The 522,837-nt window shown below is 36.2% G+C and overlaps 2 protein-coding genes and 3 long non-coding RNA genes across 6 annotated transcripts; 4 read left to right on the top strand and 1 right to left on the bottom strand.

The window, feature by feature from the left end:
* Positions 1-64,269: 64,269 nt before the first annotated feature.
* LOC123868018 lies at positions 64,270-80,476 on the top strand. The gene is made up of 3 exons (XR_006796555.1): positions 64,270-64,280; positions 75,496-75,501; positions 80,293-80,476. It is a non-coding gene; the product is annotated as an uncharacterized LOC123868018 (long non-coding RNA).
* Positions 80,477-104,366: 23,890 nt separating this feature from the next.
* On the top strand, positions 104,367-108,153 carry LOC123868022. Its single transcript, XR_006796556.1, has 3 exons — positions 104,367-104,379; positions 105,298-105,307; positions 108,090-108,153. It is a non-coding gene; the product is annotated as an uncharacterized LOC123868022 (long non-coding RNA).
* Positions 108,154-113,688: 5,535 nt separating this feature from the next.
* LOC123868020 (zinc finger homeobox protein 3) lies at positions 113,689-371,505 on the top strand. Of its 2 annotated transcripts, XM_045910351.1 has the most exons (5): positions 113,689-113,968; positions 120,511-120,513; positions 353,698-356,461; positions 361,573-364,301; positions 366,508-371,505. In XM_045910351.1, exons 3-5 carry the CDS (start codon positions 353,734-353,736, stop codon positions 369,361-369,363), a joined length of 8,313 nt encoding a protein of 2,770 aa, XP_045766307.1. In that variant the 5' UTR covers positions 113,689-113,968; positions 120,511-120,513; positions 353,698-353,733; the 3' UTR covers positions 369,364-371,505. The 2 variants fall into 2 exon arrangements, with proteins under 2 accessions (XP_045766307.1, XP_045766306.1); XM_045910350.1 differs by lacking the exons at positions 113,689-113,968; positions 120,511-120,513 and adding an exon at positions 294,464-294,711.
* A 91,836-nt stretch (positions 371,506-463,341) lies between these two features.
* LOC123868230 lies at positions 463,342-475,815 on the bottom strand. The gene is made up of 3 exons (XR_006796619.1): positions 475,804-475,815; positions 468,935-468,937; positions 463,342-463,690 (listed from the first exon to the last, which is right to left on the bottom strand). It is a non-coding gene; the product is annotated as an uncharacterized LOC123868230 (long non-coding RNA).
* Positions 475,816-479,337: 3,522 nt separating this feature from the next.
* On the top strand, positions 479,338-484,757 carry LOC123868481. The gene is made up of 2 exons (XM_045911020.1): positions 479,338-479,360; positions 481,611-484,757. Exons 1-2 carry the CDS (start codon positions 479,338-479,340, stop codon positions 482,251-482,253), a joined length of 666 nt encoding a protein of 221 aa, XP_045766976.1. The 3' UTR covers positions 482,254-484,757.
* Positions 484,758-522,837: the final 38,080 nt, after the last annotated feature.

The raw sequence follows: 522,837 nt of genomic DNA on the forward strand, positions 1-522,837 counted from the left end.
AGCGGTAATCACTAACCATCAGGTAACCTGTCAGCTCGTTTGCTCCCTATTTTATTTTTTAAATATGCAGGACTGTTTTAAATTTTTCGTGTGTCACTAATAACTCAGTTTTTAGATCTTGAGTATTCCAACATAATCCTGGTTTCAGATAGGCAAACAGGTGCTATAGTCACATTCAAAAAGAAATCTTAATATTTCTACCTTAATATTTCTACATATTTACTTAAAAACTTAGTGAGGCGTGTAATACCAATAATACCACTTTACGAAATCAACGCGTGACCTTTACTATTGCCTCGATTGGGTTCAAAATATGAATGCTAAATTGGGTGGTACGACCACCCCGTTCGGATCGCTTAAGAAAATTCCATGAATGCAAAATAAGGCACTAACAACGCAACGTATTGTCTGTGTCGTGTTGAGCTTGATTAGAACTTACTGTAGATTGTATGGGCCACTTTTGTAGTTGTTTATGACTTATGAAAATGTCAGCTCATTTGTACTCGTAGGTTGAATTTTGGGAGATCTGTAGAATTTCTCTTCGCTTTCTTACATACGTAATTTATTTGAATTTTATTAAAGTGATACGAGAAATTTTGTGGTGCCCGAAAAAATATTCTTACGAATACCTAATTATAAAGTCGAAATTAACGAAACAAAAAGGGTCAGAGGATAAAAATGGAAGTAGAGAAAATATTACCTACATTTTTCTTTAAAAAAAAAAGAATACTTATTACTCATGTTAAATGACCAATATTCCCCTTTCCTCTCCAACTAAGCGTCAGGCTTGTGCTAGGAGTAGGTACGACAATAGTCCAACGGGTGGAATTTGAACCGTCGCGTCGACCTTTCGGTTTTTAGTCCACTCTTTTACCGGTTGAGCTATTGAGGCTTAAACTACATTCTAGGTTAGTTTTGAATAATCTTTAATGTCACGCAATCCATAACCGTATAATACCATAAAACCATTAAGTACAAAAAGTTATCAAACAATGATAATAATTGCTGTGTTTATAAAAAACGACAAGAGCCACTCGAAAGAATATTGAAGGAACGCGACCGCGCGGCAAAACTGACTAACTTTTAAAACGTTATATGGACGGCAATAAAATGTTCGTTCCCGTACGAGCACAATACTTGCAGAAATATTTTTGAATACAGAATTAGGTTTGCCAAAAGCGCGGGGAGCAGATAAGGCAAAAAAAAAAACAAATTTGTAACGGGTAAAGTTTTTGGAGGCCGAATGTCTCCCTTGGGTGCTGAATCTTCGGCATTGCTCGTAAAACGCGGGACGTGGCCAAGCGGGCAAATTTGTCCTGAGTGCGACCTATGACGTTTTGATGGAACGCTCCCCGACCGATTCCCGTACCCTAGATTCATATTCATAACCAACACTCCGTCTGCCGCTATCGCTTTCTATCTGAGGCCTCCATAATTCAAAAAAAAATGATCTTTCGTTCACTTGAATTTTAAAATAATCATGCGAACGCGTTCAGGAATAGATTGGCTCGTTAAAAATGTCGTTAAAAAGTAAAACTCCATTCCGAACAACTCGAAGAAATAACAGAGCACGAATGTCCCTTGCATGATGCTCGCCTCTTCAAAAGAATGGCACCCGTGTCTAAGCTATCTTGTAGGAATTTTAAATTGGACGAATCGCTCAAATGTAAATGGTTTTCCTTTATACCCCATCCTCTCGGGCAGCCCACCCCCATCTATTGCGCGCCTAGAGGCGACTGGCATACCAACACACACGCACACACCCGCTAAAGCCTACGTCGCAAATCACCAATAGAGCGAGATCCCCGTGCTTACATACGTCATCCGTAGTCTAGCCTCGTTTGCATAGAGCCGCGGGAGGTTTAAAGGTGCAACATACAGTGGTATCGTTAGGCTAACGCATACACAGGAGACCCACACAGGCTCGCATCTCATCTCGAACATACTACTAGGAGTAATGCGAGTGTGAATACGTAAATACGCGTCGAGATCGCGAGTTCAAAAACGCGAAAAGCAATATGTCTTCATAGCGGTGCAGGAAATCTTTTTCGGGGACTCTAACAAAGGAGTGCGAGTTGCTATCGGGAAGGGAAATCTCGTGTTTTTGATGCGTTATCAAAGTCGTGCTTAGATTTTTGAATATTGACACTATTTACGTAATATCCTTCTCAACTAATACATTATTATCTGCCTCACACAAAACAATCTAGGTACACAATATTATAGGTACCTACCTAATAGTAAACTACACTAATTGTCATAACCTTTTGAATATGAATAGGTAGGTATTTTTGCGCAACACAATTTTTTATTTTATTCAAATAAATTTCCTTAATGTGTTTACAGTTGCAGTCGTGTAATTATTAGGCCAAAACAAAACAATTGAAGTAATTCTAATCTGTAGAAGTAATACGGCGAACCCTACACTATCAGTGATCCCTATCAGGCTGGGTGGGTTCCGATAAACCAATAGCTTTAATTAATCAGCCTCTCCTACACATTAAACCTTTACGACTTCGCCTTAGCACGTAAGCCTCATCGGGAAATAGCATCCTAAGAAGTCATACAACATGTAAGCTAACATTTCAGACGTATAGACAGGTGCCTTTTCTAAAAGGTAGAAAAGATTATTATTAGAGGAGCTGCCGAACATTACGGTGTAACTGCATGAAATGAAATTTTAGATACCGGAAGAGCAAAAAAAGAAATGAGAGTTGTTGAAACTTTACTGTAATTGTATTGTTTTGATCGAAGTCACGAATTTTGGACTAAATTTTTGCACAGTTTTAGGCCGTTTTGCTTGGATATGAGTTCAAGTTTGTATTCAATAAGTATTAAAATCCCCAAGGGTTAAAACAAGGGTTTCTAATTTGTGTAGTTCAAGCAGACAAAGTCACGGGCATACTCTAGTATTTTATGAACTATTAGATACAAATTATTATAATAATTTATTACTTGAAATACCTTTCGTAAAATTTGTTACACATAATACAAAAATTGGCTTCATTTAAATTAATTACAAAATGAAAACAATGCAACTTTTCACGCTACTCAACACTAGATGGCGCTAGTTGCATTCAATTTGTTTATTTTAGCTTCGTCAAAAGGAAAACTGTTAGCATTTATTTCCTCTGAGATGAGATGAATCATAATATTTCATATACTTTCCTCGTTATATTAAAGAAAACTTGATTTCCTCGTTTCGAAACTTTTCAGTTTTAATGAATGAACTCGACTGTCCGTACTTTTTCCATTTATAAGTTTGAGCGCCTCTTAAGTTTGGAAGGTACCCAAGTAGGGGTACATACTTATAAATAATTTATCATTGAGTAATATTAAGTCTGAAAAAAAAATTAGAATATTTTTATTTGAAATACTTAATACTTAAGGTATGTGGTTAGGTATACCTACATCATAATTATTCCAAATTCAGTAAGTCTGGTGGCTTGGAGCTTCTAAAAGCAGAACTAAGTATGTACTTAGGTAGGTAGGTACTTGTATTTTTAGTGGGTAACTACCATATACCTACCTCATATTATTATCAAGTGTACAGTTATAAGGAAAACAATGTGAAGAAACTCCTTATACCAACCTCCTAACGATCTCAGAGCAAGTGGTGAACGGGCGTTAATTTAATTTTATGGTTTTTGTGTTTGTCATAACGCGACTTGCCGGTGATTTGTAGTAACTAGGGATAGTTGGATACGAAATATTTGTATTATATGTTATTCTCGAGACTTCCTAACCGGATATATACAATAAATGAAGATCTACAATAAAGTCCTCATACTCATCGTTAAGGTAGACTTTGAGTGCGCGACCGCGACAAACGACTGGACACGCGACATTTTGATATAGATATTATTATCATCTTCAAGTATCGCGAGTAGCCGTCGCGATTCTTCTTAAGGCCGATTCACACCAATTGCGTACACGTGACACGTGCGTAGTGACGCGCGTAAACCCCTAACACACCCGGTTACGTATACGTCCACGCTTTACGTAAGCGGTGTGCCATGTTTCATACAGTTCCATGCATTACAACGCAATGGTACGCGCTACGTCTACGCCTACGTAGCCTGTGTGAAAGAGCTCTTAGACTGATGAGACTAATAAATTTTTCCCCCCATCGATTTTGGATCAAATATTTATGTACCTATACAGAAAAGTTACATTAAATTATCCTTGATTTAAAAGTATTTTGGTTAATATCCGCAAACCAGGTCGATTATGTCCGATTACCTTTGGCTCAGATTTCGGGAAAACGGCTTGCAGTATCTAGCTACTCGAAGTCCATGGCAAAGATATATATTATATGTATGTACTATGTATGTATATGTGTAAATAGCATCATATTAATATAACCAAATAATATATTATTATCTGAACCTTAAGCCCGTGTCGTGATCAGGCGCACTGAATCACACATTCCAACCATGCATCAAACAAGTCCTCAAAGTTCAAAACTAGCATCTCCTTCGCACCTCTTGTTTCTTACAGCGGCCATTTATCACCATTTGAATAAATTCAATATGTACATTGAATTGCGTGTAATTAATGGTTTTATTCGTTTAGCACTTAAAACGCTTTAAGGGCGTCGTGTCCAAACATCCTCCGTCCCTCTCATTTCAATAGCGAAAAGCAAGATAGGGGAACACCACCAGAACACCCGCTGGCTTAGATCATTAATATTGATTTGTGGTCAATCAGGGTAAGGATTTCACTTTTAATATATTTTTTTTAATCCACGCTCGGAATGGTTTTAAGGAGCCAACTTTATTAGGGCCTATGATACTCTTTCGTACAATGACATCTCTTATAATATTTTATGTGCATAATAGGGTTGTCATACAAACGAAAAACCTTCAATTTCTTCCTATATCGCTTGAGCAAAGTTTTTACGTCGCTAGAGCATTCTTGAACATAAAATCAAAGCAGGATAAAATCTTAAGTATCCAATGTACTTATCTGATTATATTACTTTCCTATTTTATTTTTCAAAAAGATTTTTTTAATGATTTTTTGCATAAAAATTCCATCTCTATTTTGCACCGTGCTGCTTACGTGACAACCCTGATGTAAGGTAAAAATGTCGCATAAATAGGTATATGCAAATTTAGTTAGAAGGGCCTGTACCTATACGAATTTTAGATATTTTTGTTTGTTCACTATTACTAGGTATCAAGATGTGCAAAGGTAATTATGTACCTTGTGTATGGAGTAGATATGTTTTTAAGAAAATAATTGCAGTAGTTTTATTGGCACTTTTTTATGTGTTTTCAGCACATTAGGTATTATTTTGAAGGAACTTCAAAGCTGGTATTTCATTCGCCAAATCTGTTAGTCTAATTAGTGAAATTAGCCTTAAACTAAATATGTATTTTATTTTAAGCCGAAGATCAAAAACAAAAAAAAAACATTGTATAAAATCAGCCCGCTGCGACTGTCTGAATGAAAGAGCTACACGAAAGGATTTTAATCAGTTTTCACTAAAAGACATGTAGATTAGCCCTTGGAAAAAGTTTATAGGTAAACCATCTAAAGCCTACCCAGACAAAGCCTTAGTATATCAGCTAGTTTATTTATAAATTACATTTTACTGATAGAGAATCAAATTAATTAAAGCTCACATTGTTGTGTATAAATGGTTATGAATCATAAAGAGAATTTCAAAGAACTCCAATATAATATTGCAATAATCAATCAATAGAAAGCAAATATAAAGGGCATGCAGTGAAGGTCAAAGGAATCTGCACAATCATGAGAGCAATGATTGCGAGTCATTACTCATCTTCAAATAATAGTTTGCACCCCATAGCTTACCATGGTTTTAAATCTTACATGCAGCATTCAATCAGAATGAACTATAGTAGCATCATGCTAAAATGGTCGTTGGCCATAAATAAATTGGCTTAACAATGATTATTGTATACGGGACATATCGCTAACTACACTAATTTTTATTACTATCGCGAGTTTGCACTGACGAAACATTTACCTTACCTTAAACATTCTGTGTCAGAAAAATCTTTTTTCTGTTAATTTAATTACTAACTTTCTGTTTAAACTAACTGCGTTTCCATTGTCATAATATAATAAATCGACAAAAAGTAACTTATTGCTCTTCGAGATATTATATGGATAAATTTTGAAATCTACTTGGTCAAGATGTGAAGGTCAAACTTTTTTTTTGTAAAACTGTCTAGGAAACTTCACAATGATTTTCAAATACCTATTTAACGAGGTATTTTAGGATCGTTATGAATATATTTTCAGGAAGTACCTTGACATTTTTTTTCAAAACAAATTTCTTTCTCCTGATAAATAGGTATATGTACCTATATACGTCTGCACAGCGGTATTGAGTTTCTAATATGTACTAAACAGCCTTATAGCAAAAAGTAAGAGACTCTATTGGTACCCGGAGCAGGGTCCCAAAGATTGTGCAAACGTATTTGGACCCATAGCCCATCCACCAGGGGATATGTGGAACACCGTAGGGTTTTAGTAGCTAAGAGTCCGTGCCTCCCCGAGCGTGGTGGTTTTCCATTTCCATCGAAAAAAAAGGTTTGTCCTAATGTGCCAATACGTTACAAGCGTACTACACTGCACAGCAAGACGCAATTCCGTCCACACTTTCATTAATTATTCCGAGTTAGATAAGACACTGCATTCTTAATGACCCTCGGACAGGGGCCATTGCTCACCGACGTGTGACTGCACTTGCTTTTATTTCCAATGCCATCATTAAGCTTTGTGCATCAAGTGACCATTCCGAGAAGAGCTGACTGTATCTTGCTTGCTCTATATTACTTTGTTGCATAGAAACTATGCTGATGGCTTGTATTGGTATTTTTAATGTGAAATCTGAGAAACCTGTTAGTACAGTGGCACAGTGATGAGCGCTCAGGAACTCTTTGGTCTTATAAGTCCTGGGTTCGATACCTAGCGTTAATTTAGCAATTATTTGGATATTCGTATTTACCCAGAAAGTTTTATTTAGAAAAACCTGGAGAGATTAGACAGGTTTTGATGTCGTCATTAAAACTACACTTCGTTTTTTTTGAACCAGGTATTTAAAGGGGCATGAGACGGGTCTGCCCGCGAAATTCAAATTTAATTTGGTTTTTCGCAATTTGTAAACTAATACGACAAAGTAGGCTTATAGCACTTTAATTGCGCCCATGGCAGTATTATCCTCACAGGTTTATATAAAAATCTTTATTTGAAAGGGTCCAGTTTAAGAAATTAGCTATAGTATCGACTAATTAGTGAGTAACTCCATGTCTAACTCATTATTTTGACTAATTTCTTAAACTGAACACTTTCAAGTAAATATTTGTATATAATCTTGTGAAAATAATACTGCCATTATCTGAATTAGAATGCCATAAGCCTACTTTGTCGTATTAATTTACAAATTGCGAAAAACCGAATTAAATTTGAATTTCGCGGGCAGACCCGTCTCTTGCACCTTAATCATCCCGTGTTTTCAAAGTCGATACAATTACAAGTGTAAATTAAAAACTTATAACACCCCCGACAAGTAAAGGTTACACTAACTAGAAAAGAGCTGATAACTTTCAAACGGCTGAACCGATTTTCTTGGATTTTAGCTAAGAACACTCTCGATCAAGCCACCTTTCAAAAAAAAAAAAAAAAAACAAAATTAAAATCGGTTCATTTGTGTAGGAGCTTCGATGCCACAGACAGATACACGGATACACACGTCAAACTTTTAACACCCCTCTTTTTGGGTTGGGGGTTAAAAACAAATCGTCACAACACAATGTTCTCGTATAAACAAAAAGCTCTATAAAGTCCCACTCGCCGCGTATATTTCTTAATAACCGCTCATTCGTTTCAATAGCTTCACGTATTAGCCTTATTAGTCCTCGGACGCGATGCAAATGTCGGGAATTTATCTTAATGTCGCATTCATTATAACGATTTGTTTGTAATAAACATCGACATTATGAGTTTGACTTCACAACATTTTTAGGGTTCCATACCTCGAAAGGAAAAAAGGAACCCTTATAGGATCAATTCGTGGTCTGTCCGTCTGTCGCGTTTGTCAAAAAACCTATAGGGTACTTCCCGTTGACCTAGAATCATGAAATTTGGCAGGTAGGTAGGTCTTATAGCACAAGTAAAGGATAAAATCTGAAAACCACGAATTAGTGGTTACACCACAAAAAAAAAATTTCATGAACAAATAATTAGTATTTTCAATTTTCAAAGTAAGATAACTATACCGAATAGGGTATCACATGAAAGGACTTTGCTTGTAATAAGTACCTATTCTAAAACAGATTTTCATTTATTGTTATGCATAATAGTTTTTGATTTATCGTGCAAAATGTCGAAAAAAATTACTTCCTCCCTCGGTGCAAGAGTCTGACACACACTTGGCTGGTTTTTTTTTTGCTGCAGTGTACCTAAATTGAAATCGCGAATTATAACGACATGCCTTCGATTAGAGCCCTAATTTAAATCTTAAAACGAAAAATCTATTAAAGGAAAAGAAAACAGGTCATGAACCATTTCCTTCAAGCCATAATGTTGGGCAAAATTTAGGGTAAGAGAAACGTTGGTAGAAAAAAATCGTGGCCTAAAAATTCCGTAGTTAAAGGTGTGGGTCCTAAAAAACCCTAATTAAGATGCATCCTAAGTAAGATAGTCGCTCCTCAGTCAATCTCGACTCACGTTCTTGGCAAAGAGCCTTAGGGTCTCTCCGTCACTCGCTCCATACAAACGTAGTTCGTCTCTCATTGGAATCCTAACCAATCATACTCAATGGAATTTTGTAGAAACGTTCCGGGAACTAATATCTATGCCTGTGGTTTCCCAGATTTCCGTTAAAATATTCGGTTTCAAAGTTACGCGGTCTTAAAAGTCACATACACATCTTTGAGCCCCTGTAATTTTAAAACTACATAATTTTAGAAAAATCTAAAGCACCACAGGCATATATATTAGTTTCTAGAAAATGTCTGCAAAATTTCATGGACTTTGGTTGCTTAATATTCAAATGAAATTGGGGCTACGATTGTATGGAGTAAGTGACGGAGAGAGCCCAGTTAATTATTTATTAAAATCATCTTATTCGAAATATCATCGCCCGATTGCCGAAGGTTGGTTTGACAAATGCCATGCACCTATCTACGGTGTTGGGACCAACCGGTTCGGAACCCAAATTAATCATTACGTACGTTTTGTTTGACTACGGTTGACAGCGAAAATTAATTAAAATTCCATATAAAAAACACAACAAAACCAATCAGGTGTCTTAGTGCGACTACCCCTACTTCGTTTTATTTTGCGTACGGTCAAAGACTAATAAAATTTATAAAAAATATGACGTCTTTTTATTTTTCTCAACTACGAAATTTTAGGTGTTAATAATTAAAAGGCTTTATAATTCTGTGGTGTCATTTGCATAAGTCAAAAAAAAAATCGAGTTTTAAATGCTCATACTTACTTACTGTAAATCGGATTTCATTTGTGTATAAAGAATTTTATAACTTTTAGGTACCTGCTACGTGTACACAAAATCCTAGCAAAAGTATACCTACCTAACGCATCAATTTAAGTTAGTACCTAGGTATAATTTAATTTTAAAAAGTATTGTATCGAAAAGCTAAAAAGTGCTTAATAATTCTTATAATTACTGATAAAAGAGCAACCGCCGAGTTTGTTGCTGGTTCTTCTCGGTAGGAACGGCATTTCGAACCAGTGGTAAATTATGTTGACGATTCAAAAGCACTTATAAAAGTTTACTTGAATAAAAATCTATTCTAGTCTATTCAATACTAGCATTTGCCCGCCACTTTGTCCACGTGGTATAGTTAATAGCATTCGGGGATAACGTAGCTATCTATCAGTGAAATATTCAGAATGGGATCAGTCGTTCCGAAGATTACCCCCTACTTCCAAACTAACATAGTTTCCTTCTTTTTAATATTAGTGTAGATAAATAAATTGACATAAAAGCCTCTGTGAGTCACTAGACAAATTATACGAGGAATATTTTCTACCTTACCCACAGAGACATTCTACAACCAGTTCATAATCTTTGTCCCCTTATCTATAACACGTTCGGTAGCCGATCGTTCGCTCTTCCGTTAGTAATTTGACAGTTCGGATGACAGATTACGATTCCGTATAGACCACCAAAGAAATTCTCGTTCGTTGTCAACCGATACATTTTTGTTTATGAGACAACGTTATCGGTTAATTGGAGCTTCTGTGTGCTTAGATGAGGGTCCTCCCACGCGTATGTGACATTTTCGGTTGCATATCGTATCGATGTCGTACGATAAATCTGAAGATGTCTAGAAGTAAATTAGTAATAACTTAATTTTGTCAACAGTGCCTACTTAAATAATAATATTTTCACAAAGAAGAGGTTTCTGTATAATTCCCGGTCTTTTACTATGCTTACTTAGAGACTGAAATAAAGCCTTGGTCAAACAACGCGTTGCAACAGCGGTTCCCACACATCTGACATCAATTATTGTATGGAATAAATTCATACTGCAGAGCGCGCATTAGCGGCAATGTGACATGATACATAAGAATATTTCCTCTGTTTGACCAAGACTTAATTAATTCGCTATACTTACATATAATTGAATGTGACTAGGTGGGTACTTCGATATTTGCATAAATTAATACAAAAAACATAAGAACATTGAGATGTTTACATTTAATAATCAATTAAGTTTGTTTTTGTATGTTGAAGTTGATGGTAGGTATGTTATTTATATTTATAAATCTATGCAAAAAGTTAAACAATCCTAAAGAGATGACTAATAAGCACCTATATATACCTAAGTACTGGGGCGTCTGAGGCAAAAACCATGTCTAGTATTTTTCCTCAAATTCGTCATCTGCTAAGCTGCTGCTAACGGTGAAGGAAAACACCGCGAAGAAACCTGCATGCCTAAGAGTTCTCCATGTACTCAAAGGTGTGTGAAGTCTGCCAATCCGCATTGGGCCAGCGTGGCAGACTATGGCCTAACTAAACCCTTCTCACTCACACGGGTCTCTTCTCAGTTCTGAGAAGAGACCCGTGCTCAGTAGTGGAGCGGCAATGGGTTGATCATGCTAAGAAGTTTTCTTAATAATTCATTTAATAAATTAGCGAGACACTGTGGGAAACTTTCTAAAACATTAGGATTTAAAAGGTAGGGTATAGTAGTGCATGTCGATAATAGTCGTAATTACTAGCTGCTAAGACACGAATTAGAATGCAAAATAACAAATAACAAGGCGAGGTCTTACTTACGACTAACGCAAACCACCGCTATTCGCCCGATAACGATTTTTATCAACAGCCGATTTTAATACACGGTGAGTTTAGCAGTGTTCAATTTTACATCTGTAGGGAATAGGGATGATGATTACTAGTCAAATTAGCTAATAAGGGAGCTTGTATGAAATACATGGATGTGATTTCATAAACTTTAATGTTAATGACGTTATTTTATACGCGCTTTCATACAAAGCGATTGACGTTTGTAAAAGAGTTGCTGTTTATTTACTTACACCATCCCTATTGTTACTGTAGCTGTCAAACATGAATGTTAGCATGAAAGTTGTGTTTTTTTATTTATTTTTATTCAGTAACAAGTTAGCCCTTAACTACAATCTCACCTGGTGTTAAGTGATGATGCAGTCTAAGATGGAAGCGGGTTAACCTGGAAGGGGTATGGCAGTATTTATTAAACCCATATCCTTTTAGTTTCTACACGGCATCGTACCAGAACGCTAAATCGCTTGGCGACACAGCTTTGCCAGTAGGGTGGTAACTACCACGGCCGAAGCTTCTCACCAGACCAGATTGCTTTCACAACTGTCAAACTTTGATGTTAAGATCCCTATGTGCAACATCTTGGCTTTATTTTATTATTTTAAATCAAACCGCCAATAACTTTATCAGTCGTCTGCGTTATGTTATAGAGCAAAGCGGGCGGTCCATTTCGTCAAATACAATAAAATAGTTATCTAATTTCACAATACATTTCTCGTAAACGTCTGATATTTAAATATAAATCGAAAGAACGGAACACAATGGTGTAATCGATAATTGAATTCAGCATTGATGAACTTTACACCGGCCGACCTCTTAGACGTGACAGATTAGAATGGAATCTATTCGAGGAACTATCTAGAGCTGATATCACTCGTGGATAAATCTAAAGAGCGCACTTAGACTTTGCTCAGACTTAAGAGACTGTTAAAACGAGACAGCGCTATACCTCTGGCATAAATCTGTCTCGTTTCAACGATAGATTTGAACCTGAAATCTAAATCATCATTCATTTTTTCCTTATTGGGCAAATTGGAGTCTCTTACTAAGATCCTGTCACCCAAGTACCAATCATAAAATTTTCAGAATGTTTGTGTTTTTAAGGGCAACCTATTTCACTACAATAATTATAAATTAAAGTCGCTCGCCGGGCAGAGTTCGCTGAGTTGTTCGAGCTAATTTCAGAAATTACTGTACAGTTTTCTCTAATAAAACGATGAATTTAATAGGCTTTTTAAGAATATTTTATAAAAATAAACTACCAGTTACTATTCATTTAATAATGAATGTATCTTTGATTGTTTATTCGTTTATTTGTCTTTTATGCATTCCGATGCAATTCATCAAATTGCGATAAAGTAAAAGTAAGTTAAGAAGCTTACTTTTACTTCTTCTAGCTTAGCTTACTTTTAGCTTCTCATTCTTGGTCCGAATAGCTTCATTTTAGACTAAATGAATGAAGCTGTCTAAAGTATATACTTACAGAGCGAAAATTACTAGCATGCTAGTTCACTATCTTAGCTCAAAAACTTGCCTCGTCTCACCCAGGCACGAGGCTTTGCTGTCTCGTACTTCGTACTTAAGTATAGGTAAAAATCCTATTTTTATTTATTTATTTAATTTGTAATAGTTGTAACATATTATATGTAACAATACAGAGAAAAAGAAAGAAAAAGTGGACAAGGAAGCACTTATCTCTTACAAGAGATCTCTACCAATGACCATTTGCAGTGCGAGAGGTTGTAAATGGAGTAGAATAGGTAATATTTTTGTAGTTGTAGCATCTCTATAGATATATCATTACATGTCAGATTAGGCAAGTCACCGTCTGTCGTCATACTTAATGCCAATTAAAAGATTTGGGATTGTGAATCTTTGTTTGCGTCTGATTATAGCAGACTGCTTGACATGACCGGTACCTTTTTGGAGTACTTTTTTTGTTAACTTTTGTCCTTTTAAGGTGATGCCTAAAATAGCACTGAAATCAATGTGAAAAATTAGGTTGTACTTATAAAAACATACTAGCTGATGCCCGCGACTTCGTTCGCGTGGATGTAGGTTTTTAAAATTCCCGTGGGAACTCTTTGATTTTCCGGGATGAAAGCCTATGTGCTAATCCAGGGTATAATCTATCTACATTCTAAATTTCAGCCCAATCCGTCCAGCAGTTTTTGCGTGAAGGGGTAACAAACATACACACACACACACACACACACATACAAACTTTCTCCTTTATAATATTAGTGTGATAAAAGGAAAACTGACTAACTGACGTACGGACACAGTTCACAACAATTAGGTATATCTACACACATCGATGGTTATACCTAACATGTAACAAAACGTCGAAGCTTCGAAGTCACTGGCAAGTGTCAAATGTTCGACTACATTTGACGCTAAGTACCCTATGAATACTTAGCCTATTTTTCTTTGATTTCACGTCGCTCATAGCCTTATATTTGACACATCGTCGATTCAGGATTTCCTCACTCAGTTTACTCTGGTACAGATCAAATCACATGGTCAGATATCTTGGCCTCTCTCTATACCGTAGACTCGCACTAAGAAAAGATTTTGAGAGAAAACCTAAATAATGGGAATAAGCTACGATGCTAAGATTCAGATCAGCACAATCGGTGTAACACATCTCTTTTGCGGCTTTTGCAACACTTTGTCAACAAAGCAGCAGCTGCAGACAGAAAATGCTGGAAGTAAATAGCTTATTTAAAAAGCAATAAAATTGTAATAAATGCTACTTACCAACAATATGTCTTTAACAGTTAATTAATTCTAAATTATACAGATTCTCTAATCAGGCGATAGATAGGCTATGATTTTAAATTAATTACTATAAATTGGCTCTCCAAATTTTTTGAAAATTCCGCGGATAGGTACAATTATTGTCAATAGGATAGGTAAATATGAAACGCACGTTTAACAGTATACTAAGATTGGGTAGGAAATTCGCGTAGATGTAACCTATTTGTAAGTAGTAGTAAAGCTGGTTGCCCACCGTACGTATTCACGCGTCTCACATAGTAAGTAACCTTTAAGTGATCACGGAGCTTATAAGTCAAAGACGGCGGGATTCACATCGTGGCGACCGAAACAACACTAATTAATATAAACACAATAGAACGAAACACAATATCGCCGACACGACTACGAATTAGACGGAACTTTGAGTAATATGGATGGGAATAACGAGGTACTTTACGTGTATGCGGTTGCAATATACTCTAACGTACAGTCTTGAACTATTAGTCTAACTGTTCAAAAACAAGCATAAGTGCAACCATTTTTATTCTATTTCAGTTCTGATCCATGCTTTTTGGTTAGAACTGTAATATAGACCTCTCCCTGTAACGTAAAATCGGACAACACTTATCACCCACAAAGTTTGAATATGCGACCCTTACTCACGAGTCTTGCCTAAAGCGGTTAAGACTAGCTTGACGTTTTATAATCATCATCATTTAATCAGCCATACTAATACTCTGAATGCGAAAGTGTCTGGCTGTGTGTCTGTTAGCTTTTCACCGCCCATCAGTTTAACCCGTTTTGATGAAAGGTGCAGAGATAACTTGCATCCCAAGGACGTACATAGGCTACTTTTTATTCCGAAAAATGAAAGAGTTTCCAGTTACCAACAGGATTGTTATAAAATGTAATCCACGTAGTCGAAGTTTTTTTTTTTTTAAAAGAATATTAGTCATTTTTTAATCATGACTAACATTCCCATTTCCCCTCCAACTAAGCGTAAAGCTTGTGCTAGGAGTGGGTACGACAATAGTGCAACGGGTGGGATTTGAACCGCCTACCTTTCGGATTTCAGTCCGCTCCTATAACCGTTGAGCTATTGAGGCTATTCGGAGAGTATTAGAAGTTGCGGGCTTCGTCTGGTAATCAATATAAGTAATTACCATTTTAATTTCTCCTCGACTGTACTCATTTTTGCAACAATTCGCTTTGCTGGAAATTACGCCAATTAATAAGTCGTGATCATAAATGATTAATAATGAGATGTGATTCCGAGAACTCTCGACTCATTATGTGCAGGTAATTCACCGTACCTACCTAGTTCATTTGCATTCCGACTTACGGGCATAATTACTAGTCATTTAATTACTTCAACATTATTTTGCAAATATTTGCATGATATTATGTTTAAAGCAATCTATACAATGTACTGAGAAGTTTACCTATATTTTAGTTTGGTTCTCATTTGGTTTTATTATTGAACTAGCTGATGCCCGCGTCTTCGTTCGCGTGGATGTAGGTTTTTCAAAAATCCCGTGGGAACTCTTTGATTTTCCGGGATAAAAAGTAGCCTATGTGCTAATCCAGGGTATAATCTATCTCCATTCTAAATTTCAGCCCAATCCGCCCAGTAGTTTTTGCCTGAAGGAGTAACAAACATACACACACACACACATACACACAAACACACAAACTTTCGCCTTTATAATATTAGTCTGAATTAGTGTGACAATTGAAATCATGGTAGATACTTACAAAATTTGTAGTTTTACACAATTGTAAATGTAGTTTTTTTCTAAATACAAATCTTTCAATCTTTTTGCCCATGTAATTTTGTAGGCAACTACTCAGATAATATCTTGAAATTAAAGTTAAAAACTCAATTTTAAGGAATCTCGAGGAATGTCTCAGAAATGCGGCGCTACAAGGCAAATTATGATGATAGGTCCCTATTGCATTCTATCAGGAAAGAAGTAGGCTTATTTGGGAAAGTTAATTTTGAATGTGAGACAGTTTACCTAACTGCCATGGAGTCAAAGTACTATTTTATCATAACTGTAAAGCGTTAAAAGCTAAAGCGATTAGTGTAAAATGAATTAAAAAGACATTTAATAAGTAATCAAATGAGATTGTGAGTCACCAAGTTTTCAAATTACGGAGCACATTAATGAGCCGCGAGCTTTCCCACGGTTCGGAAAGGGCATTAGACAAAATATTTCAATGAACAATGACACTAAAATTGTCTATGGCTCCTCGTATACCTGTTTGGCATACTTACCTTTTGAAGAAATTTGGGTTTAAACGAAATTTTGTCTTGCAGCCTCGTTTAATTTGAAAATTTCAAAGATAACTTTTCAGTTTTGCAACTTTGTAAATTAAAGGAATTTTCATAGGTAGCTATACCTACCTAGTCTTAGACCAGCCATTGAAAACATTTTCATATCAAACATATTAACATATTATTTTGATTGAATGTAGGATCATTAAAACATCGTTACCTAGTATAAAACTTTAAGTGTAAAATAATGTATCTACAGTGAAAGTGGCATTACTCAACAAATTAGTACTCATTTACAGTTATATTGCAAAACTCTGTATTTACCTGTTCGACGTGAAGGCTATAATTAATGAAAGAGGACTTTCCTCCTATGACTAATATGATAGACGTGATCACCAGTTCCGGACTGTGGTATTCTACAGAATACCACGGTATTCTGTAATTCTATAGATAAATACGTAAGAACTTGTTGGGTTCCCGCTAATTAAGACAGGCTCTCTTATGGGGACACTTCTTTAAACTATAACTCATCTATGTATACCATAGAGATATGGCAATTCCATAGACTCCAGGAAAACGGCAGAGAGCGCTAAGCCTTTATTTTAATTTATAGACTAGCGCTTGGCTGCAATCAGTACCTAGCAAGTGGTGATGCAGCCTAAGATGGAGTGCCGTTGCCTAGAATACGCCTATTCACTCTTGACTTGACCTATTCAAAAAGTAGAAAAAAAATAGATGTCGGAAGTGTGTTATTTATTATAGTAGTTCGAATTAGAAACGCGGAAGCAAATTGCTTCATACGTGTCCGTAAAATTTCGAACTACGAATGGGTGCATACCTTGATGCCTTGCGACTCTTAGTACATAGGATATCGAAAATACTGTGCATACAAAGATACGATAGGTGCTAATATACTAAAGAATCTCATCAAAATATTCCATAAAAATGTAAAATATCTTAGAATCCGACTAAAATCACACTTGGACCTTCTTTACGAAACAAATACTTACCTACTTAAGTATTCGCGTCGCTGTCACAGTGTTCATCAATTAGAGAAATTAAGGTTAAACAACGATTAGCAGCTTCCTTTGTTCTACAGTTTGACGGAAGAACGTGGGTTTATAACTCATTAGCGTGCTTGCGTGTATTAAAAACCAGTCAAGTGGAAGTCGGATTCGCACAAGAAGGGTTCCGCACCATCCTATGACTACTGTACACTATGCACACTATGTACTTTTTAGGGGTCCGTGCTCGAAGGATGCCAATGGGACCCTATTGCAAACCCTATTACGGAGCGCTCCGTCTGTTTGTCTGACAGTCTGTCAGTGGGCTGTATCTCGTGAACCGTAAAAGGTAAAGAGTTGAAAATGTGTATTTCTATTACCGCTTTAACAAAAAAAAATTAAAATAACTGTCTTGAAAATAAAAAAAATCTAGTAAGTATGTGTTATTTTTTGTACAATACAGTAGGTACGAAACTCTTCGTGCGCGTGTTCGACTCGCACTTGGCCGATTTTTTGTTATTTTTGCTATAGCGACAATAATTTTCAACGTCCTATAATGGTTCATGAGATATAGCACGCTGACTACACTGATAGACAGGCGGACAGCGAAGGCTTAGTAAGTAATAGGGTCCCGTTGGCTCTCCTCGGGTACGGAACCCTAAAAAGCCCTATAAGTTGACCGTTGGAAAGGAATTTAGATGCCAAATCATCATTAACTAATCATCAGTAAGTACCTACTATTACAGTAATGATTATGTAGGTACCTAAAGGTAATTAAAATACAGACAACATAACTAAATTTAACATTGTCGAGCGAGTGGTGTGAAAAAAATATTATATAGTTGTAAAGTTACATGTATTTAAAGATTTGTACCTACGAAAATCTTTCTATTACTTATTTCAAATCGAGTTTTAAAACAATGAATGTATACGCACAAGTTTGTCACGGAGGGAAGTATAAATAGATCATAAAGTTCATTTTAAATGATCTATGCTGCCCCGGGTATTGATTAATATTCATAATGATCTTTGCAATTTATCAAAGAGCGTTTTTACGCGTAAATAAATCCTGATTTCCATTTGACACTCAATAAAAAACTAATTTATTTCCCTGTATATTGTTAAAAATTCCCAAGTCATATTTCAAATTGTTAATAATGAGCTTCGTACCTGACGCTTCGAGATCGCGCTAAGACTTCGATCTAAAGAGGCTGCATTTGCATAAAATCATTAGTAAGCACAATGGTGCGCGGGCAGGGACACGGGGCGAGTGGCACCTTACAATATCACCTGTAAACATTTCACCACAAGTGTCAAAATGAACACCGTAGACTCTCCATTGCTGCTTTAGATTTAAAACTGATTTATAACTCTGTACAACGAACAGAAATGGAAAACGTGCAGCCTGTAAACGTTTCCCCATCCGTGACCTAAGAAAAACATGGAAGAGCCTGCGAGCCGCCTCTCGAATATGATTTATCATCGTTCATTAGGCGAGTTTGTCCGCAACGACAACAGATGGAGCTGATAGCACTTGGCAGGGTGGCCCTCTTGTTATTATTTTTATTACCAGTTTTCAAAGAATAATACTTGAGGAATGCATCCTTTAATGAACTTCCCTTTTTTGGACCAACATGATGGATAGAAATTAATGTCGCTCTCTATTGTTGATTGGTGACATCTCCAACGTAATACATTTGAATTGACTCGATAAAGGTTAAGGCATTGTTAAGAGGTGGTTCGTGGAAGTAGGGACTTAGAGAATTAAATGTTGTTGTTATTAATAGTTGACTTATGAATCAAAGAAGTGAAGGAGTAAAGTCATTAAGTGGTAATAAAGTAACATCCTTTGAAGAGACAACCCTATTTATAAGTGGTAAATCCGTTTACCATTCAAATCCTCGTGTATCTATGAGCAGAACACACATTGACGATTCTTAAAATTGCATCTTTAATGCTGCACTGACAGCATTAAAGATGCAATTTTCGAGTCTAGTTTGGAACATAGGTAATGTCATTAAGTGGAGCATCACTGGAAGAGACAACCCTATTTATAAGTAGTCATAAACATTTCCATAGTCATTCTCGTGCACTAAATCCGCTTACCACTTAAATCCCTGCGTATGCGCAGAACAAACATTGACGATTCTTAAAACTGCATCTTTAACGCCGTGGCTGGTCGTGTTTGGAACGTAATTAAAGGCACGTCGCGAATTTGCATTCGTTTCTGAGAGCTCGTAGCGCAAATCAAAAAAAGGTTCATGTTAATTAGCATATTGAATTTTGAAATGTGACGGTTGGCGTGCAGAGCTTCATACAGCACAGCGGTGGCCCGATGTTCAGATTTTTATGAGCCCCAACACATGGATACGCATTAAACTTTTTTAATGTCAATGCTTACAGGTGTTTATTAAATTTATTTCGAATAAAATAAAGGCTGATTTGTGTCGCCAATATTAAATGATGCCTGCGACTTGGTTCTCGTAAATTCAGGTTTTTGTTGGTGGAAACGTCAGGATAAAAAATAGGATACGAACTATAAGTTTGCACCCGTCAAAATCGGTTAAAGAGATGGGCCTGAAAAAGGTGTCAATCCACACACAGACACGTTTGCATTTATAATATTTAGTACCTATAGATATTTTTAAAAAGAAAACAGTAACCTGAGGTTGTTACCGGCAAAGCCGTGCCGCTAAGCGTTTCAGCGTTCCGGTACGATGCCGTGTAGAACCAAAGGGTGATTGATAAAAACTGGCATATCCCTCCAGGCTATCCATCATTCCATTTTAGACTGCAATATCACTTACCACCAGCTGAGATTGCAGTCAACGGCAGTAACTACTATATGGAGCAAGTGACTAAGTAGTTTTCAGCTAATAACTTCTTGTCTATTACTAGCTTCTCCACAAATAAATGCACTTTCAATATAATTCTTGTCAGATAAGTAATGCTATTCAGTCATTATTAGGGCGCATCCACATTAGCCCAAACATCGAAAGTAATCGTGATTGCCTCAGTTTTGTGTCTCCGTTTTAATTAATTTGGATCACGAACTCGCCACTTCGGGCGTCACGACACGATGCTACACGGAGACTGACTGACATACTTCAAAATGTCACAAAATAGGCTTCGAGGTTATCGATGTGTGTACACCACTATTGTTTCCAGCGTATTCATTGATTTGTATGAAAATGATTTAAAATTGCTTTTATTTGACGGCCACTCTGACACAGTGGTAAACGCTGTGGTCTTCTTAGCGGGTTCGATTCCCGTCAGGGGTAGGAATTGTATGTATTCTAAATATCTGATATGGTCTGGTGGGAAGCTTCGGCCGTGGCTAGTTACCACCCTACTGGTAAAGCCTCGCCGTCAAGCGATTTAGCCTTCCGATACGATGCCGTGTAGAAACCAAAGTCATATCCCTTCCAGGTTAGTCCGCTTCCATCTTAGACTGCATCATCACTTACCATCAGGTGAGTTTGCAGTGAAGGGCTAACTTGTATCTGAATAAAAAAAATTAAGAGTTTTTCAAAAGGCAAATAAAAATGTATTTCTTCTGCCATGAATGATACAAAAAACATGCATATTTTTTTTTGCCTTTTGTAAAACTTTAATTATTAAAAATTATTTTATCTTACCTAATTTTGAATCACATTTGAATCTACTTACTATATTGTACCTATTAACCAGTAGGAGCAGTCTTAGGGAAGAAACATTATAAAGGAATTAGGATTTTTCACGGAAAACTGTCTCGCGTGTTTTTCTTAATTAATCCAATCGTGATTTACAATGCAATTATCTTTTATAGTGTATTTCCCCACGTTATTATTCATGTTATTTTGCATACTAACTTGGTTTAAGGATAAAACTTTATGCTGCTAATTATATGTATTTTTATCGTACACAGTTACATAGCCTTATAACGATTTAAGGTTGCCTAAATAGTAAATACATTATGATGTTATTATGATACTAGAGGATGCCCGCGGCTTCGCCCGCGTGGATTTCGGTTTTTTTAAATTCCGTAGGAGCTCTTTGATTTCCGAGATAAAAAGTAGCCTATATCCTTCCCCGGTATGTATCCCAAGTCTGTACCAAATTTCATTAAAATCGGTTCAGCGGTTGGGCCGTGAAAATGTAGCAGACAGACAGACACACTTTCGCATTTAAAATATTAGTATGGAAGTATGGATTTTATAGCTTATAACACTCGAAGATAGTGTAGTTGTCTGTAGTGAAAATTTTTCAAAATCGGTTCATTAGTTCCGGAGATTACCAACCCCATACATCCAAAACAAACTTTATATTTTAAAAATATTAGTGTAGATTACCCTTAGATTACCTTAAATATTACGTGATGGAGTTTTTCCTATTTTTATAATTACTAGATGATGCCCGCAACTTCATCCGCGTGGATTTAGATCTTGTTTTAAATCCCGTGGGAACTATTTAATTTTCCGGTTAAAATTGCCTATGTCAATTTTCGGGACGCAAGCTACCTCTGTACTCGTATAAATCGGTTAAACGTATGGGATTTTAAGAATCCCAAGATAATTTTCCGGGATATAAAGTAGCCTTTGTCCGTCCTCGGATGGAAACTAACTCTGTGTTTCATCAAAATCGGTCAATCTGTTGGGCCGTGAAAAGCTAGCAGACAGACACACTTTCGAATTAAATAATATTAGTATGGATGGATGAAGAGACGTTACAGTATCGGCAGCATAACTCTATTGGGTATAATTGAATTAAACTTTGCTTAAAATTGTCTCCCACACAACCTAGCACGGTTTTAATATGTGATGTCGTAATGTTCCAATTAGTTGCTCATTTGTGTCAAGCGTGCATTGTAAATCTATTCATTGGACGTGAACAATTGCCTCATTGTGCTTGCTGCTCGTGCTTTAGTTTTGGACATTCACCGCGACATTAGCATTGGGTACTTTACAACAGTTTTCACTGGTATCGATCGATATAATCAACGATCGGTTCAGATTATTTAGGCCCGTGGCATAGTTGACGGTGAATTTGTAATGCCAATTTATCGCCAATTACTATTAATGCTCACGATCGACGACGCTTCTGGCCAAGTTGGGAACAACACGTCAACTAAAGATATACAGCCTCTTTGTTGGTGAAGGTCTCCGATTTCTCAGGCCACTTGCTGTATATCACCGAGTGTGTGGAGGCGTACGAATTAAATCCAGTACAAACCCTTCCTTATACGTCAACTTAATTAAAGAGCTGTCTTTATTTTCTCCACGCTCAAGTTACCTTTTTAGAAAAGTTTCCAATGTCATCATCTTTTCTATAAAACTGTTAAAGTAATAAATATTAAAAATGCAAGTTTATTTTTATTTATTTTTATTTTTAATGGAGACACACAGTATAAAAACTAAACAATAGGTAACACAAAGCACATACACTACAACAGTCTTCAACGAAAAGTTCACACATATTATAAAAAATCAGATATGGTTTTTTTAAGGCGCCTAATGCATCATCCAAACCTGCGCGACAAAGCGACTACGATGCGGGAACCTCAGCCGCGCGGAGGGTCATCGCCTCCTACGATATTTATTGGTGCCATGCACACCTACGCGACTACAACAGTCGAGGCTACCTACAACATCTTTTTTTTCTACAGATACCTACTGAACCCTAAAAATAGTTTGACTATGGTTTGGGTTTGGGTTGATTGGGTTGATAAAAAATCAAATATCAGATACCTGAAAATTGGCCGTCTAAGCAAGCTAGCACGTAGGCTAGGCATGCTTTCTTAGTACTTACTAACACTACTCAATCGTACATATTTCCTGTGTCAGAAAATACGTAACCTCTGGTGGTCCTGGGATAAAAGTAATAAGAAAACCAGAAAAGAGCTGATAACTTCCAAACGGCTGAACCAATTTTTTTGGATTATAGCTAAGAACACTCTCGATCAAGCCACCTTTCAAACAAAAAAAACTAAATTAAAATCGGTTCATTCGTTTAGGCGCTACGAGGCCACAGACAGATACACAGATACACAGATACACAGACACACAGATACACAGATACACACGTCAAACTTATAACACCCCTCTTTTAGGGTCGGGGGTTAAAAACACACAATAGCCGGCTATAAAAAGGTAATACAGAAAATAGGTAAATTACATAAAAATTAAAACAAAAAGAAAAACAAAACCGAAACAAAACTGACTAGTGCAGCTAGTCAGTTTTGGATATAATGATAGTATGGATTTATGAGAAGAAAAAATGAAATTGATGCATTCATCATCATCATCATTATCAAGCACCATACGTCCACGGCTGGATATATAGGTCTTTTGTAGGAACTTCCAAACGCCATGGTCTTGCACCGCCTGAATCCAGCGGCTCTCTGCGAATCGCTTGATGTCGTCCATCCACCTAGTGAGAAAAGTTGATTGCTTGATAAATTCAACTGTGATTCAACTGTGACTGTGAGTGTGTGTGATGTGTGTGTGTGTGTGATGTGTGTGTGTGTGTGATGTGTGTGTGTGTGTGTGTGTGTGATAATACGGTTGGAGGAAAATGATAATATAATATAAGATGCTTAGAACAATTGACTGTAGAGATGCGGCTTAGAAACAAGAAAAGTTTATTACGCTTTAATACCCGATATCAATCGATACAATCACAAATCGGTTAGCATAGTACACACCCATCAAACTACGCGGCCACACAATAGGCCTCATGCCATAACATCACCAAACAATTTCAAAATCAGATCTTATGCATAACGAATGGAGTTGATAAATAGTTTGAATTAACCGATTTAATGCGGGTCACCCACAACACGGTGACTTGCCTGAATTTCTCCACGTAATGATAATTGGACTGGCAAACACCCAGTCGGTGCTATCTCTTCGATCTTCTGAGCGTCGACGTCGGAGACTATGACTTGCTCTATTATATTTGTGACTAGCTCGCACTCGCGGTGTTGTCCGCACAGTTAGAACTTCCACACCCATAGCGCCTCTCTGTAAATCCATACTTATCCATACTAAAATTATAAATACAATAGTGTGTCTGTCTGTCTGCGAGCTTTTCACGCCCCAACAGTTTAACCGATTTTGTTGAGATTTGGTACAGAGTTAGTTTACATCCCGGGAAAGGACATAGGCTAAAATAGGCTATAGAAATTTAAAAAAAACCTAAATCCACGCGGACGAAGTCGCGGGCATCTTCTGGTAATTATTATTGTTCTAAATGTTGCTCTAAATTCAAATTCAAAATATTTTTATTCAATTAGACTTTTACAAGTTCTTTTGAATCGTCAAAAGCATCTACCACTGGTTCGGAATGCCTTTCCTACCGAGAAGAACCAGCAAGAAACTCGGCGGTTGCTCTTTTCAAAGATTTGATATACAATATTATGCCATGTATAAAAGCAATTGAAGTCCTGCGCATTGCTGAAGCCAATTGCAGGTCAAATCCACGCTTTTTTATCATTTACATAAATGTGTATGAACTTAATTTATTATTACTTTAAAATCTTTTCTCAATGCACCTCTACGATTAACACAAATTAAACAGAATAGATTAATTACAGCTATGCTTACTTAACGTACAAAAATCTGAATTTAGGTACAAGTTTTTACAATGTCGTCGTAGTCAACCGAAGACATCCATTGCTGATAGGTTGTTTATAGGAACTTCCACTTAAGTCAACACTACCAGAATCCATTGATTCTCTTGCAATTAGTTGTGTGTTTGTATAGTTGTTTTCATTACAAAAATACCTCTCACGAACCTCTATCTCCTATCGTTTGTTGCTGAGCATTGTCTGTCAGTCCGTAACATAACAAAATTTTTATATACATATAAAGATATTTTTTCTATTCTATTTCTTGTCTTCTGACACAATCTTTATAGTTCTGATTAGCTCGGAGCTTTACCGCTGTGAATTGTTTTAAATCACAACCTCGTAGAATTTAATTTGGAAATACAATAATGCACGTCTTCGATCCCCAAGTGAATTGCTGTTTTATCGATACCGGTGTAAGATTACGATAGTTAACAGATTATCTTTTTTGTGTAATGAATATAAGTTTTTGTAACATCTAATATTCTAGGTTTCTTTCTTCAATGGTGATGGTTTTCAAATTGTAATAATGAGAGATAAAATTATATCGTATTTTAGCTTAGCAAAAACTTATTCTACTATATTTACAGTAAAATAAATAGCACCTACAGGTAAAAACAGATATTTTATGGTACTATCCATTCAGCGCACTGCAGGTCTAACTCTTGAATGTTCTAGCATTGCACCTTTGAATTTAGATAAATATTTGCACTAGAAACAATAACTAAATATTCTAATTTATGTCCTTATCTATCTTCATTATTCATAACAAGCTGATGCCCGCGACTTCATCTGCATGAATTTAAGTTTCTCAAAATTCCGCGGGACCTCTTTGATTTTCCGAGACAAATATAGCCTATGTTTTTTTCCATGTCAAAGGCTACATGCATCCCAATTTTCATCCAAATCCGTTCAGCCGGTTTTGCGTGATTGAGTAACAAACATCCACACTTTCACATTACTAGGATTAGGATTATGATATTAGGAATTAGGATATACGCTGATCCATAATGTAATTTGTCCTTAAATTTTAATTTTTTATAATATCATCACACTAATATTATAAAGGCGAAAGTTTGTATGTGTGTGTGTGTGTGTGTGTGTGTGTGTGTGTGTATGTTTGTTACTCCTTCACGCAAAAACTACTGGACGGATTTGGCTGAAATTTAGAATGATAATGTCCTGGATTAGCACATAGGCTACTTTTTATCCCGGAAAATCAAAGAGTTCCCACGGGATTTCAAAAAACTAAATCACGCGGGCGAAGTCGCGAGCATCGGCTAGTATCAAAATAATTCAAATAAGTAATTCCGATAAGTTTGTTTTGTCTAATCATCAATCATGGAATTGATAAATTTTTAAAATAAAGAAATAAATAATTCATTATTTGGCATAAGAGTGACACAGTAAATACAAAGAAAAAAAATTGCAAGCAACAAACAGAGATCACACAATATTATTTTTAGATTAGGTACAATGCCCTACAATCGGGAAGAATTACATCCAACTCTTAATTAAATTTGTTAACCGATGAAACAATGAGGTATATTTCAATATAGATGAGCGGGCGATGACTTGACACCAGATCCCAGCATCCTTACGACTAGCACCCAGCCTCTTACGACTTCAAGATGTTACACTTTCTATTCAACTAATTTATAAAACCATTTTGAACTCTATTCCAAAGTCTTAAGAGATATACAAATGTTTGAATAGGAAATATCAATTCTCACATTTTATAGATATGCTCTTATGCATTGGAATTAGTTCGAAGTGTATTAATATGTATTAGTGTCAGCCTTTTTACATTATTGGTTATTGGTTCTATGTTCATTGTTGGGATATGTAAATTATTTTGAAATAAATTTGTTTATCCAAGATAGGTGTGCTGTGAGATAAGATCTTATACTACAAGCCTGATTTATATTGGATCAACGACAGTGTTACTTAATGGGAAGCGGTTTTTGTTAACCCCCGACCCAAAAAGAGGGGTGTTATAAGTTTGACGTGTGTATCTGTGTATCTGTGTATCTGTGTATCTGTCTGTGGCATCGTAGCGCCTAAACGAATGAACCGATTTTAATTTAGTTTTTTTTGTTTGAAAGGTGGCTTGATCGAGAGTGTTCTTAGCTATAATCTAAAAAAATTGGTTCAGCCGTTTAAGAGTTATCAGCTCACTTCTAGTTTTCTTGTAGAAAGAAGGTTAGATAACCGTTAGGTTCATAATATTATGTCAATAGATAAATGTCAAGCTGTCAAGATGGACGTTGCCTAAATACATAATTATTTATTTGAAAATGATGTTTTGGAAAACTCAAATACTTTGGATCGTCGGGGGTGTTATAAATTTTTAATTTACACTTGTTTATCTCTAGTGTATTAATTAGCAGTTCTTTTTTCAAAGCAATTTCAATAAACTATGGAAGCATTACTTGAAGTTGTCTTATTTACTTCTGATTTATACCAAAATAGGCAAACAAGTTGATAAATTAGCTATTTATTTACTAGGTAGACGCCAGTGACTTCGTTCTAGTGGATTTCGATTTTTAGGTAATAATCCCGTGGGAGCTCTTTAGTTTTCATGATAAAAAGAAGTCTATGTACCTCTCCAGGATTAAGCTATCTTTACACCAGGTAGATAGATTATGCCCACAAGTTCGTCCATATGGAATTAGGACATTTAAAAATCCCGGAGGGACTCCAGCCTATGTCCAAGCTAAGTATCTCTGTACCAAATGTCAAAATTGGTTTAACGGATGGGTTATAAATGGGTAGCAGACAAACAGATACACTTTTGCCTTTGTACCTAATATTAGTATGTATTTTATAGTATGCTTTTTGAAGAGACTAATCTACAAATGAAAATGCCCAAACATACCTAGACCTCACAACCTCTCGAGTAGCGGGTAGCAATGTGTAGAACCAATCAATGTCAAATTGATTGGTTCTACATTGCTGCTTCACTGAGTGATTTTAAAATTATTATTCATAGAAAACCTTCAATGGATTAAAAATATGTTAAATGAACTCGGTGGTTATCATTCAGTGTTAGCTTGAGTAAGTGAATCACCCCGCTGCTCTACATAGTTTTGCACTATTTACTTCAGTATAGCTCGCAATGGAAACCCACCTTTACGGCTAACGTGTAACAAAAGAAGTCCGAAATCTCACAAAACGTCATTGGAAAAATCGAAACATTTGAGTCTGGTCGTAAACAGGCCGAAATACAATTCCAACAATGAGCTTGGGATATTTATTGGGCGATTTTATTGGCTGCTTGAGAAATTAAACGCAGCACATATATCACAATGACTGATGGACAGAGTGTGATTAGTGGCATACCTGTTATAGGAGACTGAGAAAATTCAATTTAATAGGACAATATTAATACATGCTACCTACGCAGTAATACAATTTAGGTCTATAGTGGTACCAGAATTTTCAGAATAAATTTTTTTTAGTCCAAACTGGCAAGTATAGACTTAAAGGGGGCAACTCCTTCAGCACTTACTTCAAATCACACCAGACTTTTTTTTAGTTAGCTCTTGACTGCGATCTTTCCTGGTGGTAAGTGATGATGATCTATCTATGAGATTAGGCCATGGTCCGTCATGCTGGCCCAGTGCAGATTGATAGACTTTACACACCCTTAAGAACATTATGGATAACTAGTAGGCATGCAGGTTTCCTCACGATGTTTTCCTTCACCATTTTCTTCCATTGTCAACTTTACCACCGCCTTGCTCTAAGTAAGTAATAAGTACCCTATTGTTTTTCAGCACTTATATCAGCGTCTATAATAATATAATATCATCATTGGTTATGTCGGTTACTAAGTTCTTCTATGGATTTCCCTGTTCCGGATTTTATTCAAAAGCGCGGCACCCATAAACAATAATAAATTTTATTTACGAAACTGCAAGATTAAGAAATCACTTATTCTGAATTAATAAAATAAAAACCTTAATAACGTAAGTGAAATATCCGAAAGGTTAAGTATAAATCTTCTTACACAATTTTAGTGCTTAAAGAAAGGTGATTGACGACAAAATGGCTTGCACTCAAATGACAAAGGAAAGGTCAATTACCTTTATTCTCATACAAGTGTCAAGAATGCGGATCTGAGGTTGAGATCGATTGTTTTAATTGATGCAAAGTGTTCTTCTGAAAGGTCAGTTTACTTTAATGTAGTTTTGGGCAATTGGTATAAATATTTTGTTATTATTCAAATTTTCTCTCTACAAGTGTAAATTAAAAATTTATAACACCCCCGACAAGTGAAGGTTACAGTAACTAGAAAAGAGCTGATAACTTTCAAACAGCTGAACTGATTTTTTTGGATTAAAGCTAAGAACACTCTCGATGAAGCCACCTTTCATACGAAAAAACTAAATTAAAATAGGTTCATTAGTTTAGGAGCTACGATGCCACAGACAGATACACAGATACACACGTCAAACTTATAACACCCCACTTTTTGGGTCGGGGGTTAATAAAGGTGTAAAGTTAGGTACACTCTATCATCGGTCAAATAGGTATGCCTTTATTCTCGCAGAAGGACGGAAAGTAGTTGTTGATCAAATAGGTATTTACCGTCCCACCAGGATTTAAGTATTCCAAAAACATAATAAAATTGCAATAATATTGTAAAAATATTGCAAGATAGAAAAATCGTAATTAAAAACATTAAAAAACACGACTGTCCTGCCAAAACACGAACTAAAAGTAAGAAATTCACATTTGAAAATGGCGCCATACAACTGCCGTATAATTTTTTTTTTTCAATTAAAAGCCAGTGTCACTCGAAATGATGTACAAATTACACCAATCCCCATACATCCAAATATATTCAGGCATTTAGAAGTTATAGTGGAATAAAGAAACTTACACATAATGTGCCAAGATGAACCCTGAAAAGTGAAAATATTGCACTCCTTTTTTGGGCAGCAGTCCTGTAAAAAAACAAAGAAATATTTTTTTTATGAACGGAAACAGTTCGTTCAATTTAATCTTTACAGCAAGTACTTAATATAAAACAAACAAAATATTCTTACAATCAAAGTGTCATCAAGCACTTGTACTTTAAAACTTTTATTCGATCTGAAACACTTGCATATTTACTTATCAACTTTCTGGTGGTCCCGAAAACATTTGCGTACGATAAATTGTCTTAATTGGTTTACTTTTACCTTTTGTAAAATTTCTTATACGGCCTTTTAAAATAAACATTTAATGTCAGGCCCCGATAAAAGTTTGTACGAGAAACATTGATACATTTAACCTAAGATACACGTACATCATCACAAAGTGTCTCTATAAAATACTTATAATTATAAATATAGATAGATACATAGATAGAGGTTTTTATCGCACACAAAAACATATGTAAAGGAACACAACACAGAAAGAAGAAAACAGAATAAACAATTGTGTGCAAAGGCGGTCTTATTGCTTAGAGCAATCTCTACCAGGCAACCTTTGAGAGGAGAAGCTAATGTTGAATAGTACCAAGTCGCAAAATATATGTCGCGAAATAGGTGCAAAACATTATAATGATAAGGGCAATTTAGAAGTAAACTATTAAGTAAATAGTCTCAAAATGATGCATAGTTTTTAATATGAATATCCTTTTACACAATATCCTACGTATAGCTTAAAATTAAGAACGTCCGACTTTTCCAAAGAGGACCAAAAGGAGTAACTGGTTAACTCTACAACTCTATCTGATTCTACGCTTACTCAGCTTTTTATCTATTTTTAAATTGTACATAATATGTATAAAATGCTCTTTTAGAAATTACATCTATGCCTAAGGACCATCACAAATCTTCTTGGTTTCTGGCGATCAACGTTCAAGAGAAAAATTATGTTTAAAATCAAAACGTAAACACGAATATTTTTTGTTTACAAGTAGCCTTCAGCGATGTAGGTCTGTGCCTACTTGAATTTCTGATGAACTGTGTACTATCTTCGGATCTTTATATCAATGACCTGTAACAAAAGCGTTTTGAAATGAAAATAATTCCCACCTACATTTCATTAAGTACTGTTTAAGTGTTGTTAATAAAACAAATTGTTGTCGCACTGCAGGTAACAAATAAACATATAAACATAACATTGTGAAGGTGCTTGCAGGCTGCTTAGGTTTGTTAATCGTTAGCAACGCCTACGATTCAATTCTATAATCATTTTCAACTGCTGTAGTCTTGCCGGTTTTTCTTTTCTAAAAAAAACCATAATTTTTTTGACATTTTGGTGATCATCGGGTGTTGTAGGACTTGGCTAGTTTTTACACGACTGGCCAAAAAAGAGTGTAATTATGTAGGTTTCTTTAGTCTAGATTTGGATGTATGGGGTGTCGTTAGAATTCGAGTCCATCATCTTGAGTATCACTCACGATTTTAATTTTTGTTACTTTTTAGTGCGTTTATAGGCAGAGGAGTTGTGTTTTTATACTTTTTTAATTATAACTAGATTAATGTGTTTTAATTTGCTGCTGTTGTCAAAGCAAGTGATTTTTAACTGCTTTATTGACAAGTGTAAACTAAAAATGTATAACACCCCCGACAAGTGAAGGTTACAGTAACTAGAAAAGAGCTGATAAATTTCAAACGGCTGAACCGATTTTCTTGGATTATAGCTAAGAACACTCTCGATCAAGCCACCTTTCAAACAAAAAGCTAAATTAAAATCAGTTCATTAGTTTATGAGCTACGATGCCACAGACAGATACACAGATACACACGTCAAACTTATAACACCCCTCTTTTTGGGTCGGGGGTTAAAAAGATATCACGTGCCGAAATAAAATATGTGTGATACCTATCTATAATGTTCTAAGCTCCTACACGCTATCTCATGGGCGCAGGCTCACTTATCCTCGACACTCCGAACGCACTTAATGTACAAAATATTGTAATGTTATTATATCCGTGATAACCTGCATTGCCTCTTCAACGGGATCAAATAATTTCAATGGACAGTGGAGATAGACGAAGAGTGGGCTGTATTGTTGATGTACAATTTAAGGCTTAGTATACCTAAGTAGAGAGCCTAGTGTTTAGTAGAGTCGATAGCCTAGTGGTTTAAGACATTTACCTTATACTCGGGAAGTAGGGTTCGATCCTGGGTCTAACTTTTTACTTCTAACTTAACGGTGAAGGAAAGCATCGTGAGGAAACCTACCTGAGAGTTCTCGATATTCTCAAAAGTGCGTGAAGTCTGCTAATCCGCACTGGGCCAGCGTGGTAGACTATGACCTTTCCATTTTGTGAGGAAACCCGTGCTGCAACAGCGTGCTCGTGATGGATTTATGATGATGATGATGATGATGATAAATATCTAGATACGTACTAACCGACTTCAAAAAGGAGGTTCTCAATTCGTCGGAATCTTTTTTTCATCTACGACTACGAATGTGAATAAGCTATCTTCAAACAAATCTATAGTGGAGACATGATCTACCTACGCTATCTATTCGCCCCTCACTAGTTATGTACCTATACCTACCATCAAATAGGTCTACTCTTCTCCATAAGCCATGGCTTATTCCTGCTTTCACAAGTTCACATTAACATGCAAATAAAACCAGCGTGCCTACTACATTTGTATAGATATTTCTTTACACGCCTGATTCTTATTACAATTAGGGTCGTAAGTTAGATCCTAGCACATAACATCTTTGATATGCCGATTAAAATCTACCACACTTCAGAAACTAATATGAATGAGCATACATTTCATTAAAACGATAGTATATTGCAAAACAAATGCGCATATTAAATGTGTATAACATTAAAATAGAAATGTTTATTGACAGACAAATACAGAAACCTAACACTTAATACAATCTTATGCTAATTGTTATTAGAAATGCTTTAGGCTAATTGCAATACACTTCGAATTGCATATTGGTAATAGTAGTAGGTACATACTCAATATTGCCTTACAAATTATGGGATAATTATGGACACTATAACTTTAGACTTATATCGTGGTTAAACAACGATACCAAAATACTGGCTTAAGCTTGCAAGCAATGGAATCATGATAGAACCTTCGATGTACAATCCATGGGTACAACCTAGGGAAGAATTACGCAAAGTAAGGAAGTATAGTTTGGCAAACAAGTGTAAATTAAAAATTCATAACCCCGACAAGTGAAGGTTACAGTAACTAGAAAAGAGCTGATAACTTTCAAACGAATGAATCAATTTTCTTGGAATATAGCTAAGGACACTCTCGATCAAGCCACTTTTCAAACAAAAATAAACTAAATTAAAATCGGTTCATTAGTTTAGGAGCTACGATGCCACAGACAGATAAACAGATGCACACGTCAACCTTATAACACCACTCTTTTTGGGTCGGGGGTTGACAATCCACGAAACTCCTTCAGAAAGAACCAAAAAGGCGAGACTATGCAGAGCAACTGGCTATCAACAAATCATCAGATATCTAAGTAATAATAAATAGTTTTTGTGGCAGTATACATACTTACCCATAATTTTCTATATGTAATTATACCTATAAACTGCTTACATACTATGCTATAATTATAAACAAAGTCCAAGGCATTAATTCCACGAACCTGCAGGCAAAACTGGGTTATAAATTTCACCTAATTACTAATGTAGTGCCTTCACAATGCTTTGCATACAATGTTAAGCGCAACACCTCGGTACTTGTTTAGACCACCCGCAGTTCGGAACTAGAACAACTAAATACATTAAACAAAACGGTCACCTTTAGTCATGACGACTTGGTAAGTACCTACTCGAAATATGACAAGGCCGGTTACCATCGTACGTTCAGATCTAGAATAGTCAGAGTGGTAATACGCGACATGTATGTACGCGACAAGAAGACATTGCCTCAACCACAAACTATGAACAAGTGTAAATTAAAAATTTATAACACCCCCGACTATCCACAGTATTTGAGTTTTCCAAAACATCATTTTCAAATAAATAATTATGTATTTAGGCAACGTCCATCTTGACAGCTTGACATTTGTCAATTGACATAATATTATGAACCTAACGGTTATCTAACCTTCTTTTCTACAAGAAAACTAGAAAAGAGCTGATAACTCTTAAACGGCTGAAACAATTTTTTTAGATTATAGCTCAGAACATTCTCGATCAAGCCACCTTTCAAACAAAAAAAACTAAATTAAAATCGGTTCATTCGTTTAGACGCTACGATGCCACAGACAGATACACAGATACACAGATACACAGATACACAGATACACACGTCAAACTTATAACACCCCTCTTTTTGGGTCGGGGGTTAAAAACATGATAAAAAGTCTGACATGATTGTTAAATCGGAAGAAATTAATGTTGGAATATTACAATATTTTATTTGTGTGCAACATGCGAAATCTCCAGAATAGATTAATTTCAGTTCGCATGCATAATACTTAACTAATACTAGACCAAAATCGGTAAAAATTGATGGAAACCTAAGATACGAGTAAGTAGTTACAGTTTGACCTAAAATTCAAACAGGCGAAGCCAACCGCAAATGCTAGATCAATGATAACTTGATTATTAACAAAATAACATAATATTATTTTGTATTAATTAAATGCTATCTTGTATCTGTCATCTTTTGAATGTCTGATTTCCATAAATAAATATTGATATCGTTAAGGGCACTCAAACGTACTTGAATGAAAAAGCTCGATATTTTTATTGATGCCCTCTATAACAACTCAGGTGCCAGGCATAAAATTGTAAAATCCAACTTAACTAAATGTAGGCAGACCCAATAAAAGTCCCTAAGCCATTTAAATCTCCCTAAACGACAGGGTTATCGTTTAATTTTACTACAGAAAGCATTTCCATCACAATTGGAAGAGACTTCTTGTCGTTTATTTTAAAGTGTTGGGCTTCGTCCGTGCCGTGCGTTATCATAAATCTTTTTTAAGATCGAACCATAAAGGGAGATAAGGTCGCACCCAATCGGCTAAAGATTGCCCTTTACTGAATTCCATTGCGATGCTGACGAATTGTCAGACGAATGTGCAATGATGATTTGGTATTGTAGAGGTGCTAAAGAATTAAAATGTGATTATTTACTAATGCCAGGACTCTAACAACGGTTTGAAAAGCAGATTCTATGCATCTATTACACTACCTTGTGCGTAGTTGAATGCAAAACCTTCCATACAACTTTATCATTGAAAAAATTCTCTAATAAGTCCTCTTAACCTCAACTTATCAAAATGTTGTTTAATGCAATACTCTAAAAAACCCGTTCGGAGTCATTTTATAAACGTATAAGTAGGTATACTCTACTCACAAAAGATTTCTGTGTGGACGATATGACGCTGTATCTACAGCTTGTGTCGATTTCTAGTATATTGAATGAATTTATGAATTTGAGCATCATCATAATACAGCCTGCAGACTGCCAACTATCGGACATATTTTATTAAAATCTTCCATAAGAGCGCCACCACACCCGGATTTTCATTCCAGATTCCATTTAGGTACTTATAGTAGTGCCACATCTGTTTTGAAAATTAATCTAGGTACAAAAGCAATGATTGAGTATACCGCTTGTGATCTTCGTAAATTGATTAAGTGTCTGGGATTCAAATATTTCCAGTTTAGCGCAGGATCACGTTGAATGATCAATTAAGATGATCGACGTTTCGCATCGAACGTTCGCCAAATAAAAGTTGCACTAAGTGATCCTTATTATTTGCTGAGCGGTCATTGTTATCGATTCTTATGTTGTTTTGTTTATTTTATTCATTTTTGTGTGTGACGCATTTCAATATATTTATAGTTTATACGCCCGGATCATGGAAATATTAATTAGATTTAAAGTACTTAATCAATTACAACCGAAAATAGTGCTATCTTAATGTTTACTTTTGAAGTTAATATCAAACTACAATTTTTTATCTATTTCAAAATTCTTGGTGCTCATAAGTGCTTGACAGCTTGTCTGAGTACTGCACATAGCTCCAATAAGTTATGAGTTCTTAACTAGCTTCCAAAAAGACAACAATACATACATTAAAAATAACACATTATGAGATTGTATATCCCACGCAAGTGTGGAGGGCGTGGTTTTTTAAATGCCAAGAACCTTCATAATCGTGAGGTATGCAATCTCAGAGATTATTTTCTCAAAGTAAATGTGGGAATACATAGGGATGTAGTTGCAGTTGATAAAGGTCTTACTCCGCTTTCCTTAGGCAAAAATAACTGGCGTAAACCCATAGTGCTTAGCACTTCGGATCGCATAGCTGTATGGAGGAGTAAGGAGTTGCATGGAAGATTCTACAAGGCCTTAACTAGGCCGGATGTAGATTCCATAGCCTCTGTATCCTGGCTACAGTTTGGGGACCTCTTTGGGGAAACCGAAGGTTTTATCTGTGCAATTATGGACGAAGTTATTAAGACTAATAATTACCGGAAACATATAATGAAAGATGGAACGCTTGACATTTGTCGTGCGTGCCATCTTCCTGGGGAATCCCTCAGACATATTGTTTCCGGTTGTTCTTATCTTGCTAACGGCGAATACTTGCACAGACATAATCAAGTAGCCAAGATAATCCATCAACAACTTGCTCTTCAGTATGGCCTTGTAGATACTGAGGTGCCGTACTATAGGTACGACCCAATGTCAGTTCTTGAAAATAGCAGTGCCCTGCTTTACTGGGATCGGTCGGTTATCACTGACAGGTATATTGTAGCCAATAGACCTGATATAGTGCTAGTTGACCGATCAGCGCGTCGAGCAATGATTGTTGATGTCACTATTCCACATGATGATAATCTAGTGAAAGCAGAAAAGGAAAAAGTATCGAAATACTTGGACCTGGCCCACGAGATTACTGCCATGTGGAATGTTGACTCAGCGATTATTGTACCGATAGTTGTATCAGTCCACGGTCTTATTGCGAACAGTTTCGACCAACATCTTAAGAAACTGTCGCTTAACTGTTGGATCAAGGGTAAGATACAGAAGGCAGTGGTTCTTGAGACGGCACGCATTGTGAGGAGGTTCCTCACTCTGGAGCCCTGACCACTGGCGGCTTGGGTCCAACCCACCCTGTTGCCAGTGGGGTACATTTTATCATATTTTTATTCAATGTTTTTTTTTTTTTTCCGTTACTTTAGTTTTTTGTTGTTTATGTTATTTTATTTCTCTTTTGTTTCTGTTATTTATTGATTTTGTTAGTTGATGTTATTTTATTTTGTGTTCTTTCTGTGTTTCTGTTATTTTTTCTGTTGTTTTTGTTATTTTATTGTTTAAAAATAGGATAAAATGTAAAAAATAAATAAATGAGAGTATAAAAACACATTTTTATATGTATAGTCATGGTCAGATAAAATATTTAAAACCCTGATTCGATTTGAATCGTGTAATTAAAACCATAAGCTTAGGTTTCTGTGTTCCAATTTTGTGCAACACACCGTTTCGGCACTTATGCAAGATCATTATTATACGTCCACACCATGTGTCCAATCGATTGCATCCAAAACCTAAGACTCTACGGGCTGGCAACTTTTTAAACCAAAACCGTCGTCTTGTTGATCAAATATGAACTACAAAGGTATCACTTATTAAAGACACAAAACAAATCTAACAATAGCTTCACCGAATGGTACCAAAAATGTTAAACGACACATTAAATCGAGCTTTTCGTTCTCACAAAAGATCTAATTGGAGAGAAAAAAATGCCTATTAATACGCGCTTGTTTGCTTGATTGATGTATCGACATTCGACAGTCTGAGACGGCTATTTAACGGACAGATAGACAAAATGGTGTGTATGCTTGTCGGTATGTGAAAGACGTTGGGGTGCATTACTAGTTACAACGTTTGGTTTGTACGGGCATTGGCATACCTTGTTGTTTTGTGTGGTTCTCAAAGTCTCATAATAACACATACTATTGGTTGTTTAGTTTGCTTTTTACACATTTTGAAGCAATTATTATCGGTAGGTTAAAGAACCTAATTATTATCTTCTTTGTTTACTTAAATTTGGTCCAACTACAGATCTCTTTGCTTGTGTTCCCTGCATCCTGGTCTGCGCAGATTGCCATGTTTTCAACTTCAGAATGGACAACTTGCATTGCGTTCACTAATGTTTTTATTACCCGACTACGGCAAAGCCGAAAGGAAGGGTTATAATTTTAGCAGTCTAGTATGTATGTATGTATGTGTGTATGTGTGTATGTTTGTATCCAGATTCTGTGTGTTCCACCGTAGCGGCTAAACTACTGGGCCGATTTTGATTAATGAGATGTCAATCGATTCGTTGTAAAGGCCCGGGTGACATAGGCTATATTTTATACGAAAAACATCGGCAGGAGAAAATTTTGAGTTCGTATTTACTAAGAAATTAGTAATTAGTAATTACTAAGAAAAAAATTAAGAGTGCAAGGAAGTAGATGTATATACCTAATTAAATAAATACATACATAATAATAAATTAAAAGAAATTATTAGAGGTTGGATTACAAAACAAAAGTAAAGTTGAGAACCACAGGCATAAAAAATATTCGAGTATAAATGTGTGCGTGTCGTGATCACAATCAGGTTATTTCACCGGTAATTATGATCAGGCGAGAGCCGACCCGGGGTCAACCGTCCAAGTAGCACAATTCCCATCTTATTTACAAATTTAAGATATCACATTGTATTAATGTACAGCTTTTTACCCGACTATGGCAAAGCCAAAAGAAAGGTTCATTTATGATTTTAGCAGCCTGTCTATGTATGTATGTAATAATATGTATGTTTGTATCCAGATTCTGTGTATTCCACCGTAGCGCCTAAAGTACTGGGCCGATTTTGATGAATGATGTGTTAATTGATTCATTGTAAAGGTCCGGGTGACGTAGGCTATACGGAAAAAAGTTGATCTAACGGTTGTTATATAAAAAAGGGGGGTTTTCAAAATATTTTATTTGGTTTTGTATCGAATGGCATGTCAAAATATGAAAGAGAAAAAATTTATTTCTGAGTTCATAAATATAAATGTACTACAATATTAAAATATATAGCAAGCGACAGAAAAACAATTTTAATATCATATTTCAGCGTTTATTAAGACGATTATGATACGAGACGGGGTCATAATTAGGCCCAACTTTGAATCCGAAATCTCGAAGAGGGCCTATGAAAATGGTAAACATGTACAAGATATAACTAAATTCATCCATTATTCTACAAAATTTTCGATGGATCACACATGAATCTTTTTTTATTGTACGAGTAGATAATGTGTAACTTAATAATAATAAAAATCAATCACCTTCCACAGGTTATCGGGTTCCAATTAAAAATTCTAAATATTCTAATGAATTGATAACCACGCAACATTTACAAAACATTGAATTCTTTAAGATTTCAAAATATCTTGTTAATTACTATTAGCACTCAAATATTTAAGCTCTTAAAAAGAATTAAAGGTTCTATTCTCTAAGTCGGGTTAAGCGCACTACACATGACATGATATATTGTAATTTAATCGTATTTTGCTTGTAACTTCTTAACGCAACTTTTAAAATGTTCTAAAGTTAACAATTAGGGTTAATATTTCAACTTATTTAATTCAAATTCAAAATATTTTTATTTAAATAAACTTTTACAAGTGCTTTTGTATACCTTTATATGCTTTTATATATTACCTATAGGATAAGTTTTTAAGCTTATGCAGCAGATTATAGCTTTATTTACTTCAATTTAATTATAATAATTTTGAGCGAGTTTTACGCCACTTTCATGATACCATGGCTACGATAGAATAAGCAGAAAAGCTGATCCCTAGGGATGACTAAAGATTTTAAATTTAATTATTGACATGTAAGTATGTACGAGACATGTAATAAATCAGTTATTTCTTCAAGCCGGCCGATGATTTAGTCTCTGAAGTTTCACCTAAAATATTATAGTGGAGCCAAAAATTAAATTACCGAAGTCGTGATTTAATACCGCAACGGGTATTTTTATGTTATGTCCTAAGCTTAACAATCATATCAAAGATTGTGTTTAATCTGAACGTAACATCGTGGGTGGCAGACCATGGGTCAAATGAATTCTTAGATAAAAACCTGATTGAGTGACGTCACTTGAGACGTAAGCGACACCTAAGTGCTCTTCTTGAATTTGGTGAATTATGTCTAAATTAAATAATATCTAGTGGATATGATTGCATTATCACGAAAATATGCTATAAGCTATACCAAATTTTTCCCTTGACTATAAGTAAATTAAGTACTAACTTTAGTTAAGATCACAGTAAGTAAATAGTTAACAGAGTGAGAGATTAAAATTCGTGAAATACATCCCGCACTGACATAAGCCAAGGAAGGCTGTGTCGTTCACTCTGCCAGTGTTATTTTTAACCCCCGACCCAAAAAGAGGGGTGTTATAAGTTTGACGTGTGTATCTGTGTATCTGTGTGTCTGTGTATCTGTGTGTCTGTGTATCTGTGTAGCTGTGTATCTGTGTATCTGTGTATCTGTCTGTGGCATCGTAGCGCCTAAACGAATGAACCGATTTTAATTTAGTTTTTTTTGTTTGAAAGGTGGCTTGATCGAGAGTGTTCTTAGCTATAATCCAAAAAAATTGGTTCAGCCGTTTAAGAGTTATCAGCACTTTTCTAGTTTTCTTGTAGAAAAGAAGGTTACATAACCGTTAGGTTCATAATATTATGTCAATTGACAAATGTCAAGCTGTCAAGATGGACGTTGCCTAGATATACATAATTATTTATTTGAAAATGATTTGTCGGGGGTGTTGAAAATTTTTAATTTACACTTGTACTTATTAACATTACTATAAGCTGGATAATATTATAATATATTTTATTTTATTTTTAGGGTCCCGTACCTCAAAAGGAAAAACGAAACCCTTATAGGATCACTTTGTTGTCTGTCTGTCTGTCCGTCTGTCCGTCCGTCGTGTCTGTCAAGAAAACCTAAAGGATACTTCCCGTTGACCTGGAATCATGAAATTTGGCAAGTGAGTAGGTCTTAGGTATAGCAAAAGTAAAGGAATAAATCCAAAAACCGTTTTGTGGTTACACCATTAAAAAAATTAAATGTGTTTCAATTTTCAAAGTAAGATAACTATACCAAGAGGAGTATCATACTATGAAAGGGCTTTACCTGTACATTCTAAAACAGTTTTTTATTTATTTTTATGCGTAATAGTTTTTGATTTATTGCGCAAATGTCGGAAAAAATACCCAAGTACGGAACCCTCGGTGCGCGAGTTTGACTCGCACTTGGCCGGTTTTTTGTTATTTTATTCGTTGTTTTTTTTTAATCATACAACAAATTCTTTAAAAACTATATAAATAGGTAGGTACATGTATCTTTAATATGAATGCCAAAGTAGTAAAATCTTGTTGCTAAAAGTATTTTAACCTCTGCCGATTCATACATAGTATACCTTGTATAAAAAATGGGCCGTGTCGTGTAGGTATATTCTACTCATAGTAGTTTCATTCTATAGATCCTATCTCGCTAAAGGATACGGACGGATCTATAAAACTTTAAGTGGGTAATGAATTAATTAAGAAGTTTCGTAGCAGATCGTGATTGATAAATAAATGACTAAACAACTTTGATTACTTTATTGGCTTAATAGTTTAACGTGGTTAAATTATGTTTTGAAAGCCTTGAACCAGTTTTTAACCCCCGAACCAAAAACAGGGGTGTTATAAGTTTGACGTGTGTATCTGTATTTGTCTGTGGCATCGTAGCTCCTAAACTAATGAACCGATTTTAATTTAGTTTTTTTTTTTCTTTGAAATATGGCTTGATCGAAGATGTTCTTAGCTATAATCGAAGAAAATCGGTTCAGCCGTTTGAAAGTTATCAGCTCTTTTCTAGTTTTCTTATTATAGAGGTTTTTGTGTCGGGGGTTTTTAAAATACTACGTATTAGGTTTATGAAACTATACCCAATATACTACAGTAATTATTACCACCATCATCATCATCATGATCAATCCATTGCTGGCCCACTACTGAGCACCTCTTAGAATGAGAAAGGACGAAATCAAATGGAAAAAATAATGGCTAATTTTTGATGTTTGATAGATACATAAAGTTAGTTGACATTTCTTTGACAATATATCTTTACAAAATAAATTTAAAAAATTGGATAGGACCTCTGTAACACCGTTGTTACAGACAGCCCACGTGCCTTACGCTGCTCCCGCGCAGTATATCAAGGTAAAGAGTAGACAGTATTTTGCACTTCGCACGTGCCACATCCGGATTCAAGAAATATATTTAAAATAATGTACCTACATTAAACTTAAATTTTTTAAGCTTTACTTATCCTCAACCGATACATATAGGTAGGTACTGCTGGACATAGAGTCTCTGGAATTTTCACACGCCACGCTCTTGGGTCGTCTGAATTCAGTACATCTAAGTACTTTCATTTCAGTTTTTCTGTTAGTTACATTATCAGATATTATTTTGAAACAAACTACACCGTAATGATAAATAAAAAATATTTTAGTGTGGGAAGTTTTAAACCTGAACCTAGTCATATTTCCCGGGGCCCACGAGCATTGGCCAAGCTATTTTTATCCAGAAAATTAAAGAATTTCGATGGAGCTTTTTAGAAACCTAACAGCCGAAGTGATACAATAGAAATGGTTTTTAATACACATGAAAATTGCGAAACTGGCAGGAAAATACATACCTATCTCAAATTTTGGCACTGGCAGCAACTGAACCATGGCTTAGAAGCATATTATTGCCCACTAGTCTATGGTGCACCATTCGCGATTCCCAGAGAGACGAAGCTTCGATTCCGGCCAGTTTCGCAATTTTCGATATGTATTCAAACATTATTTAGAATAGTCCCTTACAGTGTGGATAAAATACCTATCATAAAAATTGTAAATATTAATAATTAAAATCGTATTGAGTACGGCCCTGTGCCAATGTAACACCTCTGCGAAGAGTTACAATCTGACGCCAGCCATGTACAGCGCCGGCCCACACCGGGCCACAGTGATCTATTTATTTACAATACTATCTTATATCCGATTGACAGGCCGCTTTAGCTTCTATTAGTTTATATTATAGGAAAATGTTACACCTATCAAATATCTCGAAGCCTAAACGGAATAGAAATGACAAATGTTCCGTATAAATTTTAATAGTTATTAACTTAGTTGGAAGGGAAATGGGAATGGGAATGGTAAAATCATTTTTTTTTACAAAAATGTAGCTATATTAAATAGCTAGCTTAATGTAAGGATGAACTGTAACTATCAAAGTTTTAACCTTATTAAATTAAAAATTAAAAATAAACGGAGGGGCAAAAAATTGAAGGCTGAAAATATTATGGACACAAAAATAAAAATATTTACTTCATCATACTACCAACCTTAAAAATCAAATGTACTTTTTTATTACCGAAATAAGTTGTTATAGGTAGATAGGATACCTATTCGTATTTTTTAATTTAATAAATGATAAAACATCTTATAATAATATTATTAATAAGTAATAACTCAGTTTAAAAAAGGCTCAAAATTAGGCTCAAAAACTTGATACCTAACTACCTACTTTTAATTTCTGTGTTGCGCCAATATGAAAAACTCGATTTTTGATACACAATATGAGGGTCGTGACATAGTTAAGGAACAACAATATAAATAACCAGATATCAATTTCCTTCGTATGTATACTTTAAGTGCAAAATATATTCGTAACAATAAAAATTTTATGCCGTGGACATGCTCTCGATATCCCAAAAGTATTATTTAATAATTCTTGCTAAGAAAAATTGAGATTTGCACACCGATGGTTCAGTATATGACAACTTTAAATGTAGAGTTACTCTCAATTTTTAGATTTTATCTATACTTATAACTAAACATTGTTTTTGGCTATATTATGTACATTATAGCTTGATAAGGATGGCATAGATATTGTAAAGGATCCATCTTTGTTATTTAAAGACTGAATATGGTTCTGTATATAATGGCTTTTCGTAGGAGTCGAATTGTAAGCATTCCTTTCACCTGCGTAAAGTCAAAAACATTGCAACTTTACTGCATTTCTAGACTTTATGTACATATAATTATTTTTTTACTTTATTTTTGGCTTTCCGGCTTTGCATTACAGATTAATAAGGACTACAGAGCTGTACTTAAAGGATCCATTTTGTTATTTGAAGTCAATGTTATTACAATGACTGTGGAATTCTCAAACATTTTGAATGTAAGACAACAAAACGGACGGAGCCTCGGAGTAGTAACGGAACCCTAAAAAAAGAAGATTATTATTTAATCCTAAGTGAAGTGTCTTCTTCATTTTATCAAGACTCAAGTGTCGATATATTGTTATAACGGCCGTGTCCGAGCACTAAAGAGTACAGGCCCGATAGCCACAAGGATGTCCCCCCTTGTTAACGACCCCACAGCCAAATAAATTTGTAACCAAATTAGTCCCAAGCGATAAAATTTATTTGAGATCCACTAAGAAAAGTAAAAATAACACATTCCCTGTCGGATTAAATAAGAGATACGAGCGAGATACGGACCAAGTGAGGCTCTTCCGCCCGTTTTTAACACTTCCAATTAATAAAATTGATTTTGTTTTTTAATTAAGCCCGTAACGAAGACCGTGGGCTTGTTTAGGACCCGATCAGGTATACACGTACCTCTTAAAAGAAGATTTATTTTATTGCTCGAAGCACAGCATCGAGATCTCGTAGTCGGATCGCGTGCGATGGCTGAAACATCGGAACATCGACGGATTACGGTTTATAGCGCCAGCGTTGAATTAAATTTTGTGTTTAAACAAAACGTAAATAAAATTATTGTGTGTCAAAACATTGATACAAGCATGTTGCGTTCATAACGAAATAATCTTTATCTAGAGGTACCTGCCTGCTATTATAAATCTTTAAGGATGTATGTTAAATAAAATGTTTTAAAGAAAGTTATTATTAGGTATACCTACATACTTAGGTTTATGATCTGTCTTTTTAACTTTTCCTCTCTATACTTAATATTACACTACTTAACATACTAATATTATAAAGAGGAAAACTTTGTTTGCTTATAGTTAAGTTGCTTAACAAACAAAAAAACTAAATTAAAATCGGTATATTAGTTTAGGAGCTACGATGCCACAGACTGATACACAGATACACAGATACACACGTCAAACTTATAACACCCTTCTTTTTGGATCGAGGGTAAAATTCATTTTCAATCATTCATCATCTTCATTTTGGTCAATTACTGAACGTTGAGAAGATTGAAAAGCCTCTACATCATAACTAATTACATTTAAACACGAAAAAGGTCGAAGCCCACAAAATTGTTCAAAATTCCATCTACCGAGCCAAAATAAACTACGATTCGAAAATAAATCAAAAAATCCAATGCATTTACCATCATTAAAAAGCTGGCAATTTCTGATAAAAACCTTGCATTCATAATGAATGCTACAGCTAATTATCCTATTTGTTTGCATGTAACATAATTCTTTCTGGAAATTATAGTTCTTAACCCTTTATAAACAGAAGCTATATTTGAACAAATATATTTTGTTTGAAGGGGAGACTGTACTTAAAGCACGCATGAACGCATATTTACCGGTAAAATGTATGAACGAATCTTGCAGCATTTTGCACATTTGCATATGAATGTGTAATTAAACAAGGACTATGCGGGCTCAAAATACTCGTTTCGATTCGTAAATTCAACCCTATAGCGGGTTCAAGCTATGAATTTGATGTTTAACTAAACAGTTTTCTTATAGCAGAAATTTTTGATTGAGAACTAGAAAAGAAGGCCACAATATGAATAAATCTATACTTACTAATAAATAAAATTGGAGTGTCTGTCTGTAATTTCGAAATAACTACCACATATTAAGGTCATATGGTTATTTGAACGATACCATAACTGAATCACACATTTTTAAAATTTTTGTCTGTCTGTCTGTCTGTCTGTTTGAAAAGGCTAATCTTCGGAACGGCTGAACCGATTTTAACGGGGTTTTCACTTACAAGTAGAGGATTGACCAGGGTGTAACATAAGCTACTTTTTTAACCGACTTTCAAGAAGGGAGTTGTATTTTTCTACCTATGTACACCGAAATCTCTGAAATTTCTGAACCGATTTGCGTCATTTCTTTTTAATCGATAGAGGAACTTTGTGACATTGTTTCATACAAAATTTGGATTCCAACTCCTCAATCCTGATGCTGCAGGGGATCTGACTAATCCACGCGAGCGAAGCTGCGGGCATCAGCTAGTTATTATTAAATTGGATAGTAGGTATATTTAGATCGTGCCGTCCGTTTAGGTAAACGCTATGTACAGTCAAACCCCATAAATCGTTTAGCACCTTAATGATCATATTCGCGTGGCACGGTTATATGCGTTAGGTGTGTGTGGCGTGTTTATAGAAAAAGGCCATAAGTGCGACAGGTTTTTGATGCAATAGTTTCGCGGAATTGCTACTCGAATTCTGAGGCCGACCGTACTTTAGTCATGGTATTCATTTGATTAGTTGTGTGTAAGTTATTGTGTTACTGTAGTTAATTGTATGTAATGTCCACTGCCCAGGAACATTTGCAGCACCAGAAAACCTGCTAATGCGTGCCGGCCTTTCAGGAATTTGTTGATCCACCCCTTAAATAATCCATGTTGAAATCTAGTAGGTAGTGCTGCATAACATAGTCATTGCAAGTTGCAAATTTTTACAACAATAGCCACACTAAAAGCACAAAACTGAAGCTAGAATAACATTTTCCAAGCAACGTAAACACGTTTGCAACAAAGCACAACACTCCAGTTTCAATATGGCATGCGATAATATGGTCAAAGGGAACTCATAAACAAAAGCCGCGAAGGGCCCTGGCTGAACAATTAACCGAATCACAGTAATTACGCCATTGAAAACGATACCATCGTTGAACTTTTTTTTCACAAAGGGAAAACAAAGCAGCCCTTTTGGCACGTGGCCCTCTCAATATGCTTAAGGGTGGTACATACATACGGTGAGTTAAAACGTTTTATGTAAAGTATGCATCATGGTAATACTTTTGACCGTGCGTAGCTGAATGAAATTTTGCCCTACAAGTGAAAATAAATATCTTGACGATGATTTTTCTGAAATTCTTTAGGAGTGAAAGTTGTAGTCTACCGGAATGTTTGCTTTTTGGTTGAATTAAACGTGGTTCTAGTGATACTAGTATAAGGTTCCTTTAAAGTTCCATTGCATTTTAATTTGTAATAACATAACCGATACTAATACTATAAATGCAAAAATGGTGAATTTCTTCTGTCAAGTCAATCACCTTTTCACGGGCGAAATTAGGTACAGACATGGTTTGCATCCCGGCGATATAATTGGTGGACATAGAATTTTTATCTTAGAAAATTGTAGGGATTATGATTCTGATTCTATGGTTCTGATCTGATAACTCAAGTAAGATTCTATGCAATTTTTAAAAACCTAAATCCTTGTGGGCATCGAAACATAAATAAGACGGATTTTAAGACGGACAGAAAATCAGTGCGACAACGCCTTTTCAGTGCGATAACGCTTTTTCAGTAGGTACAATAATTCATTTTTCAGTACACAACACCGTTTTCAATACGGCAACGCTTTTTCAGTACAATAACGCTGTTTTCAACAAGGCGACGTTTTTTCAGTACAATAACGCTTTTTCAGTGTGACAACGCCTTTTCGCGACTGTTGATTACTCCCGCAAAAAATCTTTGTCGCACTGATTGTCTATTGACTTGTTTAACATTATTAAAAATATTTCTAATACTATGAACTCTTGGATTTTTTAGGGTACCGTAAATTTTCTCTTTCTAGGTATGAGATTTACACAAGAAGATTTCCTGTAGTATCAATACTTTTTCTCTGAAGCTTTTTAGAATGTTTATGTGAACTGATGAAGAATCATACAGATAAGTTCATCATCAGTTCATTCAGTCAAACATTGGTTACATGCACAGATGTCAAACATAGCAAAGATTAATTATTAATGAAACTCGATAATCGTGGTCCCTTAGTACATGACACACCAAACAATGGGTATTACGCGCTTAAATCCAATAATTATAGCTGCAGAATAATTATCACTTTAATCCGCGAGGGTAGAACAGATGTGACTGCACCGGGCCACTCCAGCGGCCACTGTATCGTTAATAATTGTTTTTTTTTACTCTTTTGACTATAGAGACCCCATTCAGCGCTTTGTAATTAGCCATCGGCGTTCTTTCAATGATTATGCGAACCAGTTCGTAGACTCGTTTTAGAGTACTCTTCAAAATTGTATTTAGTGACGTCGAAATATGTTCTGGTCCTTGATGCGTGAATTTGGTAGATTAAAATATTATTTTACAGGAACTTGGCTGCACTTGTTCCTATAAACTTGGATAATCAAAGGTACAAAAGTTACCTACCTTTATTCAGATATGGGGCTATTTTGTGAAAAAGACCGATGAGCCATAAGCGTAGATTATTATTGTAACGTTCAAGAATAAAGCGAGTAACAAACAGCAGCGGTCATCACCATCATCATTGTCAACCGATAGACGTCCATAGCTGGACATGGATCTCTTGTTGGGACTTCCACACGCCACGGTTTTGCGCTGCCTGAATCCAGCGACTCCCTATGACTCTTTTGATGTCGTCTGCCCGCCTAATGGCGCATCTTCTTAAGCTGTGCTTACAGCAGTAGGAGCAATACTTAAGAAAAACTTGTAATCAGCTCTTAATTGTAGTTTATAATTATAATCTCAATGCATCTGCGTCCATACCAACTAGTTTATACCAAGCACCAAGCAGACTCTGCAGAAGTATGCCAACTTCATAAGGCCCAGACAATTAACCCTTCACAAATTGCTCAGTCGTATTTAAATATTTTGACCCCCGGCAAAGGAGCATAATCCACGTTGTTCAACATTCATATTTATTACATCGCGCGTGTAACCGGCTGTAATAGAATAAAGCCATTGTGCCAAAGGGCCGATTTAACCCTTTCATGGTCGCTAAGAGAAAGGACTGCTAATGGTCTTATTTCGTCTAATGATGCCCTGTCGAGAAGGGTTGTTACTGTTGCGAGATGAAGTGATAAGTCAGTTTATGAATTTCTCTCATCTGTTCTTAGGGGAATCGGGTGTATTATTGTTTGCAAGGGCAATTGTTGGTTATTATTTTCTTTAGGACCTACCTAATATATTTTGCAATATAGAAACTTTATCCATTAGTTTAATGACGGACGGATATACAAACAGACAACAAAGTGATCCTATAAGGGTTCCGTTTTTCCTTTTAGGGTACGGAACCCTAAAAATGAAATGCGCGTTGCTTTCCCTGCCAAAAGTTTTTGTTCCCTGACGTCCTAGATAAGTACCTGTTCTAAAATTAATTTTTGAGATTTTTGGCTGATGAATTAACTAAACCATCGCTTTAATTTAACCTAATAATAAATCCTAATCACGGTTCCTCGTTTGTTCAGCTGGCGGATTTGAATAATGATTTTTTGGGTTTTTTACACGAAAAAAAAGTAATTGCATTACATTATCGCCCCTAACCTAATAACAAACAAGCACCCCTTTGTTTGGCGTCTGAAAAAATTGCTTAAGGGCTGAAGTATGATAATGATCATTTTTTTCTCCTCCATTCGCCTGATTGCGTATAAATGATGATCAAGACAAAAAATATGATGGGGATTAATCTTGCGTCCCAATCAGTGGCTATGCAAATGCAAAGCAGATGCGCTCGTGCCTTATCGGTAACGATTTTATAACTTTTATAACCTGCTGTTCAACAATATGTGTTTGATTTTTATTGTTTCAATAAATTATAGCCCAACAAGTTGCACATCTGTAGTGGCAGTGGAGACCATTAAACATTAAGATCCTAAGGTTTCGAAATGACGACTAAGTATAACTACCGGAAAGGGCATATTTTTAACAAAATAAGTAGAAAGACACAAACAGTTGGACGGACACTCTTTTGTTTTATAAACGCGAAAGTAGGTAAGGATATTGTTATTTTTCGACGTAATTTTTTTCATGGATTAATTAATTAATTTTAAAATTAATTAAAACCTGCAAAGTTACATAGGCTACTTTTTACCCCGGAAAATCAAAGGTTTCCTAATGGATTTTGAAATACCTAAAACCAGTGAACAAAATTGTAGGCATCGCCTCGTTTTATGAGAATATTCAAATACAGATCATTTAATATGTTTATTGGTATTCGTTTCAAAATAAACCTGTATATAATTACGCGAGTTGTCGATGTTATATTTACGGTCGAGGGCTCTCTCCGTCACTCGTTTCATACAATCGTAGTTCCAATTTCATTTGAATATTAAGCAACCAAAGTCCATGAAATTTTGCCTACATATTTTAGAAACTAATATCTATGTCTGTGGTTTCCAGATTTCTGTTTAAATATTCGGTTTTAAAGTTACGCGGTCTTAAAAATTTACATACAAATCTTTGAGCCCCTGTAATTTTAAAACTACATATTTTTAGAAAAATCTAAAACACCACAGACACAGATATTCGTTTCTAGAATATGTCTGCAAAATTTCATGGACTTTGGTTGCTTAATTCAAATGAAATTGGAACTACGTTTGTATGAAGCGAGTGACGGAGGGACCCCTCTTAACGGTCAATTTGCGTGACAACTCTATTATTTTATCTCTCGTAATCAATTTATAGAAACAACTTCACTAAAGAGATGTATCAAGCTGCTATCGTATCTTAGTGGAGTTACTTTACTGCCGATAACAGGTTACGCTTGACCACACGCCGTCTTATGTTATCTACTACTTAATTGCGAATGCTTGAACTTCATGTAACACTAGTTTATGCCCGCGACTTCATTCGCGTCGACTACCCCTATTATAACCCCTTAGGGGTTGAATTTTCAAAAATTCTTTCTTAGCGGATGTCTATGTCATAAAGCTATCTGCATGCCCAGCCCGATCCGTCTAGTAGTTTGAGCTGTGCGTTTATATGTTAGTCAGTCAGTGTCTTTTTCCTTTTAAATATACATATCTAGATAACTACTTATAGATAAATGAAAAGCATATACATTTTCTGGAAAAAAGGTTTTATTGATATTAAGTATTTGGTTCACAATATTAAATGTTGTTATGTTATGGATAATAATCAAAATTAAAATCATAACCATCATCATTATCAAGATATAAATCTTGTACCTACTTTAATTTACAAACAATAATAGCTATCTACTAAAAAAATCGAGAAAATAACATAATGAGGCACTTTTTTCCCTTATCCAAAAATAATTCACAGAAAAGAAAGTAAGAATAATTCTTCAGAGAAGCTATGGTAACTGGACAGATCTCAAACTCACTACCTCTTTGCAGTAAGTAGGTAGGTTTCCACGTTTTGTAACAATTAAGCTATTACGGCTTTTACCGCGTTAAAAATGAAACCTAACCTTTTCCGCAGTAAAGTCAACAAGATAGTTAACAATAAATAACCGGATAGGGCGTAATCTAACACCGTCTAACAACAGATGAAAGTGATTTACTATCTATTTAACTATCTTAATTTATTACTAAATACAAAACCTGAATAGAAACCGATAGTTAAACTAACGTTGTTTTAACGCCAACTTTGATCACATGTACTTTGATTTTTTTTGTCGTGTGTATTGTTGTAGGCAAATTAAATTAATATAGGTACTTTTTTATTGTTTTTTTTATTAGTTTGTTAATATGTAGATAGATATGAAATAGTGATCTAAGTCGGCATTAAACTCATAAACTACAATACAACATAAGACTTCTAAATACCATGGCACACTAAATTTTTACTTGTCGTTGCTTAATTTATTTACATCCGTTGTTATATTGCGCCCGCGCACAGCAGGACATTCGATAGAGGTCACCCAACATTTTTTAATATTTGGATTTGGAGGTTTGCTAATAAAAAAACTTTAAGACTTAGTGTAAAGGAGGTAATTTCTTAATACCAGTAAGTTGGATAGTAAGTATAGGTGCAATTGGAATTTCTTTGTATAGGAATGAACGAGTGATATGTCGCTTCATTATTTCAAAATCATCACACTAATATTATAAAGGAGAAAGTTTGTATGTGTGTGTGTGTGTGTGTGTGTGTGTGTGTGTGTGTGTGTGTATGTATGTGTGTATGTTTGTTACTCCTTCACGCTAAAACTACTGGACGGATTGGGCTGAAATTTAGAATGGAGATAGCCTTGGATTAGCACATAGGCCACTTTTCATCCCGGAAAATCAAAGAGTTCCCACGGGAATTTAAAAAAATCTACATCCACGCGAACGAAGTCGCGGGTATCAGCTAGTAGGAATTATATTCTTCATCAACCGATAGAGTGCTGGACATATAGGTCTCTTTAGGAATTTACTAACGGTCTTGCGCCGCCGCCTGAATCCAGTGGCTACCCGTGACTTGTTTGATGTCTTCTTTTTCTTTCTGGGCTGGTTTCCGCACTTAAACATGTCCGTCTGTTGTGCGTGCGTTGCCCCTCTCCGCCGAAGTTTTCAGTTCAGCCATCCAAGCTCGCTCCAGAATCCGAGTAGATCACCCAGGTTGCCGAGGGCTTCATGAAGTGAGATTGGGGATTCCAAATGGCGTTCTTGCGTTGTTTGATGTCATTAATCCATCTACTGGGACCCCACGCCCCATACTGCTCAATGGGCTGCGAAGCTGAAATGGCGATGGGCAGGTCACATTATTCGAATTAAGATAGACCTTGGTATCCCAAAGTTTGAACACTGAAATGCAGACCAGAAAGTGCAGCGTTGGCAGTCCCCACAGATGCCCAGTTGACTACACCCAAGTCGCAGGGAGTCGATATTGACATATCTCCAAGCAAGCTTTAATATAACACTTTATTGAAATTGAACATATTACAACGCCTATTATATAATTTTAACTAAGAAATAAGCTGCAATAATAAAACTATAACATAGTGTTACAAAAGCATAGCTGCTAAATAAGCATAAGCAAGAACAAGTCTTAGCAAAGAGGCATAGCAATGCATTTCACAATCCCATAGTCAATAAGGATTCCTTCGAATCATAATCACACAATCAAAGGCACCAGTCGAAAAACATACAACAATAGCATTCCAGCGTTCGATTAATGATGTTCGAGTATGAGATGTCCCGACACTCCTACACCTACTTAGTTGACATTATGTAAATACGGCCCCACTTTACATTGTTGTACTCATTATGCTTGGAAGATTCGTTAGGTGAAGAAACACATGTTGTTTTATCAGGTCGGGTGAGTTGTGTGGCAGCGAGGAAGTTTTGTTTGTTATTTTTACCCGACTGCAACGAGTACCTGCAACAGATTGCGAGACGGGAGGAGACGCCGAGGAGTATAGTGCGCATACTCCTGGCAGGCTGACGACAATATGGCATATTACACCCTGGTGGAGTGCACGGCATGGGGGCCTCAGCGCCACATCTTGTCGTCTAGGCTAAAAGAAAACCTCTCGCTGTCAAGCATAATGGATGGCATGATTGGTAGTGAGACGAGTTGGAGCGTAATGGCCTCCTTCTGTGAAACGGGCATAACACTGAAGGAGGCCGCGGAGCGGGAGCGAGAGCTGGATGCTGACACCCACCCACTCCGAAGAAGAAGACAGGGGAGAAGAAGGAGACACTATACTCACCTTTTCTCACACTAGGAATTTGGTGTAAACCTGTGCCGGTTCGACGTCAGGACGTCTCAGTTACATAATATGATACCTACCCGGGATCCTGAGACGCCTCATACCTGACTTGTTACAAAAACACGGTGTTACTAGTACCAACAGTTACGAAAATTTATGTTTACCACGTAAGGCATGGACCATTTTTTTATCTATAGCGTAATCTAAGGATATTAATCAGATAAATAAGCAGATTTAGTTTTTTTATCAAAAACTTCCGCTATTGTGACCAAAACTTTCGTATGCCATCGCCGCATCCACAGCTACATCTCAGCTCATACAATGAGATGATTACAATCCGTTATATCTATCTATTTCTATACAATATAGGTGCTTTAAAAAATAACAACGGCTTGGGCATTTATCGTGGGCGAGAGAAAACAATTGATGTTCCCTCCTGCTCTAATTTTAAAGATACACTCTCCAAGATAAGAATCAAGAGAGTGATTTGATTAATTCGAACAAGCCTTTAATACAAAGAATAGGTAGGGTTAAGTATTTTTATTGCTGACGCGTGTCGATATTAATCTATGTTTGCTAGCAAGTTATTAATCATCGTTAAGAGGATCATTGTCAACGATCCCCCGTCGATTTCCTACGTATGATATTATTGTTCTCATCTCTATCTGCCCTGGTTCGTGCATTCTCGGTTCCTAGATCGGTGCATTTGTGATAACCAATTCTAATTACTGTGATTGGCTGAATTTACCATGTTCTTGCTGCGACAGTGAGTTTGAGCCACTAGCGGAACAATGTTAGCCGGTCAGAAATGATTGCAATTAGTCAACCTGTTTGACGTCCGTTTTCTGTTTTCGATTACAAAAAAGCAAAAATTGTTGTTGCAATCATCAATTTTAGCAAATAGTGAAAGAGAGTCAGCCAATCAGAGATCACAACTACCGCCACACTTTCTGTCAAACTTTGGCAGTAGGCCTGCCGAGTAATGAAAACAAATTTTTCATTCTGTCTAGGTGTAGGGTAGGTGTAGGGTTGCCACCTGCCTCTTTTTGATTTACAGGTTACCACCATCAAAAATACGGGGTTTAGATTTGTTTACGGGAGACATTGTTTCTTATTTATTGTTGTATTATTGTATTGTTTGTTGTAATTTGAAGAAATAGGCGGTGGTTCTCTCTGAAAGCTTATTTAGATATTTCAGTTTATTTGTATGTTTTGTATTTTTTCTCTGTATGTTGCCGGGTCTTGATTGGTGAACTGTGTTTGCAATGTGGTTTTAAATAAAAGATTATTTATTTATTTCAATAGCTTTTAAAAACTCTTCATTTTGTAAAACAAAATGTTATACATTTCATGCATACAATCTTTGCATGTTAACTTAAAATTACATTTAACTTGTAATTCCACCTTCAAAGTATCAATACCATGGCCGTAGCCAGAAATTGATTTCGGGAGAGGTTTTATCAGGGCCGGAACTGAATCCTGTCATGAGGAAAAACACGTTCGCTCAACTTTATGGGCTAACTAGCTGATACCCGCGACTTCGTTCACGTGGATGTAGGTTTTTAAAATTCCCGTGGGAACTCTTTGATTTTCCGGGATAAAAAATAGCCTATGTGCTAATCCAGGGTATAATCTATCTCCATTCTAAATTTCAGCCCAATCCGTCCAGTAGTTTTTGCGTGAAAGAGTAACAAACATACACACACACACACACACACACACACACACACACATACAAACTTTCTGCTTTATAATATTAGTGTGATTACCTGGTTAGTTGAATTTCGCCTTTCAATTTGACAGTGGAATAAAATACAACAATGAAAAAGCGCAGCGCAGTGAGCGTAAGTGTTTTTGGTTCAATACAGAAAAAATTAAGTGAAAGGGAAACGAGTTTAGCCATAGTAAGATACTTCTTTACCAAAATTTTGATACTTACTATTCAGAGGTAACTTGCACCCCAGAAACGAACATAAGCTTTTTATCCCGGAAAATCCCCCACGGAATTTTTAAAAACCTAAATTCATGCAAACGAAATTGCGGGGCATACACCAAGTAATACAAATTCAAAACGCGAGTGAAGCGAGCGCGAAATGTTTGATATATTTCCAAAAAAAATTGGTAAGCAAATGCAAGAAATAGTGTAAGTATTATTTTAGGTTTAGGTTTTTGACGGTCTCCCAGGCGCAGTGGACATTTCTAAATTTCTGGTCTGGTGGGAGGCTTGGGTCATGGCTAGTTATATGGTTAGTATGGCCCTACCGGCCAAGAAATTAGACTGCACTATTACCACTAGGAGAGATTAAAGTCAAGGGCTAACTTGTATAAAAAAAGGCTTAGATCCTAAAACCAACCTCCGCCTCTTTGGCTACGGCCATGATCAAAATCGAGTGGGTTTCGGCTACGCAGGTATTATTCTACGCATTGTCGCACAAGGAAAATATGTATTCTTTCTACTGGACATAACGTCAGCGTTTGGTTTCGCAAGCCAGCCCGGCTGAATTTGTAAAAAACCGGCCAAGTGCGAGTCAGACTCACGCACCGAGGGTTCCGTATTCGGGTATTTTTTTTTTCGACATTTTACACAAGAAATCAAAACTGTTATGCATTAAAAAAAACATGCATAAAAATAAATAAAAATCTGTCTTAGAATGTACTGGTAAAGTCCTTTCATATAATAACCCACTTGATTTAATATTTAGTTACTTTGAAAATTGAAAATACTAATATTTGTTCATGAACACATGACAGACGAAGAGACGGACAGACGGACAGATGGACAGACAGACAGACGGAAAGACAGACAGACGGACAGACAGACAGCGAATTGATCGATTGATTTGCTTTTGAGGTACGGAACCCTAAAAATATTTAGTTTTATTTGCCCCATATTTTATTTTCATAATTACGGGTTTCTGTATCCTGAAATACCAACCAGTAACCAGTAAAATACGGGGCCTCTGGCAACCCTACTCGGAAATCACTGTCACATTCAAGTTAATGTCAAATATTTTGTTTTCGATTACAGAAAGCTGCATCAATCATTATTACAATATTTTATTTGTTGTGATTGGCTGAATTTTTGAGTTTCAGCCAATAAACAGACTGTTTGCCAATTAAACGTCATAACAATATAAATGCCAGAAAGTTTAACCAAATAAAACAAACTTAATGAGAACTTAGTGAGAATGCAAACGGCACACAATTTATAATACATATTATATAGTCGTATATAATAGATATTATAGTAGTCGTTCACTTTGGTAATAGTCAGATTGTCATCAGTAAAATTGATATTGGTTGATGTATCGTAAATTATTGTTTCGGTGACAAATATTTTTATAATCTATTTATCTTTAAACAGAATGGAATAGAATGAAATGGAATGGAATACAATGATAAATTTTTATTCCTGTAAACTTTTAGGTAAACTTCAAAGTGTTTTTGAATGGTCAGAAAAATTTACCACTGGTTCGGAATGCCGTTCCTACGTTTTCTAGGGTTTCGTACCTCAAAACGAAAAACAGAACTCTTATAGGATCACTTTGTTGTCCATCTCTCTGTCTGTCGAGTGTGTCAAGAAAACCTCTAGGGTACTTCCCGTTGACTCAAAACCATGAAATTTGGCAGGTAACCTAACTGCGTAATTTTGGCTAGTTTTTTTAATCGATAAAGAAAGTTTGCGACATTGTTCAATAAAAAATTTGGATTCCAACTCCTCAATCCTGATGTTGCAGGGGACTTGACTACTAAAGCTAATGGGATTTAAAAAGTGTCGATTATTAATTGATATTGAAGGTATCTATACCAAGTAAATACTTTGTCGTTGACCTCATGCTGACCCTGATGCTGTAAGAAATTGCATTCCTAAATCCTGGTGATCCCTCGGGATTTGAAAAGGATCATCCGTTTAAATGTTCTTACGTGATACAGAAACAAGTTGCATCCCGGGGACGGGCTATTACGGAGAGGCAACTTTTGTTCTGGGAAATGAAAGGATCGGGATTTTCAAAAACCTAAATCCACGCGAGCAAAGCTGTGGGCATTAGCTAGTTGTAAATATATTTAAAAGCTACTATAAGATAATAAATAAGGTACTTATTTCCTTATATTTTTATTGTATGGCAGCGCGCGGTTTTAAATTATAAATTGCGCGTCCTGTCCTTTTCTGTAATACATTTTTTTCTCAATATCTATAGCTTTATCTCATAGCAAGAGTCCGTAAGACATAATACAGTGAATATAGGCAAAATATACAATTTTTGCAGTTTCCACGTCAGTACCTGTCGAATTTTTCTAACAGTGTAAGCAGCAGAGTTGAGTTTACCATCAAGTGTTGATATGTGGGTGTTCCATAGAAGCTTTGCATCTAACGTTATACCGAGAAACACGGGGTTCTCCTTTATTTTCAACATATGATTATTTATCAATGAATTTATGTCATTTAAGGTCCTGGTATTGGGCAGTGTGAATTGAACACACTTAGATTTCTTTGCATTTGGAATTGATTTGGAAGTAAATTGTTAGCTATAAATCAGAGAGTGACCTGTGATATGGCATTACATATAGCAATACATACATACATACATACACATATGGCATTGCATATGACATTGTCAAAAATTATAATATTAAAGCTGTGCATATTGCGTGAGGAATAGGTGTAACTTGCAGGGTTTGATGGCGCTATTGCCAGCAAACATGAGACATATTTTTATCTACAGGCAACGTCTGAGTAGGTAACGCATACGTCTAACGCAAGTTGAAATGTACCAGTGTATTTAGTTAGACCTATCGACAAGTTTAGAGTCGGGTGTAGTTTAAATGTGGCCCGTGTGTTTAGACCAGTTTAGACTGTCAGTTCCGCCCCCTGTCACCGTCGGGGGTTGGTCGTCCCCCGCACCTCACCACCCCTCTTGCAGAAATCGAGACAGCACGAAATTTTCAAGATTTCTGGGTGTAATTTCTGGTTATCGTAGTTCCAACATAATTATAACAATATAAAATATATAACGATAATTTTTTTACTGCATGATATTCATTAAATTTTCTAGGTCTGTGGTTTTTCCAAATTTCATTAAATTGCTTCGTTGTCTAGAAAAACGAGCACAAAGTTGGGCCTTTTTTTAAAGAAAAATACAAATCTTTGAACCCCTGTAATTTTAAAACTACATATTTTTAGAAAAATCTAAAACACCACAGACACAGATATTAGTTTCTAGACTATGTCTGCAAAATTTCATGGACTTTGGTTGCTTAATATTCAAATGAAATGGGAACTACGATTGTATGGAGTAAGTGACGGAGACAGCCCTGTTAATGAATTTTTAATGGGTGGAATTAAAAAAAAAATTTTTTCGATGGCATTTGTTTCATCAACAGTTTTGGATTCTTAACCCATAGCTAACTCATTACTAAGCAGCGGTCTCCTCTAAGAGTCAAAATAGTTTGACCGTAGTCTACTACGCTGGCCCAGTGCTGGCTGGCAGACCCTACACCTTGTCAATGATGCACTACTAATTCCTTTAATTGCTATTAGTAAAAAGCTTGGTTTCAATGACACTGTACCAACAAGTGTAATTAAAAATTTATAACACCCCCGACAAGTGAAGGTTACAGTAACTAGAAAAGAGCTGATAACTTTCAAACGGCTAAACCAATTTTCTTGGATTATAGCTAAGAACACTCTCGATCAAGCCACCTTTCAAATAAAAAAAATACTAAATTAAAATCGGTTCATTAGTTTATGAGCTACAGACACATACACAGATACACACGTCAAACTTATAACACCCCTCTTTTTGGGTCATGGGTTAAAAAGCTCGGTTTCAATGACACTGTACCAAAAACAGACAAAAAGGAAATAGTAGCCAAATTATAGATCATGGACACAGTCTTAAGATTAAGATCTATAACTTTATCTTGTTTGACAAATGATTTATCTTGAACCCACTAATTATATCCATGTTCGGTATTAAGTGACCACACCTTTTCCTTAAAAAAAACAATAATTACAATAAAACGTAATGAGACTGTGGGTGGGGTCGTTTAAAAAGCAGTAAACAAAATTATCCGACCCACGCCGACAATTAGTTCGACTAGAATTAAATTGAACGTAGAAACTTTGAATTAAAACCTTGCACGCCAATGTGAATAATTACGTATTTAATAACGCTTTTGTTCTCGAAAAGTCGACGAGAAAATTCAGGTAATTCAATTGTTTGAGGTGTTTAATTCTAGTAGGGCGCCTGTTTACTTTCTAACGGGTTCGGCGTTTATTTTGTACTAGCAGAAGCCTGCGATTCCACCTGTCAAATAAGTATAGTACGCGCAAAGCAAGTAGCATACTCTGAAGTAACTGCGCATTGTACAAGAACCTATTGAGCCGGCCATTGTGTATTTACAATAATCATGTCTATGACCTGCGCAAATTGCCTTGTTGCAACTTCAACTAGATTGGACTACTTGTTTTAAATAAATAAATACTCTTTTATTTCAGACTCAGGTTCAAAGTAATTTTGTTTACAAAATATTTGCCTATGTTATCCAATAGGTACTATCTTATTGCTCTTTCTATCAGGAAAAACATAATGTGATCATTTTTTCATAGTAGGTAGCTAAGTCATCGAAAATCTTCAGTTTATTACATTGAAAGTTTTTCCACAATAGATTCTGTACAGTCCTCGGAAAAATAATAAAAAGAACCATTAATAAAGTTTAGGGATTGAGATTTTAAAACTTCGCCCGATAAATCAAATTTATTACAAAAGGGGGGGTATAGTTAATCTCGCTCAGGAAATTAAACGCGGAATTACCATAATTGATACGGTTCGAGTGAATCGGCGCAGAAAACTGATCGCCTTTATAACAGCTCTGGGAGGGAATTTAGTAAAACTGTCTTAAGAGTCTTATAATGAACTTTTTGAAGGGGCTTTCAGCGATTTGCCCATTAAGATGAGCTTTCGAGAAATAAAATATAAAATAGAAACTGCCTTAACGATAATAGAGAAATGATGTTTCATAAAAAAACATTTATAGGTATATTTACTAGCTAGCTAGCGCCCGCAGCTTCACTCATGAGAATTTCGAAAAATCTCTTATTCCTTGTCTACATTTTAAAGGGCATCTCTGTGCAAAAGTTCTGCTTTTCTGGTCCAAAGGACTGGGTACCAATGAGTCACTAAGAAAGTAAGTGAGGACTTTCTTTTTAATTATTGTTTTTTATTACAAACGCAAGCGATTTGCTATCTATCCAATTCGTTTGTTAGCAACTAGAGTTTAACGTAACACTCTGATTTACTGATCAGATTTTTTAATGATTAAAAAATGAAAACATTTTCATTCATTTTTGAACTATTGCGATACATTCAAAAACATTTTACAGAATATTTTCGCAACTGGTATAATACGACAGTTTCTATTCAAAAGTAATACGTGAAGTACTAATAAAGGCATTCTTAGGTGTTCGTTATAAAAGTATGCCATTTAATAAACTCTAAACAATTGAAGAAACGTTTTTAATGAACGATTTACGTGCGAATCGCGTACACATTTGGAAACGGTGAGTTTTACAGCCAAATAAATGTTAAAATGACTCACTATTATAACAGAATGGAAAAATTTGGCCCACCTGAACGGAATACCAAATGACGAGGAAAGTACTTAATTTGTTCATTGTGTTAGCCATCTGTTTTTGAGGATCTTTATGTGCATTTTAATTGAGTACTACTTTTTTAAGTAGTAGATACGTGATGGGCTACTTAAAATGATCGCTTACCACGAGTTTACCAAGAGTTTTGCAAGGCAGGAGGCCTAAGAGGATTATGTTCATTACTCAAAATTCATTTGACATCAGCAGCTAGAGTTGACAGTATACAGATTATACGTACACAGTAGAGTACAAAGAGCAAATAGTTCCTAAGATGCTTTCCCTGCATCTTCTATGGTTTCAGATTTTCCCATACTGTCCAAGTTAAAAAAAAACACACTGTATAGCTGCCTGCCTAAATACCTACCTATCTATAGTCTAGCCTGTCTAGCTATATAGTCTATGCTCAAGCCTATATATAAAGACCAAAACGGACGGATGGATGAAAGATAATACTGTTATCATTAGCAGAAATCTTCACTGACATGACCTCTATTCACGCAATACGTCCCAAAAAATGTGCATCTTGCAGCTCTGGTTAGCAGTTCTTGCACTTCCTACGAGCCTTGCGGGGACCTACAGACAACATCTCTGGCTTTAAAGTCCTTTATCGGAGGTCTAATAACTTGATTGATATTATGATGATTTTCAACATTAAACTTGATCGATAAAATTTAAAGATGCAAGATTTTGATACAATCTTGCGTTTTAATCTAGCAGAATAGCGGTCAATCATTACCAGATTATGATAACAAATAAAACTATACTTTTCTACAGTAACATAATTATTAATTTTATGGCCTATAAAATACAAAAATTAAAAACTTAGACGTAGCTTGTTAATGTGACCTCACTCAATTATAATATTATAGAAACGTAGCGTGTTATAGCAGCATAAATAATGGTATTAACATGAATAGATTGTTTTAATTGTTACATTCAACTTATGTAAATATTTTGTAATAAAATTATGGAATTCATAAATATATGAATAGGTGGAATAAGTTAGTGCATTCTTTTAATAAGGCGCGGTACAGACTATACATGTTATTTTATTATAAAAAGGGGAACTGTCTAACTGACATAGGTTACTTAAACCACAAGGTTAAGAAACTTGAGATTTCGGATTTACTCAGATCATCTTTGTAGCATCGTATAAGACAAGATATTTTTCAAAAATTCCATTCAAACAAAGTAAAAGAAGGTGATCTAGTGTTACCTTTCAGCTTCGCAACCCGTTGAGCTAAGTCGGCTACTTTGGTTTCTTCTACAGGTCTCCTATTTCTGATTTAATCACGTAGAGAAACTCCGATAACTCTATCGCTCGCTGACTAACTCTGAGCTTTTTTATGAGGCCTAATAGTTATAGAAAAGTTCAGATAACATACAGTACGCATCTGTGTCGTTACGTACAAAGACTGTTTTGGCAAACAGCAGACATAATATTACAACAATACAACATATTTTAGTAGGTACTACATAGGTTAGGGTGTTTTTTTTAACCCCCGACCCAAAAAGAAGGGTCTTATAAGTTTGAGGTGTGTATCTGTGTGTCTGTGTATCTGTGTATCTGTGTATCTGTGATGCCACAGACACAGTCTGTGGCATCGTAGCTCCTAAACTAATGAACCGATTTTAATTTAGTTTTTTTTTTTGAAAGGTGGCTTGATCAAGAATGTTCTTATTAGCTATAATCCAAGAAAATCGGTTCAGCCGTTTGAAAGTTATCAGCTCTTTTCTAGTTACGGTAACCTTCACTTGTCGGGGGTGTTATAAATTTTTAATTTACACTTTAAAGTTTAAAGTTTGTACGTTAGGTACATTTATATCTGCGATCGTGTGCGATAAGTACAGAACAAATCTAATTGTTCTTCTCAGTACGCCCGTCAAAGCAGACAGATCAGAGCGCAATACAAGCCACGAAGTCGACCCAAAGCAACAATTATCGCTTGAACTCGTAATTAGCGCATGCAGATATTACGCTGCAGCGCTGGTAAGGTCTGTCCTAATTGCGGACCAATTACATGTAATCGTTCAAAATGTCCGTTTAAGCGGAAAGCGCTGTTTTCTCGAATGAACAATGGTTGAATAGAAATTCATATATTAACAAGAGATTTTTTTAAGACTGTCAAAGAAACAAGATTTCGCATATTTTTATTGATTTTATTTGCATTATTTCGGCCGCGGATACACATACTTGGTAAATTACTATTTTAACCACTCTTTTAAATAAATTTATATCAGTTGTAAATTAATTACGTAAGCTACTTTTACTTACGTGAGTAAAACTTACAAGTATATTCGCGGCCTAACATATATTTCAAACCACATGATTTTTAACCCCCGACCAAAAAAGAGGGGTGTGGGGGAGTATCTGTGTATCTGTCTGTGGCATCATAGCTCCTAAACTAATGAACCGATTTTAATTTAGTTTTTTTTGTTTGAAAGTTGGCTTGATCGAGAGTGTTCTTAGCTATAATTCAAGAAAATCGGTTCAGCCGTTTGAAAGTTATCAGCTCATTTCTAGTTATTACTGCCCAAGTAACACAAAAGTGCTGCATATCATCTGAATCACTGTCCACGTTGGAAACTTTAGCTCCAAAACATGCTATAAACAAGCTGAATAATATCTGAATAATAGCATTCTCAGAAGATATAACTCTGATTTGGGCACAAATTATACAGCAACTAGCTGATTAACTTCGTTATATAAGCATTTAATAAGCATTAACAAAGGTAACATTCGGCCCAAGAGCTGAACATTGGCTGATAAAGAGAGTGTGTGTTGCCTATTATACAGCTCAAACAACTAATAAGCACGCCTTTTTACGCTTTTATGCAGTTAAAAGAGCACGGGCGGCGAAATTGTGAATAAATATTACTCCAAATATTCTTTAACATCACACTATCTCGTTTTACTTGTGCGCAAATCATCATACAATGTGACACATCTATAATGGAAGTAAAAAGTTAATTCATTTTCGGTAAGTAGAACTTGTATTTCTTATTAGTGCCGGTTTGATGGGGAAAGCAAGTTTATTGTCAAATATCATATACTTTTAGACCAAAATTTTCACGCGCCCTCGTAATATAACTGTTTCCTTGGAAATCTTATTATAAAATGGATTGTAATAATATAAAAATGCCAGCAATTTCTTTGAATTTGACGATAAGCTTTTTACGTATAACTTATTAAAAATCTTTTTCAAATCCAATAGATATTTTCATAGACAAAATAAGAATAAATAGTAAATAAATAATAAATATTGTAATTTAGAACATAGAAAATGGTGGGCAAGCAATGTGAACCGTAATAATGCCAAATAAATGCTTTAAAGGCTATAATAAGGTGCTAGGGATATATTAATCAGCAAAAGGCTGATACGAGTAGTTCTTGTGTCTAATTAGTCAGCCATAGATTGATGTACAGCTGAATAGTTGGTAACATTACGCAAATGCTCTACCCAATGAACAGCTGTATAATCTGTCAAGGGTTAGCTATTAGGGGTCCGTGGTGAACGTTTTTACATGAGCGAATAAGTCAGTACTTATTAATTTATTTATTTCTTTCTTTTGTTCTTTTATCTTTAGTTTATAATACTTATTATAACTTTATTTCTCAGGGTAATTCCCAAGGGGACTTATTCGACATTTGCACTTCAAGTGCTCTCAGCAAGAGCAACAAGCAGCAGAGCAGCTGGCACAAGTGATCAGCTCGAAAACCATGAAGACTCTGATGGCTAATCAAGCTTTAATTTTAGATAAATAAATACCATTTTTAAGCAATTTTTCCATTTCAATTTTCTTTTTCACTTTGCCTATTCCGAAATAAATGCCAATGACAAAAGGTCTGCAAAAAGGATTCTTAAAAACGTTGCAAAGTATAGGCCAAAACTCATTTTTAGAACTCTTAAAGATTAGCCAATCGTATTTCACTAATTCTTATTCTTTTTTCTACATTTTTTACAACAACCCTATTATTTACTAGGGTTCCGTACCTCAAAAGGAAAAACGAACCCTTATAGGATCACTTTGTTGTCTGTCTGTCTGTCCGTCTGTCGTGTCTGTCAAGAAACCTATAGCGTGCTTTCCATTGACCTAGAACCATGAAATTTGGCAGGTACGAAGGTCTTATAGCACAAATAAAATGTGTTCTAAAACAAATAATTACTTACCTAGTAGGTATTTTAAGTTTTCAAGAAAGATAACTATACCAAGTGGGGTATCATATAAAAGGGGTTTATCTGTACATTCTGAAACAAATTTTTATTTATTTTTATGCATAATAGTTTTTGATTTACTGTGCAAAATGTAGAAAAATATACCCGAGTATGGAACCCTCGGAGCGCGAGTCTGACTCGCACTTGGCCGGTTTTAATAACGCTGATAATATAAATGATATACAAGTACGGTGAGGCGCTGAAAAAGAACTTTTCAGGATCTTAAATAACTCCATGAGCTGATTAAATGCCTACGGGAGTACAATTATTTAGCCCAAGTCAGGACAAAGGGTTACAAGTGAATAGCTTTATACCTGTTTGCTGTAATTTAACACCATATACGTCCACCCAAAGGAATCATGTGGGCTAGATAAGTGCAGTTATGAGAGTGCGTATAACAGTTGATTAAAACTGTGAAAGTTCAACTATATGCAGCATGAAGCGTTAATTGAATTCACGGAGTAACTGATAGCTTTATAATAATTCACATATGTTCAGTTAAAACGCAAATATTTGAAAGATACACTTGTGACCTTTTATTCAGAAAATAGCTTAGTTTGAGTCCATAAAAATACTTTATTGTAGCTGACAGTACTGAAACTTGCTAAAAGCTGAATAACATGACCTGCGCACCTGATAGTAACGCTCGCAACATTACAGCGGTGTCTTCGTGGTACTTAGTAAAGTCAATGTACAGGAGAAAGCGTAATAGTAGGCTTTTACAGTAACGGTGGACTCTAATAAGTCTTCATAAATGCTTAAAGTACCGATGTGGACCTCATGTGATATCTTTTAATGCAGTTTTGTGTTACTTGGGTGTAACCTTCACTTGTCGGGGGTGTTATAAATTTTTAATTTACACTTGTATTGTCATAGTGCGTTGATTTATGTTTTGCAAAATACCCGGGATGCAAGTTATCGGGTAATACGTATATTACGCTATAAATACGAAAAATCATCCTGATACTCAAGCGTTCCAATTTTTTCAACTCCACATCGCTTCGAAGTTTTATCAACTTTTATGCCAACTTTTAACTTTAATCTCAGCTATTTAGCATTCACATCAACATTCTCGATGATTTTTCCGTGATTTTTTAAAAGTTTTTTTAAGAAACTTTCAATTTCAATTATTTTTGATATCATGTTACCTTTAGAATATCATTAGAAATTCATTTATATATGTCGTTTTGTAGAAACTTTCCGATTTGTTTATATCGCTTAAAGCGCTAGCTGCCACTGTGCGACGCCGAACCAAAGGGTGTGGGAACCTTAGCCTTATCTGCATCACGAAAACTTAATTAATCAACTTAACCTTTGCTTAGCAGACGCGAGACTAGTATTTAAGCTATCAAGTTACGAACATAGTTATTATTTCAATGTTATAAGAGCGTTTACTTCGCAATAATTGACTTGGCTTTGGTTTTGATAATGTTATTTCACGCTGGATTTGACAGCCAGTTTTTATAAAGTTTAGTTTATAATGTTGTCATATTTGAGATAACATACGTTTGAAATAAAAGAAAATGAAAAAGTTCAACATTAAAAGTAAGCACATCTCTAGACCACTTGGAACTCACTTGATTGCAATTATTTTTCAACTCCCGACCCAAAAAGAGGGATGTTATAAGTTTGACGTGTGTATCTGTGTATCTGTCTGTGGCATCGTAGCTCCTAAACTAATGAACCGATTTTAATTTAGTAAACCCCGATACGAGGTTGCCATTCTAGTACCTTGGGACTCCATCACTATTGGTTTTCCGGTCTATCGGTATAATATTTACATAGGTTACTGAAATAACCATTGTAATCAATTAAAAATTGGATGATTATTCATGGTTTCATAGAAATACCCATAATTTCAGCAAAATTCAAACGAATAGATACAACCCTAATACAGCGCATCAAAAAAAAGAACTCGTAAGCCAACCGTTAATCCACTCCGCTCATAATTATTATATTCGTTTGTTCCCCGGCTTCGTTTGCGGCCCGAATGCGTAATGAGTCCACCTTTCCAAGTATCGGGTTAGAACTTATCGGGCGTGCCATCTGACTATTATATTACCAAAATACCACTTTAAATGCAACCCGCCGTAATCCTATAATTAACTTAAATGTAGTGTAGTTACATGAACATAATGGAAAATGCATTTTAGGTTGCGAAAATGAGGGAACTCCCGGCGAATTACAGGTTTGTGATTTATTGACAGACAGGTGTTTGTACTCAGGTGTTTCACGGTTATGGCATCTCAGACTGATTTCATACCTTTACTTGCCTAGGCCGTGATAGCCTTCTGGTTAAGACATCCGCCATTTCCTCGGGAGGTCAAAGGTTCCATCCCATGCTATCTATAACTACATATGTGATATTTATACTTAAAACCCAAATAGCTCCGAAAAGTTAGAGGTAACTATAGACATATTATTATATCCTCTTGTAATTATACAAATTGCCTCTTATTTATAGCATAATAAAGCATCGCAAACGCATTCCGTGTATGATACTTCATGATATTAGCATACATATATCGGACACCCACATCGCCACCTCGATGGTAGCCGGATCAAAGTGTAATTAAACCGTCAATACACGAACACTATATGAATGGCGTAGCAATGTTACACGGACGTAGATACTACGAAGGTGTCATCGCAGACTTTCCTTTTTTATCAGAGCGTCAGTGCGTGCCAGACCTGCGTTATTTCATAAAAGCTGAAAGTTTCTCTGCGTATTGCCTTCAATACAGGGAGGATAGATAGTCTAAGAAGTTTGGATCATGGTGGCTTTGTTAAAAAAGGTGTAATTTTTTTTAAGTCAAAGTATAAAGTGTAATATGTATTTTAATATTTTCTTAGGAACTATATTAAAAATCACGTCATGCATTGCCAGACAATTAGTATCGTGGCAACCCCCTGCCAGACACCTTTAAACTTTTAAACTTTATGGGCTTCTGTTGTTTCTGGCATTGTCTATAATTATAGTAACAGAAAGATAAATCTCCAAACTCTCGCACCACTCTGGACCGGATTGGCTACGATCTGGACCGGAGTCAATTTTGAATTTATAATTCCCAAATTGAACTCGCTGGAAATCGAACCCGGGCGGCTCTCAATTATAGACGCTAACTACTACGGCAGGGAGGTTAGAAACTTTTTAACAGAGGCGTCATCATTATAATCATCAGCCTGCGGACGTCCACTGTTGGACATAGGCCTTCCCTGAAGAGTGCCACCTCACCCGGTCCTCAGCCTTCCTCATCCAGCCACTTCCCGCCAGCCACTATATCGTCGGTCCATCGTGCTGGAGGGCGTCCCACACTACGCTTGCTTAAACGCGGTTTCCACTCAAGGACTTTCTGGCCCCAACGGCCATCACCTCTACGACAGGCATGGCCTGCCCACTGCCACTTCAGCTTGCTAATAGTTTGGACTATGTTAGTGACCTTGGTTCTCCTGCGGATCTCCTCATTTCGGATCTTATCCCTCAGGGAAACTCCATACATAGAGAGCCATATCCAGTCAAAACTATATCAGTTTTCAGTGCTATGTAGCTCAGCGGTTTTGCCAAAGCGCTTCGCGGCGAAACTACTAATGAATGGTGTAAAGCCTTCCAAGTAACGGTCGTCGAAGCGCATAATATCAACGCTATGAATTATTGATACGTACTAACGAATGTGATAAAACACTTGTCTCGGCCGTATAAGGCTGTATTTAATCTTTCACCGCTTACTCCGCCAATTTTGGCAATTGTCCATGCGTTTTGGTGCCAATTCCTTGTTCTTATGGCACGCTTAAAGAGTGTTGTACTAATATTTAATGCGTATCCTTTTGTTGAATATGCAATGGGTGCTTAATATACAAAAGTAAATGGTATAGATCTATATAGATTATAGGTACTTAACAAAATCCCTATACCTACCCATTATCAAAGGTTAACTGGAAGAGAACAACATTTGGGTTTTAAGTTCGCCAATGTACGTTATATTTCTTATGTGCAAAGAGTTTAAAACAAACAACAAGTGTAAATTAAAAATTTATAACACCCCCGACAGTGAAGGTCACAGTAACTAGAAAAGAGCTGATAACTTTCAAACGGCTGAACCGATTTTCTTGGATTATAGCAAAGAACACTCTCGATCAAGCCACCTTTCAAACAAAAAAAAACTAAATTAAAATCGGTTCATTAGTTTAAGAGCTATGATGCCACAGACTGCCACAGACACACTGATACACACGTCAAACTTATAACGCCCCTTTTTTGGGTCGGGGGTTAAAAAACAAAATTCTTAGACTTTAAAAAAAAAAACTACCTATGACAGAGGGAATATAGATACCTATAAGAAATAGTGATCAATGCAACATTTTGGAATTGAATACTGAGATCTAATCCGATAAGATTGTTTAACAAATTTGCAATTTTAAATAAGGTTTAATTTTATAAGAGAACGAATTTTAATAACAATTACCTATAAATAATGTCAACGAGCGTAAAAGGTTGCTAAACGACCAATTAAACTGTCGCAGTTTAAATTTTAAGACATTTTACCTTTAATCAAACATAAATTTTATAATTAATTTATGTTTGATATTATCAAGTTATATCTTTAAGATTTAATTTTATTCACTTTGTAGATGTTCATAAAATGTTTACAAAATTAAAAGAACTTGTGATTTTGTTCGTAATTAATTATTTATATAACGTGTTACTTGAAGATTCGAATAGGTAGGTACCTACTTAATTTGGTACCTATTTATTATCGTACAATCAGTATTTAATTTATGTATAAATATATAAATACTTCTCTTACATAGAATATTATTATGTGTTAGAAGTAGGTAGTTCTGCCCATAAACTAGATATTCTTGTAAACTAGTGCAATAAAAATTATACCAGATTATGCGATATTGCGTAGATACATGTTATCTCTTAATTTTTAAGTAGGCACTTACCTTGAAAAGATAGTCTGTGTGTATATTAAATGCGAAATATTTATTATCTTGACGTTATTTTTTATGTCGTACGAATTTCACATTTTTAGGGTTCCGTAACACAAAAGAAAGAAACGGAACCCTTATAGGATCACTTTGTTGTCTGTTAGCTGTCTTACTTTTAAAATACTAATTACCTATTTGTTCATGAACACATTTTTTTCGTGGTGTAAATAACCACAAATTCACGGTTTTTGGATTCTTTCCTTCACTGGTGCTATAAGACCTACCTACCTGCCAAACATGATTCTAGGTCAACGGGAAGTACGCTATAGATTTTCTGGACAGACACGACAGACGGACAGACAGACAGATAGACAACAAAGAGATCCTATAAGGATTCTGTTTTTCCTTTTGAGGTACGGATCCCTAAAAACTGTCATAACCCTTTCAGGCTAGCCCGCTTCCACCTTTGACTGTATCATCACTTACCACCAGGTGCGATTGTAGTCAAGGGCTAACTTGTATCTGAATAAATGAATAAAAGTCGCGGTTATCAGCTAGTGTATTAAAAGCAGGATACGTTGTAACGAGAAGAAGGAACGTGAACGAGTTGTACCAGCGATTAGACAAAAGCTTTTGACGGCACACTCGTTTTGGGGACAATCATTATGAGAAAATCTTACAAATGACTTAAAGCAACAGTAATAAAGACATTCATAGATATATGGCGCGTACTTAGGAACCACACTCACGTTTGAGATTTGTATCTTAGACAGAATAAAAGTACCGCTCGGGTTGTGAGATGCCGCGGGTTGCGGTTGGTTATTAACAAGCGAATTTCCAAAAATGGCTCGTTTTTTACCAAATTGCAGAATTATTTTTATCTTATAATCTCGATGAAACAATTCGTGTGTTTCTTTGTACGCAGAATTAAAAGTACCCAAAACTAATATCTATAGATAGGTATTCTAACATCTTTTCCAGTTTAAAATCATCTTAGATAATCGTATACTTACCAAGAAGATTTTATCCAGTCTGCTCTATCAGTCATTAGGAAAAGTTTTACCCATGTAGAAATAGTAGAACTAATACTAAAACCAATCATCAGGCGAATACTGAGCATGACAGCGTTGCCAGAATGTTACTTTTGTAACATTTTACGTTACTTTTGACCCCCTCATGTTTCCTCCATGTTACACGACTCAAAATGTTACTTTACGTTACTTTTGGGACTTCATAAAAATATCTAAATTTTTCCCATCCATCCATCCATCAGCCTGTATGCGTCCACTGCTGGACATAGGCCTTTCCAAGAGCGCGCCACCAAACACGGTCCTCCGCCTTCCTCATCCACCCGCTCCCCGCCACCTTCTTCAGGTCATCGGTCCAGCGGGCAGGAGGTCGTCCCACACTGCGCTTACCGGTACGCGGTCTCCACTCCAAAACACGTCTGCCCCATCGGCCGTCGGTTCTGCGACAGACATGACCTGCCCATTGCCACTTCAGCTTGCTAATCCTTTGAGCTATGTCGGTCGCTTTGGTTCTTCTGCGAATTTCCTCGTTCCGGATTTTATCCCTGAGAGTAATACCCAACATAGCTCGCTCCATAGCGCGCTGAGCGACCTTTAGTTTGTGGACGAGGCCAACTGTCAGTGTCCACGTTTCTGCTCCATACGTCATCACAGGTAGGACGCACTGATTGAAGACCTTAGTCTTAAGGCTTTGCGGTATCGACGATTCGAAGACCTGACGTAGCTTTGAAAATGCTGCCCAGCCCAGCTGAATTCTTCTGTCAGCCTCCTTGTCGAAGTTGTTCCTGCCGAGTTGTATAATCTGGCCGAGGTAGTTATATTCTTGAACAACTTCGATGCTAACATTCCCGACGGTGACGGGTCTTGAGATAGCGTGCTCGTTAAACATTACTTTCGTTTTGTCTATGTTCATCTCAAGACCTACTCGTCTGGAAGAACAGCTAAGCTCGATCAGCAAACTTCGAAACGAAATTTTTCCCAGCAAACTAAAAATAATCGTGAAACGGAACGCATCCAAAAAAGTTTTCGTTTTGATAGTATATTTTACTTTCTCTAAGTTATTGGTCTATTTGTAATTACTCTTTGATTAGAAAAGTGTTTGTATTTTCTCTGTGACTCAACTTTGGTTGGATAAAGTTATTAGTTGCAGGGTAGTGATATTGTATCCAAAGAGTAAATGTTTATAAAATGTATCTTATTTCGTCAAAACTCGAAAGCGATTGGTTTTTTCGTTATCCTTATCGACTGTGTATGTGTTTCTAACACTACTTGGTAAGTAAATGTTGTATATAATGTAGTTATAACTAAATAAGTAATTAGAGAATTAGTAATCATGTAGCTATTTACTACTTAACTAGCTGATGCCCGCAGCTTCGCCCGCGTGGATTGGTCAGATCCCCTGCAGCATCAGGATTGAGGAGTTGGACTCCAAATTTTTTATGAAACAATGTCGCAAAGTTCCTCTATAGATTAAAAAAGAAATGACGGAAATCGGTTCAGAAATCTCGGAGATTTCGGTGTACCTACATAGGTATAAAAACACAACTCCCTTTTTGAAAGTCGGTTAAAAAAGTAGCCTATGTTACTCCCTGGTCAATTCTCTACTTGTCTGTGAAAATCCCGTCAAAATCGGTTCAGCCGTTCCCAAGATTAGCCTTTTCAAACAGACAGACAGACAGACAGACAAAAATTTTAAAAACGTGTGATTCAGTTATAGTATCGTTCAAATAACCATATGACCTTAATATGCGGTAGTTATTTCGAAATTACAGACAGACACTCCAATTTTATTTATTAGTATAGATTATTGTTGTAGTTAGGTAACTTCGGTTTTCTATACAGGAACGAGAGCGAGCTGAGTAGATACCGGCTGGAGTAGCCTATAATTTGATTTTTACTATCGAATCTATCGGTCTCTTTGCTGAGACCAAGGTAAGTAGATATCTACAGTACCTATCAGGGGGCACGGCAGTGCCCCCGCCAAGACGAGCCAAACGGCGGCCGGGGCGCTACGTACCTTTTTCTCGAAGTGTTTCGCCGTATTTTCGACCCGTCATAACTTCGGTCTGGATGACGCTAGAAAGCTGAAATTTTCAGTATAAGGTGTCCTCAGCAAATTTACCAAATATACCAAGTATCAAATATCTAGCTTTTATGGTTACAGATTTATTGATACCTAAAATACGCCGTTTTCGTCCCTCACTGATGATCATCACAATTCAAAGTCTGTAATTCTAGGGTACTTCCCGAAGTCCTAGAAGGCTGAAATTTGGTATGTAGACTAGAAATTGCATACAAACTACAGGAAAATTGAGAAATTGGAATTTCCCCCCTCTACGCCTCTTATGAGAAAAGCAAATCTGTAAATTCTGTCGCTAGAATGCTGATATTTTCAGGATAAGATGTCCTTGGCAAATTTATTAAACGCATTGAGTATCGATTGTTTAGCTTTTATAGTTTCAGATTTATTGACAGTCAAAACTTCTAGTCTGTAATTCTAGGGTACTTCCCGAAGTTCTAGAAGACTGAAATTTGGTATGTAGACTAGAAATTGCATACAAACTACAGGAAAATTGAGAAATTGGAATTTCCCCCCCCTCTACGCCTCTTATGAGAAAAGCAAATCTGTAAATTCTGTCGCTAGAATGCTGATATTTTCAGGATAAGATGTCCTTGGCAGATTTATTAAACGCATTGAGTATCGATTGTCTAGCTTTTATAGTTTCAGATTTATTGACAGTCAAAACTTCTAGTCTGTAATTCTAGGGTACTTCCCGAAGTCCTAGAAGGCTGAAATTTGGCATTAAGTAGGAATTTCAAGAATTATGAACAACAGATAAATTAAGAAATCGGGTCCCCCTTCATCCTTTCGTATATGAGATGCATATCTGTAAAATCTGTTGCTCGAATTCTAAAGTTTTCAGGATAAGATGTCTGTGGCAGATTTATCAAACGTACCAAGTATCTGTGTTTCCTGAAGTCCTAAAAGACTGAAATTTGGTATACTGCTTCAAAATTGAGTTGCAAGATTCCACCCGAACAAACATATTTACATACGAGTACATTGCAAGTTGAATAAACGCTTTTAAAAAAAGAGGTAACGATAAAGAGTGGACCATGAAAATGATGTACCTACAAAAAATAGATCCAAAAAAATCTAGGGCACCTGCCAAAAAGAAATGAAATCCCACCAAAAACATTTCATGTAAAAAGGTAGCCAAGACTCACAAGTTCATAATGTTTTCACTGTTAAAAAGTTATGAGATCTCTAATAGAGCCAAGCCCCTAGCTGAGCTTAGATTTGTGCTGGCCATGGGACCTATCCGAAGTCCAAAGTAATATAGCTCTTAAATGTTCTTGACTGTATCACATTTATAACAATAAATAACAAATCACTCTACTTACAGGCTCTGATTCTACAAACCCTATATCTTGGTAAAAAAAGTACGGCTTGGCCGTTTACAGTTCGTGGATTTTTTATCTGAAATGACGTTTAAGCCCGGAATAGCTTCTGCGACCATCGCGAAGTACAATACAAATTAGTAATTGTCGAACAAACTATTCCTTAAGGCCTTAAAATATGTTATGTCATGTAATAGTTTTATGAACATTAAACGGCCAAGCCGTCCTTTTTTTACCAAGATGTAGGGTTTGTAGAATCAGAGCTTGTAAGTAGAGTGCTTTGTTATTTATTGTTATAAATGTGATACAGTCAAGAACATTTAAGAGCTATATTACTTTGGACTTCGGATAGGTCCCATGGCCAGCACAAATCTAAGCTCAGCTAGGGGCTTGGCTCTATTAGAGATCTCATAACTTTTTAACAGTGAAAACATTATGAACTTGTGAGTCTTGGCTACCTTTTTACATGAAATGTTTTTGGTGGGATTATTATTGTTAAGTTAACAAAACGAATTTGAAATTCCCGGGTAATTTTCATCAAGTTGCGTATAGCCTCTCAAAGCACAGACCAATAACATATAGGATATCTCAAAGTCAAACAGTCCAGTGTTGCCAGATCGCTCGAAATAAGAGGATTTTAATCTTTTTACCCCCGACCCACAAAGAGGAGTGTTATAAGTTTGATTGTATCTGTGTATCTGTCTGTGGCATCGTAGCTCCTAAACTAATGAACCGATTTTAATTTAGTTTTTTTTGTTTGAAAGGTGGCTTGATCGAGAGTGTTCTTAGGTATAATCCAAGAAAATCAGTTCAGCCGTTTGAAAGTTATCAGCTCTTTTCTAGTTACTGTAACCTTCACTTGCCGGGGTGTTATAAATTTTTAATTTACACTTTTATTATAAATTGATTAACAAAGTTAGTTATAGCTATTGAAAGACATTTCTAAGTCCGTTGGTATACTATTATTTTACATATCGATTTGTTTTTCTTTTTCAGGATCAGCAGTCAATTTATTCAATCAACAATAATTAACTATTACGATTCTTTTTGAGCTTAACAGGGACAGAAAACTGTTTAAATTTTTGTATAATAAAGTGCCATATTAACCTGTGTACCTTATTATTTTAATTTTCCCATAAAATAAGGAAATGTTACTTTTCTCGTGAAAATGTTACATTTTGAGCTGTCTCATGTTACAATTGACTATCTGCCACTGGCAACACTGGAGCATGAATTGCCTCGCAGAACGAGTAGAGTTCAGGCCATGTTCCTCCAAGCTAGCCAAGTGATGATTAGCAGAATTCACACAGTTTTGAGAACATAAAAGAGAACTCTCACGCATACAGCTTTCTTCACGATGTTTTTCTCCCTATTATTATATAACCTAAGTATTATAATTACCAGATACTTCATACAAAATATGTAGCAGTGACAAAGAATTTATTAACAAAAAATTTTTTGGTAACAACTTTTTGCGCATCACATCTACTAACCTAACTAAAACAATTTAGATAACCAAATACGGTTAGATTTAGAACTAAAGAGAGATAAAATGTTACCGTGGACTCTTTTTGCCGTTCGGTGCTCCCTTTATAAGCCGTATATAGGCAGTAAATAGTTACGGAGCGCATATTTGGCACCGTACGCCTCTTTAACTGTACCGCAAAGCACGTGTATTAGCGGCCGTTCGGGCCGTGTGCCTTGAATTTTAACACGAATTGTTAAAAAAAAAGAAATAAACATACGTTTCCCTAAGTATCATTAATTATATAATAAGCTTAATTAATTATATTTAAGCTTCATTAATTATAGATTGGACTTAACTATCTATACTAATATCATAAACAAATAGTGCGAATTTCGTGAAAGTAGGTAGAAAGGGTAATTAATCTCCAAAACCACTGCATCTTAATTTTTTTCACCGTTTGAAAGGTAGGTTCATAATTGGATGTATATATACTATATATTATATATATACCTATATTATATTATACGCTCAGCTAATATACCTAAATGGAATCAGCTAAATTAGTAAAATTAAATTTGATAATTATTATTTAAGTTTGAATTGTGCTAAGTATACCTACCTACTTGCTCAATGTTGGTGAGACTCTAAACTCTAAAGTATCAATGGGTGATAAGGTGCTAACATTCTCGAGTCACTTACTTGTACATCGTATTACTAAATACTATTAGATAAGTAAGTATATACCAATAAGAAATGCATTTCCGCTTCAGATCCTAGACGAGATAACATCAACAAAGTAAAAGGCAGTTTACAATTTTTATATTGGTATGTATTAAGCACATCCTGTTTAATTCTAAATCAAGCCTTCCAGTAATCAAGCACGTATCAGAAGAAGTGTCCAAGCACCTGTTTCTAGATCGCGACCGAGAAATCTTGATCCGAGGCGTAACTTGCGCCCGCGCATTCGAAATGCGATTCGCATTGTTTCATTCGCGCGATCCAACCAATATGCGATTGCTATTCGACGTATGCCCCTGTATAATTATAAGATATGCCGTCCCATACCGCCATTGACAGATGGCTTGACACACTCATTATATTGAGTCGTAGGTAAATTATGAAATCTGGGTTTTGATCGAAAACCTGGTAATTTGATTTATACCCGGGTAACAAAAACGGGAACCGACGGCCGTTAGGGTAGACGTGTTCTGGAGTGAAGACCGCGGACCGGTAAGCGCAGTGTGGGACGATCTCCTGCCCGCTGGACCGATGACCTGAAGAAGGTAGTGGGGAGCGGGTGGATGAGGAAGGCGGAAGACCGTGTTTGGTGGCGCGCTCTTGGAAAGGCCTGTGTCCAGCAGTGGAGGCTTACAGGCAGGAATGGAATGAAATGGAACAAAATGATTCTAGATAAGACAGGTGGAGGATCAAGTGTGATGACGCACTTTCTCAAGGCCTATATCTAGCAACGGACGTTACAGGCTGATTGATTGAGTGAAAGCAGAATTTATGCTGGGATATCTCTAAACAAATGTCAAGAGTTGATCGATGGCAAAACTTACATTATTGGCAGTAGGCATAGGCTACTTTTTGTGATTTACAAATTAGTAATTTATGTATTAACTTTCCTACTTACGAGTACTTAAACGTAATTAAAGTAAAGCTTAATCTAAACGCTAGCTCCTTCGATACCTCTCTTGTCCTCTTCTTTTCATTTTTTCTAGTAAAGTATCCATATTTTTAACCCTTCTTGAGAAGAGATCTGTGCTCAATAGTGGGTAAGCGATGGGTTGATGATTGTGATATTAATTTTTAACAAAAGTTTCAAGGTTAGTTCTACTAAACTATTAGTTATAGTTCTTATTAATATTGTCAATATCCGGATTTTTATACGTCTTAGGCACTTACGAGAATACTAATTTTCTAGTTGTCCTACGACATACTGGATAAGACACAATTTATACGACAACTAACTCATTGTTTTTCTTCACATTTGCGAAATTCCCCTGTGAGTGTCTAATTGTAAATTCTCGTCGCGATTTTTATTATTTTGTTTGCATTGTCACGGACGATACTCGGAAAGGGTATTTTGTGGGGTTACTCATTCTTCATTTATTTAAAAAAATAATGTGAGTACTTAATAATCTTTTCAAAATCTACTGAAGTTCAACAAACCTTTATTAATTCATGTATGCGAATCGCGCACGAAGCTGTTTTTATTTTTAAAAGTATTATCTGCGCATTATGAATTTTGAATTGATTTCGGTTTATGGCTACCATAAAATAAATGCTTATAATAAGTAAATGTTTTATAACATACTAGCTGTACCCGGCATGCGTTGCAATGCCACTTAAAGTAAAGTGTTCCGTTGTATAATTTACTTATTGAAGTGCTTTCTTTTACGCAATATTTTTGGTTTCTCCGTCTGGTGCGTAAGGGAATAATGAGACGGTATCTTGACGCGTGAGCAAGCCAGGTAACAGTTGTCCATGTGAGAAGCACAATACAAGAAAATGGCCTGTGGGAGATCCTAGGTATCGCTGGTTATACATATAACTAACTCATTTAAATGCCTTGACGGGGCGACGTAAGAATGCAAACAAACAAGAACAAGTGCAAATTAAAAATTTTCAACACCCCCGACAAATCATTTTCAAATGTTTCAAATAAATAATTATGTATATCTAGGCAACGTCCATCTTGACAGCTTGACATTTGTCAATTGACACTTGAATATTATGAACCTAAGGGTTATCTAACTTCCTTTCTACAAGAAAACTAGAAAATAGCTGATAACTTTTAAACGGCTGAACCAATTTTTTTTGGATTATAGCTAAGAACACTCTCGATCAAGCCACCTTTCAAACAAAAAAAAGTAAATTAAAATCGGTTCATTCGTTTAGGCGCTACGATGCCACAGACAGATACACAGATACACAGATACACAGACACACAGATACACAGATACACACATGAAACTTATAACACCCCTCTTTTTGGGTCGGGGGTTAATAAATGAATGGCAGCTTTGAGTATCGTAGAACAAATCAGCGAATTAAATACAGGATATGTAGTACCTCTGAAGTCTAATAGTAACATTAGTTTCGTAAATCACCAACTTACTTACGAATCTGTGGACCATATCGTTTTAGTGGGATCATATCCTAGAAACTGAAGGTCAAAACAGATCATTTTTAACCCCCGACCCAAAAAGAGGGGTGTTATAAGTTTGACGTGTGTATCTGTGTATCTGTCTGTGGCATCGTAGCGCCTAAACGAATGAACCGATTTTAATTTACTTTTTTTTGTTTGAAAGCTGGCTCGATCGAGAGTGTTCTTAGCTATAATCCAAAAAAATTGGTTCAGCCGTTTAAGAGTTATCAGCTCTTTTCTAGTTTTCTTGTAGCAAAGAAGGTTAGATAACCGTTAGGTTCTTAATATTATGTCAATTGACAAATTTATGTCAAGCTGTCAAGATGCCTTCACTTGTCGGGGGTGTTATAAATTTTTAATTTACACTTGTCAATATTAATAGTTGGTAGCATAGCAATATTATAACAATAGATACACATGAAAAACTATGCGTGTATCGTTAACAGGAAAGTGAGGCGTAAATTTATACAGCATAAATTATAATGTGTTGGCAGTAAACCAACAGTTCTCAAAAGAAAAGAAACTAATGAACCGGGAGAGATGTTAATGTATGGTTGTCTGCTTAGGTTAATTTATCTCGAAAGGTCTTCTTTCTGAAGTATTTTAGTGGGAGGTCATGACTTGGTTATAGAAAGGAAGGTCATAAAATAAAATCGAACTGGCTTTTGGGAGATAAGGAGAGGATTGTGTTGCATTTTGTAATTTTATCATTAAATGCTTGTTTAATATTTCAGGTCTGTTAGGCCAAACAGAAGTGCCTATCTGTGTGTCATATAGGTATACTAATATCATAAAAGAGTAATGTTTGTAAGTGTGGTTGTAGGAGGTAATCTCTGGAATTACTGAACCGATTTTGTAAATTATTTCACCAGTAGAAAGCTACATTATTTCTAAGTGACATAGGCTATATTGTATTAAAAAAAAATTAGAAATCCTTACAAAAATTGTAATAAGCTATCCGTGGGAAATCAGGCCGGGTCGCTAGTTAATATAAGAAATATCAGACATGAAAAACTAGATAGGTATAACTTTAAAATGTAAAATTATTATCAATGTGGCGAATTCGCTTAACTAAACTAAAATGACAGTTTCAAATGTATTGTTATCACTTTCATAACGCTCCCTCTGGAAAAGGATAGCATTAGATTTCGATCTGTCAATTTAATTTAGTTTGAAGGCGGTGTACAACAGAATTAGCCAATAATCTAAAATTCTAAAATTGCAGTGATCTATTAGCAGTTAAATCGCCACTTAAATAATAACGATGAATGATAAAATAAATAACAAAGAAAAATAAAATAGATATAAAGACCTCAAAATATTTGGTGATGACTTGTTCAAAAATTAACATGATTTTTAAGGCTTTCTTTCATTAAATCTATCCTGTCCTTTGCGCGACAAACGTAGAATGTAATTTCATTTATAGATTTGAATTTAATAATAGGCATAGCTATAAAAATAAAAGAAAAAATCAAAACAGGATGTTTCCACAAACATGCGTCTAGTGAGCTTTAATGCTAAGCCGAGCTTACACTTAGCAAGCTGTACATGATCAGCAAGTAACTCGTTTTCAGAATAACATTAAACGTTATGAGTCATACGAGTACGTTGGCAAGTAGTTGAATCATGATTTGTTTGTATATTATGCACTTCTATTATTTATCATTAGATTATGCGACAGTAAATTATGTTGACTGATTTTAATTAACCGCTGAATACTTGTTTTATTGAAAGCTACTTGTATCAAACTGGTGATTTATTTTTAGGGTTCCGTAACTCATGAAGAAGTGGAATCCTTACTACTTTGTTGTGTGCCTATCCGTGTTTTCCGTATTTACTCATAAAACGCTTAGGGCATCAAGGCGTTTATGCTGAAGAGTAAATTTTAAAGCAACTGGTATACAAAAAGTTTCTAGATGTAAAAAGTTACAGCTTTTTATAGTATATTTTCATACAAAATATCAAAAGGGTACTCTTGACTTACAATCTGAAAATCTGGCACGAAGCAAGGGAAACCTTGTGGCGCAAGTAAAGGGAAAAATCTGGAAATTAATTTCAAAGCCCTTGTGAAAATATTACGTGACAGATTTATATAATTAGGCGGTGAGTATGTAATAATTTTCGCAATTGCTATATGTGTGCTAGCCTCTTTGGAAAATCACTGAGATTAATTAGCCGTTACTGAATTAAAATCTCAGTCATTTATTAACATTTTTCACTTACGTCACTCATTAAAGTATTCACGATTTTTAATTGTTAATTTTTAGCTTGTAGCGCCATCTAGATTATCGTGTTTTGAGGCAGTCCAATAATTTAGCCAAAAACTTAAATTATAATCATACGGAACCCTCGGTGCACACTTCTCCTTTTTTTATTTGTTGACATGTCTAGGATCGTCTATGATCTTAACATCGCGGTAAGCGATGATGCAGTCCTAGATGGAACGCGCCTATCTGATAACTTGCTATAGAATTATAATATGGTATGAAAAAGTTATCAATAAGCTGCTAGAACTGGAAATTCAACCCCTCTCAACTATGCGATGCTACTTTCAAATATTTTTTAACCCCCGACCCAAAAAGAGGGGTGTTATAAGTTTGACGTGTGTATCTGCGTATCTGTCTGTGGCATCGTAGCTCCTAAACGAATGGACTGATTTTAATTTATTTTTTTTGTTTGAAAGGTAGCTTGACCGAGAGTGTCCTTAGCCTTAAATCAAAGAAAATCGGTTCAGCAGTTTGAAAGTTATCAGCTCTTTTCTAGTTTTCTTATAGAGGTTTTTGTGTCGGGGGTTTTTTAAATTTTAAGTTATCATTTGGTAAAAACAGAGATTTAACAAGCGGATTTCACAGAAAATGATTTTCCAATTTCCGCAATTATCCTTTAATGTATTAATGTAACTAGGAGTTATGGTCAAGATCAAATAGCGATGTCATTTTACAGCGCTGTTGATGTTGTGCTGGTTTATCGGATATCTCGTGAATTTTTGCACAATGATTGTATGTGCGAAAATTCGTTTTCCATGTTTTCCCCATTGTTATTAGGATTAGATACGAGTAGTATACGGAATTTTATGTATAACAGAGTTTTATGAACTACAGCCTGACTTTTGTATTAAATGGATTGTGGAAACTATCAAGTTACAAGTCAAGTGTCAAGAAGTTAATCTTATACAGTTTGGCATCCTTCCAAGCAATGACATTCTTTACAGTAGGTACAACACTTTCTCAGTACAATTTACAGTTTTATTATCCTAATACCTACTAAAAACTTAACTCTACGTGTGGGTATTCGTATTTGCTGCCAACGATCAAATTGATCGTCTATGTACTCAATATACCTAAGTGCCTACGTCCACTGAAGGACATGGATCTTTTTCTTGGGTTTTCTTCAATCTACCGTTTTACTATTATTGATTGATGATTCATCAATCAATCTAGATCTACCCATTTATACCAGTATGAGATCCCGACTCTAGCAATCATGATTTTTACCTCAGAAAATACTTTTTATTTCGCAAAGTCAAAGAGTTTCCACAGGATTTGTAAAAACCTAAATCTACGTCGAAGTCACGGGCACCAACTAGTGTTCAATGAAAATTAAATCACGCACGCCATATAAACATTCAACGCCCGCTTGGTAATGCAAAACTATCATAACTGGGATAATCTAATAAGCTCCCACAGCTAAAACATTAATATAATATTCTGCATCCGACACGAACAGTTAGCCATACAACAAAATACCATTTCGCGCATCCGGCTCGGCGCTTGCGCATTCAAAACGCAAACACCATTTGTGACAAGAAAGCACATAACCTCATTAGAAATCTAACACAAATTGAGTGCCCAGTTTATCTAATAATTTTATTATACATATTCAAAAGGGCTACGCAGGTAATGGCCGAAATGACCCGCATTCGGCTTTTAATCGTCCAATTAACATTTGAAGTCACGTTTTGGAAAGACAATGGCCATCTTTGAGGGGCAGCGTTAGCTGGCACATTGGCAGAGGCGAGCTTCCCATATTAATGTTTGTTTGTTAGCGGTAAAAGCACGTACGTACCTTATATTGGAATGACGTAATCGTGCAAATATTTGCAAGTTGGTTCATACTCGGTACTTTCTATAACGAATAAATCCGCATTCCTTGATGAGAACATCCTCATTGGGCATACAGTAAGTTATCCTTTATCTATTTCAATCACATCAGCAGGGTAATTGAACTTTGCTACTCTATTTAGTTGGTGGATTCCGGAAAAGCTGCACCAATCTCAACTGTTGTGATTGGCTGAATTTATGGTATTCTTGTTGCAACAATAGATTGTAGCCAATAGTAAACGAGTGTTGGCCAATTAGAGGTGATTGCTATCATCACATTTTAGCTGTCTAATACAGCGGTTGGCCCGCGGGACTTTAGTAAATAAAAGTGTGCAAATAATTTATCTATCCCCAAATTTGTGCAACTGCAAACGAGTCACCAAGATACTATTCACAGCACAAGGTATGACAAAGCTGCATAATTTTCGACCCTAAAGTTAAGTCTTATACTATTGTTACATTAATATTCCTCATGGATGTCATAATATCATCATCACACATCACAGATTAGAATGAAGTCAACCGCAAACTTGACTAATAAAAAACTCCCCGATATTTGACACCAAAGTGAATCATGATACCTTTATAAAGGAAAAATAAACTACAATTCGGAAACAGCAATTCATATATTAGTTCCAAAAAACCTGATTCATAGAGTGTATCCTCATAGCCTCATGGAATGTTAATAAGTTAAACGTATCAATCACACTTGAACTTTGAATTTAGTACAAAATCTAGGCCTCTTTAAAATAAACTTAGCTAAAAAAATCCTATACTTGAGGTACAAATTCTAAACACGATTCTATTAACATAGACGAAGCTAAAAGCGTAGTTAATACAGACATTGATTTTATTAGAATAGCATACTTAAATAGGGTTTACTAGCTGATCCATCCAGTTTCGCTCGGGTCAATTTGATATAATATATTATAATAGCCTATATGTCCATTTGAAATAATATGTCTTCCTTTCAAGTAATAAAAAAATATTGAAATCGGATGAGTACTTTTTTTTCTACATCAAAACATACAAACTTTAACCTTTCTATAGTTACTAGTGTATGCTTCTGATCTATTGGACTCAAATTCTCATGGTTTTATTGAACTAATAGGTCCTATTGCCTTACTCAGACAGAATTAACGATATTATTAACAGGTATCTACTTCATACCAGTTACAGTGCTCACAATATGTTAACAAGAAAGCCAACAGCGCCTTGTACCTAATAAAAAGTTTTACCGTTGGTACATTTAGATCAGTGACAGGTAGACATTGCGACAACCTGATTCATTAGTAGTTCCCAATTGTATTGTTCTCGGAATATCAAGACCGTTGTTTGCGGTAGGCTATTCAAATAGGACGGTTAAAGACACTTCGGAATAATTAATAAAGCGATCACAGACCGGGGCGTTATGAGTGGCTTTCTAATCTCGTATAAGATCTGGGTCCCGTTTCAACTGCTGAATGCTTATTTATTGTTAAAGGTGTCCTGGTTAGAAGAGTTGCTGGTTTCTTGTTGTTTGGTTTAACTTTATTGATTCAGCGGGTCTTCTGTCATAGAGGAGGTATGCCAACGTTGTGCTTTCCGGTGTGGATCGCCAATCCAACACAGGACCACAACGAATGTCGGTTTTTCGAATATCATATTGCTTCTTCGGTTCGCAACCCGTTGAGCTATACTAGTTACTTTGGTTCTTTTACAGATCATTCATTTCTGATTTCAGGCGGTGCACCGTTGCGCGTGGGAGTCTCTACAACAGACCTGCCTATAGCAGTGATTATCTATCAATTGATGACGATGACTTTATTAAAGTAACATCTGTGGTATTCTTGATCTTCTATACCACAAGATGATTTGCCAGAAACGCAAGAACCAGCAGAGGTGCTACACGAGCAATGTAGACATTTTCAATAATGAAAATATGAAGAGTAACACCAGCAGCAAAAGTCGGTCGCATCGGAGTCATCAAAGATGCTGATGTTAACAGCAGAGATCTATAATGCTGGCGTGATACTGTGCTGTACGTACTACTCAAGCTTTTACACACGTGATACTGCTGACTTGATATTTCAGTCTACGAATGACAATTTCAGTACTGAAAATGTGCGTCTTGTGGCTGTTGAACTTCCTGTAAGCCTTCCATCTGTATGCGATGTTCTTTATCTGAAAGACATAAATAATAAATTAGTCAAATTGATCAATATGCGTACCACCTATGGTTTCCTAATATACAATTTAAATTTAATTTAAAATTTGCCCTTTACTGCTGTAAGATAAGCTTCCAATCTAACTAAAGACCCATAATCGAAATTTATTATTTCTCTACTAAAGCTTGTTGTTGCATACAGAAACCTTATGAAGCTCTTTAAGTGAACATTTGGCTTCTGTATTTACATAATTAAAATAAAATTCGAGATATTGGTTAACGTAGAGTCTGGGTTTTGATGTTCCTTTATTATGTATATAAATTTGATATGATTTGCATAACTAATACGTTCAAACATTCTGCTTCATATTTAGTATAATATAAATTATCGTCTGCCCACGCAAAGGTGTCATCATTGCTATTCCGAAGTTGTTTCCTATCGAATTTTCCTAACATTATATCGGAATTCAGAATTAATTAAAACTCGTATTTTTAAAATGCTAAGTTCCGGTATAAAAGTGATAAATTGGTCAACATTTTTTTCACGTTATTCTTATGCAAATGTGATTTTTCGTTCTGGTTGCATAATAGGAATACAATAATCTTGGACAGCTCGAGTTAAATTTTTCTTATTTCTAAAACTTGCTTCCTGGCCTGTTAGTTTTATTTATTATTTTAGACTGCATTAGCACCAGAGGTGTGTCCAAGAATGAAGTTTACGATTTACTCAAAATACATTCGACATGAAATAATATTATTAGAAAATAGACAATAAAGAAACCAAAATAAGTATACTGAAGCAGACGAGACGCGAAACAAGAGATTACTGAACTAGTCTCTTTCTCTACCTACTAAAACTTAAGTTGAGTTTTGAGTTACAAAAATTATGGTTCGTGATTTACAACCTTTGGACTTTCACGTGATAATCCTGCGCCAAACATACTATTAGTAGGTACTCCTTGGTGGTCTGAGCAGGTTACGTGAAGGAATCATCAGAGTCCAAGAAAACTTTCGACAATAATATTTTGCTAACCATATACAGCGTCTTTTGTTTCAAAAGTTTGGCAAGGCGATGTTAACAAAATGATTATTATAGTCACATAATATCCTTGTATTAATATTAATAATGCTGGTTACTACATTATGAATAGACAGTGGCTAATTTGTAATTTGTAAAATGGGCCAAGTTGCATCATACCTTGAAAGCCATGTCACAACTTACTGTGTGACTTGTAATATGTATCGGATGATATTATTGACGGGGCCTGCATAGAATATACAAATAGTCAATACGCCTAGAAAATCTCTATTAAGCTCCATTAAGAATGCGTTGGCATGCAATTATTTTCATTGACCACATTCGGTTCAGCTTGATAAAATACTACCTAAGTAGGTATTCGTGGCACTTTTCGAGTTTACCCTAATAATAATTTTCAGTATTCTCAGAATAATATAGTTGCATGCCTGCGCAATTACCAAACTTCATTTAAATCGGCTTAGCATTCATGTGACAAACAGAAAGACATGTGGATTTTTAAAACCAGTGGTCTATAAAAATTCTAATAAAAATATTTGACTTCTTTTGGTTCTTAAAAAAATACGTGGGAAATCTTTGATTTTCCGTAATAAAAGTAGCCTAAAAGGACATAATTGTCCTTCCCAAGGATCCAAGCTGTATCTGTACCAAATTTCATCAAAATCGGTTAAGTAAATGGGTGAGCTGTAAGCTAGCAGACAAACAGATGACGCATTTATATTGTTAGGCAGCTCTGTTCAGAGCCCTTAGACACTGAAGTTACGTTATTCTGTTAAAAATGTATGAACCTATAACGAATGGGCCGTGAAAAGCGAGCAAACAGAGAGACACATATTCGCATTAAGTATGTATAGAAAGAAATAGGTTTAAAAATGAGATATCGTGGCCGACCCAATTTTCGCCGGCGAAGGCGACGGCGCGACGTTGTACAACGTAATGAATGCAGGATTACATCAAGATCCGATCATTGTTGTAATTCATCTTGATTTATCGTTGCGTGCCAATTGTCGTGAAGGGTAGCTACATCAACTGCTATGATTTCGGTATTTGAATGAATATTGATTTATTGTGTCCGTGTACAAAGTAATTAGTGGAACTTCGTTATCTTGTAGTTTTCGGAAAATGTGAATCAAGGAACAAGTAACGCCACGACTGGAAAGAAGACATACCATTTATTCCTATTATTTGAAGATATGACCAGAATATGATCAAAACGTATAGGGAAACCTGTAGAGTCAAAGAAATTCGTTAGAAAACTGGTATGTAGTTTTTCACCAAAAAGGAAAAGGTCCTTTTCCCGAGTGATTTTTTGTAAAAGTTGAGAATGCGAATACTTACTTCTGTACACATAATACCGATCTTTTGGTTTCTACGTGGCGCCGTACCAGAACGCTAAACCACTTGGCGGCAAATCTTTGCCGGTAGGATGTAAAAAGAAGAAAGAAAGAAAAACGTTTATTTTGCTAATTAACTAACTAGCCACGACCGAAGCTTTCCACCCGATAAATTTGTTAAAAAAGTAACATGTTACACATTAGACACAGCCGTTTAAAATCATTTGATGAGACAACGATATCCTGACTGCACCACAGTCATATACTTACGAATGAAAGGAATAAAAAAATAACCCTTTTTAGGGTTCCGTAACTCAAAAGGAAAAACGGAACCCTTATAGGATCACTTTGTTGTCTGTCTGTCTGTCTGCCCGTCTGTCCGTCTGTCGTGTCTGTCAAGAAAACCTATAGGGCACTTCCCGTTGACCTAAAATCATGAAAGGCAGGTAGGTAGGCAAGGCATATCAATGTAAAGGAAAAAATCCGAAAACCGTGAATTTGTGGTTACATCACAAAAAAAATGTATTTTAATTTCCAAAGCAAGATAGATATCATAATGAAAGGGTTTACCTGTAAATTCAAAAACAGATTTTATTTATTTTTATGCATAATATTTTATCGTGCAAAATGTCGGAAAACCCCCGACTACGTAACCCTCGGTGCGCGAGTCTGACTCGCACTTGGCCGGTTTTTTTTTCTTTCGTGCACAATCACGAGTACAGTGGACATTTTATATCCATTCTGACGACTAACATCAAAATCGTTCTATAGGTACTTACTCACAATAATAGTAACTTACACTTTTTATTGGTAACAAAACGTCAGTTGAACGTTTTACACACGTAATGCGCATACTGAGCAGCTTTTAATTGTCAGTAGTGTCCGGTTGAATAATGAACGACCATTGGTATTCTAGGAATTCAAGGATAGACTGTAAAATGGTGGCAGCCAGTGACATAAAAGACTGTTTTACAACTATCCTCTTTTATATCTCTCTCATGGGATATTGGGTGGAACGATGTAATTATACCAAGATAGGTACTATACAAAGAAGCTAAGTTTTTATGTTGCTGCAGACCATAGACTACCAATTGCAGTCAAGCGCTAGTCTATAAGAAAACCATGATTTATATACTATTTGGTAGATTTATTGGGTAAAATAATATTGATTCTGATGGCACCTACATTCTGATCTTTTCCTTACCGATGTAATAAGAAAATGACCAACTTAAGTTCATATAAAACTGTTAAACTGTCTTTAATTTTGTGCTACATATTATAAGGAGTAAGGAGTATATTAGGTATAAGGAGTTATAATATTATTCAGCAGGCAGTCAGCCAGATTGTAACATGTAAAAGTTTTATTAAAATGATTAGGCGTGTGTTTGACGGGAGTTTCCATCGGCAACATCTCAGAAATTACCTATGTACTTATGCGGATTTTCTCAAAAGTTACAGATTTTGGGTGACCTGCCCAAACTGTCAAGCAAGTGGGTCTAAAAGCATGAAATTCTGTACCAAAGTTCCTTATGTATAATGTATAAGAGCACTAGAAAATATTTTTGAAAATTTGAAAATTCAGTTCGTGGAGGGCAAATAGGGGATTAAAGGAAGTTCGTCATTTTCGTAGTTAGAAGAAAATTGGTTTAATAAAATACAGTCTCATCTGGTTTCATCAGTATTTTGGGATATTCATTCCCTAAGAAGGTAAATTAAGGGACAATTTTTAGAGAATTTTTATACGTGCCTGAGATGTAGCAGACAAATTTAAGCTTTAGAATAAATTTGAAATAGTCATCTATTTCATACTTTTTTTTTATCCTGTTTAAATTAATATCAGGTATCTACTTAAGTACCTAAAAAACAAATAAGGTTTACTCGTAAAAAGAAACGTAGCTTTCATCATAAAATAGATTCTAGAGTCATTACTTCTTGGATTTCCCTTTCATACTGCACTTGGATCGGATGGCATTTAATTGATCCGGATTTACTTATTACGAGATCAACGACGCAATTACAATATTATGTCTCCAATCCATTGCGTTTTGTATTCTACAAAATATGTGAATCAAACGTTGTTGAAGAGCAATGGATTTAGGGCTTTAGATGTTTTCGTAACAAATGACGGTCGATGTTATTCCAATAAGATTATGGGTCGAGATATCTCGTTTACTTTAATTTATTTTCCTCGGGGAGGTGTCTAATGACTTGCTGCGTGTGGCCTGACATTCTTATCGAGCAGAGGCGCTTTGATAATATTTTTTGAATATTAATATCAATATTATATCGACAATAAGTTTCTTTTTACAAGGTTTTCGGACAATGATTCACCCTATATCATAAACATGTGAAAGTATTTTAAGCTATTGTAATATTAATTCTATTTTATACGACTTAGTTACACAGGTGTCTACGAAGTTATTTGATTAAATAAGTAGTTAAACTTTTAAACCTCAAAAATCTTACCAAACTTCATCACCGTCGTTAAAACAAATTTTACTAAAATTATGAATATTAATAAAGATAAAGATAAAATTTTGGCTCAACAAGAAATTTAACATAAACATAACAAAACATACTGACTTAAATTAGTACCTATACCAAATATTACTGAAATATAAATAATAATATGAATTCAATTCGTAGGTAACAGAAATTAAAGTTTCTTAAAACGTTCAAACAATAAAGTTGATTTCATATGAATATGTCAACGATATTACCTTAAAAAATATATCATATCATATAGGTACCTAAAGATTGGTATAACAATGTAGTCGGTATTAAAAAAATAAGTCGTTAGGATTATATTAGGCTGATAACCTTCTTGGATCATTAATTTGATGAGTCATTTTATGTTATTAATTATTAAATCCATAAAATTATGGGTTATTAATTATGTACATTAAAAACACTACTTTTACGGTCAAATTATAATAATTTACAGATATTAATCTGACAATAAGTCAAAAAATAAATGCATATTAAAAATGACCAAAATTATTATTATTGCCCTAAGAGCTTAAAGCTTAGTCTAGGATACCTACCTACATCCATAGAGCTTTCGAATTTAAGCCAGTCTCTAAATCAATGAGCTATTGCAGTTACTAAACGCTTTTTAGGCTTCCGTACCCTATTTTTTTTTAATTTGAAAGTAAGATAACTATACCAAGCGTGGAGTCATATGAAAGAGCTTTATCTGTACATTCTAAAACAGATTTTTATTTATTTTTATGCATAATAATTTTTGATTTATCGTACAAAATGTCGGAAAAAATACTCGAGTACGGAACCCTCGGTGCGCGAGTCTGAATCGCACTTGGCCGGTTTTTAACTAACTAGATGATGCCCGTGATTACATCCGCATGGATATAGTTTTTTTTTCAAAATTTCACGAGGACTCTTTGATTTTCCAAGATATATCATTGTAGCCTTGGTAATACAGGGGTAGGTATATATGAGCTATCCAAAATTTCAGGCCAAGAGGTTCCGTCAGCGGCCCGAAAGTGTAAGGATTATTAGGATCCTATTATTATTATCCTATAATGGGGCTAATTCTGTACACAATCTCCAAAGTGATAGGACTACATTTATTACTACCAGTAAAATATACGTATAGAGAAAAACCATAGATAGCCAATCAAAACAATTGCTGCACTTGTTGTAAGAAGTGGTTAATCCCAAAAAGTAGTTTTTCAGTAATCGTCAAAAACATGGGAATTTAAAAATCCGATGTTTCTATAAAAGTTTGCTTTGTAAGACCAAACTGAAGGCTAACTACAAACCTTGGCGCTACGTAGCATTTTAGAATAATCAGTTTTTAAAATTTCCCATTTTTAGCGGTTAACTCCAAAAATTACTTTTTGGAGTTAACCGCTTTTTAGTAAAAGGACGTTAGAGTGTGTTATTAAAGATTCTGTTACGGGGGCTGTGTGTTGAAAAAGAGCAGTATTAAGTTAAAAATTGACCTGAATTCAACCACGACACTTAATAGCAGTATAATCTATATGGCTTATATTAATAGCTAATTATAAGAAAAATGTTGGATTTCAAAAGTAGTATTGATAAAATAGTTGAACAATTCAAAAGGTATTAGCAGTTAATTCCAAGAAATATGTTTAGTTGTATCCCGGTTAGAAGGCGCTAAAAGCAATGTAGATGGAACATATCTGCAGCTGCAAACACTCGACAAGACTGACGCAAGACAAATATTTATTTATCAGTGGCTGCCCTGAAGTTTGTAAAAATCCCGTATGAACACTATGATTTGCCGGGATAAAAGTAGCCCTTGTTATTCGCTATGTCTTTAACTATAACCATGCAAAAAATTACGTCAATCTGTTGCTCCGTTACGACGTGCTTGAAGGATAAACCAACAAACAAATATACTTTCGCATAGGTATATAAAAGTTTATAGTAGTGTTAGTGATTTATTGATTTGATGCAGAAAAGATTCAAAAACTTTACGATATATTGGTAATAATGATAAAACAAATCAATAAGTGGTGTTTTAATATCATTGACTGTATTTTTATAATTATATGGCGCTCGTGACTTCATCCATCAAACCCACGCGGTTTAGGTTATAAAAATCCTGTGAAAACTCATTTTTCGGGATAAAACGTAGACTATGTTCGTCTTTATGACGCAAGCTATCTCTGTACCAAGTTTCGTCCAAATCAGAACGACAAATCAACAAGCCAATAAACCAAACACACTCTGGTATTTATGGATATGGAGATTGAGGTACATAGCTATCCCTACGTATGTAGGTCTGATGTCTGCACTGGCCCAATGAGAGGACCCAATAAAAAAATTAAAAATAAAACCTGCGTGTCCCATCCCGAGGTGTAAAATAAACAGTCCGAGTCGCCATTAAGAGCCGGTCCTTCGGTTGTATTAATTTGTATTTAAGTGTATTGAACAAGATAAAGTAAATATATGAGTGCGACGCAGTCGGGTCACGGCGGTATTACGTGTCCGATTTCTTATTTGTACAGTATTGGTATGTGTATAACGTTTTATTATAAAACTAAATAATGCTCGCGACTTCGTCCGAGTCGATTTCGGTTTATAAAAAATCCCGTAGGGTCTCTTTGCTTTTCCGGGATAAAAAGTTGCCTATGTAAATTTCCGGGACGCTACCTCTGTATCTTTCATATAAATCGGTTAATCGGATGGACCTTTAAGAATCCCCTGGGAACTTTTTGTTTTTCCGGGATAAAAGTAACCTATGCCCGTCCCCGGGATATAAGCTAACTCTGTACTGAATTTCATCAAAATCGGTTAAACTATTGGGCCGGGAAAAGCTAGCAGACACATAAACAGACAGACATACTTTCGCATTTCATTAGTATGGAAGTATGGATAGTATGGATTTTGTATGTACATTTTCAAGTTTTGATGACTACTCTAATGCAGGCTGCAGTGTTAGTGTTATTTTCCTGATTAGTTCCATCAAGAAATCTTCCCTTCTCCCTGATTATATTCTATCTACCTCTTCTATTATCGCTGAGATCTATAGACCGCACTTTGCAATTGCTTAGACGTAAGTTTCAGTTAAATCGAGACTTTCATGTCAGCGATAATATGCATAAGGCAGGCTTTTTAAACAGTGTCTTATGTTGCTGATAAATTAAAACATTCGTATTATATACCAACGATTATATGACCTATTATTATCTAATACAAAAAGAATACAAACTTAAAATAGTAGACACGACTTTTTTATAGCAAATATTCTTTGAACACTGACAAATCATATAGGTGCTAGCTACTGACAAATTAATACAAAAAGAGACAAGTACAAAGATTTATAATTTTATGCGAAATTCCTGGCAATCTATAAATGTTCGTCCCAAATCTTTGTGACATTTTAATCTTTACCGGTTTTATATACCTACGGTTTTACAAGCGTTTTAGCATAATACTATGTAAGATTTTTGCATTAATCGATTGGTAAAATTCATTAAGATATCAACTCAACAGTTGTTGATATGGTTAACTTTTAAGATTATGCAAAAAACGATCAGAGCCAATTTTTGTCAACATTATTAATTTACATATTACGTTATGGTGAACTGGTTTAAGCCCTTCTGAAACATCTGGAAACTTAGATTTTAATTTATAAATTATACTAGCGAACCGCCCCAGTTTCGGATTAGAATTTTCGTAGAGAACTCATTTTTTTTTTTTTTAATAAAATACAGCCTGTCACTCAGGAATAATATAAGTAGCTTTCTACTGGTGAAACAGTTTTCAAAATTGGTTTAGTAGTTCCAGAGATTACTTTCCTCAAACATACTTACATTCTTTACCCTTTATAATATTAGTGTAGATAAAACTTTAATATTTAGTAAGTACTACAAATAGGTACCTGATTAGAAAATTCAAAAACACACTAATTTTATTTCATAATGTTTTGACTTCAGTTGGCAGTCCCCACCGACTGTCTATTTTTTATTTAGGATCATTAAGTTACCACGACATGTTAGAAAAAATTACTTCTATGAATATATACTACTGCACATGTAGTTTTTTTTTTTTTATTCCTTTATTTATAGGCTTTTACATTTATGCATGTCAGCCTAATTGTACCCTATCTTATCCTACAATTCTATCTATATATACAATTCCATCTTATCCTACAAACCTAGCCTGTCATACAAATTCCACAAGTTACTTAGGTACCCTGTAACCATCTAAACAGATTGCAAGCTCCGTCAGAATTTGGATTAGCTAATAAGCTATTAAAGACACCAACTTGCAATCTGTTCAAGTTTAATAATTCAACCAGACGGTCTCTTCCTGATTGGAATCGGACACATTCCACCAACCACACATGTAGTTAGTTGTTTTGGTTAACTAGCGCTGATACTAATTAAACAGAATTACAACAAATACTAATACCTACTTATGATTTGTACACATTAGCACTAAAACTATTCTATTTACAAAAGTAGCATATGATTATATTCAAAATTTTGCATTGCGATTAAGGGTCATTCATACCCCCAAAGTAAATTTAAAACAAAAGCAATATATTACATTGTCTACTTATATATAGTATTTTCATCAACGAAGATTTTAATCACTTTTGCAGCGTTTTCTCAGAGCTATTCCTTTCCTTTGCCAAAAACTGTAATTGACATTAATTTATTGAACTCGTGATTTGTTGCGCTACTCTGAATTAAAAATTATTGAGTCATAAATAACCCGTTTTACGTATACGATTCTATTTATTCTACAATTTGATATTGCGATTTGCGCAAGTCTCAAATCACCTTGATAATGGATATAGGTAGAGACATTAACGAAAAGTAAAATATTAGATAAACCACTGTATTTCACTGTCTAAATCCTTCGAACCAATTTAATTAAAGCTGTGGTAGCCTAGTGGTTAGAACGTCCGCCTCCGAAGAATCGGAGGTCGGGGGTTCGATCCCGGGCACGCACCACTAACTTTTCAGTTATGTGCGTTTCAAGCAATTAAATATCACTGTTTTAACGGTGAAGGAAAACATCGTGAGGAAACCTGCATGCCTGAGAGCTCTCCATGTTCTCAAAGGTGTGTGAAGTCTGCCGATCCGCATTGGGCCAGCGCGGCAGACTATGGCCTAAACCCTTCTCATTCTGAGAGGAGACCCGTACCCAGTAGTGGGGCGGCAATGGGTTGATCATGATGAATTCCTCGAGGTATTTTCATATCATTTGAAAAGATTTTTAGTTGTCAGAGAGTTACTGTTGAGGCAAATGATGTCGAAATGAGTGATCGCTAAATAGTAACTGTGCCTATACTTATTTATAAGCATGACAAGTGTCTTAACAGGGCTCTCTCCGTCACTTACTCCATACAATCGTAGACCCAATGTCATTTGAATATTAAGCAACCAAAGTCCATGAAATTTTGCAGACATATTCTAGAAACTAATATAGCCTGTGGTGTTTTAGATTTTTCTAAAAATATGTAAGTAGTTTTAAAATTACAGGGGCTCAAAGATTTGTATGTGAATTTTTAAGACCGCGTAACTTTGACACCGAATATTTTAACGGAAATCTGGAAAACCACAGGCATAGATATTAGTTCCCGGAACGTTTGTACAAAACTCCATTGAGTATGATTGGTTAGTATTCCAATAAGAGACGAACTACGTTTGTATTGAGCGAGTGACGGAGAGACCCGTCTTAAAAGTTAGGATAGTTCATTATTTCTCAACAAGCGTCTTATTTGTCAATAATTAGGAGTCCTTTAAATTTTTATCTTTATTGGAATATTTATTATTTGAAGATAGCACTGTATGGGCACTTCGGAGTCAAAATATACAAGTGTTTATAAAATAAAATCGTAAAATAACATTTTTACGCGTTTTAACTAATGACATGTCTCTCGGACATCGACTGGTCCGTAATTATTCTTTTTTTCCTTTTTCGACCTTCGGTTTCGATTCGATACATGAAAGTGCAGTACATATTTGAAATAATTAGCCGTTTTGGATGGGTGTAGTAAAATTGTTAACGGTTTTGTATGCACTCAAAATTATTGTTGAAATCATTTTATTATTTAACAAAATACATTTTTCAAAAAGTATAATCTATAAGTATTTTTTAAATCCAACTCTTGAGGTCTATATATCTATATCTATAACCGTAAAATATTATTAATAATTATCAAAGAACCAGCACTAAGGTGGTAGACCCATGTGAAGCAGAAAATCCCATCATAATCGGCTCATAGTAGAGCCTTTTACCATAAAGTTTCATTCCCAAGAGATTGGAATCAAGGGCTAAGTTATAATAATAATAAATAAAAACCGCATAGGTACCTATAATGTATCGTGGGTAAAAATAAATAATCATTATGGTAAATTCTAGGTATTTATAAAATAAGACAAAAGAACTATTCTAAGAATGGAAGACTTCTTGATATAAAATACCATAAAATTAAATTTTAATTTGTAAGGAATACGTTAAAGTAAAATCAACAAATATAACCAACCGATATTTATGGCAGTCAGCTATGCCAGAAGAAACATAAAACTTCTTATAATGACAAAGAATTAGCCTTAAGCATGTAGACCAAGAGCTCGTCATCATTAATTAGATTAAAAAATACATATTATAGTGATAAAAAATTAACCTTTTGTAGTAAAACCGAATAACTTCTAATCAAGTATGAATGAAGAAGAATCTTTTAAACATTACGTTTTAATATAAAGAGCTCGTCAATGTTTTTCATATGGCATGATTGTTGTCAAGCGAATATTATTAGGCTCATCTGAAATTAACAGACAGACAGACAGACAACAAAGTGATCCTATAAGGGTTCCGTTTTTGAGGTACGGAACCCTAAAAACAGTTTTATCTTGATTTAAAAAATTAAAAACAATTTGTACCTATATCACTTAGCTGCAATTCACACTGATAGTAGAGTGGGCAAAGCACAGCAGTTTTTTTGATGACTCAAACTAACCTTCAATTAATTTCGGCAGTGCACGGCTAACCAAGGCTCGCTTAAGCGACTCCTGTATTTTATTTTTAACTAGCTGATGCCCGCAGCTTCACCCGCGTGGATTTAGGGTCTGAAATCCCGTGGGAAAGTTGTCACAAAGTTCCTCTATCGATTAAAAAAAAAATTACGCAAATCGGTTCAGAAATCTCGGAGATTTCGGTGTACATAGGAAGAAAAACACAACTCCCTTTTTGAAAGTCGGTTAAAAAAGTACCCTATGTTACTCCCTGATCAATCCTCTACTTGTCTGTGAAAACCCCGTCAAAATCGGTCCAGCCGTTCCGAAGATTAGCCTTTTCAAACAGACAGACAGACAGACAGACAGACAGACAGACAAAAATTTTAAAAACGTGTGATTCAGTGTTGGTATCGTTCAAATAACCATATGAGCTTAATATGAGGTAGTTATTTCGAAATTACAGACAGACACTCCAATTTTATTTATTAGTATAGATTAATATTCCAATTTCAACCGCATGTCAACGTGAATAAAGTCGATTTAAAGTTGTTACCAAAAGACTCGGTTCTACTCCAATTAATATGCGTTTTTTGGCAAAATTTTATTTTCTTTTCATATTTTAGTTTTAATTTAGGAAATGAAATTTGGCATGGAAATTGGGTCACACATTTACTGATACAACCTGGGTTATATTTATATTATTACTAGCCGATGCCCGCGACTTCGCCCGCGTGGATTTAGGTTTTTCGAAATCCCGTGGGAACTCTTTGATTTTCCGGGAAAAAAGTAGCCTATGTGCAAATCCAGGATATTATCTATCTCCATTCCAAATTTCAGCCAAATCCGTCCAGTAATTTTTGCGTGAAGGAGTAACAAACATACACACACACACACACACACACATACAAACTTTCGCCTTTATAATATTAGTGTGAAGTGTGTACTGTACAATATTTAATTGACATTAGTTTATTGATCACAAGCTCCTGTACTAACTCTTATGGGTTAAAATTAACGCCATCTTATTTGAAGCGGGAGAAATTAAAACACTTTATCCTTTTTTATGTGGCATTTATGACGATCGTAAAATTGAGCTTGTACCCTTTTTAACATTACACAGGTCCAATGCTCGATTTTAATATATTTAGACAACAAAAAAAATTGTATACCTACTTATCTCCAAAATTTATGTTGAAGATAACGGACAAATTTTATACAAGTAAACTCAATTTTACTTAAAGTAGTTTAGGTAATTAAGCTAGGCGGTTTTTTGAGTTAGGTACCTATGAGCATAGTTTATGTGTAGGTTGTTAAAAACTTGTTAATAGTCTGTAGGTACAATGACATTTTACATTTAATTCAGGAAAATCAAAGAATTCTTAAACACTTAAATTCACGAGCATCATCTTTTTGGCAGAGATATGCCTGCATCCTGGAGACGGGCATGGGCTACTTTTTATCCTTGAAAATGAAAGAGCTAATGGGATTTAAAAAAAACTAAACAAGATTGTAGCATCAAATAAATAATTTAATCCTATTAAAGCAAAGACATAACTAAATAATTATTAAATAGAGAGAAACGAGAAACAACACTTCGAAATCAGGAACACAATCGGAACCCCCATTATCGAGATTCCGAGCGATCTTTATATCGATTAAGTTTGAATAAACATTATTCTTTTTTGAACAATATTATAAATCAAATACGCGCCAAGAGCGTTTCGAGAGAGAGTCATTTATCAACGGGTCGCAGGCGCAGACTCCATTGTATCAACCATTAAGAATGCCTTAATTGTTATTTTATCAATCCCAATATGGCCGATACGGGATTATAATTAGTCTGTGTACAGCGCAGTTGGAATACGGCTACGAAGATAAATAACTTTGGCTTATGTAGTGACAAACACATTAATTATACTACATCTTTGTATAAGATGGCTTGTGATACCGAAGGTTGTTTTTTTTCGGGAACAATTCAAGGATTTGGTTTCGTTTATTTTGTTAATTTAAAAAAAAATAAAAAAAAAGAATGCTCCTAGACCCCATATCACATTACTCAACTATTTTAAACTGAGTCAGTTAATAGGACCCTATGGCTAAACCAATGACTGCAAATCGTTAGCATCCCACCAGTGGCGTGCAGCTCATAGAAGTGTAAAAGTACTGCCTACCCTAGTTGAAATAAATCAACACTTATTTCTCCTTATGACCTGCCAGACAATAAGTTCATACCTTAATGCTTACCCTGACTTTAAACCCTGTAAACGCCACTGCATCCCACGAATCATTACCCATATCAATTATTTATGAATGTAAAAGTGCGTTTGCTAGTTGGTTTGTCTTTTAAAGGACGTACTAAGTATACCTACTCGGCATTGTAAGTAAACTTTAAATCTCTCTGCACAATCAAAACCAAGCAGTCGTGACTGCTTGGACTATGCTGTATCCATAACATCATTATGGACATCTTCAACCTCGGTCGTTTTTAACATCGCACGGTCTTCAGCACCATGCCTTCCCGCCCTTTACGGCTGCCCGGCTGCTAGCGATGCGGGGGCACTCCACCAGAGTTATCTGTTCTTAAAATATAGACATATCGAGTGGGCGACGTCTTCTAACTCTTTTTCTTTCCACCTGGCCTAGTAGCACCAAACGCTCAACCTAGCCTACATTTTTTGGAGATATGTCCGAACAAGCTCATTATGTCTCATAAAAATATTTTTTTAAAAATATAACATATTATGCCCAAAATGAGGAGAGAAACAATAAAATAAATCAATACGATTATAATGTCGAAGGTGAGGTATTTATTGAAATTTAGGAGTTCCGCTAATTAATGTCCGAGCACTCTGCGTGAGTTTGAATTTTTATTGTCATAGATTATCTGAGTCTTGCGTCACTACAATAAAGATAAAGAACGACCATTAACTCCTCCGCGAGAACAGTAAACAAATGGCACGCGCAGTCAATAGCCGACGTTGAAACTATCGTGCTAACGCTGGGTGTAGGCGTTGATCCAATTTAGAGTTCATACAGATTACAAATTGAACACGAAGAAGCTCGAGGCGTACAAATCAAAAGAAGTTAATAGTCGCCATCGCCCACCAATGGTCTTGATCTTCGGACATAAGCCTCTTGTAGCGATTGCCCTACGCCACCACTACGTCTAGCACTGTTTGAATTCAGCGTCACCTTGCAAATCGATTAATTTCGTCTTAATCTCACCTAGTAAGTGAACTGGAGTCTAGAGATACGAGATCGCCATTCCCTCGTCTATTTGGCTCTTCGACATAGCCACTTCAGCTTCGCACCCGTTGAGTTATGTCGGTTACTCTGGTTCTCTTCTACGGATCTCTTCATTTCTGATTTGAATACTTTCTAAAGCCCGCTGAATTATCACGACCTTCAATTTAAGACTGCACAAAGAATTTTTTGAATTTTCAACTAAAAACTAGGTATCGTTATGATTGTAGTAAGTAATTTGTAAAAGTTGATTCAAGATGAGTATATAATAAGCGACAGGTTGAGATGGCAATTGGGGTAGGGGTGTCCCGCATACCCACTCAGCCCCCGCGTAACCCCGGTGCGGGATAGCGCGGGTGACGTGCTGGTGTGCAGGGCGTCCCCCCGCCTCATACCCCGATTGCCGTCTCGTCCTGTCACGTCCTCATAGGATGATAGAAATGTCATGCAAAAAACAAATTTGTGGTGTTTTGCAGATGCAGATAATAATTATCGAATGTTATTAAGCTTAGGAACAATAAATAAAACTTAAGTAGGTACATTAAGATAATTAATATAAGTATCAATTATTATATCAAGTTTTATAATAAAAACAAGTCTCCACATTCACTTAACGCCCACGCTTGTATGAGGTTCAAAAAATTCAAAGAATTTAAAGCCAATCTCCTGTTTAATTACATCTGAATGCAAATTAACAACAAGAATCCGATTACTGATTAATATTTCAATTCGACTCGGGATCAAGTAAAGAATCTAAGGTTAAAAAAGCCGTTTGATTAATACGTTAAACATTATCCAAATTAAATTAGATTTATGCAAATCGATGATCTTAATGACAGCAACACACGACAAAAAGTTTACGGGGAAACACAATCCGACGGCGTTATTAGTATTCGATTAGTAATGTGAGATGAGACTTAAGTTTGTGATGAAGGTTTGGAAATAAGCGGTGAGACCCACGCGATAGTATCTACTTCAATATAGAGCATAATATAAGTACTTATTCATTTTATTAAAGGCTTGTTTTGTGACTATGTCTAATTATGATTATAGTGATTATAATATTAAGTACTTACTAGTTAACGCTTTGATTGATTTTTAAAATCCCGTGAGAATGATTTGATTTTCCGGGATAAGTAAAAAGTAGCCCATGTCACTCTCCAGGTATTTAGATATATGCATGCAAAAAATAACGCTGATCTGTTGCTCCGTTGCGGCGTGATTGAAGGAAAAACCAACAAACGAAACACACTTTCGCGTTTATAATATTAACTAACTGATGCCCGCGACTTCGTCCGCGTGGATTTACTTTTCAAAACCCCGCGGGAACTCTTTGATTTTCCGGGATAAAAAGTAGCCTATGTGTAAATCCAGTGTATAATCTATCTCCATTCCAAATTTCAGCCAAATCCGTCCAGTAGTTTTGGCGTGATTGAGTAACAAACATCCAAACATCCACACTTTCACATTTATAATATTAGTAAGATTAGGATTAGGATTAAATATGAAGTACCTACGAGTAAAAAGATGGCCTCACTCCTCCAGCGCCTTCGTAGCAATCACAACAGTATGGGTGCAATTAAAGATAGAATAGGCTGCCCAATAACCAAACATTGGGTAGCTGCGGCCACCGGGTACCGGGCATCATAGAGCTGCCACGGTAGGCTACTTTACATACTTACATAATTAAGTCCCTACTAACAAAGCATTACTTATACAATTATAAGAAAATATTATTACTAACACACTAACCTAGGTAAATGTATTTATAAATGTACTAATTACCTTAGTCTGAAAATATAAAAGATTATTTATTATAGCTGACGCCCGCGACTTCGTCCGCGTGGATTTAGGTTTTTCGAAATTCCATGGGAACTCTTTGGTTTTCCGGGATAAAAAGTAGCCTATGTGCTAATCCAGGATATTATCTATTTCCATTGCGAATTTCAGCCAAATCCGTCCAGTAGTTTTTGCGTCAAGGAGTAACAAACATACACACATACACACACACACACACATATACAAACTTTCGCCTTTATAATATTAGTGTGAAGTGTGATTAATTTATTTATTTAATAATAATTAATAATTATGCATCGAGCACTAGCGTCAGCAAGGCATATAGTTCGATTTGTTCTATTACTAATCGGCCTGATTATATCGCTTGGGTAGGAATCTCGATCCTAGGGCCTATTCCAAGGACATTTGATATGAGATTAGGTTTACTGTCGTACGTGTCGCTTTGATGGTAAATATTTCACACTGGATCACGTGACTCGGGTCCGGTGAATTTACGAGGTGTTTGATTCTAGTTCGATAAAATCGAAGGTGTCACTAATTTTGTATGGACGTGAAACTTTATCTTTTTTACTCTTAGATTGACTATTATCAACTTACTAGTTGAGGCCCACGACTTCAGCCGCGCCGATTTTTTTTCAAAATCCCGTGGGAACTCTTTGATTTTCCGGGATAAAAAGTTGCCTATGTCACTATGTATAAGTTTTTAACTAGGTATATCCATTCAAAAAACACGCCGATGACGCGTTGCTCCGTTGCAGAGTCATTGCAGCACTAGCCAACAAACAAACACACTTTCACATTTATAATTCGGGTATTTTTAAAGCAAGAGGGAATAAGTGATTGTTGTTAAATATATATATATGTACCTATAGTGAATAAAAAAAGCTGGAAGATCCACCAGTGCCCCAAGGAAAGTTCGCAACCAGAACGCAAGTTATCTCTATACCAAACTGTACCAAGTTTTCTCAGAATCGGTTAAACAGATAGGCTATTAAAAAGTAACAGACAGACAGACAGATTTCCTTTCGCAACTATACTAATAACTAAAATTGAAGTGTCGTGTCTGTTTGAACGGGCTAATCTTCGGAATGGGTAAATCTATTTTGACAGGACTTTCACAGACAAGTAGAGGATTAACCAAGGAGTAACATAGGCTATTTTTTTAACCGACTTTGACAAATGGAGTTGTGTTTTTCTACCTATTGATATCTCCGAGATTTCTGAACCGATTTACCTTTTTTTAATTGCTAAGGGAACTTTGCGACATTGTTCCATAAAAAATTTGGATTCCAATTCCTCAATCTTGATGCTGCAGGAGATCTGACCAATCCACGCGGGCGAAGCTGCGGACATAATCTAGTTTATAATATTATTAGTAGATATGGGTTTTTGTTTTGGTTATTAATTTTTACTTAAAATAATTATGTAGTCTTTATAATGTCTACATACTCCATAAAAGGAAATTAAGAAAAAAAAAACGCCTAAATTATGTCTTCATTTCAATTTTTTATTTATTACATTTCTCGAAAACTGGACGATATAAATCACGTTATTATATTATTAAAAACTGCTATTATTTTATAATAGATACACGTTAATTTGCATAACGCCTTTTCAATTTTACTTTGTATGGAAATGAACAGATTAAGAACAAGTAGGTACTTTTATTGTCTGTAATATTATGTTTAGTGTATGATACAAAATAATGATAGGTATATAACAAGATAACTTAAATTATCATGTACTCAAAACATTTTAAAACGATTAATTGCCGATGCAAAGTAACTGATTTTTGTAATCGTCCAAATAATATGAACAGATATTTTGACTTAAACTATCATTGAATAAAAAATGTAACAGGTAAATAATTTAGTCTATAAGCAGATGTCCCCAATAGTAGCTACCATCCGCTTGGGTTTAAATTTTTTTTTTTAAATCATTTCATAATTGCTCGATTTCTCAAAATCTTGTTGGGGGACTGGGTAGGAAAACCCAGCATTCCCATGGGGTTTTAAAAACCCAAATCGAATCGCAGTTATCATCTAATAATAAACAAATAATACATATAGGTATACAGCACGATGGACCGACGATATAAAGCGGCTGGCGGGAAGTGGCTGGATGAGGAAGGCTGAGGACCGGGTGTGGTGGCGCTCTATAGGGAAGGCCTATGTCCAACAGTGGACGTCCACAGGCTGATGATGATGATGAATACATATATAAGTTCTTATAGATAGGTAGTTACTTAAGAAAATTAAGCAGCTTTTAGAATGTAGAGCGATACATTGACCGTTGTGATGTTAATTTTATTGAGTCATGTTCTGCTGGAACTCCAGTGTAACGGGATCTGAGGTGCGACATCAATATGAATATAATTAAACGCGATTAATTCTGGTCAGTTCTTAGCGCAGTATTCGCTGTACATTGACTTCGATACCGAATTAGACGCGAATACTAATGAAGCATAAGTGCGATGAAATGGTCAATTAGGGCCGGCGCAGACGAAGGGCAGATCGTAACGGCGCATCCTCAAATGAATATATATAACGGTTATTTAAAGTATATCCATTTGTAGAGTCCTATCTCTAGATGGAAAGAAGGCTATTAAGAAGGTATTAATAAGTAAGTTTATTGAAAGAGGATTTTTTAAATTTAAAAGTAAGTAATAAGTATATTTTATCAACCAAGGTAATGGGCTGCCTCACTTTGTAATTGTGCATTGTAAGGTCTACATCTCCTGAGGATGCTTCAGTGTGAAACATGCATCGAGTGGTTTTGGGATCTGTGTGGTGCTGCGTGGTGGTGGTACGTATTGCTTTCTTGGAGGCTGGCTTTTTTGCATGTTTAGCAGTGGGAGGGCGGGCGGTGAATATCGCATGCTGCATGTTGCACCGTACAGATTCGTCTAGTTTAGCGGATTATAGCAAATTAAGCTGTTCGATCCTTGTTATGTTTACTCAGCCATGTTACCCGAACTCGTACCTTTCCACGATTTTCATACTTTATTTGTGGCCACCCTTAAATACTGCAGAATGCGCGGCCGGTGCGTTGATGACAGACTGTTTAATCAGACCATGAACTTTCATTATTTATCATTGATTCCTTTTTCTTTGTACTTCCAGTGCATTGATTTGTACGGAAAGATAGCTTTAATTTGTACTATGCAAGTTTGCAATCACAATCGCCCTTGATTGAATATATCTATTAGCTATCTGCTATAATATACCTACTAATTATGTTGAATAAGTCTACTATATTAAAATGTAATTTCATCTGTTTCTTTTCGAATCTATCAATATTTAATTATAAACAAGATGATTCCTGCGATTTCATCCGCGCGGATAAAATCTCGTGGGAACGTTTTGATTTTCCAGGATAAAAAGTATTTATAATTGTTCCAGGGTGCGGGGGACGGGGATATTTCTGTACCAAATAGATGAAGCCCACGAACTCATCCAGTTAGTTAGGTTTAGGATTTTTAAATTTTAGCAAATAGACTGTCTGTCTGTTCATCTAGTAATTAATATTACCCATTGCCTATTTTTCTATTTATCTATGTTTCAATATCAAAGCTTGCTTGTGAAATCTCTTATTCTATGATTCAAAGAAATTAATCTTTAGATGCATTCAAAAATCGGATTCCACATAATCGTCACGTCGCACTAAGCCGTTTGAGTCAAAACAATCATATAAATACCAAACGTTAATTATTCGGTTGCGTTCAGAAACAGTCGTTGTGCGTAAATCAGCCGCTGTTGATTCTATTTCTGGCCACGACTCAATCTCGCACGGGAGTTAATTAGAAAGTCCATACTAATACTATAAATGCGAAACTGTGTCTGTCTGTCCGTCTGTCCATCAGTCTACTTGCTTATCTATTTAACCGATTTCGACCTGGTGGCGGTCTTCCAACGCTGCGTTTTTTCACCATTCCAGCATCTTAGGAACCTAAAGTCTATTGGTTTTTTGAACTATGTGCTCTGCCAATTGCCACTTCCACTTCGCCACCCGCCGTTTCAGGAGAATCGGATCTCCTCATTTGTGATTTTATCACGTAGAGAATGCGTTCAGAAACAGTCGTTGTGCGTAAATCAGCCGTGGTTGATTCTATTTCTGGCCACGACTCAATCTCGGACGGGAGTTAATTAGAAAGAATTGCTTTTATTTCGCGTTTTCACACCTCACCCGCTTTGAGACGTGACGCAGGCGCAATCTGAAACACCGCCTTGATGTATGGCTGTTGAGAAAGTTTATAGAGACATTCGAATAAATGTAGAATTTTTATACCCAGTGATCATGGTTATTTGAATCGTTTAAAATACTTTACGCTTTTGATGATCATCAACCGATAGAGGTCCATAGCTGGACATTGGTCTCTTGTCCACGCGTTGCGGTCTTCCACCTGAATCCAGCAGCTCCTTGCGACTCATTTGATGTTGTCTGTCTGTCCAAATAGTAGGGGTCTTCCAACGCTGCGCTTTCCGGTTTGAGGTCGCCATTCCAGCGCCGTTCATGTGTTTTCATGGGTTTTTCTAACTATTCCCTGCACCACTTCAGTTTCGCAAGTCGCAATCCGTTTAGCTATGTTAGTATCTACGAATATCCTCATTTCTGATGTGGTCACGTAGAGAAACTCCAAGCATAGCTCTCTCCATCGCCCGCTGAGTGACTGAGCTTTCTTATATAGTCACATAGTTAGCGACCTCGTCTCGGATTCATGTGTTATCTCTGACAACATACATTGTTCGAAGACTTTGGTCTTCAAGCACTGAAAAATTTTGGACGAGACGATATCTTGAAGCTGTTCAGCCGTTTTTGATTCAGCGGCTTACCTACATCATACCAGCACATGAAAGTGGTCATGAAAGCATGACCACTTTCATGTGCTGGTATGATGTAAACAAATCAAGGTGTTTGATGAAATTGTTAAAATAAATTAATAAGCGTGAATAAACAAGTGTAAATTAAAAATTTATAATACACCCGACAAGTGAAGGTATATCGTAACTAGAAAAGAGTGAAAACTTTCAAACGGCTGAACCGATTTTCTTGCATCAAACAAAAAAAACTAAATTGAACCTTTCAAACAAAAAAAAAACTAAATTGAAATCGGTTCCTTAGTTTAGGAGCTACGATGCCACAGACAGATACACAGATATACACGTCAAACTTATAACACCCCTCTTTTTGGGTCGGGGGTTAAAAATGCAAAGAGTAATATAATGTACATGATATTAAAAATGTCAACAGAGATGACAGTTTTAATACAAAAATTAATAAAAAGCTCTCCTCTGTTATTCGAGAACTATGCGAGGTCGTCGTTAACGTTAAAAATGATAAATGATTTTGAAAAAATGTAACGATTGCTAAATGCGACATGAAATGAGGACGTATGATCTCTCTAATCTTATTTACGAGATCTTCACCTTAACGCACGTTAATAGTCGTAAGGCTGTGCTCACTTTGCATGCGTTTTCGTACGAAATTCTGTTGTGCGAACACGTACGAATAGGCACAAACTATTCTGACCCTTCAAGTAGCTATTAATATAAGAGCACTTAGGGTAACTTCACTTTGGATGCGTTTTTCTGCGAATTTGACTCATGTGAACATGTGTCATAGTATTTGGAAAGTCAGGATAATTCGTTCGTATTCGTACGTGTTTGTACGACTAAAATTCGTACGAAAACGTTGGATGCGTTAGTTACGTAGAATAAGCGGTTAGCCTCACACTGGATATGAGTTAATTGTTTTTATTATAAATTGCATCCAGTTTGAGTACTCTTATAGGATTTAAAGGGTCAGGATCTGTCCTGTCTTTCCGTGTTCTTACGACCGAATTTCGTACGAAAACGCATAACAAAGAGAGCGCGGCCTAAGAATAAGCTTGTTCCTTTGACGTTGATTACGTAGGTTTATTTGTATTCACTATTTTTGAAATAGAATAATGCTTAAATATTTAGTTGTTTTAATCAAGTGTCGGTCAATGACGTGAAACGTTTTGTTTGAGCTGGATTGATGATCTGCTATGCGTGCGTCATTCACTGTCTTCCTAATATATGGATCAGAAATGGTAGTCATGCCAGGGCATAATAGATTCCGTGTATTTTATTTGCGCAGAGAAATTAAACTTGACATCATTATTTCACGTAGTGTTATAATACAAACAGCTGATAACTGTGTCGTATTCATCAGTTTGTATGCAGTTTCGTAGTACCATTTTTCAATAAGTACTTAGGTAGGTACCTACTTAGATTGGACAATAAGTACTTAGGTAATTACTGTTTTACAGGCCAATAAGCAAATTACTGTAGGACGTGACAATTGTTCACGTCATCGTCACGTCATTGGTCTGTTAAAATCAGATCGGATATAGGATCTTATAGTGGAGAAAAAGAATAACAAACATGTAGAGAGTATTTAGCTTCTAATAAAATAATGTGTAAGTATTGGTTTCGAATAAATCCATATAAGTTATCATCATCATCATCGTCAAGTCATCCATATAAATCATTTGTAAGGGACTTCCACTTGCCCGGTCTTGTGACACCTGGATCCAGCGACCCCTACTAGAGGATAGATCCACCTAGTAGGGGTTCTCCCAACTCTGCGCTTTCAGGTGCAAGGTGCCATTCTAGCACCTTGCGACCCGAGTCTATCGGTTTTTGATCATGTTCGCTGTACAATCTGCTAAGATGTTTTTATAAATTCGTAATCACGTATATTTAGTTTCCGTAATCGCGGATAGATGGCGTTATCGCCTGATTGCGTCGCGCGGTCAGTTGTGGCCTGTGAAAGAATATATTATCGAATGCGGTACTGATCGTTGTTGTACTCAGTGGTATACGAGTTAAGAAATAAACAACCATGTAACCAGTGACCTGAAGTATCATTTTACTGTACACACCTGAAGATGTAGCGTGTACATTCGCTGTCCATTGCCACTTCAATATGTGTACGTTATTGAAATCATCAAGTCCATACTCCATATTACTGAAGTGTTGACCAATTAAGCGCACTTTTTGTTCAATAAGAGAAATTACAGCTCCAATCAGTACGTCGTAGGCGACAATTGTCAGACACAATGGGGCGCTCGTGGTTTTTAAATGGATGTAACAATTAATTCACAACAATTAGATCGACGCCCGCATTTCGAGAGAACCGTAGACTAAGGGGGTTTGATTTATCTTATTTTGGTAGATTGTTTGTTTGTTTGTTTCTTTACAACAGTCATCATCATCATTCCATTGCCGGTCTACGACTGAACACGGGTTTCCTTCAAAAATGAGTTAGTTATGTGCCTTTTAAGCACTTACATAGGTATCTCTAGCTTTAAGCTGATAGAAAAGATCGTGAGGAAGCCTGCAGACCTGAGAGTTCTCAGGCATGCAGGTTTCTTCACGATCCGCACTTGGCCAGCGTGGTGGACTATGGCCAAAACCCTTCCCATTACGACAGACAGTGTACCTGGGAATTTGAAGATAAATTAGAAACAGCCAAACAAACAATAATTTATCAACTACTTATTTTTATATTTTTCCGAAAATCAAAGACTGCTCATAAAATTCCAAGAAATCTAAATCCATGGGAATGAACCATGGCCCTCAGCTGCTGGTAAAATCTAGTCAAGTCAAATATTTTATTCAAAATAAGTACAATTGTAGGTATACACTTTTTGAACGTTCATCCGAGTCGATTCAAATTTTTAGAAGATTCCGTTGGAATTTCGGAAAATCCTTTCTTAGTGATTCTACATCAAAAGCGACCTACATGCGAAATTTCAAGTAAGTATCTAGATATAAGTGATCTGTCTAGAATATTCAAGCTCTATGGTACATCGAGACGAATGACAGTATTTAACACATTATGCCGCACTATTGTCACGATTAAAACTCTAATTGACCCCCACTAAATCACAATTTACTGTCCCCGAGCCGTTAATTTCATTTTTATAACGGAAGTGACATAAAATGTTCACGTTGATTAACGTTTTTGACGTATACCTACCTACCAATATTACGAGTATGTATATTAGTAAAGTTTCTTAACCCCCGACCCAAAAAGAGGTCTTTTAGATCTCGAACAAGAAATAATAGAATAATCGGCGTAATACGTTTGTATGGACAAGCGCGTATGAAGTGTAACCTTAAATCTAAAACAACACCAAAACATAACATTTTTAACCGATTTAATTTAAAAAACCGTTTTTAGTTTTTTTGTTTGAAAGGTGGCTTGATCGAGAGTGTTCTTAGCTATAATCCAAGAAAATCGGTTCAGCCGTTTGAAAGTTATCAGCTCTTTTCTAGTTACTGTAACCTTCACTTGTCGGGGGTGTTATAAATTTTTAATTTACACTTGTGATCTATGAATCCTGTATTTTTTTTTAAATTTATGGATAAGCGTTAGGGTGCGATCAGACCTGCTGGCAAGTGAGCCTAAGATGAAGCGCGCTTGCCTAGAACATGCCTATTCATTCTTGACTTGAAAATACCCCATATTAAAACAAAACTTATGCTTATTATGAGCAAATGTAAGACACCGCAGTCGTCTCTGAGTCAATAATATTTAGGCAGATACGAATTAGTGTCACAGTCAGATTTGGCGATGCAATTGGCGTAATTAATGACTACGACCCGGTGTCGCGTGGCCTAATTAACCTAATTAATGCCGGGCCTTTATTAGAATGCTCTAATTAACTCTACCAATTACAGTGGAAGGTAACGACGTCTAATAAACTCTAATAAGCATCGCAAACATCGATTTCTTTGTGTATAATTAATATGAATTTCTTACGTTATACCTAAGTAGTTCTTCTCGTCTATTATTAACTACTTACCTACTTCAATCTAACTTAGCACTTGCAAACAAGAGACAATATAGTAGGGAAGGAACTACTTAACTGAGATAACTTTATTTTCACCATTTTTGTAAGTTAGAGGTCAAATTAATAATGTTAACATTGTATTTTTGCAAGAGATTTCTTTACTTCTTTTTGTCAAAATAATGTACCAGATAGGATATTACCAAGGTGGATTGAACACTTGCTTATTATATTACTTAAAATGAGAATCAATAAAATGATGATCACTTCGTTTCCTTCCTTCACTCAACGTGGATTTACCATAAAGATATAACATGCATGAGGCGTATTTGCTTCCTTGTCGTCTTTTTTAGTCATTGTTTGTCGAATCAGACTGAAGACCGTGCGGCTGTATTTTGCACACAGCTGCAATACCCGAAAACCTTGCAGCAGCGCAAATGCCATGAATGTTATAATATCTCTGCTGTATAGAAGAAAGTTGCTGTTTTCTTAGTCATTCAACTGAAGTAATGCAGATTGTACGCAATCGACACTTAGCGAATCCATAATTTCGATCCGATAAATTTATTGACGTCACATCAAAGTAACATGATGAAAATACATTGTTTAGAGACGTCGATACAACTGATTTATTCCGTCATAAAACACCACTCCAAGTCTAACATATAGTACCTATGTAGAATATGTGTAATGCTAATAAATCATCTATCTATGTCAACACCTTCAATTAAAGACCAAGGTCGTACTGGAATAAAACGGCCGATATCGCGTATTCTTATACTAAGTGGGAACAGAAATAGCATTTTCTCATTATAAGCCTAAGATTACATTAGCTACTTTTTCTTTTAAAACTTTTTGTCTTGTGTACACTTGCGACAATACAGATAACTTTAAAGAAATCGACGAAAATGGGATAAATTTTATACGAAACCGTATGTGTGTGCATATTTCTGTTTTTTTTTTTTAGTAAAAGATCATCATCATTAGCCTGTTTGGAACCAGTAGGTACGGGACGTAATATTATGCCTTACCAAGAACGCACCAACTCTCGCGCTTCTCTTCCTTTCACCAAAATCCTGCAACCGCATCAACGTCAGTCATCGATCCAACGAACTGAAAGTCGTCCCTCGACTCCCTTACCGATACATTTCCACTCTAGAACACGTTCGCCTCAGCGGCTATTGGATATACGATAGACTTACCTACCCACTGTTACTATATCAGCTTGGAAACTTCGATGCTATTAAAAAAAATCATACGATATAATGTCTCAAAAACGTTTTATCGAGTGACATGTCGCTAGTGAAACCAGCCTAAGTGGAAGCCAAAATAGCAGTTCTCATTATGACTTTCCACTCCCGATAAAAAATAAGAATGGAGTCATCCGTTACGATTGCGTGGACGAATTTTAATCTGTAATATAGGAAATTTCTGGATCATTAATTTTGCTGTTTTATAACATTTTGAATATTTTTCAAGAGCTGGAATGTAGAGATGTTATAAATATAATGTCGTGTGTAATTGTCATAAAATAGGATAAAGAATCGGAAGTTTTTTTAATTTTATTTTCTGTTAGCGTCTAGGTAGATTTGAATTAATAAAAACAATTTTTTTGTCGAAAGTCGTACAAACCTTTGACTTCTCACCTCGATCGACCTAATTAGGTTTAAGAATTTTATTTAAATAATTTACGCCCTGTATATTATTATCTATAAATCCATACTGGTTAATAAAATAGCACAAAATTATGTTAAAATTATTAGGTCCATAGGTTCTTCAATATTTTTAATCATATAATTCAAAACACAAAATATTATATTATTATTTTTAAACCTTTATGTTTGAGTTCTAGAGACCGAACTACTAATTAAGTTTAGAAAAAAGATATTTCCTGAATCTTCACTTTTACGATATTATACCTAAAGGGGTAACGTTTTTTAGTTAGTGAGTTTGTATGTAAGAGATAATCTCCGGAGCTAATGATCCGATTCTGAAAATTCTTTTACTGAAAAATAGCTACATACATTATCTGCGAATGCTATAAACTACTTATATCACGCAGACAAAATCGCATGCTAAAGCTACTAATAAAAATCGACTGAGACAGCAAACTTTAGAACTTACTACGGCACTAACAAAGTGATTATTGACAGCGGTGCTTATATCAGAAACACAAACTTTGCATGTAACGCGTCCGAGAAGCCAATATAGTTTCGAAGTCGGCGCCCGCGCACGTTTCCACGCCGCCCGCCCAAAACACTAACGAAAATCGATATACTTATCACGTTTTTTGCTTATCGATGTCACGGTGTCATTTTGGTGCTATCATGTCACTGTTAGTGCTATCAATGTCAATGTCAGAACGGTGATTGTTCTGTGCAGTGTAAATACGTGTCGAGTGACAAGCAAACTCGCTGGTCGCTTGGGGACAAATGTTTGAGCTGTCAATAAGTGGACCACACTTTTTTTCACTGGGTACATCCGATAGCGGAGTGTTACCGCGATTCAGGTATGTTTGATTGCGTGTGAATATACCTACAATAGGTATTTGTTTTTGAGCATAATGACTTGGAAGTTTGTATTCCATTAGTAGGTACTCTAACTTTTTTATACGTAGTTACTAATTAGTAAGAATAAATCTAGTTTTATTAGAAACGCAATGAAAGAGACGGAGTCTCTTGGCTAGTTCAACAAATGACAATTTCCTAAATTGGTCAAGCCGAGAAACGAACCCGGGAAAAATTCTTGAGAGAGCACTATTTGCACAAAAAGAGGTAGAGTTCTTAACTTACCATATCGTATCGCACTTTTTTACTTCAACTAGGTACATACTTACTATAAAATTTAAAGTTTTTAGGTAATTTGTTAACTTCATTAAGTTAAATATATTAACCTCCTACTTTTAATTGAACCTCATGCATATTAGTTTAAATACAGGATAGTTTCAACCTGAAAACCAAGAGTATCGTGAACAAGTTGTGTGAAAAATTCCGTAGTTGTAACCTTTAAAAAACGAAACAGTTCAAATCGTTTCATTGTAGACTGTTTGCTCTAAATATTTCCATCCACAAAAAAGTAAAAGGTAACCCTTCCAAGAAGATCTAACACAGCGTCTGACGAGTGATAACAAGGGAACAAAAACGGCAACATCGACATACTAGCATTATCTTTTTAACTCCATTTCTCACTTCCAATATTCTCAGAATCGCGGTAATGAGATTCTACATGCCGCGGCCGCTCGGGTCTCGTTGGGCAAATAAGTTTGTGTACAGAGCGCAGCCCGGTAGCGGCTCTCTGTTTGCTGTCGACCTGTTAATTAATAACTCGCCGAGCAGTGTATACACAGCCTTATTACCGGTAAAATCTCACAAGTCACGAGTCTAAACTGACCTAAACCAGTTCTCAGTTTTGACTCTTGATTTCTAATCACACGGTAATGGATTTGTATAGGCGCTGCTAATGAGCTCAGATATGCAGTCAAAAGTTTGTTCCGAGCATACTGTAATGAAGGAAACTCATCACCAACCTATCATCGACTCACTACTTACAGTAACACGAGTTTCTCAGAATGAGAAGGGTTTGGCCACCAAGCCGGCCATTTGCGAGTTGGCAGATTTCACACAACTTTTAAGACATTATGGAGAACTCTCTGGTTTTTTTTTTAAATAAAAATAGCAAGCGAACGAGCAGACGACCCACCTGATGTTAAGTGATTACCGCCACCCGTGAACATTTGCAGTACTAGAGGAACCGCCAAAGCGTTTCGTTTGCTTTCATCACGATGTTTTCCTTCACTGTGATATTTTATTTGCTTGAGACGCATCTAACTTCGAAGAGTTAGAGGTGCGTGCCCGGCATCGAACCTCCGACCCCCCCGAACAGGAGGTCAACGTTTTAACCACTAGCTTATCACAGCTCTATGAATGAAATTACTTAGTCATTAATATAAGCGCAATGCGCCACAAAATCCACACTTAAAACCTATTAGTCGCATTAATTTGAATACAAAATTCATGGCTGCCTTCGATACAATGTTATTTGTCACTACCCTGCCCATTTAGCCTCGCGCCCGCACTCTATAATTACAGGGAAAAAATGAAACTTGAAGAAACGCGATGGTAAACTAATGGTCTGAAACTAAATTTTAATTAATGCCGTGTTATACGGAATAGGAGTGATTACTGAAATAACACGATAGGCTGGTGTGACGGTGGCTTAACACGGGTCTTTTATGGTGGTCAATTTGTGACACAGTAATTATATTTACGCGTACGGTGCCTCCGACCGAGTTTACCAGTGTAATTTTGGGAATTAAAAACAGTAAGCCCCAATCGCTGTAATATCTAAATGATGGATTAGGCTCGCGTTTTGATGTGGATCGATTCATTTGGCCGGCAGCCAGTAATTATTCTTTATCGTCTGTACGTGTGGGGAACACAATTAGTTATTGATCAGACTGCAATTAAGCCCAATCGATTTTGTTTGTTGAAGTTGAAGAAAATTGTTTTAGTTCAACGTTTAATCGGCGCAGTTTTTTTTATTATCTTTTATCCTACTAATGGATTTTCGATCATTTGATTGTACGATGTAAATTATGTGGGCACTAGTTTTATTGTTTGTTAGGATACGTAATTGTTTTCTTTTAGAGAAATGGGTTTTACAGTATTTTTTTAACTGTTTAGGGTTGCGTAAATTTTCGTATGTCGTAACTCGTGTGTCTCTCCGTGCGTCTGTCATAGCCAATTGGTACCGAATCTACTGAACCCTTGAATTGGCCTTGAAGTCTTCATTATAGAATTTACCTTTCCAAGCTAGAAAAAGTGAAGAGTTGGTTAGTCAGGTAAGTAAGGTACCTACTCACCCGTGGAGGCGTCAAGGGTCGCAGCATCAATTTCCGCTCTTGACAAATATTTGACCGACAAATACCTGTAAGATATGTGTCGCGGTCGCAGGGTTTTGGTATTGTACTTGCAACATATTATAAACAAGTGGAAAAAATGAGACTATGAGCTATTTAATGCCAAGTAGGTTAAAATAAAAAAGGTGAGTAGTAAGGGATCCAAGATAAAACAGGTCCTCAACCAGTTAATGATTTTTGAACCGAAAATTGAACATAGGACTTACGAATATATTACCTCTGCTGTGCCAAGAGCTACTCTATCATACTTTTAACTTTATTAAAATACTAGCCACCCGCCCCGGCTTCTCACGGGAAACTAGCTTATAAATATATATACATAGGTACACCATCTACTTAGCCTACGTCACTCAGAAATAATCTAGCTTTCTACTGGTGAAAGAATTTTTTTAAATCGGTTCAGTAGTTCCGGAGATTACTTACTACAAACAAAATTTACCCCTTTATAATATTAGACTACTAGCTGATGCCCGCGACTTCGTTTGCATGGATTTACATTTTTTTAAATCCCGTGGGAACTCTTTGATTTTCCGGGATAAAAAGTAGCTTTTGTGTTAATCCAGGGTATAATCAATCTCCATTCCAAATTTCATCCAAATTCGTTTTTGCGTGATTGAGTAACAAACATCCGAACATCCACACTTTCACATTTACGAGTATAATTAGGATTAGGATTAAGCAACTCTGCCATTTTTAAATTACACGAAAGGGTACCAGGAAATCAGATTCAAATAGGAGGTGGGCACTAAAAGTCTAGTACAGCGTTGTTACAAACAACTATGGGATCACGAAGTAATTGGCGCAGGGCCCGCGGCACCAACACCTCTACGTATCAAACCGTTTTAATAATGAGTCCGCTGTGATCGTGAAACAATAAATTGCGAGGCTCGCAGGCTTCGTGCCCGAGACAGCTATCTGAGGCGAGCATTATGCATCAGAGCGATTGTAGCCGGCTATCATCTTTGAGATTGATAGGAGAATCGCCCCTCGGCTACGCAGGATTCGGATAGCATTGTGAAAGCGTGCCGGGGTTGTATAAGCGGTATAGTTACTAACTGCGCAGCGCGGGCTGGTGTTTACCTTAAGGTGGAAGCGACGAGTCAGCCCGCGAAATTCAAATTTCACTCGGTTTTTCGCAATTCATAAACTAATGCGACAACGTAGGCTTATGGCATTTTAATTGCGACAATGGCAGTATTATCCTCACAGGTTTATACAAAAATCTTTACTTGAAAGGGTCCAGTTTAAGAAATTAGCTCTAGTATCGACTATAATTCACAAATTAGTCGATACTAGAGCTGATTTCTCAAACTGAACCCGTAACCAAGATCTACGAACTTAAAGGTAAAACATTTTTAAGGTTCCTGTTACAAAGCTAGCGCTGTCCGTTCGTCTGTCAGTCCGCCCGTCTGTCTGTCAGCGTGTTGTACCTCATGAACCTTAATAGGTACAGAGTTGAAGTTTTCACAGTTATGTCTATTGGCGCTCAACAAATAATAAAAATACCAAAATGGCTGCCATGAAAATTAAAAAGTAGATATTCATTGTACGATGGTATGGTCACTTTTCTACGCTACAATGACGGGAATACTACCTGATATTTAATAATTACTGAAATTTCAATATTAGCTCATAGCAATTAACACAATACAGGTTACATTTCATCCCGGAAAATCAAAGAGTTTCCACGGGATATTTAAAAACATTAATCCATGCAGATAAAGTCACGGGCGTCATCTACTTATTTCAATGTCCTAACATGAACTTATTCTGCTCTTTATAATGATTTCATAAAGTAGTTAGATATAACAAACGCAATATCCGTTTAGTATCACACCAAAAGCATGTAAAGTTACACTTCTGAACTCATTAACTGCCGAACAAACTGTGTAACCCAGCGATATAAGTGTTCCACTAGATGCGGCGCTTCATAGAAACAACGTGTTCTCACGGACATCGGCGTCCGCGCTACTACTAATCCTAATTCGCTTTAGACACAGTCCGGTTCTACGAATATAGATAAGTTTAGACGAATAATATAATACCTGTGTACTTACTAAAGTATTCAAATACTTTAAATAAATAAATGATAACGTGGATAATATAATTATTTAAAGTGAACCCACACGTTATCCTACATAAAAATCGTTGTACCATGGCACACGATGCGTAACGACGTCGTGCGGCGCCGGACGGACGCAACGGACTTGGGACCAGAGAGATGAGGCGAGGAGGGCTGGTGCGTTCCAGCGCCATACTTTTTGCCGGAAACGAACGCCTGTGTGCCACCCAATACTCAAATCCGCAGCGATGCGTCACCGCAACGCAACGGACACGTCTCGTGTGGCCTTAGTGGCGCAAGTTTAATTTTTACAAACAGACTGTGTTTGAAGTGGATTACGTTTGAAAGAGTGCTGACACCGATGTTCATTGAAACATGTTGCTACTTTATAGGATCGCATCTAGTGAATTTATATCACTGGTGTAACCTTATCGCCCGATCGTCACAAATTAACTCCGAAACAACTTTCCCTTAATTAGGAAAGTATGATTAACAAAGAGCAATCGCGAAAACAAACTTATCATTCGAGGGAAGAGGTACATTGATCATTGGGGAACAAACAAAAGGAGAAGCGAAATTAATAAATTATCATAGCTCAGTATTATATGAGGTTGTATTATAGGAATGAGGTAAGTAGGTCTGTGTGTAAGTTAATGAATCATTGTGCTTCTCATGTCGAAGGTCGATGACCTTTCTGAAGTAACTGAGTTCGCTAATTTCCAAAAGTTTCGCTAGTTTCCAAAAGCTTCCAAAACAAGTGTAAATTAAAAATTTATAACACCCCCGACAAGTGAAGGTTACAGTAACTAGAAAAGAGCTGATAACTTTCAAACGGCTGAACCGATTTTCTTGGATTACAACAACACTCTCGATCAGCGCCACCTTTCAAACAAACAAAAAAAACTAAATTAAAATCGGTTCATTAGCTTAGGAGCTACGATGCCACAGACAGATACACACGTCAAACTTATAACACCCCTCTTTTAGGTTGGGGGTTAAAAAAAGAAAAAATATTTGTGGGAAACGGGAACTGACACAGCTCCAATCAGGTTACGTACCTCTACATGAATTTTGTCAGTAGTCCAAACAATACGAGTGTGTTAAGACAAATAATACGAACTTTTAGGTAAGTAGATAAGAGATGTAATGAGAAGATAAACCCAGCCAAAGTTCCGTTATTAAGAAAGTTTGCATTATAATACCTATCTAATAGCTATCTGCGAACTTAAAAGGGTGGCTAATGTCTTTTGTCTATGTTTTTATAGCATAAACTATTAAATTTATTAAAAAAAGACAGACAGACCACATAGTGATCCTATAATGGTTCCGTTTTTCCTTTTGAGGTGCGGAACCCAAATGAACTTAACATAGAATACAAATCTTTGGCTCAAGTGGTGTGATACCTTCGCTCGTGGCTTTTGCTACGTCTTGTTGCAAAAAAAAAATCATAATTGTTCCTTTCGGCTTTGCCATAGTCGGGTAAAAAGCCGCTTGAAAGTGTTGTTTCTTTGTGATTATACTGGCTTATCAACCTTTTTTTTAACCCCCGACCCAAAAAGAGGGGTGTTATAAGTTTGACGTGTGTATCTGTGTATCTGTCTGTGGCATCGTAGCTCCTAAACTAATGAACCGATTTTGATCTCCACTGCCAATTTAACTGGCTAATTCGTTGAGTATGTGGGTCACTCTGGTTCGCCTACGGAGTTCCTCGTTACGGATTCCCTCAGAGAGATCTCCAACATAGCCCGCTCCATAGTTAAGTCTACAAAGAATATAATATTTCTGTGCCACATATATTATGCACCATATATTTTTTAACCCCCGACCCAAAAAGAGGGGAGTTATAAGTTTGACGTGTGTATCTGTGTGTCTGTGTATCTGTGTGTCTGTGTATCTGTGTATCTGTGTATCTGTCTGTGGCATCGTAGCGCCTAAACGAATGAACCGATTTTAATTTAGTTTTTTTTGTTTGAAAGGTGGCTTGATCGAGAGTGTTCTTAGCTATAATCCAAAAAAATTGGTGCAGCCGTTTAAGAGTTATCAGCTCTTTTCTAGTTTTCTTGTAGAAAAGAAGGTTAGATAACCGTTAGGTTCATAATATTATGTCAATTGACAAATGTCAAGCTGTCAAGATGGACGTTGCCTAGATACATAATTATTTATTTGAAAATGATGTTTTGGAAAACTCAAATACTTTGTCGGGGGTGTTATAAATTTTTAATTTACACTTGTATGTTCTCTTTATTTGGAAGCTCAGTCACTTAGTGACTATGTCGCTTTGTTAGTTAGACCAAAACAGTTACTACACAAAGCTCACCTAGAAGAACACGTACCATCAGATGTACCGTCACTAATTATAAACGAGCAAAATTAAGCTTGCATCAGATCGTATGCTAAGTTCTTGTCTCTCATTTGTAATGAATGGCACAGTGCGTCGGCCATGTCGGAAATATGTATGACGGACGGTAAGCCATTCATTCTTGTGGACTATACAAGGAGTTAGATTCTCAGAGCGTCTTTACGTGTTCCGACCCGACATCGATATTTGAATTAAGTTCATGTTCATTTGTTTTGAATGGCACAGTGTGTCTGCCATATCAGAATCATGTGCGATGGACATCTACTCACACTTACGCCTTTACATCGTGCGATCCGATATTGGTATCAATAATAAGTTTCTCTATCTCGTTTGTTTATGGTACAATCAAATTGCTTTGTAAATCCAATACTTAGAAAACAGCTTGATCTTAGAGCGTCTTTACATTCTGCGATCTAATATCGGTAACGGAACTAAGTTCTTGTTTCTCGTTTGTTATGAACTCTACATTTGGCTAATATCAACTGCCCTAGTACAAAATCACAGTTCAAGTCATTAGCTACGCTTTAATACGTCCAAGTCAGAAAATTATCAGATTTCGTCACACTTCGGGCAATTTCGGAGCCTCCCTAATGAGTCCCAGTAACGCAATGAAGGCACTTACCGTTATGAGTACACGGGTCATTATGGCCTATGAAAATAATTATGATAAAGTTCACTTGTGATACGAATCCACGAGTAAAATATTCGTGTAAACTCTGAAACCTATTGTTATATTGGTCAGAAAATCCACCGAATTCAGAGGAGTTTACGTATCGCGTTCCAAACCAACGTATAATTCGCGAAAAGTCGAGATGGCAATCCGGGCTACAATGACTGTGATTTCTATCGCAACCAGAGCCATCATTCTCTTACTTAGTACATCAGTTGCTATAATATCCTTAGTAATAATAATATATTCCAATGAAGAATGTTTATATGGTCTTCATAGTTCATACAACATCTTCATAATTCTTGGCACGTCCCTATTTCCGATTTTATCATTATGTACCTTGAACCGATGCAATTACAATAATCGGTGCCTTATTTAATGGTAAGTGGTAACATATTCATTTCTATACGACTGAATAGAATTTCTGCTTCATTAGTTGATCCAACACAATTAGGTATTAAACACAACACATATCAACACAAAGTACACCATAAAATCTAACCTTATCAGCTTATCATATGTGTCGTGCAAATAAAATTTGTAAGTATGAATAATTTTTAATAAATAAATTCTTATTAATAAATTCTACTTGGACTCTACTTCGAAACTATCCTTTTCCAAAGATAAATAGGCTAACAGGAAAATTAAAGTGGCTCTAGTTTCTACTTTTAGTAGTACGTCGTGTTTAACAAAGTAGATATTTTAGATATAAGAATCTTTACAGACGGGCGGTCGTCAGTATAATAGTTCGTACAAAATAATAAGGATTAATTGCAATTCCTATTCCCCAAACGTAGTTATTTTCAGAATAAAAATCTGTTCTACTTAACACACGCACACCTAATTCACTTATTGATGTGTGGGTAAATATGTGATTACGTCCACGGAACCACGAGATATTTAATCTAATAATGGACGGCCTGATTGCTTTTCTTGTGCTTACTTTTACATTTATAATTTATATTTAATGATCGACATTAATGGCGTCGGATTATTTTCTGCCACCCATTTTACCGAGGCCCTCGAAAATTGGTGTAAATTAAAGAATGTTTTGAAGGAGTTGCGCGTTTTGGGGGCCTTAGTAAATTGGGTGTGTGCACACGTTAATTTCAGATTCAAGCATTTTCGTGTTGGCGTTGCTTAAGCGGCATAATTTGTAAAGTATTGTTAAGGGGGCGAATAAAATACATATTTTTATAAATGACCCAACAACTTTATTATACGTAGGTTAATCGTCCTCTTAAGGTGCTGATAAACTAGACTCTAGAGCATTGATTATTGTAACAAAACATTGAGCATTTGACGAGAATGGAATGGAGCATCTTAAAACAATTTCATTAAGGTCCTCTTTACTTTGATAGTCTTTAAAAACGTCTAATGCTGAATGTTTTGTTACAAGTCTATGCTCAGGTTTATCAGTACCTTTATGAGTAACGTGTTTGTAACTTAGCGTTGACTGAACACAAATGCCTGAGTAAAATTTTCGTTTTGACTTTACTTACTGTAAAGTCAAGGTATCGATTTCGAACGAAATACCTAGTAGGTATTGCCTTCTTGATAAATAAAGTTTTTTATAACACCCGAGTAGTTTACTTTCAGTAAATCCACCGACCACAAGATACGTGTACGGCTATTTATTTTGTAAATTGGCATGAATACTTCCTTCAGTAAAATTTTCGTTCTGACTTATATTGTAAAGTTAGGCTTGCACCAGTTTCAAACAAAACACTTTCCACCTTACTTAATAAAGAAAGAAGATAAACATAATATTCAAAAGAACGTATATTTTAATATCATAATCGCAAATCACACGATATAAAAATTTTATACACATTTACGAGTCTCGTATTAGTATCAAAACAGTAATCAAAATTTATCGGCACTATTCACAGAATATATTTCATAAACAATATTAATTCTGTCATCGGAAAGGTGGTCGTTGTAAAACAGCTGTAAAAATCTTAGTTCGCCGTCGAAAAATAATCTGCGGGTCGCAATTAAAAACATAAAACACTCTTAAAATAAACCTGGAACGAAATATCATACGGGAGAGGAGTAATAACATCAAAACTTATACAGTGGGGCAGATGTGCCAATATTCTATTATTACTGGCTTTTCAACGCGAACCGGCGCAAGCATTCCGGACTATTTCTACATCCCTAAGATGAATCATTAAATAATAAAATCTAAAGCATACTTAATGCCCAACTACACACGTACGTTTTATCCGTAACTCCGCACTCACACTGGCACACGCTAATCAGTACCAGATCCCTCGCGTTACTTCTCAATCGGACGCGTTGCACACCGACGTACATACCTACTGAAGCAACACCAATACATCAATGGGTGATCTAATTGCGAACACGTAAACACACGTCAATGTGTTTGTTGTGACTGTAACAATGTGCGTGATTCAAGCCAGCTTATTAGAAGCACTTTAAACAAAAATACAATCCAATTAGAACACACAGTTTGAATTTGAATTCGGAACGGTTCGATCTGACATATGGCACACTATAAATAAGGGGACTTCCTCACTTGTCGCGTACGCCGTTTTAGATATGGACGCGATATTTTAATGCCTAGAACTTAATAACCACAAATGCCATAACGTTTGATGCATCAGCGTCTACTTTGTTAATGTTGGCTGCGTCAAGAGATTATTTACAGGCGTAAATTAGGTTCACGTGCGTTTTAATGCATCCCGCAAGTGTTAGTGTTCTAGTTCGATAATCTTCGGTGCATGGATCAGTCGGAGATGATTCATTCCTAATGTTCCATTCTATTGTTAGATGGAATATGGCACGCTGAAGTTGCGTAATATGCTTTGTTACCAATAATTTAGGCGGTCGGTAATTAGATTTGCGATTTAAATCCTTTTGGCAAATCCACATGTTATCCATACTAATATTATAAATGCGTGTGTATGTCTGTCTGTCTGCTAGCTTTTCACGGCCCATCAGTTTAACAGATTTTGTGTAAATTTGGTACAGCGTTAGATTACATCCCGGGGAATGCCTGCAGGATAGGTAGTAAAGCCGATTTATATAGTATTTTCGCTAAGCAAAGCTTCGGGTAATCGCTTATATTAATAAAGGTAGAGTCAATCGATTAATAGCGAGAAGAAACTTTGTAGAAACAGTTGAAGAAGGAGGACATGTAAAAGTATCTAAGACTATAATATTTTGATGCTCACTTGTTGTGAAACACCAGGGCACTAAAAATCGGCAGTAATATAATGCCGCGATCCACTTATAGAAGCTATTTCAACGCAACACATTAAATTTGATCGATCAAAGCTATATTTTTCCTGTTTACCAAATATTTAAGTAACGGCCATAAGTCAGACAGTAAAATAATTCAAATGTGAAAATTCATGAACGCTCATAATGAACTTGGCAGGCGACCAAAAAACGTCTTATTTTCGATGTGGAATCTGGACCAATTTTTATTGCAATGCTTTGAAAAAGAGTGATTTGACCCTCTCAATGACTTAAGTGATATAGAGATGTAATCTATGATCTTCACAGTTCCTTTGAAAATAATATTATGATTTTTCTTTAATTTTTTTTTATATTTCTTTTATTTGGAAAAACCCACAATATTGAGCACGGCTGCTGCCAGCTCTTGGTTTATTTAGTTGTAAGTAAAATAGAGGGAAGCTCTACCAGAGGTCGATCTAAAACTGCACTATTTAAACTCTAAAGGTTTCTAAGATTCAATTCAAACAAACATCTCATAATTTTCATGTAACCATGAAATACCCTGTGACATTCGCCAACTAATAATAAATCAAAAATAAATTAGAAAATGAAAGGTAATAAAAAGACAAATGAAAGATGTAAAGGTTTTTGTCAAACTAAGTATTTACAACTGAAAATAATAATAAATATTAATCAATCCCATCTGTAATCTGACGCTAAGTTTTTCAAATATTGAAGCACAATAAAAACATTTTTGTAGATGAGTAAAAATCTCAACTATATCTAAGTAACTATAACTAAGTAAATCTAGGTAAGATAAAGCATTTAATATAAATTAAGTAAACCATATGGCAGTAAAGCAGTTCAGTTAATTTCAATGAAAGATTTAAAAGAAAAGTTTACATAATACTGACGAATTTATAATGTTTGTTTAAAATTTTTCTTAGTTCCAAGACTAACTATAACGAGATTCAGTACAGTTAGCAATAGCTTTATTTTTTGTGGAGAGTAATCTCAGGCAATATTCTCCGGAAATTTATTTGCCACTTAATTTATTTAGTTGTCTTCCGCACACCCTATTAAATATACAATGTTTATTTCTCCATCGGTCAGTAGTTTATTTATTGCAAATACCACGAATTTTATTACGTCTATTCCTATCAATTATTGTATAATAATACGGTCCTCAATAATTTTATATCGCATGGCAAAATTTTTATTTGATAGCATTCCTGGACTGGCGTCAGATGCTACTATAAAAACGTTTGAGCCTTTTCACCTATGCTTCTGAACAGAGAGGTGTCATATTCTGGAGGTTCCACAAAACTTGGTTTGCGAACAAGAGAACGAGCTATTTTCTTATTTATTTTATTATTTAGTAAATTGGCAAGGAATCTTTTATTCTCTTTCGCAATATTATCGCTATCTCAATATGATGCAAGTTGTAAGGACGATATTAATGTTAAGAGTTAGTAAGAAATATTAACTATTGAAAATATGAGTTACCGTGTTGTATGACACTTAAAGTAAAAATCTTACGACGCTAAAAAGAAAGTAGTGAGAAAATTTAACTTGAGAAGCTATTCGTAGTGGTCGGGAATGTTAGGGGTAAGAAAGAGACCGCAAGAAAATCTCTAATACGGTGGTTAGAGATCTTAGTCAAAATCAACTTAAGAAAAATGGTGCTTACTTTTTAACCGACTTCCAAAAAAGGAGGAGGTTCTCAATTCGTCGGGATCTTTTTTTTTTTTTTATGTATGTTCCCCGATTACTCAAAGACCCCCGGACCGATTTGGAAATATTTTTTTTGTTTGAAAGGGTATACTGTGCAGGTGGTCCCATATAAATTTGGTGAAGATCTGATGAATATCTTCGGAGATGGAGAACAGAACTCCTCAATGGATAAGAGCAAATTGCTCGCGATCACTGTAATAGCTTAGTAAACAGTAGGGTTTTAACTGGGCATAGCATATTATAGTACAGTGGGGCCACTAAAAATTGTGAAATAAAAAATTTTCAAAAGAAAAATAAAACCGACTTCAAAAACCAAAAACACTAACACATGTAATGTACTTAGGTATGAAGTCGGGCGAGCTTCACTCTTGGATTTCTAATTTTGTTTTAATATGCTCGCTCGACTTCATACCTAGGTACATTATATTGTGTAGCTAAACAAAAATTATTTTCTACTTTTTAGTGTTTTTGGTTTTTGAAGTCGGTTTTATTTTTCTTTTGAAAATTTTACGATGCTGCTAACAGGACTGGACGGAAGTACCTACACCACTTACCGTACGATGTTGACTGTTGGCAGAAGTAATAGTAAGTCAGTGAGATGAGGGGATGACGATCCTCAGGCATGAAGGATTGACTGGAGAGAGGGTGGCAGTCTGCATCTCTATGATATAAAACTCAATGCCACCAAATACTCATAAGACTTATTTCTGTGACTTGAATCAGTTTTATTGCGTTCATCTGTACTCATTTATAGACGACTAAGATATTCTTTTTTACGATTGGAAGCGCTCTGTTTATTTTCGCTTTTAATTACTTCTTGCGTAGGCAGTTGGAAATGACAAAAAGCGTTTGACCTAGAATAATTTTAAAAACGCTATAATGAAATCTATTTTAATTTTGCTTCGCAATGGCGCAAGTTGTTATGATAAATTGAGCAGTTGAAATCACTGCTTAAACATTCGTCATCGTAAAATGTGTTTAATAAAGGATGAAATATATAATTTTTTATTGCTAAAATGACTTTTTATAAGAAATTATTTTTACGAATAATTTTGTTTCTGAGTTGACTAGCTAAGACCTAAGGTACAAAATATGTGTTTCAACTAGATACTTACTACCTAACAAACTTTTGTGTTATTTCGAGATTTATCTATTCTACAACTAGGGTTGCTTTGAGATTACCAATTTACTACTTAAATTCAATCGTCGAATTCCAAAGTGAATATTAGGTATAACAACCGGATAAGTATTTATTATGAAATCGAATGTGTAAGGCATCGATGCGCGAACTCAAGCCGCCATCAACATTAATGAATGCATCTTCATCCCAAAGATCCAATCAAATCTGCCTGACTCACGAATCGATGCGTTCGCGCGTAACGACCGTCGGATGCGCCGAAGTGTTCCAGAGAGATTGTAAATATTTCTCTGTTTCAGAACACGACCAAAATAGAATAGAACGCGTGTTTCTAAATCCCCTTTGAAGATTACACACGCCGGCATTAGCTCTGGCAAATTACCCTCTAACAAAGATTGTATTAATTACGCGCTCTCGATAGCCCAATGTAAATACTATTTAAATTTAGAATTCGGCGAGCGTGTGCGCAACATTTCGACGCCTTATATCTGTCATTTTTTTACGGAATCTATCAGATTTTTGTTTTCGTAACGCTGTTCTAATCGTTACTGATATCTTGCGAGTGTTGGACTCGTATGAGATGTTGTAGAGTCATTTTAATAGGCCACTTTTGACAGTTGTTGAGAATGTAATAGGTATGGTGAGAAAAAGTATCAGTAGGTATTTCATTATAGTAGGTATGTTCATGAGAAATAAACAGCATTTAATATTTTAAATTTTGAATACAACGTTTGAAATATACACTTGACGACCTTTCTGGCTATAGGTATTTATGTCAAGGTCTTGGGTACGATTTCTGGACGAGAAATTTTTATATTTATGATTTCCAAATTATCAGATTTTTCTAGACACGATTGTTGTTCAGAATAGCCACACCATGGTCAAAAATGACTTATCATAATGGCTCTACTGAGATAAACAATGGGAAGATTAACAAAGTGTAGCGATGTTACATAACGTTTTATAACAATAGTAAGTAACGAATAATGAACATTAATGTTATTGACCCAAAAAGTGACTTACGAATTATATTTAACACAATACACAGTAAAATTTATGAGCGTAAAAACACAACCCTAAAATAGGTTACGAGAAATATATTTCGGAAATTAAGGAACGAAAATGACATGTTATTAAGAAACATCAACACTCGACGGTAACAAAAGATAAAGAGGCCGAATTAAGGCGTCGTTCATTATAATACATTTTGCTTAATAGTTGCATTATTTGGGCTTAGGGTGGGTTATCAGAGTCCGAGATCTGACGATCGCCGGCCGTGATTGTTTCGTTCTGGTACCTGCAGGATATTTTATTACAAATATAAGATCTGCACGCTGCGTTGTCTGTTTGGTGTAGGTACATCTTCTAAAAACAAATCATTTGTATACCTACTAACATATTATTAGTAATAAGCTGTTATATTACCTTTTCATTATATAAAATAGCCAAAAAACTGAGCTTTTAAGTAAAACTTACTGATACTGAGGTTGAAATCTATAGAGCGCACTTTGACTTTGCTTAGACTTAAGTTTCAGTTAAAACGAGACAGATTTATGCCAGCGGTATAACGCTGTCTCGTTTTAACAGTGTCTTAAGTCTGAGCAAAGTCAAAGTGCGATCTATAGATCTCAGCCTGACTCATCAACACACAACCAAAGCCTGGACATAGAAAGCTTAAATCGTGCATAGAAATTCGCTGAAAAGTGTAAACAAGGGATAAGGCCGGATTTTTCAAAATTCCCACTAAACAGGAAATAAAGAACATCTACAATTTTCGTCAAGCGAACCTCCGGGCGGCTGGAAGTTTCTAATATTATTATTGGATGAATTTAAAATTCAACTTTTTAAATCAATCTTGTAACTGTAGCAGATTTTACATATCCGCATAAATACAACGATTGCCACAAAACAAAAAATCGAGATCACTTCGCTGCACTGATAACCCGAAATTACAATACGAAACCCCGTATTAACCTCACAAAAGCAATAAACCCGCGTGAAATGGTACGAGAGCATTAATTCGATTATCAGATCGAGGTGTGAAGCGAGTTTTGATGTTTATCTAGGTATAAAGAGGCTATAAGAAATTATTTAGTGTAAAATAATAAAATGTCTCATTAGCGGTCATTAAGGCCCCGCCTCTGCGATAGGGGGTTAGATAGGGCCATGTGGGTGATGTTTATTTAGTTTAATGACGGGGTTCTATTTATCACCTGACAGTCGAACGTTACACATTATGAGTGCAATAAACAGAGGCTCACGGAATTGAATGGCTCGTGTAAGTTTTGATGCAAGGCATTATCACTCGTCAGAAGCATTATAGAGGGTCAAAATGTTATGTTTTGGTGTTTCCGAGACATTAATGTCGGGTCACACTTCATACGCGCTTCTCCATACAAACGTATTACGCCGATTATTCTATTATTTGTTGTACGAGATTTAAAAGTAAGCCAATAGCCAAGTAACGATTTACTTACTCTTCATTATTTATGTCCGACAATAATGAATATAAGTACTAAAATTATATTTCTTCTGAAAATTATGACTTTTCTAGTTTTTGACGAACTAATTTTGGCGAAGAATACATTTAGAATATATTTTCTGCATTCTGGAGACAGATAAAGGCTAGTAGGATAAAAATCCTAGAAAATGAAAGAATACCCAAGAGATTTAAAAAAAACACATGGATTAAGTTGCGGTCCATCAAGTTTTTAGTAAATTATAACGAGAGGTCTAAGTAAGCCCTAAGGGCTGATTTTTAATCTTCAAATAACTTTTATCTGAGGAATAAAGACGTTTGGCAGTTTTTGTATAGGAAATCTGTCAAAACGTCAAATTTATTCCTCAGATAAAAGTTATTTGACGATTGAAAAATCGGCCTTAAGTAAAGAAACATGTTTTATTACATAGCCACCACAGCAAGAAATAAAATAATAATAGGTCTCCTAAAGAGTTTCTTGTTGCCAAATGTTATTTATAATAAGAGTCACGTAATTATCCCTCCACAAAGGGATAGTCACTGCTTTCAAAACCACAGATAATAACTCCAATTAATATTACAATGTAATTATTTTTAACCACAACAAAATGTGTATTTTCTTTTATACTCTGTATAATACAAGGTATCCGTAATTGGAGATTAATTCGATGCTTGTTATAGAGGCATTGGTTTATTTTTTTATTGTTGAAAAGACCCATTGTTAAAAAAAACTCGTTTTTTATCCTGGAATTTTTAGCTTTAGGTACTCTTGGAAAAAGAAAATAATACAACTCGATATTGTTGTGTTGTTTCAAGTTCCTGGGACTCGCTTGATGTCGTCCGTCCGTCTAGTGTGGGCCTTCCAAGTTCCAACGTTGCGCTTTCCGGTCAGAGGTCGCTGGATACGAAAGAAATCAAAGACATTTAAAAAAAGTCTCGGGCATCACCTAGTGTAATAAATACAAAACATATAGATGTCAAATTATGTCGTGAGTATTATAACATTCATTTTATACTGCTCAAACCATCTTATTTATTTTTCAATTTATTTTTGCAATACAAATATTTTTTTTATTATAATTTTGCGGTTGCAGACACAAATTACCCGAGGGCAGAACTTGCAAGATTCAAGTGGAACAATAATGACTTGTTACAAAAGTACTGGATACGTCAAGATACCGTAAAGATGTATGATTATTTGGACATTATCAAAAGATAGGATAATAATAACAATATTTTTTTCTATGCTTTCAGAATGTGATTTAAAAATGTATATATTATGGTCAATAAAACTTTACGTCTGCGGATAAAGATTAGGAGAGTTTGACCTAGTTATAAATCTTTTTGATTCTAATTAACAGGGCTCTCTCTCTCTCCGTCACTCGTTTCATACAATCGTAGTTCCGATTTCATTTGAACATTAAGTAACCAAAGTCCATGAAATTTTGCAGACATATTCTAGAAACTAATTATCTGTGTCTGTGGTGTTTTAGATTTTTGCTAAAAATATGTAGTTTTAAAATTACAGGGGCTCAAAGATTTGTATGAAAACTAACGTAACTTTGAAACCGAATATTTTAACAGAAATCTGGAAAACCACAGACATAGATATTAGTTTCTAGAATATGTCTGCAAAATTTGATGGACTTTGGTTGCTTAATATTCAAATGAAATTGGAACTACGATTGTATGAAACGAATGACGGAGAGAGCCCTCTTAAGAATATTGTTATGTTACTGGTATGCAGTTTCTCACGATGTTTTCCTTCACCTTTAAAACAAGTGACATTATAATACTTTAAAACACACATATCTTGAAAAGTTGGAGGTGGTGCCCGGGATCGAACCTCGGATTCTCCGACGAGGAGGCCAATGCCTTAACACTAGGCTATCACCGCTTACTTTTTAACCTCCGACCCAAACAGAGAGGTGTTATAAGTTTGACGTGTGTGTCTGTGTATCTGTGTATCTGTCTGTGGCATCGTAGCTCCTAAACGAATGGACCGATTTTGATTTAGTTTTTTTTGTTTGAAAGGTGGCTTGATCGAGTGTTCTTAGCTATAATCGAAGAAAATCGGTTCAGCCCTTTGAAAGTTATCAGCTCTTTTCTAATTTTCTTTTTTTTTAATGTTTTTGTGTTGGGTTTTTTTTTTTTATTTTAAGTTTGTTATGTGCTAGGCTTATAACAGTCGAAGTTCAAGATTTAAGAGACAAATCAACACAAAAACCGATCAAATGCTAGTTGGACTCCCACACGAAGGGTTCTATTCCATCATAAGTACCTATATGAAATAACTAAATGTGATTTACCGCAAATTCACGATTTTTAGATTTTTTCCTTTTTCTAAAAGATATTGCTACCTGCCACATGATTTCCTTGACGGATCTTGACAGACACGACAGACAAACAACAAAGTGATCCTATAAGGGTTCCTTTTTTCTCTGCATGCATGCAAGATATGGAAGCATAAAAATCAGTGGCTCTTCTTGCGTACTACATCCTTGTTAATTTTAACCCTTACAATACACACTTGAAGGTACAATTATCTGTTTGCAGGCAAATAAGGCATCAATTAAGCTTTCCAGGAGTTTGTTGAGCTCTTTGTACGAGTAGGCGTTAGTAAGAGTCATTATTCATACTGATAATAGATAAAGTTGATACAGTTATTATCATTGTAAGCAGGTTTATTACTAGCACTATCTAATGCCCGCGACGTTTTCCGCGTGGACTCTACAAATTTCAAACCCTCTTTACTCCCTTAGGAGTTGAATTTTTAAAAATCATTTCTTAGCGCATGTCTAGGTTTTAATTACCGCTACCTGCATGCCAAATTTCAGCCCGATCCGTCCAGTAGTTTGAGCTGTGCATTGAAAGATCAGTCAGTCAGTCATCTTTTCCTCTTATATATTATATGTATTTAGATTTTAGACCAAGCTTGTTTGTTGTTGGTATTATAATAGGGATGATGACTACTAGTCAAATCAGTGACTTTTTATCAAACGTCAAAACGCTCGCTTAGTAAGGGAGCTTGTATGAAATTCACAGACGTGACGTCATAGACATTTGACATAATTGGACGTACTTTTTTATTTAAATCGATAATTTAAAATAGTTAGCAAACTTAAAACTAACATCGGACGTGGATTTTAAGTGCCTCTATTTAATGACCCCTAATAAATAATTTATTTTAGACATAGGCATCATCCCAATTAATGTAGTTTGCTAATAATTACCTACTGCAGCATATAATTCTAAATGTGAAACTGTTTTTCTGAACTTGTAAATAACTACAAACTTGACATTGGCTAATCTGTGTAAAGCCAGACGAGAGAGAAAAAAAACTGTTTTTCTTTCCTTTATTTCAATTCTGAGAGATCATCAACATCATCAACCAATAGACGTAGGTAGGTACACTGCTGGACATAGGCAGAGAGTAGAGACTTCTTCATACCACGGTTTTGCGTTGCCTAAATAAAGCGACTCCCTGCCTCCCTGGGCGATATATTTCAAAAATATATCCTTACATACTTAAAATGATATAATTTGTAGGTTGTCAGTCAGTCATTAAAACAACGGTTTTTATTAGTTTAGAAAATTAGACGATTGCCAAATGATGCTTAATTTTATTTATAACATATTAAGATCGTTTCCACTTAATAACCCAAAAACAATCGTTAACTTTTTATACAATCATTTTATCGCATTTTATATCTACGTTCAATGAGTTACCTTATTTCTAGAACAGAAATATTGTTAACTGTTTATAATTATTATTTGTGCAAGTTCACGGATTCCTTCGCTAATATTTTGTTTTAATATTCATATTACTATAACTACGCGTGCTTTATTTAAAAAATGGTCATTTTATCAGAACCCTCCAGGATTACAATAAGAACGAAATAAAGTAAAAAAATAAAATAATAAAAATTTCAGTTGGACCTGCTTTTATTTTGACTGCCGTTAATATTATACCATGATGCATAACTTACGGTAATGTAAAAAAAGTAAGAGTGATACATATAGGTAATATTATGTTTACTTATAAAATACTAGATGATGCCAGCGACTTGGCCCACGTGGATTAAAATGAATCTGAATCCCGAGGGAGTTTTAATTTTCCGTAATAAAAAGTAGCCTGTGTCAGTCTCGAGGATGCAAGTATATAAAACATCAATATCGGTTAAATAGATGGGCCGTGAAAAGATAACCGACAGATAGACACACTTTATCACGAATTATTATAGTGTTTGTTAGTATTAGGTGGGGGCAGTTTATAAAGTAGGTAGGTATGTTTGCTACTCTATTATCTAACTCAATGTCTATGTTACGGTGAAAGAGCACTCAAGTAAGAAAATACTTCTAATTAAATACAATAAAATGCAAAGCAGACAATAAAGCAAACAAATTATAAAAGCATTATCAAATCGTTTAGGACATTAAAATTCTATTGTAATTTATCAAGAACCTCGCCTTCCCCTTTCTCTAGTGTAATCTTGACAAACTTATACATGCGTCTAATTTGTACAAATTAAGAAAATCTAAGTCTTTATTCCCTTGGAATAAAGAACTTTTTGGTGGTTCTATTTGTTTAATCAGTGGTAGAAACTATTTGGTTTAGTATAATTGGCGTTAAGTGTCTGTTAAGTTATAATGAAACTTAAGTAGATAGCATCCGTACACGTTGTATTGTATATGCAATTAGCACTTATTGTATGTAACATGGGTGTAATTGCACGGGCTGGGTTTCTTCGGGACAGAAGTATAATTAAAGGTTATTAAGGAATTCATGTAATTGTGCCCAATTGAAATGTTAATTAATCATTATTATTTTTGATCAATTGACAGATTTGTATTTGACTCAAATCTCATTCGTTGTTTGATAAAGGTTTAGGAGAACTTTATTTAATTTTATTCATATACTAGCTGATACCCGCGACTTGGACTCGCGTTCGCGTGGATGTAGGTTTTTTAAGATTCCCGTGGGAACTTCCGGGATAAAAAGTAAGTGCTAATCCAGGGTATAATCTATCTCTATTTTTAATTTCAGCCCAATCCGTCCAGTAGTTTTTGCGTGAAGGAGTAACAAACAAACATACACACACACACACACACACACACACACACACACACACACACACACACACACACACACACACACACACACACACACATACAAACTTTCTCCTTTATAATATTAGTATGACAAGTTAGCCCTTGACTGCAATTTCACCTGGTGGTAAATGTTGATGCAGTCTAAGATAGAAGCGGGCTAACCAAGAAGGGGTATGGCAGTTTTTCATTAAAACCATACGTGCCCATGATACTCTTCTGATTTCTGCATGGCATCGTACAGGAACACTAAATCGCTTGGTGGCACGGCTTAGCCGGTGGGGTGGTAACTAGCCTCGGCCGAAACCTCCCACCAGACCAGAAATTTAGAAGGAGGAAGGAATGAAGGATCTAACTTATAGAAAACCTTTGCGCTAAATCTGAGCACTCATCAGTCAGTCAGTAGAGCATTCTGTTTCAGTGACGCTACATTGCAGCGTGTCGTGTTACCACTAGGCTTTCCTAGGAAACCATAGTTCAAGTAATTCGATAGAAGTTATTTTTTATACAAATACAAGTTTAAAATTCAATATCTTTCATGGACGGCGAATTCTCTCTGTTTTATTTGAAAAAAAAAAAGAATTAAAACTACTGTTTTTTTTTATTAATTTTTAACCCCTGACCCCTAAAGAAGGGTGTTATAAGTTTGACGTGTGTATCTTTTTATCTGTGTATCTGTCTGTGGCATCGTGGCTCCTAAACTAATGAACCGATTTAAAAGTTTTTATTTGTTTGAAAGCCAAGTTTGAAAGGTGGTTTGATCGAAAGTGTTCTTAGCTATAGGTACAATCCAAGAAAATCGGTTCAGCCGTTTGAAAGTTATCAGCTCTTTTCTAGTTACTGTAATCTGCCCTTGTCCCGGGATGTTATAAATTTTTAACTTGCACTTGTATTAATTTAAAGTTAATATTAAATTAATATAATAATTATTCACAAGAAAATATCTAACTGCGTAGCTCGTAAATCGAATTCAAAACAAAAACAGAAATGTTACATCTTTTTGAATTTAGAACACGTGCAAAATAACACAGAGCTAAACAAAGGTAATTAAATCTTTTGATTGTAAATAGTCCAAGGTCGGCACACGTGTTTTTTAAAGGGTCTTGTTTGGATCCGTGTTGGATCTTTGAATAAATTATTCAATAATTTAAATATTTCTTTTACAATCATTTTAAAAATAGAACGTTAGGGTATGCGCACATTGGAGAATAGATTTTATTTATTCTATTATAAGACTTAAAACACTGTTAAAACGAGACAACGTTATTATGCTGGCATAAATCTATCTCGTTTTAGCTGAAACTTAAGTCTAAGCAAAGTCAAAGTGCGCTTATACATTTCAACCTCAGTGAGTTTGTAGTCTAGGATTCAAGCGGGCTAACTTGGAAGAGGTATGGTAGTTTAATTGAACCCCATAATATATTATATCGAATAAGTTGCAGCGAGCCGCTCGATTCAGGCGGTGCGGCGCAATACTGTGGCCTGTGACCACGTGTGACCCTACAAGAGACCTATGCCCAGCAGTGGACGTCTATCGGTTGATAATGATGATCACACTTCACACTATCACACTAATATTATAAAGGCGAAAGTTTGTATGTGTGTGTGTGTGTGTGTGTGTGTGTGTGTGTGTATGTTTGTTACTCCTTCACGCAAAAACTACTGGACGGATTTGGCTGAAATTTGGAATGGAGATAGATAATATCCTGGATTAGCACATAGGCTACTTTTTATCCCGGAAAATCAAAGAGTTCCCACGGGATTTCGAAAAACCTAAATCCGCGCGGGTGAAGTCGCGGGCATCGGCTAGTGTAGTATAATTGGGATGATGACTATGTCAAAAATAAATTATTTCTTAGGAATTATTGAATAGAGGGTCTTCTTTTTGTAAAATCCACGTCCACTGTTAGTTTTATGTTTGCTTATCATTTTGAATTATCAATTTAACTTAAAAAGTACGTCAAGTTACGTCAAATGTTTATGACGTCACATCTGTGTATTTCATACAAGCTCCCTTACTAAGCGAGTGTTGACGTTTGATAAAAAGTCACTGATTTGACTAGGAGTCGTCATCCCTATTATGCATCTACCTACGAATCTATGATATAATGACCAAAAGACCAATGATTATGTGAGTATAATTTATTAGGTATTCTATGTTTAAACTTTTTGTGATAAGTCATTAGTGTGAATAAGAAAAAGAAAGTTTTTCCATCAACAAACGATTATCTCCATACTAATTCGCAGGAAAAAAGTCATTAATACTAAGCTTCATTAACGTTATTAGTACTTAATCACGACGCGACGACAAATCGTGTGACAATACTTTCACCGCACATCAAACAAGTAGTACTTCCTTTTGTATTTAAAATAATCGTAAACAATTTTGACTGCCAGAAAATAATACTGCGAAAGGTGTGTTTATGTCATACGATATGTCGTAACACATAAAATCTACTAAGTTGCTAAGCTCGAAACTCAAAGATGCCTCAACCTGAGGCACGCTGCACCAGAGACTGAGCCACATTTTGTTTGACTGTTCTTTGTTGAAGCATCAGTCTGTCGGCTGAGCTGTGCCCTTAATGTAGAGAGATGAGTAGACATAATATTCTTTTGAACAGCTTTAAGTTTATCTTTAAGTTGAGGCTACTTGACCTGATGCTTAATCTGAAAATAAATATTTATGTATCAAATCAACCCGAACTCGATATAAATAAATCTGATAATATAAGTACCTACCTATGCAAAAGCGGAAAGGTTAAGACTCATTATTTGTTCTGGCTTTATGGATTATTGAAGTTGATACACTAGCTTAGTTATAAATAATAATTATGGCAGGTATGAATTCCAGTCGCTATACGATGAGTCGTCAGATATTGATATCGGATCGGATGGTGTGAAAACGCCATAATACAATAATAATCGCTCGTTTGACTTCAAATACCATTCACACAAATTTTCTATTGAATGGATTTTTGTGTTAATTCTTGTGTGAACCATTTTGGCACAGTTACCCAAAAAAAGTTAACAGTGATTTTAATCAAATATAATCATCCTAATTTAATAAAATGTAGAAAACACGCAAACGCATGATTTGTGTATTACAGGTTATAAAATACTTAGAAATTTCGATAGGTTTTTATTACCTATTGAAGCCTAGAATTATTTATTACTAGGGCATGCAGTTTTAAACATAAACTTTTCTGGAAGCTTATAAAGCCGAAAAGTCAGCATGTAAAAGTCAGACTAGGGGGGATCCATCTTAATTAAGGTATATAACAATATCTGGTAAAGTTTTAAGTACGTTCTGAACGTTTACTATACGACATAGTAAACGTTTCAAAACGAAAAGCGGGTATAGCCTAGTGGTTAAGACGTCAACTTTCTAGTCATCGGGTCTGGGGTTCGATCCCGGACATGCGCCTCTAACTTTTCTGATTGTCTGCGTTTTTAACCCCCGACCCAAAAAGAGGGGTGTTATAAGTTTGACGTGTGTATCTGTGTATCTGTCTGTGGCATCGTAGCTCCTAAACTAATGAACCGATTTTAATTTAGTTTTATTTTTGTTTGAAAGGTGGTTTGATCGAGAGTGTTCTTAGCTATAATCCAAGAAAATCAGTTCAGCCGTTTGAAAGTTATCAGCTCTCTTCTAGTTACTGTAACCTTCACTTGTCGGGGGTGTTATACATTTTTAATTTACACTTGTAAGCAACTAAGTATTACTTGCTTAACGATGAAGGTAAACATGCATGGCTGAGAATTTCCATAGTGTTTCCGAAGGTAAGGTATTCTGCCAATCCGCACTTGGCCAGCGTGGTGGAGACATAATCACAGCCAAACCATTTACATTTTAAGAGGAGACCCGAGGTAAGGTATTCTGCCAATCCGCACTTGGCCAGCGTGGTGGAGACATAATCACAGCCAAACCATTTACATTTTAAGAGGAGACCCGTGCTCGTTAGTGAGTCGGCGATGGTTTGATGATGATGATGCAATATACAATACTAGCTGACGCCTGCGACTTCGTCCGCGTGGATTTAGGTTTTTCGAAATCCCATGGGAACTTCTTGATTTTCCGGGATAAAAAGTAGCTTATGTGCTAATCCAGGATATTATCTATCTACATTCTGAATTTCAGCCAAATCCGTTCAGTGGTTTTTGCGTGAAGGAGTAACAAACATACACACACACACACACACACACACACACATACAAACTTTCGCCTTTATAATATTAGTGTGATGGACATTTTTTACAACCACTTCAATTTCATTTTGAAGGAAATTTCAACAAGTGTATCTACTTAAGGAAACTTAAGAAACACAAGTAATAAGTATAAATTAAAAATTTATAACACCCCCGACAAGTGAAGGTTACAGTAACTAGAAAAGAGCTGATAACTTTCAAACGGCTGACCAATTTTCTTGGAACGACTGAACCGATTTTTTTTGATTATAGCTAAGAACACTCTCGATCATGGGACATTTCAAACAAAAAAAACTAAATTAAAATCGATTCATTAGTTTAGAAGCCACGATGCCACAGACAGATACACAGATACACACGTCAAACTTATAACACCCGTCTTTTTGGGTCGGGGGTTAAAAATAAAGGTAACATAGCCTTTCAAAGGTATACTACCTAATTGTGCTAAAATATTAATAGTTGTAAGTACGGGTACGGTTATAGACGCAATATTAAAACTCTTTGTAAACCTTATGCATCAGTTGGCATCAAAACAAAACTTTCTACTTATTTTATAACATTACATAGTTATAGTTGAAGAGTCAGTCAAGCTACCGGCGTTCATTATTACCGCACGGCTCTTTGTTATTTTGACACAGGAAGTTATTAAAGCAATTAACTGGGGCACGGCGGCCATTATCATCTCCGCGAGTGACGTGTTAATGTCAGCCATAGTGATGTGGCTATATTCAAATTGTAGATTATCGTACGAATAATTTAATTAACAACTTAACAAAACACTTAAATTGTCAAGAAATATAATTTGATTCAATATATTTTTAACATAGATTAACCCTTGCAGAATGAAATGTACCTATTAACAGTAATTTTGTCAAAAATGAGTTTTTTAGTAAGATACTACCACCTAAGTAATTAACCTAAGTAATTACCTAAGTAATTGTCAAGTGAGACTTCACAGATAGCAGACAATACGCTTTTCCATTCTTGTTTCGGACGCATTACGAGTAGTTTACTATCGAATTTAAACGTTTCTTTAAGAAGTTAGTTAATATCTGGTACAAATCAAGCATTTTTACTGAAATTAAAAACATAGTAAGAAATGGGTCTACAACTAAGCTACATAAGCAGCAATATGACTATGAGCTACATAAAAATGAGAAAAAATGAGGCATGAAGATAATATAGGCATTAGGCAACTAGTTAATATAGATCTAGTCACCTAGTGCTATTTGCGAAAATACAGTATATGAGATAATGTTTTAGAATAATATGGTATTTTTTCAATTTAGGCAGAATAATTTAAATATAAAGTGGTGCATTGTTTTTCTTTACGATAGTTTATGTACTCTTCAAAATAATGATGAACAGTTACAATACTTATAAAAGGTGCTTTCTTTAGCATAAGGGCCGGGGCACATAATATGGCGGAGCGCAGCGCAGAGCATTTCCACAGTCAAAATATAATCTACATTGTCCTCATTTAAATAATATCCAAAATCCATGCGGATACTCTCGCATTCGCGCGCAGTCCCGCGCGTGCTCGCGCATTCTTTAGTAAAAATACGCGTAATTCGTCACGCGATTAGAAAACTTCGCGGGCATGCTCTACGCTGCGCCGTATGTGCGCCGGCCCTAATGGGTATATAATTATGTTTTACAATGAGTCGTCATTTACGGCCTTCTAATCGATAACAGTTAGTTCGAAAATGATGAAACATTTTAGTTTTATCTTTAAAATAAAAAAATGTGCTAAGCAATCCAAACCTATTATTACATAGTGCTTCATATTATGTTTCTATTTACAAGATCTACGTTGTTAAATAACCATCAGCTTACATTACAAAACTATCATATTTCATTCACAAAACAAGTCGACTCAAAGCGTGTCTCAATAACAAGCAAAATAACGAGTTAAATTTACCAACATCAAATGGCAGTTCATCTAGAAGAATAACAAATGATAACAACAAAAAAACATACTTCTCTATACAAATATTTTAATAGTGCTGATTCATGATCTAGACAATCTATTAAAAAATCAATTACAAATTTGTTTTGACGTTACAATTCACGCTTTCACATCACTACTCGATCTCAAATTATATCAGTTCTTTAATTTTCAATCGGAGTGACCGAACGAAAGCTACTGTTCAATCTCAAACTACTCTCTCATGCACTATGGACATAATTGATAGTCATACAGCCTTAACAATAGTGAAATCATCATCGCTTGCCACTCGAATTTATACTCTATACGTGCGAAAATAAGATTCATTTCGTGATGTACGGTTAGTGTAAGGGTATTCAAAAAGTAACAACCGAACTTAAGTTGCGTGGCTCCCGTAGTTACACCAGACTAATTTCTGAGACGTTATTATTGTTTCTCATGATTAAATTTCTTTTTTGCTGACAATACAGACGAAGTGTACCGTTCTCTTGTTTTTTGTTTGTCAATATTTTTTTTTTGATACATAGCCGTTTCCTAATAATATTAGGTGTTTGATATAACAGTTAATTAACTTTTTCCATTACACAGTTTAGCATTGCTCCGTTATATTTTGAACAAGTTCTTTTTTACACGACTGCCTAAAAATAGGAGTGTAATGTTTTCAGGATTCATGTATGTATGTACTTATGTGTTTCTTATTCTACCATAACTTTTAAATGCCTGACCAGATTTTGATGTAGCTATGTACAATCGTTAGAATCCCAAGTGACATTGGTTACAGTTTTTTATTAAAATTGTATATGGCAAGAGAATCGTATTTTAAATTTTTCATTTTGTTTCATTTTCTGTTGAAATTGGTACATTTAGTATATTTTTAATGGTTAATGAATTTAAATGGTACAAACTACTTATTTGACGTAGGTCAGTAAGTAAACCCCTATCTATTCTTGATAAGCTGTCACTGCTAGGTCGGACTTAATTGATTCACATTTAATCGATGGAGTAAGGGCAAAAAAGATTCATATTGAAACACGTTAATCTATTCTAAGAACCGATTATTATCTTTAACTTACTATTTAATGATTCAGACCTACCGTTGATTTCAAGTTGAAGGTCACGAAGGAAGTATGGCGTGATACTCGTTATAACATAGGTTTGTGATTTCGCATGTTTCTTGTTTAAAAGTTAATCCGAAACCAAAAAGGATGTGTTAGTATAGTAGTGTTTCCGAACAATTATGTCATAGTAATATTCTTTCGCATATTGGTATCTACAATTATTATTAATAAGTATGTCTAAGTATGTAATAAAAAAATTGCATGACAAAATATATTTGCCCTTTTTCCGATTCATTTTCATTAACGCTTCCCCATACTCTACAATTTTTTCCAATTTATTATTATTAATTATTCTAGCGCTAAAAGTAAGCCAGATTTATGTCTTCATTATATTTTAGGTATGGCTGACAGTAATAAATATAGTAAAAACACATTCATTTTGAAAGTTATGTCCCTTGAAATATTTCTACCTTAGGCCAAATTTTAAAACGACTTCGTGCGTAAAGAAACCATTTATAAAACAACAAAATTGGCAAACTTTAATTAATAGTTTCAAATGTGTCAGGTAAGTCTAAGAATATTATGTCGTTTTCCAAATAATAACGTAATACCAAACGTTGATTCGCGTTCTTAAAACATCTTCCATTTCATCTTGAGTAAATGTTGAAAGGAACGGCATGCACTCACGATGGACTTGGAGTGCCCAAAGTATCCTAATAGATTGTATAAGTTTTGAAATGGCTTCTTGTAAAAACGGGTGTTCTGCCAAATCTGTCAAAGAATAATAAGCGGCCTCAGTTTTAAATGATAACCCGAAGTCAGTCTCAGATCGAAATAAGTGCTGGTCACGCAGGCTTATTTGGGAGCGTGATTTTTTCAACTTACTCCAAGGCCACATTAATTCCAAAGTCTTTTTACTCGGTTTTTATTCCGACATAATTAAAGGAGCTCGGTTAGGTGTAAAAACTGGTGAGGTAATGACATTTTAATTGTCTGAGTGATTACTGTACGACGGACTTGTATACCGGGCATCGTTTCCTTCGATGGATCGGAGGCTCTTATTGTCATGTGAACAAAGTTTGTATTATCGGCGGACTTTACACCGTTCGGTCGCTTGTACTGTCACATTCATCCTGTTATTACGAATAATTGCATTACGCTTCGTTACGGAGGAAAAAAGGCAAGTAGATATAATTGACACGTTACTCTCTTTGTTCACGCCTAGCACGTGTTGGTTCACACGGCGAGCAATGTTTTTCTATAGGTATGAAAATATTTCATAGAGTTTACTTTAGGTTTCCGTACCTCAAAAGGAAAAACGGAACCCTTAAAGGGTCACTTAGTTGTCTGTCTGTCCGTTCGACCGTCCGTCGTGTCTATCCTATAGGGTACTTCCCGTTGACCTAGAATCATGAAATTTGGCAGGTAGTTTGGTCTTATAGCACAACTAAAAGAATAAATCCGAAAACCGTGACTTTGTGGTTACATCATAAAAAAAATTAAAGTGCGTTTCAATTTTATTGATTGATTGATTTATTGTGCAAAATGTCGGAAAAAATACCCGAGTACGGAACCCTCAGTGCGCGAGTCTGACTACACTTGGCCGGTTTTTTTTACTAAAACATACGTCTATGACCTATGTCATAGCGGGTTGCGAGGCTGGAAGAGGCAATAGGCAGGGTACTTAATTCAAAAAACTGAAAGACGATGGGGTCCGAAGGTGCTGAAATGGTAACCTCGTACTGGAAAGCACAGCGTCGGAAGATCCCGCACTAGCCGGACTGAAACACAACACAAGCCGCTGGATTTAGCGGCGCAAGACCGTAGAAGTATGTACTCTGAAGTCATATTGCGGTCGTGTATTCTAGAAGGAAATAATACAAATTGTCAACGACACGTTCATGTAATTTTTTTTTTACTAAAATTATAAGAACAGCCGTTCCAAACACATACTTATAAGAGTAATTGGTACTGTATAATTAGGCTCTTGAAATGATGTTCTTTGTGACATAATAGTGTAAAAATGATAGGGTTTGGTGTAATTCTCGCGTCACCCTTTAACATCTGTCTCGCGGCTTAACGAGTTGTGGTGGGAAACAGAGGAACTTTCCACGACCGACGCTTGCAAATAATGACCTAATCAAGGGTTTTTTTATAAATCTTGTTTGTAAATTGAGGAGCTGGTGAATAAAACGGTGTAGTTTCACTTCTGATCAAAATACTAGAACTGAGTCCAAAGTTCATGATCTTGATCAATACGGTACAATTAAAGTTTCGACAGGTATGATATTATACAAAAACCTCAAAACTCAAATCATTTATTCAAAGTAGGTACTATTGTACTCCTTTTGATCGATGGTCAGGATTGGTAGATTTGTGAAATGATATAGTGGTGATAATTAATTACTTAAAACTAAAGCTACGAGGGTTCCAAACGCGCCCATGTCTGAGAAGAGCCCACAATAAACTTCAAAGCAGTTTTGATTCTTTATATTTCGTGCAATTGCACAAAACGGTGTAATTCGGCAGTTTCGTAATTAGTTTCCTCAAACGAGTTTGCTGTGTTTTAGTTATTATGCTCCGTAAAGATTTCGGCTTCATATTCCGGGATCCGGAGTTTGATCCCGTGGGCATATATTATGTCAGTTTTAATTTCAATTTTAAAAATAACTTTCACTTCAATTTACTTTTTTTTTTCATAACTATTTTACACTTCATAACTTTCTTCATAATGTCCTCAAAACTAGAGCTTTTACCAATAACTTGGTATGAATATGACTTAACTCTTCTCAGGTTTACTTTTTTAACCAACATCAGGCAACCTCATATATCTATCTATTTTTAGTAAACACAGGAAACAAATAATATTATTAATGACTCAATATCCCGATTTATAAACAGCATGTAACTTCCACTAATACAGCCACAAACATCTCATGAATGTTTGTTGCCAAATAACTTAGTGTCCACAGACGGCAAGGGCGGGCGGTTTACATAAGTAATTAACCGATAGGGCGGCAGATTGTACGGATCACCTCATTGAATGTTTATCTACGTGCTACGGGCTACGGCGTAGCTTACGTTGACTGTTTATTATACTATCTATCTAAAGGCCGTGATGGCTCAGTGGTTAAGGCAACGAACCACAGATTCGAATCTTGAGCATATTTCTTTATAAAAATACATTATTATTCAAACTTCAGTTTTTTTTAAATAACGAATTTCTGAGACTGGCTCTTAGTTCACTTTTTATAATACTACATTTATGGAAAAGTTGTGTATAAGTACATAGAGTCGTTGTATATAAAACTATCAAGCTCATAAATACCACCAAAGTTTGGCATTTCTTTAATCTAGTCCGAAGCGAAGACGAATTGAACTATTGACCAACCGTAAAACTACTAAGTAACAACTTCAGCTATAAAGTATTAAAATAAATTGATGCCAACATAAACCACCGTCGATTTCCCCGTTTATAGATCTGCTACACACAAACAACTTGAATAAGACACATTAACCAAGAAAAACAAATTACGGCGCGCGGACTAATCTAACAACTTTTTATATATTTTCCTCCACTCGCACCCATTAATACGAAGCAGTGTTTAATATCTGACATCTGTTACAAAAACTTTTATTATAAGACTAATCCATTGCACACATATTATACGCACACTTGCGAAAGTTATTTTTCCCGAGTACAACGCTTACTCACACATAAGTTTTAGCACTTAGTTTAGGAGTCCTCTTGTAGCATAAGGGTATGGAGCAGTTACTGCAAACTAACCACTTTTTAACCCCCGACCCAAAAAGAGGGGTGTTATAAGTTTGACGTGTGTATCTGTGTATCTGTCTGTGGCATCGTAGCTCCTAAACTAATGAACCGATTTTAATTAAGTTTTTTTTTGTTTGAAAGGTGGCTTGATCGAGGGTGTTCTTAGCTATAATCCAAGAAAATCGGTTCAGCCGTTTGAAAGTTATCAGCTCTTTTCTACTGTAACCTTCACTTGTCGTGGGTGTTATAAATTTTTAATTTACACTTGTGTATTATAAATCAATAAATTGTAATATACATTATAATATTTCAAAAGGCTAATAGACAGAACACTGTAACAATTTTCTTTGTCACTTATTTTATTATGTACACTTATTAATCTTTAATATTGAATTTGTATTATTGTTAAGTAGTAAAAATATTATTTTAACCAGTATCTCACTTTTCTTAAAACTTATATGTAAATACCTCACCATGACATAATCATTGCAGATAATTTATGGTTTTATATTTAATTATTTAGTTTATTAATTAAGAATAATTTGTAGGTACAGTTTTTTTTTGTTATGAGCCTCGTGGGACTTTTTAACAATTTTGCTTTAATTAAAATATTATTTCAAGTTTTAATCCATACACTTACCACACAGCATCCCTCGCCGCCCGTCGGCGCCCACTCTCATCTGCTAGTTCTTAATTAAGTTAGCTTATGTAACGAAAGATGCTCTCATTTAGATAACTTCAAGTTAGGCTACTTAGCGCGATCTCTTAGACCCTTTGCACATTTAAGTGCGATAAAATTGCGAAAAAAATTATAAGTTTTAAAATAAATCGACATACCTAAATACGTTTTTAAGCTATTTATGAATAGTGAAAAAAATAATTTAGTGTTAAATATGATTTTATAGTAAGTAATATTATCAACTGAAATATTATATATAAGTAAAGTGTTTTTAGGGATAAGTAGTCTGCCAAACTTCTTTGACATTATTAGTCACTAAGAATAGGTCTAAACTCATAATTCATCAATCATAGGAAAGGATCATATTATTGGGAGCAGGTGTTCATTGCGATACTGAAAGTTAAACGCGCTATTAGGTGTATTTATTAATCTTGCTATTATTGGTACCACCAAGGTATTTTATTTTTAGGGATCGTACCAAAATGGTAAAAAAGGAACCCTTGTGGTGCAATATGTTTATACAACGATGCATTGTTGTCATAAATTACTAGGTACCAAGATTTGCAATTCTGTAAATCCTAAAAAAACAGTGATGTTTCGTTATTTTTGACCAAAAGCTCTAATATCTGGTACCAGTGGCCACTAAGTAAGCAATAAGGGTGCTTGTCTACAAACTTAAAACGGTGTTGAGTTGTGTTTAGCTAACATATTGATAATTTTATCACATCATCTCTCAATAAAGTGATTGGTCCAAACACACGTGATTCCACTCGTCTCACACTCCGCTACAGTTAACAGGCACCCTTAACCCTTACCACAAAAACTTTTCGCCTTTATACAACGCACGTGTTTAACACCAATTTTAACCTCGTCTGAAGTTTTTGTGTTAAATATCAAAATTTTCTTTATTTTATCATCATCATCATCATCATAATCGGCCAGTTAAGAGGCCACTGCTTAACACAGGTCTCTTGTTAGGACTTCCACATGCCACGCTCTTGCGCTGCCTATAACCAGCGGCACTCAGCGACTCGATTGATGTCGTCTGTTCACCCAGTAAAGGGAGTCGATTTAGGCAATGAGAATACTACCCCAGTACCTTATTGCACTTCTCCAGTCAGTTGCAGTACAAGTTTTAACCCCATATTATCGTTAATAGGTGCTCTATAGCAGTGCGATGTGCTAAGTGCCTTAACGCCTGCAAACTTGGTATCCGAACCTAATTAGCGAAGTTGCTTCGCTTTATGAGGCGTTGTTGGGACCAGGTGCTTACCATTGCGACAGTAAAGTTTTAATCGAATTTTGACTGTGTACATAAGATAGGTTACTTGAAGTCTTTCTTTTGTAATTAATGTTATTGTTAAGGTTTAATTTAAAATGTTAAGGTATAACTTAAAAGTGCGGTAGAGGTAGGACGTCGGCCTCGACGAAGGTTCGATCTCGGACACGCACTTTAACTTTTCGGAATTGCAATTTTAATTCAAGCAAGGATAAATTCGTAAGGAAATCTGCATATCCGAGAGCTTTCTATAATATTATCAAAGGCGTGCAGTAGGCCACCAATTCGCTCTAAACCAGCGCCGTGGACTATGGGCTAAACTAAAATTGATTCTTAGATATTTTCTTATTATCACGGAATAAACAACACAAGTGACGTCAACCGATGGCGCCAAACAAGATACTAAGACTGCGTAATCAACTTTTCATCAATTACAAGATACCAATTCTAATCGAGTTTTCTCATTAAGTACTAACCGAGCCCTCTTTATTATTGGAATAATACGGGGTAATATCGTGGCATAGTTACTTAATCAATTCCTTTGTTGGTGGATCGACCCCCGTGGGTGGGGCTGATTAAGAAGAATATTGCTTGATTACGCCCTTGAAGTATGACGTACGAAGATGACGCCAAGACGCTCTTTACTGGAAACACCAAGGTGATGAAATTATGTAGAGCATTTTTGGATTTAGCATTCAACTAGATGTGCCCGTGACTACATTTTCTTAGGGTTCCGTACCTCAAAAGGAAAAACGTAACCCTTATATGATCACTTTGTTGTCTGTCTGTCTGTCCGTCTGTCCGTCGTGTCTGTCAAGAAACCTATAGGATACTGATGATTACTGATAAGATATTAGAAAAAACCCCGAAAATATAAATCCTGTGAAGGTTCACAATATATTGCAAATAAAACATCTGACTAACACTAGAGTTCTACGAACGTTGGTAAGTAGGCCACTCGGAGTCAATGCAGTCGTAGGTAGGGCCTGAGGACTCGAATTTCATACGCCATACATTGCGGGTTTAAAAAATACTAAGTTACTAAAACTACAAGATAAGGCAAATGGTTTTTGGCATTGGATTGTGTTTAGGTTTAGTTAATAACCCTTTTTTGCTAGCGTTCAGGTTACACCTTGTATAATATTACTAGCCGATGCTCGCGACTTCGCCCGCGTGGATTTAGGTTTTTCGAAATCTCTCTTTGATTTTCTGGGATAAAAAGTAGCCTATGTGCTAATCCAGGATATTATAGATTTGGAATGGAGATAGATCTCCATTCAATATTTCAGCCAAATCCGTCCAGTATTTTTTGCGTGAAGGAGTAACAAACACACACACACACACACATACACACAAACTTTCGCCTTTATAATATTAGTGTGATGTCACTTCCATTGTGTTATATTTTCGTGTACATTGTCTCAGTCATAGGCAATATTTATCATAGTGAGGTGACGCTGGTGTGCGTATGTGTCTAATGAATGTCTCCGACATCGATGAATGTCTCGATGGAACTTATCCGAGAACTAATATTGTCATTTAGACACAATTACAGAATGTATCCGATTATGTTGGGCTGTTGTATTACTACTTCTTAAACCGTTCTTATTAAGGAATCTCAGCATATCCCGATGTTACATAATCCCGAGTAACATGAATTTGGCTGGCTATGAATTTTTTGTAAAAAAATCAATTTTTTTTAATAACTCTGTACCTACTTGTACTTATATCATGATGATTATATATTTATTTAGGCAAAAACAAAACATACAGCCCAAGATGTGTATGATTACAGAATACCTTAATAACGTATTAGGATTCAAATACCTTATATAAGTTATTATTTATGTATAGTTAGGTGTGGGCTTCTTCTCAGACCAGGGCGCGTGTGGAACCCTCGTAGCTTAAGTTTTAAGTTTATGTAATTATGTTATTATGACCGTTATATCATTATCTTACTTTCACAAATGACAGTCAAAAAGTATACAATTAGGTACCAACCCAATTTGAAAAAATGATTTGAATTTATCGTGTTTTTTACAAAATAAGCAATACACTTATTAAATTACACTAATACTGAAAAAAGTTCAATTTATTTTTACAAATACTAGTCTCCACTCAACACTGCACGATTAGGGCAGATTTCCACTAGCCGTTTGACCGTCGATTCCCTCCCGCCTTTGTCTCTCCAGTTTCAATTCGTCCGGCCATTGTGTCGTTTGGAGATGAGTGGACGTCGTTAGCAAGATTCCCCGTACGTGAGATAAGGCCCTAGTACAAAGGATCGGTGTAATCTCCGCGTGCGTACGTTTAGCGACGTCCTTTGTGAGGATTGGGATGTCATTTTTAAGGCGCTTGTGATTAGGGTAAGAGTCCTTTAGGTTATTTATTGGGAGGATAATGAAGTGGATGGCTTTTGATTGGTTAGTTCTGATGTATAAGGTTTAAGCTGATTGTTCAGGAATAATGATTATTTCATCTGGTTTCCTGGGAACGGGGATTGGCGCTAATGTGGGGCGCAACGTGCGTTAACACATTGACCCCATGTGATATCAGGGAGACAACATCAAGACGTGGAACTGCAGCAGAAAAGGTTGAAGACGGCAAGCGGCGCAAGTTTGCCTCTCTTATCGAAAGCTACGTTTTAATTGATTATCACAAATCTATTACTGACCATCATTAACTCAAAATTTAAAAAAAAACCCCGTCACAAAAACCTCTATAAGAAAACTAGAAAAGAGCTGATAGTAACAGCTTTCAAACTTTCGTTCAAACGGCTGAACCTATTTTTTTAGATTATAGCTAAGAACACTCTCGATCAAGCCACTTTTTAAACAAAAAAACTAAATTAAAATCGGTTAATTTGTTTCGGAGCTACGATGCCACAGGCAGATACACAGATACACACGTCAAACTTATAACACCCCTTTTTTTGGGTCGGGGGTTAAAAAGAGTAAAATGTTACGTATTTTGAATAATTGATTTGACTTTAAAATGTAACTTTAAATTCCTTTCGTATTAGACTACAGGCCCATGTTTAAAAATGGGTGGGTCATATGAACCACCAGGTGACGTATACAGGACGATATAAGAGCATAAAATAATAAGTTTCAGCACTATGCCGTCACTTGTAAGCTGTCCAACAGAGTGCTGGTGAGAATTGAAAAGTGCAGGTAGAGTGAGTACATTTTGGTCATATATTTTTGTACGGCATTTTTACCATCGATAGATCCATGACAAAATAATAAGAAAGCGCGCAGTGCCGTAAAAAAATGGTGCGCCACAAAGTCAGTAAATGTTTTGATTTTCTGACAATTTCCGGGGTAAATTTGGTCATTTAATTCTGTACGGCACTAGTTTCATACTGTTTCAATACAGCCTCTAATCCATTATTTCGCAACGCCGTACAAAAATCATGCGACAAGGGGAAAAAATTGAGGGTAGCAACCCCCTCTCTTTCCGTGGTCCGGGGGGTGATTTGAGAAAGTACGGCTTTGGTTCCAAAACATTATCTAGCACTCAAAAGTACTATTAAAAATAATGCCGTAAAAAAATTAGTGTTCATTTGAATGTGTATCAATAATTATCTTAATTTCATGGTATACTTAATTTTTAAAGCTGTAAAATCATTTGACTCTGTACGTCAACTTTTTTTTTAACATAATAGTGTAAAATACTATTGTTATATAGTATTGCCGTTCAAAAGAAACTGTTCTAAAAAAAATTATAGATAAATACAAAAACTGAAATTTTTCAAATTATTGCAAAAGTTTAAATATTCATAGATTAATAAAATATAGCAATTTTCTACGCTTTTCTCTTGTTTTAAATAGTATTAAGATAAATAAATTAGGAAAAAATTATGCCGTACATTTTAATGCAGACCATATCTTTTAGGCTGATGAAAATGACGCTACCATTTTAAGGGTAGTACTTTATGGCCATCTGATACTGTACGGCATTAACATATTTTTGAAGAGAACAATTGATAATATGATAAAATCACTATGCCGTCTAACTGAAGTGAACGGGTGTGTATATAATATCCACATCCCCTACAAACCTTTGGACCAACGAAAATGTACGGCATGTAAAAAAATATTATCTATGCATAAAACACTTTCAAAATAAATTAATTTTATGTTGTTTCAAATCACCCCCCGGACCACGGAAAGAGAGGGGGTTGCTACCCTCAATTTTTTCCCCTTGTCGCATGATTTTTGTACGGCGTTGCGGAATAATGGATTAGAGGCTGTATTGAAACAGTATGAAACTAGTGCCGTACAGAATTAAATGACCAAATTTACCCCGGAAATTGTCAGAAAATCAAAACATTTACTGACTTTGTGGCGCACCATTTTTTTACGGCACTGCGCGCTTTCTTATTATTTTGTCATGGATCTATCGATGGTAAAAATGCCGTACAAAAATATATGACCAAAATGTACTCACTCTACCTGCACTTTTCAATTCTCACCAGCACTCTGTTGGACAGCTTACAAGTGACGGCATAGTGCTGAAACTTATTATTTTATGCTCTTATATCGTCCTGTATACGTCACCTGGTGGTTCATATGACCCACCCATTTTTAAACATGGGCCTGTAGTCTATATCTACTAATAAATACGAGATAGAGTGTTTAAAATATAAACAACAAAAGAATACCCCAAAAAATTAATATAGCAGTCAAAATCGACCTTCACAATGCACCGTTTAATATTTTCGGCAGTTAATAATTACGGTTGTAATCGTTGTACACTTTTGTGTTACTTCTCAGTAACGATTATACTTTAGGGTGCTTGCAGAATAAACTTTATACCCTCTTTATGATAAATGCCTAAAAACATACAAATCTGACAGAGAATGCAGATCAGATTTTCAGTTTAGCATTTTATGTGTGTGAGTTTTGTTTTCGAATATCCATTTCAGTTCAAAGAATAAGTGAAATTTAAGCTCTAGCATGAAAGTTCCCTTAGCTAACTTACAGAATATAATATTTATTCTTAAACCAATAATTTTCAGGTGCCGTAAAACCAGGGCTTCTTCCTTGCAAGATTAGTGTTCACATCTGCAGCCCAAGCACCAACCGCGTGAGAAATGTGTCGTAGTACTGTTATGCTGGGACTGCCAGAATGGTTAAAAAAATCATAATGATATATTGTTCTATTAGGTACACCTAAAGATAAGTTTTGAAGTAAGGAGTTTTAATTAGTATCTTATTGTATTTTTAACCCCCGACCCAAAAAGAGGGGTGTTATAAGTTTGACGTGTGTATCTGTGTGTCTGTGTATCTGTGTATCTGTCTGTGGCATCGTAGCGCCTAAACGAATAAACCGATTTTAATTTACTTTTTTTTGTTTGAAAGGTAGCTTGATCGAGAGTGTTCTTAGCTATAATCCAAAAAAATTGGTTCAGCCGTTTAAAAGTTATCAGCTCTTTTCTAGTTTTCTTGTAGAAAAGAAGGATAGATAACCCTTAGGTTCATAATATTCAAGTGTCAATTGACAAATGTCAAGCTGTCAAGATGGACGTTGCCTAGATATACATAATTATTTATTTAAAAATGATGTTTTGGAAAACTCAGATACTTAGGATCGTAGGCGCGGAATAGTCCAAGAAAATCGGTTCAGCCGTTTGAAAGTTATCAGCTCTTTTCTAGTTACTTGTAACCTTCACTTGTCGGGGGTGTTGAAAATTTTTAATTTACACTAATTGTTAATTATTATCTTATTGTAAGTACAACAATTTTGTATTTGCAATGCCCTCACAGGGCCTCATGTTTATGTTATTCACATCCACGTCAAATGCGTGTGTGTACATTTGAATGAAAGCAAACAAATAAATGAAATGAAATACCCTTAATTTTTCAATGTGCACGTAACTTTACATGTAATTTTATTGTAATGACTATGTTTTAGATAAAACTGTAGCGCACACAACGATTACGTCCGCACCGTTCCTATAATTAAACATTTTAATAACTGTGGCGTTTAAGGGGACGGTATATTCCAGGTATAATTTCAAATCTAGAGATGGCGATACACATTGTATCGGCATCTCTCTTAGCCGCCCCTGAACCGGTTGCGCATCGCCACAGTGTAGATTATTATTTTCACATCGCTCCTGCATTTAATCATTACGTCACCCCACTTCAGTGTTTACGATGGAGTAAAAAGTCAAGTTATGTATAAGTTTAAAATTCAAAGTTATAGTGATAAAAAATATTTATTATGAAATAATTAAAAATTTATTTAAAAAAATTAATCTGTAGGTATCATCAGAATCGATTACATTCGACTTCGCTGGGTTACTTTATTGTAATATATAACATTGCGTATCTATAAAAAATATTTGTACAAGTTAAATATTGTTTTATATACTACTAGAGGATCCCTGCGGCTTCGCCTGCGTTGATTTCGGTTTTTTTGAATCCCGTAGGAACTCTTCATTTTTCCGGGATAAAAAGTAGCCTATGTCCTTTTTCGGGATGTGTCCCAAGTCTGTACCAAATTTCATTAAAATCGGTTCAGTGGTTGGGCCGTGAAAACGTAGCAGACAGACACACTTTCGCATTTATAATATTAGTAAAGTATGGATTTTAATCCACACTGTTGCCAAGTTACTATCATTAGTTAGTAAACAACGAGAAATAATGAATGAGATCTATTTACAATCATGCTAATAGGTGTCTTTTTCAACCTGTATGCTTATTATAGTAGGAGATTTAACATTTCACCAACTTTCATAGAATGAGATCACACACACACAGTAACATTAAATTAAAATGGGCCTAAATAACCTTCACTTAAGGTCCTAAATTCAATTACACCGATTTTAATTTCTGGTTCTGTCTGACTGGCTATACATGAATGGATTAATTTGAGCTATAAAACAAGGCGGTTAAGGTCTATTTTACGTTAACGTTCTCATTATAAACCCCTATCTGCCAGTTTTGGTCATTACTGTGGTGACCATTACATTTGGCCTTGAAAGAAGATACTTCACATGGATAAAAGATTATAGCATGGACAAGTCCAAGTTTCTGAAATTTTCACTTATTGATAATGATAATACTGTCATTCCTAATTACTTACATTTATAGGTAAATCTTATATTTTCTATATCTTATTGCTATTATAGATGCTGAGATTATAGAAATTACACTCAACTGAAATTCAATGAAAATATAGTTAGCACGGACATTACACAAGTAACTATTTATTGCATTTCACTAATTACCGAGATCGTAAAATCCTATTTTTTCATATTATCAAAACATTTACAGTAAAAAAATATCACACGCGCTAGGCGTGCAAAAACACCTGAAAGAGATTATATGCACCTGCAGCCATAACAGGATAACATTATAATATATTTCGTGTTGTATAAAAAGCTGTTTTGTTTATAATCCTTGTTTTTGTTTATTCAATATGGTTACAGTCAAACCGGCCCGCTCGGAGCTAATAGCCATAAAAGTTAACTAATTAGGTGAAATATTCCAAAAGAGCATAAGTAGGTATGTACACATTCAATACGCTAACTTAACTGTTTACGTTAAGGTTCAAAGTCAAAGCGCTGGAGAAATGTTTTTATATGATACTGAACAAAGTCAAGACAGAGATTAAAATATTTTATAGCTTTTTTGTTATATTCAGATTCGGGCCATTGATTCAAATTTTAAATTTGTAGTAATTATGTTCTCTAATTCAGAAGCTGAGCTCTTTTTCTGGATGCCTATCATTAGGCATCCAGAAAAAGAGGTCATTACCTTTTCGCTAAAGACAATTTTACGTTGACTGACATGAAAGCAAAGTGCCTAGTAAGCCAATAGACAATTCAGCTAGATGACATCAAAGCAGATTACCCAGTCAGCAGAGAGTCAACTTAGCTGTACGCCATAAAAACAGAATGCACAAGTAGCAAAACGTCTGGAATTGTGAATAGTCTATATGATTAGAACACCTCATTAGCCAGACGTCAAATTACATAGTTGGATGACATAAACGCTGAATGAGATAGTATCTAAAACGTCTGGAAAAGTAAATAGTCTAAATGGTCTGTTGCTTGCTCCCTTTTTAATTTTTAACCAACTTCCAAAAAGAAGGTGGTTCTCAATTCAGCCTGTTTTTTTACCCCATTGCGGCAAAGCCCAAAGGAAGAGTTATGATTTTAGCAGTCTGTATATGTATGTGTGTGTGTTTGTATCCAGATTCTGTGTGTTCCACCTTAGCGCCGAAACTACTGGGCTGATTTTGATGAATGAGGTGTAAATCGATTTATCGTAAAGATCCGGGTAACATAGGCTACATTTTATACGAAAAAAATTGACCTAACGGATGTAATATGAAAAAAAGTGGGGGTGAAAAGGTACTACCACTAACTAACAATTGTGCCAGGACTGGTCCTGATGGGATTTTGAAGTTTGAAAAGGTGCAGTTGGTTCTCTATATAACGTAGACCCGCACTAAGACAGGATTTTGAGAAATTTGATCTGTAAATTGACCAAATTATCATACAACAATACTACTTCTCACGAACCTATAAAAGCTACGAACAAACGATTTCAGTAGTTACATTTTATTACTGTTCTTACCTTTCGATTCAAAACAAGAAAAATTGATACACTGATTTAGCATTCCAAAACGAAGCAACTCTCGTCTTAATAACAATTTAATGTATACTTTAAGAATAACTGCATAAGGTAAGTTTTACAACGAATATTTTAACATCGATATTTTAATGTTAGTATACGTGAGTGAGAACACAAAAGCCACAAAGATCCTTTGTATTGACAAAGGCAAACACAATAGGATCTTTCATTTCTTGTAAATTGAACTAGTTTTATGAGAAAAAGTATTAAGTACGTATGAAATTTTGTTTTGCACATTTTCAACTTTTAAGCTGTGACAATAAGGTCTAAGTTGAAGGAATATTTAATAGTATGATTATTTTTTTGATCTATAAAACATTTATGACACTGCAATTTTTGGTCAAACTTATTATTGACTACTTAGTGACGTATATACATAAAAAAACCAGCCAAGTGCGAGTCAGACTCGCGCACCAAGTTTCCGTATCCGTACTCAGGTATTTTTCCGACATTTTGCAAGATAAATCAAAAACTATTATGCTTAAAAATAAATTAAAATCAGTTTTAGAATGTTCAGGTAAAACCCTTTTATATGATACCCCACTTGGTATAGTTATCTTACTTTGAAAATTGAAACACATTGTTTTTTAATGAACCCATAAATTCATGGTTTTTGCCAAATTTCATGATTCTAGGTCAACGGGAAGTACCCTATAGGTTTTCCTGACAGACACAACACACACGGACAAAACAGACTGACAGGCGGACAGATAGACAGACATACAGTTAGATAGACAGACAAACAGACAGCAAATTGATCCTATAAGCGTTCCGCTTTTCTTTTTGAGGTACGGAACCCTAATAAATGATATCATTGCATAGCAAGTGAAGAAACTAAAAATTATAACATCTTGGATAAACATCTCGGACTTGAAAGTGGATGTCATTTTCATAATAATCATGATCATCATCATCATCATTATGAGCCCGTGGATGTCCACTGTTGGACATGGGCCTTCCCTAAAGAGCGCCAGCCGCTTTATATCATCAGTCCTTCGTGCTGGAGGACGTCCTACACTACGCTTGCTTATACGCGGTCTCCTCTCATCCTATTTTCATAATAATTAGTACTTTCCCCTAAAAACCTTTAAATTGATATCAATAAAGTTTTTTTTCCATCTTATCTTCTAATACTTATGCATTTTACAAGTTTGGTTTTTGATCTTTGAGCTACCGGGATAGAGCACTCAGATTAATTAATTTTTATTTTTAAATTATAAGTCCTGGTCTATAATGACCTAATATTAGCTTCACTACACTGCAATGTACTGTTTACTGCATTCTTTTTAAAATAATTACTTTTTTAATGTAATAAATGCACAATATAAACTTATCTTAAAATCTAGAAAAATCCTAAATAAAAATACTTTATAACATAGTACTGAATTTACTACTCTATGGCATTCTGTACAATTACAGTATAACAAAATGCTTATGAAACCCGAAACAGGTCCTGCCGCGCTGAGGCGACGGGTATGACTGACAAGATAACGTAATTACGGCCCATAAGACTCAACAATAGGGTCGAAAATTCTTTGTACTCGCTCTGTACGCGATTTGAAGAGAATAAGCGAGGAAGCGTGAAATCAAATAATTTAGAATATAATTTGAAATATAGCACTTACTGTGAAATGATCGGACCGAATTATTTATTTGATTGTTTTACACCTATGGTGAAAGTTACGTCTTTAAGAGCTTTGTCATTAAAGAGAAAAACCCAAAAGTCTAAGGTTTTAGACCAAACTTCTGATTTTTTTTCTATCGAGGAAAGTTTGTCCAATCATGTTTTTATCGAACCAAATCCAAGGGGATATAATGAAAAATATTATATATTAATTTCAAATTTTTCGATCCATGCGTTCCTAACTTATTTCCATTTTAGTAAACTTTAGTATCGACGAAAACGGAGACCGCCGCGTTAAGCTTTGTTTCCATCTGTTATTAACGTGCATAAAGCCTGAGTGATATTTGTAGGAACGCAAATGATTTACAAAGGTCAAAGATGTTGTGTGAGTAATTACCTTTTTTGACCAAAGGAGTTGTTTATGTGATTCAATTAGCGTACACGATGTATAAATAGACTAATAAAGATAATTAATTAATGTAGCAGTCAAAATAGACCTAAATTATTATAATTTTCTAAAGATAGACACAATTAAAAAATGGGTATATACATACATACTTGGTTTTTCTTAAAGTGTAAATAGGTAAATACCTACCCATGAATCAGCTAAATTAAAAGCAGTTGTTTTGAAATTCATTTGTATTTAAATCGGATACAGGTACAATTTAACAGGGCTCTCTCCGTCACTCGTTTCCACTCGTTTCATACAATCGTAGTTCCAATTTCATTTGAATGTTAAGCAACCAAAGTCCATGAAATTTTGCAGACATATTCTAGAAACTAATATCTGTGTCTGTGGTGTTTTAGATTTTTCTAAAAATATGTAGTTTTAAAATTACAGGGGCTCAAAGATTTGTATGAAATTTTTAAGACCGCGTAACTTTGAAACCGAATATTTTAACAGAAATCTGGAAAACCACAGACATAGATGTTAGTTTCTAGAATATATGTGCAAAATTTCATGGACTTTGGTTGCTTAATATTCAAATGAAATTGGAACTACGATTGTATGAAACGAGTGGAAACGAGTGACGGAGAGAGCCCTCTTAACCAAAGTATATTAATTGAAAGGGCAACCGCCGAGTTTCTTGTTGTTTCTTCTCGCTAAGAACGGCATTCCGAACGAGTGGTAAATATTTTGGCAATTCAAAAGCTCTTGTAAAAGTTTACTTTAATAAAACCTATTCTATTCTATATTCTTATAGGAAGAAACCATACCTAGCCGTAGAGAACCTAAGCGTAGCGTGGTTCTACGTTTCGCGCGCTTCCATCTTATAGGTCTAACGTCACTTCAATGGGATTCAAACGTAGCATCAAGCTATAGATAAATATAAAACTCATGAACCATACAAAGGAATTGCACCTTAAAATTTAAATAAACCACATCCAGTGTCACGCTCGCTTCAAATGAGCGAACTGCACTAATTACTGTAGATTGCCGACGACAATTTATTTCTCATTAGTGCGGCCTTCCACGGATTTCGGTCGCCCACCTCGTGTATTATAATGACGATTATTTTAATTTCGCTAATAACACTTTAATTATAAACCAGCCGAGGCCACTCGTATTGTGCCAGGTTGTAATAAAGATTATAAAAAATTACGACTTTATTCAATCGAAGTTGCGCCGTTGCTTGCTGTTTGTATTTAGAACGTCATCATCATCATCATCATCATCAGCCTGCGGACGTCCACTGCTGGACATAGGCCTTACCTAAAGAGCGCCACCACACCCGGTCCTCAGCCTTCCTCATCCAGCCACTTCCCGCCAGCCGCTTTATATCGTCGGTCCATCGTGCTGGAGGGCGTCCCACACTACGCTTGCTTAAACGCGGTCTCCACTCATGGATTTAGAATGTATAAGATGCATTTAGAAGCGGTGATAGTGAAGCGGTCTTCTTTCGTGAGACCTATAGGGTTCGTCTTCACACCTCTAAAATTTTCGGAGCTATGTGCGTTTTAAGCAACTGAATACTAGGTACTTGCTTTAATGGCGTCGAAAACATTGTGAGAAAACCTGCATGCGTTCATAATGGTCTCCAAGGTGTGCCAAGTCTTCCAATCCGTACATGGTCCACAAGGTTCACACTGCAGAAAATGTACCTACCTACTAAATTATTTGACAGATTTGAACATAATTATGTTGAATTTTTTTTAAATTAAAATTATGAGCCAAACAAATTCCTCTTCAACTGACTTGTATGAAATGATAGATAGAAGATAGATAGATAGAAACACTTTATTGCACACAAAAACACATGTAAATTATCACAACACAGAAAGAAGAAAACAGAAAAAACAATTGTGTGCAAAGGCGGCCTTATTGCTTGGAGCAATCTCTACCAGGCAACCTTTATGATTATTATTATATATTATATGATATGATATATTATTGTCAGTGCAAAATCTACTTTTAGACACACACACACACAATGCATTACAAAATATAGTCGATTTTACCTACATGTTATGCACGTACAATCGCAATCAGAGAGCGGTAATTTAGCACAGATACAATAGCTCTTGATAAAATTAATTGCAGGCAATTCATAATACATATTTTGTTGCGAATATGATACATTTTCTCATTCAAACTTCACGTGGCGACATTTGAACAATACACTGAATCAGAGCGGCGTAATTACAGTGCAACTGTTTGTACAATGCGAATAATTATAGCAGTTGTCCCCGTGACTGAAATCGTTCATGAGTTAATCGCCCGCGCCGTTCAAAATGGAGCGGATGAACGAAAAATTGTTAGAGCAAATAGTTTTGATTGAGTTGCTAGCATGTCATATTTTGTTCCTATTGAAAATGCACAGGTGTGCCTACCTACATGTGTATGTGTGCATGTATAGGTATGTATGTATTATTATTATCATCAATCCGTTGCTGGCTCACTATTGAGTACGGTCTTCTCTCAGAATGAGAAGGGTTCGGCCAGGTGCTGATTGGCAGACTTCACACACCTTTGAGAACATTGTGGAGAACTCTTAGACATGCAGGTTTCCTCACGTTGCTTTTCTTTACCGTTAAAGCAAGTGATACTTAATTGCTTACAAGGCACATAATTCCGAAAATTAGAGGTGCGTACCCGGGATATGTGTATCGAATAATATCTACTTGATGATATTTGAATAATCAAGTTCAAAAATCAGTTTCTATTGACTTTCGTAGAGCTTCTCTGATGAATGAAAAATGTTAAAGCAATATCGTTTTGATTGAGTTTCTAGCATTTAATATTTAAATATACAGGTACCTAGTAAAAATCTGTAAACTGACTTTTGAACTAGTACAGGAATAGGTATACCATCAGTCAAATACATAGTTTTCTAGGACGTTTAAATCTACTGTTGAAGAATAATAATAGGTACCTATAATACTTAATATCTACTGACTGTCTAGGGAAAAACGAATAACACTTAATAAGTATAAAACAAAACAACATAAAGCAAGATAAACTAGGTCTCCTTTTTGGTATTTTATTCGAGAATTAAAATCAAAGCCCAGAAACAAACATATTTATCGAATAATCCGATAAAGATAGAACAGAAAAGTTAGCATTCCTCGGAGATAAACCCTACGTATATTTTAGTGGAGACGTCCGTGTCGATGACACCGCATTGTGAAATATCGACCACTGTGCGAGGTGCAAACAACTCACTAGGCACGCCTACAGGCTACTATCTCGACAAAAAAGGGAACCACGGCCGTGGAACACACTGCGAAGCAATATAGCACAATTTTTAGGGTTCCGTACTCCAATAGAAAAAACGGAACACTTATAGGATCACTTTGTTGTCTGCCTGTCTGTCCGTCTGTCCGTCAGTCGTGTCTATCAAGAAACCTATAGGGTAGGGTATTTCCCGTTGACCTAGAATCATGAAATTTGGCAGGTAGGTAGTTCTCATAGCACAAGTAAAGGAAAAATCCGAAAACCGTGAATTTGTGGTTACATCACAGAAGAAAAAATTAAAATGTGTTTCAATTTTCAAAGTAAGATAACTATACCAAGTGGGATATCGTATCAAAGAGCTTTACCTGTAAACTCTAAAACAGATTTTTATTTATTTTCATGCATAATAATTTTAGATTTATCGTGCAAAATGTCAGAAAAAATACCCGAGTACGGAACCCTCTGTGCGCGAGTCTGACTCGCACTTGGCCGGTTTTTATCTTGCAGATTTATACCGACCTGGGCACACATCGCCGCGATGCAAGTTGCAGAAGCCGCCTCGGTGTGAGTGGAGGCTGCATGTGTGCCGAGAGATGCGAGCGCGAAAGTTTTGCATATGTGTAATGTTTCGAGATATACAGGTGACACAGGCGATACGCGGTAGGCGGGGCCGAGGGAGGGGTGAGACCTATCGGAAAGAGATGGCGGACTCGCTATGATAATGATGTTATAGCTTTCTTGATGTTCCTTCGCTTTAGTTTTATTATATCCCGATCTACTTATAAGGAGATATAAATGTTAAGTGTGAGCGCTTATAAAATACGTTTATTGTGTCGTTATGGGCCCGAGGCGAGGCAAAAAGTGGAGCTATAGGTTTCAGATTTATAAAAGATCTATCCTTGCTCATCAGGGGAAGGCTGATAAGATAGACGACAATTGACACCTGTGATACATGGCTGTTCAGATGAAATCGTTATGTGAGTGTAGGGCTGCGAGTCGAAACAAACATTCATAGTGTTTTCTTTACTATACAGTACAGTACTTATAGGGATAGGTACTTACAAGGCTTGATACACCACGCTGCTGCAGTTAGCTATTCCTATTCAAAAATTTCTCGTGAAATATAAATTTGCTCACGATGATTTCCGTTTACCTAACTACTGAGAACGTACATTTATATAAACCATCCTTTACCCAAATCCATATCCATACAAATATTATAATATTCATGCAAAATTTCCTATCTGTAAGGTAGACTAGAAATACCTGCGAAATCCATAATCCATGTGGATGACTTTGATTTTCCAAGACAAAAATAGCCTATGTCCGAGATACCTACAAGCTATCCTTGTTTCAAACGTCAGAATTGGCTAAACGGATGTGCTGTGAGAAGTCAGCAGACAGACAGACACTTCCGCATTTACAAGTCATAGTATGGATAATACATTATTTTTGCTTTCGCTGCACGTTGCTTAAAAATAAACCACCCAAAGTACCAGCAGAGTTTAATTAAACCAACCACCTCATCACCTCAAGCTATCACCCAGTGAGATGTAAAGCCAATTTTAATTATGAAAAGCCAACGGGTTTCATACACAGCGAGTATCACCGCCAGTGAACCAAAGCGTTAAGTAACCGCAGGCTAAATGAATCGCGATACGGCGTCATAAGGGTACTGTTGGCAGGGGAAAAGAGGGCCGATTCTAGAGCTGAGACAAACTTGTGACAAAATTGCCATATTATATAAATAGATAATGCCATATTAGATAAAAAGAGTACAATTTAACTACTTTGAATAAATGATTTTGACTTTGATATTGACTTTGATATTTACTACTAATATTATAGTAATGTGTGATTGTTTGTAGGTCAGTTGGATTGATTCAATGGAGCAACAGATCCGCGTATTTTTTTTGTATGGATAAAAAGGTGTTGGGTACTTTTTATCTCGGAAAGTTAAAGAGTTCCATGGGAAAAATGGGACGGTATAGAACAAAGTAAAGTAAAAAACTTGTCCAAAATTGGCGAAAATATAACAATAAAGAGTGACGATATTTCACCCTTGCTTTTCTTAATCTTTGCTCACTTTTTGAGAAATGTTACGAATATTATATTGTATTTGTGCAAACTTCAGAATCTAGACTAATAGTTCATAGGCGCAACTTGAAAAAAATAGTTTGCTGTAATTCATCTCAAGCAAGATATTATAAGTATCAGCTTACACCCGATCTGGTGACTAACAAAATCGTACGGAGGTAACTTTATTTATTTTCAGTACCTATGTAGGAGATCTACCTGAATTATTAATACCAAAAAAAAATCAGTACAAAAGTTTTACTTCTTGTAAAGAGAAATCTGTAGTCGACTGTACCAATATTATAATATTACTCTTTGTGTTGCGAACTCATTAAGGAGCGTGTCCGTGTTGACGTGATGCGTTTTATTCCTTTTGTTGTATTTCGAGAGAGCTGTATTGAGAAGAATAATATCAAAATTTCAATTCGTAAAGGTTCTTAAACCTTTTGGGTAAATGACCTTAGAAGTCAATAATGTGAACAAAAATAAAAGTTAAAAATTAAATAAATTAATTTGGACGCGTCATCTCGCCCTCGAGATTTGTGTTTTTGTTAATTTCTTAAATACAAATGTACCCTATTTCAATGAACCCAGAGTCTAGTGAATTCTACGCATCAGCATCAGATATGGTTGTAGTCATACTAAACTTTCTTACACATATATTTTTTTAATTCAGATACAAGTTAGCCCTTGAATGCTATCTCACTTGGTGGTAAGTGATAAGTAAGTGAGTGGCCTCCCACCGGACCAGACCAGAAATTTAGAAATTATAAAATTCCAAACCCCCTCCGGAAATCGAACCCGGGACCTCGCACTATTAAGACAACGGAGCTTACCACTGCGGCGAGAAGCCGGACGGAAAAAGGACATTTTGTCTGGTATCAGACATTATTATAGGTAGGTTTTTATAATATTATGTATCTACGATATCATGATAGTGTGTCACGCTTGACCACAAACACACCTGTTGGAAAGTGAAGATGGAAACTTCTTTAGTACTTACTTCAATGGAACTTCATGGTAAAACCACTAAACCGATATGACTTAAACTTTGTAGTAAAACATAGAAGCGAATATATTATATTTATTAATAAGTCGTCATCATAAAGATATGTGTGATGATCAACTAAGAAAATATTTAGCATTATTATTTTAAATTTGATATCTTATGCTTCTAATATACTACCCTCAGTTAAGTAGCATCAGTTGTTTTGTTTGCCTCCGTAATTGATATATCCCTTATAAAGCCAAAGATTCTACGGCTAGGCCACCTGGGATGGCCATCAATTTTCCATTTTTACTGTCACTCTTAAAACAAGCTTAAAACTTACTTTGTAATATACTTACTTCACCGCCTATGAGTAACCCTGGAAGTAACAGTTTTTTGTTCTTCGTTTTACGACCAATTCTTTAACAAATTGAAGCACTAAGAAAATAAAGTAAGAAAAATTACTGCATCATTGACAAAATAAAAAACATTTAATTACTAGAGGATAAAATTTTTATAGAGAGATACATCATCATAATATTTTGATACATTAAAGATATAATTTCAGAGATACGAGTACTTATATGAAAGTATGAACCGCTTTTATTTTAATTTTTTTCTTTTCAAAGGTGGCTTGATCGAGAGTGTTCTTAGCCATAGTCCAAGAAAATCGGTTCAGAAGTTTGAAAATTATCAGCTCTTTTCTAGTTACTGTAACCTTCACTTGTCGGGGGTGTTATAAATTTTTAATTTACACTTGTGAAATTTTTAATTTGATGATGACATAAGTACAAAAATTACGTTTAGGTATAATTGCATAAAGTTCACACTTTTGTGTTGACTTTATGACGTTGACACATTGACCAAAAATGTGTGTTTGACCATTTTTGGTCAATGTGTCAACAGTTATATGATAAACTAGCTGATGCCCGCAGCTTCGCCCGCGTGGATTGGCCAGATCCCCTGCAGCATCAGGATTGAGGAGTTGGAATCCAATTTTTTTATGAAACAATGTCACAAAGTTCCTCTATCGATTAAAAAAAAAATTACGCAAATCGGTTCAGAAATCTCGGAGATTTCGGTGTACATAGGTAGAAAAACACAACTCCCTTTTCGAAAGTCGGTTAAAAAAGTAGCCTATTTTACGCCCTGGTCAATCCTCTACTTGTCTGTGAGAATCCCGTCAAAATCGGTTCAGCCGTTCCCAAGATTAGCCTTTTCAAACAGACAGACAGACAGACAGACAGACAGACAAAATTTTTAAAAACGTGTGATTCAGTTATAGTATCGTTCAAATAACCATATGACCTTAATATCAGGTAGTTATTTCGAAATTACAGACAGACACTCCAATTTTATTTATTAGTATAGATACAAACCGTATTTATCATATAACTGTTGACACCCTTAGAATAAAGACTAAAATCGTACTTTTGGCATAACAGTTGACACATAGAGTTAAATTAATGGCAAGTGAGTTCTCATTTTGGACGGACTATACATTGTACACATTATGGTGTAAATTGTACAATGTTTAACCGCTACGAAGAGTTCTCAGTAAATATGATTCAAAGAACTGTAGACGATTTGAGGAGCATTGTTTTACAACTGAGTTAGTTTAATCACTTCTGTGCAATGGAGTATTACACCCTCATGATAGCTGTATGAGAGCTACTAGTGTTTGTTCTTAGAATCAACCTACTTTATTAACCCCCGACCCAAAAAGAGGGATTTTACAACTTATAAGTTTGACGTGTGTATCTGTGTATCTGTCTGTGGCATCTTAGCTCCTAAACTTCTTTTATTTGAAAAGTGGCTTGATCGAGAGTGTTCTTAGCTATAATCCAAGAAAATCGGTTCAGACGTTTGAAAGTTATCAGCTCTTGTCTAGTTACTGTAACGTTCACTTGTCGTATTTATAGTGAGTGAATCTGGTCATTTTAATTATTATCTTTATCAGATTTTTCATTTCTATTACATATTTTATTGATATTGATAGGATTTGTTTATCTATTTCATACTTTTAAAACAAATTTAAATTTACACTACGCCAGTGCAGGGAACTGTATTTTTTGGAAAGATAATAATTTTTCCAAACGTAAATTACCGTACTCACTTGAAAAAATCCTGTCTCTCTGACACATGACTAAATGCCAAAATCCTTGAACTTAGTAAACTTGTTAGAAAAGTGAAAATTTACACAGAGATTCCCTTTATAGTGCAGATAAGTAACAAGGCTGGGTTTTTCCAAATTCTTACGAGAGCAAAGGCGTGGGTGGCCCCCTAGTCAAATAGTTAATTACTAAAATCAACTAAAATGTATTTCGTTCCAAATCCTGTAATAAATAAATAATAGTTAAGCAGTTTTTTCGTTTACGCCAATTAAAAACCGTCCAAAACTAAAAAGTTACGATACTGTGAAAAGTGCTATACGATACGGCATGCATATTCACAGAGCAAACTCGAAACACCCATATTTATCCCATCACAAGACAATGTCAACGCGAAAATATTTTTAGCGAGCAGCCATCGTGAGTCCCGAACAATACCTGAATGTTTCCAGCAACTGAACATTGTTATATTGTTTCTTTAACTTATTTTTTTGGAGGGAAAAAATGTTTAAGACCGGCCACCCCAGTGGCCCGCGCATCCCAACATTTCGACACTAAAATTTTGATTTACGACTTTCGCCCGCCGATTGCGCACTAAAATGGCACTTACGTCACTTTCAATTTTAAAGGTGAGACGATTCAGACCCACGCGTAATAAAAATGTATTTACGTGGATGAATAAAACTAAATGGCAAATAAATTTTCCTGATGTCTAAATATTATTCTAATTTCTACTGGGAAACTAATTAAAATATTTTTAAACTTATTTTATATTAGTATATATAAGTAGTTATTATTTTTAATAGGTAGTGGTGCCATCGTTACCATATTACTACGACTCCGCTGTCCATCCGTCCGTCTGTTAGCGGATTGTATCTCTTGAACAGGTAAAATCCTGAAAACTTTACTGAATGTATATTTCTAATACTTCTGATAGGTACTAAAAATTTAAAAATAGCTACCATGAAAATTGAAAAATTAAAAAGTGTTATTTCATCTACGGAACCCATCGTGGGTCATTGTGCCTGTGTGTCTATTCAAAAATTCTTTTTACGTCATTCTAGCTACCTGCATGTAGCCCGATCCATCCAGTAGTTTGAACTGTGGGTTGATTTTAACTAGACAAAGTCATGTGGCATGGGATAGTGTCTGTGTTTTTCTATTCTACTAGTACTTTAGCGTGACTTTGGCATGGCTACTACTTTGGCAAACTTTGGCATGACACATCATTGTCAAACATTCACCAATCACAAGGATTAAATATATCCTTACTCATGTGCTAGAATTACGCCACGGTGTGAGTGGCAGCCAACTTAAAGTGAACCTTCTTAACTCCCATAATAAACCTTGCGTCGCAATTGTCCGTGTCCCCGTATTACGCGTAAACCGTCCCATTCTTAGACCTCCACTAATATATTATTCATAACCTAACATGACTTTTAGTTGAGTTTAGCGAGAAACCAATAATATTGGCGATGGTAGAGAAATAAATATAGCACCAATAAATTAAGATGAGTAGTACCAGTAAATAATACTGAAAAACATTTGACTATTAATACATTTGACTTTGATTTGAGGCGATGGCCGTTGGAGCCGGAAAGTCCTTGAGTGGAGACCGCGTTTAGGCAAGCGTAGTGTGGGACGCCCTCCAGCACGACGATGGACCGACGATATAAAGCGGCTGGCGGAAAGTGGCTGGATTAGGGAGGCTGAGGACCGGGTGTGGTGGCGCTCTTCTGGGAAGGGCTATGTCCAACAGTGGACGTCCGCAGGCTTATGATGATGATGATGACATTTGACTTCTTAACCTGGACTTAGCCTGGAATCACACTTCTTAATCACACTACTCCACAGCATACCTACTAGATGCTCGAATGATAGACACTTCATAATAATTGAAGTCATCCACTATGCTAACATAACTTGCTGCTCGATTGCGGGAATGGATCAGTCATTATTACAATCGCAATCGTTGTGATTGACTGAATTTATGGTATTCTTGCTGCAACCATACATTGTAGCCAATAGTAAGCGAGCATCAACCAATCAGAGATAATTGCGATCGTGACATTGTAGCTTTCGTTCTACCGCAATCGAGCTACTGAGCAGGTTGGAGCTGCATCAATCACTAGTCATTCTCAATAGTTGTGATTTTATTTATTAATTTATTTATATGGAATCATTCCTGGAATGGAATATCATCTGGAATCACTGAAAAGGTAAATGACCATTGAACTAAATTAGTCGCTATAGAAGGGCTATTTGAACAACAATTGTGTTTAAGCTATCATGAGACTGGACCTCTGAGGTAAGCAAAAAGGAGTTGCAGCTCACAAAAATTTCATTTGGAATGACAGAATGACACTTCATAATATGCGTAATAGATACTACATAGTCGTTGGTAACAGACAAACAGACAGGCACACTTTTGCATTTGTAACACTAGTATTTATTAACCAGTTACTTTAAGAACACGAGATAAGCTGTATCCGAAACAAAGCCTCCTACTGAACCCTCCGGATGAGTCCTCGTCAGACTTGTATCTCATTGTCCTCCTCTCCTCCTCTCCACTCCTTTGAGTGGTCAGTGAAGAAATGCTCGTTTCATTATAATATTAAAGCGCTGTCAGACGATACGCACTTCCGTCGAACGCCATATGGGCAGTCTATTTAATTTTTGTACAGTCATTGTCAATATTAAATGTTATACTAATATTATCCATATTAATAGATGCGAAAATATGTCTGTTTGTCTGTCTACGGCACTGTTTCACGGCCTCCGATCGTTCCGATTTTGACGATTGGTAGATAGATAGCTTACATCCGGGGGACGGACATGGAGTGCTTTTTATCCCGGAAAATCGAAGAGTTGATATGATTTTTAAAAACCTAAATCCACGCGGATGAAGTTGCGGACATCATCTAGTTAAAAATAATAGACTTTTATTTTTAAAAATATTAAAATTATATTAAATTAAAAATACTTAAAATGGGATCTGATTTTTCCAATTTTGTTAGATTTATGTATTTTTTGTCCACAATCTTTAAATAAAATAAAATGGAAGGTCTAAATTTAATGCTATACTTTTCAGCAAAGAAAATAGTGAAAATATACAACTCTATAATAGAAAATTGTATATTAGTAAAAATAATGTACCTAATAGGTTTTTAACTTTAAGGCCTCTTGTAGGTAAGGTTTAGCGAAAAAAAATTCCATTGTAATTTTATTGTAGGTAATTGGGATTTTTCAGGTTCTTTTTTTTGATTATAATCAACCAGCTAATAAAAAAGCAATCCCTTTCCTATACAATTACATTTTAAAGCCAAACCCTTAAATAATTGATTTCATATCATGAAAGACCATTTGCACCAAAGTGTGAACATTTTATCGATTCCCAGTGTACTCTACTTACGTAACGCGTGGACGGTCATTATCGCGGTAAGTATAGGGTGCATTGTTGGGTGAATTCTTGTTTCGCTGGCCTTCGGATAATGTTAATAGAAATAATGTATGAATGCGCAATATTATTAGTGTCAAATTAACAAAATGTACGAGTAGAGTATAGGCACCTAACTATAACTGTTTAGTACCAGTTTTTAGTTTGTCCCACTTGGGAAAACAAACAAAATAAAGTGTTGGACATTATGTCAATAGTAAATGTGCGTAGATCTCACCTGTCATAATGTACTCGTACTATCCTGGGAATAGGAACGTACCTATAACTCGACATCCTTTAGGTACAATCTCTCTGGCGCATTGGTCTTATTAGTTTGAGGTCCCGGGTTCGATTTTCTGATCTGGTCTGGTTTACCGTCAAAGCTGTCCCGCCAAGCAAGTAGTTACTAAAAGGGGTATAGGTTTAATAAAAACTGGTATACCCCTTCCAGGTTAGCCCACTTCCATCTCAGAGTGCATCATCAGTTATCACCAGGTGAGATCGCAGTTATGGGCTAACTTGTACAGGAATAAAAATAAAAAAAACTTGTGTACTGTAATATCCTACCTAGGTACTTTATCTCAACTCTCACGCCGGTCCACTACCGAGCGCAGGTCTTCGCTCAGAATAACACTAGGCCACCACACTGGTCAAGTACGTTTTGGCAGACTTCACATACTTTTATCTCTATGGAGAAGTCCTCACGATGTTTTTTTCATCTTTAAGTGTTATTTAATAACTTAAAATGCACATAAATGGAGGCGATCCTGGATCGAATCCAGGACCGTCTGAGTAGGAAACTGGAAACGTCCACCTCTTACTTAAGGTACGGTAGGCTGTAATTAGTTTTGACTAAAATTACCTATCCAAAGCGAAATTTAATAATTAATTATAACAATTTAACTTTCCTAAAATTCTCTAAATAGGAATAAAAATTCAGACAACTTACCAATTTAAGTGGGTTAATTTAAGGTGTATTTAAGTGACCTCTGGACCAAAAGGGTCAAAATCAAATTAAATAAAGACCTGTAAAATCTCAAAAAAGGTAAACCAAAGACGGAGCCTCTCGATAAATGTCAAGAAATTCTCTTCAGTTTGGTTTTTAGGGTTCCGTACCCGAAGTGTGCAAACGAGACCCTATAATTATTAAACCTCCGCTGTCAATCTGTCCGTTCGTCCTTCTGTCTCTCAACGGACTGTATCTCGTGAACCGTAATAGATAGAGAGTTAAAATTTTCACAGAATGTGTATTTCGGTTTCCGCTATAACAACAAATAATAAAAATTTCAAAAAGAAAATAAAAAATTACAATCAGAGTTAAATCTTATATGATTGTACGGGACCATTCGGGTACGAGTCAGACTCGAACTTGGCTGGTTTTGGTTTTTAATATTATTTAATTACGTTCCATTCGTCGAATACACATTCGCTCATTCATTAGTTCGTTCACATGGGCTCTTAAACAAAAGCTTCTTTGTACGGTCAAGTTCTGAAGACAGGTTAAATGGTTGGCAGTACTTAAAACTGAATGTAGGGCGGAGATCCGTGTTTAATACACGAAATGAACGAATAATTAAACGAGCTAACTTATAATTACCAAGTATAATGCTTCATACAAGATTTTTTTGTGTTTGAACTTGAACGTTTAACGTAAATTATACAGGATATAGTTCGGTATTTGAAATCTTGATGTGATTATGAATTACGTCATATCATTTGTACAATGTACGAGTAAACATACTTAAGTTGTAATTATACGCTAGTATAGTACCTAATTATTTTGAAATAAACGTTTTTTAAATAATTGTTAAGCGTCAGTTTATTTTTATTGATGTACAACGTACTTATTTTGATGTATGCGCGATTTTTTTAATCAGCTATAAGTACCTACTTGCAAACCAGTTTGATAACTGAAGGAAGATATTGTAAGCAAAAAGCATGCTAATTTAATAATGATAATCATTTCGGCTTTAAAGGAATATATACTTTAAATCATTCATCGTCATCAACCCCGTTTTCGCCTACTGCAGGACACAGGCCTTTCCTAGGGAGAGCCTCAACCCAAACCTCCACCTTCCTCAACCACCCATTTTCCGCCACTTTCTTCAGACTGTCAGTCCAGGAGGCGTCTCGCCGCCACCGTTTTACACCATGATGAATTATTAAGGTTCCGTACCTCTAAAGGAAAACGGAACCCTTATAGGATCACTTTGTTGTCTATCTGTCCTAAAACCCTAAAAATACTGCACTTTCCATTAAATACCTAACGAAGATAACAAAACAATCGAACAGCACAAATACATACATCATACGAAGTCAAAACTCGGGTTGCATTCTCAAAGTTGAAATTGCACATTTATCTTGGACGAGCATGCGCGGGTCCATTAAGAGATTTTTCTGAATCATAAATCTCACTTCGCCTCATCTCCCGATAGTCCCGATACAGATATGAGTAAACACTCGCCCTGATAAATGTCGCTGCTAGAGGATGGAATTGTTACTTTACTTTACTTAACTGGGCTCTCTCCGTCACTCGTTTCATACAATCGTAGTTCCAATTTCATTTGAATATTAAGCAACCAAAGTCCATGAATTTTTGCAGACATACCTATTCTAGAAACTAATATCTGTGTCTGTGGTGTTTTAGATTTTTCTAAAAATATGTTGTTTTAAAATTACAGGGGCTCAAAGATTTGTATGAAAATTTTTAAGACCGCGTAACTTTGAAACGGAATATTTTAACAGAAATCTAGAAAACCGCAGACATAGATATTCGTTTCTAGAATATGTCTGCAAAATTTCATGGACTTTGGTTGCTTAATCACACTAATATTATAAAGGAGAAAGTTTGTGTGTGTGTGTGTGTGTGTGTGTGTGTATGTGTGTGTGTGTGTGTGTATGTTTGTTACTCCTTCACGCAAAAACTACTGGACGGATTGAGCTGAAATTTAGAATGGAGATAGATTATACCCTGGATTAGCACATAGGTTACTTTTTATCCCGGAAAATCAAAGAGTTCCCACGGGAATTTTACAAACCTACATCCACGCGAACGAAGTCGCGGGTATCAGCTAGTATTCAAATGAAATTGGAACTACGATTGTATGAAACAAGTGACGGAGAGAGCCCTCTTAAACCTGTTATGAGACTTCTTTCTTTTGTTACTTTTTTGCCGGGGCGGTGATCAGTAACTTATTGGAATAACCAGACTTTAGCCAACTGGGAATCAAACTCTTGACTTCTCGTTTTTAACCAAATGCGGGTAACCAAAACCCTACTTTACTTAGGTACCTTTTATAAGATCATTTTGTGTTAATTTTTTACCGGGGTGGTGATCAATTAAGGCGAAACCTCTATTGGAATAACCAGACTTCAGCCAACTGGGAATCAAACTCTACACTTGTCATTTTTAAACTGGTATGGAAAATTAAAACTCTACTGTTACTTAAACCAGTTAAGTATAAGACATATTTTATAAGTCATGATACTTTTTACCTGAAAGCCGGTGATCAATCACGATCAAAACCTTCCATTGGAATAAAAAGATCTAAGCCACCTAGGAATCTAACTCTAGAGTTCTTTTTTTTTAAACTGATGATATGGATAACCAAATCTTATACCTAACACGTGATCAAGGGAAAGTTAAACAGTCACTATCCTTATACGCGGATTCTGACCACCTCAATTTAAGTTAGCAAGTTATAAAAACGTGTAACGGAGCTACTATTGTACGTACCTATATTAAAAGCATGACATTTTCTGTCTATACTAAATCACGAATTTACCTCAATTCTTAGGTATTAGAAAACTTGAAAACTTACGCTATGGCTTCTGAAGTAGAAAATATTTAGTTATAGTACGGGTATAATATACGAAATAAGAAACATTTCTGGTTAATAAACTTGGATTTTAATTACTGTACTTTGTAAGAAATAATGTCCGCGAGACAATGCGAGTGGACATTAACGTCCTGAGCAAATTGGGAGCCTTAAGTGCCCACTACACTGGGACCCATAAACAATGCGCATCGCTGTTTCAGGCAAAACATTGCTCGACTATAATTTTTCCACATTCATACAATAAGGGCCGCAGTCAATGAGTCTAGCCTCCTACTTCTACAAGTAAACTTTTTACGCACACGGACGCACTCCCCACTCGTTTAAGCCTGAAGAGATCGCGTGCAGAAAGCTCACACACGCACACATCGCCGCGTGGACGGCGCCCTAAGCTGTGGTCAGTACTAACGCAAACTGTGTGACGGACACACGAAAAACGAGCTGAAAACGGGACGAAAACCCAAAAAGGGGAATTATTTCCGAACGCATCATAACACCGGCGCGAGGAACGACAGCCGCTGTCGCCGGAACGCGTATGTAAATGTGACTGCGCCTGTGTGTCGTTCTTTATGAGCATCTGTCAAAACTCGCGTACTTGTGACGTTTCGGCACTGAAATGTAAACAAAAGTTCAGAGTTACGGATCGAAATTTATATAGACATTATTTACGACGCGCAATGCGTGAGTTACGTGAATTATGAACTTGAATATGTAAAATTAATTGCACTGCAAAGTGTCGCAAAGGAGGCGCCCGTTTATTTGGATTATTTTCGAATGAGTAAGTAATGTGATGTTGCTTTGTATAGCGTATTAAGTTATGAGAGGAATTCCTCATAAACAGCGATACAAATGCTAAATGATATCGGTTGGAACGCGTACGGAATTGGTGCCAGCTTTTCAAACAGATTTGCGAAGTTGCAAACGTGGGCAATGATGAGTCATTGTGCTAAATTAATGCAATTAATTATGTTGTGATGAAGAGGAATGTCTTGCATCATGATGCTGTTTTGAATGATGTTTTTTTCAGAGAATCCGGATCCTACATAATACATGTATCTTCCCCTATATCCTTATCATATTACGATTAGAAAGGTATATAATAATCATGAGGTAATAGCTCTATTACCTACTGCAGAAAAAAAGCTTTGTAAAAGTTTGTATGTGGGTAAATTTGTATGTGTGTGTGTAGCTATGTCATTTGGCTCAACAAGTTTTATTTATGACAACTTTACATGAGGTAAGTTCAAACACTTGAACTATGTAATAATTATAACAAGAAAAGCACATTATCGGTTGTTTAAGTAACTTGTTTTGGTAACGTAAACACTAACATAGGTAAGTCTATATAGATGTTATCAATTTAATGACGTTGTTACTGTATCAACATTGTAAATTGAAGCAAAGGATAGTAGGCAGGCAATTGTTGACATATTTACACAACTTTGTTATAATATTATACCTACTGTTGAAAATTATACCGGCTTTGGAAATGCTTAAATTTTACCTACATAAACTACTTATAAATCGATCAATCAGTCTGTTTGCGTCCACTGCTGGACATAGGTATTCCCAAGAGCGCGCCACCACACACGATCTTCACCACTTCCCGCTATCTTCTTGAGGTCTTATAGCAAACTTGAACCTTTAAAACATTACACTCCTTTCTATAAGGCAGTTAGTTGTGTGATAAGGAACTTTTTCATATAATTAACTAAAAGTAAATGAATGTAATCAGTAATTCTTCATTTGCGGCCAATGTGGTAATCCTATAGTCACGCCGCTAATCCTTAGGGGTGACGTCCGGTTACACCGAGATAGGGTTGACACCCTTTACTTATTCCTATCTCTTACACTGAAATTGGATATATAGTCGTTTCATATGTCACAAGCTTTTGAACATGGTAGTATTACGTGATTTTACTAAGCAAGAGAGGGTGAGAGTGTGCTCAGGAACTTCACGACCTAGTTCCTCCTTCACCATTCTATCACAGAACAGCGAGAAACGATGAAAGTTGTCCTTATGTGGTTGACATAAGGACGTCCTACCTATACCTTCAAGGCAAAAGTGACAGGCATCTTCTAAGCAAGCGAGTTCCAACTTAGACTTCATCATTTGACGTCAAATGCAAGCCTATCTTGCAATAAAAAAGCGTAAACTACTAATACTAAAGGCCGATTCACACCAAGCACGTACACGTGACCACGCGCGTAGTGACGCGCGTGAATCCATAGACATGACAGCACGCATTACGTCTACGCGAACGTTCACGTCACGCAAGCGGTATGTCATATCTCATACAGTTCCATACATTACAACGTCATGGTACGCGCTACGTCTACGCTTACGTGCTGCATACGCGTTTGGTGTGTCCCAGCTTTAATCCTATTAATTAGAGAATAGCCGTCGTAACCGTCGTCATCAACCGATAGATATTCTCTGATGGACAAATTCTCTTAGTCCTTTACTGAAATCTCATCTGGCGGTGATGGATAATGCAGTCTAAGATGGAAGCGGGCTAACCTAGAAGGGGTATGGCAGTTTTTGTTAAACCCATACCCCTTTATTTTCTACACGGCATCGGCACAGATTTCTTATATTATGGACTTCCACACACGTCTTGAAGAGACTGTATCCAGACCCCAGGGTCTGTCCACCTAATGGTCTGCCAAAACTGGACTTACTGGTGTAAAATCGACATTTCAACATTTTGGGACTCCGCGTTTATCAGTTCTCCATGCACTCTGACCACTTCAGCTTCGCAACCCATTGACCTTGGGCTCGGTTACTCTTCGAGCAGTGCGTGTCGCCAATGATGACGTCATAATATGGTAGAAAGTATTAATTATTATTACTTAATCAAGCAAAGTTTTAATAGATCAAACCCGTAGATCCTACCAAGGCGTAGCAGCTTCGATGGTAGGGCTGGCACATTTGAGTTTTAAATTTTAAACTTATGAGTTGTGACTTTTTTTAGATTTGTAACTTGTCACGTGATAGAACATCCGGTAACGAAATAAAATTATAAAAACTTTAACTTAAATTACTAATTAACAGCAAGATAAATCACAGTTAACGTTAATCACACTTATATACATACCACTGCTCAAAAGTGCTACCTATTTTTTGTTAACAATACACTTTAATTATTCAAAAATGTGACTGGGTGGGCAGATTATAAGCTACTTATTGTTTGATTTTGTTACATCAGTGAAAATCATTATACCAATTACTTTTGCAGCTAAGCATAATAGAGCCAGAATAGGTACCTACCACATTTTGATCAAAATCATTATAGGACCGATATTGATCCGAGACCCCCGATAACTTAAATAAATAAAAACAAGGTTCAACCCTAGCCAAGTGTGAAGTAGTATACATACAAACATTTGAATGTAGATATGTCCGGACAATGTTCTCCCCACTGACCTCTACCTACTAATACAAGTACGCTGGACCTGCGATTGCTGACCATGAAGCAACTTGATTTTCGCCATTTTGGCGCTGATAGCAGCAGTGCGCGTCATGTAAGGGTACTCAGAACGAAATGTTAATGATGAGACATCTGACAAAATAGTATCAACACGATGACTATATGACACAAAGTGTCAATTTTAATTGCCGGTTCGATCAGTGAGGCGCTTCGAATCGGCATATAAATGTCATTTTATATGGCACAAAAATTACATATTGTATGGGCACTCCTCTTCCAGCGTACTTGTTTAATATCCATTTTAGTGATTCTCCCCCATAGTCTTGCCTTGACGCCGTCGGGTTATAATTGCATTCCGCTAAAATATCACGAACCGCGTATATTATTGTTTTTAACCCCCGACCCAAAAAGAGGAGTGTTATAAGTTTGACGTGTGTATCTGTGTATCTGTGTGTCTGTGTATCTGTGTATCTGTGTATCTGTCTGTGGCATCGTAGCGCCTAAACGACTGAACCGATTTTAATTTACTTTTTTTTGTTTGAAAGGTGGCTTGATCGAGAGTGTTCTTAGCTATAATCCAAAAAAATTGGTTCAGCCGTTTAAAAGTTATCAGCTATTTTCTAGTTTTCTTGTAGAAAAGAAGGTTAGATAACCCTTCATTCATTTTCATTAGGTTCATAATATTCAAGTGTCAATTGACAAACGTCAAGCTGTCAAGATGGACGTTGCCTAGATATACATAATTATTTATTTGAAAATGATTTGTCGGGGGTGTTGAAAATTTTTAATTTACACTTGTATCTAACATTCATTAGAACATTCCATAATGACTCTTTCATAATTTCAACCCCCGACCCAAAAAGAGGGGTGTTATAAGTTTGACGTGTGTATCTGTGTATCAGTCTGTGGCATCGTAGCTCCTACACTAATGAACCGATTTTAATTTAGTTTTTTTGTTTGAAACGTGGCTTGATCAAGAGTGTTCTTCGCTACAGTCCAAGAAAATCGGTTCAGCCGTTTGAAAGTTATCAGCTCTTTTCTAGTTACTGTAACCTTCACTTGTCGAGGGAATTATAAATTTTTAATTTACACTAATTGTGTTACTTAAACTCATACAATAATATTATAATATTACATTTGTTTACAATACTCTCAAACTATCTTACACATAATATTATTATTTTCTTGCAAGCATTTTTGAATATAATTTTCATTCCGTAAGAAGAATTAATTAGAAATTTGTATCCGCAATATAAATTACTCTAAAAACTTAAATTTTTTTTCTTTCAAACAGAATTTTTAATTAGGCACAGCTCCATTTTATGCATAAAGATATATCTAGTATAATTTATGTATTATTCAAAGAACAAAATAAATACTAGACATCAATTTTTGTTTTGTTGTTCTATGTCTTTTACAAAAGTCTTTAGCAAAAGTAATTTACTTAATTTTAATAAAATTAATGTTCAAGCTGTCAGCAACCGGTGACCCCGCCGTACAAACGAAGGAAGCACAACTATCGACCAAATCTCTGTAATTACACGTCACGCACACAAACTCAACATAAATTCTACGAAACTGGCCACTTAACACCTTCCGATACGCATTTGACACAACGTAGTGATTATATTTTTTTGTTTGACACTTCAATGAAATAATTTAATTTTAAATCGTATCGTAATCGTGCTGTGCAAATTACACAACTTCAAATTGAAGTCTAGGGTTGTCAGAAAATAAATGGGGTAATTTTGCCTAAAAATGAGCAATTTTTTTTCATTATATTTAGACAAATTTATATTTTATTTTTGATGACAATCATAATATAATTAAGCGAAAAGGGCTGTTTTGTTGATTAAAAGATTTTAAATTGATATTGAAATTTAACTAAAACAAAACTTATTACTAAATTGTAGTACATTTAATATACCAGTCTCCGTCATAATAGCTGCATGCCAAAATCATGAAGTACCTAGGTACCTACGTAATGGGACAGATACAAACGTATGTTTTTATCTGTCCAACGTACTTACCATGTTGTCTTCTATGTTTTTTGTAAATGTATATGTTTGTGTGTGCAATAAAGAAATAAATAAATAGGTAATCAAAATCTTACTACATTAATAATATTATTTAGTTATAGGTAGTCCATGATAGGTAGTAGGCACCCACCAAAACAACCTTAGCGACGAACGGAGGACTCGTCACGCGTGATGTGGTCAAAGATGGGACGCTATACGGATAGCTAGAATATTTATCTTTATTTAGATATTTTTTAAGGTCATAAATGTCAGAAAACACAAGACAAATAAAATATGAACCCATTTTGAATAAATAACTTTGAATTTGGCTTAGAGAAAAAAAAAACCGCTACCCAAGAGCCGCTTTGTGTAATTTGGTAAGAGATCTACGATATAAGGATGTAAACTTGCCCGGTGTATAACACCAAAAGTAGTGAATAGTCTACTAACCCTGCGAGCTACGCTAAACAAAATCGCCAACTGGTACATACTTGGATTATTATTAAATATTTTTAGTGAATATATTGTGTTTTTATATTTGACTTTTTAATTTTTAACTGTCAGGATACGATTGTATAGTATATATGGTGATCGGCACCCTGTTAAGCAGAGATTTTCAATAGGGCCAGAGGCCCTATACTGTAAAATTCAAAGTTATGTAAAAACAGAGTAGGTAAATTTTAATACGTTGCAATCTAATATTATTATTTTTATCATCGAACATCCATTGATTTGTAACTATCATAATAAAGACTAATCTAATGAGATATCATTTATTAATAATAATCATCGTGAAAGGGAAAAATAGGGAAAAATAGGCAAATTTTCATATGTGAATGGTATCATTCCATAACGCACACATACTCATCAACTGACAGTTAGCCCTGCTTCATTTGACTTTTCGGAGCATACCATCCTGAGTATTTATTCATCCAAGGCTGTCAGTTAATAAATTTGTTGATTTAAATTATTAAAAACTATTTTAACCCCCGATCCAAAAAGAGGGGTGTTATAAGTTTGACGTGTGTATCTGTGTATCTGTGTATTTGTGTATCTGTGTATCTGTGTATCTGTCTGTGGCATCGTAGCGCCTAAACGAATGAACCGATTTTAATTTCGTTTTTTTTTGTTTGAAAGGTGACTTGATCGAGAGTGTTCTTCGCTATAATCCAAGAAAATCGGTTCAGCCGTTTGAAAGTTATCAGCTATTTACTAGTTACTGTAACCTTCACTTGTCTGGGGTGTTATAAATTTTTAATTTACACTTGTAATAATAATAAATTCACATTTTCTAGCACCTTCGTCCTACATACTACTTAAAGACACAGCGCAGCTGTTACTACACTCATTAACAAAACCTTAAGGCTTTCATTAGAACAAAAACCATCTACGAAGACAATACAGCCGGTCTTAAGTGGCTCGCAGTCGCCGGCATTTTCTTAATTTCTTAACCGCTCCGCACGCAGCGGGAAATTAAGAAAACATTCGCTATATTACTTGCCCGCTATGTTAGTGATGTGCTATAGAGATAGTAAAGATGTGTTATATAAGACAAGTGTAAATTAAAAATTTATAACACCCCCGACAAGTGAAGGCATCTTGACAGCTTGACATAAATTTGTCAATTGACATAATATTAAGAACCTAACGGTTATCTAACCTTCTTTTCTACAAGAAACTAGAAAAGAGCTGATAACTCTTAAACGGCTGAACCAATTTTTTTGGATTATAGCTAAGAACACTCTCGATCGAGCCACCTTTCAAACAAAAAAAAGTGAATTAAAATCGGTTCATTAGTTTAGGCGCTACGATGCCACAGACAGATACACAGATACACAGATACACAGATACACACGTCAAACTTATAACACCCCTCTTTTTGGGTCGGGGGTTAAAAACAAAGTAACATAAGACCTTTTTTTATGTGATCAAATTAAATATAGTAATCAAAAAACTCTTTAGATACCTACTAATTTAAAACAACGACATTTGCTGTATAATTTAGTGGAATTTTAAGTCAGTTTTATTTATTTTTTAACCCCCGATCAAAAAAAGGGGGGTGTTATAAGTTTAACGTGTGTATCTGTGTATCTGTCTGTGGCATCGTAGCTCCTAAACTAATGAACCGATTTTAATTTGGTTTTTTTTTGTTTGAAAGGTGGCTTAATCGAGAGTGTTCTTAGCTATCATCCAAGAAAATCAGTTCAGTCGTTTGAAAGTTATCAGCTCTTTTTCAGTTACTGTTACCTTCACTTGTCGGGGGTGTTATAAATTTTTAATTTACACTTGTTTATTTCACTTTACGATTAATTTTGTAAATAAAATATAGATCATTTGTATTGTAAGTATACTTACATTATAAATTGTAAGTATTTCTAAAACACTTTAATTTAATTAGCAATACAGTCCCATCTTTTATGGTCACTGCCATTGAAGTAAGATTAAAGTTGTAACTAAGGTCATTATCATCGAATTCTAGTACAGTTGGAATTATTTTCATTAATAAACCATAAGGGTTTCACTAGAACAAAAACCATCTACGAAGACAATACAGCCTCCCTAAGTGGCTCGTAGACGCCAGCGTTTTCTTAATTTCTTAACCGCTCCACACGCAGTGGGAAATTAAGAAAACATTCGCCATATTAACTGTCCGCTATATTATGTTAATGTATTAATGAGATAGTTAACATACTTATATTATTTGAAGAGCCTAATCATTTTGGTTTTGGCTCATGAAGTTCATAATCAGATGTAGGAATTTGTTTGTTATCTATAATATGGCTACTGATACAACTTTCCAGATGTAAATCAAGGACAATGAAGTAGAGCAAGATGAAATTGGGTCAAATATCTGGTTAAAAATAAATTTTAGTGAAATATTATTTGTCTGAAGTGTTATCAAAAGTTTGAGAGCAGTAGCTACCTTCTGTATCTAAGTATAACTTTCAGAGCTCCACCTACTACTTTATAGCATAAATGAAGACTGAAATTTAAACTTACTTTCATGATAAAACATCTCGCAAATGACCAAGTATCTCTTGATAGCGGCTATGGAAAAACACATAATATATGCCACAGCTCTATTTTCTCGTCGGAAAACTCCTTAAGCGTAGACGTCTTAGCGTCCAGCCACGAAAGCAATAAAGAGCACAAGCTTCCACGTTCATTAATTAACCCCCAGCACACCCATCCCTCTCGCACTTAGGGAAACTATTTGTAAATGAGCACACCTCTCGCTTGCGCCAGCTTTGCGCAAAAATTAACTACTACATGTTCCGCTTTGGTGCTCACACACATCGTGAATGCATATGCACATCTCACACGTACAAAGGCACTAACTTATTATACTTGCTTTAGGTAAATTGAGGTTAATTGCTATTATAATAAGAATCATTCTCCACTGTTATATTTGTACTCGTTCGTAGGTCACGTGTGGTTTTCTATACTCTAGCAATAAATCTTCTGGTCCTCGTAATTACAATGTTCTTGTCTGTTGTGTGTTTTCATTAGATTGAGACACTTTCCTATTCAAAACATTTTTTCATGCAAGTAGTAATTATATTAGGTGGACTAAGTTACAAATGCTTTTAATTCTTTTATGATTGTTTGCGAATACTTTGGTATGAAGAGTGATGTGAGCTTTATATAACACAAACTTCTCAAAATTCGTGAATTCTGAAGCAATTGTACTTTCCGGATTACAGTCATACTTTTATGAAAGTAAAACTACCTACTGACTAGTAATAATTATATTATCTATCTATTGGATTTTTAACTAGGCTTTCAAACTAATGTTTGAAAGCCTGGTTAAGAATCCAATCTCCCTATTGGAAAACCTTCGTGTATTATAGAGTCACGCTTGAGAAGTAATGCTGCAGTCGATTTGAATACCTAGAAGACACTGTATTTAGGAGACCTGTATATATAATATACACAATATATTATATACAGTCAAAATCTGTTATAGCAACATTAAAGGGACCATGATTTTTGGGTCGCAAAAGGCAGTAGCTGTAACAACCAGTGTTTTCTTTATGCTGCAAATAGCAAATTAAGCCCCAATTGGCCAAATTTCGGCTGCCAATCAACACTTTGCCATTTAGTGGACTAAGGCCAAACCCATTCTGGGAAGAGACCCGTGCTCAATAGCAAGTCTGCGATGGGTTGATGACGATGAGGTCAAAAGCGACAATTTACTTCAGTTTTTGTATCAACTCTCTATAGAAAGTGGTGGTTGTGCTTTATAATATGCAACATTGTAAGTGCAGCTGAAAAGAGCATGGTGTTACTTTCCTAACGAAAATAAGATCGGAACAGCACTCTGTATGGATAACATACTTACGTCACAATCAATCACGCGAGCGCCGTCATTACGGTCACATCTAAGCTCATTCATGCCCTCCACGCGAATTGTCTCCCGAACTTATCGCTGCCGCTTCCTCGACGACGGTGATAAATTTACTTTCATCCTTTTCCATGCGCCGCGCACTCTAATTTGCCTACGTCGATACATAAAAAAAATCGTTATCTGTGTCATCTGTTTAATTTCTGAACGCATTTGTAGGGTTATGAATGCCCCTTGTTGCAAATTAAAAAAAAAATAAGCAGATTTAAATTTGGAATTCAATGTCAAAGCCGTCTGTTCGGTATGCCGTCCCTGTCGCTCAGGCTGGGCGTCGGCGCGCGCCTGGGCGGGCGGTATGCAAATCTGCCCGCGGTGGTGAGGGCTGAGTGTGTGGGTGCCTTGTACCATTGGCCGCACTAGAACGGCTAACTTCGCCACCAGTTACGGTTGTTTTTCGTTCCACTTCTAATTAACTTCCGTATATTCTTGAAGTAACTTTTCTCATCTCGCTCCCCTACTTTTTGTTCTGCTCGTTATCATTATAATGTGAAATACTTTCGCGTGTGACGCAAAAATGCGCTCTAGAAATTCGCGTGCGCCGAGTGTTTATTTTGGAACGCAAGCGTGACGGGTCTCGTTTTAATATATGTAAATACGCCTATTTCAGCGCTATCAACGTATTAAGCGCAGCTGACGTCAGTTCTTAGTGTCACAATGTTTACAAGTGATTTCTGAATGCGAAAGCCTCGAGTTAACGAACGCCATAATCGTGGCTCGTGTTGCTAACTTTGCTAAAATGTTACTTTTATTGCTTAAAGAGTGAGATTTTACGAGCTTTAAAAATAAATTACTCGCCTCGGACGGGTTAAATCGCAATTTCCAAGACTTCGCGGGTGAATATTTTATTTCCGATTAGTGTGCAAAGGTAAATAAATCGCTTATATTGCCTCATTGTGTTATCCCATCAGAAATATTACCGTCATTAAACTTGCTCACATTCACGTTTACATCACTTGATTCTATGATAACATTTCTATGAGAACACATTCTGAATTCAATATTTAAATATAAATTAAAATTAAACAACTCAAAAATGCATTTGGAAATAAAAAAAATGGACCCACCTAATTCATCATAAAAATATTCACCGCGTATTTTATAGCAGCCCGCTCTAATTTGACGGGTAAAAAAACTTACCCAGGACGCACGCGACGTGCGAAAATGCAAATCCATATTCCAAAGGTATTAATCGCCTTTTTTATAGCAACATCAAACACCTTTAATTGCTGCTCTGACAGACATCGAGGGCCGGTATGGTCGGTAGGAAAGGTTCCAAATTTCGGGTGTGGTCAAAACAAAATTGACAGCAATATATTTTTATAGTTTTCACGAGGTGTTGTTTTTATTGTTGGTCCATTTTGGTCCAATTTATATTTGGCTGCAAATTAGAAAGTTTATGCGACGACCGGCGAGATATCGTAAATTTGGTCCGCGGGTTCCGAGATGCGATTTTGAAGGCTTTTAATTAGTCTGCAGGTGATTTATAAGTCATCAAGGGAGCGATGTAAATCTTGATGCTGTGAATTGTAATATTGAACAAAACGGACGGGGGACTACTAAAACTCTGAAGATTGTTTTGAGTTCCTGTGTGGTTAAAACAGTTTTGGCCTTAGTTACAAATGAGACAAGGACTAAATTAATTGAGTTACGTACGATTAAAATACATAAAATAAACAGTTTTTATAATAACTATTATTAAGTTACTTTAAAAGCTCCATCAAAATTAAATTATGTATTCTGTTTAATTTAATTTCTACTTAAAAAAACAATGGGTCTTGGTTAAATTTTAATTCGATTATTTAAAAATGCAATCGTGATCAGCCACCACGACGATTCATATTCGAAAATCGATAAATCGAACACAGGTCAGTTCGGCAAATAAATAAAATAATAAAAAAACGCACAAGGCAGCAGGCGACGAAAAATATTCGACGCGGAATGCACTTTTGCATAAACAATGCCCTTTTGTTTAGTGAAAGTATTTCACATTTAGCAGATTTATTTTTACATGATTTATAGGCTACGATGTCGTGCCTTCATTGGAGACTCATTTATTGCAATGTTTTGCGGTTCGACTTATTGTTGTAGAGCTTTTTTATTAAAATATGTTTTCCGATGATTCCTAACTCGTTACGTTACGTTATGAATGCAAATTGAAAAGGAGAGATCATAAATTTTGGAATCAGAATATTTTTAAATAATTTACATAACGATAAGCGATGGAAAGACAACGAAGGCTTGCTCAAATGTCGTGTTCCGATTTCCGTTTAGGCACAGAAGCAAAAAAGTTATAGACTTGGCTGTAGATAGCTATAGTCTATACTTTAAGCGGTTTAATCTTTGACAAAGATCTTTACAATGGTTTTACGTAAGGTATTTGATTTTATGTCACGGTCCAAAACCAAAAACATCAATTCTTTTGAGAAATAAAGTAAATAAGTATACTTGAATCAAATGACTACAAAATTAGAATTTAAAATAGCAAATTAGTCATACTTTTTATTTTTATTATTTCTTATTAGACTCTTACATCGTTAAACTTATAAGTGATAATAAGCTAAGTTAAATGAAGGCACGAACGACAGTATGTTCCTGATTTCCCCATTCTAACTCTATTTCTAAATATCTCACCAGGTGCTAAATGTTATTATTATCAAAGACTGCAAAGTGTTATGAACAGACGTGTTGTATGACTGATAAGTGAACGAGAACGCATGGCTCACTTAGGATGTGCAAGTGCTGCTTTTTATCAGGTAAGTGTAAAGCGTACATTTATTAGATACTGAAGTAAAATGACTGCCTTCTTTTTATTCGATTAGTAAGCACTTGACTGCGATCTCACTGATGGAGAAAGGAGTATGCAGTCTAACATGGAAGCTTGCTAACCTGTATAAGGATATGGCAATATATCAAACTCATGTTTGGTAACGTATCGCTTGGTGACGCCATTAGGGGGTGGTACCTTACACCCTTGCTAGTAGTTGGATATTAGCCGAATCCTCTCACCAGACCAGGCCTAAGACGACCTGTAAGGTTTACTCACGTGACGTAAGTACTTTACGAAATTGATATTGAGAACTTTACTAAGGTAAATGACTAAATGTACTTGTAAGAGTGTTTAGATTAGTAAATTTATCGTAAGTTAATCATGTAAGCTACTCATGTAAGTAAAACTTACAGGCGTATCCGCAGCCTAATACGTAGAGATGCCATAATAGGTGCTAGAGGAGCAAATGTCATATAATCAGGCTGCAATAAAGCGTCCCTACCTTATGATTACAAAAACTACTAAGCTTGAATTGATTTGTGTATCAATAATAATTAAATAAATGAAATATTATTATTCATCTATCTTTCTGACTTACAACCCAAAATTAATTTAACAAATCCTTGCTCCTAGCTTTCGGGTAATCAACGGCAAAAAATTAAAGTTACTTGGATTCACTTAGGCTATTGGATCGTAAGCACGCGATGTCTAATGTCTTATTAGATGATAGGGTAACTTAGATCGAATTGTAGCTTACATTGTTTAAGTGGTGTCTTCTTAGATTTCATGCGATATTTGCAAAAAAAATGCAAAAACCAAGACCATTTTTTGGGTTCCGTACCACAAAAGGAAAAACGGAACCCTTATAGGTCACTTTGTTGTCTGTCTGTGTGTCCGTCTGTCCACCTGTCCATCTGTCCATCTGTCGTGTCCGTCAAGAAAACCTATAGGTTCCTTTGACCTAGAATCATGGGCAGGTAAATAAAGGAAAAATCCGAAAACCGCGAATTTGTGGTTACGTCACCAAAAAAAAATTAAAATGTTTGTCAAATAAAATTTATTTGACATATCGTCGATTCAGGATCAAACCGAGAGTTCCCTCACTCTTAGTTCACTCTGACAATGTTGTTTGCATAAATTATGATACTATAATTAGAGACGATATTCTACCGAACAGAATAATTGATATCATTATTTCTTAATGATTAATTTAATAAATTTTTGTAGAGGTAAATATAATAATTGTAGAGTTAACAAAATAATTATAATTATTAGCGACATTCATAAACCGAACAGAATAATTGATGTGATTATTTCTTAATGATCAATTTATTTTTATAATTTTTTGTGCAGGTAAATAAAATAATTGTAGAGTAAACAAAATAATTATTAGATGCGACATTCATAAACCGAACAGAATAATAATTGATGTCATTATTTCTCAATGATTACTTTAATAAATTTTTGTAGAGGTAAATATAATAATTGTAGAGTAAACAAAATAATTATTAGATGCGACATTCATAAACCGAACAGTCGATAAATAAATAATCGGTCGCGCCATCTTGCTAGCGGCGATGGCCAAATGTTTCCGCTTTAATTTCTCAGTAATTTGGAGCTTCCGCTCTCAGCCAATCCGTCCCGTCAGCCGACCGTAATTATATTATTTCGGCAATAAATTATCGAATTTTGAATACATTCAAAGATGATAATTTCGGTTAGACACAATAGTGCCGCTTTCGCTGGTAGGTATTTGAGGTAAATAATAATTACTTTGGTTATTAAGTAAATTAGATATTCGAAGCTTTGATACTAATTGGTTTACATTTTACTAGTAAAATTATTAGGGAATAATAATTGTACCCTCTTAAATATTATTTATCAAAGTAACGTTTTCAATAGGATTTTTTTTTCTACGTATGGCAGTTGGTAATCTTATGTATTTTTTTTTAAAGTTTTTTGATAAGCTTTGAGTTTTATTTTTCTGGATGGGTTTATAATATCTGAATTTATTTTTCTTGATAAATTATATTCAACTATAAAATTATATCTGACTTCGTCCGCGTGGATTTAGATTTTTAAAAATCTGCCAGGAATTCTTCTGTACTAATTAGATGATGCCCGCGACTCCGTCCGTGTGTTTTTTAGTTTTTTCAGAATCCCGTGGGAACTCCTTGATTTTCTGAGACCAAAACCACCCTATGTCGTCCTTCCCCGGGATGCAAGCTATCTCTGTATTGCGAAAAGCTAGCAAACAGACGGACAGACACACTTTCGGATTTGTATGACTATGTATTTATTATGTAGCCTAGCCTAGAAATACCTAGGTCACGCTACAAATTAAGGCACTCTACCATTATGAAAGCTAGATTAAAGACAAAAACATTCTTGCCCCCAAATCATTTCATAAACACAGTCTTTGTAACAATTCGCCCTTCAAAAACAAAAGTGAAGAGCTTAGGCCCGCTGACAAAAAATCGATAACTGGCGATAGTTTGATTCGATTAATTCCGTTCGAAATTAACGCGACGGGTAAGCAACGGGTATCGACATGGACGCCGTTGCCACGGCAACGCGCCCCATACTTACAACTCACTAATTACGCCACACTGATTGCTTTTCACTTTTTTCTGCCCCACGAGAATCTGACGCCACCCCCGTAGTGTTTGGGAGTATCGATTAAAAATTATGTCGGCTGTTTCTGTTGCGATCACAGTTTCATTTAACCTTAAAATAATTCGAATACTTAGACACAGTATACTTACTTCAATTGGAGAATATTGGGTAATCAAATTCATATTGATTCAGTGAAGTGCGAATCGAATTCGCACACGAACGGTTCCGTACCATACAAGAAAAAACACTTTTACATTTTTAGAGTTCCGTACCTCAAAAGAAAAAAGTAATCACTATAGGATCACTTCGTTGTCTGTCGTGTCTATCAATTTGGGGAAATTAGTACCTTTATTGTACTTCCCGTTGCCTTAGAATCATGAAATTTGGCAGGTATACATTTATTTAATGAAAGGTACAATAATCTTGATAGCGTACAACTTTTTCTTATATGACAGTTACTTTTTCATTTTTTAACAAGTAAGTAGGTAGGTATAAGTATATCTAACATACTCATAATTATCAAAACTCAATTACAAACATGCTAATAATTAAAAAGAGAGTAAGGAAAGAATTTTTTTTTATAAAAGTTATCGATAAAATTCTTACAACCCAATGACGTTGCACTCCATTATTTTATTGATGACGTCACGGCCACGATCGATGGAAGGAAACGAGTCATTACACTGTTTTTATTCGTCACACTGATTAATCAAGTGATTAATTATACAGTTTATATTGGATCACTTTTTTTGCTAACCGCCCGTTGCGTTTGTAAACAATGCTACAAAACAATATCTATTAAAAGGTTTTTTACTATTAAAACTACCAATCATTGTAGATTTCTTTAACCCTTTTTCATGAAAACTATAATCATTAACGACCGAAAATAATATAATAATAATAATCAATCTATCTACAATCGATAATAATGACAGATTTTTTTATAGATAGCAATCATAGTTTATACTTATACTATGTATATCTTACATAATATTATATTCGCTTGTCATAATGCTTGGCAAACCATACTGACACAACACTTGTAAGACTTTATAATTAATGAATGTAAAAAACATTAGTTTACAATACAAAACATTTATTTAAAATGCTATTAAAATATGTAAATTTAATTATTTTCAAGATTTTGTTATGACTGGTCTGCAGAATAAATCTCTATATAATAATTAATAATATATCTATAATATTTTTTTTAAGGAAAAAGAAGAAAAAAATATATAGTAATCTCTCTATACTCGCTAATAATAATGCTTAATTATTTATTATTATTAATAATAAAATATTTAAGTTGGTTTACTATTTTCTAAACTTAAAAATAAAGAACCAATTCTATAAAGCATTAGTTTATGATTAATATTTTTCGTCTCTATAGTAAACGAATTCGATTATTTATTTTAAAAATAGAACGACTAGAATCGATTCGAAACAGGCCATTTCGCGAATGAGGTTGACCGTTGATCAGATAGCAACCCTGACCTTGCCCAAGCACTCACCCACCCGCCCTACGCACGCGATGCACACTATGCGAAAATATCATGACGTAGTTAGTGAAATCTACAAGCACCTAGTTACCTACTAACTATCTATGGGCATCTATATAAAAGATGATGTGTTTGTCTGTGCTTTAGAAATAACATGAGCATTGGCAAAATATGGAATTTGTTTATTAACGTAGGTAGGTAGGTATCAACTAGCAATAATTCCTTTTTTTTAATTCTGTCCAATGTCAGGTTTGTAGTAATTTATAAGTTCGCAATAAATCTTTCAGTATTTAGCTCTCAATGTCATGCCAATATCAATTTATTGTTGGTCAGAAATTGACTTTCTGCCATTGCAAGGGTCATCTCAAAATAAATTCAGTGGTTAGTCTATGCAAAAAATTAAATTGATAGACAGACATTGTTTTACATTATTTGTGTTAATATAATATAATATGGATGTATAATTAATGAGATAAGTTAACAGTTTCCACAAAATATATTGCAGTAGGTATTTAATTTATTTTCATTAACTTTGTTATTAATTAATCTGCTTAATTTAAATGCCACAAGTTTTAATCGTTTTTGTAATTTAGAAAATATAATGCATATTCCAATATTTGACATTTATGTCAAAATAAATTAAGGATTTTAATACATATCATATAATTTTCTCACAATTATTGCAATAAATTAATAAACTTTGCATTTATACCTCACTTTGAAATGGATTTAGCATAATAAAAATACGAATTTTAAGATAAAATTTACATTTTATAAATTATAATTCATATTAGATCGTGTGACAATGATCTAATAAGAATCATATGTAATAAATTTACTAAACATTCCAAGACAAGCCGTATTAAGTTTTTTGTTTACACACAAATCAAAATATTTCAAAATTAATCGTCTTATTATGACTACTTCATATTCATAACACAAAATATCAATGCAAACTTCTCAGGTGACTAGCCTATTTAGTTTTCGTACTCAAATATTATGGGAAGATTTGTAAGATTCTGCACAATTAGACTGTTTGTTATCTGTTTGTAAAGCTATCTCTTCTTCTTCTAGTGCCATATCCTATCGGAGGTTGGCAATCATTAAGGCCAACTGGATTTTGTTCACCGCTGCTCTAAACAGTGACCGTGTACTCATATGAAACCACTGGCGAAGGTTCTTAAGCCAGGATGGTCGTCTACGGCCAGGTCTACGTTTGCCTTTTATTTTGTCCTGTATTATGAGCTGCAGCAGGTCATATTTTGAGTTGCGCGTTATATGTCCCAAATATTAGAGCTTTCTCCTTCGCACACACTTGCTTTGTAAAGCTATAGAGATGATAAAATATCACATAGTGTGGCCCCACTCCTTGATAACACGTAGGCACCCCTGCAGAAGTTTCCTTACTAACCCACTAAATCAAATACTCTTACCATAAGGCACTAACGACGTTTGATACAAAAACCACTCGTCACGAGCGAGTTTCGCGCTAATCTACCATTTCACCAACATTCCGGTTAACTTCGAAGAAGTTAAGTCACCCTTAATAAAAATCTCCCAGACCGATTAACATTTCAGAAATCAAAACAGCCTAAATGCACGCGATCGGTTCACGAAACAAAGAATATACTTGTAAATCCCTTTAACGTCCATTACTATCTATTATTGATTTAATTTTTTTCCCACTTTTCATGCGGGCTGTACCTACCTACTTGTTGTATCTATGTGTGTGCTCTGTAAGTGTGGTGTGTGGGTGTATGCATTCGCAACACACATAATTAGTGAAATAGGGGGTTGATATTATTAATGAGGGGGGTAGAGAGTGGTGTGGATTGTTATCTAGTCGAGCTTTTGTGTTCTTTTCTATAGATCGGCCGTCTATTGATTGTTTAGTCGATACTTTGGTCGGTCTTTAATTATAGGGGCTAACAGGCTAACTGAACGAACACCTCGCTTGACACATTAATAGCGTCTATGGGGACGGTTATAATTTTCCATAATTATTCATTTGAACGCGAAGTTTCGACAGTTATGAGTTGTATTTACTTCTAATTTACCACCACGTTTGTTATTACCAACGAACTATTTCTGAACTATTAACAGGAGCAGATAGGTATGTTATCAATCTATCATAGGTAGTTGTTCAAACCCTTTTTAGATAAATAATTATAGTTTTTAGGGTTCCGTACCTCAGAAGAAAAAACTTATAGGATCACTTTGTTGTCTGTCTGTCTGTCAGTCTGTCTGTCCGTCTGTTTGCTGTCCGTCTGTCTGTCTGTCCACGTGTCACAGGTCTTTACTCGACTTGTGACACGCGTAGACTAAATGAGTTACAAACCTGAAATTTTGATATTCGGTGTAGAACGTTGACCCAAACCAAATATTGAATAAGCATACACCCAAAATATGATGTTTATAATTATCTACGGAACCCTAAAAGAGTGCGACCCAACTCGCACTTGACCAGATTTTTTAAGAATCCCGTGAGAATTATTTATTTTTTACAGGACAGAAAATAGCCTGTGTTCTTTCCTTGTATGTTTACCTAAATGTCGAAAACGGTTAAACAGATGGATCGTGAAAGCTAACAGAAAAACAAAGAGACACTTTATGCATTTATAATATTAGTATGGATACATGAATATCTATGTAAATAACAGAATAAATATAATTTTCCTACAATATGCATGTTAATAATAAATAAACCGGCGTAACTGCGGTCAACGGCTAGTTAAATTAACTGAACGACGAGAATTTTAACGCCTAACACCATACAATTAACGTCAAGTCCTTTACTTCAAAAGTGTTATTAATAAGTCGCATACACATTACACGGCCTTCATCGTTGACACCTTGTAATCCACGAGAAAATCGCCGGTGGGACATGTCCAACACGTCTGATTTCAAACAAGACGCAATTCAGACATGTGAAGAGACCGATGGTACTTCACTGATTAATAAGATGGGGTTGCGACTTGCGAGCAAGGGGTACCAAGCCACCCCACGCCGGCTCCCTCGCGCCTTACCCACAAAACAAAAAAAATGTGACTCATCAACCCACACTAACAAACAAAACTCACACTATCACCTAACGCATAATAACCACACATTCAAATTATCAACCTTAACATAATGGGTAAAAGGTTCCAATTACAACAGAAGTGTTCGCACTTAAGCAAAGTTAGGTCTCCTATAATCGTTCATTATCGCACACATGCAAAGATCATTCACGTATTGTCCACGCATACATGTATGTGTTAATTATATCGGAAAGTAGTGGGTAGGGGTTAGTTGATTTGATTAATTCCAGCTAGAAGAAACGGCCTTGTTAGATACATTCTATAAAAATTGGTATATTCCAATCAAATTATATCAGCAAATTCCATCAGTAACAAGATCAATATCTACTTGGAATCCTTTAAGAACAAAAATAGTAAGAGAATATTATAATAATATTATTTTTTTAATTCGAAATAGAATTTTCAACTTTTCCAATTGGCATGGACTGGACCATTTTTATATTCTTTTAAATAGTTTTCCATTGTTGATAAAAAACTAAACTAGCGGCACGCTATGATGGCCGGTTTGACGTTTGTCCGCTCATGAAGTTCCGTATTAATTGATAACGACTTTGAAGGAAATAATTGTATTACTTTATTGACGATAGTGATGTGCAGAGATTCATAAATTTTATCGAATGTAGTTTTAGGTTTAGGACTCAAAATTTATTTATTAAATTGATTTCTTAAATGTATACAAGTGTAGAAAAATCAGTTTGCACCATTTAAGGGGTGAATGTACTTGTGAATATGAACAATTTTCACTATGTGGACAAACCTCTGAAATCGCAAAAAAATATCAATAAATTTTTAAAAATGGAATCTAATACGATCGTCACATAGGATCGCTGGCTAGCACAACTACTACCTCCGGCAAACTCGCGTCAATGCTCAATGCAAAACAAAGCAGTTTCGAATTGACGTTTTAATATGTTTCTTGTGTGCATATAAAGTATGTATATTCATTTTCGTTCAAATATTCAGTTCGTTCAAATAAATTAAATAAACATATACATTTTTGTTTTATTAAACCTATTTAATCAGGTACAAAAACAAAACTTAATTGTTTTTTGTTCGAGAATAAATTGACATTCCACATCACTATTGTAATGTGTCAAACCGGCCATCATAGCGTGCCGCTAGTGTAGTAGACATGTTACATTCATATTACCTACTTGGCGTACAAAATTCATGTTCGGTGATGAGTAAGACAGAAGAAACAAAACGCAGTAGAAGACGCTCTACAATTAATGGGGCGGGGCCCAAGAGTCATAATTTTTCACTTTTTATTTGATATTTCACTTGATATTTTAACTTGTAAGCGAAAACGAGATCCTGCAGCTGCAAAAAAATTGTTTCGAATGAAATTATATAAGTACCTACAAATAGTATTCTGCCTCATGATCGGTTTTTCTCGAATGGTTAATTTTATGTTTATTTATTTTGCAGAACACCCTATACATGTATAGAACTAGTTTCTTACTTTGTTGCAAATAAAATATCGTCATAATATTAGCGTTATGTGGACACCTTACGTATACGATATATCCGAGTACATACAATATACATAGCCCCTGAACTTATACCACGGTGATTGGTCCAAACTTTTACATCAATCAATCAATCAGCCTGTTTGCGTCCACTGCTGGGCATAGGCCTTCCCAAGAGCGCCCCACCACACACGATCCTCCGCCTTCCTCATCCAACCACTTCCTGCTATCTTCTTAAAGTCGTCAATCCAGCGGATTAGAGGTCGTCCCACACTGCGCTTGCTGATACGCGGTCACCACTCCAAAACTTTTACATACCTACTTAGTACTTACTCCTATTATTGAAACCTGTACCTATATTTTCCATCATCATCATCAACCCAACGCTGGCTCACTACTGAGCACGGGTCTCCTCTCAGATTGAGAAGGGCCATAGCCATAGTCAACCATACTCCTAATTGGCAGACTTTACATACCATTGAGAACATTATGGAGAACTCTCAGGGATGCAGGTTTTCTTACGATGTTTTCCTTCATCGTTAATGCGAGTAATATTCAATTGCTCAAAGCGCACACTAACTCCGAAAAGTTAGTGGTGCGTGTCCAGGATCAAACCCCAGGCCTGCAGAATATATCCTTCTACGATACATGTATTAAGTACTTAAGCAAATTATCAAGTTTTATCGCTCAATAAAAATATACCTCATACTTTATAGCGTTATCATGTCGTAACTTAGACGAAGGATGTACTGTTTTCGGGACTCCAAACTATATCCACGAAGCCTCGCGTGCTCGATACTGCCTTAAACGAGAAAAAAGCGCCAAAAATTTTTTATTATCGATTGTGCCCGACTCGATGTGGAGCACTGACAAATTGCTTCAGTTTATAAACAAATTTTACATTTTTTCACCAAGCGACTCACTGCACCCGCGATAAATATATTTTTTTTAATTGCATGTTTGGCAATACTGGCTTAAGTAGTGTCGACGCGTCAGGCGATTTGAGAAAGTTAGTTCTTAGTTTTGCCGAAATTTTCGGTAGTAAATTCTTTAAATTGCGCAAAATAGTGTCGTAAGTTAGCTCCACCATTTTGAGTTATAATTTCACTTGAGTTTTTTCATGTGTCTAGACCTGGTATAACTTCAATAGTAACTTTTGTAGCCTAGCATTTTTACATTATCTCATTTTATCACTGGCCCACTACTGTTCATACTTTGCTGGTCTCCTCTTTGCCAAGCGGATTGTCAGACTCCACACAACTTTAAGAACATTATGGAAAACTCTACTATACTACTACTTGCATGCATGCAGGTTTCCTTCAAAACAAATTAATTTAATTGCTTAAAACCCTCAAAGATAAATCCGAAAATCTAGAACTACGTTTCCTAATGGTTAAAGAACTCAAAGTTCTTACATGGACGTGGTTAAAGTGCTTCAACCGGGTTTTTAACTGCATTTCAACAATGATTCCTTCCTTCTTACTTATGCAATTTTTCCCCAAATCTCTCCCTATTTAAAAAAAAATAGTCATTATACTTTTCACTGTTCACGTAGGAGCTTTGAATGTCTATGGCCATGGACTTAAAATAAACCCTAACATAATTCAGTAGACATAATAAAAGTTAAATAGTTTCACCCCAATAATGTAAACCGCTTTCTGAGAAGTGTTATCTGCATATGCAAAAATGGCCTCGTGCCGGACTTATGCAAATGACGGGCGATGCATGACACGTACTTCGTTTAAATAAAGTATGAAATTGTAGCTCGTGCTATCGTGTAGAACGTCTAATATAATTATGGTAATATGGAATCTCATTCTTAGATGATAGTCAAATTTATAAAGAGGGTAGGTACCGACTAGGTTTGTCCGCACGTGGACTCTTCTTATGCAAAGTGAAACTGGTATGACCCCAAAATTATTTTGATAGAATAAAATTGAAATGTATGAGTTAAAGTTAATAATATAATTATGAGAATATATTGCTAAGTTTGGTACGTTATGGCAGTTAGTAGACTTTTTTTAACGCGAGATACTTCTGAAAAACTTATTAATCCAACTAGGTATATTGTCTAATTAGTACTTAGGTACTTACTTAATAGGTATTTGAGCGAAAAGATGTAATTGCACAAAAACAAATTCCTGAAAGGCCGGCAACGCATCGCGGTACCTCTGGTGCTGCAAATGTTTATGGGCGGCCGCAATCACTTAACACCAGGTGACCCGCCTGTTCGTTTGCTCGCTATACTTTATAAAAATAAAAATTACAGGAGGAGCAAAATAAAAAATTGTTGAAACTCTACAGTAGTTCTACCGTTTTGACGAACTTGAATCCAAAAGGCCGTTTTGCTTAGAGATGAGTTCAAGTTTTATTCAGTGTTCAATTAATATAGAAACTAATCGGAAACAGTGGCAATAATCATTACTAGTTCTTACTTACAGTTCCTCCTATTCCTGGGAGTAAGAGGAAATTACGTCGTTTCGATTCGTTCCTTTTTTGCCATCGCTCTACATCAGTATATCAAAAGCTATGAAATTTTAATAAACTCTACGGAAAATTTCATAAAGCATATTTTAATTTTTCTAAAGTAAACGTTTTGAAAATAAATTATATATGTATTGCATAGATGTTTTTTTTTCTCAATATAAAACTGATCACAATAGTTCAATATATCTAAAATAAATTACGTACCCTCATGTTTTCAAGGATGAATAATACACTTAACACCCTAGCACTTCCATACGAACCACATTTGGAGAAGCATTACTATCCGCATATGCAAAAATATTAGCCTCGTGCTGGACCTATGCAAATGGCATGCGATGCATGGCACGTACTTCGTTTAAATTAACCATGAATGTGTCCCGTGCCGTTACGGAACGTCTAATGTATGGTAATGTATTTGAGATGATAGTTAGTTTTGATGCTTTCCTCCCAGCATATGCTAATTCGCACGTGGACTCTTCTTATGCAAAGTACTTACAGCTTCCGTCCCCGAATGTAATAGAAAAATAATAAATTCTGTCCAATATAAAATTTAGTTCAATATTTTTATGATTCGTAATACCTGCATTGAACTAAGTTTATCAGAGAATAGATTTCTTAACCTCTAAAAATATTTGTTTTGAATAAGACAAAGTAAACAAAACACGACATGTAAAAAAAATTTAGTGCCAAAAACGTCCAGTGCTTTTTTGATCTATGATAAGTCAATCATGAATAATAATAGATTACAACGCAAGTAGAAAGGAAAAAGAATTTGACCAGTATTTTTAACAAGCACCTTATTGATCATATTGCGAAAAACAGGTTTTTTGAAGCACGCTTGTAGGTGTTGAAAGCTCCGTAAACCTTGCGCCAATATCTATGGAGTATGTGCCACTCGTACATGCATCTCACTCAATTCTTACGGTACAAAGTCTTCACTTTTTAAAATACAATAATGTATGAGGTTTCCTTATCAAGAGATATCTTTGAGATTTGAGATTTGAGAGAGATCTTTGGATATATAGCACTCCTTATGTTAAATTTAATGGGTCTGTTAGATTTATTTTTAATTTTATGTACCCATTATATATCAAAACGTTAACATAAACGGTATAGTTCGATATAGATCGTCCCACCTGTCCCCACGATTGTCACACCCCATAGGTACCTACGCGAACGGTAGTCGATATTCTCGAATTTCATATGTATCTCTAATTTCAATAACACCCTTCGCTACCTGTGCCATCTCATCTACATATCAATGTTCGCAACGTCTAGGAAATTTCTTTTCTTTCTCTAAAACCCTATTCACACGATCCGAACGTTGCGCTTTAGTCCAACTAAGTTTCACTGTCATCTCTGGAATATTCTAAAAATTCCGTATTTAGGCAATCTTATCCCCTGTAATCTGAGAAACACCACAAACTATTAATTTGATAACTCAAAATTTAAAAAACCCCCGACACAAAAACCTCTATAAGAAAACTACGAAAGAGCTAATAACTTTCAAACGGCTGAACCGATTTTTTTCAATTATAGCTAAGAACACTCTCGATCAAGCCACCTTTCAAGCAAAAACAAACTAAACTAAAATCTGTTCATTCGTTTAGGAGCTACTATGCCACAGACAGACACACGTCAAACTTATAACACCCTTCTTTTTGGGTCGGGGGTTAAAAAACGATACAGATTGACTTACAACATATTAAAAGAGTTCAATTAATTTTTTGATTATCAAATTCTAAAAACTAGTGCCCTACATACCTTTTAAAGAAAACCGTGATTTTCATTTGACTGTATAATTGCTTAATAACTTCTAAACTTAAACAAGTGTTCAAGATACTAGTTGAATAATAATTAATTAAAACATTATTAATTGGCAAGTTAATTTACTCAAACCTTGAATTATAATTATTATTAAATCCATCCGTGGGTTCTAGGTAGGTACTTGTACCTACTGGCTCTTTTACTTCGTTATAACAAAGTTTTCTCTAAAGAACCTTAAAAGTCATACCGTGTGAAAGGCCTTAAAAATATGCAAAGCCCGTGCTCCATATCATTACAAAGAATTTCACTAAAATTGGATCACCCTACATTGTCATACCCTTTGGTAATGGTCTCGATTCGTAACGAACTTTTTGAAACACGATATATAAATACTTACGTGTTATTTTCACTAAGGGGCAAGCATTATGTACTTTCTTGAGTTATTGGTAGCTTTAACGACTTACTTTTTTTTAACCCCCGACCCAAAAAGAGGGGTGTTATAAGTTTGACGTGTGTATCTGTGTATCTGTGTGTCTGTGTATCTGTGTATCTGTCTGTGGCATCGTAGCGCCTAAACGAATGAACCGATTTTAATTTACTTTTTTTTGTTTGAAAGGTGGCTTGATCGAGAGTGTTCTTAGCTATGACCCAAAAAAATTGGTTCAGCCGTTTAAAAGTTATCAGCTCTTTTCTAGTTTTCTTGTAGAAAAGAAGGTTACATAACCGTTAGGTTCATAATATTATGTCAATTGACAAATGTCAAGCTGTCAAGATGGACATTGCCTAGATACATAATTATTTATATGAAAATGATGTTTTGGAAAACTCAGATACTTTGGATCGTAGGCGAAGCGTAGGCGCGGAATAGTCCAAGAAAATCGATTCAGCCGTTTGAAAGTTATCAGCTCTTTTTTAGTTACTGTAACCTTCACGTGTCGGGGGTGGTATAAATTTTTAATTTACACTTGTTATTTATTTATCACGAGAAAACAAGCAGACAAGTTATCTAATGTTAAGTAAAAACCGCTGAAAATCCACCAACGCCCCAACGCCTTGCCCCTTGAAATCTGACATTGTAATTCTGACGGAATATTTTACAAAAATGAATTCAAACTAGTGATCACCAAAGATTTATCGATTATGAGTCTACCATTCGCTTCAGAAAATTTTCTTCCTTTTCCTTTCCTTCAGAAGCTGGCAAGAATGTTTGCATGACAGATCTTTGACAATCACTAAAGCATTCAAGCTTTCTTGAGATAGATACCCTGCAAGTATATTCTACACAAATAAAAATATATAGTTCGAATGCTACTGAAAACATCGGATATGATACGTAAGTGGTTCATAACAAATTGTAAGAGTTTTGAATTAGTTTGTACGGCATACAGAGCATAAGCTAAGATCGCGGCTAACACAAAGTAATCCCGCAGATGCAATAATTCGTAACAATTATCTGATAAGTATCATCACGTTTACCCTCCTTCCCACACTGCAACTCGCAACTCGACATTCAATAGTCATCTCGATACATCTCATCCATTATCTAGCTTCCTCTTAACCCTTCCGTCTGTCTACAATGCCTTAAATTTATGCATGCACCTAACAATGATCGCATCGGTTGCATAATTTGATTAGAGAACTTTTGTCGGTAAGGGGCAGGTATCGGATCGTAAAATTAAATTTAGACCTTAACAGTTGGTTAATTTTCGGATTCTCCCAACCGAACCTCTCCATCGTGAAAGGGTCCGACCGTGTATCATTTGCAACAATAGAGTTCGATCAATTATTATTTTCGCGCACCTTTAGTGAAATTCCTAGTTGTTAGAATAACGGTCGATGTATTGTCGCACGGGACACGCATTCTTTATAGGTATTTGCGTGTATTTGCATATATCAGTTATTGATTGAAAAAATATTTAAATATATACCGTTGATCGGAGTCGTTACGGTTCTCGTAATTAGAGTGTGACAACTGACAATAGCGGTTCGATTAAAATTAATAGTTCTGTTCATACATTTATACATACGTGGATGGTTCTTTGTAATACTTTAGAACCGATTAATGGAATATTGTTAGAATATCATAATCGGAAAATATATACTGACCCGTTAGATATTATGTCCTCTCTTATAATCATTATAGTCATGACCTCAAAGCTAAGCTATACCTTAGCATCGCAAAATAATATAATGTACTAGCAAGTTTTCCCTAAATGATTTTTAAAGGATTTCCGTTTAAAATTTGGTACAGACCTTACATCCCGACGACGCGGGCTATTACGGATAGGCTACTTTTGTCCTGGAAAATCTAGAGTTCCCACGGGATTTTTAAAAACCTGAATCCATGCGGGCGAAGCTGCGGGCATCATCAAGTAATTATTAATATAAAAAAATTGGAGTACAGAGCATGAAATTCTAAATGAAAATTTCTATATGTCGACTCTAGTTGTATGTACGGCAGAGTTGTTGCAGTTGCATTGTAGACAATAGTGGTCATTGTTGTACGTGGTACAGTTGGGCACAAAACTATACCCACATCGTACTGAGGAGTGGACTGAAACCTAATTGTTACATGTAGGTACGCTGAAAACATTGCATGAAACCGTGTTTGACGTCACAGTCCCGACAGCGCTCGCGATCTCGCTGAATGGCTTTTGTTCTTGCCTGTACAATAATGTCGCGATATGAGACACTATCAATTGATATCTAACATACATACCTACTAGCAAAATGAAGACAGGTGATAGTACTGATGATAGGATACCGTACAAAAACCAAGGAACCCTAAAGACAGCTTATAAAACTATCTCTGCATAGTATTAAAACAAAGTCACCTCTCGTCTCTACGGAATGATCCAAGAGTAAGGTTTATACGTAAGTATATAGGTTATAGGTATGTAGTTTATCACATTAATATTATAAAGGCGAAAGTTTGTATGTGTGTGTGTGTGTATGTGTGTGCGTGTGTTTATGTTTGTTACTCCTTCACGCAAAAACTACTGGACGGATTTGGCTGAAATTTGGAATGGAGATAGATAATATCCTGGATTAGCACATAGGCTACTTTTTATCCCGGAAAATCAAAGAGTTCCAACGGGATTTCAAAAAACCTAAATCCACGCGGGCGAAGTCGCGGGCATCGGCTAGTTTAATATTATTTTGTATTAATTTGTTGATATATGCCGATAATTGGTACTGCAAATATTCATGGGCGGCGGTACTCGCTTAATATCAGCATGGCTATTCTGTATCTTTGAAAGTTTTCGTTAGACATTGAGTCCAGTTAGAAATCCATGAAATTTAGGTCACGTGTTTTTCTATTCCGTATCGAATGCGTGGCTAACTAATTACGAGTATCTAACACTTGGCAGTTGGCCAACATTAACATAGTAGCGTATTTTATCGACTTTATATGGCCAAATTAAATATCTCTGCCTGACAGGTAGCGTAGTAGAAATGTAAGACTTTTTAAATTGTACGACTTCGACTAGTTTTTAATTATTATCTATGGACATTTGCCATTGACATTACATCAGTTTGAACTTTGACTTGAATTTAAACGGTTTTGTGTTTGCATAGATTAGTATTTTGTAGTACCTAACTTTGAATTATGACTATAGAATGACTATAGAATTACAGTATTCTTGAGTGCTTTTATTGTGTACCTACCTAATTATTCCTTCAGCACACAATTTGAACGAAATCATGAAGCATATTTTGTCTATTTAGATGCCTCCAAGAAGAAAAGTCTCTGTGCGCCAATTCGAACTCTTGGTCGAGTTTGCAGAGACCCATCGCGATATTGCGATGGGTCATCTCATTGGATCAAACATGGTTGGGACATCGTATTGAAGATAGATGTCCCCATTGGGCGCTGATATGTACCCGTGGCATAAAAATGCAGAGCTGCTAGGATCTGCAATAAATATAAAATCCAATTTTTGTGTTAAATTAATCTCAATATTTTCTTCCTCAATATAAATATCAGAATTTTATTTTTATTTGTTATTTTATTTTGTACCAGAAAGTTGTAACAATTAAGAGACAAAGAAAGTAAAAGTGGACAGGGAAGCACTCTATAAGAGATCTCTACCAGTGACCCTTGGCAGTGCGAGAGGTTGTAAAGGGAGTAGAATAGGTACAAAGATAAAAATAGGTACTTTAGTACCTACATGAGACACCTTTAGTTCAATGCGAACAGTTGTCCTTCGTCGAGCGGCTTGGAGGTGAGGCCCGAGTTCCTCTAACACCTGCTGGTAGCCAGCCTTGCTCAAACGAAAGTTCGCAATGAACTCTGTTTCTGGCAGCTCCATTGGGTTATAAATATCGCGCAGCCTGCGCCTGTGGACCCGTAGCGCCTTTTGTTGGCGCTGCTCTTCAGCATGCCCCATCAATACGGCACGAGCCATATTTTTTTAAAATTATTATCTACTAGATGATGCCCGCGACTTCATCCGCGTGGATTTAAGTTTTTTGAAATCCCGTGGGAACTCTTTGATTATCCGGGATAAAAAGTAGCCCATGTGCTAATCCTGGATATTATCTATCTTCATTCCAAATTTCAGCCAAATCCGGCCAGTAGTTTTTGCGTGAAGGAGTAACAAACACACACACACACACACACACGCACACACACACACACACACACACACACACGCACACACACGCACACACATACAAACTTTCACCTTTATAATATTAGTGTGACAACATTAACATAACCACAAAATATAGTACCTACTTGCTTACAAAAAACAATAATTTAACTCCGACGAACCAACCTTACTTTATATTACTTACTCGTACCTTTTTACAACTAATAGGTAAGTACCTAGGTACTAGGTATCAATTTTTTATTATAATATATTTTTCTGAAAAACCGAGCGGAATTCAGCCGATTTGTAATTAATAAAAATCCTTCGAAATTAAAACATCTCTACATTCGTTGAGATTGCTAAAAAATTATTACCTCTATAAAACGGACGGATTATAGTGGCGAGTCGCAAAACACTGGTCCCGACTAGTTGTTAAAACGATCGTAGCCACCTAATAAAGTTTCTAATTACAAACTGTCATTTTTGCTTAGTGAATAGAGTTTTAAAAACTATCGATACGAAAACATACGTGAAAAAGCATTTCCGGTTTCTATTCCATCCCATTAATGGCTATGATCGAGAGTCATTGTCTATGACGTCATCTTGGTTAAAAAATTAAATTAAAAATTTAAAAAACCCCCGACACATAAACCTCTAAAAAGTAAAAAAATAATAGGTAAGTATGTATGGGCCCTTTAAGAATAGTATAAATAGTAAAGTTTTTATCCAAGCGCTCGTTGCGCCAGGGGACCGCTACCTATCGTAAACTATGAAAGTCATCTGTTGTAGAAAGAATAGTCTTTAGCGGTCCCCCGACGCAACGAACGCTTGGATAAAAACTTTACTATTTATACTATTCTTAAAGGGCCCATACATACTTACCTATTATTTTTTTACTTTTTAGAGGTTTATGTGTCGGGGGTTTTTTAAATTTTTAATTTAATTTTTATTTCACGCTTTTTAAACTTTTATTCATAAATTACCGTTTATTTGTGCCATTCTAAAACCCAATTTCTATAATAATATAAATCTAATAAGGCAGCTAATATCTTTCCAAAAGTAACATCAATGTTATGTTAATTATACGTTCCATGAAATATTTTTGACCGAACATCACTAAATCAAGAATTATCTGAATGACTCACATAGTTTAATACGACCAAAACGAAATATCTGTTTCTAACATGTCGTTGCTTTAAAAATGTACCCATTTTACGTAGTCGTATAATAGTTCGCTTTTCAAGATATACCTACGATTAAATTGAAATCGACTTTCACCCGATGAAATAAGGAATAAAGTGGCTTGTATTTCATTTTGTTTGTTATTGCATGTCAAATTTTTATTTGACATAACTTTCAAAAACCGGTCAAGTGCGAGTCTGCCTCACACATGAAGAGTTCCGTACAAGTTTTTTTTTATGTAATGACAATTCAGTTGTCGGATTTTTCACTTTACTTGGGCCACAGGAGTAGAGTGCTTGAGCTATAAGATATTGCTACCTGCCTTTCATGATTCTACGTAAACGGGAAGTACCCAATTTATAAGTTTTGATTCTCTTGAAAGATGACACACAGACAGACAACGAAGTGGTGAAGGAAAACACCGTCAGGAAACCTGCATGCTTAAGAGTTGGCCATAATGCTCCCTCAAAGGTGCGTGAGGTGTGCTAATACGTGCTTGGCCAGTGTGGTAGCTTCTCATTCTGAGAGGAGACTTGTGCTCAGTAGTGAGCCGGCGATGGGTTGATCCTGATGATGATGAATTTTAAACGTATTTTGTCAAAGTAAATAAGCTGAGTTCAAGCAGATAAAATGAAAAGAAGGTGCGCCTAATGCATCATCCAAACCTGCGCGACAAAGCGACTATGATGCGGGAACCTCAGCCGCGCGGAGGGTCATCGCCTCCTACGATATTTAATGGTGCCATGCACACCTACGCGACTACAACAGTCGAGGCTACTTTTTTTTTCTACAGATACCTACTGAACCCTAAAAATTGTTTGACTATGGTTTGGGTTTGGGTTGATTGTTCGTGGCCTTTGGTTGACTGTTGGATATTATAATTGAATTGATGTTTTCTCATTTTAACTGTGATTATAATATTTTATAAATTAGAAACTCCGCGCCTACGATCCAAAGTATCGGAGTTTTCCAAAACATTATTTTCAAATAAATAATTATGTATCTAGGCAACGTCCATCTTGACAGCTTGACATTTGCCAATTGACATAATATTATGAACCTCTGTTACAATAGTGAAAGATCCCAGGGCCACCAGCCGTCACGTATTTTCTGACGAACGAAATGTGGACGATTGAGTAGTGTTAGTATGTACTAAGAACGCATGCCTACAGACCTGCTAGCTTGCTTAGACGGCCAATTTTCAGGTATCAGGTAATCAAGGTACATAAAAACATTACTTACCTCACGTAAATTCTCCAATTTTTTTAATTTTTAGCAGATTTTTTTTTAATATTAATAATTAATTGACATAAGTAAACTATAAGAGAGTGAGAGAGAAGTCAATATATTATATCCTAATACATGTCTTACTCAGTCTCATGCGCGTAGATAATGATGCCCTCGCGCTCAAACTCACAGAGGCATTAAAATTGAATTTAGGGGATGATTGGCCCTCTGGATCTGTCTGTCTTCTTGTAAAAGGTTTTAAAATAGTTGTCTGGTGGACATATGTAAAAATGGAGCACCAGAATTTACGTGCAGTTAAGTAATTACTTATTTTGGGAGCTTTAAAGCGTCTGCAAAGCAATACGGCCGACGCGGGAAGTGTCTGGGAGTATTGGCGACATATTTTTAAGGATATTGCCTAAAATATACGTAAAAATCAGTTTTATCAGAGAATTTACGTGAGGTAGGTAAGTAATGGTTTTATGTACCTTGATTATCAGATACCTGAAAATTGGCCGTCTAAGCAAGCTAGCACGTAGGCTAGGCATGCTTTCTTAGTACTTACTAACACTACTCAATTGTTCATATTTCCTGTGTCAGAAAATACGTAACCTCTGGTGGTCCTGGGATAAAAGTAATAAGAAAACCAGAAAAGAGCTGATAACTTCCAAACGGCTGAACCAATTTTTTTGGATTATAGCTAAGAACACTCTCGATCAAGCCACCTTTCAAACAAAAAAAACTAAATTAAAATCGGTTCATTCGTTTAGGCGCTACGAGGCCACAGACAGATACACAGATACACAGATACACAGATACACAGATACACAGATACACACGTCAAACTTATAACACCCCTCTTTTTGGGTCGGGGGTTAAAAACTGACGTTAGCGAATAGAAAATTTGAGTTTGACATTTAATTATTAGAAATTTTCACGAAATTAGTGTGCCACTGAGATACAGCATAACCCTGCAGGTGACCTGACTGCTGTGCTCACTATTTGTTAATAAAAAACTAAAAATTGGAAGAAATGAAGCAATAAATAAATAAATTATGCGCGCGTGGCCACACTGACTGTAACGGCTCGTGTTATAACTTACCTAATGTAATTCTCACATAAATTTCCATACGTATAAGAATTTATATCAGTATGTCATCTTAAGGTACTAAGTACTTTGCATGTATTAGAGACGCGTGCGGCATAAACTATCTCATTTGCATAGCGACATCTTATTACAGGGTCCATATCTATGAACTGATACAGTAAATCATTTATACAGAGTTCCTGGTGTAGCTGCAACCCTCTTTTGCTGTGGTTTGTGGTAGGATTTTAGAGAGCAAATAAAATAAAAATATTAATGTAATTTAATAGTAGAGTCTATAAAGCAGTAAAATAGCCAATCTTAGGAAGTCCTCAGAAACGGCCCCGATTTCGATGTTATTTTTTAAAAATTTTGTTTTTTATATATTATTTAAAATCTGAAACGTTTTGAAGCGGGGAAATAATTTTTAATATTTTTTAATCCATATGTATGATATTAATGAAGTCCAGTAAAACGTTACCTTCTCTTTGAGAGGTTGTAGAAGAGATCAAATGCTATCAAATGACCTCTTAACACCTATGGGCACAAAGGGCCCGTTAATAATAGCTCTGTGCCAAACATACCTAATGATTTTAAGCTCATTTCGTGGTTTCGTGGTGGTGGTAGTGGTGGAACTGCAGTCCCGTCGTTACCACGACTCATGCAACTGAGTCAAAATAACGGCAGTTACTCGTAAAACACCAAATTATTCGTCGTATGTACCGGTTAGCTACAATATAAAACGTCTTGTACCTCTTCATATCTTCGCACAACCTTAGTATAAAGTCAGCTTAAACCATTACTTCCGAAAATTGAATCTATCAAATACATACCTACTTACCTATCGCTTAAAATTTAGTAGGTACAATACTACAGTATTCTACAGAATTTTTTAAATTATAAGTAAAAATATGCTAATTCAGTCGCAATTATAACATTTTTGCTGTAGATAGACGGAATCCTAATTTAAATTATAGTACCAGAGCTAATGATCGTTAAAATCGTTTTGATCGTTTAAGATCGTTGCCTTGTCTTGTAGTTTTAGTGATTTAGTATTTTTTCAAACCCGCATTGTATAGCCTGGAAAACTCGGGTCATTGCCCCAAGTACAACGTGGCATTGACTTTGGGTGACGTATTTACGGAACGTTCGTTGACATCTATCGTTACTCAGATGTTTTTATTTGCAATATATTGTGAAATTTTAAAATATATCTACATAATTTTTTAATTTTTTTTTAGTAGTTTTTATGATATCTTATCATTAATCATCACTACTATCATCTGCCTTTGTTTTGCTAGCATTCTGGTTACAAACTCATACAGTTACCCATAATTACTCGTGCTGGAAAAGGCTTAACCTTTGGGCTATGTTTAGAATGCCTAAGTTATGCAAGTGTATAGGTATTACTAACACCAAGTCCGCGTCATGGACGCTTAATTCTCATTACCGCTTCACGTCGGCTTTCGGCACGCGATTTGTTCCAGATTTTCTGTGAATTTTTCACAAGTCATATTCTAACTGAAATCTAAATTACCTACGACATTTTTATATTTTTTTATCACGTTTACTATGCAAAGTAGTCTAACATAATAATTTATTAATTCATACTGTCCATATTAATAACTTTCAACCTAACTATCAGTCAGATCATAGACTGGCTAGATAAAAATAATTTAAAACTTAATGTAGATAAAACAAAAATTGTGGCATTCAAAAGCGTTTAAGCTAAAGATATTCCTCTTCATATTCATTACAATATATAAGGCTCATCAGACATTATTTCAACATATTGTACCTACATTTTATTGAATAAATCATTGAATTTAGAATTTCATACGTATGTTATAATTAATACCAAATTACATGTGTATGTCTGTCTGCAATTATTTCTCAGCTCAAATACTGAACGAAATGTTGCCCACTAGCTTGACTCCAGGAAGTAGACACATGTATGATATTATTTAATCTAGAAAACAAAGATACCTACTTCAGGATTAAAAAAAAACAATCCGACATAAGAAATATTAAAATTTACTATTGATGAAAACATATTTATACCATACCATATAAACAACTACTTTAAGAGCTCTGTGGCTTTACTTTGTTGTTGATCTCACAGGCAAAGAATACTTTTTGAATTAGAATTAACAATGTAAAATTAAGCGAACGAGACATTCGCCAGCTCTTAGCTTATAAGGTTTATAACCGAAAACAGTTTTTATTACAATGCAGAGAATTTTCATAAAGCTAATTAAATACTGCTACAAATTTCGTGCAAAATGCAAACAACGAATTACTGGATGTTGGTTTTAAATTTAATTTGTGGCTGTTATTATGCCAGTTTATGATGATAAAAAACCGGCCAAGTGCGAGTCAAACTCGCGCACTGAGGTTTCCGTACTCGGGTATTTTTTCCAACATTTTGCACCATAAATCAAAAACTATTATACATTTAAAATAAAACTGTTTTAGAATGTACAAGTAAAGCCCTTTCATATGATACACCACTTGGTATAGTTAGTTATCTTACTTTGAAAATTGAAACACATTTTTTTTAAATGATGTAACCACAAATTCGCGGTTTTCAGATTTATTCCTGTACTTGTGCTATAAGACCTACCTACCAAATTTCATGATTCTAGGTCAACGGGAAGTACCCTATAAATTCCTTGACAGACACGACGGACAGACAGACAGACAGACAACAAAGTAATCCTATAAGGGTTCCGTTTTTCCTTTTGAGGTACGGAATCCTAAAAATAATACTTAATAACTTAAAAACCGGTCAAGTGCGAGTCGGATTCGTAGACGAAGGGTTCCGTATCATCGTACAAACTATAAGTACCTAATAACACTTTTATGTAGAACACTGCAAGTTAATGTGATTTCGACAATTATTTTTTCGTGAACACATATAACTTTTTTTTTGTGATGTAGCCACAAATTTACGGTTATTGGATTTTTCCCTTTTTTCCTGTAGGTACATTGTAAAACAGATTTCATAATAAATAGTTTTTGATTTATCGTGCAAAATGTAGGGAAAAATACCTGAGTACGGAACCCTAGGTGCGCGAGTCTGACTCGCGCTTGACCGCTTTTTTTAACTATTGTTTGCTTATTTGTAATCCTAGTTTTTACAAACAAAATCGCAGTATGGCTTTAGGGGTAGAGTGTTTCATTTAAACCGATATCCACGCAAAGTGTACAGTTTCTAACCTCGACACCTCACATAATTATAAATATAGTTACACACAGTGCAAGTGTAAATGAGTGAGGCCTGGAAACCTTATCGCTGTTGCACTGCCCTGTATGGCTTCGCAAATTACCTAGCGCAGTAATTAAATACACTATAATTACTTAATGCAATCAACCCTTTAGGTTACTTTGTACCCAGCTTAACTTGATCCGTACTGCAAACATAATTATTGTCTATATACATATAATAAAATTGTAGAAAAGTGGTGTCTGTACAATGGAAATATATAAAAAAAGTAGCAGGGGTTGTTATTATATCGATGCCGAACCCGAAATTGTAATTAATTTTTTTTATCTGTTTGTCTGTTTGTCTGTGTGTTTGTGCACGCTAATATCAGAAACGGCTTATTCGATTTAGATACAATTTTCACTAATATATTGTAGTAAGCTTCACTTATCATTTAGTGTTTATTTCATGTCAACCGGTTCATAAATAAAAAAGTTATGTCAATTTAAAGAGTCACGGCGAACATTTTTAACGTACAGAGTACGGTACTACACGCCTCGCGCCTGATGCTGCCCGAAAAGTCACTATACCACGCGAACGAAGTCCCGGGCACAGCTTGTAGATGTATATATTTTATAGAGATATTAATAATTTGACCAAGCTATTAGATTACTCCGACACAATAATTTGGACACTCAAACAATCGAAAAAAAATCACAAACACTCAAAATTTATAGCGAAATATTTTCAGCAAATTTTTATAGTCTCTTCTCAGAACGAGAAAAGTTTGGCTATATTATAGTCTACCGCGCTGGCCAAGTGCAGACTGGAAAACTCACACCTTTGAGAATATTCAAATTCAAAATATTTTTATTCAATTAGACTTTTACAAGTACTTTTCAATCGTCAAGAGCATCTACCACTGGTTCGGAATACCATTCCTACCAGGAAGAACCAGCAAGAAACTCGGCGGTTGCTCTTTTCAAAAATTTGATATACTTAGGTACCTATATCAAATAATATAATATGCCATATACAAAAGTAGCAAGCTGAAGTGGCAGTGACCAGGCCATGCCTGTCGTAGAGGTGATGGCCGTTGGAGCCGGAAAGTCCTTGAGTGGAGACTGCGTTTAAGCAAGCGTAGTGTGGGACGCACTCCAGCACGATGGACCGACGATATAAAGCGGCTGGCGGGTAGTGGCTGGATGAGGAAGGCTGAGGACCGGGTGTGGTGGCGCTCTTTAGGGAAGGCCTATGTCCAACAGTGGATGTCCGCAGGTTGATGATGAGGATGATATAAAAGTAATTGAGTCCCGCGCATTGCTGGAGCGAGCTGCAGGTCAAATCCACGCTCTTTTATCATTTACATTATCATCGATTGTATGCTTTTCTATACTATGGAATATCTTCTCTCAGGCATGCAGTTTTCCTTACATTGCGTGCTGTTATTTTGACTAGGATGACAGACTATGGCCTTATAAGGCTGATCACACATTACAATAGGAACTGCAAGAATGCGTGCTATTAATGATATCGGTATTTCTTTCGCGGAATTTTAACCGACTTCAAAAAAAAGAGGAGGTTCTCAATTCGTCGGAATCTTTTTAATATATTACCTACAGAAAATTTGCCGCTTGCGGCTAGGCACACCATGCAATGTGCGTTTAGCATTAACGGACGTGAAGGCATTTATTAAATCAACCCGTAACATCCATCTCTAACACGTAATGAGACGTTTTGGCCTGTTGTCTGATGTTAACAGACAGTCACTTTACATAATTAGAAAATTAACAAAATTCTACATAGGTACATAGATATAACCCCGTTCTGATATAATTAATTTGCGCCATTAGATTTAACATAAAGTGACCAATTCACTTGGTGATCACAGTCATTCATTACCATAATTTTGTTCCTAAAGTCATTTCACGGCGGTTTTACGACATATCCATTAATTAATAAATAGTCATATCCGGTCTTAACTGTCCGATGATGTTCGATTTTGTAACGTATTATTCATTTTATATTCAACTAACTGGTGCCCGCTGCGTCACAACCGGTGAACGAGTGGTATAATATTAACCCACTTCAAAGTTGGGACTTCATCTGTGTTGGTGTTAGCTGGCGGTCGTGCTCTGCCTTTTTGGAGTGTTTTTTTTTTTTGTTAAAGCTGACTGGAAAGCGCTCTAAGGGGGTGCCGTGCGTATGTCGGCGAGCGCCGGCACAGACGGGGTCCACACTTGTATAGTTCAACTAACTTGTTACAAATAACTACAAACTTGACATTGGCTAATCTTTGTAAAGCCAGACGAGAGATGAAAAAAAAAAAATTTTATATGAGTAATAAGTCGTAGATCCCTCTATACACGCCAAACTTCTTGATCGGTCTTAAGTTGCAACGCCCGCATTCTGCATCGAAATACGCGGGACAAGTGCGAGCGCTTATTTTCCTCTGCTATCTCTTCCACAGTTTCCTTGCTGATACTTTTTTAATGGTAATGCTACAAACGTACGCTGACGAGCTCACCACCTTCAGAACAATCAAGAAATTTGGCGCCACTTTACGCCATCATCATTCCATAGCGACGCTTACCTACCTCTTCTTTTTCCAATTTTATTAACCCCCGACCCAAAAAGAGGGGTGTTATAAGTTTGACGTGTGTGTCTGTGTATCTGTGTATCTGGCTGTGTCATCGTAGCCCCTAAACTAATGAACCGATTTTAATTTAGTTTTTTTTTGTTTGTTCAGCCGTTTGAAAGTTATCAGCTCTTTTCTAGTTACTGTAACCTTCACTTGTCGGGGGTGTTATAAATTTTTAATTTACTCTTATAGAGAAATAACAACATATGTTTTTGCTCAATAAATTTATTATTATTATAATTGATTTGTCAAAAATAACTATTTATCAATGAATCATTTTGGATTGAATTCCGAATCGATATCCAAAATCTGGATTAACGAAAGTTTCTTTCGAAATTGCCGCCATCGTAGTCATTCCCTTCTTCTCTGTTCTCAACCGATGCAAGTCTGCTGCTAGAAGATATTTTAATTCAGGAGTTTCTATGCACTCCACGATCTTATGATGCTTCTATTAAGTGGCTCCCTGAAAACGAAATACTATCATGCAAGTATATTATTTATGAGTTAATTAACAATCGGAGACACCTAATATTGATCGTTTTAATGAATAGTTCGGGTCCGGCGTCGGTATACGTCCGAATACGTCCGGTTGTCCGACCCACGTCATCGCCTTCATTGTAATACATACCTGTAAATAATCGCTGTCATTGCATTCAATTATTGGATCAAAGGTGTAAGAGGTATATCGAAGAAGCTTTTTAAGACAAATGTATAATTACTAGTACTAAGCCTAAAACAAAACTCGTGGGTCGTACGCAACAGGTCAACATGACAATCGGGGTATGAGGCGGGGGGACCACCCGCACGTCACCCGTGCTATCCCGCACCGAGTTAGCCTGGGAGCTGTGCGGTGCGTTCCCACCCCGATTGCCATGTCGACCTGTCGCAGACTATAATATGTATATTAAGTATGTCGTCACTAAATGAATACGCTTGCATAATTTTTCAATAACAGGCTGCAATACAACTTTATGAAGCTCAAACAATCGCATGTTGCAGCTCCAGCAAGCGCTAGCAGTGTGATTGCCTTAAAGGTCAAAGCTCATTAGAGCCACCCAGCACCCGACCTGCACCGCCTCGTCTCGTGCGGTTAGCATTTTTAATTATTATGGACTTCTAAGGGCATACGCGCACTACATCAAATCCGTAGCGTCAGTGAGCGAGGCGGACGCACCCATACTTCCAGAACCCACGTTGGACACGTCTGCGTCGCGCCACTACGCGTTTTTCAGGATTTTAAAAGGCACAAGAGGCTGCCCCGCGCTCTGGTGAACTAAACCCAGTATTCAAAGGAATAGTCTGTAACAGATTGCTTTAGCAATAAGCTCGCCTTTGCATTTTGGTATCAAGTATACCATCTGGTATCATCTGGTACCATCTGGTTTATTGTATCTGGTATTTTTTTTAAATTTAATAATCATAAACTCGGCAATTTCTGTAGGTATAATATAGGAACTGTGTGCAACAAAGATTTCCAAATGAAATAATTATTAAAATTATTGAAATAGACCTTCGAACTACTCCAATAAATAAGATTTAGCAAATAGTATACTCTCCTTGATATTGACTTTGAATTAAAATATTCAATGCTAAGTAAATCTACTGTGTAGGTATTATAATAACGATTGTATACAGCATGAAATCGACACTCGAACACGATAGCAAACACTGAACTTGAAACCACGCTAAAGTTTAATTTATTATAAACCGAGCCAACTCGACACTGCCGTTTAAATTGTAAGACTTTAAAATAATGCCTACGTAAATCTTTGCGTAGGAGTGTGTACACGTCCCTTTATAGAGCGCTAGATAACGATATTATGTTTCTACTAACTGTTGCTCGTGGCTTTGTCCGCGTAGTTTTTATCAAAATCGAAATCAGAATCATTTATTCAAAGTAGGTACTATTGTACACCTTTTGATAATCAGAATTGTTAGATTTGTTAGATTTGGTAGATAAAGTGGTGATAACGTAAACTTAAAACCAAAGCTACGAGGGTCACAAACGCGCCCAGATCTGAGAAGAGTTAAAAAAAAATCAGCGGAGTATTATTTTATCACCACTTCACAGAATCACTTAGCTTATTAGAACTATCAAAGCTGCTGTTGTGCAACTCATTCCCAAGCTTCCTTATCATTTATATAATCTTTTACATTATATCTTCTCACCGGTTCAGAGATATAATCATCCTTATCTCAATCAATTACTTGCCTTCTCAAAATGAATAAGGTTTAGGCCAAATTCCACCACACTAGCCAAATGTGGATTGACAAAGATCACACAATTTTTTTAAAAACATTCGTGTCGGTTTTCTCGCCAAAACTCATTCTCGCAGGTATCTATATTTAAATTTATGTAAATATACAAAATGTCCTCCTGCCAATATATCATCATTAATTTGGACAAATTCGTCCATTACGGATGATATAACAATGTCTACGCATTAAAAAGTATTGACATTTTAAATTACTTTCAATCTATTGTTATATTATGTTACATATTATTACTAAAGACGACATTCTTTGGTATAAAGATAATATCTGATACACAGTGACATATTTTATCTATAAATCAGACATTTAGTATTATATTCGATAGCAATAGCAAAAGTAGCCCTTGACTACGATTACAACTGGCGGTACTTAAATGTCAATTTCTTTTTTCGATAACAATAATATTAGCCTTTGACTGCAATCTCACCTGGTGATAAGTGATGAAGCAAACTAATTAAAAGCAAGTTATATTTGAAACGAAAAATAATTTTTCGAACCGATTTAGACAGGACTTTCGCCAGCCTATGTTATAACGAGTAATTTAGGCTACTTTTATTTATTTTTTTAAACTTAGAGTTCTGCGCAAGAAAAATTCAAACCCATGAAATCATAATATATACCTATTATGTGTAATATTGTACTAATTATACACCTACATATAAGTATACCTGGCCTATTATTTATTAGTCTAAACTAATAAATAATAGGCTATAAGCCCAAGTCGCATAACGCTGTGACGTATAGGAGCGGAGCAATAACCCGGGTAAACCCGCGGAGCGCAGCTACCTTGAAATATTATTGCAAAGAAAATCTAAAATGATATAGCGTGAAACCAGAGTTTGATAACGTCATAAAGATTAGGTCCAATCCGGATCTCGGAAGCCCTTACCTAATACCTAGTGGTGTGCGCTTGAAATATCGATTACATGGGACTCTGCGTCACTTACTCCATACAATCGTAGTTTGATTTTCATTTGAATACTAAGCAACCTAAGTCTATGAAATATCGTATACGTAAACCGTGCAACAAGGCCTAATTTACGTGACGCTTAAGAGGGGTCTCTTCGTCACTCGCTTCATACAAGCGTAGTTCCAATTTCATTTGAATATTAAGCAACCAAAGTCCATCAAATTTTGCAGACATATTCTAGAAACTAATATCTATCTATGTCTGTGGTTTTCCAGATTTCTGTTAAAATATTCGGTTTCAAAGTTACGCGGTCTTAAAAATTCACATACGAATCTTTGAGCCCTTGTAATTTTAAAACTATATATTTTTAGAAAAATCTAAAACACCACAGACACAGATATTAGTTTCTAGAATATGTCTGCAAAATTTCATAGACTTTGGTTGCTTAATATTCAAATGAATTTTGAACTACGATTCTATGAAGCGAGTGACGGAGAGAGCCCTGTTAAGCTTACACTCCAAGCAAAGTGCAAGACCATCCATTCTTTCTTCCAAAAACGCGATGCCCAACCCTAATAAATACTTATTTAAACAATTTTTTTAGTATTTTTTATTAACGATTAGTTTACATTTTAACTACTTGATGTAATAACTTGGAAGCCCTATTCGGTGTATCGATTACTTGCAACATGTCCATCATGTGACTTACATCTAACCAGCTAAGCCTTCACACCTTCGGACTATGTAAGTCATGAATTCCTTACATGTACGAGTACCTATACTTGACATTAATCTTTTAGTTTGGAATCACTGTGTGTAGTGAAATAGGTAGGTATATTTGATTTGATTTTTTAATTATTTTTCACAAAACTGTAGGTATTCCTGTACGCCAATTTACAGCTTTAAAAAAAACACGTTTTTTATTTAAATGCAAGTTTTATTAAACCCTTAGGTACCCCTAATCGGTTTCTACACGGCATCGTTTACCGAAAAGCTTGTAGGTATTTGTTGGAGTTTGTTACCTATCTAACCTACCTATTACCTAGGTATTTGTTGCACAGTCATGCCGAAATATCTGAGTAGACTCGACTGCTAGACAATTAGTCTAGTATACCTACCAAAAATAGTTAATATTGAACATATTTATATTAATAAATATACTGCTTAAGTAATTTATGTGTATTAATTACATCGTTATTCATTTTTATACCCACAACTATTCATACAATATTTTGTAATATCACGCTATGAATGGAAAATGTGGGGTTCCGTATCGTACCATCTTGACCACTTCACGCGCTTGACACTTGACCGTCCGATAGCACCACAGATAAGGTCGAAAACACATGTTTTTTACTATAATGAACGCTTTATCTATGTAATTTTGTATTGTTTCTGTAATTATGATAGATCACTTGGAAAATTGATGGTTTCAACAACTTTTTGTTGCAGCCCTTGTTAATATTAATTTTATAATGAGGATGAATTTGTACAATCACTAGTTTATGCCCGCGACTTCGTTCACGTGAAACCCCCTTAGGGGTTGCATTTTCAAAAATCCTTTTTTAACCCCCGACCCAAAAAGAGGGGTGTTATAAGTTTGACGTGTGTATCTGTGTGTCTGTGTATCTGTGTATCTGTGTATCTGTGTATCTGTCTGTGGCATCGTAGCGCCTAAACGAATGAACCGATTTTAATTTAGTTTTTTTTGTTTGAAAGGTGGCTTGATCGAGAGTGTTCTTAGCTATAATCCAAAAAAATTGGTTCAGCCGTTTAAGAGTTATCAGCTCTTTTCTAGTTTTCTTGTAGAAAAGAAGGTTACATAACCGTTAGGTTCATAATATTATGTCAATTGACAAATGTCAAGCTGTCAAGATGGACGTTGCCTAGATATACATAATTATTTATTTGAAAATGATTTGTCGGGGGTGTTGAAAATTTTTAATTTACACTTGTTAGCGGATGTCTTCGTCATATTAAATGGCTAACTGCATCCTCGGTCCGATCCGTTCAGTAGTTTGAGCTTTGCCTTGATAAATCAGTCAGTCAGTCACCTTTTTCATTCTTTTTTAGTTTCTTACATTACTAGGAACATTTTTTCCGTGGAATAGTTATTCTATAAATCTCAAGTTCAACATCAAGATAATAATAATTATGAATGAATGAATCAGTGAATATACTTTTATTGTACACCACAAAATTGGTACAGAAATATGGTTTAATTTACGCTTAAAAAAATATCCTATTACACTTCTTGCTTGCAAGTGCTAACTTATCTTATCCACGTGTAGTTACGTGTGGTTACACTTTCTGAGTCTAGGTTAGCTTTCTCATCGTCATTTTTTTTATTTAAACTCTAATTAATGACAATAAGGCCTACAAGTTACATCACAACACGAATACAGTAGGCATTATAAACTTTATCTGGCAAAAAAGGATGATTCTTTTTTGGTATTTATTGAATAAAGTCATAAATTCGATGTTGTCTCATAAAACAAACTGTGTTCGACAACGATGCTCGAGCAACGGATAAAGTATCGAAAACGAGCTGCTAATGTCTTATTTATGGGTTTGTGTGTGTCGAACACACAATTTTCACATGCTCAACCCGCTACCTGGGTTGCGACCGATTTGCGGTACTTATAGACCCAGTAGAGTTTAGAAACGGATAGACATGCCTATGAAAAATCAAAAAGTTTTATAATTATTGTTTATTTATGGTTTACTAGATAATTCCAAGACTTCGTACGCGTGGATAGAGATTTTCAAAAATTTCCAGGGGACTTTTTGTTTTCCGGGACAAAAGTAGCCCATGTCCTTTGCTAAGGACGTGGGCAAAGTGGCATAATGGGGCATGCTAAGGATGCTAGCTGTATCTGTACCAGATATCATCAAAAACGGTTAAACAGATGAGTTTGGCATCACAATAACACAGAGAGTCGGGATAGATTAGTTAGTACCTGCAAATTCTACACTTTTAAAAACATTTGCAAGCTGATACAAATCTTATACTTTTAACATTGTATGCAATATGTCGGCTAACGCGAAGTAGATATTATAAACGAAAAAACATTAAGGAATCACACTAATATTATAAAGGCGAAAGTTTGTCACACTAATATTATAAAGGCGAAAGTTTGTATGTGTGTGTGTGTGTGTGTATGTTTGTTACTCCTTCACGCAAAAACTACTGGACGGATTTGACTGAAATTTAGAATGAAGATAGATAATATCCAGGATTAGCACATAGGCTACTTTTTATCCCGGAAAATTAAAGAATTCCCACGTGATTTTGAAAAACCTAAGTCCATGCGGACGAAGTCGCGGGCATCATCTAGTTTTAAATAAGCCACACAACATATTTTACCAGTTTAAATGCCCTAACAAATTAAATAGTATACAGCATAGTTTTTTGATGAGCTCAAGCTAAAAAAGGATGGACCGCGCACTTAAAATAATAGGTTCTTACACTATACTAAGCAATTATACAGCTTAAGCTTACCTATATATTTACTCACTAAATAAAATAAAACAAATATTCACAGTGTACAACTGCAATGTACTGACAACATTTGACCAAACCCTGTCGCAATTATACCAAACTCTATGGCATCCGTGTGATTTTTTACGGTTTCCAAACGAGTAGTTTGTATCTGTGTGATTTTAATACACGTTTAGATACACATTTAACCCGCACTATCGGATATGCTTTACGGGGCCGTATAACATGTCGGGAATGGTTATTTTATGATTCACCTCAATAAGGGTGCGAGGAGCGCTCAGATTCCTCTGTCATAACATTTTGAGCACTCGTCTGAAATGCGTGTAAAATGATAAGAATGAATGACTTATCACGCTAACTTTCATATGAATTTTTATGAGATCACGTGATATTATCATATTTTTCATGTTTAAGTAAGTACATATATCTCGTGTAGGTTTGCCTTCTGAATGTCCCAATTCTAAGCTATTAATTCATAATAAGATTATTACTAAGATTTTTGCTACTACGATATTATTTACGTACCAGAAAGAGAAATTTTGGAAAACATTCATCCCGTTGATCCGATCATATCACCAAGCAACAGCTGCAGCTGCTGGAAAAACTTGAAGGAGGCTTGCCTAACACCGGGAAGAATGGCGTGCACGTGAGGGAGCCTATTTCCACCAATAAATAAATAAAGCCTAGCATAGAAAGCCTAAACTATAAGCAGCCTGAAGTGGCAGTGGGCAGGCCATGCCTGTCGTAGAGGCGATGGCCGTTGGAGCCTGAAAGTCCTTGAGTGGAGGCCGCGAAACAAGCGTAGTGTGGGACGCCCTCCAGCACGATGTACCTACGATATAAAGCGGCTGGCGGGAAGTGGCTGGATGAGGAAGGCTAAGGAGTGTGGTGGCGCTCTTTAGGGAAGGCCTATGTCCAACAGTGGACGTCCTCAGGCTGATGATGATGATGATGATGATGATGATGATAGAAAGAAGAAGAAGATACTATTTACGCACTTATTCTTTCACTATATAATAAGTTTCCTACCGTATGTAGACACACCTAATTATTATATTTAATCCGAAGCAACAGAAACCTATTCTTGAAAATATTATTAACACAGTACCAATTTACTTAGCAATTTTTCAAATCTCAACAACAAAACAAACATCATTAATTTTCATAAGAATCTTGGCGAAGTTAACCAAAGTGTAATTTTTCAATAACGGCATATTTACCTTTGGTTTCTCTATGTAGTTTAAACTTTTGACGTTGTATAGAATGTGAAGATATTGTTGTATGGGGATTAGTGATTGTATGGGGGTTATAGACTAGTGCCCTGTTCCAGCAGGGGACTAGCAAAATAATATAAATATATCACTTTACAATGCGAGTGCAAAGTTTGGGCTCTTTGTGGTACCAATCAATGGCGAGTTCGGTTGGTTTCTTTCAGTGGCTCCAAAAGATTTTTAAAATCCATACTAATATTATAAATGCGAAAGTGTGTCTGTCTGTTTGTGTCTGTCTGTCTGTCTGCTCGTCTTCACGGCCCAACCGCTGAACCGATTTTAATGAATTTTGGTACAGACTTGGGATACATCCCGGGGAAGTACATAGAGTAGACTACTTTTTGTTCCGGAAAATCAAAGAGTTCCTACGGGATTTAAAAAATTGAAATCCGCGCGGGTGATCAAGGCAGTAAATTGTTTTACAAAACGGGCTCTACAGCTCGAGGTATATCAACAGATCAACTGACTGACAAACAACACACAGTTTAAACTGGTGGATCTTGAAGCATCTTTTGCACAGGAGTTTCCTATATTATAACGCAGGTGAGCATTAAGAAAGGATTTTCTAAAATTCACTCTCTAAGTCTAAAGGGTCTTAAAATTTTACATTCCATATCGACCTCTATCGCCACTACGTAAAACACATTTCTGTCTAGAAAAACTTACAAGTGCGTTATTAATGCTTCAGACCTACCTACTTAAGTTTACTGTTATGATCTTCGATTAGATACAAATTTCAGATTATACGAAATATTATGAAAACCTCTCACGAATTTGCCTTATGTTACAAAATAAATCAATAAAATATCAAAATATTAATATTAAATTAAAAGTATTATTAAGTAGGCACAACATTTAAATCTGTGTAAAAAAATTTTATTGATTAAAATTTGTATAAAATTAATTAAAAATAAACATTAGAGAACTTTGGGAACCTCAACACAGGCATGTATTGACGATCGACATAATCCTCGAGAAATCTTTACGCTTTGCGAAGCACCGTTCAAAACACTTTCAGTTTATTAAAAGTGTCTTATATCCGTTCCAAAATTACTTCACAAAAATTTTGCTTGCAAGCAAAAATAAAGCTTTTGTACCTAACATAAGAACAAATATCCCTTGTTTGTGTTATAATTTAAATTTGCACCAATATCCACCAGTATATTATTATTTTAATCCCATTATTTACGAACTGTAACGGTATTCCTCAGTCAATATTTGAACATTTTGTTTTTGGTATTAAAGATATCAAGTCTATAAATTTTTTGATCCATTTTTTAAAAGAAATGAATACGATCTCGCCAAATAGTTAGCTATGATGAAATAAAAATTAAAACAGACGAATGACGGATAAAAGACCCATTAACAGGGCTCTCTCCGTCACTCGTTTCATACAATCGTAGTTCCGATTTCATTTGAATATTAAGCAACCAAAGTCCATGAAATTTTGCAGACATATTCTAGAATTTAATATCTGTGTCTGTGGTGTTTTAGATTTTTCTAAAAATATGTAGTTTTAAAATTTCAGGGGCTCATAGATTTGTATGAAAATTTTTAAGACCGCGTAACTTTGAACCCGAATATTTTAACAGAAATCTGGAAAACCACACACATAGATATTAGTTTCCAGAATATGTCTGCAAAATTTCATGGACTTTGGTTGCTTAATATTCAAATGAAATTGGAACTACGATTGTATGAAACGAGTGATGGAGAGAGCCTTCTTAATTTTATTGGCTCGTACCAAAACGCAGTACAAAATATGTAAATAGTATTTTCAACTTTCAAAGAATGTTTACTATACTATATGAAAGGGCCTTTACCTATGCCGTCTAAAACAGATTTTATTTATTTTTATGCATAGTAGTTTTTTATTTGTATTGCAAAATATATCATGAAAAAATAAAACAGTAGTGCGGAACTCTCGTCGTGTGAGTCTGACTCGCGGGTGGCCGATATTTTTTTACTAAAAACGTTTCCAATAGGGTTTTCTGCGAGTTTAAAAAAACTCAAAGAAAACGTTACATAGGACGTTTCCTAATATTATTTTATAATTACCACAACCCCTTAATACTTACGTTGAAATTACACCACGAGAAAGTTCCTCTAACAATCGTGAAAGTTTTGAAAGAAAACATTTAAGGGCGCGACACATTGCAGCCGATAATTAAGGCGTATTCAAACTTCGATCGGAAACTATAAATAATAGAAATCCGGATCGGACCGGATCTCCTTTGAGCTCAATTATTATAAGTTCCTTGAATAGCACCCTTTCCAATCGATCAGATTGGTTTAATAACATGGTACGTATTTTTCACCTCCTGTCTCATCACAGGTGCAAAATGGTTGATTTACATTTAATAAAATTATCAAGATTGTTCAAGGATTCAAGAATTATAAATATATTTTTTTACTACTTTACTCTGATCATAACATACGGTCTACACGAGGACCCTGAAATATAATGAGATTTTCTGGTGAATAGGTTTCATATCAGTTCTTCATAGGAACCGTACCATGCTACAGGTACACCGTACCGGTATTACAAAAAAACAGGTAATTAAAAAAGTCTGATTTTTTAAAATTTGTATTTGGAGCTAATTCGATTTTTTTTTGTATTCACATTCAAATGTGAGAAATACGCGACAAAATAAATATTTTAAGTTTAATTATTTTTTTCTAAGCCCTGAGTCTTTTAACTTTTTATACCTATTATTGCGTACAGTTTCCAATGTCAATCAGTCTAACGGTTCATAGAGAGCAGCTTTAAAGCGTTTTATTTTTTAAAGGGCACAAAAGAAAAAATAATCGAGCTTAAAATTTCACAGCAAAAAACTGTTACAATTAGACAGTTTTTGTTCCTTGCTTTGAATTGAAGAAAAAAAATCTTTTAGTGACAAAAATATGGAACACAATAAGTGACACGTCAGGTTAGGGTTGGTTTTTTTCGCCACCCTTCGATAGTGTTGGATGTCAGTCGTGATTGCGATTCTTGATGGGGGCCATTGTAATTCCTCTAAAGATCCAAAGCCGTATCGTCTTGCATAAATTAACGGATGCGTATTAGACGACATGAATATTCCCATGTTTATTATTATACTTTTTTTTCGGTCGGAACTGTCTCAGGATGACATCCCGTAGTGGAAAAAAAATTGTGCGTTTGCGTGGATATAGATTTTTTGAAATCCCGCGAGAATTTTTTGTTTTTCCGGAATAAAAATTATCCTATGTAATAAATTATGACAAAAGCCGTCTCCGTTCTAAATTTCAAATCAGTTCAGTCTTGTAGCGAAGGAGTAAGAAACACCTATCAGATTTTATTATTAGGATTAGAATAGGTACCTACTTCAAAAAAGTATATTTAGAGTTTGGTAAGTATTATGCGCTTTGAGAACATTGAGTACAGCGCTAACTGTACTCAATGTTTTAAGTTTTAATTCTAGAAAAGAAAGAGTTTTTACAGGATTTTTGGAAAATTTAAATCCTTCGGTAGAAGCCGCAATTAAAAGCTAGTCTAGAAAAACACATACCTAATAATAGAAAGCTGAGGAATATAAGACATAGTGACATTAGTCCAGATTCCAATGTCATATTAAAAAAAAATGGTTGTCTGTAAAGTCGGTTTACTGACGATAGTTGAACGTGACAACAAAGGCCGATTGTGCTTCTTTGTCGCTCGTTCCGCGCTCTCGCTTGCACTTCAAGCCTTACATGGAACGCCTCAGAGCGAGGTAACGCCGCATGAGTCATGTTTTTTCGTGCGTGCAGCCGGCTCTATCGAATTATAAGACGTTGTCACGTCAAAAATGTATTCAGCGTTCTACATACGAGTTGGTACCTATAGTTCGCGACAGATCGACGTGGCAATCGGGATATGAACGCCTCGCACACCTGCGCGTCTCCCGCGCTATCCCACACCGGGTTAGCGCGAGAGCTATGCGGGTGTGCAGGGCGTCCCCACCCTGTTGCCATGTTGACCTGTTGCGAACTATAGGTATGTACATATAGTTGTAAACTGAATTAATAAATATGCATTCAATAAACTACTTTATGCACGATTCAAAAATTAAGGCAGGTACAGACCGAAAATAAAACCAATAATATTCGGAACGAAACAGGGACAATGTTGCCAATATTTATTGCCCCCCATAGTCTAAGTGGACAAATTTATGACGGCGCGTACATAATAAATCATTTTCCACGGCGACGTTTTAAATACATTTTTATAAGCGAGCCCAATGTACAGCCGACCGCACGAAAATAATCCACCTGTGACTCTTATTCTTGAGAAGTTAAAGGTCATATTGCTAACAGGGATAATGGAACTTTTTCGCTCAGTGTACGCGAAGTTCAAAATTTATAAGTAATTTGCGAATAAATCTTCCTAAGCAAGGGGACTTTTTCTATCTCTATTCTACAATGTAAGACGCTATTAACGTCGTGTACTGATAATTGTCACACATATTTTAAAAATCCTCCCCTTACCTTACCTTCTTTGTATCTTGTTTCTGTGTGAAAAAGGAAATCTATTATTTGCGGAAAAAAATAACTTTTCAATATTATATTTTTTTTTTGTTTAATGTGAACCTCTTTTGTTACAGAAGGTGAGTGGATACAATGCTGCTTATTAACCTAAATGGGGGATACTGGGAATGTGATGTGTAAGTTTAATTTATTTTTTAATTTAGATAATACTGGCAGATGCTCGCAAATCCATCTGCGCAAAAATTTTGCTAACAATACAAGACGATGAACATGGTACATTGGTACCGGAATGCTTCGTAGTTCACAATATCACGAAAATGATTATTTACCTACTAATTTTCAAAAATAAAAAATCGGTCAAGTGCGAGTCAGACTCGCACACGAAGGTTCCGTACCATCGTAAAAGTAATAACACTTTTTAATTTTTTTCATTCTCATAGCGGTCATTTTGAATTTGTGGTTACATCACAAAAAAATTAAAACGTGTTCATGAACAAATAATGAAATTGTGTTTTAAATGCCGTCGCTAATAAGACAAGTAGATCGCTTATCCTCTACACGATTCGATATTTGACTACTGTACGAATGCGTAGCAAAAGTAAGAGAACTATACCTAGTGGGGTATCATATGAAAGGGCTTTACCTGTACATTCTAAAACAGATTTTATATTTATTTTTATGCATAATAGTTTTTGATTTATCATGCAAAATGACGAAAAAATACCCGAGTACGAAACCTCGGTGCGTGAGTCTGACTCGCGCTTGGCTGATTTTAACATCTATCGACACTCCAAGCACTATTAACATCAGCATGTCGGTGACGTGACTTTAAAGTTTTTCCTATTCCAAAATCGCCTCACATGCCTAAACAAGTTTTCACTTTGATAAAATCAACATTTATCATACAGTTAAATACTTAAATGTCACCATGGGCTAGAAATCGAATTCTGTAACGTACAGGAAGCATCATTGTTTTACACCATCGGCCCCAGTGACACACAAACACACACTGTCCAATCGACCGTGCGCGACACATCCGCGCTATTGTGTGTCTAAAACAATCGGACCTGTATGCTAATATTGTTGTATGAGTTGTATGAAAGTTTTGAATGGAATCGATTCTCATACTCGTCACAGTTGCTACATTTTGTGTACATATAGATTACTATCTCATGGTAAGTGATTGTAAAGCGGTTTATCTGAAGCTCATGTTTTCGTCCGCTTAGATTTACTATAGGTGCCTACTTATTTGAAAATTCAGTGGTAAGTTTTTGACTTTCCGGAAAAAGTAGCCTACTAAAGGAACTATTTTGTGAATTAAGATATTATATTATTTAAATAAAATAACACTTATGACAGACAGCAATTTATTCGGACGCGGCCAACAACAGAAAGAATGACAGTTGCCACAGAACATATTTTATACAATGACATTGTCACAGAGTAGGTACTATGCGTTCACACTTCATCATCCTCCCTTGAACGCAAACCCATAGCTCCAAGGAAGTGTTGATGCTTTGGCTTTGGCAGGGCTTTGGTCAGCGAGTCTGCAGTCATCGAACTGGTTTCAACGTACTCGACACAAATCTCTCCATTGGCTACCTTGTCTCTTACAAAGTGATGCCGCACGTCGATGTGTTTGCTGCGAGCCTGAAAACTTTCATTACACGTTAGCTTGATTGCACTTTGGTTATCACAGTACAATTTCAGAGGAAAAAGTTTTTCTTGCGGCCAAAGTTCAGTGTGCAGCTGCCTTAACCATAAGGCTTCTTGAACTGCGGCAGACAGAGACATATACTCTGCCTCGGTGGTGGATAAGGCTACTGTTGGTTGCCTCCTTGAGTTCCATGATATGGCAGAGCCCTGAAACATAAAAATGTAACCAGTACAAGAACGACGATCTTCAGAGTTTGAAGCCCAATCAGCATCACAGTATCCAATGATTGATTCGTTATTTGGCTTGTACATTAGTTTCATATTTCTTGTACCCTTCAGGTAACGCATTAATCTCTTGACTGCTTGCCAGTGATTAATTTCAGGTTTATTATTAAATTTACTCAAAGTGTTAACTGCATAGGTTATGTCGGGCCTAGTTCCTTGGCATAAGTAAAGTAAACATCCAATAGCTTCTTGATAGGGTACGTCTGTCAAGATATCTTTACCAGAGCTTGTAAGTATCATTCCTGGTTCCATGGGTGTACTCGCAGGCTTACATTCACCCATATGGAAACGTTCTAAGATCTGATCAATATATCTTGTTTGATCAATGCATATAGCATCTTCTAGGTATGTAATTCTGAACCCAATGCAGTAATTAGCTCTTCCTATGTCTTGCATTTTAAAATTTTCCTTTAATTGTTGTTTTAAATTTTTAGCTTCATTTTCATCAGTGTAAAACAAAAGTAAGTCATCCACATATACTGCAATTATTAATATATTTTTCTTAGAAATATTGTAATAGATACAAGGTTCGACCTTTGACCTTTTCAAACCAATATTTTGTAGGACATCATTTAATTTCATATTCCATCTTCTGCTTGCTTGTTTTAAGCCATAGATTGATTTATTAAGTTTACATACTTGTTCATTTTGTTTATATAATGGTGGCTGCTCCATGTACAATTCCACGTCAATTTCACCTTGAAGGAAGGCAGTCACAGCATCCATCTGCTCTATTTTCATTTTGTATTTAACAGCCAAGCCGATCAAGTATCTAACTGAGGTATGACGGACAACAGGCGCATACACTTCTTCATAGTCAATACCTCGCCGTTGTGCATAGCCTTTGATAACTAATCTTGCTTTATATTTGCTTATGTTGCCTTCTGCATCCAGCTTCGTTTTATAAACCCATTTGCAAGGTATGGCTCGACGACCTGATGGAAGATCGGTGAGTGTCCACGTGTTATTCTCTATTAGTGAATTATACTCAGATTCCATAGCTTTTTGCCACTGAAGACAGTTAACGCTTGACAAAGCTGCCTCTGGTGTCTCTGGATCCTCTTCTATTGGTGTAACAGAGCTGGTTACCGCCTGACATAAAAAAGTCTTCTTGATGTTTTGTCTAGGTCTCAAAGATATCTGCCTTGGGGTAACTTCCTTTATTGGCTCCTCTGGTACATAGGTATCATCAGCACCATAAGTTGTGTCAGAGCTATCTATAAGAGAGCTTGTATTCAGATCTGCTGCATCAGCAGTTGTGCTGCAGGACTCTTTTGAGGTCTCTTGTAAGCTGTCAGTATTCTTTTCAGTCAATGGAATAAGTGCATAATCCTTTTTAATATCATTTTCTAAAAATATGACATTTCTACTTCTTAAAACTTGTTTCTTTGACTCATCATATAACCTATATCCTTTTGTGTCACTACAATATCCAACAAATATTAATTTTTGAGATTTACTATCCCATTTTTGTCTTTTCTCTTTGGGAATATGCACCATAGCTTTACAACCAAATATTCTCAAATTACTTATGTCTGGTTTCTTTCCACTCCATACTTCCTCAGGAGTCTTGTATTGTAGCGACTTCGTAGGAGCTCTGTTGATGACATATGCTGCCGTTGACACTGCCTCAGCCCAAAATTGTTTAGATAAACTGGAATTTAAAAGCATACATTTAGCTCTCTCGACCAAAGTTCGGTTCATTCGCTCGGCTAAACCATTTTGCTCAGGCGTGTAAGGATTGGTTGTTTGATGTTGGATACCTGACTTTTTTAAGAAGTTATCAAACTCATTATTTACATATTCTTTGCCATTATCTGTTCTTAATATCTTAATCTTTCTATTTAACTGATTTTCAACAAGATTTTTGAACTCTTTAAATTTTTCTAAGGAATCAGACTTTGATTTTAAAAAATAAACATATACTTTCCTAGAACAGTCATCAATAAATGTAATAAAATATCTGGCACCTCCCAGAGATAGCTTTTCCATGGGTCCACATATATCGGAGTGAACTAAACCGAGGATTTCAGAAGCTCTCGTGCCCTCATGCTTAAACGACTGTCTCGTCTGCTTTCCTTCAATACAAGTAGTGCAAAGTACATTATTTGTATTTATGGACTGTGGTAAATCGGTACCAGTAGTAAATTCTTTAATTTTTGCAAGGTCAGTAAAGTTTAGGTGACCTAATCTTTGATGCCATAAATAAGTAGAAGTAAAAAGTGCATATGCTGCATCATTCACCACATACATATTATTTATGCATTTAGCTGTCAAAATTAATTTCTGATTTTGATAGACGCTGCATTCATTTTCTGTAAATTTTAACTGACACCCATTCCGAGTCATTTGACTGACTGACAGCAAGTTGGTTGCTAGTACTGGCACGTATAAAACATCTCTAACCTGAATGACTTGAGTGTTGTTGCCGGATCCTGGTATTTGTAGATTTAAATTGCCACATCCTTTCACTTGTAAGCTTTTACTGTCTGCCATTTTTATCGTTGCTACTGTTGCTGTCTTGCGATCATATAACCAATCTTCTCGGTTGGTCATATGCACACTCGCACCGGAGTCGATGACCCAGCAATTGTCAACGCTAACTGAAAAAGCAGAAAAAGCAGCTACAAATCCAGAATTGCTATTATTACTTTTAGATTTACTCTCTTTCTTCTTACTAGAAGTACAATTTGTGCTCTTGTGACCATATTCGTTACAGGTGTAGCACCTGGGTCCCTTTCCGTGACCCTTGTTCCGACTAAACTTGTGTACATTCCTTTTATTATAATTAGTATAAAATGCAGCTGAGTCAGAGGACTTTACATCTTGTAAAATTTTAGTTTTTACAAAATCTGCACTAATAGACACACCCGAACTCTCTATTGCCATGATCATAGGTTTGTAGGTGTCCGGCAAACCTGCCAGAAGCAAAGTGCCTAACCACTCATCATCTACAGCAAAACCTATATTTCTGAGTTTGTGTGCAGTGGACATCACCTTGTTCACGTATTCCTCAACATTTGAGCAACTATCTAGGCTTGTTGTAATTAAATCTTTCAAAAGTCCTACCTTACGTGACAGGCCGGAGTCGTCGAATGCGCGCTGTAAGTTTAGCCATACCTCGCGTGCTGTCCGTGCTTCTTGAACGTGTATATAATTTACCGGGTCAATAAGCAATATGATTTTTGACTTTGCCTTCACATCTTTTTGAGCATCTTTAGCGCCCGGATCAATACATTCCCACAAATCCTCGTGCTCGAGATATGATTTCACGGCGAATTTCCATGTATTGTAGTTGTCTCGACCAGTGAGCTTCTCAATAAAGGCAAGTGGATTGATTGACGCCATGATGTCCTGAAAAGTAAAGGCCCTACGCGTTCGTCCGAAATCTGTCTTAATCCGCCGAAATAAACTGTATTTATTTGATTTTAATTTATTACGCGCAGTGGCCGTCCGGGGCCCAAAACCTAAAGGAACTATTTTGGCGAAATTCAAAATATTATATTATTTAAATAAAATAACACTTATGACAGACAGCAATTTATTCGGACGCGGCCAACAACAGAAAGAATGACAGTTGCCACAGAACATATTTTATACAATGACATTGTCACAGAGTAGGTACTATGCGTTCACACTTCATCACCTACCTATGAGTTTTTTAACTAAGTAAATAGTGTATCCATTCAAAAAACACCTCGGAAGTCGGGACGCTTATTCGCTTGACAGGACGTTTTTAGTTTATACCTATCCATATCCATACTATACTAATATTATAAAGTGTGTATGTCTGTCTGTCTGCTAGATTTTCACGGCTCAACAGTTTAACCGATTTTGATGAAATTGGTACAGAAGCAGCTTGCGTCTCGAACCCCGGAAAACAGGATTTTAAAAAAACCTTATTCTAAATGGATGAAATCGCAGGCATCATCTAGTATATTATAATAATATGGTAATAACTAGTATCGGGTGGAGCCTCCCACCAGACAAGACATATACCAGTTTTGAAAATAATGGTTTCCTCCTCTTCCATGAATTGAACACTAAAGTTCACCCAAGACCACCAAGCCAGGCAAATGGTCTAATTTCTGATATTGTAGGAATCAAAAGTTCTACGGTGCCTATTACATACCGCACTGACTGGTCATGACAAGTTAAGCAACCTAGCTGTCCTAGCCAGTCATTACAATGCGTTACAATAACCAGCACGCCCTGGCAACCTACCAGGAACTCACCGTCAAATTAGTAGGTATAAGTATCTACCCACTTAATACAAGACAAAGACACGGCCACATTAACAAGTGCAAACGCCGCAACGAACGAAGCGGAAAACTGAGGAACCGCCCCGCCTCACTTCCCCTCCAAATAGTCGCTATTTACGCAACCACGACAATGTAATGACGATCGTTAGTTACTGCGCTTGTACGGTAATTGACATTATTTTACAATTCCGTAGATAACTTTTTTCTTCTTTTCCTGCATAATGAAATCGCGCGAAATCGTGCCCAGCCACCTGTGTACCGATTGCCTACGTAAATTTAACGCAACGCGCACGATTCTGCTGGCTCTGATTGCGCCTTTAATTTTCTTCCTTATAGAGAGTTAACCCTCTGTAACAAAGGTGTTAACGACCATCTCAGAAACATAAGTCCATAGGTTCAACTTCAAATCCGGAAAAGGTAAATTTTTAATGGAAACTTGTAATATGAAGCACTGAGAAAAAACATTGTCATTAATAAATGGTTTCAAAAGCTACGTATACAAGTGTAAATTAAAAATTTATAACACCCCCGACAAGTGAAGGTTACAGTAACTAGAAAAGAGCTGATAACTTTTAAACGGCTGAACCGATTTTCTTGGATTATAGCTAATGACACTTTCGATCAAGCCACCTATCACACAAAAAAAAAACTAAATTAAAATCGGTTCATTAATTTAGGAGCTACGATGCCACAGACAGATACACAGATACACACGTCAAACTTATAACACCCCTCTTTTTGGGTCGGGGGTCAAAAATGTCAGAACCTAAATGTATTAATTCAGCCAAGTATAAAAAAAATAAGCCACATTACATACAGGCCGCACTCCAAAGCGAGAAAACATTACTTAGGTACCTAGATATTATAGAGAACTTGAGAAAACCCAATAACGATGCCAGCGATTACAGACAAAAGGCAGTAATATCCACTACAATCTATCACCTCGGAGAAGCAGTTAGCTCTCTCTACATATAATTTAAAGCCATTAAAGACATCTGCAGACCCCAATGAGCCAGCGTACTTGGGATGCGTAACGTCCCTTTGGTGCCCTTTTTTCTGTTACGTGCGGGGGTGACTTTTTCGAGCAAGGGGTGAACGTGTGGGGTGGTATGTTTATGAAGCCCAATGTTCTTGACTCATATACCTCGTTTTATGAAAAACTCTGTGTTGGATTGCCTTTTTTTGAGTCGTTATACGCTTGGTACGGGTGGATGGCGTGCGTGAAAGGGAATGCAGGAGTTTTAAGTATGACTAACATACATTTTGGATACCAATAAAACAACAATTATACTGAACGGTTTTTTATTGAAAGGTAAGATTATTTTTCTAAGGTTTTTTTCTGTATAGTTATTTTGTCGAGCTTCGGTGACAGCGTAGTGGTTAAGACGCCATCAGCATCCTAGTTGCGGGTCTGGGGTTCGATATTGTGTTCTAATTTTTCGAATATCACTTGCTGTATCGGTGCTGTGCCTGAGAGTTCTCCATAATGTTCTCACAGGTGTATGAAGTCTGCCGATCCGTAAGTACTTGACCAAAACCTCTTACTTTCGCATTTAAGGTACGATTTTTCAATTGTCAAATAAGACTGATCTGAGGAATAAAGACCTATTGATAGATTATTTATACAAAAACTGTCGAACCCTCAAATTTATTCCTCTGATAAAAGTTATTTGAGGGTTGAAAAATCGGTTTTAAGTATAATAATATTATACTTATACTTAGGTCCTATTTCCAGTCATACTTAATGTTTCCATACATATCCATACGTCCGTAATCCGTATAAAAAAATATTGAACGCACTTTTTCATAAAGTAGGTTAAACATAAAAAAAGAAGAATGTATAAGGATAGAAAAGCGTGGAGGACAGTGTTTAATCACACTGAACCCTGATTAAAGCGACCCTCGGCCATAAAAACATTATCGTTGGATCCCTCCCGTAAAAAACATAAAGAACAAATACAATGGCCGATCTGATGCATCAGATATTGGCAGTTAGTACCATCCATGCGTCTTTGGCGATTAGATCTGATGGTGCCAATATCTTCTACATAATATAATATTGGAGAATATTTCCTTATCTTGATTTTAATTTGTCATATTACCAGTAGGTAGTAGGTACCTAAGTGCTGAAACACCCAACTAACGACGATAGTTTTGTCTGTCAAATTTAAATACTGCATCAGACTTTTACACTTTTAATTTTTTCCATGCACACGTTTTAAAAAAATATGATGAATACATGTCTAGGAAGTTTCCTAAATAAGTAAAATTAAAACAACTATAGGTTTAGTACCTAAAGGCTCAAAAGAGCAATCGTTAAGTTTGAGTACCTACTTAATTACTTGTCTGTTCAACCAAAAAATAGTAGTTTAGATTATTACCTTACCTGTTATTAAAAGACAGTCATGATATAGCTTTGATAAAATTTTCTTAAAAGTAGCTAAACAAAAATTATTTTCTACTTTTTAGTGTTTTTGGTTTTTGAAGTCGGTTTTATTTTTCTTTTGAAAATTTTTTATTTCACAATTTTTAGTGGCCCCACTGTACTATAATATGCTATGCCCAGTTAAAACCCTACTGTTTACTAAGCTATTACAGTGATCGCGAGCAATTTGCTCTTATCCATTGAGGAGTTCTGTTCTCCATCTCCGAAGATATTCATCAGATCTTCACCAAATTTATATGGGACTACCTGCACAGTATACCCTTTCAAACAAAAAAAAAATTTTCCAAATCGGTCCAGGGGTCTTTGAGTAATCGGGGAACATACATAAAAAATAAAAAATAAATAAAAAAAAGATCCCGACGAATTGAGAACCTCCTCCTTTTTTGGAAGACGGTTAAAAATGGCAAAAAAACTCACAGCCTGACAAATATGGCTTCCTGTACTAAAATAGGTACGTTTACTGGCATTAAAACTAGCAAACCATAGCTCTCGCAAGTCTTACCACTTGCACAGTGTAAACACTCGTAGCAAATCAATTTGAGCTTAATTTTTCACATGGCAATCCCGGGGATTTTTGCAAGTTTAATCGCTAGTGGACTATTAAGTCCATTAACCTAGTAACACTAGTGGCTCAGCTCTTTAAATGAGAATTTAAAAAAGCCAAACACTGTAAACAAAAGCTAAGTCAAAGTTACACAAAACTTATATGATTGGTAATAACATAATTCTTATTTTATGAACTTTCTCATCATCAAGCTTAACTATAATGGCAACTTTCAATTGTAAAGTCGTTAGCCTTTGCAATAAATGACTTAGGTCTTGGACGTTATGACGTCGTTGCATCTAAACCTAATAGGTCTCGTGTTGTGAAAATGTCAACTAAAATTAATTCGATTGGTGAATTGTGGAAATAAATTACTTTGGTGCTTTGTTTAAAGAATCAACTTATTTTTGCTCGCGACCTCATATTTCCGTCAGATGCAGGTAAAATTACATGGAAACTCTTCACTTCCCCAGGATAAAAAGTAGAAGTTGAGTAGTTAAGATGTAAAATTACCTAACTAACAAACAGACACACTTTCCTTTTATTTCTCTATTGCATTTTTCTGAAATACACAAAGTGATTTAATTAATTACTTAAAATAATAACACAAATTAATCAATAATGATTATTACATAATATAATAAAACAATTTATGTAATTATGTATTGAACACTTCCGGCCTTTAACATTCCCTCCTTTTTACACGATTGCCCAAATAAGGAGTGTTATGTTGTGTGCACGTATGTATGGATGAATCGAAGGCCGATTACGGACTGCATCCGATCCGAATCCGTGAAATTACGTTCCGAAGTAGTCATAGAACTATTTGTATGGTAGCTTACGCACTAGCTCCAACTTCCGTCATCCGAGTTTTCTCCGTCATCCGTGAGAATATCTGGGATGTCCCTCGAATTCAAATCAGACATAATATGACGTAAATATGTCAAAGATGTCCATTGAATAGCTTGGATTTGGATCAGAGATCGGATTAGTGCTAAGCAATATCCGAATTCAGTCCGAGTTTTATATCTGTATTTTCACGGACTCGGATCGGATGAGTGTGTAACCGCTCTTCTAGATACATCATCCCGAATAATGCTGGCAATAAATTTTTGAAAAAATCAAAATGGTGGTGGCCGTATGGTGCCATTTTCAAAATTTTTACTCTATATACTTACTTAGTTGGTTTTTTGGTAGGGCAGTCGTGTTTTTTTAATTGTTTTAATTCAAACTTGTTTCATGTAAGAAGTCGTATACTTACGTACTAATACATAATATAACGTAGCGATGTGTACATTACTCAATTTTAGCAATGGTTATGTCAGTAAAAGCGTGCTGTGGTTTCAGCTTAGATAACTTATGCTTATTTTCAATCAATCGGATTTTATGTTCGTAATAAAATGCAATAGAATCGTGCTTTAAACAAATGGGAAATGTTATTCATTTTCTCACAACGGAATTATGATTATTAGTATGTCTGTTCTTAATATATGGCACTTATTTGAATAACTTCTATCCAGTCCAGAATAAGGTACAAGAAAGAAGGTCTAGAATAGTTAATGTTTAGCTTAGTACCTATCAAGCAGAGGCGCCTCAAACATAGGTACATCCTGAGAAACACTAACCATAATATCATTTTGACAGTTTTTTGTTGACCTTGAATGCGTTTAGTGAAGACTATAGAGAAGACTGTAAATAAAACAGTAAAAATCTCTAAACACGGCTAAAATTACTAAATTTTAATAGGTAGGTACCTACCTATACCTACTTTTGTAACAATATCGCTGTTTATTTAGCCTTTGGTTAGCATCTGAGTATCAGTTCCATTCACTTATTTAGAACCACTTTTTGAAAATCATAATAGGAAATATTTAAAAATAAACTCTGTATTTACAAAATCTAGTTTCTCTCGGTATCAGTTGAAATGTAGGTACGAGTATCTACAATATATCTACAATTTCTAAAATCTGTTAACATTTCATAAATTTTAATAAAATCTATTTTGTCTAGGTAAAGTCAAAATATTTATCTACAATTTCGACATGTACGAAAGTATAGGTAAACATCTCAAGGAGTACCTATTTTTTCCAATTACAAAGATGGGCAGCAAACATGAATGGCCTCGGGGGTGAAATCTCCAAGCACTGAGAAAAACAGTCGGGCACATTTCTGCCGATATGCTTAATGCACCCCCACACAAATTATCGATTAGACGCGTTTTTTATGCAAGGGGATTGCTTAGGGAGACTTAGGGGCGAGTGGTTGAAACAAAAAACGTGAAGAGTGAAATAAAAAGTTTAAACAAGGTATCGCAATAGGGCCCAAGACGTAGGAAAAATCAATAGTCGATGCCGCCGATGCAAATCTTGTGCATCTGCAGAGAGATTTGAATTTCAATTCGGTTGATTTGAGACGATGTATTGTTCCTCGCTGTTTATTTAGCATTAACATTCTGATATCTATTCAAATTGCGTTATTATATAGCCACCGTATTACAATATTATTCTACCTTTTATTTATAGGTTCCATATTTAATCATAATAATCAATATGCAATGAGGATCGGAATCAGATAGGACGTCAGTCGTCTTAACTCTACGCCGCATCATGAGGCATATTTTCAATGACTGATAGGTATACTTTGAAGTTTCATATTTACGGCCTTAGGTACTTGTTCCACCACCGACGATATACGAGAAATAAGTTGAGCTTCAAACTAGAAACGAGTTGGCGAGCAAAGAGACGTGAGTGTGTAATTGGAATAGTTTTGTAGCTGGGCTATGAGCAAGTGTACGAGTGCGACAGGCCATTACTAGTGTCGGTAGATTTAATAGGCGGCCAAGAGTTAAGACATACATTCAAAATAATCCCTGAGAAATCACGCGAGTGTTTCAAGAGCGTTGCAAAACGATTTTTTTTTTGTTTGATAGCCCTTGTTCCTACGAAAACTAGTGGAGAGGAAATTCACGCCGACAATGTGCTTACTGCTTAGTATGAGATTTTACATCTTACCAATAGAATTCCAGAGTTAAACACAATAACATTAATGTAATATGAACCTTAATCTTCTTTCTTTTAAGTCCAAAATCCTGTACCATCGATTTTAATTTTGGAACCTTCAAATGCTGACTGTAGATCTATGTACAAATTTGAGCTTTACAAGTTCTTTTGAATCATCAATGCATCAACCACTGGTTTGAAATGCCTTTCCTACCGAGAAGAACCAGCAAGAAACTCGGTGGTTGCTCTTTTAAAAGATTTGATATGCAATATCCATGCCATGTACCTATAAGTAGTGGAAGTCCCGCGCATGCTGGAGTGAAAATCTTATACTAAGCCTACCATCGCTGAATTGATAGATGAATAAAAAAAAATTGTAATAAATGAGTACTCGACGCACATCATCAGTGCACTCGGCCCAATTAAAGCGCCCCCGGGTCTCAGATGCGCACTCTTCTTGATCGCTCGAGCGTCATCTTTAAATTTCCGTCGTTAAGATTTAATTTTTATCAAGGGCCCAAGACGAGGCGAGGGGGGCAACCTGTCGCGCCAAATATTTTCCTCCGTAGTTTTTTCCCTTCGATGGCACTTACTCGTCTCCCCTCGTACGCATTTTTTTATCATTAAAACCGGGTGGGGTCGCCGAACCCGCGTTGCCAACTCGCGCTGTCATAACAAAACACAATCGTGCTGAACCGCTTCCCAAATGTTTGGGATATTTCGTTAATTTCTCTCACTCTCCCGCCACACCACGTTAATTCGTTCTTGTTACTCGAAAACATCCTTGATAAAAACTAAAAAGTGATGATGCAACTTAAAATACTGCACATTTTTTTTATTCAGATACAAGTTAGCCCTTGTCTGCAATCTCACTTGGTGGTAAGTGATGATGCCGTCTAAGATGGAAGCGGGCTAACCTGGAAGGGGTATGGCAGTTTTCATTAAACCACATTAAAGCTTATTCCTTTGGTTACATTTAGAAGATATTTGATTAACATTTTAATTTTCGAAATGCACAAAACAGATATTCCTACTGAATAACAGAACAAGGTAATCTTTGGAGTTCATTCTACTTTAATGATAAACCCCCGAAGTTAGTTAAGAACTCGTCTTTGGAACTTTAGATCACTTTATTATCATACTTAGGAAATTTTAATCAAGAGATACAAATACACATAAATAAATAAATGATATTAACAACGAAAAACAAAACTAAAGGCATACCTACCGACTTATTTGTGGTAAAGAGCTCTTGAATTTTCCCGATTCCCAGCAACTACTCATCCTTGCCCAGGATAGTATGGCCTGCCTACTAATTGAGTCCAACAATTAGGGTACGTCCAGAGTGTTTACCGAAAGGACTAAGCATTGCTAAAACTTTGGCAAACTAACATAAGGAGGTCAAGCATATACTTACAGGTAAAATATCCATAGGCTGATGATGATGATGAAGGATATTATATCGTCGATATGAATATTGTGATCCTGTGAAATTACTGTTTCTATAATTAGGTACCTACCTACTTATGTATTTTCATATGAACCCACTCAAACTCTACCAAATGAAATAGTTAGTTAGCGTTAGTTTACAGAAGTACAGTGACAAGAAACTTATTTTTGCAATGATCCAGTAATACAGAGAGAATTGCGCTACGCCCGCCCTACGGCTACTAGAACAGTAGCTGCAGGGCGGTCTGGGCTTTCTCTCTACGACATGCGTATTCCTCATTGCTAGGGGTCTTGACCCCTTTCTGTTAATCACAATGGTAAGAGATTTTCTTGGGGTGATAATGTCGTGGGTTTGCAAATCCTTCACAGCTACTATAAACATGTTATAATAGTACGAAATACGCACCACTACTCAGATCTACCAGAACAGCTTGGAGTGAGGAAGCTGGTACCACGCAGATTTATCTGTTTCTAGCAAATCAAAGCGATAAGTTTGTTATTCCTTGGATAACAAATATCTACTCGAAGTCAAACCAAAGAGTCGTACAGAAGAAATATTACATCGCGCGTTTGTTCCGTGAGCACTCGAATTTGCTCAACTCCGGGTCACTTATCACTCCCCATCTCACCCCCGGTCCATCGACCGACCACTAATTGCGTCCGTTAATTAGGAAACGTCATGAGTGTTTACTGAGAGAGCTAAGTGTGAAGTTCGGCCCCCACTAATGCTGGCGTGAAATTACTTCCGACCAAGTTGAAACTTTTTGAGAAAATCAACTTGGCTTAATTAGCTGATGGGTTGGATTAGACGCTGCGTCTGCGGTCTAATAAGATTATGGGAGTTTTGTTTCTTCTAAGTTTACCAACTTTACTTACCTTAATTTGGCTGGCGCCTGTTTAATCTTCGGTATTGGAACAAACAAATTCTAATCTTCGTCGTCAATCGTTAAGAATTTATTAGTTGTGACGCCAAACGTTTTGTTCAGTAATACCTATAGTAGACTTATAAGCTTCATATCCATTTGATAAGTCTCAATTAGGGCAGCCTTGGCTTGAGCCAAGCTGAGACTTCAAATTGAACCTTGAATGCTTTTAAAATTAAGGTCCTAACGTATTTGTGCTGGAGCGACTTGCTCCATACAAATTCAAATAAACTATATTTTTCGCGCCGCGTCACTCATGTGCGCTTTGCTTCATACAAATTCATACAAACTTATTTACCGCACCGCATCCCGCAACGCAGTTCAAGTGTGTTAGGGCCTTTATAACCACAATTTCACGGTTTTCGGATTTTTTCCTTTACTTGTGCTATAAACCTACCTACCTGCCTCATGATTCTAGGTCAGCGGGAGTACCCTATAGGTTTTCTTGACAGACACGACAGCGACAGACAAACAGACAGACAGGCAATAAAGTGATCCTACAAGGGTTCTGTTATTCCTTTTGAGGTATGGAACCCTTAAAACAATAATGTAATATTTTCAAATCCTCAATTATTAAATTAGCAGGTAGATCAATATAACATATTAAAATTCTCACTTAGATCAAGAATTTACAGAGAAAAAAACGATAGTAGAGGTATGTCGTGATAATTAACACGTATCGGCTTAATTACGGACCGTATCGGGGCCGAGTGAGATGTGTCTCTGTGGCACACTTTATTGACTTGTGCCCTTAGATTAAAGGTCAATAAAGATGTAGTTTGAAGAAGGTATTCGATCTTTCCTAATTTTTTCATCATCTTATCTTAGCAGGCATATAAAGGGATTTAGAACTGACTGACAGCTTGTTTTTTAGGAAGTTTCAAATTGAACTTACATCTTTTTTGAAATAAATAAATTGAATTGTATTGAACTGAAAAGCATAAGTCCGTTTTGTTTGTTTGTAAGTACCTCTTAATCGCACTGTTGAACATAGACCTTTCCTAGTTAACGCTACCACAGCCTGTCCTCAGCTTTCCTTATCCAACCGCTATTGATTTAAGATTATACCGTACCAAAAAAATTGGAGCTGCCAAAACAACCCTGTGTAATACCAAAATTTCCATCTTAATTACGCATTCACGAGCATCCATTGAGAGCTGACGGGAAAGCAGCTCTCATACACTGTCTTATTAACATTCCTCCCCCGTGCGTCCCGATGAGTAATTGCTTTCTTAATTCGCGTCATCCATCCTCAAAATAGGGCAATTTTTCATTCGGCTACACAAGACTTAGAGCAGTTACGCACTCGTCCGATCCGAGTCCGTGAAAATGCTGATAAAAAACTCGGGCCGAACTCTGATCTAAATCCAAGCTATTCAATCGACATCTTGACATAATATCACATCTGAGATATTCTCACGGTTGACGGAGAGAAATCGGATGACGGAAGTAAGATCTAAGTTCGGCTGCACAAGACTTAGAGATGGCAATAAATCCGTTAAAATACGGATATTAAACTCGGACTGAACTCCGATATTGCTTACGCACAAATCCAATCTCTGATCCAAACTATCCAGTGAACATGTTTTACATATCTGCTTCATACGTCCGATTTTAATCTAAGGTCCATCTGAATTATTCTCACGGATGACGGAAGGAATCGGATAACGGAAAGTCGCATCTAGTGCCTGCTACCATACAAATAGTTCTATGTCTACTTCGGAACGTATTTACACGGATTCGGATCGGATAAGTGGGTGACCGCCCTTATACCCAAATGTAATAGCGAGAAAAATAGGTACAAGTACTTGCTTATAGATGTACCCACACAATTTGTACTAAAATGCAGCTTTACCCGTGTCTTAGTTAAAAACTGACCAATTTTGCTGCTAGTCCTTTTGATCTTGAAATTGTTTCTATACAACTAAATATTATGGTGTACTTATGTATGTTGTAGAAGTGGGTATGACAAAAGTTCAACGGGTGGAATTTGAACTTCCTTTTTGATTACCAATTGGATTTCGAATACTATATGTACTAAACTTGTTCAAAAAACCGTAATAACTCGACTAGAAAATTCATACTAATATATGCTATAATTATATATATGCTATCATGCTAGAATATATGCTATAATTGTATTATCCTAAAACATACCATAATCTAGAACGTTATTATCCAGAAGCCAAAAAATATAGTAGTAATATTTTAAAAATATGACGTGGAACTACGAATAATAGAAATGCTAGAAAAATAATAAGGTAATCCTCTTCCACAAAGTAGCAAACATTTCCTACTACTAAATTAACGCTTGGTGCTTTAGGGGTTGCAGTCGTTTTGTTTTAAGTATGCCAGAATCCTATTTAGCAGCAGTTTTGGTGTCGTGTAAAAATTGAAAGCAAATTTTTACAACTCATAATAATGGTCGTAAGACTTGGTAAATTAGTGGAGCGCCATATTAGCGACTTTTAGTTGCGAAACATTTTGTTGCCAACGCCAACAACGTGATAGTGATCCTGTAAAACTGGATAAGGAAGAGACGATCAAAAAAAATAAGTTACCATCAAATTCCAGCTTTTCAACCTTACCCAGTTCTTCTGCCACTTGTATCGTTCTATCATTGGCTCGGTTGGGAAGATATCAAGCCACCTAAAGAAGATGTTCTCAACGATGTGAATTTAAACGTGAAGTCGATTTTCCAGCACCTTGGGAGCCCACTGTTTTTCAGTTATTCGAGCTATCAGCCAATTTATTTTTGGCCAGCATGGTGTGCTATGAAACTGTAAAAAGGTTTACCCTTCCCATTCTAAGACTTTCTCAATCAAGAAGAGACTTGTGTTGAATAGTGGTTCAACGATGGGTCGAGATAATGTTGACCTATATGCCCCTACTAGCTGATGCCCACGACTTCGCCTTGGATATAGGTTTTCAAAAATCCTGTAAGAACTCATTGTGTAGCATATGTGTAAATTCAGGGTATAATCTATCTCCATTCCAAATTTCAGCCAAATCTGTTCAGTAGTTTTTGCGTGAAAAAGTAACAAACATACATCCATCTATACATACATACTTTCGCGTTTATAATATTAGTAGGATTTCCCAAGTATGTCATGCAACTTTTTATGGAATGACATGTCGCTAGTGTGACTAGACTAAGTTAAACTCCGAGGTTGAACAACGTGAAATCGTTAGTCGCTGTTTGCGGGCCGGTGGCTTTCTTTCCCTTCCTAGGCCTTAATTTATTCCCCGAAAACACAAAAGGATTCTGGGGAGACGGCGAGCGTCGTTAGCGATATTGTAATTTTATTATTTGTATTTTTTTCGTATACTTTTAATCACTAGGGCTCAATTCAATGGGCGGGGGAGAAAATCAGATTTCAATTTCAATTAGCAAATATTCTGTGAATGAATCTGTTTTGGAAGATTTAGTGGTAATGAGAGCCATCGTTAGAATAAACTAGCTTTTACTACGAAGATAGGTGCAACCCTTTACACCCCTTTTAAGTTTTTAAATCGAAAATTTTAGAAGGGTTCATTCAATAGACAGAGATAATGTTCTACGAAACTAAAACTGCCGATTATCTCTGTCTAAAGGTCTATGTCCGGGTACTCTTATTACGTCTGTAAAAAATTAGGATAGGCTTAAAAAGCTGTAAAGCAGTTTTATACTAATAGTGCCTACTGTAGTACACCTATAACTATTCAGAAATCTGACGCCATTTCATAACGTGCAGACAATTAAAGAGTTACCTACTGCACGCAAACCACAAATATTTCATTAGTGCATTCATTGTACAATCACTTACTGTCATGTGGACGTTTAAACTTGGTGTAATTACTGTAGTGAAACAACTGAAAGGTTAGAAATAATTGGATAATAGGGGAGCTTATGCACTTAAATGACGTGCCTACTCTTGTGATATGCTGTAAGTGATAAAAAATGGAAATTGTCCGTATCGTATGAGGGTTTAAAAGCTATTTAAAAATTGTCAGTACTTAATCATTTGTCATTACCTTCTTGGCGCCATGCTATTCACATATACTATAATTTCTACAAGCATCTTTGTATGTAGGTAAGTGCGTATTTCATATAGATCATTGGGGATTCATAATCATAGATCTAAAATTGATATTTTAACTATCTGCTATACCTATTTACTTATCTGAAATTGAAATAGACAAGTTTGGATTCAAACGAACTTTTACAAGCTTTTGAAGCGTCAAATACCTCAATCTAGTACTGGTTCGGAATACCGAGGACGAAATAAGTAATGAAAGTTGTAGAGATAAATGATTAATTTATTAAATGTATACGATTATTCTGAATTAACAGACATGCAATTAATGAAATAGCTTGTTAAAAATTTCTTATCACCTTTTTATAAAGCGATCGAATTCAAAAGTTCACGTTTAAAAATTTAAATTATCACAAAACAAGTTAAGCACTCCCGTAAACAAATTACAAATCGTCTTAAAAATGTTTTACGAAATTCAATTTGTCCAATCCGTCGACACGAACCAATTAGACCGTCGGACGTTGAGGAAGCCGCAATTAAAAGGAAATTCTCAAATATCTTCCGACTTAATGACTTCTTTGCTTGTTAATTCCTTGTCGCGAAGGAAAAAACCGGAGTCGGATTAATTCCAAGTGCGAGTCGATTGTTTGCATAAGCCCGCGCCGGGGAAACATCACCTCTTCGCCACCGGCTTAAAAAAATAATTAAAATTCGTAATCACTCTTGACTCGCCCCACTGGGGGACCGTCTTTCCGAGGCTTTGTGGAATCGTGATTTAAGGTAATTGCTATTTGACAAATCGCAAAAATGCTGTACTTTGAAGTAAATTGTTTATTTTTCTAAAGCATTAACAGCTATTAAATACATGCAATTAAAAACTTCAGTTTGTGAAGATTATAAGGGCCTCTTTTTATTTAGTATACATTATCCCAATAAAAAAAAAAACCAAGTTGAAAACATTGCTGTTCGCAACTTGTTCTGTAAAAGTTTTCTTTAACATCTTGATACTTTGAAGCCAACCTCCAGAAAATGATATGTTTAGGTTTAGCAATCAATTTTAACTGTTAGTTTTATACTAAATGTTTTTCGTTTCTTAAATAATCTAAAACTAACCAAAAAACTTCCTGTGCTATTTATTTTCTTGCAGGCGCTCTATGGAATTCAGTGTCCACTGGACTGTCATGGCGGAAGGACTGTGCGCGTCATTTCGTCGCAAAATATTATTTAAAATGAATTTAAGCTTATTATTTTTGAATGAAAGTTGTGTTTATAATCGTTGAAAAATAAAATAGGGATTTTTTCATTTCTAAATGAAGCCTGCTTATATACTAAATTTTATTCTAAAGTTACGGTTTTACCAGGTAAATACTCGGAGGTTGTCATAGATTATGATGACAGACAGTAAGTGTTCTAAATAGGTATTATACCTATGTTAGGAGATAGCGCGCCTCGTTCCGGGTGCCGTGTTCCGAAATGGATTTCGTAGTAGTGCAAGTTTGGTGCAAGCCCCACATGACGGAGGGGTATGCGTCAGGCATGTCCTGTGTACAAAAAAAAGACCTATATTTCGGATCCATATTTCATCACTGACAATATGCACTATTCAAAGACTGTTCTTCAAGCATTGAGGAATTTTGGACAGAGACATCTCGAAGGTTCCCGAAGGCTGCCTGAGTTAGATTTGTCGGCTAGCTAGCTTTTTTCGAAATTGGACTTGCTTAGCTGGATTGTGTGTTAGAGCTTTCTTATGAGATATTATATGTACATAATATAACCATGGGTCTCATAAGAAAGCTCAGATTCATGCTGCGGGCAATGGGGAGAGCCTAAAGGTTGGAACGCCATTTCGGCGGCCGTGTTTCCTGCCATATATACCTTAGATACCTGCAAGCCAAGAGTGAATAGGCATCTTCTAGGTAAGCGTGCTCCAACTTGGACCTCATCATTGCTTTCTTTAAAGCATGATTGTCGTCAAGCGCAAGCGCAAAGATTCAGGCGGCGCAAACCCGTAGCATGTGGAAGACCCTATTAAAGACCTATGTTCACAGTGGACGTCTGTCGGTTGATGTTGATGATTATGTCTTAAGTGCAAGTAGTTCAGTAGTTTCAGAGTTTATCGATAACAAACAAACAAACCTTTCCTCTTCATAATATATGTACTTAGTAGCGCAAACTTGGAAAAAACCTCGTGGTACGATGCGGAGAGAGATGTCACTCTCAAGGTCTTTAAATGTATCCATGCAAAAAACCACGTCGACTGGTTGCTCCGTTGCAGCGTGATTGAATATTAAACCAACAAACACACTTTCGCATTTGAAATATGGCCAGTGATTATAAGAAACAGTTTAAATCTCTCTCTGCTCTCTGAGAGACGTTAGGCAAAGTGAACACGAATTATGACACTTCTGTGTTCTTATACAAGCTTAGGTCTCTCAATTTTGTCAATTAATGTCAAATTTCTTTCTCAGATCAAAACCTAGTAAGTGGTTTAAATTCAAAAGAAGTTTAGGCCGTAGTTCTTTCTGGTCCAATGCGGAATGGCATACTTCACACACCTTTGAGAACATGGAAAACTTGCAGGTATGCAGGTTTCCTCACGATGTTTTCCTTCGCCGTTAAAGCAAGTGATATTAAATTGCTTAAAACGCACATAACTGAAAAGTTAGTAGTGCGTGATTCCGGGATCGAACCCCCGACCTTCGATTAGGAGGCGGACGTTCTAACCACTAGGCTATGACAGTTTTTAAATTAAAGGGGTTTAAATATTTTAGTGTGAAGACTGGCCAACACATTTATTCATTACATGTGCATCATTTTCTTTTTTAGGGTTCTGTACCTCAAAATGAAAAACGGAGCTCTTAAAGGACCACTTTGCTGTCTGTCCATTTGTCCGTCCGTCCGTCAAGAAAACCTATACAGTACTTCCCGTTGATCTAGAATCACGAAATTTGTTCTCGGATTTATTCCTTTACTTGGGCTATGAGAGTTGAGACCTATCTACCTGCCCATAATTCTAGGTTAACGGGAAATACCCTATCGGTTTTCTTGACAGACACGACAGACGGACAGACGGACAGAAAGACAGACAACAAAGTGATCCTATAAGGGTCCCGTGTTTCCTTTTGAGATATGGAACCCTAAAAACATTATGTAAGTATGCATAGTATTTCCCTTGCAAAACATATTTAACAGTTGACATGTAGAGGTCAGAACTCCTTTTGACTTTTCCTATCTTACTTTTAAGTTTTAATGCATTATTAAGTATTTACTGTTTTGACATGGTATTTAGATAATGGGTGATATTTATTTTATTTAATCTAATTCCTTTGAAAAACTTAGTAAGGCGCATTAATCTATAAAAAACCTAGCGAGTTCATAGACTTACTATGTTTTAAAATGGTCAAAGCGACTTACTAGCTTTTAATTTTACTTTAATGTGGGTGTCCTTACAATACAACGGGACATACTATGAAAGTTAGGCTTATGACATAAAACGATTTTCGGAAAAATGACATTTACTTTGTTTTGATATGGGGCGGTCGATATAATTAGGTACTAGGGTAAAGGCTCGAGTAAATGAACAGATTGGACGTTTTTACATGTATTAAGAGCTGGAATAAAAAACCGGCTGATATACCTTTTTTAAATATTTTCTTACAAATTCTTACACTTTTTTCAATTTCAATTTCAAAACCGTGTTCCGTTCAAACCGTTCAAAAGTGCGTGTGCGTGCGTCCATGTGTGTGTGTGAGTGTGTTGTATGTTTGTACGAGTGTTTGTGAGTGTGGTATTGCGTTGTATAACCACATGAGTAGCGAACAGAGTCAAAGCTTCATACAAGCGCGCTACGATAGGTACACTATTACAAGCTTGAGGCGCGTGTGTGCGTGAGCACAGGCGCTACGTCGCGTACGGAGAGAAATCGGTTTATACCGGCTCGGCCTGTGCTCAAGTTCAGGGGCTGCAGTACACGTCGCGCGTCGTGTTTTCATTTAATTTAATGTTAATGATAATAATTTAAATAGTGTTTAAAATCTATTTTCTTGAACTGTCATAGATTTTGTTCAAAATCAATATCTGAGGATCCCTAGGATCACAAAACAGGAAATTGTTACCAAAATTTAAAAAAATCGACGCCATTTTGAAATTCTTTGTTAATTGACCGATTTCGTTCAAAATCGATATTTAGAGCTCCCTGGGATCACAAAATAAGAAACTGTTACCAAAATTTTAAAAAGTCGACGCCATTTTGAAATTCTTTGTTAATTGACCGATTTCGTTCAAAATCGATATTTAGAGCTCCCTGGGATCACAAAATAAGAAACTGTTACCAAAATTTAAAAAAGTCGACGCCATTTTGAAATTCTTCGTTAATTGACCGATTTCGTTCAAAATCGATATTTAGAGCTCCCTGGGATCACGAAATAAGAAACTGTTACCAAAATTTAAAAAAGTCGACGCCATTTTGAAATTCTTTGTTAATTGACCGATTTCGTTCAAAATCGATATTTAGAGCTCCCTGGGATCACGAAATAAGAAACTGTTACCAAAATTTAAAAAAGTCGACGCCATTTTGAAATTCTTTGTTAATTGACCGATTTCGTTCAAAATCGATATTTAGAGCTCCCTGGGATCACGAAATAAGAAACTGTTACCAAAATTTAAAAAAGTCGACGCCATTTTGAAATTCTTTGTTAATTGACCGATTTCGTTCAAAATCGATATTTAGAGCTCCCTGGGATCACGAAATAAGAAACTGTTACCAAAATTTAAAAAAAGTCGACGCCATTTTGAAATTCTTTGTTAATTGACCGATTTCGTTCAAAATCGATATTTAGAGCTCCCTGCAATCACAAAATAAGAAACTGTTACCAAAATTTAAAAAAGTCGACGCCATTTTGAAATTCTTTGTTAATTGACCGATTTCGTTCAAAATCGATATTTAGAGCTCCCTGGGATCACAAAATAAGAAACTGTTACCAAAATTTAAAAAGTCGACGCCATTTTGAAATTCTTTGTTAATTGACCGATTTCGTTCAAAATCGATATTTAGAGCTCCCTGGGATCACAAAATAAGAAACTGTTACCAAAATTTAAAAAATTCGACGCCATTTTGAAATTCTTTGTTAATTGACCGATTTCGTTCAAAATCGATATTTAGAGCTCCCTGGGATCACGAAATAAGAAACTGTTACCAAAATTTAAAAAAGTCGACGCCATTTTGAAATGCTTTGTTAATTGACCGATTTCGTTCAAAATCGATATTTAGAGCTCCCTGGGATCAAAAAATAAGAAACTGTTACCAAAATTTAAAAAAGTCGACGCCATTTTGAAATTCTTTGTTAATTGACCGATTTCGTTCAAAATCGATATTTAGAGCTCCCTGGGATCACAAAATAGGAAACTGTTACCAAAATTTAAAAAAGTTGGCACCATTTATAATTCTTTCTAAATTGACTGATTTCGTTCAAAATCGATATTTAGATCTATTGATCGATATTTAAACTAGGCAATCACAACAAAAACAAACTTTACCATCTTGTTGAACAAATAACTATTGTTAATTAAATTGTATCCTCCAGTGCCAACCCTACCAAAATAGTTATAAAATTTGCTCGCTTCTTAGAAGCTTTGCCTCTGTTTGCTACTCTGTGGTATAACACCATGTTAGTAAATCTTAGTATATTTTTAACCGACTTTAAAAAAAGGAAGAGGTTCTGAATTCGTCGGTATCTTTTTTTTTATGTATGTTCCCCGATTACTCAAAGACGCCTGGACTGATTTGGATTTTTTTTTTGTTTGATAGGGTATACTTTGCAAGTGGTCCCATATAAATTTGGTAAAGATCTGATGAATATCTTTGAAGATGGAGAACAGAACTCCTCAATGGATAAGAGCAAATTCAATTTTTTTTTAATGTATGTTCACCGATTGCTCAAAGACGCCTGGACCGATTTGGAAATTATTTTTTTTTTAAAAGCTAGGTATACTTTGCAGGTGGTCCCATATAAATTTGATGAAGTTCTGATGAATATCTTCTGAGATGGAGAACAGAACTCCTCAATGGATAAGAGCAAATTGCTCGCGATCAGTGTAATTGCTTAGTAAACAGTAGGGTTTTAGCTGGGCATGGCATATTATTATAGTACAGTGGGGCCACTAAAAATTTTGAAATAAAAAATTTTCAAAAGAAAAATAAAACCGACTTCAAAAACCACAATAACTTAAATTATTTTTTACTTTTTAGTGTCTGTGATTTTGAAATCGGTTTTATTTTTCTTTTGAATTTTTTTTATATTTATTCTGGTATTCTTCTTTCTTGGATATGGATCCCTCTTGGGTATCCCCATTTCTCTCTGTCTTTGGTACTATCAAGCTAATTTTCTCTCGCGATTTGCACAATAGCATTAGACCAACGCGTCTTCGGTCTACCTACCTGTCCTTCTTTCATCTGTAAAAATCGATACAATATGACCATTTGCATTGCAGTTTTAGGGCATGTCTCAAGGTGTCTGTAGGCTTTGTCTTTTTTCTTATGTCTTCAATTCTCACTTTGAATATTTTTTGCTTAATTTATGCAACTTGCCATCGCCCTTTAGCAAGTTACTATTTCTTTTTATATTCTTTGTCTGGACCCATGTTTGGCTGGCATAGGTAAGGCATGGCAGGATGCTATAACGGATCTTTTAAGATGTACTGGGTAAGCTCCTTTCATTCTTTCCTTTTGTGCCCAGTAAAACAAGCATACTCGGGCTACTTTGAGAACCCATTAGCAGCTAACAGCAAGGCCTGGACTCCAATTTTTATATGTGGAAGCTGTATTTCCTCGTTGCGTTTATGAGCAAATAAGAATAGTTAACTACTTTTACTAAAAAAAAAAATATTATTTGGCGCGAACCATCTAAACACCATGATGATTATTATTTCTGCGTTGTGAATATTACTAGAAGAAACAGCAAAAAAATTGTTCCAAGCGGCTCTATTGTAACTTGCAGTCTGCAATTTGAACGATTCTGACTTCTGGTGATAAATCTGTACCTCAGCCCCAACCCAGTACCTCTAATCTACCATTTCAAGAACTTTCAGAAGGTAGTGACGATGTAGTGACTTTTTTACATCTCAACTTAGACCATTCAATCAAAATTATTTGGGTCACTTAATGAGAGATCTTAGATTGTCTAAAAAGCATCAGAACATGTGGCTTCTCGGCTCAAAGGAACAAATCTGATAACATCAGACACTTGTGTTACGGTATATTATTCTCACTACTCTTAACACATTCAGTAGCTGATGTTGCACTTCCAGCGACTTGGATGCAACAAGGGCGTTAAGTTTCATTTTCTCTGTAGTCATTTGGACTGTTTTCCAGAAAATTTAGGTGACTTTCAAACTAAGATAACTATACCAAAGGGGATAATATCATATGAAAGGGCTCTATTATACATTCTAAAACAGGTTTTATTTATTATTATTATGTAAAAGAGTTTTTGATTTATCGCGCAAAATGTAGAAAAAAATATACAATAAGTCAAAAACTGAAAATCTGACATTTTTTTTTAAAATTCCAAGCCGAAAATATACTTAAGAATTTATTAATAGGAATCGAGAGTTTATGCACTAGATAGAGTTCGTTCATTCACTGAAATTTCCAGTTCATTTACTGGCAATTTATCCTTTTGTTAAATAAAATAATTTATAATAATTAATACCACGCATTTTATTTGATTTTTTGATATACTGTGTACAGATACACAAAAAATAAAAATTATATATAGAACAATTCTCATATATCTTAATTTTAGGTGAAAGTCAGGGTAATCCTTATTCGTTCATGTACTGGATCTTTTACCCTCCTACGTCAAAATACTAAAAGTCCGCGTAAATTTCGCAGATTGAAATGTCTGCTTGATTAATTGTCAATAGAGGGTCATGACATGTCAAAATTGCTAGTTTGAAGGTGAAATCGTCTAAGTCATTCGAGATGGTTTTCCTCTTAAGAAACTTCAACCGCTTTTACACGAATGACTTTATTACGAGGCACGAGTCACTTTGCGACAGACGTCGGAATGTTTATAGACGCCTTAAAAATTTCTACATGCACGCTAGTTCGGAAGTTTGGCCGCTTCGTTACGGGTAGCCCGCAAAATATGAAAGCTCATCCTTGCATGTTAGCTGGCAGTTTTCTGCCCTCTTAACAACATATTTGGGCATATTTCGATTACCATAAAGCGCTCGATGTGATGTATAGTACGTGCATTTATTGTTTTGGCATGGAATAGGCATGAAGTTCATACGTGTACGGTTATTATAATACATCTTTTATCGGCAAGACTTTAAGTTAACCGTGAGTACCTATTTGTTCTGCAGTCACGACAACCGCAAGGCATTTTAGATGATTGCGATATATTTATGTGGAACATAATATTTTAACTACGTATCCGGTACGGACTGTTCTCAATGTACGAGTACCTAAACCTACTTCCTATTCGTTCCTAAACCTACTTCAATATTTATGGATTTTCCCAATTTTCCAAAGATTTCCATGATAAAACCATTTAAGGGAATATTTTTTTTTAATAAATATGACATCTTATGTTTTTTTTGTACATTTTGTTTCAGGTATTATCACTTAACATTAGGTGGTCTGCTTGCTTATGTGCTCGCTATTTTATTATTTTAAAAAAAACTATGAAATCGTTATTTAGTAAAATTTTTGTGTTGTTTTACTTAAATGAAATTAATTCAGTGTAACTAGAAAATACGTACGTACCTATAATAAATACCAAAAGTGTCCACATTGTTTGGGACGGTATCGCAGGCATCTTTTAGTAGCTTATAAAGAGGGCTGTTTCGGAGGTTACTTTAAAATTCCGCCTAAACTCTGCATATAGAGCGACTCAATAGAATGTAAAATAGCCAACAATGGGCAGACAATTCCTTGCTTCATTCAAAAGAATTCGGGCTTATCACGGTCTTAAATTAATAAGCATTCAAGTTGAGCCAAGTAAAAATGAATAAAGCTCGTAACACCGAACAATGCCTTAACAAGGATGGTGCATTTTGTCCCTAAGAGCGCTTGCAAAACAACAATAATTCTTCTCCCCGTGAAAAGATTTTCAGCGTTATTCCACTTGAAATTATTATATTTTTTCTTGTCGTCGTCTTGCCATTGTCTCGGGATGTAAGTACGGAGGTAAGTAATGAAAGAAATTGGGGGTTCTTAGCTCGGACGAAGGGACGCCAAGATTTGCGTGGCCGCGCGCCGTCTAATGCCGAGTAATGAGACAGCCTTAAGATATTCCGCTCAGCGGTTGGATTTATTAGATTCAGCCGAATGGAATTAGCCGTCTCAGAGATATGAATATAAAATATTATAAAATTTATATTATTCGTAACTTTGTGTTTTATTGTGTAAGATTCTGCATTCACCTCGATATTCACATGACTGCTTTCATATAACGAGCATTTGTTTAAGTATTTCACAGCATCAATTTTGGAGCACCACCCCTAATTTCCCATCACTCCATTTTGATTCTTGGTTAGTATCAGTTATTAGGATGATCAATAAAAGTCCTTTATGTGACTAAAAGCTAACTAAACCATGACCGGGACAGTTAAAATCCCTTGGGAATTTTTATTTACAGGATAAGAAGTATAATGCAAACTCCCAAACTTCGTTAAAATGAGCTGAGCGGATAGGCCTGTGATAGTACAAGATACACAGATGAACAGACAGAAATAAATAGTTCCACATTTATAATATTAGTGCAGATTAGTTTGGATATTCGAAAAAACTTCATAACTTCACTGAATTTTTTTGCATTAATTTTTATTCAAATTAGAATTTTTGGCTACCATCTATCTGTACATACATAAATACCACCATATTCCTGCAACAATATCCCAATTCAAACATTACCATTCCATTTACATAGGCAAGCGGTTTCCCTAAACTCCGTCTTGACCCGGTATCCAGCATTTTTAATCTCGTTGCCAGAACACGTGGGCCCCCATCCCTTCAACTGTGTTTACCTTCCGAAATAGTTAAACTGGAGCGATTTGCATATACTTATGCGTAGTCCGTCCTCGCTTGTTGACTATGCCCTTTTTTCGTTTTACAAAGGCAATTTAGCTCAAGCAGTATTATCTTGTGTCTTACTTAATGTACAACTATAGATGATACCGGCGGCTTCGTCCACGTGTATTTAGGTTTTTGAAAATCCTAAGAGAACTCTTCAATTTTCCGGGATAATAAGTAGCCTATGTTCGAAAGTATACGGGATGCAAGCTATCCCTATACCAAATACATCATGCTTGCGCCTTCGTCCACGTGCTATTATGCTTTCGGTTCTTAACTCGAATCTACCATGTAAACCCATACTTGTATATAATTTTCACAAAATTGCCTTTAAAAGTACCTACAAACTTGCTGAGAACAAATTGACTGTACCCAATGTAAATACATCTCTCTGAAAACTTTTGAATTATTTATTTCAAAGCCTAGGTAGAGCAAACTTGATTAAATATGTCTCACACCAAATACTTGTTTCATAGATAGATAGTCTTGGACATTTTGGCGGCAAAATCTTTGTATCTAACGCTATAAGACGATTTTGGATCTATAACCTCGTAAATAAATAAAAGCATTTAGTATTGATTTTCCTTTAGCATTTAAAATTTTAAACAGCTGAAGAAAGCGGCATAGTTGATTATATTAACGTCCTGCGATAAAAATATAGATCAAGTCATTGCAATAGTATGTCACAAAGAATTTCTATTATTACGTTCCTGAACAAGAATCGAATGACGTTTCATTAGCGGAATAAGATAGTAACACCGAATATTAATCTGCTGTTCGTGGGGTTCAGGTTTCAATCCTGGGCACGCACCTTTAACTTTTCATAAGTTCGGTCCGTTTTAAGTAACTAAATATCAGTCGCTTCAACGATGATGGAAATCATCGTGAGAAAACCTACATACCTGAAAGTTTTCCGCAATATTCTAAAAGTATGTAAAGTCTGCCATTCGGCTCTTGGCCTAGTGTGGTGCACCTTTGGCCTTAACTAAGGCTTCTCATTCTGAGTAGAGAGCTACGCTGATGAACTGACGATGGGTTGAGATGATGATGTGATAAATATACCACTATAGGTGCTATAATATAGGGTTCAAAGATAAAGTCGAGCAATCCTTTTTCCCATAAAGAGGGGTGTTATAAGACGTGTGTATCTCTGTGTATCTGTCTGTGCCATCGAAGTTCATAAAATAATGAACCGATTTTAATTTAGTTGTTTTTTTGTTTGAAAGCTGCTTTATCGACAGTGTTCTTAGGTATAATCCAAGAAAATCGGCTCAGCCGTTTGAAAGTTATCAGCTCTTTTCTAGTTACTCTAACCTTCACTTGTCGGGCGTGTTTGTATTATTCAATGGTTGCGTTGGTTTGAATTGTACTACTGTCAATTTGGTATGATTTTGTTTGAGATTTTCAAACCGGGTCATCAGAGCACAGTAGGTAGATAATATTATTACTTATCTACTAAAAATTTGGCGTGACCTATAGCAGCAGTCCTGTGTAAGCACAACTGTTTCACAAAGATATGGGCAGGTTAGAGACGTGGGTCTAATCGATATCCTTATAATGATTGCCGGAGGAACTCGCATACGAAATAAGGAGGGCGCTTGACGTCGGAGGTGTCCGGGGGGCGGAGGGGGAGATATGAGACGATTTAGATTTTTTCCCTCTTTTATTCTTTCGTTTTTTTGGGGGAGCCCCCTCGAAAAGGGTGAGGAATTTAAGACGGTGCGATCGATTTTTCGCGTATGCATTGGTATTCTCGTAATGTCTTACTCGAGATTAGAGTTATGCTTTTTATGTTCAACGGCGGTCGGTCAGCTGAATACTTGTTTAAGCAAATGATTCGTGAGCCTATTTAGAATACCATAAGGTTTATTTTTAAACACGCACCTGTTTGCTTTGATTGTTGTGTGTTTCTTCTGTATTTTCTTGGTGAAATACCGGCGTGACAAAGTAAACGCATCGGTATGATAATACTCTTATTATCTCCTCTTATATATACCTATATCTACTGAAAGATTTTTTTCGTAATGTTGGGGCTGTTTTTAGTAACTATTATTATGAATTTATTATATATTTTATAAAATTTTCTGAGAGCAAGAGAAGCAACCCTATCTCGCTTCCCAGCGCTACCCATACAAACCTAGTTTCGTTCTTATTTGAATATCCAAATTAATTCATTGAAATGTAGGCGTATTTGAAAAAAAAACAATTATTTAGGTAACTGTGGTTTTTCAGATTTCAGTAAAAATGTAAAATTTCAAAGCTTTATCGGTTGATTTGTATGTAAATTTGTTCGAACCCTATATCTTAAATGACACATTTTTACAGAAAATTTGAAAACGTATAGACCAAATTGACATTTTGTTCCTAGAACGTCTACAAAATTTTAATAAATACTTAGTCAATTTGATTGAAAGAACGGTAAAGCTCCACGAATACCTGTACAAATATTATATTTTTATGGTCGATACCTACCTACTATTAAACCAATATAAATATTTGTCATCTACAACTCCAACCCTTGAGGCAAAAAACCGGAAAACTGATAAACACTGTCTCGGACAGTAATCTTGACGACTTTTAAATAGGAGTCTATCAGGTAATGTAATAGGTATAATATCTCGTTTGAACTATTCTTATATTTTTATACGTTCAGTTTTGATGAAAACTTATATTGTGGTAGAAAAATAATACAAACTTGATATTATATACTTACATACATCTCTGGGAATACGGGAAAGGTAGGTCAGTAACGTCTTCGCAAAAAGATACCAGATAATCTCCAGATCACCAAATAAATCAAATGATACCTGTTTCATTTATGTTTTTCGGCTATAAAACAACTAAATGTGCTAGCACACTTTTATAACAAGACCTAAACACATTCCTCTTCTAAATTTTTAACTCCCAACCCGACCGACAAAAAGAGGGGTGTTATAAGTTTGACGTGTGTATCTGTGTCTGTCTGTGGCATCGTAGCTCCTAAACTAACGAACCGATTTTAATTTAGTTTTTTTTTTGTTTAAAAGGTGGCGTGATCGAGAGTGTTCTTAGCTATAATCCAAGAAAATCGGTTCAGCCGTTTGAAAGTTATCAGCTCTTTTCTAGTAACTGTAATCTTCACTTGTCGGGGTGTTAAAATTTTTTAATTTACATTTGTATAAAATAAGACGTTAACACATTCCTTGTATTGTTCCAAATTTTTTGTACATCGTACGTGCCAAGGATACCATGTCTTTGGACCAAAAAAATCAAAGTATATTCGTTCATTAATAGATTACCGGTGAGCACAAAAGGCAAGGCGCGAGCCGCAAAGGGGCTAAAAGCATTTCGGTCCACAAAAAAGTCTCAATTAAAAACCTGACGGAAGCTTTTAGAAGGTAATCCTTCAAATTGTTTCCAACGCCCCCTCATTAGCACCGAAAGTGTTAAAAAATAAACTTTTTAATCTTTATTACTTGGACTGCGCTAAACGGGTTAAATTATTATAGGACAAGCGGTATCTCATTTTTTATTCTTTAACCCTTTCCTTGATATAATTTATCGGTGGCTGGGGTATTTTTCTTTGAATTTTTAAAGTCTGTTTAATTTTGGGCGATGTAATTGAGGGTGGTCTTTGACGGGATTTATCATTAATATTCTTTTGCCACGCCTTTGGCAAAGACGTCTTCATTACGAAGGAAGTAAATGAACGGTTATGAATGGATTATGAAGACAGTAGATTATAGGGATAAGATTTAGCTAAAAGTGAAAATGATTGTTCGATTGTACCTGTACAAAGGTTTTTTTCTTAATTTTCGCTGGGAGCACACATCGTACTTAGTACTTCATAAAGAGGACAATACGATGACTAGATAATAATAGTTGATAGAAACTGCAGCTTCTTGAATTTCACCACATCTATTTTGTCATCCTATCTAGGTACGTTTTAAAATGGTATACGATGTGGAGAAAACTGGGAAAAGAAAAAAATATTTAAAACAACAGTGCCCTGGATTCGTATCAAAAAACAGAATCGAGTAACTAATCTGAACCAAACAAACTTCGTTAATTACGCGAATAAATCCAAACAATTCGCGAACCAACTCCGTCGCAAACAAAAGCGGACGAATTAAAAAGAAAAGAAAAAAAGCGGCAGATGGAGAAAAAACATTTCCTTGACAAGTTTCACCAACAATGTTACAAAACGACCGGACGGAGCGATGAAAAAGTTTTACGTCATTAAACTCGTTAATTAATTCAAATGAAACCGCGAGAAAAACATTTGCATTCCCCGCTTCCCTTTTGTCTCGAAATAAAAGAAAGCTTAGGGCAAGCACAAGCCATAAGACACTTTTAGACCAACATCCGCATTTGCCAAATCGCATAATAAAACTGTGGGCCCGTAAAGCCTTATTACATTAATGGCTTGTTAGGCCAAGGTGGAACACATTTCCATTAACAATCTGTTAAATCATTTGACAAGATGTCAAATTACAAACAAAATATAGTGAAATTGGGTCGATCTTTTATTTTAACTTACAGTCAGTTGGAACAAATTAAAATTTTTTACTTACACTACACTTTTTTTGTACAAAATCTTGAAGGCTTATTTTTATAGATCTGTATTTTAGATTTCCAATAATCATAAATTCCTTGTTTAGGTTTGTCTTGTCTTGATATTTTATCGTAAACCTTGTCTACCTCTTGTAGTTGCCCTACGTCGCTTTGGCAAAAAATCTGTGAAATGGAAATGAACCGTTTAATAAACTCGATGTCGACTAGAATTAATTAATACTTCGCCTTGTCTTACAAGTTTTTTGCCCCTCATATTATTAGTCGGTATCATTGCTCAAGGGCCGCCGAGGGGAGTGCCCGTACTTTATAATGGTGTAATAATTAAGACAAAGGCCCTTGATAACTCGGCTAATTATTCATTTCTGTTTAACATTGACTTTTAAGGACCGCAATTTGTAATTCCGCTGCTAAGATATTTCTTTTAACAGGGCTCTCTCCGTCACTCGCTTCATACAATCGTAGTTCCAATTTCATTTGAATATTACGCAACCAAAGTCTAGATTTTTCTAAAAATATGTAGTTTTAAAATTACAGGGGCTCAAAGATTTGTATGTAAATTTTTAAGACCGCGTAACTTTGAAACCGAATATTTTAACAGAAATCTGGAAAACCAAAGACATAGATATTAGTTTCTAGAATATGTCTGCAAAATTTCATGGACATTGGAAGGGACTTTGGTTGCTTAATATTCAAATGAAATTGGAACTACGTTTGTATGAAGCGAGTGACGGAGAGACCCCTCTTAAACGAATTGATTCAACAAATAAGTTTTTATTTTGTTTATTTGTATTATATTGTTATGGGCTTTGACGGCAAAAAGCAACCAAAAGAACTGACATTCCTTTAGTATTTTGAATATTTTAATTTAAATAATTTGAACAATTAACTTTTTAAAGAAGTTAATTGACTTAATATAATACTTAATTCCACCTGTATAAACTCTATAAAAATATTTTGAAATAGAATAAGTAAGCAGGTATTTTTCTATTTTACTTTTTGCGAGGTTTCTTTATCTTAGCCGCCAGTTTCCTGCAAAATAAAAGAGCAAGTACATTTTTTTATGTGCTACAATACAGCGGTACAGCAACATAGATATATGAATCTGAAGATAAACAGTTCCTTGTAAATTGAATAATTAATTTGATTAGGTAATTAATTACTTGAGGATGATCTAGGTACTAAATGAATGGTTAGTATGAATGGTATACTAAATAAATGGAAGTAATGGATTGGTTTCTAAATGAACCTTATACATAAACTTCTAAATGAACGCCTACAGAGTGTACCTAAGTAGGTACTTACATACATAACCAATCATTTAAAGATAATTACTTATTATGTTTTTCCGGGCTCCTACTTTGTTAAGTTTGTTGTCATATTAGGTTGTTGACCGTGGTCCGTCCTTCCATCTGACTGTCTGTCAGCGAGCTGCATCTCTTGAACCGGAATAAGTAAAGAGTTCAAATATGCACAGAGTAGGTATATATTTCTATTGCCGCAATAACAACAAATAATAAATAATTCAAATGGCCGCCATATAAATCAAAACAAGTTAAAATCTAAATAGTGTTGTAATATCTTGTACGATGGTACGCAGTTCTTTTGTGTAAGTCCGACTCGCACTTGACCGGGTTTATTTTTTACTAGCCGATGCCCACAACTTCGCTCGCTTAGATTTAGGTTTTTCGAAATCCCGTGGGAACTCTTTGATTTTCCAGGATAAAAAGTAACCTATGTGCTAATCCAGGATATTATTTATCTCCATTCCAAATTTCAGCCAAATCCGTCCAGTAGTTTTTGCGTGAAGAAGTAACAAACATACACACACACATACACACAAACTTTCGCCTTTATAATATTATGTGATGTGAAGTGTGATATCAACATACAGAAAGTAAATAATGTCTCGTAAGTTAACATATAACAGTTTTATTTGTCGATAAAATTACTAAGGTAGGTAACTGCGTGCACGCTTCAATTTTAGAGTGCCTTAAATTGGTTTATCCAGCGCTCGTATAAGGAATTTCATGGCTGTTGAAGGTTGTTTAGTTTCTTAATTAGTGGCCTGGTGGTTTTAAAACTTACAGTATAGTTTGATTCGTTCACCCGCTGGTTAGAATAATGTGTTAAGAGTTAGTAATAACATCGAGTAAAAATTCTTACGAGGACGTTTCACCGCGGTTTTTTACCTGGTGACAGAATGGCTGGCTTAATTCTGGCGCATAGGATCAGCCTGGCTATTTACCGTGGATATGCAGCCGACACTCTTGGCACCATTTCTCCCGAGCATGATTTGTACAAAAAATAAAATCTAAAGAAAGTGACTGGATGGGGGTGAATGAGTGAGGCGCTGTATCGTGTGTGGTGCCGCGCTCTTTACAAGACTTTGTCCAGCTGAAGATAAAAACTGACTTATGATTGCCATATCTATCGCATATTTATAAACAAAATTCGAGATTAACTCGTTGTGGGCCCTATTTAGTTTTGAGTAGTTTATATTCTACGTCAATTAAAATGACTCAAAAACGATTCAATAAATCCTAAAGCGTTTCCCAAAAAGGCTAAGTTAAGTAGGTACATTATATTATCTTACCGCGAAGAACATGATCTTTGGCGCCTACGCTACATCACAAGAGCACATTACGACTCGTGTTAGAATGCAATTTACCGCAAAAAAAATCACTGATTTCCTTAAGTATGTATTGAATTGCAGGTAGATTATTAGTAATTTATAAGTAGGTAGGTGGTTAAATTTAGCTATAGAACGTCTATTTATTTTAAAAACTTTCTGAATTTCCGGGATAAAAAGTTTCCTATAGGTATTCATACGCGGCATGCAATCTTTGTACCAAATAAATGATGCCCGCGATTTCGTCCACTTGGATTTGGAGATTTTGAAACCCCGAGGGAGCTATTTGATTTCCTGGCACAAAAAGTAGCCTATGTCCATCCCAGGATGTAAATTAACTCTGTACCTATCAAATTTCATCAAAATTGGTTGAATGGATGGCCCTTGAAAGCTAGCAGACAAACAGACCAACACACGTTTACATTTAAAATGTTAAGTAAGATTTTATTTACTTAAATCACCGAGTAGGTCCATAATAATTGTTCATATACTAACGTAGGTACCTATAGGTACGGATACTGCGATAGAGTCGCCCTCTAATATCAGTGGTAGAACGTTATCTCTGCTTAACTTGTTCTAAGTCATTTTAACGGCTCACAAACGACCGAATAAAAAGGGTAAAGATATAACATAGCATTATCTTCCTCGGGAACATGATCTTAGCGCCTACGCCGCAGCGCGGGCCCGCGTCACGGAGCGTGAAAGAATTAAAAAATTCCGCGCACAAAATTATCTTCGCATAAACGCCATGTACGAGGCCCGATCTGATAATGTGCACCATTAATTTGAACAAAGTTCGCGTCGACACCGCATTCGCCTTATAAAGGTGAGACGACAAAATTTATAAGTTCGATTACTTTAATCTCGGTTAACTTATGCGAGTACAATTTCAAAGCTGACAAAAGAAATGCACGCAATAAATCGTCGGCCGCTTATCTTTTAAATATGCCTGTATTGTTTGTAAGGGGGTGTTGTGTAGAACTAGCGCGGGGGTAATTAATTTAATGAGCCGTGTGGGGCAGCACGCGAAGTTTTTCAATCGTGTTTGTTCCGGGTGTCTTCCTGTATTTTGGACACATAAATTGTACAGACAACACTATATTAAGCAGCCTTTTAAAAACTCGAAATTAGAGCTTCAGTGTTATGGCAATTCAAACAGACATTACCTATCCCTAGGTCGCAAGCGCCTAACTATGTATAAACCTAACTACGTACCTATTCCAAGGATCATAAATTACATGCCTGATTCGAGAAGAGATCATATTTTAGCGTTTAGGTATCATACTATATCGACTAAATATTTCACTACTGCACACTAGGACCCAGGTGGTTCTTAGATTATGAGTAAGATCTTTAAGTAGACAATGTGTAACACTTCTCGTGGAAAATCAGCACAGAAAGTGGTGCTGACATAATCCTCTCCGTGATTCCCGAATTGTATTTGAATCAGACACGTCATTGCTCACAACATGAATTTGACTGTAAATTGTAGAGCCACAGATACTTACCGTGCTTCTCTGAGGAAAAAATTGACAGATTTACTTTACAGAAACTGTAAGAATCTCAAATTGGTTGAAAAGACGATAAGTTAATCATTATTTTGTTAATGTAATGTTTTAAAAGGTTTTTTTTTTTGGAAAAAGTTTGGGTTAATGCAAAAGTATAGCACCTTTCGTGGAAAGCTCACGCTTAATCAATTCTTACTAATGAGGGCAATATGAATCGCGCTTCTTAATCCCTCGCTCGAAGGCAAGCCGTAATAAATAATGGCATAAGAGCACGAGCCATATTTCTCGATTAAGTGCGAAAGTGCACATTCGATCGAGGCACCACAAAAAGAAACTACTTAAAAGGGGTTGTTAACATTTCATTGCGCGTCAATATTTATTGTGACTTATGCGCGGGTTTGTAAAGCGAGCAGTGTATCAACCGGTTTGTGTATTGTACTTGTGTTTTGATACATTCGTTAGGCTTCATTCCGCAGTGCGTGGTAACTGGTAGGCGCGTCATTATGGCACGGATTGGTCACGCGAATCAGATGTTCCTGTCCGCGCAATTATAATCAGTACGTTACGGAACTCGTAATTCTAAAGTAATCAAAGGTGGAGCCCAGCTGTTTGCAAATACGTAACCAAGGAGCTGGTGGCAGAATATTTCAAATCGTTGGCTCGAGGGCCAGAAATTGAAAAAAGTTAAGAATGAAGGTATAGGGTAAGTATAGGTAGGCACCACATCAAGATTCAAGATTTAAGATTCAAAATCGTCTGTGTTAGCGTTTGCTGGCGCGCGTACAATGCCTTTTTGGAGTATTTTTTTTTTTGTTACAAGTGGCCAGTTTTTGTGTTTCACTGGTATTTTTTGGTGCTGGATCCATGCTAGAACTGTCCGGGAAGCGCTCTAAAGAGGCGCCGAGCGTATGTCGGCGAGCGCCGGCACAGACGAAGTCCATACTTATATAGTTTCCCTAACTTGTAAATAACTAGAAACTTGACATTGGCTAATCTTTGTAAAGCCAGACGAGAGAAAAAAAAGATTCATAATTCAAAATTCATTTATTTAATATCAAAGTTCCTAAACTATTTTAGCACAAAAACTTATCCTAAATATTATTTTTATAATATTTTGTACAACCCATTTGTAAATTAACAACGCTATTACCCTTGGTTATTAGTTATTGTAGCAAACGATTAAGTATAAGTGAAAATCGAGAAATAACTTTCCAGGAAAGCTTAGGAAAAAGCCTGTGAAATCACTGTGAAGGAAAATAACAATTTTCACATACTGAAAATTCATTCCAAGTAGCAACAATACCCATCTGTGGTTACGAGTATCTATGCTAAAATTTCCACCAGCTCCTTAGTGATGACTATAGAGATGAGCGAGTGAAATCGCGAGACTGTCAGTCGGTTATTATGTCTATGTGAAAGTTGGATTTGCGATTAGATTTGTTGTTACGACTTGATACTATTCAACTGTCGTTTCAGATCAGTATCTTCAATTTTTATGGCCAAAGTGGGGAGACGAGCTTTCGTCTCAGTGGCCACACACGTCTGGGAGTTGATCCTTGAACAGGGTACACGAATCGCTCGAGCAGTCAGTGACAACTGCTTGAGCAGTTGACAACCGGACGACTCTTGCGGCGGTCGCAACTACTTGGAGTCGTCGCGACTGTTCGTGTCGATGACATATTATTATGACAATGAAAGGAAGAATGTAGTTCGCTATGCAGTCACAGTTTAAAGCAGTCACTCATCACTGCTGTAAGCTGCCCGCTTTTTTCAGCTTTTAAACGAGAACAATGATGACGATAGTGGATATTTTTTACTAAATGATTGCTGTTCTTTTTAACCCCCGACCCAAAAAGAGGGGTGTTATAAGTTTGACGTGTGTATCTGTGTATCTGTCTGTGGCATCGTAGCTCCTTAACTAATGAACCGATTTTAATTTAGTTTTTTTGTTTGAAAGGTGGCTTGATCGAGAGTGTTCGTAGCTATAATCCAAGAAAATCGGTTCAGCCGTTTGAAAGTTATCAGCTCTTTTCTAGTTATTACTGTAACCTTCACTTGTCAGGGGAGTTATAAATTTTTAATTTACACTTGTATAAAACAGTATCCAGCTTTGCGCGTCTTCTATTTCGTTTTTTTTTTGCCAATGACCTATAAAATTTAGAATTTAGGGTAAAGTATCCCATATACCTCTCTGATGTAACAAGATTGATCTATATTTTCAATATAGGTATTTCAAAATTATCTTTTCCTAAGCGCAATCCATTTTCATACTGCATCATCACGGTTTATCAGTTGTAATCGAACGAGTCAGCGTAAGCCTATACTATAATGAAATTTACAAAAAAAGAAAGCACGTCATTAAGGGCGGTGTACACGCGCTTATTCGTTGAATCGTAAAAAGAGATCCAAATCTAAAAAATACGATCATTGTTGACACACGATCTCCATAATCCACATGAAAGCTTCTTACCATAAATAATACATGTAGTGCTAACTATTATAGCGAGTGCGTAGGCGCTCACGGATCGACAGCCAAGCTTGATTATAAATCAGTTGCTATTCCGCTAGGGCTCGGGTTGAACGCTTGAGGTGTATAAATACTTATCTATTGTTTTGATAGCATCAAAATTTTATGCGTGTATTGTTCTAAAATAGACCAGGAAAATCAATTTCAGCTTTCAGTATCTAATAATGTTAGTATTCCAATATTTCATTTCGCATCTACCTATTTACTTTTGCCAAGATATCATCATAACCAACGAATTCTATGTACTGCTACCACCTAGACGAGTCATCCTGAACAAAAACTTTTGCAGGCTATGACTTGTTTTATCTAACACTTTGCAAGCTTGATTTTCAATGTCATATTGATTTTGACAGCTTCATAGATTACGTTTTTGTTTGAAGTAGCATTTCTAGAAGTACCTACTAATTTGGTTCAAGAACTGTCCCATTGCCGGCCCACTACTGAGTACGGGTCTCTTCTCAGAATGAGAAGGATTTGGGTCATAGTACACAACACTCGCCAAGGTGCGCATTGGTAGACCTCACATACCTTTGAGATCATTATATAGACTCCGGCATGCAGGTTTTCTCACGATGTTTTCCTTCACCGCTAATGCAAGGAATATTTGTCAATATATTTTTATAAGCCCAATTTGCCATACCTAGGTATATTATGATTATGTCTAAACGATTTCTAAGTTCATTTTGTAAATGATGTCAATTGGTGAGAAGTAAATGGTTGATACAGCGACTAAAAAAAATTAGTAGAGACACGTAAGTACCTACTAAACCTGCTCGAAACGTAGATGCGTATATGATGGGTAATTAAGTACACATCTCATGTCATACATCCTTCATAATATAACACACTTAATCCATTAGCCAAGCTAGAGGCTCTTGAGATGTCGTTCAAGCTCATCATTACTAGGTCACTGACCGAAGCACTTATCCATACTTTTATACTTCCATACTAATATTATAAATACGAAAGAGTGTCAGTCTGTCTGTCTGCCAGCTTTTCACGGCCCAACAGTTTAAGCGGTTTTAATAAAATTTGGTACAGAGGTAGCTTGCATCCCGGAAATTTACGTAGGCAACTCTTTATCTCGGAAAATCATAAAATACCTAGGTACGGGATTTCAAAAACCTAAATTGAAGTCCTGGGCATCATCTAGTTTATAATAATATATTTTTATCCAATATTTGTTATATGATATATACCAGTGATATTATCAACAATTGAGCGATAATATTATTCGAAATGAAATCCCTACAGCGATTTGCTTAGAAATTCCATTAAAATAGTTTGAATACCAGATAGTGCCGGCTGATGCTCGGACACGAATAGCTGTGTCTGCGCGAACACTTCTGATTCATGCATTGTGTACTAGCTTTATAGTTCAACTAATGTCTTACGAGGCGAGCAAATGAAAATGTCTCACTTTTGCACTTTATTGACTCAGGGTTTATACTCGTAGTTTAAAAAGAAGAGAAATCGATATTTTTAGGGTTCTGTAACGGGACTCTTTTAGTATATTAGTCTGTCCGTCTGTCTGTCTGCCGGTCCGAGATACGGCCTGTGCCTGGTGTAACACGAATTTACCCTGAATATTTGTTGTTACTTTATCTTAAGTAAGTACGGATACCTATGGGTAGGTTATTTAGGTATAATGCACTTAATCTCAAGTGTCACAGACTATTTTAACTTAGTTGGCATATAGGTGTTTTTATTAAGACACAAACATTTTAAAATCCTTTAAAATTTATTAATACGAGTCCTTATACAAATTTTAAACAAACAAAAATTTTAAAGGTGTCAAATATTAGTCCTGCTTTTGTACATAAAAATGATGTCATTCCATAACCGTTTATTATAACCAACTTGAAGCCTTGGACGAACAGGACGCGTGATAAAACTCTGTAGCTCAACTTAAGGTCATAGAGCAAAGAAGAAGGGACTGCAAGGTTAAACTTTGAACTAAGCGGCAACAGCTTACGACGCGTGACCTCGACACAAGACACTTGGGACGCAACACTTTCAGTGCCCGGCAGGAAATATTTCACTGAACTTTAAAAAGAGATTTCGACTTCGTAGAGTGTTGTCTCTGTACTCGTAGCTATGTCGGTCTCAACGACAGAGACAACGTTCCATGTAACCATTATCTCTTTCTAAAATTCGATGTACAATATTTCCTGCTGGGCACTGTACCTACCCACCGCTTTCTATAAAAATGTATTGGGCAGCATTTGAGGTGAGCTACTGCGACGCATACAATCAAGCGATACCACAGCAACACACACATGAATAGCGTTCAAAGCATACGTAGATGCTGTTCTTTTATATTCGCGCGCCTGCCTTCGTCATTGTGTTCAAGTTTGAGTTGCATTCAAACAGTTCCTTGTAATTACAAATCATGTACATGAGATTGGTGTGACGGTTTGCCGTATTACTGCCGTCGCGCTTTTTGTCTGACCAGGTCTTTATTTTGAATCATATAATCGGGGGCGTTGAACTCGCCTACTTGTTTCCAAAAGAAATAACATATTTCTCACTTAACAATAAACCCAATTTCAAAAGAACTGAATGAAAATATGAACGCACCTTATATAAAAATTTAAATACCTACTCACATAAAATTTTTGTCAGGGCAGTCTTAGGTGTAGGACCTGTTGATTGAGCAAGGTTGCTTTGTATTAGGTATTACTGTACCTATTTGCTTTATAAAATAAATAATCTGAAATAAAACTTAATAGGTAGATACTTAAGAGGGCTCTCTCCGTCACTCGTTTCATACAATCGTAGTTCCAATTTCATTTGAATATTAAGCAACCAAAGTCCATGAAATTTTGCAGACATATTCTAGAAACTAATATCTATGTCTAAGGGATAACGGAACCCTTATAGGATCACTTTGTTGTCTGTCTGTCTGTCTGTCTGTCTGTCAGTCCGTCCATCCGTCCGTCCGTCCGTCGTGTCTGTCAAGAACACCTATAAGGTACTTTCCGTTGACCTAGAATCATGAAATTTTGCAGGTAGGTAGGTCTTACAGCATAACTACAGGAATAAATCTGAAAACCGCGAATTTGTGGTTACATCATTAAAAAAAATTTAAATGTGTTTTAATTTTCAAAGTAAGATAACTATACCAAGTAGGGTATCATATGAAAGGGTTTTACCTGTACATTCTAGAACAGATTTTTATTTATTTTTATGTATAATAGTTTTTGATTTATCGTGCAAAATGTTGGAAAAAAATACCCGAGTACGGAACCCTCAGTGCGCGAGTCTGACTCGCGCTTGGCCGGTTCCTATTTGATGCATCCGTAGACGACAAAAAAGTAAAAACAAGTGCTAAAAAGGCAGTATCCTATAAAGGGGATAGTAAACCGATATCGTGCATAGTAGTTACATATACAATAGACTGTGCTAGCGTGGGAGGTTAATAGAGAAATTACCCGAGTATAAAATAAACATTTAGCTATATATCCGTGAATTAATAGCGCGCTCCACGTGCGGACATGTCCGCCGTGTTGATTGTAATTTGTAGTGCGCTCGCGCATGTCCAGCGACCAACTCCGGGATGGATATATTTCACTTCACAACTTTAATAGATTCGTTGCATTGTGATTATTGTTCTCGTGTTTTCAGCCCTACTTTATTCTGTTTTTTTTTTTGTTTTCAGCCCTTCTTATTGTTTTTTTTTATTTCAGTCAAACCTTCATTGTGAAAATCCATGGTCATTCATAGATGCTTTATTATTAACTGTAGAGGATAGAGTGAGTTTTTATTAGATTAGAATAAATTAAAAATATTTTTTATTCGAATACACTTTATAAGTAGGTAGGTACTTTTGAATCGTCAAATGCATTTACCACTGGTTCGGATGGCCTTTCCTGTTAGTACCTAGTTATTATATTTTGGTACCCAAAGTAGCTAAGAACTCTTTATAATGTTCTCAAAGGTGTGAGCAATCTACCGATCTGCAATTGGCCAGCTTGGTAGAATATGGCCTACATGCTCAGAGGAGACCCGTGCTAAGTAATGAGCCGGCGATGGGATAATGATGAAGATAAGTAGCTAAAAAAATCAATGTTAGATTTTATTACTGAATTCTAAGCTCTAGAGTAGACCTGTATGTTTACTTAGGCACTAAATAAATATGAGTCTAAACCAGAGTGAACGGTTCTAAACAGTAGGCACAATAAAAAAGGACAGGTTTGTGACTTGAGAATGAAGCTCAGCTAATTATAGGAATTCTGGAAAAAGAAGAAGGATAAAGGGATTATGACGTAGTAGATTAAGTGTTGATGAAGTTTCAAAATAAGTGAACTGTGTTTATTAGTTAGTAATATTTTAGTTTTTTTTTTAAATTTTATGAACCCATAACCCTTATAATTAGCTTCATTGATGTCGGGACAAACAATATCCGGTGAACGATTCTATTAGTTTAGACAATGTAACTGTTCAGTGGTTATTCGACGATGAACAAGTTTATGTGGACATTATTCTTTTAGAACTAGAACAGTAAAGAAATTTATAGATACAGCTCTTTTGATTTAAGAAAGACTAGCAACTCATTGGTGATATTAGATTTTTGAAAACAATTTCGTAACAGTAAAAACCGGCCAAGTGCGAATCAGACTCGCGCACCGAGGGTTAGGGATATTTTTTCTGGCATTTTGCACGATAAATCAAAAACTATTATGCTTAAATGAAAATCTGTTTTAGAATGTACAAGTAAAGCCCATTCATATGATAACTATACCCGCTTGGTATAATTATTATCTTACTCTGAAAATTGAAACACTTTTTTTGTGATGTAACCACAAATTCACGGTTTTGGGATTGTTTCCTTTGCTTGTGCTATAAGACCTACCTACCTGCCTTTCATGATTCTAGGTCAACGGGAAGTCCCCTATAGGTTTTCTTGACAGACGGACAGACAGACAGACAACAAAGTGATCCTATAAGGGTTCGTTTTTCATTTTGATGTACGGAACCCTAAAAAGAGCTGTTAAACAAAAGAATAACCAATAATATTAAAACAGAGTACCAACTGTACCAATAATGAAATATGTATACTGGATACGAGACATAGATTAAGCGTTGTCGTCGTTGTAGCGAGCGATCATGTAATTTATACGCTTACCGCTGTTCTTGGGATTAGTTCGTCAGCGAACGAGTTCATTCGACCACTCAAAAGACGCAAAATATAATTTTAGCTACACAAAACGCAAAATATAAAATAACCAAAGCATAACAAGGAAGCTTTCGAGTCTTTTATTGTGAAGTTAATATTTATTTTAATCATCATGTTTTTTATAATGCCAAACATACATAGACTGCTAAAATCATAACCCTTCCTTTTGGCTTTGCAGCAGTCGGGTAAAAAGTATAGAAACTTTAGAGTGTTTTATTGATAATACATCCATTTTTTGATAAGTATTATATTATAAATGCAAAAGTGTGCCCGTCTGTCTGCTTAAATGTTCACGGCCTTAATCCACTTACTTTTTATATTTTATTTATTCTTGTATTTTACATTTCAAATTGAAATTTTCTTTTCAAAACATTACTATATTGCTAGTTATAAACATAATTATCGTAGTCATGTGAAAAATTTTAATCGATAAAAGAAAGAGCATTAATTTAAATTTATTGTGTAACTAAATGAGCGAAGTTAAATTTTTATGATTGTGCTTAACATCGATGCATTTTAATATTTTAATTGGAAATTTTAGGAGGCTTCAATATTTTCAATAATAATTTCTGGCACACTTACCTGTACGATATAGGGGATCAGGTTCCATTGGTTCCATTTTGAATCGCGATAAATTCGTTTTCGGTTTACGACGTAGATACACTTTTCGAAAGTCAGCCAACAATCGAACACAATGCCTAACCGAAATTTGACCCTAAGCTTTTGTTAATAGGGTTTATAACTGTTTCTTGTATATACCGGGTCCAATCAACAATTTTGATACTTGTACAAAATTATTTGATGTCAAATGATGTCATTTTAAGCCGGTCGTAAAATTTTTGCTGTAAAACGTTATGTCCCTCGATTTCTTTTACTCGTATTATCTTTGTAACTGTAAACTGGTTTCATTCATCTTTGCACTTAGCCTTAAAAAAGTAAAGCGGAAACAATATTTTGGCGCCACACCTGGTCGGGCGATATCCACCCTATCGGCAAAGCCGTATCGCCAAAACCAATAAATCTTTTTATACCAATATCTTTTAACTATACTCTGCCTTTGCTTCTTCTACTTCTTCTTCTTCTTCTTGGATTTCTTTTCCGCACTTAAACGTAGCTGTTCGTTGTACATGAGACCTTTGGTATAACTCCCCAATGAATTACTCCAGTCAGCCAAGCTCACTCCAAAATCCTAACAGGGCACCCAGGTCAGCGAGGACTTCGGGGAGTGTTGCTGGGGAGCCAATGTAGGTTTCTCGTTGGGCAGATACGCCTCTGCATTTGAGCAGTACATGTGCCGGAGTCTTGTCACTCTCTATGCAGAGCATGCATGGAGAGAGCAGCTCTCTAGCTGTCGGTTATATCTACCTAGAAGGAAGACGAACAGTGTCCTGTTACCGCGCCTACAACTTTCCTGAGTTTCTTTCGGTTTAGCTGTAGTAGTTTCTTAGTTAGTTTTGATGTTGATCGGGGCTCTATACTAACTATCTCTACTCTACCATTGCTGGGTCAATCATTCCACGATGCAACCTACTCATGACGCCTCTACATATAGTCAAATAGACTGCAGAGTGATTCATTGAAGATTAATCCAGTGTAATAAAAAATGTCGACTGTTGTCTTTATTCTTCCGTTCCATTTCACCGGACCATTGGCATCGATGTCGAGAACTCGTTCTATGAAAACGTCACGCACGTGTTAATTAATTCGTATGTAGGCGTGATCCGCTATTATCGATAAAATGATGTGGTAGCCCAGCACTTTATTACCTCCATTCGTCTTGTCACAAATATGATGGAGATGGGTTTTTGTGAGTTTAATACATCCTTTAGTTTTTACATTGTGTATAAATTGTGTTAAGAATTTATAGTCTACTATACCTATTTGTTAGGTACGTCGTGCTAAGAAATGGGTTTTTAATGGATTTTCCGTATGTTTTTAATTATTTTAAAACTAACTAATTTTTAACGTTTTCCTTTTATGGTTAATACCTAATATTATAATATTATGCCCATTGATATGTAATAGTAGGATGGTATAAATGACAGATCATGAACAAAATGACATCGCATACAGATAAAATTTAACACATAAGCACTAAGCACTAAGCAGTAAGTCTAAAAATTCGATTTTTGAAATAAGGTCAAACTATTATTTTTGCTCGTATTTTTCTTATAGTTTTCCAGTTTACAAACAAACTTACGGTTTTTATCTATATTTTTATAATTTATTCAATGAGCTAGAAGATCAGAAACTATAAACACTACCTACCTATCTATAGAAAGTTTATTTTATGAAACTGGTTATTACGAAATGTGGATACGCGTGATTCACATAGGCTAATAAAGATCTGCCTTAGTTTATGTCACACTATTTTAAATTTATAATCGATATTATTTTTTATTGTTAACAAGTTTTGATCGTTCGCATCCTTTAGTATACCTACCTATCAGAGAGATCGTTAAGAAGTTATCGTAACTAAAAATAAAATTGAATTTATTTGTACCCGACTATGGCAAAGGCAAAAGGAAGGATGATTATTATTTTAGCAATCTATTGTTTGTGTCATGATGCTGAATGACGACGAAATTTTCATAAACTGACATTCTCATAAAATACCTTGATAATTGTAACATGAATTAAACATGAATTGTTGATAGAATAGGTTCCAATGAATGGTCCGTTCGATTACCCAAGAAGTAATCATTTTATTGGTAAAATATTATATTTTGCACAGGGGTAGGAAGGGTTAAGCTATTCAAAATTGTAATAAATCAAAACAAGACAAGCTATTTGCTTAGGCCTATCTACTGACCGCTTTTCATTTCGAAGATAGCACGTGACATGATAATAACAAAAATGATAAAACCACTAATTATAATCATCTAACGGTAATAATTAACCTATCTACTAAAGACAAAGACGTCAGGTACCTTGCAGATCTTATTGCTTGTCATTCCACCTAAACACATCGTAAAATGTGATAAAACAACTTTTTAGCTATGCCTACCTACCTAACATTCCTGACAACATTGTAAAGTATCAGGCAATAGGTACTTAACGCCAACACAACGAATCTTTGTAGACTTTTTTTTTTAAATAATCTAAAACTATTATTGATAAGATTTTCAGAAAATACTGTGAAGATGGAACACTTAAAATTAGTTGAACAAGTGTAAATTAAAAATTTATAACACCCCCGACAAGTGAAGGTTACAGTACCTAACTAGAAAAGAGCTGATAACTTTCAAACGGCTGAGCCGATTTTCTTGGATTATAGCTGAGAACACTCTCGATTAAGCCACCTTTCAAACAAAAGAAACTAAATTAAAATCGGTTCATTAGTTTAGGAGCTGCGTGCCACAGACAGATATACAGATACACAGATACACACGTCAAAACTTATAACACCCCTCTTTTTGGGTCGAGGGTTAATAAAACTAGAAGAAAAAAGGAAAATAAAGAAGTTGAAATATCTAACGATATTCCATTCTATAACTACGATATCTAATCTTAGTCATAGAATGTTAGTAAAAAAAGTACATACAAATACCGAAAATACCATGTATCATGTTTTGTTTGTAAAAGCTTAACTTTATGAATGAACCGAAGTGACCGACGTTAACGTCCACTCACACACACATGCACACGAACGGGTGCACGTGTGTGCGTGTGGATTTTTTGTGAATGGTCTTCGATATCCGGTCCTCCAGTATTGAGTACAGGTTTCCTTATCACCTCTCGGGCACCGTCTAAACACGAGATATAAAAATGGTGTTTTATTACTTTTTACAACTCTCACCGACCATGAATATCGATGAGACGAGAATAATAGGCTTTTCGGAGGACCAAATATGAGCGTAGGTGTCAATGAGTGCCCCGTACATTTTCACTGAGCATCAATTTAAGGAATTTTATATTTTTACATAACAAAAAAAGAGCATCCAGTTTGTTATTTTGGATGTATGTTAATTCCGTTTTTATTCAGGCTCGCTATAATATATTCGGACGGCGTGGTCCGTCCCCGGCGAAAACGGAATTACCGAATATGTATTTGGAATTGTGTTGAAGCACTTCTACTGATGTAAAGTGAATTGAAATGAGACGATAACGGCGGATATGGCTATCACAGCATTCCTTCTACTTGTGATGGAGCAATATACAGCCTTTATTACTTTTAATCATTTCCGTAATAATAGACTAGCAGTCCTAACGTCCACTCAAAAGTACCTATTATAGGTAGGTATAGTGTGAGGAAAGAAGTTTATTGCCGTGATGATAAAACTGAATCAAATGTTCCATTCTCAAGTATCATTGAACTTCAAGCGAATCTAAAAATAAAACTAGCCACACAAGATCACAAACGAATTATAACAGTACAAGTTTGCGTCGGTTGTTACCATCTAACACAATGTCAAACCTGATATCGCGCATAAAACGTGAGGCGTTAAAAGGAAACAATCGACGATCGCCGGGACCGTTCCAGCGAAATAATAAATTTAACGTTAGCACCACGGACAGACAGCAAATCGAAACAAAAACCCGCCACCCTTGCCAAACGTGGCCCGAACGCGAGTTAGAGCAAAACAGGGACTTGCTTTATCAAAATTTAAATTTGGGAAAAAAGCGGGGGCCGTCTCATTTCAATAACCGTTATTCCGGTCCCCCCGGGCCCCTGTCTCCGAACTATGGCTGATTGATGGCAGCCCAAAAACAATGGCCACTCTCCGGCCCTAACCAAAACGCGAATCCTAATAAACGCTTTATTTTATTTGTGGCCGTATAACGAGACGTAAATAAATATCAACATCGCCTTAGTCTCAAGATTATCGGCAGCTGCTGGATTTGAAATTGAAATTTACTTCCAAACAGAGTGGAGAAAAGTTAACTATATCAGTATCTAATTTTGCTTTTTTAGCCAATTTAATATTTATTTGCAAGCACAGACTCTCTGATCAACTAACCAATTTTATCAAAAAGTTGTTTTCGGGGTAGATTTAGTCCGGTTCTCTTATTTTTATTTCCGATAAAAAAGTCACATTCAATAAAAACATTGTAGATCTGCAAAGAACCCAGCTTACCTACTGCTTCTAGTAAACCATTCTTTTAATCATACTATCATGCTGATACTTATTCTGTTAAACAAAATCTTCAAACAAACTAAAAAGTCTAAAATGAGTGCCATATTTATATGAAAAGAGCATGGCACAACTTTCAAACGTGTCTAGTTTGTGAACTGAATCAGCACCATGCCTTGATTGACGAGAAAGCTAAAGAAGATAGATGTCAGAAAGAGATTCTAGGTTTAACGTAGACTGTGTAAGGTGAAGACTAGCCTACAAACATCACAAGCAATTTAATATGAGCCCTAAGAAACGTTTCATTACATTACAATGTACATATACATGTGCAGAACTATTCATTATCAACATTATAACCCCATCCATTAATGTTGCCATGATGACCGGTTGCATCCACGTTAAACATTCTGTTATTAAATCTTACAGCCTTATAATGTCCGAGGAGTGTCATCGGCTTTCAAGAAGTATGTAAACGCATTACTTAGTGTAACGATTACACCTATTTTCCTGTTCAATTGCTATTAAGCGGTGTAAAAAATCCTACCGTAACATTTCGTGCGTGTAATTACACGTCTTGCCGGCATTATTCGAGCGCATCCATGTAGCCTAGGTCTTACTAGTGCTTACATTCTAGCATAAATAGATGGTAATGTCTTTATTTTTTGTCGACGATTTATTTCAGAGTGCGGTACTTGAATGGGATCACGGTATCATTCTGTATGTCTGTCTGGCTGTCTGCCTGTCTGTCTGTTACAGCTATGTGTGCAATCATGACTCTAGGAATCTATGGACAAGGCTTTGTAAGTTTGTTTTTTTTTTATTTGCCAACTTACTTTTAGCATTACAGGGTTTTCCTAATTCATTAGAGTATTATAAGTTATTAAAGAGATGAAAATATTTAAATAAACTATACAATTAGTATTTCTTATAACAATGCAATCCTTCTGAATTCACTCATAGTGCAACTAAACAAATCCGTAACCATACTCCAAATTGATTTTATAAACAGATTTTACGGTTATTACCTATTATCTAATATTCATTAATATACATTCTTATGAAATTAATACCTATATAATTCTTATTTTATTATAATTCGAAAGGGATTAAAACATGTAATTTAATATTATCTTCTGCTATAAAATCACAAAAGCATGAATTCGCATGCAAATGTTTAAGAATTTCTAATATTTGGAAATTTCCGTCCACGCCTTTGTTAATGTTGTGTGATGAAAAACAATTAAGCACTTAAGTCCAAGATAAAATTGCTAATTTAAATACATAATTTGAATTGGAATGTTTCTTAACAATTCAACCGGAATTTATATTATTATATTAAACGGGCTTAAAATTAATATTTTATTATAATTGCTGGATAATAATATATTATAAAGATATAAAGTGAACTGGCGCATCCCTAATGGGTGGCATAGGTCAGACAAAACACAAAAATATACTTTAACAAAACCGGTCATATCATATGCATAGGTGATCTGATTATTATTATTTACAAATATAAATTAAAAATTTATAACACCCCCGACAAGTGAAGGTTACAGTAACTAGAAAAGAGCTGATAACTTTCAAATGGCTGAACCGATTTTCTTGGATTATAGCTAAGAACACTCTCGATCAAGCCACCTTTCAAACAAAAAAAAAACTAAATTAAAATCGTTCATTCGTTTAGGCGCTACGATGTCACAGACAGATACACAGAGACACAGATACACAGATACACACGTCAAACTTATAACACCCCTCTTTTTGGGTCGGGGGTTAAAAATAAAACAACAGAATGATTTAATTTGTCAAAACAGTTTATTTTCGTAGTCAATCATGGTAGTCAATGCTATTGTTTTAACGTCTAATCTCCACAGGTAGCCAAATAATGAATTCCTTAAATAAACATCGCCAAAAATTAACGTCCAATATGTACAATTTACGGCAATAAAGTCTTAATATTTGAGATAAAATGGTCGTTACCTAATTAAGAAAATAATTAGCATGATAATAGTTTGATCACTGTACACACATCTTAATTAATTGGAAACAACTGAATGGCACTTATTGTATAAACAATAAGGATTTAAATTGGTTAAATGTAATAATTTTTAATTCTATCTTAATTTTATATGTTGTCCACCGTAATAATGACGACCGCAAGCAATTAAAATTTTTATGTTAATCTTTCAACGATTTTTGTTAGACTCAGTGTGAGACCGGTCTGACATGGTTTTTTTAATCAATAATTAATTAACCAAAACAATGTATCGATGCCTTCTAACTTTATAGGTCTTCATTAGGAGATAACATTTTTATGGGAAATACCGAATTAATATTTAAGATCCAATATCTTGGGGTCAAGTGATAGACGTGATATTTTAGTTCCAAATTAACATACGTTACTTGTCTTGCTAATGTCTTTGTTTTTATTGCCGTTAGGTTATTTTATTAACGTCAATATTTATCCAAACTAATTTAAAAGATTGTGTGGATAAGGGCGCGATTATTAGGCATGGGAAAATTAAGATTAGGTAGGTATTTCTAGTTCGTGCTACGATTTGATCGTGTAGCCTCACACTGATCATTTTCTCATTGAATCATTTTTGTCATATTACTTAGGTACCTATACCTTTTTGTTTTTTTTTGCTCTTAATGTGTACCTATTAGTACAAAAAGAAAGACACAATCCACGTTCATCTATGTACCTTTTTGCTTATATCTTTCACTGTGAATTTCATCGAACTTTTCCGTAATACCATTTAGAGAACTCTATGAGGAAGTTATACCTATACATATTATATGAGGTATGTCCACTTTACAGCTGGAGAGCAGTCACTTGTAGGGACTTCCACAAGTCTGCTAACGCTGCTCTTTCCGGTGTGAAGTTGTCATTCATCTTGGGACCATAACGTCGATCGGTTTGCGAATTACGAGTATGATGTGCCCTGCCCATTGTAACTTCAGCTTTGCAACCCGCTGAACTTTGTCGGTTTTTCTAGTTCTCCCACGGATCTCTGATTTGATCATGTAGAGAAACGCCAAGCAAAGCTCTCTCAGTCGCCCGATAAGTAAGTGACTCTGAACTTTTTCACAAGCGTGTCTCACAAAGTTACAAGTATGCTTGTACATTATTAATAATATAAAAAATAAACGAAATAAATAAAATGAATTAATATAAACGCACGCCATAATAACCCGGAAAAAGATCTAATTATTTGAGCGTACGTTATGATACCAAATTACGCCTAATCAACGTTAATCATTGCTAGCTATCTCAAAATGGAGGCTCGCAGTTATTACTGTAATGACTTGGGTGGAAACGTACAAACAAACAGACATTATGTGCAGGTAATTAAAGAAAGGGGTTCCATTTGATAATGGGCCGATAATTTCGTTCGCTTCGCTGAGAGCAATTTTGTACTATTATAAAATATAAGTGGTGTTGTTGATTGCGTTTAGATACAGAACTCTGTGATAGATTGCCATAATTTTAATACACTTACACGCTAACCTATATAATTACAAGTAAATTATTTTCTGATTATACCGAATGGCATTTATATAATTATGTATGAGTGACCTGTGTGACTTATTGTAGGTACATTCGGCATAAGATAAGTATATTATATCTGCGATGGTCATGACTTGTAATTGCTCGTGCCCGTTGACTCAGATTTTGAAAATGAGTTAGTTATTTGTAAGAAAACTCGAGAATAAATCCATGATAGAGACTTTTGTATAAAAATTTTAGGTTAAGTTACTAGGTTACTAATATTATAAATGTGAAAGTTTGGGTGTTTTTGACTCCTTCACGCCCGCAATGGCTGAAATGATTTGGCTGAAAGGAATGAGCTTACCCTGAATTGACACATAGGCTACATCTTATCCCAGTAAATTCAAAAGTATAACTTTACCGTTATAACAGTTTTACCTAGCTTTCAAACAGAGAATATAAAACGAATATGAAATTTATATCATGAATCCAATAACTGTACCGAAAAAAAGTAAATACAATTAATTCATTATTTCATCAAGCAATTAAATAACGGGCGAAGGCGTTCGAACAAAGGATCGGGGTCCGTGAAAATTTCATTTGGCCCCAATTAGGTTGTTTCAAAATTGAATTTTCTGACAATTATACCCGGGTTTTGAATAGGGGTGTCACTTATTTAGATGTAATTTTAGACGCTCTTTCCGAAAGTGAAAATACTTGTAAGTAGTTAGTTCATTTGTTCCTTAGTGTAGGCAGACACTTATCTTCAATTAATATCATATTTGAATTGGCATAAATACAACCAAATTTTTACATTTAAGTAGGTATATCTTAATACAAGCGTAAATTAAAAATTTTCAACACCCCCGACAAATCATTTTCAAATAAATAATTATGTATATCTAGGCAACGTCCATCTTGACAGCTTGACATTTGTCAATTGACACTTGAATATTATGAACCTAAGGGTTATCTAACCTTCTTTTCTACAAGAAAACTAGAAAATAGCTGATAACTTTTAAACGGCTGAACCAATTTTTTTGGATTATAGCTAAGAACACTCTCGATCAAGCCACCTTTCAAACAAAAAAAAGTAAATTAGAATCGGTTCATTCGTTTAGGCGCTACGATGCCACAGACAGATACACAGATACACAGATACACACGTCAAACTTATAACACCCCTCTTTTTGGGTCGGGGGTTAAAAATAGGTTCTTTTGTGTAAAATCGTAAGTACTTATTCTACATAAGGTATTCAAATTCATGTAGGATTGAATAGATTTATTAAATAACGATAGGAAATAGGTAACAAATTCCCAGGTAGCAAGAAGAATTATATGAATATGCACTATTAGTGTTATTGGATCAAGCTACCTTTACCTTACCTTTGAAAAAGAAAATATGTCTACTCAACTATAGTATTAAAATTCCTATGGATTAAATACATTCTAGTTCTTTGGCACACACCAAGCAAACTCTGGTATGAAAATGTATCAGATTAGTAATAAGTAGACCCCAGTTAACTACCTACTGAGGAAAACCTGAATCCTAAAGGAAAAGCAGATTTAACAGCCCTGATATCCGGATACGGGACGGTTCACAGCATCCGAAAGAGACGGGTGACGTGCGAACGAGACAAAAGACGGCAACAGGTGGCCTTTTGCAGCAATTAAAAGCGTTTGTAATTAGTAGGGGAAGTTCATTATTAGCGGATTTCGCTGAGTTTAGCGCTTTTCAGTGGAATGTAAACCACTTGGTAATCGGGGGAGGGAGGCTGCTGTTTGTTCTTTGTTCTGGAACTGGGTTGATTTTACGGCACTGTTTTATGACGACATTTTATCTTTTTCGGAAAACTCGGAGTAATTATGGACTATGAAGACGGAGGAATAAGACCGTTTACCAAATTAAGTTTAGGGTCTAAATCTTTGTAGTAATTATACTGATTGCTGTACCCATTGATGACGCACTGCTGAAAAAATAGGCCTCCTTTACTTTAATAGCATCGTAATGTATAGTCCACTTTACCAGTTTACCTAGTAGGAACGGCTTAATAGCTTTACCTATCTAAGTCAGAATTTTTGAGATAATAATTATACGTAAAGCATATTCATAATAACCCCGTAGATTATCTACACGTAGACATTCAATATTGAGTCATATCGGAAGTAGGAACACGACTCAAAATTGAATGGAAGGCTAAGCAGTTATCATTCTCAATATTCCAATACAGAACTAATTCAGAACCTTACTAGATATAAGGTAGGTAATATAATCTATTCTCAATACAGAATTTCCCCCGATAAAGCACGACTACTAAACATTTCGCATAATATAAAAAACCAGCCAAATGCGAGTCAAACTCGCGCACCGAGGATTCCGTACTCGGGTATGTTTTGCGACATTTTGCACGATAAATTAAATCAAAAACTGTCATGCACAAAAATTAATGAAAATATGTTTTAGAATGTACAGGTAAAGCCCTTTAATATGATACCCCACTTGGTAGGTATACTTATCTTACTTTGAAAATTGAAACACATTTAAATGGTTTTTTTTAATGATATAACCACAAGTTCACGGTTTTCAGATTTTTTCTTTACTGTGCTATTCGACCTACCTACCTACCAAATTTTGTGATTCTAGTTCAACGGGAAGAACCCTATAGGTTTTCTTGACAAACACGACAGACGGACAGACAACAAAGTGATCCTATAAGGGTTCCATTTTTTTTTTGAGGTACTGAACCCCAAAAAGATGCCGGAATATAAAACTCCCGAAAGCCCACGCGTCGATTATGCCATCCTTTCCTAAATACCGCCACTCTACGTCTGAATGCTTATTCGATACTTAGCTTTTCTTCAAATGTCTGCATTTCCTTATCAAAAGCCTCCTGGGAGAGGGGCTTTTAAAGGGTGGGGGGTGGTAGTGTGAGTGTGTGCGTGCGTGTGACTACTCATCTAGGTATATGTGTTAATGCGTTTTCTTTTTACCAATTTTTGCGGTGACTTTGCGTCTGAGGAATAAAATAGGACATTGAAATAAACTATCTATACTTAAATTATGCTTTCGCTTTGTTTTGAGCTTTTTAGTGACTTTTTAGGATTCCTTATCTCAAAATGAAATTAGGAACCCTTATAGGACTACTTCGTTGTTTGTCTGTCTGTCATGACTGTCAAGAAACCTATAAGGTAGGTACTTCTCGTTTACCTACAATCATGAAAATTGGCAGGTAGGTACAGCTTATAGCACAAATAAAGGGGAAAACCGTAAAACCGTGGATTTGTGGTTACATCACAAAAAAAAAATTAAATGTGTTCATGAACAAATAATTAGTATTTTCAATTTTCAAAGAATGGTTTCATATGAGAAGGTTTCACCTGTAAATTCTAAAACAGACTTATTTATTTTTATGCATGATAGATAGTTTTTGATTTATCGTGCAAAATGTCGGAAAACATACCCGAGAACGGAACCCTCGGTGCGCGAGTCTGACTCGCACTTAGCCGGTTTTTTACTTGAACAATTAGGAACACCACGGCCTCAGTTCAAATTATTTACTAAACATGATTCAACTGTTTGAAAAAAATCAGTGTCATGGTCACTCTACTAAAAGTCTTCGCCTCACACGATCGAAGCTTGCATATTATTTGGACTCATGCACACATACACAATTCACACACGTGTGCGTCAATCGCTATTCACGACTTTCGCATCGATGGTGTTGGTATTGATTTCGTATTGTCGTTAGCTCGCGACATGTGTAAAGAAAAGGGGTGTTAGGAAGCCTATACACTTTTTTAATACCGATAAAACAATGTCTCCAAATTAATTGACATAAAAAGAGCCTCGATAGCTCAACGGTTGAGGAGCGGACTGAATTCCGAAAGGTCGCCGGTTCAAGCCCCACCCGTTGCACTATTGTCGTACCAACTCCAGGCACAAGCCTGACGCTTAGTTGGTGAGGAAATAGGAATAGTAGTCATTTAACATGGCTAATATTCTTTAAAAAAAAAAAAAATATGGTCCTCACATAACTATTATGGTGCTGAAACGTGGAAACTGACAAATGGCCACGTGGATATGTAAAGAGTTTCCCTGAGGGATCAAATCCGAAATGAGAGCCGCAAGAGAACCCAGATCACTGATATATTCCAAACCATAAGCAAATTGAATTGTCATTGGACAGGTTATGCTTGTCGTAGGAGCGATGGCCGTTGGAGTCGAAAAATCCTATAGTGGAGACCACATAATATACCTATCTACCTATAAGTAGTACCTAACCTGATGCGGGCTAGCGCGGGTGACGTGCGGGTGTGCGGAGCGTCCACCCGCCTCATACCCCGATTGCCATCTCAAACTGTCGCGGACTATAAGCAAGCGCCCTCCAGCACGCTAGAAGATAGAGAATGGTGGGAAGTGACTGGATTAGGAAGGTTGAGGACAGGGTGTGGTGGTGCTCATTAGGGAAGGTCTATGCCCAACAGTGGACATCCACAGGCTGATGATGATGATGATGATATAAGCTGGCACTGTACAGTACGTGTGGGTGGGTATATTGGCTTTATTTTAGAGAAACTTTTAGAACTATCAAGCTCTTGAAATACGACTCGTTATTAATGTCATTAATGAAAAATGTTTTGCCCATTAATGGAATATATCCGTAACATTTAGTTCAAATTATAGCCGATATTATGTCTTTATAAGGTCTGAAATAAAATAATAAAAAAGCTAAAATTGCATGCAATTCAGATGCAAATTATGTACAGCCTTCAACCATTAATAACCATGTATATTTATTTTACAATGTAACAATAAAAAATCACTCAATTTTGTACAAAGTGTCATGAATCATGACTGCATTCTTTTAACTGTTTAAAAATGAGAATAGTCTAGAGAACATGTCAAAATATTTTGTCTTAATTGCAGAATTCTTAAAATAGTGACAATGTAAATATGTGTGAATTTATTATTGAAGTGAACTTTTGCACCGCTGAATTTGTTGTGGGCTAGATTTTAGATCAGGGCGCGTTTAGAACCCTCGCAGCTATAGCTTTAGTTTTAAGTTGACAAAAATATCTATAGTTATCATCATCACCGCATTACTTACGACGAAATACAATTAAATGAGAAAGTGTGTCTGTCTTCTAAACAGTACTCTTCCCACTTCACATCACACTTCACACTAATATTATAAAGGCGAAAATTTGTGTGTAAGTATGTGTATGTGTAAGTTTGTTACTGCTTCACGCAAAACTAATAAACGGATTTGGCTGAAATTTGGAATGGAGATAGATAATATCCTGGATTAGCACATAGGCTACTTTTTATCCCGGAATATCGAAGAGTTCCCACGGGATTTTGAAAACCTAAACCCACGCGGACAAAGTCGCGGGCATCAGCTAGTAACAAATAAATTTTTGAATTAGATACATCGTTTAGTAGCTACGTACTAATTCATATTTTCTTTCATGTTCGTAATTAGGTTCGAAACCACATAGGTACCATATTCCAAAGAAATTCGTAAGCGGGAATATGTCACGGGTAAAATATGACAAATTGCGTTCGGGTGTGTAATCTCCCTAAAAGAGAAAAAGGGTCTCAAACACGGGCCGCCATTAGAAAAATGTCGCGATAAGGATGTTCAATCATTTCGGTACCAATAAGGGGCGCTATCGATTTTGCGAAAATGTCACCCGAACGATATCGAATATCGCAAATGCGGTGTCACCCCTTCCTTCGCGGACTATTTTTAAATTACATTTATGCATTATCATATTATATCAAGTTTACATCTTTCTATCCTACCTAGTAGACACATACCTATCTACTTAAGTAGGTACCTACTCTATTTTTTAACCCTCGACCCAAAAAGAGGGGTGTTATAAGTTTGACGTGTGTATCTGTGTGTCTGTGTATCTGTCTGTGGCATCTTAACGCCTAAACGAATGAACCGATTTTAATATAGTTTTTTTTTGTTTGAAAGGTGGCTTGATCGAGAGTGTTCTTAGCTATAATCCAAGAAAATCGGTTCAGCCGTTTGAAAGTTATCAGCTCTTTTCTAGTTACTGTAACCTTCACTTGTAGGGGGTGTTATAAATTTTTAATTTACTCTTGTTGCCACGTCAAGTTAGCCCTTGAATGCGACCTCACCTTTTGATAGGCAATGCAGCCGATGCAGTCTGAAGCGGATTAACCTGAAAGGGATAGATATCTTCTTTGTCGTTACACTCTTGGCAGAGCGGTCGTGGTCATCATGAAGTGACGTTTTGGGGGGCAGATGTTACACGCCTCACGAGCATTCGCCACTTCTCCCTGCTGGTCGACATTCTGGTACACTCGTGCACGGCACCGCCCACAGCGGACTTAATTTGGTCGGTCCATCGCGTAGGCGACCTTCCTCGCCCTCTGGTACCCTCCACCTTGCCCTGCACCACAAGACGCTCAATGGAGTCACTCTCACGCCGGGAGACATGTCCGAAGAACTTTAGTATGCGACCCTGTACTAACGCCGAAAGACGTTGTTTAATGCCGAGTTCTTGGAGTATAGAGACGTTGGTGCGAAATTCAGTCCATGAGACTCCTAGCATTCGCCTCCAGCACCACATCTCCAGAGCATCAATCTGCTTCTTCTCGACTGTTCGCAAAGTCCACGTCTCCGCAGCGTATAGAAAAATGGGAAAAACAAGTGTCCGAACGAGCCTGATCTTCGTAGCTTTTGTGATGTTATTGTTTTTCCATATTTTCTTTAGCTTGTCCATTGCAGTTCTCGCTATCGCCATACGCCGCTTTACTTCTTCTACGCAGCCCCCATTGTTCGAGATTAAAGCACCAAGATATATGTAGGATTGGACGACCTCGCAGTTCGCAATTCGAGTGACTTCGGGCGAATTATTATTGGCATAGATAGATATAGATAGATTGGGATAGATATAGGTATGCCATTATTAAATCCATAGACATAATGTTAAATAGGCATAATCCATCGTTTTCTACCCAGCATCGTCCCAGAACGTTTTGCGATGAGTTTAATTCGTCCAAGAATCTAAGTCTATGGAACCGATTTCCAATTTTTAATACAATAAATAAAATGAAAATTTGGTTCTTTTAGTACCTACCTATAGATATCTAAATTTTATTTAGTTTTACTATCTAGATACCTAACTAATCTACCATTTGTTTTGTTTGTAGAATTATATTCATACAGACTTGCGTGAATATTTCTAAAGTTATTTTCATTGTTGTTACAGGTAAACCCACAAACTAACACCCGAGCAACTTACCAAATGCCACAAACAAGATAGTTTTGGTAAGAATGCCAAGAAAGCTCAACTATTCTGCCATAACAATAACTGCAATAATGTTACGATTCAGTCGTAAAATAACGAATAAAACTAACTCCTCTATCCGCTAAGAGATGGCAGCACATGTGGAATGTTTAGAAATGGTTCGTATCTAAGACCACATGTTACTCACACACGTGGCTCGTATCGTAAGGGAGTTTTCCTCAAGTTTTCTTTTTGCAAGGGTGGTTCATTACTTGCGAGTTAATAGTTTCACAATTATCGCATAGGGGGCGGTATATGTTACCGTTTCTCTACTTTTGTAACATTCGAAACGTACAAAAATTGTAATGGTATCTACTGATTCTGGGCGCAACTAAATTTTAGACTATTCGGATCTTTTTCTTACCAATGTAATATGAAAAGGATTAAGAAATAACCAATTTAATTTAGAACTGTCAAAGCTCGTGGCTTTGGTGCCAGTCGTGAGCTTATTGTTTGTAGAGTAGCACTAAAATTTAGAGTCTGTAATTTAAAATTAATCTTCCATCCTTTTTTAGCAATATTAAAAAGAAAAAGATGCAGATATATTACTCTAAATTTAGTTTAGAGAACAAAAGCTGAATCGACGCTAGGTAGGGACCTACTTAGTGTACCTAACTAATCTGCCGTCATAATAACTTCTAATCAATTCATACCTAGTCTACTTAATGTAATTATTAATCTTTCGTTTATAAACTGTAAAGAAAAGTCTGGAGGTTTTAAAATAAGAAATAAACTCATTTCTATTTTTGTTAGCGACCATCCACGGCTTCGCTCGGCGCAAATATAATAATTCCTCTTTATTCCTTATCCCGTAGGAATTTTGAAAATCGGGCCTTATTTCTTATTTACGTGATAAAGGGAACCTCTATGCAAAATTTCAGCTTTCTAGGGTCCATGAGTTTGGGCTGGGCGTTGAGACAGTCAGCGGATCAGAACTTTTCGTTTTCTATACAGGTAAGAAGTAGGTAGAGGTACCTTAGTTGTTTATTTAAATTAAGCTTAAAGTAGCTAGGTATTCCCTATATAGGAATGAATTAATTAGGTAATAACTATAAGTAAAAACCATGTGTTTTTTTTTTTAGAAATTAAATGACTTTTTAAAACCTAGTAACCTATCTAAGAATTAAATAATTGAATGCAAATAACCGAGTACGTATCTTCTTGATAGGTACCCATTTAATTTAATATCTAATAGGTAGGCTAGGTACACCCTACAATGCCTACCTATCAATCTAAGTATTATTTCAAGGTATTGTACAATTGTACCTAAGTAGGTGACTATAACCTATAGTAGGTAAGTATAGCGTACGTATAGCATGGCATCTACGACACAGACACACGGTTAAGCGTAAAGTCACGGTTACATCACGCGGTACACTTTACGATACGCCAAGGTCAGGGGTTGGTTGGGTCAACGCCCGCACTGCTTTGTTGAATAGACGGGTCAACACGGCGCGCGAATATTTTCCTCCATTTTTTTTAAACTTCGAATGTTGTATTAGAACGATTACAACTTATTTTAGAGAAATTAATAGAATGACCCACGAATTAAAGACTGCTAATTTTTAAATTTAGAACGCATTTTATGCGAAGAGCAAAATTAGAGCTAATTTTTTTTAAAGAATTTAACATTTTAAAATTGATTGAATTTCGTATGTTCTGTCAGAACCATTGCAACCTAAGAATTTTAGAACGAATTATAAGTATCTAGCTAATAAAATTTAACCCTACAAATGCAACACTTCTAATTATCTCTATGAATGAAACAATTCTGAAAGTACCTAGGTAATTTACCTTTGAAAATCATTTACTAAGCCAAATAACTAAACTTCCTTATCTAATAGGATATTTATAGATAAGTAAAACCTATGAATAAAATCTCTATACTTAATAGACTTAGTTTAACCTTAGGTAGGTATTCTACAAATTAACTAGTAGGTAGTGAATAACAGCGACTTTATGACAAAAGGTACCTTTTGAAAAATAACTTTTATATAGATAGATTCATAACCACATGTCAATGTCATTTAAACTAGTTTAACAACAAAATAATATGTAAGCAGATACCTACTTAAGGCACTTTTGTTCCACCTGTCTTCTTAAAAGTAGAGTTTGTATTATATAAGTAAGTAGGTATACATATATAATATTTGTGTATTCATACTCGGCAAAACTTAAATAAGCTCCAGTGCCCTATGTATGTCAGTGTATGATAAATTAACTGGGCTGGTTACTTCATAACTGTCACTTGTAGACGTTATAAAAGACCTAGTAATTAATAGGCTGGGTTTGCTGATTTTTAAATGAAGTGATTATAATAGTGGATAGGTTTTTTATTTACCTACCTAGTTACCTACCTAGGTAAGTACCTTGTACGGAGTCTTTATTTAATTTATTTATTTAAAACTTATTAGAATGGCTTTAGTCCGAAGAATTTGGTAAAAGGTATAGGTATACTACATATAATATTTAGGTGTTTTACTTAGGTAAGTAGGTACGATATCGTCATGACATCAGTGGTTGCTCTTTGGTAGGTAAAATGTCTGTAAGTAGGTAGGGGAGGTGTGCCTAAAGTGGACACTTTAACTTTGAGTTTAAAAAACCTAAAAACCATTGTTTCCAAAAAAAAAAAATACACTGCTGGGTAAAGAGTTTGTTAAATTTATGACAGGTATTAATTATGTGATATTTAAATTCTTGCAAATTGAAATAGATATACCTAAGCATATAAAATATGTCTAAATTACGGCAACTTGAAAAAGAAAATCGCTTTGCCCGAGCAGCCGCCTAAAGCGGCCATGAAGGTAAAGGCGACGCGGCAAGCCCCCAAAGTTACTGTGTATTTTTGTTAAGTATTTTTTTTTTTAATTTAACATGCTTGACGAAATAATATAAAAGAACATTATTTATTAAACAAAAAATTTGGTATTAATACGAGATACACACTCAAAGAGTTCTTCGTCGTGTTTTGGATTAAAAACGGCTTTATTAAATCTCGTAAGCTTCTTTTTTGAAAATCCTATCATAATGTGCATTCTTAGAGTAGCACACCGGACATCAGTGCAGTCAGATGGCCGCTTTGACCAATTCAGCCATTTTGGTTTAAAAATCAACAGGTCAGACTTCTCTTCATTTATGCTTGAGCAAATTTTGTACAGTAGGTAGAGCCAATATCAAAGCTTCATAAAAAGATTTAAATATAAAGGGGTATGTACTATGATCAAAACAGGATGAAATCACCTTGCATTTTTTTAACAAAACAGGTAAAAAAAATATTTCCATCAATATAATATAGGTATCCACGCCATCATTCGCACCACTACCTACCGAATTACTGCCCAGCGCGGGGAAAAATGAAGCCTGACCGTTTAGCCTTGTATGGCCGCTTTGGGCATAAGTACCTTCCCTACTACCTATGCACAGACCTTTTTTTGTGAGGAAAATCCATCCTTAGCTGTACTCGTAGTACGTACGTACACGGGGGAGCCACACCATACGATATAACCATAATGGTTATGTTGGACTCTACCGACAAATCTCATGAAGTTTCATAGTAACCTAACATAAAGCTAGGAGGTTAGATAAGCTTGCTTACTTGCTAATAAGTATTATGGCTCTGTCATTATTCTACAAAGAGTCTTCTTTGTAATTTTGCTTCATCTAATTGCATCATAATACCTACTTATACATAGATAGAACTCTAAATAATTAGGTATGATTTAGAGAGGTGCCAACTGCCATCCAAATTAGCACCATTGGTCATTGCATATTTTAACCTGGTTGTAGCATTTGAATTTCGAACCCTTTTTTAATTTGACAAGTACAGAAGCCTATTTAAACAATGACATTAATTGCTAACAGACGGCGTTAGTGGCATATATTTTTTGCACATGCGCAATGGGGGGCCCGTTCTTACCTAGGTAACTATTTTTATAATTTATTGCTATCGCTTCGCACTTGCTTGATATAGTATGAGGTTTTTTTAACATAATATGCTAATAGAATGTTTATAGGTACATCAAAGTATAAATTAACACTGTATATCGAACAACTTTTAAAAAATGTCTCGATTTTCATGTGGTTATGGACTTACCTAGATATTGTGAGCAACGGGATAAATAAGTAGGTAAGTACACTATTGTGATTATCACATTTATGTATCATAAGCCAATTAAATAATGTTGTTATACCTACCTAAGTTGATATAGCAGCGCATTTTTACCAGTAGGTAAATAGGTAGGTATAATAGGTATGAGTAGGTATGTCCCCTTATCAGAGATGATTGCGATCATCACACTCCCAATTGCTGTCAAACTTTGGTGCTGGGTTGGGTTTTTATTTAAGTAAGACATTACTTAATCATTTGTCTTCCTATGTAGGGACTAGGCGATGTAGGGACTATACTCACTGCCATTGTGAAGTTGCATCTTGCTGACAACGATCTGGAATTCCGATTTCAGAGTTCTACATTCAGCGTTTATATTTGATCTGTGCCACGATGGTTTGCATTATCACTTCACAAAAAACAGTCAAACCGCGATGGTCAAAAAGCGCAGGGGAGGTGTGCCCAAAGCTGCCAGAAAGGCACAGCGGTCGCCGGTCACGCTTAATTTTTCGGTTATCTATACTAATAAATAAAATTGGAGTGTCTGTCTGTAATTTCGAAATAACTACCTCATATTAAGCTCATATGGTTATTTGAACGATACCATAACTGAATCACACGTTTTTAAAATTTTTGTCTGTCTGTCTGTCTGTCTGTCTGTCTGTCTGTCTGTCTGTCTGTTTGAAAAGGCTAATCTTTGGAACGGCTGAACCGATTTTGACGGGACTTTCACAGGCAAGTAGAGGATTGACTAGGGCGTAAAATAGGCTACTTTTTTAACCGACTTTTAAAAAGGGAGTTGTGTTTTTCTACCTATGTACACCGAAATCTCCGAGATTTCTGAACCGATTTGCGTCATTTCTTTTTTAATCGATAGAGGAACTTTGCGACATTGTTTCATAAAAAATTTGGAGTCCAACTCCTCAATCCTGATGCTGCAGGGGATCTGACCAATCCACGCGGGCGAAGCTGCGGGCATCAGCTAGTTTGAAATAATAGCGCAACATTGCCATTTTTTGTCGCATACAGAAGTCCACGCCCTGTGCTGGGCAGCAATTCGGTAGTGGTGGGAATGATGGCCCGAATACAGTGACAAAATATTTTTTAAGTAGCCTAGTACCTACCTGTTTTGTTAAAAAAAATGCAAGGTGAGTTCATCCTATTTTGATCATACCTCTTTACATTTACCTAAATCCCTTTGCCTATCATACGTATTGTTTCTTACCTAAGTATTTGGCTTGATTAATTATGCAAAATTGGCTCAAACATACCTAAATGAAAATGTAACCGGTTGGGTATTTAAACAAAATGGCCGAATTGGGTAAAGCGGCCCGGGCAAAGCTGCCAACTGACCGCTTTGTCTGAAATCTTTAGGTACGTGGATTTAATGAATTTAAATGTCACATACCTAGGTGCCTACCTACCTTAAGTAGGTACCTATCATAAATTTAGTAAACTCTTTTTCCAACAGTATAAAATTGTTTTGGAAAATCAATCGTTTCATAAGTTTTTTTTAAAGTCAAAGTTAAAAGGTGTCCCCTTTGGGCACACCTCCCGTACCTATCTATTTGTTTTTGAAGCTCGGCAGGCCTACCACCATAGTTTGACAGCTATAAGTACTTAAGTAAGAGATAGGTGTGATGATCGCAATCACTTCTGATTGACTTTTCTGACTACTTACTTATCTTTAACTAGCCGATACCCGCGACTTCGCCCGCGTGGATTTAGGTTTTTTGAAATCCCGCGGGAACTCTTTGATTTTCCGGGATAAAAAGTAGCTTATGTGCTAATCCAGGATATTATCTATCTCCATTCTCAATTTCAGCCAAATCCGTCTAGTAGTTTTTGCGTGAAGGAGAAACAAACATACACACACACACACACACATACAAACTTTCGCCTTTATAATATTAGTGTGATAGTGTGATTAGGTATTGGTTACTTTACAATGCATTTGCAGCAAGAATACCTACCTAGGTAGGTACGTAGGTATACCTAAGTACTTAGGTATAGGTAGGTGTACCTACTCAGGCAGAACTCTACAACGTTGATTAAGTATAGGTAAGTAAGTAAATAGGTATACGTACCCACCTACCTAGGTAAGTAGGTACCTAGGTACCTACTTAGGTACATACCTGCTTACCTACAATTCTTTGATTCTCTCTAATCTTTATTATTCAAGTTCTCCTAAATTACCTACCTAGTCGTTCAAAAAACTTCATGTCAAAGTTGGGGTACTTAGTACCTACTATCTAGGTAGGTAACTACCTAAATATCCATCTATTAGGTACCTACGTCGGTAGGTACCTATAAGAAAATTAGAAAGAGGCAATTTCGTTTTTACTTTGCCCTTTAAGTAAACACCTTAGGTATTGGTGGTTGGTAGATACCTACTGGATAGATAGTTAGGTTAGTAGTAGATTAAAAGGTAGGTAGGTTATTGGAGATAAATAAAAATCTAGATTCCTAATCTTCTCAATAATGTTGTATTTTATGGAAGAACGTCGTACCTAATTAATAGCATAAAAACGCGGAAACTAGCAAATGAAACAAAAGTAAATAATGCTAGGTAGGTATTATTACATTTTGTCCAATTAAAATCCGCGACCATCTTCAGAGCGGCGAGCCGAAAAGAAATCTCGAATCGCGGAATCCGCACAAAAAGCAATTGTGTACGGATCCGCAATTACCTCGCGTAATTAACGCCGAGGCGTGGCCGCGTTAATGAGGGACGCGCAGAGGCGGCGGCGGACGTAATCAACATTAAAGATTGGCGGGAGATGCGCTGCTGCCTCCCGCGCCCCGCGGGCACCCCCGCGCGCCCCTCATTACTTATACAAAATACTTAAGACGAGCGTCGTCCCGCTCTCCGCGCGCTAATAGCTCGCGCCCACTCTATCGCCGTCCCGCTTCGCCCGCTAAGCGTAATTAAGCTCGCCTCGCCTCGCTTCGCTCGGCCCCGCCCTCTCGCAGGCGCGCGGGGCGGCGGCGCAGAGCGGGGGGCAGCCGCGACCGGCCGCGCAGTGTGCCGGCGACCGTCGACAGTGCAACGTCGCGCGTGTTCGCCCTACAACCCGAACGATACAAGCTCATCAACACCAGTTCCTCATTAACAGTTCAGTGTTATCGTGCCCGTTTTTGTGTTTTGACTGATCACCCAAGTGTTGTTTGAGTTATACGAATATTGGACAAGTGCTAGTGGCTACGTGTTATGCCGCAAAAACGTGCTTAGCGGCGTTCTGCGGGCGATGCTCACAGGTTACTTACTATTTACATTATTTTTAATGGGACTCGCACTTTTCATGGAAATAGAGAATGGATCAAAAATGTTAGACTCCCTAGTCACTTCCCGTTATCGGTAAACGACTTGAAGTCAGTATTGTGACAGAAAAACATGCGCACGGATTTGTTTTGGTTGTTACGTGATACTACAACCTGTCTTATTGGAAAACCTTGATTGGTATTTACTACCCAGTAACGAACTATAGCTACACTACACATTTTGGAATAGGTATCCTGGGTCGATGGACCATTTTAGCTCCCATTCATAAAAACATTTAGTGGACTGTATTTATACAAAAACACAAGTTCGTTTTTGTTTTACAGGATACATTTAAGTAAACCTATTTGTTATTTCCATTTTACAAACAAATCAAACGTCTTAAATAGTTTTCCTGATAGAAAAATTTCAAACAAAACAAAAAGTTGAATAAGAATTTCTATGAACGCTATCCATTTAAACTCTATCAATCAATTTAAGAGGAATGTACTTATCCGACGTCGCTCCTATACATTCAAAGGTTGATTCTTATTTGAAAACATAATTTTACCAACTACCAAACCAAATAAATTTTATTGGTAATATTAACCAATAAAATTTGAAATTTTGTAACGCTCTAGAAAATCAGTGCCTGTGGCTTGCCAGATTTCCGTAAAGAATTGTAGTTTAATAGTTACACAGCCTCAAATATTTACATAAACAAATCATTAAACCCTGTGTAGTTTTGATTTCAAAACTCCTTTTAAGTTGGTAGGAGTATTTATTTAATTTAAATTTAATAAAATACTATTAAACCAACAAGGAATCTAATTATTTTATCGTCCGCCTGGAATCTGATTAAAAAATACTTATCAGATTCTCTTGTAGGATACTTAGTCAACCTAAAAATCAAAATCAAAATAGCACATCGCAGCTCTACTTAAAGTTCAAAACCGGCAACTAATTAGGGAAATAGGTGATATTAAAAGTCAAATATTCTTTGTTTATATTTCAATGTGCAAATTTTACGAAATCCGTCGGTCGCGAAAAATATTAAGTGGTGTCCTGCTAATGAACATAAAATTTTAATTAAAGTGATTTTACGCGTTCCCAAAATAATTTTCGAGTTGTAAAAATTCTAAGTCCATAAAATTTTAATAGGATTTATTTTTATAGTTGCCTTACAAATCGCAATAAGATTTTATTTTCAAAATCGAATCGATATTTTTTATTGAAAATAAAATTCTGATTGTTACGTAGGTAGGTAGGTAGGTAGGTACCTAGGTAACGTTAAGTTAAGATAAAATCAGTTTTCAGTTTTAAAATAATGATCAGGTAGAAATTGTACCAATAAGTCTGTATTTGAATTCAGCCGTTTTTCTTATATTCATTGTTGACTAGTCGTCTTTGCATAGTAGGGGTAAAGGCGCCATAATGTGAAACTACATTTTTAACGATTGGACGTCTTTAGTTTTAGGTGAACTAGGAGGATAGCTTGTAAATTAGCCTAAGTTAATTAAGTTATTTTAAATATATTACTTATTAATGATTTCAAATGTAGATTAAGGTCAAGAATCGAAATCATTAATAGGCCTTTTTTATCGTTTGATTTTAGTAAATTTCTTAACCGTAAAATCTTTTAGTTGAAGTTCTGTACCTATTGCTATTTAAAAATAATGCCATTGCATATAAAGTACCTAGGTATAATATGAGATATTATGCTTCATAAATACATATATAGGTACCTAATCATTTCGTCCAATTCGGTATCTAGGTAGATCCCTAATAAAATTACTAAAATTTCATCGATTTTATCTTATAAGTAGTTAAACATATAGGGAAGTCTTATGGAAAAGAGTTTGCTATTTCAAATACTTTAAGATCTTAAAATTATACAGGCATTGTTAAATCGATCGCCAATTGCCAAGGCTTTGATAAGAATTTATCATGACCATGAATTAATAAATAAAAACAGGACTAAATACATATAATTTAGTATTTGTTTGGTCATTTTAAATGACATTAGCCTTTTAGGTTTCCGGCTCTTAGCGTTAGGTATATTTAAATTTACCTAATTTACTTATATTTTCCTAATCTATTTCATAATGATGTTCCTACTTAAAATATTAATTATGTAGTCACTTAAAAATTCAGCATAAATAAACAAAAAATATAGATTTTCGATGAAGGTTTTCCAAATAACGTGGGATAGAATTGCCTTTTAACATCCTATTTAGGTAGGTAATTATTATAAGGTACCTATCTGAGTTTTCTGGTGTAAGTAGATATCCAACAATTATCACACCACTATTTTTAATTATTTACCTATCAGAAAAAATCTGCTTGGTTAAATTTTGAAACTTAACACACGTAATGTGTGTTTTGGTTTAAAAATTTAATGTAGTGTCTTAAAATATCCATAAAAATAACGATAAATTGGTTAAAATATAAACCCTAAGCTCAATATGTAGGTAAGTGCAGTTGAGCAGTGAAAGACAGACCGACTGACAGATAGACCAACAGACTACAATATTGTACCTAGTATGGGCTAAATATAGATAGATTATACCTACATACATAAATGCTATAAGTAGGTGTCTACGGATGTAGGTCCATGATTTTATGCACATAATATACATGCTTTAAATAGGTCGTTATCCAATACATAGATAATAATAATTACTTATATGCAATACTTAATAATAAGCCTATTTATGTGTGTCGTTTTATATATTCAGGAAAAGGAAATAAAAATAATATTGTTATATTAATAGGTAACGTCAATGTAGAGACATACTAGATAGGTACCTACTTGCCTCTATCCTGACTGTTGTGAAAAGATCCTGAGGTCCTCAATTCATATGTGAATGTATATATAATTTATATATAGGTATATATAATTTTTTTGATCATGTATGTATGAATACTAACCCAATAAACAGCCGATATACCTATCTATTAAATCAAATATCGGAAGTTTTGATTATTTGATTATACCTATTTACCTAAGTACTTACCTACTTAAATATCGGATTTCTACGACCTTTGGGAAGAATATGTACTTACATAGAACAATTAGGTACTTTAAGTTAGTATATAGTTAAACTCGCGAGCCGACAATCAGGGTCAGTTATTGAAATAAAAAAAAAATTAAGAATTTTAAACCTGTTACTTAAGTAAGTAACTTTTTAACAGCTTCCTTCGAAACAAGTGTATTTTTTTCGAATATTGAATTTTTATTTTAAAACAAACGAAGAGCGCACGCGCATTCTCCGCGCAACGGGGCGGCCATCTTGTGAGATCACGTCGACCCGTCCAGATATCGCCCAGACGATATTCGGGACAGATATAGTCATTAATCAAAACGACCTTAGATCGGTATCAGTGATCAAACAATATTTAATTTATTACGGAGCACAGACTATAATAATTGATAAAGGTGCGTGCGTAGGCGCAAGAGGCCGGTGCGAATAACAACAATGGCGCCACCGTCGGTATAGAAATCGATTTACTTTGCATACCTAGTTATTGTTTATGTATAAATAACTTTAGGGAGCACTTTGATGAAACAAAAAAAAAACAGCACATTTACCTACAGGTATAATAAATAGGTATATATACCTAAGTAACTAAAAAGTGTGGCAAGTGTGAGTCCCATTTCAAACTAGGCACTTTTAAGTATTTTTGTAATTGTTTGTTTTGTTTACCTGTAAAGGTGTGTACCTTGACTATTTTATTGCCCATATTAAAAATTAATGTTTATGCCTAGCTAGGCAAATATTCGTTAATAAATTAAGTAGTTAATTTTATGACTATCATTTCTATGCTCCATTAAAGATAAGTATTTAACTGAGCTAATAAAATTTAACTACGTAGACGGGGTATAAATGAGTAAATAGGTATGCTGCGTTAAAGATATCATTGGAAAGCCAATGACCTCTATCTATTATTATCACTTGAAAATTACGTTTCGCAAAAATTACCTATGCACGTTTATTCCTTGACTAATATTTAATTATTTAATAATTATCTAATATTACTAAAAATCTTCTGAAAAATCTAATGAAATAAAAATTATTGACACTGCTTCATTTTCTTTGATACGATTTGATTTTTGATTATTTCGAGGGTTCCATCGTTGAAGATTTTACTATTTAGATTTTTTTTTCGATAAAATATCAGCTTGCATTCCGATTAGGAGGCCTACGACGTCCAAACCACTTTACAGCTTTGAGCTGTTTGTTACTTAGTTCATCCTACCTAATATTATTTTATATGCAAAGATGTTTTAAACCTAAATTAAATATCTAACAGTTGATTTTGAACTAGGTGCCTGAGTAGGCACCTCTACCTACCTAAATCACACTATCACACTTAATATTATAAAAGCGAATGTTTGTGTGTATATCAATATGAGTATGTGTGTGTGTATGTTTGTTACTCTTTTAAGCAAAAACTACTGGGACGGATTTAGCTGAAATTCGGAATGGAGATAGATTATACCCTGGATTAACACATAGGCTACTTTTTATCCCGGAAAATCATTGAAAACCTAAATCTACGCGGACGAAGTCGCGGACGTTAACTAGTTTTACAGTTTACACAACATTATCCTCACGTGATAAGTTTTGTTGGGTTGGCTGACGCCATCTATCGGCCGGTAGTGGAACTAAGTTTATCGGCCTGGGAAACGCGCGGCATAGACACTTCACAGATAAGGACCATCGTGACGGCTCGTTGAGATGGACCGAAAATAGGGAGATAACACTTTTTGGTACCTATTTGTCTTTGAAAGTACATAAGTACCTAAGTGTAGGTACTTAGATTTCTACTTAACATATTGTAACAAAAATATTTTAATTTATATTTTTAGGTTGGTAAAATGTAATTAGACAGTTATTAATTTGTTGATGCCTATTACTTATTTAGAAATTGCAATAATGCCTACTTAATCGTTCTTGAATTATTCGTGGGTAGGTAGCCTACCTAATTAACTGGTATGTAGAGTCAAGAGAAAACTAGTAGGTATTTTTCATGCGGAAAATTTTCACTCCTAGGAGTTAACACACCTAGCAGGATGAGGTCGGCCCCGAGGTCAATCAAGTATACCTACCATTACCTATACATATACTTACCTATACGTAATGCGTAAAAAATTACTTCTCACGCGCCATTTATATTTTATTTTTATTTAAAGGTTTACTAGCGATTTAAGATAAACTTAATAACTACCATAAAAACATTGGTTTTATATCATGCATTTAACTTAGAAGAAGTTAAATCATTTAAAAGTAAACAGCATGTAAATCCCATACAAATACCAAGTTACAAAGAGGATATTGACTAACGTAAAAATTCCATAAAATGTGTCTGTATATCTGAAATACATAGTAATTTAGGGAATATTAATGCTTACTAACAATTTTTTTTAGTTCAATGCAGTATGAAAGATACACATACCTATTATAAAATGAATAAGCAGGATAAAAAACTAAAATTAACTACATATTTTAATAATAACTTCTAATGATACCTTTACCATTTTATACCATTTTAACTTTATGTGTCAAATATCATGTCAAAAGTACGATTTAGTTCTAAAGGTGAACCATACTTTTGACATGACGCATGACGGTTGACCCATACTTAGTTAAAATTGCGCGTGACTGTGAGAAGTCATTTTGGACGGACTATACCTACCCAACTGACTAAACGGCTCGCATTATGAATGGATTCCGAATTCGAATTCATGATGTAACCCATGTAACAGAAACCCGTTAAATCGGCGCGTGTGACCTGTATCGTTTACCTAAAAACCGGATAAGTGCGAGTTGAATCATGCGGAGAGGGTTCCGTACGATGAATATGTAAGTTTGTACGCACAATATTGAGTTTATCTACCATGTTATTTTAAGACTGTAATCATAGTCTGCTTATAATTTTTCCCTTACTCTCTAACGCTCTCTAATCTATTATAATCTAACTCTAACTTACCTACCTAAATAATCGGAACTATTTTCTATATTTTTAAAAATTTTATCCTTTATTTTCAAATTATAAAACAATATATAATTAGGTATTAGAGATCTTCAACAAGCCCTTTAATTCAACATGTCACACGGTACACTTTGGAAAACTTCATTTTTAAAATTTTGTAATTTGCCCCCAACACAACCCACCATATTCAAAATTCATTCATAATAAGTATTTAAAAAATAATGACCGCCATGTAATTAAAAAAAAGTGTGGAGCCCTTTGGGTGTTTGTGTGGGAGTCCGCACACTTGACCGGTGTTTCAGACGTACGGAACCCTAAAATTCTAAGTTCATTGATTCTTTTTTCAAATTCACATGTAAGATCATAAATATCCGTTGAACCCGGTCGCGCTACGCAAATGTCAACAAACAGCGCTGTCGAACAAATCGATTACCGAAATTTCAACGCGCGCTGCATTCAACGGCAACTGTTACAAAATCCTTTGGTGTTTGTTTTACAAATTGCCCAGTTATTTATACAGAATACCAGTTATTACATTTAATAAATTTAAATAGACAACTGTGTTTGAGTAATAATGTAGGTAGTTATTTAGCTATGTTTTAGAAATCAACTGTCAGGGACAAAAAAACATGGATTCGGTTCCATACAACTGTGGGCTTTAACTGTGCAAAGCTGAAAATGCCTTATTTTCTAGAGTATGTAGATGAGTAGATGCTAATTATTTATATAGTTACTTATGTATGTACTTAGATTTTAGAAATCAACTGTGGACCCGAACTGTACAAAGCTGAAAATGCATTATTTTGTACAGTAGATGCTTAGTAGATGCTAATTATTTATTCAGTTACTTACCTACTTACTGAGCTGGATTTTAGAAGTCCGCTGTCAAAAGCTGTCAAGGTCAAAAAGATGGATGCGCTTCCATACAACTGTGGGCGAACTGTACCAAGCTGTAAATGCAAAATAAGGATAGCTGCAAAATAAGGATTTTGTAGAGTACCTAGATGCTAATTATTATTTATTTAGTTAATCAACTGTTACTGGCAAACCACAGTAAGTGGGTACCTAGGTAGGTATCTACATATTTAAAAATTAAAACATCTCAAGAAGTCTCAAAAGTTCTTATTTAGCACAAAAAAAAAAGTTTTTAAAGTCGTACAAGCAAAAACAATTTACCTAAGCATCTGATCTGTTTTATTAATTAACTACATTATTTTCATAGCTGTACCTACTAAAGTCGAGCCCAATTCCGAACATCTCCAAGTCGGGAGATAATAATAATTCCAACGGTTCTTTTGACGAAATACTACCTACCCAATTCGTTATTTATATTGTTGTGCCCAACGGTTGTGTATTCAAGTGATTACAGTGTCCACTTTCTGGTTCCATTTTCTCGTTTAGCTCAATTTATCTGTGCCCGGTAACATCAATAAGTTTTTCGGTTTCTCGCGCGCTTATATGGGTATGATAATTTGTTTCCGGTGGAGGTAGATACGCGACGCGTGCGCTTGCCACGACAAACTATTACATTCATGGCGTTAGCACGATTTGCATTTGAAATATTTCGTACGGCTCGTGCCTAGGACTCACAATGGTCGGAGTCTCGGAGAGGCGTCTCAGCGATGCCCTATGCCATATCAAATTTCGTGGTTTATTTTTCAGACTCGTGCCCGGGTAGGTTTCTTTTGTAGGAATGCTCGATAATGGGACACATTTCGTGACACACGTGTCCGTAGAATGGGGCCTTCGATTGTGTGAGGAACCGTTTGAGCATGGATTATTCTAACTGATTATTACCTAGCTAGTTGTATTTTACTAGTTTTTATTTACATTTTCAGAGGTAATAGTAAAGTTTCTTTTAAGTACGTGCCTACTTACTTATCTCATTCAAATAACAACAAGAATTTTGTGTTATTTGGCTGGGCTTATTAAGCATCATCATCATCTCTACTTATCGCCGGCTCACTAATGAGCACAAGTTTCCTCTCTAAATGAAAATGGTTTCGGCTAAATCCATTGGTAGACTTCGTAAACTTTTGAGAATACATATTTACCAACTTAGACCGGTTACTCTATCGGTTCCGTGTACCAAGTCTGTCAATATACGCATATAAAAAACTCGGATTGAACTCGGACATTGCTTACGCACTAATCCGATCTCTGATCCAGATCAAAGCTATTCAGTGGACATCTTTGACGTATATACTTACGTCATACATCCGATTTGAATCCGAGGCACATCCGAGAAATTCTCACGGATGACGGAGAGAACTCGGATGACGGAAGTCGTAGCTACTTGGTGCGTAAGCTACCGTACAAATAGTTCGATGACTAGGTACTTAGGAACACATTTTAACGACTTGGATTTGATGCAGTACGTAATCGCCCTTGCTATATAAGTAGGTATATGAATTTTATGGAGAAATCTCAGAAATTTTCCTTATTATATTTTCTTTCACCGTTAAATGCTGTTTTACTTAATCTGTACCACTCATTGATTTTGAAAGAGCCATCTAGGCTACTATTAACTAGGCATATTATGCAAGTAGATAATAGGTACATGAGTAGCCTTATGACACCTAACTAACGTATCTCTACGTAACATTTCGCAGGTCAATGCAAACACCGATTGTTTCTAAATATTAAGATAAATATGTACACATGAACCAACTTTGATCAAACAAATGAAACACATCGAACATCTTTGTGGTAAGAAAATATGTGATTGCCAAAAATGCACAATAAAAGGCAAGTGTATTAGAATAAAACAGAAAATAGGTGGTGGTCAAAATGCACAGACGCAAGTGAATTTCACGAAAGCTAAAATAACAGAAATGATTCTTGCAACTTTTCTTGATATGACGTAGGGAGATGGTAGGTACCTACAGATATTGTACAGATAGGTGAGTAGGTACTTGGATGCTTTAGATTTTTTTTAACAAACTTATGTCTTATACTTACACAAACTTATACCTTATACTTACAAACTTATTACCTATAAGCTGGTTTGTAAAGGTGCGAAAGTTTTTAAGGTTAGAACAACGCAGTAAATTGGAAGAAGCATTTCCAAAATGTACAATAAAGAGCAGGTGAAGTTCGCTGATTAATTGCAATTAATTTGGCAGCATTTCTCGATGTGACGTAAGTACCTACTTAAGAGGAGTCTCCGTCACTCGCTCCAAACAAACGTAGTTCGTTTCTCATTGGAATACTAACCAATCAATGGAATTTTTAGAAACGTTCCGAGAACCAATATCTATGCCTGTGGTTTTCCAGATTTCCGTTAAAATATTCGGTTTCAAAGTTACGCGGTCTTAAAAATTCACATACAAATCTTTGCGCCCCTGTAATTTTAAAACTACATGTTTTTAAAAAAATCTAAACACCACAGACACAGACATTAGTTTCTAGAATGAAGAGCAGGTGAAGTTCGCTAATTAAGCGAAATTAATCTGACAGCATTTCTCGATGTGACGTAAAGGTGGGGAGATGCTTTTGTTTTATTGAATAATTGCCGCGAGGTGTTTCGGACGAGACGAACTGGTTCCGCCAAGGCCAGCCGTCGAACTTGCCTCGAATCGTACCCACTATTCTCTGGGACGATCGATTTCAGCTCGAACACTCGACGATTAACAATAACAACTTCATGTCAGACTCTATTGTGGTGACATCGGTTTGTGTTTAGTTAATTTTTACCCGACTACGCCCAAAACCAAAAGGTGCCAAAAGGAAGGGTATCTATGTATGTATGAATGTATGTATCTACATATTTATGTTTATATCCAGATTCTGTGTGTTCCACCGTAGCGCCTAAACTACTGGTTTGATTTTGATGAATGATGTGTCAATTGATTCGTTGTAAAGGTCCGGGTGACATAGGCTATATTTTATACGAAAAAAAAATTGACCTAATGGATGTTACGTGGTTTTAGTTTTCAACTTTACCTTGTGTCATAATATAAACTTTTAATTTTTCGACTGTGGCAAAGCCAAAAGGAAGGGTAATGATTTTAGCAGTCTCAGGTAAAGATCTTAACGTTAACCTGTGAAGATGATACTGCCATCGGCGGAATTAGAATACAATAAGCCTACTTTGTCGTATTAGTTTACAAACTGCAAAAAAACAACTTAAATTTGAATTTCGCGGGCAGACCCGTCGCTTGCACCTTAAATGATAATAACATTTTGGTTATTGAAAAGTGCCCGAGGCGAATGTGAAGCTGCGCGCTATTAGGTACGTGTTGACATCGCGCTGGGTTTCACGCCTACCTCGGTGTGTAATCACTTTGAAGTTAAATATTTATTTAATAGTAGTTGATCCGCCTGGCTTCGCTCGAGTGAAATCTAATGTAGGTATCATCTACAAATACATATCATACCTATAGCCTATGTTACTGCTGGGTAAAGTAGCTTTCTAACGGTGCAAGAATTATTAACATTAGTTCCGTCGTTCCAGAGTTTATCGATTACTAGCCGATGCTCGCGACTTCGTCCGCACGGATTTAGGTTTTTCACGAAACCCCGTGGGAACTCTTTGATTTTCCGGAATATAAAGCAGCCTATGTGCTAATCCAGGATGTTATCTATCTCCAATCCAAATTTCAGCCAAATCCGTCTAAGTAGGTAGTAGTTTTTGCGCGAAGGAGTAACAAACATACACACACACATACCTACACACAAACATTCGCCTTTATAATATTAGTGTGAAGTGTGACACACAAGCAAATATATCTAATATTAGTATATAGATAGCCTAGCTAATGCCCTATAAATTGATTTTTAATTGTTTTAAAGTCTATTACCTACTTAGGTACATTTTTACTGCTACTGAACACAATTTTTTTTTTTGGGTAGTTACTATTTTTTCATTATTTTATTATTGCCATAATCTGTTTTGTGTGTCTAATGAACAAAATTAAAAAAAAAACTGATAGAAAACTTCGGGAGGTTGGTGATGAATGCATGGCATACGTTGCTATAGGTTCGACTCGCGCGTCACCTTTAGGTGTTGTTCGTTGAAGGGACCATATCACAAACCTTCACGGAAGTGTCAACTACAACTCTACAAAGTTTCAACTCAATCGGATGTACGAATCGCGACTGCGACAGATAAACATGATTTTTTTGTGATGAAACCTAGATTCAGTTCTACGCTTAATAAAACAATTATTATTGATAGGTAGGTAGATAGGTACGTGTCTAATAAATTAATATAATAATTATAAAATCATAAAAAATTAATGTAAGTAAGATAAGATGCCTCATAATATTATAATCTCTTGTATACAGCTTATATCTAACAGATACCTACCTAAGTATCAGCGTAGGTACCTACCTACCTATATATAATTAGAGCTAAGTTGACACTAATTGCCGTAAATCCTAATGATTGCTTTCTTTGTGACCGACCATTGCCGACTTAAGAGGGGTCTCTCCGTCACTTGCTCCATACAAACGTAGTTCTAATTTCATTTGAATATTAAGCAACCAAAGTCCATGAAATTTTGCATACATATTCTAGAAACTAATATCTATGTCTGTGGTTTTCCAGATTTCTGTTAAAATATTCGGTTTCAAAGTTACGCGGTCTTAAAAATTCACATACAAATCTTTGAGCCCCTGTAATTTTAAAACTAAATATTTTTGGAAAATCTAAAACACCACAGGCACAGGTTCAAATGAAATTGGAACTACGATTGTATGGAGTAAGTGACGGAGAGAGACCTGTTAACCCTGCATTAGGCGCGCACAAAAAACGTGGGGAAGTATGTTTTAGGAGACAAATTATGTTTTTTTTTTCATATTCGTTAGCTTTTGATTGTGATTCCACATGCAGCTTTTGCACAAAGATTTACTTACAAATCTTTAGGTTCGAAACTAGACATTATTGGAAAAATGACACCAATAAGCTAGATTAGCCAAGTGGGCACATTGTCAAGGCACTTCACTGCCGTAATAGCGGGTTATCTCACAATAATTAGTGATAATCGATATGTCCCGAAACGTTATCAATATTTGCTATTAAATAATCGATACCACACTATGGCGATAAGCGGTCATTGCTTGACAATTATGGGGATAAAACTAACACTGAAGAAAATAATATGGTATGGTAATATGGTGGTTTTTGGTAACTTACCATCTCAATCTTACTATATCAATCAATCAGCCTTTTTGCGTCCATTGCTCGACATACGATACCTCTCATCTTCCTCAACCACCCACTAGCCGCAACCTTTTTTTAGGGCGTCAGTTGGAGGTCCACACTGTGCTTGTTGGTACGCGGTCTCCACTCCAAAAGTTCCAAAACACGTCTGCCCCATCGGTCATCGATTCTGCGACAGACATGGCCAGTCTGTGGTACTCTGTACCCAGTTAACTATCTACCAATACCATAATATTTTTTTAAACTTCACACATTTTAGTCAAAACATACTCAACCGGGAGTAGAACACCTGACTTCTTGCTTGTAAAGTGAGAAATATGAAACTGGAGGATAGATTAAAATTGAAAGTTATCTAGAGCCTAACCTACTTACCACACTAGTTAACTAACTACGATCCACATCATTGACGATCCTGGCACCTTGGTTTGTTGCAAAACTTATGAGTCATTAAAAAGAGTCAAGCCTGCCAATAACGAAGAAACCTTGCCGTCGAATACAGAATGTCGCATCGGGTGATAAAAATACCAATACATCACATTTTAAATTAAATATATTTAACTTAACGCTAAAATGTACCATAGGTATCTAGAAAAGAGTTATTTTCGTTGAAACAAGCACCTGTAACAGCTCTATTATAGACAGAAAAAGAAAAGGAATGCAGAATTAAGCGGCTCGATTTCATTGTTTATGTTAAATATTATCCTTATTCGTCTTTAAACTGGTCCGAAGACAGTAGGTACCCCTATGAATTACCCGCAAAGCGTTGGGTAGAATGCGCTAGTGATGCTACGTATATTATGTACCTACGCTGGTATTCGTATTCGTATCGAGCCATTAATAAAACTAAATAACTACCCATGTATCTCCTATCTACTATCGAACTATAGTCACCTCAACCATCGCCGTCTTAGCACGGGTCTCTTCTCAGAATGAGAACGGTTTGGTCATAATATGCTCTACCACATTGCCAAGCTTCATTATCCTCTAGTGCTATATTATGTAGGTATCTATATGTACGTAGCTACTTTGTTCCGGAAAATCAAAGACATGCTTCGACATTTTTAAAAAACCCGAATCCACACCGAAGAAGACGCGGGTCTCAACTATTGGTACCTAAAAATAATTTTACCATTCATTTCGAATACACAAATAAGTTAGTATTCGTATTTATGAGATTGTTACAACACTAGAGTGCAGTATGCAACTCGATTGCTTGTGAATAATTTTATTATGAATTCCAAGTGTCAGTTTAATTAAGTTTTGTTGCAGATGCGGTTGACTTTTTAAAGGCATTGGGAATAGCTCATTGTCGCGTTGGAAATAACTATGACGTAGCACTGTTTGTTTTACGTATACCTCTTATAATTATAAAGGTGATCGCATACCACGAGAGTAGAGGTGCAACCGCTAGAGCCACTAGCAATACTGTCCAAGTCAACTTGACAAGTTCAGTTGCATGTGTGCATCCAAGATATACTGATGACGTCACGGAACGGAACAGAACCATTGCTCATGCAATTTTATGCAATGCTGTTGATAATAATATTCTCGCATTTCGTATACTGAAAAATGCATTTCTTGCTTCATTCTCTGGCAGCTTTTGGGAAATCACGAATTTGCGACGGTGTGCGATCTCCTTAATAAGTACCAAGGTGTCGAGAACTCCGCTTATGCTAATTTGATCTCGACAAAAACGGAATATTCATTAAGTCTATTTGTTCTTTAATTAATAGACTGACGTCATGGTGTATTATCCTTAACTGTTTAACAAGTTATTGAACATAGATAGATATACAAAGTTGTTGAGACAACTCCATGGTTTCCACCATCTTAAATATTTCCATAGGAAATATCTTATAATATTTATAGGTACGTTTTTTTGAACCGTGAATTTGTGAAAAAATATTAAAATACATATGTTCATAAACAAATAATTGGTATTTTCAATTTTCAAAGTAAGATAACTATACCAAGTGGGGTATCGTATACCAAGCTGGATGCTGTACATTCCACAACAATTTTTATTTATTTTTATGCGTAACACTTTTTGATTTATCGTGAAAAATGTCGAAAAAAATACAAGAGTACGGAGCCCTCGGTGCGCGAGTCTGACTCTCACTTAGCTGGTTTTTTTAAAGCAGGCCAATCGTAGTTCTTACCCTAAGACTCTACTAACGATTCGGAATCAAATTCAATTGAAAGTGTATCTAAGTGTTATAAAGTTTGACAGACAATGTCACGGGCATGTGCTACTAATAGCAATAAAGTCAGGCGACGCGGTATGGGTGGTAATAACGTTTTACAACGCAATTTGTTTTATGTATAAAATAATCAGTTTAATTTGCGACACGTATCTTCGGACTTTTCGCTTTGTGATAATTAATATTGCAGGCAATTAATAGTTAAGGCCTATAATTACTTGTAATTGTAAATCAGACTGGATTAGTGCGCTTCGGTGTTTTTCAAGTCATTTTTATCTTCCTTTATAGTTTAATTATGGGTTTGTAAAGCCAGGCACTCACAAGCGAGCTGACTGTAGACGTAGCTACAGATACAGTAACGAAGTTCTAGTATGCAATCAATCAATCAGCCTGTTTACGTCCACTGCTGGACATAGGCGCCAAGAGCGCGCCACCACAGACGATCCTCCGCCTTCCACATCCACCCACTTCTCGCTATCTTCTTAAGGTCATCAGTCCAGCGGGTTGGACGTCGCCCCATACTGCGCTTGCTGATACGCGGTCTCCATTCCAGAACACGTCTGTCCCAACGGCCATCAGTTCTGCGGCAGACTTGACCTGCTCACTGCCACTTCAGCTGGCTAATTCGTTGAGCTATGTCACTCTGGTTCTCCTACGGATTTCCTAGTATGCCTACTTCAATAATTAAAAGTATTTTAAAAGCATTCATTATGAGATGTTAATCATAACATCTGCATGATAGTAGCATATCTTTTTCTCATCTGCAAAACTCAAAAACAAAGTCCAAAGGTTTGCATTATGTCCACAGCGACGAGCTAAGCTCGCATCCGAAGCACGGGATTAACCCTGCGGCCACCATTGTCCATGGTTTTGCGGCCCAATAAAAATTACCTTAAGACAATAGCACCCCCAGGCCAAGACTGCCGCGAAAATTTTACATAATAATTATTAATAATTATTTTCGAAAGTGCACCGCCTCAAACGCTTCTTGCTCGGAACAGGTGTGGTTTTTAATAGCCATTAAAAAGCTCGTATCTTTTTTAATACCAATACTAACGATTTCAGATTTGTACCGATCGGAGGACTGCATTAAAATTTCTCAATGGCCCCCATTCACTTTAATAATATTACGGTGCGAATTAGTTTCGCATGTTTTGGCCGAATATTAAGTGTTTTTGGTTTCGAATTTTTGTTTACGTTGTTATAATGTAGACCTTACAAATTATTACTATAAATTCTTAAATTAAAAGATGTTAAAAATATCAAATATACCTATTTAGCATCTTTTAATTTGAAAAGTTGGGTTGTTCTTTTTTAAAATGCAAATTAGTCTCACCTTGGTTGGGTGCGATTTTACAAATTGTTTACACCAGTAAAAGTTTGAACTGTTGTTAATTTTATGTAACCTACCTTAGTAGGTACCTACGTAATTATTTTACCGTCTATATTCACATATCTATTTACTTTTTCTACCTAACTATTGGACAGCAGAAGATCCCACAGCAGCAAAAGATTTAACACTATTGCTTCCTTAATATAGTGAGTTCCTCCATCTAACTGCAGGACAGTAGAGCAACCCAAGCGGTAAAGTAGGTAGGTAGATACTTACCTACTACACTATTGCTGGACCAATGTTTAAGTGAGCACTGAGCATGTTAAAACTATTGCTAAAGAGACAGAGTTCTCCATTGCTATTGAAATAAGGCATATTATTTGCAATTAAGTTCCTAAATAAAAATTAAAAGTATTATCTTCAATTAAATCAGTCTTAGAAATGCATGTACTTACAGTCATAATTACCAATCTTATCGTAAATCTAGTAGTAAAAAAAATGGAATATCATTCTCATAAATACTTGTAATTTCTATCGTCACCTCGCATTATAACATAAGTACGGGTTTCTTTTTAAATTCCTCCTCGTCCCGAAGAACACACGAAGCGTGTCGGTTAAGCGTATTTTAATAACATTTTTGGTCGCCGAGGTAATTACTGTTTATATCATCATCGCCCCAACACAATTAAGTAAAGTTTTTTGGGAATGCGCGACAATCACGTTTTGATTACGGTCGTAAGAAAAGTGGACACAGCTACGATTTCTATACGTGTCGTGCTGCCATTGTAGATTGGGATACTTTTTTTATGAAGTTAATTACGTATTTTAATCGAGACTGCTAGTTATTTTGTACTTGTAAACATTGTCATCTATGAAAGTTATACATATTTTTTTAATGAACTTGAACGGGTTTTACACTGGTTTTTACTAGGTAGTGCAGTTTTAGAGGTGGTATTAATACGCGTCGGATTTTAGTCTAGAACCAAAGCTTTACATTTGATGAATTAATTTTACTATTACTAGTTGATGCCCGTGACTTCGTTCGCGTGGATATAGGTTTTTAAAAATACCGTAGGAACTATTTAATTTTCCTGGATAAAAAGTAGCCGATCTGTTAATCCAAGGTACTCTAGGTAATCTATCTCCATTTTAAATTTCAGCCAGATCCGTCCGGTAGTTTTTGCGTGAAAGAGTAACAAACATACACACAAATAATATTAGTGTGATACCATTTTTGCTTAGGTAGATACTATAAAATCTCCGTACGATAACGGGTAAAAAAAAAATTGATACGTTAACACTTTAAGCAAAGGCGTATCCATTCAAAAACAACGCATAACAATTTGATTCGTATTTACTACTGCTCATTTGTACAATGATTTTGTTTTCCATCACATTTAGTTACGTAATTGGTGTTGAAAAAATACAATTTCGTGTCCCACGAAAGCGTCTGATCGTATCGTGTGAACTGGGCTTTACGTCAATAGCACATGATCGGCCTTTGTTACGGAATGACATTTAATTTTCATAAATTTTTCCCACTTTGTTCGTGAATGTAATGTGCTTAGGGTGAGAACACACTGAGTTTGTAAAATAAACGAAGGTAAGTAATTATTATGTAGATAGATAGCTGTTTTGTTTTAAGTCCGAATTGAGCTTTAATTCTAACTTAATAAGAGTTAAGTTAATCACTTATTCATTTCAAATCTATGGGGCTTAATTTATTTCATACCAATCAAAAGATTAATTAGTGCTGTCTCTACGACACTTTACCGCTATCGATCTAATAACAAATAACTATCGGTTCAAATTGAATTTCTAAACCTGTTTTGATCCCTGAATAGATAACTGATAGCTAAGTATTATATAGGTACCTACCTACCTGTAATGTTCAATGAAACCAGTGATTTTTAATTAAATCACATTAAGAACTAATCGATATTTTGATAAGAAAAATAAATCAGCGTAAAGTTTTAATTAAGTAACTTAATAGTTTCTAATAACAACCTTAGATTGCAAACGAATGTTCTCTCTTTCTGTTACTTTCAGCTCTTTTCTAATACTAAGTAAAAAAAGTACCCAATCAAATCTTCGTCAAATATAGAGACTTGAACAAATGACTACCAATTTCTGATATGCGTCACTGCGTGTTGATAGAGCATCGATACGTTCTGTAAATATCGTACAAACATTTAATAATATATTGGTGGTGCATTCTCGACGTAAGTATCGAAAATATTTATATGTATATTCATATTTTATCGATACTTATTAAAGGCCGGCTACCACTCGCATCGTGAGGTGAGAACGATGGCGCCCCCTGCTGCGATCCGAGCGAGACGGGAACAAAACTGAATTCAAAATGAAGTTATGGCTTTTTCTCTTTTTTTGTTTGATTTTATTTTGTGTATACGTGGTCACGTTTATGCGTTTATTATGGCCATTGTAATTTGAATATACCTAAGTTGAAATTGAGCCTAAGAGGTAGGTGTATGAAGTAAAAGAACGTATCCTGACAGTTAAATTATTTAACATCAGTTGATGTTTGATTCTGAAAATTAAAGTTTTCTAGATATCAACAATCCGACCTGTTTTTAAGGGCAACTTGATTTTCACCATTTTTGTGATATCATCAGCACATCAGCGCCACGTGAGCGTACTCGGAACTAAATGTTTGTGATGAGACATCTGTCAACAAAGTATCAACATGAAGACCGTTTGACACAAAATGTGAATTTTAATTCTCGGCATATTGCCCATTGAATCGGCACAAACAATAGCTGTCTGCTTGCATGTCAATTTCAGTGTCTAAAATCCAAAAGTCACGTTAATTACAGTAGCGGGGCGGTCATGTGAATCTGTCGCCAGCAAACATGTCCTCAACGCCATTAGCTCGAGTTGTTCAAATATCGAGCGTCAGTGTTTGCAGTCGCCGAACAAATATCGATGTTTGCGTTACGCATCACTAGTGCGTGTTTGTGAAACCCGCGTGGTACATCGCGGTAAAGGGTTGCCCACTTGAAAGCATCGTGACGATAAATATCCCCGTTTACCTTGTTACGTTAACAAATATCGTCGAGTGCGAGTTCATTTGCTCACATACATTCCCTTTTGCAGTAGCTAAATTGCACTTCATTATGCCGACCCACACTGACATCTAGGGTTTGAGATTTTACACGTTTTGTTTTCTTTTTAACCCCCGACCCACAAAGAGGGGTGTTATAAGTTTGACGTGTGTATCTGTGTATCTGTCTGTGGCATCGTAGCTCCTAAACTAATGGACCGATTTTAATTTAGTTTTTTTTTTGTTTGAAAAGTGGCTTGATCGAGAGTGTTCTTAGCTATAATCCAAGAAAATCGGTTCAGCCGTTTGATAGTTATCAGCTCTTTTCTAGTTCTTACTGTAACCTTCACTTGCCGGGGGTGTTATAAATTTTTAATTTACACTTGTACATTGTAGATATGCACGTCACTAGGTAATAACTTATCTATAATATGTGGTTTATATTCATATCCCATACTTATTATTACCTACTTACTAATATTATAAACTAGCTGATGCCCGCAGCTTCGCCCGCGTGGATTGGTCAGATCCCCTGCAGCATCAGGATTGAGGAGTTGGACTCCAAATTTTTTATGAAACAATGTCGCAAAGTTCCTCTATCGATTAAAAAAGAAATGACGCAAATCGGTTCAGAAATCTCGGAGATTTCGGTGTACATAGGTAGAAAAACACAACTCCCTTTTTGAAAGTCGGTTAAAAAAGTAGCCTATGTTACTCCCTGGTCAATTCTCTACTTGTCTGTGAAAATCCCGTCAAAATCGGTTCAGCCGTTCCCAAGATTAGCCTTTTCAAACAGACAGACAGACAGACAGACAGACAGACAGACAGACAGACAGACAGACAGACAGACAGACAGACAGACAGACAGACAGACAGACAGACGGACGGACAGACAGACAGACAAAAATTTTAAAAACGTGTGATTCAGTTATAGTATCGTTCAAATAACCATATGACCTTAATATGCGGTAGTTATTTCGAAATTACAGACAGACACTCCAATTTTATTTATTAGTATATAAGTATTAGTATGAGAGTTGGTATCCCTTTCATACTGCTACAAGCGAAAAAAGATAGCACTAGATTTAACTGTCAATTTAGTTTACAAATTGTGTACATACAACAGAATTAGCTGCAGTGCCTTTTTCTATCTTAGATCGTTTTCACACTATGCCAGCTTCTATCTACTTATACAAAATTACATGCTTCTTAATTCATATAATATCTACCCATAATCCCGACATCATAAAGATAGATAAAGCTAAGTATAGGTAAATACCTAGGTACGTGATCGGAATTCGGTGATTCTTTTCCTATTTCAAACTGACAAAAACCTCTTACAATGTCCATTATTTAGATATTTAGTTTTTTTTTTTTTCAACTGAAAGCGATTGAAGGAAACACCTCTAGGTACTCAACAAGAACTTTGATTAAAATATCTGATAGGTATCATATTATGATACCTTGAATAATGAAGGGTTTTGGTTCCCAATTAGATCCACAATAATTGTCCAATATTTCAAACGTACAATAAATAATCCATAAAATCTGTTATTGTTTCCCAGAGTAATTTCTAGTGTAGGAGCGTAGATAAAAACTGTATTATGTCACTTGGCTAATAGATTTAATATTTAAATGGGAATCGTGTTTGGATTTAATGTGTTTAATCAATCATAAGCCACGATCCGTCTCTTTGATTGTTACTCGCGTATTTGAGCTGTAGATATAAATAACGAGCTCTATTGTCCATTTCTGAGTAATCAAAAGTTCAAGGTTTTGTAACAAGATGTTTATTAATTAGTCATGTTGAAATAACCGGCCGCTTAACTCGGACAAAATTACCATTGTGAAGATAACAAAGATTTGACTCGGATTCTCGGGTTACAACATTTGAATATTTGTCACGGATTCCTAATTTATTTTGATTATGTTAATGACGGTGATTATATAAATTTTCACATTATATTATTGAGGTGTGGCTATAATGGCATACAATTATACAACGGACTGCAAATAGGTACGGCAACGGAAGTTTAAATACTATATTAAGTTTAATTACCTAATACAAATCTTCATAATGCTGCAAATAAGAATAATTACATACTTAGTAACCGATAGAGGCTCAGAAATGTGGAGATCGGTAGGAGAACCAGAGTAACCGAGATAGTTTAACAGGTTGCGAAGCTGAAGTGGCACATACTGTGCGAAAAACCGATAGTTAGACGACGCTCGGGGTCCCAAAGTGTTACAAGTGTAAATTAAAAATTTATAACACCCCCGACCAGTGAAGGTTACAGTAACTAGAAAAGAGCTGATAACTTTCAAACGGCTGAACCGATTTTCTTGGATTATAGCTAAGAACACTCTCGATCAAGCCATCTTGCAAAAAAAACTAAATTAAAATCGGTTCATTAGTTTAGGAGCTACGATGCCACAGACAGATACACAGATACACACGTCAAACTTATAACACCCCTCTTTTTGGGTCGGGGGTTAAAAAAGGGCGACCTCGCACCGGCAAGCGCAGCGTTAGAAGGCCACTAGGTGGGCACATCAAACGGAGAAACCGAAATGGTTTTGAGGATAAAAGTTGACATACAAATAACAAAATATCACCTCTAGGTGAATCAAACTCACTAATTGAAATCAATGAGAACGAAAATTTAAATCTGTTTTCTAATTAAGAATCACCGGCCGTAAGATCAAATAAGTATTAATAAGTGATATAGTATCTATAATCTAGTAGGAAATTAATTAAAAGCAGTTTCGATTGAAATCAGTAGGAGCTCATCAGAATGTGCCGTGTAAGGGCGACGTAGAGTTGAGTCAAGACGGTTTCTAAACTACTTTTATTGATAAGTTTCGCAGACATTAGACGAGATCATTGACTACTACGAAAAAATGTGCTGTTTTTACAAGTAAATATTCGTCAGACAAATGAAGTTACTTGTTTAAAGAAATGACGTTACAGCGTTTGCTTAAATTTATTTGAGAACAATGTTAAAACTTTAAATTTGATAGTAGGACAACTAAACTGGATCATACATATAAACCATTTGTTTACCCTAAACTAGAAAGCACTTACCTCGATCTCCAATCTACGGTCTCTTGATTCAAAGTTTCCAAAACAAACTAAACTGTCAAACAATTCGTTAGTCATAAAAACATCGGTGAGTAAAACAGCACGTAACGCCACAACAACCGTTTACATTATCATAGTTGATGTAGTTTTGATGTAAGTACCGTTGTGATTTCAATAAAACTCGATACAACAAAATAGCGACACTAAAAAGAGACAAACGCATACATCTATTGGCTTTAGCCTGCGAAAGAATGAGGTATAATACATTATATAGTGAAATTTGTTGAAATTGAAAACTAGAAGTCTGTATTAATACGTAATGTTTTTTGTTTTATGAAAAAAGGGAGCAGGCGGCTCACCTGGTGTGAAGTTATTACCGCCACCCATAATCATTTTCAGCACCAGAGATACCTACCGCCGATGCGTTGCCGGCCTTTCAGGAGTTTGGTTGTCCGCCCCTTGAATAACCCCGTGTTGTAATCTAGTGGTAATTTAATATATTATATAGAATAAAATCTACAAGTGTAAATTAAAATTTATAACACCCCCGACAAGTGAATGTTACAGTAACTAGAAAAGAGCTGATAACTTTGAAACAGCTGAACTGATTTTTTTGGATTATAGCTAAGAACACTCTAGAACACTCTAGAACAAGAAACTAAATTGAAATCGGTTCATTAGTTTAGAAGCTACGATGCCACAGACAGATACACAGATACACACGTCAAACTTATAACACCCCTCTTTTTGGGTCGGGGGTTAAAAATGTATATTTTTAAACTTGGTTACATTATAATAAATGCCTAGGTACGTAAACTCTATCCTACTCCTTTTACTTTGCATTCGTCTCAACTCTCAAAGTTTAGTTTTTTGAAGGTTTTACTTCTACCGCGTGTGAACTGCACACCTTTTTATTTATTGTCTAATGTTTGCACCTGATCTAACGGTGTGATGGACGCCACTACCGGTTTTACACCATAAATTTCTCATTACTGTGTTAGTTGTTACCATCTCATTTCATTCCAATCCGAGCTATTGATTCACGGGCGTATGCAACGTTTACTGTATCTAATGGAGGTTTTGAGAATCTTCATTGATTTTGCATTAGATAGACTTATTGAAAGCTAGTTTCTCCCGATTCACGGACAATAGACAGACGCCTAGTTGGGTAGTTGGCATAGTAGCTCCCGTAGAAATGATAATAGGTAGGTATATTATTAACACATCAATAAAAAATATGATTGATTTTTTGCTGGTATTTCTAGTAGATACCGAACTGACGCGACTTTTCGAACCACAGTGATAGATTAATTTTATCGATGACAGATTTAACTATTTGACGATTCCAAAGATCTCATAAAAAGTCTGATAGTAAATTAAGATTTGAATTTAAAGTTTGCTGATATTTGGTCCAGCGTGATTATTTCCATCTCAATATTTGTATAGTACCTGCTGGCACTTTTATAAGTTACGCCGATATACCTGCGCAGAAATCTTATTTTTGAATGGCGCAAAAATCTCAGCCTATCACAGCGCGCGGCCGTCCGCTATTGGTTGTTGCCTGCGCCACATATTTTGTACTCGTGAATTATGAGCGAGGTAGCAGTAGTCTCTGTTGTTCTTTTGTTTAAAATCTTAACGACATGCAATAAGGTCTGTATTTTATTCGTATTTTGTTAAATTCAGATACAATTTAACCCTTGACTGCAATCTCACGTGGTGGTAAGTGATGATGCAGTATAAAATAGAAGCATGGCGGTTTTCATTAAAGCCATACTCTTTTGGTTTCAAAACGGCATCGTACCGGAGCGCTGAATCGTTTGGCGGCACGGCTTTGCGAGTAGGGTGGTAGTTAGCCACGGCCGAAGCCTACCGCCAGACCAGATCAGCTACTTAGAAATTCCAAACCTCTGCCAGAAATCGAACCCGTGATCTCCCACTAATAAGACTACAGCGCTTAGCACTTCGCCAGGGAGGCAGTCACTACTGTAAGTAAGCCATATCGAAAAAATTGTTAACATCTCTATTGCAGCCATTTTTGCCAAAACCCATATTCGTCTATTACTTAAAAGCGCATTGAAACGTATTTAAAGATATTCTGTATCAAACATTTCACAAATCACAACTTTAGCTTACCTCATAAATAGTCATGGCATCATAGACCTAGTAAGCAAGACTTACCGACTTGATCTGTGAGGAAAATCAGTGTTGAATATTGATAACATTGGAAGTGTCATGCTTGGAATCGGACTCATATGTTTGTTGTTACTGCCATGAGCGGTGGCCATTCATATTCAGTTACTATTTCATTGATAAACCAGTAGTCATTGTTTATCAAGGCTGGACACTGATGTATAGCGACAAAGAATATATGTTAAAAAATGTTCATTGGAGAACCAATTGTAATAGAGTAAATACTCAACTTTATATAAATTGAGAGACACTTAAAATTTTGATTCACGGTTTTCATTAAAAAACCTTTTACCTTTGTGATTAATTGTATTAAAAGTTAGGACTTAAGTATATCTAGAAAGTAATATATCTACATCGAGTGTTAGGTAATTTCTTACTTTTTAACCAATTTTGTACTTTATTATCTGTAATAAATAAAGTTTTTATTTCAATAAAATTCAAGTTCTTAAATGGGTAGATACATAGATAGAACGCTTTATTGCACACAAAAACACATGTAAAGGAACACAACACAGAAAGAAGAAAAACAGAAGAAACAATTAGGTAGATAGGTCAAAAATTGATCGTCATTGGGGACTACCGACAGAAGTGAAAATTTAAAACTTTGAAATAACAGTGGTTTCGAAATTATTTTCAAATTAAGTAATTGTACAAATTAAAATTTCATAATTTGTAAAATGATACCATTAATATTCACTTTAGTTTTTACGTCTATCGGCAGTCCGAGCACTATTAACATTAGCATGTTGGTGACGCGACCTTCTTTTTACCCATCCCAAAATCGCTCAAGCGCCTAAATAAGTTTTCCCTTCAAAAAGACAAAAATTACATTTTCGTTACACATGATTTGCTATAAGGTATCTAGAGAGAGGTTCTTCATTGTAGAATTATCAATTGTCTTTAATCAAATAACAAACATAACCTTTAAATTTTTATCACATGAGTTTATAACTCGTATACCGTATGGCATAAAGCCTATTTTGCAATGGCATCTGTTATATTTCTGATCTTCAAAAGACGTACCTACTGGTTGTACGAGTCAATGTAGAGCGCTATAGATTATCGCCTTCGTTGGTGGCTGCTGCTACCGGTTTTACGCCCAAACCGTCGCTTCATTATCAAAACACGAGGCCCCGCGTCAAAACAGTTTTTGAGATCAAACAAAATAAATGCAAACAAATTAACTTGCGACGATTTCATGGTCCGATATGTGTAGGGTCACCAATCAGTACGGTTTTCTAAGACATGTCTCTATCTTTGAGGGTAGATTAAAAAATTGAGCTTCTCTTCAAAATATTTGTTTTAATCGTAATAGGTACTTAGTGTTTAATTTTTTTGCATTTAACTTAGCTCCGAGTATTCTGTAGATAAATTACTTAGCAACGTTTTTATTTACCAAACATCAAAAAATACACAGATTTTCCAAATAACGACTTTGCTAAGTAATTATTTACAGATTACTTCAGATAATTTGAATTTTGGAAACAGACATTACTAGTATGTATACCTACAATTCAAGATTTACGAAAACGGTTTCACTAAAAACAAAGATTGCCAACTCCTTCAAGAATTGAAATAAGGAAAAGTCAACGTGGAACCAAAATCTGTCGATCGATCTGCAAAATGGGTCTAAGTCGTTAACCTACAAAACAGAAGGGTGTGTGTTAACAAGTCAGGTCGTGTGCCGCATAAAGTAAAATCACTTGTGTGCTGAATAATTATTGTATAGGTACCTCTACCTATGTAGAGCGTATTGGATTATCAACTTTACTTGAAGTTTATTCAGTTGTAGTAGTTGTAGTAACTTTACTCAGTTGATAATCTTCTTGATGCTAACTTACTAAAACAAAAGTTATATTCACCTCCTGAAATCTCTATTTCGACAATAAGTTTACTAACAATCACACTTATGTCAGCTAGTGCTAAATAATATAAAGCAATGTCTCATTTTCTCGTTCAAAGAGCTGCATTGAAATATGAGCTTTTTGAAAGTACTTTCGATAACTTTAATATGTTGCTACTAGATGGCATTTACAGTCGCTTAGTAAGTTCCTACGAAATAAAACTACATATCCAAAATTTCGTCACTGGCAGTGAGTTAACCGTGGCCCAGTGATCAAAGGCGTACATACATCGATGCGTACCTACTACTTAAAATTATTTAGAAATACCAAAGATAACTTAATCATTTTGTGAGGTTCCTTAGTAGCAACGTACTGCCTCCCTAGCTTCAAGAATGTGCTCGATAAATTATTATGCACCTAGATATTTTATAGATTCAAATCGCGTATTTTCCAGTAAAGCTGGCCAAATGTATTCCAAAGAAAATTATTTAGAATGAGTTTTGCGATGTTTCTTAGGTCTTATACCTACTTAGTACAGGTAAGTAAATAAAAGGTTGTGATCAGGATCGGTTTCATAATTCTTCGGCTCTACATAATAAAAACCTCATTTTCAATGAGTAGATAATATGTAAGCGCGTTCGTGTCAACTTTAGCAAGCAATCAGTACATATATCACGTACGACAATACACAGTGAATTAATTTTGAAAGACAATGAAATGGTCTTTTAGGAATGACATAATTGTTTCGTCGAGATACAGCGTTTGCATGACAATTCATAACAGCCAAAAATAATTGAACATCGAACAAAATAAGGAATCGCTGTTTACAAATAATTCTGATTTATAGGCAAGTGTGTAATATTCAATCAAAATTATAAAACGAATTATGTTGATGCGGATTTAAAAATCCGGTAGCGATCGAGTCGCGGCGATGATCAATTCAAACATTTAAATTCGATCGACGGAAATACCACGTGGAGATAAATTATTTACGACCTTAAAACACTTAGAAATATCAAAATCCATTCCCATTCATAACTCTGAGCGGACTACGGATTCTTTATACCTCACGACGTTCATAAAACCTGTTTAGATTTTGATAATTTTATTAACGATCGAATGCACGGCGCGCTGGGCGAGAGGGATCCCTGAAGCCTCATATATTACGGCATTAACACAAATTATACAAGTTTAAAGCCACAACATAGAACGCGTGGGTGTCTTAATGTTAAAATGTGTCGTCCGTAATTATTACGACCCGAAGAACTTTAATGTCTTCGAAATATCGCCTTCTTTATTACAATAGAATCTTCACTAAACTGGATTTATTGGATCTATTATTGTATCACAACACATTTTGTTTAATGTCGATAAAATATGGCCTCTTTGGAATGTGATCTAAAGCGTTTATTCATTCCAGTTCTAGAAATGTGGCGTCGATACGCACTACAGCTCCACTGCTCGCTGTAATTATTGTTGTCCATTCACTTTACATCGTTACTTGGTCTTCTACATCTCTTTTATGTGTACCCATATTTGTTGCACTGTCGTTAGAATACTGCGTAGCGTAAATAATTTCTTCGGCCGTCCCCACCCTCATTAAAAGCGCATTGTCTTGGACAGATTTTAATGGCGCTACTTCAAATTATATTACGACTACTACTACTTCTAGTTATCATGTGAATTAATCCTATTTCAACTGTCACTGTGTAGCCAATTAAATGTTTGTGTCTGCGACCTTGGTTACAAAGAAGTGCTAAAACGTGTATCACAATTACCTATAATGCGTACCTAGCACCATTAGTGTCTACTTACATAACAACAAAATCCACAAGCGATCCGCTAATCATCCGTCGCTTTGATCTTTACAAACTTTAACTCTTTAAATTCTTAGCGCAAACACAGGAGAGACTGTGACTGTTTATTACTACACAGCGAATCAATTGAACAAACTGCTTTCGGCCACTAATAGGAAGAAAACGATCCATTCGTTGCGTCAGAAGGCAGATTAATTAAACTTCTTACGACTAACTATACGTTATTCCATTTAAGTCGCAACGGAGTAAAGTACTTTAATTAGTACTTTTCCATTTATCGGACACCTGGTAAAAGCTATTTGACTTATTAGCTGACTGACGTCTATCGTAAGTCTTGGAATGAACAAAATATAGACCTTAACGTTTGAACATAAAGTGTAAATTAGTTGGAATTGTTAGTTTGATTATAAAGACAAGTAGAGTTTTCAAGACAATCCTATTGGTCGGTGAGAAATTAACTTCACAATCACGAGCACTACATTTTCAAATAGTTCGATATAATATACCTAACCATAATCCGATAGTTTTACATGATTGCCAATTGGAAGTTATAATAATATAATATTATTTCCGTTCATAATAATAGTTAACGATTAGACTCTAGCCTCTCTTATTATCTACATAGGCACATGTTATTAAAAATATTGATAGTTCTTTAACTTTTTCTTAACAAATAACAATGTGACCTGATGGAACTCATAAATTACATACACTTTCAAAGATTCCGTTGCTTTTATTAGTTAGTTTAAAATAGAATTGTTCTTGGACAATTTAGATTGATCATCATTCATTTTTGACGTTGAGCATTCGAGAATAATGTCACATATTATATTAGCTTCCCTTTGTGTCTTTACCTTCTTTGATATTATGTACTTAATATTTTTTGAAGCACTTTGTGAGCTTTCATCAGTGTCTATGTTCCCATTAATTACTTAATGGTTATCATTAATCAATAATAGGATAAACGTCAACTTCTTTATGTATGCATATTGCATTCCAACCATGATTAGATACAAAAATTTTGTAAACATTAACTCTAGCTATTTCCAATGAACTGTTCAAAAATGTTTGTTAATTTAAATCTTCTATTATAAGTATACTAAGTATTCTACTGGAAAGCAACACCACTCTTGCAAACAATACATTCACATTCTTTAATTATGTAACCAAATTCTTATGACAGCACTTTTTGGTGTCATCGCAAGGTTGATAATTAAATTTCGGAAGAGTCTCGTTTTCTCTTAATAAGTGTTACATGAAACGGTGGCTTTTGACAGCAATAATTAGCATTAGAATGTGTAATGTCTACAATGTTACAAAGACGTCTCGAAGAATTATATCCAAACTTACAGTTTACCTACTAGTAAAGGAAAAATTCATTTAACGTGCGAACGATAAATTTGTAACTACTTAGTTAGAAGAAGAACATTATAATAAGAAAAATAGTAGAAAAAAATGAAAAAGACTTCATATTCAACCAAAATTAGTACAGTTATTTCTTTAGATGCTCATAAAAGTCATGTCGCTTAGATAAATTAACATTTAATGGAGAAAAAGAGTTAAAAATAAACAAAACCTATATCACGACACCCGAAGTGGCAATCAATAAGCCCACCCATTCAAATTGTAAAGTACTCCGTAACGGTAAAATTAATTATAACGAATGAAGTCGCTCACGACTCTTATAAACTGATGATAAAATACGCAAAAAATTGCTTGTTAGTCATAACACATAGCACAAAGCAATAGTAAGGTGCTAAAGTCAACTAAAACTAATTGTATTAAAGAACTTCCTTTAGTGACTTCAAATCACCCATCACGATTTAACTAATTTGTTTAGTTTACTTACACAAATAAGTACCGTACAAATAGATATATTTTGACCAAAACGATAAAAAAACATGTAGGTACATAAGTACCTACCTTTTTATCGTTCATGTAAAGTATAAAATTTATTGATGCCTTTTATCAAGTGCAGGATTTTATTCGGTTTGCATAAAAATCATGTTACATTTGAAAATAAATGCCGTTTGAGACTTTCGGAGCGTTAAACCTTATTCGTTTGCATTGTAAAAAGATCGTAAGGAACCCATAAATATGCCTTTATCTTATGCCCTGAAACACGAAAAATCTGGGACGATTTCGTTTTTAGGGTTCCGAACCTCAAAAGGAAAAACGGAACCCTTGTAGGATCACTTTGTTGTCTGTCCGACCATCCGTCCGTCCGTTGTGTCTGTCAAGAAAACCTATAGGGTACTTTCCGTTAACCTAGAACCACGAAAGTTAGGTAGGTGGGTCGTATAGCACAAGTAAAGGAATAAAACTGAAAACCGTGAGTTTATGATTATATCATACAAAAAAAATATTAAAATGTGTTCACGAATAATTCACTAAATCACATTTAGATGGCGCAGACCGTTATTAACTTGCAGAGTTCGAGATAAAAGTGTTAGACAGTTAGGTATATCTTATGCGACGCGATGGTACGGAACTCTTCGTGTGCGAGTCCGACTCGCACTTGGCCGGTTTTTGTAATACGGAGAGCAACGTGATGTTGTAGGATCGGCCAACCTGCATAGGTATCACTGATGACAAAAAATGAACTCATTTGCTTCGGCGATAACTACAGAACGTGAAAGGTAATTTCATAGTGCATTTTCCTTTTGACACGCCTCCACAAATAGTTTGCCCTTTCCAGTGTTATTATTTTTTTCTTCTAGCACCTAGGCACATAATGCCATCAGTTCAACCTTTTTTAACCCACGATCTGTGTATCTGTGTGTTTGTCTATCTGTCTGTGGCATCGTAGCTCCTAAACGAATGAACCGATTTTAATTTAGTTTTTTTTTGTTTGAGAGGTGGCTTGATCGAGAGTGTTCTTAGCTATAATCCAAGAAAATCAGCTCACCCGTTTGAAAGTTATTAGAGGTTTTGTGTCTGGGGTTTTTAAATTTTTCAATTGAAAATATGTTATTAACGTAAATTCATCATTCATCTTTTTGCCGAACCCATTCTTTATCATAACTACTTGCTGTGTGTTATTTTATTTAAATATCTGCTATAAGGCATATGTAGTTTGCAGTAAAATAAGACATTAATTTTATTTTAGTTTACATTTTGGGCTTTTCTATGCTAATTTACTTCGATAGCGGTAACAGGCTTATTATAGAGTAGCTCTTTCATATTTCTTACACTTTTAACTCGCAGTTTTATTGAAGTAAAATTTTTAGGAGTGCTAATATTATACATATTTACCTTTTGGTTATTAGAAGTTGGAGAATTAAAATCTCTGTAGCTTATTAACCCCCAACCCAAAAAGAGGGGTGTTATAAGTTTGACGTGTGTATCTGTGTGTCTGTGTATCTGTGTATCTGTCTGTGGCATCGTAGCGCCTAAACGAATGAACCGATTTTAATTTAGTTTTTTTTGTTTGAAAGGTGGCTTGATCGAGAGTGTTCTTAGCTATAATCTAAAAAAATTGGTTCAGCCGTTTAAGAGTTATCAGCTCTTTTCTAGTTTTCTTGTATAAAAGAAGGTTAGATAACCGTTAGGTTCATAATATTATGTCAATAGACAAATGTCAAGCTGTCAAGATGGACGTTGCCTAAATACATAATTATTTATTTGAAAATGATGTTTTGGAAAACTCAAATACTTTGGATCGTCGGGGGTGTTATAAATTTTTAATTTACACTTGTTTTTGTTGTATTTGTTATTTTATTCTCTGTTGTTTCTTTTTTTTTGTTTTCAGTTATTTTATAGTTTCTGTTGTTTTGTTTTTTGTTATTTTTGTTAATTTTTTTGTAAACATTTTAAAAAATATAATGATGAGATGTGTAAATAAATGAGAGTGACTATAGCTGAAAGATAAATTATATTTAACGTATTTTTGAAAGAGAATATATTGAGCAGATGTTACATTCAATAATCGAAGTATTATGAAATATCCCAATTAGTTCCAAATGCGGTAAAATGTACACACATGTGACATAACTATTTTGTCTTATTGTTGCGAAAATATGAACCCACACAATCAGGGGAATTTGTTATAATCCGCGGCGATGCTATTGTCATGCATTGTTCATACATAGCAGCGGGAATGATGGAATCGAGGGGAGAATATTCGGATGCATCATCGAAATCGGCAAGGACTAAGAATATCGTTATTTGCGAATTTTGGGGAAAATATATATTTAATGTTATTTGCATAATATGAGTAGGTAAATAAGGGAACGGTATGGTGGAAATTCTTGGCCATTGAGACAATATTTAACACCGGTCAAATACGGGTCAGAAGTAAGAACATCTTATTAAATAAGTAGGTACATGCTATTTGCTAAACATTTTCGCGGTCATTCCTACCCACCAAAAACATTTCATGTAAAATGTTGCCAAGACTCACAAGTTCATAATGCTTTCACTGTTAAAAAGTTATGAGATCTCTAGTAGAGCCAAGCCCCTAGCTGAGCTTAGAATTGTGCTGGCCATGGGACCTATCCCAAGTCCAAAGTATATAGCTCTTAAATGCTCTTGAGTATATCTCATTTATAACAATAAAGAACAAATAACTCTACTTACAAGCTCTGATTTTACAAACCCTAAATCTTGGTTAAAAAAGGACGGCTTGGCCGTTTAATGTTCGTGGTACTTTTATCTGATATGACATTTAAGCCCGGAATAGCTTGTGCGACAATCATGAAGTATAATAAAAATTAGTAATTGTCGAACAAACTATTCCTTATGACCTTAATATAATATGTTATGTCATGTAATAGTTTCACGAACATTAAACGGCCAAGCCGTACTTTTTTAACCAAGATTTAGGGTTTGTAAAATCAGAGCTTGTAAGTAGAGTTATTTGTTCTTTATTGTTATAAATGAGATATACTCAAGAGCATTTAAGAGCTATATACTTTGGACTTGGGATAGGTCCCATGGCCAGCACAATTCTAAGCTCAGCTAGGGGCTTGGCTCTACTAGAGATCTCATAACTTTTTAACAGTGAAAGCATTATGAACTTGTGAGTCTTGGCAACATTTTACATGAAATGTTTTTGGTGGGATTTCATTTCTTTTTGGCAGGTGCCCTAGATTTTTTTTTTGGATCTATTTTTTGTAGGTACCTACATCATTTTCATGGCCCACTCTCTATTGTTACCTCTTTTTTTAAAAGCTTTTATTCCACTTGCAATGTATGTAACTATGTTTTTTTGGGTGGAATCTTGCAACTCAATTTTAAAGCAGATACATATATCAGATTTCAGTCTTTTAGGACTGTTCAGGAAACACATTTTTTAAATGTACAGACTGGGAAAAGTTTATTTTCCTGTTGTTTGAATGAAATCCCTAGCCTACATACCAAATTTCAGTCTTCTAGGACTTAGGGAAGTACTTTAGAACTTTTGACTAGAGGGGTTTTGAATGGCAATAAATCTGAAACCATAACAGGTAGACAATTGATACTTGGTACGTTTGATAAGTCTGTCAAAGACATATTATTCTGAAAATATCAGCATTCTAGCGATAGACTTTACAAATAATTTGCTTCCCCCATACGTGGGAGTGGAGGGGGAAAATTTCGAATTTCTTAATTTTCCTGTAGTTTGTATGCAATTTCTAGTGTACACACCAAATTTCAGTCTTCTAGGACTTCGGGAAGTACCCTAGAATTACAGACTAGAAGTTTTGACTGTCAATAAATCTGAAACTATAAAGGCTAGACAATTGATACTCAATGCGTTTAATAAATCTGCCCAGAACATCTTATCCTGAAAATATCAGCATTCTAGCGACAGAATTTACTGATTTGCTTCACCCATAAGAGGAGTAGAGGGGGGGCATTTCCAATTTCTTAATTTTCCTGTAGTTTGTAGTCAATTTCTAGTCTACATACCAAATTTCAGTCTTCTAGGACTTCGGGAAGTACCTTAGAGGTTTTGAGTAGAGGTTTTGATGATCATCAGTGAGGGACGAAATCGGCGTATTTTAGGTATCAATAAATCTGTAACCATAAAAGCTAGATATTTGATACTTGATATATTTGGTAAATTTGCTAAGGACACCTTATACTGAAAATTTCAGCTTTCTAGCGTCTTCCAGACCGAAGTTATGACGGGTCGAAAATACGGCGAAACACTTCGAGAAAAAGGTACGTAGCGCCCCGGCCGCCGTTTGGCTCGTCTTGGCGGGGGCACTGCCGTGCCCCCTGATATTATTATTTATTCCCAAAAAATCTAAGTAAGTACAAGAATCCTCGTAACACTTTTATGATACATACTTACCTATTCAACGAGGTAGATATCACTATCTCAGTACCTACCTATCTAGTACTGAATGTAATACCCATTACCAGTGCTCTAACAGAGTCTCATATTATTACCTAATGTTAGATTTAGGCTTACCTCATCATTGTCATAATAATGTAGTAACTACATCAACGTAAATGAATAAATGAAATTATTTTTTACCTCTCGCTTTTCATACTCAGAATGAGCTGTTTCTATTTTTTTTTTTTTTCAAAAAATGCCCCTGTATAGCAGGTTTCATAGCTGTGCTTAATTTGAGATGGCTATGAAATACAGATACAGATAGATGGCCTGGATGAAACAATAGGATTACTTTACGGTGGAACCCTAAAAAGCGTGAATAAATTAAGGCGCGGTCATATAGCACAGGTGGACTGGACGCTTCAGGCAAGGAGTGGGATGCGAGTCGCTCAAGCCGTGACGAGCCGAAGAGCGGGCGAGTTATTAATAATCCGCATTCACGAGCAGCACGAGCGCGGCGAGCGACCGGCTCGCGACGACATTCCATCGCATTGTCCCGGCCGCTCCGCCCGCGACACTTTTGTCTATTCACACCGATAAATCACGGCCCGCTTCAATGTACGTATTATTTACCTCTAACGACGAGCGTCGTGGACTCGTGGACCTGGTACATCGATTAATTAGTGTAACACTACAGATAAGATAGTGGGGAAAGCGATCGCTTTCAATTTCCTCTCGAGGGGCACTCGGCGTAAAGTGTGCGTTAAGTGCGGACAATCGGAGATAAAACGTGCGAGACGAGACTTACCCTTAATCCGGTGATCGAAGATTGCGAGAAAACGTTTTGTCGTGGGGTGGCACGGTCCAGTCGGCCGCATTGTTTGCCGGCTTCTAATTTGATTGCCACAGGCGGACGCGCTTTGGCGTGGGCGACCGCCCGATACGTGGATGTCTAATTAAGCCTATGAGATGCTAATGGAAGTCTTTTGTGGCGATGTCATAGCGCACCTCTATTTGCCACATCCTAATGAACGGCAATAGGATATTACGGTTTACACAATAACCATTAGTTGTTCCGTTTCCTGTGTGTTCTTTGGCATTCTATGAACATTTCTTCATTGTACTTTATCATATTCACCAAACGTAAAACCCCTAGCTGCAGAAGTTAAATTACATTTAAGTACCTTAGTACAAGCAAAGTGATCGAATTCCAGAAAAAGCCAAATCATTGAAAACCTATCTGAGAAATTGCATCAAACTACTTAAACTGGTTTAGTAATTTTGGTAAGTTTGTTCCGCGGTTGAGAAGAAAAGTACCTACACATAAAAAAATTAACTAAAATAAAAACTTGTTGGTTAGAGCGCACCTAGATTTCATATCGATGGGTCAGTTCACAATTTCACTAACTAAAAAATTGACAGTTTCACAGGAGAGTTCACTTTTTCAAAAATAGAACAAAAATCATATTCATTAAGTTGATTGTAAGTTAGTAGTGAAGTCTTTCAGCGTAATAGGAAAGCCGATTCATTCAAAGTATCCTTATTAAAGAGATAGGAGCCACACGCAGAGATAGCCCGGCAGACGCAATGTCGTAGACCGGACGATGTGAGGGCTTAAATTGATTGTAATGTGAATGTGTTTTGAACAACTGTGATTGGAGTCAGAAACATCTCCTGGCTTTCATTAGACGTTTACATGGTCATTCCTCTTTGACCCCCGCAGTATCAAAGTTTATATTGCGCATGCTATCACACCCTTGCAGGTCTTTACCGTTGGAAATTAAAATTACAACGGTAGTTTTGCAACAGGACTGCCCATTATTTAGTTATGAATGTTATGATATGTGAAAACTTACAGTTTTTGTTATTTCTACGTACAGTTAGTTACACTTCTTGTCAGTTACTTTTCTGGTAACTAATACGTGATGTTTTGACTTTAAGAAAATCGCTGATTGTCAATTTTGTTATTTAAGATATTATTTTGTGATAAGAGTAGGTACTAAGCTCAATTTACTAACGGTGATATTAATTACTCCTAAAAGTAGAGCCTTAAAGAGGAATAAAATTAAATAATTTAGTCAAAAAAATCGATGAAATAAGTCAAATTGCATAAACCACATATTGCTAGAACCACGGAAGTATACGAATAATTTTACACTAATTTCTTTACTGTCGTTGTATAAACTTTATACGGTATATTAGCAAGAACCGCCCGAAGCGAGTTACTTATCTATGGCATCGGCCCGGTTAATATGCTTATTAAATTATGTCGATGGCAAAAACCGAGGCCGAAGAACCTGTAGCTTTAGGGAGTAATTAACGGAATGAGCTTTATCCCGAGATTTAATCACCGTCTTAATTATTGGCTTTGGTACTTGAACGTTGCGAAATTGATGCCCTTCGTGGCTTTATATGACACTAATATGTTCGGAGTGTATACTTGAGGTTTTTTATAGGGACCGTAAACTTTTATGATTGTGAGATTTACCGCCTATTTTCTGCAGCATTTGCTACAACTACAATCTTCACCTCTCTTCAATCTTCTTTTTCGTGTTGGCACCAGACTTGAGCGTGTTTCCAGAAAATCCTTGGTTACTTTCGTCGCATTGCCCGACGCCTGTCTTGTACCTACCTATCACATTAATCACATTATTAATATTATAAAGGCGAAGGTTTGTGTGTATGTGTGTGTGTGTATGTTTGTTACTCCTTTACGCAAAAACTACTGGACGGATTTGGCTGAAATTTCTTTTTATCCTGGAAAATCAAAGAGTTCCCATGGGATTTTGAAAAACCTAAATCCACGCGGGCGAAGTCGCGGGCATCGGCTAGTCTTCGATTAACTCATTGTCATAGGCAATGTGGAGAGCAAAATACCACGCGTCCGATCACACAGCCGCTTGTCTGATTTTATTTTTAATCCATTGAAGGTTTCCCACGAAAACATATTTTAGTATCGCTCCGAGAAGCAGCAATGTAGGGGATATTTTCACGAACTTTTTGACATCCGTAAGCTCATCTTATAACTATTCATCATATCCATAGGTAATGATCTAGTCAAATGTATCCCGAGCTTAACTTACAAAACAAATAACTAAATACTTTTGTAGTCGAAACAAAACGTTCCATTGAAGGCAAATTCTATTGTTAGCTGAATGTATCGGTATTAGGGTCAAATCTTATTGATTAGTGAACAAAAATTTGTGAACAACAGCATGGGAGAGTCTGGGATCGGCCGCAACTGTATTAACCAACTTTGCATATCAATACATACCCATGGTTTAATATGACATGCATCATTTCATTTAATTACATTTCCTGAGTAGATACCTACTATGCAACTACACTATTAGGTACCTATACTTCGCCTGTAACAACTTTTTGTCTGTGAATATAATAAATAGAGATTCATAATGAGGTACCCACAAGTTAGTTACATGTCAATTAATGCTGCATTGGAAAATAATAATTGAGGCAAAAAAATGTAATGAAGTAATGGCCGACGCACTCCATATATGAGTTGCGAGTTGCTTAGAGACATACGACCAAAAGCAGAGCACTTTTTGTCCCAGTCGATCGCTAAGAATTTGCGGTTATTTGTAAAGGATTTTGTTGCAATTACATATCGAGTCATATAAATTATTTATCTACTCATATTTTTATGATTAATGCACAGAAATAACCTTCTTAACGACGTGGTGGCAGGTTTCCGTTTGCTAAGCCAAGTAAAAAGTTATGCAGTCCAAGATAAGATGATAACTAACCTTGGCCGAAGCCTCCCACGGAATAACAGGATGTAAGACTTACAATTCAAACTGTGCCATTATGGTCTGAACAAGCGCCAAATTATTATTTTCTCATCTATAATTATTATAATTATATACTAATTGACTTTAATAAAGTCTGTCTGTGTAACCTAACTTTTCACGGCCCATTGAAGAAAAATATAAAGATTGGCACCTTCCAGGCAGGCACGCTCCATTTTAGGCTGCACATAGTACCTACCTATTTACTGTTTGGTGTGATTGTATTCAAGCCTATTGCGTTCCGGAGGCAGGCATAGGCAACTTTTTGTCCCAGCAAATCTAAGAAATGGGACTTTTAAAAACCCATATTATCCACGCGGACGAACTTGCGGCGTTATCCAGTAATAAATAAGTGATGAATCAGTCATAGAGAGAAATCATAATTTAAAAAACATTGAAATCAATTATCATAATTATTCTAGTAGCAAAATAGCTTTGCTTATTAAATAGGAAGGATATAAACGTTGTGATTCAATGCTCAAGACAGATTCAAGTTGAGACGCTGTTGACTGACTAGAAAATTAGTTTGGCCCAGTTTCCTCTCGAGTATTAATCATCCTCCTGCCCATACAGAGTACTGTGTGGACTGGGTCAGTAATCAGTTAGTGTTGCTTAACATGGCTACCAATATAAATATCTAATTAAATCAATTACTGTACGAAAGGCATTGCTTGTGTGAGAATATAACTTTTTGTAATGTGCGAGTATTACAAGATAAAAAAAAGAAAGAAGGTTTTTTTTTGAAAACGTTACAATAAAACTTTAAGAAAACTTGGTCTATTTACTGTACAATTATGCCCACGTGGAGTGCCAAGTGCCAAGAATACTGGCTGCAATTCCGCGCTAGATAACGAGGCTGATCCATAAAAAAATGTGATTAAGTAAAACAAAACAAATTATGCAGTAGACCTTCCCAAAATGGTTACCTTCACATCATTTACATCAATACGTGGCAATACCTACTATGAAAAAAACAGTTTGCCAATATAATAATATTATGATCAAAACTTCTTCACTATCTAGATGAAAGTGGTAATAATCTATATTTCGTTGAAGGTTAATAACTAAGCGAATCCCCTTATCGTCACTAAATTTCGTGTTTCATCTGCACTTTTGTCCCCAGTATAAATTTACCACCAACCGACATCGGAATCTGTTCAAAAGTGTTAAATCGGTTAATATAATGATGATGGATGCCGGCCCGACCAAACAGCCCACAGCGGGGGTGTTTTACCCCACTATACAAATAAAATATTTTTATTATTAACTAGCAATCTATCCCTCTCCCACTCGTTAAGAGAGCCAATCAAAGCATCTCTGTCGCACAATTTAATCGAAATCATATTTCTGTTTTGTCATTATGGTATCACGTTTAGAGAGTTCCTCTCCTTTGTCCCGAATTTCGAATCGCCGGTTTCTTGTTACCAATGCAGCTTTTTTGTTTTCTTTTCCAACAAGTCACAGTCACACCCGTAAAGAAATATGACGCTCGAGCTTTCAACTTTATACCTACGTGTGTTTGATTAAAGCCTTCGCAAATAACTGTACGATGAAGTCGCCATCTTTTGCCAAGTAGTGGCGACGTGTGTTTTTTCCTTGTTTACTCGTAAAGATGTTTCCTATGAATGGAGCCGCTGTTTGGTACAAAAAAAGGTGCAACCGTGTCAAAATCAGGCAATATTGTTTAAAATCTAAGACAGTTGCATATGATTTCCTTTCATCATCACGGCCTTACCTGTGGGGGCCCACAAAAAACGCGGCAGGTAGCCCATTTGTTTGTTATTAATTCTCGCGTCGAATCTCATTTTTTTTCCGGTCGACCACTTTAATTCTGTAAGAATATTAATTATAATTATAAACGGGGCTCGTCGCGTTCGTTATAAGGTGCTGGAACCTTAGCTCTTGGTCCTAAATTTAAATCTGATCATTTATCATGCGACAATGTCGTTTTTATCTCTGGTCTTTTTTTTGTTGTTTATATTTTATAATTTTATACTCGGGAGTGGGTGCCTGATGAATTACAACTTAAGGCTGTGTTTACAATGATATTAATTTTATTTTTAACAGACAAAACAAAAAGGAGAGTTCGACGTAGGTACAGTGTACGGAATTATTTATCACATTCAATAGAAAATGTCCAATCGAATGCAAAGCTACTCGTAAGATGTATACGCGATGGGATGTGTTTTCAATGTGCTCATTGTCAAATGTCTGGAAATCCAACGTGCGCGTCGATTGCTAACACCTGTTGCTTAAAATGTATTTAAGCAACAAACAAAAAACCGGTAAAGTGCGAGCCCGGCCTCGCTCGTCTAGGGTTCCGTACATAATTATGAACATCGTATTTTGGGTATTATGAAATATTTCTTTTCGGAGCTAGAACATCGTAATAAACAGTGAAATTTTAAAATCAAAATAAAACCGACTTCAGTAACCACAAACACTAAAAATTAAAAAATAATTTCATTTATAAGCCACATAAACCGTTCTTCATATTGTTTTTGGCCTCCACATTGGCACCTCATTAGTACTCCAAAAACTACATTAACTCTTGTATACATAATCAACGTTCTACACCAAATACCAAAATTTCAGGTTTGTAACTCATTTCGCCTACGAGCTAGAGACCTGTGACACGTGAACAGACAGACGGACGGACAGACAGACCGCAGGGTGACATTAATAGGGCTCCATTTTTACCTTTTGGGTACGGAACCCTAAAAATGACTACGTCTGCTGAATGTCTGACTTCTAGTAGGTAATAATATATCATACTTACTCTGTGCCTCTAGTAAAGAGGAACAGCATTCCGAACCAGTGGTAGATTATTTTGACGATTCAAAAGCACTTGTAAAAGTTTAATTGAATAAAAATAATTTGAGTTTGAGTTTGAGTTTAAAGGCCACATGTCACTCCACTGCTACAAACTTGTGCAGTAGATAGGTACTTGCATGAGATCCAAACTAGTTTTTGACTTGTCGACAAGTCTAGTGTGCAAATTCTTTGAAGACAAGGTGCTAGTTTTATCGCGTGCCCTCAACCAAATATTAAAATCAAAATTCATTTGAAATAAATGTACCTAATAGTATGTAGGACAACTATTGTCTCTTATGGTACGAATGACTCTGCCACGGTTCGGACTGCACATTCTGTTAAGAAGAGCCGATAAGAAACAGCTCATTCATAAAATGTTACAATATCGTCGCCACGCATGTAAATTCCGCTATGTAAAAATCACAAGCTTTCAGGGGACTCTATTAAACTTAAATTTTGTTAAAAAATTAGCTGTAAGTACTTTTAGATCAAAATCACATAGCTAAATAGAGTATCCCTTTGGCTAGCACATATGCTAAAGATTGGGTATTTTCGTGCACACGCGTCTTTTAAAATAGAACAAAATGACATCAGAAACGAAAATTCAAAAAAAATACATGGATTTTTCATGCACATACACTATTGTCCACACCATCTTGTGGGCATCTGAGGGTTCAGCCGGTTTCTTCCACGCATCTTATCAAGGAATTCATCAATTGTAAATAATAGTGGTAATAGCCTCGACTTTACAGGTAGGTATGTGTGTTTTTACACAATGTCGAGTGGCAAATCTAAAAATTCTTTTGGAACCATATTATAAAAGCAAATCAATACCTGCTTATGCTTTAAGCTAGAATAATAGTAGTACTTATTTCTTCATACCTGTGAACGAATGTTCTGTTATGGTTAGTGCACAAGCGTGGTAGACAGTAGACACGTCACCGAGTAGGTATTATCGCAAAACGTTCGCGCACGCTTTCTGAACACGGTAAAGACTAAAAATAATACTCAGCGGCACCGGTCGATTGTCAGCTACATATCACATTATGAAACGTAGTGTGTAATTTAATTAATAGTAAGTAAAACCTTTGATATACCTACACATAATATCACTTCTTACTTAAACAGTAAAAATCAATTATTAGTGGACGCGAATTCGTCCACGTGGATTAAAGTTTTGAAAATCCCGCGGGAGATTGGATTTTCCGGGATAAAAAGTAGCCTATGTCCGTCCTCGGGATGTACCTACCTACGTTAACGCTGTACCAAAAATTTTATAAAATACTTTTAAACGGACGGATTGTGAAAAGTTAGCACACAGACACACTTTCGCAATTCGCATTTATAATATTTTGTTTTTCGTGAATATTTTGTTAATTTTTATTTTATTTATATATTATTTTTTTATCAACAAATTAGTTTTTTTTTACCCATGACCAATCCGAAACGATAACATATGCGTTGTTTGTGTGCTTGTGCGTTTTTTGTTACCATTCTCTTAAAACATTACGTACTGGATTATTTATAAGTTGATAAAGAATTATAGAGCAATAAGATTCTATAAATTCTAACCTCATTTGATAGGCACAAAGGCACAGTAGCAAGCATATCTATTAACTATGCAATCGTTTCGATATCGGACACACATTGCATCCTCAAAACAATTATAGTTACGCACTGCTATGCAAGGTATGATTGAAGTGCTTTAATAGCCTTTTGTTTCATTCTAAATGCATTCTCAGGACTGGTCTGACGAATACCTAGGTTACCTACCTACTCTAGGGAGAGTATATCGATCGATAGTCTTGTTCATTTGTTATTGATTGATTATTAAATTGTATACTGTATAATACTGTACTGTAAATGTATTTGTAATTGATTATTATGGTGTACTTTCCTAAGTAGTAAGTACCTAAATGTTTTAGGTATTTTTATGACAGTCAAACAGCAGAGTGAAATTAATAGAGTTCCGTTTTGTCATTTGGATTCAACAGCAGTTTCGCTCGACGAAAATATAAATCCTCTTTATTTCCTATCCTGTGGGAATTTGGAAAAATCCAGCCAGATCTCTTGTCTAGTCTACAATTATAATAAAGGAAACCTTGGGGCAAAATTTTAACTTTCTAGGTCCAAGGGTTTTGGAGTGCCGTTGGTAAGTTCGTTTTTAGATATTTATTGTTTTTATACATGCTTAGGATAACTAAGTTATGAGTTTTGGACAGTTGTACCGATGAGAAGTGAGACCTCAGTGAGTCAGAATATACCCTTTTGTATGTATTAAAATATATATAATATATTTGTATACAATATAATTTATATTTATATATGTCTAAAATTGCTGTGTATTCAGGTCAGTTTCACAACACACCGCGTATCGATGTAATTCGCTCGCCTATTACAAGCTCCTTGCATGGTGGTGTGGCGATAGTACCCACATGCAGGTTACTTTATGTAATAATATACTATTCAACAAATACTATACATATATATTATGTACATATCTACTTATATGGCTAGAAAAGAAAGGGCTTGTAATGGGAAGTAAGTCCCATTCCCATATTATGTAGGTATATGTTCTGACTTCTGAGATAACTTGGCCATTTCTTATAGTTCTCAGACAGTAATAATTCATTAATCATATCAACTTTCGATGTTTAAGTATACAGGAACATTTTTCTCAAGTTCGTTTTTGTAGGGTTAGCACCTTTTAGCCTTAAAATAATTCCTAAAAGAACAAACCATGACCTTACCTCATTTTACTATCACGACGTTTTAAATCGTGTTCGAGTATAATTGAAATTGAAGACCTATCGACATCCTTGACTTTAAAAGTTTTAAAAGTTCTAAACAATAAACTAAATAATTTTATTTAGTTCGATGCCTATATATCACGCGACAAGCCGGATCGTTTTGTGCAGGGCTGCCAAAAAAAAATATTTTTACTCATTGTTATACCGATACGTTATGGTTAGGTGTAGGTACGACAAAATATCACCGTATTATAATCGCAAAAAAAAACTCCTATCATTGTGATTAATGGAATAACGATGGGGTCACGACCCCCAAAAATGAGGAATACAAATTCAGAGAGAGATATATTGTTAGCTTTTTACTCATTTAAAAAATCCTTCTTTATTACCTACCTTAATTTTGAAGCATTTACAATTTTTACAATGAAATATAATCTGTACGTGAATTTTAACATTTTTAACTTTATTTTTCTTTAAAATATAGGTATACTCATATCAAAACAGTGGCGTAGGTAATATATGTTTGTCTATTTAAAACAAACTATTATTTTTACCTTCAATCTCATTCATTTCATCTAAAGAAAATAATAATAAAGCAATATACTTACATAATATAATATACAGACTTTTGGTCATATTGTGACAGCCCTGAATATACAATATACACGGAACAGTTATATGCATATTCAGTCGGTGTAACCAATCACCTAACTGGCATAATAAAACTACTTTTTGTATCCATTATTTCAAACTGAATATATATAAATAAAAAAATAGGCGGGAATTTTAAATTATTTTCTGCTCTGGATCTCATGAATGATGATGCATCCCATAAATGGACATAGGACACTTTTTATCCCGGAAAATCAAAGAGTTCCCACGGGATTCTTAAAAATCTTAAACCAAGCGGACAAAGTCGCGAACATCATCTAGTAAAGAATAAAATAGATACCAGAGACATTTTTATACTCCAAATACAAGCATTAGGTATTATATTATACTAGGTATGTGTTACTTGATACGAGTACTAATCTTATCCTATCTGATTGAGAGGTTGATGACTCATCAGAATTTTCGCTATACCTAGCTGTTAAGAAATCTTTTCAGACAATAATATCTGGTACACTCATATAAATAACTTATAAAAATATACATCCCCAATAAAATGCTGGAAATTTCCATGTTATAAGAATAACGCTTAGATTTGTGTAAAAAAATAAAAGATGGCATAAGAAGCTCCACGATAGGTACTTCTTCAAATTGAATATTAGATTGAAATTACGTACTCGGGTGGCATTCTCCTTTGTTACGCGAAAGATAATATATAAAGCGCGCGCGCATACAAACACGGCAATAGGAATTTCAAATTAGCATTCTTTTTGTGCTCCGCGCCACCCCAACTTACCCGCACCCCATCGTCTTAATAATATGGAGAAATTGAGTTGTTATACACCCTTTTCGGAGGAGGCGCGGGTGCAGTGGCACACCTCGGAGAGAAGCCTTTTTTGTAATTGAATTTAGATATTCTCTCCGTATATAGCGGCAGGGAGGTGGGGCCGCTAGTTCCGCGGTTGGAGTAGGTACGTACGTGCCTAAACATATGAATATATTGAGATGCTGCGACAATGTCGTGCGTTATTAGATATTTTTACATCTACCACCTAGATAAATTTAGGTTAGCTACACACCCGAATAAACAGGCATTCCGAACCAGTGGTAAAGCAATTTGACGGTTCAAAAGTAGTTGCCTATTTGTAAAGCCGGCTCTACATTCGCGGCGCGAACGGCCGCGAAAGCCCGCGACAACTGCGAATCACGAGTGTAGATGTTTTCACGCCTTCGGGTTCGCGCTTCGCGCCTTTTCCCGATCAGTGTCGGTTTTTGGTCCGCGACAAAGGGTTTCGTCCATAGTCACGAACAAGACTGTGAAGATTTGCGAGTGTGGAGGGACACAGTTCACGCGTGAATCGCGGCATACATTCACGGCGCGAAATAACGGCGCGACTTCGCGCCGCGAGTGTAGAGCCCACGTAAAGGTTTATTAGAATAAAAATCTTTCTATTTTTATTTCAATAAGTTGTTAAAATAATTTTAGATTCATTTTCTTTTATCTAGACTTACTTGTAAAAATACCTACGAAATATTTGATAATAATCTAAAATTCAGGTCTTCAGAGTCAAAGGCTTGATTATTATTATTAGTTACAGTACTAATACTAAAAAGTTTGAGGTTTTCAAATAGGTATGTAACCAATATGATAATAATAGTCATTTATTTCAGGCATTTTTACACCGATTTCAAATATAAAATATGTACCTATAATATATAGGTATGATAATGTTAAAAATGTCATCATTTTCATCTAGGTCAAATAATTGACGTCCACTTTTGTAGGGACTTTCACACGCCACGGTCTTGCGCCGCCTGAATCCAGCAGCTCCCTGCGACTCGTTTGATGTCGTCTGCCCACCTAATTGGGAGATCTTCCAAGCATCCATTTCATCCATTGACATTCCAGCACCTACCAATTGCCATCTACTTATCGGTTTTTCAAACGATGTGATCTGTCCATTGCCACTTCAGCTTGCTAAACTTGTTGCTTGTTGCAACCCACTGGTCTTTGTCATATCGGTTACTCTAGTTCTATCTATTCTAATCTCCTATTATTTCATATTAAAAACACCGAACCATAATTAATCTGGGATGGAACATGGTATACATTAGTTTGATTTAAAATGTCCCAACGTTGCTATAACAATACTTCGCCTAAATACGTTCTATTAATTTGATCAGCCTTCCGAGAAGCAACGATAGCATGATACTGGTATGTAATTACAGAATGCTATTAACATCGTCCGTGTACAAACATGGCCGCTGGGGCTGATTGTAGGTTTCATTTTAATTGCGCACACGCATCCCGATCGCGACTTAGCTCTTATTGATTTGGAACTACAAATTACAATATTGTGGAAATCGTGGGAATTTTAATTGCTATCGGCTTACGAAACTGATGGGTAGATATTGTTAGCGATAACGCAGTTCTCAGCGATGTTGAGCAAATAAAGGTTATCGTTGCTTATTGGAACATACCTACTTATTCGTACCCACTCGTATCGATCTGTCTGCTTGCCGAATCTTAATTTAATCACGTGTTTATTTTTAAGAAAATTCTGTATTATTAGAACTAGTAACTTTACCTACTAGACTAGATGATCACAGGATTGCGGTCGCGTGGAATTATGGTTTTCAAAAATCTCATAGGAACTTTTTAATCTCCTGGGCTAAAAAAGTAGGTACTTACGTAGGTTTATGATCCATGTCTTCAACTAGGTATGTCCATGCAAAAATAACATCGATCCATTGCTCCAATGCGGCGTGATTATCATCAAACCAATAAACAAACACACTTTGGCAATATAATATCAGTAGTGATTATAGGATTCGTCGAAATTTACTTACATCACAAAATATTTTTTATTTATTATTAGACCTATTTCCGCTAAGACAGCCCACGTCGGATAGTAGCCTACCTACTTAGTTTTATAGCCTACTTTTGGCACCTTCCACTTGCCAGTGTAGGTGAAGCCTTGTACAGACAGACTTGTTGTGTCGTGAACTATGGCATTTAGGTACAACGATTCGTCTCAACAAAACCAATTTGATACTAATAAATAATTGTTTTACATTAAATCTGGAACATTATCCATAATTACACAAAGAAAAATAATATAACAATCATTCAAATTATCATTAATGACACATTCTAGCGGGTCGTCGTCACGCTCATCGCTGGGAAATAAGTTTAAAAGTAATTCGTGGCCTTCCAAATTATAGACATACAGAGCGGATGTCGCCCGCTTCAGCGGCGCCGGCGCAACCAAAACCGCACGTCATTGTTTTTTGTGTTCCAGCCTCGGGCGCCTTAGGATCCAATCCGACCCGGCCGCTAATTAATTATTTCACATGTATCGATCATTAATTACGTACGAGGCTCCGATACCGTCCACCCGTTATCTTTTAATGACGGCCGGCAATTTGTCGACCGTAATTATCTCACAAATCGGACGCACAAAAACGGAATATAATGATTTAAAATTTTAACACGATCGAGGCATTATCCGGCATAACCATTAATAGCAGAAAGCATCGAGATCGAATCAATCTTAATCTTGTACAGAAACGTAATCCAGATTTATTTATGACGGCGCAGCGCGTGTGCTATTATGCTCGTCTGCGGCAATTTGCCTCGGAAATTGTCTTAATCGGCCGCTCAAGGGACTATTTATGTATAATTATTTCCAAATTCGACGCTCCGTTTGATGCCTTTCCGCTCTCTTTGAGGTGGTTCGACAAAAAAGTCATCTGTGGCAACAATTAAGCCTGGAAAAAATAGAAATAAGTATCGAAGGGTCCGCAATAATTACAGACGCAAATTGAAGGTTCCTAAGAGCATATCGGTCGAGTGGCGCCTGCCTGATTACCTGCGCGTTCGTGCGGCGACCAATCATCAAAACAAATCAATTTTATCATTAATTGATTACGCATTACAAATAATGTCTTATTGGTATTACAGCTGTCACAAATTATTATGATCGATGAGCAATGAGCATAGCGTCGCTGCGTATGCAAAATCCGCTATGTAATTTGTCATTTTGTTCAGTTTTAAAAGATACGCGTTTACGCAAAAACCCATCTGTAGTGTGTGTGCTAGATCAAGAGATAATCTTGCTTGTGTCGTTTTAATCTAAGAAAGTTAAAAAAAAAGTTAAGTTAAATTCTTAGATTCTCCTGAAAATTCGTCTTCAAATTATTAAATATACTGAATCCGATTTAATATATAGGTATAGTAATGTATATCAGGTTTGTGTAATTGCACTCCAAAATAAAAGCAAACAAAATTAAAATTACAAAAAATAGCCAAACCTAAGTATAATATGATCCGTATCTTTAATCACCTCATCATCTATAAGAATATCTTATTTTGCTTGGAGTTTTATTTCACCTTTAATTAATTATTAATTACATTAAGTCAAATTAATGGAAAAGTTCAATTAGACTTCGCTAATTGCCAGACATGATTATCGTCATTCGCCTCATGGGCTTTGTAATTACAAGCGAACACATTCGAGAATTCTGCAATGTCACTGTTTTGGTGTAAGCCATTTTAATTACAGCTTTCTCCACATGTGCTCTTATTTCTATTCGAGATCTTGTAAGAAAATTACGGATATTTGCATCTAATAGGCTTGTTACTAGCAAAATTACATCCATCATAATTTATTTATTTCTCTATCGATAGATAGTCGATTACCATTAGGTAGGTATACGTAGATAGAACGCTAATTTGTACCTACTAATCTTCGATTGCAAATCCTTTTCGACTCTGATTATGGAATGATTTTGTGTTCGAAGAACCAATTACATAATTAAAAATTCGTTATTTTGATTTTGATTTGAGATTGTTGAGAATTTTGTTAACCCTTTTACCACTTTTGGCTGTAGCATGTCGTTAATCGGGCCAATTTGTGCAAACAAAATTTAGTTCAAAACTAAAATTCGACTACTCCTCGTATTAAAATTGTTTTTCTATCGATTTGTTCTAATATGGTAGTCATAGTCATAGTAATAGTCATTTATTCTTGATAATATACATTATACGTCAATCCAATAATTCAATTTTTTTTTTCACACTAATATTATAAAGGAGAAAGTTTGTACGTGTGTGTGTGTGTGTGTGTGTGTGTGTGTGTGTGTGTGTGTGTGTGTGTGTGTGTGTGTGTGTGTGTGTGTGTGTGTGTGTGTGTGTGTGTGTATGTTTGTTACTCCTTCACGCAAAAACTACTGGACGGATTGGGCTGAAATTTAAAATGGAGATAGGTAATATCCTGGATTAGCACATAGGCTACTTTTTATCCCGGAAAATCAAAGAATTCCCACGGGATTTCAAAAAACCTAAATCCACGCGGGCGAAGTCGCGGGCATCGGCTAGTAGGAGATACAGGGAGACTATCTTAGGAAACATTAGGTCTTTTTTTTGTGAAATCAATTTTGGCGTAGTCAATTTTTGGTAAAGCATGAGTTGTCCATAAAAAACCAGTCAAGTGCCAGTCAGACTCGCGCACCGAGGGCTCTGTACACTTATTAGGTATCTTACATTTTGTTTATGAATACATTTTTTTTGTGATGTTACCACAAATTCGCGGTTTTCGGATTTTTCCCTTTACCTACTTGTGTTATTAGATCTACCTACCTGCAAAATTTCATGATTCTAGGTCAACGGGGAGTACCCTATAGGTTTTCTTGACAGACGGACAGACTGGCAGAGAAAAAAGTGATCCTATAAAGGTTCCTTTTTTTCTTTTGAGGTACGGAACCCTAAAAAAGGACGGGTAAACTGTAACAGTTGTACAACGCTAACCAGGCACTATACCATGTAGTAGCCATACTTTATCTACGTTCCCACGTATAATCAGACTACCTCTATTACATTCAACATTTTAGTTACCGTTCCCTCCACTTATTAATGTAATAAGTAAATCGTTTGCTCCGTCTTTACTCAATTTTATTCTCCGTAATAATCTTTTTCCGATATTTTCATATTGGTATCCAACAACACCAAGTTTATTACTTACTTATTGTAATTCTTACGAGATTTAGTAAGTAGATGTTCTTTAATGCGCTTTTACGATGTTTTCGTGAAGAGAGTGGGTTGGGGGTAATTATTTAGCAGTGTTTTGCGGTTTCGTGAGACCGGCGACTTAATGATGGCCTGCATAATAACCAGCGATTATTAATATGGATGTAGTTTGCCGCATACAGTCTCGTTACTTGCCTTCGTTTTGTATTCACAATTTCTGGATTTCAAAGTCCAGTCAAAGATAATTAATATGATACATCGCTATCTCACTACTTACTATTGAAATAATATAATATGTACAAGTAACTACCTACTCTGAAAGAGGTCTGCCATACAAAATATCAGTTAGGTATTTTTTGTGCTGATTCGAAGCACCCCACCGAGCGCATCGCGTAGTTAAAGTAGCACATTGTCGCTTTGCGAATTTGGTAAAATCGAAAAATTTGTAAATTCTCCTCACGTAGTCTCATGAATTATTTGTGAGCTACAGTCGATACTAGAGCTAATTTCTCGGACAGACCCATCGCTTGCCCCTTAATAGTTAAGACCTGGTACCTATCTAGCGACTAGCACTGAATGATTGTCACCGAGCTCATTTGAGATTGGTTTGTTCTACATTTCATTTCATTCACTGAGTGAAATTAAAATATTGTGCCGTAGAAAACCTTTAATGGATTAAAAATAAATGTCAAATGAGCTAGGTAGCTATGTCCAGTGTTAGAGTTAGTGAATCATCCCGCTGTAGAGTGACTCTACTTTTGTATTTTACAATTTACTGTACAAAGATCATCTTAATCAAACATACATAAACTTTTATATCTATAGATTGTATAGAATTGAAAACAAGACAGTATAGGTGTTGATCGCAAATTGATCAGACAGTGAAGTTGAAAGTTAGAATTTAAAAAGTACTTACCTATCTTCTTTTTTCTTATAAGATATTTTACGTTTCGTTCTACAAACCTAGCCAGTAAACAAAATAGGTACTTACCTATTTTCAGACAAATCCATTCTTAATGGATTAACTTTTAAAACTACTAGATGATGACCGCGTCTCCGTCCGCGTGATTTTCGGATACTAAAAGTAGTCTATGTCAATCTTCAGGTATTTTACTATATTATCCATGCAAAAATCACGTCGATCCATTGCTCCGATGCTCCGTTGCGGTGTGATTGAAGGACAAACCAACGAACAGATGCACTTTCGCATTTATAATATGGGTAGTTATATTTGCGATCTCATGATTCCTTTTTAAATATTTTTCGTTTGAGTTAGTGACTCAGCTCAAGTTTTTTACTTGCATTGTTGTTTGATAATGTTTATCTACTTACCAACCTAACTGGCAATTTTCTCATAAAATAAACAAGTCGGATTAAACGTATGAATAAACTGTTATTAATCGTAATTGAACATCGAATGATTGAATAAAACAGCATTCACCAGTTCCTATCAATAACATTGTGGGAGCCTCATTAATGAAATGAAAAGCGCACATCTTCATTATGACTAGGGTATCCATAAACCAATAAGCTGATCAAGGATACAAAACTATAATATTTTTAATATCTGCCTCTATGGTTAGTAATATCTAACATACCTACTACATGCAAAACCGAGAACTACGCAGTCCAATCTTTAGCAGCTTTTATACTGCGCAGGATAGCCTCTTGCCGTCCACACGTATTAGCTGCGCAAACTGGCTTGTGCAGGTAAGCTCTCAGGTAAGACGGAGCGTGTAGCCGGAGCTTAAACTTATCGAGTGTGCAATTAATTATCACCTGCTTTTAACCCGAGCCATAGTGCATACGACCTTGTTACCGCGAACTGACACACGTGATACACGTGAAAAATCTAACTCCAGAAGGTCTAAAGCGCCGGGCAAATCATGTCGCTTACGTGTTTCTCCGAAAATGTACCTAAGGAATGTACCGAAAATGTATGTAAGGAAGAAAACTATAAGTGAGACTATACATGATATATATCCGCGTAAACCCCTTATGGATGGCAATCCTAATTATGACGAACTTAATAAGTCTATTGTGGGTGACTAATCTGATGCGGGTACTTAGCTTGTGTGTGAGCATTTGCAGGGACGCTATTAAACCAAATGGTATCCACACATTGTGTGCTACGATATTACTAGCAAATTTTTTGGTAACTCAGCGATAAGTCTGGACCCCCAATAAATAAACCTACCTATTTAGTTTTAAGACGAACAATGAGAATTTGTATCTAATTAGAATTTTTTGAGTTATCACATTTCTTTCTGGTCGAAAATAATAAACGTGATTTATAATCTTGATTGATTCGCTAACTCCGTGTCTAATAGTAAATGATAGCCATTGAGCTCATAAGACATTTATTTTTCATCCATTCAATGTTTTCTACGACATATTATTTTTACGTCTCTCAGTCAAGCAGCAATAATATAGAGCCAACCAATGTCAAATGAGATCGGTTGCTATCATGCAGTGTTAGACACTGAGTTAGTGAATCGCCCCGCGTCATGTTATTTGTACGAATTTGAATGCATCTAGTGTGGACATACCATTACACTCACACATGAAAAACACGTTGGTGTATGCGCACACAATTAAACCCATCAGTTTCTCACGCTCACACACACTGAGGTAATTTTTTATATTTAACTTAGTATAAAGTTAGCTACCGTCATAGTTGTGGTGCAAATTGATAACACCATGCCTACTGTGATGGGAGACGTAGCATGTGTTTCATTAAACATTTAAAATGATAATCGGTGCCAATGTGACAGCGATTTGCAAAACCGATTATGAAAATGTAATTTATAGCCATGTAAAATAATGGGTACTTAACAGGAAAAAATTCAATGGGAAACTATAGTTTCTACGTCAGGTAAATGCAAGGGGACGGGTTTTAAACCAGCAACATAATATGCCTATACTATATTTTCCAACTCTAAATATTTAAAGAACTTGCAGATCTATACTAATCTAATATTTTAAAATTTGAATGAAGTAGTTAACCTTACAAGCCCCCTATCCTTACTCTAAAGTCTAAATCTATTCTAGTAAGACGAAAATTCTAACTGGATTTTCTTTGATCAAAATTTTTTTTAGTTATCCTATCTGTCGTTATGGATCAATATTACAAATCTAGCGACATCTAGTTTTAGTTTTAGATTAGATACTAATTTATATTTTCTCGGCCACTTTTATTAGAACTTGATTCTAATCCTAAACATATCTGATTTTCCTACTTGGATATTCATCATAAAAGGGAACAAAGTAATTTAAGCACTTAATATATGCTTTAACGTTACAGGAAAACATCGTGAGGAAACCTTCATTCCTAAGCGATCCTTTTAGACCGTATTGTTCTCAAAGTTGTGTGAAGTTTGCCAACGTAGAGTGAATTTAGCCTCAAATAATATTTTTATCAAAATATTATAACAGTATCATTCTGAAAGAATACCCGTGTTTAGTAAAGAGCCAGCAATCGGTTGAAATCATGAATAAAAAATCAAAACTTGCCGGCCTGAAAAATTAACGAGTTCTCTTTATTATTAGCTTTCTACATAACATAATAACTAGTTATATCTATAATATATTATATCCTGGAACCAACGTCATAAGATTATGACCATTACAGCGCATTCACCTCGACTCTAATTACTAACTCTTTCTATAATTTGCACACACATTAGCACCGAGAGTGATCTGCAAATTGCTCTGTCTGGGACGAACGTAGTAATTACTTGTGTAATTAAATCCTTTTTACAATGTCACTTAAGATATTCCGAGGTAAATGGTGCTGAGAGGCTAAGTGCTATTTATTTTTCTTTCGTTAAGTGTCTAGTGCTAGATGTAGGTACAAAGGTATATCTATATTACTAGTTGATGCCCGCAACTTCGTTTGTTTGGGTTAAGTTTTTAAAAATCCCGTATAAATTCTGATTTTCCGGGTTTAAACGTAACTTAAGTCACTCGCCAGATATAACCATGCAAAAAATCACGTCAATCCGTTGCCATGTGGGGACGTGATTGAAGGACAAATTAACAAACACACTTTCGCATTTATAATGGATAGTAATTATATTTTTTCGTGAAATTAATAGAAGCTAAGTATCATTATAGGGTGCAACTAGACTGAATTGTCTAAGCTTTAAATGGACCTCGTATTAGGGCTTATTCAAGATACCTGTAAAATATAAAATTTAATCTAGGTTTGAGTATAAAATAATAACGTAATGTATCTACACACTTGAAAGCATAAGTAATGCAGTGGGCAATAGGCAGACCCACCTAGTTATCAAAAAACTATTAGGTACTATTAAAATCTCAATTAAAATATACTCGGCCGTTCCATATTTGTAAGGAAATATTCCACACAAATAATCACAATAGTGTGTTTGTTTCTTGTTTAGTCCTTCAATCATATCGCAACGGATCTACGATATTTTTTACGTGGCTAGATGGATTAAAGATCTGAAGAGGGGCATAGACTACTTTTAACCCGGAAAATCAAAGAGTTCTTACGGGATTTATTAAAAACTAAATCAACGCGCATGAAGTCACAGACATCAGCTAAGTAAGTACCTACTTAGTAATTTAAAGAACCTATACTTACATCAGGGGGCACGGCAGTGCCCCCGCCAAGACGAGCCAAACGGCGGCCGGGGCGCTACGTAGTACCTTTTTCTCGAAGTGTTTCGCCGTATTTTCGACCCGTCATAACTTCGGTCTGGATGGCGCTAGAAAGCTGAAATTTTCAGTATAAGGTGTCCTCAGCAAATGTACCAAATATACTAAGTATCAAATATCTAGCTTTTATGGTTACAGATTTATTGATACCTAAAATACGCCGTTTTCGTCCCTCACTGATGATCATCACTATTCATAGTCTGTAATTCTAGGGTACTTCCAGAAGTCCTAGAAGGCTGAAATTTGGTATGTAGACTAGAAATTGCATACAAACTACAGGAAAATTAAGAAATTGGCAATGCCCCCCTTCTACGCCTCTTATGAGAAAAGCAAATCTGTAAATTCTGTCGGTAGAATGCTGATATTTTCAGGATAAGATGTCCTTGGCAAATTGATTAAACGCATTGAGTATCAATTGTCTAGCTTTTATAGTTTCAGATTTATTGACAGTCAAAACTTCTAGTCTGTAATTCTAGGGTACTTCCCGAAGTCCTAGAAGGCTGAAATTTGGTATGTAGACTAGAAATTGCATACAAACTACAGGAAAATTAAGAAATTGGCAATGCCCCCCTTCTACGCCTCGTATGAGAAAAGCAAATCTGTAAATTCTATCGCTAGAATGCTGATATTTTCAGGATAAGATGTCCTTGGCAGATTTATTAAATGCATTGAGTATCAATTGTCTAGCTTTTATAGTTTCAGATTTATTGACAGTCAAAACTTCTAGTCTGTAATTCTAGGGTACTTCCCGAAGTCCTAGAAGGCTGAAATTTGGTATGTAGACTAGAAATTGCATACAAACTACAGGAAAATTAAGAAATTGGCAATGCCCCCCTTCTACGCCTCTTATGAGAAAAGCAAATCTGTAAATTCTATCGCTAGAATGCTGATATTTTCAGGATAAGATGTCCTTGGCAGATTTATTAAACGCATTGAGTATCAATTGTCTAGCTTTTATAGTTTCAGATTTATTGACAGTCAAAACTTCTAGTCTGTAATTCTAGGGTACTTCCCGAAGTCCTAGAAGGCTGAAATTTGGTATGTAGACTAGAAATTGCATACAAACTACAGGAAAATTAAGAAATTGGCAATGCCCCCCCCTACGACTCTTATGGGAAAAGCAAATCTGTAAATTCTGTTGCTAGAATGCTGATATTTTCAAGATAAGATGTCCTTGGCAGATTTATTAAATGCACTGAGTATCAATTGTCTAGCTTATATAGTTTCAGATTTATTAGCAGTCAAAACTTCTAGTCTGTAATTCTAGGGTACTTCCAAAGTCCTAGAAGGCTGAAATTTGGTATGTAGACTAGAAATTGCATACAAACTACAGGAAAATTAAGAAATTGGCAATGCCCCCCCTCTACGACTCTTATGGGAAAAGCAAATCTGTAAATTCTGTCGGTAGAATTCCCTTCATCCCCTCGTATATGAGATGCATATCTGTAAAATCTGTTGCTCGAATACTAAAGTTTACAGGATAAGATGTCCGTGGCAGATTTATCAAACGTACCAAGTATCTCTGTGTTTCCTGAAGTCCTACAAGACTGAAATTTGGTATATCTGCTTCAAAATTGAGTTGCAAGATTCCACCCGAACAAATATACTTACATACGAGTACATTGCAAGTTGAATAAAAGCTTTTAAAAAAAGAGGTAACGATAGAGAGTGGGCCATGAAAATGATGTACCTACAAGAAATAGATCCAAAAAAAATTTAGGGCACCTGCCAAAAAGAAATGAAATCCCACCAAAAACATTTCATGTAAAAAGTTAGCCAAGACTCACAAGTTCATAATGTTTTCATTGTTAAAAAGTTATGAGATCTCTAGTAGATTCTACAAACCCTATATCTTGGTAAAAAAAGTACGGCTTGGCCGTTTAATGTTCGTAAAACTATTACATGACATAACATATTAAACGTTAAAAGTTATTAAACGGCCAAGCCGTCTTTTTTTTTACCAAGATGTAGGGTTTGTAGAATCAGAGCTTGTAAGTAGAGTGTTTTGTTATTTATTGTTATAAATGTGATATAGTCAAGAACATTTAAGAGCTATATTACTTTGGACTTGGGATAGGTCCCATGGCCAGCACAAATCTAAGCTCAGCTAGGGGCTTGGCTCTACTAGAGATCTCATAACTTTTTAACAATGAAAACATTATGAACTTGTGAGTCTTGGCTAACTTTTTACATGAAATGTTTTTGGTGGGATTCCTATTTGCACAGACAATGAAAACACTATAAAGGTACCTTTATTGGTATCTTCGGTCCCAGACAACGAATTTCTTTCATACTATAAAATAACTGTCGTTTGGTTCAATACAAACATTGTTATCAAATTCCCATGTTATACTTATAACAATTTATCGCTTAATCATGTTGAAGAGTCCATACTTGACCGTTAGGAGTGTAAACAAGAGCATGGGTGCGGTCCTAAAACTGGAATTAAAATGTCCCAAGGTCTTCTTTATATTGTTAAAAAATTGATTTCAAAATTTGCATAGTTTATCTTTAATATGGGCATCCGGTGTAGAGTAAAGCTCCATTTACATGACGTTGAAATATTCACAACATTTTGACATAGTATTTATTTTAATTAAGGCTGCTATCTATTCTTAGATTTTCTAGTTTTCTCTTCTTAAGTAGATCCATATTGATATTATAAATAGGTAGGTACAAAGTGTGTAGCTGTGTTACGGGAAACGGTCCATCCCGTAACCGATTTGACGAAATGTGTGAAATGACAACTTGCATCCCGGAAACGGACATAGCCTGCTTTTTATCCCGGAAAATCAAATAGTTCCTACTGTGTTTCAAAAATCCACGCAATAAGTAGTTTAAATTTTTTCTATAAACGGTGTTTTTTTGTTATTTCTATTTGTACTTACTTTATAAGCATCAATAGATCAGGACTGAACTGAAAGGTTGTTTTATTGTTGTACCGACTCCTACGGTTAGTTGGAGAAAAAAAGAGAACATACCTAATCACGTTACGTTAGCAGCATTGTTTAAAAAATATTAATCCTTTAACCCAAAAACCGCATGTAAACTGGACATGAAAGATTTTTTTAGTGTAATATGCATACTTATTATCTAGTTATCAACGACGCATCCTGTGGTTATTCACTCATTAGTCAGAGTGATTAGTGTATTGTGAAATACGCGAATTAGTCATAAATTATAAAATGAGCATAAAATGAGTTAAAAACTCTACCAATTATTAATTATCGTACCTATTCGTATTATCTATCCAGTAACGTATTTTCCTGTTTATTTACCAGAAGTTATTTTATTTTACTAATCAGAACTGCATTTTATTTGTATACCATAATATATTTATATAGAACCGGTTGTAAATCATTTTTTGCTTTTTTTTTCAGGGAATTTTTAACACTGTAACTGCCATTAAATACCTACTTATAACCAAGCCTATAACAAGCCTATAACTTAGTTTACCTTTTATCAAAATCTACACTGTCAATTAAATAAACAGTCATGTCCCTAATCTGTCAGCTTTCGTTATAGGTATACCTACTTAGGTAAGAATTTGTCGGACACGCTCCTATGTGTTTGTTAGATAACCCGCAAGATAACTAAGATGATGGCTTAATCTCAATTTTTTAACAAATTTTTATTCTAGATTACTGGTAACGCTATCGATTTTCGTGTATTTCATTTGTGCTTCTAATGTCATACGAATTAAGGAAGATATTCGTATAATCCTTTTTATCTTAGAAACGTAAGAAGTATGTTTGTAGAGTTCCCGTAATATTGGTTGCTTAATTGTAAAAATGTCATTTTTGACAGCGATGACAGGCTGTCACTCGGATAAATTGATGGCAGTTGTTTGCGCAAATGCCAGCTAGATAAGCGCTTATTATCAAATATTTTAATTTGATCTTTCAATCGGTTCATTTTGTAAGTTATCATCCGAGGAAACGTGCGTTTGATCAACCGCTTTTATTATTTTATAACTTTCAACATTAAGTATATATTAACTTGTGAATCTCTTGAATTTACCTAGGTATGGGTTATTTGTAAAATCTTTTGTTTTTAAATTTATTTTTAGTTGAAAATAATAAAACAAAAAACAATCAGTCGAATATAAAAGATCGTCTCCACCTATTTCCGTTTACAATGTCGGCCTATACAAATGTATTGAATGAATTGTCGTAGCTTATTAAGTTGAACTAGTCCGTGAGAAAAAAATACATTGCGTCATACTTAGACACAAAGTTGGTAGTTCCACAACTGTAGTTATCATTAATAGTAATAGGTTTGCTAGATATTTTGGCATGAAGCAAAGTATCTAATTGAGGTTTTTAAATTACAGGAGAGCATGTGATGCCGGCCTTTGACGCCCGGCGCCATGCCCACGCCGCTGCAGCCCGGCGGCCCCGCTAGCGGCCCGCCTCCGGAGCGCAAGCGGCGCCGCAAGCGCGACGATCCCCAGAGTTCGGCTGCGCTCGAGCCCGACGACGACGACGGCGACATGAGCCCAGAGGAGGAGCCGCGCAACGCTCCCGCGGCCCCTGCGGCGCCCGCCCCGGCACCCTCGTCCGCGCCAGCGCCCACGTCTCCTCCCGCCGCGCCGGACGCCGTCGACCTCACCTCGCGCCGAGACTCTCCACCACTCTCCTCCGATGTGGAACATTTCGATGGCAAAATCGTCTACAACCCTGACGGATCGGCTTACATCATCGAGGACCCAGAAATATCGGAGGGCGAAACGAGTTTGCAAGACCTACCCAAAATAGAACCCGGGTGCATAGTCGATAGCCGAGATAGCAACGTGGTGGAGAGACAACTCGAATTCCCGCAAATAGCGAGCGCTTTCTACGTGTCAAGAAATCCATCTTTGTATGGTGCTCTGTATGGAAGACTGGCTGCAGAGAGAGCGCGAGCGAGGCCAGATGCGCCTGTGATGCATAGTTATCGAGTGTTTAGTTTTCGTGGAGGAAAAGACGCTCCTAGACCGACGTCTCCAGTGCCGGAGTGCCCTATTAGCGTACCGGTTAAACCGATACTTATGTGTTTTATTTGTAAATTGAGTTTTGGATACGCTAAATCTTTTGTAGCTCATGCCCAATCGGATCACAGTTTATCGTTACTTGATACAGAAAGAGATGCTCTATCGAGAGAAAATGCATCAGCAATCATTCAGTGCGTTGGAAAAGATAAAGAATCTCTAGTCTCATTTTTAGAACCAGTTGGAGCTGCTGTCCCACCACGAGCTTCGATGTCAGGTAGTCCCGCGAATATATCAGAATTATCCAGCCCTTCTATGGACAAGCGACTGGAAGTATTGACGCCAGACAGAGAAAATGAATCAATGTTACCCAATGGATCATGTGATGATCGAAGACCGAGTCCGCCATCGTGGAGGCCGCCTAGATCGATGGCTGAATCATTAATTCCACAACATTCCATGATCTCAGTCGCACACCCGCACACAATAAATGCTTCTGTACAACCTCGTAGTAGCCCTAATTCATCCCCACCGTTTCAAACAGCTCCTCCCGCTTTTCTTTCCGGAACGACGATAGGAGTATGTCCAGATCACCTTGGAGGACGACCTTCTGGAGCTGATTGTCCAAAATGCGAGCTTATTTTAAATTCTGGTAGACTAGGTGGTCCCTTAGCTGGAATGCATAGTCGAAATTCCTGTAAAACATTGAAATGTCCAAAGTGTAATTGGCATTACAAATATCAAGAAACCTTAGAAATACATATGAAGGAAAAGCATCCAGAAGCCGAAACTAGTTGTATTTATTGTATTGCTGGTCAGCCACATCCACGATTAGCACGTGGTGAAACTTATACCTGTGGATACAAACCTTACCGATGTGAAGTCTGCAATTACTCTACCACGACGAAAGGAAATCTAAGCATACACATGCAGTCTGACAAACATCTAAATAACATGCAAGAGTTACAGAATGGTGGCAATCCCGGTGAAGGAAGTTTACCACCAGCCCAGCATACGCCACCGGGTGTACATAAACCTCCACTACCACATCATTCTCCCTTGGGACAGAAGCCAAAGCCAACATTTCGATGTGATGTTTGCAATTATGAAACCAATGTTGCGCGTAATTTAAGGATACATATGACATCGGAAAAGCACACTCATAACATGCTTGTCCTTCAGCAGAATGTTAAACACATGCAGACTTTGTCTGCCCTTCACCATAGGCAACAAAGTCAGCAGCAGTTAGAGAGTTTATTACATTTTCATGGCAGTGATGCTCCTCCACCAAACCCAGAGGCTGCTCTAGCGGACATGGCATACAACCAGGCCCTGATGATTCAGCTTATGACTGGCGGCCCTGGACCATCGCCTCCAGAGTTAGGTGCTCATTTAGACGTTGGCTTAAATCCGGAGGCTATGGAACCACCGCCAGAACCTGCGGACCCAGAACCAGAAAGAACGTTTCACTGCTGTATATGCAACTGCTTTTCAACAGATTCTCTGGAAGCGTTGGGTCACCATCTAGCACAAGATCGCACAAAGATCAGAGAACAGGAAATATTAGCATTAGTAGCCGGTCACTACGTTTGTAAATTATGCACATACAAAACTAATTTAAAGGCCAATTTTCAATTACACTGCAAAACGGATAAACATCTACAAAGGCTGCAACACGTCAATCATGTGAAAGAAGGTGGTCCGAGAAACGAATGGAAACTAAAGTTTTGTGGTGGTGTAGGGACGGGCGGTGCGGGAGTCGGTGGTGTGCAGGTCAGATGTTGTGCTTGTGATTATTATACAAACTCAGCACACAAACTGCAGCTGCACGCCGCTGGAGCCAGGCACGAGGCTGCCGCCCTACTGTTGAGACACTTACGAGACGGTGCTTCAAGGATACCACGTGAACGTCCTCGAGTATACCGATGTGCGTTATGTGGCTTTGGTGCACCACATCGACTGCCACTCCTACAGCACGTGCGCTCAGTCAAACATTTGCAAATGGAACAGATCCACCAACTTCAACGCCGGTCTGAAGGCAAGGACCCCACACCGGATGTTGCTGAGCTCTTCCAAGTCATCCCTCAACCGCCTGAGTTGTCGAGCCCGTACGATCAACAAGACAGTGGTAAGCTTTAGTTACTCCTAACTATTAAAATTGACCAAAAAAATAGCTTTATCCGACAAACCTCATAGCTAATTAATTTAATTAATTATTTCAAACTGATCTGACTATGGAGTAGGTACACCGTTGTCTCCTTTCATGTTTATCAGAGTGGTAATAAGGAAATCGCTACTCGTGTTTGCCACTAATGCCTTTCCAAGCATGACTATCCTATTGTTATTATTATTGTGAATTAACTTCCTCGAGTCATTGTCTCTTAAAGTAACAAGTTTTAATGATATCTAAGATGGGAACAAAACTTTTCTACAAAAACTGTGTCTGCTCAGTAAGGTATTCATAAAAACGCGCGGTACGCTATTAGATGCGCGTGCGCTTCTCATCCAATAATTTTCTTTTTGGTAGCTGCAAGTCATTCTAAGCCTTTTCAACTGTAACTATAGGGAAAACGTTTTATTATTTATTACTTTTGTGATAAACACATTTCGCAACTTTTATTCTATAAGCCGTGAAAATCCCATTAAAATTAATTCAACCAAAACCATTACCGCCGTTCGTATCGATAAAGTAGGTAATACTGAACAAACTTATGAATGTGATTTCGAAACGTCACTATCGGTTTCCAATTTAATCCGATTCGTTCCTTAATCAATTTTGTACTGCATTTTTTTCAAACAAAGCTTCTTTCGTGGACCACGTGAAAGAACGTAGGATTATTACGCGTTAATTGACGTAAGAGATTTTTGAATATTTTTGTATTTGTGAAGTTGTTGAGTGGCTCGTTATCGACGCGTTCAGGTGACCGTCACCTCGTATCAGATTCGAGAGGCAATCTCCCTTGAAAGCGATGAGTATTTAGCGAGGAATTCGTAATAACAATAATGAGATAATTACACACGGACCAAAATTTAATTTAAAGCGCGCAACATTAGAACAGGTTTTCTTTAATAACGAACGCCTTACACGTTGTCGCCACATTCGAACTTCGTCATTGGCCGCAGGCGGCTCCGCCCCGCGAGCGAAGGAGACGGAGAGAAGATTTGAATTGAGAACGCGAATTTTCCATAAGTACTGCACGCGGGACAATGACTCGCATTACGTATGTGGCCGTCGCGCATTAAGGATGATTGCCCCCTTGTGATGAGGCTGCTACATCATCTTACAATGTCGCCGCATCGCCGGCCACATTGGCCGCCGCATCTTTATGGCCACGGTGAAATACGATAAACTCCGAGTGAAATGCACATTCGAAAGAAATCTGCTTTGCACCATTGTGCCCTCATGTTTATGCTTATTACTTATTTTCACCTTATTGAGTAGGTAGATACTCTACCGACTGAAGCATTTACCATTCTTCTACTAAATTAGTAGGTACAAAAATTTGTTACTGCTAGTGCTTCATCATTATCATCATCATTGTTAACCGATGGTGCTGCTGGAGCAAACCGATGGTAAAATTTTGTAAAACAAAACACGTAGGTATTAAAATCTGTACGGCCATTGATGTCAGAACCACCCCTTACGACCTTTTATAATAATACTAAAGTTTAATGAAAATGTACTCCTAGGTGCTTTTACGGCGATGATTCTAATAAAATTTTACAAGTTTAGTCCTTTAAAAATGTATTCAATGCTTTAACTTGATTTTCCGGGATAAAAAGTAGCCTAGGTATGTGTTAAGCCAGGGTATAGTCTATCTCCATTTCAAATTCAAGCCAAATTCGTCCTGTAGTTTTTGCGTGAAAGAGTAACAAACATCCATCCATAGGTACATATACCTACAAAGTTTCGCGTTTATAATATTAGTAGGATTTAACAAATGAATTTCCAAATAGATAAAGGTCTGTCTTGCTTGTCTTTGTCTGAGTAGGTAAGTAGGTATTTTTTGTTGGAGATAGTGGCAGGTGAATACAATAGCTTCATACAAGTAGGTAGATAGGTAGGTACCTGCTTTGACTAGGGTACCTATTCCTATTTTTAACCCCCGACCCAAAAAGAGGGGTGTTATAAGTTTGACGTGTGTATCTGTGTCTCTGTGTATCTGTGTATCTGTCTGTGGCATCGTAGCGGCTAAACGAATGAATCGATTTTAATTTAGTTTTTTTTTGTTTGAAAGATGGCTTGATCGAGAGTGTTCTTAGCTATAATCCAAGAAAATCGGTTCAGCCGTTGGAAAGTTATCAGCTCTTTTCTAGTTACTGTAACCTTCATTTGTCGGGGGTGTTATAAATTTTTAATTTACACTTGTCTTATTTAAACAACTCAAATTAATTTGAATTGTAGCCTTTACATTATTATATGTAGGTGTATCAATTTATCGAGACATTTGTTTGCTCAGGTGTGTATTATTAATAAACCCTATTTGTGTCTTACGAAGTACTGATAACCACGTAATAAATCAAATCTTTGATCTATACCTACCTACTACACAAGATAAACTACCCAAATGTACGGTAAACTTCTTGATATGACTTTAGCGCCAAACACTTTTGGGGTTCTTTCTGTATCTCAAGAAAAAAATGCGTAAAATCCGAGAACTGAGAATTTGTGGTTAAATCACAAAAAAAATATGCCCTAGTGTGCGAGTCTGACTAGCACTTGACGAGCTCATATAAATAAAATAACTTGAGTTGTCGTAGTAAATATAAATTTGAACTTGGCTGGACACACTGGCCGTACCTATGTCCGATGATAACTAAGGTCTCTATTAGGTTATAATTTAGCCAAACCTACCAAAAGTTATTCTGATACAAAATAAGTATATGATTTAATAACGAATTAAAGATCTGTGGTTTTTATACTAATTTTATCTAAAACATTTAATTTATTTTAAGCATCTAAAACATTGTTCACGCAACGGAAATGATTACCAAATCCACGAGTTACAACACCAGAGGCCATAAAATATTCAAAAATCTCATTGTTGTCCCTGACGCCACACTGTAAAAATCCTGACCCAAATCTCGCAAAACAAAACTCATGCACAATACTTACTTTACGACGCTATAACGATGTGGTGTTTCCTTAGAAAAGAACCTTTGTCCATTGACAAAAAGCATTGGAGATGCCATTTTATGCAGACACCGTCCCTTTACCTGGCCATTGTTCTATGCTCCTACCAGACTTTGGGTCGGCAAATTTTACATAACATTATAAAATGTAATCTATTTAATAAAACTCTAACGTAAGTGAGCACTCAGAAAAGATTCTTAAGAGCACGAGATAGAAAATTCATCCCATGAAGAGGCTTAGTACAGGATGGTAGGAAATCCCATCGGACACATAGTGATACTTATATTTTTTAGGGTTCCGTACCTCAAAAAGAAAAAAAAAATCGGCCAAGTGCGAGTCAGACTCCCGCACCGAGGGTTCCGTACTCGGGTATTTTTTTCGACATTCTGCAAGATAAAAACTAGAATGCATAAAAATAAATTAAAATCTGTTTTAGAATGTATAGGTAAAGTCCCTTCATATGATACCCCACTTGGTATAGTTAAGTTATCTTATTTTGAAAATCGAAACACATTTTTTTTTGTGTGATGTATGCACGATTTTCGGATTTTTTTCTTTACATGTGCTATAAGACCTACCTACCTGCCAAAATTCATGATTCTAGGTCAACTGGAAGTAGGTACCCTATAGGTTTTCTTGACAGACACGACAGACGGAGAGACAGACAGATAGACAACAAAGTTATCCTGTAAGGGTTCCGTTTTTCCTTATGAAGTACGGAACCCTAAAAATTAGAAAAAAATGGTAGTTTTGGAATAAAGAGAAATTAGTGTGATGTGGACTAACGAAGACTGTCGTAATATACGTATTCTACGTATGAATCACGAATAACTCGATTGTATTGTTCTATGCTCGAAAGTGTCTAAAGAAGCCAAGTTGACGTACTGGTCAGTACAGTCCAATATTGGGGTCAGTTCTGTTTTGATTATTATTACATTGACTCGCACTTATTTAGCCCTCTCCCCTTCATTAGATGTAACGGTTTTAACTGCTTAAAACTATGAAACAGGTTCCCGAACAGGGGACCGACTGGTTTCAGCTGCGGCCGAGTGTGAGATAATTTCAAGTTTTAATTAAGTTAAAAAAAATGTGCTCATACCCATTCACTTACTCGTAATTATTGTGTGGAAAGGTGCGTCAAATTGCTTTGATTTTTATTTTCAACTAGCTCCATCTTCGTTAGGGGTAGAATTTTCAAAAATCGGTTAGTAGGTAGAATTTCTAAAAATCCTGAAATATTATGGATTCCTTTATTTTTAACATTAAGTTAGGCTTAATGTTAAAAATAAAGGACACCTACAGCAAGATTTTTCAAAAATCTCTTCAATAGGTACTAAGCACCCTTATCGGTTCAGGAGAGTCCTTGCAAAATCGTCTATTATTCTATTAAAGTTCACCTAATTGTAACGTTTCCTTAACGAATCTCATGTGCTCCTCGCATCGGTCGTTTCTTTCACCTTCCTTATTTGAGCGTAAACAATGCGGGCCAGCTTCTTTCACACGCTGGCGGACATATCCCTGGTCAAATAATAATTGCACACACACTAACCACGTATCCTCGTCTCGCTCGCACTCATCGTCACGTATGTCGATCACCCGATGCATTTGATCCGATGCGAAACGAAATATTCGAAACCTTTTGTAATAATGAACAATGATTGTTTGCCCGTCCTGTATCTCCTTTGTGTGCGAAATTACAATATACTTGTTACGTTAGCATTAAAACATCCGTGGATGTGTGCGTACGGGATGGATAGAGCGATACCTTTGTCTTGCCGGGACGTCGCAAACAAAACGAGTCCTACTAATAATATAAAGGAGAAGAATTTTATTTTTAACTTCAATTCAGAAAAGCAACAAACGCTACACCGAACAATAGTCAGCTTCATTTATAGAAAATAATCTTTTTTGCAGATAAATCTCACGTAGATGTAGGTAGACATTGTGCGTAATATATGAACACAGCTTGCTGATCGCTATCCCATTCTGTACGTAGATTCTGAAGTGAGAGGTTTGTCGGATACATATTAGAACTGGTTAATTTTTTACCAACCATAATAAAACTAAGTAATGTTGTGAATCATAATGTTTAATTTTGTCAACAGATAGTAAGGAGCCCATCGATCAAAAACCTGAGCTAACGCAAGAGCAGAAAATGTTGCGGTTTCTAGAACAACACCAACAACAAGCTGTTCAGCAACATCAACAGCAGCTTCAACAACATCAAGCTCAACAAGCTGCCCAGCAACAATCTCAACAAAGCTGTAGTGATAAAGATGACGAACAAGAAACGCCTGGACCACACGTCTGTCCGTATTGCAACTTTAGCTGTAGCGGTGAGCACAGACTGTCCGCACATGTCAACTCAGTTCATGGCGATACCGTTCGACATTTCATTTGCCCTCTGTGTCAAGATGCGTTTAAGGAAAGACCTGCTCTTGAAAGACATGTAATGCAGATCCATTCTGTGAACTCGGAAGGACTGCAAAGGCTGCTTCTTCTTGTAGATCAAAGTCATTGGCTAAATGGCGGTACCCAAGCGCAGAGAGATGAATCAAAACAAGGAGAAGAGAATGAAAGAGAAATCTCATCTCCTCGCTCTGAAGGCAGCGTTGATGGTGAGATGGAACGATGCTCCACCTGTAATCGCACATTTCGCAATGTTGACGAATTATGCCAACATCAAAATGAATCTGGTCATTTAGAACTGAAACAAACGCCTCAAGGACCAGGTTATGTTTGTTGGAAAAAAGGATGTAACCGATATTTCGATTCTGCACACGCCTTACAAAACCATTTTAGAGAAGCTCATGCGCGTAATTCTATTGCAAATATGTCGGTTTCTGAGAAGCACGTGTATAAGTACCGGTGCAATCAATGTAGCTTGGCATTTAAAACGGTTGAAAAATTACAATTACACTCTCAATACCATGTTATACGTGATGCTACAAAATGCGTGCTCTGTGGACGAAGCTTTAGATCTGTGCTGGCTCTCCAAAAGCACGTTGAAACATCTCATCCTGAACTCTCAGAAGAAGAACTATCGGCCTTTAAAAGAAGTCTCGCCTCCAATCCTTTATTACAAGCCGGTCAGGGTGTCGTATTAGATGCTGCAACCGCAGATTTATTACGCAAAGAGGCTCTACGAACTCCCGAAGATGAACTTTGTGAGATGGAAGATAGAGACTCGAGCGCAACAGCCGCTGATGAGTCCGGGCATAATGATGCCGAGAACTCTGACGATTCAATAATTTACAAAGATCAACAATTCCTTGAAGACTATTTGAATTCACAAGCAATGGCAGAAGACTCCTACAATGATCCCAACAGAAAATATAAATGTCATCGGTGCAAAGTCGCTTTCACACGCCAATCATATTTGACAGCGCATAACAAGACTCTCCTACACAGAAAAGGCGAAAAACTCACATACCCAATGGAAAAATATCTTGATCCGAACAGACCATTCAAATGTGACGTTTGCAAGGAATCTTTTACGCAAAAGAACATCTTACTTGTCCATTATAATAGCGTCAGTCATTTGCACAAATTAAAACGTGCTATGCAAGAACAACAAAATAATAATAATCCACCCGTTTCGCCCGGTGCTGGCACCGCTCCCTCCAATTTAACTCTGACACCTAAAAGTACATCTAGTGAGGAAGACGATCGCAAGAGATACAAGTGTAACATATGCAAAGTTGCGTATACGCAAGGGAGCACGCTCGATATTCATATGAGGTCAGTTTTACATCAAACGCGAGCGGGAAAACTGCAGGAGCTCGCCGCCGCGGGCCACGTGGACTTGACACGGCCTTTAGTAGAGCAGCCGGACAGAAACGACCCCGCCAAAATTTTACAAGACGTGTTGTCGCCGAAAAATACATCCCCTTCGTCTACGAGCAGCGGGGGGCCACGTTCCTCACCCCCTGCTCGCCCAGGTAGCCCGCGATCCCCTCGCGCAGGTAGCGCCTCGTGCGAGCGCTGCCACGCGTCATTCCCAACTGGGGAGCTACTCGACGCACATCGCGCTACTTCATGCCCGTTTGGCGATGCGCGGGCGCACTCGCCGCTCGGTGACGCAGAGGCAGCGGCTATAGACGAGATGGTAGCCAAGGGCAATCCGCCCAAAAGAAACTCACAAATGTATAAACAACTCCTCGAGACATTCGGATTCGACCTAGTGATGCAGTACAATGAGAACCAGCGGCGCAAACTGCAAGAGGAGCGCGAGATGGCTCGGGCACCGAGTCCGCCGCCGCCGCCACCCGAGGAGAAGCCGCCGGACGGTGAAACCAAGTCGACGTGTCAACATTGTAATAAAGAGTTTTCTAGTGTTTTTGTTTTAAAGACTCACTGTGAAGAAGTGCATAAAGATAAAGTTCCCCTCGAGTTTTTGGAACAGTTCGCGGAACAGTTTAAATCGGAATATGAGAGGAAGTCCGGTGCTCCGAACTCGCCGCGTGCAGCTTCTCCCGCGCCGCAGGGCGAGCGGTCGCCGTCGCCCCGCGGCGACACCAGCGGGAGCTTCAACGAGAACGGGAACGGTCCGGGCGAGGCACAAGCTGGAGCTCTATTGGCTGCGCAAGTGCAAGAGATGCAAGCTGCTTTGAACATGCTGCAGCTGCAACAACAGCTCGGACAGTTGCACCCGATGATGGCTCAGATGCTGTCTCTAGGACTTCCGCTGGGCTTGAACATGGGTGCGCTGGCGGCCATGAACCTGCAGCCGCCGCTGGTGTCGCTCATGCTGCCGCCGCCGCCCTTTGACGCCATGCCGTTCGCACATGACGCTCAAATGAAACAACAACAGCTGATCCAGCAACAACAACAGGTGAGACAACTTAAGACTCTTGTGATAGGTAGGTACCTAACTACCTACGTCATGTGTATTAAACAAACGTATGGATAATTATTAACTCAACTATATTTGTGTTCAAGCAAGGCATTAAATAAGTAATTAAACAGTTTCATTTTATAATAAACAAGATGATGCCCACAACTATGTCTGTGTGTATTTAGGTTCTTAAATATCCCGCGGGAATTCTTTAAAAAAGTATTCTTTGTCCTTCCTCGATATTCAAATATATTCTCTGTATCAAATTTTGACAAAATTAGGCCGTGAAAAACTAGCAGACAGACAAACAGACACAATAGGTATTAACTATGAATAATTACTAGTAGCTATAACCGTCTTGAATAGAGTTTAATAATGTTGTATTTTTTTATTAATGGCATACCTTCTACTATACCTAATACTATATACTTCTTACATACTCTGTCTCTCTCTCTCACTCTTTCTCTTTTTAGGGTTCTGTATCCAAGGGTAAAAAACGGAGTATCACTCTGCTGTCTGTCTGTCTGTCTGTCCGCGTGTCACAATTCTCTAGCTCGGAGGTGAAATGAGTTATAAGTTATACTTAATGAAATTTTGATATTTGGTGTAGAACCTTGACCCAAAACTTGACTTGACTAAATACTGAATTAGAAATTCAATTGAATTATTTTTCAGAGGAGCTCCCATGCATGAAAATAAGGAAATGGGGGGCCATTAAAGTTGTCGGTCTTAAACCATTTTTGTGACGGGGGTTATCTCAAAAACTATGTTTTATGTACAACAAATACTGAAAACAACGTTTTATAAAATAGTTTGTAAGCTGTGACCAAAACAAACAAACATTTTTTGGGTTTTTCTTTCACGGTTTATTGCGTGTTCTAGCTCGAAAAAGAAATATTTCATACAACCATAATACGATGTTCATAATTATGTACGGAACCCTAAAAGAGCGAGGTTCGGTTCGCACTGGGCTGGTTTTCAATACCTATTGTTTATACAGGGTGTTTGGTAATTAAGTGGTATATAATGACGACACGTACCCATGCTACTTTGATCTGACCAAACAACCAAAACCAAACACCCTGTATATTATTTTTCGAGTTAGGTACATCTATCATACACGACTTTTGATGTTAAATGTAAGAAACCAAACTTTAATTCTATTTCTGCTACAAATTATTTATTTCTGTACAAACTTCAATGTATCCAAGTAAATGAAAAAGGTTTATTTATTATATAATATGCTTTTATTCCTTACGTTTTTACATAAACATTCTTATTAACTATTCCTGTTACTCAACAAGAAAAGACTTTAAATGTTTGAGTACATATTTATAATTAGATGATGAATTTTATGTTTAAAAAATCCCGAATTTTCCGGGATAATAAGTAACTTATTTCCATCTCCGAGATGCAAGCTATGTCTGTACCAAATTTCGTCAAATCGGTTAAATGAATGGGCCATGAAAAAGTAACTGACACACAGACAGACACTTTCGCATTTGTATGGATATACATAGACTTATCTTTTACCTATTTATATCGAATAGCAATCAGTTTTAGTATCCAATTAAGTACCTATAAATAAGTACCTATAGTTTAGCTTGGAACTCAATATGTCATAAAAAAATTATATAGACTATGTTAGTAGGTACCCACTTACTCAAAATTAATTAATATAAATTCGTACACATTAGCTTTGTATTTATATTATAATTCTCTGTTGCGAGTACTGGTTATACTTTTATCACTTTAGGTACCTTGCATGTATACCTAGTACCTATATGCTTCACAAATATCAAACGTTCGATTATTTTTGACTATTTCAAGTAAATTATATCGTAAGTCAATAAGGATATCTACCTCGTACTGTAAGATAAGCCTTGCCTATCTGTTTGTACAAGCCAACAGAGAGTCCATTGTTAAGCTTCTTAGGGGCCACGTATTATTACTTTACAAAGAGCGGTTACTATACGAAGTTACCTGCGAATGTGTTACATTTAAACTAAGCTCGATAAAAAATTACCTTTTATAAACAAAACTTGAAGCTTTTATAACCAAAATTATGTCTGGTTATTGGAGCTTGCGATCGTTGAAATATTTACGCGAGAGTTTTATATTTTTATGTGTACAATTCAGGTATCAACCACGCTGGAAGTAGGTATATTTACTAATCAAACTAATGATACTATTTCTTTTGCAGGCGAACGCTGCTGCCGGTCAGAAACGAGCTCGAACGCGTATCACTGACGAGCAATTGAAAATACTACGCTCGCACTTTGACATCAATAACTCTCCCAGCGACGAAGCGATTGCAAAAATGGCTAAACAGTCTGGACTCGCCACCAAGGTAATCAAACATTGGTTCCGGAATACGCTATTCAAAGAACGCCAAAGGAATAAAGATTCGCCTTACAATTTTAACAACCCACCATCCACTACTTTAAACCTTGAAGAGTACGAGAAGACTGGGGAAGCCAAAGTGACGCCTTTAGACTCTTCTGCTAGCTCTGATGAAGGCAAACCGCCACCTGAAAAAAAAGCAAAAACTGAGGACACATTGTCCATGATAAACCAACAGGAAGTCAAATGCGAACCGAATGATGAACCTACTATGGAGGAAAAGTACAATTCATATGACGACCGCCATCAAGAAGACAGAAGTTATAATTTTCCACAAATGCCTCTCCAAAGTCCTGCACTAAATACTTCTGAAATCATTCATAATCTTTCGCGACCACAAACACCAACTCACGTGTCGCTTAATTCTCTAATACAGTCTCAATTAGATTCAATACCGGCCACGAGTATACCTCAGCCTTCACATCCGACGATGCTACCACCAAAAATAAATCCGAATTTCACGTCCCCAAACTCCGCGCCCCCGAACGTCCTACCTTTGACCCCAAATCGCAGCCTCAGTCCTGGCAGAGGACCGGCCGATTTCGGACTTTCCGGGGGCAACTCGAACGGATCCAACAGCTCGGGGTCTTCTGGCAAACGCGCCAACAGAACTAGATTTACTGACTATCAAATCAAGGTTTTACAAGAATTTTTTGAAAACAATGCATATCCAAAAGATGATGACTTAGAATATTTGTCAAAGTTATTGGGGCTGAGCCCTAGAGTCATCGTTGTGTGGTTTCAAAACGCGCGTCAAAAAGCAAGAAAAGTGTATGAAAATCAGCCGGCAGCAGATCCACCTGCGGGCTCGATGGATGACGCCAATAGATTTCAACGCACACCTGGCCTCAATTATCAATGTAAAAAGTGCCAACTAGTATTTCAACGATATTACGAATTGATAAGACATCAGAAGACTCATTGTTTTAAGGAAGAGGATGCGAAACGATCGGCGCAGGCGCAGGCCGCTGCTGCTCAAGTCGCTGCTACGTTAAGCAGCGAAGACTCCAATTCAAGTACCGTAGAACATCACGTTCCGCATGTGCCAGTGTCACCGGCACCTCCTCGAACTCCCACGCCTGCAGCCCCCAACTACCCCGTCTCCCCGGCTCCCCCCACGCCGCACATGGCGCATACGCCCGTCACTCCACTTACGCATACACCCAAAGAGGAAAAAGATGGCAATTTTCAATGTGATAAATGCAATCTAGTCTTCCCACGCTTCGACTTATGGCGAGAGCATCAACTAGTTCACATTATGAACCCAAATTTATTCCCCACATATCCACCTGATTCCCCTTTTGGAATCTTACAACAACACGCTCAACTACAACAATTGAACGCATCATTAACGAACGAAGAGGCACGCCATCCATTAGTAGCAGCATTAAATCAACAAGTCGCAAAAAGAAAATTTGATGAGTTCGAGGAAGCAGACACGGGAGAACAACCGAAAGATAAGCGCTTAAGGACTACCATTTTACCAGAACAATTGGACTACCTTTATCAGAAGTACCAAATAGAATCAAATCCTTCACGAAAAATGCTGGAAAATATTGCCCGCGAAGTAGGATTAAAAAAAAGAGTGGTACAAGTTTGGTTTCAAAACACACGAGCGCGGGAGAGAAAAGGCCAATTTCGAGCACACGCTCAAGTTATTAATAAGCGCTGTCCATTCTGTCCAGCTTTATTTAAAGTTAAAAGTGCTCTAGAAAGTCACTTGAGTACGAAGCATGCTGACCAGTGCGCGCGAGGAGAAATTAATGTCGATGCACTTCCAGATGAAGAACTAAGCACAGAATCGACACCAAGTTTTGGTTCCCAGCAAAGTGATAGACAGCAAAATTTTTCCCAAGCGGGGGCTCCCATGTTGCCCCCTATTTTTCCGCCTTTCCACTCAGACATGGAGAAGTTTATCAAGCAGTACAGTGAGGAGTCCATGAAGCGATATGTGAGTGAACTCCAAGCTCATGCTGCCGCACAACAAAATGGCAGTGGTGGAGATGAACCCTCTGAGAGGCGAGCAGAACATGGAAAATCTGAAATACCTTTAGATCTCAGCAAGCCTGTTGATCTGTCACGGCCGGGATCAGACGCCGATGAACGCTCGGATACTGCATCCGAAACGATGGAGTACTACGAAGAAGACGAACCGACGTCGCCCATCGTGGGCCAACAGCAAACGCCGAGGCCGCCCGGGAAACGATTTCGAACGCAAATGTCTTCTGTTCAAGTCAAAATCATGAAGTCGTTATTCGGCGACTATAAAACGCCGACGATGGCGGAGTGTGAGGCCCTAGGAAGAGAAATCGGGTTACCTAAGCGAGTCGTTCAAGTGTGGTTCCAAAACGCACGGGCTAAAGAAAAGAAGGCGCGTCTCGCGGCTGGCCTTTCGGAGATTTCCGACGCGCAACCACCGGAGGAATGCAGAGTGTGTGATTTTAAGTACAGTCACAAGTACTCAGTGCAGGACCATGTGTTCACGCGAGGTCACATCGCGGCAGTGCGCGCGCGGATCGAGAGCAACGCCGGCGCGGGCGACGACAGCACGCTCGCGCTCATGCAGATGGCGGCGCGGCTGGAGGGCGGGCTCGGCAGCGAGCTGCACAGCGCGTTCCTGCGGCCACAGCTCGCCGGCAACGGTGAGTGCACTTGACAGCGGTCCACGTCGTTTAGCGCTTCCGAGTGCTACGCGACTACGGACTTCCTGACGTTCACGTAGAACCTCGCAGCGGCGAGCTTCGTTCTCTAAACGGAGTTTTGCTTCCGATGAAAATTCACTTAGACAATCCGATGGTAGAGCGAAGCTCACAAAGTGCCGTGACGGTCGTTGGTCTATTTTCCTACTAGTGAGTCCTTTTGTAAATAATTTTAGATGTTACGCGATGTGGTTACGCAAAACCTGAGTGATGTTAATTTTCAATATCGACAGTAATTATTATCATAGCTTCAAGATTACATTAACGTTGTCAAATGTGCGTCAGATGGGTCGCGCGAGCGCAACGCTCGTTACTCAGTAATAACAACACGTACGCAATCAAATCAATCCCAGAAATTATTTCGTAATTTAAATAATTACCGAGTACCACTTGAAGCGTGGTGATAGTGTGACTGTATTTGGAGTTTGTTTCGCGGTTCGGGTAGAGTGATAGGTCGGTCGCGTCGTGGTGACTGGTGAGGAGGAGAGGCGTGCCGGGAGTGCCGGCGGGCCGGTGGGCGTCTCTGAGCCGCCGCTATTTAAATGCAAACGAACACAACAATGGTAGGAGTTAGGACGCGTGAAGGACGTCGTATATCTAATGCGACCGATCTGGTGCACATGCATGTCTCTCCACATGAATAATCAATTATTCAAATTACGCCAATCAAAAGACTTTCTCGGAAACTCTCCGCAAACGTCGATAGCTTCTTTTGTTTCATCGATTTATTGAAATATGTAATAATTCGTCGCATTGAAAATCACCATCGCCGAGGTCTGCGTAACCTACTAGTAATCTGTTGCATAATATTATTCTTCCTAGTTGTTCATATTTAAAACTCCTATTAGGTTTTAGAGACTTGTCGATTGTTGTAGGATTGTAATGAAAACCAAATTATATATTATAGAGAATTTAAAACATTTAGTTATAATGTAAAGTCAAAGCGAAGCCTGAAGTCTTTATAACTATTTAAATAAGGTGCCTTGTAGGATCCAAGTGTTTGTAAATTATTTCCCAGAGCTCCACTGTAAATAATTAATTGATCATGTAAAAGTATACTATTAGAGTTTAATGTTAGGTTGCTGTAAAGTTTGTCTCGAACGGCCGTTCGATGTTTGTATACTGCGTTTAGTGGTATGCGGCGTAGGTAGATAGATTTAAATAAATATATTGTTCGTTTCATAGAGGCATCTTAAAAACTTGTGATATAACTGTATCTAATTAGTGTACTACGCATATCTTGCGAGGGGAACAAAAATAAATACAGACATAACATAGAAAGTTTGTCGTATTTTACATAATAATGAATACTTGGGTAACTTGTGGGGTCGCCGGCTGCAGTTTTTGATATTCTCCCGAAGCATTTACATAAGAGCGGTTGGAAATTGGGGAGTCGGGCGATATGCAAATATTTTCTTCAAATTTAAATGCACTACATAGGAAAGCTCGTGCCGCCTTCTGAGCGCCAAACAAATCGGCGCACGCGCCGCGGGTGTTGCCGTCGAGTTTCTATTTGTGTGAAAACCTACCTCCCGTCTTACATGCCAAGATACTTTCCTATTATCCTTTCAAATGCAAATATTGCACTTTGAAATTGTCCATAATATATTTAAAATATTAGATCCGCAAAACTCTTTACAGATATTGAATTATTTGCATATCGCTGTATGTTATTTTTTTCTTTGCTTTATGCTGTTATGTTTGTATTTATTTTTGTTCTTAAGTTTATTATTTTTATTTGTTTCGTTTAGATTATTATGTACTTTGGTGCGTCAGCTGTTTAGCCGACTGTAGCCTTGATATTGAATTTGCCTCCAATACGACTTCCAATAACTTTATTTTAATTTGTATAATTTAAGTTTACCTAATTATATGCGATCTGCATTTACTGTTATTCAGATGATATTTTTCAAAATAGTTTTTAAAAGTGAAGTCCAGTGCCAGCCAGTGAAAAATATCTTTGGTTTGCCGATAGAGATCGTCATTGAACTAGAGAGAGATGAAAAATCTTGTAAACTGAATAGTATTATTATAATTATTATCTACAGTTATTATATTTGCCGAATTCGTTGAAATAAATGCAATATTTATATTATTGAGTTATGTTTTTTTTGTTTGGTTTCCTTGGTTCCTTTATCCTTAGTTCGTATTTTTTGTTTTTTTACTAACACAATGAAGACACTAGACATTGGTAAAATCTCTTTGGATATTTATTGCCGATCTCCTGCTAAGAATTAGAAAGACCAACTCAGGGCAGGTGAACAAAACTAATGAATTGGAGCTTACCTTCGTAAATTTACGCTATTCAACATAATTCTTGCCTGAGGAGTTAAAACAAAGGAGCTATTTTGGACTCTTTTGAAATTGAAGGACTTTACTCAAGCTTAAGACAAAAAGCGATTTAGATTTAAATTTTTTTTTCAAACTCGGTGGGTGGTGCTGTCATTTGTAATGTTTGTTTTTTGGCTTTACTTATTTACCAAGAACAGATTGCTAGTTTGAATTTTTTTTAATTACTAAAAAGCTAAAGTAAAACGATCGTGACGGCACATTTAGTCAGTAATTACATAGTTATAAATACACACCTACTAAATTATATATTTGCTTATTACTACCTGAGTAGCTCTTCAAATAGAGAAAGCATACTAAACTAAGCAATCACGAATATTAATAATTTACACAAGTATATCTTTTGCAAATGTCTTAATGTGAGTGAATCTACACTTTTTAAATACCAATAGATTGGGTACCACCATTGATGTCGGAGCAATCTTAGTTTTTATAACTCTTAAAAAAAGAAGATAAACGTAGCTACTCAATGTTTGATCTTCTAAAGATAAACTACAAGACTACCGTAGATGCCTGCTATTTTGGCACCTATGCTTAAAATTTAGTTAAACATTGAAATCTAGGTGTCAAATGGAGCGAAATGAAAGTAGGGATTCAGGACTACTTTTTTTCGACGAGGAGTTTACGTTGTAACTTGATGGTAAGTAGTTCAAAGCCAACTTTCTACAACTTGTAGACACAAGGAACTACAATAGGTCCCTTTTGATGAATTTGGTACCGACCTAATAACTAGGAACTATTTAACTACTTAGGAACTTTATGCAAAGATAAAGGGATGATACTTAGAAGGCTCTGTTTCTATAGAAGTAAATCGCAGTAAAGTAATAATTAAAGTAGGTACCTACAGCATCTACTTACTCAGCAGGCGATGAAACACTATTAAATTCACAGCAAAACGGATCCAAACTTACTTGATTCTGTTGTTAGGTAGGTACTAATTAGAGATTTTTGACATTCCTATACGGAGACCTGGATTTAGATCGATTGATCGAGTTTAGTGGTGGTAAGTAGGTATCCAAAGATAATGACTGATCATTTTGATATCTATCATCGACAATTCCCTTGATTTGAACAAAACGTACATTTTTTTCGCCCAACGTTCAATATTCGAGAGATTACAAAAAATATTAAATTACACAACCAACAAAGAAATAAAGCTAATGCAACCAAAAAACTCCCGTTACCGAACCAACTAATTATTTCATTGTGGTGTACAATAATATGAGACGTGCTTTCGAGAAAACAACTCTTTTTGTTAAAATGACAAAAGGGTTTTTTAACGAATCGAACCGATATCATGACGGTATTTAACCATTTTGAAGGTAGGTAGATGTATCATTGACGGCTAGAAACTAGAGCAGGGTTGTCATAATTTCCGAATTGGTCCAGGTTTCGTTATTTACTTATCAAGGAACATGTGTAAATTAAAAATTTATAACACCCCCGACAAGTGAAGGTTACAATAACTAGAAAAGAGCTGATAACTTTCAAACGGCTGAACCGATTTTCTTGGATTATAGCTAAGAACACTCGATCAAGCCAGCCAAAAAAAAACTAAATTAAAATAGGTTCATTCGTTTAGGAGCTACGATGCCACAGGCAGATACACAGATACACACGTCATAGTTATAACACCCCTCTTTTTGGGTCGGGGGTTAAAAAAAAATTAGTACAAACAGTAGTTTCCTTCTGTAAATAAAAATACTCTGTTTACATATTTACAAGTATTTCTGAGTACCTACTTAGAATGAAAGATCTAATAGGGTTGCCATACTTAAAGTCGATTCATGGATCTAGGTACCTATCTATTTTCCTTCACCCGAACCAAATCAAACACCCCGATATTATTTTACACGGCTTTTCAATCGCTTTTTGAAACTAAAATACGCCAAAAAAAAAATGTCGAAAAATAATAATTGGCGACTGAGTAAGAGAAGACTTCAACGCGCGTACTTTTGAATTTCACCCTTCTAGGTATAATAAGATTTAGGTAAGGTCACCTGAATAATGCACGAGTATTTCCATGGCCCTACTGTCTCACCGATTTTGATGAAATTTTGACGAATTTAATCGTGCTTAAATAAAACGCCTTATAAAACAGGACAAGTCCTAGAAAAATCGAACGGTTGGCAACTCGAATAGGTATACAAAGATAACCTTTTGTATTATTGGATAGGTGTTCAAATACTTTCGGCTTAGACTTCCAATGAAAGGAAATTCCAAAAATTAACCGCGAAGCAAATTGCCAAACTAAAACTGTATTTTTACAAGTTTTAGGTAAACTGAATGAAGTCAATTATGTAGAGCGTCTCGATTTTATGTAACGCTTTTATTTAAATTGAATAATGTTTATCAAGAATGTATTGTTCTTGTTATCTAAGCGTAACTACTTGTAGCTTATCATTATTCTAAACTAAGTTATTGATATAATAATGCCTACCTACCTACTTAGGTACCTATACCTACTGGTTTCTTAGTAGGTAGGTAAGTATGAGTGAGGAAAACTAGGTACATATCTAAGCGCTCTCCATAATTTTCTGAAAGGTATGTGAAGTCTGGCAATCTGGAGACTTGCTAAATGGGCCGGCGGCGATGCGTTTATATGATAATGGATGGTCTACTCGTAAATAATGCAATAGGTACTTTACCTACCTACACTAAAGTTCCCGATGCTTCTGTAATATTAGAATAGTCGAAAATCAGATCGATTTGTCGCAAATATTATAAAATCGAGTAAAACTCGGCAAGTACCGTAGTATCTTTTACTATGAGGTATCGTAGTAGAAGCTACTACGATACTACTTAGTAAAAATTGTAGTAGTAAAAACTTATACAGGAGATAGGGTCTTCTCTATATTTATGAATTTACAGATTACTTTTGACCAATGAAATTCGGTAATTCTTAAAATTATTTATGGCTACTATGGGTACCTACAACATGCAAAAATGGAGTTCACCTACAAGCAAGACGCAATACACAGGTACAAGCACATACCTATTTCTGTACACGTACGTATATTATGTGTGTATGTGTGTAATACCTAGTCATAGTAGGTAGGTACCTAGATATGCTTTTGCACAGGTAAGTACTCTAAAGATACGTTCAAGTAAACCTATCCGTCTAAATGTCTGTCTATCTAATTATTTAAAGTGCCTTGGTAGGTAGATACCGGAGTAGGTATATTCCCGTTAAATTTTCAATTGTTTAGCATGAAACCTTACCGTTGTAAAAGCCCACAGTTTATAATGTTCGGTAATGCTAACAAAAACGTTGTAAATTACCATATTTTTAGCAAAATTGACACTTCGCCATTACCGTCTAGCAGATGAGCACGGCAAGTCAACGCCCGCAAACCATCCGGATCTAATTACATAGTGTCATTAACATCGCGGGCTGCGGGACGGCACGTCCGTCTAGGAAATGGAATCGAATCATTAGTAGTTTGATTACAAAAAAAGGCTTAATAGAAATATAATAACGGAGTGAAGAAATTGTGAAAAGATTGTAGAGCGTTCCAATAATTGTCGTTATTTGTCGATACGGTTTGGAGCGAGTAATGGGACGGGACTAGACGTGACTTTGTCCCTTGTCTCGCGCTAGGTAGGTACGAGTACCTAGTAGGTACGGTCGGCCTCAGAATTCGAGAAGCAATTCCGCGAAACTATTGCATCAAAAACCTGTCGCACTTATTTTTCCATAAACACGCCATACACACCCAACGTATTACGCATGTGCATACCGTGCCACGCGAACTTGATCATTAAGGTGCTAAACGACTTACGGCCTTTGACTGCACCTAATAGGTAAATGGTACACTAAAATGTTCAATATTTACGTGGAATATTTTTACCTACGTGACGAGCCTAAATGAAATCTAGTAACAACGTAGGTACGTATGTAATTTGATTTAAAAAAGAGACCTATAAATTATTGTAAAAAGATTGTACAGCGCTCCGATAATAATAGATAATAATTGTCGTTATTTTTTGATACGGTTTGGAGCGAGTACCTAATCTGACGGGGTTCGACCTGACTCTGTCCCTTGTAGCCACTATCACTGTATGTAAGTAAGTACCTACCTACTAAATGGTAGATCTTTTAATCAGCAAAACGTCAAATAAGTTGCAAAATGATTCCTAAGCGACCCAATGGGTCATTGGGTATTAGAGTGTTCTGTGGATATACCTCAATGTATGTACCCAATAATATTATTTTGTTGATACATTTTAAGCTCTACCCACTTGAGTCTATATAGCTTCGCTTGTGTAGGTGGCAAAAAATGGTAGGTAAATTAAAATGTGCAATCTTTGTAATTGAAATCTTTGATCAAAAAAGCTTATTTACTTTTAAAAAAAAGCTTATAAGCATAGTTACTATAAAGCTTTTTAAAGCCTGAACTTGATGAGCCTGTAAACTAAGTTAATACCTATTGATATATGAAGATCTTTACTACAAAGTCTAACATAGGTCATAACAGAGCATCTCATGTAGTTGTACCTACTATGTGCTACGTAGGTATAAACCGTACATGATTATTAGATCAATGACAAGAGCCAATTCATAGTTCACTCACCGCAATCAAGGGGGGGCAGAAAAAAAAAGCACGCGGTCATGTTTCAATTTGCGAAATTGATTTGTGGTGTGAACGTAGTGATGAGATTCACGTTCATTGATGAAAACTGGCTCTGTACTAATAAATGCCCTGAAGTCTAATGTACTTGTACCAACGCATTGATATAGAATAGGTAGTAGACCGTATGGATGATAGATCACGAACAAAATGACATCGCTCAAGTGGTCAGCTTAATATAACATAACTATGCAACATAATATAACATAATTGCATATATTATATTGACATAATATATGCAATAAGTCTAAAAACTAATTTGATGCAAAATAAACACAAAAACTATAAGAAATTAGCTATTTTAATAATTAGACTACAGAGGAGTTTGACAGATACCTTTTTGCTTGCAAGACGTGGTTGAAAGAGAAAATGGCCGCTGCTTGGGTTGCCAGCTTAGCGTTGGGGATACCATTACACAACTATTGTTTATGTTTTATGAACAATAAGGCCAGACTATTGTTTTTTTGCTTTATTTTTCGATCGGTATCGCTGTACCAACACGTCAAAATAAAGATACTTTAGATACCTAGGTAGCCTATAGTTCGCGACAGGTCGATATGGCAATCGGGGTATGACGTGGAGGACGCTCCGCACACCCGCACGTCAACCGCGCTATCCCGCAGCGCGGGGGGTGTGCGGGGTGTCCCCACCCCGATCGCCAGGTAAAATTAAATTATTTATTGTTTCTTTTTAACCTGTTTGAGCTGTGCGTGTGATCTGAACTGATCATCAGTCAGTCAGTCACCATATCCTTTTATACTTTTAGATACTAAGTTTATTACAATAGCAATGCCAAAGTAAGATGTTAGTAGCTAGGTAGGTACCTACCTTCTTTATAATCTACCTAACCGAGAAGTCACAGTTAAAACAGTTAACATTCTTTCAAGGTAGGTACGAAAAGAAATTAACAACAAAACCGCTTGATTTATTTTATTACACACCAAAGTAATTGCGATAGAGCCTTCAAAGTTTAGAGAGTGCTCATTACCGCCCGCACTTCCGCAAAACGCTCATTTATTTACAAAATAACAGGTTGACAAAGCAACGAGCTGGGCTAGACACCTAGTTATTATAAAGGCTCGCTACACGCTATAGGCAAGACTATTTTGTCGCCTATTAAGTGTTAGAATACCTAAAATGTAGGTCCTAGATCATCATCATGATCAACCCATCGCTGGCCCACTACTGAGCACGGGCCTCTTCTCAGAATGATAAGGGCGTAGGTCAGCATAGTCCGCCACGCTGACTCGATGCAGATTGGCAGATTTTACATAGCCTTGAGAACATTATGAGGACCGACTGTGTGTTTGTCTTCGCCGTTAAAGTAAGAAAATATAGAAGAACAGGAACATAACAAAAGCTACGGAGCAGAAATGTAGAACGACCATTGTCATGAAAAAGCCATCAAGCTTTCATTTAGTGATCACTGGGTTAGCGAATCCAGGTGTGAACTTTGAATAGGCAATAATGAAACGCGCATAATATTATAAATGGTTGTGATTGTGCTAAAGCATGTGCCTATACTTTTTTCCATAGGGAAATCCCCATCTTACCTGAACCTCAATAGGTATAGATATCAAAATAAATAATTACATAATCTCTAATTATTATGTTTATCTAATTCTATAGCGGGCCAGTACTTACGTGGTCCGAAAAATACCCTGTAGTGTTGAAAATAGCTAATATTTATCGAACAAATTTTTTTTAAAGTGTGCTTGAGCCCTTATCCAAAGACAAGAACGTCTCATTAGAGATTATTAAAGTCGTGATTATTATTTTAATCGTTTTACTGACAAAGAGAAAAAGCTGTCAGATTATTGGTAATTATGCTTACTCTCTAACCTCTGTACAATTGCTCTAACTATATATATATGTAAGTAAGTACCTGAGAAGAACCTAAGTACTCTGGACCTCTCCGTTACAAGACCATAGCACTTACCACAGGGTCAGGGAGGTCACTTTATTATTTTATGTAAGTAAAATGTGCGTAAACAATTCCAGAAAAGTATCTCAGCTAGTAGGGCTTCATCATGATTTTAACCCACGGTCACTACAGAGCGCGGGTCTCCTTTCAGAATGAGAAGGGTTTTGGCCACAGTGGTCAAAACCCTTCCATTCTGGCCAAGTGCGAATCGGAAGACTTCATACTTACACTGTTGGGAAAATCATGGAGGCCTATGCAGCAGTTTTCTCACGATGTTTTCCTTCGCCGTTTAAGCAAGTGGTTTATTTACTTGCTTAAAACGCCCATAACTGCGAAAAGTTAGAGGTGCGTGCCCGAAATCGAACCTGACCCAGTTACCTTTTTAGTTAGGTATGTTTTTTTTATTCATATACACCTTAGCCCTTTGAGAGATTGCAGTCATCTCACCTGGTGGTAAGTGATGATGCATTCCAAGATGGAAGCGGGCTAACCTGGAATTATGGCTGGCACTTTTCATTGAACCCATACTCCTTTGGTTTCTACACGGCACCGTACCGTAACGCTAAATCGCTTGGCGGTACGGCTTTGCCGCTTGTGGGAGTCTGGCTCCCACCAGAAAACCTATTAAGCAAAATATTAACTGACAGGTACCAGTAGAAGAGGGCGCAATTGGAGCAAGCAGCACTTATACACTCTCGGTGCCGAGAGAGAATACACATAACGTATGGTCATTGCTGGTAGATTACTTATTTGATGCCCAAACGTGAGGCGTTCTCATTCAGTCACGTGCAACATTAGAATTGTGATTTGTGATGAATCTTGATGCCTAAAACAAAACCAGACGTCATTCCTATTTACATCGGTAGGGTCGCGGATAATTCCCGCAAGAACATTCTATACCTACTTAGGGAACCAGAAATCTTCCACTATGAATTAATCAAATATACCTACATCTTATAAGATTTCGCCCGCGCCGCCTCGTCATAAATACATCTCACAGTCAAATCTTAAGGTAATTTGTGATGATTTTGTACCTCATTTAATATCCAAGGAATATAAAGTACAAACAGGCAGAATTGATTATAATGCAGCTGCAAATCACCAATCTGACTCTCAAAGCGTGGCGGCCATTTTGGGTGACGGCGGTAGGTACATACCTGTTTGCTATTCATTATTGTAATTATTATGTGCTGGTATGATATGCTATGCCTATGTAGGGACTCTCCACACTTGATTGCCTATGTTTGTGGTAGAATCTGGGATCAAGGGTTAGCAGGCACAAAATGTTTGGCTAAGTAGTTATAACTTATAAGTAAATATCCTTTATATCTCTTCTATCCAACTGAATGACACTGGTGAAGTGCTAGTGCTGATAGGAATTAGGTTCTAAAAGCCAAAAAGAAAAGAGAAGTTATGATAAAAATTTAAGAACCGAGTATTTCTCAATTTTTGGTAGTTAGGTAGGTACCTACTTAGCTATCTATAAACGTAAATGAATTGATAGCGAAATTATAACATCAATATTATTAAAAACTAAGTGAAGCCTGCGATTTCGCCTGAATTTAGGTTTTTAGAAATCCCGTGAGAACTCTTTGATTTTCCTGGATAGAAACTAGTACCTACCTTTACAGAATGCAAGCTATTTCTGTAACAAACAAAATAATTTCAACGAATGGGTCGTGAAAGTTGACAGACGGACTCACTTTCGCATCCATACTAAAATATATTATACCTAAATGCAGAAGTGTGTCTGTGCGTCTGTTACTGTTTCAGGGCCCGTCCGTAAAACCGATTTTGACGAAATTTGGATAGCTTGTATCCTTTACTAGCCATTCTAGCCACTTTTTATCCCAGAAAATCGAAGAGTCTCCACGGGATTTGTAACAAACTTAAATCCACACAAGGGAAGACTACTGAAAAATAACAGTATCTATAGGTAATTCCAAAAATCCGTAACTTGAAAAACTAGCTAAGTTAGGTATTCCAGTTTTTCACAATTTTAACTAAACGCGGTTAATAAGATGTCAAGTGGTGATTTTGCAATTCTTTCTGCATCTAATTCTATTTCACGGAATATCAACGGATAATCTTTGATCTCTACTAAAATTTGTATTAGATTAACCGAGCCATTAGGACCTCCTATTATTTCCGTGAAAATGCCGAAATTTGGGATTACACAATCATAAAGACATTTCGTTTTACTAATCGATTACTAAACTGCGCACCAGCTTTTTCTTCGCGCGTAAGTAGATACCTACTGCAAAGAAAAAATATTGTAACTACCAACTATCTAAAAGAAATTGGTGACTTTCCTTTTTGTTACATTTCTATTAGCGCCGTTTAATGAAATTTATTGTGGAAAATGTAAACTTTTTTTTTTGTTGACAGTTACGCGTAATTTTGTTACGACATCGTTACGACGTTACGCCCGTTAGGTGTAGTTCTGAATTGCATTTTATTTGCAGTGATAAGTTATCACTTTGTAACTAATAAAATGTAACTCCAAATTTCAAACTTCATGCGTAGGTACCTATCTAATTAATAAAGTAAATAAAAGTTTGTAATAAGTTGAAGATAATTAGCATGACTTAATAGATAGGTACCTACTAATGCATTTATATCAAACCATTACAAGTTTCTCTTCCAATGATTCCATTCCAACCTATACTACCTAGTCTTACTTATCAGCTAATAGAAACAATTAAAAAAAAAAAGATTCCGACGAATTGAGAAACTCCTCCTTTTTTCAAGTCGGTTAAAAATGAAATATGACACAAACCGAAATAAGTCTTATGCAAAATAAAATAAAAATATTAAGTTACCGCAATTTTTGATAGAATAAAAAAAATCCGTTGACCGCGACACGAGTGTAAATCGGGAATATTCTTCTGAGAACAATGCATACTTAACACATTAATGTCACGTCTTACATTTTAGTGTTAAGGGGAATGTGGATACCGTGAAATGTAATTAAGTTGCAACCTCAATGGGTAGTCGAAGCGAAGATTGCTTCATTCCGCCACTCCACGGTATTTATGGTGGCAATGAAAATATCGCGGGCGTGGTACTAATGGGCTAAGAGCTAGTGGAAAATTTCTAGGAGTTAGGCACCTATGAGAAAACCACGTGATGTAACCTGCATGAGTTGACTATAATTTTCTCGGTCTTCCGATCCACAATTTTGGCCAGCGTGGTAAAGTATAGTCTTAACTCTAAATCCTCCTCATTTTCAGAGCTTGCATTGCATTGCATGCCTGAGAATTCTCCATAATGTTCTTGGTGATGTGTGAAGTCTGCCGATCCACATTTATTTTGACCTGCGTCTCTACCACGCAGGTCAAATGTGGTCTATACTTTAAGCTGCCCTCCTCGTTCTGAGGGGGACCCATGCTCAATAGTAGGCCGGCGATGGGTTAATAATGATGAGGTATTTAATTGCTAACAATCTGCGTTTTGAAAGTTTGTAATAGCAATTTTTCATTTACATTACCTACCTACCTGAAATAGAAATAGAAAGATTTTTATTCACATAAACTTTTACAAGTGCTTTTGAATCGTCAAAAGAACCTACCACTGGTTTCCCTTGCTACCTGTCTGACATACAGGATCACTCAAGATGTTTTCCTACACCGTTAAATTAAGTGGTTGATGTTTAAATATAATTTAGGTAATTACCTAAAACGCACAACTCCGAAGAATTAGAGATGCATATAAGTAGAGAGATAAGCGGTGATTGCTAGATGTTGGCCTCATTCGTCGGATGCAGAATTCGGGGTTCTATCCCGATATACTTAAAATGAATTAAACCAATTTCAGTTTTACTTCATAATGTCTAAGTAGTAGTTATCTTATGCAACGCGGAATAGCTAGAAAATGCACCTACTTTACTTGAAAAGGAAACTAGATCTGAAATAGCTGACCGCCAACCTAAAATTTGTGTATCTCCCAGGTCTATATTTCGAAATTCTTGTAAGGTGCCTACTAAACATAGTTTTGGTTTTAAGTAAGTAACTATACCTCATGTCAGACCACCGGTTCCTTGTCTATAACGCGGTTTGTGTTAACCGCGCGCGAGGATTGTGCCACTTTGTTACCGATTTTCTAATTTGCGCCGAGTTTTTATAGTTTGTTATCGTTGCTTTTTTACTTTGTCACACTGTCATTGTACTCAGTTTGATTATTACGCGAATGAAGTCAACAAGTGTAATTGACCTCAGATAGGACTGTAAGCTTTTAACTTTAGGCAGTTAGGTACCTACTATGTCATATTTCAAGCGCAGAGATAGTCTGGTGGTTAAGACGCTCACTTCCAACTCGGGTAGTCAGGGGTTCGATCCCGGGCACGCACCTATATCTTTTCGGTGTTATCTGCGTTTAAAGCATTTAAAACAGAAGGAAAACATCGTGAGGAAAGCATGCCTGAGAGTTCCAAAAGATTTAGTCTGCCAATCCGCACTGGGTAAGGGTGGCGCACTATGACCTAAGCTATTCTCATTCTGAGAGGGAGCCTGAACTTAGTATAGGAACCTGGCGATGATTTGATCATGATGACCTTATTACAGGTAGGTAGGACGCACTCATCGGATACTTTTATAGAAGCTTTATAGGCTTTGCGGTATCTACCGACGAGCGACGATTCGAAAACTTGACATATATAGCGTTGCAGTTTTATGGAGTAATTGTATATCTTCACTGTATTTTAAGTAGGTGCACATTGAGTTCACAGGCGTGCCTTATCTGTGGGATACGTGCCAAAGTAATTTATAATACTGTACGCATTGAAAATTTCTGCTACCGTTGCCAAGTTCCAGCTTAATCTCTGCACAGATACAATGGTTTTATTAATACGACTTTTTGAAGTTTTAATTAAAATTGCTTTATAAAGCAATCTATATATTATTAGCTAGTAGTTTTTTTCTGTTTTGCCCACTAAGAATTCTAGTTTTAATGTGGTTACAAGACTTTTACCTACGATAATTACGAACGTACCTACCTACGTACCAGTATATGAGCAGTAGATAGTAAGTTTATTTCTCACATCAGAGGCTCTAGTAAATTTTTTCAAGAAGTTAAACAAACGGATGGATAACGGATAAACTAACATTGCACGTTGCAATCAGTGAAGCTTTGGTGACCATAAACCAGTCATTTAGCACAGTAGGTAGCTGGCAAACATGGTGATTTGATATTTGACAACTCCATACTTTGATAGATGTTATTTTTTAACTTGAAATGTTTCATACACTTCTTATGGTCCAAGAGTCCGTGAGCGCCAGGCTTACGTCATAGTTTTCTTAAAGGATAACAAATCTGCGCACGTAGGTACACCGCAGCGGGCAGGAACGTTTGGCTAAGTACTTACTGTGAACCTGGTCGTGGTTGCTTTGGCCGGTATCACTAAAGTTGTTGTACAGAAACGTCATAGTTTAAGCGTGGTTTTTGTATTTCTTTTGTTCAACGCAAATCTGACACGTATAAAATTAAATAAGGCTGATTACGCACTCATCCGATCCGAGTCCGTGAAAATACGGATATAAAAAACTCGAATATTGCTTACGCACTAACTAATCCGATCTCTGCTCTAAATCCCAGCTATTCAGTGGACATCTTTGAAGTATCTACGTCAAACGTCCGATTTGAATACGAGGCACATTCGAGATATTGTCACGGATGACGGAGAGATATCGGATGGCGGAAGTCGGATGCAGTGCGTAAACTACCATGCAAATAGTTCTATGACTACTTCAGAACGTATTTTCACGGACTCGGATCGGATGCCTACTTAACCGCTCTGACGGCAATCCGATCTAAAATCTGTCGATATGCAATTAGTCGCCAGCAGCATCGTCAAAAGTAGGTACCTACCCAATAATAAAAAGATATAGTTCAGTTTAATTAAAACTAAAATCAAAGTTAAGTCTCCATTCAAGGTGACTGCGTTTAAAGAGGTCATGAATAAAGAAACTGAAAGGGGACATTTTGATACACTTATTGAAAGTCCCGTTGCTTTAGCAAAATAAAAGAGTCGAATAAAAGAACTGGTTCTTAGGACAAAGGGCCCTCATAATGAGACTGGGGGTATTGTGTGAAGGACCCTTAAAATCAAGTCCGATACTGCGTCGCCAATATGTTTTTTATAATGGGAGAGTTCGCTGAGTTAAGTTTTTTCCACTATAGTGTATTTTAGGATCAAATTGCTACGTTTCAATAATTCTCAATGAATTTGATAGAGTAGAACTCTCAAAGCAGAGGAAATTGCAAACAAACCAGTAGCTAAAATAAGCTAAATAATAAAAAAGCTAAAAGTAGCTAAAATTATATAAGCGTACCCGGAATAAAATTGTCATAGCAATAGCATCATCTATATTTTAGGGCGTACCTACTTATATCGTAAAATAACTAACTCCGTGCTATTTAGCTAACTTTCATTTCAATATTGCGTGAATTGGAATGCACAGGCGCTATTTTTTGGACCTTAAATGACAGTTCCAAGATCACAAACCAGATTTGATTTCATTTTTTTTTGCTACTGGTAACGTCAGCAGAATTTTTTTGGCTACTAATCATTTCTAGATTCTCAAAAACGAGTTTTGTTCTAATTTTATCTACCTGTAAAGGGTTTTCTATATCTAAGTCGTATTACCCACGCCTCATTTAGGTATAGAGCCAAAAATAGTTACCTAGTAGAGTTGTATGCGAAAAGATCAGGGATTCCATCGCACTATTATCCTAAGAAAACTCCAACCATCACATCACACTATCACACTAATATTATAAAGGCGAAAGTTTGTATGTGTGTGTGTGCGTGTGTGTGTGTGTGTGTATGTTTGTTACTCCTTCACGCAAAAACTACTGGACGGATTTGGCTGAAATTCGGAATGGAGATAGATAATATCCTGGATTAGCACATAGGCTACTTTTTATCCCGGAAAACCAAAGAGTTCCCACGGGATTTCGAAAAACCTAAATCCACGCGGACGAAGTCGCGGGCGACAGCTAGTAAGATATTATAGGATCAATGAAAAGAGGGCACGACTCTCAGCAATGAGAAATACGATGCCCAGAGAGAAAAAGAGAGATTACTCAGGCAATCAAACGTATCCATTGTCACTTCGTTCTAAATGCATGAGAAAACAATGGCACTAACTCCCAATATCCCTTGTCGGCAAGAACTAGACAGGACTTCCTTATTGCATTAGATCTCGGCTCAATCAGATAAGTATCGCGGCCCAATCCAAATATAAGAGCCTTAATAGCTTTAATTAGTTGAGGAGCGGACTGAATTCCGAAAGGTCGGCGATTCAAACCTCACCCGTTACACTTTTGTCGTACCCACTCCTGGCACAAGCTTTACGCTTAATTGGAGGGGAAAGAGGAGTATTAGTCATGATTAACACGGCTAATACTCTTTATAAAAAAAATTAAACGCATCCATTGTCACTTCATTCTAAATGCATGAGAAAACAATGGAACTAACTCCCAATATCCCTTGTCGGTAAGAACTAGACAGGACTTCCTTATTGCATTAGATCTCGGCTCAATCAGATAAGTATCGCGGCCCAATCTCGACTATTTAGCGCGCTGCGATGGGCTCAATTAGGACGCGGAGGATATGCGGGCCCCTTGCTTGACGGCGGGACGCTAAAATGCCGCCACTCGCTTGTGTTTGTAAAATATATGAGGAGTTTATTCATAGTGGGCTGGCTTTTATTACAATAGGTAGGTACTGGCAGTTGCTCGTGACTTTATCGACGTACATTTTCTAATTTTCCATGAAAATATGAAATTTTCCCGCTATAAAACGCCTCACTTACTCCCTCACTTACTCTCACCATGAGAGTTCCTTTTTTAGCAAATAGTTCGGAACCGTAAGAATACCAGTATGGCCGAACTCCATACAGCTTTCATAAGTACGACTTTCATATAAACTTCCAACCCCCATTTTACACTCTTAGGGGTCGAATTATGTAAAACCCTTCCTAGCTGATGCATAACTTAAGCCCTGGAAGAATCCTACCTTCCTTTCAACTTACTCATGACATAAAAAAAAATTCCGTGCAAATTCCTTCCTACAAGATCTGTCATTTTGAATAGGTACGTGGTACAGATGCATGGATAGGTGGTTAAAGATTCTGTTTTTTTGGCCATTCTATAAACACACAAACATACGTTTACATGTGCCTATATATTGATTGACGTAATTCTTTTCCTGGCAAAATCCTTCTTTCTGTAAATACGACCTTCCTATTGCTTCATAATTCTACGTATTATACCTAAATGGGTAGCGACATTTTAGGTCCCCGCTGTACACTGATTCCCGCTGTTATTAGTGAACAAGTGATTTCAACTGCGGCATTAAACAACCGTTAAAACTTTACTTGTGATTTATTATTCTTATATTCCTAAAAGTAGTATTGAAATTTTGTTTAAACAGTTAAAGTTATTTGGACTATTTTATTAGTAAACGCGCTGGTTAAGCAACGTTGCCCTATGACAGTTACCTACCGCGGATTGGTAGATCGAGCTTGGACAAAAATTGATCACCTAATAATTGCGTTGCCTAATGTACTCGATGGGCTAGTGGTACCTACGTTGAGTAATCGCATTAAAATGTAATCGACTTTTGTCCTCCGTGGGCAATAGTCTCTCGCCTGTACAGACCCTAATAATAATTTTCGAATACCTTTTCGCAGTTTCAGTAAAATAAAGCTAAAATAAGAAAAAGAAGAGAGGAAGAGAAGAGAAAAAGTGAAGAGCTAACATCCCAACATTTTAAAAAAGCGCGTTCATTTTCTTCTCTTTTCTTCCTTTCCTCTCTCTTTGTTTCTTAGATTAGCTCCGCTTTACTGAAACTGCACTCCCACTGTTGTTTACCCAGGGCGTTCTTATACCCTACAAACTGTTTAAAAATCGAAAACTGCATGTTCGTTTGTTCGTGTGAAATTGGATATGTGTCCCCTTCCAATTTCAAGCTGGATAGAACCCCGAGTAGGTACCGTGACTACCGAGGCGAGGTAAGTAGGTACCTCTGGTCATCACTGTCATTGATTCCTAATAAGAGAGAGTGTATCATTGTAGCCTATAAGTACATATTTCTTGCGTAGGTACTTATTGGCGTTATCTTTTAATTAAATTTTAGATAAGCACATATCCATTAACGTAATTAAACATTCGATGACAACCGTTCATTTTGACCTATCATTACATAAACACATGAACGGGACGGTGCAATTGCGATTAATTGCACGTTTAACAACGTTTCACTTTGCCTACGGCAAAAGTTAAGGGCCAAAGCACACATTACTATAAGGCTGAGATATATAAACCGAACTTAGACTTTACTTAGACTTAGCGCACTGTTAAAACGTTATATCGCTGACATGAATCTCTCTTGTCTTAACTGAAACTGAAGTCTGAGCATTGTCAAAGAAAGTAAGATACGGTACGGTCTTGATCACGGCCTTAGACTAGCATCAGTGATTTTACGGCTGTAGGTATCTACTACCTACTACATCGAGTTTTAATTATTTTTTTTTATAAAAAAGAATTTTAACCATGTTAAATGACTAATATTCCCCTTTCCTCTCCAACTAAGCGTCAGGCTTGTGCTAGGAGTAGGTACGACAATAGTGCAACGGGCGGGGTTCGAACCGTCGACCTTTCGGTTTTCAGTCCACTCCTTTACCGGTTAAGCTATTGAGGCTCTAATTATTGTCCTGGCAGATGCCAATGCCTACTACCTATAGGAAATTGCACACGACCGCTAGTTCCGCAACACCACAGGAAGCGCAAAAGACATATGCACACACACACACACACAACCTTTGTATTTGTTCCTAATTAATTTTAAATTCAGCTATGTCTGGGAAGGCATACCGCCTCTCTTAGTGTCGTGGCCAGGACTCCGTGATAGTAATAGGTACCTACCTACTGTACCTACCTAAGTTTTGATTCATTCAGATGACTGTATGCTCAGCCAATTAACTGACATCAGTAATATGAGATAATAGTGAACCAAATGAGAATACAAATGATTAATTCATTTCGTAGATTCGGCTCTCCCACTTCCTGCTGGTCTTGCGAATCGTCTCTTGCTATGCGATCACCGTAAATAACTGCGACAGGCATTCAGAATGTGGAACGTGCACAAATTCAAACACCCGCATACTAAGTTGAGAGTTCTAAGCTTTCATTAAGCGATCGTATCACCGATTAAAGAAGTATGTATCGTGTGTGCGGTCGCCCTAAGAACACGGTCCGATGCGAGCCAGCGTCGCGTGATTCCACCATCACTTTATTGTTTACACAGGCTTTATTCACTTAATGAGACCTCTAATAAACCTTCGTGACTCTGTAATTAATACTTCTTCCACCACATTTGTTAAGGAATTTATGTTTTAAAATACATTGCGCTTTATTAATAATGAATATAGGTATGTTTAGGTGGTCGTCTTTGAGAAACAAGCAATGGATAGCATGAAATGAGTTTCAATCGGAAAATGTTTTATTGCGTTCTTACATGAGGAAAACTCGACGTTTTATATTATGCCAGTCTGAAAAAGCTTAGGTATTTTATTATGAACTTTTTATGTGAAAGGTAGACCAGGTGCTTAACAAAATTTTAAGTTGACAGAAAGCAATTACTTACAGTGTAAAATTAAATTAGTACTTATCTACTAATAAAAGTTAATCAAAAATAAATTACTATTGATAATTTAAAACTTCGACGTTTAGAAACAAGATGCATGATTGGTTTCAAGTATAGTAGGTAGGTAAAGTACCTATTTAAATCAAATAATAATTATTTACAAAATGATCAATTCAAAAATATTATATTCACGAGTTCTCTTTAATTAGTCATATACGTTTATAGAATCTATTCCTACATATAAAAAAGATAAACTAACTGACAATAACAACTGACTGACAAATCGCCAACAGCCAAAACCACTGGGTATAGAAACTTGTGACTTTGCATAAGGTTCTCTGTAACGTTTAGACTCCGACTAAGAAAGGGTTTCCAGAAACCGAGCCGTCTCAGCTAGTTTTCCATTATAGCTAGCTACAGAACCAACCCGCCGTAAAATTATCGCGCGGAAACATTACCCCGTGTGATGTCTCTCTTAGTTACGTAATAAAAGCATTGTCGGGCAGCAATGGACTCTTCTAATTACACCTTTTACAGAACACGGCTCTAAACTAATAACCGTTGTGTCAAGTAAACGTTTAATTGCTATGCCTTTGTCGCAATTACACGCATCCGTTGCTCCGAGGGCGACCGCGTGATAATGATAACAGAACAGATTTCACTTCTGACCTGAAACGCAAATTAAAGGAGTGAAACAAACGAACCGCGCGGTGTGACAGAAACTGTTTGATTTTATAAGTTCTTATAGCAGGGCATTATGTTGAACACACGGTACAAGCGTAAGAAGGTTTCGTAATACAAGGATCTGGAGCTCTTATTATAGACTAGCTGATGCCCGCAGCTTCGCCCGCGTGGATTGGTCAAATCCCCTGCAGCATCAGGATTGAGGAGTTGGAATCCAAATTTTTAATAAAACAGTGTCGCAAAGTTCCTCTATCGATTAAAAAAGAAACGATGCAAATCGGTTCAGAAATCTCGGAGATTTCGGTGTACATAGGTAGAAAAACACAACTCCCTTTTTGAAAGTCGGTCAAAAAAGTAGCCTATGTTACACCCTGGTCAATCCTTTACTTGTTTGTAATAATCCCGTCAAAATCGGTTCAGCCGTTCCAAAGATTAGCCTTTTCAAACAAACAGACAGACAGACAGACAGACAGACAGACAGACAGACAGACAAAAATTTTAAAAACGTGTGATTCAGTGTTGGTATCGTTCAAATAACCATATGAGCTTAATATGAGGTAGTTATTTCGAAATTACAGACAGACACTCCAATTTTATTTATTAGTATAGATTGATGTTACCAGTACGTAAATCATAAATGTGGGGCTCCGTAAGAGAACCAGAGTAACCAAAATAGCTCTACGGGTTGCAAATCTACAGGGACAATGAGGAGGGCACATACTCGTATTTAGGAAAAAATGATAGACATTGGTGCCCCAAGCTGCTGAAATAGCGAGTTCACTCACACAGGAAAGCGCAACGTTTGGCAGACCCATCAAATGAGTCGCAAGGAGCCTATGGATTCAGGTGGCGCAAGACAATGGCGTGTGGAAGTCCCTACAAGAGACCTATGTCTATGAATGAATATCTATCGGTTGACGATGATGATGGTGTTGGTGTTAGAGTGAAGTAACATATTGAATTCAGCATGTAACATCGATGGCATATGACTACAATAAGGAGGCTACAAAATGTGCCTCATTTCCTTGTATTACCAATTCGTATCTACCTACCTACCTAATTATTGGACTCCGTAAAACCGAAGTGCCGTCACGCGTTCTGTTTGTTTCAGCCTTAATTGTAAATTAACTAAGCGACTAAAACACTCGGCCTCTATCACTCAGTGACGCGGTTAAGAACGATTTTTTTCCTAATTAATACCAGTAAAATGTTCTATCGACACGTTCTTATTGTTACTTAAAATGAAAACCTTGGAGGTAAAAAATCGTCAGTCAACAATAACAATGGTCGCGAATTTGTCATTACCGTCGAACGTGACTTCAGGATAGTGTTACAACGCTTCAGGTTTTCCACGGATTGGTCTCACTTTCAACTCGTTTGACGGCTTTGTATTCAATTTACGAGTAAAAAACCATATTGAAAGCCAACAATTTTTAGGAATTTTTAAATTTTTAGCATATTCTACCTATAGGTATATATTTTGTTGTTTCAATCAATCAACCAATGAGCCATCACTGCTAGACCTTTTCGAGAGACCACACGGCGCCACCACACGGTCCATCCGCCTTCCTAATACACCTACTTCACACTACCTTCTAAAGTTCATCAGTTCAACGGGTTGTAGGTCGTCCCACACTTTACTGCCTAGTTTGCGATCTCTACTCCAAAACAAGTCTGCCAGAGCAGCCATCGGTTTTGTGACAGACTTGACCTGCCCACTGCAACTTCAGGTTGCTGATTGGTAGAGCAATGTCATTCATGTGTTCGTTGTTTATTTAAAAGTAAAATTTTGTATATCGGCCGTTAAATCCCGTTTAGTATTTTAAGTGATAAGTCTTTACTGTTTTGGTTCCGTATCCTAGTTTAATAAGTTGCGAGGTAGACGCCCTACTAGCACCCAACGTCGACCCGATATCACGCATATCTAGTTTATTTTAATATCACCCTGGTTTTTTGCCGTTTTCCATGTATTTTTTACATTTTTTATTGTATGCGACGTGATGTCCTCGTATCTTTTCATGAACTCGATAAATAATAATGGTCGCGGGTGTATTTTTGAGGAACCTTCGGGAAAATGTTTGTTACGTGGATTAACATAAGACCTTGAAAACTCGCCACATCCAGAGCCTCGTGCTTATTTAATAAGCGTCTTGATAGCTAGATATAATGTGTCAATTTTTGTGACGCAGAGCTTTGCAAATAGTTTATTTTTAAATTCACTATAGGCAAGCGCTTGACCACAATCATACCTGATGGAAAGTGATAATGTGGCCTAAGATGGGACGCGTTTGCCTAGAAGATGCTTATTCACTCTTGTTTTAAAGACTGAATAATATAATGGCTAGTATTAATATATTCATTTCCCCACACGTAAAATCTGGATATTCATGTATGTTCGCAAGCCTGTGGTAATGGTCATGAAGCCCTATTTAGTTTCTGATTGTGGCTAGTTCTGTTAAAGGTTCACACAATTATACAATTTCTGAACTAAACCAAATTGGCCGGTCATTTATTGTTTCGTTAACGAATACTTAGTGTTAGATATTATTTCAATATTTTTTTTCGCAATATTTGTAAGTTAGTCAAAGTGACAATTGTTGTTAGAAATGTTTCGTTCATAGGTTTTTTTGAGTAAAAATCGTAAGTAGGTACGTTTAATAATTATAAAACAAAATCGTGAGGCTATGAAGCTTTGCCGCTATGTAAAAAAAATATTTCCTTGTGAGACATAATATGTATTAACTAATGAAACTTATTTACATTTATGTTTATCTTTTGTTTCATGTACCAATCCCTGATGACTTTTAGTATAAAGAAGGTATAAAGATTACTTTATTTTCTTAGATTTTAGCCGATTCCATTATTTCGTAATATCTGCTATAAATTTATTATATTGATTCGTAAAGAAATTGTGTGTCGTTTTAAAATTCTCCACGGAAAAGATGACTTTTAGTCCTTACTTTACCTATTAGTTTCTACATGTGGACCCTACCTACATGTTAAGTAGGTGAATTAGTAAATATATTCAGTTCATATAAGAAACAAGATATAAACCAGCACAAAAACATCTCAGCAAAGTTGATTTACACAATACCTACTGAAAATTCAACCGACTGAATAATTGATTAATAATATTCCTCTAAGTCGGTATATGCATGACGGTTTCCCGCGTTCTGGATCATGGTGATTTGTTCTAACCAGTTACAAATTGATGACGAACTTGACTATATTACCTTAGTGATCAACAAGGCCAATGATGATCGCACATTGCAGCCGTGCCGAAACGCACGCTGAATCTAATATTATAATCCGTCAACGAGCTGCGGATGACTTGCTTTGCCCGATAGACTGGCCAGTAAAGATGGACCATTACACAGGTAACGTGTGAAAAATCATGTGAAAAGACTTTTCCAGGCCGTTCATTGCTAGGTGAAATTAACCCTCGCGGCTGCTGTTTTTAATCTGGATGTACCTACTTTAAGCTGTCGTTTTAAGTATCTAACCTACTAAAAAATGCGTTGTATGCGGCTCATAACGTACCTAATGTGTGTCGTGATTAGGTCAAAACTAAGATGAAGGCGCTACCTACTCTGCAAGAGGCATATAGATTTTAACGTGTAACGTTAACGTCTAACTTGTATGACGATAAGTCAACAAAAAATTTTAACAGCTTGTCACTGGCATCTTTAGACTCTCAACCGGACTTGACTGAAATCCTCGTTGCATTTTTTGCGTAATTTTTACTAGCACCAAAACATTACTTACTTATTTAAAAAAAAGAGAAAGTGCTTCAAACTTCAGAAAAATGCCTCTATTGAATTCACGATTATGTTCATAGCTTGTAGGTTAAAATAATACAAGGTAGGTAATTTACTCGAGAATGTCTCAGGCTGTCGTTGACAGGCGCGCACCTGTTGGCCTACGCGTTTCTAGGAACAACCAACATTTTTATTTCACATGCTAAATACACTTTGCCGCCACAACTTTGATGTCATTTAGCGAAAACAATGGAAAGATCCGAGACCCTCAGTTGCATGCTAATTTTGACATTTTATTTAAATTAACTTATTCTTATTATAAACGTGACGCTGGGACCAACTGCTAAAATATATAATTCTATTTTTACGCCTTAAATGAGTCATGTAACTCAATGGGTTTATTACACCTATTGATTAGTGATTCATTTCGAGATAATAGATACTGAAGTGGCTGAGAAATGTGAGTGAAATAATTCATTACTTACCTCATAATATAGCTATAACACGCATTAAGAGAAGAGGTTGGTTTCAATATGTAAAGTACGTAGGTACCTGATTTCTATGACATCAGTGGATATAATCGGGGGATATAATTTTTATCTACTGCCCCTGCTAGCCGGGTTGAAGCACAAAGCAACAACCTTGAAACATAACATTTTGGTCTAATTTTTTCAAGATCGGGGCAAAAATATTGCCTTTATTAGGTTTTGATTCTTTAAAAATTTGTAATTTCGTGTGAGTCGATACTATATTATGATGCCTGCGATTCTGTCCGCGTGGATTTAGGTTTTTCAAAACCTGGGAACTTGATCTGTTTATAATAGGTATTGGTATAGATAAGCTACGAAGCTTTGCACGCGAATCATCATTGTAATATTCGCGCGACAAATTAAAAAGTCATTTACCTTTCAACTGCAAGAAGTTTTCCTCATTGTCCTCACATCAAGGTAGTTAGATTTCTCTACCGTTATGAAGATGCACTTCAGCAACACGGTACGGTACATTTGGTCATGCATACATAACACTGGCCGTTATGAGCGCCTTAATTCGCGATTTGCGTACCTTATGAGCTTTCCTGGCACTTTTCGCCATCATAAAGTGATCAAATAAGTGATCAAAGCTATAAATCAGTGTGCGACTTTCCCCGGCTGTCGTTACGATTGGGCACGCTCTGCCTGCGCCGCATATCTGCTGACATTTTGCCAGCTTTTTGTTCTACGTTCTTATGTCTGCGCGTAATGGCGGATTAAGCTTCCGTACAATACTTGAGTTAGTGCGGTTAGAATTATCTACACGTTTAGATACCTAGGTACCTTGCTTTTACATTTTTTTATGAAAACTTCTTTAGGCGCGTTGGACGATTTTTGGATGGGTAAAAGCATTAACTTTATTACCATTAAACTTTATTATTAAGCTTTATAAACATTAGCATGTCGGTGATGCGACATGTTAACAGCACTTGGAGTGTAAATAGATGTAAAAACGAAACTAATTTAGTTTAGGTATAAATTATGAAATTTAAACTTTTGACGTTTATCTATATGATGTGCAGCTTCTGCCTATGTAAGATGTACATAATTCATATTGTATATTAAACATTTTCGTAAAATAAATTTTGAAGTTTGGATCTTGCATCCTAGATAATAGGATATAGTACAATTTTTACTCCGGAAAATCATATGATTTTTCGAAATACCTACTCCTTGGGGTTCCCACGAAATTTCATAAGAAAACCGAAATCCACGCAGTTGAAGTTGCGAGTATCATCCAGTTATCATATATATCATATATTTTGCACAAAATAAATCCACTTAAAAGCAAATAAAACAAAACGGTCACGTAGCAAGGGAGGTAATGTACAAATAAAATATATGTGAAAAATATAGCAAGAAATTGATTAGCATTCGTATCGCAAATACATCGGATGTACATTAGCGAGTAAATAAACTCAAGAAATGGAATATTTAATTAGGTTCAAATCTAATGCGACAAGATGGATACCTTTTGAAATCTTTTTTATTACAAAAGGAAAACATACCTACTTATATAACTTAACCTCCACTCTTAATATAGTAGTGAGTATCATCAAGTTAAGAGTGAATAGGTTTCTTCTAGGCAAGCGCGCTACATCTTAGAGGCTGCATCATCACTTGTAGACAGGTCTGATTGCAGTCAAGCGCTAGTCTATAAATTAAAAAAACAGGTTTTCAAGTAAAACGCAACTTAATTATAATAAAAGAAAATTTAGGACGATCTGTTTTAAATTAACTGAGCTTCTTAACTGGCTGGTGGGTACGTTCAAACACCAACGAAGCGTCAACCAACGTAATGGCTTAGAGAAACTAATTAAGGGCCCATACCCTAACTAGTATACTAAGTTAATATGCCTCATCATCATCAGCCTGTGGATGTCCACTGTTGGACATAGGCCTTCCTTAAAGAGCGCCACCACACTCGGTCCCCAGCCTTCCTCATCCAGGCACTTCCCGCCAGCCATTTTATATCGTCGGTGCATCGTGCTGGTGGGCGTCTCACACTACGCTTACTTAAACGCGGTCTCCACTCAAGGACTTACCGGCTATAATATGTCTACGATGTGGCTAATTCTGTTGTACACAATCTCTAAACTAAAATGATAGATCTAAAACTAGTGCTATCCTTTTCCGTGGGGTTGAATTCCGTATAATGAAAGGGATATCGATTTTAGATTTGTCATTTCAGTTTAGAAATTTTATACAACAGCATTATCATCAGACATCACTTACAGGTGAGATAAGTAAAGAGCAAAATTCTCATCAATAAAAAATATAAGAGATCATTTGTATGCAAGTTACGAATGAGTAAACAAAAGACGTTATAGCATCCTGTCCCGGGGACACCACCTCACCTCTTCTTATTATACTAATGACGAAAATTTATAGCTCCTTAAAATTACCGTGCCGCAAATGTTAAAGATTTTTTTCTTGAAGAAATTTACTGTAGGTAAATACAGCCAGTCAGAAATACACAGAACCATTGGAATGAACAGTTTTTGTACTGAAAACCTGCCAAAATATCAAATTTGTGCTCGGATAAGACTTATTTTACGTTGATTTAAAATCTGCCAAAATATCAAACTCACTCTCGGATAAAACTTATTTTGCGGTGGTGAAATCGGCACTTAATAGATGTCTAAATTTCTTCAGCCTGTACAAGCCTTAGGCCTGATTTAAATTTTATTCGCTAACTTTACGTGTTTTTAACATATTCAAACACGATCAGTTTTATGCGTTTTTTACCTGGAATCCAATAACAAACCTATAAAACCAAACAATAATGGACATATACGGTTAAATAGTAATAAATAATTATTTTATTGAAACTAATTCGCTAATAAAATTGTATGAGCCTAATACAAATGTAATAAAATTTGGTTTTTTTATTGCAGGTAAGTCACTCTACATTTAAGTACTTGTTCGTTTCCCTTATAAAGGTTAGATAAAATTTAAAAAAAAATTAAAAAAGGCCCGATCATAATATCATTTATTTATTTATTCAGAACTACTGGTATAAGTTATTTTATGCAGCCTAAGATGGAGCGCACTTGCTTAGAAGATCCCTATTCACTCTTGACTTGAAATCACCTTAGTCCTAGGTATATCAAAAGTAGAGGGGAAATCTGAAGAAGCCGGTAGGAAGGTAGGAAGGTCACAACCTAGCAATTCGAGTCAATAACATAATTATTTGAACTGATACCACCTTCCCTGTTTTCTAATCGCACATATTACGTCACCGCAACAAACCCACCCCACCTGGATGCTTGGTTTTCTTCCACTTCTCATTAATCCAGGACTTTTCTGGCACGAACCTGCAAATTATAAATTCAGCTTCCATCTTCTGTGTCCCCTTAAAACTAAAATGAAGCTGTTCATAAGGCAGATAATATACAAATTGCTCAAAAGCGCTTAAATAAAAACACATTTACGTTTTTCTGATGCAAGCGCTGCAAATATTCATGGCCATGGCTGCAATATCACATAACATAAACTCGTCTGCTGGTTTGCATGCTATTAATACAAAAAAAAATTGGTTGTCTGTAAAGTCGGTTTACTGACGATAGTTGAACGTGACAACAAAGGCCGATTGTGCTTCTTTGTCGCTCGTTCCGCGCTCTCGCTTGCACTTCAAGCCTTACATGGAACGCCTCAGAGCGAGGTAACGCCGCATGAGTCATGTTTTTTCGTGTGTGCAGCCGGTTCTATCGAATTATAAGACGTTGTCACGTCAAAAATGCGCGACAGCAGCAATGCTTGACGGCAATAGGTATCTCCGAAATGGATGTAAAATCACATACATACTAAACCAAAGAACTTATTTAACCTTACTAATTCAACATCCACAATGAAATTTGTTTCATACCCTCTTTAGACGATCAATCTGGCATCAGTTCAATTCGTAACCTTGAACTAACGAGATTGATGTCATATCAAAAGTAACGAGCTAATATTTTCTATCTCTATCAATCTACGAAAACGATCAATTTGGCATGAAAGTCGAATTGTTTTGGTACAAGATAAATTCAGATTGATGTCAGAGTGATAGTCTAATGGGGCGTTTTAAATCTTCATCTCTTTCTTTTTTGCCTGTATTAATCCATTGTTGATCATCGGTCTTATACTGTCTTATCATATGCTTCATGTGCCTCATCTTGCTCTTGAGATATTCTCATCCACTTTTGCCATCAAGTTTGGCGATATCATCAGACCAACGAGATTGTTGCTTTCCGATACGTAACTAGTTTATGGTTTCCATTCATACCCAATACCTACATACATAATATAAAGGATTAGGACCAGCGCACACTGGGCAATAAACAATTTTCATTGATAAATTGATAATAATGAATTAAATCACAACAATAATACAGATGTAAATAGCGTGCAAAAGACTACCCACAAAGAATTACCTTTTCCACGCTATTTAGAACTCTATTAGCTGTCATGAATAATTTTTCAATAAAAATAATTGCTGGAAGCTGTTCTCAGTATGAGCTGACCTCAGCGTTGACCCTACGTCTCCCGTGCACTGGGCGACCACGACCGCCACTATGGTCGCAGCGACCAACGTTTTCCAACTTGTTGACGATTGCGTAATGTGCCCTTTTATAAATTTTTATGATAGTGTATACTATAATACTAGTAGCACTTCAAGGAAATTTCCAAATAATTTTAAATACATATCAAAAAATTGCGAAACCGGCAGGATTCGATATTATGTGTATTGAAAAATTATTTAGTAATGTGTGTAGTTGAATATAATAATAATTAATAATTAATAACGTAAGAATTTGGTCACAGCGACCATGATCGTTGTCGCCCAGTGCGGGGGCGCTTTATAGTTATTGACTAGTTTAACTAGTTTAAAAATCACATAGGAAATAGGAACAGAACCGCTTCTGTAGGAAACTGAAATAAACCGCTAAACCGAACTTTACGATTTACATACAAAATAAACTAGTAGATATAGTACTTACTGCAAATATGTTGCAAGGACGTTGGGATGATTAGGTAAATATCGAAGAGGATGTGCCAGTATCATCTTCATTCAACGAAAAAAATTCTCAAAAAACTAAATGAAGATTAAAAATATAACTCCGTATCCATGATCACATTAGCGTTGTATTTCATATCATTGTCCTGATCGTACCCCGCGAATCTGCATTAAAAACATTGAACCGATCCTCGTCGGATTTTTATGCAAATCTCATACGATTCGAGATTGACTGTCCATCACCAGTCGGCTCGGATTGTTCTCGTCTAATTTGAATGTCTAATGTATGCAACACATTATAGTTTCACAGATGTATTATCTTAGGTACATTTCGTTTGGATAATGCATCATTTATAAAACAATTTAAATCTCTTTTCGTTAATATAGCTAGGTTCCACTAAAATATTTAGTAAGTTTACAGTTTATCTATTTTAACTACTACTGTAAAAGTTATAAGTAGGTGTTTTTACACAAATTTTCTATGCTATATAGGTATTAGATAGGTATGCTGATTGATGAACAATGTCAGTCTTAGCTCAAGATAAAATAAATCTATAATTATTTCCTTAATAAAATTAAAAAGTAGTTACAAGTAGGTATTATTTATATTTTTCAAAGCTGCTCATAGACATAATATTTAGGTAAGTACATGGATCTATCTAGGAGTGATACGATATAGATGCTTGAAGCTTAATATACTTAGGTGAAGTCGCGGACTATGTGAGTGTCTAATAAACAAAACATGTTATGGTTTCCCTCATACATAGATTTATCTTATTTCGTTTAGCACATTGCATCATTTAGAAAACAATTTCAAAATAAATTCAACCTAGGCGGACAGATTTCAATTTATACGCACATACATTTTGGTATCATTTAACAAATCTATGATTTATATTTGCGCGTTTACATTAATTCATAATCTTGTAAAGAACGAAAGATTATCATTTCAATTGAAAGAAAATCGAATTTAATATTAACTCCCTTCAATTTCTCTTGCTTTAACTCTAAATCAACTTTGGTCAAGTTTTGTTTTAGCTTTTTGCACACAATCGAGTGGTCAGTCTTTACTATGTACCTACATTAAAACATAATAATCTTTAAATTAATAAATTACTAGATAATATGATTGTTATGTGCTTTCAAAGAATAGAATTTATTTGAAGATATATATTAAAATAAATCTTTATCAGTACTTTTGAATTGTCAAATGCATCTAGTACAGAATGCCTTTCCTACCGAGCAGAATCAGCAAGAAACTCGGCGGTTGCTCTTTTTTGAAAATTTGATATACCTACAAATAAAGCTAAACTAACCTAAGTACTTCTGTGGTGACGAGTTATACCCCGGTGAGAGCGAAGTAGTCTTAGTAGTAGGCAAGTATAGGTAATTAATTCAACTGAAAGAAATTCTGCTAGCATTTAGTGGCTAAATAAAATCGAGCATTCATTCGTATCAGAACTTAAATGGATTACGTTATTACCTATTCACTGAATTTACATAGACGGCACAATTTATTCCTTTCAGTGGTATCATGTTACGCAATATTAAAGTTTTATACTACCCTTTGTTAGCAGTTTTACTCGTGTTTGAGGCATAATAATATTATATGAACTCAATAGTCATCTAGTCATACCTACCTATCTATTCATCGATATAGAATATTTTATCACGAGACCTAGAAGCCACAATTTGGTTTTTCTCTTAATTACTTCAATTTATGATTAATTTAGTCCTTAGGTTACATTAACACAATCCAAGAGCATTCAGGCCCAGTGCTAGATCCAATTGAAAAAAAAACCTTGTTATTTCTATTTCCAACAACAACCTATTTGTGAATTGTGATTATCCATTTCGTCGCTCTGCTTCGATGCCCGGACGAACATTATCCAGCGAATATAGATAAGCCCGAGTCAGTTATTGAAAGAGCTGTTTCTTCCCAAATTCCCGTTGTATAATCAACGCTTTCCTCGCGTATTTTTATTGATTCTCCCACAGCGGCTTCCTCCCACCGCCTCCGAGGAAGCTGGGCAGCTCCCTGCCTCCTACCGCGCATTCATAATCGTATCGACACACACGACACATATAACAATCTAAAAACCACCTTAATTTTAACACCGCAGAACTGAAATTCGTGGGACACGAAAAACACCATCTAAAAGAATGGAGCGGAATCGTGCGTTACCAGACACGAGACATTAAGCGACTTATAAATTACATTAGCATATAAATAAAGTATTTTTGTGTTGTCGCTCGTAGTAGGTAGGTACTGGCTCTTTTACGACGTCGAGCGGGGTTAGCTTGGGATATTTTTTTGTTCCCTTTTTAGATAAATCCACGGTCTTAACGACCGCATGCAAGTACATGTTATCGGTATACGTTTATTGCTTATTCAAACTCATAAATAATTCTAGAGGAAACATGAAATTAATTTCATTGTGAAGATGGAGTCCTACTTACTTATTTCCCTACGTCAACGTATAATGCCCGGTGTAATAACTTAAAATGCTATTGAACTATATGAATAGAATTTAATAATTTTACTATAGAGTCGTACAGCTAGCACATAGCTATAAGTAAACTAGGTAAAGAGCTAAATTATTTAAAACTAGATGACGCCTACGTTTAAATATTTAGGTTGTTAAATATCTCGTGGGACTCTTCAATTTTCCGGGAAAAAATAACCTATAAGTATTAAGTACCTATCAGTCTCTGCAATACAAGCTACCTTTCGTTTAAATCGGTTAAACCGATGGGTCGTTAAAAGCTAGCAGACAGACAAACAATTTCGCATTGATAATATTAGTAGGTATGGAGAAAGCCAGTTTAAAAAGTAAATAGGTCGTCACACTCATCGTTGTATTGGACAAATTGAACAAATAGTGTTTGTATCCTCTTTGCGAGGGGCTACGGGGACAAAAAAGTTAGCAAGATGTAATTATTTAGGGGAAAGTTGGACTAAAACTTTAACACTTCTTAAAATTCAATTGTTTCAATTCAAACTTTTTCAATAGGTAGGTGGTAGGTATATACAGAAATAGCTTGCATACTGGAGATAGTTTTACCTCAAAATCAATGAGTTCCTATGGGATTTTAGAAAAAACTTAACCCATGCGGCTAACATTGCTTGCATCATCTAAGTATTTAGTATTTTATACAGAGATAGCTTCAAGTATCCTGAAGAGGTTATAATATACTTTTTATCCCAGAAAATCAAAGTTTTCACAGGATTTTTAAAACCTAAATCCACTCTAAAGAAATCGCTGGCATCAGCTAGGACCTATTTTACAATTTGGTACACCCAATCGTAGAATGAAAATACTTAGGTATTCTACCATAATATTACTAAGTATAACTAAGCATATCGATAAAATTGCCAATTCGAACTGTAAGATAACTGTAGCCCTTCGCGAAATTTATTCCCATAGGTATGAGGTTCAATCATGGACATTTTTTTTCATTTCCCTCCGTTTTTCCTTATTACGTAGGTAGGTACATAAAGGACATTAGGCATGTTAGACGGGCTTTGCGTTGTGAATACTAAGAATTGTACGCGCAGACTTCAGATAAGACATAACTAATAAATTAATAGTTGAGAGTATTGTCAAACAAACGCAATTTAGGTATTTATACTTAGTTTTTTATTGTAAGTAATATATTTTAACTTAACTAAGGTCTTACCCAAGTGGACTTGGCTATAATTATTATTATAATAGTAAATTACGACGATGTAATTAAAACTTACATGACTTATCTTTTTATCTTCTCTTATGAAGATGACTGTATGTAACCCAAATTAATAAAATGAAAACTCTTTTGGGCACATTGAGTAATTTTGTTATGGGTAAAAACTTCAAGGTCGCGTCAGCAACATGCTAATGGTTATTTAGTGCTCGGAGTGTCGATAGATTAAAAACTAGTTTAAAGGTTTCAATTTACAAATTATGAAATTTTTATTTTTGATATTACAATCAATTTGAAAATCCAAAAGAAAACCGCTGTCATTTCATAGTTTCAAGTTTTCACTTCTATCGGGAGTCCAGACGCTATTTTTTTTCCATTGACGAGTTTCTTAGATATCGTAATTTTAAACCTTATTTTGCTGGAAAAATTTTGCATTCAAATATTTGGATTTTTGGTTTTGTCTGAAGACAATTTCATCGTGGGTCTGCGTTCGTTAGAAAAATTACATCCCTGATACATTTCTGTGAGATCGAAATCTCTTTTGTAGCATAATTTGGGTTCGGGCGCGACATGTAGATAAATGAAGGCCGCGTATACCCCCCGGTCACCTCCTCCCCCTACCCCCACTTGATTGAAGAAGGAAAACTGGGTTCCGATAGCTATTAAATGTTAGAAGTGTGTTACGTTATTGCTTGGTCTTTATTCATCCAAGGGTCTTCGCTGAATAAATTTTATTGCAGGATATTTACTTATAGGTTTCTTTTTTAAATTACCTAGATGATGTCCGTGACTTCGTCCGTGTTGATTCGGTTTTTTTTAAAACTTCTGTGGGAACTTTATAATTTTCCGGGAAAAAGGCAGCCTATATCCGTCTCCAAAATGCAAGCTATCTTTGTAGGTACCTACCTACTAAATAGATCATATCAGTGAGGTCTTCGGTATGGGTTAAGATTTTTTTAATCCTGTGGGGTAATCCCAAATGACAAGTAGGGCACACTCAAAGATGACTCAAAAGTCTTTTGCGATACGTATTGACGAATCGAAGACCTATCGTAGTTATAGGAATTCTGCCCAGCACTAAGCATAATATGATGCAAATAAATATAATATTTGATATACCTAATTTATACCGACTTCCTACAGACTATGGTGCTACGAGAAGCTTGCTGTGTTTACCCTATAAAAAAACTCGTAAGAAAAGAAAGCTGGCTGGTTTTTTGTGCGTAGGGAACGCTCAAAACACCAGCCAACTCTTACCACCTACAAAGTAGTTCGTCTCCGGGTAATATATTCAAATAACAGCCACCCATCCCCCGAAGTCTTCATTAGAACCCGCGCGCAGATGAAGAATAGACGAAAAAATTGCCTAGTCGAGAACAAATCAAAAATATATGCACCCTTTGCGACGTGACATGTTTTTGAAGCTCCCATTTACATGAGGCCGAATCACCTCGTCGCGTGGCACGATTTTTTATTTAAATTGTTCTATTTATACATGTTTCAAGACATTTCTCCTCTTCTGACACCGGGCTTTGGAATATTTTAGTTTCGGCGATGGTTTGGCGTGAATTGAATATATTGTTTGCATTTTCCCGTGTCTTGGGCTACATTTTGTTTACATAATTCTTTATATACTTAAGTCTAATAAATATAAGGTCAAACACGTCATCGCACCACAACATCAGTTGTGACATTATCATGTTTAGGTAGATGTTTCTAATGTCTACGGTGTTTTATCGGTTACCTATTTTTATTGTACCTACCTACTACCCTACACAGTACACACCTTCTCATTTACTCCTCTTACCAAAGCTTGTCTGGTGATGATTGGTCTGTAAGGAATAAGAACGTCTTTGCATCATCACGATCAACCCATTGCCAGCCCACTACTGAGTACGGGTCTCTTCTTAAAAAGAAGGGTTTAAGCCCCGCCATAGTCTGCCACGCTGGCCCAGTGCAGATTGGCAGACGTAGTTTTAATTTCTAATTCTTGATAAACTCTTATTTGTGTGCTATAATATTGTTTATATCTGTCTATCTATCTTATTAAGTACTGTTGTGTATTGTATTGTTGTTTATATCTATGTGTATATTGTTTATATATGTCTGTGTACTTACTTATGTATTTAGGACAGAAAAAGGTTATTTCATTCGTTCATAAGAATTTATTAATTTCATCATGAATTTTTACTCAATTTATGGCAGTCTCTACCCTCTGTGCTAGTAAAACCTGTACCTATTGCAGAGGTAGTTTACCACTTAATGAAGGTATGACTCTATAATGAACTCCATTACAAATCACAAGGTCACCTCTTTCATAGACTCCCATGTAAGAGAAAGAAATGTACTACACAGAAAGTACATAGGTACTCTAGAAAAGCTCTACAATCAAAAACTTTTTAAAATTATAATGATAGTAAGTTAAAGTTTATCTAGATAGCCCTTAAACTAACTCAATAAGACACAGTTTTCCATCCACTTTTCCCTAAATACCTACAATCCAACAATCACACCCCAAACCTCCGTAACCTATCAGAGGTTTCCTAATGAAGGCAGGCGTCGATGAGCGTTGTTTTCGTAATTAAAACACAGCACGCATGCGCCGGCCACGCCCCGCGCAGCCTCATCTAACCCCCACCCCCCGCAACCCACCCGCCACCCCTCCTTTAATTACTGCCAAGACATTACCTCCGTACCTTATATAAACCTTCGCTAAGGGTAATGCAATTACCCTACTTTCCCATTTGGGTACACTACGAGTTGCTATACCTACCTAGCTAATATTAGATTTTCTTTCATTTTCTTTTGACGCCTCAATATCTCTTTTAATCGAAATCTCAATCAATACATCTCCACAGCATGATACAGGCCCCTTTCCCACTGGGAAAAATTTTCTTCAGATTTTCTCCTTTCTTTCAAAAAAGAGAACATTTCCGCTACCGAACAGAGAGCAGTTCCTACCAAAATCGGAAAAGGAAAAGTTATTTCTTAAAAAAAAGTTTTTGGAAGGAGAAAGTGAGAACAAATGACAGAAAATTCTTTCAGTGCAAGGATTTCCACAATGCGTTTCATGACTGTCTTGATATCATCTTTCGACTTTCACCTATTGGAGAGCATTACCAGTTCTACTCGTATTTCAGGAGTGAGGTTTCATTTTTTAAACCTTTGGACCTAACAATCCATGTGTTTCGACCATTGCTTCAGCTTTGCATCACGATGATGTAAATATACATATCTGATTCTTATACATAAACCAAACTCTTTCTAATTATGTTTTTTTTTATAGTGTGGATTTTCTTCTACTGAACAATATAAAGAGGTTATTTAAAATTATAGTACCTCTACGCGCAAACCTACCTACTTAGTCCAATATGAAGCAACATCTGTTCTTCTGTCATACCGTTTAAGTATACCTAGCTGAAATCCTTTCCATGTTACCTATGCAAAAAAAATTATAACATAGACTTGGGTAGGTAACTTTTTGACTATTAAGACGTGTGAGTTACCTAATACCTACCTATATAGTAGGTGCCTATGTCTGGAGTCTCGTACACTGAAAAATGCAATAAACATGAGCAAAGCGAGTAGCAACGTTTTAGAGGCAGTCATAGGCGGGTAGGAAATGCTCATTTGTTACCGGGTAGCGGGTAGCGGCAGCTATGCCGCACACGTCCGTTGCTTTCTCATTTTTCACTACATTGGCCTTACGTGTGAATTATTGTTTGCTCTCAGCTTCCCCGGCTAAATGTTGATGTTTGTTTTGTAATTTTGTTCTTCTCTTTGAAACCACCTTGATTGTAGTTACTTCCTTGGCTTTTTGTCTGTCTTTCATTTGCCTTTGTCTTACTAAGATTATGATCGAAAAGATAGATAGGTACCTATTAGTTACATAGTGATGACCCAAATAATTCGAAGCCAAAGTAGGTATTTTGTTTAAAATATAATAAATACTTACGTCGATATCTAAGGTCATTTGAGGTATTATTTTGTACAGTTAAAGAATGTCTTTAATTAGTAGAAATGTTCGGCTGCTATTTCATGGGAAATGTAACAATTTGTATGCAAAAGCTGTTTTACACGACAAAAATGTTTAACCCTAAGTAACATTATATCACCCACTATGAAAGGTGATGCTAATGTATATTAATAGCTATGATCACAATTCACAATAACTATTGAAAAAAGCGCTCTCATAAATATGTCGGCGGTGTACATTAGCGAAAGAAAAAGGCTAAAATTACCCCATTAATATTTAAAACCGGGCCATTATGTTTCTCTATGCCCTAATACAGAGCACGCCTACTAACGTATTCACGCCGAATAAGAATGCCTCTCCCAACAAAGGAGGCACCAGCGCTTAACTGTCCAAACTCAATCGAAATTTCATTTTACGCCTCGAGTATCACGTACGAGCATATAGAATAGACTGCCGTCCTTCCTAAGAATGTGCGCTGTCAAATTTTAATTTCTCCCTCAAATATTTACCGAAGGAAAAAGGATTCCCCGGCGGGCCGTGCTCTAATAAGTTTTCCATAAGCGCACCCCCCGGCCGGGGGTGAAAAGACGTGGGAGGGGGTGAGATGGCTCTTATTGTGTTTGCCGAAGCTAGCGCATCCGAGCGCATACCTAACAAGATGGATATGTACTCAGCCACCCCCTCGGACCTCCCCGCGCCATCTGAAATACTGCACTGAAATTGCATTTTCGAATACTAATTCCACCTCTGTTACGTACGTCATTCCTGCTCGCTGCCACTGCTTTTGCGACTGAATTTTCTATCTGCGGTTGCATTTTTAATTTTTATTCGTAGGAGAATTCTTAGACACCAAAGTAGGTACCTAGTTTTATTTTCCCGACACAGGACAAAATCCCCATCTTCAAAGCTTGTGTGAAGAAATGGATCCAAATCCAAGTCTAACTCTTAATTTTAAGATTCTCATTTCTCAATCTTGACTTACTACCTAGACCTATTAGATCCTAATTAGGTAATACAAATTCAGTTAGAATTTTAAGTATCTATGAACTCTATATAAATGTAGGGCTTTCAGATAAAATTCTAACTAAATTTTATGGTTGGCAAGTAGTTACCTACATCATACATGTAACAAAAATGTCCTGTACATTGTATAAGTTTAATAAATAAATATATAATTAAAAAATACAGACGATAATTGAACGTGACAACAAAGGCCGATTGTGCTTCTTTGTCGCTCGTTCCGCGCTCTCGCTTGCACTTCAAGCCTTACATGGAACGCCTCAGAGCGAGGTAACGCCGCATGAGTCATGTTTTTTCGTGCGTGCAGCCGGCTCTATCGAATTATAAGACGTTGTCACGTGGAAAATAATAAGTAGGTAGATGAACCCCGCGACATCCTCCGCGCTGATTTAGGTCTTTAAAAATCCCGTGGAAACTAAGTACTAGTAACTAGTAACTTAGTTTATTTTCCGGCATACTTAGAATATATCCGTCTCCAGAATGTCTATCTCTATACCCATCAAGATGTTCATGTTCAACTATTGAGCCGTAAAAACATAGCAGACGGACAGGCACACTTTCGCATTTCCAAATATTCATACTAAAATATTATTTATAACATTTACATCCATCCTGACATTATTAACTTGCTTTTGCGCGTGATTTCATCTGCGTGGGCATCGCGCCTTTACCTAATTATACCTATAGCATTCCTGGATCGTCCTCTCCTATACCGTCCTCCGTATCTCTATCTATCACCTAGTACAAATGTGAGTGACCGCATAAATACATTTAAAGAAGAAGTTATTTATAAGCGTGGTTTCTGTGACCGGCACAAGTTATTTTTAACCCAACAGGTGAGTACATCGATTTACACTGAATACAAAGACCTACGCTACGTTACGGTTACGTTTATTGCCTCTGTGAGGGTTTACGTCATACCGTTTCTTTGTTACGTCACTCTAATGCCTACCTACGTACCGTGTTTATCAGCTTACCTATATCAGATGTCAGAAACTTTTTATGTTGGAGTTGACGTCACCAAGCTATAGCGGGATGACCTAGACACGTGTAGTCTCAAGCAGATGTTACAAACTTTTTTTAGTAGGTAGGTAGTGGGTATTTACTTTAAACGTCACTTTTTTTTGCATATAAAGGATGATAAAGGCACTTTTGAATAACATATTAGGTCGTACTGTGTGAAGCTTGCGTTTGTATGTTTTATTGTGCTATATTAATAATACATGATCGGCATCACCGCAGAACGCCTTTTCGCTACTAATGATGTGCTTATTTTATAAACGACAACTTTTCCAAGTAGGTACGCATACACTTTTTCTTTTTACCAGACGTTTTTATCAATTTACACTGCACTTTTAAAACAAGAAGCGACAGATACGACCTCCAGATCGATGTTGACAGACAGACACCATGCACCTTATTTTTTACGAAACTGCCATAAACATTCAGAGCAAGTAAAATTGTATGGCCTCCAACCAGATTTATTTCCTTATTCCCCAAACAATACGAAATACAAAAGCGCGCGGAGTCTCCCGTCCTCGGCGATTGTCGCCACCAAATCGGTCCAATATCGCTTTTTCCCTTCGATTATTTCAACCAGTTCTTAATGTTTTTATTTAACGCTGAGTATTGAGTGGTGTCTGCTTTCGCCGCTCGCCCTAATTTATGGCGTTGCTTCGCGATCGCCCCGCGGTTTTTGTCCGAATCCAGACCGCCCGAATGAAGAGGAACGGCGTCTTGCGAACCGTCTAAAACAATCGGTCGTATAACGTCCATCGAACGATTGGAATCTTACTCCGATTCTCGATCATATTCAACGTGCAATGGACTTCGCGGTGATTTATTCGACGGCCTCGTGTCGGAATTCAGTAGTACAAAAAGGCGATTGTGAAGCGAAGAGTCCGCGAGCCGCGAGCGAGTTTTTGCTTGCGTATCGCTTTAATTACCCCGTGGGTGCAGGAACGCGTCGCGGAGATATTTCGGTATGTGACTCCGTTCACACAAAAGTCTTACTAAAAAGGGTCTGGTGTTTAAGAACTTAATTACTTACTTTTCTGGAGCGCTGCAGTTAGGTCGCTGTTTAGAAAATCGGCAAGCCAAATAAGTTATTTGAAGTTTTTTAGTCTTGACAGAGCAGTGTCGCGGTAAAATTATGACCGCTTTATTTGGTGTTGAAATAAAAAGTTTTCAACATAATTATAAAATGTTTGCCTCTACATTTTTCATTTTTGTTTATTTTAAACTACTTTTGTTAACTCGAAGGAAGGTGCGGATGTGCACATATAATATGAAGGTATATAGAAATTGTCCAAGCATAACCTCCCCTCAAGGAGGCTTCAGAAAACATACATTAAAAATATTCCCCCTGAGGGTGGAATAGAGTAAGAGGGGGGAGAATTACAAAAGAAAACAGCCTTAATTTCCAATGTCATCTCCGTTCTACCTAATCCTCTTATCGTTTTATATTTTTGGCCTTTGAAAATTCATTTATTTTCGTTTGTTTAAGGAAAACGATTTCTAACTTTGGGCGTTTGGTAAACTGTTTTATTATTGACTAGCTAATGCCCGCGTATCCATCCGAATGGAATACACAAATTTCAAACCCCTATTACCCCCCTCATCTGTAAGGTAGGCATATGAGTAGGAAAACATTGAATCAATTTTGTGTGTAATTTGATAAATAAAACGTAGAAATAATTCGTAAAATTGAATGTATTTTATATAAAACAATGTTCACTTAGTCTCTTTTATAGTGACACCTAATTCTTGAAATATGTTTGTTCCTACAGAACATACTGCTTGAATACGCTGTAAACATTTGAATTTGTATTCGAAAGTGTTACATTTCTATACAGTCGAGTTGTCTGTTAAGATTGTATCGGAGCTACTTTATTGATGTTACTTACGTTACGAAGTCTAGGAGTATAGGAGTGCAATTTCTTTATTGACAACCACTAGCACACAATAACATCCAAAGGTCCAGAATCCATATGGTGTCCATATGATCCATGTCGAAGACGGAAAGCGTTATCCTGAAAACCAAAATTATCACCATTATCATCATCAGCCTGGTTGGATATAGTTCTTACCTAAAGAGCGCCACCACACCCGGTCCTCAGCCTTTCTCACCCAGCCACTTCCCGCCAGCCTCTTTATATCGTCCGTCCACCGTGCTTGAGGTGATTCCACACTACGCTTGCTTATACGCGGTCACCACTCAAGGACTTTCCGGCTCCAACTGCCATCGCCTCTACGACAGGCGTGACCTGCCCACTGCCACTTCAGCTTGCTAATACGAAAAACAAAATGGTTTGAATTAATTAGTATTTCGAGATAGATTTCCTTGCTGATGCGAAAAAATTTTGCTAACTTACTACTTGAATTCAAAAAATCTACATTTATAAACAAATAATAATATTTAATTAAGTAAAAATGACTTTTATTAATTTTCTTTCAAACGAGAATTTGTTTCATTGGGATGTGTCATATACACGGTAGACGGTAGTCAAAAGCCTGCAGAAGTTATGAGACTCTAAATTGAACATGAATATTTGGTCCATTGTCTGCTCTACTACTCATTTTACCTAACCTAGGTAAACGCGTCCCATCTTAGACCACATCATCACTTTCCATCAGGTGTGATTGTGGTCAAGCGCTTGCCTATAGTGAATAAAAAAAAAAAAAACCTCTTACCCTCTAAAATCTCTAGTAGAACGTATTCATTGACTCTTCCGTACGGCTCATGCAAAAACAGTAACAAAACCAACAGAACTATCGCTAAAGGGTGGTCTAAGCAGGGTCTTAAAATATGCAGTATGTAACATTGCTCGCTAAGCTCGAATTTGTAACGAGTAGAGAATGCTTGAACCTAATGAATAATAAGTAAGTAATTTATAACAAATGTACTTTGTACTGTGTTGAATATTCCATGAGTAACAGATTTAATATTTAGTATCGCAGAAACATCTAAGTATGATATTTCTAACCTAATTAACTTATATGTTAGGAACCTACCTGAAAAAGTGATTAGATACAATCGGAGGTTGATGTAAAAATTCAAGTGCCGGTGTCATACTATCTAGAACTTTGCCTATCTTTCGATACATTATCCCTTTGGTGGTCAGATATAATAGTAGAAAAACATTTTGCTTAGTAAAAATAGGTGTATTGCAATACTAAAATTTTTGACAAGTGTAAATTAAAAAAAATTATAACACACCCGACAAGTGAAGGTTACAGTAATAACTAGGAAAGAGCTGATAACTTTCAAACGGCTGAACTGATTTTCTTGGATTATAGCTAAGAACATTCTCGATCAAGCCACCTTTCAAACAGAAAAAACTAAGTTAAAATCGGTTCATGAGTTTAGGAGCTACGATGCCACTGACAGATACACAGATACACACGTCAAACTTAAACCTAACGCCTCTCTTTTTGGGTCGGGGGTTAAAAAGAGAAAGTACTCGTAAAACAGGAAAATTGCTGCTAGGGTTGCCCGCGCTTTATGGTGGTCAGCGTTACAAAAATAATATAAGTTTAGTAGTCTATAATGTCACTGCGGTGAATGTAAGTGCCTTTACAAGCAGTGCAACAAGAATTGACTGTTACTTTAGGTTCTTTACCACAAAAGAATACGTCACAAGTGTATATTAAAAATTTATAACACCCCCGACAAGTGGAGGTTACAGTAATTAGAAAAGAGCTGATAACTTTTAAACAGCTGAAGAATTTTTTTTGGATTATAGCTAAGAACACTCTCGATCAAGCCACCTTTCAAACAAAAATAAATTAATTAATATCGGTTCATTCGTTTAGGCGCTACGAGGTCACAGACAGATACACAGATACACACGTCAAATTTATAACACCCCTCTTTTTTGGACGCCTCGCACAACAAATCTAATATACAGCATAGAAACATACTATAAGAATCTCACCTACAGGGGCAAATCCCGATACAAACTTACACATTCCGGTCGGCTATTCTTTTCCTCTTATTGGCCAATGCAGATCCGCTCAGACAATAGCACGTCAGTGCGGGTTGTCGCATTAATCAGGTGTAGTGCAACCATAATTCAATCAGTATATAGGCATCGCGGTCAGCTTTATGTATGGAATGACCAATGTATGAGATGTAACAACTACTATGGATACGGTGGGAACGACTTCTATATATAAAAATCTAACTCCATTCATCATCATCATTATCAACTCATATACGTCCACTGCTCTCTCACTCACGTCCATTGGTCTCTTGTAGGGACTTCCACACGTCACTTTCTTGCGGCCTGAACCAGTGGTTCCGTGCCACTCGTTTGATGTCGTATGTTCGCCCAGTGGGGGGGGATCTTCCAACGCTGCATTTTCCTATTCGAAGTCGCCATTCTAGCAATAAATGTATGTATGTATGTATCTGCTTTTAGAACTACAATATTATGTACCCTGCCCATTGCCACCAGGTTCATAATCCGCAAAGCTACGGATCTCCTCATTTCTGATTTGATCACGTAGAGAGACTTCAAGCATATGTCTGTCCATCGCCCGCTAAGTGACTCTGAGCTTTCTTACGTGGACTATAGTTAGCGACCATGTCTCGGATCCATATGTCATCACCGCACTGTTCGAAGACTGGTCGGTCAAGGTGCCTTACCAAAATCCATTTTCTGCTAATGCTATAAGAAAACGTCAAGATTGAATGATAAGAAGATGACATTTGCAGTCATGCGATGAGTTCAAATATTTCTACTATACCCTTAAATAGATAATACGACGGGTTCAGGACATATAATTGGTAGGTATGCCGAAAGTATCATCTAGTTAATAATGGTATTACAAAAATAACACATTCAATAACATATTCAGAAACCTGCAATAGAAAAGAATGTAAGGCCAGTTATTTCTTAAAAAGATCTCCGTTACTTTGCCCGAAGACATTTCAATCTAGATAACCTTATGCCTAGGTGGTGAGTAAAATAAAAAGATAAAAACTTCGCATTCGATCACCTATCCACTACTTTTATCGAGAAAAGTTGTGATTCTAGATTATTTTAAAATGGAAATCAGGGATAATATTATGTACATTGTGGATACGTAGTCAGCTACGTGTAACTAGTTCCCATACGCTTTATTCCTTAACAGAATACGCGTACCGAAGCAAACATAAATTCATCGTAATGAGATAGTAAACTTAAAGGCATATCTTAAGCAATTTATGTCTGACATGACACAGGCTTCAAGTGTTTATCCCCTGGTTCAAGTACCGCATCCATCTCGGTGGTTATCAGGCATCGCGGCCGGGAGCAACCTGGCTTCATATTTTACATAGAATGCGCTACGTCAATACCGGAGAGCGCTCAGTCTCAATCACTCAGTTTATATCGATTTGAACATTTGCAAATAGGAGCAGCGATAGCATTGCCTCCGCGATGGATTGATTGAAAACAAACTTTGAGATACTCTTTTAAATATCAACTTGAACCGTGGGTACGTGCAGCATACAGACTATTTTTTTCATATTTTATATGAAATTATTCAGCAAAACATTTCAACAATTGGATTGACCAGAGCAACTACAAAAGTATTAACTATTACCTAGTTACCTATAACACAGAATACCTATTAACTACTAGATGATGCCCGCGACTTGGTCCGCGTGGATTCAGGGTTTTTAAAATCCCGGGGGAACTCTTTGATATTCCGGGATAAAAAGTTGCCTATGTCAATTTCCGAGATGCAACTTGTACCAAACTTCATATAAATCGGTTAAACCTACCAAAACTTATAAATATCAAAGTCAGTTTCTAGTTATACCTACGTTGAGATCTTGAACTTAGGAGGTAGGTACAGAAGTTTAAAATATCTGAAATATTAATTAAGCACCGTGGATCATAAACTATGACAATAAGATTTATTTCTGACATCATAAAAAAGTAAAATATCTCGTAATTTATTACGCCGACTCCGTTCCGAGAATCAACGATATTAGACGTCATTAATTGGACTAAACCAATAAAGACGACATCCTGAGACACGCTAGGCCCCTTTATTATTAAAAATATGTAGTCAAGGGAGACTCGCAACAAAGTATCGGATTTGAAACTCATTTTGACCATGTTTTAGATCCAAAAACTTATTCAAAAGCATTCTACTTAAGTACCTACCTATTTGTGCAGCGTCTAAGTATGTAGGTATTCATAAAAATAGAAATGTTATAAAATAATTAAAAAGATTTTTTTCCTCTTTCATTTGATATCCCACTCAATACAATTGCAAAAAAAATATTTGGAGACCTCCATGTATGCTGTAACATCCTTCAGGTCAATTTTTTCGTATAAAATACAGCCTATGTCACATGGACCATAATAACGAATCGACTGACACCTCAATCGTCAAAATCGGTTCAGTAGTTTGGGCACTACGGTGGAACATTCATAAATACAAACCTACATACATACATTGACTGTTAAAATCCCTTCCTTTTTAGTAGTCGGGTAAAAAATGTCTCGATTAGTTTATCCCGCCTTGGGATCGCCAGTTTGTGAATTTTCAGAAATCGTCCAATAGGGGATTATTTTCATGCATATTTAACGTGCAAGCCTACGATTTCGTCGGAATCATAGTTCTACAGGTGTAGTACTACAGGTACCTATAGTGTGTGTCGCCAACACATACCACTAAGGTTGCCGATTAGGACCTACTTTGCATTGTTAGAAAACCGTCTTCATACTATAGGACCACTGAACACAATCGTGACTTTGTGGCTTTTTGAAAGCCGAAAGAACTCTCATCGTTCATTTTTTAACCCCCGACCCAAAAAGAGGGGTGTTATAAGTTTGACGTGTGTATCTGTGTATCTGTGTGTCTGTGTATCTGTGTATCTGTGTATCTGTGTGTCTGTGTATCTGTGTATCTGTGTATCTGTCTGTGGCATCGTAGCGCCTAAACGAATGAACCGATTTTAATTTACTTTTTTTTGTTTGAAAGGTGGCTTGATCGAGAGTGTTCTTAGCTATAATCCAAAAAAATTGGTTCAGCCGTTTAAAAGTTATCAGCTATTTTCTAGTTTTCTTGTAGAAAAGAAGGTTAGATAACCCTTAGGTTCATAATATTCAAGTGTCAATTGACAAATGTCAAGCTGTCAAGATGGACGTTGCCTAGATATACATAATTATTTATTTGAAAATGATTTGTCGGGGGTGTTGAAAATTTTTAATTTACACTTGTTTATTGGAAGCATCATGTTGCAACTATACGTATCACTCTGCAGTCTGCACACATCCGAACATCCGTCAAAGCGATTTAGCAAACACAAGTTTAAATTAACATTTATAACACCCCCGACAAGTGAAGGTTACAGTAACTAGAAAAGAGCTGATGACTTTCAAACGGCTGAACCGATTTTCTTGGAATATATATCCGAAAATATCCGAATTTCTTGATTAAACACTCTCGATCAAGCCACCTTTCAAACAAAAAAAAAACTAAATTAAAATCGGTTCATTAGTTTAGGAGCTACGATGCCACAGACAGATCCACAGATACACCGATACACAGATACACACGTCAAACTTATAACACCCCTCTTTTTGGGTTGGGGGTCAAAAATAAGTACCGCAACAAGTCGCTAAAACGCGCTGCAGCATTGATGCCGCAAATCGCTGATCAAAGTTTAGTTGGTGCTTTGGCTACAAAAAATCTAAATACGGAACTCTAAAAATGAAATGATGGTCGCGGCATCGTATTCTAAATATTTCTTTGGGCAGCCGATGTTCAGTTTTTAATTGTTGTTTTTGTCCGGATTCCGTTTTTTGTGATTGATTCAGCATGCAGTTGTCATTGTGTTCGTTCAGGTTTTGATCACGTTTTTTCTCGGAGCGTCCGATTGTTTGTGTGTTTTAAGGAATAGCCAGACTCGTCGTTTTTTGTCCCGGTATGGTAATGTTATATGCTTAATGATTCTGATGGATTTGAAATTTAAATTATAAGCTTTTGTTATTAGGTACCTGTCTACCTACATCTGCTTATACTGCAAATAATATCACTGCAAAGTTGAAGCATTAGAATTAATGGCTTTTCGTATTGTAGGTTCAAAAATCCTATATCTTAACCGAAGATCGTGCGGTGTGACTTACATAACTGAACTTTTATGAAAAGCCCAAAGGTGCTTGATCGGGCTTTAATTACGTGAAAACATGGTATTATTAAATGATCAAACGAACTTACCAAGTGAAGTTCGATCTTGATTGTCCCATCTTCGGCGAAGAGATTTAATATTTTTCACTTGTAAGTAGTCTTCGCTACGCTTCAACCCACTCGCACGTAGTTTAGCTATATAAGAAAGAAAGAGATAGCATGCTCCCTACTTTCATAGCAGCCATGCCGGCTACAGGCGTCATTTAGTTTAGAGAATAACAAGGCCTCCAACGTTGATGTTTCGGGTAAATAATAAATAATTATTATAGACGGGGATGGGAGGGACCTTAAATCTCTTCGCCGAAGATGGGACAATCAAGATCGAACTTCACTTGGTAAGTTCGTTTGATCATTTAATTGTCCCATCTTCGGCTCCGAGATTTAATATTTTTCACTTGTAAGATGTTCAGAGCAAATGGAAACGTTGGAGGGCAAAATATTAAACCAAAAACAAATCTAGATTAAACAAAATAAGTAGTTATTTATTATGAAAATTAACACAAAAATTAACCTGAATCTGTATTCCATACAAAGAAAATAACTTAATTAGGCGAAACATTAAATAGTGCATTAGCAAAACCTAAATTATCGTTAGTCAAAGGTCTATTATAAAAATTCGCAAAGGTTGCTGACTGCTCTGACCAGGTAGCAGTCTTTCTTATAGTATCGACACTGACACCTGCTCGTAGTGCAGCAGAAGCAGTTGCAAGTCGAGTACTATGAGCACTAAATATTGCCGTATCGACACCACTAGCTGTGAGAATTTGTTTTATCCATCGTCCAATGGTTTGGGACGAAGCAGGATGAAAGGGTTTTTAGTAGTAAGTATAAGTCTATCATCGTGACTAGATCTGCAGATCGAGGTCATCGTTATATAGGATACTAGTGTATCCGCTGGGCAAACGCTTGGCCGTTGTATAAAATAAGGGAGGTCAAGTCTCGGTTGTGATTTGCCTATCCCTGAAGTTTTAATAATATCGGTAATCGTTACAACAATCCTTTCACTGCTCATTTTAATATTTGGGATCCTAATTAACGTTAATATCTGACATCTTTGTCCAGTAGACAAGGCTAGTAGAACTACTAGCTTTTTAGTGAGTTGTTCCAAATTAAGAGAGCTATTTGGGTATAAGTTTGCAAGGTAATTAAGAACTACATTTGGATCCCAAGTGGTATCATACTTAGGAAAGGTTGGTTTAATTTTAAAAACACCTTCGAGAAACCCTCTTTACTCGTTCATCTTGGCCCACCTTATTTATGGTAATAAGAGATAAAGCTGAACGATGATTATTTAATGAACCATAAGAGGATACATTCCTTAAGCAATCTGCTAGGAAGTCCAGCAAGTCATAAACCTGAATATCTAAAGGATCTAAACTTTTAGTATTGCAATAGCCATACCATACCATAGTTTAAAGCTAGAAGTATACTGGGATTTTGTACTATTCGACAAGGATGCAAGAATTGTACTCATTGCTGATGGAGGGACTTGTTGCCTGGCGAAAGCTTGCCTGATAATACACCCACCACCAGGGAAAGGCACCGATGAAGAGGATGGGTTTCCATGTCCCTTTTCCAAAAATACATCGTAGATAATTAAGTATATCTTTATATGTATAAATTATATATATATTCGAAATCTGCATAATGGATTTGATATCAAACTCTAGCCATCTGTCTGAAGTTAATTTTTTCTTGACATATCTACATTTTTTATTTTATTTTTTCCATATCATGTATCTAAGTACTTCTAAATTCGCAACACTTCTTGGTTTTTTGTTGGTTATATCTCCTAAATTGATTTGTTTTGACGTCATAATATATATAGCCTCTAACATACGGGACGGGATTTATATTAAATTTAATGTGTAGTTTGGCAATAATGAGGGAATCGATAAACAAACAAACACACATACATAGCTGCCAAATTCTCTGTCTTACCCTAGTTGGGTACAGAATGGTCTTGTTCGATAAGATTTGATAGGTATTCTCTAGTTCGTTCTTCAAATTATGTATTACATTTTTACAACAGCTATAATCCTTAACTACATACGCAAAACACAAAAATGAAAATATTATATATACAAAAGTTTTAAACTATCTGTAAGAAAAAATTACGAGTATTAAAAATACCTAGTATTGAGATGTGATAGTCGTACTACAATTTCAGGTATATTCTAAATAATCCAATAAGAATTTTCAAAAAACTTTCAGAAAACTTTCAAAGAATTTTCAGAAAACAAGTGTTACGTCCGTTCTCGGAAAAGCCTCGACCGATACTAGTTTCCTAGTTCGATTCCTACTGCATGTTTGCGCAGTTTTATGGTGTATTTCAAGTTTATTTTTGGTAACAAATAATAATTAAATTTAGATGTTTTCTTTAACCCCTTCATAACATATATTGTAAATATGTTTTACTTTCATGAGTACTTAATTCTATTTATAAATAAAGAAAAATAATCCACCTAAATGATAGTTTTACATGACTATAATTTTATAAAATTATAACTTTTTTGGTTTGGATTTTTCTAATTTAAAAAATGCCAATTGAAACTTTGAATCTGTCACTTTGTTAGTTCAGGACCTCATCTTTAAAAAAAATATATATGTCTTTGTATGAATTGACCTAGTAACTTTTGATGTAGTGAATGTCAAAGATGAGACGAAACCCAAAATTCACTAATAGTCTTTTGATATTTCAGGCCATAAAATAAAAAATAAAAATAAATTGGGAAATATTTTCTTCCAATTTAATAAAACAGGAAATATTCTACAATGTAGTATGAATATATTTTACGTAAATGCAGTGTTTAACAAAATATGAAGCGGCAAAATGGCTCAAAAATGACCAAAGCCGTGTCAACGATCTTAAGCCAAAAAGTAAAACCAAGAACTCGTAAAGAGAAAAAAAATCTTAAATATTTTGTGTGATTTCTGTGTATTGGTACCAAAAAGTAAGCTTCTTTGCGGTCTAGGTTTACTATATAAGACTTTTTGGTCATTGACTTAATTGCAGTCCTAATATCTTCTATTTTGAAGTGACTTATATTTACAAACTTATTAAGCTTTTTTTTTTTTTTAATTTAAAATAATACGTTTTTCACCGTTACTTTTAGGGACCAGAAAAATGCCTTGAAACAAATTGGCCCTTACACGGTTCACATCTACGAATTGCTTGAGAAAAACTTAAACTCATTATTATTATTATTATTGGGAAGAGATATTTTTGGATAAGATGTTGGGTCCTGAATTGGTAATTCGGTGAATGGAATTTTATACCCAGAAATGCTATTAAGAACAGCTTCATCATTAGTAATATTTTTCCAAGCTCTCATGAAAAAATTTTAAACGACCCGCATGTACCTGGGAACTTATCGTTTCTGCTTCGCCAGCCACGACTGCTTGTGACGTCGAGACGTCGATGGTGGCGGCGTTGACGCTCGCTGCCCGCTGCAAACCGGCTGTGGTTGGTACGCTGTTGAACGGCGCTGGTAAACCTGCGTCGGCGTGAATTTGGCCCCCCTGCCGCGGGTCGGCTGACGTCCGCCGCGGTAGTTCGAGTGTGTACGCGGCAGGGAGGGCTTGAAGTTTAAATCACTTGATGCGGCTGAAGATTGGATAAGTTCCCCCGTCTTCTGGATGCCCCGTGAAGACTTGATGAAATCAACCAATTTTTCTGTCGACCATAGGCGTCACGAGTGAGCGTCTGGTTTCAGATTCTAAATAATGGGAGTCAGCAATCAATTTACCCGCGTCTGCAAGATTTTTCAGAATCGCCGGTGCTTCTATTTGTTTAGTTAGCATGTCCGACATTGTCTTGTTGAGTACTGTAAAAGCACATGCCAGCTGGTTTTGCTTTTTTTAAAACACGGGAATCTCTATTCCGGGCCGACTCTGTTAGCATTGCGCTAATTTCTGGATTGAGCACGGAGGGCTTCAGCAGGGGACAGATTTTTGGGAATAAGCATTTTTTTTTTTTTAATAATTCGCCCCTTACCTCCTTTTTTAGTCCCTCTTTAAGGAGGCTCTCAAAATCCCCTAAAGCGAGTAAGAGTTCTAGTCGGCACTAGGGGGTGCATTTGTAACCTCTGTCAGATCGGGTACTGTATGTAGATGCTGCCACCGCCGCAGGTGGTGATGGCGGGGGCTCCACGCCCCATACTTCTGGCTCAATCGAGTCAGCCCTGTGTGGAATTTCCACGACAGAAGGTAGCGGTCGTGCTGTTGGTTGCGGGGACCGGGGAAAGTTGAAAAGATAAATAAATAAAAGAAGGGTTAATATCTCGTATTAACTCATAATATATTGCTATTGGTCAATATCTCGTATTAACTCATAATATATTGCTATTGGTCAATATCTCGTATTGACTCGAAGCCGTTTTGTTTTTTTTTTTTTTTTTTTAATCTACGGTCTAATATCACGTAGTAGATCAGAGATATAATTGCTATAAGTAGCCAAGAAATAGCCAGCATGGAAACAAAAAGAATAACTTTTTCGTACATACCTTCACTATCCGATCCGTAATGCTGGCGTCGTAATTTTTCTTCATATTTTCTAATCTTTTTACGCCATTTTTTTTCCTTATGCTATGCTTATGCACAGTGCTATGTGCCTTCTTTTCGGCATGGTAATTAACTTGAGAAATATTTTATTTTTTTATTATTTTTATTATCTTTTACTACGTGCGGTAGTCGCGCGCGCACGAAAACGAAATGACGCCTGTAGCCGGCATGGCTGCTATGAAAGTAGGGAGCATGCTATCTCTTTCTTTCTTATATAGCTAAACTACGTGCGAGTGGGTTGAAGCGTAGCGAAGACTACTTACAAGTGAAAAATATTAAATCTCGGAGCCGAAGATGGGACAATTAGACATGGCATTATGTATGACATACCTAATTTTAATTAAAATTGGAATAAAATATTGTTTGCATTACTTACCTAAATAAACTACAGATTTTGTCTCAACAGCGTAAGTAGGTTATGGTGATCGCATATATTAATAGAGGCAACGCGCAAGTACCGCAAGAGGTGTAAAGCCGACCAAATCACAAGGAGGGGCAAGGCTGGCACTGAAGAAGCCACTAGGTAGGTACCTACTGGTCGGAGTAATCAGCAATTATTCAATGAGGTCGATTTGGCAGAATCATACACTTCTGGTGGGTCTTCCGCCTCCTGAGGGTATTGGTTTTTGTAGGTGGGTATGCGATCACCGTAAGTTACTAAATTTTGAGTCGGTAAATGTTTCTAAAGCTAAACCGAAAGGTTTTGATCTTTTGTGGTAAATTGTATAAAATTATTGTTATTTATTGACTTATTCGATTTCCAAATGACGCATAAACATTAAATGCTAAATGGGAATCGAAGTCGGGACTTTGAGCCAGTCATCGCGGGCACATTCATCATATCGACGTGGCTGCACCCTTGCTAATACGGGCTTTCATAATATTCATTAGATGTAGGTATAAAGCGTTTATGATACGTGATCTAGAGTAAAGGTGTCGACCATTAGCTAAATGTATCTTTTAACTAAATTAGCTTTATGGAAAAATATCTCCTACTTTATCATATTATGTTGAGCGTTTCACGCGACTTCTTAATAATAATCCTAGGCCTTCTAAAAACCTGTTACTCTGCGGTTAAAACTTTCTCTTACTAGGTAGGTATAAAAATAAAACATTTCAAAAAGTGACTGAATACCTACTTTAACCCTTCTCCTCACACTTACTTAGACACTTAGGTATATTTTCGTCACAGATAGATTTCTCAACTCTACCGTTTCTATAGACACCTATTGAAGATTAAATTATTATGATTCAATATTTAGACCAAACTCATAAAATTGTTTCTACTAACGCTGATGCGCCAATACTCCAGGACCATACACTTAGTAACCTGGTAAAATAGAATTTTTTACGACTAATCGAAGGCAACAAAGTCATAACTCGTATTTGCACGGGACCAGATCTGGGCCAATTTATAAGAGTAATCGTATTAACCACCAGAACAAAAATATAAAGCATTTTACGATCCTCTTGATTTATTCCTCGTTCGTAATTTGATGTTTCGGTACATCAGAGAATTTAATAACTTTAGATAGAGATCGCTTAGAGCGACGTAAAACTGTTCGCATCTTGTGTAACAATCATAAAATACACATTAAGACGCATTAAGGTACATCTTTACCGCTTCTGGTACCCCAGTCTTTCGCTCTTAATCTAGCTATTTTAAAACGCAGATTGGTCGGTTTATTGACTGACGTCATAACTGCTTTTATTGCTATAAATCGTTATTACCGCCTACATTATTTTATTATGCCTATTCCGGGGATCACTCTCGGTACAAAAACATGATAAAATATTTAGTATCTAATCAACGTTCTTCAGATGAAATTCTTTTCTGATAACGTATTATTTCAACATTACAATGCGTCTCAAGTTTGATTCCACCTAATCTAATAGCAATTGTTATAGATCAAGAGGTTTATGGGTGACAGCGACATTTTAATATTGAAAGGAGCAAAATACAAGTCACATTATATTCTACCAGTTTCAAGAGCCTAGGTAAACATTTAATTAACATCGTAAAGTACCAAGACGGGGCAATCTCCCAACACTTATCAAACGTCCATAATAATTTGAGACGCGTTGTTATGGCGAGGTGCAAAACTGGCTGACCTGACATCACGCTTGTGACCCTCACGGTGCATGCCTCTCTTTCGCTCGTAGCGAGTCATCTCTCTCGCACATCACGCCCCCACTTTTCATAATCATCATCTTAAAGTCACATGTTTTCGTGACGTCTTAAAATTAATGAACTTTAAATCATTGGTGGTAAATACGAGTTTTGATTGGATTGAGTGGACGGCCGATGTCTAAATGTCTTCGAAGCTGTCTCTGGGCATCAGCGTGGTCTATTGTCATGTCGTTTTCTTCGGCTTTTATAAACAATCTTTTATTTTCACCTACGAAATACGAATGTAATCGGCGCGCGCTCGTGGAATTTCTGTCTCTATTCTTATCGGGTGGTCGTTCCGAAGGTAACGAGAGTACAAAGGTTGTTTTGAGATGCCACGCCGTGTCAACGGCGTGTAGTAACGGACGGCCGATCTCTGATCTCTAGTGATTTGGTTGTAACTTTTTATTAATTCCAATATTGACAGTTAAGTATTGTTTTAACCATTAAAGTTAGTGGAATTCAGGCTTCGAAATCCTTAATTAAATCCAAAGCTCTCGCGTTAATTATTTTAAAATAGGTACCTACTTGCTTAAGTTACTTAGCTATATCCGTAAGTAACGGTTGTCTAAGTTATCTTTAGATTAACTTAAAAGAGGTCGGTGCCTTACCCCTTTTAGGTTCATCGAAAACTCTACCTAATATTTTAAAAAACTACAAAGTTATTTCTATAAAAATATCGACTTTTATTTTTCTTCTACTGAGTAGGTACTATACATACCTATATGTACCTCAATTTTAACATTATGTCACCTTGTCGAATTAAGACACGTACCCGCACAATTTTTTTTGTAATTAATGTAATGTATTTCCTTAAGAGGGCTCTTTCGTCACTCGTTTCATACAATCGTAGTTCCAATTTCATTTAAATACTAAGCAACCAAAGTCCATGAAATTTTGCAGACTTATTCTAGAAACTAATATCTGTGTCTGTGATTTTCCAGATTTCTGTTAAAATACTCGGTTTCAAAGTTACGCGGTCTTAAAAATTTTCATACAAATCTTTGAGCCCCTGTAATTTTAAAACTACATATTTTTAGAAAAATCTAAAACACCACAGACACAGATATTAGTTTCTAGAATATGTCTGCAAAATTTCATGGACTTTGGTTGCTTAATATTCAAATGAAATTGGAACTACGATTGTATGAAACGAGTGACGGAGAGAGCCCTGTTAAGCAAATTACTCTTATATTATAACAAAAGAAAAAAATTTTTTACTTGTTTGGAATCAACGGCACAATGATTCACAATATCTGCATAGAACACAATATTTATTAATGTTTTTATTGCATGCAATTTGTCATTTATTCCGCTTCAGTTTTTGCAAACTTATATTATCTGATTTTAATTGCATTCAGCAAGGTAAAGGCCAGCACAGACTATGAAATAAAATTAGTGAATAACTGAATAACCTTCCTATCTATCTTAAAACCAACTTCAAGATTTCTTCACGTAAGAAACCTTTTCCGAAATAGTCCTTTGACATCCTGGGGTTATCTGACGTTGTAGGAGGTAACCATCTCAAAGACTAGCATAAACTATTAGGTAGGTATCATCTTCATAATCGGTCCATGATCGGTTCACTACAGAGCACCTGTCTCCTCTCATAATGAGAAGGGCTTTGTTCAGTCTGCCTGCTACCATGCTCGCAAAGTGTGGATTGGCAGACTTCACACACCATTCATTTCGGAGAACTCTCAAGCATGCAGGTTTCCTCACGATGTTTTCATTCACCGTTAAAACAAGTGATATTTTAAAGCAAGTGGCATATTATTGTAAATTGAATACTTCAAAAGAGCAACCGCCGAGTTTCTTGCTGGTCCTTCTCGGTAGGAACGGGATTCCGAACCAGTGATAGATTATTTTGACGATTCAAAAGCACTTGTAAAAGTTTGATTGAATAAAAATATTTTGAATTTGAATTTAATTATTTAAAACATAATATAATATAACCGAAATGTTAGGTGCGTGCCCGAGATCGGGCAAACTCAGGATTTAAAATTTTTAAATTAAAAAGACTCAACTTAAGGAGACAATAACTTAACATAGAATAAAATTAAAAAATAGCAAAATTAGAATCCAATGTTAACAGATTAAAAATATTATATACCCTAGGTAGGTAGTTGGTACCTAATTACTTTTCTGCTGTTTGCATAGTCTGCACTAGGCTTTAAAATTGCTGAAACAAGAATGCGTCCATAATTTGTAATGAGGCAGCGTCGTGAGATGTTTCTCTACGCTTCGCCTCTCAATCGGTTTGGCTTGTTAAACCGTTCCCATGCTCGTAACTCTTGACTCCCGGAATTGAGGAGCCGATGTTCTTATTAACATCCTTTATAATTTCATCTTTCATCGAGCTGTTTATTTTGTCTTCATAACATGCAATTTATTTATGCACTAGCTCTGACGTCCGTGACTGTCCACATGGATTTAGTTTCTTAAAAATCCCGTGGGAACATTTTGATTTGCCGAGATTAAAATTAGCCTAGATGTCACTTTTCAGGTCTTTAACCATTTGTTGATCAATTTTGACCAAGGCATGAAAATTGATAAATAAAACGTACTTACCTACTTAGGTATAATTATACCTAAGTAGGTAAAAGTACGTTTTATTTATCAATTTTAAAACTAAATGTAGTAAAACTGAATGTACACTTATTTAATACTAGCTGATGCCCGCAGCTTCGCCCGCGTGGATTGGTTAGATCCCCTGCAGCATCAGGATTGAGGAGTTGGAATCCAAATTTTTTATGAAACAATGTCGCAAAGTTCCTCTATCGATTAAAAAAGAAATGACGGTTCAGAAATCTCGGAGATTTCGGTGTACATAGGTAGAAAAACACAACTCCCTTCTTGAAAGACGGTTAAAAAAGTAGCCTATGTTACACCCTGGTCAATCCTCTACTTGTATGTGAAAATCCCGTTAAAATCGGTTCAGCCGTTCCGAAGATTAGCCTTTTCAAACAGACAGACAGACAGATAGACAGACAGACAGACAGACAGACAAAAATTTTAAAAACGTGTGATTCAGTTATGGTATCGTTCAAATAACCATATGACCTTAATATGTGGTAGTTATTTCGAAATTACAGACAGACACTCCAATTTTATTTATTAGTATAGATTAGACGATGCTTGCATGGATTTAGGTTTTAATATCCTGCGGGAACTCATATATTATCCGAGATAAAAACATGCAAAAAAATTACGTTTACCCTTGCTCCGTTGCGGTGTGATTGAAGGACAAATCGACTAACAAAAAATTTCGCATATAATATATTATGAATAGTGATAGAGATTAATGTTTTTAATGTCTTGTATATAAAAGTGACTTACCTACCCTTCCTTCATTTGAATTTCAACATGAAACAGTACCTACGTTCTACTTCAGATTTACTCTACAAATTAATAAAATCGAGCGACCAATAAAACCCGAATGCAATTTTAATTATTTTTTACTCAGAATTAATTATTATCATACAGCTAATCCATAGGCACGTAGTATCAAATCATACAAATTCTCGAGCTTTTCAAGGAAATTCCCACTAAATTCCAATTTGTTAAATCGCTCCTTAATTTTTATTTAATTTCTTCTTCGTGCTTCCTTTACTATGACACTGATTTCCTTAACGGTTATTTCCGAGTTAATTGCTCCATCGCTCGACACTTTTAAATCAATTAATGACTGTGCTGTGATCAAAATAAACTTATTTTAATCTAACTAATTACTAAATAAAAATTAAATACACATTAGCATTAATATTTATATAAGTTAGTTTTAAGTATGTACCTATTTATGTAATATCTACTCGAGTAAATTATTTTATAAAGAGTAGTTTCGAAAGTTAGTTTACACTGACCTTTGAGAACACCAGAGAGATGTATGAATCAAGCAATTTACAGGGGAACATAAATTGTTTCAATTGTCTGTACCACGAACCACGATACTAATTGATCACGCTTACCCGATTGTCCTGATTTAATGCCGGTACACACCCAACAATGAAATTCTTTTACAAATTAATATTAAATATTGTTTTACCATTACGAATGATAAAGCAAAACCAATTTTGATTACTTTTGTAATGTTGAACCTTTTTTTTCTGGTAGGTAGATATTTTTCCTACTAGGTTCTTAATTTCTACTACTTAGATAAAAGAACATACTTAGATCTAGACTTTCTATCTTATAATTTATTTTGTATTACAATTTATGGAAAATGCCCAATTATTTTTAGCTAAATTTGAAAAATTTAAGTGAAATCAAATCGTAAAGTTGGTATCTAGTAGCTATTTTCTAAAGCCAAAGAAAAATACCCAACGTTACGACCCAGGGCTCCTACGTAAACTATCTAAAAACTCTTTCAAACATTTTTTGTGTGTGAATGACAATTTTTTACATCCATAATGGAAGTAAAAATGTTATCGCTTTCCAGTTTTGGTTTTTAAACTTCTATAACAATAATGTGTGCATACATTCAATCAAATAACAAAGTATGACGTAAACAAGTGTAAATTAAAAATTTATAACACCCTCGACAAATCGACACCTGCAATTTAAAACATTGTAACTCATTTTTCACTACTTTTCAGGAGAGCGATTTAAACATTCAAAATATTCTCACTTTGTTCCTAAAAGTCCTAGCGTCTTCCAATTTTGTAAATATAAGTAAAAAGGGATTATCTACATTTCTGTATGACTAAATTATTGTTTACTTATGTATTTTATATGTTTTTATGACTTACAATGATTTTTCATTAAAAACTGGTTTCCAAATAAAGTTGTAACTCAGACATACAGTGCAATTTAGTAGGGCAATAACAAATTTACCGAGAAAAATAATTGTAAGTCTGAGTTACAATGGATAATATTTATTTTAATACATAGTTGGAGTTACCATAAAAATAAAAAATGAATTAATTTGCATTGTTTTTATTATTACAGTTCCAAAATATCAAAATAAACCTAAAGTTAATCAATCTTTACATTTAGGTTTACATAGGGTGTAAGTTTTACAAAGTAAAGTAACAATAATCATAGATTTTCAATTATTTTAATAAGCGTTTAAGGACGTACAACAATTGCCATTAGGCTTTATTGTTTTTGCGTGGAAGTAGGGGAAAATTGTCTTTTGTGACAGAGTGATGGCTTGCTTTACCCTCCAATTTCACGCAGCTACATTAAAGTTAGACAAAAACTGTAAACTGTGAATTTTAAATCTTCATTGAAAATTAACCATTAATGAATCAGCCTTTACAATTTAGAACTACATTCCTTCTACATTTAGTCTGTGTTACATTCCTGTCATACTTTATTTTAGTTGCGTAAACTGGTAGGAGAAGCAAGTCATGCAAGCAATCGCTATGACTCAGAGTTTTAAGACAAAGACAGAGCAATCATTTTCCCTATGCTTTCTCGCAAGTTTATAAATTATTTGCGTGAAAGCGGAGGGAAAATGATCGCTCTATCTTTGTCTTATAACTCTGAGTCAGAGCGATTGCTTGCTTCTCCTTCCAGTTCAAGCAACTACAATAAAGTTTGACAGGAATGTAACACAGACATTTTGAATCTTCATGGGAACTAGGGATATCAACCAATCACTTTCTAATTTTTATTCAACTAATTAAAATCAGTCATAATCAACCTCAACAATATAATGTAAAGATCCTGTTAAACATGTTTAAATATGTGGGTGCTGGTGGTAGGCGAAGGAAGTGGATAAGCTCTCTCATTGTTTCTTTTACAAAAGATAAGGTATTTTGTTAAAGAACAATGAGTAAGAGCTGTTGCTTTCTTCTCCGTTCACTGGCACTCACATTTAAATATGTTTGACGGGAACTAAGTACAGCAACAAAAAACTTATTCTTTATAATTTATGCATCAAAAAATAGACACAATTAGGTACCTATTAATCAGACTCACTTGCATTTGGTACGTTTGAGCTCAAATGAGGTAAATTTATAAAATAATCATGATAGATATCTGGAATAGCTTTGCTATTGCACAAATTTATTAAACCTTTATATTTTGCAGCAGATATAGGCAAGAGCGCGTTATAAGCCTTTGGAATGTTAATATTTTGATCATTGTTTTGAGGTTCCTTTACATTATGACGAGTACCTGATCGAACAGAAACTTGAGCTATATTAATTATAGACATCTCAGTGTCACTTAAAGAATCATATTGAAAAGTAATTATGTTTGGTAAGCTACTGATAAATTTAATGTGCATAATTTTACTCCAGGTTACTTTCACATTGTTAATATCGCAGTCCCAATTTTTGTACAATAATAACAGCTATTTTTAACATTAAAACAGTACAAATTAATTAACAATGCATAAAACGCCGGCAATGCACGCGTTGTAACTCGATCAAAACAAGAAGTGCGGGGTCGCAGGGAGATGTGGTTGACACTGCATGCATTCTAAGTTTAGTTATTAGAACAGGAACGTAAATATACGGCGGAATAAATAATGGTAACAATTTTTTTATTTGAAATTATAATTATATTTTAAGAATGAAAACATCGTAACTCAAGTTACGATGAAAGTTTACGAAATATTTTCATTTATGTAAGAAATCTTACCGAGAAAAAAATTGTATCTTATGTTACAATTATTGTTTTGTAAAATTATTATTACTTACCACGGGCAAGTGTGTGTAACTAAAGATACCTTTTTTTCATCGTTAGTGGACGACTAGTTACAATGTTTTTATGCTGGCTAAAATCGTAACGGGAGTGAATTTAGATACGACGGTAAGCGCAAAAAAAAGAGCATTTTTTTCTTATTAACCCTGTGTTTAAAGGTCATTTTCGCTAAAAAGTGAGTTACAATGTTTTAAATTGCAGGTGTCGATGAAGGTTACAGTAACTAGAAAAGAGCTGATAACTCGGCGGAACCGATTTTCTTGGACTATAGCTAAGAACACTCTCGATCAAGCCACCTTTCCAACAAAAAAAATTAAATTAAAATCGGTTCATTACTTTAGGAGCTACGATGCCACAGACAGATACACAGATACCAGATACACACGCCAAACTTATAACACCCCTCTTTTTGGGTCGGGGGTTAAAAAATCGTTTGAAAGATTTTGTCAGATACGATTCTACGTGGGAACCATCATTGAGTGGGGCTGTGTTACAAGTGCCCCTATAAACTTTTCCAGAAAAAAAAATTAGAAATAATTACAAAAGAGATAGCACCATTAATACTATCGGAGGAACTTTCTTATCTAACCCAGGAATGTATTGAAAAAGCTCCGGCATGCGGTCCGTCGCGCTCTACGTGTTCATCGGTACATACCGGCGGACTAATCGTGTCTAATAGAGATTTCCTAGCAATAACGTATTGTAGGCATTCTGTAATCTGTTGGTATTAGAGCGGCCGGGCTATTAGCGGTGTATTCTCGGACTAAATTGTCGGAGACGTTTTTTGTGCAATTAAACTACTGTCACATTTGTATCGGCTGAACGTTCACGTTTATCACATTTCTTACTTTTACCAGCGACTTTGTCCGCATTGACTATTGAGTTTTCGTGCCTAATAGAGATTTCCTGGCAATAAAGTAAGCATTCTGTAATCTATTGATTGAGCAACCGGGCTATTAGCGATGTATTCGCGGACTAAATTGTCGGAGACGTTTTTTGTGCAATTAAACTACTGTCACATTTGTATCGGCTGAACGTTCACGTTTATCACATTTCTTACTTTTACCAGCGACTTTGTCCGTATTGACTATTGAGTTTTCGTGCCTAATAGAGATTTCCTGGCAATAACGTAAGCATTCTGTAATCTATTGACTGAGCAACCGGGCTATTAGCGGTGTATTCGCGGACTAAATTGTCGGAGATGTTTTTGTGCAATTAAACTATTTTAACATTTGCAACGACTGAACGTTTACGTTTTTCACTTTTATATGCTTACACCAGCGACTTTGTCTTTTACTTTACTAATCTTTATATTAAACTTTCACTTTTTTTTTCAGGTAAGGATCAACAAACACACAGACAACGATTTGTAAGTGAACTAGATAGAACTCATGGTCTTATTTTAAAAACTTAAAGCGCGGTTTAAGCAGACTTTATTAAAACCGTCACTCCCATACATTGCATGAGTTTACGTCAGTTAAAACCGCGCCTAAAGTTATTGTAATAAAACCTTTAATTGTAATATAATTATTGGTATCTTGTATCTTTATTTTTTATTACAACTTGATATGAACACACTCTGACTCTACTCAAATGTGGACCTGTGGAAAACACCAAACTTCGGAACGTAACTTCAAAAAATGCTCGTCCACGTTGAAAAATCATATGACTTTTGACGGCGACAGGCCACTCCCATCAATGCACGAGTTTAACGCACCTCTTTATACAATAAGAAATCTTAATTTAACTATTGGTATCTTGTATCTTTATTTCCTCTTACTTAATGTGTGGAGTTGGACTGTTTTCATAATAGCACTAATAAATAACACGAATAGATAGATATTCGGGATAGATAGGTATCAAAAAGCGGTCGTCAGACATTGAAAAACCACAGAAAATTTTTACAGCGACAGGCTATGTACCTGCCTACGAGTCAGTATAAATCGCACTTAAAATTTTTGTAATCTTTATTTAATTATTATTGGTATCTTTTATCTTTATTTCCTCTATTTTATTTAATATGAACATAGTTCGACTTTATGGTGACCAGTGGAAAACACAACATTCGGGATATATCAAAAAGCGGTCGTCAGACGTTGAAAAACGCCACAAGACTTTTATGGCGACAGGCCATGCTTTATGAGCCTCCTGTCGGTCAGGTCATCACATTTACATTAAAAACGATAATTAACAGTAAAATAATACCTACTCCTTACAAATGCTCATATTCCATGACCACATGCTAGTTGATTAGCTAGTGAATGCCATGTATGGTATGTGCAGTGGCTAATTACTTGCTTATTTGTGCACATATTTTGGCTACAATGTATCATATTTTTTCCTCTAATACATTTTCAAAACTTTACATAAGTAACTTCACCAAAATAGTATTGTAATGCGACTTCATCATCATCATCATAATCAACCCATCACCGGCTCATTTCAGAGCATTGGTCTCCTTTCAGAGTGAGGAGGGTTTTGGCTTTAGTCTACCACACTGGCCAAGTGCGGTTTGGCTGAGAGTTCTCCATAATTTCTCAAAGATATATTATTAAGTATGTCAATCGGCATTTAGCCAGTGGGGTAGACTATGGCCAAACCTTTCTCATTTTGAGAGGAGACCCGGTGTTTAGTTGAGAACTGGCGAGGTTGATCATGATGATGAACAGAAATAAATAAATTTCTATTTAAAAAAATTATGACAACATTCAATTAAGTCAAATAAATTCCTGTAACTCAGACATAAAACAAACCACGCAGGGGTAACAATGTTCTGTACTAACGTAGCGTAAAAAAATAAAAACGTAGGTACCTACATAAAATATTAATAGAAATGCACGTGTGTTCATTGTCAATAAATTACGGGAGTGACAGAGCAATAAAAAAGTATATTTCTTTCGGAGTGAATGGGAGGCTGCGGAGGCTCCGATGTGAGGTAGCCAATAAAAGTGGCTGGCGGGCGATCGTAAACCGCGCCGAGACTGCGTGGCGAGACGCTGCAAGGCCGGCATCCTGTCCACTAAATAATACACATAGAGTACAACATAAAGATTCCATAGTGTTAAGTGTAGTACAAACTGTGGTGAAACCAAACAAGACGTGCGAGCTGGGATCATCGGAATTTTCTATATAATTTCACCATTTGACGCCTTCAAAATGATCAAGATATGGCAAACTAGAGGATGCCCGCGACTTCGTCCGCGTGGATGTAGGTTTTTAAAGATCCCATGGGAACTCTTTGATTTTCCGGGATAAAAAGTTGTCTATGTCAATTACAGGGACGCAAGCTACCTCAGCCTACCAAACATACAAATCGGTCAAGCGGATGAGTTTTTAGGATTCCCGCGGGAACTGTTTGTTTTTCCGGGATAAAAAGTAGCCTATGTCCTTCCCCGGAATTTATCCTAAGTCTGTACAAAATTTCATTAAAATCGGTTGAGTGGTTGAGCCGTGAAAGCGTAGCAGACAGACAGACAGACACACTTTCGCATTTATAATAAACAATTGCTCGCCTCCTGATGTCCGTCGACACACTTAATACATCTAAGGTATATCCTTGTACCTTTATAGCCTTGTTCTTCTGAATACTGGCAGAGAGAACTAGAGTGAGCCGGCTCCTGGCTTGATATTGTATCGACGTCCTATCAACTAGGTACGTACCTATTGGAGTCGAGCCATAGGTGTAATTACTATTCGTTGAATTGAAAAACTCTTAATTAGTGAATATTTAATTAATTTTAGTACATCCTAGCAAAAATCCTATCAATCTATGCAGATATGGTATGTAAATTAGTAACTTACATACCGCGAAATAGCGGTAGAAGTTACTTAAATCAGTCATCTGTACAATTCATCTGAATGAATAAGAAATTTCACACGTGTTTCCCCCCGAATACGGCGTGCATTGCAATATTTCGAAACAATGCGCATTAATTCATTTCGGAACCGCCTAGATTTACGTCACAACTCATTTATAGAGGACAATCATTTGTAATACGAAGCAGAGAGGTGCAATATCCTAGAGGCGGTGATGGCCTACATCATGTGATGCATGTAAACAAGAATACCAGTTCTGCTTTTTACACAACTGCCCAGAAATTATTTGATAAGAGGTAGGACATATAAAAATATTAAACTAAGACTCAAAATCGTACTCTCATTAGAGCCTATACTACAGTCATTTATATGGGAGGGAGAGATGCACCGCATTATTATCTCAAAAACACACCTATTACGTGATTAATGAAAGGGGTCATGACCATAAGCAATGAAGAATACTCCTACATTACCTACGTTTTGAACATTTTGTAAAAACACACTTATTAAGTTGAGGCTACTATACAATTGATGAATTGTTTAGTGACAAAGTACTGGTAAAGAAACCGGCTGAGCTTTCAGTGTCCATAAGATGGTATAATGTATTAGATTGAAGGTGATGTTATATCGTAACATTTTATTTGAAAAGAGCAACTGCTTAGTTTTTTTTACCGGCTCAGTAAAATCTGCATTCCGAACTGGCGTGGTAGTGATTTATAGACTACCATAGGTAAAATACACTAGTTATCCTACATGGAATAAATTAATGTTTTTAAAAAATGAAATATTCATGATTATTATTTATTTTGCATTTCACATGGAGGTACAAGAATGACATGACACATGAGGGAATTAAAAAATAACATTATTCTGATTGTAAGAGCGAGTGCATGACATTTGTTCCTCTAGTAAGGAACAATGGACATCTCAGTGCCGAAATCGACTAGAATCGTCGGCGTACCATCGTAGCGCCTTAATTCGCTCCCTAGCGTAATACAATAAGAGGCATGAATCTTGCATGAGTCACGTGGAACGGTTCGAGAGGTTTTTTCCAGATCCAAGTGCAACATCAAAAGGTCAGGGGACTTTAATTTAATTAGATAGACCGTACTGCCGCTTTCAGCTTCGTTTGTGTGAAAGAGGGTTGCATATTTTTAAATCTATGTGTACCTAAAAGATAAACGTTGTATATTTTTTAAGATTCCTTATATCTGCAATATCTTACACCTAAATACGAAAACATGTCTGCCTATTTATTACCTTTACCTGGTTCAACTATTAAACCACTAAACCGATCTTATTTAAATAAAGCTTAGGTAGATACCTACCTTTTAATTTAATTACGAGTATTTTCACATCCTATCTATTCCATTCTAGAATCAACTGCTGAATGAACCGAAAATATTGGGCACAAAGCTGGATTACATTCTGGAGACCCACAAACTATTGTACCGAAAAAGTTTCTTAGGCCACCGGAATCTCAGAATAAATACGCAGTCACGATAAACAACTAGTATTAACCTAGTAGACCTAGTATCTTTTATCAACTAGGTATGTCTATGTAGTATTTCATGCACGAAATACTTACGCACCTACCTACTTATTTTTTTCGAAAATCCTTGAGATCGGATGGTTTTTAAACGGTAGTGTATTTGCATATCGTGCAAGAGATCACACATCTCTGAGTTAAGATTTGGAATAACGACTTTAGTAAGTTGGCTCAAGTTAGGTCATTCTTTTCTCGTGTTTCGCTATGAACTCTAATTGTCAATACTTTATTATAAGTATAAAAATATCATAACTCATAACTGATTAAATTTAGGTAAGCTTATAATTTCAATGCAACTAAATAAACAAATCTACTTAAAAAATAACATCTAAAGTCTCGACTTTTGGCTTTTACATAACTGTAAACGTAGGTACTTATCTACCTAAAGAATTTAATTCTAATCAATGTAGATTCAGACCTGACCCCGCCTCTTTTATTATTTACTCATTATAAATAGTATAAACTAGATGTTGCCTACGACTTCGTCTGCGCAAAGTTTGAATATCGCTAGGCCACCTTTAAGTCCAGAGTGAATTTTTTAGGCAAGCGCGCTCCACCTTAGGCTGCATCATCATTTTACCAGCAGGTCTGATTGCAGCCAAGCGCTAATCTAAACCTAAATTAAAAAGAATAAAATAGTAGATAATTGTTTTCTTCTAAATTAATCTAAAATTACCTAACCTACCTATAGTGAATTTGCGCATCTTTGAAATAGGTTTGAGGTTAGAAGATGAACTTGGACAAACACACAGATAAAACTTTTAACAAAGAAAACCAATTTTTTTATTCTTTCTTAAATGTCACAGATTAAACAGTTCTATACTTATTTAATATCTGTCTGTGACACCACCAGGAATCGTGGTTTCAGAATATTATGCCCAAATGCACAAACAATGTAGGGCGTTGATTTTCAGAGGTGACCGAGTGTTTCAGCCAAGGCACTCACTTCAAAAGTACAGACAGATACTTACATTTTATTTCTCTGTACAGATTTGTAGAGCCCGACAGTGGATGGACGGTTTGACGTAGAGAAAGATATGATCGGTGACCCTATGCGGTTACGGCCTCACCTCCTAATCTCCACGATTCATCTTCTAATACCTCATCTTGTTTCGCCGCAACAAAAAACATGTAATGCTTTTAATTAGATTAAATTGATTTATATATCGATCGAATGTTGAGATAACTTCGGTTGTGAGTAGGCTTGCCAACTTTGAGACACGATTTATCGGGATTGAACAAAATACCAAATTCATTGATAGAAAAAAAATAACATAATAATACTAATATATCTAGTAAAATCATACTCTAATAATAGGTACCTATTGATGTTAATAGATATTAGTTGTAATCGTATCACAAAAAAAAATGCAAAATGCAAAATGTCTACCACTCTAGTAGAGACCTACTTACAATCAATTACCCATAGAATTACCTAATAAAAACAAGAGCATCAAGCTCATCTGAAAAGCAAAGTAAGCAACAGCAAAGCAAAAGTTAACAAGTACCTACGTACCTACATAAGACATTGTTGTATTGCCAACACTGAGGTTGCTAATTCGATTTTAACATTTTCAGCACTAAAGTCGACTTGCACCAACCTTTAAACCAACCCTACAATAAAGTGCAAAATTAACAATAATTGCAGTTTGCTGCGAGTGGGCCTGAATTGTTTTAAGGATAGAGAAAAATTAAAATAGATGTAACGAATCTTTGCACGATATAAGTAGGTACCTGAAATTATGAAATCGAGACTTTCCGCTCAAGACAATAAACTTGGTTGTCCCACTAGTGATGTAATTACTGTCTGCAAATAATGACCGTAACGAACATTTGATAGACTATTGTTAGAGAAAATACTTGGGGATAATGAGAGCGGTACATACATTTTTTATTAGTAAGGCAGATTATAAGTTTTAATCATGTTGATCAGGGTTACCAATAAAAACGACAATGCATTTTGTTGCAATTACCTACCTACTAACTAAGAGATAATAAAGAATATGTTATGTAGATATTTGATTAAACTAATCAAATGGTTCTTGTAAACTAGATTAGAAAGCTTATGCTTAGAGATATACAGCTACAAGACGACAAGAAATATAGCTACAAACATTTTAGTACAATTTGACTATAATAAGTCTAATAGGGTAAGTAATATCTAACCTTTTGATTTTAAGCAATAATACCTGTAAATTATTTATCATCGTTAGACATCATCTCAATAATAAAAGAAAATAAGAGAAACCAAAATAGTAACAACTGTAAAATAAACCATCAATAGGCTAGTATCAAAGAACAGAGGCTACGGAAAATTATGTATATACAAAAAATTAAAATTTTCTTGAAATAAGTAGGTACCTAAGCTAAGTCATAGACAAACAAATAGATATTCAAGTAAGACTTGATCCACGAGCGAACTGATTCAAAGCTACACACATCTAGATGAGGTTATCTTCCAATATTAATTTGGAATTTGAGCCCCTTACATTCTTCATTATCTTTAACATCTTAGAAATTGGATTTTCGTCTCAATGGAACTTAATACTTTCATGCTTATTAACTTTCATTATTCAGGTAAGTACAAATCTCTCTTAGCCTTTTCCTTTTTTGTTCGATGATAATTTGAAATTGCAATGGCAGGGAAATAATTAACAACCATTTGTTAAACAAACCATAGCCAGCGGTCAGTCTTTGTATTGCCGACAAAGTATCTAAGGACGTGCATAACCTGTGTGCGTATGATTGTGCTGTAGCACATAGTGTGTTGCAATCTCATGTGATAATAATTGACCAATCAGAGCACGCCTCGAGTGCGTCAGCCACCGGTGTCCTATGACAGTGCACATATTATTATGAATAGTTCCATAGTTTTCTTATGCGTTCTTAAGTTCAAGACACACCGAAATACTATTGTGTTAAAACTGTAAGAGAAGTTTATTCATCGCGCGCTCCATTCACCATTGGATTCATATCGAAATATATATTAACAATCAAACTGAATAAAATTTTGTACACTTGTTCCAGAAACAAATATCCGTGCCTACGATTGCCAGAATTTCTTAAAAAATGTGTGTTTTCAAAATACACGGACTCAAAGATTTGTAAATACAGATATTACTTTTTAGAAAATGTCTACAAAATTTCATTGAGTTTGATTAGTCAATATTCAAATGAGCAACAAACTAGATATATTTGCATGGAGAGTACAGGATAGAGCTCTAGGGCAAATTTTCTTAAGCCTTCAAAAAAATTGTTCGTAAAAGGCAGTAGAAATTAAAATAACACTTGGTCCAAATGCAATATTTATAATGCAGAGACTAAAAAAAAAAGATTTCGACGAATTGAGAACCTCTTTTTTAACCCTTTTTTTGAAGTCGTAGTCGGTTAAAAATATACCAATTCAGTGATTTCGAAAGCCTCCTCGTGTGATATTCGAAACGCAAAAGCAAACATAAGCAATTTATCTAAGAAAATATAAACCGAAGAAAAAAAAAACAATACCACCCAGTTTTATTGACAAAGTTTCTCATGTATTTGACGAAACAATAAGACACGTCTCAACCCTCGATCGTGATCCGTAAAGCGCGAACTTAGCTAATGAAAACCGAAAAAAATACAAGTACACCTCTGCAAACATTAAAATTCACTTCAAGTGCAGCTGCAATCAAAGCTATGATTCTAATGTAATTGGATATAAAGACTGTTTTGCAGTTGACATCATTTTTCTGGTGATAAATATAAAATTGTGTGATGCATCTACCTGCGTATGTTTTGCAGTTCATTGTCTACCCGGCTTCGCTGAATGCAAACTGCACAGCCGGCGATGCGTCTTATTAGGGTTGCCGATCGATTTTAAATATTAATAAGGTTGAATATTTTAACTTCTTGGCTTTATTTGATTTAATTTTATCCATAACTGAGTAATGTTAATTAAAAAAAAAGTAATCTTCCATTGGATTCTATAATTTTGTTATTATTAGAGTTTATTAAAAAAAATTGCAATTGAAAATTTTAGCTAATACAAATTATGCATTTTCGAATCTTTATAGATGATCCAGAAACAGAATTAATATTGTTGAGAGGAAGGATATTTCAATTAAATGGGTAATATATATACATTATACATATTAGAATACAATGAGCACGCAGTTCTAGCATAACTGGCATATAAGTTTTCTTTATATGTGCCAACTACTTCTGAAATATTTAAAATTAGCTTTCGTTAATGTGCGCATAATTTAACAGTAGGTTTTAATTGAAAATAAACCCAAAGCGCACCCCTGTGCAAGCTCATATGCTTGTAACAAAAGATTTCATAATTATTATTTTTCATCCGCTACATTTTTGTCACAGTTATCAATCAACGTAAGGGCCACTCTGTCCTCTCTTTCTATACTGCACAATTCCGCATCTATTTGTCTTTTTCGTGCACCGTGCATTATAATTATTGGAACACCTGGGCGCAAAGAATGTCGCACAAAGAGACAAGTAATGACGATCCGAATCTAAGATCGGTGATATTTCGTTACCGAGAAAGCCTTTTGCTTCATTAATTATGAAACACAATACTCTTTACAATTTCTGTAAAATTATGTTCTTTGAATGCTGTCATATGATTTGATAAATCGCCTACGGTTTTTGTTGGGACTCCTGTTTGGTAAAAAACAACTTTTGACCGTGCATTTGTTTCGCTTTCCGTGTTTATGAGTTAGCTACTGTTTTCTGTTTCTTGGAAGTTCTTATTGAAAGTTAGGTCTCGCCGATCTCGATACGTGCTCGGTGTGAAATTAAGACTTCTCGGATCTTAAATCCTGGATCAAAGGTATTGAACATGGAATAACTAAACATTTACGGCTAAATGAACAAGATGCATTTGATAGCTATTTATGAAGAATTAATACAAGCTTGCAACAACCAAAACAAGCTATAGCAATATTTTGAAGAAGATTTTTTTGAGATAAAATTAAATAAGATATTTGATAAGATGAAATGTATTAATTATTTCATGTAAGACAACTTGTGTTACTTATGATATTATGCCAAGATTGTAACATTAGTTCAGAAAGCAGATTCTACTGCAAAGATATTATAAAGGTTCAGCAGTGGCGAAGAGTTTATTTTCTAAAATCACTAACTAGCTTTAAAAAGCAAAAAGACCAAGCTAAACTCAACTAAAATAATTGATACAAATTGTAGTCCAAATAACCACTAAGGATACCGTAGGTAAAAGAAACTACTGAAGGTAGAATTAGCTTTACATTGCGCCACACTGTTCTCAAAAAACTTTTATAGGTAGGTTTACACACGCATTTAATCCACATGTGTGAATACAATAAGACGACCATAATTCACGTACTTACAGGGAACATAGTGCGGCAATATGACGAGTCGGGCTGCACGTCGTTAATGAAGAAATATTACCGGCTTTGATAATTCTTGCGATAACGCCCGCGCCCGCGCCTTGCTTGTGCTTGCCAATATTAATTATACGTAAAGTTACTTCAAACTTTTATTCATGGGGTGTTGTTATCTGATATTTTCAACTTTTATGAAAAGGAATTATTTTAAAAATAATAGCAAAATAAACTGATTTTTTATGGCTTAACATATTCTCTTCTTCCACACTTTTGGCAGAGCGGTCGTGATCGTCAGTCTTCAGTGTAGTAGACTCACTATCCCTTTTCATTCCTCTTTGTCTCTGTCTAGAATTCTACCTTATATTGTAAGGAAAATGTCAACTGAAATTCTTATTTTGCCTATCCGTCCGTATGGGCGATCTGCATTATTTTGCCGCGTGCTCTGGTACCTTTGATACTATAAAGTCCTTTAAAATGATCTATCTTAAAACAGCTTATAGTTTGATGTCTAATATGTATATACCTACCCATATTAGCGATTACTGTTGAGTTCTGATGCCTGTTTACATAATATATTCACAATTGTAACATCCTTATTCCTTAGTCGCAAAAGTTCATTAGTTTGGTTTTAATCTACTACTAAAACAGTAGTCCTATGCATAAACTAATCATGTTCGTATGAATCTAACTTAACAATATCATGTTGTTTGCTTTATCAATATTCTCAGATATTTTTATGAATATTTTTTTGGGTTAGGAAAAAAATTCCCCTAGTAACGTAATTCCAATAGAAATACATAGAGACAAAATTCGGAGCCTGTCATAATATAAATTCCAATTTACATAAATTTTGCCCCTTTATGTAAGAAGGAATGAGGTTCTGACTGAGCATATTATAAGTGATGAAATTTGGTAATAAATTGAAAGTATATCGGCGGTCAGCAAATCTCGGATGTGTTTGTTTAGGGCGCGCCCACCCTCAAAATATTTATTTTATCTTGGTTTGCCGAAGCGTCAATAGTTTCTTTCCATTTTTACGCCGCCTTAAAAGATAGAGTATAATTTATTGGGTAGGTATTCTCACTACCCATCATCAATACCCATATTATAAATGCGAAAGTGTGTTTGTTTGTTGCTTTGTTGGTTGGCAATAAAGACCATGGAGAGTGGCATAGGCTACTTTTATGCCGGAAAATCAGAGAGATCCCACGTGATTTTTAAAAACCTATGTGCTATAATATATAGATATATGCATCGGCTAATGGTATCATAAACGCAAAAGTGTGTTTGTGTGTTGATTTGTCCTTATTTCACACAGCAACGTACTAACGGATCGACATATTTTTATGATGATTAGTGAGCCGAAAAGACATCGGATAATTTTTATATCAGAAAAAAGGGTTCCTACATGTTAACCTAAGCGGATGAAATAGGAGGCAAGCCTGGTTAAAAATAATGATATGATCTTATAGAAATATCGAAATGTTCTAATTATGCTTCAAACGAGAGTTTACAATGTTCAACAATATTTCGTAGACGGAAGACAAAGTAGCGTGTCTCTGCTAGTCACCTATTTATGGCTATGGTGGCCAAGTTGGCCAGGCGATATGTAGAGTTAACATCTCCGGTTTATCTAAACCAAACAGTTTCGCGGAATCTAACCTCACAGTAATTATTTATTTTCGAACCTTCACAATGGTCCACAATATCCGGTTATTTTGTGTAAAGACAAGGGTCAGCTATCTGTTTACTTCGACGCGTTTTCGATATTGAATTCGTAATAAAAATGGGATTACATTTTGATAAGTGAGGCGACATTTTTAATTTATTTTGTTGACAAACTTTGTGATGCAGTCTGGTAGTTTGATACTTACCTAGTAGGTATACCTAGTGGCGAATAAATAATTATATAATGTATCTAATTGTGATTTGCGCTTACGAAATAAAAATATAGCTAATAAAGATATATCGTATACAGAATAATTTCGCATGCGGCGTTTTCTAAGAAAATGCCAGTTTATGTACAAATTAACCAACATGTTATTCAGTTTACACATTTAAGTGGCTCTCTATTACGAGAGAAAAAAGGTTTAAATTTAAATGAGAAGTTGAAGTAGAAGACAAGACTGTTATATTCTTGCACAGAAACTGCTACCTGAATGCTTTGTCTAGCTCAATATTGTGGTTTAGACACAAGGGACGTAATCCCTTACGAACGGCACCTTTTATTTCAAAGCCGTGACGTAAACCGACTTTTGTTTTTGGATTAGGTTTCTATGTTTTTTTATGTGATAGAACAATAACAGATCCTTTGTTGTTCGACTGAGCTCTCTAAACTACCTGGGCGCATAGTTTTAGAATTTCGAGTGGTAATAAATTTTGTAAAGTTTGCTCAAACGTCTAGGCACGTGGACGGATGATGTTTATTGAAGATAAGATATTTAATTTTGTTCTTTTGTGAATCAATAAACGATAGCACTTATTATTAGAAAACCAAGAAGTATTTTTAATAAGACGAAGAATCGTTCATTCAAATTCAATACCTTTTTGTGCGAGCCTGAATGATTTTAATTTGACATAAGTAAGTACAAGGCATGGATTTCTATCGTTTTCGATTTCGTATTTCTTGCATAAAACTAGTTCTTGCAATATGAACGTAAAGGCTTAGACAAAAGCGCAGCAGCGCGATGACAGCAGTGGGGAGAACCTCACACGTCAACGCCATAGACCTTGAAATAGATACCGCAAGACAGATCTACCTCGAAAAGCATATTAATTTTGTACGCAGTTTATTTTAGTACAGTTTCAATCGCTGGTGAACAAGGACGCTATTATCAAGTGCAAAGTGAACTGTAAAAATGCTGCCACTAAAACAGGACGAGAAAATTGTGATTGCGATATTTTAATTTACTACTGATATCTAAATAAAACTTGGCATGCTTGGTTTCCTTATAACCTGCGTTATTAATTATGTACAATAATATTTTATTCAATTTATCTGTGGCGAGAGTTGATCAACCAGACCGGCTCGAGTGGTGGCGAGTGGAGGAGGTGTTATATGTATATATGTGTTATATTTTCATTATAACAATTTTAACCATCATCATTATCATCATTATCAACCGGCCACTACTAAGCACTGATCTCCTCTCAGAATGAGAAGAGTTTCGGCCATAGTCTGCCACGCTGGCCCAGTACGGATTGGCAGACTTAACATCACTGAGAACAAGCATGCAGATTTCTTCACGATATTTTCCTTCACCGTTAATTGCTTAAAATGTGATGTTGCGTGTGTTTTAATTGCTTAAAATTAACATAGGTACCTCCGAAAAGTTAGAGGTGCGTGCCCAGGTTCGAACTTCGAACGGTAAACTGACTAACCAAGGTCATAATTCAGGGTCATAATTCTTTTCACTTAACTCCTAATTATTATAAGTTATAGCTTCTAAGAGCTCCGTTTCCGTTGCGCGTTCTGTTTGTCCAATGCTCGAATGCGAATCCGCACACATTATCGCACATCGGGGCCGTTTTGTCATCGGTGTCGATTTTACACTACGATGGGCAACGCTAGCAGCTGGATATATTAACAAATGGCTTCCCGCTTAATCCCCTATTCAGAGATTTCATTGTTTATTGTTTTTTTAAACAGAAATAATTTTAATTATTACTAGGGTGTCATGAAAACTTTAGCTTTAATATTTACTAGTACTCGTATTTAGACTTTAGAGAGTAAATCTAAAACTTGGAAATCAAACACTCGTAACACTCTTTTTTTAGGCTTGTAGTATCTAAGTATTTTTAAAATACTTAGCCCATAATTTTTCTTGTAGTCTTTACAATATCGATTTTACTAAATAAAAATGTAGAAATAAACAATTCTTACTTTGTTTATAAAAATGATTTTATTTTTTTCTTCGATGCAAATCCCCAAGTCATGCCTCTGACCATCACTCCTCGTAATTAATGGACCGCTTTCCTATTCCTAATATTTTTTACATTAAAAAAAAATATTCGTATCGTCCATTGATACAATCCATTGTCCATGCCCACCCCACGGCCCCACCTGTAGTGAATGGGCCGATGCTTACAAAGAAAAATGAAATTTCTTCTCTATGCTCCTTTTGTCGGTGGCAACACTATATTTCACAAGGAACAATTATCATTGTCTTTGGCACCTCGGAGCACTGCGGTTACGTCTAAAGATTCTTTTGTGTTTTTGAGATTTTTATAGGCCGCTATTGTTTTTCTTTGTACCTATTGCAAAAAGAAAATTGCACAAATTAATATGATTTCTTTGCACGTGATAGATTATAATGATAGAGACGTTCTATGGGATTTTAGACTTTTAAATGAACTCCGGAAACCGTCTGCCAATCCGCACTTGACCAGCGTGGTTAGAGTAAACTCTTTTCATCCTGAGAGGAGACCCATTCATAGTACCTAGTCAGCCGGCTATTGATGATGATGATGACGATAATTTTTAAAATACTGTTACAGGATTTAAATAGGTATTACTAGATTATGATGATATTTCTCTGCGTAGATTTATAGGTTTTTAAAGGTCTCGTGGGTGCAGAGAACTCTTTGATTTTCCGGGACTAAAAGTAGCCTATGCCCTTCCCCAGGATGCAGTTATAAAATGTATTTTTTTGTCAAAATTGGTTAAACGGATGGGCCGTGAAAAGCTAGCAGATAAACAAACAGGTAGGCAGGTTTACAGACACATTTCGTCTTTTTAACCCCCGACCCAAAAAGAGGGGTGTTATAAGTTTGACGTGTGTATCTGTATCTCTGTGTATCTGTGTATCTGTCTGTGGCATCGTAGCGCCTAAACGAATGAAACGATTTTAATTAAGTTTTTTATTGTTTGAAAGGTGGCTTGATCGAGAGTGTTCTTAGCTATAATCCAAGAAAATCGGTTCAGCCGTTTGAAAGTTATCAGCTCTTTTCTAGTTACTGTAACCTTCACTTGTCGGGGGTGTTATAAATTTTCAATTTACACTTGTTTAATATCAGTACATACCTATACATACCTATTAAACTAGCTGTGTAATTTATGCATCATTTACGTAGTTAATTTGACCCATTTTGATAGGTATATTCTATAGTTTTCAGTCTAAATATGCATACCTATCTAAATCTTCAGGAAAACTGAGTAAGGTGAGAAGTACTAGGGTAGGTAGGTATATCAACCACCCATAGCTGCCTAGGTACAACTTGAATTGAATCAGAATAAATAATTGAAATAATATTATTATAAAAATCCATTAGCAAAGGCATTCAGCCGTCCTTTTAAGCGTAACATATTACCATAATTTCAAACCGGCGAATTTAATTTTCTCCTATCAAAGAGTTACAAATTGATTTATAGCAATTATTGAAAATAATATAACATACACGTCATTATGGAGCGAAAAGGAAAGCGGGATTTGTAGGCGATTTAATTTTGAAAATTTACGGCTGGCAATAAATAATGCGCCCCGAACCAACTGCACGCCATTGTCGCTATTTTTTTAAAGCCATTAAAAAACCTATCAATGACTTTCATTGCGATCACAAAATCTATCGATAACTTTAAAAGAACTATCAAATGTACAACTATCTCTTTCTAACTCGTAACGTAGACTTTCAAAATTAACACAGCAAATAAAGTTAGATTTGTGCGAGTAAAAAAATAGTTAAAAAAATTATTAACACGCGTAACAAATTTCTATAAATAAGCAAATAAATTGAGTTTCGATAAATGTTCCATTGTTAGCAGTGGGTAATGTTGATTTATATGAATATTCATAATGCGGATTATATTTTTTCAATATGGCGTTCTTATTATTATATTTAAATGGTACGCATTGAATTGATATCAAATGGCATGACATAAACGGGTATGAACTATAATGGCTGCACGTGTAGCAACTTTGCTTATTTAGTAGCATACGATTAGTTATTATATTTCTGTAGATACTTAAGTAGGTACTAAATGTACCCACTTAAGTACTGATTTAAAATACTTAGGTACTTAATGCGAATTAGTTTTGTCTGTCAGTCCGCACTTGGTTAGCGTGGTGGACTATGACCTAAACCGTTCTCATTCAGAGAGAAGATCTGTTCTCAGTAGTGGGCCGGCGATGGGCTGAGATGATGATGATAAATCAAAATATTCTAGTTAGAATTTAATTTGAGATTATTATATTATTTATGCCGTACCTAGATGTCGTAGATGATGTCAGCGACTTCGTCCACGTGGATAGGTTTTGAAAACACTCGTGGGAACTCTTTAATTTCCCGTTAAAAGAAGCCTATGTTACTCTCCGACCTTAACTATAATATCAGCTATAGATAAAAAAAAAACAAATTATGGCGTGATTGAAGGGCAGACAAATAAACCAACGAACAAACACAATTTCGCATTCATAAAGTAGTGTTACTTACTGTTATCTTTTGTAAAATTAACGTGCTTACATGCCATGAAAAGATTCCTTCAAGTTTTTCTTCTTATTATTTTCTGAAGAACTTTTGTATTTTAGATCAATTCCATATCGTAATGTTGCATTGCCATTGCCAACTTATGTTTGCGATCAAATCGCAAGAAATTCAACTCTAACCCACTGTGTTAACGGTGGAAGACACAGAATGAAAAACGTGGTTAATACCCGTTCAGATGCTCGATGCACTGCGTGTCATGTCTAGAAGCGATTCGTCGCTAAACAAACAAGCTTTTTAAATGCTACCTAACTTGTCTTTTTTATATCGCCATTTGAATATTTCCATCGTTCCGTAGGGTTCGTGACACGACACGGCACCGGGATCACGTGAGAGATATTTATAAAAGAAAAGCGGTGTATCGCCGATATAGCGTTATTTCCAATTTAATGATTGCTAATACCCAAATCGGCTATGGCGGCACGTCAACCGATCGTCGATTACTATCGATTCAAACCGCCGAATTTATTTGATTGATACGAGTAGGTACTTGGCTGTACCTACCTAACCACTTGTCTAGGTATACTGTGTAACTACTGAAATGAACATAAGTATACAAATAGGTGGGTACGCTGGAAGTTTTTTTTTCCGGCTCCTTTTTTATGTATGGGTCCCATAAAAATAATTTAATTAAATTTCTATAATATTCGAATTCAATATTTGGTTTTGGGTCAATGTTGTACACCGAATAGTTACCAAAATTTCTACGAGCTAGAGCTGTGATACGCGGACAGACGGACAGACAGACAGGAGGACACTGGACAGCAGAGTGACATTAATAGAGATCCGTTTTACCCTTTGGGTACGGAACCCTACGTACTTGGAAGAGGCAAATACACAATTTGTGCTAATAAAAAATTATAATATTTTATCCTAATTACCGTAAAAAGTTTATCAAACTGCGAAAATGCAAATATTAATGACACGCTAAATTCGAACACTTAAAAAAAGAACAATAAACCACCCCACAGCCATAAACAAGTAGCTACTGAAATGTTTAACCACAAACTCTAAATAAAGCCGTATCGCACGCTATAAACAACAAGAAAAAACGGTTAAAAAACTTCATCAACAAAAGTGTCAACGTAAAAAAATGTCCCGCGATCACATGCAAATGTCACCGCGAGACTCCGCTCATTACGGAGCCATAAAACCATAACAACAGTCATTACGCGCACAATTAAAAAAAAACTTCGCTTGCACTAATACTGGGCGAGTGTAACGAAAACCGCTTACGGAGCACCCACATAGTTTGTTTTCTATACAAAAAAAATTGAAAAATCGAGGGTGCCACCGTCTTATGCAAAAAAAAACTTTTTACTTATTCACCCCAGCAAATTTCTATTTTTTAATGAACGCTCCACGGCGTTTTTTTATGCTCGGCGCAGTTGTTTTGACGGATCGCAATCTAGCCACTAATTGCTTTTCCTCCTCGGGGTGAGCATTTTACCTCGCGAAATTACATTTTATTAATTGAATAATATTAATGATACTTCCTCAGGGCGATCAATCTTTAATGACGTTTTTATTCGTCGGAGGAGTGACGACTCGCCTCTCTAGAGCACTCGACTCGTTTTTTTTTCTTTTTTTAACCGCGATCGATGTTAATTATGTATCTAATGGCTCCCGTGATACACTTCCATTAATAATACGTCGGACGACATCGTCCGCTCGTCCAAGATTTAATAACTACACATCGTACGAGATTAATAGTGCATCTGTGGCGTGCGTTATTATAAAAATATGGCGGTACCGTTGCTCCATTACACCGCGTTTCTATTACGCTGGACCTAATCTCACCGCAACTTTCCAATAACTTTAAAATGTAATTTTACGCGAAGTTTTTTATTGATAACAAGTTAAACACTTCACTCTCCTTATGTGAGTAAGCCTTATAGAGTTTATAGTCACAGTTACGTTCAAAACAAATTATGTATAATCTTAGCTGAGATACTTAGAGATCGTAATAATATGTATGAGGCAATAATTAATCCAGAATACTTTTACTTGTTTTTAGGTATGCAAAAGTGCAAACGTACCAAAATGTTATTTCTAAATACAAATAGCAAACGCAATGTTGAAATTAAAAAAATATTTTAGACACGTCATATTAAAAAAAGCTTTATTTTACGCACAGACAAGCGAAATAAAGTGGCTCATTATAATAAAGCACTTCGCGCGTACGAATTTAATCCAAAAATTTGCGACAGCTGCCGCTTCGCCGCGCTTCGCCAAAAAGTTTATCTATGAAGCTAACTAAACAAACCTCGATTCATTTCCGAACGCACAAAGCGCCGCCATTGTTCTCGTTTATATCTCGCCTTTTATTTAACCATTTATTATTATCATAACGATTTTTTTCGCGACGTATCCGCGTCGGTATAATTTCTTTTGTTCCGCGGGCTGACATTGTTTCTTTTTGTGTTTTTTTACGCTGTTGGTATCAAATGCACGTGTGATTTACTCTCCCTTTAAAAACAACACCCGTGCGAGTTACGATTAGCCGGGAAACGTAATATCTAATTACTATGTCCCGGCACGTACAAGCATAACTCGCGTTTCCTCCTACCGATGTGGTTTATGGAATTGGATGCTCATATTTCGGCAGTTTTTCGTTGTTTATACGATGTTACTCACTGTCTTAGCACTCTTAGCACGCCTCTTCGTAATACGATATTTGATATCAAATGGACTTAATGCAACCTACCTCAAAATTAGTGGCTGTTGTTGATGAAATAAGTTTTTAAGTGTTGCTTCCTTCTCCTAGATTTATTTGAGGAAATGATAAAATGTTTAACTCTTATCTACATTACAAAATTATCATAGAATTATTAGCTCTGAACTTGTCTAACTTTAAAACATTATCTCAAAAAGTAGAGGCAGTTGTCTATGCAAATTAGGTAGATAGTATTTTTTTATAATTTTTTCCCCCCGAGACGACAGCTAATGTTGGTAATTCCAAATTCAATCATCTCAAACAAAGAAGGCCTCTCGCGCAGCTAAATGACGTTTTTTAATCGGATATTATAATTAATGTTCCTTTTGTCGCGTGCTGACGTGCCCCCGCACGAACAATGGGACTTCTAATAGAAGGAGATATAAATATTTTTTCTTAGAAACAAGAAGGCTACCTGGCGATAAAACACAGACGACAGGAACGGTGAAAAGGCATTAAATTAAATATATTCATCAGTGCCCACGATATTTTATCGAATATGTATTTTTAACCACCCCAAAAAGAAAGTTTTGAGACTTTTGACACAGCTGTGGCACGCTGTGGGATGTGTGGCCTATACTTTTTGTTTTGCGTTTAGAAGTGAACTGCGATATCTACTATAATAGAATGTTGTCGCTTTCAGGCCTCATAAACACCTCAATCATAGAGAATCAGAAAGCATTAGGGTTTTTGATTCGGACTTATTCGTAATAAAAAACTAAACATGACTACTAAATATTATTATTATTATACAAAAAACAGCGAACGTATTACACGATGCAGTTTAACTATTTATCTACATATACCTACCTGTTACAGAAGATAGATTTAAAAACATCTTATGATCTTACTTGACCCTCAAAGTTCTCCTCCACGCAAAACTTCAATGGACGTGAATTTTTTATTAACCAAGCAACCCTCTGTCCGTCTGAACTTCGAACCCTTCTTGTCCTAATAGTTAAAATGTATAATACGCGCAGTCAGTATTTTTTTTCCATGTGGGTACGGAGTTAGCAATAAAAAAGTGCATTATATCATGGTGCCCTCCCTTCATTTATGTCGTGGGGGTCGAACGTGCAAATGTGTGCGTAACTTTTTTAGTAGGCTCTTCTTGCGGGGTTGTTTTAATTTTTAATTAGTATAAAAACAAACATTACGAGATTTCCTTAGTTGAGCTATATAAAAAAACCTACTATGCATGCTTAATAAGTATAAATAAGTAACTAAGGAAAGAAATTGCATGATAATTGCAAAATATCCCTTTTCAGAATATTAAAAATAATAACGTTAATTAGTTCGTTAAATCAGTTTACATTTCACAGCTTCTTTATAGTAATTTATATTTTCAATAAACAGAATAACAGTAATGAAGTGAAAACTATTTAAAAAACCGGTCAAGTGCGAGTTGGGCTCGCATACGAAAGGCTCCGTAGGCCGTACCATCGTACCTACAAGAAACAGCACTTTTTAATTTTTTTGTGACGTAATCACAAATTCACGGTTTTCGGATTTTTCCCTTTACCTGTGCTATGAAACATTGTTACCTGCTAAATTTCATGATTCTAGGTCAACGGGAAAGTACCTTATAGGTTTTTTTTCTTTGACGCGTCTTCACAGACGGGACATGATATACAACGAAGCGTGATCCTCTAAGATTTTTTTTCTAAAGATACGGAATCCCTAAAAATAAAAAACCTACTACAATATGCTAAAGCGAAAAAGAACTAGTTTTATTAACGCGGATGCTTCACGAGTTATGTCGATATTTTTTTATTTTTTCTCGCAGCAATTAAACGAGTGGCCATGGAAATATAAATTACGCTTTGTGTCCCATTGATTCATGCCCTTTTTACAGAAGCCATAAAAATAACGACTGTCTCTCAATTATTATAATCATAAATCGAAAGGGGATATCCACTGTATTGATTTCTTTTGATCATTTAATATCTCATGTTCGAACGCATGGTCAAATGTAGGTATATCTACAATCGTATTTCGAAGGTTTGAAAATGCCAAAAATAAATCATAATTTAAGTAGTAGTAGATCAGACCAATCATAGGTATGAATTTTAATAATATTAAGAGCCTACCAGTCAGGAGTATGGATGAGATCTTTTGACGTAGACCCTATACTGTTAGTTCATTAAGAGCTGGTAAGCATACCGACAGGAGATTAACTACTCTTGGTACTTATATTAAAACATAAAAAACATTCGACTGAGCAGCATTAGGTTTATTATAATAGAATTAAACAGGTGCCTATAAAGGACTGGCCATAAACAATATAATATAAAATTCTAGTAAAACAAATAGACATTAAGTCCGAGACCGTACCGTATCGCCATTCCACGCCATAAAAATAATCAAATATATTCGTTCCATCTCATTTGGCGGCATCTTAAACGATTTCTCTCGTCCGGCCTTTATTACCGAAAACATAACTCCTCATTTTCTTTTTTATCCCCTACGCACAGCGCCTCCCGGGTATAAACCTACACAGGGGTTGCCTACTGCATATTTTTATGTATCCTTGAGGATTTTGCCTCATCTGAGCAACCCTTGGTATATAATGACGTCGTTTCCTGAGTTAAAAGCTTGTTTAAAGTTTTGTACGCTCTCGTTAACCTGCCTCTCAACTGAATAAAATCAAGAAAATTCGCTCCGTGGACTCAAAACTGATTATTTTCAACTTTCAGTTACAGTCTCACAAATCATAGCTTATAGTCAAAGATTATTAATTACATATTAAATCACCAGCAGATGCTCGCAACTTCATTCGCGTGGATTTAGGTTTTTAAAAATCCCATGAGAATTCTTCGATTTTTCAAGATTAAAAGTAGCCTATGACACTCTCCATTTTTTGAACTATGCAAAAAAACCACGCCGATCCGTTGCACCGTTGACACCGTTGCTCTTGCGGCATGATTGAGGGACAAACTTGGGGCAAACCAACAAACCGACAACTTGAGCGATTTAATGCAAAATTTAGGGATATAGACATTTACTTGTCTGTGGATTATTCTAAATGTACTCATAAGAAACACATAAACATTACCTTGTTTCATTGCCGCGAAAGACCGTAAGACCGTATATAAAGTGTTTTACCAGTGGGAGCTCACATATTGCAAGGGGGTTGGATTTTTTCCTCGCCTAATGCGGTTAATTTCCTTTTTCCTCTTTATTTATAGTAATCCCTTTATAAGGTGATTACGGAAATGTGTTTTTGTGGACGTAAAAGAGCGCAGCGTGGGGCCCGCACGTACCTATCCTTACGGGCTTTCATGCGGTAAAAAATGATAAACAAACAGGAATATTTTTTATAAGCTCGGCCCGTGGCTTTGCCCTCTCAATTGTAACAGTATTGACCATCTGGATACGTTACTAAAAGACCCAGTTGCACAAGGACACTTAAATTGACTTCTTTTTAATGCTGTCACTTTTTGAGGCCGCATTAAGTATGCTCTTGCCAAAAAGTGAGAACATTACAAAATTTAACTAAATGCTTGTGCAAGTGGGCCTGAAGTTAGTAGATAAGATCATCTTCAATGTTACGTAGTTAGGCAGAAACAACCCTAAAAATTAAGTTATATTTGATAAAATAATAAAAGGTTTATATACCTACTGTATAATGTAAATGTTTTAGCTAAGGGCATTATTCTTTCAACCAGTGGCGTGTTTTAGGCAAGGTAGGCCACGTAAACGGAAAATACTCTTTTTCATATTCAAATTATGCTTTCTTAGAATTTGAATCGATTCATATAGTTTTATTTTTTAAAGTCAGCTATAACTTCATGATGAAATATCAAAGGTTATTTTTCATCAAATTATGATGACAATGCAAACGCAGTTCGATACATTATACCGAAAGCAGAGTTTCCAATATGTTCTTATTTGAATGTAATCATAAAACAAGTGAAAAACTACTTTTGAACGTCTACTTAAGCGCCGGAAAAGCACTCCTTTACATTTATCTCCGAGAAGGTTTCTGAAATTTATTTACGTTTTAGATGGAAGCCACACAATGCGTTGCGTTGGCGGTGCGGCGCCTGAGCGATGCCGTTGCGTCATCCTACATCGAGAAATCACTGTAGGTACTATGCCACACGATGCGTTATGGCGTCGTGCGGCACTGCATCCAATACTCAAATGCACAGCGGTGCGGCGCCGCAACGCACCGGAAACGCATCGTGTGGCCTCAGTCATCAATAATACAAGTCGTAGTAAAAAAAAAAAAAAACACGACTGCCCTGCCAAAAAATAAAAAATAAATCGTGTGTTCCTACGTGTATGTGTAAAGATGACTCGATGTTTGTTCATGGGTCTCATTGCACGACATTGAAAGCGAAGAAACCTTGACAAGGCCTTGACCTACTTAAATTCGCAGAATTTTGAGTGTTTTTCTCAGCGCTCGAGTCTTTTCGACAGTTATTCCTTTCGACCATCCGATCCGATAGTACCTACCTACAAACAATAAATGTATGTAAAGTGAAAACTATATCGATACCATCAATATAAAAGGCCTGAGCATATTAAAAAAATTAGAACGTTGGTATGTGATTTCAAAATAACTGCACTTTCTTCTTTATATTGTGAACTGCATAATCAAAATCTAATCCAGTGCTTTATAAATTGACAAGCAAGAATTTGTAAAGCGCGTGTTTGGGTTAGTCATTTTGCCCTAGCTAATCTTTAGAAGTACCAACTGAAACGATTTTGACGTGACTTTTCCAGCTTTGTAAGGAAGGATAAATGCCCTACTGGCAAACTGTTATTTCGGGCTGATGGTAGGTCCTTTGGTGTCGGATTGGACTTTGACAAAAATATCGGATCGTATAGTGTGGAAACTCGTTATCCACACGTTGGGTTGGGCACTTTGTAAGCACGTGGCTTACTGATTCTATTTTCATGCTTTTTTCGAGATATTCTTCATTTCATTAGATAGGTAGGAAAAAGCTTTTTTTAAATCGTAAAAATGGGTAATTTACCATCTGTTCGGTGATAACTATCTATTAATGTACGAATTTCACTGTATTACTTTATTTTCTCACTGAATGCTTTTTATAAATTCTATATTTTGAACTTAATTAGGACTACATACTTTCGTAGGATATTAGGTAGGTAGATAAATCTTTAAGACTCAAACTTAGGCTATGTAGATCACGTGATTTAATTAAAAATTTATTTAAAACTAGCTGTGCCCGCGACTTCGTTCGCGTGGAATAGTGACTTTTCGCGCTTTATATAGGCACGGACGCTCAGGCGCGAGGCGCCGTGATTCTTTAAATTGACATAACTTTTTTATTTATGAACCGATTGACATGAAATAAACACTAAATCCTAAGTGAAGCTTACTACAATATATTAGTGAAAACCGTATCTAAATCGAATAAGCCGTTTCTGAGATTAGCGTGCACAAACACACAGACAAACAGACAAACAGACAAACAGACAAAAAAAAAATTAATTACAATTTCGGGTTCGGCATCGATATAATAACAACCCCTGCTACTTTTTTTTTATATATTTCCATTGTACAGACACCGCTTTTCTACAATTTTATTATATGTATAGATTAACATGACTAAAGTAAGATAAGACAAAACAAGGATGTCTACACAAAACATCTAAACAATACCAACAACAGAAATAAGATTAAGATAAAGAACAGACAAAAAATGTAGAGATCCGCAAAACAGTGTTATTATGAGAGTGGCTTCACCCTCTGCATATAATTGCATCTTTTCTCTAAAAAATACTTCGCCCCAAGCTCTGATTTACGCATACAAGGTGTGCAATAATAAAGCTGCCTCAGAAAATATTGTACTCAGTGCACATGTCATACGAAATTGTAGCGTAATAGAATACAATTGGGTTTGTTTTCGATTGACACAAACGAAGAGGAGTATTTACAGGAAAAACGTTGTGTAAAGAAACAGTTTGGGGAGTCTTTACCACTCCAGACCCTCGTTTTTTCGGCACCAATTTTTCTGCGCCTTCTTTAATTATATAAAAATGGTTTGCACGACGCCTTTGATCGCGAGCTGAGTGAAATTTAAAACGCTGCATAAAAGGCGCTTGCATCTTTTGTATTGGAAAAGAGAATAAATTTTTCTAATAAGAACACGAAGATAGAATTCTAATTGGAATTGTAATAAAGAACTTTTCTCGTTTGATTTCAAAATGAAAGTACGGATATAATAGATAGGGTTGAATAGAAAATCTTTAGCAGACATTTTGACGACGAGAAATCTAGATTTGTTCTTTTTCTCTAATTAAATTTTTCCACAAAGCGGCACTTCTAAATTTAGTTTTTTCTTATTATTCTCATTAAAATATTTCTTAAGAGAAGTAACCCTAGCGCACTCCCCAGCGCTTTCTATGCTTGAGCATTTTTACAGAAATCTGGATAACCACAGACACAGTTAAGTATTTGTTTCTAAAACACGTTTTAGAAACAAATTATTATTATAAAATATTACTATAAAATTTGATTGAGTTTTATTTGTTATTAATATTGAAATAATAACCAAACTACCTTTGCATGGAAATTGCTGGGAAACGCGCTAGGTTACTTCTTTGGGTACCTAAGTGTAAAGAAGCGTTTTTATCGGACAGCTAACAGTTAAAAATCATGGTTTCAAGTCCACAAGTGACTATTAAAACTTATCATGAAAAATGGAAAATGGTGGAAAATGGAAAATCAATTTAAAACCCATTGATAGTGAAAAAACAGTAAACAGTAAATCCAAAAGCAATTCTATAATCCTACTAATAGGTACGAGTAAGTACTTATTATAAACGCGAAAGTTTGTATTTCTTTCACGCAAAAACTACTGAACGGATTTAGCTGAGAATGGAGATTGTAATATAGGCTACTTTTTATCCCGGAAAAAGAGTTCCCACGGGATTTTTAAAAAGCTATATCCACGGGAACGGAGTCGCGGGCACCAGATAGTTACATATTATATAAAAATGTGTACAAACTTGTTAAAAAAAGCACTGAAAAGCCCGAGATAAATTCTTGTCTCGTACAATAATAAGATTTAAGCGTCCCATTCTCGCGGTGACTTTGTTTAGCACAATCGTTATTAAAACATACCTACGCCAACCTCCCCCAAAGAAAGTTGACTCTTAATAAAGGCCGGTATAATTTTTTCCTTTTAAAACTTTTTGATTAGATAAAATATTGGGGTGGCAAGGGGGAGGGAGAGAGCTCGCGGCGATGCTCCAATATCGGCTATTCTAATTATTGTTTTCCCAAATCTTGTATAATCTTATTGAAATACCCACCTAACCCCGTGCTGTTATCAACTTTGAAGCTAAAAGTTAAAAATTAAACATAAGAACCACATTAAACTTTACTATTATAAAATTTTAATGTATGTCTGTTTATTTGATAGTTAATGCATGCACCTAGTATCACGTAAAAACACTAGATCGATTGTGATAAAACTTTCGTAGTTCTAAAATTCAGTCATATCTATAAATCTATTGCTCAGTGGGTGAAACTGAGGCCACAAGCTACTATGCTTATAAAACTGCATAAAATTTCCTGATTTTTATACAAAATTAGTAAGCAGGCGCACCTGCTAATTTTTTACCATTGAAGTATTATACCTACCTACTAACGCTTTAATTGCGGTTTTAAACTAGGGACTAACACAGGTAATAATATTCGTTAAGTTTTTGTTTGTATATCTTATCTCTATCGTAGTTTCAAACTAATCGAGATGTGAAATCCTATCTGATTTATGGTGTTTGAAGTATAAAAATCGATAGGAACCCTCTATAGTAAAATGCCCTCTATCAATTAAAATTGGAAATGCATCGATAGTTGAGTTTGACATGCTTTTAAGCCGTCTGCCCGTGTCGTTTGCAAGACCTACCTATTTACTATTGATTATTAAGTAATTTGTTTTATTTGCAATCTTTGCTTACAATAAATTTACGTTGACCTGTCTCCGTTCATCCTTCAGCAGAAATATGCCGTATGCTTGGTCGGTCAACTTAACTATTTAAGTTATAGAAAGTGCATAAACTAAAATATACTTAGTAAGTAGGTACAGTATAGGACATAGGTAGTACCTCTATACCTAGTAAAATCAGCGGTAATGTTAATAATGATAGCTGTTCATCTGAGACCGATTTTTTCGCCAACGGCCGCTTTTGAATGTTAAGTGGAGTTGGATTACACACACTAACGAAAAAAGATTTTTTCTCTCTGACATTAATCGAGTCTGCAAGAATCGACCATAATCAACTTTGTAGTAACCATTGTATTGAATCGTCTGCGATGAGTAAGCGGTATATATAGCATGTAAATAAATATAACTTACATAATACAAATTTGGCAATTTGTATTATGTACGTATAATGATGAAATCCGCAAACATCACTTACGGAGAGAAAAAAGCTGTAAACAATACCTACTAGTGGTTGCACGGACTAAAAGCTTTTTGCAACAATATCTATTATAAAACTCGATACCTATGGTTTTTTTCGTCAAAAATATAATAACTCCCCGAAATATAAAATGTCACGGACGTTACGCGCCGCCGTTTAGGGTTGCCCCCTGTTTTTTCAATTTAAACCGTTTGACAAGGCGAGCGTCGATCGCAGTGGCCTTTCCGATCGCGTACAATACAAAGATTTCAATAAGATTGGTTACACTACACTAAGCAGCGCAATCAATCAAAATTGCATCGCTCAATCGGGTCAGCCCTACCCAGGGCCCACGCGAGCACACGCGGGGCTGCGGGAAGCAAGCCATTGTTTATTATATTTTATTGCGAATTATAGAATTCCCAGTTTTTAATAACGAAATCCGAGCATCGAAAGTAAGTTTTCCTAAGTACCTACGAGATTTTTTTATACAGATACAAGTTAGCCCTTGACTGCTATCTCACCTGCTGGTAAGTGACGATGCAGTCAAAGATGGAAGCGGGCTAACCTGGAAGGGTTATCATATGGCAGTTTTTAACCCATACCCCTTTGGTTTCTACACTGGTACACTCAAAATTCTATAAAAAAATAGCTATATTGAAGTGAATTATGCGCAAAATGACTTTAACGTGAAGAAAAACATTAGTGAGCAAACCTGCATGCCTGAGAGTTCTCGAAATTCATAATGTTATCAGAGGCGTTTCAAGTCTATCGACCCGCACTTGGCCAGCGTGGTTAGACTATGGCCAAAACGTTCTATTCTGAGAGGAGACACGTGTTCAGTAGTGAGCCGGCGCGCGGCGATGGGTTGATTATTATAATGATGCTCAAAATGCATTTTTAGACGTCAGTTAGAAAACCTACTCTTAACGTTACATCAATAAAATCTTTTTATACATTTTGTACCTTGTTTTGTACAGTATTTTACTTCTTCTCTTGTTTTGTGGCTTTCCTTAGGGCAAAACCAGCAAAATACACTTCGCCAATCTCCAGCATCTTCTAGGATTTTCAAATAGTTTTATACAGTAGGTATCTACTAACTATACATTTTATCCTTTGGAAGTGTGAAACAATTGCTAGTTTATTGCAGCAATTAACGAAGTATCTCAGGTTAAACGGACCATGAAATGTTAACAAAAAGACGAATCGCTTACACGATGAACGTATGAATGTTATAATAGGTGCGCTTTGTAATAACACAGTAGGTAATTACACAGTCTAATTGGTATTTCTTTAACAATTTAACGTCAGTATACATTACTATAATGATAATCAATTTCTTTATTGCAAGATAAAGTGTATGCACGTAGGTATCGCATATTTCTAGATACAAAGAAAACCGATCTTAGATATTATTTTGTACTAGAATATACACGCTTCACAAGCCAAAACAAAACAAAAGTATTATGAAACGAGTAAATAGTAAAATTGATTTGATGTTTAATTTAATTTGATTACTTCCAATATAAAATCAATTGATATAATTAGTTCCACTAGGTACGGAATAATATAAATATATTTTAATAACTTGTATTGTGTGGCCTTCTAACAAGTGGCACTAATTTGCTCTTGAGTGAAACGCAAATGCCTATTTAAATAAACTTTTTGTTTTTTAAATAAACCACATGACGTATTTGCGACACAGAATTCTGAGAAAGGTAATAGAATAGATAGTAGATATAGCATTCTTTCTATATATACTGTCTTTGGACAGTTGTCTTACGCTGGACCGATGACCTGAAGAAGGTGGCGGGGAGCGGGTGGATGAGGAAGGCGGAGGACCGTGTTTGGTGGCGCGCTCTTGGAAAGGCCTATGTCCAGCAGTGGACGCTTACAGGCTGATGGATGGATGGATGGATACTGTCTTTATTCCTCTCCCCTATAATATAATAATTCTAAAGGATACCTACCTATTTCTCTTTTTAGGTGCAGGATTAGGTATACCTTGGCATCAATAGGTAAAATATCATTGCTAGGTTAACAGCATACTTACCTAATTATCCAATCTTTAACATAAAACTTTTATTACCAACTAAAAAACCTATACAAACCTATCAAAAAGAAATATTGCATGAACGTAAAATTATAACCTCCAAAAAAATACTCGTACAGTAGCTTTATTAATACTAATGTAATTGGTACTATAATTTCGTTCCGTAGAAACAACAAATTAGTACATTATGAATGCATGGGGCCCGCCCTCCGCGTGTTCCGAGCATTTCTTCATTTGTCTTTTTATGCCCCACGGTTTTCATTGTTCTTGCTTTTTTTAAATTTTACCAACTTTACCGTAATTATAGTTTACGGTATAACCCTATTTGACAAGTGGTGGTTAATATTTTACTTAAGAGGGCTCTCTCCGTCACTCGTTTCATACAATCGTAGTTCCAATTTCATTTGAATATTAAGCAACCAAAGTCCATGAAATTTAGCAGACATATTCTAGAACCTTGTATAATAAATCTTAGTAATACCTAATACTAAAGATAGAGCTTCATAAAACCTTCAGTTGCAGCAACAACATCTTTAATATTGCAACAAAAATTCATCAAGTTATAAGAACATTGAATAAAAAATTAAAACCCTCCGTATTTCATTCACTCCACGAAAACAATCATAGCAATAACAGCTAAGCGCTTTAATGCCTTAATTACCACAACTGACCTACCTCAACTTTCCCATGTTTCCCCCTTAATTGCAAACCCTAACGAAGCCTCGGTTAACCCTACAAACTAGGGTTGCCTACTTCGGTAAAACAATTTTAAATGTTTCTGAACATTTTATTCTATCCATCGTCTATTTATGCGTCCACGCATCTTTTGTAGAGCGCGCTACATACACAGTCCTCCACTTTCAACCATCTTTTGAAGGTCGTTGGTGCAGCGGACTAGAGGTACCTAATCAGTCGTCTCAAACTGTGATTAACGTTACGGGGTCTCCATTCCACCAACGCGCCTGCGGCCTGCCCCGACGGTCATCAAGGCTTTTGAAATATTTTGGTTAACAATAGAATTAGTGTTGGACCCCCAAATATTAAAGGTTAAATAATTTACACAAAAAGTACTTTCCCCTCTCTAAGCAGGTACCTACACTACATCGCATCGGACTTTTACTGTAGGTACCGTATAAAGATGAGTTGCTCCTCTAATTAAAAATAACCACCCGATTAACACTGAAAAAAAGTTAAGCTGACGAAGGTTTTGTTTCCTGTACAGTTGGCAGCCCTAGTGAAAATTCCGACATGCAAATTAACCCTTTCTCCGCCTGTTTACAAAGCTTTATTGAATTAAAGCGCACCGCAACCTCGACTTAATAAAGGGTTGAAGGGATGATATCTTGTTTGTAAGGAGATTCCGACTTTTAATTAATGACTTAACCCTTCTGCTCTGTCATTAGCTAAACTTTGATGATAGATGGCGTCGGAGTAGCAGGCCAGGGTGTTAATGGGTTAATCGCTGGTAATTAAGTCAAACAGGGGTTCGAACGATTACTAAAGCTTGGTTTAAACGTTGAAAAAATGAAAGAAGCAATTTTATAAAAAAATCTTCTCGAGAAGTCAGTTCAGCCAGTCTGCTTCCGGGAGGGATGCGTAAAAGCATTTCCCAGCGATAAAAAAAAAGGTTTGATGAAAAACTAACACCCGACCACTCTTTTTAAAAATACCTTCACGGACAAAAGGTTCATATACTTACATAATATTATTAAGTGCATTGAATGTATCATATCATAATACCTATAGCATGTGATACTTGTATTAGGTACTATATTAATTTCACGTACGTCAACCTTTATGGTATAGAGTAGACCACCATCCGGAAAATAGATTCTACTGTATCAAATAATTAAGATTAACATTAGATACATGTCTATATTAATAAATTTTGTAAAAAAGATTCCGATGAATTGAGAACCTCCTCCTTTTTGAAGTCGGTTAAAAATATTATTGATAGTTAATAAAGAATTTATAGAATCTATACTAATAAATAAAATTGGAGTGTCTGTCTGTAATTTCGAAATAACTACCTCATATTAAGCTCATATGGTTATTTGAACGATACCAACACTGAATCACACGTTTTTAAAATTTTTGTGTCTGTCTGTCTGTCTGTCTGTCTGTTTGAAAAGGCTAATCTTCGGAACGGCTGGACCGATTTTGACGGGGTTTTCACAGACAAGTAGAGGATTGATCAGGGAGTAACATAGGCTACTTTTTTAACCGACTTTCAAAAAGGGAGTTGTGTTTTTCTTCCTATGTACACCGAAATCTCCGAGATTTCTGAACCGATTTGCGTAATTTTTTTTTTAATCGATAGAGGAACTTTGTGACAACTTTCCCACGGGATTTCAGACCCTAAATCCACGCGGGCGAAGCTGCGGGCATCAGCTAGTAAATAATAAAACATAAATTCCATTTGCCCGTAGTAGGGTAAAAGATCGCTGTTTGTTCAAGGCGTGGGTCATAAAAAGGTCGTTTTTCTAACGTCTAGACACACTCCCAGAGCGGAAGGAAAGCGAAAGCGTGGCCTTTCTATACATGCCTACTTTTTACACACTTTTGGCAGACTTCATTTCAGGACACCCGTAAAATGTAGTACGAAGTGAAACCTACTTACTGGTAAAATCCAAGCAGGTATCACACGTGTAGAGAACATGTGGCTATTTTGTAGTGCCGTAATTACTTACCTATCTTAGACTGAGGCCACACGATGCGTTTTCAGTGCGTTGCGGCGCCGCACCGCTGAGGATTTGAGTATCGGGTGCCATAAGGGCACTGCGTTGCCGCTCCTGCAAAAAGTAGGGCGAGGCCACAACACTGCGATGCGACATCGCATCGCAAAAACGATGCCGCATCGCAGTGCAATGCAAAAATTTCATCGCTTACGACATCGTACGAAAAAACTCAGACCATCAATTTCTAGTAATCCATGGACCGCACTACATTGATCCTACTTATACTTTATATTCTATTTCTAAACACAGCACAGAATAGCACACAGAAAGGTGTGGACACCGACTGAAAGGGAACACATCGTCACATCGCCAGTTTGTACGGTGCGGCGACGCATCGGGCACAGTGCATTGTGCGACGTTGTAGATTTTTACGACCCGAGACGTCGCATCGCAGTGTTGTGGTCTCAGCTTAATTTTGACAACCTCAATTTGAACTCTGAATTAGCCACGATAATAAGTTCAGTGCCCGGCAGGAAATATTGTACATCGAACTTTAGAATGAGATTTCGGCTTCGTAGAGCGTTGTCTTTGTCATTCATGTCTATGTGACGTTTCGTAGGTCTCAACGATAGAGACAACGCTCTAAGAAATCGTTGTCTCTTCCTAAAGTTCGATGTACAATATTTCTTGCCGGGCACTGTATATATTATTTAACAAGTGTAAATTAAAATTATAAATCACCCCTGATAGGTTAAGGTTGCATTGTAGTCGGGATCGGGTCCATAAGACAAGTGCAAGTAGGTACCTACTAGTTTAGTCGAGGATTAATAACAAGTGTAAATTAAAAATTTATAACACCCCCGACAAGTGAAGGTTACAGTAACTAGAAAAAAGCTGATAACTTTCAAATGGCTGAACCGATTTTCTCGGATTGCTAAGAACAAACTCGATCAAGCCACCTTTCCAACAAAAGAAAAACTAAATTAAAATCGGTTCAGTATTTTCTGAACTACGATGCCACAGACAGATACACAGATACACACGTCAAGCTTATAACATCCCTCTTTTTGGGTCGGGGGTTAAAAAGGCGGTAATGGTATTTTAGAAAATAACATAGACCAACTGTCCTTTGCATCTACTACCGAAAAAAAAATTAATTTGTGTAATTTGACTTACAAATAAATGCACACAAACGTTAACATTCCTAAAATATTCAAAGCCCAAAAAAAAACAGACCACGAAAACAACATCAAAAGCCAAATCCCGTAATATCAACTCCCAACCCCCAAAGAAACAATATCTAAAGGAAAACAAACAGACCGTCCCCGTAGGCGTTTGGGCGGAAAACCTCTAAAATTTTAAACTCAAGGAAAATCAGAGGCGAGCCAAATTAGAGTCCGCCCCAACTCCGTTAATTGCTTAATCGCCTACTACGGGCTTAATTGCCCACTGACCGACCGCTTAAACGCGACAATCCCGACAATTCCCGACAATTTCCGACAACTTCCGACAAGTTTAAGCGTTGGTAATTACAAGGCGAAATGTTTAATTACGCTCCGTCGCTTGGACAACCAAGGAATTAATTAGGAGTCTAAAGTCGAGACGGGGAAGCGAGGGTTGAATGGAAAAGTGGGATAACTTTTCATTTACAAGTTTCTCTTTGAATTCCGAATGGACTAGGTCCTTTTCCAGTTTGCGAATTTTTTTTGTGGTTTCTATAAAATTATGTCGAGATGGAGTTGAAAACTTGTACCTACTTTATAGGTGGAACTTTTATTTCCTACTTTTATATCGACTGTGAACTGGCAACCATTACCTATACCTACTATCTCAATTTTGATAACTTTATGGGAAGAGGGAAATAGTTGTTTCCTTCAGCCAAATAGAAGGTAAATACTGATTGAAACGCCTACGTGCCTCGCTTGTGTGCATGCTTTTTAAAAAAATTTGTTCCAAACTAGACAACTGTCGTGAACTATGCTGCGGAGTACCAAATAACAAGCATAAAGTTAAATCATCAATGTGATAGGAAATGTTGCCAGTTCACACTCCTTATGTTTTTTATTTCCATTCAGCAAAAACAGCAATTAAAAGGTCACAGTTACCTATAGATATTTATAAAGTTCGATCATAACGCAAGGTAGACAAAAATCTCAGCAAAATATGAAACAAAATTAAAAGAAAAACGGAAGCTAACAAGTCTCGATTACAAATTACACAGACCGGTGTCAGTCCGGCGCGAAGAGCCGATATAAGAAGATGAGAAAAATCTAATTACAACAAGACTTTCCGTAGCTGCTCTTTAATTGAGAACTTTTAACGCCCCACCCCTGACTTCAGTTTGCATTCCCCCTGCCCGAGCGCCGGCGTCGATTACATTTTTTTAACATTTTTAATTCCGTTCGAGGTTTTAATTTTCTTTGCGCTCGCCTTTCTTTTATGTGGCACGTTTTTTCCTTCCGTTCTCCGGGAGATATTTCTCACCACCATTATACGGATCGTAATGAGATTTTCTTTCATTATGTTTAATCTCCCGATTAATTCAAATGTTAATCTCTTTTCACCTCGCTTTTTTACTGCTGAAATAGTACTGTGGAGCGAATCCCATTCGTTCACGGATTTTTGTGTGGCGTTTAAAAATAATTAAGAAACGTGACCATCGGAGTAGGTACTCTGCGCCCTTCGGAGGAAGGCAACAGGGGAGTCGATGAGATCGTTCGACCGATTAGATCGGCAATAATTTGATTCGCAACAAATTCAAAACTGGACTGCCCCTAGATAGGTGCGTCGAGACGTGTTCGGAACGCCAATGGTCAGCCTATAGGAGTCGCCAAATTGAAAACACCTCCAGCGAGGCTGTAAACACGTCACGTGATTTAGGTTTTAATCAAGAAGGGACACGCCGCCCCGCCGTAATTGTGACAAATCCTCTGTTTGTCCGAAAGAACTTTTAACTCGGCAGCGGGACGAGGCCGTAACGGCTTTTCGCACGTGCCCCGTTGAGGGAGACGGTTTTTTGTCGACACATGTGCTCCCTTCCTCTCCAGCCCCGACTCGAACCTTGATTAATTTTTAATATTTCTTCGTCCGTTCACGTACACACAATTTTCACTTTCCCTCTTAGATTGTCCTGTTTTCTTAGTATCGAAGATTTCTCTTCCCGTTTGTTGTTCTCGTTGACTCCTAATTTGGATCTGCAGTCATACTATTCGCTATGTAAAGTTTTTGTCTGATTAGTACTAATGTAAGGCAATTGTTAGCAAAACGTTCATGTCGCCCGCGCTACACCTACGAACTCATTAGTGAATTAGCAAGACTCGCAATTGTGTCGGTAATAAACTCAAAGAAGGCAAAACTTCGCAGATGCTCCACACTTGGCTTTGATGTCTTTGAGAAAAATTTTGCCAAACAACGTACCTACTTTCATTGACGAAATTCACTTTTTCAACTCAATATATTTTGTAGGTCTAGTTTCATGAACATCTATTTGTTTGGAGGGCATAAATACACGCAATTTAGTGAGCTTATAACCATGTTGGAGAAGTGTCGCTTCTGCGTGAATGTTAGTATTTGTTTCGTAACAGTAATCTGTCGCAATTATCGCGTGGCGCATATCCCGATTAGACGGCGCGACGGCAATTAGGTCGGCGGACATACGCGTTAACCTGCAATGAGGATACGCCTAAACACTACTCGTTGTGACAAAACTCTTGCATTAATAACCTCAAGGTTCGAGGAAAATCTGACCACCGCTAAACTTAGCTCCCCTGTTTATAAATCACATCCTCCGTCATTGTGAGTTCACCTCAGAAACCCACCCTCGGAATTCAAAGAGTGCGCCGGCCGGGGCAATGTCCAAATTATAAATTCGCATTAGAACGGACGCGCACGGTTCGTTTACCATTTCATTTTGGTTCAATATCGCCACTCTACTTTGTTCCACACACACCCCGTCCTCCCCCCTCCCGCCCGCGCCTTAAGACGCCGGGAAATATCTGCGTTTTAAGCTATATTTCTTTCATCCCTCATTTTTGCAGTTCGTAGCAATCTGAAATCCAACACGTCCCCCGCAGGGGTCCCCCTCCTCCGGGTGGCACCCCCTCCGTATTCTTGTACCGGGATAAAAAGCGATATCTATTTATAAAATGTACGCAAGCGTGTACGTAGCGCGTATGAACGTGGATTAGCGTATGTGTGAGCGCGGTTGTGTGCGGCTCCGCTCATTTGCAAACCGTCTCCTGAGATAACGTCCTCTAGCCGGTTATCCCGCTCCTATTGCCTCCTCTCTTACATGATTGCTACGTATGTAAAAAGTTTTGGTTATATCACTCTGATGGATATTAGATTTCGACGAAAATTTTTCCAGGAACAAGATTATATTTGAAAGTACAGTACAGTTAGTAAATACCTACTTGTAAGAATATAATATTATGAAATACAATTCTTTCGGAAGGCGTACCGTTTCATAATCATAACTTTAAAAAAACTGTTAAAAATTAATATCGAGTAGCGTAACGAGATGTGAACAGTTTTAAATAACTAAGTAGAGGGAGGCTGGGGCAGCGGGGCCCGGCCGGTGCGCTGAGCGGCGTCGCTGGCCGCGCTCACGTATGAACGTAATTATAAAATTGAAGCCAACTCGAGACCCACTCCAAGAAGCTCTCCCTCGCTCCCGTGGCGTCGTGCATTTTTTCGTACATATTAAACTCCCCGCTCCCCGCCCGCACCGTTTCGCCCGCGACTCCTCTTTTTAATCGATTTTCCCGACACAAGGGGTGAGTGCTCTGGGGTGAATGTAATTTTTTATGCGTTTTTTTCCATCGGAGGAAACCGTCGCCGGAGGTGCCATTACGCCACGGCTTGTTGAGAATATTTTAATTATAAGGCATTAGCGCGTTTTATGATACCACTCCCGCCTGAGTTTATAAATGATCGAGAGCTAAAGTAATTAAATATTTGAATGCGGTGAGATTTCCGCGGGGAGTCGGAAGGAAGCTGAGATAATGGAGGTTCGAGCCACTCGCGCGGTGCCGTGATGGATATAAAATTCGATCAAATTATTGCTTAATGGTCGCTCAAATTACTATGGGGAATGGACTCGTTCGTGTATTGCTTTTGTGATAGCTCTTAATATAACCGTGATTGTAAGTGCTTACTTGCAAATCAAATGCTGTAATTACTTCAGTAATATATCAAACTAAGCAAGTACGATGTTGCACTCTTAGAGTCAAAACAGTGCTATTCCTTAAAACTCAAGAAGAACAAGACAAAAAAATAAAAATTTGAAAAACCCACGACATACTGCAATTCCTAGTACCTACCGTTTAACCTTAAAATTATATTTAAGAACCTGCTATAAGGTGACACCTGTGTAATGTAAAAAAAACTGTTTCATAACATACCCAGTAGTTTTTCAGGAAAATCCATACTAATATTATAAATGCGAAAGTGTGTCTATCTGTCTGTCTGTCTGTCTGCTACATTTTCACGGCCCAACCACTAAACCGATTTTAATGAAATTTGGTACAGAAATGGGACACATCCCGGGGAAGGACATAGGCTACTTTTTATCCCGGAAAATCAAAGAGTTCCTATGGGATTTTAAAAAACCGAAATCCACGCGGTTGAAGCCGCGGGCATCCTTTAGTTATAAATAAAACTCACAAACACAAATAAATGCACATACTTTCATTCAAAACGCAAACCCGTAACCATCTCCGTCCTATGGTGGTTAATAACGAAAGTATATCTACCTATAGGTACAATATGAGAGCGAGGAAGTTCCTAATCAATTTTCCTCAAGCTGATTGGGAGATATCTCTATCAAAATCTTTGCTAAGGCACGCTGACTGAAAAACTAATCGTTTACTTGAGTCGCTCGCGTTGATTGATTACTGCCGATGCTCACAGGTCATCCCTATATTGATGGCAACTAACATTGTAACGAACCGTTTGGAAAGGAAAACTGTGACGTCTCTTGGAGATTCAGGAACAGACATTCACAAGTTCTAGGAACTTCGCCATATTAGAAGAATAATATCTTGTTCTCGTTAGTTTCTATTGCCTTACTCAAAGGTTAGAAAATGAAAAGTATTTATTTCCTGTACGCCACCGACGCATATAACAATAGGCTCACCTAAATCAAATCTAAGTTTAAACTCTATCAACCCAACCTGCACTCACAAGACTTCCTTCTTGTTAAACTAATTATAGTGAACCAAAGTGTAATATTAAACAGGCTTTTAGGTAATTTTGCGACTGGACTTACTATGTATTACTTAGTTGTACGTGAGTACTCCACGTATACCTTCTGCCTACCAAAACCACAGACAAAGAAATCTATAAAATAAAACGTTTTTTAATGCTTATATATTTTCCTACCAGTGATGTTATAACCACTTCACAGTCTTAAGCAGCAAGTGGAATCAGGGTATTAGAAGCACTAACGCAGCTCCGCATACTAATTCCACGAGTGGAATAGATAAACGACCGACGTCAAGGTATTAGATATTATGTCAGGGCCTTTACATTTTTGCATTCCTACGTAAAAGTGTAAAATTAGTTGAAGCGCGTTTGAACATCGAGGAAACCCTAGGTGTCAGTTGTTCAGCCGCTCGCTTCCCACTACCCGTGTAAATATTCCAATCCGCTTATTGCTAATAACATTAACAGTGTGCCTACACATTACTGATACTCGCGTGACGTGAATTCCACTAAGAAGTTTCTATACAGCGATAGAGCAAGATTGTTGCAGTTTTTTTTTATTCATTATAGGCAAGCGCTTGACCGCAATCACACCTGATGGAAAGTGATGATGTGGCCTGAGATGTGGAGCGCTTGCTTTGACTCCGCCTTGAAATCCGACAGCTTGTGACAAGGTGAGCGCGTCACCACTCCCGTCGCGTCGTGGAGATATTGATAAGACTTCAATAAAATCCTTCTTCTTAGACCTTTTATGTTTCTTTTGAAGCTTTGAGTCCCTTTAAAACAATCCTTCTTTACTGCCTTCTTCAATAGATACAACTTGATATTGATGATTTTAATCCTACTAACGCCACTAGTTATAAATGCAACAGTGTGTATATTTATTATTATGCCTTTCAATCTCGTTGCAACGGAGAAAACGGATCGACGTGATATTTAGCAAAAATATAGTTAAAGAGCTGGAGAGTGACATACCTATGTTATTTTTTTCAGGAAAATTAAAGAATTTAATAGGGATTTGTAAAAAACATAAATCCGAAGGGCCGTATGTCCTCATGAATCATTTTTCTAGGTTCATGCATAATCGATTTAATGAATGAACAATTATAAAATTAATACCTACCACCACCTCGATTCGTCAGTAAGGCGCTTCAAAATAATTGCATTAAAATCAATGTTATCTATACATATAATAAATTGTAGAAAAGTGGTGTCTGTACAATGGAAATATATAAAAAAAAGTAGCAGGGGTTGTTATTATATCGATGCCGAACCCGAAATTGTAATTAATTTTTTTTTGTCTGTTTGTCTGTGTGTTTGTGCACGCTAATATCAGAAACGGCTTATTGATTTAGATACGGTTTTCATTAATATATTTTAGTAAGCTTCACTTAACATTTAGTGTTTATTTCATGTCAATCGGTTCATAAATAAAAAAGTTATGTCAATTTAAAGAATCACGGCGAACATTTTTAACGTACATGCTGCCCGAAAAGTCACTATTCCACGCGAACGAAGTCGCGGGCACAGCTAGTAAAAAATACATTTATCTGATGTATCACTAAGCCTTCGATACTAAACAGCTTTCAAAGCCTATTTGAATAAAGCTTACTCGTGCATTACATACAAGTAGGTAGGTACATAAGATAGTTTGTAGACAGATGTGGCGTGACCGCGTGAGTCGGAACTGGTGTAATGGCATTAACTGTTAATGTAGTAACATTAGCATACTATCCTCAAACAGTGTAATTATTTCCGTAATGTAATACAACATTGTTTTAGAATTAACTCTGCGTACGTGTCTACTTTACCCATTGTCATTACAGTTAGTTACATGTATGTAATTTGAGGAAATTCATCATCACATTCAACACATCACCACGTCTCTTCTTAGATTGAGAAGTTCTTATTTCATAGTCCAGACTTCACACACCTTTGAAAACCTGAAGAACTCTCAGGCAATCAGCAGGATGTTTTCCTTTCCGTTGAAGCTAGTTATATTTATTTGTAGTTGTTAATCATTTGTATTGAACCAAAATTTGGACAAATTCGAAAATTGGTACAGTCATTTTTCCACCTATTTAACATTCTAACTTATTCATGCACCAATAACTTAAATCTAAAATATAAGCCTACATACAATAAAAAGACTTGCATAAAGTACAACTTATCTCTACTGGAGAGATTTCCCTCAGCAGCCCTACAATGTGGGAAAATTAAATTTTCTTAGTGCTGAATTAGTACTGAAATTTTTCATATTTAGTATGCTCTACATATAAATAATTAATAATAATTTATCAAACAAATAGTGAAGTGGTCTTAATATAACACACAGCTTGCAAAATAAATATGATGTAGACTACCTTCTTTATGAGGGCTCTCTCCATCACTCGTTTCATACAATCGTAGTTCTAATTTCATTTGAATATTAAGCAACCAAAGTCCATGAAATTTTGCAGACATATTCTTGAAACTAATATCTATGTCTGTGGTTTTCCAGATTTCTGTGAAAATAATCGGTTTCAAAGTTACGCGGTCTTAAAAATTTTCATACAAATCTTTGAGCCCCTGTAATTTTAAAACTACATATTTTTAGAAAAATCTAAAACACCACAGACACAGATATTAGGTTCTAGAATATGTCTGCAAAATTTCATGGACTTTGGTTGCTTAATATTCAAATGAAATTGGAACTACGATTGTATGAAACGAGTGACGGAGAGAGCCCTGTTAAAGATACGGGATCCAACTTTCAAAGATTAGCTTATTTGTAAGCAATTACACGATAAGAATAGAAACAGATTCAGAACCTATTAGATGTTTCAAATTAGACTTGAATTTATCGAATCCGAACAAATCCTTTTCTGGCTCCTTCAATCTAATTGCTGGGACTTGCGCCGACACTGATGAGACAGTGGGCTTCCACGTATTTTAACCCCGATATCCTACGAGCAATATATCGTTGTTGTAAATTAACCTTTAAACCTGAATCAGTAAGAGCTATTTATTTTTAGATAACACGTGAAACTACGCTTTACCTACTATGAAATTGATTTGATGATAGAGACAGTTCTAATTTTACTTAACAAGTGTTTATTTAGGACAAGATAAAGTTGAAAACTAAAACCCGACTTGCATGATCAACCCATTTCCGCCCCACTACTGAGTACGGGTCTCCTCTCAGAATGAGAAGGGTTTAGGCCATAGTCTGCCACGCTGGCCCGGTGCGGATTGGCAGACTTCACACACCTTTGAGAACATGGAGAACTCTCAGGCATGCAGGTTTCCTCACGATGTTTTCCTTCACCGTTAAAGTAAGTGATATTTAATTGCTTAAAACGCACATAACTGAAAAGTTAGTGGTGCGTGCCCGGGATCGAACCCCCGACCTCCGATTAGGAGGCGGACGTTCTAACCACTAGGCTATCACAGCTTAAACCCGACTGCGATCGTCTTATTAAGAGGATCATTGTCAACGATCCCCCGTCGATTTCCTACGTATGATATTATTGTTCTCATCTCTATCTGCCCTGGTTCGTGTATTCTCGGTTCCTAGATCGGTGCATTTGTGATAACCAATTCTAATTGCTGTGATTGGCTGAATTTACCATGTTCTTGCTGCGACAGTGAGTTTGAGCCACTAGCGGAACAATGTTAGCCGGTCAGAAATGATTGCAATTAGTCAACCTGTATGACGTCCGTGTTCTGTTTTTGATTACAAAAAAGAAAAAATTGTTGTTGCAATCATCAATTTTAGCAAATAGTGAAAGAGAGTCGACCAATCAGAGGTCACAACTACCGTCACACTTTCTGTGAAACTATGGCAGTAGGCTTACCGAGTAATGAAAACAATTTTTCATTCTGTAATGTCATGTGGCAAGTAGGGTTGCCACCTGCCTCTTTTTGATTTACAGGCTACCACCATCAAAAATACGGGGTTTAGATTTGAAGAAATTTAAAAATTTGAAGTATTTGAAGAAATAGGCGGTGGTTCTCTCTGAAATGCATGGAAAGCCTATTTAGATATTTCAGTTTATTTGTAAGTTTTGTATTTTTTCTCTGTATGTTGCCGTGTCTTGATTGGTGAACTGTGTTTGCAATGTGATTTTAAATAAAAGATTTATTTAAAAATAAATTTTAAATAGCTTTTAAAAACTCTAGTTTTGTAAAGCAAAATGTTATACATTTCATGCATACAATCTTTGCATTTTAACTTAAATTTACATTTAACTTGTAATTCCACCTTCACAGTATCAATACTATGGCCGTAGCCAGGAATCGATTTCGGGAGAGGTTTTATCAGGGCCGGAACTGAATCCTGTCATGAGGAAAATAACATTCGCTCAACTTTATGGGCTAATTACCTGGTTAGTGGAATTTCGCCTTTCAATTTGACAGTGAGATAAAATACAACAATAAAAAAGCGCGAGCGCAGTGAGCGTAAGTGTTTTTGGTTCAATTACAGAAAGAATTAAAGTGAAAGGGAAACGAGTTTAGCCATAGCAAGATTTTATTTTTAAAGCTCCCTATCCATACTAATATTACAAATACGACAGTATATCTATTTGCCTATCTATTTGTTACCCTTTCACGGCCCATCTTCTTTACCAAAATTTTGGTACTTACTATTCAGAGGTAACTTGCATCCCAGACATAAACTTTTTAGCCCGGAAAATCCCCCACGGAATTTTTAAAACTCTAAATTCATGCAAACGAAATTGCGGGGCTTACACCAAGTAATACAAATTCAAAGCGCGAGTGAAGTGAGCGCGAAATGTTTGATATATTTCCAAAAAAAAATTGGTAAGCAAATGCAAGAAATAGTGTAAGTATTATTTTAGGCTTAGGTTTTTGACGGCTTCCCAGGCGCAGTCGCCATTTCTAAATTTCTGGTCTGGTGGGAGGCTTCGGTCATGGCTAGTTATATGGTTAGTATGGCCCTAACGGCCAAGAAATTAGACTGCATCATCACTTACCACTAGAAAAGATTAAAGTCACGGGCTAACTTGTATAAAAAAAGGCTAACATCCTCAAACCAAGCCCCGCCGCCTTGGCTACGACCATGATCAATATCGAGTGGGTTTCGGCTACGCATTGCCGCAAAAGGAAAATATTCTTTCTACTGGACATAACGTCAGTGTTCGGTTTCGCCAGCCAAGTGCGAGTCAGACTCACGCACCGAGGGTTCCGATTCGGGTATTTTTTTCGACATTTTACACAAGAAATCAAAAACTGTTATGCATTAAAAAAAATATGCATAAAAATAAATAAAAATCTGTTTTAGAATGAACAGGTAAAGCCCTTTCATATGATAACCCACTTGATATATGTAGTTATCTTACTTTGAAAATTGAAAATACTAATATTTGTTCATGAACACATGACAGACGGATAGAAGGACAGATGGACAGACGGACAGACGGAAAGACAGACAGACTGATAGACAACGAAGTGATCCTATAAGAGTTCTTTTTGCTTTTGAGTTACGGAACCCTAAAAATATTTAGTTTTATTTGCCCCGTATTTTATTTTCATAATTACCGGTTTCTCTATCCTGACATACGGGGTAACCAGTAAAATACGGGGCCTCTGGCAACCCTATTCGGAAAACACTGTCACATTCAAGTTAATGTCAAATATTTTGTTTTCAATTACAGAAAGCTGCATCAATCATTATTACAATATTTTCTTTGTTGTGATTGGCTGAATTTTTGAGTTTCAGCCAATAAACAGACTGTTTGCCAATTAAACGTCATAACAATATAAATGCCAGAAAGTTTAACCAAATAAAACAAACTTAATGAGAACCTAGTGAGAATGCAAACGGCACACAATTTATAATACATATTATGTTAGTCGTATATAATAGATATTATAGTAGTCGTTCACTTTGGTAATAGTCAGATTGTCATCAGTAAAATTGATATTGGTCGATGTATCGTAAATTATTGTTTCGGTGACAAATATTTTTATTATCTATTTATCTTTGAACAGAATGGAATAGAATGAAATGGAATGGAATACAATGATAAATTTTTATTCCTGTAAACTTTTAGGTAAACTTCAAAGTGTTTTTGGATGGTCAGAAAAATTTACCACTGGTTCGGAATGCCGTTCCTACGTTTTCTAGGGTTTCGTACCTCAAAATGAAAAACGGAACTCTTATAGGATCACTTTGTTGTCTATCTCTCTGTCTGTCGCGTGTGTCAAGAAAACCTCTAGGGTACTTCCCGTTGACTCAAAACCATGAAATTTGGCAGGTAACCTAACTGCGTAATTTTGGGTAGTTTTTTTAATCGATAAAGAAAGTTTGCGACATTGTTCAATAAAAAATTTGGATTCCAACTCCTCAATCCTGATGTTGCAGGGGACCTGACTACTAAAGCTAATGGGATTTAAAAAGTGTCGATTATTAATTGATATTGAAGGTATCTATACCAAGTAAACACTTTGTCGTTGACCTCAACCCTGATGCTGTAAGAAATTGCATTCCTAAATCCTGGTGATCCCTCGGGATTTGAAAAGGATAATCCGTTTAAATATTCTTACGTGATACAGAAACAAGTTGCATCCCGGGGACGGGCTATTACGGAGAGGCAACTTTTGTTCTGGGAAATGAAAGGATCGGGATTTTTAAAAACCTGAATCCACGCGAGCGAAGCTGCGGGCATTAGCTAGTTGTAAATATATTTAGAAGCTACTATAAGATAATAGATAAGGTACTTATTTCCTTATATTTTTATTGTATGGCAGCGCGCGGTTTTAAATTATAAATTGCACGTCCTGTCCTTTTCTGTAATACATTTTTTTCTCAATATCTACCGCTTTATCTCATAGCAAGAGTCCGTAAGACATAATACAGTGAAAATAGGCAAAATATACAATTTTTGCAGTTTCCACGTCAGTACCTGTCGAATTTTTCTAACAGTGTAAGCAGCAGAGCTGAGTTTACCATCAAGTGTTGATATGTGGGTGTTCCATAGAAGCTTTGCATCTAACATTATACCGAGAAACACGGGGTTCTCCTTTATTTTCAACATATGATTATTTATCAATGAATTTATGTCATTTAAGGTCCTGGTATTGGGCAGTGTGAATTCAACACACTTAGATTTCTTTGCATTTGGAAGTAAATTGTTAGCAATAAATCAGAGAGTGACCTGTGATATGGCATTACATATAGTATACATTGTCAAAAATTATAATATTAAAGCTGTGCGTATTGCGTGAGGAATAGGTTGCAAGAGAGTTGCAACTTGCAGGGTTTGATGCATACGCTATTGCCAGCAAACATGAGACATATTTTTATCTACAGGCAACGTCTGAGTAGGTAACGCATACGTCTAACGCAAGTTGAAATGTATTTAGTTAGACCTATCGACAAGTTTGGAGTCGGGTGCAGTCTAAATGTGGCCCGTGTGTTTAGACTGTCCGTTTCTGTCAGTTTCACGTGTCGTCCCCCGCACTTCACCACCCCGCTTGCACAAATCGAGACAGCACGAAATTTTCAAGATTTCTGGGTGTAATTTCTGGTTTTCGTAGTTCCCACATAATTATAACAATATAAAATATATAACGATAATTTTTTTACTACATAATATTCATTAAATTTTCTAGGTCTGTGGTTTTTCCAAATTTCATTAAATTGCTTCGTTGTCTAGAAAAACGAGCACAAAGTTGGGCCTTTTTTTAAAGAAAAATACAAATCTTTGAGCCCCTGTAATTTTAAAACTACATATTTTTAGAAAAATCTAAAACACCACAGACACAGATATTAGTTTCTAGACTATGTCTGCAAAATTTCATGGACTTTGGTTGCTTAATATTCAAATGAAATGGGAACTACGATTGTATGGAGTAAGTGACGGAGAGAGCTCTGTTAAACGCTGAAATATTGTAGTAAAATTGTTTTTCTGTCGCTTTGTTTATTTTAATGTTGTAGTAGGTACATTTATATTTATGAACTCAGAATTTTCTCTTCTTTCATTTCACACCCCACTCGATACAATAGCAAAAAAAAAATTTGGAGACCCCACTTTTTTCATGTGATCCGTTAGATCGATTTTTTTCGTATAAAATGTAGCCTATGTCAACCGGACTTTTACGACGAATCGATTGACACCTCATTCATCAAAATCGGCCCAACAGTTTAGGCGCTACGGTGGAACACACAGAATCTGGATACAAACATATGCATACTTATTACTTACATAAGACTGCTAAAATCATAACCCTTCCTTTTGGCTTTGCCGCAGTCGGGTAAAAATACATTAAAATTAAAATTGTACTATTACAATTGCCCTTGGAAAGCTCAGCTATAAATATCATAATTAGACAATGATACCTATATACATACATACTGTTGTAATATTATTTGCCTTCGCCTAATACTTAGAGCAAGTGACATTTAATCGCTTAAAACGCACATAACCCCGTAAAATTAGGTTAGCCAGGCATTGTTTGTTTACCTACAGCAAAATCCGAGACCAATCGTTATTTATTAAGCCTGCACATAATAAACAGTTTCGTTAACTCTATACGGGAGCAGAGTGTTGTACCTATAGGTTCGACCATAACAATAACAATAGGAAAATCTTCCTCCTAGCGGGTGTCATGCTTGGGGCCCAGCTGGTGCTACCGTATAATACCTACCTGTATAATCTTCTGCGATTAAAATTTCACTAGCGTGATTCAAACTGCATGTTCTATTTTCATTTCAAACTGAAAATACCCGTGATGCCATCTAGTGAGATCGTTGTGAGTTGCTCTCCGTCTTAGGTTCGTATCGTGGTGACGCCACAACTCCTTTGATAAATCAAAGCTGGCCCCCAATCGTAACCACGTTGGTCATTGATACAGAGGAAGGCGACTAAAATGAAATCATGAGTATTGGATAGCGGTTGGTACAACTAATGACCCTGTCAGTCAATTAGGAGAGTCAATAGTTTCTCAGCACTTGTTTGGCGATCCACTTTAATTACTATCCATCAATGACGAAATTGAATCAACTCAACATCAATGGGTAGACGTCTTACCTAATAAGGACTCTATAACAGGTAATTGAAGTCACTAATGTAAGCGTCTTTGGTGACCGGTAGATGTATAGCCCGTAAGCCTAATTGTGATATATTATGTTCGATTTTGAAAAATACTACATAGTGTATTCATTAAAACAAAAAAAAAATGTGTACAATATCTGACGGAAACAGCTGATAGTAGCTCTATTTGGGACAAGAAAAATACAGCCATAATATTCTTATTTATTTAAGACCGTTACTGAGTCAAGCTTTTTGCTAGTTTTTCGACGGCTAGTAATAGTTTTCTAACTACATACTTAGGTACATACTTAGACTGGTAGATTCATTAATAAATGGTTCTGTGTAGACCCCTGATGATTTATGAAATCAGCATGAGCACCGAATGCATATTTTGATTTTGACGTCCATTCATTCAAATCCACATGTACCATAAATGTTAGTAGTATAAGTAGTATGTAGTTGTATTTCATAAGATGTACAAAAATGAAGATTAATCAACTTACACTCTTTGTGCCAAGCATAATCAAAGATACATCTGGATCTATCAGTCAGTTAGTCAGGTCAACAGTTTCCCAGCACTTGTTTGGCGATCCACTTTAATTACCATCCATCACTGTGGGTATCGCATCCCTGCATCGATGCGCAAACTCTCGTCTCGCCGAATACGGACGAACCTAGTAATTGATGTCGCTAATGTAAGCGTCTTCAGAGACAGTTGGATATTCGTCGTGAAAGCCTGATGGTGAGATTCAAGATAAGGAAAGCCAGCCCATTTTAATTTTGGAAACTTGAATTAAAATACACTTGGCGGTTGGCACGCAAAGTTAGAGCATTCGATTGAATTTAAAATGCTGTTACAAAAGATTTAGAAACATGCAACAATTGCAGAATATGACGTGAGTTTATAATGGTATTGTATAGATATGTACGTATCTACTGTTAATTTAATTTGTATTAAAAAAGAAAACGCTGAGAAACGAGAAACCTAATTGATTACCTTAAGCCGCTTAACTCGAGCATTGTGATCTATTCCAAGAAAATAGCATGAATGCTGAAAGGCAGAAACGAAACGCGCATAATGCGTCCCTAGTCCAATAATAGTGTCCTTAATGAGATGTAAATGAGCGAAGAAGTAGCCGACTCCAGCCGCGTTATAATAACGCGTAACGACCTACAAGTCTGGATTAAGAAGCCCTTTGACTTAAACCTAGGCATCGAGGAAAATCGCCAACGTTTAACTGTCTTCTCCGTGACATAAAATGCTTTATTACCTCATTCTTTAAGGTTCATTTTCGATTATAGGATATTTATTACTAAGTGCGATGTGCGGCGGTGTTAGCAGCACAATAGTGTGGATATTTTGAAACTAATTGGCAGAAAGGGTTGCGAATTAACGTCACGGCCACGGCGAGCCGTAGTAACCGGCTTTGTGCCTTCCGAGCCTGATAAATAGTTGTTTACTTCCAATTATACATTAAACGAAATTCTATGGGATATCAGAAAGATCTCCGACTTGGTTTGAATCGATACCAAGGCACAGAAGGTTACCAAAGCCGAGTGTTTTGGCGTCAACCTATTGATAAAATGGAAATATCGGAAATAGTGTTTTTTCAACGGTTAAAGCAAACCTTGCAAACGACCATGCGTGCGTGTCGACGCCTCTCACTACATTATTTCCAATCAGGTTTCAGGTAAAAAATCATAGAGCTAAACTTTTTTTGTCAGTTAAAATCCCATGGTTAGTGAACGATTTAATAGTTTGTTGCATATTAGTCATGTCGTCATTACTGACCCAGTTAATGCAAATCTATTCAATCCACGTCAACCGCGCCCCGGCGTTCATTTTCAATCCTTTTGGACATGTTGGATTCATTACGAACATTGTTAAACGCAAAGTACGAACAATCTCAATAGGTAAGGCCTCATTACTGCGAACACGATCGTTCAATCAAGCGAACGATTGTTAGGAGTTTGAGAGCTACGCTCCGTTTCGCACAATATTATTCAAACAGATTCTACTGCATTGCTATTAAATTGGCTGATATTGGAATCTACTCTACGCACATGGAAAAATAGTTATTTTAAAGCATTTACGTTATTTGAATATGTTTGGAGCTTGCTCATTTTCTTCGTTGAGAAGAACTTCAGATCTTTCTATGCCTTTTCCTCTAAAGAATAATCTAGATTCTTTTTTGAAGCCATAAAACAATTTTACTGTAGATACACGATCTCAAAACTCGCCGGAGCAAAAATAAACATAATGAAGGAGAATTAACATTTTCGGTCCACGCTAAGGGTTGCTTCGCTAGCCGGTCAAGTTACCAATCTATTGATTATTCGACATCCGAGAGATATATTATGCATTCTTGAATATAAAACGCATAAACCAGAGCCAGAATCAATTACCGAGGCGGGTTGGCTCGTTGGAAACGCATCACGCATCTTCAATAGGTCGCAGTCAGGTAAACTGTTCTTATCTGGTGTTAGGGCACGGAAAACAATGGAACTCCCAAATTAGGACTGGAACTCTTAGTTGGACTGATTGATGCTTGTTTGTTATCTTTTTGGTTTGATGTACGTTGATCAATTTCTGATGATAATTGTAGGACGCAAGCCATAGATAGCTAGAACCAGCCTAGTATGAGAATTAAATGAGGAAGTCGTGTTTCCGGAATGATTTCTTAAGCCTAACCATGTAACATCGTAAGTCGTATGACGTTATGAACTAGAATATCTTGGCGTTAACGTAACAAACATTAAACGATTAAACACCTACACATTAAAGAAGAATGTCAGTTCACATTTGCACGCGTTTATAATTGGATCAACCTTGCTACCTACTGCACGTCTTACGCTAATATTTACTGGTGTTAGCCCTTCACACTATAGATAAATTTATCTGATATATTTAGACCTACTATCTTATCTTCATATGCCTAGATGATAGGGTTCTAGATACAAGGTACCAATAAAACTAACAGTACTAGAATATATTAGAAAAATGTTTATTCGAGGTGAGGCAATATTGTCTTGTACATTACAACCTTTTGGATTCAATTAACCATTCGCTACGCTCTGTTCTATGCGACAGGATCTGGGAACCTACTCTGATATAAGTGAATATTTTGAAATCAATTCTAACGTAGCCTATTTATTGTTGCAGGTGGAAATCCCAACGCCAATCAACCGCAGCCACAGCCGCAACCACAACCTCAAGGGCTAATCGTAGAGACGGGCAACGGCGCGAGCGTGCTGCAACTGCCGGCCACCACGCTCGAGCAGATCCGGCACATCGCTGCAGACCCCGGCGCTTCTACTCTACGCCTCCCACCACCCGCTAGCGAGCTCCCCGGGGGCGCCCGCGAGGCGGACTTCGATCTCTGCTACGTTTGCAAGCATTGCAAAGTAGCTTTCCCGTCAGCCGCTCCACTGCAGGTTCACCAGGCGCGCTCCTGCTACGCCGGCCGGGAGGCGGCGCGCGGCGTCATACGAGTCGTGCAGCCCGCGCTGGAGTGCCGGACGTGCCCCGGGGAGCGGTTCCGCTCGTCGGTAGACTTCCGCCGGCACGCCGACACCGAGCTCCATCTTCGCAACCTCGCTCCTCCTCCGCTGCCGCCCGTGCCGGAGCCGCTCTCCCACGAGATGGAGGACGTCGTCAACCAGATCACGCTCCTCGCCGCCCGCGCCGCACAGGACACCTCCCCGAAGGAGCCCAACGTCAACTTCTGCGTGCCCGGCCCGCGCTTCCCGCAGCCCGGCGAGCTTCCGCTCGCGAGCGCCGGCCATTAATCCTAACTAAGAAATGTATAGTTACTACTACTAGAGCCCCTCGCTCTCTCCGTTGTTCAACAACGCAACAGTTCACTATTAGCTCTTAATGCTTCTTTTCGTTGACGAATGTCGCCGCGGAAGCGGCACTTTCTTAGTTATACGTTTAAAGCTTGTAGTCGTGTAAGTGTAGGTTAATTGGGAGCCGGCCCCGGTCGCGGGTTTTGTACGTGACGCAGAGGCCGGGCGGCTCCCCAGCCGCCGCCGCGCACTGGGAGGCGGCGGCGGCGGCCGGCGCGGCCGCGTCTCGACGCCGCACTTCATATCATACGTTAGACAGGTTTTATTATATACGTTTATCGTTGCGGCCGCGCGAGCGCCGCGGCCGAGCCGGCGGACGAATCTTTAACATCGTCTCCCAGGTAAACAAGTTCCTATCTTTATGGCATATAATATTATCGATATTGATAATTACGATTTAATTATTGTTTAAAGCTATGTAATACATACATATAATCGTTCTAATTTTAGGCATAGATACGTTCTCGTAAGAAGTTCCTGATGCATCGTAAATGTATGAAGATATATATACGTATATGATTTTTTTAACGTGAGGCGAAGATAGGTACGTATGTTAGGCAGTAGTGCGGTCGTCCTCTCGCGCGGGTCTTACGCTCGAAACAAAGATGTCCCCACAGAATAAAATAAACGCGACCCTCCGTATTCGCCGAACGGCGGACAGCGACGAGTACCGCGCGTGCCGCAGGTGGCGGTAGCGGTAGCGGTAGGTACGAGACGTGGGAGGTGCGAGCGCTCGCACACTCGAGAGCCGCCCGTGGAGACGCGACGACACCGCGTAGGCTTATTGGTAACGGTTAATTATAATAATTATTATTATCGTAGCAAACTTTTCCAAAACGAACGAACTCGAAACTCGGGCTGCGCGCCAGCGCTCAGCCTACCTCGCATACAAGTGAGTTTATTTTGGAACTAAGTGTGATTCTTGAATTTTTATTGATATTGTAACGATTATTAGTAGTGGCGTAAGTGAGTCGAAGGCGTGGAGTACATGCGGGGCACGGCGCGGCGCGACGCCCGCGTTCGGCGCTCTCGCATGTATGTTCATTACTTTAGCGTGTGCGTGGAGTCCCTAATATTTTCGATGGCACAGATCACGTTATTAAAAATATTTTACATATTTACATTTTATCTAGTGGAGTGTAATACGATATTTTATCTACGAGCGAATCCTACTACAACATTGAGTTAGTTCTTTTATAAAGTGCAATGTTTTATTCCACCGGTAGCCGGCGGTCCTTGTTATGCTACGTGCAATGGGGCGTGCTGCGCGCGCTGCGTCTCCCTCCGATCGCTTCACAACTCTCTAGAGATCTGCGCCGCGAGCTACAGTTACGTCGACATGAGACAACCATCACATTATTTATTAAAAAGTTAAAACCATCACGGATTCAATTTCACTTGGTTAAAAAAATATTTACTCTTTAAAAACCATATGATTAGTCGTGAATGAAGGTATGATGGAGCTTTTAAGAGTCGAGAGCAAAGATTACTTGAGCGTATCATTCGCAGACGCAGTGCACGCACGCAGCGTTTCCGACGCGACGGCGCGCGTTTATACTACATGATTATTTTGTTTATTGCGTTAATAAGATTATAGTGTATTTATTAAAGACCCCTATTGTTTGTTGAGGCGTCCGCAAACTCCACCGCGTAACTCGGAGATATTTATTTAGTGGTTTGTAATCGGGAGTAAGCGTACTCGTGAGTTGGTGAGTTGGTAGCGTGGGTGGAAGTCGGTAGCGATGTTGTGTCTCCGCGGACGACAGCCCGCGGAATGAATCATGGTTCCTATGTATATTTCAATATTATCGCATCTAGAGTTTCACTATACTTTCCGAATACAAATTTTAATATTTAAGATTTATTCGGATTAGTCTGTTGTATCTGCTACTAGAGGTGCCGCCACGGGGCACGTTGTTCGTTTAGTTGTACGGGCTGTTTTCATTTGTTTCGGTATTTTGTGTAACTGCACTTTTATATTATTGTATTACTTACCTGTGTATTGAAATTTTGTTATTGTGAAATTATAAAATATAATTGTCATCGTCATCCTCTAGATGTAAATGGTTACGATATAAGTTTACGATCGTAAAAGGTAGCACTCGCGTCTATCATAGTTCCTATACTGTAATGCTAAATTATTTTGAAATCTTTCATAGTGAAATATACCGTTCCTAATAATTGTATCGTGTAACAAAATTTTATGTAAATTCGGAAATAGACCATGTGAAGTTTGATGCAGTTTATGTGTTTGTTCGATGCCTGTTTATTTGTGTACTAGCATGTCAGTCTCTACGTTCGTTTAGCGCCTAGTTCCGTTACCTGCGCGTAGGCGCGGGCGCGAGCTACGCGTCTACGACGCTCGCCACCCGTAGCCGACAACAGATTACGAATACATTGTCAAGTGTAAATGGTAAAAATAAACTCAAAGTTAGTTTATCAGACTATGGTGTTTTATTTTTCTCATCTTCATTATCATGATCAACCCATCGCCAGCTCACTACAGAGCGCGGGTTCTTCCTCAAAATGAGTAAGGTTTTGGCCATAGTCTACACGCTGGCCAAGTGCTGATTGGCAGACTTCACATACCGTTGAGAACCTAGATAACTCTCAGGCATGCAGATTTTTCACGATGTTTTCCTTCGCCGTTAAAGCATTTAATTGCTTAAAACAAACACCTCCGAAAAGTTAGAGGTGCGTGACCGGGATCGAACCTCGAACCTCGATAAGAAGGCAAACATCTTATCTATCATAGCTTATTTTTCTTCCATCCCGTAAACAATGCAGACGTGCATGGAAAACAAAAGTATCTCTACAATATTACAAAAAAAAATAATGCGGACAGAGTCGCAAGCTAAGGTTAATTAGATTAATTTCGACATTCAAAAACAAAAGATAAAGAGAACGTTACAGCAAAAAATATTTTCAATGTAAGTCTGTCTGTTTATACTTTATAGGATACCTAAAACTGACAACTTGCCTCAGTTGGAACTGAATCTAGGCCCTGTTGTTCCGAATCCCGAGGCGTGATGGTCACTGGGATGATAAATAGTAAGTAGTGTAAGTATAACTAAATATGAATTAACCATGGAGATACTGAACCTCTTCTCTCTCTCTTTTTATTCCGATACAAGTTAGTCCTTGACTGCAATCTCAGCTGATGGAAAATGATGATGCAATCTAAAATGGAAGCAGGCTAATTTGTAATTTGTGTGGTAATTTCATTAAAACCTACACTCTTGATCGACGCATTGTACTGGAACGCTAAATCACTTGGCGAACAGCTTTGCCGGTAGGGTGCTAGGTAACTAGCTACGGCCGAAGCCTCCTATCAGACCACACCAGAGACTGCCAGATGAAATGCAATATGATAGATGACATGAATATGATAGACATAGATATTAGTTTCTAGAATATGTCTGCAAAATTTCATGGACTTAGGTTGCTTAATATTCAAATGAAATTGGAACTACGTTTGTATGAAGCGAGTGACGGAGAGACCCCTCTTAACTAGAATTCTCTATGGTGTTCTCTCTATCTGTAGGTATGGACTCTATTCTCTATGGTGTTGCCTAGTATTGAGTAACACTACATTGCTTGATATCAAAAAATGAGCTATTAGGTAGGTATATAAATGGTAATTAATATCTATACTAGGTATGACCAATGCCATCGCGGTCGGCCGGTGATTAATTATTTTATTTACTCATCAGATTTTTCATTACCTACCCATACCCAATTACATTTCTAATAAAAAGAGTAGTTAGTATCGTTTTTTTGTAATAAAATAGCGAGCAAACGAGCAGTCGGGCCGGGCCACCTGAAGTTGAGTGATTGCCACCGCCTATGAACATTTGCAGCACCAGCCCGGCTAGCATGGGCAGTAGATAAAAATTATATCCTCGATTATATCCACTGATTTCTATGACATCAGTGGATATAATCGGGGGATATAATTTCTATCTACTGCCCATGCTAGCCGGGCAGAGGTACCTACTTACCACCCGATGAGTTGCCGGCCTTTCAGGAATTTGGTGGTCCACCTCTTGAATAACCTCATGTACCGATAGGCAGTTATACCGTAGCTTTTAAGTAGGTAGTAGCGAGTAGGTAATTACCTAAAATAACGTTCACAGAAAACTCAATTCTCTCAAAAGAATTCCTAACCAGGCACTTAAGGAACCAAAAAATACAGATTCCTAATATGTAGGTATGTACTTACCTGCTCAGAAGTCTGAGTGTGACCCTTCAAGTTAACGTTAACTGTGCATAAGTCTGTCATTTTATAAGGACGGGAAAGAGACGGGAAAAAATCCGTTCAGTCATCTTCTACCCGCTTCCCGCAACCTTCTTGATCACTGGTTCATTATCGGCCAGTTCTCGTGTCGGCATTGTGATAGGTTAGAGGTCTTCCAACACTACGCTTATGGTTCGCGGTTGTCGCTCTAGAAAGCATAGGTAGGTCGTATGCCGCAGCAGTCATCACTTCTACGACAGATGGGTCCTTAAAACATAAAACCTAGTTTACATAATATTAGGGAGCATGCGATATAAAAAAGCAACATCAAAGCAAACTACATTGCCTAATAGGTAGGTGCCTAGCTAACTGTAAAATTGGCCATTCATGAATAAACGTCAACATCAAGGCATCTCCAGCTTTTCTCTAATCAGGGTCTGTTTGCACAAAAAGTATAATCTCGAACAGCGCAGACATCAGACAGGCATTTACATAACCCAACCCAACTTATAAGCACCACCGTAGGTGCCCTGTCCTTAGACTTCTCTGAGAGCAACTTACCGAATTACTGCTAGCTTATTTTTTACTTCCCTCGGATGGTAGTTTCGAAAATCTTTTCTTGGCAGTCTATTATCAAAAAGACCAAATATACATGCATAATTTCAAGGTTTTTGACTAAAAATTTTGTTAAAAAATGCTAAATTGGCTATAATAAATTTGACCCAGCGTTTGATCTTTACATTGATATTATGTCAGTCAATCAATTTCTCTTTTTACAAGTGTAAATTAAAAATTTATAACACCCCCGACAAGTGAAGGTTACAGTAACTAGCAAATAGCTGATAACTTTCAAACGGCTGAACCGATTTTCTTTGATTATAACTAAGAACACTCTCGATCAAGCCATCCTTCAAATAAAAAAAAAACTAAATTAAAATCGGTTCATTCGTTTAGGCGCTACGATAGCACAGACAGATACACAGATACACAGACACACAGATACACACGTCAAACTTATAACACCCCTCTTTTTGGGTCGGGGGTTAATAAATATCACATTTAATATAGATTATTATATTTTATAATTACAATTATTAGGTATAGGTGCATATAAGTCTTTCTTATAACTCTTATAAGTGTCATTCCCATGCAGTTGAATCGCATCTCAGAAGACGCAATAAAACGTGACCTGAGCGCGTTACAGTCCAGCTCATTTAACTTTACATTTACTCTCAATGCAGTTCGCAGCACTACCGAGTTCTGCTGAAAAGGCACTAAGTTAAAAAAATCTTAAGACAGTTTTGTCTAGCGTCTGCATGCGCCATCACCCGTTCGATCGAACTGTCACACGGCCGGATGCAAAGGGGATCTCACTAAGTTATTGATTATATCGGAATAAGTCTTGGGGGCCGCCCCATCCTCCCGGGAGGCTTAGGTCGGCCGCATTATTTTACATACATGAGACATACTCGTAGTTGCAGATTTCAAGTGTGGAGCCCGTATTGTAGATGCAGTTTTGGTTATAAAATACCGAATGTTTATGTTCTTGTAAAAGTTGAGCTTTTATGTATTGAATATTATAGTTCATTCGCGCAACGTTGTAGGACGTAGATATCACGTAATATCTTATGTGGAAATACGTAACATATTAAGATTTATTCATGATCCTTTTACAGCACTAGCTGAGTAAAGTAGGTAGGTAGGTTAGGTAGGTATGTATGGCTATGTCCTTCATTCAGCACTTGTCTATAAAAATGTCTAATGCCGATAATACTAAATTTCCTAATAAGTCTTTTAATTCAACAGAGGTTCTTAAAACTACGCACTGTAGAATTATTAAAAGACCTCTGAATATATAAATAGAATATAATTATAGGTACAGGTATATACCTAGGGAATTACGCTAAATTTTATAGGTAAGTAAAAAAAACTTACTGTTCTGTATTATCCAAATAAAGCTATTACTATACACATATTTCTGTCAGTTCTTTTATTATTTGTCGATATATATCTCTCTGTCTATTATAATTTCAGGTTACTATGACTGTATAGAATTCACGTCCATTTAGATATCTTAAATCATATGTATTATTGCCAGCAAGATTTCCGGCGATATGCAATTTTTATAGCTCGTCTACAAACGTCTATAATGTATACAGAAGCATTTTTGCCATGCCTATAATTTCTCTACTTGCCATATTGGCTGGCTGGTTCGAAAACAAAGAACAATCAAATACGCAAATTGGGAACCGAAGGCCGATGAGGACGTACGAGAGGGCGGGCCGAGAACAACCCTTCACGCGTTTACGCCGAATCCTTAACGCGCGATTTAAAAAAGAAAACTGACGGGTACTGGCGAGCCGTTTCGAGATATTAGGAACAAGACACATGAGGCGTGGTGTCAATGCGTTTTATAAGCAATCGAAATAATAAGTTTTTATTAATCAACAAAATACATACAAAATTATTGAACTATGCTTAAAATTAGTTATTTTTTCTCTCATTTTTAATGCTTACAAAAATAAAATAACAGAAACACAAATTGGGATTGAGTTCCAATAGCAATTGATTGGTTATTATTGTAATTAAAGAACTACTAAACTTAATTCACATATTTTTGCAAAGTTTCAATAGAGTAAAAAAGTCAAAAGGATAACTTGTTGTAAAACACTTTTGACAACAAGTTATCTCAACCACAGAAACCTTGTAAAATATGTATTTGCCTTCCTATTTTATTTTACTCATGCACAGATAAAGGGCCAAAAACAAAATTAATTGTTTTAAGTAATCTTAAAGCCTATTTTATATTTAAATTAATTATAAATTAAATAATGTAACATCCAAATATGCCTTTAGACTTAAGGTGAAATTCCGTAGCCAACTGCAGGTCGCAGCAGTAGGTGACGTGTCACAGGGACACTACTGTTTTCTATGTATTTCTATGAAATACATTCCGTGGCTACGGGAAATAATCATGCGCGTTTCGTACGAGTATCTTCGCCCATCGCAGTCGAGTCCTAATGCAGAATGTCCCGAACCGCGCACCGAACCGATAACTCCCGTTATAACGATGGGGAGAGAATTTTAATGTGCCACCATTTTGGCGCAATGCTCAAATTTTACGAGCAAAGAGTCATTATGAGGGAAATTATTGGCGCTCTGATTGCTTTAGCTGTGATAAAAATTCTCAAGTTGGCAATAAGGTGGAACTAATTCCGAGTTGGATTGAAATGGGCCTTATCTAATGGTTTTGTTCGATGTTCGTGAAATAGTACGAAGAGATCTTGATCTAATTCTGAAAGTAGTTAAGAAGGTTGGTATACGTACATAAATTTAACAAAAGGCAGGTACTTAAAAAATATATGCGCAGGACTTCAATTGCTTTTATACATGGCATAATATTGTATATCAAATCTTTGAAAAGAGCAACCGCCGAGTTTCTTGCTGGTTCTTCTCGGTAGGAAAGATATTCTGAACCAGTGGTAGATGCTTTTGACAATTAAAAAGAACTTCTAAAAGTCTAATTGAATAAAAATATTTTGAATTTTGAATATATTTTACCTTTTTACATTAATCTCATCGAGACAGTCAAATTGTGCGCTCTGATTTCTACATGGGACATGATTCAAATTACGCCATGCCCGCAGTTCTTCAGCGCTTTCGATGCGGTGAACTCGTGCTGCTGATATTATTTAATAAAAAAAAAACGTTGGGTATGCCTTTTGCGCCTTTTTGGCATGTTGCAGCAGTGTGCGATCAACTTTACCTACCTATTTAAGACGCACAAACTCTACTTGATCGCCCAACTTATTATCCAAACCCGGAACTTATTTTGCGAGATTCGCTGTGTCAGACAGATCATTCAAACTTCTATAGGCGGATTCTTACTCTATTGTAGACACTTCTCAAATGAACTTTTAAACAAGTGTAAATTAAAAATTTATAACACCCCCGACAAGTGAAGGTTACAGTAACTAGAAAAGAGCTGATAACTTTCAAACGGCTGAACCGATTTTCTTGGATTATAGCTAAGAACACTCTCGATCAAACCATCTTTCAAACAAAAAAAACTAAATTAAAATCAGTTCATTAGTTTAGGAGCTACGATGCCACAGACAGATACACAGATACACACGTCAAACTTATAACACCCCTCTTTTTGGGTCGGGGGTTAAAAAACCAAAGATTAAAATACGTAAATCAAGTGCATATATGCAATTTACAAGACTCCAAAATAAAACTCGCATACGATACATCCATTATGAAAATAGTTTTAAAAGTTCTTTTACATAAAACGCGCACGATAACACAATACAAACTCGCTACCGGCAAAGATATATTACTATTCAACTTACTTAAAACTCAAAGTCCATCAAAAGTTTCGAACAAAGCTTAAAAGTTAAAAGAAAATACCCGAGTCAGGTGGAGTCTGGTGAATAGACAAAGTTTGCGGGTGATTAATGAGTGCCTCTGTTCATACTCGGCATTCTCAATGAGGATTAGAGGCTCTAGTAGGGTAGAGAGGTCCTAACAACTCACAACACTAACAGTGAGAATATATTTTGAGAACTTCTTCGTCATTTTTGATCTATGTGTATTAACTGTCATGTAAAAAGTACGATTTAATCAGCGATATGAGTATTTACTGGATTTGTAACGGTAATGAGTGTAATAATTCAAAAGCGGCCCGAAAAATAAAACCAAAAATAATGGTGCCTTAATACATATTTGTTTCACATTCAACTTCAACTGGACATCTAAAATAATAAATACCTTCATTAAAATAATAATTTTATATTTAGCACTAGATATAAAATGTAAAACGGATAGTTTACCTTATACATAATTTAAAATCTAAAAAACCCCCGACACAAAAACCCTATAAGAAAACTAGAAAAGAGCTGATAACTTTCAAACGGCTGAACCGATTTTATTCGATTATAGCTAAGATCACTTAATCAAGCCACCTTTCGAACAAAAAAAACTAAATTAAAATCGGTTCATTCTTTTAGGAGCTACGATGCAACAGACAGATACACAGATACACAGTCATTTCCAACTTATAACACCCCTCTTTTTGGGTCGGGGGTTAAAAATAAACAACCTTATAGATCACAGTGTGCACCCTCTCTTAGAAGGGGTTGTGCTTTTGTGTGTAGTGTGTGTAGATACAAATTGTGCAGTGTTTATCTGACCCCCGCACACTGCTCGTATTTATCTACAACCCTTGCGTTACGATTGACTTTATTACTCGTGATACTATCGCAGTTTCCGATCACTGCCTTGCCTGCCCCAAATTGCTACGATTTTTTAAGTTTTTTCTCGAAAAACTAGGTATAGCGAAGTTAGAACATTTTTATATTTAGAAAATTGGAGTATTTCACTTAGTAACATAAACATTAAAATTAGAAAAACTGTTGCTACTAAGTATAAGCGTTACTCAGGAAAGCAGGTATTATTTAAATATTTTTATCGAATTACCAACCAATTCATTCAACCTTACAGTTGATAGCATCATTTTTATTACAAAAAAAAAAACATCACCCTTCTAAAATTATTTCTGATTTAACAAGTGTAAATTAAAAATTTTCAACACCCCCGACAAATCATTTTCAAATAAATAATTATGTATATCTAGGCAACGTCCATCTTGATAGCTTGACATTTGTCAATTGACACTTGAATATTAAGAACCTAAGGGTTATCTAACCTTCTTTTCTACAAGAAAACTAGAAAATAGCTGATAACTTTTAAACGGCTGAACCAATTTTTTTGGATTATAGCTAAGAACACTCTCGATCAAGCCACCTTTCAAACAAAAAAAAGTAAATTAAAATCGGTTCATTCGTTTAGGCGCTACGATGCCACAGACAGATACACAGATACACAGACACACAGATACACAGATACACACGTCAAACTTATAACACCCCTCTTTTTGGGTCGGGGGTTAAAAAAATAGAAAGGATGACTGACTGACATATCGAAATAGAAAACTTAAGATTTATGCATGCAATGACACACTACGAGTTTTCAAGAATTCCAAGGGAAGCTAGAGCGAGCCAGCTATTAGATTGTATAAAGTTATGTATTACTAGCTGACTGACTTCAAAGAGAAATCCTTGGACCATAAGTTCGCAGATCGCAACAACATAGTTATTAGTTAGACACCATGGAGTTGGCCACTCGAATTTTGGATGATACAGATATGATACAGGTTCACGAAACATTCAATCCTTCACCAGCCCAGAACTGAGCAAGGGTCTCGCAGAAGAATGAGAAGGGTAAACAGCACTCGCCTACCTAATATTGCCGAAACAATGATAGAAAGAACCGTATCGTATGCTAACAAAGTGAGACACGCTGTCAGATAACAATGCACAAATGAAACGCTATCGCGAACTCGGAACAGAGCCGCGCGGATTTATGGCCGTAATTCCAAAAGAAAACGGCTAGGTGTTATCGAGTTAGTATTGACACTTTAATGCCATTGTTTGATTTAGAGGGCTCATTACAGCGCGGGAACGGCGGTCGTGAGGTGCGAACCCGACCTTACCGAGTCTCTTGATAATTCTATTCGTAATTTCTCATCGGCTATCCTTTCAACATCATTTGATGCGATGTTTATTTCGATAATTACGTGCTCGTGAGTAGTTTATTATGCGATTAAGGACGGCTAGTTTGGGTTACCTACATTGTTGGTAAAGAATACAAATTAAATAATTCTAATAATAAGTTACCTATAGGACTTTCAAACTTATCTTAGTGACTAAACATCTACCCTAGTCCCTACTTGACTATCTTTTAAAATTATTGCAATATCTTTAGTTATAAAAAAATACTTCTAACTTTTCTATCTTCACTATGAGGATAGAAAGAGATAGTTTAGAGAGGTCTAAACGTCTCGACTTAGTTTAGGCTCTAAGCTTTAGTTTTTGGGGAAGTTGTTCCTGTTGTAAGCAGGTGTACAGAATTTTTTTTAACAATATGTTTCAATTAATCAAAAACGGAAATGTGTTTAATAAAAACAGCCATACCCCTTCCAGGTTAGCCCGCTTCTATCTTAGACTGCATCATCACATACCACCAAGTGAGATTGCAGTCAAGGGCTAACCTGTATCTGAGTAAATAAATAAAGAAGTGTTCCATTTAAGCCACTAATTATTTATTATTATTAGCAAGTTCCTTACCTACTATAACCCTTTAAAAGATCACGAGATACCGACGAAGGGATCGCGCTCTGTAATAATAAGAGAAAATTTTGCGCTTCGGGACAATACGATATAAAATTATCTGTTAGATCCAATAATCGCACGGAACAGTCGGGACTTAATGCCGGCCAATCATTAGCTACAAGGGATAACGGGTCCGTCGGCCAGTCCGACCATTAAAGGTGAGAGCACACTCGCGCACCAGGTGGGCAAGTTTCCGTACTAGCCGATGCTAAAATTTTGCCGTTTTTTGAAATCCCGTGGGAACTCTTTGATTTTCCGGGATAAAAAGTAGCCTATGTGCTAATCCAGGATATTATCTATCTCCATTCTGAATTTCATCCAAATCCATCCAGTGGTTTTTGCGTGAAGGAGTAACAAACATACACACACACACACACACACACACACACACACACACACACACACACACACACACACACACACACACACACAAACTTTCGCCTTTATAATATTAGTGTGATTCACACTTTGTATAGGTACAACCAAAGATACTGGTTATTAAATATTATTAAATAATTAGTTATTAAATAGGTATAGGTTATGAATAAAAAGATTATCGTTATTAAATATTATTAAATCATTAGTTATTAAATATTGATACCTTCAATCTCTTTGCATACAACTTCCAATGGCACCAACGTTACGAGCCCCAAGTGGGTACCTCAAGCAATTACGATTATCATCAATTACTCTCTATTCCATGTAAAAAGAATGAGTTAAAGGTTTCTCTCCAATTTTCATTTCCATACATGAGATTTTGGTATTGATTCTCAATCTTAATTCTCTCTTTTTTTTACAAAAAGATTTAAAAACATAAACTTGGAGCCTTCAACCAGGACAAAAACTCCAACATTTGAGAAAATCTGGTGTCAGCAATGCGCTGGACTTCCAGATCCTTCTGCATTATAAACGGGAGACAATAATTATTCATACAAATATAAATTACAAGTAGGTACATAGCTAAAACAAGAAAATATGTCAGTCATTGGGGAATGCTGACAGAAACTTAAAACTGTACAAAAAAAATAGGAGATGTTAGGAGGTAGGTACTCCGACTCCCGAAAGCATTTTTGATACTTCCATTAAAAAGCTCAGTCGGCAACCAATTTTAAAAGTTAATAAATTAAGCATGTCGGTGACGTATCCTTGAAGTTTTTTAAATCTCAAAATTGCCCAACGTGCCTAAAGATTATGCAATGATAGCTTTTAGGATTTTGTAATCTTCTTATCTGCTACAAACTGCATGAGGGTATTTCCTGGCAGTATGAACACGGCTTAACATTAAGAGGCATCGAAGATGGCCCGTGACCAAACGTCAATGCAACTTCAGATGTTTGCAGCATTCTGCGACGAGCCCCCGAGGCGGGAGGAGATCCAGACAAAGGAATGACTTCATTGTAACTTTGCTAAACTTCAGCTACAAATTTTACTGCGGTTCGTAGAATTGTGTATACTTAATTAGCAAAAAGTCATCTAAAAGTTATGTATGTACCCCAAAACGCACCCTGGTCAGCCGTACCTATATTTTTTGAAGCTTGCTCGATGGTGTCAAAAGGTGCATAAAGCCCGCGCCAATATCTTTTAGGGTTAATTCCTATGATGGTTAATTTGGAGCTCGAAATCTCGCATTTTTTGGTTTAAATGTAAGCGCGCCCTTAAGGTGGAAGCGAGGGGCCTGCCCGCGAAATTCAAATTTAATTTGGTTTTTTGTGTAATATAGTCTGTGTCGCTACGTGCATGTGTCATACATACAAATGAATTTGTCGTCACTTTTTTAAATACAATTTGTAATTAGCATTGCCTATCAGGAGTTTTATAATATCTCTATAATATAATATAATAACTCAGACATCGTAGGTTTATACTATGAGACAGGTACTTAATAATATCGTACCCAAAGGTCAGAGAAAAACCAGAAAAATTGCGAACAATAACCTCTAATTAGTATTACCTACCAGACGGTTCATTCAAGACCAGCAACTCGCTTTTGCTTGTAGATAACTTGATGGTCAGTGAATTTTGAGTTTTGACAGCTTCACAGAATACGATTTTGGTTTGAATGACCCATCTAATGGGTACCTATATAGAAATTGTTGATTGCGAAAGTCTAAAATCTGTTCGTAATTATTTTATCTGGCCAGCGTGGACTAAAGAGGCCGAGGCGCACTATCATTAGCACGGAAAAGCGATCAGTTATTTGCGGCCGAATGAGCCGTGTTGGTTTACAGCAACCCCCGAAGGAGATGCATTCCACCGGCGCACGAACTCACGACTGCACAACAATAATTACCCGTGGGTGTACGCCATTATACTTCGCGAGCGATTATTATCAATCGTTGCTAGTGAACGGTCACCGCTTAGAACCTGGTGTAATAGGATGAATTATCGTACCACGGGCTAGGGATGCAAAACAGGTTATTGTGATAATTACCGACGATACCAATATATCAAATTCTCGCGACTGGAATGTCCAATGATACCTTTGAGTACCAATTTTTGGGTAAGGTCTGACGAAATCACAAACACAATCTTTATGATAAATTATTATACTTTTATTTCAGATTTAAATTTATTAACTTTTACATTTGTGTCAAATAAATGTTGTTCCTCTTACGTTAGTATATTTTCGAATGTCGTCGTTTTAAAACCACTCTTACAGGTAACCTCTCCACGTTTATTAGCCACTCCCCTTTTTATCTTATCGTTATCCGCCAATCCAAATTGTACAATGAATAAACTTAGTGACTAATATACAAATCATCAAGCTCGTTTAACAAATCATCTAAGTAATAAAGATGTTTTCATCTTATATATTGATTACAAATATTATCCTTTATTATGCTACAATTCATCAACTAAAAACTATAAGAATTTTATATACAGTACGTTTATCGATCAGATGTTGAACAACTTCAGCCAATCAATGACGCCTTCTAATATGATGTTATGATTTGTTATGATTTGAGTGGCGCCAACTATCTAATCAGTAACTTCTACACGTTTATAGATAATTAATATGGGCCAAGCTTACAGCTCGGCCATCCTGTTTTAAGCGAGTCTCATCGCTTTTAAAAAAAAAATTAAAACTTAAGTAACATGTAAACTTCACAACCAAAATGACAAAGACTTAGTTCAACAAAACAAAAAAAAATTAAGATAGTAATTAATTAAATTAATATTCTTGCTAACCTTAACTAGAAGGAATATACAGTTTTATTGATACATTGGTATTGATTATGATTGCAACTTAATTTTAGAGCACTCGCAGCAACCCTTTCCATCCGATATAATTAGAAAATAGCAGATAAACTCAATTCAATTCCAAACTATTTACCCTCGCAACTTTACCTGCCAGTCTACAGTAGCACTCAAATTTAGCCTTTAATCTAAAATTCATTTTTCTGTTTTCTTCCGCTAATATTAAAATAAAAAGATGCAGACACTCTAAATTTATAAATAATTTTTCAAAAATCATAAAGATATCAAAAATTGCGAGACCAGTAGCAACTAAAGGAGGCCTCCATTTAATCAAAGAACGTAGGTACATGCATAAAGTCCGAAGTATCAATTATAACTCACAAGCCAATATTTTACAGGAACACTCAATAGAGATTTGGGGATGAGCATGTAAAACTAATTACTAAAAACTACTTTAAAGGGTTTCAAGTATCTCAAAATAAATTGTTAAAAGTTCTGTTCCAACTAGACTCTCCTTCCCACTAAAGAATTATATAAGAAAACTGATGAACTATATTATATAAGTCAATTATACAAATTCAAAATATGTCTATTTGTTAGGAAAATACTATTAAAGTCCGTACATACACGCATCACTTTAAAGCTAAATCTCATAAATATGGTACACAAAACGAACATACCTATTATGCTACAATTACATAAAGCTAGGACTAATTATGGTATGTAAACTACCTAGCTCTACTACATAATGTACTTGCCGAAACTCATACTGGAGGAAAAATCTTTTACAAAGTTTAAAGTTTAATCAAACAGTGTCAAACACCATAGATATCTTAGCTAGATGTAGGTATAGTTTGTTAACGAATATAACGTGTTTTGACTTTTTATATTATTGTATAGTCACCATACCTTTAAAGATTATGTTTTCTTCTATATTTATATTTAGAATCGGGAGCGATTCTTAATATGAATATGTGTAAGTGAACTTCTTGTCCTTTTGATAAAATAAACTCTCTAAACTTAAAGTTAATCGCCGCCAGTTCTCGATTTAAATCACAAAACATTTTCATACACTTTCAACGCAATAGTTTTATGCACATATTTTCTTCTTCCCTTCTTATTGGAAAATCGCGGATTCCGAGCCTTGGCGCGTCTCTCTTCTACCGGGATACATATATGATTGTCCTTATTTCCCTCCAGATCCAAATTTTTAATGACCCTTATCCTAGGGTCCTTTCCCTCCAGATCCAAATTTTTAATGACCCTTATCCTAGGGTCCACCTCCTTCCTCCTATAGGACTTTTTGTCCATAGCCCGTAACCTCGGGGCTTTTCCATCCTTTCCTTCCTTGGGACTTTGTGTCCCTGACCCATACCTAGTTTTGGGTCTTCCTTTCCCTCATTTGTTCATTTCCAACATCCTTGGATCCTGCAAACATAAAACACTTTGAGTAGACCGTTCATTTAATTTTGTTTCATAAGCATCCATCATAATACAATCCGACCTAAGAGAAGTAATTTTACTTGGTAACCTAGAAAACCTATTATCATTATTATAATTTAGTTTTCTCCAGTTCCGTACCCCTCGAAGGGTGCCTACGAGACCCTATTTTCTAAACCTCTGCTCTCCGTCCGTCTGTCCGTCTGCACGTGCGTCACGGCCCGAACCGCGAACGGCGTATCGTGAACCGTGATAGATAGAGTTGAAAGGAACGTGATTACGGATGTATGAAAATCCTATGCCTGGTTGCTTCCAATTCAAACTTTTTCTTTTAATGCAGATTACGCTTCCCATATTTCTTACAATTACCTATTGTTTTTTTTTCTAGCAAAATCCACATTCTGAAGTACTAATGGACAATGTTAAACAAACGCCAGGGTACAGTAGTTGCGTCACTTGTGCCTCTTAACCATATAATATCTACATGCAAAAAGAATCTTTGATTTATAATTTCACATGATACTTATATATTTTATTTTAGCCATAATATGCACCATATGGCGTACTTTGTCGTTTCGAGTAACATAAGCAGAACTACCAAATTCGACCCTGGGAACGACACAGTCGCGACTCGCCGCCGAATGATACCTATTAGTTTATCATTAATTCCTTTTCATAGAGAAAAGCGATATCAACATAATAGCAGGAAAAAAAATGAAATAAATATTCCGTTCTCTATTCTCTACGACATCAAGATCTCTATCACAAGCTGATCGATCATAAAGATTAGAAGAAAGTAGGTACCTTATACATTATTTTATATGTTAACCGTAATGACCCGCATCTGTTCGATTTCCCTTTATTCGTTTCGTAAAAGATTCATCCTCGTACGTCCATCATCATCATCATCGTCATCTACATCGTCATCATCATAAGGTCACTGTTGAACATAAACCTTCCCTAGTAAGCACCACACGTACTGTCCTCAGCCTTCCTCATTCAACCCCTGGTTCCTATTGATACAAACCACTAAACCCCCCCCCCCCCCATCAAATGTGTACCTATCTACATCCATCCATCATACCCAAATGCCGTGCTGGTTGATGTGATGAGCGACAAAGTGTTAACCTCTTCAATACGTCATGGAACTGTAGGAATAGCCATGGAAGACCTCCAAACCGAACGTTGATATTTTGTGTAAGTGGTCCCACGAGTCAAAAAAAAATATTCTTGTCCATAAAGGAACAAGCCACGATATAGATTCTTCTATCGGAACTTAAATATTCCAATCACTGCATGTATTCCAACTAATCAGTTTGCTACTGTATATTTGAAGTTGATAATAAATAAAAATGTTAGCTTAATTAAATTCCTATGATAATTCGATTTTTGGTGCATCAACCAGCTTCACCTATTATGTAAAATTAAATATATAAATTTTTTTTTTTAAATTACCGGCTGTACATTTTAAACTAACCTAAGCAAAATATACTTTCTTACTAATAACTTAATCTTAAAAATTTTCAAGAGGATCCTTCCGCCTCAAATTAACTCAATGATAAAAATGAACAGGAAACTTTAAATGTTGTAAAATCCAGCCAATGCTTCGTACCTTGCCTTATTAATCCAATAGGTACTTCTTTGGATTTTGTCAAAACAAAATACTTTTACTTGTTGAGTGTATAATAAATAAATAATGTAATAAATCAATTAACTGTTAAAGCTAATAACTTTTACAGAAAGCGAACCTCATGATATCTCTTATGAGTTTTAAGCGTAAAATTACCACGCCGAAAACAAAACATGAGCTGACAGTATTCTTATTTGATATACGTAATCCAGTAATACTATATCTATCTACATAATTCGTAAATATGTATGTATAGTTTGTAAGTTACTATTTCACTTTATGCTGTTTCAATGCTTTAAGTTATTATTTTTATCTTTGTCTCATTTTTTTAGTTTAGCCTCATTCTATTTTTAAACTTACTATTTCGCTATAATATTTACAAGTAACCTCATCGAAGACTACACGGTCTTCTGATAACCCAACAAGCATTTATCCAACAGCTATCGCTTTCACCCGAACGGAGGTCCCCTGAAATATACTGAGATAACAATACCTAGTCGACACATGGATGTACAAGAGCGGCAACAAGCTATGACCTCCTCTAGTCATAACTATATCTTTATGATTGTAACATTTCAAACAGTGAAAGTATGTATAAACCATTTCGTCCATAGGACATGCGCTCTAAAGAATGTTAATATAATTATCAGCAACTAAAAGCTTGAAGAAACTAATAGGTACAACTTGTCTTTGAAGTATGAAAATATGCACATTTATCAAGTATACCAGTCCATCAAACATTAAAGTACGCATTTATAAAATGATAACTCACTTATTAATCAAGATAACTACCTGTTTATCAAACCTACCCTACCAAATATAAATAACTACTCACCAAATGTAATACTTTATAACTTAAGTAAAAATATGAAACAAATGTGCATCAACCACATACATACACTCTTCAAATTCATCCATTTATCAAAATGTTATATAATATAACCATTCACCAAATCCATTATATACTTAGTTCATTAAATAGTTTAGTCAAACTTTACTCCACTTGCCACGATTGCAAATTTTCCAAAATAATCAGCCGCAAACATTGCAGCTCATCTTACTTGATAATGCATCCCTCCCTCAGAAAAACAGGCATTAGGAATGTCTTTCCAAGACGCGCGAGAGACAGCCACCGTGGCTTTTCGCGAGATTTAATCCAAATTGAACTAATGCCTAAATAAATGATTTAATTAGAGGGCGATTGCTTTTGCAACCTCTAACCGTCCAATCAAACACCGAAAGTATTCAATAATCCGAGACGTAAATAAAAACCCGTCAGAACATCGTATTTATAAAAACAGAGACAAGAAAAAGATTCCTCCTCGCAATAGATCGCGTGACATCCAACAAGTGAATTATCGACTTTATTACACAACTTATCCTCAACATGTTTTACATCATTTCCTACAATTGAAATCTTTCTATTTTAAATACCCTAACTACAACTTCATAATCCAACCAAAAATCAAACTAGATTTATCCCTCGGTCCCACATCTTTAATGCTTTTTTTTCTGTTTGGGTAACTAAAACAAAAAAAATATATACTCATGTTATAAAACGTTGTCAAAGCTTTCCTGAACGCGCTAAATAAGCAAAAACATAAAATCAGGCGAAATGCCAGACCAGCCGAAAACCCTTCAATGCTTAATCAGCCTAAAAAAAAAATTATGATCAATATTCATATTATTATCATGAGATACTACCGGCGCTCCTAAGCGAAATTTATAAGGCACCGCATTTCGATTTTATCAAACAGACTGATCAATTTCGAGAGCACAACAAACGTGGTTTCCTGAGAGTTTTGTTAACTAAATGCATATCGAAACTGAACTATCGCGAAGCGAGTCAAGCGAGCGTGAATTTTTTTTTTAAAATATATTTCTGGGATAATGTCATGCCACAAACGCGAGCGTAGTGCAAAGATATTTGCCTAAAATTTCTTTCGTACAACAAAGAAAATAGTATTTTGGTAGTAGGTACTTATTATCGCGCCCTGCCCTAAGGGCAGTACTGTAGGTATATTACCATTTAAAAAAACTTACTCTAATTTTAATAGAACATTTGCCAGGAATTTAACCCGCCAAGCGATGTTAATCCAATAAAAACAAAATCATATTGCATTTAAATGCGGCAGTACACAGTTAATTGCGTGAATACAGGTAAAAAAAAAACCCCGCTGCCCATATACTATACCTATCTACTACTCGTAGTACTCAAATTATTGTGCCAGTATTAAAAGTAAATTAGCTGTTATCTAGCGTGGTAGACTACGGCCTAAACCCTTCTCATTCTGTGAGGAGACACTTGTTGCTCAGTAGTGGGCCGGCCATGGGTTGTTCATGGTGAGCTGTTATCAGCAAAGTTATGTTTGAAACTCAAACATTACGCGTTTCAAGTGGTAAAAATAGATAAATGAAAACATTTCTCCTCACTTTTGTAAAAAAAAACACTTATTTATGCACCCCGTATTTAAAACTATCTGACTACCTACCTACCATAATTTTAAATTTAGTTAAAGAATAACCAGATAAGATAAACCTACTTTTACACCCATTTTAGGATTTATATTTCTCAAAATGCTCAATTTATTAACCCTGGTCACTATTACTTTATTACAACGGATCACCTTCATTTTTATCAATTAACATTTTATATCCCCAATCACTCAGTAACCATTACAAGTAGAGGCGGATTATTTCACTGGCAGGCGTAAAACGAAAAGCTATTTCATGTAACTTTTTCTACCTTATCCCAAAGCGGTTTACAAAAAATAATAATTTCACAAAACAACATTCAAGATGCCCAATGAGTGCTGTGTGATAATATCGCGTCACTGTGTGCTAGAAAAAGGAAAACATCTATCTATACAATGAATGCAGCAAACGATTGAACCTAAATCCAGAAATTCACCTTCCGTAAAACAAAACCACTATGTGAAAATAAATCCCTATCGTAACTCTTAACCAAACTAATTCGGCACACGATTACAAGTGTGAAGATTGAAATACCACGTTCCGTGAGATATTCACCTGTGAAATCATTTAATGAGAAATAAAACCCCGGCAGGACATAGTAGATACATCCTGAAAACTATTTAAAAGTAACAATAACGCCCATCATTAAGTAAACCACACTTTTTATATTGTTTAACACTAAACTATCTATTCCATTGTACCCACGATACAGGATAACCTAGTGCGGGTACCACCAGAAACAGGAAAATTGTACAAGACTGTATTTTGTAAATAAACATTTTTCATTTTTCATTGTAAAATAAGCCTTCTAAATACCTCAATGTTATTTAAACCACAATTTGAAGGTCGATCGCATTTGTATAACCAATATACAAGATGAATTATAAACATGTGGGTAATTCTAGGTATCATAACGTTATATAATTTCCATTCCAACTCGGAGCAAAGCTTTTTAACAAAATGATAACTAAATGTAGAACAAACAAAACGAAAACCCACACAAATAAAAAAATAAAAAAAAAATTACCATTAATAGCTATCAATAAAAATAAAATCATGGAAAGATCCTACCCGTTTATCCAGAAATCCTTTGATGCCATGACTAGGTACTTTGATATATTGAGGCCCAAATATTGGCCTTGTGCTCCAAAATGTCTGTGGTCTACTAGACCTCCACTTCTTTCTCGTTCCTCTGTATATTTCCACTTGTTTCTCTGAGTCGTGAGCGTGACAAGAAAATATTATATTTTCTTGATGTCCCACTTCTGACCTTTTGGGTAAGGTCTGACGAAATCACAAACACAATCTTTATGATAAATTATTATACTTTTATTTCAGATTTAAATTTATTAACTTTTACATTTGTGTCAAATAAATGTTGTTCCTCTTACGTTAGTATATTTTCGAATGTCGTCGTTTTAAAACCACTCTTACAGGTAACCTCTCCACGTTTATTAGCCACTCCCCTTTTTATCTTATCGTTATCCGCCAATCCAAATTGTACAATGAATAAACTTAGTGACTAATATACAAATCATCAAGCTCGTTTAACAAATCATCTAAGTAATAAAGATGTTTTCATCTTATATATTGATTACAAATATTATCCTTTATTATGCTACAATTCATCAACTAAAAACTATAAGAATTTTATATACAGTACGTTTATCGATCAGATGTTGAACAACTTCAGCCAATCAATGACGCCTTCTAATATGATGTTATGATTTGTTATGATTTGAGTGGCGCCAACTATCTAATCAGTAACTTCTACACGTTTATAGATAATTAATATGGGCCAAGCTTACACAATGGTGATCTTAAAGACTGCTTCGTTGGTCTAAAAAGGACCTATACAATACTTATGTATATACCTTATCCATACTACATAGAAATCTCTGGAAAAGGTTCCACACTCCACAGTTATAGGTATTTAGCAGCCAGTGGTTCCCTGTGATTGACCACATTTATAGGGTCTACAAACACTGTACTTTCCCATATGGATGGACCCTCCAGCACCTTGGTACCCTACATCAATTAGCCATTAATAAATATTATAAATAACCCTCTTTTGGAATTCGCCGCAGTCGGGTAAAAAAGAGAATCTCATATTGGCAGCGTAAAACTATCTTATGTATGAAAAATATTACCCACACCTTTTATATTTCCTAACCTATTCTTAAGACTAACATGACGAGCTAATCAGTATTCTGATTATTGGGTCCGACGAATAAATTATCGTAACTGGGGATGCAAAGCAGGCTATTACGAATAAATCAAAATCTCACAAGGGAAGTACCTAATTTTGATCGCCCTCTAATGCATATCGCTCGAGGCATCCGAAAGATTTGTCACGGCATTGCGACGATATGCTAGGCCTTTGTTAAACTTTGTTACAATACCGCACGGCGAAACTGCCGCTGGCGGCCCATACTTCACCATGAGTCTATGCGATGTTGCTAATTTTCTATCGTTGTGGTCACGTCGAACTTTATTGACCAGCGTTTCCCAAATGACGATGATTCACTGATATAAAATGACAGACAAAGTATTACAGGAACTTTATTATGCCTAATCAATACTACCTGCCAAATTTCATGATTCTAGGTCAACGGGAAGTACCCTATAGGTTTTTTAGACAGGTACGACGGACGGACGGACAGACCGACGGACCGACGGACTGATGGACCGACGGACGGATGGAGCGATGGACCTACGGACGGACCGACGGACCGATGGACGGACCGACGGATCAACGACGGACCGACGGACCGACTGACCGACAGACCGACGGACCGACGGACGGACGGACGGACAGACAGACAGACAACAAAGTGATCCTGTAAAAAACTTTGAGTATACAGTTAAAATGCCAAAAATATTATACTAGGTCACAATGAAAAAGCATAAAAATAACTAAGTCACGGTACAACAGTTTGAGAAACGCTGCTACATTAAGATTTTGAAATCGAGGTGTCAGTGCGTCGTATTTATTACCACTGCATCGCGACCAGACTAGTACAAAACAAAACCGCGTTCATAAAATCGCTAATCGTACCCAGAGGCCACGGTTAGCATTATCTTCTTTCGTAACAAATAATGGTAAACTAGTTTGAAGAATCACTTTGTCCAAAGATCAATTAGTATAAGTAGAAGTCGTGTTTCAGAATTATTATTCATTATTTATTTTTATAACAGCAGAAAAATAAACGTTATGACTTTCCAATTCAGTTGTACACAAATCCTAAAACGAAACCAGAAGAATAGTTTTGCAGATTTATTTTATTTTATAAAAATTAAATTACCAACAGTTATTTTTTAATTTGTAATATTAAAGTGATAATATTTTTAGGGCATACTTGATGATTTCTCCAGCCTCATGAAGGACTCACGTTTTTTATCTACATAATATTTTCTCGCATATAGAACTGTACATATTTTCCAAAAACATTCATCCCTTCCAGCTTTTATATGGAGACCAGAAGGCTCCCAAACTGGATAATTATCCACTTTTCACCAGCATTTTTTGTCTCCCCTGATAGGTATATTAAAATATCTATCCTCTCACGTGATGTCATAAGCGTGGTGACTGATAGGCTTCTTAATGAATCCGAACAGAACCGTTAGCCTCCTCTTGACGAATGCGCCCATAGTTGGCCGCGGCACAATTGGCCAGAACAATCAAAAGCCTCGCATATCCGTCACAATGGCAGCGTGTTGTTTAGTTATTATGCGCAAGGGCCAGCCCAACGAAATCGGTGCCTATCCGTACTTCCAAATGCCTCTAGGAGTTTGTAAATTGTTCCGAGTTCACGCTCCTCTCATTACCGCCGCCGGTAATGTGTTCCGTCATCGAGATTAACTCTCCTCTAATGGAGGCAACTCTTATTTATTTCTTCGACGTCACTATTACAATTGTACCTAATTGAGGTTGGTCCGCTTTTAGTAAAATGGCCAATTTTCCTCTAATGCTGTTTGTACGTTAACTGTTAAATGGGGTAAACTCTAGTTGGCCGCTTTTGTTTGCTTAAGTTTATCGTTTTGTAAATATAAATTATACTGTTCTTGTTACATACACAAACGAGTACTCAAGATTTCACTAATACAATTACTGCGACACATATTTAGAGGTAAGTATAGGAGAAATGAGAAGTTTTTCACAGCTTCGCGAATCAGAAACGCTTTTTTCAAGATCATCATTTTTGATCAACAATTTCGGCATTAGTGTTCTAACTACATTATTTACATGGCATAACACGTACAAGATCTTGATAATTTGCTATTGCTTGTAGAAATTTTTACTTTTTCTGATTGTTTTACGAACCTATCGTGTTAATTATGTTTCAAAATATTGCTTGATATTTATTTTGTAGGTAGATCGCATACTAATTGTCGAGAACAGCGATCGATCAAAGGGCGCGCAGAGAGGCGCGGGCGCAGCGACTGAACTGCCTTTGGCGATCTGTGACTTAGGGTTGAGGCTTTATCCAATATTTGTTTTGGCTTTGAATTTTAATACTTACGCTTGGACTGTGGTCTCTCTGTCACATACTCCATACAAACGTAGTTTGGTTCTCATTTCAATATTATCCGTCTATATCTGTATCTATCTATGTCTGTGTGCGTAAAAATCACTAGTTTTAAAGTTACACGAGTTAAAAAAAATTGTGTATGTGAATTCTCGAGACCGTATAACTACATATCACTGATTGTTCAAGACCGTGTAACTTGATCACAGTGTTGGGGACCATGCGCAGAGAAACTTTCAGCTTTTATAAAATAGCGAAGGTCGTGGTTATCATGAAGTGTCGTTTTTGGGGGCAGATGTTATACGCCTCACGAGTATTCGCCACTTCTCCCTGCTCGGGCTCTTAGTCAGTACTTAAATATGCGTAAAGTGCAGTGCGTGCGGCATTATACTTAATATCAAGCAGAAGGTAAAACAAAAGTTAATTTAGAAACACTGTATTTTTCGAGTAAAAAGAAAATCATTTACACATAGGGACGCGTAGTCAAACCGAAATACGTCGTAATTGTTCGAGTAATGAGCAAGAAAGTATTTCTCCCAGAATTCCTAACAATCTTTGAAGCCTAAGCCCTGCAACAAGGCAAAAATTGCTAAGATAATGAAGCATAATGCAAAACGATATAAACTTTATACTGCCCCGGGCTAAATTAACTTGTTCGTTAGACCCAACAACACTAAGCTTTCTGTAGAAAATTCCGTTTCTCCTTTCTGAAACAGATAATCAAGTTATGATTAACTTATTATTCTGTTAATGGTTTAAAAAAAAACATGTTGTTTGCTTTTGCCCTCGGCTTTGCTCGAGTGAATTAAGGCTATATCAAAGATAGATAGATTGTACAAATAAACCGACTAGCTACAATAACAGCTAAACCACCAACATAATATAGTTAATGACAGAAAATAAACTCTTCTGAATATACACTGTTAGGTATATGTATTATGAAGATGAGGTAGGTAGCGTGCGATACGTGAACAAAGTATCAATAGACAATTTACATCAATTTTAGTATCACGACTCAAATTATTAATGCGAAAGTGTGTTTGTTTATTGGTTTATTGGTTTGTCCTTTAATAACGCCGCAACAGAGCTAATTTTTAAAAATTAAATCTTAGCTTATTATGAAGATGTGAGAGTGTGAGATGTGACAGTAGGTAAGCATGCGATATACATTAACTTGATTCCACTTTTCATTCCTCATTATATAGGTAATAGTAGGTAATGACAGAGTGAACTTTAGTGAGGGAACTATCGGTTTGATCTTGAATCGACGATATGTCAAATAATATTAGGCTATGGTGACGTGAAATCCATGGATGTAGGAAATAATAGAGCTCAAATCATAGAAAAATAGGGCTACCTTAGGGGTACATGCGTCAAATGTTCAAATATTTCACGCCTACCAGTGGCGTCGAAGCCTCGACATATTGTTAGAAGTTTCCTCTGTCGTGAACTGTGGTAATGAGGATTAGGTATGACGCAGAAAGAGACTGACCGTAATTTGAGGAACAGTAACAAGTAGGTAACAAGTCGGTATAAATTACAAAATCTATTGCGTATCAATCATATCGCAGACGTATTTAAACTGCAGCCAATTGCTTTTAATTGGCCGGAATAACATGCGAATTGTCTCCCAATTATGAATCTCACTAATAATGACGTATTCAATTGACAATCAGGCCAAATCTATTTTGACAACTGTTAACTTGCTCCAATTTTATTGCTATTAAACACTGTTCAATTCACTTGCTAAATAACGGCTTGTCAATATTGAGGTGCCTACTGGACAATCATCTACTCTACTCCTCTGTGTCTCTAAATCATCATCATCGTGGAAGTCCACTGTTGGACATAGGCAATCCCTAAAGAGCGCCACAACACTCGGTCCTCAGCCTTCCTCATCCAGTCACTTATATCGTCGGTCCATCCTGGAGGGCGTCCCACACAATGTACCATATCTCTACACACAAACAGTTTTTGGGGAAATTTCGTGGTAAGTAAATATCATTCGTTGACAGCGTTTAACCTGTTAAGAGTTGTTCTTAGAATGCCTTTCGCAAATTCTACCATTATGAATTAATGGAAGAATCATCCTCATCATCATTAAACTGGAGATGCCCACAGTTGGACATAGGCCTTCCCCAATAAGCGCCACCACATCCGGTCCACAGCCTTTCTCATCCAGCCATTTTCCGCCAACCTTCATCGCCATCGTCGTCGATCCATAGTCGCCAGCACCCCCACTACGTTGTAAGAGGTAATGAGGATCACGACACAGGGAAAAACAAAAAGTTAACTGCTTACTTGAGTACCTTAGATATCTTAATCTTAACTTGACCACCAGGATTGACGATGTTTATAAATCCCAATCGCTAATACATAGCATTCGTTCCTTTGACGGTAAAATCTGACATAGGTACAAACAGCGACAAAGCTAGGTTTGCAGTTTTGCACCCGCCAGAGTAAGCGACTACGGATTGTCGTTAGACCCTACAAGATGGCACATCTCATTCGGATATTGGATGAACTTGTATTCGCTCCGATAAGGTTTAATTACAACAAGGGAAACAAAACATGTGAGGATCAAATTACCAAGCTAACTACTTCGGACCTCTCGAGGTATTCATAAATATCTCTTAACGTGTTTAACCCCAAATCACTGTAAATTATTATTGGAAGTTTACATTATTAAAATAATGAAAATGATCGCTCCGGGCCTCCCTGCGTGCCTGGTTGCGAACGTAAAAACCACTTGAGGCGATTAAAAATAAAGAATAATTGGGGCGGCCATTCACGCATGTTGGCTCATTAAAACAATTAAATCTTGATTGAACAGAAATTATAGCTGTCGATTCTTAAACATAATGCGATAGTGCGCCGGAATCTGCCTCGAAAAAGATTAACGTTGATTTTAATAAGAAACAATTATTTACGTATGTGTGTCTTCATCCCACGCTCAAGTAGTCCAGTTAATTTTGGGCTTGGTAATTATCAAAAATTACATATGTATGGCCACTTTTTCGGCCATCATTTCGAGTTTTTGGTTACGTCAACTAATTATGAACAATAATAATGGAGTGAGTCCCTGTTTTTGTTAAATATATCTACCTATATTAAACATTTATATAAGTGACCATGACGATTGGTATGCCCGGTTAATACTAAACCACTAAAATAATATTACCTTGTTCAAAGTATAAACTTAACTTAAAATAACTTCCAAAAAGATAACTCCGGAATGTGGACTGTCCTTAGCATGGTTAGGTACCAACCAGAACTCTTAGCAAGCATTATTTTTTTAGTTGGTCATCAATGGAATGTATTGCAAACAGATCAAAAATACCTGCTCTATCATTGCTCAAGTCTCAAATCAGATTACATTTTAATTATAGATTATTCGTGAGATAATCTTACAAACTCGGAGGCTGCAAGAGTGACGGATCACCAATAGATCTGTTATTATTGTAATAACGTAGGTAATTATTTTAATTGCAGCTAGATTCTCGGGTTGAATCATCAAGAACGATTGACTAAATTATACCTATAGAAACATCAAACAAGATTAAATGCTCTATTTTAAGCTAGATTTCATGCCATTTGAATTAGTGAATCAACGATCATCAACTTCAAAACTTGAAAATCAATGGACTCTACCATTGGTTCTTTAATAATAATTTATTTGCATGATTTTTTATTTTTTCTACGGGATGGAATACGATATCACGTCATCCGTTACCCACCTGGCACTGTTTGGTGAAAATCCCCTGATGTAATTGCGAGGAAATTATATAGATACTATAACGTAAGTTTGGCTTTCATGGGCTCAAGGCTCTAAAAGCACAAAAATAATATTAATAACATCTACTTCGAAAACAAAAATTAGGAAAAGCATAACCTAAGGTACCTTAAATTTTTTCTATATCATCGATACCCAAGACGACTACGTGGGTTAGATTTATGGATAAAGATTTTCATATTTATGTTACAATCAACTTTATATACCTAAGTCAATTCTAAGTGCAGCAAAATTTGAATAGACAGCATAATATATGCGGGACTCTACAAAATTCAAGTCGTTAAGAAATAGCATTTCGTATTATAAAATGGACCAACCGCAAGCAGCTGCAGCAGCAACATCATTACGATCTCCATACATATTTACATCTTATGATATTTTTAATTCAATTTTCCCCGCGAAAGTTCGGAACCTACTCCGTTGAGTGTTGAAAGCTATCCAATTTGCGTAATACTGCCAAAATATCTCATTTCTACGCTCACTGCCGTTCTGCAACTCTAAAACGACCAAATAAACACGTTCTACAAACGGAAAAACCATCTTTTTCAATAGCGATAAAGTCGCATTTAGACTGAATGCTTTTGAAGGTAGAGCCATTTGAAAATAAATCGCAAATGGAGTTTTGGCAATTCCATAATGCGAAAGTGGTCTGTTCAAGCTTTTGACTCTATGAAAAAAACGCGATACTCGGAAAACGATAGAAAAAAAGGGGAGGCATTTATATTTTTCATAGAGTTTTTATTTATGGTTCGATAAATATGCGTAAAGCGATATTTAGAGCATCGGCACTCTGCCGATTAGTACGTAATGGGAGCTTTGTAGAAACACCGCTTTGCGGATCTCTGTGGTAAATGCTAACCCTTTCAGCTTTGAAGCTATCAAAATTATTTCAGAGAAGGCTCAGAGGAACAAGTGGATTGATGTTGTAGGATTACTTTGAGAAGACTGTAAGCCTTCTGCGGCTTTGCGTTCATGTTAATTTATTAGGAGAAACCAAATTAGATTATGTCTACTTTTACTTGCAGAACAAGTAACAAATTCTGTTTATTACATTTGGCATCTACCATTACACTACCTAGATCGCGCCACCACACGTCATGGTCCTTCGCATTCCTGATCCATCCACTTCCCGCTGCTTTTATTATGTCATCGACTGTATTATTATACCTAGGTACATTAAAGTACTAGTTACTAGTATACGTACTATAATATACTAGTAACTAGTATCTAGTAGTATATACTAGTAACTAGTATCTACTAGATGCTCGCTTGACGAAGTTCCAGGCGCAACGCCTTGCAAATTAGAGATTCCGGTGTCAATTTCCGGTGGAGCAATTTTAATATTTCAAGCTATGGTTAGAATGATACCTTGTCTAGAGACATAGCGGATAAGGAACTATGTATTTGGCTTGGTTAAAAATTATATTTAACAAGCTGATTCTGATTGTTCACGTGGATTTAGATTTAAAAATCCCATTGGAACTCTATGATCTACCGGGATAGAAGTAGCCTATGTCTATTCCTGAGACACAAACTATATCTGTACCAAACGCCAAAGTCAAACAGACAGGTACACATCTGAATTTATAACATGGTATGCATTAGGTATCATTTATCTATCGGTTAATTACGATGCCTACCTATTGTTAAGTGTGGAACAAAAGATTAACAATCACCAATTTCTGCGTCGTCCAATTAGATAATCATAACCTACACAGAAGGAAACAAACAAGGTTAATCAAAGGGTTACAAATCAATTGATCGCCTCCCTCGCTAACTTCTTGCATGCCTCTCACGCGCCGCGCGAACACAGCGGTAAATGAATTGCGCCTATCATAAACAACTACACGGTTAGGGCACGCACCTGCAATATTAATTGCCTCCATCAATTTTATTATTAGACAGCTCGGGATCGAACCCCCGACCTTCCGAAATTCTTTCAGAGAGATCGGAGCACGACACCCCTAACCACTAGGATATCACCGCACCACACCTCTAATTTTTCGAAGTAAAGTAAAGTATAGGTATGTGCGTTTTAATCAATTAATTAATATCACTTTCTTTAACAGTGATGGAAAACATAGTGAGGAAACCTGCATTCCTGAGAGTTCTCCATTATGTTTCCAAAGTCAAAGGTGACCCGTTCTCAGTAGTGGGCCGGTGATGAGTTGATCATCGTGATGACCTCTTAAACAGAAGGAAACAAGGTTAGTCAAAGGGTTGCAAAATCAATTGATCGACTCCCTCGCTAGCTTCTTACATGCCTCTCACGCGCCGCGCGAATACAGCGGTGAATGAATTGCGCGTATCATAAACAAGTACACACGGTTAGGGCACAGTTAGGGTTCGCTCCTGTGATGTTAATTACTTCCGATCATTATTAGACGGTACGGTTAACTTAATTTGTGGAATTTTATTCTTAGTAATTGGAAAAGGAATGAAACTGTAATAATTGATTAGCCATAGCAATGGTGATGTATTTATTGCTATTTTTACCCGACTACGGCAGAGCTAAAAGGAAGGGTTATGATTTCAGCAGTCAATTTACATGATATGTTCTCTGTAGCACCTATAAACTACTAAGCCGATATTGATAAATGAGGTGCCAATCGATTCATTATTATAGTCCAGGTGACAAAGGTTGCATTTTGTACGAACAGAATCAATATGACGATCTCTGATTTTTGAAAGAGGAGTGCTGAGGAGGAGGAGTATTGCGCTCATCGATATATATGGATTAGCCATTCCCATACAATTCCGTCCGCAAAAATACGCTTGAATCTTACGTCATCGTCATTGACAAAGTCAAGAGACTTTTGCAAATTCTATTGACTTTTTGAGTGCGTTTTTTATCTTCGAAGGGCCAATCCATATACATCGATGATTGCGCTATCTATCGACAGACAAGGGCCGTTTTGAGAGTCTATCGATTGACAAGTAAGCATACTCGTAGCTCTCATGTAGAGACAGACATAAGCTAATTTTATCCCGGAAAACAAAGAGTTTACCATTTTGAAACCATGCGGATGAAGTCGCGGGCATCATATAGTTGTAACAAATGGATTAATTTGCTTGTTTCAAAATAAATTGCTTGCTAACTTGTAGTCGAGGGATAAAGTGTCGAAATGTAACTCAAAACCCAGATTCCTTCGGTCACGCCGCCCTTGGCAATAATAACACCGTATGTCCATATGTCCCACCCGGGTTAATTCCGCCCCATACCACTAGTATGAACGATGACCCCTTTATTACTTATTAAGGAGCTTCTGCCCGTACCGGCGTTATTTATGTTCTCTAATAATAATTTGTATTAAATCACGGCCGCTTCCCGCTGGACATACGGGATTTGTAGCCTATTGTTGTTGCTTACGGAAAACGGAAGAAAAAATACAAGTAATGTATGAAGAAGGACAAATAAGATCCTTTCTACTCCAAGTTTCCTGTCTGGTCTGTCGTGACTAATTGTTATTACGCAGCTCGAAGATGCAACACGATAAAAATAATGAAAAAAATAGCACATACATTCCGACTTCCAAAAAGAAGGAAGTTCTCAATTCGGTGCGTTTTCTGGCGTCAGCATAGAGATAAATCACATCACACTAATCACACTAATAATATAAAGGCGAAAGTGTGTGTGTATGTTTGTTACTCCTTCACGCAAAAACCACTGGACGGATTTGGCTGAAATTTGGAATGGAGATAGATAATATCCTGGATTAGCACATAGGCTACTTTTTATCCCGGAAAATCAAAGTGTTCCCACGGGATTTCGAAAAACCTAAATCCACGCGGGTGAAATCGCGGGCATCGGCTAGTACTTAATATATTAGGTACGATTATAGAATATTAAAAAGTTGAAAATTAAAACCCGACTGCGATCGTCTCAATAACACTGAAATATTAAAGTAATAAAATTGTTTGTCTGTCGTTTGGTGTATTTTAATGTCGTTGTACATTTATACCCATGAATTCAGAATTTTCGAATCGACTAATTTGCGAGAATAGTCGATACTAGAATGAATTTCTTAAACTGGACCCGTTCAAGTAAAGATTTTTATATTAACCTGTGAGGATGATACTGCCATTAATTGTCGCAATTAAAATACCATAAGTCTACGTTGTCGTATTAGTTTACAAATTGCGAAAAACCAAATTAAATTTGAATTTCGTGGGCAGGCCCGTCTCATGCCCTTTAAAAAAAGTGAGTAATGTTTTTACGTGCCTTTAGCAACTGATATCTTTTTGTCCGAGGTACAAAGTACATACTGGCACTACCATATCCCACACATTTTGTTTCTCAGAAAATAAGGAACTTCTGGCGGCAGTGGGATCATGGATCATGAATTATGACATTGTAATATTATAATATGGAAACATATAAGCTACCAAGTATATTTTAGTCTCGGTTGTTTCCAAAACTTGCCTCGTCAATGTGCAAACATTGTTCTAAAATTAAATTATTTTCAACGCGACTTGTCGTGCATAATTCAGACTTTTTCGCAGTTCATAAAAAGGGTTAAATTGATAGTAGAGCAATAAGTTGATCTTGATTTATTCCCAATTTCAATCATCCATTTATAGTGGCCAATGTAAACAAAATTTGTAAATTTATTCAGGCCATTAGACGGTTAGTGTAAACGTTATTGTTGGGGAATGTAAATCTCCTAGCACTATTTTATTACTATTAGATGTAGGTAATAAACATAACATAAACAGTTCAAATTCGGTCATTATAATAAATACAGTGTAAAAAAAAATATGACTTCTACTTATAACCGTCGATCAAGGTTATATTCTGTAAAAGTCTAGATTCAGTTACATTTTCAGCTATCTATTTACATAAAGACTAGAGACAATACCTAAGTAGTTTAGCTAAAAATGTAGTTGACCGAATGTTACCTATTTGTAGCATAAATAAGCCATAGCATAAAACACCGACAAACGAAGATGAAGACAGGCCGACGAATAAATAAAAAGCTCATATGATAAATCATCAAGAGTTTGTCACTGACTGCGTATTTTAACAAATCCATAATAAATCATTATCATTATTTGCTATTGATTGACCTATCGATAAATTATTCGTTGTAAATATCATTTTCCATTTAAGAAAATATGAACTTTTGTTCAACGATATCACATCAAGGCGTCTCCTGTAGGTTGAATGCTCGCAGCTGACAACACGCCATTCAGAAGGAAATCTCGACGCTCAATCAGAAGGCATCGATGATAGATAGGCCAGAAGTAGGCACATAAATCAAGTATCAAGATTCTTCAAGAGCTAGGACTATACACAAATCGAATGACACTTTCAAAATGCAACTGTCACAGTAAACCATGATGGCCGCTGAAATAATAGCGAGCAAATGACGAATTTCCCATTATTAAGCCACGGTAACGTGCCAACCGAATCACGGTATTCGTTTTCAATCAGAGATTTTGTGAAAAATTGCTATGACAGTATTAGTCATTTTTTTAAACCAAATTTGGTTTTAATACCTCCATTACGGTTTCGCTGCACGCTACTGCAAAAAAGTGTATCAAAGGGAAACAAAAGATTTTGTGCCTATTACGAAATTACACTTTATTACATAACTTTGGTATTTCCCTGCACAAAAAAAGTAGAAAACGTCATGATATCGTAATTGTTATAGTATTTCATTGAAACCTTACATTGTCCAGTGATAAATAAAGCTCCATTTTTTCGTGTGCCATTAATGAGCCTTTAGAATTTAAATGACGTGCCAAAAATGCCAATTTAATCCTTAATTATGGTTCAAAAATTTCAACGACACGCATATTAAAAGAAAAAATTAATTTCATCTCAGTAAGTAATTAAAGGGAATTGGGTAGGTGTAAATTATTTAATGGTGCCTCGATAAACGAGTTCGGGACACCCCAAAAAAATAATCCACGATGTTGGGTCAACGAACGGTACAAGACATGACACGGCGAAGTGTAAATCTCGTGCCCTTATCTGTAGCCAATTCGCATACATTACATCGCAACACCGACACTTAAAGTGACTAAGCTAAAAAATTTAAAATTCTATTTTCAAATGATTTTAAAAATTAAAAAAGAAAGTTATTTTTTAGTCTATGAATTCGAAAAGCGACCAAAATTATTGCATTTAGCCATTTTATTAGATTCATATTGGAATTTATAAATGATAAAAAAAAATTGTTTAACTTCAAATAAAATCTTTCTATTTGTAGTGACAGCATCACCAGTATCGTAGCTAATTCATAAATCATAACTATATAGACTATGAAAATGAGTAATTCATGTCGATACTCAATGCTAGGAAGAAACCTGCTGGTCGATTACAGAAAAGCTGTATTAAACATTTGCAATCGTCACACTGAAGCTGCCATTTTTTGGATAAACACCAAGCGAGTCGCAGAGAGCTGCTGGGCAAAACAAGACAAGACCGTGAATTGAAAAAAACCTTTGTTGGAGATCTATGTCCAGGAATCCTTTGATTGAGATAAGAACGACTGAAAATTCTAAATTTGGGGTTATGCCACTTTTGAAAGTGCGGCATGTTGAAGACTCTGCGGGCGACAACATTTGCATTTTAAGCACCGGGCAGTAATTATTAGTGCCTTTAATTATTTGCCCGGTCAAGGCGGTGACGCGTGGGGAATGTACCATAATTTGTTTTTGTAATCTAAATGACGTGGGGAAATAATGCCGCGCGATTGTACAATGTGGGCTTAGTTTACTGAGAATTCCAAAAATTTAAAAGAGCACTTTGATTCATATTAAGGACAGTGACGACAGAGTAACTTTTGCCCTTAAATAAGTACATTGTTGCTTGATAATATTTTCCGGTCGTAACCAAGTCGGTATATTATGCGTATGGTGATGTAATATCTATAGGTGAACTGGGCGACAACCAGGGCGCTCGCAATTAGGGGATGGCATAGGCCCGTAAGGGATGGGATAGAGTACGGAACCGCCGTGTTACCGTAAGTTAACTGGCTGGCCACCTCTTCTGCTTAGCAATGCAAAATTATAAAAATACTAATGATTATGAACGTCTAAACATGTATTAAGTACCTTTATCCAGCCAGTATAAGGTAGATGCGATCGTCTAAGGATCGTTTCTGTAAAAACTAAAGAAATATCACTTGCTTCGCTCGTGTATCTACGAGTAGGTATTTATATTCTTACTTAGTTGCTTACATGGAATTACAGAGCCTTGAAAAATTCAATAAGGTAAAAATGCCAAATTAATAACGACGCGAAACTGTATATCATCGCGAAATCATAAATATTAATAACGTAGGCGCATAAAAATACTTCGCGCGAAAACATCATTCAAACATTGCTTGTACAACATTCAGCACTTCGCCGCGCAAGCGTCAATTTAATTTTTAATTATGGAACTGCCTAACGAACACCTCTGGCTCTCGGGATGAATATGACTTATACGAGAAACCAATGTTTTAATTTCAACCTTGGCTCTGTGACTTAGGGTGCATATTTGCCTGATATGAGGTAATCCCAGAGAATCTTGAAGAGAGCTCGAATTAGCATCTTGAACTACCAAGCCTGTCGGCGGTCATCGAGCTTCAACTTTAGTAATGAGGTATGACTCCAATCCATTGCATTTAACGCGCTCTTATTTATATTTAGTTGAGTCTTGCTCACGACTTCGCGGAGTTTGTGAAGGAATGATAAAAGGCTATAAACATCAAGCAACAACACGTTTCAAGAGGACTTCTACGTAACATTATTGAAAGAATCATATTTTTAATTAAAAACAGTTTTCACTTAATAAAATGGAAACACTGGTTTATTCTATCAGTAGCTAAGTAGATGCCTACTAGTCCTCAATCCCAAGTTCCTCTACCAGTCAACCTTGGTATCATAATTAGTAAAAGAATTAAAATGCAAAAACTTAGTTTTTTTTTATCTGATAAGGAAAACTTCAAAATATAGAAACTTTGTTTTGAAATTCGAGTTTTCCTTTTATCCTATACCTAATTACTTAAACATGTTTTATCTATCATAAGGTTGTATCGCATTAATCGTCCAAATTACGTAATCAATAAATATTAAGTGAAATATTCACTTTTTGCTACAGACTCGTCTTATAAGTATAGTAAGTAGGTACAAATCACAATTCCTACACTGCATGATTACAAACACGAACCTCATCGAACATAGGCCCTGTACGTAAATGAAAACTCGCCTCATCACGTTCAAAATTGAAATCCTTCGTTCCCTCACTAATGTCGGCCGCACTCTATGTCTTTGTCTTATTGTATCGCTCGGGCTACGATTATCCGAATTATGTTTAATTCAGATCCATCTCAATACTAATGCTCACCGTTTATGTTGCCCTAGTAAGTAATAAGAAAGAGCGATTCCATTTGAAGAAGGCACTCCCATAAAGAGAGCAGTTTAACAAATTTATAACTTCTGAATGGTACCCTACAACCAAAATTAGCTTCGTCTCGTGCAACATTGTATATTTAACGCCGTTCGTGATAATTACAGATAATGGCACTGTTAAGTGCTTCGAGTGATACGTTTACTGCAAACGATACGCACGAAAATATATTTTAACGATAACAAGTCGAGTTATGGTTATAGAGACCACTCGGATATAAATTAACGCGAAGAAAGCCGACCATTAACGGCAATAAATGCGGTTACGCAATACAAGACGCCTGGCTGAGGGACTTTTATTAGAAACGTGATGACTGTATTCGTGCCGAAATCAGAGGATCCAGGGCATTGCGGCCGTACGTGATGGCCGCGACACCTTCCGGCCGGTGTGAAAAATTATTATTTTTTGATCACTCAATACCCCAATCTGTAACGTGTAATTGCCTGTTTAGCGGTTTATACTCCGACCAAAAGATAATTTCTCGGTATCTTCCCACCCTTTGTGACGGTTAAACTGATTTCCTGCCGAGCTACGTGAAAGTTTAACCGGCTTAATCCCCATCGAGCTTTTAATGACATTTTCTCCGAGCGAAGATACACCACAACAAAACAACGAATATGACCGAAGATGGTTAGCCGCAAATCATAGAAAGATTTGCTGCATTGATAAAAATAAACGACGGGCGAGATTACGAAATCAATATGAAATTGCATTTCCTAATGTCAATTGTTAGTTACGGAGTGCAATAAAGTTCCAATAATCATGATATGAAATAATTCTTGGGCGATGTGGCCGTGCTGCGTGCGGCTCTTTCTTCTTCACACAGCAGGGTTGCCACGTCGCAACCTGACTGGCTCATCAGACATACGAGCTTAAAGACCACTGTTCTTGTGCGATGTGCCCACATCTCGCTGTTTCATGTACCTATGCGAAGATGTTTTTGTTTAATTTTTTTTGCTGAGCCCTATCTAGTCCATGGTTTTTGATTACATGACCTACGTGCAATTGTTTCAATACCAATATACTTAGTAGATTTATAGAGTAGTAACTTCCTTCGTTGTATAAAATAAATATACTTACTTACCTAATAAGCAGCTAAGTGCTAAATTGAATGTGATTTCTTTCGTGAGAAGAAGCATCAGTAAGCTAAAACTAACGTAGCTCAGTTACTCTTGCTCTTGCTCTTGGTTGCAGCAACAGGCGCCTGTAGACAGCCCTACAGTTGAGGTAGGTATCCCCTTCTCTGTCTGCGCCCGAGGATCGCACGGGGTATGATGAACTCAGTAATGATCCAATCAGAACTGAAGTGCATCAAGTCGCCGCTGTGAGAATGCGGTTGAGGGTGCAAAAACTACGAGCACGGATTTAAATTAAACTGACCACTTGCTTTTGTTTCGAGGCACCTTATCATTACCCTCAACAATAGAAGTAATTATAATCCAGCTTGTACCTCACCTCACCTTAGCCCTGTAAAATTCAAAAAAGAGTGAACGAAAATTGAAATTCCGCACCTATCTACACCTACAAGTGTAGGGCACTCTTAAAAGATTAATACCTAGTTGAAACAAGATATTTTATTATCTATAGGATGGATAAGCAGATGTTTTGTAGGTTTAACTTATGATTAGTGGCAAGAAAGTGAAACTGGCAAGACTAACTTCATAATCCGCTATTACAACACCTAAGTACTTCGAGACACTGTTTATATAATTCAGCTACAGTAACTCAGTTAGAGGAATGGCTCTCGAATTTAAAAAAAAAACCGGCCAAGTGTAAAGTGCTCGGGTATTTATTTCGACATTTTGCACGATAGCTCAAAAGTAAATAAAAATTTGAAAAATGCATAAAAAATAAAAAATGCATAAAATTAATAAAAATCTATTTCAGAATGTACAGGTAAAGCTCTTTCATATGAAATCCCACTTGATATACCTAGTAATCTAACTTTGCAAGTTGAAAATACAAATTATTTGTTCATGAACACACTTTATTTATTTTTTGTGATGTATCCACAAATTCACGGTTTTCGGATTTATCTCCTTACGCACGCTATAAGATTTACCTACCATGCCTTTCATGATTTGAACATGACCTAGGTCAACGGGAAGTATGTACCTACCCTATAGGTTTCTTGACAGACACGACAGACAGACAACGAAGTGATCCTATAATGGTTCCGTTTTTCCTTTTGAGATACGGAACCCTAGAAATGAATTAAAGGGAACAATTTTCTGCAATATAAATCAGTTACGAAATTGCTCAAAAGCATTGTCCCGTTTGCCGCATAGCACTGAAGCACTAAGTGTGCGCTTTTAAAACATTTTTTTGGAATTAAAAAATAAGTAATGGTCTCAAAACACTGGCTGTTACGTTTCTCCGATGGCTTGTAATTATTTTAAATGTCCCGCGCGCGCAGGCGCAAGCCCAACTTGCTGCGGGCGATCCGCGCGTGATCGAAACACCATATTGAACTTGCACTGAATTACCTATTGTTTTCATTTTTATTTTAATTGCATTTAGATTGCTTTGTTACAAGCAAGCTCTAGTTTATTGATCTACCACAAAATACCTCTACCTAATATTAAGGATCTTATGTAGGACCATCCTCCTAACTTTAAGGAGGATGGTCATATATTTCTCTGTAAACTAATTTTATTATTAGTAGTATAAATTTCTAAAAGTACGACGAAAATTGCATTTATTTTAAATTAACTGAGCCGACATGTAGGTACCTAACTATAGGTCATACTATACCTACAAAATGTTTCGATTTCTGATCTGAAAGACTGAATTAGCTCTGTAATCAAAAATATTTGATTCTTTACCTAAGTACAATAGAGATGTACAAAAAGCATTGCTTGTTTAGCTAGCACATTTTTTTTGTTACCTAGGTGGAAAAAATTGGTAGGCCTTATTGTTTCTACTGTTTTCGCTGTAAAAAAAATCTTCTAAATTCAACCTGCTATTTAAGCAGGTTTCATTCCGAGATAGGCTTGTTCAAAGGCTTTCCATTATTATTAGCAAAAGTGACACGACACATGGCATGGCATCGACACAAGGTATAGATACTATTTCCAGGTGATCCCAACAAATCTGGTATTAGAAGACTACCTTGAGCTGCTCCTCGATAGCTACAGTGAAAGTTTGGACGCATTCGGAACATACCAATAATGGAACACACTCTGTTTTCCTGTTTCGTAAACGTCCACTGCTGGACGAAGGTTTCCTGCAGAATGATTTTTTTCTGTTTGTGTCCACCATCTCCCAGCTTGAGATCGTCCATTCATCTAGTGGAAGGTTTTCCAACGCTACGTTTTCCGGTGCGAGGTCGTTATTAAAGCACCTTGAGACCCCAACGCCTATCAGCTATGTTCGGATTATCCCTACGCGATCAAATCAGAAATGAAGAGATTCCAGAGTGACTGACGTAGGTATCTCAAAGAGTCGCGAAGCTGAAGTGAAAAGGTAGACAATGGGCGGGACTGATAGGTTTTTCTGTTTATTCGAGCCTAATTCAGCCGTTATCACTTTTGTACCAAGTTTTGGCCCAGTTTTCAAGGTTACCAAAAGATAACAATCTAGTATC

The sequence above is a fragment of the Maniola jurtina genome, chromosome 9, assembly GCF_905333055.1.
Source record: "Maniola jurtina chromosome 9, ilManJurt1.1, whole genome shotgun sequence".
In the NCBI taxonomy this organism is placed as follows: Eukaryota; Metazoa; Arthropoda; class Insecta; order Lepidoptera; family Nymphalidae; genus Maniola; species Maniola jurtina.

Coding starts and splice junctions, on each gene's coding strand:
- LOC123868481 (XM_045911020.1), top strand. CDS start 479,338: ATGCAACAATTGCAGAATATGAC. Junction 479,361..481,610: donor CAACAATTGCAGAATATGAC/GTGAGTTTATAA, acceptor ATTCTAACGTAG/CCTATTTATTGTTGCAGGTG.
- LOC123868020 (XM_045910351.1), top strand. CDS start 353,734: ATGCCCACGCCGCTGCAGCCCGGCGGCCCCGCTAGCGGCCCGCCTCCG. Junction 356,462..361,572: donor GTACGATCAACAAGACAGTG/GTAAGCTTTAGT, acceptor TTTTGTCAACAG/ATAGTAAGGAGCCCATCGAT. Junction 364,302..366,507: donor TGATCCAGCAACAACAACAG/GTGAGACAACTT, acceptor TTTCTTTTGCAG/GCGAACGCTGCTGCCGGTCA.